Source organism: Bubalus bubalis, chromosome 22 (assembly GCF_019923935.1).
Source record: "Bubalus bubalis isolate 160015118507 breed Murrah chromosome 22, NDDB_SH_1, whole genome shotgun sequence".
Lineage (NCBI taxonomy): Eukaryota > Metazoa > Chordata > Mammalia > Artiodactyla > Bovidae > Bubalus > Bubalus bubalis.
This window is the reverse complement of record NC_059178.1, coordinates 42242621-42819336: the sequence shown is the minus strand read 5'-3', so window position 1 is coordinate 42819336 and position 576716 is coordinate 42242621. Positions and strand designations below refer to the sequence as shown.

The following is a 576716-nucleotide window of genomic DNA, read 5'->3' as shown; positions in this document are numbered from 1 at the left end:
ATACAAGTGTGTACAAGGAGAGATAGAACATGAGCACTTGCTTACCTGGGGCAAATGCTGCCAGACATAGGTAAGAATTCAGCTGAAATTGTTATCGAACTGTTAGGGCGAAGTGATGGGTCTCAAGAGAATACAGAACTCGTGAGGATGCAGATATTAAGGAAACATGCACCTGTTCGTGGGCTCTGCTGCACACACTTAACCAGTGACCACAAAAAAGATTGATGAGCGTCCAGAAGAAGCATTCCCTTGTAGTGCAAGCCTGAGAAAAGAGATCAGCAGCTGCTGCAGGAAAGGCATAAAACCCCATCCAGATTCTCCGTGCCTGCCACCTCTTCATAATAAAAGCCAAACAGCTGGGAGAAGACAACACACCATCCTACTTAGAGCAGTGGAAAAGTTTTCCTCTACACCTGGGGGAAGAGCAGAGAGAAAACAAAACAAATTCTCCTTTAGGAGAGGAGCAAGAATCTGAAATGGGCTCAGAACTGCCCCCTCAGCGAGGGGCAGAGCCCTGAGAAGACCACAGCCCTGAGGCCCAGGGATACACTGCCTTTGTAAGGCTGACTCTTAATGAGAAGAACAGAGTATACACCTGCTCCCCACCACAGGCCAAGAATTGTCAGGTCACAGGTGATAGTTGAATACTGCTGGCAGAGACACAAGAGCATGAAAAGAAACTCTCTTTGAAGCACAGCATAAAGGGAAGGCCTAAAGCTAAGAGTAGATGAGATATTGAGAAAAACTGTGGGAAATCAACACCCAAACTCAAGACAGGAACAGTGCTCGAGGAATTATATGCATGGGCTGCATGGAAGGTAACTATAGCAACAATGAATTGTAAATCCAGAGGAACTAACTGCATTCATGCAAATCCCCAAACTAAAATTTAAACAGAAGGAAAGGCATGCCCATGTTCAAGCATCCAAACTATTTACCTCAGCCTCTAGTGTCCTACACAAGATATGTCTTTCAACAATATATATCTTTTCTCCAAAAAGCAAGGGGAAAAAAAAAACACCATCAAGAGAATGCAACCAACAGAAGCAGAAACACCCATGACACAGATGTTGGAACCATCAGAAAGGAAATTTAAATTTATAATTAATGGTTATCTTAATGAAAAGATGGATAACGAGGCAGCTTCCCAGGTGGTGCAGTGGTAAAGAATCCACCTGCCAATGCAGGAGACTCAGAAGAGGTGGATTCCATTCCTGGGTCAAGAAGGTCCCCCAGAGTGGGAAATAGCAACCCACTCCAATATTTTTGCTTGGAAAACTCCATGGACAGAGGAGTCTGGTGGGCTACAATCCATGGGGTCCCAAAGAGTTGGACATGTGAGCAACTGAGTACACATAACTTTAGCAGAGAAATGGAACTGAGAAAAAAAAAAAAGAATCAAATGAGAATGCTGGAAATGCAAACATATTAACAGACATGAAGAAAGACTCACCAGCAGACTTGACGCAGCTGAGGAAAGAACAAGTGAACATGAAGATAGAAACTACCCAAATTGAAACAGAAAGAGAATAAAATAGTAGTACTAACAGTAGCAGCAAAGTAGTAGTAGAAGTAGTCATGGAAGTAGAGGAGGAAGACGGGGAGAAGGAGAAGGAGTAAAAGCACAAAACAAGCTTTTTTGAAAACAGAGCACAGAGAAGGGGGATAAAGGGAATGTGACAGAAAAAGATATGTGGAAAAAGAAGAGTTGAGAATTTTCCAAAAGTAGTGATATATGACACAAAGCAGGGGAAAAAATAAAACTAGGCATGCCATATCAAAACTACTAAAAACCAAAGACAAAAATCTTGAGGACAACCAGAGAAATATGACATCTTATCTAAGGAGAAATGAAGATAAGAACTATAATAGACTTCTCATCAGAAACCACAAGAAAATGAAATGGCATTTTAAAGTATTGAAAAAAAACCTGTCAATTCATTATACTCAGCCAAAAAAAAAAAAAAAAAGTCTTTCAAAAATCAATGAGACATACTTTCTTAAAAAAAAAAAAAAGGAATACTCATTGTTAAACACCTATATTTGAAGAAAGATCAAAGAAAGTCATAAAAGCAGAAAGAATATGATACCAGCCAGAAACTGGGCTCTACACAAAATAAAATGAAGGGGGATGAAAATGGAATTAATACCAGTATGATAAATGTTTCCTTATTCTTATTTTAATAGCTGTAATAGATTACTGTCTAAAACAAAAGTAGGACCAATGAATTGTATTACAACGTATGTTAAAGCAAAATGTGTGATAAAACAATACAAAGCACGTAAAACAGAAATTGAGAATAACATTCATGTGAATGAACAGAGTCTATTGTATTTACCAAAAATACTGAACTCCATGCTTTCTGGGACCTCCTTCTATGGAACCACTGGTGTGGCCAGAAGTGCAGTGGACACAGTCACTCTCAGTACCCAGGCTGGATCACCCTCTGGAGTCAAGGGCTGCAAAGCCCCTCCTGAGACAAGTCCGAGAAGAAAGGAAAATCAACTATTTTTATGTACTCCTGCTGCCTACTTCTCTGTAGTCAATGTTTTTTCAGACTCCTGGAGAAAGAAAGCATGTTCTCTCTCCTGTCTAATTTAGCTTCTTTCCTGAGGAAACGGCAACCCACTCCAGTGTTCTTGCCTGGAGAATCCCAGGGACAGGGGAGCCTGGTGGGCTGCCATCTATGCGGTCACACAGAGTCAGACACGACTGAAGTGACTTAGCAGCAGCAGCGGCATCTGGGGCTCCAGCTCTTGGGGACAAAAGCCTCTCTGTGCAGAAACACAAGTCTTCAGGCCACCTGGACTACAGTGGGATGGTTTGCCTGTGGCAATTACTTTCCCTTCTTGCTCTCTCTTCCACCACAGCAAAGGCACCCACTTAGAAGTAAATTTACAACAGAAGCAGGAAATCCAATCTCTCGGGCAAGAAAAAGCTAAAAGAAAAAGCTGCAAATAAAGCCCAGGAAGGTAGAATTTGAGGTGGGAATAGCTGCAATTTTGATCGTATGTCAAACCTGCAACGGCTGAGTGAACTCCAGGAGCCACCCAGCGCTGCCCAGCTCGAGGGGCACTGAGCTGAGCTCAAGAGGTTGGCAGGTGGCGATGGAGACAGGGCAGGACGAGCACGGGCAGCTTCTGAAGTGGAGGCAAGGGGCAGGGGGGGGATATGACATAGACCCGGCTGTACCTGCAGAGCTGCCTGACGTTCTATCATGGTCTAATAAAACGTGAACCTGGAGAGTCATCATTTGTAAGGCAACAAGCAGCTACCTGTGTGAGATCCAGGCCTGAAACACATAACATGAGGTGATCTTCCAGTAGCAAACAGCTCAGGCTGGAGGGCAAACGTATTTGGTGCCATGGAGCTATCCTGGGCCTCCCTGGTGGCCCAGATGGTAAAGAATCTGCCTGCAATGCAGGAGACCAGGTTTCAATCCCTGGGTCAGGAAGACCCCCTGGAGAAGGAAATGGCAACCCACTCCAATAACCTTGCCTGGAGAATTCCATGGACACAGAAGCCTGTTGGTCTACAGTCCCTAGGGTAGCAAAAAGTCACACATGACTGAGTGACTTTCACTTCACTGCTTCACCACGGACCCGCTCTGGTAATGCCTGCTGTGCAAGAAGAACCCTAGGATATTGCCTAATTCCTCTGCCCCTGTCTCCAAGAAAAATATCCTTACTAATGCAAGCCTACTCATCTTCCAGGGTCCACACATTCTTCCTCCACCACAAATTCTTCTCTGTCCATGTCAGTGACAATCTGATTTCCTAAAAGTATTAATCTGATACTTAGACATAACTTCTCACCTAATTAAAAGATAAAGATTAAAAATGCCCAGTGCTGGCAAAATTTAAGGGAAATAAGGTATTCGCACATGGACTCAGGGAGTCCACCTCTGAAGGTCAATTCAGCAATATGTAAAAAATGGAGAATGCATATAACCTGGACTTGAAGCTCTCCTCTAGGAGCTGTTCAAACAGAGACATGTATGAACAAGGTGCTCGTTGGGAGCCAGCTCATACTGTGGGTAAGTATGGAAACATTTTCTATCTCTGGTTCCTGGCTTTGTCACTTAGAAGCTCTAAAACACTCTGAACCTCAGTTTTGCATCAGTAAAATGGAGGTATAGACCAGGGTATTGTGAAGATTAGATGATAAAATGCATTGTAATCTGACATAATGAAAACTCAGTAGTTTTTCATTATCTTCATCTTATTGAAATTCAAATACTTTTCCTAACCATAGATCATCATCAATAGAATTTGATCAGAAACATTAAGATAGATCTATGCAATAGAATACTATGCAGGCTTTTAAAAGAATAAAAGCTCCATATACATACTGAATATTTAAAAAAATGGATTTCAGAGGAGCTTGTGTGTGTGTGGGGGTCTATGCATCTCTGTGTGGATGTAACTATGTCTGGTTTGGGTGTGTCTGTGTGGCTTGTATGTCTGCAATGTGTGTCTGTCCTATGTGTATATCTATGGTGTGTGTGTTTTCTATGATTGTGTGCAGTGTGTGCGTGTGTGTCCTGGGTGCATGTTTGGGAGTTCTGTATGTTTCTGGAGTGTCTGTGTGTAAATTCTCTGTGTTTGCTGTGTGAGTGGTATGTGTGTGTCTGCAGGATGTGTGTGTTTGCCTGTGGGACATGTATGTGGGGGGTGTGAGTTCTGTGTGTGTGCATACATGGTGTATCTGCAAGTGAGTTCTGTGTGTCTGTGGTGAGGGTGTGTCATCAGGGTGTGTGTGTGAGGCCCATGTGTGTATCTGCCAGGCTGTGAAAGTTCTATGCGTGGGTCTATGGGTTGTTCAAGTTCTATGTGTGTGTCTACAGGGTGTGCACACACCTACAAGATCAGGAGATAGCAAGATCAGAAGGTGAATAAATACTTGAACTCAGGTGTGAAGGAAGCCTGGGTTAGGTTCCTGTTCGCCCTAGAGGGATGAGTCAACTCCTCTATTTCAAGTTTCTTTATGCGTTAAAAAAAAAAAATCCCCTCCAGTCCCTGGGTCATGTGAGGATTATCACAGATGATGGACCACATAGAAAGCACCTAGCACAATTTCTGGCACATAGTCTGTACTCCCTATGGTCCAGCCATTGTTCATCATGTCCAAACTGACAGAAAGATGTCTGGACACATGTCTCATATCTTAACCCAGCTGGGTGTCAGCAATTGGTGTGTATTTAATTTTCTCTCTATAATTTCCTATATTGTGTGGCTATTTTGCATGCACATATATTATTTCTATAACGAAAAAAACAACAATACCTGCCTTTTTCAACAATAGTTGCCTCCGCGATGCAGGCAAAACACCCTTCAAACTCCAGTCCTCTGCCAGGTGTCTCTAGCTCTCAGAAAGCATCTCTCCACGAGTCCCTGAAATTCCCATCCTTACTGTATTGTTGTATGTCAAGCAGCACTCGTGGATTAAGAGCCCAGACTGTGATGTTCTGTCCAGAAAGCTCGGCTTTCAGTTCCCACAATAACTGGGATTGAGCAGCTGTTGGGGCCACTTTCTATCTTAATCCCACTAGAATTGATTTTTCTAATCAGATTAAGTTGTTGTCACTTTGGAAGGGGTGGTGGTAAAAGGCAGCTCGGTGTCAACTTCGTCAGTTGCGGGGGGCGGGGGCACCCGGAGTGGTGGAGACAAGCAGGTGACGGAGGGCAATTTCAGAGGTGAGCAGTCCCCAGCAAGGGCTGACAGGAGCAGGGTGAGAGCAAGCCCCGCATGAGTGGGGAAGGGGTGCAGGAAGACAAAGGAAAAAAATCACTTTCTTTAAAATATGATTCAGGTGAGGTTCCCCCACAAGGGGAGGACTCCATTTAGCATATTTATCAGAGTCACCTGGACAGCTCGCTAAAAATGCAGATTCCGGGCAAGTATTTCCTCCCTCCAAGAACTTCTGATAGAGTTCTAAAAGTGGAGCCTGGACATCAGCTTCCCAGGTGAGGACTGGATTCATCGCTGAGGAGCAAGGCAGTGGGGGAGGGGGGAATGTCAAAACCCCACCGTGAAAAATCGAGTTTTTATAGCTGTGTATCTTCAGTTTAGTTACACAACCTCTCTGGGCTTTTTAGGCCAAGGAAGTAAGAGTGACCGTCCAGAACGAAATGTTGATAAGGCTATAAAGGTTGTCCACTTTCTGTTTTAAAAAGAAGAAGAAGAAGCCCACGCACAGCTTTCCCATTCTCGGAAGGGGGCAGGGTGCCCAGAGGATGGCTTCTGACCCTAGGGCCCTCGGGCCGGTCTCCCCTGCACCAGAAGCTTCTGCGGACCTTCCCGGCTCCCGGTGCGGCGGCCACAGGCAGCCTGCGAGTGTGCTCTACTGCCCCCTGGTGGTCTTGTCTGGGAAGGGACCCAGTCTCTTCCCCGACTGGGCTTTATCCTGCCTGCGCAGAGCAAAGCCGCAGCCTTCCCGGCTATACAGGTGAACGGGAAGAGAGAGAGCCAGGAAAGCCGATTTCTGACATCGTGGAGCCTAAAATCTCCCTTCCCCCTGGCACCACCACCACCACCTGCTCGCAGCTGCTCGCGCTGTCACAGTGGAGCCTCACTACATTGAGGCTCAGGGTTTCAGGTTCTTGGCTGCTTCCTGTGCCCTGAGCCAGGCTCTTGCTGGGAGCCACAAACAGGGGAGGGGGAAGATAGGGGAGACACACTTGTTGCCTCTGGCACTGCAAGAGCTGAGTTTGACCCAGGAGATCACTACACATGTGCTTGAGGCCATGCAGAATTTTGCACCAAAAGGAGTTACAAGGCCAGCCCCAGGGGCGTGGGGCAGGGCACACGCTGCAGGCTGTGAGCATCATACAGCTCCAGCAAGAAGGACCAAAGGAGAGCCCTAGGTTCATGGGGAAGTCTAGACCTCGGGGCACTGCCATGGGCAAGACAGGTGCTAGTCAGAGAACGCCTGCTTCAGCCACCATCCTGGGAGCCCACTGCAGTGAGCCTGCCCTTCTACCTTCCCGTTCAAGCCTTAGATTGAAGGCCCGAGGCTGAGGCCCCTCCCTTCTCCCCACAGGGAAACTCCCCTGTCTGGACCCACCCCCCTCCCCCGGGACTGGGGGCAGGCTAAGAGCCCAATCTGAGCCTTCCTGAGTCAGAACCTTGCCTTGGATATCATATTCCTAAGGGACCCTGCTGGTGTCAGAAGGAAGACACAGGATCCAGGGGTGGGCTAGTCCATAGTCCATGGCAGACTCCATAGAGGGCTGCATGCCATCCTCTAACACATGATGTGGACGTGGTCTGACCATGGGGAGCAGACATTTGGGACATCCATCACCATACTGTGTCCCTGCATTCAGGCCCATGCACCAGGGAATGCTCACTACATAGGCTGTGCCCCTGGGGACAGAGGGCAAGGCTGGGGCTCCCAGGACCATCACCTCTCACAGGCAGCCTCAGATGGTGTTGTTAGAGAAGGAGAGAGTCAGGGGCATCTAGGAGACCCTCTTGAGCATGGGGGAACAAACTAGATGTCTGCTCATCAAGCTGTTCTGGCATCAGGCACCACCATGATTTCCATCACAGGCTCTCTGGAAGGGCAGATTAGAGCTGGCCTTCTTTAATGAGACAATGTGCAAGGGAACCTTGTTGACAGTCATGAAGCTAAATATTAATATGACGTCTTCACCACCACTGTCAGGGATGCACCGAAAGTGATCTTATTAGAGTTGCAACCACTTTCCTTTTTCCCCCCCTGAGATTCCATTGTTGTTGTTTAGTCACTAGTGAAAATTAAAAGTCGTTCGGTCATGTCCAACTGTTTGCAACCCAATGGACTGTATAGCCTTCCACGCCCCTCTGTCCCTGGAGTTCTCCCCGCCAGAATACTGGAATGGGGAGCTGTTCCCATCTCCAGAGGATCTTCCCAACCCAGGGGTCGAACCCAGGTCTTTCACATTACTGGTGGATTCTTTACCATCTGAGCCACCAGGGAAGCCCAATAATGCTGGAATGGGAGCCTATCCCTTCTTCAGCAGATCTTTCCAACCCAGGGATTGAACTGGGGTCTCCTGCATTACAGGTGGATTCTTTCCCAGCTGAGCTACCAGGGAAGCCCCTGTTTAGTCACTAAGTTGTGTCCAACTCTTTTGTGACCCTACAGACTGTAGCCCACCAGGCTCCTCTGTCCATGGAATTCTCTAGGAAAGAATACTGGAGTGAGTAGCTATTCCCTTCTCCAGGGGATCTTCCCAACTGAGGGATCGAACCCATGTGTCTTATATTGGCAGGTGGATTCTTTACCACTGAGCCACCAGGGAAGCCCCAAGATTCCATTATTCACCAACAAAGACTACTTCCCCTGTTCCTTGTTTTATTCCCTAGAAAACAAGCCCCCACATCTGTTTCAATTTAAACAGAAAGGGGTAACACAAATTACAAAGAAAGAAGATGAATGATTCTATTTTTATAATGAATTGAGTCTACATAGATTGATTTTAGTATCATTTATTCCATTTAACTCTTACAGAAACTCACATGAGGCAGGAATATACCCAATTCTAGAGGCAAAGGGACAAAGGTGCAGAAAGGCCAGAATATGATGTGGCAAAACTACACCTGATCCTTGAATTCAGATCCCACTTTCTCCTTATTTTGTTAAGTTCCTGGTTTTAGGGCTTGTCTGTAATTCCCAGCGCTGTTTCTTAGCCCCACCCCTAGAGGCCTGACACCATCTCCCCTCTGCTCTTTTATTCCAGAGAGTCAAGTGTAGTGATGCCCCAGTCACTTCAAACTGCCTGATGTCTGGCTTCCCTCTTCCTCACAAACTCTCATCCTCAGGAAGACACACCTTAGAGGTGCAGCTGGGGTCAGATCATAGGATGTGCTGTTGGCCCACAGAACAAGGAATGTTTGCCCCTGGTCGACCAGATGGCACTTTCCACACCCACAGTTCTTGCTGCTCCAGGAGAGGTCAGCTCAGGGCACTTTCTCTTATTCCAGCCTTCCTTTCCCAGATGCACACACTGCTCATGACACAGCAGCCCCTGTCCTCACAGGACGGCCACCAGCTTGGGGTTCAGGGCTGACTCCTCAATGCTTTCCTCCTCCTCCAACTAAATCCCGTCCTCAGTCACTGTCCTGGTGCGAACCCTGCCAGAGGGAATAGGTTAGGATAGAGACCAGAAATGTTTTCCTCACTTGACTTTAGCACACACACACACACACACCCCTGCTTCCTGCTCACCTCTGTCTCTGTTCCTTCTCAGTCTTTTTTTCTGGGGCATCCTGAACATCTCAACCTCTAAACTCTGCAGGGCCCTAGGCCAGTCCTTTCTGTCTTCCTGTCCAGACTCACTCACCCAGGGGCATCATGCAGTCTCCAGGGACTTCTTATACCAAACATATATCTTTATAATTCCTATTTCTCTTCACTTTGATGTTACATCAGAGATAATATGGAGGTCTTAATCCATTCAGGCTGCTGTAACAGAATGCACAGACTGGGTGGTTCACAAACAATAGAAATTTATTGCTCACCAGTTCTGGAAGCAGGAAGCCCAAGATCAAGACACTGGAAGATTCAGTGTCTGGTAGAAGCCTGCTTCCTGGTTCACAGACAGTGGTCTTTTTGCTGTAACCTCACGTGATGGAAGAGACAAGAGACCTCTTTAGACACCAATCCCATGTATGAGGGCTCCACCTTCATGACCTAATCACTTCCCAGAGGCCCCCAGTACTGGCGCATTTGGGATCAGGTTTCAACATGGGAATTTAGAGGGGACACAAACATTCAGTGAGTTGTATTGGAGAAAACTAACCTCTTCATTTCTCATCAAGCCTGGTTTTTGGACAGTCTCCTGGTGACTCAGTAGAGGCAAGTGTCTTTTCAGTTGCCCAGGCATGAAGTCATCCCTGACTCTTGTTTTCTCTCCTGCCTTCCATCCAACCTGCCAGTAAATCCCATCCGCCTCACATGTTCACGTATCTGAGATCCAGCCACACCTGCCCCCCGTGGCCCTTCCTGCTCCCAGCCCCGTCTCCCACCTGAATCACTGCAATGACCCTGACTCTCCCTGCCTCTGCCCTCACCCCGCCTCAGCCTGTTAGGATGACAGCCCCTCAGGCACCCACAGCAGGGGCAGGTGCCTCACACTGACCTTCAGAGCAGACGGCTGCACACCCTCGCCTGTCCAGGGCCCCCTCATTTACGTCTGTGCTGGGGTGATTCCAAGCAGCACATTTCACTATCAAACGGTGCCAACTGGATAACTTACCGTGTGTTGTCCCCCCACGTGCACACGCATGACCAGGTTCTTGCTCCGGAGTGTCCTCTGCCCTCTGTCTCTCCCCTCCCCAGGTCACGCTGTCTCTCCCTGACCAGCTGTGTCTTCTGCATCTATGTGGAACCCTCTCCCCCCACGTAGCATTTTGTCCCCTTCCTTGGTGTCTTCAGGTGCTTCCTAATACAAGGAGCCCCCTACACACCAACCTTCAAGTTGCAAACTTTCAAGGATGTGCACCTGTGTGCCAGCCCCTGGATGTCAGCTCTTGTGCTGCACTACTGTGCTTTTCAAGGCACCGTGCGTGCGTGCTCGGTAGCTTCAGTCATGTCTGACTCTTTGTGACCACATGGGCTGCAGCCACCAGGCTCCTCTGTCTGTGGGGATTCTCCAGACAAGAATACTAGAGTGGGTTGCTATGCCCTCCTTCAGGGGATCTTCCTGACCCAGGGATCGAACCCACGTCTCTTTACATCTCCCGCATTGGCAGGGGGGTTCTTTACCACTAGTGCCACCTGGGGAGCCCTCAAGGTACTGTACTGTAAGATTAAAAATGTTTTATTTTCTGTGCTTGTTTTCTATGTACATATATTTGTGTGAAAAGTACGATAAACCTATTACAGTACAGTACTATATAGCCGACTGCGTTAGTTGGGTACCTAGGCTAACTTTGCTGGACTTACAAACAAATCACACTTATGAACGCACTCTCAGAACAGAGCTCATTCATATGAAGGGGACTCACTATAAAGCCTCACACACTGCCCTCTTCAGGACAACATCCTGCTCACTGTCCACCCCCTTTACCCCACCAGATTCTTCCTCAGAGCAGGTATCCTCACCTGGCAGCTATCTTTGTATTGTCTTGCTCCCTTCATTAGAAGGCAAGTTTGCTGAGCCCAGGGCTTTTTCCTTCTGTTCACAGCTTCATCTCTGGGACCTAGAACCTGGGAGGTACTCAGTGAGTACTGTTCGAAGAATGAAAGAATGAATGAACGTCCAGAAACAAGGAAAGTCACATAGCGTGGAGCTTTCTCTTCCTGTGGGCGCTTCAGAGCCTGTTACCTCTAGTTACGATGCACACAGGGCAGCTTGGATCAATGTAAATCAAGTAAACGCTGGAAATCATCAGTAAGCCATTCTGGACTGAGATTCAGAAGATGTGACATTTGGCCTGGATCACTGAGGCGTGTCTCAGGACTTCCCGAACCTTCACTTCTTTGTGTATAGAATAAAATAATGTCTACAATTGTTCCTGGCACCAAAAATCCAGGATTCCGTAGGCTGGGGTCCAGAAAGATGACAGAACAAAAGAACAGAAAAAATAAACAGAATCATCAGAAGAGTGATGACCGCTGCCTTCTTGCTCTGCCATGAGGAGTCGGCGTCACTCACCATCTCAGAAGATGGTACCTGGCACGACGTACGTGCTCTGGAAGCCCTGGGACCAAGACAGACACACAGACCAGAAAGTGCCGATGTCCCTTAGAGTGCTGCCTTCCCCAGAGGGAGGCCTGTTTATACACTAAGGGACAGTGACCTTATTTGTCAATGAATTATGCAACAACCCATTCAAGTGTACTAGCTGCTCACTGACCAACTCCATCACCTCAAGGCGTTGCTTTGGAAACAGGAAAAGTAGAAGAAATGCATTTGGGGGAGCAGAGAACACAAAGTGCCTTTCCTGGGGAGGGGTGTGGGCATAAGGTCCCCGCTTGTACGGGTCCTGTATGTCATGGGGAATGGGCCCCGGCAGGAGAGGCGATGAAAGAGCTCACCAGGGATGTTTACCTCAGTGTCGCTGTTACACCCGTCACCATTCCAGGTTTCCTGGAGGCCCAACCTCGTTCTCTGCTCTCAGAAACCTGGAAATCCCAGGTCAGAGATGGGACATGATTATTGATTCCATAAAATATTATTACTATTATATATTATATAGGATACTTATTATATATACATACATATATATATATATATAATAACTACCGGATATGGATGGGATCGGTACAGAGATCCTAAAAAATCTATCAGAAATCATCCCAATTAATCATCTCAAATTTTAAGTCCAATTTTTAATATATTCACAAAAACAAACAAACAAAAAAATAAGTTTACACAACCTGAGAATAAACTGACTTTCAAGCAGCTGATTCAGATCCCAGCATCAGGGAGCTGGCAGGAAGGAAAGCAGGTCAATCTCTGGTACCAGCAGTCATTTTCGTCTGTTCTGGTCTCTCCTTCTCTGCAGCCCCCAGACCCCCGGACCCTGAGCTCTCTCTCCACACCTGTGCTCATTCACGTTCTGCCCTCATGCCCACTGAGAGGCTTCTGGAATCCCGTTCATCATCAAGGCCAGGTTCGAATGGTCCCCTCCCAGCTTCCTGTGCTGGGCCTTTTCCTCGGTGCATTTGGTAGACTGGGAGTCATCTGCAGGCCGCCAGGGCCAGAGCAGCCCACTGCTCCAGGCTGCCCCGCCCCTGCCTCCCCTGGCTCCTCCACTTCCGCGTGAAAGGTTCGGGTCCCAGAATCCTGTGGGAAGACTGTAGATCTGCTCGTTTCCTGGAGCTCCTTGAAGAAATGAACCCTATTCTTAAGGTGAGCCTTGTTCTCAGCAGTCATCCCAGCACCAGCACCAGGGCCCGGAATGGGATGGGTGCATCATAAATGGGTTTTGAACTAGTGAAGGAAGAAACAAGGAAATAAGTGAAACACACATGTACTCAGGAGTATCTATTCGGACATAACTGTGCTCCCTGAGGCTCTATCCTGGGTTACTACCCCTAAGTTCATTTGTTTCTCAGAGCCTTTAGGATGCGGCTGGCTCTGCGTGGTACCAGGTTATGGAAACAATCTTGAGACCAGTATTCTATCCAAAAATTACCTCCCGCCGGCGCCCTCGCCCTCAGTCCGTGTGCAATGTACTGCTGGTTCACAGCGTTATACATACACCGAGTTTGTAATCAGAATCTATTTTAAATACACGGAGACTACAGTACATATGAATATGCTAATCAACTAAGCTTAATAGTTCTCTCATTTGTATTAATGCAAATTAGGCAGCTGCATTTCCCACCAAATATTTTCCTTGGTATTTACTGACGAAATCAAGGTCCTTCTAATAAGTTCTAATATTTAATCTAAAAGCTCTAAAGAAGGTGCTTTCGTTGAGCATAATCTAATTTCACTGAGCAAAATTGCATCTAAAAGCAATATAAAGTTACAATTTGTTCCTTGTCAAATAGTAAAAATGGCCTTTAAATTTTACATGGTTTTGACCTTTGGTTTTTGCATTTCAATTAAACTTCCCTCAGAGCCCAGAGGATCAAATGTTCCTCGAGTGTGAATTAGGTCCCCACGAGATGTGGGGACTGGCCCTCTGCTTCTTTTCTATTCAAACTGACATCTGTCTCCCTTTAGACACAGAGCAGAAATGTACTCCCTCAGTGGCTGAAGCAGAAGTAAACAGAAATACCAGGTATGAACAATGCCTCATCTGTAGACCCTTGAAATTTCTACAAGTCAGTCTCCGAAATTCATTCCTGGATCAATGCACCATCTTGCTAAACTCCCTATCACGGGTCTGAGAGTGGCCCAACCTCCCCTCTAAGTCAGGCTTGAGCAAGAATTTTACCTTTGTGGTACTTGTGGACATCTCCTTTTTCTCAGGCTTCCTAAGAACCTCCGATGCAGAGGAGAGGTCATTCTTTGACTTCTGATAGATGCAGATGCTTGGGTCTGCAACTCTATGACTTCATTCAATAGCCATCCTCCCTTTCCTTCTTGGTAACAGAGTTCAATTTTTATTCATGGCAATCATGCCCCCCAGTTAAAAGCCTACCTTTCCCAGCTTCTCTTGTAACTAATGAAACAAAAAGATAGAAAAAGTCCTGGTTTCCTAAGGACATGGTAGAACCACCTTACTAGCCCTGGCTGTTACCTCCAGGTACCTTTTAGATGAGAGAAAGAAATCAGATGAGTTTTTTATATTTTATGCAGCTGAATCTAATCATAATTCTTGTAAAATTAAAGTAGTTAGCACAGTTCCTGGCACATATGTACTCAGTAAATTATAGCAATTAGTCAAGAATTGGATAATTAGTCAAGATGATACATCATGGGAACCAACCAAGTACAGAGGAAGATAGAAAATAGACAACAACTCCATGTTTACAAAGATAGAGCATACATTGAGACCTATATATATATATATATATATATATATATAACAATAATAATATCAGCATATTTCAGTTTATAGACACTGAGTATTATGCTAAGCATATTACATGTATTAACTCTTCTTTATCCCTAGCATTCATGCAGCACTAATAAATTGTAGGTCTTCAATAAGTGGGTGTTCAATAAACAAATATGCTGACAGATAGATGACACCCTGCTTACCTGGATCTGAAATTGATGTGCTCACTACCTGGGCAAGCTCTGCATCAAACATCACACTGTCCCTTCACTTCCATAGACAGCATGTCCCCTTGACCATGGTGTCTCTTCTCTTCCATAGACAGCATGTCCCCTTGACTGGTGTCTCTTCACTTCCATAGACAACATGTCCCCTTGACCATGGTGTCTCTTCACTTCCATAGACAGCATGTCCCTTTGACCATGGTTCCCGAGGATTGGGATCCTTTCCTCTCTAGCTAACTGGAGAATCCTCATATGTAAGTATCATATGTGTCTTTCCTCAAAAAGGGGAATTATCAGTTCTTCTCCTCCCTGAGCTTTGCAAACATATAGCATTCTTCAAGATCTTACCATCTCCCTGACCTGGGTGGTTCCAGGATGACAAGTTTGACAGAGTCCCATGTGAAGGTGTATGTGTGTGAGGGGCGGGGGTGTCCCAGCCATCTGCCTCACCCTAGGGCTAAACCAGTAGAGAATTCTGGAACTTCCATAATAACCTACCAGGAACTGGGCACTAGCAGTGCTCATGTTCACAGTGGCCTTCTGACTTGGAATACTGTTTTATCCAAAACACACTGAAGACCAGAGACATTGTGATTTCTTTCATTAGTTCACATTTACAAAGCACCTACTATGTGCTAGGCAATAACTTTTGAGAATATAAGAGAAAATTTGGCATATTACTTTAAGGAGTTTAGAGTCCACTAGGAGAGACAGACAAATAAATGAAACTCATGCATTTGGCTGGTGCTATAATGAAAGTATTAAATAGCATGGGGATATATGGGGATAATAAGAGTGGAGGTCCTGTTGGGGCCAAGCATAGGTGAGGGTAGAGATAGGAGGAACAAAAAAGTATTTCAGGAAAAGAGTTCAGTTACACAGAGATGTTTGGATAACTGGAACATAGACATGATAGCTTTGTAATGTGTCCACCACTGACAGGCTGAACTACATTTCCCATAATTCCTTTCTTGTATATTTATGGTCAAGAGGGACCACTGGGGACATTCCTGGGAGATTTAGCAGGTAGAAAGGCAGAAGTGAAGCAACAGCCAGGAGGGCAATTTCATCACCTTCCCTCGGATCTTCCTTCAACACCTCTGGCTCCTGCCCAGCTTTGTGATACACCCACCACCCCTCCCCCACCCTGCTCCTGCATGATACTGTCATCATCAGAATCAGAGGCAACCGGCCTCTGAAGCACAGGTCTCAGCCTGTGATCATGGGGCTCAGCTTGTGCTTATGGGTTGCAGCCTTTTCAGGATCTTCTTGTCCTGGCCACTTGCCTTCAGACTCAATCTCCAGTATCATATGAGGATACTGTAGCCTCATAGAACTGCTTAACCAGCTCCAGTCGTGTAAGCCTGCAACAAAACCTTTAATATATATACATGTATATATCTCTCATTGGTTCTGCTCCTCTGCTTGAATCCTGACAAATACAGAATCCTCATGTACTACTGCAACAAACACCTAAAATGTGATCATGGCTTTAGGACCAGAGTAGAGACTGGAAGAATTTTGAGGAGCATGATGGAGAAAGCCTGAAAATTGCCTTGAGGAGAGTGTTAGTGAATGCGTGTGTGCAAAGTCACTTCAGTCATGTCCGACTCTTCGTGACCCTATGGACTGTAGCCCACCAGGCTCCTCTGTCCATAGGATTCTCCAGGCAAAAATACTGGAGTAGGTTGCCATGCCCTCCTCCAGGGGATATTCCCAACCCAGGGATCAAACTCATTCCTTTTATGCCTCCTGCATTGGCAGGATGGTTCTTTACCACTAGCATTACCTGGGAAGCCCCCAAAGTGTTAGTTGCTCAGTGGTGCCCACCCCATGGACTGTAGCCCACCAGGCTCCTCTGTCCCTGGAATTCTCCAGACAAGAATACAGGAGTGGGTAGCCATTCCCTTCTCCAGGGCATCTTCCCAACCCAGGGATTGAACCCAGGTCTCCCATGTTGCAGACAGATTCTTTACCATCTGAGCCACCAAGGAAGTCCAGACTGTTAGTAGACAACACTCAAAAGGAGGGTGCTAGTGAGAGCTCGGAAGGAAGTGAAGAACTTGTTAATAGAAACTGGAAGAAAGGGGATCCCTGGTATGTGGTGGACAGAAAGCTTAGCAAAACTGTCATCTGTGTAAGGCGAAAGTAGGACTTACAAAGGACGAATATAGTTATCTAGCTGAGTTCCAAGCAAAGGCACTGCCAGGTTTCTTCCTGCTGCTTACAGTAACATGTGAGAGGAGACAGAGCTTGAGGGAAATACTGTTAAATAAAAAGGAATCAGGACTTGATGGTTTTGAAAATTCTCAGCCTCTCCAGGTGGCGAAAGATGCTGAAACTAAGAAACAGCTTCCGAGCACGTCAGGAAAACAGGGCATAGAGTAGAAGTCCTATCTAACGATGAAGCCACTCCCTTCCTAGAGCTTCCTGAATCATCCCTGATAAGCTTTTTTCATGCTCAAGAATTTTTCAAGAACCAATCTATATGCATCTTTTTTTTCTAAATTCCAAGGATTTGAAGCTTAACCACATTCTCCCTCAGATCCTGGGCCATCACTTTCTCCCAGCTATCACCCTGCTGTCTCCCAGTGCCTTCTGTGGGGTCCGTTTCTCAAGTCCAGCACATAAGCTGGTATTTACCAGAGGTCCTCACTCTCCTCTCCTGAGAGATTTTGTATCATGCCACGCTTCAGATGTCAGTTTGTACATTGACATCTCACCTGACATGTGTATTCAGCCCCGTCCTCCCTCCTAAATAGTCTACCTACCCAACCTCCCTACTGGAAATCTATGCAACAATGTTCTAATGGCACCCCCACCTCACACATCCAGCACTGATCTCTCTCTCTCTCTCTCTCTCTCTCTCTGTCTCTCTCTCTCTCACACACACACACCCCCCAGAGCAGATCTCCTTTTCAAAGAGTTACCGCCTAGTCTGTGAAACTGGATCATCGGACTGGAACTAGTTCACCTCATTTGAGTCCTACTGTAGCTGACCGTGATAGCTTGGACGAGAACTTTTTATTTTTTACCTCCCCTTGTCTCAACTTCTCTTAGGTTAATAATAGTTCTTACATCATTAGGTTCTTGTGAAGCTAATGTGAGTTCCACATGTAAAAGAAAAGAGTGCCTGACACAGATTATGTTCTCCATGAAGCTTAGCTCTCAATATCGTTATGTCTTCATGAATTGTATCCCCCAAGAAGCCAAGGAGCCCTTGAACCCCGCGATTGTGCTGCAAAACCCAACTCTTCAATTAACCATCACACTTGATTCTACCTCCTAAATGCCTTCAGAATCCATCCATTTCTCTCCAACCCAACTGTCACGTCTTCAGTTCAGTCCTTCACGATTCCCCCAGTGATCAGCAGCAGCGCACGTCTGCCATCACCCCTTACCTGGGTTTCACGTGTTCTGTAACCATGACAACCCCGCCCCAAGATGCCTATGTTCAAATCTGTTCTCCATACTGTAACCAGAATATTCTTCTAAACTGAGGCTTTCATCCTGTCCCCCCATGCTTAAGCAACCTTAAGCACAAGTCTTGAGGTCACGGCTTCCTTGCTGTCTTCCCTCAGCGCTCACAGTCCTCTGCCCCACCCTCACCCCCTTGCCTCTTGTGCTCTAGTCATTTTGAACTATTGGCAAATTTTGAACTATTTGAACTTTTAACATATTCTTTCCCTAGAGTCTTCAGTGCCCAAAAAAGAAGGACTTTTGGTGTCAAGGAATACCCCTATACTCACCCATATGTTGATAAGTGTCTAGAACTTAGCAACAGGTGACTAAGGTCTGTGGTCCTGGGGCTTGCTTGGGGAGGGGTCACAGGGAGGTCAGATCAAGCCCCAGGGCAGTGCCTGCAGTTGGCCCTGGGCTGCTCTGACCACTTCAGAATGCAGCTCCTGGCTGAATGTGACCCCAAACTCTGCTTTCCTTGCTTCCAAGGCAACAGATTAATGTGGGGACTGCAAGGTCATTATTCTAACCCCAGGAAAGGTCAGGTAACCCCACCAGTAGAAGCAGATCCTTCCTGCAGTAGCAGAGGAGGTTTACACAGGGCCACTCGGATTGAAAGGTTTTTCTGTTACAGGGCTTGGGTTCCCTTTTAAAAAAAAAAAAAAAAACTTCCTTTAAAAAAAAGTAGTTGAGAGGCTGTCAGGCAGCTCCGCGTCTCTCCATTAGAATTCAGAGTATTCCACGGTAATTACAAAACAGCTGTAATGGAAAATTGGTAGTCAAACCCATTTTCTAGCGACTAGAACGGTGAATGGGCTCCATTATGTTCCTAATTCTCATTAACTTAATTTGCATAGGAAACAATGAAGGAATACATAATGAGGTACAGTGGGCGAGCAGCCCAGCCCTCAACCCGGCAGAGCTGGGTTCAACCCACCCTGACCCACACGAAGCAGTACGGGTCGGGCTGCGCACCACGCCGTGAACTTGCAGTTTCCGATTCGGAGCTGGTCCAGGATGGGGTCAGGTGGAAGAGGACTCCGGAAACCGCCTTGCACAGGCGGTGCAAACTCCGTTTCTTCTCCCGCCCCCACCGGAGGAGCTGCTGGTAAGAGGAAGAACTGGAGCAGAAGGAGGAGGGAACTTGTTTGGGGGTAAGCAATTCCAGGCTTCGGCTGTGTGTGCATGCACGTTGCTTCCTACAAATCTGGTTTTAAGTGTAATTCTCCCTGGCAAAAGGATGAGATCAGCAGCCAGGGAGCTGGATGGGTTGGGGGTGCAGGGCTGGGTCTACCCAGGGCTCCCTCGGAAGATGAAGCCAGCAGGGCCTCCTCCCAGCCTCTGCTGTAAGGTGACCATGTCAGACCAGAACCTTGGCTAGCCGAAGGAATGAGGCAGAGGTGGCTCACAGCCAAAACTCCAAGCTCCAACAGCTAAGTTATCTCCTGATTCCGACTACCAAGCTGTGAGTAGTGAAAAGTCAGAAGTTACTTCAGCGAGCTAGATTATAAATTGGAAAAAAAAAAAAAAAGTGGCACATTCGACTCACTGTTATTGACCATTTATGATATTTCAGAGACTCTATTAGACAGTCCCACTGAATCCTAACCCTAGCGAAACTACAAGATAAAATTGTGTCCATTTTGCTGAGGAGGAAACTGAGGCTCAAGTAATTTGCTATGCTAGGCTATTTAGCTATTCAGATACAAAGCCAAGACCGAGCTGTCTTCTGACCAAGCATTCTAGTTAGGCCAGTATTTCCCAAACTTCCTTATTCCATGGCACACATGGAAAATGATACTATAACTGATATTTGAACAACTCAGTGGTCAAAGGCACTGCCCTTCTGCAAACTAAAAACCTACATATAATTTACTGTCAGCCCTCCATATACACAGTTTCACATCAGAAGCTTCAACCAACTGGGAATCCTGCAGTACTGTCATGTTTATCACTAAAAAAAAAATTATATATAAGTGGGCCTGCACAGTTCCAGTCTGTGTTCTTCAAGGGTCAACTGGAACCCCAGGTGAAGGAGAGGGGCTTGGAACCTGGAGAAGTTTGCATAACCCTCAGCTCACCCCAACTGGGTGAGAGGATTAACATTCCAAGCCACGTGATGGATCAGAAAGTCTAGTCCAAAAAAGTCTTGGGAAGAAACGGTGGCCTCCTGTAGAGATAATCTGAGACCCACCATGAAGATGAGTGTATCCCAACAGTGTCACACTGGGTGAGACAGAAGTGCCTGAAATGCTTCTATTAGTTTGGATTCATTGTTGTCCTCCCCAGTCCCTCTTCTTAGATGCATATTTCTATGGATGGCGTATAACATTCACCCCATAAAGAAATGTAACACGAGGAGCATGTATCTTTAAGTTGATCTGCATTTGTTTCCTAACTCTGCCACTTAACAGCTGAAAGAGCTTATGTGTTCACTTCCAGGGAACTGGACCAGAGAACTGTCGTACTCTTAAAACTCTGCAAATGCTTGCATCGTGGGTTTTGTTCTTGAGGTGGGAGAGAACCACTGATACGATGCAACCTGCTAAAAGGAAGACCAACACAAGCAAAATGACCAAAAACAAGTTTTTCCAACAACCATCTTCTCCCAGCTGGTCCAGACTGCTTCTTTCACTCCCCAAATTTCCAACAATTTCCTGGGAACATCCTAAGTCTTGGCCATTACACATGGTTTCTGATCCATCTAACAGCACTATAAGATGGGTTCATCATCACTGTCAGATGAGGAAACCATCACAAGGGGTTAAAGCCACACAGCCTAGTGGTCTGTCTCATGTGGGTGCCCAGCTCTGTCTCATCCTGAAGCCTGGGCCCTCTCTATTTTTTGCAACGACTTGCTGCTTCTTTAGCAAAACTCTGTACACCTAGAGTTGATGGCACACTCAGTGGCATTTCAGTGCATTCTACATGCTCAGGAAGGTTGGAGAACCCAAGCATATCCCAATTTCATCTGTTCCCCAACCTCATCCTTGGATATGCTGTCTGCATCCAGAAGATCTGGATGGAACTTCTGGCTTGACCTGACTAATTGGATTGGTTCTTCAGGGGCCATGTCCATGAGGCCCAGACAGAGACATCCCTGCAAAACAACACAATACGGAGGTTCCTCAAAAAACTTAAGATAGAGTTACCATATCATCCAGCAGTCCCACTCCTAAGCATATATACAGAAAAAAAACAAAAATTCTAATTTGAAAAGATACATGTACTCCCACATTCACAGCAGCACTATTTACAATAGCCAATAAGTGGAAGCAAATTAAGTGTCCATTAACAGATGAATAGATAAAGAAGATGTGGGAAACGTGTGTGTATGTGTGTATAATGGAATACTGCTGCTGCTGCTGCTGCTAAGTCACTTCAGTCATCTCTGACTCTGTGCGACCCCATAGACGGCAGCCCACCAGACTCCCCCATCCCTAGGATTCTCCAGGCAAGAACACTGGAGTGGGTTGCCATTTCCTTCTCCAATGCATGAAAGTGAAAAGTGAAAATGAAGTCGCTCAGTCATGTCTGACTCTTCACGACCCCATGGACTGCAGCCTACCAGGCTCCTCTGTCCATGGGATTTTCCAGGCAAGAGTACTGGAGTGGGGTGCCATTGCCTTCTCAGCCATAAAAAAGAATGAAATAATACCATTTGCTGCAATACGGATGGGCCCAGAGCTTATCATATTAAGTGAAGTAAGTCCGACAGAGAAAGATAAATACCATATGATATCACTTACATGTAGAATCTAAAAAAATATGCAAATGAATTTATTTCCAAAATAGAAACAGCTTCACAGACGTAGAAAACAAACCTATGGTTACCAGAGGGCGAGAGGTGGAGAGATAAATGAGGAGTTTGGGGTTAGGAGATACACACTACTACATAAAAAATAGGTCAGCAGAAAGACCTACTGTATAGCACTAGGAACTATATTCAGTATTAATAAAAACCTATATTGGAAAAGGATTTGAAAAAGAACGTGTGTGTGTGTGTGTGTGTGTGTGTGTGTGTGTATGTAACTGAATCACATTGCTGTATACCTGAAACTAACACAACAGTGGAAATAAGCTAGGCTTCAGTTAAAATAAAACGCAGTGTGAGAAGAAGGAAGACAGAGGAAAACAAGCAGTCTGCACTGCTGTGGACAGAGCCCCTCCTTTCTGTGCGTGTCTACCAGCAACCATTTCATACAGTGCTTGCTGGTTGTTGATTGCTGAATTGACTAACAGCTTCCAAGTCTACTTACAATTAAGTACCTGATATGTGCAGTCACTGTACCAGGAGGGATAGAGAATTTTACGTCACTCCAGTTCATAAAGCACATTCTGGTTCTCTAAGTCTTTCTGTTGTTACTAGGAACTGTGTGGTTGGGATTAAGCCTTAGAAGATGGCCATCCTTCTTGATGCTAGCCACATGGTTGGGCTACTGTAGTTTATGACAGGAAGAACCCCAAGAGACCAGGTACAGTGTTCAAATGTTTGTTCCATGTCTCCTCTGATTTTATAAACAAATACCAACTCACCTATTAACAAAACACCAATCCCAAACCATGCCCACTCCCAGGTAGATTGACCTTTAGATTCATTTTCCTGTGGTTCTCCAGGCACAGTCCCTCACTGCTCTATATATAAGGGAACAAAGCTGAAGATGTTCTAGGAAGATCCAGAGCTGGTTTGTTGTTCCCTTATTGGGTTCACTCAGTGGCACTGATACACCGACACAAACCCACTTGTGGCTGGAGTTTCCCATGCAGAGTTGCAGGCACTTGGTGTTCCCTCAGTAAAGAGCCTCTCACCGCATTCCTGGGAACCAGCACCATACCTTACAGCTTTGCCAACTGCATCACTTTTAGATTCTGGGCTTTGAAACCAAATAAAAATTGATATGTGTGTAATCACATTTGTTTAATTAAAGTAACACATCTGTGCAGTAAATATTCCAGCACGAGCTGGTCAATAGCAAATCCTCAGCATGTACAGTAATAATTGACTAATGTAATTAAATGCATGTCAAAGTTTTAAAAGAAAATATAATGAGATTTCATCATTTTATATGTACAGGTAATTAGTTCTTAGGAATGTGAGTAAAAGCAAATTATCTACAGATTTGAACTATCAGCAGATAATTCAAATGACCTAGTTTGCGAGAGAAAATGGTATCTAAAAATGAGAGAAATTCAAACCAAAACAAACGTTCCCTACGATTAAATCTGAGAACTGTGTTAAGAAATGAGCATGTATAATTTTGCTGAACATGTTTTCATCGCGCTTTCCTTTTGGATGAGTTGAGCCTTAGTGTGGGTACCAGGTTGGAGTGACATCTCTCCTGGCTCACGCTCTTCTACTGGTTCTTCAGGCATCCAGGAACCTTTTGGTACCAAGCTCTGGGTCATTCGAATTAGTATTTCTTTTACTTTATATTCAAGCTGACTCCATCTTCTGCTGCTTCCTAACCATTGCTTTTAGGCCTGAGAGGTGTCATCCTGAATTTGGGACAGCGTGTGCTCAAGGAGGCAGAAGGAAGCGCATTCCAAGAGTGGGAACAACACACAGATGCGAGGAAGGAGGAAGCACGTGGCCTGTTTGGGAGGCAACAAGCTCAGTCTGACTGGAGAATATTCCAGTAGGAGAAAAGAGGAAGATGTGGCTGTGGAAATAAGCTGGGAAATGATAGGCAGAGACTTGAATACCAGCCAAGAAGCTGGAGCACCATTCCTCTGAAGGCAGTACAGAGCTGCAGAAGATGCTGTTTCTGCTACGCTCAACACTGATCATACCCAGTGCTTCAAAAACCCCAACACTCAGAGGACAACTCACTGCTCTGAGAAACAGTCAAGTCCTCACCACCAAAGCCTGGCAGGGGTGATATTAGAGCCCTTCTCTTCCAGAGTGGGTTAGTGTCTGGATGCTTCTCCATGATTCCTCACTTCCAACCCCTTTTCCTCTCAAAACTTCTCCAAGTGATGAGCCTAGCCCCCTTCACAGTCCCTCTTAGTGGTCACCTCTCTGGATTGTGAATCCTGTCTTGTGTGAATCATATTGTCAGGACCAGACAAACAGCAGGTAGGACAGTGCTGGTTTATTCTATGCGTGTAATTTTAGGTTTTTAATACATAGACAGTTTGTTTCATTGCATCTTTCATTGCCATGACCCTGCATCAGAAAACAACAGTAAGAAGATAGATAGATTGACCATAACACAGGCAAGACAAGTCCATCATTTGACAAGAGAGTGACACGTTTTTCACTCATTGGAGGGCAGAAGCTTTACTGGGCAGTCAGTGGTTGTACTGAGGGACACCCCCCATGAGTAAAAACTAACACCACACTGTAAGTCAACTGTTATTGTTCAGTTGCTCAGTCGTGTCCAACTCTTTGCGACCCCATGAACTGCAACACGCCTGGCTTCACTGTCCTTCACTATCTTCCTGAGTTTGCTCAAACTTGTGCCCATTGAGTTAGTGATGCCATCCAACCATCTCATCTTCTATATTATACTTCAGTTTTTAAAAAATGATCCATTATATCCCACATGGTCAAAACACCAAAACATAAAACAAAGAAGAAGCAATATTGTAACAAATTCAATAGACATTTTAAAATTATTTAAGATTATTAAAAAAAAAACTTTATAGAAAATGATCCATTAGAAAATTGAGCCCCTGATGTTGGCCTCAGTTGATCCACGTGCCAGTCCACTTAATTAACCCACCTAGCGGAACCTTACCCAGAGTGCTATAGTAAAAGGTATAATGGCAATGGGGTTGAGTGGAGAGAAAGGTGAGTGTGGAAGAAGGCAGAGAAGGAGGATGCATCTCCTAGCTTTTCTTAACCAGTAAATGCTTCCATAAAGAGGTAAAATTCTACTCTACTGTGTTGTTATTTTTGTTAGTCACAAAGTCATCTCCAACTCTTTGCAACCCCCAGGACTGTGGCCCTACAGGCTCCTCTGTCCATGTGATTTCCCAGGCAAAAATATTGGAGTGGGTTGCCATTTCCTTCTGTAGGGGATCTTCCTGGCTCAGGGATAGAATCCCCAAGTCTCCAGCTTAGCACTCAGATGCTTTACCATTGGGCCACCTGGAAAGCCCCTGAATTCCAATCAGTTGATCCACAAAATGGTTAATGCACACATATTCTTTGTACCTGTGAGGGTGTCTTAAGTCATGGCTCTGTTCAGAAGCAGCTTGTGACCTAGGATCTGGGGCTCAGGATCAATTGAACAAAGAAGACACTGGAGATGTCTTGATGAGCAGGCAAGAAGATGTTGGAGTCACACCACTGGGTTGTCTCCTATCAATTTAAAGGACTCCAAATGGTCATCTGTCCCAAAGAAAAGCTAGTCATTGTTTCCCTATCTGATAGTCTCTGGTATCCAGAACTGGTCAGAGTGCTTCTTACATGAGACCGGTGACCGTGAGATGAGACAGTGTTCCACAGTTCCTTAGGAGTGACCTGCCATCCATTGTCCTGATCTGGGCACCGGTGGTATGAATGAGCACAGAGAAGAGGCGGTTATGGGATAAAAGGCTACAGAAGGACGAGCCCAGAGAAGTGACAGGTAGGATAGGTTGACCAGGGATGTTGAGTGATGGACACTGTAGTTGCCTCTCAAATGTTACCACTTTTCCTTTCTACAAACAGAATCAGAATGTAATTTGTGGACACGATGTGCTCAGTTTCAAAGATCATTCCCTGGTCTCTCTTGCTATTAATGACTATGTGATACAGGTATAAACAATGTGATATTAGTGAAATTCTTCTGGAGATACACATAAAGCACACCTTCTTGCATTACTCATTACTTCCAAGTTCCAAACAATTTTTTTTTTTTTTGCAGTAAAGGCAAAAGGCCTGAAATCACCATTTCATGGAAAAGAACCATCCTCAGACATGTCTTAATATAGAATGAGTTCTTCCTGGTGATTCTTCTCCAGCTACTGACAAGGAAAGAGACCTATTCAATGCTGGAGCCACTGATCTATGTCTCTGCTGGAGCCTGAGATGGTGCTATGACCATCCCTTGCTAGACCAGTTCATTGCTTACTGCCATTTGGCCAGGGCATCCAGGAAGCCTGGGCAACAGGAGAAGAAGCAACTCTTACTCCACTGCTTCCCCAACCACTAGCAACACCAGGAAAGGGATCTGAGGTGTCCACACCCCATCCTCACTCACCTATGGACTTGTGACATCTACAATAGAGAGGAGGGAGGGCACACAGATGATCTTCAAGAGTCTCTGTAGGCATGGCAATGGCTATGATGAATGCTATGGTGAAAAGTAAGATATGCTGGGTTCTAGGTTTGGAAGAAACTCTTTCACCTTCACTTTGAATTTGTTTAGGCCACAATTAGTCAGGGGACTAGAAGGCATCTCAAGCCACAGAGCATGCATCAGTGACTGATGAGAGTCACAAAACCATGAAAGAGATTAGAAACCCTGGGAGTACCTTCTGCAGCCAACCAGAGGAGTTTTTGGCTGAGCAAAAGCCATCCAAAAGGATGGAAACTGACCTTAATTGTCACAGCTTTCCGAGGTTGAACCTCAAAGAATAAACTTCCTATGTTCCCTCCCAAACAAACAAGGCTTGTGACCATGCTCGGTTACTTGCAAACAAGAACTGTGAATGGAAAAAAGCTGGTTGTGAGAGGTACAGCAAATGGGAACCAAAAATCTGTGTTCTAAAGGTCATCTGTGAGTAGTTAAGGAAAGGCCATACAGTCTAGATGAGGTTGGAAGAATCAAAGGACAGGAACCCTGGCAGAGAGCAAGCAAGATGGAAGAATTTATTTGCAGAGGAGGGATCACTTTCTAGCCTATGCTATGCTATGCTAAGTCACTTCAGCCGTGTCCAACTCTGTGTGACCCCATAGACAGTAGCCTACCAGGCTCCCCGGTCCCTGGGATTCTCCAGGCAAGAACACTGGAGTGGGTTGCCATTTCCTTCTCCAATGCATGAAAGTGAAAAGTGAAAGCGAAGTCACCTAGTCGTGTCCGACTCTTAGCGACCCTATGGACTGCAGCCTACCAGACTCCTCTGTCCATGGGATTTTCCAGGCAAGAGTACTGAGTGGGGTGCCATTGCCTGCTCCGTTCTAGCTTATAGTAGGGAAGATATAGTGACAGTTGAGTTCAGATAATAACAACCCAATAGGACAAGTACTATTATTACCTAGAAAATATCATTATTATTAATATCATTGCTATTTGTTAATGCAGATGAGGAAGATGAAAGATAGTCAGGCAGCCAGCACATGGCAGAAGGTCAAACTAAGGCTATGATGCTGAAACAAGCCTGAATTATCTTCTTTTTTCCTTTGAGTCCCTAGTTGCATGCTATGCCTATGCATGCGTGTGTGTGTGTGTGTGTGGTATTGGAAAGTGGAGGTAAGGGAACAAGAAGAAGCTCCGAAGAAAATTATGCTAATAATAGATAGTCCTGAATGTCTAGCAGAGAGGTGTTCAGTTCATTTGACAGTAAAGAAGATCCATTGTAACTCCTTGAACCAGGGCAGAGACCATAAAAGCACTGTTTGGGAATGCTTAATCTTGCAGAGAGAATTGAATGATGAAAGCTTTGGGAGAAGGGCACTCGGCTTCAAGAATCAAAGTTATCCTGGTTCCACACTCTGCCACTGAGTCAAGAATAAACAGCTAGTTTGTCATACTCCCCCTTCAGTCTTGCTGTATTCTTTCTGGAATGGAATGAAGGTTACTGACTATGATTACTTGTATCAGGATTTTGGGGGGCTCCAAAATCACTGCAGATGTTGACTGTAGTCATAAAATTAAAAGACACTTGCTCCTTGGAAGAAAATCTATGACCAACCTAGACAGCATATTAAAAAGCAGACATTACTTTGCCAACAAAGGTCCATCTAGTCAAAGCTGTGGTTTTTCCAGTGGTCATGTATGGATGGGAGAGTTGGACCATAAAGAAAGCTGAGCACCAAAGAATCGATGCTTTTGAACTGTGGTGTTGGAAGAAAAGACTCTTGAGAGTCTCTTGGACTGCAAAGAGATCAAACCAGTCCATCCTAAAGGAGATCAGTCTTGGATATTCATTGCAAAGACTGATGCTGAAGCTGAGGCTCCAATACTTTGGCCACCTGATATGAAGGACTGATTCATTGGAAAAGACCCTAATGCTGGGAAAGATTGAGGTCCGGAGGAGAAGGAGACAACAAAGGATGAGATAGTTGGATGGCATCACTGACTCAATGGACATGAGTTTGAGCAAGCTCTGGGAGTTGATGATGGATAGGGAAGCCTGGCACGCTGCAGTCCATGAGGTCGCAAAGAGTCGGACACGACTGAGTGACTGAACTGAACTGAACTGGTCAGGATTTTTACCTCTGAGAGGTTTTCTCCTTAAAAACACAGAAATTTGTTGAATCTTCACTGGTCTTCATTTCATATGAAAGAGAAATATCACGAGCAACACTGTTCCCAGCTACATTCTAGGGCTGAAGTTAATCCCCCTTCTAAGGAGAAAACCCTATAAAGAGAGCCAAGCAGAGAAGGCAGCCCTGTATCTTAAAAGATGGGATAGAAACTTGGAAGAGATGGTGTCAGGGTCTCCTCCAACTCTGTGATATCACGATGATGAGATTCTAAATCTTAAAAATGTGTCAGGTTCAGCTTCTGCTTTAAGCAGACCTACAATCCTGGAGGAAGCTCAATTCTTGAAGCTTGCCAAGCCTTTCTGCATTCCAGGATCTTGGCACTTGCTGTTTCCTCTTCCTGGATGGCTCTTCCTCTCACTCTTTGCAGAGCTGGCTCATTCTCTTTCTCCAGGTACTTGCTTTAAATGGCTCTTGCTCACAGAGGGCTTCCTTAACTGCCTACGTAAGTAGATTACTGTTATTTTTTTTTTCACCTTAGAATCCTGGTTATTTCTTACACGAATCTTACCACACACTTGTAATCTTATAATTTGTTTGTTTGTTTTATATTTATCTCTCCAACTAAAATACTAACTCCACAGATATGTTTACTGATGGATTCCCAGGATGTAGCACAGTGTCTGGCACATAGTGGGCACTCAAGATGGATGGAAGGAAGGATACATGAATGGATGTATGGATGGATGGATGGGTGATGGATGAAAGGAAGGATGGATGGATGGATGGGTGGATATCTAATGGAGGGATGGATGTTGGAGGTGTGGATTAATGATGAATAGAAGGAGGGAAGGATGGGTAGATGAATAGATGGGTAGATGATGGATGGATGGGTGGTGAATGGATAACTGGAGAGAGGGAAAGATGAGAGAGAGGTTAAGAACGATTGGATTCATTAAGTATACAATGAAAAAGTTATCTGAGGTCAGAGGGTTTGGAAAATAAGTTCTCTTTCCTTCTTGGAGATTCACAGCACACATTAGCAAATCAAAGTTACTGAAAATTCCCCAGTAAGAAAAAAACTTGTTTGATTTTCTTTAACCCAGCATTTCCTAAACTTATTTTAACTCAAGATACTTCCTTTCTGTGATACCCTTACTTAACATTCTGCCAAAGAGTGTTCTTTAAAACACTAGTTTAGAAAATCTACTCCTTTATAAACATTGCCATGTTGAATAGTAATTTTTTTTTTTTTTATTCTCTTTCCAGGCTGTGAAGTCCCAAAGGATATAGACTGAGATTTATTCATCTTTGTAACCCCAGTGTATAGCACAGTGCCAGGCACACAGAAAACACTCAGAAATAATTGAGTAATTGATAAGGAAGAAAAGAAGAGGATAAGAGGAAGGGAGAAGGAGATGGAGGGATAAAGGGAGAGAGAAGAGAGGGAGAATGTAGCTGGTTAGTAAGTAATCACTTCCTGCTATGTACCTTCAATTGACTTTGAGGCAAATAATAAAATGCTAATAATGACCTTACCAAATCAGAAGTCAAAATTACATTAACCATCTCAGATAAATTTCAGATTAGTAATTTAACTCGGTTAGGATTAGAGTTCATTCACACTAGACACCTCCTGCCACCCTCCCACACACATGCATACAGGCATAATGTCCTTATGATGGGCTGTCTCCTATTTCTTAGAGTCTGATAATTACTATATTTACAGTGTTAGCAACAGTATCATATGCTGGTTAAGAGTTTAGGCTTTGAAGTCAAATCCAATCTCCACCATTGTCTGAATCTAGCCTTCTCTAACAAAAATACGATAGACTAAGTGGCTTAAACCATGGAGAAGGGCATGGCGACCCACTCCAGTATTCTTGCCTGGAGAATCCCATGGACGGAGGAGCCTGGTGGGCTATAGTCCATGGGATCGCAAAGAGTCAGACACAACTGAAGCAACTCAGCACACATGCAAGTGGCTTAAAAGGGCTTCCCTGATGGCTCAGCAGGTAAAGAATCTGCCTGCAATGCAAGAGACACAGGAGACACAGGTTTGGTCCCTGAGTCGGGAAGATCCCTTAGAAAAGGAAATGGCAACCCACTGCAGTATTCTTTTCTGCAAAATCCCCTGGACAGAGGAGCCTAGTGGACTACAGTGCATGGGATTGCAAAGAGTCGGACATGACTGAGCAACTAAACATGCATGGTAGTCATATACAAGTGGCTTATAAACAACGGGTATTGATTTCTTACAGTTCTGAAGGCTGAGAAGTCCAAGTGCACTGGACAAATTCAGCATCTGGTGAGGGCTGCTTCCTGGTTCATAGATGACGGTCTTCTCAGTGTCCCCACATGGTGGAAAAAATAAGGGGAAATCCCGTTCATGAAGACTCCATGGATAGATGAGGACTCATGACTTAATCACCTTCCAAAGGCCCCACTTCCAAATACTGTCACATTGGTTTCAACATGTAAATTTTGATAGGACATCAACATTCAGTTTATAGCCACCATTTACTAATTGTATGAGTTTGCCAAAATATTAACCTTTCTAAGGCTCAGTTTCTTCATATGTAAAGTGCAGATGGTAATAGTGCATTTTATATAATCACAGTGCTGCTATGAAGACTAGATTAGATAAATATGCCAAAGGCTTAGGACAGTGCCTGGTATTCAACAAATAATCAATTAACTACTGCTACCTCTGGGACCCCCTTCATGGTGATGACACCAAGAGCCAAGACTTTTCATCTCCAGGTGAAGCATGCCACAGGAAATACTAACTCTGAAAACCAAAACTCAGACTGTGAGAGTTCAGGCCCATAAAAGGACAATTTCAGGGACTGGGACTTTTCCAATCTTACCCCAAGACTCTATCTCCCCTTTGAACATCTTGTGAGATTGCACACAATCCCGTTTCATCTAGTACTTTGTAGATGTTCTCTGCACCAAAGGGCTGGTGGGGAACCGCAAATAAGCATACCTTCTTGGGAGAAAATTCAACCCACAGTGACTTGTAGAAATGCACCTGGAGCTGGCTTTGTCCCTCTCCTGCCTTGTAATCATGTAGAATTCATTCCCTTTTTTCACACTGCTTTTTGGATTTCATGAATTATAAACACAGGTACTTTTTATCTGCAGTTTCTGTGCATATCTAGGGATGAGAAGAGTTGAAAGGGCTACAGGAGGCAGGAAGGGGCATAGTCTTGACCTTGGATGGGATTAGGAAGGAGTGAGGTAGGGAGGGGGTGTGGTTTAAAAATTAGCACCTACCCAGGACTGAATACAAATACATAAGGAAGACCCTTTGAAATTAATTGAATACAAGTATGCAATAAAAGAATTATTATTTTAAAAGTGGATTGTGATTCAGAACAAATACAAGTCCCCTTTTCTGACTTCAGCTGTGCCCAGTCACCACTCAGTGGAAGAGTTACATTCTCGATAGGCTGAAAGGAACTCAGAGAGTCATATAATCCCCTGCCCCTAGACAAAATTCACCTCAAATCAGCTCAGATGGTCTTTACTTCTCTTTTAAATAAAATTTAAACCTATCTAGAAAATCCCAGACTCTCAGAGGTGGAAGGGAAGCCTTCCTGAAATTCAGCACCATGGACAGATGGCTATATAGGCTTGGAGGGCGGAGGAGGGTGGGTTCAAGAGCTGCAGCCCACATCTTTAATCTTTAGAAAGTTAGTTCTCGTGTCGAGCTGAAATCTGCTTCACTGTAACTTCCATCTGCTGTTCCAGTTCTGCCATTTAGAGCTGGGCAGAGCGGATGTGTTCGCTTCCATTAGATACCCTTTCATTTCTGACCCCCACTTCCCATCGCCCCTCCTCTGCACTGAAAACCCTCCTTTCCTTTGAACATTCTCCCACATGCTATAGTTTCTGTACCCTTTACCAAGCCAGTGACCTCCCTGTGAAGCCACTTTGGTTATTGTGTATCTTAAAATGCATCTCCTGGAGCTGAATCCAATGCCCCAGATATGTTCAGACAATGTAGAACAGCAAGGTAACCAGTGGTTAAGAACAGGAGGCTTTTTCAATGAAATACCCTTGGTTCCACTATGTCCTAACTCTGTGTCCTGGCACAAGTTAAACTTTCAGAACCTAAATTATGATTATGCTCATCCATAAAATGGGCATAATAATAATGTTATCAGAAGGTTCAGTCATGTATAAAAAGCTTTAAGCACAATGTCTGGCACACATGGTTGGTAGAAAATAAACAGTGGCTGAAATGAATGTACTCCAAAACTTTGGCCACCTGATATGAAGAATTGACTCATTGGAAAAGACCTTGATGCTGGGAAAGATTGAAGGCAGGAGGAGAAGGTGACCACAGAGGATGGGATGGTTGGATGGCATCACCAACTCAATGGACATGAGTTTAAGCAAGCTCCACGAGTTGGTGACCGATAGGAAAGCCTGGCGTGCTGCAGTCCATGGGGTTGCAAAGAGGTGGACACAAATGAGTGACTGAACTGAAATGAATGTTGGTATTATTTGCATTATTAGACATGATATCCCATTAACTATAAAATTTTTAACAGCTATTCATTCTGTTGATTCACAAAAAATGTCAGCCAAAATGCAAATTTTTGTTTCGGTTGTCAACTAGCAAACATCTCCCCTGTCTTCTATTTGTACAACTTATAATTTGAATTCAAATTCAGAATTTGTCTGTATTTGTGTTTATCTTCTGGCTCATTAGTCCAACCTATAAGCATCATGTTTTATGGTGGTAAAAGAAAATACCCTTCCTTGGGCATGAGCTTCAAGACTCAACCATACAGCAAATCTAGGAGCTTTTCTAACATGAGCAGGATCCCCATATAGTTGAGATCTTCCTCCCTCATGTTTTCTTTCCCCACTTGGGACTCCAGCATCTAAATTTCCACCATTAGGAATTTAATGTATGGGTTTGTTCAATAAGTTAAATGCATGCTTGTCGAATGCCTTCTCTACAGCAAACACTTCTCCAAAACTTGGGGCTATGTGGTGGATGAGACAGGCAAGACTCCAACTCCTACTCCCATCAAGGATACATTCCAGAGGGGAAAATAAACAAGCAAGAAGTATGTGCCCCAGATAAGTTCAGACCAGAAATGTTACAAGGAAATAAAGCAGATGGCAAGATGAAGTGGGATGTGGGTGGGGAGAGGACCACTAGTTTGAGTGTTTCCAGGAGGCACTCACTAACTAAAGTGAGGCTGAGAGCTGCCAACCCAACAGATGCACGAGTCAGCACTTCCTTTTCAGTCTCTTTGGTTGTTCCTTTTTTATAGACATGAAAGACACCAAATTATATGTCATATAAAGGTACTCAATTGCTCCATCTTCAAGAATTCTGAAAGCCTGAGCAGATTATCTGCCCGCCACATAGGTGGTGGGCTCATCGGTCTCCTTTACACTGGGGTGGTAATCTGGAACATCACTTCCTCTTTGGAAGTTATGAGAGTAATTAAAATAGGAAATTTTTACTAAATTGATTCACTTGAGAAACAAATCTAATGCAATCCATAAGGAACTGGATACAGTAGGTTTAGTTGGTGGGCAGAATCTGGAACTTGTTTTTCTAGAGCTCAGATCAAGGAGGGTCCCCACTCACTCCCCAGATCTCCCCTAGTTCAGGGTCCAGAGCACCACCCTCACTGGACAAAGTTCTCATAGAAAGAGACCTAGCTCTTTCTAATCAAAGGATTACAGGTGTTGGCAAAGGACTTGATATCTACATTATTTTCTCCAGAGTTCCAGACAACCTGCCCATTCATAGCCATTTGGCCTGCTCTCTTCCCAAGGTGGCCTCTTGCTAGACAAGTCAGGGACTTTGCTCTTGTCAAACTCTATTGAAATCATATGAGAAAATGAGAAACTTAACAGTGCTAACTAATAAATACACCTTGGTCAGAATCTGGGGGGAATCTCCACTGGTTACATAGGTCTGGAGCTAAGGTGCAGGTTAATTGGCAGGTGAGTTTGACAAGGAAAACAAAGCCATAGGCTTTAGGTGATGGTCTTGCTTTTTCTTGTGGAATAAATCTTAAATCAGAAATCCAAGCTCAGTTTCACCAGACGGTGGACCACACACTCACTGTTGCAAAGAGGGGTCTTCTTTCTTAGGTAATGAGGGTGCTCTGCACCCCACTTCATCCCACCACAAATCCCTCACTGATGCCTTCAACATATATTCTCAGAGTAGCATTTCCCTGAAGTAAAGCCATGTGTTGGCTGTAGTTATGGATCTATGTCTGCAAATTCATAGAAAACTTTCTGGAAGGATTCAAACAACACAGAGATGTTCCCTCAACAGAAAGGTCTTCAGGAAATGTTGGTCAAATGGGATCTTTCTAAATGTAAGATCTTTATATTTCTAAGGAGAATGTTTTCAAGAATTACTTGTGCAATGAAAATTAATTGCATAAAAAAGAGCACACACACAGCACTATACATACACACACTTCTAGCATCTGGTAAGAAGTGAACCAGATAGACTATAAGGGGGAAAAAAACAGGTTCAAATTTCCACTCAGCACTAAGTATGAGAACACATCAAAGAAATACATAAAATTTCTGTAGAAATTCTGCAATCACTCTGTACAAACCATATGAAAATGACATATCTTCTGAATGAAATGGTTCAAAAGCATGTCAGTTAATCCAGTAATAAACCATGTTAAATAATTCAGAATAAAAAAATTGGAGTTGAAAGGGATGGAAGTGAGTATCAGAATCATTTGCATGTAAAATCAGGTCTAAATGGTTGTAGGAAATGTGGATGCCAAGCAAAATGAAAACATTTTTAATTGAAAGAATATATAATATAAAAAGAATTAATTATTAATATTCTGGTTCTGAAATTCCCCAGTAACCACAAAAAAAAAAACAGGAAGTGAATAGAAAGCTAAAACATGGCATGCAGTAAATGGCACTAATTTCCTCATCTGCAGAGTAGGCAATCGACCGTTTATGCTTCATTTGGGCAAGTTACTTCAACTTTCTGTGTCTGTGCTTCTTACGGTGAAAACTAAATGACTAAATACGCATACATTGTTTAGCAAAATGGATGGCATCTATTAAGAGATCAACAGACATTAGCTATAATCATAATACCATAATGATCATTATTATGTTGACTTTGATACTTGTAAAAATACAGGAGTATGTCCAGCTACTCAATTTTCAGAAAAATTAAAAACCAGATGCATACTTACCAATTCTCAAGAGAAAACAAAACCAAAGAAAATACAACATAAAGATGAATGACAGAAAACCAAAAAAAAAAAAAAAAAAAGAAAGAGTAAGAAACATAAAAGGTAAAAAGATGAAAAATGAACACGTGTCAGTAAAGTGCTCTCAGCTACACATATTGAAGCTCTGATGTAAACTGGCTTGAAGCACAAAAACAAAAAAGATCTGCCTAATTTTATGTGACAGGAATGCAAGACATAAGACAGCCACAGGGCCATTGAGTCAGAAGTTTGGGATTGTCTTTAAGAACCCAGGTTCTTCTCATCTCTTTATTCTGCAATACCTGTGAGGGCTCCATTGTCAAGCAGACAGCAAGACGACAGCCCATGCCCTATGGCAGCTCCACGTGCAGCGTCCAGACGTGATGAAGACTCACAGAAGACAAGAGATTGCCCTTTGCTGTGGCCTCCTTAGAGACAAAGACATTTTCTCCAGAAAAGCCCTCAATCTCATTTCCGAGTCTTGGCCAGAATTGAGTTACCCACCGATTCCTGAGCCAATCACTGGCACGGGGTGGGGTTACATTTACACCAGTCAAGCCCATCTCGTTGGGGGTGGAGTCAGGTTCTCCCCAAATCGGGGGTGATTTCCTGGAAAGATCTGGTGTCCATTAGGACAAAGCAAGAGAGAAGAGATACAGAGCAGAGGACAGCAATGTCTACTACATGTATCAGTATGGAAAAAAGCTATCAATCTAATTAACTCCCTCATTAATAGACAAAAGCTTTTTATGTTTGCTCAAAGTACACAAGATACAACTCAGACAAGGTCAGAAATAAAGGTTAAATGCTTAGCCAAGATATATGTACACAAAAAGGGAACAGGGATAGAAATTGCAAACAAAGCATTAAATAGGCCAAGAGGGGCATTTTAAATTGATTGTAGGTGTTTACGATTAGGATACAACAAATGTGTATCTTCATTGCATATCATAAAACATAAAGCAAGGGCCTCCCCGGTGGTCCAATGATTAACAATCTGCTTTCCAATGCAGGGGATGCAGATTCCATCCCTGGCCGGGAACTAAGATCTCACATGCCTCAGGGCAACTAAGCCCACGGGCTGCAACTACCGATCCCAGCTGCCTCCACCAGAGAGCCCCCAGGTACAGAGTCCGCACTGTACCTACCGAAGAGCCCTTGTACCCACAACTAGAGAGAAGTCCATGTGCCACAAGAAAAGATCCCACATGCTGCATGCAACCAAGACCCGACTCAGCCAAAAATGAACAAAAATATAAAGGTTTTTAAAAAATGTAAAGCAGAATCTCTGAAAATGAGAACATTGAGAGCCACACAGTAATCACAGAAACGTTGGACACATTTCTACCAGCTTTTGGCTGATCATGTTGCCAGCAAAGAGTGTAAGGTTCCAAATTATATAATTAATAACGTTTATTTAATACATTTCTAATTTAAATGTCTCCTAACTGCTCTAGTCTGGGCTTAAAAGAAAATTCAATTGATGGCGCCAGTTAGGATCATTGTAGGCACCCATCTGCCCAGACAGCCAGTAACACCTTGACGTGCCTCTCTGCTGAGCCACAGTCTCTCAGGGCTCCTTACCCCCGTGGGCTGCCGCATCAATACAGAAGACCAAGTCCTCACGCCTGTCTGCTCAGGCTGCCTCTTCCAGCTGTCCGGCCGCCCTCTTTGTTGCACCTGGGTCAGTCCCACTGCCCATCCCCCTTGCAGAGGCCTCATTTCCCTTTCTTTCTCTACAGAAGACTACAGGAGACCTTTCTTTAAAAAAAAAAAAAAATTTATTGTGAGTATGGTTGATTTATAATGTCTTGGTTTCAGGTGGACAGCAAAGTGATTCAGTTATGCTGCTGATGCTGCTAAGTATCCATCCGACTCTGTGAGACCCCATAGACGGCAGCCCACCAAGCTCCTCTGTCCCTGGGATTCTCCAGGCAAGAATACTGGAGTGGGTTGCCATTTCCTTCTCCAATGCATGCATGCATGCTAAGTCTCTTCAGTTTTCAAAATCCGCAGGACTAAATTTCATCTTGGGTATCCTATACAGCTGCTGCTGCTGCTAAGTCGCTTAAGTCATTTCCGACTCTATGCGACCCCAGAGACAGCAGCCCACCAGGCTCCCCTATCCCTGGGATTCTCCGGGCAAGAACACTGGAGTGGGTTGCCATTTCCTTATCCAATGCATGAAAGTGAAAAGTGAAAGTAAAGTCGTTCAGCCGTGTCCGACTCTTAGCGACTCCATGGACTGCAACCTACCAGGCTCCTCCGTCCATGGGATTTTCCAGGCAAGAGTACTGGAGTCGGGTGCCATTGCCTTCTCCAATCCTATATAGACATGTAGCTAACTCTATACACTGTCGACAGAGAATGCTGTATCTTTTCAAATATTCATGAAGCACTATGAAAATGCATGCTATATTAACCATGATAAAATCTGAATCAGATGCTGAGGTGACATTTTGCAATTGAATTACAAAGAGCAGAAACATACAAATACAACTACTTGGAAAATGAGAAACCATTCCTAAATTACACTAGATCTAAAATGTTTAAATGACTATTTAGAAGATCATAACAAATGGAAAATTATAAATAAAATCATTTGTGTCACAACCAAAAAATTTTAGTGATAATTATGAGGACTATAAAATTAATTCTATTAAGTAAAATTTAAAATGAAATATGAAAATGAACAAAACATCCAATTTAGTTATCAGGTGAAAAATAAACCCAAAGGAAGCAGAAATTTAAAAAATTAATTAAAAAGAATGAATTAGAAATAAGAAAACTGATAAATTCTAGAAATAAGGCTTTGAAAGAAAAAACCCAGATAGCTAATATTTTGGAAGTACATTCAATTAAATAATAAAGAAGACACACACACACACACACACACAAAATTAGAAATGAGAAAGTAAATACACCCAGAAGTTTTTTAAAAAATATAAACAGCAATGATGAAATGGGGACAATTTTCTAGGAAAATATAAGCGAATCAAAGAGAAAGAAGACCTGAACTGATGAAAAATGATAAGAAAACAATCTCAAAATGTAATATTTATTATATCTCAAATGGCACAGGAAAATATGTGAGTTCTTTATAGTCCTCAAGGAACAGACAATTTCCATGCTATATAAACTATTTGAGTTTATTTTTAATGGAATATTTCTAGTTTATTCTCCATAACCCTGATGCCTAAACTTGATAGAGAAAACACACTTATATACCCACATATTTGCCATATACACACATACCTACAAATGCTACTTACTGACAATACTAATCCAAAAATACCAAATAGAATATCAACACAAATCAAAAATGTAAGTATACTGAAAATACACATGATCAGGTAAATGTGACTTCTGAAATTTAAGAATTGCTATGAGTTTTTTTTAAATTTACTGATATTTCAATTTTTAAAGAAAAAATAATACTCCTTATATACATAAGGGTACTAAGAATAAAGCTTTTTTCCTTTAAAAATGAATTCTGTCTTAAAATAGTAGTGTCCATTCAGTTAAATGATGAAACACAGGGGGAGTCCACATTAGAGTAAGCAGCAATTTTACAAAGGATACCAGATATGACTGCTTTTGCATAATACTTTGGAAGATGTAGCCAATGCAACAAAACAAGAAAATCTGATGAATTCTTATATTTAAATAAAGAGGGCAAAAGGAAAGCTTAAGAGAAGCAACCAAAATATTTATGAACAGATACAAAACACACACACTCACATGCACGCATACACCCCACAGTGGCTTTCCACCAAAAAAAAAAAAATATATAATATCTAGCAATAAATGCAGGAAGTTGCATTTAATGAAGAAAACTATTATACTTTACTGAGAGCCATACAAGAGTCTTGAATAAATAAGAACAAATAGTATTTCTGAAAACAAAGAAATATTTTTTTTGAAATAGTATTCTCAGCATATTATTTCCTCCAAAAATAGCCCATTGGTGTCAGTTCTTTTTAACCAAATGCCTTGGTTAACTAACTTTGAAAAGTTAGTATAAAAATCCATCTCAAAGAATGAACAAAAAAACCCATGAAAAGAAAGTAATGAGTGGAAACTAACACAACCAGATAATAACATTTATATATTAACACTTTATATGATAAAACTCAGTAATTAAAGCAATGTGGTGCTGGGTTCATTGCCAAATGAATCAAAGGCACAGAGAAGAAACTCCAGAAATAGCGTGCACACGTTTAGTCACTCAGTTGTGTCCAACTCTTTGTGACCCTATGGATTCCTGTAGCCCACAAGACTCCTCTGTCCATGGGATTATCCCAGCAAAAATACTGGCGTGAGTTGCCATTTCCTCCTCCAGGGGCTCTTCACTATTGAAGGACAGAACCCACATCTCCTGTGGCTTCTGCATTGGCAGGCAGATTCTTTACCACTGAGCTACCTAGGAAGCTCAGAAATAGACTTTAATACAAATTAAAGTTCAGTATTCAACCAAGATCACACTCAGTATCAGGGAGAAAGAAGAGAATTTTCAATAAATAGCTCTTAAGCAACTGATTACATATATGAAAAGAAAATGTTAGATTTCTGTCCTATACCATGCCCCAGAGGCACTGACCCTTTAATTATAAAATGAAGAGAAGGAAGTAAGGAGGAAGGGGGATAAAACAGAAGAAAATGTATATTTTTTAAATTTACTGATTTTTAATTGAAGGATAATTGCTTTACAATATTGGTTTGGTTTCTGCCATACATCAACATGAATTAGCCATAGGTATACATATACATACTCCCACCTCCCACCTTTTCCCACCCCTCTAGATTGTTACAGAGCCCCAGTTTGAGTTCCTTGAGTCATACAACAAACTATAAAACTCTCAGAAGAAAATATAGGCAGAACACTGTATGACATGAATCATAGCAATATCCCCTATGACCCATCTCCTCAAATAATGGAAATAAAAACAAAAATAAATGAGACCTAAGTAAATTTAAAAGTTTTTGTACAGCAAAGGAAACTATAAACAAGGTGAAAAGACAACCCTCAGAATGGAAGAAAATAACAGCAAATGAAACAACTGACAAAGGATTAATTTCTAAAATATACAAGTAGCTCATAGAACTCAATGCCAGAAAAACAAACCCAACCAAAAAGTGGGCAAAAAAACCTAAACAGACATTTGTCCAAAGAAGACATACACATGGCTAATAAACACATGAAAAGATGCTCAACATTGCTCATTATTAGAGAAATGAAAATCAAAACTACAACAAAATATCACCTCACAGCAGTCAGAATGGCCATCATCAAAACCTCCACAAACAAGAAGTTCTGGAGAAGAGGGATCCCCTCTTCCACTGCTGGCGGGAATGTAAATTGATACAGTCACTATGGAAAACAGTATGGAGATTCCTTAAAAAACTAGGAATAAAACCACCATATGAGCCAGCAATCCCACTTCTGGGCATATACCCCGAGGAAACTAAAACTGAAAAAGACACATGTTCATTGCAACACTATTTACAAAGCTGCTGCTGCTGCTGCTAAGTCACTTCAGTAGTGTCCAACTCTGTGCAACCCCATAGACAGAAGCCCACCAGGCTCCCCCGTCCCTGGGATTCTCCAGGCAAGAACAATGGAGTGGGTTTCCATTTCCTTCTCCATGATTTACAATAGCTAGGACATGGAAATGACCCAGATGTCCATCAACAGATGAATGGATAAAGAAGCTGTGGTACATATATACAATGGAATACTACACAGCCATAAAAAGGAATGCATTTGAGTCAGTTCTAATGAGAAGGATCAACCCAGAGCCTATTATTCAGAGCAAAGTTAAGTCAGAAGGAGAAAAACAAATATCATATATTAATACATATATTTGAAATCCAGAAAGGTAGTACTGATAAACCTATTTGCAGGGCAGCGATGGAGACACAGACATGGAGAACAGACTTTTGGACAAGGGCGGGGGGAAGAAGGAGAGGGTGAGATGAATGGAGACAGTAGCATGGGAGCATATACACTACCACATGGAAAAGGTATGTCATCTTAAAATATGATCTAAACCTAAAAACAAAGAAAAACAATGTTAAAAGAAATACGAAAAAGTTTTAATATATAAGAATCAGAAACCTCTTTTTTTTTTTGAGAGAGAAAGAAGGAATCACTAATTTTTAAGCAAAAGCATATATTTGTGGAAGGTATTTGTATTATGTATCAGAGTTCTTTAAAGAAATAAGATCAATAGAAAATGAGCAAAGAATATGAGCAGGTAATTTCAAACGGGAAACAAAAAATAAGCAACAAGAAAAAATATTCATTAGTTTATGTAGACTAAAATACTACTTTTTGTTTTTTAAAAATCCAGTCTTCAATTCTGACAAGCTTACACTAGAAAACATATCCCTCCAAATATTATTAATGGGGGTCTAAATTGGTTCAGACTTTCTGGAAGATAATATACTAGTAAGTATCAATAATTGATTTAAATTTTTTTAATTTACTTTTAACGATATTTCCTAAGGAAATTAAGTTGAGACTTACTCCATGATATGTGTCTAAATGTGCCTACAAATGCTTTATTTTAACTTAATAAATTAACAAAGAACAACCTTCATGCCTTCAAAATAGGGCTTTGTTAAAATATGTTTACATTCCACAATTGACAATTGTACTTATGTAATAGATTGAGTAAAAAAAAGTCTAAGTAACTTTATCAGGTATTGAATAAACATGAACTTAAATTTGTAAAACAAAACAAGGGTAGATGAGAGAGACAGACAGAGGCAGAGAAAGAGAGAGACTAAACTTAACAAAGAGGTAGGAATATAGCTGTGTTCTTCTTACATGATGTTTTCTTCTTACATCTTCCCATTTGCTTTTTTTTAATTTAATGAATAAGCATTGCTTTGAATTTCATAAAAAGGAGGTTGTTTTAAAAATAGTAATTGTTTGTATCAGAGCCCTTATTTAGGTGGAAGTATTTGAGTGAGTGAAGTCGCTCAGTCGTGTCTAACTCTTTGCGATCCCATGGACTGTAGCCCACCAGGCTCCTCCCTCCATGAGTGGGAGCTATTGTACTCCAAGCAAGAGTACTGGAGTGGGTTATTTCCTTCTCCAGGGGATCTTCCCGACCCAGGGATCAAACCCATGTCTCCTGCATTCCAGGCAGACGCTTTAACCTCTGAGCCACCAGGTAGAAGTAGTTGGACTATGTCAAATCGACTTGAACTCTGTTTATGCTTTAAATGTTGTGCCCACAAATAAGCATCACCATCTTCATGCTCAAAAACACCTTTGTTAAGCCCGTCTTTAATTCAGAGAAGCTAGTAGGTACTGGAGCACTCTCAGTTGCTCAGCTGTGTTCAACTCTTTGAGACCACATGAACTGTAGCCTGCCAGGCTTCTCTGTCCATGGGATTTTCCCAGCAAGAATATGGGAATGGGTTGCCATTTCCTCCTCCAGGGGATCTTTCTGACCCAGGGATCAAACCCTGTCTCCTTCATCTCCTTCTTTGCAGGTAGATTCTTTAACGCTGAGTCACTGGGGAAGCCCCATGTATTAGAGACCCAGATATATAATAAATTCACCAACTTTGAGGATTTGAAGTCCAGTTTGGCCTTGCATGTGGAACTTGATGCCCCATTGAACCTGTCTTGTATTTATTCTATTCATTTTTCATTCTCTGGACTAGAAATAATATTAGTGTGCCTTAGGAGAATAAATCACAATACAGGCACAAAGACTCACTTTCAGTGGCAAAAAAAAAGAGTTCATCATCAGGGAAGGGCAGTGTGTAGACCATCTGTTTCTGTGCTTCTGACAAAGAGAATGTGCCTCCCCTCCTGGTGGTTCTGGGATGGGGGCTGGGGAAGAAACAGCATTTCAGATGCTAGAACCCCTTCTGACACCACAGCTAAGGCCTTAGGAGATGGTCAGAAATGAGAGTGAGCCAGCAGAATTAGAGAACTGTGGCCCAGGGAACTATGACAAGGGTCAAGCTTCATTCAATTGGCCCAAAGAGCAAGCACTTCTCCACACAAGATCCTGGTGGGGATCTTCATCCCTCCCTGGGCAAATTTAACAGACATGTTCACAATATAATGCATATGTTAATCTGCTCAGGGTGCTAAAGCAAAATACCTTAGACTGGATGCCTTATAAACAACACAGATGTATTGCCCACAATTCTGGAGGCTAGAAGTCCAAGATCAGGGCACTAGCATGTCGTGTTCTGGTGAGGGCCATCTTTCCAACCACTGCCCACTGAGTTATGTTTGTATCCTCACATGGTAGAAAGAGTGAGAGAGCTCTCTGGGGTCTTTTGCTGTGCTGTGCTTAGTCGCTCAGTCATATCTGACTCTTTGTGACCCCATGGACTGTAACCCACCAGACTCCTCTATCCATGGGGATTCTCCAAGCAAGAATACTGGAGTGGATTGCCGTGCCCTCCTCCAGGGACTATTCCCAACAAAGGGATGGAACCCATGTGTCCTCCATTGCAGGTGGATTCTTTACCAACTGAGCCACCAGGGAAGCCCAAGAATACAGGATTGGGTAGCCTATTCTTTCTCCAGTGGATCTTCCAGACCCAGGAATTGAACTCGGATCTCCTGCATGGCAGGCAGATTCTTTACCAGCTAAGCTACCTAAGAAGCCCCTGGGGTCTTTTATGATGGTGCTAATTCCATACATGAGGGCTCCACTCTCATAACCTAATTACCTCCCAAAGACCCCACCTCTTAGTACCTTCACACTGGAAGTTTGGATTTTAGCATGTGAACTGGTGGGAAAGAAACGGTCAATCTGTTTTATTGACTGAAAAATCCTGATGCCTAACTTGTATAGCATGAATATGAACTTCAGTTTATAAAACAAAATGTGTTTCACCCCACCCTGTAGTGGACCACCAACAAGGACTCTGAAGGAGCATGGAGATGGGGCAGCAAGACTAAATAGCAGGACTAGGAATCGTAGCCTAATGGATAGCCAGGGAGCTCCCCACACAAGCTGGTCATTTAATGATGACACTTCCCCTTTTAGATTTTGTAAAACCTTGTAATTTAATTTTTCTCAAAACTTGATTACCCATTCAAAAAATAAGAGAGAAATCACAGTAAAGAGAACTACACAAGCAAAAAGGAAGAACTCAAAATGCTACTGTATCCAAAGGGAACAAAGAATGTTTGCCTTCTCTTTCCATGTGTTTATTATTACAGTTTGTCTCCGCTCTAAATTTAAAAACTGCTTATCTCTCCTCACATCAGCATGTGTCAAAAAAAAAAAAAAAAGGCTTAAATTGCATTTACCCAACTTGATTTGTCAACATAGAAATCATTTTTTTTCTTCTTTCCTTCGTTTTTACTCAAGACATTTGGTTCTCTTACTTGGATCCCAAATGGGAGAAAATAATAATCAACAATTGATTTATTTGTGTGGACAAAATGATTTGATGCTGTTTCTTGTCACTGACAGAATGATCTGGGTGGAATTGCGTTCCATTGATAAAACTGTGATGAAATGTTATTCGTTAGATGAATAAAGTTAGAAGTCAAGAGAAATTGCTTTGGCTCACATGATATTTTTTCAGCCGTCAGTCATTTCTTGGCATTTGATCACATCATTGTCTCTGCTCCCATCATACTGACTTCATTGTCTGTTATTAATTGAAGAATGACTTTTCTTTCAAAACTACAACAAAGTGCACAAACACTGGAAGATGGAAGAAATTTCACTTTTACTTTTCCTGCCTCCTTGACTGTCTGGTCCTCTCCAGAGTCACTTACCTTCCTTACTGATCTGCTTCGAATATCACAAAGATATGTTCTGCTTTTAAAGACATACACTATGAAAGGACACTTCCCATGATGTGACTTCAGTCACGATGCCTTCAAATGTCCTTATGAAAATACAAACTTAACAACAAAATTCCCTTACCATGAAGTGAGAATACTCCATGGTACGAGAAATAAAAACTGATAACCTATCACAGCCTAGGTGCATCCCACAAGCATAATGTTGAGTGAAAACCAGACAAGATGCACACTGTACGCATCAAATTATATACAGTCCAAAATCAGACAAGACTAGTCGCTGATCTTGGAAGTCAGAGGACTGGTTACCACTGGAAGCAGTGACTGGGAAGTGGCAGGTAGACTACTATGCTGGTGAAGTTCTGTTCTTTGATCTGCACGGTGATTATTCACTTTTTTAAAAATCCCATCATGCTACACACTTGTAGAAACCTTTTGCATTTTTGTTGTGTTTTAATAAAAATGGACTGATTTAATTTTTTTTTCTTTTTTAGCCTTCACCAATTAGATGTTAAAGTAAGAGACAAGGAGACTGTAGGGTGATCCCAAGTTTCTCTCAGGCATTGCTGGATGAGTGTGAAGAAGGATGTAGGGTACCCTTTTAAGGGGAGAAGGGGTTGGTTTAGAGAAATTGAGTTTGTGGTGCCTGCAACTCAGGACTCACAGTCTAAACTCAGGACAACTGAAATAGAGCATATATATATTCAATTGTCAGTACAACGTTAATAACTAGAGTCTATGAGGGGATGGGATTGCCAGGGGGGAAAAAAGAGCAAAATGAGAAGAAGAAGGCTGAGGAAGGGGCAGGAGATGGTCCATCTTGAAGACTATGAATTCCCATCCTGGGTACATGGGCAAGGTGGACGTCCTCTCTACTCAGTCTCCATGGAGCCAGACCTGCCCTCTGGAGTCCATCTCACCCAGCAGAAAGTGGGTTAAATCTCAGGGTTAGGCCCTTCCCCAATTTATCATCTTGACCCTGACCTCAGCTATTCACAGTCACATCCAAACCCCTTATACATACTTGATGAAAAAATTGAAAGTGTCAGAGATATGTCCTGAATTATAGCTGGTTGATAGGCTTTTGCAATCCCAAACAGGAATGAAATGGAAACCACAGGTGAAAGCAGTTGTGTGCGTGTGTGTGTGTGTGTGTGTGTGTGTGTGTGTGTGCATGCCTGTTGGGGAGAAATTTAAGGCACATAATTGGAGGCAACATTAACTGTAGGTATAGGAGATTTATGTTAAGCTTGGGCAGAGTGATGGGGAGGTGCATTGGGTGTTAACAGTTATTAACAATTCTCTCATTTAGAATTCCCTAGTCCCCTTTCTTCCAGTTCAGTTCAGTAGGGACACCCATAAAATCATTTCTCTTTCATCCTATACTGCTGCTATTGCTACTGCTAAGTCGCTTCAGTCATGTCCGACTCTGTGCGACCCCATAGACGGGAAGCCCATCAGGCTCCCCCATCCCTGGGATTCTCCAGGCAAGAACACTGGAGTGGGTTGCCATTTCCTTCTCCAATGCATGAAAGTGAAAAGTGAAAGTGAAGTTGCTCAGTTGTGTCCAACTCCTAGCGACCCCATGGACTGCAGCCCACCAGGCTCCTCCATCCATGGGATTTTCCAGGCAAGATAGGAACTCAAAAATATCTGACAACAGGCAGGTTAGCTGCCCCAAGACCTGGATGGCGTTCCCAGCCTTCAAGGTCATTGCTTGCTTGGCCCTGTTTCCTGGGCATGGGGTGTCACAGTCACCCCCAAAGCTTAGTCTGGGAGAAGGGTAAACAGTTGTCCACCAACCTTCCCCACAAACTGCAGGCAACTGGCTGCCAGTACGTGGACCAACCAACCATACAAATCAAGGACTCGATCGAGGAAACAAGCAACTTCCCTGAGGAACCTTTGGAAACTCTGAATTTCTTTCATTTATCCAGAGAACCAGCTTCTCAAAAATAAATGAATCCAGATGGAGTTCACTGACTGCCGAGGTGCCCCTGGGGGCTCCCTGGGCTACTGGGTGACTGTGGGCTGCTCTGCATCACTGGTCCACTGGGGCCCCGCAGGAAGAGTCTCCCTCACCAGGCCTCCATCTGAAGGCTCAGTCTATCCAGAGAATGACAGAAATTCACTGAATTGGGCCTCTGCCCCTGGGCTGCACACTGTGTGAGATCAGAGATGTGATGAGGGCCACTCTCCCAGCTCCAGAACCGCTGATACGGAGACAACAAAAGGCAGCACTCACACAAAAGCACACGATGACACACCCAGAGATTTTCCACACCAAACAGACCCTCTGCACTCACAAAGACACACAAATGATGGGACACATACATGCACATGCAGCTTCTCACAATAATATCCATGCACATTCCATATATACACAGACACACATCTGCCCAACCAGACAGACAACATCACCCATCCCCGTCTGCCCAGTGCTGGGTGCACCTCTCCCCACCTCTCCCCCTGCATCCCCTGAAGCAGCACCATTCAGGCCCAGAGTCAGACAGAATGGAACTTGAATTGCGGTTCTAATTTCCTCTCCAGAGCCATGTCTAACCTCATTAACCTCTTCATCTGCAAAATGGGGTTAATAATATAGGTAGGGCTGCTGTGAGGTTTCAACGGGGTAAGGCATTTAAAGTATTCAATACTTGGCACCCTGCCTGTTGTTGTTGTTTAGTCACTAAGTTGTGTCCAACTCTTTGCGACCCCATGAACTGTAGCCACCCCCATGCTCCTCTGTCCATGGGATTTCCTGGGCAGGAATACTGGATGGGTTGCCATTTCTTTCTCCATGGGTTTTTCCCCACCCAGGGATCGAACTCACATCTCCTGCACTGGCAGGCAGATTCTTTACCACTGAGCCACCTGGGAAGCCTACAGAACACCTCACATTCCATAAAGGAGGTGGGCGGGTCCAAGCCCACACCCTCCTAATCACAGAATCCAAAAAGATTCAAAAAACAAAAGAATGTTCACAATTTCACCTGGACTTGAGACTTTTGTGGTGCTATTTACCTTGCTTGGCGTCAATATTAGTAAGTGTTGCTGCAGAACTCAGTGTGGGCCATTAACTGCCCATTGCACCAGAATTCTGCTTCTAAACGATATTTATCACTCTCCCTTTCAGAAATCTGTATAAAGTCGTGGTTTGAAACAAACGTGGTCCCAAGGGTTTGGGTAAGGAGCTGTATGCGAGTGTAACCACTAGCACACGCAGTTTCTATCACAAAAATAAGACTATATGGTATGTCGTAATGACAATCACAGTTTGATGCGGTCATAATGTTACAGCTCTTGTTGCTCTGCTTACACTCTGCTCCCTGCCTGTTAGCATGCACAGGGGTGAGCACAGTGGTGAATTCACATGGCCCCCTTATTCCCCACTCTCAGCTACCCACTTCCTCCCTGCACCATCCCCACCCCACAGGAGGGACCGAAGCAAACCACAGCCACCCAGAGGAGGAGTACCGCATTACCCACTGGTCTTACTCCCATACGAATCTTCTTGTGCTGATCCGTCCCCCCACCCCACCTCGCCACACACACACACGCACATGCATGACACTCAGGGCTCCATGTACGGCCATGTTTCAGAGGTGCTGGGAAGGCAGGAGGAAACTTCTCTCTCCAGGTGCCCAGTGAGCACCTGGACAATAGAGAAGAGACATTTCAGATCTCACTTTCTCATTTCCTGGAATTGCCACACCTGTCTGAGGACAAGGGCCATAAAAAATGACTGGTAGGTTCCATCAATGCCTTGTAATGACCTATATTGGAAATGAATATGAAAAAGAATATATGTATGTGTGTATATATGTATATATTGGGTTGGTCAAAAACTTCATTTGGGTTTTTATGTATATATGTTGCGTTATATATAACTCAATATACATATATATAAATATATGTAAAACTGAATCACTTTGCTATTCACAAAACTAACAAAGTATTGTAAACCAACTACTCTTCAATAAAATAAATAAATAAAAATAATTTTTTTTAAAAAGGGAAATTGCAAACAGAGGAAAAACAACCAAAAAAAGCAAAAAAAAAAAAAAAAAAAAGACTAGTAGATCCTGATGTTACTATTAATAAGAAATATACTTGGCTTCTCTTCCTCTTGGAACCCTGAGCACGCTCAGTGAATAAGTGACTTTCTCAAAGTCTCTGTCGCCTGAGACCCCAGGCAAGACCTGCACTTTTCCTCATTGACGGTTCTGAGGCCTGGATATCAACCTTGGGAGCTCATTAGAATCACCTGGGGAGATTTTGAAATTCCCAGTAGATAGACCACATGCATGCATATTCAGTCATTCAGTCGTGGCCAACTCTTACCAACCCCAGGAGGCCCACCAGCCTCCTCTGTCCATGGGATGTTTCAGTCAAGAACTGGAGTGGGTTGCCATTTCTTTCCCCAGGGGATCTTCCCAACCCAGGGATCGAACATGCGTGTCCAGCATCTCTTACATTGGCAGGTGGATTTTTTACCACTGAGACACCCAGAAAGCCCCAGACCAAGTAGTCTGGAATCCCTGGGGATTCCAACACTATTTTTTAAGCTCCACAGACATTTCCAATGTGCAGCTGACACAGAGAACACTATTTACTGGATTTCTGGGTCAAAGACTACACACAGCAGTGATCTTCCCCTAGGCGACCCCAGGAGCCAGGGACTCTGGCCTAGGTCCTGAGAAGAGGAGACTTCTCCCAGAGAAGAAAAGAGAAGAAGAAAGAAAGTGCAGGTTCCCTGGAATGGAAGCGAAAGCAGCACCAGTCCCTGGGGGCGGGCAAGAGACCACCCTACAGCCAAACTCTGGGTGCTCACAGCCAACCTGAAGGGAAGGCAGGTCACTGTAAAACACAGGGCATCCAGCTCAGTGTCAATTTCAGATAAATAACGAAAAATTTTGTAGTATAAGTATGTCCCAAAGATTATACTGAAAACCGTTTCTTATTTATCTGTAATTCAAATTGAACTGGACACCCTGTATGTTCATTTGCTGAATCTGGCTGTGTGGGGCTGGGGGATGGGTATTCACCCTGACTGCCTCCCACTGTGTCATGAAAATTTGTTTATGCGAAAGAGAAGAAAAGCAGTCATGTTATTTCAGATGACATTCATTCCATTTGCCCAATAAATAGAACTTGCCCTTTAAAGAAAAATAACAATAAAAAAAAACACAAAAATCAAGCTTCTTCACATTTCCTTTTTGGTCCAGGGGACATAGTCCTTACATCACGCTGGCCTTTGTCCTCCTTGTCACAGGTCCTTTGGACCTGGAAGGGAGGGAATGAGGCGATGCCTTCCCTTTCTGGGGGTACTGCATGAAGACAGAACTGAGTGGGGACTGGCAGAAACCCCCTCAGCCCCCACCCGCCTGCTGCTTCTCCCCCAGCAACTCCAGAAGGGCCTTGGACTCAGGCTTTTGCCTGCCCCAAGCTTGGGGAGCTTTACTCAGGGAAACAAGCACAGAGGGAACAGGGCTGCGGCAGAGACGGTGCTAACTGGAGCAAAAGATTTCGCCAACTGGAAACAGTAGCTCTAGGCAAGCTCAGCCCCAAGGAGCCCTGGGAAACTCTCAGGGTCTGACTCCAGTTCGGCTCCCTCAGAGAAGACAGAGCTGAACCCCCACTGAAGCAAAGCCAAAAGAGCACCGAATGAATCAATTATCAGTAAATATAAGATAATCAGGGATTGTATCTTTCTTTTTCCCGTCTCTCCGTGAATTTAAAAATCTTTATAAGAAGAGAAATCTTTGCTCCAGACCCTCAGGACCTGCTGGTCAGGAAAATTCAAGCTTTATCACTGAAGAGACTCTGAAAGGGTCATGGTGGGTGGCCTGGGCCGGGAGCGGTCACCTCACTCCGAGCAGCCTGCCCAGGCTGTGCTGACCCCTGGTTGGCTCTCTTGCAGACCCTGGAGGGCTTTGGGTAAGGTCCAGCTCCTTCAAAAGGTCATCTTCCCTGATCTGAGGAGCATCCTCGCTGAGATCACAGCCCCGGTGCACCTCTCTGATGTAATCCGGTCCCTTCCGGCCACCACCATCTGTGGGCATCAACCCTACCAGATGCATGAGGCAATGTAAGTGCACATCCCACTGTCCTTTTAGCCATGCTGCTCCTTGTCTGAAATAGTCGACGGATGAAAGAGTGAAAAATATAAATTAGGAGTGACAGCCACCTCCCCTTTAAGTATATATGTTTGCTATCTCCATCTGTCAATAGCCTCATAAGGCCAGAAAGACTGCAACCATTTTTTGTTTGCTTGTTTTTTCTTATTTTAATTTATTTTATTTGAAATATAGTTGATTTACAATACTATGTTAAATTCTGCTTTAGAGCAGTGATTCAGTTACAGTTATGTGTGTATATATATCTATTCTTTTTCATATTCTTTTCCATTATGGCTTATCATAGGATATTGAATATAGTTCCCTTTGCTATACAGTAGGTCCTTGTTGTTTATCCCTTCTATATATAATCGTTTGCATCTGCTAACCCCAAACTCCCAATCCACCCCCTCCACCCCACCTCAAACGCAAGTCTGTTCTCTATGTCTGTCTGCTGCTGCTGCTAAGTCGCTTCAGTCGTGTCCGACTCTGTGCGACCCCACAGACGGCAGCCCACCAGGCTCCCCCGTCCCTGGGATTCTCCAGGCAAGAACACTGGAGTGGGTTGCCATTTCCTTCTCCAGTGCATGAAAGTGAAAAGTCAAAGTGAAGTCGCTCAGTAGTGTTCGACTCTTAGCGACCCCATGGACTGCAGCCCACCAGGCTCCTCCGTCCATGGGATTTTCCAGGCAAGAGTACTGGAGTGGGGTGCCAGTAGGACTGAAGTTATTAAGCTCATTTTATAAGCTAGAAAACAAGATTTGGATCTGTAACTTTTCCCATTGGGCTGTAACTCATCTGTGGTAAAGTCAGTCCAGAGTCCCCCACCCTGTGGTCCTCCCTGGGTGCTGCTTCTCTGGCACAATAGCCCCTCTTCACCAGGCTACTGAGGCCTAAGGGGCATGCTGGACACAGATCTCCAAATGCCTGAGAGCCATCACCAAAATACGGATGATCCTTCTCTTCAGCAGAAAAGTGATAATTAATAATAACAGCCATTTCAAAAATATTAGGGAAAGGGCAGGAACTTCAGTGTATGTTGTTTGGAAAAAAATATCCAGACAGAATCCTTTCAAATAAAAATTATTGTCAGCTAGAGCTAGAACTCAAGGGTCGGATACTTTCTCAAGGAAAGCAAAGTATTGCAGATCAAAATATTGCAAATTCTCTCTTTGGGGTGCATTCATTATTGAGTCATTAACTAGACTTGCCAAGCGCCTATTCTGTGCCAGGCATGGCTTGGGAGCTGGGATACTGCAGGGAGTGAGTCACAGAGGCTTTCTGGCCTCATGAAGGCTATGCTCTGGGGGTGGGTGATACACAAGACAAAATAAACCAGGTAAACAAGCAACACAGCGTCAAGTTGTGGTGTGTGAGATGAAGAAACGAAAACAGGGGAGCTACTTTACACAGCATGGCGGGAAGCGCCACCTGGAGGAGGTGACATCTGACCTGAGACCTGCCTGACTGGAAGGAAGCAGCCCCGTGAAGAGGCAGGGGAAGAGCATCCCGCTGGAGGAGGCAGCCAGTGCCCAAGACCAGAGGAAGCACAACCCTGGAGCTTTCGAGAAACAGAAAGGCCAGTGTAGGGAGAGGGAGATGAACAAGAGAGAGGACCCAGTCCCCACAGGACACAGGGAGGTGGCCACCTTGGATAAGAGGGAAAGCTTCCCAGAAGAGAGCGAGTGGATTGGATAATTTGTGCATTGGCATCTTCAATCTCATCCCAAAGTGAGGGAAGCCCCACCAGTGTGTACACACACACACATAAATATGCACACTTTACACGCACACAGTCATGTTCACGAATCATGACCTTGAGTGTACAAACCCCTCCAGTGGTGCTATGAGAGGCCCCCAGACACGCCCCGTTGATAAAGTCCAGGTTTCTACAGACACATGCACACAATTGTGCGGTGTTCATTTTCAACCTGGCCTTTGTTCAAAAAGGGAGGACCAAGTTTCCTACCAACTGGTGTCTATGATGCGCCTGGTGCTGCGGAGAGCTCTTCCTGTCCCCGAAGTCTCCTGATTTGACTGGGGGCTGATGGGCTGACCCCATGTGTTCTGGACCTCTGCTTTAAGCCTGACTCCCTGAACTGTTCCCCGGCTCTAGCCAGTCATCTGTAACCGTTTGCACATGTTAATGTCTTCTTTGTGTCTGTTCTTAGGCCTTTTAAATATGCATGTGTGTCCTAAATACTGGCCTGTGGCAGAAACCACATCTCTCAAATGAGGCCAGGAGGCCTGGGGCTCCCCAAGGGTACAGACTGTTTGTCTTCCACCAGACTGGAGACACCTGGTGACGCCATGCCTGTTGACCCACTTATGCTAGAGGCTGCTCCAAGACTGAGCTCTTCACTTCCATTTCACCAGGTATTCTGTCCAGCTCAGGTCAAGGCTAGACACGGCAGGGGCCCTGTAGGAGGCATGAGATTGCCTGAGTTCAGAGGCATTACAGACCCCCTCCTTCTAAGTACTGGTGTGCTTTTCAGGCCTCTTCTCAGCCAGCACGCATGAGGGCCCAGTCTCGTCTGTGCCAACCAGGTCTGCTAACACAGGCCTACATGACCATCTGTCCACATGGGTCCAGTTTCAGAAGCACCAGAAAGACCCTTTGGATGCTCCAAAGCCTAGCCGATCTGCTGGTTAATGATCATTTCCTCTTCCATCACTGGGAATAAAACACAGAGGGCAAGTCTCCCTTGGAAGATGACATGCTGACTCTGACATTATTCCCTCTAACCTGTCAGTATCTGATTCTAGCGCCTCTTTGAGTAAGGGGATAAGTACAAGAGCTCTGGGGGCCTAATCTTGACGATGGTTGCAAGGGACACGACCTCCAGGAACCAATGGGAGACCCAAACCAGACCTTCATGCTATATTCTATCTATCCTTGTTCTTGTACTCTTTTATCCTTCCTCCGCTCACCACCTTCCCCTCTCTCACCCACCTAAAGTATAATAAAGAGTATCCAGAAGTGGCAAGATTGTAAAGGTGCCAAGAGAAGCCCTTCCTCCATTCAGAGCATCTGCATCCCCTCCTTGGGTGCTCTGACGGCACATTCACTACAGGCTACTAGAGCAGCTCAAACAGCGCAGTGGAGCTGGCCGTTGACCACCGGTACCTCTGGTAGATGGCCAAGCAGCTTGAAGAGGATCTAGGTCTTACGTCTCTTCATTTCCAAGCACCTAACACAGAGCACAACGTGGTGAGCTCTCAATGAGTCCTAACAAAAAACCTGTGAACACAGGGAGGACTTGTTATAGGCTGGATTCTTCAGAAAGCAGATGCTGAGATGAAGACTGGCCGACAGCAGGTTTATTGGGATGTCCTTGGGACCCATGCCGGTGAGTCAGTGGGAGGAGTAGGATTGGGTAGAAGGAGGACTTGAACTGCAGGACAGTCACTGCAGGGAGTTCTGGAGCTCATATCCGATCTTTATACCCCAGTCTCTGCAGGAGGGCTAGCCCGGGCTTCCAACACTGCCAGCGGCTGGGGGAGGAGTCCTTCAGCATTGGACAGGGGATCTACAACCTCAGAAACCTCAAGGGGGTTTGGCATTTAGGGAACAGAAAGAAATGTACTAGCAGAAGTATCATGGGGCCCAAGTCGGGAGCCCCGTGTGCTAGTTCACACATGTTTTCTGATCTTGGACAAGTCATCAAATCTTTCTAGCTATTACTTTCTTTATTTGTAAAAATCATGGATGTGGATTACATCAGTGGTTATGACTACTGCCTACACACTAAAATCTCCTGAGATGTTTTTCAAAATACCCAATTCTAGTTCCCACCTCCTACCAACTGAACAAACATACCAGAGTAAGAGCCCAGGCATCAGAGGTTTTTTTTTTTTTTTTTTTTTTTTTAAAACACTTCCTGTTGATTTTAATAGGCAGTTGAGTTGGAGAACCAAAGGATAATGCATGGTCCTTGGGGCCCCTTCTGGATCGACTTCTAATATCCATGTACTAATTTCCACTGCCTATGCTCTGTAGCCAAGATCTGGCCCCTATGTGTAGAAGAACCAAGTTGACTTTTAGCTGCACAAACTCCTCCAAATTTATCCCTTTTATGTGCTGCATTGTGTTCCCTCAAAATTATTTGTTAAAATCTAACAAGTACCAGAATATATTTGGAGATAAGACTTTTAAAGAGGCAATTAAGTTATAATGGTGGTGGCTGGTGGTTTAGTCGCAAAGTCGTGTCCGACTCTTGCAACCCCATGAACTGTAGCCTGCCAGGCTCCTCTGTCTATGGAATTCTCCAGGCAAGAATACTGGAATGGGTTGCCATTTCCTTCTCCAGGGGGTCTTCCCAACCCAGGAATCGAACCTGGGTCTCCTGCATTGCAGGCAGATTCTTTACCAACTGAGCTATGAGGGAAGCCTAAGTTACAATGAGATCATTAAAATGGACCTTAATCCAATATGTTGTTGTTGTTCAGTCACTAAGTCATGTCTGACTCTTTGTGACCCCATGGACTGCCGCACACCAGGCTTCCCTGTCCTTCACTATCTCCCAGAGTTTGCTCCAACTCATGTCCATTGAGTCGGTGATGCCATCCAACCATCTCATCCACTGGCGCCCTTATTAGAGAAAATTAGGACATAGACATGTGATGACACAGGGAGAAGATAGCCATTTACAAGCCGAGGAAAGAGGCCTTGAAAGAAAACAACCTGATGGACAACCTGATCGCAGACTTTCCACCTCCAGAACTAAAAGGAAATAAATTTCTGTTGTTTAAGCCACACTTCAACCCCAAATCCTTCTGCCTTCTCTCAATTTCTTTCTCCAATTTATTTCTCCATTTCCTCCAAGATCAGAGTTCGTAAACACTCTCAAAGGTTGCCTTTCCCTCCAGGCTTAAATGCTGTTATCACACGACAGAACTTAGGAAACTTCCATCCCCGTGAAAAGTTGTTGAAATCCCTGCAGATGTGTTCCCTGACATCCTCCTACCCTTTCTTTCTAGTCCATCAATGAAGACAGAGTTGGTCAAAGTCCTTCCAAAACAGCCAGCCCCTTGGGCTCATTCTTAGTAAAATCATGGAGGGAGATGAGTAAGAGGGCATTTATAGAGAAAGCTATTTTTTATGTGGAGTGGTGGTGCTCTTCAAAGAGCTTGAGGAAAGCCAGCCTGTGGCCAGTGTCTGAAATTCACCCATCCACAACTTCCTTGAGTATTAGTCAAGGCCTTTGTTTTAATATCAGTGCCAAAGGGATGGAAAGACAGAGTATATACTGTTTATATTTTAGGGTCAATTTGCTATGAAGTTGTATCCTATGAGCTGGTTTGATTAATAGTTGTTGCAGGAAAAAATTAAGGCATTGGCCACAGAAAAGAAAGATGAACTTGCGGAAGGCCTGCTGCCCATAAAGGCTGCCGCTCTAAAGAAAGCACCATTTCCTTTCTTATTTTTCAGAAAGCACCCCAACAAATAAACAGGGAACTTTCCCAGCGTGGGCTTGTACTAAACCAACTTGGACAAGCATTCCCGAGCTTCTCCAGTTACACTCCAAAGGAGGCCAATTGATTTGTCCAAATAAAAAACATTAGTACAAAGTGTTTAAATTACAAGGAGGCGGGTGGGGGTAGAAGGAACTTCTGGTCAATTTTCCTCTGTAAGTAAATTCTGGTTTCTAAACAATTCCCACAATGACCTGAAAGTCCTGTGAACACAGTACAGCATTTCCCGGGGAGAATTTCCCTGAAGAATGTACTCTTCTTACCCACTGCTTTGCATAAACAGGAATGAAGTGTGGAAAATAAAAATGTTCCAAACAGGAGATGCAATTATTTTAGGTCCTTTCCTACAGGAAAAGAAAACATAACCCTGCCATAATTTTCTCTTTACTTCATTCCCTCATTCTCTCCTCCTCTTCTACCCACTGTTTAATGAGCCCCAGAATTTTACTCCAGAGAACTTTTCCCCATCATATAACACAACCTTGGAAATAAGCACCAGCTCCAGTTGTACGGCCTGAAAAAAAACAGGATGGGCCTAAAGTAATGTATTCACTGAAAAGTAATCGAGCGAGTAGGTGCATCGGATGAGGCTGGGTGGCTTCTGCTTTCTCCCCCTCCCCTATTCAGGTAATTCCCATTTTAAGAAAACGCTCTAAGATGGATTGGCCCTAGCATTTGGCCAACAACAAGCCTGGAGAAGGAGTGTTTCAGAGGTGTTTCACAAGATCCTGGGACTCAGTGCTGTTGGCTTTGGTGAAGGTAGACTAGCTCTTGAGCCAGGGAACTTCCTTACCTGATTCTGGCCACTGTCTTCTTGCCTGGTTCTTGTGTATGAATCCCCATCTCCAGCATCAGCCCAACATCCAGCCACTCTAGGATGTGGTTCAACCCATGCTAGACCCCACAGGACAGCCTGCTGATCACTAACCCCATGCTTGATCCCTGAGTTTCCCTAAGTCGACTGAATGCTGCGTTCCTCAGTTTGGCACTGCCCACCCTGAAGCCCCCACTCTGCTGAGAATCACAGAGGAAGGTGGTAAAGAGCATGAAACCTGCAGTGAATTAGCCTGGACGGTTTATAAGTTGAGCTAACCTAGAAGGTTATGGGTTTATCTGCCTCTACTTCCTCATCTATAAGAGGAAGAGCTGTGTTACCTGCCTCACAGGCTGGCGTGTAAAGAAGGTTGCCTGACACACGGAGGTATGGCAGCTGTCTGCTTCCTTGTATGCTGCTCCTCACCTTGGGCTGCTTGCCCTCTGGGATATTCCTGTTGTTCATCAGCCACCTCCGCTGAGCACCAAGCTTTCTGTCTACTGCACTGGATCCCCTCCCCACCCCTCCAGGTCTGCCTCATGCAACTGGGCCAATCTAATTCCAGGGCTTCTCCCTTTTAAGCCCTAGCCATGGCCTCACCTAAGTCACTGCAGATTAAACAAAACTGGATACAAAACACGTCATCCAAAAATTGCTGACTGAGCATGGATCATGTGCTAAGCACTACAATGGATGTGAGGATCCATAAAGAAGAACTTATATTGTTTTTTCTTCTCAAAGAGCTTGGAGTTAATATACTCATCGAATGTATCAAAAATCATAGCAGAAGTTTATAACATAAAGGAGTCTTTCTTCCCCCTGCAATCAGACCACTGTATGTATTTATATTCTATTCTCCCCAAGGCTGGATGTCTGCAGTTTTCAAGGTTGATCTCGCTGATTGACCAAGATGGGGAGAATTGGGTCACCTATGCCAAGCACCCCATTTGAAGGCTGACCTCCTCTGTGTTATAGGGCAAATGGGTCTACAGGGAAGGACCCTGGAGAGAAATCCTTTTGGCATTTCTCCATTTCCTACATATAAACCCCTTATTGCCAGCAAGAGACCATGGTGGCTCTACTGGGAGACAGAATCTTGTTATAAAATTAAAGAACTGGTGAAACTGGTGGTCCTTGCTTCTTCTCTGATTCCTTCCAGCACCACTCTTACGTTTGTGTTCCCTCTCCCTCATTCTTACTGTGTTGGTATTTAGAGGTGAGGCCTTTGCAGATGATTAGGTCACAAGGGTGGAGCCCTCATAAATGGGATAAGTGCACTGATAAAAAGAACCAGAGATTCCCCAGTCCCTTCCACCCTACGAGGACACAGCAAAGACAGCCATCTATGAACCAGGAAGCAGGCCCTCACCAGCCACTCAATCTGTCAGTGCCTTGATCTTTGATTTCCAGCCTCTGGAACTGTGAATGATAAACTTCTGCTGCTCATAAGCCACCCGGTCTGTGGTATTTCATTATAGCAGCCCAAATGGACTAAGGCCTGGGGGCTCAGTTGGTAAAGAATCTGCCTGCGGTGTAGGAGACCTGGGTTCGATCCCCAGGTAGGAAAGATCCCCTGGAGAAGGAAATGGGCTACCCACTCCAGTACTCTTGCCTGAAAAACTGCAGGGACAGAGGAGCCTGGAGGCCTATCGTCCACATGATTGCATACAGCCAGACATGATTGAGTGACTAACACTACAGAGTCACTGTCCCACTCAGTCCAGTCCTTAAGAATCCAGCTTGTTCGCAGGTGTTCATGCTTATCTTCCTATCAGGAAACAAGTGTGGCAAAGAGCTTAGCCCATCCATGGAGCTGGACCTGAATGTGTTCTCTGTCCTGGGGCCTTCAGCCAGCTCCAACCAAGGACTGCCAGCAGTATTGGGGTGAGAAGTAGCCAGCCTTCAGAGTGCTCCCAGAGCCGGGGGCACACACACTGGGTGCCTTGGGAAGAGAACCACATATGGAGGTGGGAGGCACAAGGCTGCCGCATCCCAGTCTGCAGACCCTGAACAGTCTATTCAGTGCAATATTCATGCTCCCCAGAAGGCGGCCAGAAGCCCCCAGGCACAGTGCAGGGAAGCTCCAGAAATCTTCCAGGGAAAACAAATGGGCATATTAGACCCAAAGAGGGTCCCAAAGAGGGCAATGTTTAACCCAAATGATATAATGTTTAAGCCAAACGAGAAAAGCACCTGAGGCAGACCTGCAGACAGCCGCAAAGAAAGATGGGGAGTCCTGCTATCAGGCGGCTGTGTGCTCTGGGGATATTTAAGATGGCCCTGCGAACAGGCTGTGTAAACCGCATGAAAAAGCATGACCTGAGACAGCCAGGGCCCCTCAGGGAGGCGGATTCCCAGGCCTCAGAATCTCCCTTCCTCCTCTCTGTCCCTTCCCACCTGCCCCTTTGCCTTCAGGGGCTGCACGCTGGGGAGGGTTCCCCTCCTGGGTCCACTCCTGCAGGATGGGGTTTGGGTCTCAGCAGAGGGCTGGAGAAGTCTTCAGAGCTTCACCTCACACCCCTTCCTCTGTGAACAGGGCATGAAAGCACATCTGTCCCCAGGAAGCCCGTTTCTGCAGCATCAGCCTCAGAAAGTGGTTTCCCCATGTTCCACATGCCTTTTCTAAGACGCAGGGGAAGTCACAGGAATGAGAGCCAAAGCTCTTCTTTCTCGTTTCTGTGGTCTGTGTGCCTTCAGAGCGCCAGCACCACAGAGCCCAGCACAGGGGGCACAGGACTGCTTCTGGGTGCCCAAGGCTCCCCCCGACACACACACCACTGATTCCTCCCCATGACCCTGTGGGATCCTTCCTGCCTTCATCTCCCTCCCTCATCCCTTGTTCTCAGCACTCTTTCATACTTGACTGTCACCCACATCATGGCCCAAGTATGTGTTTACTGGCTGGGCACCCCATGCACCACCTCCAACCCTATGAGCCAATAAACATTGATTGCTCATTTCTTTCAATCAGTCTTCTTCTTGGGGAGGCCTTCTTCTTGGCCCAACGCAATTCAGCCTCATCATCCTTGCCCTGTAGAACCTCGAAGGCGTTCTTGAGATGGTTTGGCCCTTTCTCGAGTGGACTCACTGTGTTCTTCCCATTGGGGCCATGTTCGCAGCACCAGCACAGGGCTGGTACATGCCAGAAGTTCAGCGTTTGTGGGATGACTGAATAAGTGGATGAATGAATGAATGAATGGTGTCTTTCATGGCAGGTAGGTCTTGAAAGAGTAGGGCTCCATTTATTTCACTTTGGGTGTTGACCAGCCCCCAGCATGGTTTTGCCATAAAGATGTTCACTCACGCTGATGCACTCGCAAAAGTGATTTGGATGGTTTCCTCTTGAGGGATGACCGCATTTTGTCCTCCCCATCATTCAGTACCTCACCCCTCCCTGTCCCAGCCCATTCTCCCCACTCTAAGAGGTCAAACCTCCTTCTGACCCCTAATTTTGCCCTCCCCCAGCACTGCCTGCTAGTCTGAGGCAACCCCACACTGCCATCCTGATTGTTAAATTGCCGGAGATTTGGGGCTATGTCCCCTGCACAGAGGAGAGATCCCAGGCACGCTCACGGTCTCTGCTGACTCTTCTGAACCCTTGGAAGGAAGACGTGCTGGGCTTACCATGAACTCTGGAAGTTCTGCTTGGCCTGACTTGAAGCATAGCTATAATCCACTTCCCAGGGACCTTTTTATGAGGGTCAATTCTGAAATCTGACAGCAGTGGCCCTTGGCCCTCAGTGCCCATAGACCCTCCCTCAGGGACGAGCTCAGTCTGATCTAAAGGTACATGCAGTAACCCTCTGGTTGTGCAGCTGGATTTGTTTGTATGGCGTAACTCTGTTCCCCAAAGCCACGTGCAACATGCCTTTTCTAAATCAAGCCGGCCTGCAGTGTCTTCAGAAGTGTTTTTCCTTTACAGACAGACAATATCTGGATTCCTAGTCACACTCAAGACTTCTCCAGTGGCTTAGCTGTAAATGATCTGCCTGCAATATAGGAGACACAGGTTCGATCCCTGGGTCAGGAAGATCCCCTGGAAGAGGAAATGGCAACGCGCTCCCGTATTCTTGCCTGAAGAATCCCATGCAGAGAGGAGCCTGGGGGACTACAGTCCATGAAGTCACAAAAGAGTCCGACACGACTCAGCACGCTGACCAGTCACACTCAAGGCTTCGCATGCCACTGGAGCCTGCTGGCCTCTCACTTCCCTCAACTCCCACCTGTTCCCCAGACAGCCCAGCCCTCTCCCACTGCCCACCCTCAGCCTTGCTGGGCTCTTTTCTATGCACAGCCTGTGGGCTCTCCACTCTCCGACATCAAAGCCAAGTGCTCTTTTTGTTCTCTCGTTAGTAATTCTAACTCAAAATCAAACCTGAAGTCTCCTAAAGTCTCCTTTGATTACCTTGGCCAACTTTGTTCCCAAAACAAGGTCTCCACCATGTTTTCCCATAGGATCATTCATTCAGGTTTGAGGAATAAATGGAGTCTAATTGTAGCGAGAGAGACCACACTGAAAGCACCCTCTATGGAACCGATAGGGAGACCACCTTTGCCAGGGTTGGCAAAGTTGGGAACTCTCCCCCAGGGCACAGGGAGAAGAGGGCTCTTGTGCACCATCACCCACCACTGAGACAGCTGGTCCTCTAGGAACTCACATCCCCACCATCTCCACAGCGTAGGGGGGGAAGCGAAAGTCTTGTCTGCATCCTGCCCAGGTGGGAACACTCCATGAGTCAGAGATCACATAAAGGAAATAAGCTGCAGTGCACCTGGATGGTCTGGATGTTGATGGGGGAGGCAGCCGAGACCACGACTGGGAGGCTGCCCTCAACTCCCCACATGCAGCGGCAAAGTCAAGCAGTGAGACCCTCACATGCTCTGTGGCCAAGACAAAGACTGCCCACTGGACTCCCACCAAGGTTCCCATTTCCTGCTGAGGGTCCACTTCTCTGCAGTCAACTTGGGAAATTATTGTGCCATGAATGCAAAGGGGATCCAGGGTGTGACCTTGACCTGTGACCTCAAGGGACCACCATAAACAATACAATAGTCCACAAGCCATCCATTTATCTGAGAGGAAGCTGCCTTCCCTGAGGCAGGTGGGGGATGTCATATGATAATTTTTTCTTCATTCAATCATTTTCAGTACAGGGAAAATTGCTATCTCTCCCACTACTCCATCAAGAGGGAAGGCTCTCTCTTTCTGACTTACTTCACTCTGTACAAGAGAAAGACAAATACCGTATATTAACATATGTATATGCAATCTAGAACAGTACTGAGGATCCTACATACAAGGCAGCAAAGGAGACACAGACATAAAGAACAGACTTTTGGTCTCAGTGGGAGAAGGAAAGGGTGGGATGATTTGAGAGAATAGCACTGAAACATATACGTTACCATATGTAAAATAAATGGCCAGTGCAAATTTGAGGCATGCAGCAGGGCACCCAAAGCTGGTGCTCTGAGACAACCTGGAAGGCTAGGGTGGGGAGGGAGACGGGAAGGGGGTCCAGGACAGAGGAGACACTTGTATACCTATGGCTGATACATATTGATGTATGGCAAAAACAAAAATCATAATATTGTAAAGTAATTATCCTCCAATCAAAATAAATAAATATTTTTTAAAAAAGAAGTTTTGCTAAATCCAAAGTACTGGGGGACCCGCTCTATTGTGTGAGTCTGGGTTTGAGAAAGAGAGGCTAAGGGAACTGGGTAGGAAGCTGCCCACCAAGAAGTGACAGAGCCAATAAGATGCACTAGTTAGTCTGGTGAACTGATCTGGGCCGATGCGCTAACGGGCTGATGCACGCCTTCGCAGCAGCATCTGTGCACGTGTGGGGCCATCTGGAGGGCGTCCTCGCCTGATGATGATGAGATTTGATCTGAATAGCAGAGGGCAGCACCGGCTGGTCCAAACCACAGGCCACACCTGCCCAGTGAAGGGCTCTACACAGCCTCCCCTGCAGCTGGGATGCACGGGGTCAGCTCCAGGGCCAAGGGAGAGGTGCCAGGGCAAACCACACAGAGAGGGTCACTTCTCCCCACCGCCCATGTTACAGGATGTGCTTTAGGGTTGAAATGAATCAAGGTCAGCTGGGTCAACACAACTGAGCTCAGACATAGAAAAGGGCCCACTTCCCAGGTGCCTCAAGTGGCAAAGAATCCATGTGCCAGTGCAGGGGGCACGGGAGGTGCGAGTTCGATCACTGGGTCAGGAAGATCCCCTGCAGGATAGGCATGCAATCCACTCCAGTATTTTTACCTGGAGAATCTCAGGGACAGAAAAGCCTGACATGCATGCATAGAAGAGGGCATCGCTTTGTCAACTATTTTGACAAAGATTTTGAGGGGCGAATGATTGTATTGTGTTCTAGGGACAGAGAAGAAATCAGCTGATTTGAATATCAGCTGCTTTTTCATTAGAAAAAAGAAGATTGCGGGGGTTTTTTTTCCCCTGTACTTTTTAACAAAGAAATTAAATACCCTTCATTGATCTTCCACAAAGAAGACCACTCCTTCCCTTAAGGGGTTTAAAAGCTATCAGTAGGTAGCAGATAACAACAATGTATCCTAATTCAGGCCTGAAGGTGAAACCACAGGACCAGAGGAGGGTCTCCGAGGCTGTATTTTAAGGGGAGACAGTTTGAAGCAGGTCAGGAAATGCCAGCATTTAAGAGGGTTTTGCTGTAAGGATCAGATCGAGAAAACTGTCCCAGGACTTGAGAATGCTGCTCCAGGGAACAGCTCCTCTGGGTCTGGCCCCCGAAGCCTCCTGTGCTGTGAAGAAAGCAGGGAAATCGTTTTCAGGTAAGATATGCCCACAGTCGCTGCTTCAGTGATTCTGCAGGTGGGGACTCATATCTTTCCTGTCTCAGTGATTTATAATAAATGCTGAGGGTGCCTGGAGCCATCTCTCTGCATTGCTAAGTGTGTGGTTCACAGCTCTTTGGGGAGAGATGGAGCGGTTGAGCCCGGCTTCCAGCCCACACAGGTGAGTGAATGGTGGCGGTGAGATTCGCAGAGTAAAACCAGAAAGAGCATTTCCCTTCCTCCTTCTGTTGCCCCTCTCTAGGCCCCCCACCCCATACTCACTCTTCCTCTTAAGGGGCACAACAGAAATGGGTAACAAAGAAGAGGTTGTGCCCCCAGCCTCCTAGACCCTCTGCTGTAAGGAGAAAGGAACAAAGCCTGGACCAGTGTCCTGGTAATGGGGGACAGGACCGGCCTGGGCAGGATGCCCATCGAGACCCTCCCATATCCTAGAGGACAGCACCCCAAAGATGCTTCACATCAGCAGCGTTGCTGAGACTGTGGCATTCTTCACCCTTTTTAAGTCCATTGCCCCTTTAGTGCTTGTCTTCCTGGCCTTCAGTGATGCTCAGTGATTTCAGGTCCTAAAAGAAAGAGGGTCTTCCCCGCCTGATCCAAATTCCTCCTTTTAGTGAGATCAGCCAGTGCTCAGCCTGCTGGGAGCTCTCAGGGAGGCATTTGGACATGCAAAGTCGACCTGTGTTATCCCACAGATAGACGTCATTTCAGACGGCTGCTCTGCACTGGCCTTTGGGACCTTTGGGCAAATTACAGCATCTCTCTCAGTTTCTTTCCTCATCTGTAAGATGACTGTCAGAATGCCTAATGTTTCAGATAGTTTGAATGACTGGGATCACACAGATAAAGCTCTTAGCTCAATGCCTAGTATAAAAAATTAGATCTTACATCATTTACAAAAGAAAGCCCAGATGGATGAAAAACTTAATACTTTTTATAAATAGAAGAAAATTTTGGAAAATGTGTTTATGATGTTGAGGATGGAGAAAGTATACTTAAAAATAGGACACAAAAGCAAGTCATTAAAGAACAGGGTAATACAAATGGAATAAATCTAAATTAAGCATACATATAAAGCCAAAAGCAAATAATGGATGGGAGAAGATATTGTCACCAAATATAACACAGTGGTGTTACAAGTTTAACCCTGGTGGCTCAGGGGGTGAAGAATCTCCCTGAATCCAGGAGACCTGGGTGCGATCCCTGGGTCAGGAAGATCCCCTGGAGAAGGAAATGGCAATCCACTCCAGTATCCTTGCCTGGGAAATACCGTGGACAGAGGAGCCTGGCAGGCTACAGTCCATGGGATCACAAAGAGTCGGACATGAGAGACTAACAACACTGTAACACAGAAAAAGTCATTATCCAAAGTATGTTTTTAAAAGATCTGCAAAAGTAATTAAAATTATATGTATCTGTTCATCTGTCAGTGGACAGTTAGGTTGATTCTGTATCTTGACTATTGTGAATAATATTGCTATGTACATTAGGGCGCATACGTCTTTTAAAATTAGTGTTTCCATTTTCTTCAGATAACACTCAGGAGTGATTTGCTGGACCGCAGGTAGTTCTATTTTTCTATTTTTAAGATCCCTCCATACTGCTTTCCACAGTGGCCGCACCACGTTATGTTCCCGCCCACATTATTGTTCCCTTTGCTCCACATCCTCAACATTTGTTATTTGTTGTCTTTTTGATCATAGCCAATCTGACAAGTGTGAGGTGATATCTTATGGTAGTTTTCACTTGTTTTTCCCTGATGGTTAGCAGTCTTAAGATCTTTTCTTATGCCTATTGACCACCTGAACATCTTCTTTAGAGAAATGCCTATTTGAGTCCTCTGCCCATACTTTAATTGGATTTTTTTCTTTGATATTGAATTGTATAATAGGAGTTCTTCATATATTTTGGATTTAATCCCTTATTAGACCTATTGTTTGCAAATATTGTCTCCCATCCTGCAGGTTGCTTTTTCGTTTTCTGGATGGTTTCCTTTGCTGTGCAAAGCTATTTAGTTTGATTAGACTTCAGTTGTTTATTTTTGCTTCTGTTACTATTGCCTGAAGAGACAAATTCATAAAAACATAGCTAAGACTGATGTCACAGAGTGTAGTACCTGTTTTCTTCTAGGAGTTTTCATGATTACAGGTCTGACACTTAAGTTTTTAATCCATTTTTTAGTTTATCCAAATGGATAAAGAAGATGTTGCATATTTATACATGCCACAGGACTGGAAAAGGTCAGTTTTCATTCCAATCCCAAAGAAAGGCAATGCCAAAGAATGCTCAAACTACCACACAATTGCACTCATCTCAGAGAAGGCAATGGCACCTCACTCCAGTACTCTTGCCTGGAAAATCCCATGGATGGAGGAGCTTGGTGGGCCGCAGTCCATGGGGTCGCTAAGAGTCGGACAAGACTTAGCGACTTCACTTTCACTTTTCACTTTCCTGCATTGGAGAAGGAAATGGCAACCCACTCCAGTGTTCTTGCCTGGAGAATCCCAGGGACGTGGGAGCCTCGTGGGCTGCCGTCTATGGGGTCGCACAGAGTCAGACACAACTGAAGCGACTTAGCAGCAGTAGCAGCACATGCTAGTAAAGTAATGCTCAAAATTCTCCAAGCCAGGCTTCAGCAATATGTGAACCGTGAACTTCCTGATGTTCAAGCTGGTTTTAGAAAAGGCAGAGGAACCAGAGATAAAATTGCCAACATCTGCTGGATCATGGAAAAAGCAAGAGAGTTCCAGAAAAACATCTATTTCTGCTTTATTGACTATGCCAAAGCCTTTGACTGTGTGGATCACAATAAACTGTGGAAAATTCTGAAAGAGACGGGAATACCAGACCACCTGACCTGCCTCTTGAGAAATTTGTATGCAGGTCAGGAAGCAACAGTTAGAACTGGACATGGAACAACAGACTGGTTCCAAATAGGAAAAGGAGTACGTCAAGGCTGTATATTGTCACCCTGCTTATTTAACTTATATGCAGAGTACATCATGAGAAACGCTGGACTGGAAGAAGCACAAGCTGGAATCAAGATTGCCAGGAGAAATATCAATAACGTCAGATATGCAGATGACACCACCCTTATGGCAGAAAGTGAAGAGGAACTCAAAAGCCTCTTGATGAAAGTTAAAGAGGAGAGTGAAAAAGTTGGCTTAAAGCTCAACGTTCAGAAAACGAAGATCATGGCATCCAGTCCCATCACTTCATGGGAAATAGATGGGGAAACAGTGGAAACAGTGTCAGACTTTATTTTTGGGGGGCTCCAAAATCACTGCAGATGGTGACTGCAGCCATAAAAGACGCTTACTCCTTGGAAGGAAAGTTATGACCAACCTAGATAGCATATTCAAAAGCAGAGACATTCCTTTGCCAACAAAGGTCCGTCTAGTCAAGGCTATGGATTTTCCTGTGGTCATGTATGGATGTGAGAGTTGGACTGTGAAGAAGGCTGAGCACCGAAGAATTGATGCTTTTGAACTGTGGTGTTGGAGAAGACTCTTGAGAGTCCCTTGGACTGCAAGGAGATCCAACCAGTCCATTCTGAAGGAGATCAGCCCTGGGATTTCTTTGGAAGGAATGATTCTAAAGCTGAAACTCCAGTACTTTGGCCACCTGATGCGAAGAGCTGACTCATTGGAAAAGACTCTGATGCTGGGAGGGATTGGGGGCAGGAGGAGAAGGGGATGACAGAGGATGAGATGGCTGGATGGCATCACTGACTCGATGGAGTCAGTGAGTCTGAGTGAACTCCGGGAGTTGGTGATGGACAGGGAGGCCTGGCGTGCTGCGATTCATGGGGTTGCAAAGAGTCGGACACGACTGAGCGACTGAACTGAACTGAACACAATAGAGTATTACTTATCTATAAGGAAGGATGAAAGCTTGCCACTTGCAACAACATGGATGGACCTAGAGAGTATTATGCTTAGTGAAATAAGTTGGACAGAGAAAAATGTTTTCACTTGTATATGGAATCTATAAAACAAAACAAATATAACAAAACAGAAAGAAAGTCACAGATTCAGAGAACAAACCAGTAGTTATCACAAAATGGGAGGGGGGCAAAATAGATGAAGAGGATTAAGAGGTAAAAACTAGCAGTTATAAATAAATCACACAGGGAACATAGTGAATAATTTACAACTTTGTATGTATGGTGTATAATCTATAAAAATATTAAATCAATATGTTTTATACCTGAAACTAATATGATAATTGTAAGTAAAGTGTATTCAAATAAATGAAAAAGCAAATAAATAAGAAAAAGAAACCTAACTCAATAAAACAATAGGCAACAATCACAACTGATCAGCCACAAAAGAGAAAATACAAACAGCCAATACACATATACAGTGGCTCCACTTAACTAGGAAGAAGAAAACTTTTATTTAAAACACTAATAAAATTCTGTATCCTTTCATACATCTTGCTGCTGCTGCTAAGTCGCTTCAGTCGTGTCCAACTCTGTGCGACCCCATAGACGGCAGCCCACCAGGCTCCGCTGTCCCTGGGATTCTCCAGGCAAGAACACTGGAGTGGGTTGCCATTTCCTTCTCCAATGCAGGAAAGTGAAAAGTGAAAGTGAAGTCACTCAGTCATGTCTGACTCTTCGCGACCCCATGGACTGCAGCCTACCAGGCTCCTCCGTCCGTGGGATTTTCCAGGCAAGAGTACTGGAGTGGGGTGCCATCGCCTTCTTCATACATCTTAGGTTGGCAAAATTAAATTAGGTAATATGAAAGGATGATGAGTTGGTATGAAAGCATATAATTTATACACAGTTGAGGGGAGTGTACATTTTCACAACTGAAAGTGGAGAGAGCTCATTTTGCAACCCTTGAGAAAATTTTAAGATGTATACATACAATAAGACACCTACAATAATATATAGCACAGCACTTTCTACAGTAAAGAAAAATGTTAAACAGTGGCTAAATTAAATGTGATATCCCCATAATATGAAATAGTATGAAGTTATTAAAATAAATAAGGTATACCTTTATGTTCTGAAATGAAATAATCTCTAACACATGTGCTGAGTGAAAATGACATATAAGTATACACCATTTATACTAGATTAGATAGATGATGGATAATACTTGTGTGTGCTCAGTCGCTCAGTCATGTCTGGCTGTTTGGGACTCCATGGACTGTAGCCCACCAGGCTTCTCTGTCCATGAATTTTTCAGGCAAGAATACTGGAGTGGGTTCCCATTTCCTCCTTCAGGGGATCTTCCAGACCCAGGGATCAAACCCAGGTCTCCTGTGTCTCCTGCATTGCAAGCAAACTTGGATATATTCTATTACTTTCCACAATCACATGTATGTATGTAGATGCCTTCTAAAGTGTTTAATCAGGCTACATACTAAACTTAGAAGTGATAAACCCTGGAGAGGAGCTAAGAATGAGAACAGGCACATGGAAATAATTCTCACTGTAATGTTTTAAATTTTACAAGGAGAATGTATTCATGAATTCCTTCTGTAATTAAAATTAATTTTTAATTGAACAAATAAAATACAATAGAACCTATACCTCATCATAAACTTCAAAGTCTGATCTAAGAGATACATAATGATAACAGCCAATGTTAACTGAGAGATTATCACACACCAACCTCCTTCAAAGTGGTTTCTACTTACGTTTTCTCTTCTTATATGTTTCTGTATTTTCTACATTTTTGCTTTTATCCTCAGGACAGCATGATGAGGAGGTACTGTTCTCATCCTTCCTGCAAGTCAGGACACTGAAGCAATAAGGAGATGAGGTGTTGCCTACAGTCTCCACCTGAACCCCTGGAAGAGCTGGAATTTGAATACTGACAGCCGATGTGGTAAGTAGCCATGGTCTGCACACCCTCTGGCTCCTTCTTGGCTCAGGGCACAACGTCCGTGGCAGCAGCCTCCTGCACCCTTCCCAGGGTGGGAAGTGGGCAGCCCTTCCCAGCTCAGGGCCCAGCTCTCCCCAGAGAAGACCCTCTCTGCCTTCTCACAGCCTAGGCATGTCACCCTGGGAGGTTGGCTTCCTGAGGCGTGGACTTAGAAGAGTAAGAGAAATTGGGGAGCCAGGACAGGCATACGGGGAGGGAGATCGGACCATGTTCAATCTTCCTGAATTGGACATGAATTATTCAAAGAAATTAAAGAAGAAAACCACTCTTGTAGTAAATTGACTCTTAATCTGATGATTAGCAAGGGGCAAAATGAGGCATTTGGCACCAGGCATGAGCAATAAGTGAAACAATTCATTTGAGGCAAATCCAACCCTGACTCCAGCCTCAGGCCACCAAGTGCCAGGAACTTCTCCAGATTTTTGCCCACCCGCCAGCCAGAGATTGTCCACAAACAAAGTCTGCTAACAAGGGTCTTCTCCCAGGAGCAAACCTCTGCAAAAGTGAGCAGAAGGAGATGGCCTATTTCCAGTTTAATAGCTAACAAGAAGAACTGCCATGAAATTAAGATGCCTGCTCCTTGGAAGAAAAGCTATAACAAAGCTAGACAGTGTATTAAAAACCAGAGACATCATTTTGCTGACAAAGGTCCATATAAGCAAAGCTATGGTTTTTCCAGTAGTCATGTATGGATATGAGAGTTGGGCTATAAAGAAGGCTGAGCGCTGAAGAACTGATGCTTTTGAATTGTGGTGTTGGAGACTTTTGAGAGTTCCTTGGACTGCAAGGAGATCAAACTAGTCAATCCTAAAGGAAATCAATCCTGAATATTCATTGGAAGGACTGATGCTGTAGCTGAAGCTCCAATACTTTGGTCACCTGATGTGAAGAACTGACTCTTTGGAAAAGACCCCGATGCTGGGAAGGACTGAATGCAGGAAAAGGGAGCGACAGAGAATGAGAGAGTTGGATGGCATCACCAACTTAATGGACATGAGTTTGAACAAATTCCAGGAGATGGTGAAGGACAGGGAAGCCTGGTGTGCTGCAGTCCATGGAGTTGCAAAGAGTCGGACACGATTTAACAATAAACAACAAAAGAACTGCTTGACCTAAATAGGTTCCACACTCAAAGCCTCCATGACTTGAAACCCCCTCCAACAGACCCCACCTTGGTGGAGGCCATTGCCTCTAAAATTCCCATGGAGGTGTCCCAGGTAGGAGACCAAAGAAGGCCCTGGACCATTCCTTAGAGAAATTTCTGGACAAGTGGTTCTCAGAACCCCTGCATCAGAATACTAGTGGGTAACACTTACTGAGTGCTTGCTTAGGGCCATAAGCTCTGCATGTGTTACCCAAGTTAACTCACACTGTAATACATAACTGTCACATAGTCCCATCTCACAGATGAAGAAACTGGGGTACAGAGTGGTGGCCCAAGGTTGTGTCATTAACCTGGAGATGCAGAGGAGGGACTTGAACCCAGGGACCCCAATGCTGGATCCTGTCATGTGCTGATCAGATAGGATAGCATTAAGCTAGAAATTCTAGGAGCAGAACCAGGGAATCCACATGTTAAGATGCCACTTGGGGGATTCTTATGCACCCAAAGCTGGAATTTTAGAATAGCATGTACTTCAGATAAACAAGTTGCTTCTTTGGGGCTGCCTCTGTAATCTAGCTCATCTCACTATGTAGATTACTTGCCTCCAGGGATCAGTGTTGTCATCTCTTGACGTGTCGGCTGCCACCAAACCCCACCCTAGACCCCTTAGCACAGTTCGGGGCATACCACTCAGGGAACACATTTAGTCCAGGGAGACAACTCTGGACACAGCTCTGAAGCTCACACTTCAGTTGTTATGAAATTAGCTCAAGCAGGTCTTTTCAGCTGGTTTAGCCTCCACATTCTTATCTATTCAATGGACATAATCAAAAGAGGATTCTAAAGATAATACTTTAAATTATCTTTTATTGGGTGTTTATTCTGTGATGGGCACTATGTCAGGACCTCTAGCATACACTGACTCTGATTCTCAGGAACTTTCAAGGTAAGCAGTATTAAAAAGGGACAGGATTTCAGAGACACTGTATTGCTTGTCTAAGCCTGAAGGTTCCTTTGATTTCACATCACTGGCTCTTTCCCACATACTACCCAGGGTGGTCAGCCTCTTCTCAATCCCATGGATATAATGAGAACCAAATGAGATCACAGATATATCAGTCAGGTTGGCTGGGCTATTCTGTGATTTAAAAAAATAGCTCCAGATCTCAGTGGCCTAAAACAGCAAATGTTTATTTCTTGCTCTAGCCACACATCCATCAGGAGTCAGCAGGGCATTTCTGCAAACCATAGTCACTCAGGGACCTAGATGGAGCAGTTGCCTTCCTGAGTGTCGCTCAAGGGAAACAGGGTCAAATCACACAAGCATATGGAAAGCTTCTGCTCAGTTAAATGAGGTGTACATCTCATCTATCCATATTCCATTGACCAAAGCAAGTCTTGACCAAGCCCAGTGTCAGTGGGGTGGGAAAACATGACCAAGACAGAGAAAAACAATAGTGGGAACAAATAATCTACACAGACGACCATGGATGTACAGAATGCCTTGGAAGGTACTCAAGTGAAACAACATGAAGCATGTTTTCTCCTATAACAGCATGATGGTGGCTCCCTGGCTCCAAGCTCAGCCTCCACATCTGCAAACCCATGGATAGCTCCTCTGTTATCAGGAATCTAATTATGACTCTTGTTTCTGCTCAATTATTAAAGACAAGGCAGTGAAGAGCCCTGGAAGAGGAGGAAAGTCTGTTGTGCAGCAATGACAAACCATATTTCATATGCATAAAGGGGAGAAATAAAAGAGCATTGCTTTTACTCTTATAATTGCAATTTCCTGCTCGTTTCCTTTTCAAATTAGTGGATGTAATTGTTTGGTAATAAAATATCAGCATAATATATTAGAGGCAGAGAACAGACGGGTTTAAGGGACAGTTGCCAAGAACAGGAGGGAGAGAAAAGAGTGAACAGAATCGGAGTGTACAAACCTGTGGGTCCTTCACAAAACGTGTGCTAGATTGTGTCCCAGCCCTCTCCATCTCTTCCTCCATGACTCTTAACGAAAGCAAATGAATGATCCAGGTAAGTCGGTATTCTCTGGCTACCTTAAAATTTGGGTCAGTACCCGATTCAGACCACAAAGAGAGACACACAGACAGAAACAAAGACAGAGAGATGGAGAGAGCAGGAGTGAGAGTTCGGCAGGGACAGAGCAACTATGGGGCAGACCAGCTTTGGAACACACTTGGACTTGGTACCAGCTTCACCACCAACTGCCTGTGGCACCTTGGGAAGATTATTAACCTCTCTGAGTCTCCATTCATTCCTCTGTAAAGGAGGAAGGAAAAAGATCCTGTCTTAAAAGGTAGGGGCTCCACAAAGAGTAGCTATTCATGTTATTAGAAAATTAGAGCAAGTGGTTTACAACCCTGCAGGGAGGGGAGTGAGGCACCACAGAGGTCACTTTTGGCAAATGTCCAAACTAGGGAAGGCATTTCTTTGTTGTTTTCAGTTCTACTATTTGCTTCCATTTTCTCCATCCTGGGGCCCTTCTCCCTTGACTGCCCCAGTTTTCCAAGGCCTAACCGTGTTCCAATGTGGCTCTCAGGTCAATAGTACTTGATGTTTGCCACAACATTAACCCGCCACCGAGATGCTACCAGATAAAGAAGCCTGAAGGAGGCTGTTGTTGGAGGAAGGAAGGGGTGCTGGATGAGGGGGTGTGATGCCACCTCCGACCACACACTATCAAAGCAACCACCGCCTTGAGTGCCTGCCCTAATTGAGTGGTTGGACCCCATAGGCGAGCCCTAAATTGGGAGCCATGGGAGGTTAGAAATTAAACAGTGGATTCAGTCTGTAACCTCAGAAACCTCCAGCCTGCCGGAGGGAGGAGGGGAAGCCAAGTCCACCCGTGGGGAGGTTCTCTTCTCTGCTGCTCTCCGACTTGGGAGCCCCAGGAAGTCACTTGGTGGCCTGAGTTCAGGAACCTGGCCGTCCTCCAGCTGCTCGCCTGGGGCTCACAGCCTTCGATGGTGACAATTTGGATGTTTTATACAAACACTGGTGAGCCGGTGCCCCTTGGAAAATATCCTCCTCTTAAACGCTATTTCACGGGGAGGGAGCTCGCAAGCGCCCTCCTGAGGAAGGTGCAGGAAGGGGAGGTGCAAAGCTGATGAAGAACTCCCCCATTCAGCCCCGACTTGTCTCTGGGGAGGTGAGCCACGCCAGGAAAAGAGATCTGTGGGAAGCCTTCCCAGCAGGACCAGAAATGGAGAAAATGACCCTCAGTTCCAGGAATAGAAAGTTAGTATGCTCGTAAAGTGGAACCTTCTGGCAATAAAGAACTGAGGTTATGGGAGCTCTCTGCTGCTCTATCCCCCAAACCACCTCAATTTAAAGTGACCCTAGTGGAAGCTTGGTGAGAGTTTTATAACAAATATAGTCATTTTCCTCCAGAAGAAGAAAGTCCTTGTAGCAAACCTACAGAGAGAGACGCCAGGCCAAGAACTAGGAAAGTGGAGAGAAATGCCCAGAGAACAAAGACTTTTGAGGAGCATGGGGACCCCACCCCCACCCTGGGAAGGTTTGACTGTCTTTCCCAACACTGCTTCCGGGGCCCCATCCCAGTCCGAGTCAAAGCCAGAGATGCTTTATATCACAGGATCCCAGACATTCCCCGTCAAGTTTTCACTCAGTCAACCCACATATACTCAGGGAAGACCAACTATGTGCCAGGAAAGGCACTGGGTACTTACTAAGCCCTGCCTAAAAATTCTGGGAGACTTACCAGGTCTAGGGAGTGGTGAGCCAGAGACCCTGCCAAAGTCTTTGTCAACATCAAATACAGTTAATACCTGTGCATTTGGGAATCCTGGAGGCCATGACTGAGCACAGCCTGCACTTGGTGAGGTGAAGTCCAATGAGACACAGTCGATTCCCACAGTCTGGTGTTTTCCTGGACTATATGGCAGGAGCTCATCTTTCCTGCTGAGCTGACCAGGTCCTCACTGTCCTCACACTCAAATGTGTCATTACACTGTGCCCCATAGTGAGTCTGGTTGTGGGGGGAGGGAGGTGGGTATGTGACTCTCATCGCATTGCTGCCTGAGAGACTTGACTGTATCTCACAGTGTCTGAAATAGAGTCTTAAGCAACAGAGTGCATTGTGTCCACATGTATCGAAGGAAATGGGTGTCTAAATGTTTCTGTACAGTGACTGTTGTTGATCCAAGTTTATCCCTTCTCCCATGTGCTGAGCTTCTCAGGAGATTTCTAGAATTGGTCAAAAACACATGTAGGTTAAAAAGACAAGGTTTCCATGCATATGGTGCTTAATATAAGTGTGTATTTCATCATTCTCAGCACCTCTCTGCAGGAGCCGCCTGGACGCAGAGCATTTTCTCAGCCAGTCATTTCCAGCCAGGAGAACCCTTGAAGCTTGGCTCATCACCACGGAGTGCTTAGATCTTGAATTTCAAGTAGAAAAGCAGTAAGATAAGGCTAAAATTGAATGCTCTGAACAAACATACTCTTATGACTCTACCCTGTGTCCCGGTTTCCTCCACCCACCCAAACCCCAACCTGATAGTGCTAATCGTCTGTTCTATGCAATTGAGGCTTCAGGCTACTTGACTTGTAACATTTCTTTTCTCACTTTTTAAGCTGTTTCTCATTTTGTTTTGGCCCCTCATCCAGACCGTAAAGCCCTTGGAGAAGCAAGAATGTGTGACAAGATAGAATGGAACATGTCCTGCTTTGCTTTTCAGCCCTACCCCTTTATGCAGAATTTACAAGAGAGAAATCAAACGTGGTTTTGCAACTTTTGGACCCCTCAGCTCAATCAGGACTTAGAGAGTAGAAAATGCTATGTGCTCTTCCCAGACTTACTGGAGGGTTCTTCAGCAGGATGACGTCCAGGAATTTGAAATGTATTTCTGCATAGAGGACTGCCACCTGACTCACGCTTGAGAATATTAAGGGGACTGGAAGCAGGAGTTTGACTCCCACCTGGAAATCTGCTGGGTGAGGGCAGAGTTGGCCGATGACTCCAGTGGGGAGGGCCGCTTTGCTGTGATTGGCCTTCACTCTAAGAGAACAAGAGGTGTATGAGCATTTCTCACAGACAGATGTGGACCAGGTAGACCTCGGGCCTTTTTGTGTTCAAGTCAGTGGAGCTGCCTAGAAGAAGGAGTGTCTTCAGCAGAAAGAGATTTGAGGTTTACCACTGGATATCCATGGCAAAGGAAGGTGTCACAACATCCAGCTGAATTGGATGGGGGTCACTCACAGGTCAGGGAAACTTCAGAACAAAGGGAACCAGAAGGGAACCTCTGAAGATCCCAAGAAAGTGCCTTCGAGAGGAAGAATCAGCTCTATCCCTCGGCCCATACCAGAGACTGTGATGTCCCCAGCCGAGCAGATACTGTCTCATCCACTCACCACTCCCTCCCATGCCTCCAACCTTGTGAGATTCATTATGAGACCTCATGACCAAAGCAGGGAGTATAGAGCAAGAAAGCAGGGAGCAGCAGACAGTCAAAGAGCCGTGTCTTCTGTCCCACCCAGGCTTCCAGCCCAAAGCAGTTCAAATGATGGCAAGGAAGTATATGCAATTCCAGGTTTTGTTCTATTTTGACCATTACATGAGACTCCATTGGAGAAGGAAGTGGCAACCCACTGCAGTACTCTTGCCTAGAGAATCCCATGGACAGAGGAGTCTAGCAGGCTACAGTCCATGAGGTCGGTAAGAGTCGTTCATGACTGAAGCAACTTAGCACGTATGCATGAGACTCCATACACTATTTATTGGACCATCCTGTGTTTATGGCCTACATCAACAATAGCATCTAAAAATGAGGAGAAAAGTCATGATATCTTTCACAGTTCTCGTGGAGCATTGGGGGAAATTATTCTCACTAATGAAGTTTAAAACAATGTCAAAAAAAAAACAAAAATAAAGTTGCATATTGGTGGTGTCTAAATCACTCATATTCAAAATACCGTGCAACAATGCCATGTTTCAAAGTTCTAGACAGAAGTCTAACTTTTTAAATTGAAAACATGGTCCCTAGGACTTCCCTGGTGAGCCAATGGTTAAGAATCTGCCTTGCAATGCAGGGGACATGGGTTCAATCCCTGCTCAGAGAATTAAGATCCCACATGCTACAACTACTGAGCCTTCACACTTTAGAGACCTTGCACCACAACTGGAGAGTCCACTTGCCACAGTGAAGGGTCCCTCGTGATCCCATGTGCCACAACTAAGACCTGACACAGCCAAAATAAATAAAGAGGGGAAAAAACAAAAACCTGACCCCCAGAGTAAGAGCAGTTAGGCACCAAGGAGAGAATCATAGTGAAAAGTCAGGAAATGATCACCAGCGCTCATCCCAAACCTCCAATCCACTCAAGAGACCACGTTCCCTGCCCTGGGGATGGTCACAGAAGGATGGCACCCATAGCAAAGGAGACCAGAATCTGTGTGGGCCATAGCAGGAGATAAACATCAAGCCAGAGTCTGGGTAGGCAGGGAAAGCTAATAAACACCAAACAACTTTTTTTGCTTTTAAGTCCCCTAGTTTAAATATATTTTAAAAATTATAAAATCTAGCCATGTTGTTTAATTCTACTAAACGTTTTTTTCTCCCCAACCATGCCACATGGCTTGAGGGATCTTAGTTTTCCAACCTGTGGTTACACCAAAGCCTTGACAGTGAAACAGCCAAGTCCTAACCACTGGACCACCAGGGAACACCAATAATTTGTTAAGGTTCAAAGGAGTACTGAAAAGTAACAAACACAGTGTCTCTTAAGCTTCAGGGCTTCCTGGGAAGACATCTGAGTATATGGCTCCCCTTAATAACATGGTTATGGTTTTTCCAGTGGTCATGTATGGATGTGAGAGTTGGACTGTGAAGAAGGCTGAGCACCGAAGAATTGATGCTTTTGAACTGTGGTGTTGGAGAAGACTCTTGAGAGTCCCTTGGACTGCAAGGAGATCCAACCAGTCCATTCTAAAGAAGATCAGCCCTGGGATTTCTTTGGAAGGAATGATGCTAAAGCTGAAACTCCAGTACTTTGGCCAGCTCATGCAAAGAGTTGACTCATTGGAAAAGACTGATGCTGGGAGGGATTGGGGGCAGGAGGAGAAGGGGACGACAGAGGATGAGATGGCTGGATGGCATCACTGACTCGATGGACGTGAGTCTGAGTGAACTCCGGGAGTTGGTGATGGACAGGGAGGCCTGGCGTGCTGCGATTCATGGGGTCACAGAGTCGGACACGACTGAGCAACTGAACTGAACTGAACTGAATGACATGGTCCTTCTGAAAAGTCAGGGAAAGGAGAGACGACGGCAACTCTCAGGAATCATGACATGTCCAGGAAGAGTGCAGGGTACAGATGTCTGTATCCTGGTGCCTCGTTCAAATTGCCCCATAGCAGCCCTGCTCTGGTGATAAGTTCTTATTTTCCAAAATCCAAGGAGGTTGCTTAGAAACAGAAAAGAAGGCTCATCATCCATTGTCAAAAACCTCTTTTTCCAGCAGGGTCTGGAAAAGCAGGAAAGTGGATTACAATGAGGAGTGCGTTGAGGAAGGAAGGAGGGTGAAGCCTGGTAGTTGCCCCTTACTGGCTCCCTAGGACTGAGGCTGTGCATGTCCATACAGCCTGCCTCTCACCCCGGACCCTTCCTACAGCCACCGCCACCTTCATCTGCCACAAAGTCCCTCTTAGATCACTGCCTTCAGCGCCCCAGACCCTCCTCTCAGCTCTCTTATTTGCATCCTAGTTTTACATTCCAAGAGTCTCGGCTTGCTTGAGGATGAAAGGCTTGTACCAAGAATGTTTTTCTGATAAAATCATCGTATGTCCACTTGTGGCGGAGGAAGAAATCTTCAAAGACTGAAGCAAGCATCCAGCCTAGGGAAGAGGCCATTAGAATTCTCTACTAGTTCATCTGCTTTAACACCACCACCCACAACAACAGCAGAGCTGAGCACTATTAGTTATTTTTTAAGTTTTCTTTTGAACGTTGTCAATATTACAAAGACCCAAACTGAAGTCATGGTCAACAGAGTCATCTCTTCTTACAGTTGGCATTCATTTCAAAAGAGAATTTCTTTTATAATCCTTCTTCAGATACCAAGTCCTCCTCAACCCCCACCTAAGATTCGTTTTACACAGGAGAGGAGAGGAGTCACATGCTCGGGGATTTGAACAGTAACACACTAAAGCCCAGTGTTCCCGATACTCACAGGGAAGAAAAAGAAGACAAAGAAAAGGCAAATGAACAAAAGGAAAAATTAAAGTCTGGTTAACCTGGAAACTTGAAAAAAAGTGCAATCAACCAGCTCCCAAGTAGAGGGAATCAGGGGCTCTGTAACCAAATGCAAATGGGCCCTCAGTGGAAAAATTGTATGGGAAACTATGGAGGAGTGGAGAGAGACAGGAAGACGGAGATTTCTTTGGTACTTACCTGTATGGCATCGACTTCAAGTCGTCTTTAAGTGGAACTGACGGCATTACAAACACAATAAGCACTTCTAGACAAACTGGAATAGCAATCACTTCAGGAGCTGGGAAGCATTCACAATTTTGCTGTTGTCAACGCTTTCAGTGGCTTTAATTTTCAATGGTAAGCACAGCTTCTATATAGTGTTGTCAAAACCGCAATGAAGTCATGTCATTGAATATTAAAGCCCCAGCCTGCGGAATGCCAACACACAGATTTGAATTTCATGCTTGCTCCTAAACATCAAGACAAATATGTCTAATTTCATAAAAACCCGGCCAGCCCCAGGGAGGCTGACAATCATATCTATTGTTACCCAAGTTTGCTAGAATAAAACCTGGCCTTCCTCAGTGTGGGGGGCCAAAGGGGAGGAGGAAGGAGAGGAAAGAGAGAGAGAGCAGAGAATTACCAAAGATAAGCAGTAAAAACTGGCTGACTTTGTGTGGATTTTGTCGACTCAGAGCGGAGCTCTGCTTGCCTCCCAGTTGTTATCTCACTTGACTACTTTGGACTCAGCACTCCCAAGTGGTACTGAGGATCCTCTCAGAAGGAATTCTTTGACCCTGGCAAAGTGATATACTTTACCTCCAAAGAAACACGTATACCTACTGAATCTTTCCTATCCCAAGTCAGCCTGTCTTAAATACAAGAGGCAATTCTCTGGGTTGCCAGAGTGATCAAACCAGTTAGACTGTAATGGAGATGGATTTTAGGATCCACTGGGAGCTTAAATTTGAGAGGTAGATGGGGACCAAGGTGGGGGACATCTCCACCAGAGACTTCTCCACAAGTATTAACATGTTAAACCCGGTGTTCCAAGATCAATTCTAAGATTCTCAGAAGTTCAATTTGCTCCAAAAGAAAGAGCAAAAAGCAGACAAGGACATGGCCCTTTTTGAAGGAAGAACATAAAGAAACTGGCTCATGGAATAGATTCCTCCTGCTTTTAAGATTCACTTCAAATAGACCCTTGGTAATCCCTCCTCAGACACCAGGCCCCTCACCCACACTCAACATCCACCTCACATTTGGAAGAAAATATCTATACTAACAATCTGAGGATCCAATGTTGTTTTCTAGCCTTCTTAAATCTATTTTTGCAACATGGCATGTTAAGATTTAAAGGTGTTTTCACAACTCTTATTCTACAGGAGTCTCATAATGATCCCATGGAAAAGGTATACTAATGCTACTAATTTGATAATCATCTTTCCCAGCCCATTTAGGGGTGCCAGATGCAATGCCCAGAGGATCTATGATTTGTCCAAGGGAATACACAAATTTACTTAAGTTCAATCCTAGGAATTCTGACTCCAAAGCTAATAATTGTTTCATCTCACTTTCCCCTCAGGTGGGGTTCCTGTGTCTCATTCCATATAGCTCACACCCTGATCCAGTTGGATGTGTGTGTGTTAGTCACTCGATTGTGTCTGACTCTTTGCGACCCCATAGACTGTAACCCGCCAGGCTTCTCTGTCCATGGAATTCTCCAGGCAAGAATACTGGAGTGGATTGCCATTCCCTTCTCCAGAGGAACTTCCAAACCCAGGGATTGAATCCTGGTCTCCTGCATCATAGGCGGGTTCTTTACCATTTGAGCTACAGGCTATATAATCCAGTTGAGATGCTTGCAAAAGAAACCCAGGATTTAAATTAAACTTGTTTGTCTTGTGAGGACACAAGTCTTATCTCAGACATGGTGAGGAAGGAAGATATGAGGGTCCATGGATAGTGGATGGAATAAGTCTTTCTTAAATTTCACATTTCCCTCCACAAAAGCTAGGAAGAAATGGGAATGATGAATGATAGAATGATGAAATTGTGGGCAAAAAGTAGGAAAAGAGGCAGAAATTCACAGTACCTTTCTCTAACCTCCTTCCTATGGCATTTATAGCCAGGACCAAATCATCTAGCCATTGATTAATTTCATTTTGACCTTTCATTGAGGTTGAGGACTGTGCATGCTTTTGCTAAATATTTTCTAAAGCACTGGTTCCCAATTTTTGAAGTGCTCAGACACAAGTGTGGGCTTCCCAAGTGGTTCAGCAGTAAACAATCCGCCTGCCAGTGCAGGAGACGTGGCTTCAATCCCTGGGTCATGAAGATCCCCTAGAGAAGTAAATGGCAACCCACTCTAGTATTCTTGCCTGGGAAATCCCATGGCAGAGGAGTCTGGTGGGATACAGTCCATGAAGTTGCAAAAGAGTCAGACATGACTTACCAACTAAACAACAGACACATGAGACAGGAGACACTTGGCAAATACGTGGACTCTTGGGACATTTGATGCCAGTAAGTCTCATCCAACAGGTCCAGATCCATGTTTAATGAACATCTTTAGGTAGGAAATTAGATGGCTAGGTCATGGCATGGATAGTGGAAAGTATGACTTGAAAGGAGCAGGAAGCAGCTCTGTGAGGGCCTCCCATTGCATGCCAAGGCATTTGGACTCCATCCTGAAAGCAGTAGCAATCCTAATAGGATTTTAAGCATGGATGAGGCTATAATTATTTATTAGAAAGATTGCTTTGATTCAAAGTAAAAATTGGATCAGGCAGCTAAAGCTGGAAACAAATAGAACAGTTAAGAATCAGATGCTACACGAGTCCCTGAACTGGGTCAGTTCTGAAGGGAACAAAAAATGGACAGCTCCAAGAAACAATCAGAAGATCAAGATCCTTGTGGCTGGGACAAGACGAAGGGATGGAGAAGAAGTCGGGAATGACTTCCAGGTTTGTGCTTGGACAATTGGAGGAATAATGATTGATGTTGATTAAGTGTCAACTATCCTGCTGCTGCTGCTAAGTCGCTTCAGTCATGTCCGACTCTGTGCAACCCCATAGACAGCAGCCTACCAGGCACCGCTGTCCCTGGGATTTTCCAGGCAAGAACACTGGAATGGGTTGCCATTGCCTTCTTTGAATGTCAACTATGAGCTAGGCAATATGGAGTCACAGCAAGGTATGAAAACTGCCCAATTTGGAAGTGATGGAGTCAAGATTCAAACTCATATCAACTGGGTCTAGAGTTCATGCTTCTAGATGGAGACAGAGAAAAACAATGAGTTTAGAAGTTGAGTTAGGAAAGGAGAAGAGGAAGAACAAGAAGTGAAAGAGAGGTAAATAGTGGAAAGAGAGAAGAGGAGACCACAGAGGAAGTGGGATCTTGGAAGTCACAAAACAAAAACATCTACCAAGTTCCTGCAGGAAGAAGGACATTGACACCATAAGCAAGAAAGCAGTATAAGAACCAAAAAAGTCCTTAATATTTAACCACAGGTCATCATTGGAGAATTCATGTGTGAGTCCATGAATTGATATGGGGAAATGGCGGGGATTTAGGTGAAAGAAAAGTGATGAAAGAGAAGACAATCCTCACAGTGGAAGGGGATGTCAAGGAAGAGAGATGAATTATTCTCACATTGAGCTTATGAGGCAGCAAGGCCTTGAAGAGGCTGTTAAGGAGGGTAGAGAAGGCAGTAAGGATAATTGAGGAGTGGAGGAAGTGAATGAGTCAGAAGTGGGAGTGACGAGGATCTGAAATGATAATCTTTAGGGATAACAGGATATTATGGACATACAAAGTGCTTGCTGGAAAATGCTGAGACCCTAGTGAGCTTGTGGTTCCAGCATTGGCCTGTTTGTGGTGAGGTTTTCTCCAGCTGTGCCCCTCAGCTGGTATGACTGGGTCCACAGCTGAGGATTTGCAGGCTGGCTTTGTGTGGATATACAGTTAGATAGGATAAGAATAACAGGGACAGATGTTTTGATCTGAGTGAGTAAGTGAGTGAGTGAAGAAATGGGTGGCTGGATAGATGGATGAATCTTGAGTTTGGCCCCAAGAGTACATGTTCTCATCAGACCAATAGGAAGCAAGGAGGAAGGCAAAGCAGGAGGTCAAGGTCCACATTCTCAAGGGGAACACAAGAATGGGCTGAGGAAGGGTTGTGAAGAGCCTTTAGTGCAGGCAGCTGTGCCCCAGGAAAGCTCCCCTCTGGAGCCATGCTCCAGGTCCCAGCCCACGGCATGCCACGCCACCCAGGGTCTTAGGGAGAATCATGTGGCAGGAGCAGCCTCCTCCAGAGTCCCTTGAGTTGAGTTGCCAGTCTAGGACTGGCACTGTGTCCTCATCCTCCGTTTTCTCATTCTCCACATATGCTCATTTCTTTACTTCAAGGTGCAGGTCAAATCATGCCTCCTTAATGAAATCTCTCATGCCGCAAAGCCTGACACAAAGTGCTTGATAAATTGTGTGTGTGTGTGTGTGTGTGTGTGTGTGTGTGCACGCACGCACACATGCTCAGTTTCATCCCACTCTTTGCAACCCCGTGGACTATAGCCCACAAGGCTCTCCTGTCCATGGAATTTCCCAAGCAAGAATACTGGAGTGGGTTACCATTTCCTACTACAGGGGATCTTCCTGATCCAGTGATCAGACCCACGTCTCCTGTGTCTCCTGCATTGGCAGGCAGATTCTTTACCACTAGTGCAACCTGGGAAGCCCATGCTTAACAGATAATAATGATCATTGTTTTTTATACTCCTATTGTTTCAATGGTATGTGTTGTTTCAGTGGTGTGTGATTTCTTATACCCCAGCCAGCCTGTGGACTCGTCAGAGGCAATGAATACATCTTCTTATTTCAACAACACCCCCACACCCCTGCCTCCAGCCTGCAGCATTTGCACTCAGTGGTAGATGACCTTTAGTTTACTCCCAACCCGGAGGCTGACGGTGGCTGAAGTCACCTAACCAAACTGTCCAGCAGGAAAGGATGAGGATAAAAACTCTGGGAGAGGAGACAACAGGGAACCCCTAGGACCTACAGCCATATCCTGTTCCTGCCTCAGAGAGAAGTGTTTGTTGGTCTATCACTGAGGGCCCAGCAGGAAATGGAAGGCACCCAAGCTGGGGTTTTGAAAAAAGTTTGATAGTGGGATTAGGTACAGGTTTAAGGAAGTCAACAGGAGATGTCAAGGTATCCTAAAACTCGAACAGCAGGGGCCTGAGGGACCAGAGGAGGGAGGAATTAACATTACCAGAACACAGGGAGAGCCAGAGTCCTGGAAGAGGGCCCACCTGGCAGGAGCTGCAGGCATAAATATAACAGCTACAAGCAGAGCTATTGTCCCAAGTGTAAGACAGCGGGGCAGAAACATCCTAACTGCAGTCTCCTCATCAACCCCTGCACCCTGTTGGTGCATCCCATCACTGAACCCAACAGGAAGACAGAGGCTGCAAGGGAGCTTGGGGGAGGTAGCATGCAGGAAGGTAGCATGCAGGGCTCAGCATCCAGGGCAGAGAGCAAGACAGTAAAGGGCAGGGAAAGGTGGTGCGTAATCATCACAATTAGCAGAGACCAAGAGTCAGATGAGGGAACGTGGACCACATATTCATCAAAGAGTTAATATTCTCATAAAGGGCTGGACACTGAGTGGCAGGAAGTAATGACTATCATTGATTCTGTGTTTACTTAATAGATCTCCCCTGGTGGCTCAGATAGGAAAGAATCTGCCTGCAATTCGAGAGACCCAGGTTTGATCCCTGGGTGGGGAAGATCCCCTGGAGGAGGGCATGACAACCCACTCCAGTATTCTTCCTGGAGAATCCGATGAACAGAGGAGCCTGGTGGGCTACAGTCTCTGTGGTCCCAAAGAGTCAGACACTACTGAGCAATTAACACTTTCCCTTTCATTTTACTTCATAGTTGTTGGAGACACCCTAGGAAACTAAGCAGAGCCCATCCAGGGTAGGAGCAGGGTCGGCATGGTGTGGGGGGTTTGTGACCCTGTGCCTGATAGCAAATTTAGGGATAAAACATCTCCAAACTTGGCCTCATATCCAGCAATCACTATCATGCAGCAATGGAATAAGTAATTAAAAACAAATAAGCCTGGCCTGGGGAAGGGAAACAAGCTCCACCTTGACCAGATCTGAGACAACCAAACAAGTGGGAAAGCCCCCTAGGAATTCCAGGGGAGAGTGGTCATCACGCTGGTGTCACTGGTAACATGATGCAGGCAGTGAACACGGGCCCTAATGGAACTGGGGAGAGACTGCTGGAGCCCACGGACCAGTGGTTATTTTCTCCCTGGAAGGGAGATCAGGCTGGAAAACAAGCGATGATACTCCAGGGATGAGCATCATGGCCCCTGCCAGGAGCAGGTGGTAGCTCAGCGGGCTGGAGAGACAGCAGCCCCATATCCCTTCCCCACAACAACTGTGAGTTTTATTAAGAGATGTTCAGACTCAATGAGAGTGGGGATTATGTGGAACTCATCTCACCGCCCGTTTGATTCTGCTGATTAAGTTTCTTTCTCTAAGACCTTATGATACGAGTATGGAGAGGCTAGAAAGGGAGAAGTTAAGCCCTAATAGCCCCATCCTTTGGGTAGCTGGGCCACAAGGATTCTAGGCAAAATTTCCATCTCGGTCATCCATAAACATGACGTGAGTGGGAGCTGATAATAGTGCCAGCCCCCTCTTATCTTTATAATTATTATTTTATGATATAATTCATGAAAAAGTTCTCTGCAAAGGTAAATATGTTATTATGAGAGCCAAGAAATGTAAATGAGACAAAAGCTAAACTTCCTACTTTGGATTAAAATAGACACACATAGAATACATGTGTAATTATGTATTACTAAGCATCAGAACGTCTCACATCACCTCTTATTTGACTCAGAGAAAAATCCAGTCATATGATAGCCTACAAGCCTTCATGATGTGCTCCCATCATCCCTCTAAACTCATCTCCAGCTGCCCACACAATCTCACTCCAGCTGCACTGAACTCCATGCTGTTCCTCAAATATGTCACAGCTTAAGGCTTTAGCAAAGCCTTTTCCTTCTTCCTACTTGCTTTTCCTCCAAATATCTGCTCACCTGCTTCTTTTCCAAAATCATTTCAATGAAGCTTGCCCTGACAACTCTAATTAAAATTACTTTCACTGAAAACCTCTCAATCTCTATATCCTTTGTGCTACATCACTTCAGAGGTGCCCAACTCTTTGTGACCCTATGGATTGTGGCCCACCAGGCTCCTCTGTCCGTGGGATTCTTCAGCCAAGAATACTGGAGTGGGTAACCATGCCCTTCTCCAGGGGATCTTCCCGACCCAGGAATCGAAGCCAGGTCTCTTGCATTGCAGCAGATTCTTTACTATCTGAGCCACCAGGGAAGTGGTGACTTTATTCTTTACCTTTATCTGCTTTTCCTTCTTTTATTTCCACAGCACATCACATTCGATCACGCTATGTAGTTTCTTTATTTGTTATACTTATTGTTTGTTGTCTGTTTCCTTCTCTACAATGCAAGCTATGCAAGGACAACAATCAGTACATTGTTTACAAATGCTTACAACACTGTCTTGAATATATAAGGCCTTAAAAGGCATTTGTTGAATGAATGAATGAATGCTCTACCATGTGTCAGACCTTAATTATGAGTCTTTATTCCACTCTGCTTGTCCCTCGTAAGATAAAAATATCATAAATTAATGTTCCATAAGGGATAACTGATGATGTCACTTAGTCAACAAACATTTATTGAGAGCCTATTTTACAGAAAACGTGAGAGACACTAAGAAATATAAGCTATCTAAGGTACTTTTACACAATTATTATCTAATTGCTGATGTAGCTGGCATCAAAACCCAATACCCAGTTTTCCTCCCCTCCAAGACACCTGGAAAATTGTACTTTTCAATTGCCTTGCAGATGGGCAGTTGTGTGACAAATTGGCCAATGAAATGTGCACAAAAATGACATTGTCCACATCCAGGATGAGTCATTGGAAAGCACCAGCTACCCCTGGACAGCACCAAAGTGGTCCTGTAACCCCAAGACACAGTTACTAGTTGGAGGAGACCCCACTGTGCTTGGATCCTTGAATAAAACCTTTCTAGTGTTGAGGCCCTGACATTTGGGAATCTTTTGTTCCTGTACAATCTAGCCCTTCCTGGCTAGCATGGGGTGCAGGGGGACTGTGGAGCATGAGAATAAGAACTGAGTAAATAGCTTTTGTGACGCTGGGTGTAACAGGTGGGCAGTAAGTGGTCCAGACGATCACTGAGGTGTCCATTAAGAGGCAGGAATCTTGGAACACTGTTGAGTAGACTGAAGGAAAGAACTGAGAACATGGTAAGGATGAGTTGAATTTAGATAAGCAGAAAAAAAGAGAACGCATTAGTTGGACAAATGGCTTAAGAAAGGCATGACAATGATGGTGGTGATGGTGACGGTGGGTTATTGAGAGGAGTGTTCAGTGAAACACAAAGGCAGCTGAGGTAATAAGGACAGGCTGATCAACTCACTAATTAATAAGCCTAACTCACAGAAGTGTCAGCCTCAGGTAGGCCAGCATGGAGAAGCACATTTCCCTTCCCATTGCCCCACACACATTTCACAGGAGCAAATGTTACTTAAAATTCAATTTACCATTTTTTGTTGATTTAGGATGGCTGTTTAATTAGTTTTTAGCATTGTACGTTGTTTATGGTCATTGTTTCAACAGAAGTTAAAAGTGAGAAAGTTTACCATGCTCTTGATTTGTAGACAAAATAACTGACTGTTTGCGATTTCTCTCCTCTCCCCTTGCCACATTTCTGATTTAAAGGTGTCTCTGACCTAGTGAATTGCTTCTAAATCATATCCCTGGGTTTGCTGAACTTCCATTGCATAGAATCTCTCCCCTAAGACAGCGTCCCTACAGCTGAGAAAACACATCTTCTCTCAGTATTTCAAGTGATAGGACGTCTGATAACAAATGAAATAGGCCAAAAAGAACGTTTGTCCTCTTGAAATGGCATTATCCTCAATAAGGAAAATTCCACACAAACTTGAGCTGAGAATTTCACTTTGGCATCTACAAAGGCTGGTCCCTGAGCAAAACTCAGACTTGCCCATGAACCCAACCAGACATGGAGAGGGCTCTGGGCTGAGGCCATTTCTTCTCCCAGTGGGTCCATATTTAACAACCAGTGGGGATCGACTAGAATCTGTGCTGGGAGCCAGGGCAAAGAAAGTGAAAGTGAAAGTCACTTCACTTAGTTGTGGCCAACTCTATGGGATCCCATAGACTGTAGCCTGTCAGGCTCCTCTGTCCATGGAATTCTCCAGGCAAGAATACTAGAGTAGGTTGCCATTCTCTTCTCCAGGGGATCTTCCCGACCTAGAGATCAAACCCAGGTCTCCCGCATTACGGGCAGATTCTTTACTGTCTGAGCCACCATGGAAACCAGAGAAGACTGGAGTGGGTAGCCTATCGCGTCACCTGCAGATCTTCCCAGCCCAGGAATCAAACCGGGGTCTCCTGCTTTGCAGGTGGATTCTTTACCAGCTGAGCTACCAGGGAAGCCAGGGGAGATGGAGACAAAAGGGGACCTGCCCCCACATTCCTCACAGCACTATTCGAGGACACATAATTAATCCTCATGGAGAGGATGCTAACGGTGGCTTGAGAGTGGCCATGTTACTCACGCTCCCTTCCTGTTCCCCCAGCATCACAGCCTGTTTGCCCAGGTGCTTTTGGTGAGCACTAAGAGAAGCCATCTCAGAAAGACCGTCCTGAGAGAATTCAAAACACAGACAACTAATAAGAGTCAAGATTACCTACTGTTCTAAAAATGAGACCGGGAGGAGACCGATACAAACATAGCATGTGAAGAAATGGTCTATTTTAGGAATATTCCTATTTGTGGGGATTGCATAAGTGTTGGAGGGATATTCGCTTTGCAAAAGAGGTTTCTGTCTCTCGAAGCCCACCAAGATTCCTTCCCTATTGAGTTTGCATTCTTCTGGTCACTTCTAACTTCTCCTAGACTGATATGGACCCTCTGCCCTGTGCATATACATGCATGCACACACACGCAGACAGACACATACACACATCCGTAGCATGAAAGCATAGTTCAGCTCAGCAGATAGGAACTTGGATGCTGGAGTCAGTCTCCCTGGATTCAAACTCAGCTTTATCATTCTTTAGCTATGTGACCTTAGTCAAGTTATTCCATCTCCCTTTGTGGTGGTGTCCTTGTTTGTATTCAATTGTAGTGTTTACCGCATAAGGCTCTTAGGGAATGAGTGTTTAACATACTCTTCAGAACAGTGCCTGGCTTGAACCTTTGTCCGGTGTTTCTATTATGGGTCTTACTGTGTTCATATCAGTTCAACAGGAGATTAGAAGAATCCCTCCAGTATGCTAGTACTGTGAACTACAGAGTATTTCATAGAGTTTCCGTCTTTGAGGTTGTGAAAATCTGCTTGGGAACACAGGACAGCGAGAAGGAGAGAGAGACTAACTAGAGAAGATTCTAGGTGTGCTTGAGAGTCAGCTCAGAGAGTACAGCCCATGGCCGTGAATAGTCCGACTCCACACCCACGCTCAGCTCTGCGTTTCCTTCCTGTACCATTTCCTCCTCATCTGAGTGCAAGCGGGCAACCATGGAAGCAAAGTCCATATATTAATATGCCAGGGTGTTGTGATCCCCAGGGAAGCTTAATGTCACCACACATTTCCCTCCCACCCTCCTCTGTCCCCAAACCGGAGGCTTCCCTCTGCAGCCTACCATCCCTGCAATGCAGAAAACTGTTTGAGAGGTACTCCCTTCTGTTCTCTGAGCTACTCCTTCTCGAACAGTCAAGAATCACCCCTCAAAATAGCCTGACTTGCTAAGGCAGCTTTGGGCCTCCGATATACCACGGATTCTCTCTACAGGGAGGGCAGCAGTCTGCACAACGGGTCAGCTCCTCATCAGAGCCCGCGATGGAGGTGGGAAGCACCGCCCGCCATTTTGTCTGCCATCTTTTATTAGAAACTTACAGTCTCTTTATTTTAGCCTGACAAGAAAACTCTCTGTCTTTGTCTTCTTTCTACACATAATCCCTCACCCCGGGACACGGCAGGGCATTGTGTAAAAATACAATAGTTCCTAAATATTTCGATAACACCATCCCACCTGTGCTCACATTTAAAACAGCTCACAATTCCAGCTGATAACCAGATGCAAAAACAGAGTGGGGCTGAGGAAGGAGTCCTTCCTGAGTCATCTTCTCCCATTGTGTGTGCGTGCTAAGTCACTTCCGTCGTGTCTGACTCTTTGTGACCCTATGGACTGAAGTCCACCAGACTCCTCTGTCCATGGTATTCTCCAGGCAAGTATACTGGAGTGGGTTGCCATGCCCTCCTGCAGGGGATCTTCCGGATCCAGGGATCGAACCCATGTCTCTTATGTCTTCAGCATTGTCAGGTAGATTCTTTACCACTGGCGCCACCTGGGAAGCCCCTTCTCCCATTCATTACAGGCTCACAATTCGGAGAAAGGACCTATCAGAGGTGGTTGGGCAATCAAGAAATGCTTCCCAAAGCCCAGAGGAGTTGAGAGATGCTTGAGGAGTGCTTCCAATTAACATGTAAGGTGATGGTTAGGAGTAAAGACTAAAGGATCCCAGATATAGGAATTGGGAAAGGCAAAGGTACAAGAGAAATCAGTATGGCCCCTGTAGAGGAGGTAGTGCTACAACTTCCGTGAGGCAACATGCAGATCAGCCGGGGTGGGGTACAGACATGCATGTATTTATTTGTATTAGAGGACATTTCATACCACAACAATGCATCTGTACACATTTCCTCATTTGATTTTCACAACTGGCCTGTTAGATTGGCAAGATTGGATATAATTCCTCATGATACAGGGAAGAAATTCAAGCAGAGAGAGAGACGTTATTTGTTGAATTCTTAAAATTAGTAAATATGGAATTTGGATTTCAAGACAAACGTTCTGATTCTAGATGCAGTTCATTTTCCAGATTCCCCTTTTCCTCTCCTTTCTCTTCTCCTCTCCCTCTTCTTCTTCCTCTTCCCTTCCTTATCCTCTCCTCCTCTTCCCTCCCTCCTCCTCCGTCCTTTGTTTTCTGCCTTCCTCCCTCACCCACTCCATATCCCTCCTCCTCTATCACTATGGTTACTTCCACCTTTGTCTCCACCTCTCTCCGCATCTCTCTCTCTTTCTCTCTTGCCCTCCTGTGCGTGCAGAAAGGTTGGTCAGGCATCTGGAATAGGGCTCCTATGTGCCCACTGGGACTACACCTCCCTTAAGTCTCAGGAGGCCTGGGTCCCAGTCACTCTGACCTCTCCCCATGTGCCTTCCTGTTCAAAGTCTGGAACCTGCATTTATACATTCTCTCACTGAAGAGTAGAATATACTTGAGGCAGAGGGGAGTCCTTCTCAAGAGACCCATCTGTCTGTGGAGTCAGGGACATGATGTCCCAGGATGAAGACAGGAAACAGACGAGAGCAAGGGGGGCTTGGGAAATAATGGACACTAGAAAGGGGACATGCCAGTATGGCAGCCAGGTCACCTGCATTCTCAGATCTAAATTCATGTAGAGGGCAGAAACATTAAATAAAAAGAAACAGAGAAAAACTGAATTCCTGAGGAGGAAAGTGCCAGGCAGCAGATGTAAATGTCACTATCGGATAATCATCCCTGGCCACTCTTTTGGCCCAAGTCCCACCTCAAGGCTCAGAGAGCTTGGGCATGGGATTGAGATAGAGAGGACCTGCTTTCTGAGGTCTCCCCTCTTGCAGTGATCTCTAGAATTTTCCTGCATTTGGGGGACTCCATAGGAATCCTGGATGCTGCCACAGACACCAAGCTTCTCTCTCTTTCACACACACACACACAGGCACATTCACACACATAGGCACACACACACATAGGCGCATGCACACACATATTCACACACACACACATGCACATACATACACACATGCATGCTGCTGCTGCTGCTAAATCGCTTCAGTTGTGTCCGACTCTGTGTGACCCCATAGATGGCAGCCCACCAGGCTCCTCCATCCCTGTGATTCTCCAGGCAAGAATACTGGAGTGGGTTTCCATTTCCTTATCCAATGCATGCATGCATGCTAAGTCACTTCAGTCGTGTCTGACTCTATGTGACCCTATGGACAGCAGCCGTCCAGTCTCCTCTGGCCACAGGATTCTCTAGGCAAGAATACTGGAGTGGGTTGCCATTTCCTTCATACACATGCATATGCACATACTTATACACATACACATGCATATGCACATATACACACATGTACATGCATGCACATGCACATACTCACATGCATATGCACACACACACATGCACATGAGCACACACATATGCACACACACACACACATAGGCACATACACACACATCCCACTCACTGACCCTGAACTGGGAACCTCTCTTCACACCAGACCCTCATCTCCTCCCCAACGATGCCCCACCTGGAAAAGCTGACAATCTCATTCCAAGACAGAAGATGATGCCCCAGAAAGGGACTTCCAAGTCGTTGTTCTGGGTGATAGATATACTGAAGGAGAGCCACAACTAATGCCAAAGGATAGGACAAAAGTGCTGTACATGACACACACGCCTCATTCCCTTTGGTCCCCAGGCACAGAGAAGCGGAAACTCCTAGAAGCTTGAGCCTTGGCTCCATCTCCATTCCGAGACCTAGGGACAGGAGGAGGGTCCTGGCTTCCCTGATTCCCACTCTATTCACACTTCAGAGAGCTCAGCGCCTGCAGTGCTCTCCAGAGGGGAAATTCATTCCCAAGGAAGGAAGAGCTCTGGGAGGCCTTGTCCTTCTGCTCCAGGGCTGCAGGCCCGGCCCCCCAGGGCCCCCCGCCCCTGCAAGGAGCGAGACTTGTCCTTTATCACTCATCTGTCCCAGCACCTTCCCCAGTCCCTACAGGTGGAATCCCTCAGAGCCCCCTGGGAAGTCCACAGAACCCTTTGGATTGGTTTCTAGTAACAACTCCCATTTTAGGAGAACAAGTCCTTCCTCCATGATCTAAATTGCTTTGTGGTTTCACTCTGCAGTGACCCCTTTCGAGCATCCAGAAATGCCCAAGTCCAGGTATGTAAGAAACAAGCCCCTCTTCTTCTTCTCACACTCTTAACCCCTTCCCGGTCCAAGCTTCTCCAGGTGTTTTTCTTACCCTCCAAGCTTCTCCCAACTTTTCTCTGTGCCTCTGGGGGGATACATGGTGCATAGCAGTAATAATTTGTTATGACAGTGGGGCTGGCTTCTCTCTGGAAAGAGGGCTAGGAGAACCAGGGTAAGCAACGGCATTGATAGCAGAAGTGAGCTTATCATGAAAAGGACCTAGGGCCACTGGCCTTGCTGGAGCCAAAGGGCTCTGGTGTGAAGGAGGCATCATGAGATAAGAGAATAGAAATTATCAAAACACACTTACTGACCCGCAGCTATTAGACACAACCCTGCCCTGTATGCTTTGCCTTGGAGCACTCACCCCATGAGCATTCCATGGGGATGACCTTCTTAATGGCTGGAGCATTTGTAGTCAGAACCCCTGCTCTTGTACCTGGTCAAATACTGCTTTAAACCTTAAGCAGCACCATTCTAGAGCACACTTCTTAATTGTTGTATGTCTGTATGAGTCCTACCTGCAAAGATACCACTAGCTCTTCTAGGACAAGGACCAGACCTCCCCTGGCATTGCTCTTCCTTCTCACTACCTGATCCACCCCAGGGCAGCCCCAGGTATTCAGTAAGGAGATCACATGCTACTACTGTGGGAAAAGCCATGTTTGGCGATCCAGGCTTGCAAGAGACCTGGGCTTTAACCTTGGACCTAATTAACTTGTAACTTTGGAAAAGTCACCTGAATTCTGAGCCTTTCCTTTCTTACCTGTAGAGTGACACAATCTATTTTACTTCTTTACTGGAAAATCAGCTAGAAAATTATTTAAATTAATATACACTATTCAAATCTTTCAAAGCAAAAGCCAAGGGAGAAAAGGAAAGATATACCCATCTGACTGCAGAGTTCCAAAGAATGGCAAGGAGAGAAAAGAAAGCCTTCCTAAGTAAACAATGCAAAGAAATAGAGAAAAACAATAGACTGGGAAAGACTAGGATCTCTTCAAGAAAACTAGAGATACCAAGGGAACATTTCATGCAATGATGGGCACCATAAAGGACAGAAATGGTATGGACCTAACAGAAGCAGAAAAGATTAAGAAGAGGTGGCAAGAATACACAGAACTATACAAAAAGATCTTAATAACCCAGATAACCACTATGGTGTGATCACTGACTTAGAGTCAGACATCTTGGAGTGAGAAGTCAAGTGGGCCTTAGGAAGCATCATTATGAACAAAGCTAGTGGAGGTGATGGAATTCCAGCTGAGCCATTTCAAATCCTAAAAGATGATGCTCTGAAAGTGCTGCACTCAATATACCAGCAAATTTGGAAAACTCAGCAGTAGCCACAGAACTGGAAAATGTCAGTTTTCATTCCAATCTCAAAGAAGAGCAATGCCAAAGAATGTTCAAACTACTGTACAATTGCACTCATCTCACACATTAGCAAAGTAATGCTCAAAATTCTCCAAGCTAGGCTTCAACAGTAGGTGAACCAAGATCTTCCAGGTGTTCAAGCTGGATTTAGAGAGGAACCAGAGATAAAATTGCCAACATCTGCTGGACCATAGAAAAAGCAAAAGAATTCCAGAAAAATATCTACTTCTGCTTCATTGACTATACTAAAGCCTTTGACTGTGGTTCACAACAAACTGTGGAAAATTCTTAAAGAGATGGGAATATCAGACCACCTTCCCTGCCTCCTGAGAAACCTGTATGCAGGTCAAGAAGCAACAGTTAGAACTGCATATGGAACAACATACTGGTTCCAAATTGGGAAAGGAGTACATCAAGGCTGTATATTGCCACCCTGCTTGTTTAACTTATATGCAGAGTACATCATGCTAAATGCCAAGCTGGATGAAGCACAAGCCAGAATCAAGATTGCCGGGAGAAATATCAATAACCTCAGATACACAGATGACACCACCCTTATGGCAGAAAGTGAAGAACTAAAGAGCCTCTTGATGAAAGTGAAAGAGGAGAGTGAAGAGGCTGGCTTAAAACTCAACCTTCAAAAAACTAAGATCATGGCATCTGGTCCCATCACTTCATGGCAAATAGATGGGTAAACAATGGAAACAGTGACAGACTATTTTCTTGGGCTCCAAAATCACTGCAGATGATGACTGAAGCCATGAAATTAAAAGATGCTTGCTCCTTGGAATAAACCTATGACCAATATGGACAGCATATTAAAAAACAGAGACATCATTTTGCCAACAAAAGTTTGGCTAGTCAAAGCTATGGTTTTTCCAGTAGTCATGTATGGATGTGAGAGCTGGACCATAAAGAAGTCTGAGTGCCAAAGAATTGATGCTCTTGAACTGTGGTGTTGGAGAAGACTCTTGAGAGTCCTTTGGACAGCAAGGAGATCAAACAAGTCAACCCTAAAGGAAATCAATCCTGAATATTCATTGGAAGGACTGATGCTGAAGCTGAAACTCCAATACTTTGGTCACCTGATGCAAAGAGCCAACTCATTAGAAATGACCCTGATTCTGGGAAAGATTGAGGGCAGGAGGAGAAGGGGATGACAGGATGAGATGGTTGGATGGCATCACCGACTCAATGGACATGAGTTTGAGCAAGCTCCAGGAGATGGTGAAGGACAGAGACACCTGGTTTGCTGCAGTCCATGGGGTTACAAAGAGTCAGACACGACTGAGCAAATGAACAACAACAACAATTCAAATCTTATGTAAATATGGCAGACCCTGGAAGTCACGCATTCTAGTGTTCCATCTTTGATTGCTTGCAAGAGACCCCTAAATCCCATGGTATGACAAGAAGTCACCATTTTGCTGTGATTTTAATTCTTTCAGGGGCCTGTAAGGCTGAGTTAGCTGTCTTCCTAGTGGATGAGCCTGGCTGACTGGGTAGCATCCATCCTTCCCCAAATGCAGTCCCTCCCTCCCATTAGAAATCTGAAGGGGCAACAGCAGTTTCTATGTGTGTCACCTCTGTCTTCATAGCATGTCTTGAATTCCTCCACCTGTCTACCCTGGGCTAACTAATCTCCCTTGAGTTGTTGCAACAACTCAACAACTAGTCTCCTAACTAGTTGTCTTATTTCTTGCCTTCATCCTTCATGGTCTCTCCTTAACACAGTGGTTGGTATTCTTAAAAATCATAAGACAGATTCTGTCATCCCTTCATTCAGACTCTCCCATGTCTCTCCAGCCTCCCCATCATGCCCAGGGTTGTCTGGGGGCAGAGAGTGCTATGGACAGCTCCTGGATGGCAATGAGTAAATATCGGTGGAATGACTGATTGCTATTGCACTTGTGGAAAGAAGGAATTATACATAACTTTGGTTTTCATGCGTTTGAGATTCACAAAAGCCTCGGGATATAATCTCACAGATGTCAAGGCTCTCCCATACTACAATAGTAAATAATCCATACATATTTAATTGTATATGGGAGTGAAGTGAACTATATCTAAATCCACATTTCCAGAGAGTGCCCAGAACCGGTGTACAAATAAATCTAGGATTGTGCATTAAAGCTTGAGGTTAGCACACATGCAACCCAGGAGAGGGTGGGGTCATAGAACGGAGTGAGAGGGCAAGAGTCCTGGACCAGCCCAGACAGCCCTCCTGTAGCTGGTGGGAGCAAGACAGCAATCACTCCTCTCACCAGGGAGAGGAGCTACTCTGGGTGACTAGTTAAGAGAATTCTGTGGAGTATGTTAATTTCTGTGGGACTCCAGAGGCCCCATAACTCTTGGAGATTAATAAGAATCTGGGAAGTATCTGTCTTTGCCGGCTGCTTTCATTTGCGCAGTAATAAAGCTCGCCTTTCTTGTTTAATAAAAACAATGTGGAAACAAATGGTTCTGTGCACAGTGGAACTTTAGAGAAATGAATTCGGTGGAACAGAGGCAAGCATTTCATCACACTGCTGGCTCCTCAAAGCCGAAACAGAAGCCACGTTTCCTCTCTCATGCCCACTCTTGCAGACCTCACCCCACATTTCAGTGGTACATCTGGGCCACTCCCTGTTGCAAAGGGCTGGCACATCAGATGGAGAGAGATGGGCAAACCCCCTGTTTCTGCTGGCTTCCACTTGTTCCTCAAACAAAGGAAGCCAGGGTTTGGCTCCTGAGATCCCATTGGCTCAAGAAGGTATATAGAAGGCCAGTTGCAGGCAGTAAATATGATGAGGAAGCACCAGCTCCCCTATGAAGGGAAATGTGCCTGTGAAGAGTCATAGGCTGAGAAATGGTTTAGCAGTATCACTGGAAAGTGGATTCCTAACAGGTTCTGGGGAAAATTGGGTCACATAATCCACTTGTTTGTACAACATGCTCAGGCAGATGACATAAGGACAGACAGTCCCCATTCAACTGCCTCCACCAGCAACAGAGTCCAAGCACCTGCTAAACAAGCCATCTCTGACCCCAACAGTGCTTCTGGTGTCCACCACCCTTAGTTTGCGCTCCCAGCATAGATGTAGCATAAAGGCAACAGGCTTTCCTGGAAGGCTATGGTTCCTCTTTAAGGTCCACTATGACCACGTGAAAAGTGGTACCAAGCCTGGCAAGGATCTAAGTGATGCTTTCTAATGAGGAGAAAGACTAGTGGACAGCCTCCCACTGCGGGACAAACTGAAAAATACAGGATTTATTAACTGCCTACTATGTGCCCTGCCCTGCTGGCCGCCATCCCCAGGGGAGCACATGAATCACAGTAATGAATTAGGATCTCTTTAAATTAGACAAGTAGGGGGTCTGGCTTATCTGCATTAATGAAGATCTGATTTATTAACCATCTTTAAAGAAATGCAGTTTTATTACTTTCAAGTATAAGCATTGATTCATATCAAGTGCCAACAAGTATTGCCAAGTGGAGGTCCTGATGGCCCTGCCTTAACAAAAAGATAAGATTAATTTGTAATTAACGGCATCCATTTGCATGGAAACAATTAATGGGCTGAAGTCCTCATAAAAACAGTGCAATCTATTAACTAGATTAATAATGTCCCCTTTACAATCTCGGAAAACTTATTAGTTTTTTCCAGAAAAGGCAAAGGTCAGCTCTCCAGGAGCTTGGGTGCTATGCTGAGCCCAGAGAAAATTATAAAGATGCCCAAACTTGTTTGCATGGTCCCCAGCTCCCTTATCTCTTTTTCCTTCTAGATTTCTCTCAGTTGGCATTTATTGAGGGCAACTAAAAGAAATTTAAATAGTAAACTATAGGATAATCTTTGACTTCAAAGAGCTTACAACTTGGCTGGGAAGACAAGACACAGACATACTAAAATATTAGGGAGAAATTCAAGTGCTCGATCAAGGCAACACATGAGTAATAAGATCTAAAAGTGGTTGAACCCATTAGTTATGCTAGTCTTTATAGGAATCCCTTGATGTGTATATGTTAATATGTAAGCAATGCTGGGAAGTAGGCATTATAGGTTCCTTTCCCAATCCACAGACGAAGAAACAGAAGCACTGAATGCTCAATGCCTCATCTGTACTCCCACAACTGATAAGATATGTTATAACTCATCTTTAGAAATGGTCCCACAATGATCTGTACCCCCCACCATGCAAACCATTATGTGGATTTATCAACTTGAAACTGGGCTGGTTCTCTGACTCGCTTTTGACCAATAAGAATCTTGCAGAAGTGGTGCTTTGTGACTTCTGCAGTCACATCATAAGAAACCTCATGGCACCTGCCCAAAGCTCTTAGAACACTTCCTCTGGGGGAAGTCAACCACCATGTAACAAGTTCAACTACCCTGACACTGACATGCTGTGAAGAAACCCAAGCTAGCCACATGAAGAGACTAGGTAGGAAAAGAAAGATGCCTAGGTGATTCCTAGCTATGGTAGCCATGCCCACTGAGGTGCCAGACATATAAATAAAGACTCCACCTTAGACATACAGCCCAAATGAGCCTTCATGTAACTCCAACACCAGGCACCATCTGCCCACAGCCACAAAAGAGGCCTCCAAACAAGAACCAACCAGTTGAGCCCAGCCAATCCAGAGAATCAATAAAATAGGGTTTTTTTTTTAATTCCTTATGATTCCCTGCAGCACTTTAATAGCATCATCTTTTAGGATTTGAATTAGTTCAGCTGAAATGCTATGGTTTTCCCAGTTATCATGTACAGATGTGACAGCTGGACCATAAAGAAGGATGACCAGTGAAAAATTGATGCTTTGAACTGTGGTGCTGGAGAAGACTCTCAAGAGTCCCTTGGGCAGCAAGGAGATCCAACCAGTCTATCCTAAAGGAAATCAATCCTGAATATTCATTGGAAGGACTGATGCTGAAGCTGAAGCTCCAATACTTTGGCCACCTGATGTGAAGAGCCAACTCATTGGAAAAGACCCTGACGCTGGGCAAGACTGAGGGAAAGAGGAGAAGGGGGCAACAGAGGATGAAACGGTTGGATGGCCTCACTGACTCAATGGACATGAGTTTGAGCAAAATCCAGGAGATAGTGAAGGATAGGGAAGTCTGACATGCCACAGTTCATGGGGTCACAGAGAGTCAGACAAGACTGGACAATTGAACAACGACAAATGATTCTCTGCAATAGATAACCAGAACTCATTGGGAAATTTGAATGACAGCAGTCTAATTCCAGAGTTACAAGTTTAACCAGCAAGCCAGACCAGCTGTTGGGTATTATAGACCACTGTGTGAAAGTTGTATGTGTCTGTCCGCCTTATCCCTTAGTTTGGAGAATCCCTTAGTTTGAAGAAGCAAGCCTGCTCCTTCATTGAGATTTCTGTTCTGTAAGAATGGTATTCAGTCTGTGAACCTGATTCAGAGATGAAGTAGCCCCACCCAGCCTCTGTGGGTCAGTGCCCATGATGCAGGTACTAAAATACAGGGCAAAGGGCAACTGTGCCTGTGCTAAAGCCCATTTTAATGCCCTCTTATGGCTCCTGTGAGAGTCTGTATGAAGCGCCCTACTCCAACTTACATCTGTTTGGTGTGAGCCCCAGACCCTGGTCCCTACTTTGAAGTTTATACTCCCCTCTCCCTAATACATGATTGACCCCACTGGATTCAAGGGAGCTAGGCTGTTGAGTCTGTTTGTACCTAAACTTGCTTGAGTTTAGTGTCACTGTGAACACAGATGAATTTATGCATGAGTCTGACCAATTCCTCAACTTTTTTTCTATATTGGTCAACTCCCCAACAAAAATGAGTTTTTGCTAAATAAAGCTTTGTTTTGTGGTCTGTTCTGACTTGGGGGCCCTAATAGCACCAACCAGGGGCTGGGACCCATGTACATTAAGGTGGACAGATGATGACGACAGCTCAAGACGTCATGCTGCCTTAACTGCCAGCAAGGAGTCTGCATTTTGTCTGAGCCAGTCTATTACTATTAAAATGAAGCTCCTATTATAAAAATTCCTGATATCCTTACATTAAGGGGTAGGTACTTTGATAAGTCTCTTTTCAAAATCTCTGACACTCCTCCAGGTCACTTCCTCCATGTATATAGACCAATGGCTTGATCTCTGGTGACTGTCTACATCCCTAAGATTTTATCGGGATTCCTTTCTACAGCTTAGAGCAAAACCTGGAATTCAATTGGAAGATGAGGCTGTAACAAAAAAGGACACTTCCCTCCCCCTTCCTCTCAGCTGTCCACACCTCCCAGCCCAGCGGACTCTAAAAGAAAGTTCCAGATGAGATACCTTCCTCCTGGAGATGCATGCAACAAGCAAGTACACAGTATGTGTGGAGGGTGACAGGTGACTTCCTGGAGATATCTCTGGCTGAAGGCTTTGGCTAAGTCACTCTGAGGCAATGCTCACAGCCAGGGTCAGGATCCCTGATCAGAAGGTGACACTCTGAGTATAAACTTGGACTCTGTTACTTCCTCACTCTGGCGCCTCAAGCAAGTTCTTTAACCTGCAGGACTAGTTTTCTCCTCCGTAAAATGGTGTTATCAGTGTCTATTGCATCAAATTAAATGAGCAAATATTAACAAAACTCTTGTATAAAATAATAAATGGTATCCCCTAGCAATGGTAGTACATATGCTCAGTTTTCATATTTTTAAATCAACTTGTAAGTTTTCAATGTGTCTGTGTGCTCAGTCGTGGCTGACTCTTTCAGACCCCCATGGACTGTAGCCAACCAAGTCCCTCTGTCCATGGGATTCTCCAGACAAGAATATTGGAGTGGGTTGCCATTTTCTACTCCAGGAGATCTTCCCGACCCAGGGATCAAACCCAAGTCTCCTATGTCTCCTGCCTTGGCAGGCATATTCTTTACCAGTGTACTACCCAAGAAGCCCTTGGCCCCAAATTGTATCTTCAGATTTAATTCAAATGCACAGAGTAAGAAACATTGTCATGTCAAATTTTATTGAATCCTCACAAAATCACTACCACAACTACCCTTCTTTTAATGATGAAAATGAGACCTGGAGAGGTGCAGTAATTTGTATTATCATCTCAATTTTGCAAGTTAAGAATCTAAGAGCAATGACTTGACCAAGACAGCTTAGTTCCCTGAAAAGAGAAGACAGGTTTGAATTTTATCTTCAAATTTGAAATTAATCTCCAAGCCCATGACCCTCGACCCTGACCTTGCTAGTGTAATGAGTCATCTGTCCATCAACAGGCACTTGTTGGGGCATTTACCTTCTACACAGTTCTAGAAAAGATATGAGAAAAACATTCCCAGTCCTTTTTCTGAAGAGTTCATAATCTAGCAGGAGAGACAAGAGAAATGTCAACATTATAATGACTGTTTCAATGAATACAGAGAACATTTTTAGATGTGTGCCAAGTTTAAGCAGACTGAGAGTTGGACCATAAAGAAGGCTGAGTGCCAAAGAATTGATGCTTTGGAACTGTGGTGCTGGAGAAGACTCTTGGGTCCCTTGGACAGCAAGGAGATCCAACCAGTCTATCCTAAAGGAAATCAACCCTGAATATTCATTGGAAGGACTGATGCTGAAGCTGAAGCTCCAATACTTTGGCCACCTGATGTGAAGAGCCGACTCATTGGAAAAGACCCTGATGCTGGGAAAGACTGAGGGAAAGAGGAGAAGGGGGCAACAGAGGATGAGATGGTTGGATGGCATCAGCGAGGCAGGTAGAATGTTGAGGAAGCAAGAGGAAGGCCAGGAAGAGCAGCAGTGGAGTTGTGACTGGCCTCAGACTGAAGGGATGAGAAGAGGGAGAGATCGGGAGCACTGAAAGGAAGAGAGGCTTATGTAGAGCACTGGTGGGGCAGGGCCTTTCAGCAACAGGCAGTGTGGCCCCAAGGGAGGGAAGGAGGAGAGGAAACACCTTAATCCCACGTAAGCCCTTTCTTATTAGCCCAACCAACTGGAAGCCAGAGGGCTCACGTGCCTGTGGGTGCAACTTCTGCAGGGCATCCTGAAGGGCAGAGGGCAAGTGAGGCATGGGTCTGCAGGGCAAATGGGGGCTACACAGTGCAGACAGCTCTGAACTGTGGTTGGAGATTCATTCGATCTGGAGGAGAAGGTGTCCTGTTGAGACAGGCAGTGTTTGAAGGCAGAATGAAGCTGTGAGGCCAGTAGAAGGCAGTGAATGGGGAGAAAACTGGCTTTGTTGAGCTGGCTGGACTTGGTAAAGCAAGAGTGGGATTTGAGGCTAAGTCAAATGTTCTGAATTATGGATTAGGTCATCAGACCATCCAGCATGATGCCCAGCACATAGAAGGATCTCAATAAATCTCTTTGAAGAAATAAAGCAGCACAACCATTAAATACATGGCTATGAGAATGTGCGATAGAAAGGAAAGACTCCCCTAGATCCTATGTAGGGAGGGGACCTAGTACAGGCAAATGGGGAGAACAGGCTTCATGCCTTTCACATGTTTTCTTCTTTCTGGGCTCTGTTTGTGGAATCATTGCCCTACTGTGGAACTTCATGGCATATATCCCATCAAGGCAGATATAGACTATTGAGGCCTAGCAGAGCTGCATTTCCTTCAAAGAGAGTCAAATTCTAGGGTTTTAACCCCACTTTTATCTTGAGCAGTAGCCCAAGACACATATTGGGGTTACCGGAGGGACAGTCTCTGGGTGCTGGAGGATATTTGTGCATGTGTGTGTCCCCAGTCGTGGCCGACTCTGTGCGACCCCATGGACTGTAGTCCACCAGGCTCCTCTGTGCATGGGATTATCCAGGCAAGAATACTGGAGGAGGTTGCTGTTTCCTACTCTGAGGGATCTTCCCAACCCAGGGATAGAACATGTGTCTCCTCTGTCTCCAGCTTTAGCAGGAGGATTCTTTACCACTTCCCTGGGCTTCCCTGGTGGCTCAGATGGTAAAGTGCCTGTCTGCAATGCAGGAGACATGGATTCAATCCCTGGGTTGGGAAGATCCCCTGGAGAAGGAAATGGCAGCCCACTCCAGTAGTCTTGCCTGGAAAATCCTATGGACAGAGGAGCCTGGTAGGCTACAGTCCATGGGGTCACAAAGAGCTGGACATGACTGAGTGACTTCACTCTCTTTCTTTACCACTAGCACCACCTAGGAAACCCAGCAGAGGATATAACAGGTCAGAAAAGAGGAAGGAGGGAGCCAAGCAAAAAGGCAGGGTCTCTAGACCACAGTCTGAAGGTGGACTGTTCCAGCAGGCTCCTCTCCCCATCTCAGACCTAAGGGCTTCCTCTCTCGATGCTCCAAATTAATACTCAGGGAGGGGACTCTCCACCAGCCAGGTAATAACATGGAGACATCCTACCTCCTGCCTGTTTAAGTTCCTATGGGATCTTTTGCTGATGTATTCATTAAATACCCACAGAATGAACAGAGTAGAAGGGAAGAAGGGAAGAAGGCAAGCAGAGAGGGTTGAGGTGGTTCTCTAATGGTTACCCTCTCTAAGCCCATCAGCGAGGCTATCCTGACCACCACTCATGTCTCCCCAGGACAACACGGGGTACTGTTGAAAAGACAGGGCAAGAAAGCATAGTTCAGTGGAGGGACAAGACTATGTCAAAAGGCATTCACCAAGTACCACCATTAAATGGCAGGCTGAGTAACTTGGAACTGGTTATAACTATAAAAAATGAATGCGTGAGAAGCACTGATCTGGGGAATGTGAGAGTGAGAGGCTCAAAGGATTGGGTTCCATCTTGATAGGATGAGTGAATGGAGGAGGTTTCCCAGGTAAAGGAAACAGCCTGGATGAAGGCAAGGAGGTCAGAACAAATGAGGCACTCGTCCAGAACAGAGGTTCTCAATTCAAACCTGCAAATATTGATACACACTCACCTCGGTACTGGCTACAGTGCAAGGGGTTGAAGATTAGAAAAACAGAGTCCCCACTCTCCAGAAGCTGCCAGATTGTTACCAGCTCTGAGAATCTAGGAGTGGAGAGAAACCAGCCAGGCTTCTTAATCCAAACAAAGATTCTTTTCAAGGAACACTGGAAAGCTGGTACTCTGGCTTCTGTTCAGACATTCCCAAATCGGATCATAGGATCATCTCAATTCTCTCTTGGACAGTATTAATGGACAGAAAGTTTATTCTATAATAACACAAACATCCCAGTTGCTCCCATATAATGTTGCTTTTGCAGTCATAATTATCATCATTTTTATTAGGAGTATACCTCTTAGTTTCTCCAAGCCCACTCCTCTCTGTGGATTCTCCCAGGACACCATGGGACTCTTGCCATTCTTCTAGGCAAGACCTGTGCCAATGGCCCTACTGTTTCTCAGCCACAGGGACCCCAGATCAGGGAACCGCTAGATGCCTGCACCCTTGTCCTCTGTGACTTGGTCATGGTGGGAAGTCCATCGAAGGCTCCAGCCTGGCAGAAGAGCCCATGTTTCTGGGTATCACATTCAAGAACTATCAGGAGAAATGGCAAGTGAAATGTCTCAGAGCTCCACCCATAACCCGCCCTGTTGACAACCCTTCGAAAGCTGTGAGGAGTAGGAAATTGCTCAACTTCTTTTAATCAAGGACACTCTTTAAAATACTTAACATAATACTAGTTAAAAATGGGCAGTTTTATATAAAGGAAAGGAGAAAAAGTACAGCAGGAACATACAGTATATCAGATTGAATTAGTTTTTCTTGCCACAACATGTAAACAAATCTGTTTAATTAGAACACCTTGTTTCTATTGCCTTCTGAGCAATTTTTCAATGATGAGGAATAAAATAAGATAGTGGGGAAGGCTTTCTGAAATCTCTGAGAGACCCCCAGAGATCTTCTCTGCTTCCCCTAATGAACCAACTGCTGGGGTGTTCCCCAGCATTCCCCATAAGTGCCCCTGGCACCCCCTCTTCCCATTCATCCCCTCCCCCAGCTACCTTCATTTACAGAGATTATAGCAGATTTTATGCACAAAGAGGAGATGAAGTGTGTTCTCTGGCATAATAACTTGGGATCCCCAAAAAACTGGAGAGAGGGAAACCTTCAAAGCCCCACCAAGGCTCCAAATAGAAGCTGGTGGAAGGGAGCAAGCTCTAGGCTGGAGTCCAGTGTGTGGTCCTGAATCTCATGCTGGAGGGGGGCTCTATGGTTTCAGTTCCCCTGCTTAGGCCTCTCAACTCTTCAGTCATGTAAAGGAGAGACCCCTGCCAGTCCCCACCCTCAAGGATTCAGACCTGTGCTTTGGAGACCTCATGCTATCCTACACCTGCCTGGCACTGAAAGACCAAAACCATGGGTGCTGGGAAGGGTTTATAGAAAGCAGCTGCTTGCCTCTCAGGCCCAGGTGATGCTAGGTCCCTTACCCGCAGCTGTTCTCACCAACGTGCACGCTTCCTCACACACACACCCGTGTTCCTCCCCTTACCCCCACCATGGCACTCACACCTGCAGGGTGTGAGTGTTTGTATTTTTGGTTTCTGGTTGGTTTCTGAACAAGCAGAAGATTTAAGCTTCCAATCCATCTGTTGGGTGCAAAACATAATATATTCTGGGAGTGGATTAGGGGACTAAATTTGGGAAATGTGTTGTCAAAATGTGGTTTTGCAATGCAAGCTCATTGATGAGGGTGTCATTTGGAGTCTGAAGGCCTTTTGGAAGCCGCTGTGTGAGGAGGGGCGGGGGCTGGGGGGAGGGACAGGTATACAGGGCTTACCCTCCACAGAAAGGTAAAGGTGGAAAATTCCTTCTGAGGGACCCCAACCACCACTTTCTAGACCCTCCCCCACTTCTGCTCTCCTGTAGCAGGACCCTCTACCTCTCAGGATTCCCTCCGCTCCTCCATAGTAGCACCTTCAGGATACTGGCATATTTATTCACACTCAGGAGTGACATCTAGTAATAAAACATAAATCTCAACTTCAGTCTGGGGTGTGTGCATTGTTGTTCAAAGTCTGATGTTCTCATAGTAGGAATGCAGGCAGCAACCAAAATTTAGAGATGATACAAGGAGCAGAGGTAGACTAGAAGACCCACTTGGGAAACCCAGACACAAACACCCACTGCTGGTTTCTTAGTCATGTGACAACTGGGATCATGAACACAGATCACGATCCCAGTTTGGTCTTTAGAACACAGATACCCTCTTGACCATGGACGTGGCCGAATAATGGCTTCAGTTTATCTTGTTCCTGATGCAACTCCCCATATCTCTCCCCTGTGCCCTTGTCCTCAGATGGGGGTAATGGGACTGTGTAGCCTGGAATGTGGAAGTCAGCTGCAGACTTGGGAGAGGTAAGAAACAGCCATAGGGTTACAGGGTTAGAGTAGGTGGGGCTGAGGGATATTGGGTGAGCCTGGGGTAAGCATCACAGAACTCACCACTCCCCCATTCAAGTGGGGCTGGGCATGTCACAGGAAACAATGGGGTTCCAAGAGAACATCTAGAGCAACATAGCCATCCCCAGAACCCATGACTGGTAACTGAAAGTGAGTGTTAGTTGCTCAGTCCTGTCTGACTCTTTGCAATCCCATGGACTGTAGCCCGCCAGGCTCCTCTGTCCATGGAATTCTCCAGGCAAGAATACTGGAGCAGGTTGCCATTTCCTTCTCCAGAGGATCTTCCCAACCCAGGGATCAAACCCAGGTCTCCTGCATTGCAAAGCCCTAAGTAACCTCCAATAGATTATCCCCAAGGAGGGAGAGCTCACTACCTCTCGGAGAGGCTGACTACCATGCTCCCACTGTAGACTGAGGAGACAGAAGAGAGAAGACTGACCCCCGATACATCACTAGACCCGAAAGACCAGATTCTAGTCTCATACTACAGATTTGATATAAAAAGTTGGAACAAAATCTCCCCCATCAAACCCCATTTTGCCCTTTTCCCAGCTGACTTGAAGATGGGGCTGAAATCTCTTCCAGTTTACAGGCTTTGCTCCTAACCGACCAGTGTAAACCACCCCCCACCCAAGAATTGCCAAGCATTAATCAGTTCCTTGTCCTTCTCCAGACAGTGGAGTAAGTGCCCTGGAGCATGTGAGGCATACAGCCCTTGGCTTCAGAAAGCTCACAACCCATGTGGGGCTGAGGGAGAAACTGCTCCTAGGACACAGAGAGTGATGTCAGTTGGGAAGTGAACAGAGGAAGGCTGCAGGATAGGAGGTGGACGCATAAAGTCAAGGGGAAAAGTTAGATTCTTTAGTGGGAAGCCACAGACAGTGGAGACCCCACTCCTTCCAAAACCCCCATCCCTACCCTGCCTCTGAACAGGACAGCCCTCCCCTGACCCATTTCTCAAGCCGTCGATCCTACCCATCCCTTTCTTTCATGGTCAATCCCGGTTTGTCTCAACATGACCTTGGTGTCTTAAAATAGAGTCTGTCTGTACCCCTTCATGGACTAAGTTCACAGAGCCCAATTCTGCTTTCTCATGGGCCTCCCTGTGCAACAAAGGGAAGCAAGGGAAATGGTTCAGGGTTCTGTATTTAGAAAATAAATGCCCTGGTGCTTCTGTGCCTTGAGTGGAAGGATAATAGACAACAACAGAGGAAACGCCGATGCTAATGATGGAACTGAGACTATCAACCGGACTTGATGCAATCATTTAACAGGAGAGAGTCATAATCGTGTAATGAATATCCCTACTGGGGTAAGGAATGCCAGGAGTAAAAAGCCGGAAGAGCTTGAGCAGTTCCTTTGGTGGTTTCCATGTCACTGTCCTTTCTCCGATTCTCCCCTGCATTACGAGTGTTTCACTCACCACTGGATGATTACCATCAGCACATAAACACACCATTATGTCCGCCATTACAGTGAAACTCTCTTGATCCTGCTTTTCTCTAACTACTGACCCATTTCTTTGTTTTCCTCTGCAACCAGCCTCCCCAAAGGGTTGTCTCTTCTCTCTCAAATTCCTCTCTTCACTTTCTCTTAAACTTGCTTTTTCACAAAAACCTCTCAACCACAAAACTTTTCTTATCATGATGCCTAGTGACCTTCACATTGCTGAATCTCCCCATTAACTCCCAATCTTCATCACACTTGCCCTTCTAGTAGCATTAGGCAGCACCATCCACTTCCCGGGTCTCCACACTCTCTCTGCATGTGGAGGGCTTTGGAGAACCTCCTTGGTCCTCTTTTCTACCAGCACTCACTCCCTTGCTGATATGACCAGGCCTCTGAGTTCAAGGACTAATGTGGGCTCATGAATCAAGACTTTGCTACTGATTTCTAGACATGTGTATCCAGTTTGCCTCTGTGACCATCTCCACTTGAATATCTAAGAGCCTTCTCAAAATCAACATACTTGAAATTGAAAACCTAACTTTTTACCACCCCAATCTTATTTTACCCACACCATTTCCAGTCTCAGGTACTTAGGCCATGGAGTCATCCTTGGCCCCTCTTTTTCTGTCACTTATCTAATCTTCCAGTAGATTCTGTGGACTCGACTTTCAAAACATATCCAAACTCAAGATGCTCACCCCTCTGTTGTCACCACCCAAGCCCAGTTGACTATTTCTGCCTTCTTTGAGTATTCTCACAGACTACCTTGCCTTCTTGGAAGTATTCTTAACACAACAGCCACTTGCTTTGAAACATAAGCTTCATGGCACTTAACATAAGAACAATATCATGTGTTTAAAACCTTCTAGGAGCTCGCCAGGGCCTCCCTGGTGGCTCAGGTGGTAAAATATCTGCCCCCAGTGCAGGAGACCCAGGTTCGATCCCTGGATCAGAAAGATTCCCTGGAGAAGGGAATAGCAACCCACTCCGATATTCTTGCCTGGAGAATTCCATGGACAGAGGAGCCTGGTGGGCTGCGATCCATGGGGTCGCAAAGAGTAGGACACAACTGAGTGGCTAACACGTTGACTTTTTGAGGAGCACCCCACTCCACTAAGAATAAACTGAAGCCTTTGGAATGACCAGCAGACCCTCCTCCCCATGACCTCTCCGACCTCAACTCCTTTATTCTTCCCCTTGTTCCTGGTCTCCAGTCACACTGAACTCCATGCTGTTACTCAAGCATGCTTGGCATCCCTTCCTCAAACTCTTGGCTCTGGAGTTACCCTGACTAAAACATCTTTCCCTCAACATCTGCTTGGCTCACTCCAGGTCCTTATTTCAAGCCTTTGTGCTTGCTTCCTCAACAAGCCCACCTGATCAGTTGATTTAATCCTGCATCCTGTGTGCACAGCACCACACCCCATTCCCTTACTCTTCACTACAGTCTCTCAGAGCATCAACATACTGTATCATTTACTTATTTTCCTGTTTTTTATGCCTATATCTTTCTCAGCTGAAATGTAATCTCCACATGGCCAAGAAACATTGTCTGCTTTGTTCTCAAATGTATCCCAAGTGCAGTGTGTGACACACAGGTGTTCAATAAATATTTGCTGAATGAGTAAAATTTTCCTTTTTCTACCCAAACAAAGAGTGCTTCATCAGCTCCTTCCAGCTTAGTTCTCTATGAGTCTTGATCTTTGGGATAACATGTCTGCATTTCTGACAATAACAGTTACAACAGCTACAATAGCTGTGGATTATGCACTGCTTACAAGATGTGTAACCTAACTAATCACATGTGAAGTGCTCACAAAATGCCAGGCAGAGAGCATAACAAAGATCATCCCTTTCCATTTTTCCCATGGTTCAGAAAGGTAGTATGATAAAATGCATTACTGAATTAAATATTTCACCCCCTACCCCACCTGCAGCATCCATACCATCGGGGTGCCCTTATGATGAGCCAGCCTGGCATATTCCCCCTCCCCTTAACTTTGAGTGTGGCCATGTGACTTGTGATATGTGAGTGAAAATCATACATATAGTGAAATCCTACACATATATATATATATATATAATTTTTCACACAATGATATGTGAGTGAAAATGGCAGCCTCAAGTTCCAAACCTAGGCCCTGCTGCTGCTGCTGCTAAATCACTTCAGTCATGTCCGACTCTGTGCGACCCCAGAGATGGCAGCCCACCAGGCTCCCCCATCCCTGGGATTCTCCAGGCAAGAACACTGGAGTGGGTTGCCATTTCCTTCACCAATGCATGAAAATGAAAAGTGAAAGTGAAGTTGCTCAGTCGTGTTCGACTCCTAGCAACCCCATAGACTGCAGCACACCAGGCTCCTCCATTCATGAGATTTTCCAGGCAAGAGTACTGGAATGGGGTGCCATTGCCTTCTCCCAACCTAGGCCCTAGAAGACCTTATATGTTTCCTTTTGTTTTTTTACAATTCTGTCAACCCAGGAGATCATTCCCAGGCTGGCCCACTGGTACAGGAGACACGAAGACACCCCAGTGAAATCCAGTCTAGATTAGACAGCCTTTCTTGACCCACAGCCACGTGAACAGTAAAAATGATCATCGTTTTAAGCCACCGAGTTTTAGGGTGGTTTGTGACACAACAATAGTTAAGTGATAAAGCTACTGCCATGTCTCATGCTGGCTTCACAAAGGTAAGTAACCCACCCAAGGTCTCAGGGCTGGTGGGTAGTAAAACCAGAGCCCATCTCAGGCCTTCTGACCCCAGAGCCTGCATGTGAACCACCAGGAAACACCACCAACTCCCTTCCTGCCTTCTCTGTTCTACATCACACACTGCTTGGACACCTTCTGAATTCTTCTCCAAATGTATTTACTTATTCATTCATTTGTTCAATCGTCCATACTTTCAAAAAATAAAAGGGATTCTCACACTGTGTCAATAATTTGAAAGTTGCTGGAAATGCTGAGGAAGAACCTGAGCTATGTAAACAGAAATGTACCAGAAAGGGAGAAAATATGCAAGGAGTATAGTTAGAGAGAGACATGCCCAAGGTGAAACTGACAGCAATCACAAAGTAGACAGTGCTGGAGACACTGTTGTGAAGATTCCCAGAAAGCAGACCCTGATGTGGCCTGGAGCCGCAAGCTGAGAACAGGTACTGGAGATAGCAGGATAGTTTCTCTCCTGGGTGTTGGGTGAGGCCAGCCCTCCCTCCGTACAGATACTCCTTAAACTCATAACCTTTCACTTTTCTTTCCTCTCAAAAAAGGATAAAAGGGCCTAATATTATTGGTTCCTGCCACTCAATGTTAAAAATAGAGAAGCCATTGTCAGGCATCATCAAAACAATATCATGATGAGTCACTTATTTGTCAGGATTGTGAATATCCAGAAAACATTAAAATGTTCCCAAGGCAGCAAGGCAGCTCTGATTATAAGAAAATATGACTCTGTATAAGATTTGTGACTCGCCAGGTGCATGTGGCTAATAAGTGGTATAATGATAATGAAAATCAGAGTATTTTAGGATGACCGAGACAGTGGATGGAGAAGGGAGGCACGTCACTCTTTGCCCTTGGGTGTTTCTCTGTTAATAAATTGGAAATGAAAGTATCTAGTTTACAAGGTTGTGGTGAAGTTTAGGTAAGTTAAAAAATAAATAAATAAAGGGCCCAACAGGTGTTTATCACTAATCCTTGGGCACCCATGCAGCAACATGCCATCCAGTCAACAAATAGTGAATGTTCACCATGTGCCAGGTTCTGTGCTGTGTGTCCAGGCAATACACATCATGTAGCTGAGCTCAACGGAGAAGGCAATGGCACCCCACTCCAGTACTCTTGCCTGGAAAATCCCATGGACAGAGGAGTCTGGTAGGCTGCAGTCCATGGGGTCGCTAGGAGTCGGACACAACTGGGCGACTTCACTTCCACTTTTCACTTTCATGCATTGGAGAAGGAAATGGCAACCGACTCTAGTGTTCTTGCCTGGAGAATCCCAGGGACGGGGGAGCCTGGTGGGCTGCTGTCTCTGGGGTCGCACAGCGTCGGACACGAATGAAGCGACTTAGCAGCAGCTGAGATCAAGGACCCATCCTCTCCCCCCTGGACTCACTGTCTAGAAAAGAGTACAGATAAGTAAAACTGGCAGATCCAGCAGAGTGAGCCGCCTGTTCTGGCGGGTTATATACAGGAGGAAAGGGAACATTGGCCAGTTTGCAGTCTCCGACTTACAGTTCCAAACCTAGGGCACTTGCCAACACTTCAGAGGAGATTTCAAATGATAACACAAAGAATATGTTCATCAGGATATACTCGCCCTGTCACAAGATGAGAAAGACCCATTCCAAGCATTCTGATGACACAACCAGGGAAAGAGAACTGCCAGACCAAAAATGGTCCAGTTATAAAAATTCAATGAAATATATGGAATAGCATCCAACTGGGACTTCTGCTTGTACTCATTCTGCATTAATCCTGCCTATGTATTGAATGTTTATTCTACAACCTCACATAATTCTCATAACAATCCAGTGAAGTGGGTGCTGATATTTATTCCCTTTTCACAGATGAATGAACTGGTGCTTAGAGACATTAGGTAACAGTTTGAAACTGAGAGGAACTTACAGGACTGGGACTCAAACTCAGGCCACCTTAAGCAGTGAGGTTCATTCTCCCTCTCCTCATGGACCTGTCTGGTGAGGCCAAGGAGCCTCTTCAAGGGAGTTCTTGCAGACCTAAGTCTATTTATGATTGCTCCGTTACCAAGAACCACAAGACCAAATTGGGGCTATAAATATAAGGGCTGTGGGTGATCTATGCAGTTTGAGTTATTTGGGAAGACTTTGAAATAGAGTTAGGACTTCAATTTGTGCTGGGGTGGAGAAGAAAAGCAGCATCCATTCTGTAATTCTTTTGATAAAGATGCATGATCTGTGCACTGAGCTGCAGTTTATTTCTTATATGTTTGCTTTTGTCCTCTTTCTTAGAACATCCTAAGCAACTGAGCTGTTCTATTATTGTAATTATAGCATGACAAGACCATGATTGAAGAGCAGGAGGGACAAATGCCAAGGGAGTCACCCATGCCTGTAGGAGGGCAGGTCACAGGGTTTGCAAACAAAGAATGAAAATTACACGAGTCTTTTTTTTTAATTTTTTTAATTAATTGATTGATTTTTAAATGAAACAAAGATGAATATTGTAAAGATAAAGGGTACAATTCACAAAGAAGATCAACATCATAAACCATTAGACATCTAACAACAAAGAAAAAAGATATATAAAACAAAAATCAGAAGAAACATAAGGGAAAAGAGAAAATATGTAATCATAGTGAGACATATCAACATTTTCCTGAGAATATTTTATCAAGTACAGAAAAAGTAAGAATAGGAGCATTTTGAATGATGTCATTGATAATTTAACTATAATAGAATTATATTTATATTAATTTATATTCATCATATCCTACACAAATATATTTAAAATTTGAAAATTACACAAGATTCTTCTCTGTTTCTTCTAGCAAGCCTAGCACAACCCAACTCAGAAACTAGTTATTAGTTCTGTCTGCTCCCAGCCCTCCCAATAAGAATAGTTCTCTCTTTTTAGACCTCCTATAACCTATTAACTATGCCTCTTTGGGGGGATTTGAAATTCCCATTTTGTGTGATGTTTATGTACAAGGGCAAGTTACTACTTCTGTTCAGTCTCACCTCCATGCGGGCAGGCTCTGTTTCAATGTGTCTTTAGGTCCCTCACAGCAGACTCTATGCTTCATTAACGTTCATCGAGGGAATGAAGGTACAGCTTCATCCCTTGGGGGAAAAACAATAAACTTCCCTTAATCACTCTGGCTTCCTTGGAGGATCTAGATGGATGGGAAAAGAAGCATTTTGGGTCCTTTTCTCAATTTTGATACAAGACTATCTGGTCCTTGGATATTTCTGTTTAAGTCTCAGGAGAGTGGTAACTGCTAAGGTCAGTTGATGAAGACCCAGAGCAAGACCCCCATCAAATATTTAGAATAAGAGCCAAAACTGAAAGATACTAAATTCAGCAAGCTCCCCTCCCAGTCCCTGCACCGCTTGCTCCCAGCTTCTCTTCATCCCTCTGTATTGTCATGGGCCATCCCCAGCCCTGCCTCTCTATAGGACCTCGTCACTGTATCCTCCAGAATCTCCAAAGCTCCTGACCTCAATCACTCCCCACTCCTTTTTAACTGGTACAATGTTTCCGGATGAACTTTCTGAAACTCTTAGGTTAATTATATTGAGAAATGAATAAGCACAGCGGTTGAACGCCAGAGCTTTGAAAATAGCTGGAGTTGGACTCCGTCCCAGCCCTGCCATTTACTAAGCCTCAATCATCTCATCTATAAAATGATAATAATAGTACCTGCCTCGTAGGCAGTAGTGAGAATTAAATGAAATATTACGTATATTTACCAGAGTACCTGACTCCTCACAAGTCCTGAAGAGATGTTCAGGAACAGAAAACAACAATTTCCCTATTCCCCAACCTGTATGGTTCTTCCCTGTATGGACTTCCCTGGTGGCTCAGATGGTAAAGCATCTGCCTACAATGCAGGAGACCCAGGTTCAATCCTTAGGTCGGGAAGATCTCCTGGAGGAGGAAATGGCAACCCACTCCAGTACTCTTGCCTGGAAAATTCCATGGACGGAGGAGTCTGGTAGGCTACAGTCCATGGGGTCACAAAGAGTAAGACACGACTGAGTGACTTCAATGTCACATGTATGGTTCTTAATGCCATAAGGCACCCCCCCCACCAACTTTGCCTGGCATCCCTCTACAGCCCCCCTCTACTTCAACCAGAATCACACAATTTCTCCCTTTAAGGGTGCAGGCTTCTCCCTCTACTGATCTAAATCCTGTCATCCTACATATGGGTAAATATTTGGGAAACAAACTTTAGGAGACCCCTCCACAGAATGTACCTTAAGATATAGTCCAGATTGAGTTGACAATTCAGTGTTTTATGTATGTGTGTGGGTGTGGGTATGTGTGTGAACACAAAAGAAAAACAAGGTAAAAATTAATCTGTTATTATTAATAAGGACTTTCATAGGTAAGAACAAAAGAAAAATATATAAATAAAAAGATTACTAGATGTGACCACACAGAAACTTAAAAAAACTCCCTCCATCTAAAAACTCCATCACAGACAAACCTGGAAAACAAAAAGATCAAACGAGAAAAAAGCACCATATGTGTTAAACAAAAGAGTAATAATTTATAAATTGCTGCTACTAATCAATAGGAGGGAAAATGCCAATGGAAAAAATAGGCAAATAATTTAAACCAGCAAGTCACTTTTAAAAAAACACTGAGATGATAAAAACATATATGGGGAAATACTTCCCTTCTAATAATAAGATAAAATCAGAGTAAAGCCCAAAGTTCCACTTTGGTCTCTCAAATAGAAAGCTGTCCTTTGCAGCCAGTAACAATCAATATTGGCAAACGTGCAATTAAATAGGGACTCAGCCTGGTGGGATGGGCAACCAGCATAATCTGTCCTAGAAGTCACCATGACAAGCTATGTAAAAGGTTTCTAAAATATGGAAAACTTCTGACCAATAATTCTACCTTTAGGAATTAATCCTAAGAGACTAATCATAGATAAGCACCAAGATTCCCATATAAAAAAATGCAACAGTTTAAATTCCCAACAGTAAATGATTTAAAAGTAAACCATAGCATATTCACATGACAGAATGCTCTGCAGAGATTCAACATTATATTTTAGAAAAATGTTTAATAGTTTTGGAAAACATTCACAAAATTAAAAAGTTAAGTAGGATTGCAAATTTGTAATATTAATACATTTATGGAGTGGGGAAACTGAGGAAGATGCACCTGGAAATGTTAACTAGTTATCTCATCGGTAATGGGAAGAATTACCAATAATTATAATTTTGTTTATTATCATTTCTTTTCTGTGTTGGTGAAAAATGAACATAAATTAAACATAACCAAATGGACCCTGGGTTTCCCTGTTGGTTCAGACAGTAAAGAATCTATCTGCAATGCAGGAGACCCCGGCTTGATTGCTGGGTCAGGAAGATCCCCTGAAGAAGGGAATGGCTACCCTCTCCAGTATTCTTCCCTGGAGAATCCCAAGAACAGAGGAGCCTGGCGGGCTCCTGTAGTCCATGGGGTCTGAGTTGGACATGACTGTGTGACTAACACTTTCACTTTCTTTCTTTCAAATAGGCCTTACACAGGCTTCAAAGTCACCTCAAAGTCCTACTTCTTCCATGAAGTCTGCTCTGACTCTATCTTTTAGCCATAACTATTCATGTTACAAAATCACTCATTTGATTATATGTTTCCTAGTATGGCTGACTAATTATTCCAGATTTGTCTTCATTAATTAGTATTAGTTCTTCAGCAAGATTTCATTCAAGACCACTCACACCTGGATCTACCTACCTTTTTCAAAATGGCTGCAACAAGTTCTCCATACATTCTTTCAATTGGCATTCACATTTCTCCAATGAAGAGACAGGTCGTGTTCCCTGACTTGGAATCTGAGTCAGTCTTGTGACTTCTGAAGCCAGGACATACAAGAGGATAGTGCTTCCATCCAGTTCTCTTGAGATGCTCTTTTGTTTTTGGAAACCAGCTGCCATCCTGTGAGGAAGCCCAAGCCACAAGAAGAGTCCAAGTATAGGTCATCAGCTCGCTAAGAGCCTCAGCTGAAGTTCCAGACAACAGCCAGCAACAACCACCAGTATGCAAGTGAGAAAGACTTTATGATCACTCCAGTCCCTCCCCCATAACTGCTGCTGCTACTGCTAAGTCTCTTCAGTCATGTCTGACCCTGTGCGACCCCGTAGACTGCAGCCCACCAGGCTCCCCCGTCCCTGGGATTCTCCAGGCAAGAACACTGGAGTGGGTTGCCACTCAAGTGGGTTCCCACTCCAGTGGGTTCTCCAATGCATGAAAGCGAAAAGTGAAAGTGAAGTCGCTTAGTCACGTCCGACTCTTCGTGACCCCACGGACTGCAGCCTACCAGGCTCCTCCATCCATGGGATTTTCCAGGCAAGAGCACTGGAGTAGAGTGCCATTGCCTTCTCTGACTATCTTCCTGCTACCTGAGAGACCCTGAACAAGAATTGCCTGGCTGAGCCTAGTTAATCCTTGAACTTTCAGAGATGAAAACAATAAAATGATTGCTATATTTTAGGTTATTAAGTTTGGGGGCAATCTGCCACACAACATTTGATAACTGGAACTCACTTTCCTTTTTTCCCTTTTCTCCTTTGCTGCCTCACAGCTCTCCTCTCTGGAACACTTTCAGTCCTAAATTCTTTGGCCCTATAAAAATTAACCCAGGTATATTTGTTATATAAATGAATGACTGAATGAATGGGAGTTCTAAATGTTACTGTATTCCTTGGTTCCAATCTTATGCATGCTGATAAGTCTTCTTGAGAACTTCTGGACCTAAAACAACCAGTAAACAAAATCCTTTTTATCCTTTTATAGTTTGAACTTGTTCTGCACAATTCCTTTCAGTTACACTTCTAGCTTCCCAGCATTTCTTTTTTCACTCACCAGAAAAAAAAAGAGCTAATAAAACACGAGGACCAATGAAGAAATTGACAGCTCACCTTCCTTTTCTTAGGAAGAAGTCACTTTCTAGGAAAAGGTGGGTCCTCTTTATTAACCAATAGTTAGCAGGATATTGCTATCTTCATTCCTCCAGTTAATACAGAGACAAGCTACAGAACCACAGTTCCAAAGGGCAGAGCCCTCAGTCCCATTAAACCACATGCCCTAGCACATGGCACCACCTTCATGGTGTGGTTTGCAGGGCAAAGGATCTTCTCTGTGCTAATCTACCATTTCCGATCCCCACCATGGGTAAGCACTTTCTTCTCTAGGCTTTTTCATCAGAGAGAAAGTTCCCTGGGAAGGGAGCACATGTTCACGGTATGACAGATCTGGCAGCCACACTATTGTTATTCTGTCTCAACATCACAGAGTGTGTTCCTGGGATTTTATCCCTGGAATGGAGGAATAATGGTGCACAACTGAGGCAGGGATATGAGGACATCCACAGAGAAGGAAAAAGAAAATGAGAGGAAAATAAGGCTAGGGGCTCTGAAATCAAGCTTCTCACATTTCACAACGTCACCAAAATCAGATGAAGTAAAGGTATCTCTGTTACTTGATGGTAACTGGTTAAATTTGGCTAATCTCTTTTTTTTTTCTTTTAATGCTTTTGGGAATCAGCAAAGTTGGGATTACCTAGAACTCATGTCACCCTCTTCCTTCACTAGCCTTTGGAGACCTTAACCTTTCCCTTGCTGTTTCGGATGCCATTGGTGCCATGAAAAGGAGTCAGACCTCAAAGTTCCTTTGCCTTAATGCTGTCATATCACTAGTTGGACCCAGTGACTCAGAAAACCAAGGACATTGGGACTCCAGGGTGGAAACGGGAGTAGAAGGCTTATCGCAAGCACAACCTCACATGAAATGCTCCTCGAAAGCAGTGGGATTGCTTCAGATCTATAAGAAGAGCTGACAACTGACTTTTCACATCCTTTCTCTCTAGACGCTGTTTGGAGAATGACAATGAGGATGACTGTCTCCTTGTTTTAACCCTCCATTTGGGAGGTCACAGGTTTGTTTGTGGTCACTAGTATCAACTTGGTAGAGTTTGCTTCTTCATGTACACTGCCCTGGGTCCACCAGAAAGCTGGTGCCGTGTTGCAATATACCTAGTAGAACTGACACCAAGTAGCTGGTTAGATAGAACTGACCACAGGAAAAGGTATTTTCTTTTCCCCTTTGTCAGAGGCACATTTATCTTTTTTTTTTTTTTTTTTTTTTTTGCCAATTATCTGCCTTCCCGGAGAAGATAGTAAAGTTCAAGTTAAGGTCTGTCCCCTAGATTTTTCAACAAATTTCTAATACTGTGCTCCCTGCTATTGTCAACACCGTCACTAGAACCATCCTCACCACGTGGCCACAAGCTCCATCTTTCCCGTCGCCCAATCAGGTAGCCTCATTACTTTCCACATCTCCATCGTTAGAGCCAATTAATCATCACCATTAACATCATCAGAATAATGGCCTCAGCAAACCCCAACTGGGAGAAGCCTGTTCCCTCCACTGCAGGAATTTCCATATTAAGACTTCCGAACCCGTGAGGTCTGGAATATACTAATGGAGAGAAACTGTGTTAGAAAAGACCCCTGGGAGAAGCTGGGCGGGAAAACGTGCCCCAGTCACCTCAAAATATCCAGCAAGAAGCCATCAGGGAGCATGCGCCCGTTCTTTGAACTCCCTCAAAGTACCTTTCATCTGTTCTAAATCCGGGATCGTCTTTGTACAGGGCTTGCTGTTTCTGGATAAATCCTTGGCCCTTGTTCAAGCCCCGGACTGTGTCAGGATGTTCCACAGACCCCAGCAGGACAGCACTGCTAAAGCAGCCTTTCCGGTGGGACCCCTTTCTTATGACACGGATTCCAAACGCCCGCCCAGAGCGTCTGCGCTCAGCAGTACACCACGGGCAGCGACCGTGTCCTATTCTCATCTCAGCTCCCGCCTTCCTGGAGGAGGCCCCCACACCCACCACAAGGCAGTCAGCGGCCAAACCTTCTTTCCTGAGACACTCTATTTTCGGCTTCATATCATATCACAGACTCTTTCCCTGTGGAGCAAGCTGGCAAAACCCTTTTCCCTTGCCTAAGCATTTGCCTTGTATCTGATTCAAATCTCTAACCTGGAAATTGGGAGAGTAAGCTGACAGGACACTGGGAGGAGCACCTCCTGCTCTGCTCACAGACTGCACCTCAGCCCAGGGACTGGCTGTGTGAGGCTGAGCTGATATCCTTCCCTCTCTGAGCTGCCATCTCACAATCCATTGTCAGATGGAGTTTCGCCCCACTGCTTCCTGGATGTGGCAGAAAACTAACCCTGTCTTCCAATGTGTATTACCAAAATGTAACACTTTCCCTTGGTAATTTTTCCTTTTGTAAAAATTTTTTTCCTAAATATCAAATGATTCTTTATTGAAATATTTAAGTAGCTGGCCATTGTACCACAACGCTGTTAATGTCACATATGAATGTCACAAAGGCCGCCATCAACACAGCAACCACAGACTGTGCAGTCCCCAGGATCTCTTTAGTGGCTCCAGAGAGCTCTGTGGAAATACTGCATCTGTCAGGCAATGTTGACAATGTCATCCAAAGCAGTATTTCCACGGAGCTTAATATTTTTCTACTTTTCCTTGTCTCCGGGTGATTCCTTGAGAACTTGATGATGATCAGGGCAGAGGTACCAATTCCATATGCGCCTGTCTCTTCTGAATGGTCGGTTCCACTATAATTTTAGACCCGTCTCGCCACCTGCTGCCCTGGTGAGTCATCATCAACCTTTTCTGAAGAGAGGTTCAGAGGGCTGATGACAGACACAGCACTGGCTGCCCTACAGGTGCAGCTCAGGCACAAGACTTGATTTTCCTTGGGGTCAGGGAGGCATGGCAGAGGCAGCTAGGGTAGGATGAACCCAGATGCAGGATAACCAAAGAAAGCTGAAACTTGGCCTCCAGCAAACCAAGTGCCAAGCAATCCCTGGTATTTTTACACAGCCTCTATCTCTTCATTGCATTTGCATTTAATGTGTCACATAAACCACAACCTGTGAGCAAAGCAAAATGGTCTCATTCCCATTTTACAAATAAGAACACAGATCAAAAGTACCAGGTACCTCTTTCAAGGACTCGGCTCTTTGGATAGTAGCCATGTTGAGACTGGAACCCAGTTGTCCCAACTGCAGGAGTTAAACTCCTCACACTTCCCACTCACCGCCCTGTGCAATGAACAGGAGTAAGTCACGAAACAAGGCTGAAACCAGTAGAAGGGAGCAAGAAAACTCTGAGTGGATTGTGAAATGAGAGTGAACTGCACAAAGTATCCTTTTAAATATGCCTTACACTCCTATGGGGATTCTGTTGTTGTATGACTTTAGTCACCCCATGGACTGTAGCCCACTAGTCTCCTCTGTCCATGGGATTTCCCAGGCAAGGATACTGGAGTGGGTTGCCATTTCCTATTCCAGGGGATCTTCTTGACCCAAGGATCAAACCCACATTTTCTGCATTGGCAGGTGGATTCTTTACCACTGAGACACCTAGGAAGCTTCCCTCTGGGGATACTCTCATGCTAAAACACAAGACCCAGGAGTCACTCAGAGTCACAGACATCCCTCTGAAGACATGAGCATTGGAAGAGGACTTGGGGGTTCAGCTCACTCATATAAAGGAGAAGAGCAAAGTCACTGACTAGTCCAGGCCACTCCAGGACTCAGAGGTTCATTGGATGCCTGTTTCCAAAAGCTTTCCCTTCAGTACCTTTCTCCCTCCTTCTATGAGAAGGACGTGACCTCCTCGCAGTGGCAGAGGCCCTGGCATTTCACTGTGAGCCAAGGTAGTTGGCCCTCAGCCATGGACACAGGCAGAAAAACTGAACATCCAGCCAAGGAACTTCAGAGTCACTAAGAGGAGCATCCTATGAAGCTATCTCTCTGCAGCCTGCCACACTGCCTGGACTCCCACCATTAGGTATCCCGGTCCATGGATTACAGCAAAGAACCACAGTACAAACGTGAAAATACCATCAATATGGCCAGAGCAACTTTTAGCTATTGTGTGTGCTTAGACACTTCAGTTGTGTCCAACTCTTTGTGACCCCATGGACCATAGCCTGTCAGGTTCTTGTGTCCATGAGATTTTTCTGGCTAGAATACTGGAGTGGGTTGCCATGCTCTCCTCCAGCGGATCTTCCTGACCCAGGGATAGAACCAGCATCTCCTGAACTGTGGGTGGGTTCTTTACTGCTGAGCCACCAAGGAAGCCCTTTAGCCATCTACAACCTACTGTAATTGATCAAACAAAACTTTGCTGAGGGTAGGGCCCTGAAGAAATGGAGCAGAGCACAGGTGTGTTCTGCCAGAAAGAAGAGGGAATACGCAGTCCCTGGCCTGAAACTCGGAGTTTGGACTACGAAAGGACTCCTCAGCCTGGAGGACAACCCTGGATACTTGGGCAACAAAGGGACCCAGGGGTGGGGAGCAATGATGACATCATATGGATACAGAAACTTTACTTGGGGAAGGGGTAAAAATCCAAGCAAACTGGCTTCAGTTCAGTTCAGTTCAGTCGCTCAGTCAGGTCCGACTCTTTGCAACTCCATGAATTGCAGCACACCAGGCCTCCCTGTCCATCACCAACTCCTGGAGTTCACTCAAACTCACGTCCATCGAGTCAGTGATGCCATCCAGCCATCTCATCCTCTGTCGTCCCCTTCTCCCCCTGCCCCCAATCCCTTCCAGCATCAGAGTCTTTTCCAATGAGTCAACTCTTTGCATGAGGTGGCCAAAGTACTGGAGTTTCAGCTTTAGCATCATTCATTCCAAAGAACACCCAGGACTGATCTCCTTTAGAATAGACTGGTTGGATCTCCTTGTGGTCCAAACTGGCTTAAGCCTTAATCAAATAAAATAATAAAATGGAACAAATAAAATAAAATGGAGTATACTGGCTTATGAAACCCAAAGATCCAAACGTAGACTGGCCTCAGGCTCTCACTTTTTCGCTTTCTCCAACTTCCTCTGGGTGGGCTGTGCTCGCCTCAAGTTGAGCAATAGCTGCTGGGCAACTCCTGCAGAAAAAGAACTCCTCCTACCCAGAATGCAGGAATGAATTCTAATTGGCTAACCTGAGACCACATGGTCCTGCCTAACTAATCACTGAGCTCTGATTGGCCAGGCTAGATCACGCGCTTCCCCAAAGCTGTATTGGACTGACAGCCTCGATTTTCATTCAGCAAGCTGGTTCATTCTGAGCAGTACCATCAGCTCTGATCCTCATATCCTCAAGCCTCTACCACACAAACGCGCGTCCATGAAGGTGACACACACATAAACACACTTAGGATCACCTCTGCCACCAGGACTACTTAACGGTGATCTGGGAAATGCCACAGTGATGAGCTCCACATTGTCCAGGGTGTACATTGATAGAAAGAAACCCAGGGTCCCTCCAGTTCTGAGCAGGACAGTCCTTCCAGAAGGGAACTGTCAAAGCCACCTTACGAAGTACCATTACTTGTTTAACTGTCTATTGTTTGCTGATGTTCTCGTCCAATATAAGTATTGCTCTGTGAGGTCAGAGACTGAATGTCTCCTTGCTTATGGAATCACCAGCATCAAGAATGGGTGGTACCTGACCCAGAGTATGAACTCAGTAAACGTTTAAGCCTGTACCAGGGAAGCGGCAAGTCTCCCTTAGGCTGCCCTCTGAGCATCACCCCGGAGGCAGCTTAGGCTGACCATGAATAGACACATCACTTTCCCTGCAGTCAAAGGAGCACAACAGAAATGGATCGAGCTCTCACCTCTCCAGCTTGCAGAAACAGAGAGCCTTACTTACAGAGCCTACTTAACAAAGTGAAGCCATGGAGGTCTCCCAAGGTGAGCATCATGCCCATAAAGGGCGAACAGCTGAGGGAGCTCCAGGAAAGGTGTTAAGGGCCTGGGTGGTCCAGATCTCTGTGGTCTGATGGGACACTAGGAAGCCAGGAGCACCAGGGAGATCCTGGGGCCTGAGTGGAAGGAAGCCCTGCTGGTGGGAGAAGGGAACCGGAGAGCAGAACGGAGAGGTGGAAAGTGGCCTGGGCAAAACTTTGCTTCCCCTTCCCAGACCTCTCATTTCCTCTGTCCCTGGAAGGCAATGAGGTGGGTGCTGTTGTCTGCCTTTCTGCACAGACACCTGTAATCACCGGCGCCATCAACTCCCCGTCCCTGCGTGGAAGCTGCTCGCCACAGTGAGAACCTCAGCTCCAAAATGGAGTTGCCTAGCAACTCAGAGTCCTGAAAAGAAGCAGAGGAGCCAGATAAGAAAGGGCAGAGGGAAGTGGGTCTGGCAGAGGAAGGGGATACTGGGAGTAGACAGCCTTATGCCCAGGCTCTAAAATCCTTAGGACCTGTCCACCCACCTCCAGCTGTCCTCTCAGTGGACACTAGGTACCTACCACTGGGGATATTTCCCTTTCAATTCACATATCTCTTTGAATTGCAAATCCTCTGGAGAGGTCTGCCAACTGCACTGAGCATGGGAGGAGCTTATGAGACCCTCTTGGGGAAAAGGAATGGGGAAAGGTGGAAATGAAGTCTTATCCCACCCTAATCTGCCCTGTGCTTCCTACTATATTCCATGTTAATTCAGGGCATTCCACTCTTCCACCGTGTGTCCACGGGTGCAGGGCCAAAATATGAGGCTTGCATATTTGAAAGCCAGCTCTGTGGGGGACTCAGTGAGCTGCTTAGCTCATGGAGCTTCAGTCTTATCTAAAACAATCTTCAATCATAAGGTTGTCATCAAAGTTAGAGGAAATAATACATTTGAGAATAACTGGTACAATATTTGGCATGTAGACAGTACATCTATATGCTAGTTTCCCTTCCTGAAGATTGAAAACATGTTGCCAAGGTCATGGTCATGGGGTCCCTTGAGGTATATATAAGCCCTCCTACTTTTCAAACTAACCAGACTCGAATTCTAATTTTGGAGGTGAAATTTAGCTCCAAGGCTGGAGAAACCCCTGAAAGTCAACTCTTGACTTTAAAGCTGGGAGACTTCAATCCTTGCTCTTGGGGAACACATCACCCAGTGTGCAAGGCAGAGTGCCAACAGTCAGGAGAGTTGGAAAAGAACAGACAATGACCCCATGTTTTGCTTCTGAATTAATCAGGTGTCCTGTTGGCTTTATTTTTCAGAGCCATCGGGGCCATTCTTGCATCTGGCCGCCTTTGATGGGTCATTTCAGTTGACCTCTGGCAGTGCTTATGACTTTAGCCTACGTATCACGGGAGTGGGAGTCGGTGCTGGGACTACGAATTTGTCTGGATTTGGGTTTGTCATACTTTGGCTGGTGTTAGACCTCTGGATAGAAACACGGCTTCATTTCAGATCCTTGAAGCACAATTTAAGATCAAGATGGAATGGCAAATGGAATGTGATTTTGTAAACTCATCATCTTGTGCTTATCCATTCTTCTGTCCACACTGCACTTATTAAGTTAGACCCAATTGTGCACTAAATATAAAGAATATGGAAGAAAGAATAAAATGGCCCCAGCCTGCATTTTCTGCCTAATAAAAGAACACTAGAAAATAGCCCATCATTCAAATCCAGATAAAGCAGTTCCTCTTCTCAGGGCAAGGGTAGTTCAGAGAAGGAGCTGGAAATAGTACAGTCAGGGTAAGAGAGCTTCTGGGGCAGAGGGAACTTTTTTGAAGCACCCTATCTCCACACAAAATTTGACCTTCTCCAATATCCATATTCCTAGACCCAACTGAACTCAGGGAATAAAGTATACCTAAGAATGGGGGAAAGTGACAGGCAAGCAAGGACCCCAAAGCTTGAAGGATATTAGAACAGACAGAATATTGACAGGAAAGGAAAGAAGAGGGGACCAGAGTGCCCCTGGTGTCCTTTCTGTAGCCACCGGTTGGGTGCCTAATTTGCAGTCTTATACATCAGCTCAGCCCTGAGTCTTCATTCATTCACTGCTCCAATTAGATCAGTCTGTCCTCCATGTTCCTAAGGCTTGTGTGTGTGTGTGTGTGCACGTGTGTGTTAGGAGAGGACATCTGTGTGTGCCTGCTGAGGGACTGAGGGCACCTACAATGCATGCAGGTGGAGTCTGTGTTGTGTGTGTGTGTGTGTGTGTGTAACCTATGGATTCATGATAGAAAACACTCTGATGTAAAAAAACAGATATGTGCGTGTGCTCAGTCATTAAGTCATGTCTGACTCTTTGCAACCCCATGGACTGTAGCTCACCAGGCTCCTCTGTTGATTGGGATTCTCTAGGCAAGAATACTGGAGTGGGTTGCTATTTCCTTCTCTAGGGCATCTTCCCGAAACAGGAATGGAAACTTCATCTCCTGCATTTGCAAGCACATTCTTTATCACTGAGCCACCTGGGAAGTCAAAAAAAAAAGTGATATTAAATAGTAAATTGATAATAAAGAACTGGCTTGAAAGGCAGAAACCCCCAGAACTTTTGGAAATACCTGACAATTTTGTTTCCTGCGGGGCCTCTGTCCAGTTTTATTCCTGGCATCAGCATGTGCAGCATAGAGATGGTCTGAGATCAGAGCCCCTTTTCTCTGAGCTGCCCACGGCCATCCTGGTGTGTATCTGAGCATCCCTGCCATGGCTGTGGTCGTATTTCAGTTTTATCTCGAGTGGACTAGTCTCCTCTGCAATGGGTGACCCACTTTCAGAGCAAGATAGAAGACCTGGGCATCAGATATTTGGCCTCTGCCTGATATCTCTTATGTTGGGAAGGGTACTGACAGGAAAGGGACCCATGGCCACCCTTTTCTATCCCTCTCTCCTGTCTTATTCCAGAAGTTTCTCATTAAGGTGTGGCTTTTCATTCCCACTCCTGGACTTTGTTCTGTGTCCTCTAGCAGGAACTCTTTCCTCTCTTGCTCTGCCCCTTCAAACTCTGAATCCTAGCTGGGGCCCCCCAATCCCACAACTGACCCCTTTATTCCCCTGCTCACACTGCACCCTCTCTGCTGTCTCCCCTTGGACTGTCTGTGCAAACCACTTTGCGGGAATTATATTCTGTCTTCTAATAGTTTCTAGCTGGGTTCTGTCTCTCTAACTGAGGCAGGAGATTGCAGAGGGGTTCACCTCTTTGACACCTCCTCCCTTGCTACAGTCTTTAGCTTAGAGCAGGCCCTTATTAAAACTTGCTTGCATTGAATTAACTGTATCACCCCTGCTGGAAGACTCATAATTAGATGGCTCACAATTTACATGAGCTGAGGACTTTAGCATTTGCACCAATCTGCTTCTATGAATCATGTAATTGGAGCCTGACAATTCCCCTTTGAGGAAGCTAGGAAAGGGCTTATTACCTCCAGGTTACAGATTAAAGAAGGTGAGATTCAGGAAGGTTCGTGGTTTCCTCTACAGTCATGTAGGCAGGCGAGGGCATCCAGACAGTCCTGATCCTAGAGACACTATGCTCTTTTCACTGTCACATGTGGCCTGGGCGTTACCTTGATGCCACTCACATCCTCATCTCAACTGTTTGTGCTCACCCAGCACCCTCCATGTGATATCCCTGCAGCTACCTTCTAATTCCCCTTGAGCTCCAAAACCCCACCAACGGTGCTAAATCCTTGGTTGTGTTTCTACTCCAGCCACATTGGAAAGAGGTTTAGAAACTTGATCACTATTGTTGAAGATCAATAGATTGATAAGGAATTAAAATATGAACACTTCAAAGGGGATGTGAGTTAGTAATGATCCCTTAATCCACTCCCCTCTCCTGGCCCAACTGGCAGAATTTTGGAAGAAAATGATGCTTTAGACCCATTCAATCAAATATGGTATCTGCCAGCCACCTGGGGCTATTGAGTACTTAAGAAGTGCATGCATGTTCAGTCATGTCCAACTCTGTGCAACCCCATAGACAGTAGCCTGACAGGCTCCTCCATCCTTAAGATTTCCCAGGCAAGAATACTGGAATGGGTTACCATTTCCTACTTCAGGAGATCTTCCTGACCCAGGGATTGAACCAGCATCTCCTGCACTGGCAGGTGTTTTTTGTTTGTTTGTTTGTTTGTTTGTTTTTTACCACTGAGCCCCTTGGGAAGCCCACTTGAGAAGCAGTCATGTATGGATGTGAGAGTGGGACCATAAAGAAAGCTGAGCACCAAAGAATTGATGATTTTGAACTGTGGTGTTGGAGAAGACTCTTTGAGAGTCCCTTGGACTGCAAGGAGATCCAACCAGTCCATCCTAAAGGAAATCAGTTCTGAATATTCATTGGAAGGACTGATGCTGAAGCTGAAGCTCCAATACTCTGGCCACCTGATTCAAAGAACTGACTCACTGGAAAAGACCCTGATGCTGGGAAAGATTGAAGGTGGGAGGAGAGGGGATGACAGATGATGAGATGGTTGGATGGCATCACCGATTCGATGGACATGAGTTTGAGTGAGCTCCGGGAGTTGGTGATGGACAGGGAAGCCTGGCGTGCTGCAGTCCATGGGGTAGCAAAGAGTCAGACACGACTGAGTAACTGAACTGAACTGACTGAATTCCAGTTGATATATACTTTATTTTTTAACACTACTATTATTTTGATTTAATATTTAACCACATTTTAAGGATTTTCCCATACAAATGTACCTGCTTCATTTTTAAAAAATATGGTTCAATATGCAAAAATTCCCATATTAACCATTTCATTGTATAATTTCTTATTAAGTATATTCACAGTGTCATGTAACCAACCTCTAGAATGTGTCCATCTTGCAAAACTGTGTATTCCTTAAGAAACTTCTTATCCAGTTGATATATACTTTCAGTTCAGTTCAGTTGCTCAGTCGTGTCTGACTCTTTTCGACCCTATGAATCGCAGCATGCCAGGCCTCCCGGTCCATCACCAACTCCCGGAGTTCACTCACACTCACGTCCATCGAGTCAGTGATGCCATCCAGCCATCTCATCCTCTGTCGTCCCCTTCTCCTCCTGCCCCCAATCCCTCCCAGCATCAGAGTCTTTTCCATTGAGTCAACTCTTCGCATGAGGTGGCCAAAGTACTGGAATTTCAGCTTTAGCATCATTCCTTCCAAAGAAATCCCAGGGCTGATCTTCAGAATGGACTGATTGGATCTCCTTGCTGTCCAAGGGACTCTCAAGAGTCTTCTCCAACACCACAGTTCAAAAGCATCAATTCTTCAGCGCTCAGCCTTCTTCACAGTCCAACTTTCACATCCATACATGACCACAGGAAAAACCATAGCCTTGACTAGACGGATCTTTGTTGGCAAAGTAATGTCTCTGCTTTTGAATATGCTATCTAGGTTGATCATAACTTTCCTTCCAAGGAGTAAGCGTCTTTTAATTTAATGGCTGCAGTCACAATCTGCAATGATTTTGGAGCCCAGAAAAATAAAGTCTGACACTGTTTCCACTGTTTCCCCATCTATTTCCCATGAAGTGATGGGTCCAGAAGCCATGATCTTCGTTTTCTGAATGTTGATTTAAATGTAAACAAACACAAAATTTCAGACTTATTATGAAGAGGGTGTAAACATCTTATTATTAACGTCTTATAGTGACAATATGTTGAAATTCAAATATTTTAGAGGTAGTGAATTAAGTTAAAATATATTCATAACATAAACTTCACCTGCTTCTTTTTCTTTTTTAATATGCTTGCAAGTAAATTTTACATTTTATTTGTGGCTCACATTATATTTCTATTGAACAGCGTTGGTGTGAATCATACCCTTCAAATTCGCAGGACTCTTTAAATAACCCCATGCAGGTAGCCATATGCTCAGATTGTGTTTGAGGTCCCATTAGATGCAGCACTAAGAATTCAGGACAGTCTTTCAAGAAGATGGTGCTTGTTTCCTCCCCAGAATTGTCCCTAGCAGTCAGCTTCTCCGACCTTGCGAGGTTGATGGTTGGCCCCAGCACAGAAACATCAGCCTCCTCAGCAGAGCAATCCCTGACTGAATTCCCTGAGCCAGGCTCACCACCGGGGCAGTGCCTCTGTCTTCCTGTATATCCTGGTTTGGCCCTGCCCCATGGGGAGGGCCTTTCGTTAAAACCACGCCTTAACATTCTGCCCACTGCCAAGGAGTACTGAGAGACTATATATGTTCTATACCGAATCGCCAGTGTCTTCTAAGAGGAGGCTGGCTTTGACCAAAGTGAAGACACTAACTCAGACTAGTTCAGAACCAATTCAGTTGGATCAACAAATAGTAACTGAACATCTGTTGGTAAGATTTGTCTCCCTGTATAGTACATGTATTGTGCACATAGAAGCAATTAATATAATCTTGCCCTCCTTAAATATTAAATAGTTAGAAGATCACTCATCAGTAAGCAAAACCTTAATTGCAACTCAAGACAAAAAGAAAAACTCAAAACAACGGCTTTCTATCGTCAAGTTTGTAAGTCCTCTAGTTAATTTCCACACCTGGCACAGCGTCTGTGGCATGGTGGTGGGAAGGAGAATCAACCACCAGTGAAGCATGGAGCCAGCTAGTAACTGAGCTGTGGGACTCTTGGCAGAGAAGCCTCCTGTCCACCTGGGCCTCAGTTTCCTCCATCTTCATATTTTAAAGGTGAGGCTTAGACTAGTTGATCTCTTGAACTACTTGCAATGCTAGCCTCCTTGAATGCTGAAATCTACCCTTGAGCATCCCCCACAAAGGCCCACAGATACCCTTTCAACCCTTTGGTTGAAAGAGCTCTATGGTAACATAGAGCTCCCTCCTTGTAAAAGACCTCTGTTTTTCAAAATTCTTCTCTGAGCTGCCATGACAGTATCTCTAACTTCCACCTGCAAATTGTTACCGAATGGGTAAGTAGATGGAAGTTGCTCTGTGTTTCAGAAGAGGTCAGGGTTGTCAAATAAAGGAGTGATCAGCTAGTCCAGGAAGGGGAGAAGAACTCAGTGGAGGCTTCCATAATGGATAATACTGCAGAAAGCAAGAGGGTAGACTAAACCAACACAAAAAGGAAGGAAGGAAGCAAGGAGAGGATGAAGGAAGGAGGGGTGGATGAATTAATTTCTGGCCTAAAAGAGAGACCCAAGGAAAGAGAGAGTTCAGAAAGGAGAAAACACAGTTCTTCAATTGCCCTTTCTAGTCTCCAGAAGACCATCTCTAAGTGAGATAATATTTATAACGATTAAATGGAACCTTTGTCATTTATTGAGTACTATGTGCTAAGCACTTTATTCATTAAAACTTCATAACCACACCCATGAAATAGGAACTAAAGGATTCCCATTTTACAGATTTAAAAAATGAGGTCCATGGAGGACTTTTTGCACAGATGTTTTGTTCTAGCTCCAAAATTCTATTATCTTGTGATTATTTTTTTTTTTAAAAATTGTCATTTCCGTTGGCACTGAAAAGCACGTGGTGATTTAGGACAGTAGATGAGGAAAAAGTCTTCAGCGGAGATCCCACCCCATAAATACTTCTTCACAGGGTAAAGAATGTCTCTCCCTTCACCCACCCCTTAGAATGTATGCTGGTGGAGAGACGAAGCCAATGGTCAAGTTCTGGAACAAGAAAGACAGGGTTGCCTAGGAAAGCATTCCCCATCCAACCTCCATGAGATGGATCCCACTGGTCTCTGCTCTCATATACGTATCACCTCTTGATGGCCACATTGCCCTAGAACTATAGCTTATATCCAAAGATGTCACATAAGCCAAAGGAGATCCTCCTCACTGCTAGTCTCACCTCCAGCAAGAAGCTTTGAGTAAAGCAAAATAAGGAAAACTACAAACAGCCATTTTCCAACAGAGCGAAGTCTCAGGGTCCCCTGAAACATGAATCTACAAAACTAAGAAAGTCTGTAGATCCCAGGCTGCCCCTCACTCTGAGGTGGGAGTAGGTAGGGGGTACATAACGATGTCATTTCATGTGATTAAAAAAATATTGCATAAGTAGGGCGAAGGAAAATAGAATAAAATATAAACTAAAAATAAATGGTTGAGTCAACTCATCTTTAATGCTTTTCCGTGTAACATCTATTTTGTATAATGGAATACGACTTTCATACTCCGACTGCAAATTTAACCTTGGCCACAAGTTATGATGTACATTACAATACACTTTTATTATGTTACACAGTATTGTGGTGGTTTTTTTTAATCTATTGCTAAGCCCCTAACAGTATGTCTGCGTCAGTGAAGCCCATCTGTCACAACCACAGTGGAGATATTATTATGTAAATAGTTCTAGGGCCTCCTTTTGGGGGAATTTAATATACTGTCCTAATATCCCAGCCAGGAAAAAAAAAATGTTTATGAAAAAAAAAAAAACTTTTTTTTTTTTTGGTTTGTTTGTTTCATTTGTAAAGAAAGGCAGTTTGAGTTGCTGACTTTTTTTTTTAATAGTTCAAATCTCTTTTCTTCTTCTCTCTCTCACTCACAATGTCTTTAAAAGCTAATGATATGGCTCCTAATAAAATAAAATAAAATACATGAGAGACTTAAACACACCAACTGAAGTGTAGAGTATTAATATCTTGCAGCCTAGTGCATTAGCCATCTTTTCTATATTACAGTCATATTTCAATAAACTAAGTTTTCTTAGCAGGTGCCATCTTGGATTATTTCTTTATTAGACTGAGTTATAAAATATGCAGAATGGTAGGCTGAATTTTTTGTTATTTATTGCAGGTTTTAAACCTTTGCCAAAATCCATACAACTAAATCTCCCTCCTTAGAGGTGGAGAGGCAGCAGCTGGAAGGGACCTGCAGGCGCTTGTGCTCTCAGGGCTGTCAATCAGGTGGCTTGGGGGACGGGGGCAGGACAGAACAGAGCATGATATGCAAACAGAAGATGCCAGTTCTCCTGACTTCTCAGTGTGTCTTAATTAGCCAAGTCAGGATTTTAAGGAAGCACAAAGAAAAGAGCTACTTGGACCTCCCAGGCCCACATCAAGCATGTCCATGCTCTTACTCCAACAGGCATCATAGTTTTGCTGAGCTCTAGGCAAGCAGTGAGTGCTTTGCAAGAAGCAAGAGAAGCAAACTGCATGTACTTCAAGACCTCAAGGGGCACTAGTCCAGGGATACCAGGTAGAGAACTGGTGAGAAGTGATACCAGGTAGAGAACTACTTGGGGGTTGTCTTAGTCTGTTCATGATGCTGTAATAAAGTACCGCTGAGTGGCTTATGAACAACAGAAATGTATTGCCCACGGTCTGGAGGCTGGAAGTTCAAGATCAAGGCACTGGAAAATTCAGTGTCTGCTAAGAGCCTGTTTCTTGATTCATAGACATCCATCTCCTTGCTGTGTTTTCACAAGGTGAAAGGAGCAAGCTCTCTGGGGCCTCTTTTATAAGGGCACTAATCCCATTCACTAGGGCTCCACCCTCACGACCTAATCACCCAAAGGTTACACTTTCAAATGCCATCACATGGAAGATTAGGTTTCAATATAGGAATTGGAGGTAGAGGGACACAAACATCTCATCTAGTGTAGGGGTAAAGTGGTCACATGACTGTATGGGTGGGTCCGACTAAGGGCTATAGCAGTTGAGAAGAGAGAGCAGTGGTGCAGGGCTGTTAATCAAGGGAAGCTTCCCAAGGTTGGGGGGGAGGGGTCTCAGCTGGGGCCCAAGGAAAAAGTAGGATTTAGCTGGTTGGAGAGAAGCTGCCACGAGATATCACAACATAGGCATGCGCCTGCACTTGTTCCAGGCAGAAGAAAAGGCACAATGGAGGGCTGGAAGCAGAAAGAACACAAAGGAGATGATAAAGAAGCAGATGGGGTCACAGTGACACATATTGCCCATATCAGCTTGCTGGGATCAAGAGAGGTCTGGAAACCAGGTGAGGGAAATCCCTCCAGAACCCGTTTCACAAGGGGCTAAGCAGCTTCCAGGGTGGCTCAGCAGGAAAGAACCCTCCTGCAATGCAGGAGACCTGGGTTCGATCTCTGGGTCAGAAAGATCCCCTGGAGAAAGGAATGCCAACCCACTCCAGTATTCTTGCCTGGAGAATCCCATGGACAGAGGAACCTCCCGAGCTACCGTCCATGGGGTCTCAAAGAGTCAGATACGACTGAGCGGCCGAACATGCACACAAGCAGCTTCCTGGCAGAAAGCCCTCTTAAAATAAGCAGGAGTCAGCAAGCCAGGCTTGGCCCAGGCACCGAGCACTCATGGCTGCGGAAGAAGCATCACGTTGGGAGCGGCATGATCCTTGTTCCTCACACACCTCTCCCAGTCCAGCCATGTCTCAGGTTCAAGGGTGGCAACAAGTAAAATCCAGAAAACACCACTTGACCAAAAGCTCTGCCAGGCATCGCAGCACAAGCTTCTACTTGTGACCTCCATCTAAAGCACACAGAGGGGTAGGGGGCACCCTCTGACTTGTGGACTGCACGCAGCCTCAGTCCCTAGCGTCATCTGGCCGTGGAGGAGGCAGCCACAGCAGCAGCGGTGCCCAGAGGCAGATCACAGGGGTGCATGAGACAGGAGAGGTGCAGGAGACCTGGGCCCGGAAGAGAGGACCATGCCCAGAGGAAGCAGGGGTGTCCGTAGTGACACCAGTGCCCAGTGGGTGGGGCCACTAACCAGATTCACAGGGAAGTACATACAATGATGTGTCATCCGGGAAGCTAAGTAGAGGATGTCTGTGAGTGTCAGCACGTAACTGTGTGACTCCATTCCTGTGATCGCATTTGTGTGACTGCATCCATGCACCAGAACCCTGCTGTGGAAAGCTTGGTGCACACAGACAAGGGGAAAGGAGGGACACTGGAAGCTGGCTGTGCTGAGGACAGGCATGTGGGATTGTGAGGAGGCTTGTGCATGGCAACTCAAGACCATGGGGGCCACCAGCCATTGCTGCACTCCGTTACCTTCAGCCACAATCCAGCTAAGCGCCTGCTGGTAGAGGGACCCTCCCTGCCCCAGCCTCCAGACAAAGCTGGTTCAGGTCAGAGCCTGGCAAACACAAGCCCGAGAGAAGCTCTCATGGCTTAGCTATGCTCAGCACTTCAGGGAGTGACACCATGAGACCCCACCTGGGCAAACCAGGAGCACCCAGTCCCAACAGAGGAAGAAACCCCACATGCAGAGTAAACTTCCTCGGGTCTCCCATGCTCACTGCAAGAGCTCAAAATGGCAGGGGGAGAGGTGAGGGGGTCAGAAGCAGGAAGGGAAGACCTTCCCAGCAGGGCTGAGGAGAAGCAACAAGAATTTGACTTGGGAGTAACTGGGGTTGGGGGGGAGTCCCCTGGGAGCAAAGGAGCAGTGCCCCACTGTCCCTTTCATCACACTTCCCCAAGACAGGATCCAAACGGGCCAAGTTCCTCTTAAAATCCCAGCCTAGAAATCCCAGCTCTGCCACCGAGCTCCTAGGCTATTTTCATAATCTTTCTGAGCCCTAGGGCCCTCATTTGTAAAAGGACATAACAGCACTTACAGATAAATACAGATACATAACAGCAGGACTGCGGTGAGGGGTAATGAGTTATCAAGGGCCACACAGTAGGTGATCAACTGGGGGCAAGTCACTTCCTGCTTGTAGATCCATTTTGGTGCTTGGGATTGATGTCCTGTGAACTCATATAAATACACCTGAGGCATCTAATTACATTTCAACCTGCACTGCACCCCTCTCCAGGGGGCTAAGGAATCCCAAAGTCAACACCCTCCCCAGGGACCATCTGGGGAGCTTCCTCTAAGTTCAGACACACCCTTCCTGTGTTTGTCCTCAAGTCCTACTGCTCATCTGGGGACACCCATAAACTTTCTGGGTCTGTGCAGAGCTTTGAAGAAGCCAAAACCAGAAGAGACTGAAGATAGACTGAAGATAGCAAGGGACCATGTGAACCTCGCTCTAACTGAAAGAGGCTGGAAATACCAGTGGGGTGGGGGGGACCTTTCTCACAATGTTCATAGATCCCCACAAATGTTCAGGGGTGGAGCGAATGGTACCCTAACTCTACCATACTGTTAATACTGTTCATGGGGTTCTCAAGGCAAGAATACTGAAGTGGTTTGCCATTCCCTTCTCCAGTGGACCACATTTTGTCAGAACTCTCTACCATGACCCATCCGTCTTGGGTGGCCCTACATGGCACAGCTCATAGTTTCATTGAGTTAGACAAGGTTGTGGTCCATGTGATCAGTTTGATTAGTTTTGACTGTAAAGAGCAATATTGCCAAGGAACATGGAATGTTAGGTCCATGAATCAAGGTAAACTAGAAGTGGTCAAACAGGAGATGGCAAGAGTGAACATCAACATTTTAGGAATCAGTGAACTAAAATGGACTGGAATGGGTGAATTTAACTCAGATGATCACTATATCTACTACTGTGGGCAAGAATGCCTTAGAAGAAATGGAGTTGCCCTCATAGTCAACAAAAAGAGTCCAAAATGCAGTACTTGAGTGCAATCTCAAAAATGACAGAATGATCTATTTGTTTCCAAGGCAAACCATTCAGTATCACAGCAATCCAAGTCTATGCCCCAACCAGTAATGCTGAAGAAGCTGAACAGTTCTATGAAGACCTACAAGACTTTCTAGAACTAACACCCAAAAAAGATGTCCTTTTCATCACAGGGGACAGGAATGCAAAAGTAGGAAGTCAAGAGGTACCTGGAGTAACAGGCACATTTGGCCTTCGAATACAAAATGAAGCAGGGCAAAGGCTAACAGAGTTTTGCCAGGAGAACACACTGGTCATAGCAAACACCCTCTTCCAACAATACAAGAGAAGACTCTACACATGAACATCACCAGATGGTCAATACCAAAATCAAATTGATTATATTCTTTGCAGCAAAAGATAGAGAAGCTCTATACAGTCAGCAAAAACAAGATTGGGAACTGACTGTGGCTCAGATCATGAACTCCTTATTGCCAAATTCAGACTTACATTGAAGAAAATAGGGAAAACCACTAGACCATTCAGGTATGACCTACATCAAATCCCTGACGATTATACAGTGGAAGTGACATAGATTAAAGGGATTAGATCTGGTAAGAGTGCCTGAAGAACTATGGATGAAGGTTCGTGACACTGTACAGGAGGCAGGGATCAAAACCATTCCCAAGAAAAAAAAATGCAAAAAGGCAAAATGGTTGTCTGAGGAGGCCTTACGAAGAGCTGAGAAAAGAAGAGAAGCTAAAGGCAAAGAAGAAAAGGAAATATATACCCATTTGGATGCAGAGTTCTAAAGAATAGCAAGGAGAGATAAGAAAGCCTTCCTCGGTGATCAATGCCAAGAGATGTGCTGTGCTTAGTCACTCAGTCATGTCCGATTCTGAGACCCCATGGACTGTAGCCGACCAGGCTCCTCGGTCCATGAGGATTCCCTAGGCAAGAATACTGGAGTGGGTTGCCATTTCCTTCTCCAGTGCAAAGAAATAGAGGAAAACAATAGAATAGGAAAGACTAGGGATCTCTTCAAGAAAATTATAGATACCAAGGGAGTATTTCATGCAAAGATGGGCACAATAAAGGACAGAAATGGTATGAACCTAACAGAAGCAGAAGATATTAAAAACAGGTGGCAAGAATACACAGAAGAACTGCACAAAAAATGATCTTCATGACCCAGATAATCATGATGGTGTGATCACCAACCTAGATTCAGACATCCTGGAATGCCAAGTCAAGTGGGCCTTAGGAAGCATCACTACAAACAAAGCTAGTAGAGGTGATGGAATACCAGTTGAGCTATTTCAAATCCTAAAAGATGATGCTGTGAAAGTGCTGCACTCAATATGCCAGCAAATTTGGAAAACTCAGCAGTGGCCACAGGACTGGAAAATGTCAGTTTTCATTCCAATCCCAAAGAAAGGCAATGCCAAAGAATGCTCAAACTACTGCACAATTGCACTCATCTCACACACTAGCAAAGTAGTGCTCAAATTCTCCAAGCCAGACTTCAACAGTATGTGAACTGTGAACTTCCAGATGTTCAGGCTGGATTTAGAAAAGGCAGAGGAACCAGAGATCAAATTGCCAACATCCATTGAATCATCGAAAAAGCAAGAGTGTTCCAGAAAAACATCTACTGCTTCATTGATTAAGCCAAAGCCTTTGACTGTGTAGATCACAACAAACTGTGGAAAATTTTTCAAGACATGGGAATACCAGACCACCTGACCTGCCTCTTGAGAAATCTGTATGCAGTTAAAGAAGCAATAGTTAGAACTGGACATGGAACAACAGACTAGCTCTAAGTAGGGAAAGGAGTACATCAAGGCTGTATATTCTCACCCTGCTTATTTAACTTACATGCAGAGTATTTAACTTATATGTTGAGTACATCATGCAAAATGCAGGGCTGAATGAAGCACAAGGTGGAATCAAGATTTCCAGGAGAAATATCAATAACATCAATTATGCAGATGACACCACCCTTATGGCAGAAAGTGAAGAGGAACTAAAGAGCCTCTTGATGAAAGTGAAAGAGGAGAGTGAAAAATCTGATTTAAAGCTCAACATTCAGAAAACTAAGATCATGGCATCCGGTCCCATCATTACATGGCAAATAGATGGGAAAACAATGGGAACAATGACAAGACTATTTTCCTGAGCTCCAAAATCACTGCAGACGGTGCTTGCAGCCATGAAATTAAAAGCCATTTGCTGCTTGGAAGAAAAGCTATGACCAACCTAGACAGCATATTAAAAAGCAGAGACATTAGTTTGCCAACAAAGGTGCATCTATTCAAAGCTATGGTTTCTTCAGTGGTCATGTATGGTTGTGAAAGTTGGACTATAAAGAAAGCTGAGTGCTGAAGAATTGATGCTTTTGAACTGTGGTGTTGGAGAAGACCCTTGAGAGTCCCTTGGACTGCAAGGAAATCAAACCAGTCAGTCCTAAAGGAAATCAGTCCTGAATAGTCATTGGAAGGACTGATGCTGAAGCTGAAACTCTAATACTTTGGCCACCTGATGAGAAGACTGACTCATTGGAAAAGACCCTGATGCTGGGAAAGATTGAAGGCAGGAGGAGAAGGGGATGACAGAGGATGAAATGGTTGGATGGCATCACTGACTCAATGGACATGAGTTTGCATAAGCTCTGGGAGTTGGTGGTGGACAGGGAAGCCTGGTGTGCTGCAATCCATGGGGTCACAAAGAGTCAGACATGACTGAGCAACTGAACTGAACTGAAATGAACTGAACTCTACCATCACTGCCCCCTGAAAGCATCTTGGAAGGGTTTGTGGAAGCAGATACCTCAAGGGAGGCGGGGTTCCCAGGGCAGGAGGTTTCAGGAAAGGCTGGGGTCCTGGGAATGACTCCACCAGAAGTCTGGCTGTGGCAGTCCCAGAGGTAAACTACACAGCAGTGCTAGGGTCAGACCGCTGACAGGAACTGAGGTTGGGGATTGTCCACCCCCTCCTCCAGCCTCTCCCCACTACCCAAGCTGAGTGGGCTCCCTGAAATCACCTCCCACTGCCACAGAATCAAGGCTCAGCTCCCCTGAGCTGGCTGCCCCCAAAGACATTGTCATAGGATTTGGGAAAAGAAGAAGACAGAAGAGGAAAGAGAAGGACCAGAAGAGCCATCTGGGGCAAGAGCAAGACAGCCTTTGGAAGTGAGACTTCCCAAGGAAGAGCTAAACTAGAACCTCTTTTCATCAAATAGCAGTTAGAACCTTTCCGGTCTTGTGGCAGCTTCACAGAGATTAATTATCTGTCAGCTGAGAGGCAGAGTGGGGTAGATGCCCAAGGGTGACCCCAGTGAATGGGGGACTCTAGAAAGACTAAGGGGACATCATAGAAGCGGGGTGGGGGGTGGGGGACAAGCTCTCCCTCCTTCGGGGGCTGAAGGCTGGCCCTGACACCTGACACCATCTGGCACGCCGCCCCTCCCAGGAAGGGCACCACTGCAGAGGCCCCTGGAGTCAGACCCCACCACAGGCCTGAGGCCCTACAGCAAGATGAAAGCCACTGAGGAGACGATGAGAGCTTGCAACTTTCATTTAAACCGCCTCTATGCGAACTCAGGAACCAGGTAGCAAAGGATGCTAAAGGGAGACTTGCGAATTATTTTTTTCCCCCCAAAGTCATCATCAGAATGGGACTTCAGCTTATTTTACAGATGATGGAACTGAGAAGACTCACAGCTCGCTAAGACCATGCCCTGTCTCAGTCCCCAGGTCCCGACTCCTGCTTCAGGGTTCTTTCAAGGGGAGGTCAGGGCAGCACTGGTGCAGCCCGTCAGCTCCTCCCGCACCTGGCGTGGTGCCGTCCAGGAGCAAGCACTGCTTCCCCTGGCTGACCCCATTCTTGCCCAACTGCTCGCATACCTTCAGAGCTGATTTAGCTGTTTGGACACTGGCGACGAGTAAGAGGAACCGCAAGCGCGCTGGGAGGGGCCTAAGGGGGCAGGCCCGAGCGTGTGAGGGAGGAAGTCCAGGAAGAGGCAGCTCCATTTGGAAACACCCCCGCCAGGATGCAGTTGTTCCAGCAGCTGGCTGGGCCGCGGGCCAGCAGGAAGTTGCTCCAGCTCTGACCCCCAGGCCGTGCCTCACCCTTCTCACCTCTTCCCTCCACTCTTCTCCCTGTTTCCCAACCCCCTACTCCCTTCCCTCTTCGGGCTTGAGAGGGCAACTCTTTCTCCCCGCTGCTGCGTTTCTCACTCGCTCTGTCCCTTACACCTTGTCCCTTTCCCCTTTCCCTCCCAGACATTTGTCCTTTCTCTCTCTCTCCCTCCTCTCTATCTCCGCCCCACCCCCACCCCCCGCCCCACTCCTTCCCTTTCTCTCTCCTTCCCTCCCTCTTTAGCTGGACTTTCTGGTACTGAATAGTTATTCTGGGAAGAATAGGAGACCTGGCAGTACCCGGTTCTTTTTCTTTGGCCAAAACCAGGGAGTGCAGACACGAGCAAAATGTGCCCAAGAGAAGAGGAGGAAAAGAAAGCTCATCTAAAGACACATTTCATTCTCAGGCTCCCTCCATTTGATAGACAGATGGGGAAAGAGAAGATAATCAGCCCATTGAACAGCTGGAACTCATAGGGCACAGAAGAGAAATCATTTCCCAACTCCCATTTTCAGACAGGCCCTGTCAAATCCCTTTTCCCAGCTTCAGTGACAACCCAGGCATATCTCATTGCTGGCTAATCACTTCTAATTATTTTTAAAAAGCACAAATGAGCTGAGCCTTGTTCGGAACTCCACCATATATCCCATATTTCCTTCCTTCCTCCAACACTGGCCAGGCTCTACCTAGCCTAAGAACAAAGGGAGCTTGGTCTACTCTTAAGACATCTCCTACTCCCTCACATTCGTCATGTATTCAGGCAAAAAGATTAAAAAGGTAGAAAGTGCGAAGTGTCTTTTACAGAAGTGGTACTATGGTAGTCCTTCTTTGAGTCGACTGGTCATTGCTGCCTGCTGGCTTCTAAACCTCACTTGCTCAATTATGGCAGCCATACTGGAATCTTTGGAAGCTGCTCACAGGGCTTGACCCTGCACAGTGCCCTCAGAGGGGGAGATTCAGATTCCTCTCCATCTACTTACCCTTTCATCACCCTCTCTACCTATGCTACTGGGGTCCTCTCTCCAGGCAACCAACCCCTTGTGAATGGACGAGGGGCAAGCACAATGAACAAAGAACCTGGCTTTTTACATTTTAGAACACTCTATCTGGGAGATCCAGGATTCCGTGTTGTGGTCCTCAATGCGCTAGCTCTGTGTCAATTGACCTTTGAAGTTAACAGAGCTGTGTTCAAATTCTATTTTATAACTTACTCACCGAGTGACTTTGACCAGTTATCAGCCTCTTTTGTACCCCAGTTGTTTCACTTGCAAAACGGGGGTAATAATATCTTTCATCCAGTGTTGCCAAATATGATCAAACTTAGCACAGTAATTACTGGGCACATTATTTTGCCTCTTGGAGTCCCAGTTTGCCTCATATGTAAAATAAAGAGGAAAGCTGTGAGCTCCTGAGTTCCTTTTCAGCTTTCAGTTCTCTAGAGGGTACATATTTATCTCTTCCAATGGGGTATTAACTATGCCTATGACAACAGGAACACAAATTGTCCTTCCATGTTTGCCCAAGTATGTGTATTGAATGGAGAGGCTGGGGACTCAGATGTCAACAACCCAACCCTTTGTGGAGCAGTCAGCATCACTCAGGACATGATATGCACTCAGGCTGGACCCCTGAGTGACGATTCAGCATTGTCCATGCCCAGGGCTAGAGATGGGAGAACACATTCAAAGGGGTCAGGACTGCCATCTGGGTATCTGGAAAATCATACTGTCTTACTGTGATATTTTTGTTTATAAAGTCACAATCCACACACCAACCACACAAGCCATCTCTAGTAGATGGATCAAAAATTGCAGTATCATTCTCCTACTGTATTTTGGAGAACTGAAGAACAGAAAAGAAACTTCCTTAACCCAAGGTCACACAGTATCTAGAATGAAAACACTTCATTTTGTAATTAGTCTCCTGGCCAAATTGCCTCTAAAGCACTTTTCTCCCTCTTCTGAGCCATCCCTCAGACTCTGCTCCGAGCACGAGCACGGTAGAGGAAACCTGAGACCTTGGGGATGCCTGGTACTTTGTTCTCTTTCCAAGCTGATCAGACTCCGAGAGCCACTGAGACTCAATGAGGGAAGAGCAGAGCTTTGCAGGTTTGGAATGACTCCAGTTCAGAGCATTCTCCACTCTCCCTGCAAGCTGCTAAAAAAAGACAAAGCCCAACAACCCCAGGACACCAAAAAGAACTCAATAATATATTGGGATTTTCCGAAAACCCATGGAGAACTTGGCCAGGCAAAGGACATGTCAACAGCTTTTTTGATGAGTTCAATGTAAATGAATTAGAAACAGATGGACTAAGTTTCCCTTCAAATACACATGTGCTGGAGAGTTACAGCTGAGAAAATGCTTAGGTCTGTGCATTTCCAGGGACTGGTCAACCCCAAACAGAGTGGGATGTTTTGCTGAGTCCCAAACACTGGCTTATTCTCCTGTCCCTAAAAATAACTGAGCTGTCCAGCTGCTGGATGGATATTTTCTCTTTTGGTTTTGTTTCATTTGCTTTTCTCACAAAGCACCAGTGTGATAAATGACTTCAAAACCTGGTAGAATGTTCTAGAGAAATCAGGCATCCATAAAAGTTTTTCAAAAAATTTAAAAAAAAAAAAAAAAGCTGCTACTCTGCTCACATCATTCCCCTCACTGTGCATCTTGCTCCTTGAACATTACCTGTCATTACTTACCCATCTGTCAATGTCAACTCTGAGATCTACTTCCTCTGGGAAATCTTTAGGGATTACTTTGGTCTTCCTGGACACAGAAATCAATCATTGCAACAACATTTTGAGCATCCAGTATGTGCCCACAATATTCTGTGAATGTCTAAGATAAGCCCCTTGCCCACAGTGAGTTTTTTCTCTAATTAAGAAACTCCTACAAACACGTGTAGCAATTAAGAGATTGAAAACAGGTGATACAGGGAGTCAACATTAATGACACAAGCATTAGGTGGCTTTGGGAATTCAGAGAAGGTGTTAAGTGTATTAAAGAGGTCAGAAATCCTGATAGTAACCAACATCCATTAACGGCTATGTCTGGAGGAGTTGCACAAATGTTTTCTCTTCAGATCTTCACAAAGACCCTTTAACACAGACAGGGATTGATTTTACAGAAGGGAAACAAGGACTCAAGAAGATTAAATGTCTTGTTCAAGGTCACACCACAAGTAAGTGATGAAGCAGGATTAGAGCCCAGACCCGTAGCTCCTAACCCAAGCACCCTTGCCTTAGGTCACACCACGTTTTGCAAAGGCCGGTTAAGTCAGACAAGTGAGGCTCCCTGGTGTAACTACAGCCTTATCCTGGAATCTCCTTATACATGGAATCTCCTGGACACTCTATGTCCACAGTTGATTTACACATACCCACCTTCCCCTTTTGCTAATGAATTGCACTCACCTGGGATTTTCTCCTTTTCTCTGCCATTTTTAAAGACTCAGAGTAAGTCTGTACCTTGAATTTCTCCCTGCTAAAATGTTTTCTCGAGGGATGGAATGGGGAGGGAGGAGGGAGGAGGGTTCAGGATGGGGAACACATGTAAACCTGTGGCGGATTCATTTTGATATTTGGCAAATCTAATACAGTTATGTAAAGTTTAAAAATAAAATAAAATTAAAAAAAAAAATAAATAAATAAAATGTTTTCTCCGTTTTTTTGGAACAAGTCGGACTTACTGGGGGCTTCCCTGGTGGCTCAGCAGTAAAGAATCCCCCTGCGATGCAGGAGATTCAGGAGATGTGGCTTCAATCCCTGGGGTGGGAAAGATCCCTTGGAGAAGGGCATGGCAACCCACTCCAGTATTCTTGCCTGGAAAATCCCATGGACAGAGGAGCCCAATGGGCTACAGTCCATAGGGTCACAGAGTCAGACACAACTGAAGCAACTTAGCATGCACACATGCATGACTTATTGGCTGTGTTTCTCACTTGTCAACTAATTACACATTGGGCTGCACATCACATCTGATAAGAACATTCACTAGCTGGGGCCTGGGGCAGGTATGTAGGGAGGTGAGTCACATAAGTAGGGTATAAGTGAAGTAGGTACCCATGGGTAGAACAGAGGATGTACACAGAGCCAGAGTTACCTTGAGTGGCCTGACCACACAACAGGAAACAATTAGACAACAACCGATATCCTGTGTTGTCAGTTTATATTGCAAGTGCCGTGGGGATAGCAAGCTTCAGTTGAGGTAGGTCACAGATGCTTCATGGAAGAGGATTCAAATGAGCCTTGAGGGCAAGGAGGTCTGAGGGGAGAGGAGAAGTCCTGCCCTATGGGGAGCGTTGTTGTTCAATCAGTCAGTTATGTCAGACTCTTTGTGACCCCAGGGACTGCAGTACGCCAGGCTTCCCCTGTCCTTCACCATCTTCCGGAGTTTGTTCAAACTCACGTTCATTGAGTTGGTAATGCCATCCAATCATCTCACCCTTTGTCACCCTCTTCTCCTCCTGCCCTCAATCTTTCCCAGCATCAGGGTGAGGAGGGAGGAGAAGATAAAAGCATGATCCTGTTCCCAGGCATCAGAAGTGGTTCAGAGGAAAGGCAGGTGAGATAGGGAAATGCTGAGATCTGGAAGGGGATAAGAGGTGTTCAATGGGGTTGGCTCAGGGAGGAAAAGAACACCAGAACCAGTGTGTGGAACCTAGACTTTCTCTCCCTTCTCTTTCAGAACAGAGTCAGGTGTCGTCTTCCACAGCAGGATTCTGGGTTTGTTTGTCTGTGACCCTGATGCATGCTTTCAGCAGCTGCATTGTCAGAAGGAAAGGGCCCCCAGCCTAACCCTTCCAGTCCTCCTTTGACAGCCTCTCTCCTTGCCTCTAGAATCTAACTTCTAGGGGGCCTTCCGGTGCCTCCAAGAAGAAGAAGCTCAGGGAAGTCTCACGGAGGCTGAAGGATGCAGGCAGCTGGAGCCATTGAGTCTCAGCTTCACTAACTAGATTATCTGCATTCCCCAAGGTGATTTTTCAAAGGGGAAAGGAGGAAGTCAGCCAGCTTCAAAGTTCCCCACTGAGGGCAGGCCCCAGGGTCTGTTGTCAGAATCCCACCTTCCTTCTTCTTCCTTACCCTGACAGCCAGGAGAATGCACCTCCTGGACTTACCTGGAACATGACTGACTAAGGGCTCCAAATCCTAACATTTTAAATCCACAGACTTTGGCTCAAGGACTCCCAGAGGCTTTGTAGAACTTTCCTTAAACTAATTGTTTTTAGAAAATTCCACACTTTTCCATAGAGTCTGCACCATTCTATTTTCTCACCAACCGTGCTAAGGGTTGCAATTTCTTCAAATCTTAGGCAACACTTGGTTTGGTTTGGTTCTGTGTTTTATCATAGCCACCCTATAGGTTGTGAATTGAAATCTCATAGTGGCTTCGATTTACATTTCTCTTATGATTAGAGGATCTTTCCATATACTTGCTGTTCATTTGTATGTCTTTTGGGGGGAAGCATCTATTCAAGTCCTTTGCCATATTGTCAAGTGATCTTCAACAAGGGTGTCAAAGTTATACAATGGAGAAAGGATAGCTTCTTCAACAAATGGTTGAGAAAACTGGATACCTACTTTCACAAGAATGAAATTGGACCCTAACTTACACAATACACAAAAATCAAATCAAAATAAGCTAAAGACTTAAACCTAAATCCTGAAACTGTAAAACTCCTAAAAGAAAACCTAGGGGGAAGCTTTACGACACTGGTCCTGGCAATGCTTTCTTAGATGTGAAATCAAAAGCACAGACAACAAAAGCAGAAATAAACAAACAGGTCAACATCAAACCAAAAGTCTTCTGCACAGCAAAGGAAACAATCAACAGAATGAATAGGTAACCCACAAAATAAAAGAAAATATTTGTAAACTGTATCTCTAAAAGGGCTTCCCTGGAGGCTCAGTGGTAAAGAATCCACCTGCTAATGCAGGAGAAACGGGTTTGATCCTGGGGTTGGGAAGATCCCCTGGAGAAAGAAACGGTAACCTACTCCAGTATTCTTGCCTGGGAAATCCCTTGGACAGAGGAGCCTGGCAGGCTGTAGGCCATGGGTATCAGAGTCAGACATGACTTGGTGACTAAATGACAACATATATCTAATAAGCGGTTACAACTCAATAGCTAGAGAACAAGTGACTATTCATAACCATCCCTAGTCCCCTCCCTTCTTCCTGTCATAGAGCCTGTTCCGTCTTTCATCTTTCCCTGTGCGCAGAGATGAGGCAGGGAAGATAATATCAAAGATTTCATTCTCACAGTGGTACCAGATGCTGAATATGTCTCTAACATCTTCCTCCTAGGGGCAACTTCTATTAGGAGAGCCTTGAGAAAAAATTGTAAGCTGAAGTAATAAACCCCTAAGGGGTTGCAGGTGTGAGTAGAGATTTTGGGTACTTTAACAGGTGGGTGAAGGGTTTGCTTACCTTCATTTCCAAGGGCCAGAGAAGGCTTCTTAGCATTCTCAACATTCATCAGGACTGCTTACACCCACAAAGGGTAGGTAATATTCCTTCTAAAAGAAAAACCTATATGCAGGTCAGGAAGCAACAGTTAGAACTGGACATGGAACAACAGACTGATTCCAAATAGGAAAAGGAGTACGTTAAGACTGTATATTGTCACCCTGCTTATTTAACTTATATGCAGAGTACATCATGAGAAACACTGGGCTGGAAGAAGCACAGCTGGAATCAAGATTGCCAGGAGAAATATCAATAACCTCAGATATGCAGATGACGCCACCCTTATGGCAGAAAGTGAAGAGGAACTAAAGAGCCTCTTGATGAAAGTGAAAGAGGAAAGTGAAAAAGTTGGCTTAAAGCTCAACATTCAAAAAACTAAGATCACGGCATCTGGTCCCATCACTTCACGGGAAATGGGGAAACAGTGGAAACAGTGTCAGACTTTATTTTGGGGGGGCTCCAAAATCACTGCAGATGGTGATTGCAACCATGAAATAAAAGATGCTTACTCCTTGGAAGGAAAGTTATGACCAACCTAGATAGCATATTAAAAAACAGAGACATTACTTTGCCAACAAAGGTCCGTCTAGTCAAGGCTATGGTTTTTCCAGTGGTCACGTATGGATGTGAGAGTTGGACTGTGAAGAAAGCTGAGTGCCGAAGAAATGATGCTTTTGAACTGTGGTGTTGGAGAAGACTCCTGAGAGTCCCTTGGACTGCAAGGAGATCCAACCAGTCCATTCTAAAGGAGATCAGTCCTGGGTGTTCATTGGAAGGACTCATTCTGAGGCTGAAACTTCAATACTTTGGCCACCTCATGCAAAGAGTTGACTCACTGGAAAAGACCCTGATGCTGGGAGGGATTGAAGGCAGGAGGAGAAGGGGACAACAGAGGATGAGATGGCTGGATGGCATCACTGACTTGATGCACATGAATTTGGGTGAACTCTGGGAGTTGGTGATGGATAGGGAGGCCTGGCATGCTGCGATTCATGGGGTTGCAAAGAGTCGGGCACAACTGAGTGACTGAACTGAACTGAATATTCCTTCATCCAAGAATTAGGAGCATCAATATCATCATGAACAAGGAGTACTTTAAAATTTCAACCAGAGTTTATTCACTGCTTTCAGAGCTCCAAACCCCAAACAGTATGACTCTTCCCACCCCCACAACTGCAGAGACTAATGGAATGTGGAAAGTACTACAGATGAGCCCTGAGGTGACTAGCCATTCCAGGCAGTTCCATTTTCTTAACATACATCTTCCGGGATACTTTTCTTTGGAGAATAGAATTGTGAAAAGAGAAAAATCTTTAGGAAAAGATGTTTATTTTGTTCTTACATAAAGTAGTTCTATAACTTGTGGACCTAAATGAGGCTCAGGAAAAAAGTAGCAGGGAGAGGAAGAGAAAAAGAAGGAGGTAGAAGTTTGCAGCTACTTGAATGGACCTAGAGATTATCATAGTAAGTGAAGTAAGTCAGACAGAGAAGGAGAAATACTATATGATGTCTCTTGTAAGTGGAATCTAAAAAGAAATGGTACAAATGAACTTACTTCCAGAACAGAAACAGACTCACAGACTTAGAGAACAAACTTCCAGGGGAAAGGTGGGGGACAGGGACAGGTAGGGTGTTCGGGGTGGACATATGCACACTGCTGTGTTTAAAATGGACATCCGACAAGGACCTGTTCCCTCATAGCTCAGTTACTAAAGAATCTGCCTGCAATGCAGGAGACCCTGGTTTGATTCCTGGGTTGGGAAGATCCACTGGGGAAGGGATAGGCTACCCACTCCAGTATTCTTGGGTTTCCCTCATGCCTCAGCTGGTAAAGAATCTGCCTGCAATGCAGGAGACCTGGGTTCGATCCCTGGGTTGGAAAGATCCCCTGAATCTGGAGAAGGGAAAGGCTACCCACTCCAGTATTCTGGCCTGGAGAATTGCATGGATTGTATAGTCCATGGGGTCCCAAAGAGTCAGACACGACTAAGCCACTTTCATGTTCACTTTGGTAGGAGGCAAGTGTTGTTTGTCTTTCAACAATATAGCAAATTTATATCACACCTTCATAAAGGTACCTGAATCATAAGTCTACACTTTAATAAATAATTACACTACCCAGGTCAAGATAAAGATATTTCCAGCATCCGAGATACCTTCCAACTGCCTCTCTCTCTCCAGCCAAAGGTAACCACCATCGTGATCTTTATGATAATCACGTGCTTGCTTTTCTTTATAATCTTATTACCTAATTGGCATTCCTAAACACTACAGTTTAATTTTGCCTTCTTAGAGCCTTATATAAAAGGAATCACATATATATTCTTTTTTAAAACATTTTATTTTGTGTTGTGGTATAGCTGATGATTGATTATATCTTTGCAGCCAAAGATGGAGAAGCTCTATACAGTCAACAAAAACAAGACCAGGAGCTGACTGTGGCTCAGATCATGAACTCCTTATTACCAAATTCAGACTTAAATTGAAGAAAGTAGAGAAAACCACTTGGAGAAGGCAATGGCACCCCACTCCAGTACTCTTGCCTGGAAAATCCCATGGATGGAGGAGCCTGGTAGGCTGCAGTCCATGGGGTAGCTGGGGGTCAGACACGACTAAGCGACTTCACTTTCACTTTTCACTTTCATGCATTGGAGAGGGAAATGGCAACCCACTCCAGTGTTCTTGCCTGGAGAATCCCAGGGACGGGGGAGCCTGGTGGGCTGCCGTTTATGGGGTCGCACAGAGTCAGACACGACTGAAGTGACTTAGCAGAGAAAACCACTAGACCATTCAGGTATGACCTTAATCAAATCCCTTATGATTATACAGTGGAAGTGAGAAATAGATTTAAGGGGCTAGATCTGATAGATAGAGTGCCTGATGAACTATGGAATGAGGTTCGTGACATTGTACAGGAGACAGGGATCAAGACCATCCCCATGGAAAAGAAATGCAAAAAAGCAAAATGGCTGTCTGGGGAAGCCTTACAAATAGCTGTGAAAAGAAGAGAAGCAAAAAACAAAGGAGAAAAGAAAAGATATAAGTATCTGAATGCAGAGTTCCAAAGAATAGCAAGAAGAGATAAGAAAGCCTTCCTCAGCCATCAATGCAAAGAAATAGAGGAAAACAACAGAATGGGAAAGACTAGAGATCTCTTCAAGAAAATTAGAGATACAAAGGGGACATTTCATGCAAAGAAGGGCTCGATTAAGGACAGAAATGGTATGGACCTAACAGAAGCAGAAGATATTAAGAAGAGATGGCAAGAATACACAGAAGAACTGTACAAAAAAGATCTTCATGACCCAGATAATCACGATGGTGTGATCACTCATCTAGAGCCAGACATCCTGGAATGTGAAGTCAAGTGGGCCTTAGAAAGCATCACTACGAACAAAGCTAGTGGAAATGATGGAATTCCAGTTGAGCTATTTCAAATCCTGAAAGATGATGCTGTGAAAGTGCTGCACTCAATATGCCAGCAAATTTGGAAAACCCAGCAGTGGCCACAGGACTGGAAAAGGTCAGTTTTTATTCCAATCCCAAAGAAAGGCAATGCTCAAACTACCGCACAATTGCACTCATCTCACATGCTAGTAAAGTAATGCTCAAAATTCTCCAAGCCAGGCTTCAGCAATACATGAACCATGAACTTCCTGATGTTCAAGCTGGTTTTAGAAAAGGCAGAGGAACCAGAGATCAAATTGCCAACATCCGCTGAATCATTGAAAAAGCAAGAGAGTTCCAGAAAAACATCTACTTCTGCTTTATTGACTATGCCAAAGCCTTTGACTCTGTGGATCACAATAAACTGTGGCAAATTCTGAAAGAGATGGGAATACCAGACCACCTGACCTGCCTCTTGAGAAATCTGTATGCAGGTCAGGAAGCAACAGTTAGAACTGGACATGGAACAACAGACTGATTCCAAATAGGAAAAGGAGTACATCAAGGCTGTATATTATCACCCTGGTTATTTAACTTATATGCAGAGTACATCATGAGAAACGCTGGACTGGAAGAAGCACAAGCTGGAATCAAGACTGCCAGGAGAAATATCAATAACCTCGGATATGCAGATGATACCACCCTTATGGCAGAAAGTGAAGAGGAACTCAAAAGCCTCTTGATGAAAGTGAAAGTGGAGAGTGAAAAAGTTGGCTTAAAACAAACAGAAAACAAAGATCATGGCATCCGGTCCCATCACTCCATGGGAAATAGATGGGGAAACAGTGGAAACAGTGTCAAACTTTATTTTTTTGGGCTCCAAAATCACTGCAGATTGTGACTGCAGCCATGAAATAAAAGATGCTTACTCCTTGGAAGGAAAGTTATGACCAACCTAGATAGCATATTCAAAAGCAGAGACATTACTTTGCCAACAAAGGTCCGCCTATTCAAGGCTATGGTTTTTCCTGTGGTCATGTATGGATGTGAGAGTTGGACTGTGAGGAAGGCTGAGCGCCGAAGAATTGATGCTTTTGAACTGTGGTGTTGGAGAAGACTCTTGAGAGTCCCTTGGACAGCAAGGAGATCCAACCAGTCCATTCTGAAGGAGATCAGCCCTGGGATTTCTTTGGAAGGAATGATGCTAAAGCTGAAACTCCAGTACTTTGGCCACCTCATGAGAAGAGTTGACTCGTTGGAAAAGACTCTGATGCTGGGAGGGATTGGGGGCAGGAGGAGAAGGGGACGACAGAGGATGAGATGGCTGGATGGCATCACTGACTCGATGGACGTGAGTCTGGGTGAACTCCGGGAGTTGGTGATGGACAGGGAGGCCTGGCGTGCTGCGATTCATGGGGTCGCAAAAAGTTGGACACGACTGAGCGACTGAACTGAACTGAACTGATAGCTGATGAACAATGTTGTGATAGTTTCAGGTGAGCAGCGAAGAGACTCAGCCATACATATATATACATGTATCCATTCTCCCCCAAAATGCCCTCCCATCCAGGCTGCCACAAAACATTGAGCAGAGTTCCGGTGTTCTATACAGGTGGTCCTTGTTGGATATTCATTTTATTTTATTTTATTTTTTTAGGTGACAGAAGTAGGATTTTATTTTTCAATTACAAAGATAACACACACACGAGAACAATTGGAATAGTAAACAAAAGCGAAAATGAGGAAGAGAAATTCTCATTCTTAGTCCTGGGCTAGGAAAAAATGTTCTAATCTAGTCCTACTCTCTACATGTAAGCATGATCAAGAGTTCCTTGTTTATCTTTTTTTTTTTTTTAAAGTTCAGCAGTTGGTTTGTGCCTTACTTCTTTTTTTTAATTTTATTTTTTTTTAAACTTTACCATATTGTATTAGTTTTGCCAAATATTAAAATGAATCCGCCACAGGTATACCTGTGTTCCCTATCCTGAACCCTCCTCCCTCCTCCCTCCCCATACCCTCCCTCTGGGTCGTCCCAGTGCACCAGCCCCAAGCATCCAGTATCGTGCTTCGAACCTGGATATTCAGTTTAAACACAGCAGTGTGCACATGGCCACCCCAAACTCCCTACCTGTCCCTTTCCCCCACCTTTCCCCTGGAAGTTTGTTCTCTAAGTCTGTGAGTCTGTTTCTGTTTTGGAAGTAAGTTCATTTGTATCATTTCTTTTTAGATTCCACTTATAAGAGATGCCATACAGTATTTCTCCTTCTCTGACTTACTTCACTCAGTATGATCATCTCTAGGTCCATCCAAGTTGCTGTAAATACCATTATTACATTCTTTTTTATGGCTGAGTAATATTCCATTGTATATATGTACCACATCTTCTTACTTCCCTATCTTGGCTATTGTAAACAGTGCTGCAATGAACACTGGGATGCATTTATCCTTCTGGATTGTGTTTTTCTCTGGATATATTCCCAGGAGTGGGATTGCAGGGTTGTATGGTAGCTCTGGGTTTCTCTGATGACTCGTGGTTTATTTTACTTTTTATAAGGAATCTTCATATTGTTCTCCATAGTGGCTAAACCAATTTACATTCCCTACCAACAGTGTTGGATGTTTCCTTCTCTCCACACCCTCTCCAGCATTTATCATTTGTAGATTTTTTTTTTCTTTTGACTGGTGTGAGGTGATATCTCATTGAGGTTTTGATTTGCATTGCTCTAATAATTAGCAATGTTAAATATCTTTTCATGTGCCTCTTGGCCATCTGTATGTCTTCTTTGGAGAAAAGTCTGTTTAGGTCTTCTGCCCATTTTTGGATTGGGTTGTTTGTTTTGATGCTGTTAAGCACCATGTGCTGTTTTGCATTTGGACTCACTTGCTTAATGTTAGGCTTGTGAAATTCATCCAGGTTTTGCATGCAACAGTAGTTTGCTTACTCTCTTTGCTGAATAGTATGCTACTGTATGCTGCTGCTGCTGCTAAGTCGCTTCAGTCGTTCCGACTCTGTGAGACCCCATAGACAGCAGCCCAACAGGCTCTCCCGTCCCTGGGATTCTCCAGGTAAGAACACTGGAGTGGGTTGCCATTTCTTTCTCCAGTGCATGAAAGTGAAAAGTGAAAGTGAAGTCACTCAGTCGTGTCTGATTCTTCGTGACCCCATGGACTGCAGCCCACCAGGCTCCTCCGCCCATGGGATTTTCCAGGCAAGAGTACTGGAGTGGGTAACCATTGCCTTCTCCGATGCTACTGTATGAATATACCAGATTGCATTTTTCCATCTTACTGGTGATGGGCATTTGGGTTGTTTCCAGCTTTGGGCTATTGTGAATTATCTCTTGGCCTGTGTGTGCATGAATTTCTGCTGACTATACACTTAAGAGTGAAATTGTTAGATCAAAGAATATGGATATCTTCAGCTGTGGAAGGCATAGCCAAACTGATTTCTAAAATGGTTGTGTCAATTTACATTCTCACCAGTATTGTATATGAGCTCTCATTGCTCCCCATCCTTTTAAAAACTTTCTATTAATAGATTTTTTTAATTAACCATTTTGTAATGATGTAATGTTATCTCCTTATTTTAATTTGCATTTTCCCTATTATTATTTATTACTAATGAAAGTGGACATGTTGTCATGTGAATACATGGTCCTTTTGTGGAAACCCTGTTGAACTCTCTTCCCCATTTTTCTTTGGGTTTTCTTTTCTTATTATTGCTATTTAGAAGTTCTTTCTTTCTTCTGGAGTTAGTTTTATGTGTTGTAAACATATTTTCTCACTCTTAGAGTTGCATTTTCACTCTCTTGGTGGTTTCTTTTAATAGACAGAAGTTCTAAATTTGAATATATAAAAATGATCAAATATTTTCTATATAATCAGTGTTGTTTCCTGCTTAAAAACCTTTTCCTCTTCTGAGATTATAGATATTCCTTATCTTGTCTTCCATAAGGTTTATTATGTTGCTTTTATATTTATATATACAATCCATTTGTAATTGGTTTAAATGGTGTTAGATAGGTGTCAAAATCTTTTTCTTTCTTTTTTAACCTTATAGAGATCTATTTTGTTCTGCAAGCATTTATTGAAAAGACCTTTCTTTGGCCACTGCAATATGGTGTAACATTTATCATAAATCAAGTGCCCTTATGTACATGGGTCTTTTTATAGGCAATTTATTCTCTAGCATTCATCCATTAACCTCTTATTACAATAATACTGCACCATCTTAATTATTGCAGCTTTAAAAGAAATCTTAATATTCTTCTTATTCTTTTCAAGAGTATTTTGGCTATTCCTTAGCATAATTTACATCTTGTTTGTATTTTTTTTTAGATTTATTCTTGGAATTTCAAATTGTTTATGGTTGGTAATTCACAATCAATTGGTTTGTGAGTAGTGACCTGTTTACAGAACACTCGGTAAACTCATTTGTAAATTCTAATGATTTATTTTACCCTTACGGCAGAAAGTGAAGAGGAACTAAAGAGCCTCTTGATGAAAGTGAAAGAGGAAAGTGAAAAAGTTGGCTTAAAACTCAACATTCAAAAAACTAAGATCATGGCATCCGGTCCAATCACTTCATGGCAAATAGATGGGGAAAAAATGGAAACAGTGACAGGCTATTTTCTTGGGCTTCAAAATCACTGCAGATGGTGACAGCAGCTCTGAAATTAAAAGATGCCTGCTCCTTGGAAGGAAAGTTACAAGCAGCCTAAACAGATATTAGAAAGCAGAGACATTACTTTGCCAACAAAAGTCTGTCTAGTCAAAGCTATGGTTTTTCCAGAAGTCATGTAGATGTGAGAGTTGGACCATAAAGAAAGCGGAGTGAAGAACTGAGGCTTTTGAACTGTGGTGTTGGAAAAGACTCTTGAGAGTTCCTTGGACTGCAAGATCAAACCAGTCAATCCTAAAGGAAATCAGTCCTGGATATTCATTGGAAGGACTGATGCTGAAGCTGAAGCTCCAGTACTTTGGCCACCTGATGCGAAGAACTGACTCACTGGAAAAGACCCTGATGTTGGGAAAGATTGAAGGCAGGAGGAGAAGGGGACAATGGAGGATGAGATGGTTGAATGTCATCACCGACTCAATGGACATGAATTTGAGCAAGCTCCAGGAGTTGGTGAAGGACAGGGAAGCCTGGTGTTCTGGCTTCCATAGAGTCACAAAGAGTCAGACATGACTGAGTGACTGAACTGAACTGAATGATTTATTTGCATATTTGTTGAGGTATTTTTTTATATATACAACAGTATATTATGAATACTGACAATTTTATTTCTTACTTTTCAATAAAAGTGATGTTGTTTTTCCACTTGTTATGATGCACAGGTTAGGGCATCCAGTACATTGTTGAACAGAAATAATGGTAGTGAGCACATTGTCCTTGGCCATGATGTAAAAAAAAAATCTGCCAATATTTATACATAAATATTGTTATGTTTTGTTTGCATTGGATTTTTTCATATAATTAATAATTCTTATTTTAAGAAAACACTTTATTGAGACAGGCTTGACATACAAAAAATGTGTACATTTAATGTATACAACTTAATGAGTTTGGAGATAAGTATATACCTATGAAACTATTGCCACAAGCTATGTCATAAACATGTCCATCACCTCCAGAAGTTTCCTCATGCCCTGTTAATTGTATTAATTTTTGTGATAAGTATTTTTAACATAAGATCTGCAATCTCAGCAAACTTTTAAGTATGTAGCACAATATTGTTAACTGTAAGATCTATGTTTCACAATAGATCTCTAAGGTGTAAAACTCACACTTTGTATTGTTATTCAGTCACTGAGCTATGTCTGACTCTTTGAAACCCCTTGAATTTCATCATGCCAGGCTTCCCTGTCCTTCACCATCTCCCAGAGTTTTATCAAACTCATGTCCGTTGAGTCAGTGATGCCATCTAATCATCTCATCCTCTGTTGTCCCCTACTCCTCCTGCCCTCAATCTTTCCCAGCTTCAGGGTCTTTTCCAGTGAGTCAGTTCTTCGCATCAGGTGGCCAAAGTATTGTAGCTCCAGCTTCAGCATCAGTCCTTCCAGTGAATATTCAGGGTTGAAGTTTAGTCAGTGTTGTGTTTAGTAGGTTGTGTTCTTTCTAGAAATGTCTATTCCAAAGAAAATTTCAAATTATTTGCATAGAGTTGTTTATAAAACATTATTTTTTTCTTTCTTATATTTCCCAAATCCATAATATTCATTTTTAATTGCTTGTGCTTTTTCTCTTTTTTTAAGCCTAGTCCCACCAGGAGTTTATCAATTGTTATTCTTTTCAAAAACAGACTTTTAGTTTTATTTATCCTTTATTTTGTATGCTAGTTTTTACTTTTATATTTTTTGTTTCATCCTTATTCAATATTTTTCTTTGTGTTTATTTTTCTAGCTTTGTTTCTAACTTTTAAAATGGTTTATTATTTTTCAGACCATTTTTCTAATGCATACATTTTTGGACATAAAATTTCCTTCTAAATACTTTTCCCAAATTCCACAAGTGGATATACTTTATGTTTTGTTTTTGTTTTATAATCCAGTTCCAAATAATTTGCTTTATTTCATGACTTTCTTCTTTCACCAGTGACTTATTTAAAAGAACATATCTTAATGTCCAGACGAATGAGGATTTTTCCAGTTATCTTTTTATTTTTGATCAGAGAACATACTGTGTATGATTTCAATTTTTAAAATCTGAGATTTGCTTTATGACCAATGATGCAGTCAAATTTTATCAGTCTTTCTGTGTGTGCGTGTAAAAACTATACATTCTGCAGTTGTTAGATGCAGTATATGTATACATTTTAAGTCAAATTTATTCATCTTTTAAAAATCTTTTTTATCCCTAGTCATTTTTTTTCTGTGTGTTCTAATGCTGGGACTAACTGAGATCCTAACGTATATATTGTAGTTGTGGACTTATTTTTTCATTTTAGATTTGTCATCTTTTACTCTATATATTTTAGAGTCATATTTTTAGGTGCATGAAAATTTTGAATGGTTATTTTTTTCCTGGTAAATTGAACCTTTAATCATTTATAAAGCTTCCCTATATCTAGCAACATTTTAATTTTTATCTTTCTTCTAATCTTAATACAGTATCTTTTTGTATCCTTTCGTTTTTTATAATCCTCTTATTTTGCTTATCAAAAAGAAAGTACAATTAAGACGTTTTTAATCCAGTCTTACAATATTTGTCTTTTCTTTGAAGTCCATTCACGTTTACTGTTATTGTTGCTGCTGCTAAGTCGCTTCAGTCATATCCGACTCTGTGCGATCCCATAGACGGCAGCCCACCAGGCTCTCCGTCCCTGGGATTCTCCAGGCAAGAACACTGGAGTGGGTTGCCATTTCCTTCTCCAATGCATGAAAGTGAAAAGTGAAAGTGAAGTCGCTCAGTCGTGTCCGACTCCTAGCGACCCCATGGACTGCAGCCTACCAGGCTCCTCCATCCATGGGATTTGCCAGGCAAGAGTACTGGAGTGGGGTGCCACTGCCTTCTCGTTATTGTTAATATATGTGATTTAAATCTGCCCCTTCGTTATTTGTTTCTGCATGTCTATCACTCTTATTCTATGTTGCTCTTTCTCTTTTCCTTCTTTCTCATGGTTGGATATTTTTTTTAGAGGATGGTCATGTAGTTGCTTGTTAGTTATACATTTGTTTTTCTCCTGTCTTACTGGTTAAACTGGAAACTAAGTTTGGCTTCTTTAACTTTCCAAAGTCTAATGGTTAGTGGAAACTTCATCCATTTCCTGGGCAGGAAAAATACATTAGAATACTCTTATTTTATTTATACCTCTCCTAAATTACATGCCACTTTTGCATTTATTTTAATTGCGTATTAATTTAAACTCCACAAGATAATATTATCATTATTTTATTCAATCAATAGTAATTTAGATTTGGTCATACCTGTACTCTGTTTTCGGAGAAGGCAATGGCAACCCACTCCAGTACTCTTGCCTGGAAAGTCCCATGGATGGAGGGGCCTGGTAGGCTGCAGTCCATGGGGTCGCTAGGAGTCGGATAGGACTGAGCGACTTCACTTTCACTTTCACTTTTCACTTTCATGCATTGGAGAAGGAAATGGCAACCCACTCCAGTGTTCTTGCCTGGAGAATCCCAGGGACGGGGAGCCTGGTGGGCTGCTGTCTATGGAGTCGCACAGAGTTGGACATGACTGCAGCAACTTAGCAGCAGCAGCAGCAGTACTCTGTTTTTATTCTTCATTTCTTCTTGCATCTTCATTTCTCCATTTGAGCTCATTTTCCTACCACCTGAGGAATGCCCTTAGCTTTTCATTTAATATACAATTGCTGGTACTGAGTTCCCTTTTGTTTGTTATAATAAAAAAGATCTTTATTTTTATCCTTCATTCTTGAATGATATTTTCTCAGGAGTAAAATTCTGGATTGCCAGATATTTCCTTTCAGCATATTAAAAATACAATTTTATTTTCTTTTGACCATCTTTCTTTCTTTATTTTTTTTCCCATTGTAAAGTTACTCTTCAGTCTTACTATTGCCCTTCAATGGTAATTTACCTTCCACCCATGATTGCTTTTGAGTTTCTTTTGTTTTTGGTTTTCTGCACTTTTAAAGTAATAGTTTACATGAAATTTTATTTTTTTTTGCTTGTCATTCATAGCATTTTGGCTTAATGTTTTTTAACATTGTTGGAAATTTCCCAGATATTATTTTTTCTATTCCGTTATCCCTTCTATTTCTGGGATTTCAGTTAAACAAGTTGAAACACATCACTGTTTCCTCTATATCACTTGCCCTTTTTTTCTGTTTGATTTTTCTTTACCCCCACCTTTTATGTGAGTAGTCTTCATTCTGATATTTTCTTCTGGCATATATTCCAGTTAACTAATTCGCTCTTCAGTTATATCTAACCTTCAGGTAAACTGATGACGTTCTTGACTTAGAGTATAGTTTTTTTCCCTATAATTTCTATGTATCTAATTTATAAAATCTATTATGTCAATTTTATAGTTTCTGTTCTTTGCTGAAATTTTCACCTTGTTTTAATTGCTTCAGAATAGTAAATATAATTATTGTAAGGCCCATGCCTGATGTTTTCAGTATGTGGATACCCTATGAGTCTTTCTTTGGGCAAGCTCTCGTCCATGCTGTTTTTGTCTCCTCCTATGTCTGCTTATCTTTGACCATATGTCAGACAATGTATTTGAAAAATTATTTATAGAAATAATTTAAGACCCAGAAAGTCATTATTTTCCTCCAGAGATGATTTTTCACTTGATTTTGCTCTATGTTTGAGGACAATAATAATCTTGGATGGCTTTAATCCAGTGTCAAGTGTCAAGAATTTCTGGGCTATCCAGTGACTCAAGCCAGGTTGGAGTGTTGAGAGGATTCTTTTACTCCTAGTTCATCTGTCCTTTCAAAGCCCCAACCCAAAATGAGAGTGATTTACCAATGCTTATCTCTGGATTTTTATCTTCTCCTGAGAAATTCTTCACAACTTCTTTAGCTTTTCAATGCCTTCAGGGTGCTTCTTTTTGTTATTGTTCATCTTTCCTAGTCCTCAACAGAAGGGTTTGTCCAAAGTAATTAGTCCCCCAATTCTGGCACTGTCACATATCTGATACCTAGGACTCCTATACTACCTCTGACTCCAGAAAGACCTCTGCCCCTTTAGCTACACTCAGGTTACTGCCAAAAGGAATTGGAAGAGTTGTAGACTGTTCCTCAATGACTCAGCTCCAAGTCACCTCTGCCCCAGTCTGGCCTTGACGTCATGTCTCAGTGCTATTAATGGGCTACTATCTTATCTTTGTGACCAAATAATACCCACCACAGTTCTGGTAAATGCATTCATTGCTTTTTCTTGGCACCTGAAGGCATTCTCTGCTCTCTATACCCTCCAGAACTGGATCTCCACCTTGCTCCTTTTCAGGAGCTTACAAGACTTGCACTATAACTGCTGCTATGGGTAGAAGGCTAGGACCCTGGAAACTGCCAGCATTCCTGGGATGCCACCTGCTGGCCAGGTCCGCAGTTGCTGACACAGGATCCCTCCTCCTGGCCTTTCTAGGACTTCCCTGAGGATGTTTGTCAGGGCATCATCTGTCTGCTCCCAGCACTTACCATAAGAGTCTTTTGTGCAAAGCCAGCCTTCCATCTACCCTTGCCCTTAGGTTTGCCCATCTATGGATGTTCTTGCTTTTAGCTGGGCTCCAGCTGAGTCTGTCCAGGCTGCCAAATTCCATCATACCTACCCTCTGTGCACCCAATCCCACCAGGAGGCAACTTGTCACAACATGAGGTAAAGGACCTGAACACAATGAGGAAGACTATAAAACATTCATTCATTTATCCATTTTTATCTTCATGACCTAATATCCCAGAGTGAGGGAGGGGGTAGATACATTTGTAAGTAAGTCAGACATAACATTAACTTCTAATTAGAAATAGTTTAACTACTCAAAAGCTATTGACTTTAATCCCACCATCAAGTTTCCTTTTCAACACTGACTGTACAGTGATAATACTAGGTCTGGGAGACCAGTTTGTTCAGGATGTGGCTAAGAACTATAAAACTTAACTCCTAAGATAATGCCTATTTGAAATGAACACAACTTTCTTTTTTCTGTAAAGACTGTTCTGTGGAAGCTTTGCTTTAATTATTCCCTGAAATAAAACATTTATTTAGGCAGGCTCTGATCAGGAGATACAGAGAAAAAGGGACTGGGGGCATTATCCTCAAGGGGTTCCCAATCTGTTGCATTGTGCTAAAGGCCATGACGGAAGGTGGCAAGCACAGAAGGGCCTGAGTGTCTTTGGATCAAGAATTCAGGGAGGGCTTCCTGAGCGTTGACACTGAGCTTGGCAGTCAGCAGTCAGCGGGATCCCGCCCCCGTTCCCACCTCCTGCTTCCCATCTGACACTGCTCACTGACTTTATAGATACATTTTTCAAAGAGCAAAAGCAAAATTCAGCTCAGTGGGTCTGAGTGATTGCTTACTCTAAATTAGTGGAGTTTGAGTTAATGAGGTTTAAGAGGGTCATTTTTCTCCTTATAGTCAAGTGAGTCCAGGATCTGCCCACAAGGCCCCTAAAAATAAGACCTGGTTTTATTTCCTCAGGTCCTACCCACCTGCTCAGTCTCCTCATTCTAAGGTCTAAAAATTACTTCCTATTGGACACACTGACCTAAAGTCCTCTAAAGTCCCCATCAGAAGGGCTGGTGAGCCATACCCTCTAATGTTTCTCTGTTTACCAAGCAGTAAGTGCCTAAAGGCATTTAGTAACCTCTAACTGTATACCTGGGCTTCCCAGGTGGCGATAGTGGTAGAGAATCCACCTGTCAATGCAGGAGGCATAAGAGATGCAGTTTCAATCTGGATCAGAGGACCTCCTGGAGGAGGAAATGGCAACCCACTCCGGTATTTATGCCTGGAGAATCCCATGGACAGAGGAGCGTGGCGGGCTACATCTCAAAGAATCAGACATAACTGCAGTGACTTACCACACATGCATGCTTGCCAAAAATGCTCATAATCTACGTTAGTGAAAAAAGAAATTTTCCTGATAACATAGGCAGTGCACATTTATTTATTCCACAAACAGTTGCTGAGTATTGAGTCTTGCTGGGCACTGCACTAGACATCAGAAGTCCTAAGGCACGAGGAAAACAGGACAAGCTAACAGAAGGCTCCAGTATAAATCCCCTCCAAGCACTCTTCTCACTCATGTCCCTATGGTTGTACATCCTCCCCCACAACCCACTGCCACAGCTGGTTGGATTGGACCAGATCTGGGCTGAGCACCTAACTCAGGAAAAGACAATGTCTGCCACCGGTCTTTGAAGGGGTGGGCACCCAAATTGTGAGCAAACAGGCTCATTGGTAATCAGATGAATATATCTTATTTCCTCTGCTGAAAAAAAATTTTATGGGGAGAAAGAAAGTGAGCCAGTTGATAATAGGACCACATAAATCACACCAAAAGCAGCCAGTCTGCAAGGCTTTAAGTCTTAAGTTTGCTCAAATAAGCAGAAGCTGCAAGTAAACAAAAATGCTAAAACCAGACAGAGTAGTAGTAGAAGTGATGGTTATTAATGGAGCGAACAGGAGATTATGAGCTCCTGCTTCTAAAGGGGCACCAAGATAACCTGGGAATTAGAGCCAGCCTGCTTGGAATCTGAAAAGCCACCCAGACCCTGAGCATCACAGTCTCAGCACGGCCCCACTCTCCTGAGTTTCCGTCCTAGGAGGTTCAGCCTGTGCCTGTGGGAACCCCACCTGATGTAAACCCCAACTCATTGCAAAGTGAGCATCTTCCACCCTAAAGAGTCTGAAAAACATGACAGGAGAGTCCTATTCCCCAGAGCTCTGGCCAGCTGGTGAATATTCAGGGAGGCCACCCCATCTGCATCCTGAGGTCTGAGTCGGCAATGCACACAGGCCATGCCCCGATGCAAGCTGCTGATGGTGACAAGGATCACAGTTGTTAGAAGCAAATTACTTATGGTGAGGCCAAGTGTTAATCTGGAGGTGCATGGCTGCCTGGGAAGGGGGATAGGAAGGCCACTCCCTGAGTGAGGCAGGACTTGAACCCTTCTTGGAAGAGAAGTCATCCATCCTTCATCACCCTCCAACCTCCTCCCCTGCTCTGGCCCCCCAGATCTGGGTCAGGACAAGTGGGAGGTGAGAAGGAAGAGAAGTGTGAAGTGACAAACCTCAGGTACAAAGAAGGGAAATGCCACAAGACAGATTGCTCCTCCAAGGGACACTGAAAACTGTGCCAACGCTTTATCAAATAGAGATGGTATTTATGCAAAAACCCACAAGGTCTCTGCTAGTTGCCAGCGGCAAAAAGGCAAGTTCTGAGGGAAAAGAGCTACTGACCTCCCTATCTTCCCTACAATCTAAGGTGTGTGCATGCATATTAAGTTGCTTCAGTCATGCCTGACTCTTCATGACCTTATGGACTGTAGCCTACCGGGCTCCTCTGCCCATGGGATTCTCCAGGCAGGAATACTGGAGTGGGTTGCCATGCCCTCCTCTAGGGGATCTTCCTTACCTAAGGATCGAACACTTGTCTCTTATGTCTCCTGCATTGGCAGGCAAGTTCTTTACCACTAGCAACACCTGGGAAACTCACAATCAAAGGATTGGAACACAAGTCTTCAGGACTTGTGGAGCTTTAGGAAGCTCAGCCCAAACTACAAACAGATACAACTTCCTTTAGCAGATCCAGAGCTCCCTTTTGAGGGTAGCCAGCCTCACTGCAGTTAGATCCTGAACCCAGGCATACCATGCCACTCACTGTCCCTGGCTGGTTCCACCCTGCTCTCTTCCCAGGCAAGTGCCCCCACTGCAACACACTTCTCTTCTTTCTCTTCTCTCCACTTCCCTTATGCCTCATCTCAGCACCCTGTGAGATGACTGATGCTACCTCAACACAAGACAGTCAAGCATCATACTCATCTGAACAGGTAACTTCAGTGCCTTAAATCTAAAATGTGAACATCTTATAATTGAACTCCAAGAAGATACATGCTTTGGATGGTGAGAGGCCGAGGCCTCCCTTGGGCTTCGTGCACAAGCAACACCCCCTCACTCAGCAATGACATTGAGGACCACCCACCCCATGCCAACTCACCACTTTCTGGGAATCCTCAATTCTGCATGTTAATTTTTATTTCCCAAGTGATCCTGCACCTGAAGCAACTCCCTTGAAGGAAAAAAAAAAAAGTGGGGAAGGGCTGACTTTTTAGGAAACAACTTCCCTGGAGGCATGGCCAGGGCTGGCTTCTGGAATTCATTTTCCAGCTAAGCACTTTAGAACCGTGTTCCTTGTGGTTATTAGCATGAGCGACAACAGCCTTTTCCTCCCAGAGCCACACAGATTAAGGAAACCTAAGACTACATTTCTAAAATTGTTCCATTTCAACCCACAGAGAATCAATACAAGGGAAGAGCATTGCCTTAAACGCTACTGCTATCCAAACTCAAATTCATTTTTGATGGATCGGTGGTCGGGTTTTCTTAAGGCGAGGCCAGGATAAATATACACATTTCCTGAGATGCTTTCTCTTCCTCAGCAGCCCCCCAGCCCCACTCCCTTCCCACACATGGAAGGGGTGGAGAATGATGTACTTACACCCATTGTCCCTTCAGGATACAATCTGTACGAGGGAATTGGGAACCTATTTCTAGCAAGGAGGTCCTGGGGCCCTGCTAGCGCCATCTGCCAGCACTGACTCTGTGACCCAGAGTTCCGCAGTCTAATGGGAGATTCCTGGCACAAGATGCAAAGAGCTTTGGGCTCAGGGTGCAGACATAGACACCATGACGGTCTGCAGTCACTGTTCGATCCAGTCCTGCCCCAACTTGTCTGCGCTGCTGGACTCCTTGGTCTCACCACCATCACCACCACCACCACCACCACTGTGCATTCAGATGGTGCTCAGGACCAAGCATGGCCTGAAGCAGAGGGGTTGAACCTGCAGGTCCACACATTCAGGCTCAGCATCCAGTCATCGCTGACCTCAGATGTCTGCCGTGCTCCCCTTCTGTTCCCTGAATGCCTGCCTTCACTTTCTTATTCCTCAGGAATCAGCTCAAGCATCACCCCTCCAAGGAAAGCCTCCTTCCCAGACCTCGCTGTAGGGTCAGGCTTCCTCCGTGTCTCTCATCATTACACCCGGGCTCACCTCCACTGCAGAGATGCTCCACTATTTGGTGTGGCCACCCGTGCAAGGTGCGTGTGTGCACTGCACGAGGCTGTTTATGTACCTCCCACATTATAATATGAGCTACCTGACCACACCATCCATGCTTACTCAGCAGCAGATCTGACATAGCACCTATCACACCTTGGATAATTTTTTATTTAAGAAAAGGAAGAAAGGGAGGGAGAAACAATCGAATGAACTCCAACTAGGACCTGGTGCCCAATGAACAAACAAAGCTTCTGCTTTCATTCCTGCAGTTGTATTGAAAACATCCATGCTGTTCAGTTCCTGCCATCAATAGATGGATTTTTCTGGCTTTTAGCACAGAATGTGGCTGTGTGATTTGCTTTGGCCAATGGAATATGTATTAGCAACTGTGACCCAAGCAGAGGCTTGGAAACTCATGCTCAATGGAGCTTGCCCTCTCTAGCTAGGAATCTGCAAACACATGTGAACAAGCCTGGGCTTCCTGTGAAAGGAGGAGCAACCTCTTGGAGAGGGAGCCATCCTTGCTGTCCTGGCCAAGACCCTAGACCTGTAAGGGAAGCCATTCTGGGCCATCTAACCCCAGCTACATGCCCAAATTGGAAGAACTACACAGAATTGTAAGAAATAATGATAATCAGGAAAGAAAGTGAGAGTGTTAGTTGCTCAGTTGTGTGTGACTCTTTGCAATCCCATGGACTGTAGCCTGCCAGGCTCCTCTGTGCATGGAATTCTCCAGGTAAGAAATCTGGAGCGGGTAGCCTTTCCCTTTTCCAGGGGATCTTCCCAACCCAGGAGTCAAAACTGGGTCTCCTGCATTGCAGGTGGATTTTTTACCACCGGAGCCACCAGGAAATCATAAGAAATTATTTTATGTCACTAAATGCTACGTTTGTTTGTTTGTACAAGCTCTGTACCTTTACAGCTCCCTTAACTATACCAGCTCTAGCAACCTGTCCTTTTTCACTTGCTCATTCTCCCACCATCCTGATCTTCTTTACTTCCTTCAACAAGCCAAAGCACTTCTGCCTCAGGACCTTTGCATATGCTCTTCTCTCCACTGCGTTTCTCTCTTACCTTCTGAACCTGGATGACTCCAACTCATCCTTCACATCTCTGCTTTCCCGGTCATCCATGCCAAACACTGTTCTCCACGCTTTAGGTAAGGTTCTCCAGCCACCCCGACCAGCAGTTATTTGCTCTCTTAGCACTGTTTCCTTCACAATTCATAATTATTTTGCACAGTTGTTAATTACTTTTAGTCTTCCCCTTCAAGCTCCAAGAGCAAGTGTTGTCTGTTCATGCACAAGCTTGTGCCAGGACCCAGCAGTTTCTGGCATGTTCATTAAGTATTTGGTGAAGGAAGTAAAGATAGAAGGGAGGAAGAAAGCCACACCTGTCCTCCTAGGATGTGGTGCTTCTTAGCTCTTGGCATTCCCTTCTAGATAACCAGGGATGGGTCCCTAACTAGCGATTGTCTCAGTGTCTACTGAATGACTTTGTTCCTGCCTTCTTAAGTGTCACCTGACTTGGTACCCCACAGCTGATTCAGCCTCTGCTACTGAAATGTGGCCCATGACTGTTGAGCCAGGGGGCACTTCGCTTTGCTCACAGGCCTGAATCTTCTTCCCGAACTTTCTGTGGGGCAGGTCAGTCCCTCCACTGACAGCTTTAGACCTTATTCACAGTAGGTCTTCTGCTTCCCAGTATTCCCAGCTGGTGCCTGGCTGTCTTCAAATATGTTATTACTAGAATGATCCAACCAAAATTACAAACATGACACATAGATAAAACCATTTTTATATCCCAGAGGGTCAAGATACTATTGGCATTTCTGATGCATTGGAGTCAGTTCAGGCCAACCAAAAAGGCAGCTTAGAAAATCAACACTCAAGCAGAGCTCTAATGGAGAACAGAAAAGGGCAATTAATTTAGCCCCACCCTATTCCTAACTGTCATGAGAAATTACTTGGGGGGGTGGTATGCAAGTGGCATGGAAAAAGAGGAAACATTAAACCGTTAATCAACAAACTTGACAAAGGACCTACTATGGACCAGCAACAAGATATCCAGCTTAAAACACACACACACACAAAATAGAAATACTAACATACTAGGAAGCCACGGCTATGCACAAAAGTGAAAGTGAAGTCACTCAGTCGTGTCGGACTCTTTGCGACCCCATGGACTGTAGCCTACCAGGCTCCTCAGTCCATGGAATTTTCCAGACAAGAGTACTGGAGTGGGTTGCCATTTCCTTCTCCAGGGGATCTTCGCAACCCAGGGATTGAACCTGGGTTTCCCACATTGCAGGCAGAAGCTTTACCATCTGAGCCACCAGGGAAGCCCACAAAGTGATCAACAATTAATCTAACCCCTGGTTATGTTCTGCATTGTGGCGGGAGACATGAGGCTAAGGCAGAGGCTAACGGGGGCCGGGTGCGTGGGTTTGTTGGGAGAAGGAGGTGTGGGTGATGAACACACAGAGCAGGGCTGGGCCCTAACCCAGTTCAGGGAGCAGCAGGGGATGGTGCAGACGCAGCCCTGATCCTAAGCCCTCCACGCCAACCCTGGGTCTACTCGTGCTCTCCCTGCCCGGAGAAAGGGAAAGCTGGGGAGTGGCCCGAAGAGAGCAAAATCATGCCAACAACAGGACTTGATAAAACATCTCTGCGTTTTATCAGGCCCACAGAATCACTGGGAAGAACTCACCTGGGGAGATTCCAGCCTTTAGAATTGTGTCCAGCCGCCCTCGTTCCCTTTAACTCTTCTGGTTTGGACTACATGCAGGTCCAGTCCCGGAAGCTGTCCTATTCCACCTGGGCATCTTCTGTCCCATCACTAGGGGGAGCCTGCCCTCACCTCCTGGGCCATGTCTGATTTTGTTCATTCTCCAATATGAGTCTTGCTGCCTCCAGTTCTACCCTGCTGGGTGTTTACTGGATTATAAAGTCATCACGAAGTTCAGGGCTGTCTGCTTTATTATCCTTATAATCACCCAGCTGGAGCAGACAAGAAGGTTGGTGCACCTGTCCTCATCATGGCGTATGATAAACGGTTGTCCAGCCCTCAGGGCGCCAGCACAATCAAGCGGGAAAAGACCAGAGCAGCCAGTGCAGGTTCAAAGGCCCACGTGTTGGGAGTTTGGAAGAAGTCTAAATATTCCATCGTTCTGGCTGCAGAGAAAGAGAAAGAGGGAAGACCAGATTTTGAAAGCATCTTAGCATTGGTCTCAGTCCCAGATTCCTCAGATGTAGCTGGGGACTGAGCTGAGGAGCAGGGCTCCTGACCCAGGATGTAGCCGGACTCCAGGGGGATCCCCAGGACAGGAAACTGTCCTCTGGAGGCTGAGACCCCACGTATGAGGCCCTTCTGTAGAAGCTGTAGGACTGCACATTCAGTCATATCCTGGAGTTTTAGGATATGGTAACAACTTTGAGTGCCAAAGAATTGATGCTTTTGAACTGTGGTGTTGGAAAAGACTCTTGAGAGTCCCTTGGACTGCAAGGAGATCCAACCAGTCCATTCTGATGGAGATCAGTTCTGGGATTTCTTTGGAAGGAATGATGCTAAAGCTGAAACTCCAGTACTTTGGCCACCTCATGTGAAGAGTTGACTCATTGGAAAAGACTCTGATGCTGGGAGGGACTGGGGGCAAGAGGAGAAGGGGATGACAGAGGATGAGATGGCTGGATGGCATCACTGACTTGATGGACGTGAGTTTGAGTGAACCCGGGAGTTGGTGATGGACAGGGAGGCCTGGCGTGCTGCAGTTCATGGGGTCACAAAGAGTCAGACATGACTGAGCGACTGAACTGAACTGAACTGAACAAGTTTGAGCTCAAGGAGTTCTAATGTGGGCTTCCCAGATGGCTCAGTGGTAAAGAATCTGCCTGCAATCTAGGAAACCCAGGTTCAATCCCTGGGTCAGAAAGATCCCCTAGAGAAGAAAATGGCAACCCACTTCAGTATTCTTGCCTGGGAAATCCCATGGACAGAGGAGCCTCGTAGGCTACAGTCCATGGGGTCAAAGAGTCCGACATGACTGAGCGACTGAACAACAACACCGAGTCACCACATTCCTCTAGAATATCTGTGTTTTAGGGTGGGGTGTGGGTGCCCTGACCTTTGGCCTGACCTTTGTTTTGGGTGAAGGGATTCTTGGTTGGATGAAGGGATCCACAACTTGAGAGAGTGTCACATATGTCTCAGGAATATCCAATTCTTTTTCTCAGGTGGTTTACCCTCTGAAAGGTATAATCTGATGATGGATCACAGCACTGATATTTAGGAAAGAAACCAGATCGTGTGCATTTTCAGTGATGTGCTATTATAATTAGATCTAAAATTTCTTCCTTCCTGAGGAAGTCTTCACTGCTCATCATAGAAAACAACGACTAATTTTAAATTCTTGGAAGGCAAGGGTGACATTTTTTGGCTTGATTGTTCCACAGCATCTAACCACATAAATGGAAAAATAAATAATTGCTGTGTCTAGCTGGATTTGAGTGAGGCAATGTGAACACTGATGACAGACAAAGAGAGAGAAGGGAAACACTGCCCAGTGACTGGAAAGTAGCATTGGTTGTTAGAATATCCTATCCCACTCAGATTCAGGGTTGGGATAAACCAAGTTGAGTCCAGAAGAATCACACCAAAACATCTGAAGTGTTTTGGCTTAGCAGATATGCTCAAAGCTGTCTATTTATTAATCATTTGTTCAATGATTCAATATACTTATTAAACATCAACTATGTGTAAGCAGAGCATCATGTCGGCCCACAAAATTGATGGTGGAATTGCCTGGAGATAGAAAATTCTCATCTGACATGGACAATGCTAATGAAAGAATCAAATCAGGCAGCTAGACAGGGAAAGAGTATGGAATTTCCCTTTGCATCATTGTCACAGAATCAAACACTCGAGGTTACCTTACATTTAAGGCCAGCCTTCGGTTTGCTCTAGTTTCTGCAATCCTCCCATTTTCTCCTTCTGCAGTATTTATACTACTCATTCTGACTTCAATCACATCAACCTTGTCTGGGCTATTCCAAGAGCGAAAATTCAGGGCAGATCTCAGCTCCTCCTAGAGCAAACCTCAGTCCCATCTAAACCTGCTTCAGTCAACCATGTGCAACTGTCTATAACACCTGATCTAGCTCCTAACTATAATTTATCTTAATCATGCTTTATTGTTTCCAGTGGGAAATTCTCAGTCCCCAAAAACTTCCCTCAAGGGACAAGGTTTTCTCCTTCTCTTGGTTTCCCTGTATATAGGACAAAGTACACAGTTGAAGCTTAAGAAAAAAAAATTCTCAAGTGATTGAATCAAAGGGTAAATCAGTAGATTGTGCTGTGCTTAGTCAGTCAGTCATGTCCAATTTTTGTGACCCCATGGGTTGTAGCCAGGCTCCTCTGTCCATGGGGATTCCCCAGGCAAGAATACTGAAGTGGGTTGCCATGCCCTTCTCCAGGGAATCTTCCCAAGCCAGGGATTGAACCCAGGTCTTCCGCATTGCAGGCAGATTCTTTACCATCTGAGCTACCTGGGAAGCCCAAGAGTATTGGAGTGGGTAGCCTATCCCTTCTCCAGGGGGTCTTCCCGACCCAGGAATTGAACTGAAGTCTCCTGTATTGCAGGCAGACTCTTTACCAGCTGAGCTACCAGCAAAGCCCTGTAGATATGGAAAGACCTTGTATTTGGTCATTGAGTCAGCTACGGGTTTATTTATACTAAAATGTGAATGGTTGATGATTACAAAATGAGTTTCTGCAGGATGGCATTTGCATTCAGTCAGGGATCTTCAGAGTCTTAGTCCCCCAAAATATGTTACAGTGAGTCATTGTAAGACAAATATAAACTCATGATGCCATAATCCACTTAGCTCATTAATAAGCCCTGGCTCCCCTTCACAATATCATCGCTATCAGCAGTTGATTCGATAGTAGTATCACAAGCAGAAGTCTGTGTGTTCAGTAAGCCTCAGTGTTAGTGGGCATGTGAGTATCCCCAGCCCAGCCCATGTTAGTGAACTCTGACCTCCCAAGGTAATGGTAAGCAAGAAGGCAACTACCACTACCCCACCATCACTCCCACCCCTGCATACACACACACACACAGGTAAACATTCCTAGAAATCTCACAGTTCCCTGTAGAACTGCTTCTCTCAGGAGAGAATGGGTTTTTTAAGTAAATTCCTTTAAAGGTTGTGTGCCTGCCAGCCACTGACGCAAGGCGTATATTTAAAATGGAAAACAACCAAATCCTACAAGGAGCAGAGATAGAATGAACAAGACTGGGCTACCTCGGTGAAAAGTCCTCTCTCCCCTGTGGCTCTAAGCTCAAGAGCTCTCCACAGGCCCAAAAAATAAAAAAAAGTGAGAATGGACAGGAACACACAAGTAAAACAAAAGGTATATTTATGGAGCTCTGTTGACCATCCTGTAGACCACCCCCTGCTGGCCTGACCCTGGGGTCACCTTCCAGTCTGGGGCTGGATCACCATGTTTCACGATGCTCTTTCCCACAGGCCCCAGATGTCATAAGTCAAGGGGAATCAGGTGAGACTCGTGCTGAGTGCTCAGCAGGGCAGGTGGAGAAAAAGAAGATGCCCAGGGGAGGGGAAATGAAGCGGAGGGCTATAGGGATGACTTCAAATCAGTGCTGAAGAGCCCCACAGGGTTGTGATGTAGTCAGCCTTGGCTCCAGTGAGCCCTGAGACCACCAGTTCAGAGGACGAAGAGGTTCAGCAGCATAGGCTGGATGGCCAGTGTGATCAAATTTGGATGGGGGCAACATCCTGGCCTCAGGTGTTTGGTTCAGTTAGAACCAGAAACTGTCCACTAGCTTAGGAGGCAAGGAACAGGTCCAGGATCACGGAGTCTAGGCAGAAACTTGCTAGAGAGAAGACCAAACCCAAGTGGCCTGGGTTTCAAGACAGCATTCGGTCCCTTCCAAAGGACTAGATGACAAGGTAGCAAACGGCAGCAAAAAATCCTTATTGAGGCTTGTATCAATAGGGCTTATAGGACTGAGTTTGCAAATCAGGTAGATGTGGGCTGAAATCCAGCCTGTTCAGTTGAAAAATGGGCAGAATACCTCCCTGGGGAACTACTGTAAAGACTAAATGAGATAATGAATGAAAAGTGATTAATACAGAGCCAGGCATACATTTATGATACCAGGATGGTGCTGAAGGCAGAGATGGGGCCGGTATTTAAGGAAAAAATTTAACAGTGACATCTAGAGCTACTGAAACCAAACTATTAATTTCAGATTCTAACTGGTTCATGGGGCCAGGCAGCAAAACGCTAACCAGCTGGGTCAGGAATATGCAGAAAGTGAAGAACTGTAAACCTAAAGCTGCTCCCGCTCCAGCCGTCCACTGCTGGAGCTGGTAGACGCTGTGCCCAGAGACACAGGCACCTCCCAGAGGTACCACCACTGGTTTGGATTGAAGAGTTAGAAGACTCATTAGCAATCAGCTTGCCCATGCAAGGAAAGAGATCTGCACAAGATCACCCAGCTGGTTCGTAAAAGAGCAGTTATCAGACCTGAGGCCTCCTAACCCAGAACATAGTATTCTTGCCATTCTGCTGGAGTTCTTCACCTTCACAATGTTTAGGATACAAGAAAGCATCCATACCTACCTACCTCCTTTTCTCACTGCCCCTATTAGAACACAGATCTGTCCTTCTAGGCTTGGGTAGCTCCTCCTCTGGGAAACAGACCTCCACCAATGAACAGGTCAGGCATGGAGAAGCTACACATACTGTAGGAGTCTTCCTTTCCTGGGTTCAGAGGCCACCTCCTCACTAAGGCACAGGGAAGGGGTGTGGATGCCATGGTGATCATGCCACGGAGAAGAGCCAGCTTCCAGTACCCAAGAATTCAGGTACCCACCCTGCCCATTTTCCTCCATATCTTTCTTGTCATGAGACACCAACTACTCTTCCAAACATGAGGCATGAATCAGAACTAAAATTCTGTTTCTTAAATTCACAATTGAAAAACAACAGCATTTACGTTAGTTATTTTTGTCTAGGATACAAGGGCAGTCTATGAATAAAATACACACAGTTGGAGAGGAGGAGACGATTCATCCCACATCTCTCTGCCAACCCAAAGGCCAACTGAACCAGCTTCGTGACTTTCCATAGTTAAGAACATGCCACCAGCCAACTAGAGTGGTTTTACCAGTGCTTAGAATATTGAATTCAGTTCTCATCTGAGCTGATTTGGGTTGTTGATTTAAAGTAGTTAAATTTAACTTCATGAATTACTGAGTTGAATTGAGTTATTTGAAATAAAGTAAAATGAAGTGAATCTAGGTTAGTTCATTTTTAGATTCGAGAAAATTAAGGTTTTTAACACTGAGTTAATGATCAACGGATGTGGGTGTTGACCATGAATAATTGATTGTACTGGAAAACTGGCACCAGTCAGGGTCATGCACAAAGCTATTGCCAGTTCCTGCAGGTAAAGCCCACCTGGGACCAGGGAATGTAGGTGGCACTGGGTGTTCATCATGGGCCCATCCTGAAAGCCCACACACCAAAGGGAGACAGGAAATTAACAATGCTTCATGACTTGGGCAAATCCCGTAGCATGCAGACCTTGCCCACACCCTAACCTCTAAATTTAACTCAGTCTTCTTTGTTACTGTAGAATTCAAACGTTGGTCTTAAAATTAAGAACCATATGGGTGTGGTGTTGCTTAAAAGAAAGACTATGTGGGTCAAACCATACAAACCTAGAGAATGTTTTAGATATTTTCAGTGTCTTCTACTCTCCTGCCAGGTAGAACTGTGTTTTTTACACAGCGAATATTCACATCTTCCCCCTTCTCCACCAAGAACACGACTTCTACCAGTTCTTTCTTCCGATTCCCATTGTTATATAAGCTGAGTGTCTTGGAAATAGGCATATATCTTAAAAATAGGCCTATCCATATAATTTAGCTGTGAATGTGGTATTCAAGCAGTCTCCAACTTAAGAGCAGGCTCTGTTCCAAAAGTTTGAGTGGATGTCAGTTTCCTGGTACTCAAAATGCATTTCCCCATAGAAACCATGTTGTGCGTGGTGGTTAGGGCCACAGGCAGCCCACGGGAGCCTGTTGAAGTCCTAAGGAACTAGAGTGCGATGCTCTCCTACTTGCACCCTAGACCCCAACATCTGCTATGCAAGAGCACATTGGGGAGTCCTCACTGGGGACTCCTCCTCACCTCTGATTCCATCTCTGATGGTTGTGGGACTGGTCACTGGATATCCTCAAGCTCCCAGAGGGATGGACCCTCAAGCCATCCCAAGCTCCAAATACCTCCCCTGGAATTCATCAGTCTTCTGCTTTTCTTCCACATTTTGCCATTCACAGTCGAATGATGCTTTTCCCCACGACACACCAATCCAAGCAGGGAATCAGATAGATGCTCGCCCAGCTGTCCTGCCTTCAGGACAGCGGGGAAAAGCCTCACCTGGGAGGCAGGTAGCATGGCTCACCTTGTGTACTCCATGAAGCCCTGGGTGGCTGGTGGAGAGAGAGAGCGAGTGCAAGGAGAGTAGATGAAACGGTGCTTAAGATTCCCTCCATTGTCTTAAGAAGAAACTTGAGTGCCCAGAACTGCACCAAACACATCCAAGAAGGAAGAACATATGCCTGGGGTACAAGGTCAAAACAGAAGAAAAACTGATATGTGTCTCTTTAAAACAACAAGCATCTCTGGGTACATTATTAGGTGGAAAATAGAAGAAGCAAGAGGAAACAAGATAGAACAAGAGAAGGTGAAGGAGGAGATGCCAAGGCCGAGTGAATGTGAGTGCCCTCTCAAGGGTCCAGAGAGCACCCCACCTGCCAGCACGTTTTTGGGTCCTGCCAGCCCACAGCAGCACAGGCACTCTGTGGAAATTCCCTTGGGCCTGCTAGCAAGGTGATTTCTCTATTGCTGATGGCTATAGTTGTTCTTTTTTTTTCAAGTTTTGTTTTTTGGTGTTACGTGTTTAGCCTGAAGTCACCTATTCAATAAAGAATTGATATAAATAATGTTTGGAGATATAGAGTTCATTTTTTAATTGTTTATGAACCATAAGGTAGATAACTCATCCTCACAGCTCTCATAAATTCTGTCTGCAGCTTCTATTGAAATACTGGAGAAAGGAAAATAACTCCATACCCAGAGTTTTGGGGCCTCCTCTCATGGTTCAAAAGTCCTTCTCCCTTGCTAGGGTAAGCACCATAAACCTGTGAGAAGAACAGCTCAGTGGATCTTAGCTGTCAGGAGAAATACAAGGGGTCACTGAGCCTTCTCGCTGTCTCACACTCTAGTCCTTCAGGCATCATCTTTGCAAAACACATGCGCGTTCAGCATCAGCAAATGAATAGATAAACCAAATGTGATCTATACATCCAATAGAATACTTCTCAGCTATAAAAAGAGGGAAATTCTGACACATGTCATGCTATGGTTGAACCTTGAAAATATTTTGCTGAGTGAAATAAACTATACAAAGAAATGGTATGATTCCACTTGCATGAGATAGCTAGAGGAGTCAAATACGGAGAGACAGAAAGCAGAATGTGGTTTCCAGGGTCTGTGGGAAGGGAAAAGGTGGGGAGTTATTGTCTGATGAGTTCCGTTTCAGTTTGGGATAATGAAAAAGTCCTGGAAATGGTTTTTGGTGATGGTTACACAACAATGTAACTGAACTTAATGTCCCTGAACTGTACGCTTAAAAATGGTTTTAATGGCAAATTTTATCTTATATATATTTTAGCACACATACCAAAAATACGCAGGCTTTCAGCTTCTGCTCAGACATCTCGTTCTAAAAACATTTATTGAGGGAAGACTATATGCCAACTGTTGTTCAAAGTTTTAAATAAGATGATCAGAGGAGGACATCATAAAGGTGAAGTATGAGAAAAAGCTCGAAGTGGAAGAAGCCTAGGCAATATGAGGAGAGAGAGGGGAAAGCCAGTTTAAGGGCCCTGAGGTACGGGATGCCTGGATGTATGGGGACCAAAATGGTGCTGAGAGAAGCTGCATGGTTTTGCAGAGTTGTGATTGCAATAATGCTGGAATTTCCAAGCAGAGATGTTCTGCAAGCAGTCGATACTGGGATTAGTGAGTGGTCAGAAATGGAAAAAAAATCAATCCAAGTCTCATCTACATGGAAGCAATGAAGCAACTAGCACAGGCCTAGCATGGTCTTCATTTAAGCACTCTTTTCACTAAGGCATCAAACCTGACCCTCCGTTGTGGCCTGTGATGCAGAGTCTGGGCCAATGTGGTTCAATTTATCCAAAGACTAAGCCTCCCTTCTCCTGTCACAGTGTGAACCTAGGATCTGGGTCATTCTAGATGACCAACCACTCCTTAAACAGATTTTCAACCGCTATCTTTTCAGTCCATTTTTTAAGCAAACCCAGCATTTGCTCTCACCTTCTGGGGGTACCCAGAGCCTCCATTTCATTTTGTTGAATAAAGGACTGAGTGGGAGAATAAACATCATACATGAAGCCAAAGAGAATCTGGTGCTGCATTATTAGTTAGGGTTCCAGGGGCTCTTGGAGGTCTTGAAGGAGAAATCAGAGAAAACTTCGGAGGGATTGGTAATAGTATGAAAAGCAGGGGTTGCCATGGATGGAGATCATGGGGCCAGAGCCGAATGTCCAGAATGCTGCGGGAACCCTATTGAAAATGTGTCCTAGGACCTGAGTTCAAAATCCCAGAGTGCATCCATACACACTTCAGGACTATACCCAAGCATTACATCCAATTCTAAGCTTTCTGTTCTTATTGGACACATTCTTTCTTGTTAGCACTCCCACTGAGAAAGGAGGAATAGGATCACCAAGAATTCTTGCTACTTGGGTAAGCAATTTGTCATGCAAGGTTGTTTATGGCATCCAGACTTCCAAACCACTTTGAGGGTATTTCAGACCTTTAATATATTCTGTTTGCAAAGTATTCATCACTCCCCTCACAAAGGCTGTGAGCTCATCGAAGGAAAGAATGCTGTATGCATTGCTGTAGCCAATGTTCACAGCATGGCATCTAACTATAATTGGCACTCAGCAAGTATTCGGGGAATAAATCAATGACTATTACTGATGCAAATACAAATTACAGAATAAAAAACACTGAACCACATTTAGTGTTAGAATGTGTCTTAATACGCATTTGTCCTGCTGTACTTAGAAGCACTGGTGGAGATGGTTCCATTTCACAGATTAGTGACAGAAGGAGGGTATTAGTCACCTACTGCTGCATAAAAAATTGCCCCAAAACTTAGCCCCTTAGAACTGTTCGTGTTTATTATGTATCTTCACTATTTTCCTTTTTCTGTGACCCAGGAATCTAGGCATAGCTTCTGCTTCAGAGTCACACTGACTACAACCCAGGTGTCAGCTACAGCCACAGTCAACTCAAAGTTCAGAGGGGCAGGATCTGCCTCAAGCTCACACAGCAGTTGTAAGCAGGGTTAGGTTCTCCAAGGGCCACTGGACTGAGGATCTATCTCAGTTTCCCACTGGCTGTTATCCAGAGACTACTCCTGGGTCATTGCCTTGTGGGTCTCTCCACCACGACAGCTTGCTTCATCAGAACCAGCAAGCTGAGAAGACAAGAGAGGGCTAGCAAGGTGAAAGTCAACCTGTTGCAACTTCATCTCAAAATGGCCTTCCATCACTTTCACAATATTCTATTCATTAGAAGCTAGTCACAAGGTGTAGCCCACACCAAGGGTCTGAATCCCCAGGCAGAGATCATTGAGGCCCATTTAGAAGGAGCCGACCACGTGGGGCACTGAAGGTGACTCGGTCCTTCACAGCCACGTGGTGGATTGGAGGTCAGGGTCAGCGACTGCCGCTCTAAGCTCTCCACTCTCCCCCCGCCCCCATGCCCCATCCTGGATGGTGCCACGTGGCAGGCCTGGGGAGTGGGGCAAGTGGATCCAGAGGCACCAGACCAGAAGAGTGAGGGAAGGAGGGCACCAATCCATTTGCTTAAATCTACACTGGAGCAGAATTTATATTTTCTAAGTTATCAAAGAGTTGGGAAGAAGTGAAGGGTGACTGCAGGTATGGATTTATTACCACTAATGCAAAAGCTGTTCCTAATAATATTTTAATGCATTTCCATAGAAATGCATCTGTTCAGTTCAGATTTATAATTGGGGTCTGGGAAAAAGCGCAGAGGTGATCCAGGAGTCTGAAGAGCTGGCTTTTTTCCCCAGTCCTTTATGTGCAGATTTTCTGGTAGGGACAGGAGTTGTCTGGGTTGCTTTTTGGTTCAGAAATCACTCCTGGTGAATTCAGCCTCTAAAAAATACCCCTCTCCCCCTCCCACTCTGCGATGCTGCTCAGCTATCACTTTCCCAAATGGAAGAAAAAAAAAGAGCTTGGAAAGCAGCATTGGGCCTGGGGAATGGGCTCTCAAATCCAAAAACTGTTTGAGTTATCAATTTAGATGATTCTGGGCCCAAGGCCTTCCCCTCCTCCATCCATAACTCCACTGCCTAAACCTCCCCTCCGTGTCCTCAGCTTCTCCCTCCTGTGAGTTTAACTCTCATTCACAAACCAGGTGTATGTGTGTGTCTGTACATGCATGTCTGTGTGTGACAGAGAGAAAGAAAGAGAGGGGGAGGGAGAGAGATGGAAGGAGGGGTCCTGAAAATAGCAGCACCCTATTCCTGGACGCTTTAGAAATGCATGAAGCACAATGAGGACGAGGAGAAGGAAGAGTGGACGAGTGTGAAAGGTGGGGAGAGGCAAGTAGTGAAAGGAAGAAGAATTCCACATCTGCTACTTTTCTTCCCACACTCTTTAAATGAGATCTTCCCATCAGGGGAACAAGAAAACTGAGGCTCAAAGAGGTGAAGTGGCTTATCCAAAATGACATAGTGGTGGATCCAAAACATGGTCCCAGAGCTGTGCGATGTGCCCTGGATGAGCAGCCTGACCACATCTGGAGGAGTGGCTGGCCTTCCACTGAGAGGGGGTTGCCAGAATGATCCTTCCCCCTCTATCTTAGAAATTATATATATATATATATATATATATATATATATATCAGTTCAGTTCAGTTCAGTCACTCAGTCATGTCCGACTCTTTGTGATCCCATGAATCGCAGCACGCCAGGCCTCCCTGTCCATCACCAACTCCCGGAGTTCACTCAGACTCACGTCCATGGAGTCAGTGATGCCATCCAGCCATCTTATCCTCTGTCATCCCCTTCTCCGACTGCCTTCAATCTTTCCTAGCATCAGGGTCTTTTCAAATGAGTCAGCTCTTCACAACAGGTGACCAAAGTATTGGAGTTTCAGCTTCAACATCAGTCCTTCCAATGAACACCCAGGACTGATATCCTTTAGGATAGACTGGTTGGATCTCCTTGCAGTCCAAGGGACTCAAGAGTCTTCTCCAACACCACAGTTCAAAAGCATCAATTCTTTGGCATTCAGCTTTCTTTACAGTCCAACTCTCACATCCTTACATGACTACTGGGAAAACCATGGCCTTGATTAGATGGACCTTTGAGTAATGTCTCTACTTTTCAATATGCTGTCTAGGTTGGTTATAATTTTCCTTCCAAGGAGTCTTTTAATTTCCAAGGAGTCTTTTAATTTCATGGCTGTAATCACCATCTGCAGTGATTTTGGAGTCCAGAAAAATAAAGTCAGCCTCTGTTTCCACTGTTTCCCCATCTATTTCCCAAGAACTGATGGGACCAGATGCCATGATCTTAGTTTTCTGAATGTTGAGCTTTAAGCCAACTTTTTCACTCTCTTCTTTCACTTTCATCAAGAGGCTGTTTAGTTCTTCACTTTGCCATAAGGGTGGTGTCATCTGCATATCTGAGGGTATTGATATTTCTCCCAACAATTTTGATTCCAGCTTGTGTTTCATCCAGCCCACCATTTCTTATGATGTACTCTGCATATAAGTTAAATAAGCAGGGTGACAATATACAGCCTTAATGTACTCCCTTTCCTATTTGGAACCAATCTGCTGTTCCATGTACAGTTCTAACTGTTGCTTCCTGACCTGCATACAGATTTCTCAAGAGGCAGGTCAGGTGGTCTGGTATTCCCATCTCTTTCAGAATTTTCCACAGTTTATTATGATCCACACAGTCAAAGGCTTTGGCATAGTCAATAAAGCAGAAATAGATGTTTTTCTGGAACTTTCTTGCCTTTTCAGTGATCCAGCAGATGTCGGCAATTTGATCTCTGGTTCCTCTGCCTTTTCTAAAATCAGCTTGAACATCTGGAAGTTCACAGTTCACGTATTGCTAAAGCCTGGCTTTAGAATTTTGAGCATTACTTTACTAGCGTGTGAGATGAGTGCAATTGTGTGGTAGTTTGAATGTTCTTTGGCATTGCCTTTCTTTGGGATTGGAATGAAAACTATATATATATATATATATATATATACACACATACACACTGGACCAACATACACACATTATGACCAACATAGACTATCCTAAACACACACACACACACACACACACAGTTGTTGTTTATCACTAAGTTGTGTCTAACTCTGACCCCATGGACTGTAGCCTGCCAGGCTCCTCTGTCCATGGGACTCACCAGGTAAGAATATTGGAGTGAGTAGCCATTCCCTTCTCCAGGGGATCTTTCTGAAGGAGGGGATTAAGCAATTAATTAAATGCTGATGAAATAATGTTGCTAATTAACTGACTTTTAATAGGGAGATGAGCCTGAATTATTCAGGTGGGAACAATGGCATCACAAGGGTCCTTAAAAGATGCAAGAGGAAGACAGAGTGTCAGCATCAGAGTGACAGGCGGTGGGGACTCAGCCGCCACGGTGGACTTTGAGGATGAAAGGGGGCCAGGAGCCAAGGAATGTGAGCAGCCTCTGAAAGCTGGAAAAGGCCAAAAAGAATGATTCACCTCAAGATACTCCAGAAGGAATGCAGCCCTGCCAACACCCTGATTTTAGCCCAGTGAGGCCTGGCTCAGACATCTGACCTCCAGAATTGTAAGAGAACACAGTCGTTCTGTCTTAAACCACTCCATTTGCGGTTACCTGTGGCAGAAGCCACAGGAATCTGGCAGGAAACAGTGTAGGTTTATCTGAGTTCAGAGAGAAAAGAAATGCTGGGGTCCAGAGAAGCAGCCCGATTCCTCCCCTGATGTGGGACTCAGCGGGTGGGATGGCACCCAGCCCCGGTAGCATGGGGTCACTGAGTGGGGTCACCCCACTTAGCCAGTGGGGTCAGCGGTGGGTCTGAGTGGTCTGGCCTCACTCCTAAGCCATCACGGGCTGTTGGTGAGAACCCAGACACAGCTGGAGAGGCTTCCAGCCCCCTCCTTGGGAGGCTTTGGCATCATTGGTTAAGAAACAGTTCAGGAACCACTATCCAGTAACAACCACCAAGAGAACCCAGCATCTTTGACCTCTCCATCATCTCCTCTGTTTTGTTTATTTTTCCCTGTAATGATTGATAGTTGAACACTTTAAGGAAAGGGCCTGTAATTTATGTCTTGAAAACAATGACAAAGAACCAACAAAACAGCTGCAGTTCCCCAACCAACCACCAGGGTTGCTGGAAACCTGGGACAGAAAAACAGGTGTTGGCAACAAAGGAGAAGCAGAATCTTAGTGGAGCCTGAGACATGTGTACGTGCGTTTCAGTCATGTCCAACTCTTTGCAACCCTATGACTATAGCCCACCAGTCCATAGGACAGGCTCCTCTATCCATGGAATTTTCCAGGCAAGAATACTAGATGGGTTGCCATTTCCTCCTCCTGGGAACCCGCATCTCCTGTGTCTCCTGCATTACAGGCAGATTCTTAACCCACTGAGCCATGGTGGAAGCCCAAAGCCTATGACAGGGAAAAATAAAGGGCTTTCAGAGGCTGTGAAAAGATTGTCCACACAGGCACAGAGCCAGGACCACAGGAAGCATGTGGCTACATCCCCAGGATGGATCACTGGGTGCTCACCTGGGGCCTGGCACGAAATTAGCATTCAGCAAACATGAGCTGCTCTTATTATTATTATTACCTAATAGAGGATGATTATCAGATTACTCACACAGTTTTTAAAAGGTGTTTACATTCTGTCATATGACATTTTATCTAATTCTTCCATAACCACATTGACATGGTAAACAATTGGCATTTTCCCCTCCAGTTTGTAAATTTTAAAATGTCAAAATGAAACACGGGCTTATTTTGCATGGACTTTGGGGATATCAAGGGACATCACTGCCAAGAGGCTGCAGGACAGAGAAGCAGGGAGTCAGCAGGGGCAGGCATTGGTCTCGAAACACCCAAGGAACACCCTTTGTGACCTCCAGGACTAGCTGAAGAGACAGAGAGCCCAGAAACCTGGCCCCCCTGTTTGCAGATCTCACAGCTGGCCACTGATGAGACCCAGGCTCCTGTTCTCCACACAGGCCTGGCACCGCCCTGCTGTGAGCTTCCTGCCTGCCCTGTCTTGAGCTGCTTAGGAACATAGTGGGGGACCAGCCACCCAGCAGGCTCCCACCCTTCCAAGGCTCCAAGCCACACCCTGGCAAGGCTTCCAGCCATTTCTGCCTCTAGTTACCAAAGGAAAAGAGACCAATTGTAAACATCGCTTTAAAAGCATGCCATCCAACAGCCAGCTCAGCTGCAATACATCAGCCTGAATTGTACTCATTTATGGTGAAGCATTTTATATTAATGTTTTCATTGCTTATCACAGACACTGGCTTTAAAGTGCTTAAGCCAGCTGTACTGAGTTATTTATTAGGCTTTTTTTTTCCAAGTTGCCTTTTCCTTAAATAAAGTGTTTGTTTTACTTTCATACATTTAAGAATCCCTGGTGTCTCCTGTCAATCACTTCTGATGGCTGATGTGTATGCATTCCCTATTTCTCCAGAATATACTCAGATCATTTGGGAGGAATGTGAACTCTAGCCAGCAATGCCAATGGAAGGACAAGTTTCTAGTGAGATGGAGAGTTTAATTTCTACAGAGCCATTTAGCTTTCTTTCCTCCATTTCCTTCTTTTTTCCCACAAGCTGGGCTTTCCAGGTGGCTCAGCAGTAAAGAATCCGCCTACAATACAGGAGCCATAGGAGATGTGGGTTGAAACCCTGGGTCAGATAGATCCCCTGGAGGAGGGCATAGCAACCCGCTGTAGTATTCTTGCCTGGAGAATCCCATGGACAGAGGAGCCTGTTGGGCTACAGTCCATAGGGTTGCAAAGAGTCAGACATCACTGAAGCGACTAAGCACACAGGCACACAAGGTTTCATAACTTTGAATCCCAAAGCTCCCTCCCACAAGCTAGATTCTACCTCCACTGTAACATGCTCAATGGTTGCCTAAAGAAAACAGAGTGAACATCTTGGTTGTTGATCATTTCCCCCTCCCTGGATCTCTTGGCCACTCCTCTGTCCCCTTCATTAACTTCACCATCCTCCTCTTTCCTAAATACAGGTGGTCTAAGGGTCAGGCCTCAAGCCTGTCTCCTTTAGAACTAGCAGCCACATAAAGTCAAGTCTAAAGATGCACTAATGAGATATTCCATTTCCTTCACCTTCTGGGGTCCCAGAATACTGACAATAAGACCAAAAGCTAGAGGGTTTATTGCTAGAGGGTCTGACATTTGTGAGTTGACTAACAAAATGTCCAGGACCCAATCATGCCACACTGAAGCCCATCAATCAAAAAGGTCCACCCATAATCACAGAATTACAGTCAGTCCCATGGAGTATTTCCACACTCTGAAATGTGAATAGTCAAGGATCAGCAGGCATTTAAGAAGAACTCCAACAAAAAAACAGCAGAAATTGAAAATAAGAGACTCAGGAAACAAAGGTGAAGCAGGAGGCAAAAGAATTCTTTAAAAAAAAAAACTATAGCTAATATCTTCAGAAAAATAAGTAGATATGCAACAAGAACAGAAAGCTATTATAAGAGAACAGTCAGAAAAGAAAAGTGTATGGATGTCAAATATGGAATAAATATAATGAAAAATAAAAAAGACTTCTAGAAGATAAATCTAAGAAATCTGTTGGGAAGTAGACAAAGGACAATGAAATGGAGTGAAGAAAAGAAATAATAAGGAAACTAAAACATCCTTCAGGGAAATCCAATAGCCTCTTAATAGACATCTCAATAAGAGAGCCCAGAGAGAACAAGAAAGGTGATTACAAAGAATAAATCCCACGGAGATTTCCAGAACTAAAGGGTATGAAATTTCAGGTATAAAGATTCTATCAAAAGGTCAAATATGTGAATGACAAAAAGATGTGAATCTACACATCTCATTGTGAAATTTCAAAACGCCAAGGATAAAGAGTAGGAATAAAAACTCCCAAGGAAGAATGGAAAAGAGATCTCACGTTATAAGGCTAGAAATCAGGAAAACACCAGACTTCTCAATAGTAACACTAGAATCTGAAATATTGCAAAACGAGGCATTTCCATCCTAGAATTCTATATCCAGCCAACTGGTAAGTCAAATGTGAAGAGATAATAGACATATTCAGACACATAAGAGCTCTATGTGGATGAACCTAGAGAGTGCCATACAGAATAAAGTCAGAAAGAGAAAAACAAATGCCCTATATTAATGCATATGTATGGAATTTAGAAAATGGTACTGATGATCCTATTTGCGGGGGGAGGGGGATAGACATGCAGATGTAGAGAATGTACATATGGACACAGAGGGGGTGGAAAGGGTGGGACAAACTGAGAGAGAAGCTTTGACGTGTACCCACTACCATATGTAAAATAAATAGCGAATGGGAAGCTGCTATACAGCACAGGGAGCTCGGCTCTGGGCTCTGTGATGACCTAGAGGGGTGAGATGGGTGGGAGTGGGAGGGAAGCTCAAGAGGGAGGGGATATATGTAGACATATAGCTGATTCACTTTGTTGTACTGCAGAAACTAACACGACATTCCAATGCAATTATGCTCCAATTTTAAAAAAGAGCTTTAAAATCTTACCCCATGTGTGTTTTCATGAAAAGCTTCTGGAAGAGGATCTTCACCAAAGTAAGACAGTGATACAAAGAAGACATGAGATCCTGGAAGAAGGAGGTCTTTTCCTTTTCCAGAGGAAAGTGGTGCAGGGGAAACTGAGGCAGGAGGGGTGCCGTGGGCCCAGAAGGGGCCGGTCCAGATCAAATGGAGCTAGGGGTTGGGGCCCCCGAGGGATGGTCTCTAGAAAAAACAGCACCATCCAGTCATGCAGTGGGTTTGTCTAAGGGATTTTGGTACCTAAGGATTTTGGTATCAATGGTAGGTATAGTCAAAGCTATGGTTTTTCCAGGAATCATATACAGATGTGAGAGTTGGACCATAAAAAAGGCTGAGTGCTAAAAAATCGATGTTTTCGAACTGTGGTGCTTTGAAAGTCCCTTGGACAGTAGGGAGATCAAACAAGTCAATCCTAAAAGAAATCAACCCTGAATATTCACTGGAAGGACAGATGCTGAAGCTGAAGCTCCAATACTTTGGCCACCTGATGCGAAGAGCTGACTCATTGGAAAAGACCCCGATGCTGGGAAAGATTGAGGGCAGGAGAAGGGAGCAGCCGAGGATGAGATGGTTGGATGCCATCACTGACTGAATTGACATGAGTCTGAGCAAACTCAGGGAGATAGTGAAGGACAGGGAAGCCTGGCATGCTGCAATTCATGGGGTCGCAAAGAGTTGAACTTAGTGACTGAACAACAAAAACAATATAGAAAACTGGGAAAATTATTAAACCATTTTTAGCTCTTACAAAAACAAAAGGTTGCTTAAGAAAGGAAATAATCATATTTGTATCCCTTTAAGAATATTTTCATAAATATACATATGAAAATATTAAAATCCACTCAAAAGATTGCAATATAACTAAGCTGGGAGGATGGAAGAAAGAGAAGGGGTGGTGTATCAGCTGAGAGAAAGTCTTCACTTCTGTAGATAGAAATTTGTTTAAAAATCATGTCCTGAAGATAAAACAGTGTAAAAACATATTTAAAAACATGAAGGTAAATAGCAGTACCAAGAGCTCCAAAAGTTGAAAATGGAGTTTCTAGGGATTAAGACTCAGGAGTGAGGAACAGGAGGTAGAGGAACAGCCAGGTTTTTTGGTAAGTCTTGACATAAATTTGAATTTTGTAATTCATGTACATGTATTAGTTTGCTAGAAAGTAAAATATTCATTCATGTGTATAAATTTAATGATACATGCAAAGCTGTGCACTCTAGAAAGGACAAGCATCCACTATGAGCAGATGTACAACAGGGAGCACAAGCTGAAGTCTGCCCCCTTAGAACCTCTCTTTAAATAGCATGCCGCCCCTTACCTCTGCACACTGCACAGAGCGCTCTCTGTCCACTTGTCTGTCTGGAAAATGCTGACTCATTTATCAAGGCTCCTTTCACACCTTCCCTGAGTTCCACAGGCAGCCATGCCTTCCCTGGGTCTTCCTGCCCTTTGCACAAACCTCTGTTGCAGTCACTGTCTCATTGTACTGAACTTGTATATTTGGAGGCTTGTTTCTCAGCTACTCATGCAAGCACCTCATTTTACCTTGAGTGCCTAACACATTTTACCCATCATGCCTAACACAGCGTCTGACTCTATATGAAAGCCCTGCAAGTGCTTGTCAAATGCAGGTGTGCATGGATGGATGGACGCATGGATGAGTTGGATGCATGGATGAGTGGATGCATGGATGGATGAATACATGCATAGAGAACCAGGCTATGTTTCCTAGCTATCGCCAGAAAGAAGGAGTAATGCTGGCCAGTTAAAAAAACAAGGAAGATGGGGAAAGCAAGAAATGCCTGAGAAATTGATTGTGCCACCTTCCAGGGGCATGCAGACTGCACAGAGTAAGCCACTAGCACCTCAGTGAGAGCTACAGAGACATATTTCTGCTTCCACAATACTTGGGACCCAGTGTGATCCAAAACAATGTGCATGCAGAAAAGGGCAGAAGGGAAGTGATACAGAGAGGGGAGGCAGAGACCCTGAACACACACCTTGCTGGCAGTGTCACCGGTCCCTGCTGTGACTTCCAGCAGAAGGTTCAAATACCTCTGGGGTCCTATTGAATGTTGCTCTCAATTCACAGTGACCACAAAGGCAGAAGCCAGAGCACCTCCAATAATGACTTCCGTGGCCAGTACCAGGAGGTAGAACTCCTCTCAGACCTAGCCTGCAGATGTTGTAAACACTACTTACATTCATTCTTTCCACAAATCTCTGCAAGCAAGCAGACCAAATGCTCGGATCATTTGCAAGCCCCCTCCTGCCCCTACCATTTCTTAAATTGGGAACCTCAGTTTCACTATCAGAGTCTAAAACGCAAGGGACATTCGCCAAAGCTCCAAGAAAACTTCTAACACCATACTGATGCCATTTCACTCCCACCAAAAGAATCTTCAGCAATTGAACATTAAACGAATTTCTACTATGTTCGTCCAACCCTTGATGGTGGCTGGTCAGCTCTGAGGCATGATTTAAGGGCTGTGAAAAGACCACACTTCCCCAAAATATCTCCCCACTGGCCTGAAATTCTTCATTGCACTTTATAACCATGCCTGAAATTCCACCAATTAGAAACTCATTTACAAGCCCCTCTTGTAAAATGTGCAAGAGTGATTAGCTTTATTTGATGCCGCTCCAGAATCTAAAATTAGGACCAATGGTTGGGCCTAATAAAGAGAAATTGATGGGCTTCAGTTTGACTGAAAAAGCCTCTTCTGTCAGCTCTTGCTCTTCAGCAATGGGGCTGGCAACTCCCCTGAATGACAGATAGGCGATCACTTAAGACAAAGCCTTCTCCTTCTGGACAGCTCTGAAGGGGTAGAAAGTTCTTCCTCCCAGTGGATTACAATCTGCTTCCCGGCACTCTCAGCAGTTTGCCCTAGATCTGCTCTCAACAACACAAAAGGAGTCTAATCACCACCCCCTTGTCAGATATTCTAAGCCAGGCTTCCTCACCCCGGGAGCTCCCTGTGGTCCTTCCTCCATGTCTAACAGCTGGGCAATCTGTGTGCATCGATTCGGCTAAATAAGGCATGGCTCCAGGATTCCTCGCCTGCCCACCAGAGACTGACCTCTAGTCGGGTAGATGTTGTAGTGTCTGTGTCATGCAATAAGTCTTGTATCCTCTGCTTCCCATTGACAACCTGCTCTGGCCGTGTGGGGCTGGAAGCATCATACAGAGGTTGTAGGCAGGCCAGGTCATGTGCAAGAAAGTCGAATCAAAGAGACTTCCCCGGGGACTTCCCCGGCAGTCCAGTGGTTACGACTCTGTGCTTCCACTGCAGGAGGAACAGGCTTGATCCCTGGTCAGGGAAGTAAGATTCTGCATGCATCCTGGTGCAGCCAAAAAAAGAGAGAGAGAGAGAGAAGGGCTTGAGAATGTATTAACACCTGGGCTGATTGGGTTTGACAAGACCTGTACAGGGTGCAGGAGACCCTGAGGATATGGTCTGTTGCCAAGCCAGAGGCTGTTTGTTCTGTTTTTCTCCATAAAAGTTCTATTCTTGAAGGCTCAAGGGTTGGCCTTATGTTGTGGATCAAGCCCCCACTAACTGGAGGCTTTAAGCAAGTCTCCAAGCCCCTCTGAGCCTCTATTTCCTCATATACTCAATGAGAACTTTTCCATCTGGCATCTAGATAGAGTTTTGTGAGATCATCATCTCATGAGATGATGATCTTGTGGATGCTTTGAAGGCTGTAGAGCAAAGTGTGGCACAATGGCCCGGGGTGGAGGTCATGGTTGACTTCTGTCAGACTGGGGACAGTCCATGTCCTCAGCTAGAAATTAAGGCCAAAAGGAGAGCCAACACCCTGCTGGGTAGCATGTTTCTAATTCAGGCAGGATCCAAGTGTTCCAGTTGCCTAATGATAGATTCATGGCTTCTTGCACCTTCTTGCAACCAAACAATATCTGATGGAATTCTTGGTGGTTGCATCTTCTGACATGTTACCTGCAGTTTGGGGGCTAGGCTTGGTCCCTTGGCATGGCCCATAGTGGAGGTGCCTCGCTGGCCACATGGGTCCACAGGCCACACAACCAGACGTGAAGGGGTCATCTGTTTTGGTTCCTCACCAGCCAGTTCAGAGCGGATCTTTGCTTTTAGAGATACATGGGATATGAGAGCCAGGGGTGGAAGAAATGTGGAATTCCTAAGAGTGGGGTAGAATCAGAGACTGAAAAATGACTGAGCCTGTAATGGACTTTCCAAGGCACCTTTAGCTGAAATGTATTTGTTGATCTAATTCTAGGTACAAATCAAGACAGGGCAGCCAGGAGGCCCGGGTCTCTGCTCTTCCCCTAAATGTGGGAGAATCCAGGCCTCACTGTTCTCACTTGTAACTAAGGGAGCAAGATGGGGTGATCTTCTTCCATAACTTCATTTGGATCCTTACATTTTACTACTCTCGACCCCCAGACATGGCTCTCTCCTGACATCCTTCAACTCAGGCTTAACTTCACTTTCTCAGGAAGGCCTTTCTACTGCCTCTAGACCAGGCTATGCCCCCACAAGATACTAGCAGAGCCGTTCCAAACTTCCTTCCCCCTTCTCCCTGAGTACTCTCTGACCACCTGATCTTTCTGTAGGCAGTGTGCCTGGCACAGAGTGGATGTGTAATTAGTTTAAAAGAGAGAGTGAGTCCCGCTGGTAAAGATGCATTTACCGGCCCTCTTAGAATGCAAATGGAAACTAAGAAAGAGTCCATTGTCTTAAGCAAAGGGTTTACTATCGTAATTAACTGCTAATAACCACAGATTCTTAGCAGCCAAGAATCTTCCATTAAGAATTGGGTTTGACCAAAAGAATGTGTGATTTCCATGCTTAGGCTTGGAAAGTTCTTGTACTGGCAGGTGGTTCCCTGGTGGGTTCCAGTGGCTAAGACTCCACCTTCCCAATGCAGGGGACCCAGGTTTGATCCCTGGTTAGGGAACTGGAGATTCTGCATACCGTAACTAAGTCCTGGTGCAGCCAAATAAATAAATATTTTTTTAAAGTTCTCATAGCTTCTTATTTTGCCATCTTTGCAACCCTGAAACAACTGTGTGAAGAAGATACAACTAGCCTGCTGGAAGCTGAGAGCCTCAGCCAACAGTCAGCCAATTCCTGACCAATAGCCCACCAACTTTCAGACGTGTGAGTGAACATCTCAGCCCATCAAGCCACCAGCCACCCTACCAGGTGACAAGAGATGCCTGAGAAGAATCCAGCAGAGATCAGCTGAACCAGCCCAGAACAACAAACCATGAATTAAAGAAACAGTTTTCATTTTAAACCCCTGCATTTTGGTAATGATTTTTGTGCACAGCAAAAGCTGATGGATACAACTTCTCCTCTGCCCCTTTCTGTTCGCTTTAGCAGATCTAACTCTTGGCAAGTGTCATGGAAGCAAAGGGCGTGGACTAAGTTGTATTAGTTGTATTAGGAGTCCAGGAGCCTTTGGAGGGGGACATAGCCCACACCCTAATCCCTGCAGCACAGCTTCAAAGTAGGGGAACTTGTATGTCTGGATCACTGTGACCATGATCAGTCATAATGTGTGGGTGTATGCATGCGTATTAGTCACTAAGACAAACAAAGAGTGTTCATCACTCTTTGTGACCCCATGAACTGTAGCCTGCCAGACTCCTCTGTCCATGTAATTCTCCAGGCAAGAATACTGGAGTAGGTTGACATTTCCTCCTCCAGGGGATCTTCCTGACCCAGGGATCAAACCCAGGTCTCCCTCATTGCAGGAAGATTCTTTACCACCTAAGCCACAGGGTAGTCCCAATAAGTCATAATAGATAACAGCTAATAACATGTCTATATTTCTTATTTCATGCCAGACACTTGCAAGGACTTTATATCTATTATTTAACTTTTAAAGAAGTCCTATGACATGGTACCATTTTATTTCCATTTTACAGATGAAAACGCTGAGGTTCAGAGAGGCTAAAATCCCAAAGTCCCACTGCTAGGAAATGGTGAGACCGCAGTTTGATCTGATGCAGGCTGATCTCCAGAATCCTTGCTCTTACTCGGGATGCTAACCTCTAGCAAGAAAGCATGGCTGGAACTCCAAAGGGCACCTCACAACAGGGAAGATGGAGGCAAACTGGTGACCCAGGATGAATCCTAGTGTTTATGAGGTTTCATGGGGACAAGGTGATTTTGTGAGGAAACTGGAAATGCCTCGGGACCCAGTCCCTCTGGAGAAGTACTTTGGGGAAACAGTGGCTAAGCACGTGCGAGTGAGAATCCAAGTATAGGAAACCCCAAAAATGGTGGTGAGTAGAGAAGAAGGGGACAACAGAGGACAAGATGGTTGGATGGCATCACCGACTCAATGGACATGAGTTTAGCAAGTTCCGGGAGATGGTGAAGGGTAGTGAAACCTGGCATGCTGCAGTCCATGGAGTCACAAAGAGTTGGACACAACTGAGCAACTGAACAACAAGAGGGATCTGGACCCACAAGGGCATCAGGAGCACACCATGAAAGGGCCCACAGACAAAACAGGCCCTGTAGACCAGGATGCAGTAAAAGCACCACCCCCAAGCAGGTATGTCATGGTGAGCAGAGCTTTCTGTTTTCTGTCTCCCTACTTTTGTTCATGGCCATGGGTAAGAAATAAGGAACTGGACCCCCTGATAAGAGAAGTTGAGATCTGAGAAGATTGATCAGGAAAATAAAACAGAAGAGACCATATCTGTATCCAAGGCAAGTGCAGTGGTCTCGGGCACTTCATAAGTATTTCTCAGGTAGAACTACATGGTTTAGAAAGTGCCTTCAAATATTTTATTTGCCTGCTTGCTTCTCACAATCCTGCAAGATAAATAAGACAGGTGTCATCGTCCCTGCTTTTCAGATGATGGGGCTGTGGCTCAGGAGAAGTGCCTTGCCTGGAGTCAGGGACCCCATGGGCAATAGAGAAAGATACCAGCACAGGGTTTTGCCCTTCAGATCTAGAACTCCCTTCCACTGCATCATGACACCTCTCTATAATCACACACACAAAAAAGTGTGTAACAAAGAGAAGTCATAAGTCAGGACGGGGATCCAAGGGAATGCACATGGGTGACTCATTGTCTAAAGAGCGGGCCCAGACCATAGAGGAACTCAAAGAACACCACCATATCGCCCATGGAGTCAGCAATGGCTTCAAGGAAGAGCTGCAGGCTTGAGCTTGATTTAAGTCATTCAACCAATTCTTTGTTTCACAAACAAATGGTTATTTGAAAAGCTGCTGACGAATTCCATCCAGTTATTTTTTAGCAACAAGTTGCTTGGGGCTGATCTGCAAAATAGTCTGCTACTTGATGTAATCCATTTTTACCCAACTATTTTATGTGCTACACAAATCATGGCCATTTTTTCACGTTTGCCTATTTGTTAGCTGACAAATGGGCTGTTTCAAGGCAGCAACCCTAGGTCCCCACCCCCAACACCTGCCCACTTTGGGCCAAGTCCCAGCTGTGGTTGCGGCTTTGATGGCAAACACAGCCTTCTATGACTCGTCGCTGAATAAATGGAAAAAGACCCAAGAGCGAAGAGGAATCCCCCCAGCATCAGAAGTCAGCTCTCTCGAAATGGATTTTTACTGGGGAGTGGCATCAAGAATTGCTGAAATGAGAGGAATTATCATTCCTAGAGTCGTCTTTTGATAACATACTGCTGAGGCCTAACTATCCAGACTATTCTATCTGAGTTTATCTTGTTGTGACAGATCTGCGTGCTGTAATCAATCATGCTGCGTATCCATAAAACAGCTTGATAGTACACATGTATTCTCCTCAAAATAAAGTTGTAACATTTACACATAATAACTTATCATGCTGCAGGCTCTGCCTGACGTAGGCTCAATATCATCTGACGTTTTATTGGATCCCACACAAACTTTTGCCTAATACAGTCGTTCTACAGAGAAAAGTTAATTGAAGTCTTGACTATAATAAAGAAAATTAAATAGAGAAGGAACTGAGGCAATCTACTCTGGGGACTGAAGAGAGGTGGGTAGAGACTTGAAAGAGAAGGACAAGGAGGGGTTCAAAGCCCGAAGCCAAGCCCACCACCCCACTCACTGGCCATGTGCTCTTCAGACCTCAGCTGCCTCATCTGTAAAATATTTAGCATCAGCTCACGTTAAAATGCAAATTACATAGAGAACGTGAGGGAGATGGAGGAGGATGGAGAGCTGAGCAAAACCCAGGCATTATGGGCAGTGTGTCATGGGATGCAAGTGGCCACACCCACTGACCCATGTAGGGTTGAGTAGAATCCAAACAGTGTGAAGAGTAGTTGGAGGCTTTCTCTATTGACTGTCATTCTTACTAGAATCTGTATAAAAATTATTTATTTACTGTCATTCTTACTGGAATCTGTTTAAAAATTATTTATTTGCTGACATGCACTGTCTCTGTCTGCCCATGACATCCCAGCCCGACTGCCATTTTCAGGAGGCAGACAGATGCCATCTCACACAGCATGCAGTGCCTGGCATGTAGTAGGCATTCGGTAAATAGCTGATGAATGAAGGAAAAATTAATGAGTGAGTCACTTAGGCCTGGAATACACTGCCTTTGACACTTCTGGAGAATGGCCACAGGTATCCTACTCTTTTGACAGTCCCTCTGGTCAAAGCCATAGGCTCTACCTGTCCTCCACCTCCAACAAAACTCGCCTGTGCTGTGTCCACATGCTCAGCGGTACAGCCAACCAAGGGCAAACAGCCATGCTGCTCTTTGTGGACAATTTGAGGATCCCTCTGCTCTCTACCTGGTCACATGGTAGGCACACGGGATGTGGAAACCACTTTGAGGGCACACTTGAAGAAACTCCAGAAACTAGGAAGCGCCATCTAAAAAAGCAATGCTTTTTATGTTGTGAAAATACTCCATGAATTGTGTGAAATGAATAACTAGGCTAGTTGTTTTCAGAGCATCAATATCAACCGTGAAGTTTTTGCAACTTGCCCCCCAGGCTCTACTTTTAGAAGGCCTGATGGAATGGGTTTGTGACGGAGCCCGGACAGTTATGGATCCTAAAGCTTCACAGATGCTTTTGATACACTCGGAAGACTGGGAACAGCAAGACCAGACAATGACTTATGGACTTTCTTCAATTCTAGTTGCAGTTTTTAAATGCCCTTTGGGGGAGGGGTGGAGTAGGAAAGATTAAATGTCATTCTAAGAGATCAGAAAGTCTTGAATGAAACCATTTACTCAAATAGCAGGAGTTTAACATCTGACCCCTCTAGTTTTCACTGTTCCCTGAGCATACCATGCTCACTCCCTGCCCCTGTCCTCGGTTTATGAAATTCTTCAACCACCTACATTGCCTTTACATCTTCAATGGCCTCTCTAAGTCACACCCATTTGTTTGAGGAAATGATGTATATGGTTAACCATGGGAAAATCAGTTGACATTTGGGCAAAAACCTATTTCAACACTTTCTTACTGAGATCTTTGAAATTTGCCTTGGGATGATCCACTCATATTCACTCATTTATTCACTAAGTGAACAAACACATTAGACCCTAGTCTACAGGAACTGTGCCAGGTGCTGGGTATGAAGCAATGAACAAGCAGATATGGGGACATGATTCCCACTTCATGATTAAGCTTCATAGCTTAGGAGCTGTCTGCTGTTTCCAGCTTTCCATTTCCCAATGACCTCCACCATTGGGAAGCCCATGGTGTAGATAGCTCCAGGCATTGAAGGAGATATTATCTTCATGATTATCTCTGCAATCATGTAAGGTTTTGTTCTCACACCCTAGTGGGATCTCACAGCCTAGTGGGATCTAAGAGGCTGAGATTTCATGTGATTCTCTCTAGGTGGGGCTACTCAGCTCCTGGCAAAATAAACATGAGCAAGTTGAGTTTAATCATAAACTCATGAACAATGGCCTGGGAAATGGGTCTGGTGCCTTGGCTCCTCTGTCCAGGCTGGCTGGACCTTGTTGAAGCTGAGATGTAAACCATCATGAATTTCTGCAGTTGCCTGGTTACCCACGGCTGTGAGGTGGGGAGGGAAGCCTGGGAGCAGGCTAGGCACAGTTGGAAGCAAATGAACCTAGTGTAAGGATGTTAGAGTCGAGTTCTTCCCTCTGTGTCTTTTGGACAAAGCAGCTGGAGATGGTTTGTAGTGGCCTGGGCAAAGCAGGAGGCAGGAATTAGGGACACTGTCCATTGCACTCCACACTTATTCACAGACACTAGGGCCCTGGGTTTGTGCTCACCCTTCTCAGCACAAGCCAAACTGTCTCTTTAGAATGATTTGAGCAGTTCTAGGATAGCCCAGCCCTGGGAAATGGTCCAGGTTGGGAGGGACTAATCACCACACGTTTAGCCTTTTCATGTCCTAGTTCCTATTGCCAGCAAGTCCCTCCCCTTTCCTAGCTTGGACTTCTGCTACTCTTGGGATGCACAGGATACCCCCCCTTCCTACCACCCTGCACATGCTCTTTTCCTTTAGTTAACTGAAAGCCAGCCTAAGACTTTCAAAAAGAGTTCCCATTAGGAAGCCCTAGGAGCACAAAGAAGAGAAATAGATGAGTGTAACAATGCTTCACATTTGTATAGCACTTTGCAATTTGCAAAGCACTTGCACATTCATTACCTCATTTACCCAGCATGAATTCCTTCCCCTGACTTAAGTAAAGCCTAGCCAGGGACTGGCACGGGCTCTGCTAGGAGTTTCCTCCAGCCCCGCCTGACCACCATTGGCCAGGCGACTCCTGGCAGAACTGGCAGCCTGAGTGGGTCCCGATGATGGTCTCCCAGAGTCTGATTCCTGGTCCCAGGTCTGATGCTAATATTCCAGAGGTCACTTTCTAGAAGCATTTTCAAGTTGTTAATGGTGGGTCTAATGACTAAGAGAGGTGACATTTCTTGTTTCCAGGACAACTCTGGGTTTGGTGTCTCTCAAATTATTTACTGGAGAAGGAAATGGCAACCCACTCCAGTATTCTTGCCTGAAAAACCCCATGGAAGAGGAGCCTGGCAAGCTACAGTCAATGGGGTTGCAAAGAGCTGGACACAACTTAGCGACTGAAAAACAACAGCAAACTTATTTACAGAGAACAATACTACTGTGCATTCATTGAGTGCTTACTGAATGCCGGGCACTGCTTTTTATGTGAATTCACTCATTTCTCCCTCACAAAAGTCATCAGGAAGACAGTAGTATTCCCACTTGACAGATGAGAGAAGCTTAGTTAATATAAGCCATATTTGATGTTGTAGAGGGAATCGGTTGGGTGAAGGGCAGGACAGTGAAACTGAAGTCCTTTTCTTCATTGAGTCATTACCTTAGGGATGCAGGCATTCAAGATGCATTTACCAAGTTCCTCCCACGTGGCTGGCTGGCCATAGGCCCCAACAGAGAATGAGTCATGGCTCTGCCCTGAGGAGCCCACTGGTTGGCTGGTCCCCATCAGCTTCTCCTACTGCCAATAATGTAATGCAGTGAGTATCATCACAGAGGCTCAAATCTTGTCCAGTTCAGTTCAGTTCAGTTGCTCAGTCATGTCCAATTCTTTGCGACTCCATGGACTGCAGAATGCCAGGCCTCCCTGTCCATCACCAACTCCCGGAGTTTACTCAAACTCATGTCCATTGAGTCGGTGATGCCAGCCAGCCATCTCATCCTCTGTCATCCCCTTCTCCTCCTGCCTACAATCTTTCCCAGCATCAGGGTCTTTTCAAATGACTCAGTTCTTCGCATCAGGTGGCCAAAGTATTGGAGTTTCAGCTTCAGCATTAATCCTTCCAATGAATATTCAGGACTGATTTCCTTTAGGATGGACTGGTTGGATCTCCTTGCAGTCCAAGGGACTTTCATGAATCTTCTCTAACACCACAGTTCAAAAGCATCATTACTTCGGCACTCAGCTTTCTTTACAGTCCAACTCTCACATCCATACATGACCACTAGAAAAACCACAGATTTGACTAGACAGACCTTTGTTGGCAAAGTAATATCTCTTCTACTTAATATGCTGTCTAGGTTGGTCATAACTTTTCTTTCAAGGAGTAAGCGTCTTTTAATTTCATGGCTGCAGTCACCATCTGTAGTGATTTTGGAGCCCAAAAACATAAAGTCTGACACTGTTTCCACTGTTTCCCCATCTATTTGCCAGGAAGTGATGGGACCAGATGCCATGATCTTAGTTTTCTGAATGTTGAGTTTTAAGCCAACTTTTTCACTCTCTTCTTCCACTTTCATCAAGAGGTTCTTTAGTTCTTCTTCACTTTCTGCCTTAAGAGTGGTGTCATCTGCATATCTGAGGTTATTGATATTTCTCCTGGCAATCTTGATTCCAGCTTGTGCTTCATCCAGCCCGGCATTTCTCATGATGTACTCTGCATATAAGTTAAATAAGCAGGGTGACAATATACAGCCTTGACGTACTCCTTTCCTGATTTGGAACCAGTCTGCTGTTCCATGTCCAGTTCTAACTGTTGCTTCTTGACCTGCATACAGATTTCTCAGGAGGCAGGTCAGGTGGTCTGGCATTCCCATCTCATGAAGAATTTTCCAGTTTATTGTGATCCACAGAGTCAAAGGCTTTGGCATAGTCAATAAAGCAGAAGTAGATGTTTTTCTGGAACTCTCTTGATTTTTCAGTGATCCAACGGATGATGGCAATTTGATCTCTTGTTCCTCTGCCTTTTCTAAATCCAGCTTGAACATCTGGAAGTTCATGGTTCACATTTTGTTGAAGCCTGGCTTGGAGAATTTTGGGCATTACTTTACTAGCATGTGAGATGAGTGCAACTGCGTGAGCATTCTTTAGCATTGCCTTTCTTTGGGATTGGAATGAAAACTAAACTTTACTACTCCTGTGGCCACTGCTGAGTTTTCCAAATTTGCTGACATATTGAGTGCAGCAGTTTCACAGCATCATCTTTTAGGATTTGAAATAGCTCAGCTGGAATTCCAACACCTCCACTAGCTTTGTTCATAGTGATGTTTTCTAAGGCCCACTTGACTTCACATCCAGGATGTCTGGATCTAGGTTGGTGATCACACGATCATGATTATCTGGGTCGTGAAGATCATTTTTTGTGTAGTTCTTCTGTGTATTCTTGCCACCTCTTCTTAATATCTTCTGCTTCTGTTAGGTCCATACCAATTTCTGTCCTTTGACAAAGGCAAACTGCCTAGAGGAATGACATCCATGAGAAAGGGGAGAGGATGTCCCCAGCAAAGAAAGCAGCAGAAATAAAGGTTTGGCCATAATAGAGGGTGTGAATCATCTGGGAAATTCAGTACCACCAGTCAAGTAGGATGAGTGAGTTGTATACCGAGTTAAGGGGCTCAGGCTTTAGCCTGACATCACTAAAGCACAATGGATGGGTCTTAAGCAGAAAAGTGATGCAAAAGGATCTTCACCCTGAAGTTATTTTTTAAATTAAGTTCTCCCTTATCATCTTATTGTCCACCAGTTGTCTCTTTCCAATAAAAGGAAGTTCAAGTAGGGGACTCATTAAATAAGGCACTCTGGTCACTGGTTGCTAACTAGCTAGCTCTGCCACCCTCTACCGGGGAAAGGTAAGGTGATTTTCTCCATCCCACAATCTCTCTCCCCTCATATTACAGTTTTTGGGTTCCTTAAGCTGTTCTGGTCCGACAGATAACAGCAAATTCCAGGCATGTATCTGTGAATAGTTTCCATTTCTTCTGGATTTACCTCTATGTTCAACAGCCATCTGGGCTTCCCTGGTGGCTCAGATGGTAAAGAATCTGCCTGCAATGCAGGAGACCAAGTTCCATCCCTGGGTCAGGAAGATCCCCTGGAGAAGGGAATGCAGCCCACTCTAGTATTCTTGCCTGAAGAAGTCCATGGACAGAGGAGCCTGGTGGGCTACAGTTCACAGAGTTGCAGAGTCAGACACAACTAAGCAACTGACACTTTCAATGTCCATCTACAATAGGGATCACTGTCCGCATATGCCGTCACCAATTAGTGAAAGTGAAAGTCACTCAGTCGTGTTTGAATCTTTGTGACGCCATAGACTATACAGTCCATGGAATTCTCCAGGCCAGAATACTGTAGCGGGTAACCTTTCCCTTCTCCAGGGGATCTTCCCAACCCAGGGATCAAACCCAGGTCTCCTGCTTTGCAGGTGGATTCTTTACCAGCTGAACCACCAGGGAAGCCCAAAAATACTGGAGTGGGTAGCCTCTCCCTTCTCCAGCAGATCTTCCCGGCCCAGGAATCGAATTGGGGTCTCTCGAATTGCAGGCGGATTCCATACCAACTGAGCTATCAGGGAAGCCCATCACCAACTATGAGTTCACGAATTGCCCCCTCACTGATTCATGGCCCTGATGTTACCTTTCAACTCTCCTGGGGGCTGGCCAGGGCCAGGTTTGGAGGAAGCCAGACACTGGCACCTCCTTGCCCTTGGAAGACACTCTTTTATTTGGCTCAACATGGAATTAAAGCAGACCTGGGCATGGAGAAGTGAAGGTAGAGGGGGCTGTGGCTTGCCAGCCAGGCGCACCAAGCCAGTCCTTGTGATTGACAGGCCTGCAGGTGGCATACTACTACTACTAAGTCGCTTCAGTCATGTCTGACTCTGTGCAACCCCGTAGACGGCAGCCCACCAGGCTCCCCCATCCCTGGGATTCTCCAGGCAAGAACACTGGAGTGGGTTGCCATTTCCTTCTCCAATGCATGAAAGTGAAATGTGAAAAGTGAAAGGAAGTCTCTCAGTCATGTCCAACTCTTAGCAACCCCATGGACTGCAGCCTACCAGGATCCTCCATCCATGGGATTTTCCAGGCAAGAGTACTAGAGTGGGGTGCCATTGCCTTCTCCAAGGAGCTGACTATGCCACCTGACTATGCAGGTGGCATAGTCAGCTCCTTCTCCTAGCTGGGACTGTCTTGTATGGTCTGAAATGTCCACCACCCCAGCTCTGAGTACACACGTAAGCTTGTCTTTAGCTGTCCCCTTCTTCAGTACCAGGATCCTGTTTTCCACAGATAGGAGAGACCTCAGAAACTAAATTCTAACCAATGTGGGTTGTGACTTGGGCTTGAGACATCAAGACAATAGACACTGGCTTCTTTGGACTCGGACAGGCTAAAGGACTCAGTGTCAGATCCCTACACAGTTGTATGGGATAGGTCTGCCAGTTGCTTTCATCAGACCCCCAAAGGGGTCACAGTCCCCCTCAAAAGGTTAATTAGCCCTGATTTGAAGGGGGCTTGCTGATTTGCACTCATTGACCCCATTGTAACACTCTGAGCTCAGGGCCAGCCCTCACCACTGTGGGTCTGCCCAATCACATTCAGTTGACCCAACTAATGCAAACATGGCAATAATTTATTTCAGTTCAAAGAAATGCAAATTGGGTTAATATCCCTTTCTCTGAACCATCACATATTCAATGTAAACTAATTCATTTCCACAGCAGTGAATTTTTCTAGAAACAAATGATACTCCGTTCTGCACAATTCAAACTAGCACATTTTTTAATGCAACAAACATTTATAAACCACCCATCCCTCCCCCCATTTCCCTCTTTCCTAAAAATACCCATTGCAGCACCATCTTCAAGCCTACAGCCTGTCAGCCCGAACTGCTGCATTGTATTTTTATAATGGGACTGTTTCAATCCCAGCCATCAAATTACCCTGTTTATTATTATCCCCATTTTACAGATAAAAGAACTAGGACACAAGGAGGTCACCTGCCCAGCTCCAAGCCCCACAGCAGGGCTATCATGAAGAAACCACGTTTCCGGGTTATCGCAGCCTTGGGAGAGCGCAGGCAAGCTGGCAGGCTTGGTTATGTTTCTAGAGACAGCCAGAGCTCAGGAGGAGATGATGCCTGTGGTCTCGGACCGCAGGCCCAGGCAATGCAAAGAAGACCACGGCCAGCTATGCAGTGATGTCTCCAGAGCCAGCGACCCTGGACAGATCTGTGGGACTCTACCTGTGATCAGGCACCCCAGAGGGCAGAGAGGAAGCAATGGGGTGAGAGGGAGGCTTCTCGGGGACCAGCAAGTTAGAACCAGCCTGTGACCTGGAGCCATAATAGAAAGGGCATATGACCAGGAACCCAGGCCCTAGCTGGCTCTGCCTCTCCATCACTAGCACTGATACTGCAGACCAGACCCACCTCTCTGAACTTCCATTTCTCAGAGTGAATAACGGCCTGGATTCTGTGATCGCCAATGGCCTTTCAGGAGCACCAAGGGCACTTTGCAAAAGGACTCCCAAAACTGTCACCCCATGTCCCCTCCCTGCACAGTGCTGGAGCCTCCCCAGCCCCAGCCCCCCGGCCCGGCCCTCTGCCACCACAAAGCACCAACCCCCCGAGCCCTCAGGGTGGGCAGTCAGGTCTGCTGTAGGACCGCCAGCTCAGCGATCATCACACCAGGCAGATTGCGGGTTGACGTCATCCTTTATATATACAAAATCTCATGCACGTGCATACATGCACACACATAATTTTTTCTGAATGTGTAGCTTTTGATTTAAAGCACTAAACTCCAGGGATGGGATTATTTGCGGCTCCCTTCCAAGACCATGATGGCAGAAACTGGGGACTTCGCCCTGGTGCCCATCAAAGTGCCACATCCAGGTACCACCTTCCCAAGAGCTGTCCAAGCTGTCAGTCTGTGAGCTCCCAGGCTACCGTACCTGCTCCACCAGCGTGTGTCCCCCACCCCAAGGATGCCCCAGTGCCCGGCCCCTCCCATGCTGGGCCACAGTCTGTGTGGGGACAGCAGCCACGTCAGAATCACGGCATCAGCGCTCTCCTGAGGCAGGACTTGTTATTAATAAACACACTGCTCCGAGCATTTGCTCACGATTGTTTGATATTTCAGTTTTCAGTAATTTTCTCAGTTAATAATTTATTAAATGGATTATTTGTCATTTCAATTTATTAAAAATTGATAAAGGGCTCATTTCTTTTTTCCCAAGCTAGGACACAGAGAGAGAGAGAGAGACAGGCTGGAGTACAAATTAAAGGCACCCTGCTTCCTTCCCTGCCCTATCGCCGCCCAGTCACCCACACCCACTGAGCACCCTCGGGTGCCCCTTTCCCAGTGGCTCTGTGCACAGAGCCTGCTTCCTGGTCCAGCGATGAGGCGGTAGAGGCCTGGCCGACCCGCTCCGCCCTCTCCCCACCCATCCCCTGGCTTCTCATCACAGCCGATCCCCCAGCCTGGCAGGAAGCTCAGGGCCTCCTGATGCCCTGAGTAGCTACGAGGACTCCTTCCTGGCCTCTCAGCAGCTGTGAACTGCGCATGCCCTGTCCAAGGCGGACAGCGGTGGGACCTGAGAGCCAGAGGGAGGAGATCAAAGTTGCCGGGAGAGCTCAACACGGCCACGCGCGCTCCTAGTGGTCACACCCACCTGACAGACAAATCTCTTGCCTTTGGTGCTATTCATTTCTTCGTGGTTTCGATTTTCTGATTATATTCTGATCGTGGCCCTGCCTATGTTTACTGAACAAGCGTCTGCAGGCATTTGAGGAGAAAGATATAAGCAGGACTGTCTCCTGATCTGTATCTTCTTCTCCTTCGTCCTTGTCCTCCTTTTCTGCCTCCACTGTACCCTTCTCTTATTGACTCCTCTCCCTCTTTCCACTCTCTTGCCATCTCTGCTACCCTCCCTGCTCTCTCCACCCTCCTTCTCTGTACCTTTCTTCTCTCTGGACCTTCCTCCCCAAGCACTGAGGATCCACCGGGCTGCTTAAAAGCCTGGATCCTCATCTGTGGGCACAGCCTGTGAGAGGTTGCAGCCGAGCTTCACCGCAAACCCCCTGAGGCCAGAACTGGCGCTGTGGCTGCTTCTGGGCTGAGACCTAAGCCCCCTAGACCTGGGTCCCAACCTCAGGTCCCACCCAGCCACAGCAAGAAAAAATGGCAGTGCCCTCTGGATCAAAAGCAGTATAGATGAAGGCCACCCAGCCACTGCAGCAACTGAAGGGCAGAGGGAGAGGAAGAAAGCATGGGTGGGCAGGAGGGTGAGCAGAGAAACAGCCGCCACCTCAAAGTCACTTTAGCCAAGAGGGTTCGGTCATCATTTTGCCATCTCTGTCTGCCTTCACGGGCTCCTTGAGATCCCATGGATCACTGTTTTCTGGAGTGCTTTTCCCCAAGATGAGTTTAATGGCCTTATAAAAGTCACATTGTGCACAAATTGGGAAGTTTCTGAAGCACCTCGCCCGCTCTCATGCATATACACTCACGAAGTTCCCGCAGCTGAGCAGGGAAGGCAATTCAAGGCACAAAAACATCCTTGGGTAAATTACTTCCTATTAGTATGTCACATATTTCTTAGATACGACTGTAGTTCCAGGAGGTGACAGCAGCAGTTGACAATAAAACTTTGCACTCTTTTTTATTTATATTTTCCCTGCCTTTCTATTTTGTTTGTTGTGTTTTTTCTTTCCCCTCAAAGTTACATAACAGCACATCCAACTCTTTGTTCCCAAGGAAACAATCTCCACCCCCACCCCAAGGCTTTTCCTGACTGTCTCCCTGTGGGAGTGTCCAACTTGACCTATGACCTCAAGAGCCAAGTAAGGAAACTCAGAGGGGCGTGGCTACATCCTGAGGACCGGAGGCTTGCTCCACCCCCTTCCTCTCCTCCCCCACTCCTGTCTCTCCTCAAATCCATAAATCTCCACCGAACAATTACTGCATGCCTTATACCTGAGTAGAATGATCTGGAAGAGACAAGAGAAGATAGGAGCCCATCGTCTACTTCCTGAGTGAAAAAGAAAAAAAGAGAGTATATGAGCAGAGACAATGCAAGCATTTATCCAACCAGGCTGCAGAAACTGTGTTAGAGGGAGATAAGGTCAGGCTAAAGGAGGCTGTGTACTCACACTAGGCTTTGAAGGACAAGAAGACAGATCCGTTGAAAGTAGAGAGACCCTACCCCATCTTCTGGAAAATGAGGCTTCCCTTATGCTGTTCTTTGCAAGCACAGTGGTACCTGGGCGTTTAAGTACATCTAGATGGAGAATCAGAGTCCCCAACAGAAAAATGACGCTTCTGAGAAAAATCTTCTCTTGTCTCAAGAGCTGAAAATGTCTCTCCAATACAGGGAGGGCCCAGTTTGCCAGTCTGTGGACTGGGGGTGGAATGCACAAGGCCTTTTAGTCCAGCTAAAATCCTGCACCTCCAGCCCAGACTCCACACCCCCTCCCCGGATGGGACTGCCCCAGACTTCAAGGACTAGGCCTCCGGGGAATCCCTCTGTCTCCCAAGCATAGGTCTGAGCCTCTTCTGGACTTTTTACCTTACAGTAATTCCCTCTTCTCACAGCCTGGAGAATTCAGAATCCCACATTCTCCTTGGGAGGATCAAGTCTCACCTTGCCTTCAGTGCTCCCCCTCCCTGGTCCCCTTTGGGCTGCAGATCCCACCTGCAGGAGCCTGAGTCTGGGAGTCTTCATCCCAAGCTCAGAACCAGCCACTGCGCTCATCTGCAGTTCCCCACCTCTGCTCCTGCCCCAGAGACTCCATGTCACTCTCTTCAGAATTTGGGTCTACCAGGTCTCCCCACTAAAGTTCATGGCTGAGGAAGAGCTTCAGTTTTTCTGCCTGGAAAGTTGCAACCCTGTCTCTCTAAAAAGATGGGACACCAAACCCTAAAGAAACATCAGAGCCACAAAAGGCGGATGAGACCCACACCCACTGAGGAGGAAGGCAGGGGTGCTCTCAGGGGTACGGGCCGGGACAGACTTTTTACAGGAAGCATCTCTGAATTTTGTAGAAAATGAGCTCATTATTTTTCCATAATTGGACAAGGAATAGAGGATCAAGGAACAAGGATTAGGGGAGAAGGGGTAGGATATCATTGTGTGTAAATGTTAAAATGGTGGATTTAATTATCTTTTAACTTTTTAGCCAAAAATTTTGATATTGCACTCTTTGAAACAATGGGAAAAGACTATCACTAAAAAAAGTCTATTACTAAAAATACTGTCAGATCAGCCACTGAATTGTGAACTATCCGCTGCCATCTTTTTGGTCAGTGTAGAAACATCCTGAATATTTTAGGACTTTAGGACCTCAATTCTCTACCACTTATAATTCAAAATTGCATCTCCCCCTGCCTTCTCCCAGGACTCTTAATTTCTCTTCTCTCTCCACCATTATTTATTTAAGCCTCCTAACTGTATTATTTATCTTAACACCATATCTGTATTATTTATTTTACTGTAGCTCCATAATGATATTATTTAAGTCTATAAAATAAAGCTTTTTCCCTTGAACTCTCTGTGCAAAACAAAATTGTATTCTACTGAAACATTCTTTGAAATGTCCTTCTTTTCTACTGCTGGATAATAATAATAATACTTTGCATTTATATAGTACCTTTTATCCTGAGATTATTTAAGTCTGCAAAAGCAGTTGGTCTGAATCCTCTATGCAAAAATCGAGTTGTATGAGAATATTCTTTGAAATGCCCTTTATTTTTCACCACTGACTGGTACAGAAATGCTCCGTCTTTGTGCATTACTTTTCACCAAGGAATTTCCAACTGGTTCTCTAATTAATGCTCACTTTCTTAGAAATGGCAGGGTAAATAACTGTCTCCACTTCCTGGGTGCAAAAGACCTCCATGGACAAGAAATATGTATCAATCAGAGGATGTCGCACCTCACAGCTCCTCCCTGCCTTTGAGATAGATCGTCACAGCCTTCCTCTTCCAAGCTATCAACTAGCTTTATCAGAGAAATGTGGACTGAGCTCTGGAATCAGACTATCTGGGTTTAAATCCACTTATTCCCTGAGCAGCACATCCCGGGCATGTCTTAAAGCCTCAGTTTGCTCATCCATCCTCAGCATCCTTTGCACATCCTGTGCTCAACTCAAGCCCCTCCCACGTCCAGAACAGTCCTTCCTTTTCCTATTTGTCCATCCTTCAACACCCAACTCCAGGTCCACATCTAGGACAAGCAAATGGCAGCCCCTGGCCTTCTCCAGTAATGGCAAGTGGTGTCAGCATTTTCATTTTGGACAGTCCTTGGCATGTAATGCTCAGACAGCACATCCTGGTTCTGGATTTCCTGTCATTTTGCACAGTTTTTAACTGTCTCTTGTGAGTGAAATTTTGTGTATTGATGGATTCACTCAACAAGTATTTATTCAGCATCTACTACATACTAGGCACTCTTTTGCCTCTAAGGATACAGCTGTGAACAAAAGAAAACACCCAGCAATTTCAGAGCTGACACTCATGTCGGAAAATACACCCCCCATCAGGTCTGTGAGGCTACATCAATTCCACCTTCTTTCCTGGCTCTCAAAGCGCTGAACGGAATGTGGTGTACACAGCAGGGGAGTAAAAGACACTTTTTACCTGATTTTTTAAAAATATTAATGATAAGGAAATAAAAGTCTTTGAAATTATAATTTTAACAGTTTTCTCTAGTTTCCAAAAAAAAAAAAATTTTTTTTTTACATGTTACCTCTGCTATACTTTAAAAAGAAAAAATTGCCTCCAGTCCCAAACTGGTTATTAAGTCCCCAAGTATCCTTATAATGTTTTATACAGTCAATGTAACTCTCTCCAGATGTGCCTATCACTGTGAAGTGGATCAAGTCTACAACCTTCAGTTGCTCATCTGTCACATAGCACCTGTGCCTTTAGGTGTTATTGAGAGAAAAAATGAGACAGTCATTCAAGGGCCAGCACCAAGCCTAGCACACAGCAGCACCTTAATAAACCACAATATCACATCATATTGCATCTTCCTCCTTCTTGAGGCTCTGGTCTTAACTCCATATGATGACTGAGACGGAAAAGTCGGGACCGATGAAAAGGGCCACCTCCTCTCCCCAGCGAGGTCCCTCCTTAACCCTGGAACACAGAGCAGGACTCTTGTCTCTTTTGTGCTTTGTGCCTGAGCACCGAGCAGTTTACAGCCTTTGTTGGAGGCACTATGCCCCAGGACACTGGGTTACTGTCTACTTGCTAAATTGCCAAACCTCTCCCATCTTCCTTTGTTCTTTTAATCCCCTGCCCACACAATTTCTTGAATTCTGCATTTCCTGTGTATTGTGTCCTTGCTTTCTTCTCTAGGATGTTTCACCCTAATCAATTTCTAGGTAAATATTTCTCCTTATCTTACCCATTTCCATCTTGGTGTCCCAACAGGAACAGGATTGTAGTAGATGCTCAATAAACACTGTGTGTGTGTGTGTGTGTGTGCGTGTGTGTGTGTGTGTGTGTTAGTCGTTCAGTTGTGTCCAACTCTTTGTGATCCCATGGACTGTAGCCATCCAGGCTCCTCTGTCCATGAAATTCTTTTAACAAGAATACTGGAGTGGGTTGCCATTTCCTACTCTAAGGATCTTCCCAACCCAGAGATAGAGTCCGGGTCTGTTTTGCAGGCAGATTCTTTACCATCTGAGCCACCAGGGAAGCCCTCAATAAACATTATTTGCATGGAATATTATCTGCATGGATTTGGTTTGATGTGGACTGTATGAAGTAGTTATAATTATTCTAACCTTAATTGATTAGAAAGGGAAATCTGTCCCCCAGAAGCTCCTCTCACTTCCAGGCCAAGTTGCCTTCTTTCCCTCGGAGAATGGAATCATTCCTCTCCAAAGCTGCACACTGCATGTCCTTCCTGAGTACCTTCTCTGTGGCTATAATTGTGCTGGGCACTGAGGATGCACTAAGGAGTAAGTCACAGTCCCCTGTATGCAGACACGACAGTCTAGTTGGGAAATATACAGAAATAAGCAACCAAAATACTCTGTGGATATACCATGGGATAAAACACAGGTTCCCATGGAGCCATGTGCCATGGTTTCCTAACCCAGGTATATCAGGTCAAACGGCTTTCTGACCCACAGAGTGAGCCTGAGATAGGGTTCAGGGAAATGGTAGGCATTCAGCCAGAGGGAAACAGCACAAAGGTCCTGAAACAAGCAAGCTTGTCCAAAGAAGCATGTTCAGGGCCTCTGGAGCCAGGGCCAGATCGTGAGGGGCCTTCCAAGCCCCACTCAGGAGTTGGGGCATTTCCCTGAGGTTACCAGAAAGACATTGGAGTCACTGAAATTGGTTAATCAGAGAGGTGACATGACTAGACACAAAGAAAGCACCCCTGAAGGCAGCAATGGGTACTAGGAGGAAAAGTAGGTGAGAGGTAAGAAAACCCCTTGGAGCACTGATGTAAAAACTATTTGTTTAAAAGTTTCTAAAAATTATTTACATGTTTAGTTCAGTTCAGTCGTTCAGTCATGTCTGACTCTTTGTGACCCCATGAACCGTAGTACGTCAGGCCTCCATGTCCATCACCAATTCCCGGAGTTCACCCAAATCTATGTCCATGGAGTTGGTGATGCCATCCAACCATCTCCTCCTCTGTCATCCCCTTCTCCTCCTGCCCCCAATCATTCCCAGTATCATGGTCTTTTCAAATGAGTCAGGTCTTTGCATCAGGTGGCCAAAGTATTGGAGTTTCAGGTTCAGCATTAATCCTTCCAATGAACATTCAGGACTGATTTCCTCTAGGATGGACTGATTGGATCTCCTTGCAGTCCAGGGGACTCTCAAGAGTCTTCTCCAACACCACAGTTCAAAAGCATCAATTCTTCGGCACTCAGCCTTCTTTATTGTCCAACTCTCACATCCATACATGACCACTGGAAAAACCATAGCCTTGACTAGACGGACCTTTGTTGACAAAGTAATGTCTCTGCTTTTCAATATGCTGCTGCTGCTGCTAAGTTGCTTCAGTCGTGTCTGACTCTGTGCGACCCCATAGACGGCAGCCCACCAGGCTCCCCCATCCCTGGGATTCTCCAGGCAAGAACACTGGAGTGGGTTGCCATTTCCTTCTCCAATTCATGAAAGTGAAAAGTGAAAGTGAAGTCACTCAGTCATGTCCGACTCTTCGCGACCCCATGGACTGCAGCCTACCAGGCTCCTCCATCCATGGGATTTTCCAGGCAAGAGTACTGGAGTGGGGTGTCATTGCTTTCAATATGCTAGAAAACACTAAATGTTCCACACAGGAAAAGCTTATTTGAGATAATAATCATATTCGGTAAAGTTGGAAAATACAAAATCAACACACTAAAATCACTTGCATTTCTATACATTAACAATGACCCTCCCAAAAGAAGCAAATTAAGAAAACAATTCCATTTATAATAGCATCAAAAATATTAAATGCTTAGGAATAAACTTGACTAAGAAAATGATAGATTCATACACTAAAAACTACAGAGCATTTCTAAAAAAAAATTAAAGCAGGTACAAATAAATGGAAAGGCATCCTGTATTCATCAAGTGCAAGACTTAACATAGTTAAGAGATTCATACTACCCAAAGCAAACTACAACTTTAACGCAATCTCTATCAAAATTACAATGGTGGTCTTTGCAGAAATAGATTCACCCAAAAATTCATATGCAATTTCAAGGGAGCTTGAATGAACAACAAAAAAAAAATCTTGAGGAAGTTTAAGATCTCATATTTCCATATTTTGAAATGAATTACAAAGCCACAGTAATCAAAACAGTGCAGTACTGGCATAAAAACAGACGTATAAACCAATGTAATCATATACAGAGCCCAGAAATAAATTCTCACTTATATGATTAAATGATTTTCAACAAATAAACCTGGGAAAACTGGATATCCTCATGCAAAAGAATGAAATTGTATCCTTACCTTGCACCATATAAAAGCAACTCAAAATGGATCAAAAACCTAAACATAAGAACTATTAAAAAAAATATAGGGGAAAACTTAATGACATCTAATTTGGCAATGGATAGAAAAAGCACAGACAACAAAAACAGAGATAAATAAATTGGACTATATCAAAATTTGAAACTGTTCATCAAAAGACATAATGGATGGAGTGGAAAGGCAATTCACCAGAAAGAGAGAAAATATTTGCAAATCATATATCTGATAAGAGATTAATACCTGTAATATATAAAGAACTCCTACAGCTGAAAAAAAAAAGATTAAAAATAGGCAAAGGGCTTGAATAGACATTTCTTAAAAGAAAATATTCAAATGGCAAATAAGCACATGGAAAGATACTCAATATCACTAATCATTAGGGAAATGCAAATTAAAACCACAATGAGATTATCACTTCACACCCATTAGAATGGCTATTTCCAAGTAAAACAGATGCAAGGAACCCTGACAGAGAATTTGGAACCCTGTTTGCACTGTTTTTGGGAATGTAAAATTGTGCCATTGCTATGAAAAACATTATGGCAGTTCCTTAAAAATTCAAACATAGAAGTATCGTGTAATCCAGCAATCCCATTTCTAGGTATATACCCAAAGGAATTGAAAGCAAGATCTTGAAGAAATATTGTATATCCTTTTCATAGCAGTATTATTCACAACCGCCAAAAGGTAAAGACAACCCAAGTGTTCTTTGACGGATGGATGGATAAACAAAAGGATAAACAATGGGATATTATCTAGCCTGATAAAGAAGGGAAATTCTGACACACGCTACCACATGAATGAATCTTGAGGATATGATGCTAAGTGAAATAAGCCAATCATAAAATGACAATTACTGTATGCTTCCACTTATATGAGGTATCTAGAGGAGTCAAGCTCATAGCTACAGGAAATAAAAGGATAGTTAGTTGTCCAGGGATGGAGAGGAGGGGAAATGGGGAATTGTTTAATGGGTACGGAGTTTTAGTTTTGCAAGATGAAAAGAGTTAGGGACGTTGGTTCCACAACAATGTAAATGCATTTAAGACTACTGAACTGTACACTTTAAAATGGTTAAGGTGGGAAATTTTATGTGCATTTTACCTCAGTTTAAAAAAATTAATACGATTCAGAGACAAAAAAGGTGTTTCTAAAAGAATGATGCTGCTGTTGAGCTTCGCTTCCCAACTTTAATTTGGGATAATTTTCTCCTCCATCACAATATCAGGCACATCCGTCTTTCCTCCTTGTCCCCTCAGAGCTGTAGGGGTCAAAAACAGAAGATCGACATGGCTCAGCTCTGTGGCCAAGTGGGCTGCTCAGCCCTTCACCCCTAAATTAGAGTTCCCACAGCCACACAAGCTCTGGTTTGCCCTGCCCTGCACACCATGGTGAGAACGCATGGGTTAGAATCCCATAGACTGGCTGCATCTGACCAGGGCGTGAGCAAAGCCTGAGCTCAGCATCTCCCATCCCCATGCCCCCAGCTTCTCATCTCCATCCCCAACCCAGGCAAAGGAGCCTGGGGAGATGTCAGGACTGTAGCTGTCCCTCCAGTGGGGCAGGGAGGAGCATATACTGTCCCCCAAGGAGCTACTAGGAAAATTAAGATTGGCCAAATCCACTGTTTTCAAAGTGTTACACTGAATTACATGAAGGGCAAGAGAAAGTAAAGAGTCTTCTCCGTCTCACCTTTCCTGGTTACCTCCATTTCCCTCCAGAATCTAAGGATGAGTCAGAAAGGTTGGCACACAGCAAGCAGCATATATTCTTTTAAGTCTCCTTTGAAAATAATTTCTCCAAAGTATCACCATGACCTTGCTGTCAAAGGAGTGTGGGGTTTGGGTGTGATGAGGCTTTCTTAATCCTAATGGGACTTCAAGAAGCTGAGGACTTGTGTGCTGATGGAAAGCATAACCAATGTGCCCCCCAGGGATTTGCTCTGCCTGGAGAGAAGTATGTGTTGATGTATCTGTTGTTGTTGTTGTGTTGAAGTAACTGTTGATGAATCAGCAGCATCCAGCCGCAATAAGGCCAGAGATGCTGGGTCTCCGCCCCCAACTCACCCTTTTGTATTTGCAGCTGGAGGTTGAGGATAAGGGTCTGGGTATGTCTACATAAGCACATCAGAGCTTCAGGAGGAAACAGATGGATAATCCCCAACCCCATCTCCTTGAAGCACAGAACTGATGGCTCAGTGGGTAAAGAATCTGTCTGCAATGCAGGAGACGCAGGTTCAATCCCTGGGTCGGGAAGATTCCCCTGGAGGAGGAAATAGCAACCCACTCCTGTATTCTTGCCTGGAGATTTCTATAGACAGAAGAGCCTTGCAGGCTACAGTCCATGGGTCACAAAAAGTCAGACACAACAGAGCAACTGAGCACAGATGATCTAGAATAGGACTAACCTAAGCTAAATGGCAGGAAAGGAGGGCAAGATCCCTGAGGGGGAAAAAAAATGACTCTAATGGAATAGGGTCAGACTCCATTCCCAGGTTCTATAAAGGGAGAACAGTTCTGGAAGTATCACCTGCTTCATTTTAGTCTCTCCTGCAGATAAGGAGGATGAAAGGCATTCCAGGAGTAAGAAAGAAGGGTGATGAGGCCTGGGGCCTGGGCTTTCTCACAGTGAGATGTCCCATAGTCTGCCTGATGAAGAAGCATCCTGTCTCCCATGGACCTATCCACGACTTGGACCGTCAAGAGGCCCACTGCAGTGGACTCAGAAGCAGGGAAACAGCCAAGATTCTCCAAATCGAGGCTCCAGGGAAAAAAATGAATATTTTATAATTAACATAACCAAAGATTACTACTGAAATCAGTAGAGCTTTTCCCACAAAGACATCCCATCTTTTCCCCAAGTCTTGGCATCCCCCATGCCCAACGGCCCACCCTGAAAATTCAGAGACCTCAGTTCCATCAGTGCAGGCTACTGGAGGGTCTCAAGATCAGAAATACCAGTGGGTTCTTCCTGTGGTATAGCTCTGACCCCATCCCACGCCATGAGATGGCTCAAGGACCTTTGAAAAACTGGAATGAGAAATCTTTTGGGTAGGCCAACACTAATCAACATATTTCCAGTCCCTGCTCAAGAAACACAATGAAATTCCTGCCATAGAAGATGCAGGGCTGCAGGAATAGAGTGTGACTGGAACATGGCATGCCGCAGAGAGTAAAAGACTTTGGGTCCTTGGTGTGTCTGTGGGGCTTTAGGACCAGGAAAGCCTCATGATACGTGAAGCCAGTTTCTGAAACTCAGCAGACACAGGGCTGGCTGCCAGCATGGGTCACAGGGCCAAGGAGTGGCTTCTGAAGAGCTGGGTTCAGAATCGATTAAGCAGCAGGGCTATTTATTGACCACTTTAGATTCCATAGAAAAGGAGAAAAAAATAATCCACCACGAAAATGAAATCCTGTCAGTAACCCCAATAGGCTTGCCCACCAACTAACGAGAACAAGGTAAATTTGAGCTCAATTTACTCAGATGGATAATAAAACTTTCAATTATGGTTGCATTATTTGTTGCTATATGGTTGAAAGATTAGGTGACAATATGCAAAAAATAGTTTCTTCATATTATAATATTTAGTAATGTCATTTTATTTTTTATATGTTTCATTAAATTGTTTTGTGGCTTTATTATCTACCCAGATGCACAGCCCAGAAATACAATTATTCAGATTTAGAAGCAATAAAATTTGGCATGCATTTTCTCGTATTCAGAATTCCTGCATGTTAAAAAGAAATTATAGCGTTCTTCCCACATTGCACCGCTCTGAGGCCCTCACAGACCCATTCATTAACCGAAGACATTACAGAAAGCACACCATTTAGGTTAAAAGGCCCTTCGGATAACAGATATGCATGCACGAAGCAAATATTTCAGTGTAGCCCCGCCTTTTGATTATGACAATAGTAGAGGCAAACGGATATGCGTTTGCCGTAATGTGCTGCTCGGTGATGGATCCACTGAGTGGCGAAAACTCTGATTGCAAAGCAGCACACAGAGAAAGCATTATGACAACAAAGCCTATCTCCGTAACTATCAGGAAGTGAGAGTTTTACTACTTGGAGAAAAATGAAAGCTTCCTGGGGAATTGTATTTCAGAAAAGTTCTATAAGATGTGAATCCTAAACATATTTCAGCTGCCCATAGAGCGGTGGGTGTAGACAGGTAAGAGATGAAAGGCGGTGGCCGCCCAGCCCAGAAATATTTCTTCCAAGTCACTATCTTAGGCCTCAGAAACCCCCTATTAAAATCCAACCAAGTACCTTGAGGATATTCATCCACCACTGGGACACAAACACATGTTAAATAGATGGTTCCTTGAAATCATGGGAACAAATGCCAATATGTTAAGAAGTATAATACCAGATTATGTCAAGTTGGTTTTGCTCTGGGAATAGCTAATAGTGTTAAATGGGGGGAGTGTCAAAAGAGGTAGAGAAGGTGCCAAAATGTATTTTATACACATAATAAGGAAAAGATAAACTACAGATTGAAAAATATATTTGCAACACATACTACCAACAAAGGATTAGTATCGAGAATATACAAAGAGCTGCTATAAATCTGTAAGAAAGGAGCAAGCAAGATGATAGAAAGAAAGGGACAGAAGACATAAAGAACCATCTCACAGAAGGCTAAACACATGTGGCCAATAAACATTTAAGAAAATATCTAGGAAATGCATAACGAGTTGTGTCTGATTTAATTGACAAAATTAAAAAAGATGATATTAAATGTTAGAGACAGTATGGATACACAGGATTGCCAGGGGGAGAGTAAACTGGTAAAACCTCATTGAAAAAGAATTTAGCATTATCTTATAAAATTAAATAGCCTTTTATCCTACAACCCCCAAATTCCATTTCTGGGTATGTGCTCAAGAGAAACTTGCACATATGTGCACCAGGAAGAATGTACAAAAGGATCTATAACAATACTATTCTTGGGGGAAATCTGGAAACATTCCAAATGGATAAGGAAATTCTAGAGTACATCACAATGAAATATTATAATGGACTCAAAACTAATGAACTGCAGCTACATACAACTATATGGTTGACTCTTGGTAATACTATATTGTTGAAAAAAAAAGTTAGTGCCAGAGACTATAGATCATAAGATTTCTTTTTCTGAAAAGTTTAAAATAACCAACCAAGCTATATTGCTTGTTAAGAAATGTTAGGAATCCACATATATAATAACTGACTCATTGGCAAAGACCCTGATGCTGGGAAAGATTGAATACAGGATCAGAAGGGGACGACAGAGGATGAGATGGTTGGATGGCATCACCGACTCAATGGACATGAGTTTGAGCAAGCTCTGGGAGTTGGTGATGGACAGGGAAGCCTGGTGTGCTGCAGTCCATGGGGCTGCAAAGAGTTGGACATGACTGAGTGACTGAACAGAGCTGAACTACATAATAAAACTATCTTTTAAAAGGGATGATGAGCCCAAGATCCAGCAGATTATTAGGATCTGTTAATAATGAAATTGGGTGATGGGCACACAGGTGTTTGCTGTGTCACTCTTTGAAGTTTTCTGTATGATTGAAATATTTCATACGAATTACTTAAATAATAAAAGCAGTGCTTTAACATCAGATAGGCCTGCTGTATTTGAGTTTTCATTCTGACATTTACCAGCAGCCATAGATGAGGCATTAGAACTTACCAGTTAAGGATCTGAGTTTACTTATGTGGAAAATTGGAGCTGTAATAATACACACTAGTTTGTAAAGGACTTTGCATAGGGCTTGGAGATAGCTATTTCTTTAAAAAGCATGTTTCTCTACTGGTAACTCAAATAATAATATAATTAATTCAATTTACTCTCTTCCTCTATAATATTCTTAAATCTACAAAAAGAAAGAAAGAATGTCCATCACACTGAGTCTTTTGACCTAATTGATGTAGCACATGCTTTGGGGTAGTGTGTGAGATGTATTTATTTGCAAGAAGGCTGGGCAGGTCCAAGTTTGAATGAAACCTCAAGTATGAAAGGTAATAAGTATTGGTGCCCACACATCCATTAGGGTTCCCATAAGAGCTCCAAAACCTCTACCCCCTGCCTTACCTCTGTGATTTCCTATCTAAGTGTTAACAGATAATAGAGTTTTTTGAATATTCCTGTGTTTTGAAAGAGGATTCTTAGAAATAAAATATCTTTCGATCCAAAGCACTGATGCAAAGAGCAGATTAGATTCTGCCCTAAACTCTTTCAAATCACACCAAGTAGGAATTTCTTATAAAATAGGACTGAACCTGGGAATGCAAAAGTTATGCACCCTGACTTCTGAGCCAGTATTCTTACATTTACACAGAGAAAGAGAGAGAGAGAGAGAGAAAGAATTTTCTCACACAACCTCTGCTTCTAAATGTAAGTCGAGCCACCTAGAATAGGCTGATAGTTATATCTTGATTTCCTGTTGTGATCTGCAGGGTAAAGGTCTTGTCCCTATAAGTACACATGTTCTCCCTTGAGAGGGACAATCATCCCTAGAGTCAATTATGCAAAGAGGTGGCAGGTTCCCGAAAGGCAAGCCTCAGGCAGGGAAGAGAATCTTGTTTCTTTCAGAGCCTTATTTTATAGGCGCTGTTCTTCAAGGAGTCATACGCCTGGGGTGAGCTCCTGGGTAATAGATGCTGAAGTGATGCCCACCCCATGGAGGCAGACTGGGAGCCAGGATGAGATGAATTCTTTCACTTCCCAAGAGCAAGTTGTAGCTTCCACATAGATTGTGTAGTGCAGCATCCTCCCTGGGCTTGATTCTCTTTGGCTTTCTTCCCAAGGACTCAGTGAAGAATTGTTGGAGCATGCCAGCACCACCATCCTATGCCCATGCTTGTCTTGTTAACATTCATTTCTGGTGAAAATTAATGGTGGGTCCTCCAATAGAGCTAATTTTTATGTTTTTAAATCCATAAGGTGAGAACAGGATTACAAAGAATGTTTAAACACAAAACAACATGTCTCCCTTGATTCATGCCTAGAAATTCTTAACAAACACCCCTTCCTCCAACAGAGAAACTTTTCCTTCTACTACCAACTAGATCAGTGAATTAACTCTTTCTGTGTAACAAACTACTCCAAAACTTAGTGATCTGAAACACCACTTATTTCATATTAACTCAGGATCATGTGAGTGGGCAATCTGGGCTGAGCTCAGCAAGGTGGTTCTTCTGCTGGTCTCCCTGGGATCACTTCTGTGGCTGATAAAGCTCACAGGTGGGATGAGGACTCCTTGGTCCAGGACGGCCTCGTCCATATGTCTGGCAGTTAGTGGTAGCTGTTAGGTGGGGTGGCTGGAGCCACTGGGCCACATGTCTCCAGCAGACTTATCCTGTTCATTGGCATTATGCTGGTTGAGGGTTCCAAGAGCAGTAGAAGACAACTTCAATGTGCAATTGCTTCTCAGGTCTCTGTGTCACATTTGGTAATGCCCCATTGACTGAAGCAAAGCATACGGCCAAGTGCAGAGTCAGTCTAAGAGGGTGTAAATACAAAAAGGGAATTATCTCAGCCCCCTTTTTAAACAATCTGCTATACCAGTTTTAAATAGCCTGGATCTTATTTTATGAGATAAGGAAGAATTTTCCTTGGACACACCGCATGCTCATACACACTCACATACTTACATCCACACATGCACACAAAGACTCATTGTATAGTCTCACATAAATCACTGTACATACACATCCCAGTTACATATACCCCAGACATGGACACAAGCTCGCAAGAAAGAGCTACATGGAGATACACACAACAAAACCAGTTGTGTGTATAGGCACAAACAACCATTTGTAAGGCAAGATTCTTGCTGTGCACACTCAGTTTCATTTTAACGTTCAGCTTTTCCTTGAGAAAATATGCCATGGCAAATTCTTGAGGAAGAATCTACTGCTACAACCCATCCTTTGATATGAAGGGTTAAGCGATTAAAGATGACCCAGCCTGCCAGCTGCAAGCCTGTCTCTGTGGTCTGATTTCTCAAGATGATACAGTTCACTTCCCAGCAGTGATTGCAAGATTTAAATCTAAGTCAGGAGAGAGAAAAATGCAATTCTTAGTGCAATGTTAGTTAGAGCACAGCTAGAGACAGCATAGCCAATGAACAGACAGAGTTTTACAGAATTTTTTAACCATTTCACTGGATGGAAAATAAAGAGATGCATTTTCATAGAACTCCAGGGCCTTAGGAGGTCCCCTGATATAGGATTCTGAGTATCTAAAATGGTTGTGCTCTATTCTAGAAAAGATATGACTTTTTAAATAAAGATCTCTTCATTCTGTACTGAAAGCATATGACTTTGTTCTATATTTTCACATCTCTATGCATATATTATCAACAATTTATAATTAATAAGTGTTTACATTCATAAATTTTTAAGTGACACTATTATGGAAAAATATATTTAAAGTATGATTACATATATTTTCATTCTCTCATACTTTTTATGCCTATGGGGGGACTTTTTTTTCTATAGGGGCAAAATTTCTAGAGAATTTATATCTGAAGAGTCAAATGAAGTTTCAAATATGGGACACTTGTATAAGCTCATCATATCTCCTTGCAGAATCCCAGTCCAGGACAGTCTTTAATTCCACTCTGCAACTTTACTATCTGAACCACCTTTGAAGCTGATCACTCATCTTAATGCTTCTCGAATCCAGCCAAGTTCAGCCCTGCTCTTGCTCCTGCCCAAGTCCACTTGGCTGCTGGATCATACCCTGTGTCTCAGTCTGTTCAGGCTACTATAATAAAATACCATAAACTGGGAGGCTTAAACAACAAGCATTTATTTCTTACAGTTATGAAGGCTGGAAGCCCAAGATCAAAGTGCCATCAGATTCAGTGTCTGGTGAGAGCCAACTCTATCCTTTACAGACAGCTGTCTTCTTCCTGTGTCTTTGCATGGCAGAAGGGGCAAGGGAGTTCTCTGGATCCCTTTAAAAGGGCACTAATCCCATTCATAAGGGCTCCACCCTCATGACTTAATCACTTCCCAAAGCCTCACCTCTTAAAACTTTGTAGGAGTTAGGATTTCAACATGTGAATTTAGGGGAGCACAAGCATTCAGTCCATAACATACTTGTAAAAACACTGGAGAAACTGCAGAAGCTTGCAATGGGTGGGAAATGACTGCTTTGGGTTCAGAAAGCTGGTTGTGATCAGCTAAGACAAGGGTTTGAGGTGTACATAATACCTCTAACTTGTCAACATAAAAGTGCCCACAGAGACCCACTGGTGCAGCTGACCACCTCAGGGCTGCAAACACAAGCACTTGAAGGCCCAGGCATGTGGCCTAAAATGCCAAGGCAGCTGGGCAGTGGGCTTCAACTACAGAAAGATTGGCACCCTCTATGCTCAGCACCAGGAGTAAGGACTTAATGGGTCCAGACCTTCTAAAGTCTCTGATTTTTTAAATCTTGGCAAAAAATTTAAATTGTGAGTCTATCTGCAGGCTAGAGCACTTAATTAATTCATCATCCATCAATCAATCAATCAAATCAGTAAAAGCAGTCAAGTTTTCAAAGCTCATACTCTGATCTTAAGAATCCCAGTAAAACAGGAAAGAGTGGGCTTTAAATTCATTGATCCAAAGGACATCTTTGGTCTGATTCCAAATGGACTCCATTCAAACACAAGCCCTTTTGCAGGGGATCTTCTTTCTGCCTTCCAAGGCCTGAGGACAGCCTTTAGTTCCACAGCTGGAAAAGAAGCTTTACCTGAACAGAATGTGATGTTCAAGAACAAACACCTAACTTCCCAAATTAAACCTGCCCTGGTTTAGACTCCCAAGTGCTCCAGGGCACCCCCTCCAAGTTCTACCCCATTCATAGCTGATTTTAAAAGTGACAGACTAGGGAACCTCAGACCTCCTAACTGATGCTCCTCAATATCTCCAGGTTCCTTTATAGCCAGGAGATGTCCCCATGGTATGACTTACACACACACACACATACACACACTCACACTCAGAGAATGTGTCCTTCTATGACAAACTGATACAGTTGCATATTTCTACAGTGTATTAACCATATATATATATATATTTAGCAGCTTTTCTTTAAGAAGTTTTAATAAAGAGTATAACCCACTCAGCCAACAATCTATTAAAATGAGAATGGTAAAATGATAATAGAGTATAAATTTGAGTGAGGCAGAACTAACTTCATGCAAAGGGCAGGGAGGGTCCGATCCTTCAATCAGAGGCTGCCTGTCAACTTCAAAATTGTATTTCCCCTCACATCACCTCAAATCATTATCCCACAATCCTGTAGATCAATGAGCAGTTGGTTAAACCCATTTGACAGAGGAGAAAACAGAGGTCCAGAGAGATTACAAAGGAATTATACTAGAGGCAAAAGGAAACCAGCCTCAGCTCCTCTCCCACATCTGAAAGGACACTCCCAGGGTCTCCTTGTCTGTCCAAATCTCCTATCCTCCCAGCACTGCCCTCGGGTTGGAAACCATGTACCATGCATCCAATGGCAGGGTCCGAGTCTTCCTCTTGGAAGTTTCCCTTTTACCCCCAGGACCTAGCATAGGGGAGACTGTATACAGGGCCCTCCAGGGTGGAGGCTATGGCCAAGCATATGAAAGACTCTCTCGAATTCTGCCAAATACAGTTCCCAAGAGGGGGCAACCAACAGAGGCTGCCAGGAAGGGGTGCGTGGGAAAAGAAGGGGTGCGTGGAAATCTGCTCAGAGGGTTGGTCATGCCCCTGCCTGGACGTCAGAATGTAGCAAATGCCTGCCCAGCACCCCTTAAGCTCCAAGGCTGGGATACTTCAGACTTCATTCTCTGCAAATTAAAATGAAGAGTCAACAGAATAAACAAGAGCAGCCCGCTGCTAAGCCACATGAGCTGATTGCATTCCTGCATCCTGTCCTGTGCCGACCGTCTCAGAGAAGACAGGAGGACAAAGTACCCATCATTCAGAAGCTGATGGAGTGGTCTGGGAAGTCAACGTGTTTATGGACATGAATTAACACTAAGGTTCCCATCTGAGTTCTCAGCCCTTAAACACTTTCAGGGCTCCCAGTTTAGATCCCTGAAAAGAAGCAAGGGCACAAAAGCCAGAAGAGCTTTCACGAGAAGTTTGATCCAAGCTTGGGTCTCAGAGAATGAGCAGACTGGGATGGGGTGCATGATACCGTCAGAGGCAAGAGCTACAGGCTCAAAGGAGTCCAGTTGGAAATGAGACATCAGACACTGCCTGACCAGGGCAAAGCGTTTAAACTGAGAGACAGAAAAAGATACCAGAGGGTCTGCAAAGTTTAGATCACACGGCCCTTGAATGCCTTGAGAAAGAAGCTGATCTGTTCATTCAGTCAGCAGGGAAAACAACATCAATGGCTCCCACTTGGTCCTTCGGCATTTAGCAGAAATGGAAAGGAATACAAGTGAGATGGGGAATCAAAGACCAGGATGGCACCAAGCCCTCATATGGAACCTGAGGCCCTTGCAAAGTTCCTGAGGGCAGGTCCTATCTGTCCTGCAGTAACAGGGCAGTTCTGGAAGCCAGCAGGGTCCTCGTGGTACACAGCTCCTTCCTTGACACTCTGAAGACTGTTCTCAGATGCCATGTTTGGGCAGCTCCCACTTCCCCCTGCAGGATCGCAAAGGGTGTGAGCACCAGTTAGGAGCAACAGGCTGGTCAGAGAGCCTTGGGTAGGTGGGGGAATGGACTGTCAGAGTTCACGCGGGGACAGCTATTTAACTGCTGCCTGGTTACCCTTTGTCAAGGGTAGGAGATAGGGCTGAATGGAGGTGATGCCCTCAGCTGATGGAGTCACAAAGTCTTTTTTGTTCTAATTTTTATTGGAGTAGAGTTGATTTACAATGTTGTGTTAGTTTCTGCTGCACAGCAAAGTGAATCTGTTATACATATACATATAAACACTCCTTTTTTTAGATTCTGTTCCTATATAGGCCATTACAGAGTATTGAGTTCCTTGTGCTATACAGTAGGTCCTTATTAGTCACCTGGTTTATATATGTGCTTGTCCTTAGTAGCTCAGTCATGTCCAGTGCTTTGTGACCTTTTGGGTTGTAGCCTACCAGGGTACTCCATCCATGGGATTTTTCCCTGCAAGAATACTCGGAGGTTGACATTTCCTCTTCCGGGGGATTTTCTCAACCCAGGGATCAAACCCGAGTCTCCTGTGTCTCCTGCATTGCAGGCAGATTCTTTGCTCACCAAGCCATCAGGGAAGCCCATTTTATATATAGTAGTGTGTATATGTCAGCCACAATCTTTCAATTTATCCATCCCCTGCTTACCCCTCAGTAACCATAAGTTTATTTTCTACATCTGTACCTCTATATTGAGCCAGAAAGTCTTTGACACTGAATACCTCTCGGCAGAGTAAAAGAGGAATAAAAGAAAATTAAAATTAAGACTTTGAATATAAATCTGGTGAAAATAAAAGAAGTTATTCAGTTTTCATTTTCATTTCACACCAGGAAATATGGCACATACCTTAACTATAAAGACTGGTTGTAGGAGAAAGTGGTAACAATCTGGGAGTGATCTGAGAGCACTTGGATGGCCCATGAAGAGTTTTCCCAGTCCACCTGCTTTCATGCCTTCTCTCCATTTATCTTATCAGACCCTTACTGATACGCAAATGCCCCATTAGAATCTCCACAGATTGTTTTTAGGGTTAATATAGTTAATTTCAATTCTTACTGAAATATATTTGACATATAACATTGTTTAAATATAAAGTGTACATGCTGACTTGATATATTTATATACTATAATATGATGGCCATTGTAGTGGTAGTTAACACTTCTACACATCATCTAATTATTTCTTTTTTGTAGTGGGAATAATTAAGATCTAGTCTCTTAGGAGTTTGATGATTATAATACAATATTGTTGTTTATATTCACTATCCTGTGAATTAGATCTCTTAAGATGTATTTAAACAACATCTCTCTCATTTCCCCAGCCTGTAGCCCCTAGTAACCAACATTTTACTCTCCATTTTTATGAATGTAGCTTTCTTAGTTTCCACATTTAAGTGATATGATATTTGTCTTTCTCTGTCTGACTTATCTCACTTAGCATAATGTCCTTGAAATCCATCCTTGTTGTCACAAGTGGGAGAATTTCCTTCTTTCTCATGGCTGAGTAGTATTTCATATATAATATATATATATTATATATATATATATATATATATATATGCTTGGGCTTCCCTGATGGCTCAGATGGTAAAGAATGCACCTGCAATGTGGGAGACCTGAGTTCGATCCCTGGGTCGGGAAGATCTCCTAGAAAAGGGAATGGCAACCCACTCATCTTCTTGCCCGGAGAATTCCATGGACAGAGGAGCCTGGTGGGGTTGCAAAGAGTGGAATATGACTGAGCAACTGGCACTTTCACTTTCATACATTTATATATATATATCACCATACCCATTCATCTGCTGATGGGCGCTGACGTTGTTTCCACACCTTGGTTACTGTGAATAACACTGCAGTAAACATGGAGGTGCAGATGTCTCTTCCACATCCTGCTTTTATTTCCTTTGGGTGTATACTCAGATGTGGAATTGCTAGATTGTATGTTAGACCAATTTTTAATTTTTTGGAGAATCTCTGTATTGTTTTCCATAGTGGCCACACCAATTTACATTCCCACAAACAGTGTACAAGGGCTCCTTTTCTCTATACCCTCACCAACACTTTTTTCTCTTGTCTTCTTCATGAGAAACTGTACAATCTTGTTTTACTGAGCTAGCTGGGGTTTCTGCAACATTTTCCAACACATCGTGTTTCCGGGTCACCAATCCTTCCACTGGCCACAATGCTTCCTTCCTTTGTCTGCCAGGTGGATGCCTGCTCCTTCCTGACTCAGATGAAAACTAGCCTAGGGTGCTCCCACAGCACCCCATCCACCCCTCTTTATCAGCTGCCTCATTGTTCTGTGATGATCTGTGTAGATGTCTCTGCCTCCCTTCCCCTTTAGAAAATCCCTAAGAACAGAGGTCATGTTTTGTTTTCTATTCCTAATGAATGAGTCCTAAATGGAAATGCTAGCAACCTTTATCATCTGCTGGTATTTCTCCTGGGTCAGTTAGTCAAAATGGGCAAGATTTGACTCAGTGGAATATCAGATATGAAGTCGTGCCTTGAAGAAACATATGTGCTTCTTCATCTCATCAATGAAGTAGGTGGCCACATACAGGATTAACTGGCAAAGGCTTAGGATTGTTAGGATAGCCACATGGAAAGACACTCCCAACCTGACCACTGATGCCCAAAGGAGTAATAATAGTCACAGTGATGTAAAGAGTCTGGTGATATTGACTATCCAATTGAGTACTTCCTGTGGCCCAGGTGCTACACAAAGCGTCTGACATGTTTGACCTCACTCAGTCCATACAACAAAACTGGGAGGCACATGATGCTCACCTCAACTCCACAGATAAGGAGGCTAAAACTCAGAACATCAGACTCAGACTGACATGTAATTAGATGATGCTCACATAGTGAGCCATGGGAAAAGTCAAGATTCAAACCCACTCACGTACCCACAAAGCTTTGACTTTCAGCTGTGCTGCTGAACAAGAAATTGCACCGATACTGCAGGTCTCATTTGGTGGGGAGAACACGTGTATGTACATTCACACTGTCTTCCTCAAATCCTAGACCATACAAAGGCATTAAATAACTAATTATAAATAAATAGGGACCTTAGTACCCTTATATCCACACTCATCTGCCTAAAGCCAATTCCCCCCATGACTGAGAGCCTCCCTATGGGGCAGGAGGTGCTGGGTGCCAGACACCTGAAGGAGATGACGTTAGGAGGAGAGAAGGTTGTAAGGACAAACTGCTGGTGAAGGCAGCTCCCAGTCCTGCAATCTCTGCCTTGACAAAGCCCCTCTGCCACCCACAGCTAGTACTGAGGTTCAGGACCCTGCTACCCTCCGCCCAATTGTCTATGACTGCCTCACAGTGATTCTCCTGCTTCTAGCCAAATCCATCCCAACACAGCCCTCTCGTCAATGCAGCCTGACCCCACTGAACCACAGCCCCGATGTGCTCCAACACATTCAGAGACCCCACTGCCTTCTGATTGAAGTCTCAAATCAGCAGATCCACTCAGGGACTCTGACACTCACCCTGCAACCAACCACTCAGAGTTGTCCTCCTTCCTGGCTCTGACAACCCGGGCTTCAGCTTCAGACCCAGAACAGGACCCACTGCATCCCAGATGAGCCTTGCCCTTCCCACTCTTCTTTCCCTTCTCCTAGAACAATACTCTCTTCTCTCAGGTTGCCCACAAACATTTGTGGAGCACCTACTAGGGATCAGGTACAGTGTTGGCTTGTAAGATCAGATTTCTCCTCCAACACCTAGTACAAATGCTGACTTGTGCATCAGTCTCCTGATGAGGAGTAACTTCATCCTTCTCTGTATGCTCAAATATTCACAGCACTTGGCCCAAGCCACAGGAATACATCTGCCTCCCCCAGCCCTGTAAGCTCCATGGGGGCAGAGTATGGTCTTGATGGCAATGAGCCCCGTCACTGACCATGGTGAGCTTCAATTCAATCTGTATGGACTGATGGACAGTTCCAGAGTTCCTGGGTCATCACTCCCCATTGGCAAGTAAGCCACAGCAAAGAATATTATTGAGACAATCATCGAAGTATCAAGATATGAATTATTTGAAGCATCGAATTATTGCAAAGATGTAATAGAAATCATCTAGTGCTCTGGACAATTTTGACTTGCCTGACATTCTTCTTATTATATACTCACACAATTAAATAGACAATGTGGATCTGTAACACTTAGTGCTATCAGACAGACAACATGCAAGCCATGCCAAATGGGGATCAAAAATATATTGTGGATTTCTTCTTGGGCTTAGATTCTAACCTCTAAGGGTAAAAGTGAAAGTGGATGTCAGGCTTGAGGCCCATTGTTCCATAAGTCAGTTGGAAATCAGATGAAAGAACCAAGCTAAACAACAATACACAAGCCAAAGAAAATACACAATACACAAGTAAAGAACAAGTAATGTAAATTATTAACATGAATTCCAAGGAAAAATTAAAATCCAGAAAGTTGAGAGTAATCAGGAATGATGCACTGGAACCATCTTACTTTTGTAGGCAGACTCTTTACCATTGGAGCCACCAGGGAATCCCACTTTCTCAGTAGAGACAAATAAAGAGTCTCAAAAATCCCTGTATTCCCTATCTTAGGACATCAGGTCCAGATGGTTTCTGGCAGAGGAGGAGATCCAGTGTGCAGGGCCTCTAGTCCTTTAGGCCTTTCGTTTATTTCCCAGTTCATTACTCAATGATATTTGCTGAGTGCTCACCACGTGCCAGGCCCAGTGCTAAAGTCAGAATATGTTGGTGAACTACATGATCCTTATGGGCTACTGGGGTTTGAAATGCACTATAGGAGACGGTAGGCTTCCCTGGTAGCTCAGCTGGTAAAGAATCCACCTGCAATGCAGGAGACCCCAGTTCAATTCCTGGGTCCGGAAGTTCCCCTGGAGAAAGGGTAGGCTACCCACTCCAGTAGCTTCCCTGGTGGCTCAGATGGTAAAGAATCCGCCTTCAATGCAGAAGATCTGGGTTCAGTCCCTGGGTTAGGAAGATCCCCCGGAGAAGGGCATGGCAACCCACTCCAGTATTCTTACCTGGAGAATCCCATTGACAGAGGAGCCTGATGGGCTGCAGTCCATGGGGTCACAAAAGTTGGACACGACTAAAACAGCACAAAGGATAGGGTCTTTTTAATTTTGGAACTTTATGCCTTCAAATGTAGGTTAACATGCAAGTGAGCTGAATTCCTAGGCACAGAATGGATGATAATGGGGATGGAAGGGTGGTGGTTCAGAGGCAGGTTGGATGGCAGAAGGAAACCTTACTGAGACTAAATACATCATAATTTACATCATAATTTATCACACAGCAAGGTTTAGAGGTTTGGGGGCAGCCATGGAGAACAAGGAAGGGAAGAAGCTTCTGCCCAAGAAATAGAGGCCACAGAGGGTTCTATGCCAGGGTTAGCCCCTTCCCCCAAGCTGAGACTTGGCATTGCTGGCATGGATGGAAGAGCCAAGAAGTGCAAAAACAATGAAATGGGGCCACCATCAATGAGGAGGCATCATGCAATGCCAGCACTTGATTTGGAAAGTATTCATAAGGCTTTTCTTGGCTAGGATATTTAAGACAAAAATAGAAATATTCTCATCAATGATTTATAAGATTGCTTTAGAGGAATGGGGCAGAACCCAGTATAACAAAGAGCAGAAAAGCAGCCTCCTAACTTGTCACTGGGCTGGAGAACATGGGCCAGAGAAGAGAAGCATGAGCGGGTGCTTCTGGTTCCTATCACAGAAATTCTTCTTGGGGTAGAAGTCTCCAGAGGTGAGATCTGAAAGGTGTGTATGTTTTATAGAGAATAACAACCTGAACTGGCAGCCAATCAGACAGAAATACTATTCCAAGCAGCGAACATCTCTTCTGGTCTCCACTCTTGAAAGAGGTGGAGATAGAGACCAAGGAATGAAACAAGAACAGATTTAGAAAGAGCAGAAAGTAAGAGAAAGCCTTCCCACAAGAAGGTAAGGTCATTTCACAGTTACGCGCTGAGCTTATTATAAGCTCATTCCTGGAGTCTGTTGTTTTCAATTATGCACGAATTTACCCCACCTCCGGAACGCTCCATCAGAAGCACAGGGGATGGGAGAGGAAAAGTCACTCATTTCAGACTGGCACCTGGCACCTGCACTGTTACCAGGCCCAGGCCCTGACACCGCCTGACTCTACGCCATCCGGCCTGAAGCTCCCCAGCCAATCTTCCTGAAACTCAACACTGCATCAAGTCACCACTCATGGGGATGACTTTTCTGCACCCTATTCCTTAACTGTGCTCAGTCGCTCAGTCATGACTGACTCTTTGCTACCCCATGGACGGTAGCCCTCCAGGCTCCTCTGTCCATGGGACTCTCCAGGCAAGAATACTGGAGTGGGCTGCCATTTCTTTCTCCAGGGGATTTTCCCAACCCAGGGCTCAAACCCACATCTCTTACCCACATTGGCAGGTGGGTTCTTTAGCTCTAGTGCCACTTGGGAATACTCTACTACAGGGCCAAAATTCTACTCAGACTGGCATACCTGAAGCTCTCCAGTCACCCAGTCATTGAGGATTTATTGGGCACACAGGATGCTAGGCTCTGGGGTGAAGAACTGAACAAGAAAGGCATCATTGTGCCCTTGAGGAGCTTAGAGTCTACCAGAGCTGGGGAAGCAGGGAGGAATCACCCAGTAACTTAGTCAATTAATAACAATTGTGCAGATGGCTATAAAAAAGAGTGAGGATTAGACTGATGCCAGCTGGGGCTGAGGCACCCAGCACAGGACAGGGGATGTGACAAGACAGGCTCAGAAGGAGAAGCAGAGGGGACAGGGGGCGTTACGAGGGTCCTAGAATAACAAGCTTAGGAGATCATTCTCTATCCTGCAGGCAATGGGGAGTCACTGAAGGCTTTTGAGGAGGGAGTTGGCATGACCAGATCTAGTATTTAGAAAGCCCAGTCTGTGTGCAGAATGAAGTACATGTGGGTCAGAGAAGGTAAAGTCAATGGCAAAGAGACTGGTTAGAAGAACACAGCAATAGTGTAAGTGAGAGAGAACATGCAGGTCTGGTGGGAAAGAGGGGATATGGAGAGAGCTGGCAGGATGTGGTGGCCAAGGGCATCTGTAGGATGAGGGAGATGATACAGTCAGGAGTGATTCACACTCTGGCTGAGATGACTGGTAGATCACAGGGCTAAAATGAGGATCTCACATGGGGGGATCTTTTTTCTCATGGGAAGAGAGAACCCCTGAGTCTGAGGGTCTTTTGACAGAAAACCCCAGAAGTTGTCAATAAAAGGTTGAAGCTCAGGAAAGCAGAGGAGACTGAACATGGGTTATTGGCACCTTCGACCTGTTACAGGGAATTACCAGCCTGTACCCTAGGAGACTGTGAGGCCTAAAAAAAAAAAAAGATAATTGAAAGCTAGCACCAGGGCAACCCAGCATTTAAGGATGAAGAGAGAAAGGGCTCAGTCTAGGGGACAAATGAGAAGTAGTAGGTGAACAAAGAGAACAACGTATTTCTTAAAAGAGAAGGAAGATGGTTCAAAGACGAGGTTGGTAGCATTAACACAAAGGCTAAAAAAGGTAGTCTCTAGATTTGGCCAAGGAAGACACTGATGGCCTTAGTAAGAATAATCTGGGTCAAGTGGGAAAGACAAAAGCCACTCTAAGCATATTACAGATGAGAATCAACAAAGCAGAGAAAGCAAGGGTAACCACGGGAACGGAAAAACATGGGAACATCTTGGGAGAAGGGAGTCATGGCAGGCCTTTTTAAAGGAACTGGCCCATTGCTGGAGGAGGTTAGGCAGACCGGAGAGACTTTGGGGGTGCTAGGGGATCGAGTCCTCTAATGCGTGTGGCAGTGAAAAAGATGACCCCTAAGCCCCATGCCAAATCTGAGATTCCAAGTCTCTCTGGAGCCACAGTCATTCCACAGGGTCTGTCAAGGACGGACAGCCAAACTTCAGCATCAGTGTCAGGATAGCAGGGTTAGAGAGGGAGCTTTCCTGCACATCTTGGACTTGAGGCAAGGAACATGTCCATCTTCCCTAAAAAAAACACCTGGAGGCCACATGGCTCAGGCTTGAGAAAGGGACTCAGGACAGAACCCATTTCCTCCCCCAAAGAGAACATCAGCTTCCCCTGGTAGGGATCCAGAGAAATATGATCAGGCTGAAAACAAACTGCTCAGCAGCAGAGCTGACCCGCCCGGCCACCTCTGTGCCTCTCCCCAGGGCAGAGGCACTGTTCCCCTGGGCTCCCTGCAAACTGCGAAGCAGAGAGCATCCCGTGCCTCTACCTCCCCATGGGCCCTGGCCTGGCCAGCCTGCTGAGGCAGCCTTCCCGAGAGCCAGCACCTCCGCTGCCCACGTGGCCTGAGCCCTCGACCCAGGAACACAGAGGAGGGAGAGAAGAGGAAAGACAGACAGACAGGGTAAAAAGGAAGCACAAGAGAGAGAGAAAGAAACAAAGACATGCTGAACAATGAAGAAACAGGCATTTATAACTAGAGGGCTAAATGCACGTGTGCGTGAAAGAGAGAGAAAATGAGAGCGCCCTGGCTTCTATATCTGACCCTTGAGCAAGTCACTTTACCTCTATGGATGTTAATTGCCGGATGTGTAAAATGAGAAAAGTGGATTAGAAGATGCCTAAGGTTCCTTTCAGGTGGAAAATCCTGTGTTTCTCAAATTCTGTATCTGTATATATATAGCACCCCCAGAGGCCAAAAGCATTAGCAGCACAAAGAAAATATAATAAACCCCAGTAAGGGTGAGGTGCTCACCCGTGTGTGTCTGACAAACACGTGAACACATGCACACGGGCCCATGTACACACACACACACACACACACACACACACACGTGGGGCACTCTGTTTCAGGGTCTGCCTCTCAGTGAAGGACGTGGTTTAGAGCCCATTAGAGCTCACACATAAAACTTGTCTGATCAATTTACAGTCACGCCTCTTCTACATACTAGGAAATGCTAAATCTCAACTAACCTAAATATTTGACAAATGAATCATTTTAGATTGTCAAGCTTTCTAAGTAGCTAAGGATTTACTCTTCAAATGATCAAAACTAGTTTTAAAAGCCACCCAGAGGGATACATTTGGTTTTTTTGTATTACAAGCAGACTCTGCCAAACCCGGCTTCAGTGTGGCTTCCCAACAGGGCTGCTTGTCCTGCTGCCTGGCGCTGTGCCAGGCTGGCCCCTCGGTGGAAGGGCCATCCCCCAGTGCCCCCAGACACAGCAGTAGGAAGGAACAGACTACAGGAGCCTTCCTGATTCGGGGAGAAGAGCCAGGAATGAAGACAAGAAAGAGCAGGCATTCTCACTACAGAGCATACCTGTCCCACCCCAGAGCTGGGCCTTAAGCAGGAAAGGAAGGGAGAGAGAAAAAAGCACATTTTCAAAGGAAGTTAAAAGCTGGGTGCTAGGCAGTACCTCTTGTTTGGGTGGCTCCATGCAATCTGGAGCCACCGCTAGCGGGGCACACGCGTGCTAAGTCATTTCGGTCGTGTCTGACTCTGTGATCTCATAGACCGTAGCCTGCCAGGCTCCTCTGTCCATGGGATTTTTCCAGGCAAGAAAACTGGAGCGGGTTGCCATGCCCTCCTCCAGGGGATCTTCCTGACCCGGGATCTAATCCGTGTCTCCTGCATTGGCAGGCAGGTTCCTTAACCACTAGAAGCATCTGGAAAGGGGTTGTGTATAAAAGAGGAGTGGGTTTAGGCAGGAAGATGGGGTTAAACAAAATTTTTTCATATATTCTTTCCCCCTGTCCATTCTACCTGCCTGAGGTGTGGGAGAATTCCAGAAGCTTACCTGGTTGCCCTCTGGGGTGGGAAACACAGAAAGAAACCTGGAAGCCAGGGTTTGCCCCCGACCCCCTGGGTGAGGGAGGATGAGAGGTTGTAGGTGGGTGTGGTGGGGGGCACTCAAAGCCTGGACCATGATGTCCAGCTGGGGCCTAGTGGGCAGGGGAACTTGTCAGCTCCCACTCTAGGACCCCCAGGGTGGAGATCCCCCAGGAGCCTGTGGAAGCACAGATAACTGCAAGGACAGCCCAGGGCCCCTCCTCCCCATCACAGCACGTGTAAGCTTCCCCCACCTACAGAGGAGAAGAGAAAACCCTTCAAAGGTGCAGAATTTGCCCATATGAGGCGATCACTAATAGTAATCAGAGTGACTGACCACTAATGAACACTCCTGAAGCCTTCCTCTCCCCCTGGCATGGAAGATCTAGGCCAGGAGAGTCAAATGGCAGCTAAAGAAAATAAAGGCCACTGTGTGTCTGCCCCCGTCAGAGTGAAGTAAATGAGGCTGCAGGTGGTAACTGGCGGGGCTGGCTCTGGCCCTGTCCTCTCCTGCTGCCCCCGCCTAAGGATCTTCCAGCCCTTCCTGAGAGGTCTCACCCCAAGGCTCAGGGCCAGGGACCCGAGAACAGGGGCATTTCCAGCCAGAGAGGCAGGGCAGAGCTGGGAGAGGCCAGAGACACACACCAGCTACTGGGGGAGGAGGGAGGTGTGGGCACTGGTGTGGCCAGAGACTTCTGCCCCATCAGAACATGAGCTAGGGTAGCAGAGAGGAGAGGCTGGCTCCTTCTGAGACACCAACTTCAGGCCAGCCTCAGACTTAGCTTGTAAGATTCGAGGGGCCAGAGAAGGCCTCAGGCTACCCCCAAACTATCTTCCAACAAAGCCCTCTTGCTGAGACAAAGGACTGAAGAATAAAAGAGCCTGTAAGAATATTCAGGCAAAGGGTGAGTTGGGAAGTGGACAAGGAGTATCCCCTGGGTAGACTGGGGCCTGGACAGGTGGTGGACCCAATGAAGACAGGGTCCTAGGCATCTGGACCTCGTCCACAGACAGCCCAGAGCCCATTGTGCCTGCCAATAAGAGCACAGCCAGGGCACCCTCTGGACACAGTGGTCTTTAAAGCTCTCAGGCCCTGGACCCTCTGGCTGACGATCCAGGAGACCCCTGACTCTGCTCACCACAGGCCCCGACAGGCCCCACAGCCCGTGGTCACCTCTTTGCTCTAGACCATGTCAACACACACATAGGCATACTCACAGACAGACACACAGACACATGCCAAGATGACAGCACTCAGGATAAGGGGACTCACTCAGAGTCAGGCCTCCCCCTTGCGATCCTGGTCATTTTATTAATAGATTCTCAGGGGTGTGAAAATAGAAAAAAGCCTCAGATTCCGCCATCTCTCAGTGCTGGCACAGACCCTGCCTATTGTTCACAGCCTAGAAATGTACTTTTACCACCATCATGGTCATCACCATCACCACCGTGGGGCCAGAGAGATGATAGATGGGAGAGGGCCCTAGTCAGGAGCTGCAAGGATCAGGCCCTGGCAGAGATGCTCAGAAGGATATGGATCAAAGTTGGGAAAGGGAGATGTGAAGAATGACCAAAGCTCAGCTTTATCCCATCTGCGCAGAAAGATGCTTTATGAATCAAAACGGTGGAGGACAGGTGAGCTGTGCCCACACAGGACCAAGGGTACCTGCTTCCAACTCAAGGGCTATAAGGGCCTCAGAGTAGCAGAGACCAACGCTACTGCAGTGGTAGAGACAGCTGTCCAAAGGAGGTGGCACCGAGCAGAGTCCCCAAGGCAGGGTAGGACTTCCACAGAGAGCTGCGGAATCAGCCAACTCAATTTTGATTTCTCACTCTGACACTTCCTGGCTATGTGACCCTAGGAAAGACACCTAACCTCTCTGATCTTCAGTAGCCTAATTTGTAAAATGCCAATGCCTCCCTCATAGGGATGCAGAGAGGAGGAACTAAGCCATTGTGGGAGCAGAGCAGTAGTAAGCAAGTGGCTGGTAGCACCAGGGAAAAAGTAAACAAAGGTAAAGAAGTTAAATGCGGACAGTGTGTGCATAAATGCAGGGGCCAGAGGACACAGGGATGGCTGGGAACGACCCAGAGGGTCAGGCCCCAGAAAGCTCAGGTACCCGGGCTGCATGAGGATGTGACTGGAGGGAGCCCATCTCTGATGAAGCTACAGTCGTGGAATTGGCGGCCCTGCCAAACAAGTTGTCAGACCAGCCCTTGAGAGCTTCCTTCTCATTGGTCCTGACTGACGGAAATCAGCAGGCCGGCCGTGCGGGCCGGGCAGCGCAACCGACAAGGCCCCGGGGACAGCTTAAGTGGACAATAATTGCAGGTTATTATATACCGGGCTGCAGCCAAAAGCCCGGCGGCTATTAAGTGTGATTGGGAGAAATAATCAGGAGAAGGAGGAAGGATGAGCGAAGCGAGCTGCTCGTTCTGTTCCCAGGGCTGCTCTGAGGCCCGGGCTGTAGGAAGGCAGGATGGGGTGGGCGGGGCCAGGTAGATTACGATAAGCACCCTACACTCCGGGAAGCAGCTCCATCGTTCCTTGCTGCCGATTCTCCCTGCTTCCCACGATTTGTGCAGAGCAAGGATTACGGTTCCCAACCCATAATTCAGAGAATAAGACCCAGAGAAGGGAAGCAGGCGGCCCAATGACAAAGTGAGTCTTGCCCGAGTCCCACCAAAGCCGGGATTGAGGCTCCCTGTTATCTAATGACCACAGAAGTGACTCTTGGCATCAAGCCCATCAAGGCTCCGCACTACCCTCAGTGGGGTGGCATCGTCTCAGAACTGGGACTGGGAACACGCGTTAAGACCAAGTGGGTCTTTCTGCGTGGATCTCAGGCAGGACAAGAGCAAGGAACTGGGATATGCAGAGGAGAGAGGCTTATAACAATATGATTGATTATTTCTTAGAGCTATATATATTCATTAGATCCTTCTCTGGCATACAAGGAGAAATGTATGTCCATTTTCTAGATGAGGAAACCAAAAGCGATCACATGACTTGCCCCAGGCGGGGCAGTGATGCGGTCAAGGGCAGGGCTGGTGGGACAAGGCTGGTCTGGGAACTTGCAGACCACACTCCGGATCTGTCTACTGGCGAAGACCTTGGCAGAGGTAACCTTACTCTGTCCTCTGCCACCAGGCCAGGAGGACTTTATCCAGGAGGACCAGAGTTTCCCGTTTCATCAGTACCAGAGGTGGTTCTTTGTTTCCAGGCCAAGGATGACATGAAGTTGCCCTGGTATGATGTGTGGACCACATGTTCCCAACTTCCCACCTCCCACCCCTCCGCTCCTCCAAGCCCACAACTCAGTTTGGATCCAAGAAGGAGACACCCTCCTCCTTGAAGCACAAACACCACGAACAGCTTCAATGAGATCCCTGGAGACCAAACACTGCCTTCCTTATTTCCTGCAGTAGCTTTCATAGAGACAGCCCTGCCCTAATGGGGACACCAAAGTGTGGTGGTGGGCAGTGGATCAAGCCCCAGCTCCTCCAAACACAGCACCTCAGCAGACATCCAGAAAAGTCTGCACCAGCTTAGGGCCACCCTCTGGTTCTGATGACCCATCCCTCCCTCCACAGACTGCCTCTCCCCAGCCAGGCCCCCTCAACCAGGCCTCCCCAGCCGCACCCCCCCACCCCGTCTGGAAATGACCCTGCTTTGGGCCACAGGCAGGGAGGGATCAATTACACTGTGACTCAGCTAGAGGGGCACAGAGCCAGGGAGTGAGTCACGGAGCCTGCCCACCGCCTCCTTCTCTGGAGGGGGGCCAGTCATGCAGGTCTGTGTGGGAGCCTCCCGGGGGTCGGGGCACACAGATGTGTGGGTGCAGGCTCCCAGGCAGTGGGGGGTGCCGGGTGTGCTACAATGTGGGCCCTTCCCAAGCCTAAATGAGGTGAGCATCGCTGAACTGCTGGGTGGGGAGAAACCCACGGGGCCCCTCCCTGACACGGGCTCTGCTCCCCCAAACACCTTCACAACACTACACCCACAACCAGATACTTACATCACTTTTATCTCCCCAACACACTCGGAGGACCACTGAGGAGAAACCCCAACTGTCCTCTTCCTCAGAAAATACCCATGTCCTGTTACGCATGGTCTAAATGCTATTTCCAGCTACAGTTTATATTTATCCCTGGAAAGGACAGCCTTAGTTTACTTTTTAATAAATCCACTCACAATAATCACAGCTCACCTTTAATGGCAGTGGGGCAGACACGATATATTTATTACCTTTTGGGACATAAAGATCGCCTCTTTATGACAATCATAGGCAGTGTTATCATGCCCGTATTTCAGATAAGGAAACTGAGGCTGAGAGCAGGACTTCTGTGGCTGGTGGGTTAAAAACCTGTCTGATTTCAAAGTTCAGACTCTTTCTATACACAGTGCATGCACTATGCATACATGTCTCTATAGTCAAAGTTATATACATATTTTTAAGCAATAAATTCCCAGTCATATTTATAGACTGTGTTTCTTTAAATTTTACTCTGCACAAGATTTATATGAATGTGTCTGCTTAGTAAGAGAGCAGAATTTACATACACAACTTTGCTTAAACACTTTGAAAGAATTTAAACTTATTAAAAGAAGGTTGCCATCTGGAAATTATTTGCTGGGAGGAGGATGGTTCTTAAAAACCTACGGTACCTTCTTTAAATATTCCTAGTGGTAGCAAACCTTCAGCCTTTGAATGTAGAACTGACCTGTGGGAAATGGGCCCAGTAAAGTGTCCCTCCCACTCAGCACATGTCTTGGGCTGGAGGTGATGGGTGATTTCTCCCTTAAATACCCAGTCTTTACCTTCTTTGTCCCGGTCTTGTGTCATTGATAATACTCTTCTGTATTAATAGATGGTCAGAGAGTTCTTACCCTGAGTCTTTCCTGTGGGCTCAGCCTGCTGCAAACCCCTACCCCATGGCCACCTGCCACCCCGGAACACAAGCCTACATCCTGCCCTGGCCTTCACTGCCCAACTTGACCGTGCCATGGGCCCTCTCCACCTGCTACCCATCTCTACTTCTCTCTCCCCAAACCAAGCAGCTGCAGATTCCTTGTCAAGCTCTTATCAGCCCTCAGCTGCTGGGTGAGGGGTCCACACAGATGCATGATTCTGAATCCCCTAGAAAACAACCCTTTGAAGAACCAGCCCAATGTAAATGTCCTGCCAGCTCACCTTCCCCAGCCCCTTTCCAGTTGGGGTCTCCTCCAGCCACCTCACTCCAGGTCACCAGCACATGTCCACTGCCAGCAGATGCTGGGTTTCTTAACCCCCAAAACTATGTGAAGGGTGCCATGCCAGCATGAGAGCCTGGCAGCAGTAGGGAGAATTCAGATGAGAGAGCACGGATAGAAGCTATGCGTCCAGCAACTTTATCAGAGAAATCACGGCCCCGAGAAAGTGACATGTATGCACAGCACTGGGTGTGTGTAATAAACACAAGTCACTATTCCAGCTTCTAAAGTGAGCCCAGTGTCTGAAAACCTCAGGGCTCATGTACAATAAATTAACATAATTAAAAACTAATTAGTAAAACATCACAATTAAAAGGACTTGCTACAGCAACACCTCACAGGTAAGAAGGGGCCTCGGAGTGCCAGCAGCCGGTACCCAGGGCAGGCCCCAGGTAGAGGCGCTGATGACGCCTCGCTCACCCTGAAGGATGCCGCTCCCAGGAGCATGCTGAGAAACAAGTAGGCAGCAAGTGAGGGCACCCACTGAGGGTCCCACTCAGGCCCCAGCTGGAGGGGGCACACCTCCTCCTCTGCAGGATGTGGAGGGGCCTGGGCCAGCCCCTCAGCGCCCCCCTCGCTCCCCACCCACAGCCTATAGTGATGCTCTGACAATAGTGGCTGATCAGACATTGATTTAAGCACTTGCCCTGCATCTACTCATTTACCCCTCATCACCATTTAACGAGGAAGCTTCTATTCCTCTTCCTGTTTCACACGTAAGAAAACAGAGCCACAAAGAGACTAAAGAACCTGTCCAACGTCCCAGAGTTAGTAAGTGGGAGAGGCAGGACTTGAAGCCAGTTTCACCTAAACACAGTCTTAAGCACCTGCTCCTGGTGGACTGAGGAGTGCTGGCTCCTTTCTAAGAAAATAAATAAATAAATAAGTGTTTAGAAAAGATAAACTCCCAACCCTTCAGTTCAAATAAGATAACTTTCTCTACACCATTCTGTCGCCTATTTTGACCCTCAGTTTCTGTTCTCACCGTAACAGTTTTTACATAACCGTGAGTCAGCCTCCCAGGTACTGTCTCCCCTTCTTGGATGTGATGTGAGGAAGGAAAGGAGGGTGGCAGAAAGGACCCCAGTCTCCATGTTACAGAGGAGGAAGCTAAGACCCAGGCAAGGCATGACTAGGTCCCTCCCACTGACTTCAGGCTGGCCCAACCCCAACGGGGGATGCAGGAAGCAGGATTCCAGAGGCAACATCTCCAGGTCTGCTGTCCTGCCCTTCCATTTCCTGCCCGCCCTCAGCAACAGTGAGGCAAAGCCTGGATTGGCATGAAAGCCTGGAACAGGAATCTGGAGGGCACATGCATACTGACCCAAAGGCGGGAGACTCCCCATGGCATTTCCTGCCACTGCCCAGGCCCAGGGGCTCCCACAAGACCAAGGGCACGTGTCCCGAGGGGCTCAGCCAGCCAGAAGAGAAGCCCAGAGGCCCCAGCCTTACTAGCCCTGCCACTCATCTGAGCTCCAGGAGGCAGCCAGTCCCTTCTGGGGAGTCCCTGGGTTTCCCAAAAACACGCTGCGGACCACCTCCAATTCTCTTTCTCCCTCCAGGGTTCACTCCCCTGGCCAGGCCTGCTGAGGGCTCAGGACAGGACAGGGGAGCCCTTCAACTGTGCACTCTGGGTGGCAGGAGACTGCTAATTGAGAAAAGGCAGATGCTGTTTTCCTCTTTTTTCCCACCTCAATTACTGTTTCTTATACCACGAAACCTTCCCAAATTATTCAAGGACAGAACCCCTGGGCTTATGAGGAATATAGAAAAACAGACTTCCGAGGCCGCGTTAAGCCTCGCCTTGCCCACCCTACCTGCCTCAACTCAGGAGCCTTACCTCTTCAGCATCCCACAGAGCCCAGAGCCCCTTGTCCTTTTCAGGCCCGGCAGCTCCACCCACTGCCTCAACTTCTCTCATCTCCTCCCAAGTGGACCCACCACTTCCTGCAGGGCCAGATCAGAGCTCACCCCACCAGCTAGCCAACCCTGGGTGCCACTGCAGCGTCACCCTCTCCAGGATCCCATGGCACAACTCTCCCGCAACTTTCCCTCGAGCCCCCAACTGGGTCTTGCCCTTGGCTGGTTTACCAGGCTCTGAGTCAGTCTCTTGGCCCAAACAGCAAGCAACTGAGCCTCTCTTTCTCTCCAACCTCCCCTCACTGCCCTCTGCAGGGCTGGGCAAGCAGTTCACTTCAGAAGGACTTTAACTGGAGGTCTGGTCTCTGCTGGGGGTGCCCCATCAGACCGAAGCTCTGTTTTCAGCTGGCTCTCAACAAAACCTTAGAGAACAGATACTTCTTGCCCTCCTAGCCCTAAGGCCAGGCCATCAGCCAGCTCTCTGGCCATCTACCCTTCCTCATCCTGCCCATTTTACCTCAAGGCTGCTACCCGCATCACAGATCACCACACAGCTCGGGATCATCTTCTGTTTTCCCACGTGTGGATGTGGAACTCCTCGGCCAGGAAGACATTTAACCATCTGTTGCCGTTTGCTGTTCTAGGGCTTTTCACTTGGGATGACTTTGGTCTTTCTAACAAGATAGCTGGGTCTTCCCAGGCCTGTCCTTTCTCTGTTGCTGCCAGGGGAGAAAAGGACAGGCTGTATCAATGTAAGAATGACTGAGTGGGTGCCTCTAAGCCAAGTTGCTGTGCATGTTCTACCCTGCTTGTGTCTCACCCTGGGCTTTGAACTCCTTCTGGGAGAGAGTTTGCCCAAGGAGAGTCCCAGGGACAGGGGGGCCTGGTAGGCTGCCATCTGTGGGATCGCACAGAGTCGGACATGACTGAAGTGACTTAGCAGTAGCGGTTGCAGCCCCTATCCTTAGAGTCTATTTGAATGAACACAGCCTTGCTCCCAAAATCAAATTAGACATTGGGATCTAGAAACTCCACCCTAGCACCTGCTGCGTGCCCTTGCCTCTCCAGATGGCTTGGTTCCTGCCCTCCGCCAGGTCTCAGTCTCAACTAAGAAAGAAGATTCACAGGCAGGAGAGCCCATGCAGGTCTGAGGGTTTGTGGTCACGGCCAAAGCTGCAAACGTGGTTCCGTGGGTACCAGAGGGAGGGGAGTAACGGTCCCCCAGCTGGAGGGGAGCTGAGCACAATGAGGCCCTCTTCCCTTCTTGAGGAGGAGGGGGGCAAAAGGAAGTGACGAGTAGGAAGCGAGAGGCTTCACAAGGATACCCCTGAGTCAGGATTCCCACCACATGGATGGGGTGCCCCAAAGATGAATCAGCATCAACGTGTAAACCCCAAAGGCAGAGAGCAAATGAGAAGCAATTGTTTCCAGCTCCCCTTCCATTTGCCAGCCTTCTCCCTCTCAGTGGATGGAACAATTGTGGCCACGAAGTGGCACTTGCAGAAAAAGTTTTCAATCTGTTTAAATGCCACAGTGAGTCATACTTTGCCCCCATCTTCCTCTAATTACGTTTCTCTTGATGATTGAAGGTTAAAAAAATTTAAGTCTTTCTAGGTGATCAAGGACAAGGAGGCCAAAGCACCAACTGAACCACGTTCTTTACTGTCTTCTCAGGGGCCCTTTATGTTCTGAGACACCTGTCTGTGTCATGGTAACCCTATCTCTCGGCTGTGGCTGAGAGGAGGGAGCTGAAGAGATCCTCACTGCGTCTTTAAGAGATCCTGCCTTGGCAGAAGCCGCTCCTGGCCCAGAAAGCTGGGGGGAGGTGGGGTGCTTTACCACACACCTGCCCTGGAGCTAAAAGTTGAAGAATGTGCAAGGGAAGACAGCCCAGATCCAAAATAAGCTGTCCTCAGATGGGAGAGAGGGGAGAGTCAGGAACCTTCCCTAGGGAAGAAGAGGCTCTTCATAGCTTCAGGTCCAGGGTCCGGATGTGAAGAGGAACCAGGGTGCAGGAGGCAGATGCGCAGAAAAGCACGAAGCAAGGAGTCTTTGCAAGCCTCTGAAATAACCAGACATTCCCCTTTCAGTAACAACTCCATGCCCCAACTCACTCCTGCCCAGGGGCTGCTTTTATTTATGTATTGGCTATTATTATTAATAATAAAATATGAATAATGAAATGCCTATGAATAATTTATTTGAACCTGGAGGGAAGGGGCTGAGGGTCAGAAAGAAGTGGACCATGAACCTCAGTCCCCTCTTCTGTGCAGGCCCTTCTTTCCCCAGCCCTCCTCAGCTCATTTTCTTTACTTCCCCTGGTCCTCACTTCACTTTGGCAGGTGGGGGAGGCAAGGAGAAAAAGAGGCTTCAAGAAGGAATCATTCTCCTAAACTCCCCTTTTATGGCAGAAAATACATTCCACTCTGTTGTGTGATTCTGGGAGTAAGTATCAGTGCCACAGGATAATGTTGGAAGTAATGTTTTGAACAAAGTTATTGGCCTCTGCTGATGTGTCCTGTGGGAAAGGGGACAGGGAGGTCTTAGCCCAGTGGGTGTATACACACACACGCACGCAGAGTATAGATACAAACAGGGTCTAGGTACATAACCACACTGCATCCACACAAGCACCCATAATCCTGACAGACATACGCACCCATCTCCCAGCCACCAGCTCAAGCCCTCTGTGTGGCTACAAGGGACGCGGGGCTTTATTAGAGCACTTCATGGGCACACCAAGCCCACAGCCACATGTCAGGGAAGCTCTCCGTGTGAGTTTCTGTTGCATTCCTTCAACTTGGGCGTTTTTTAGACCATCAGATAACACTGGATAATGTAAGCCCTGAACCGAGTTATGAACCCACTCTACTTACACAGGATTCCATCAAGCAAAGGCAGGAGTGTCTTAAAATGAAAGGATGAAGTTCCACAATTCTCAGAACTGTACTTGCTGTTAGGGTTGGGCCCGGGATCGTCAGGGAGAGGTGTCCTGGCTGGACTCCGGGCCTGGGGCAGCGAACCTCGGGGCCTCCTCCGGCGCTGGAGAGCTTGGCGGCGTCGTGGCTGTATCAAACGGGCTGGGTCTCGGTTTTCAGGCAGCTAGGGTCTCATTTCTTTAACTAAATTTTAAACATGTCGTCTAGTAACGTCACGTATGCCGAGGGCAAGGAGAGAGAAACGCAAAACACCGGAAAGGGGCCAACGGGGACCAGTCCAGGGTCACACCATCAGCTCTGCCCCGCAACCCGCGAGGGAGCGGCGCGTTATCTTATTTGTCCGGTTTCTGAAGCCGAGAAGAGGCTGTCCTGGAAACGCCAATATAGGAGAGCATGGGGAGCAGGTAAATATCATTAAAAAGGAAAATCTGCTTTCCCAAATCAAGTTCACTACCAGCCTTGGCCCCCAGAGGCGGGGCTGCTCGAACCCAGCTCCCGCGCCAGCCACTCCCTCTCCGGCGCAGCCGACGTCCCGGCCACCGCGGGCCCGATGGGGAACCCGGCGGAGTCCGGGCTGGGCGGCCGGACCCTCGGCCCTCTCCCTCAGACGTGCCGCCCAGCCCTGCACTTCTGGAGCGGGAAGTGCTGCAAACGAAGCCCGTGTGGGGCAGCGCACGCAGCGGGTGTCTGAGTCCGGCCGCAGCCCGGAGAGCGACTCGGGGACTTTATTTCTTTTGATGGTGGCTTTACAAAAGAATAATAATAAAAAATTTTTTTCAATTTGAACCAGTAAAGCAGACAAGGGCAAAATCAAGCCAGTCCCTCGTGCTGGCTCACCGGCCACCGCGCCCAGAAGCTGCCTGCTTCCCCGCCTGGCGAGCGGCCGACGCGCCCGGCTCCTACCTTCCTCCCGCCAGCCGCCTGCCGGTGCAGCCGCTGCGCTTCGGGGCGGGGAGGCAGTCCCGGACGGAAACACCCACCTCCAGCCTTCGCGGGCGGGCTGGGACGAGGGTCGGGCCCCGAATTTCTACGCCCCGTCCCCCCGGCGCGGCCCGACCGCTCCCCAGACCCGTCCTCCCCAGGTAGCTCGGGTGGCTGTAGACAGTTTTGCGGAGGGCGAAGATTTGGGGTTGCTCTGGCAGGTTGGGGATGCGAGGAGGGAAAAAAACAGAGAAAGAGAGCGCGCGCGCGCGAGAGAGCGCTCTTGTCTATAGATTTACCCACATAATATATATTTATGTAGCTTTTTTTTTCTCTCGACACTGATCAATGCGCACTCGGATCGCTGGGCGGACTTCCTCCAAGCCGGCTCGCTTTTTCGAGTCTAAATAAATAAATAAAGGGAACCAGATGGGAGGAAAAGAAGCGCCCATTCTACCTTCGCCGCCGCCCCGCCCGCCATCCCAGCCTTTGCTTCGCCCGCCTGGAGCCCTAATAGAGAGCAGCTCGGTGGATAACGCCCCCCTACATACCCACGAGAAAATGAAAATCAATGTTTTGTTTTGTTTTTTTAAGAAAAGACAAAAAGTTGCACCTGCTGCTATGAACAAAAAGAACCCCCAAAACGCAAACGAGGAGATCAGAAACCCCGTTCCTAACTGGCACCCGCTCCCCGCGGCCGCCGGGCCCGGAATCTCAGCGCCTCCCGAAGAGCCATGCGCCTGGCGCTATTTATAGCCGGGGGCCGTCTCGGACTGTACCACCGCCGCTCGCCGGGGCCGCCGACGGGGGAGGCGCGGGGGACCGGCGCCGCCCCACGCCGCCCGGCTCCCAGCCGCCGCCCGCCGCGCGGGGCCCCCCCCACCCACGCCCGCCGCATCTCACCCTCTCCGGGCCCCGCGCCCCCCTCTACCGCGCTCGCACACTCGCCGCCCCCACCCCTGGTCTGACTGCGAACTTGAACCGGTCCAGCCTGTTTAAACGGAAAGGACAGAGATCCTGTCTGTTCAATGTAAAAAAAAAAAAAAAAAAAAAAATTAAAAAAAAAAAATCAGATCAGACCGAAAGAGAGAGAGAGAGAGAAAGAGAGAGAGAGAGAAGAGAGGGAGGGAGAGAGGGGGGAGAGGAGAGAGAGCGCGAGCGCGAGCGAGAGAAGAGAGGAGAAAGAGAGAGAGAGAGCAGAGAGCGAGCGCAGAGCGAGGTGTAGAGCAACCGAGGGGGAGAGAACCCGAGTGTGTGTGTGCGTGTGCGTGTGAGAGCGCGAGCGAGCTTGCGAGGGAGAGGAGCGAGAGAGTGCGAGCGAGAAAGAATAAAAGGAAAGAAGATTTTCTCTATGTATATAAAGATGGCCACGTTAGCAAACGGACAGGCTGACAACGCGAGCCTCAGTACCAGCGGGCTCGGCAGCAGCCCGGGCAGCGCCGGGCACATGAACGGATTAAGCCACAGCCCGGGGAACCCGTCGACCATTCCCATGAAGGACCACGATGCCATCAAGCTGTTCATTGGGCAGATCCCCCGCAACCTGGACGAGAAGGACCTCAAGCCCCTCTTCGAGGAGTTCGGCAAGATCTACGAGCTGACGGTTCTGAAGGACAGGTTCACAGGCATGCACAAAGGTGAGTGCACCTTTCCCTCCCAACTTTGCCGGGGAGAAGGAGCGGGCGGGCGGGTCGGGCGGCCGGCGACGAGCGAGCGAGCGAGCGAGCGGGAGACGGCGCGAGAGGGAGCCTCCGGCGGACGCCGAGGAGGGAGGCGCTCCGGCAGCGGAGACCGGGACTAGGGTGCATGGGGCAGCTGCTCGCCGGGGCAAGGCTGAATTTTGGGCAAGAAGCTGATAGACGCGGTTTCGTGAGGGGAGAAGCGGGAGCAGAAGAAGAGAAAGAGAGGATCGAGAGAAATCGGGGCTTGGCTTTTTGGGTCCAGCGACTTGAAAGATTGGGATGGGGACGGCTGTGCCGGCCGAGCCCGGGACGCTGAGCGGACTGGCGGGCTCTCCAGCCGGCCGGGGACCAAGGGTGCTGTCCATCGCCGTGGTGCTGAAAATGCTAACAGGAGATGGTCTTCTCCTTCGCTCCGGGCCAGAGTAGCAGGGAGCGCAGCCGTCTAAAAAAAAAAGAGGTGACAAATTCAAAGAGATATTTTTATTTCGCTATCAATTTGACAGTAAACTCTCCCTGTCGAGCCGTGTGCCTGAATAATCCGGTTGTGGTTTGAGTGGTGGAGGAGGGGGTGGGGGGTTGGTTGTTTGAAGGAAAGAGGGACAAAACCTAAGGCAAGAATTAGCAAGGAACCAGCCATCCCCTGGTAGAGTGGGGGGTCAGAGAAGCCTGAATGATCCCCTCCTCAAGAAAGCAGGCAGGGCTTCGGGAAAAAATGTGTGTGTGAAAGATAGGCATTTTGGAGGGTGTATCCTAAATTATCCCAAACTCACCGTGCAGAGACGTTTATAGTACATTATTTCTCTCCCTTGAAGCAATCATTGCTAGTGAGTACTTGGAGGAGGGGGAATCAGAATGATCAAAGAATTAAAACCCAGCAACTTTTTAGGAAAGTGGTCATGGGAATTGTCTGCAGCCTGTCTGTTTTCTCCTTGTTTTATTATCTTTAAGGCAGAGCCCCAAACGTGTTCAGTTGTAGAACGAGTGTGGGTGGCTGGTGGGTGACGAAATTAGCCCAGTGCTTGCTCCCTAACCGTAATGTATAGGATGTGCAGCGGGAATTAATCGGGGCTGGAGCTGTGTGGGCAAGTTAAATGCTTTCTGAGAGAGATTGATCGTCAGGCAGAGAGGGAGCACCAGGCTAAGGAAGTTGTAAGGGATGTGTATGGACGTTCCGTTTTTAATAAACAGTAGTGGGGAGAGCTGCTGAAGATGCTGTGTATAGAGCTGGTGGTTTTAAAGATGAAAACACACACACGCACACGCACACCCACCCACACACAGAGAGCAGCCTCATCCTTGGCCACAAATGGGCTATGAGCAGAGCTGATCCTCCGGCACATTAGGTGCAGAGTGCGGAGCTGTCTGGTTCTCTGAGCAGCAGTGGTTTTCACTATCACAACCTCCCTCCTTCTCCAGCCCTCCCTTCATCCGAATACTAAGCAGAGCTCCAAACTCTTCATAGTTGGAGTCCCAGAGAGCAGTTTTTATTGGCTTTAGCATCTTCCAGCTTGCCTGCTGAGGAGTAAATCTTAAAGTTAATGGCATGTTGAGTGGCACAAAAACACAGCAGAATGGAAATATACTGGGTTTGTTGGGGTGGGGTGAGGGTGGGGGCTGTAATGGAAGGAGAAACCAACCTTTATTCAATATGGAGAAAATGTCTGTCTGTTCAGAAGAGAAACTGGAAAGGTGGAATGGGGAGGCAGTCTTCGAAATAATATTTGTTTCCCCTTTTATCACCCTCCCTCTCAAGACAACCATATCTCTGTAGTTTTTCCCTTTCCAATCAAGCTCCCTAGAAGCTAATCAAGGTTTGTATCAAACCTTTGTCATTTTAATACGTCCCCAGATTTTAAAATAGCAATAATGAAAATTAAAAAGCAGAGGTATGGAAATTCTTTGTCCATCTTAATGATAGGTTCTTGTGGGGATTTGAGATTTTAAAGTTTAAAAAAATCAAAATCCACTAGAGGCAAAAAGACAGTTGTGAAGAACTGAGCTTCCTATGAGATCTGGGTTGGAGCACTTTCTTTGCTTCTTTATTTTAAATGAAGATAATCTTAAACAATATTCCTTGGTTTTTTCTCAAGACCCCCCACTGGTATCATCACTCTGTTTCTGATGGTTTGGGGGGCTCCCTTGTATTATAGTAAAGACGTAGAATTATCATTATTTGCATCAGGAAGGCAGAGAAGGTTAAGATATAGTGGTATCATATGTAACACATCATATATATATATACACATACACATATCTGGGCAGAATTCCTAGGACAAGCAAAACTTCATTTTCTAAATAATTCCTCCCCTAAACTGGCTCAGTCAGGGGCAGGCAGGCCCTTTGGCTCTGGGTGCCTCGTTGTCGAAGCTCACCCTTCAGAGCCTGAGTGTATATTTTCCCCTATGAAACTTCCTGCCTCTCCATCCTTTGGATTTTTATAGGCAAGGTTGGGCCACAATGTCCCTAACAGTGCCTGGAAGCTTGGAGAGAGCTGAATAAATGAGACAGTTTCCAAGGGCTGGTTTATTCAGTCCTAGAAGAGTTTGAACTCCTCCTTCAGTGATACAGCCTGATTTATTAGCTAATCCTGATAAAATAAGCCTCCGGCCACCTTAAAAAATTACTCGCTTGCCATTGGTGATTAATTACTGTTAAGTCAAAAAACATGATGAGGCTTGAAGAATGAGGGTTGCATTTGGCTTCTAGATTTCCCCCAATTCTGAATTATAACATGAGGCTAGAGATAGAAACGTGCCTTTGTTAAGCCTGGTTTCAGAGTATATTTGTGGCTTTTTCTTTCCCCTGCTTGAATTTCTAACTTCTAATGAATCAGACTGGGATAAAATTGAGAGACATGATAGGATACCGGCCTCCAGTGTGGATGGAATAAGCCTATTACTGGTTAAGAGAAGAAGAAGAAAATAAGTAAAAATTAAATTAAGTGCATGAGATTTCAGGTGGGTATCCATTTGTTGGCTACCTGCCATCTCTGGTAACTAAAGAAGGAAAGAGTTCTAAGGGTTAATGGAATACCTGCCATGCGTAGAGTGAACCTTAAAAGGCAATTACTCCAGTCAAATTGGGAGTCTGGAGGAGGGAGTAGGTGGGTGTTGTGGAGCAAACTCAGCCGTATCAGAGAAAGGCTGTTGGGCTGGGGAGGCAGCAAATAGCAGTTGTGGACTGGGGTGATTACTGTAAAGGTAAATTCACCCCCTGGAGACCAGAAAGCAAATGGGCAAAGGGAGATCTGGGTGCCAGGCAGAGAGAGAAAGGAAGAAAAAAAGCCCAGAACAATCTGAAGAAACAACACCTAGGAAAGACAATCCAGTTTAATGCAAACTCTCCCAGCCAACTCAGAGTCTCCTTTTCTCCCCTGTTAGAAGCACTTTGAGAAAGATTGTTTTTCCAGGCTCCAAAGAGAAAGACATTGTGCTATTGATTAAAGAAGAGAGAGGTAAACTCCCAGGGTAGCAGCAAAAGTGAGCTGAGGACCAATGTTGCCTCTTCCTGTAGAAATTTTCTCCTTTGGAGGAAGAAACAGGTCACCCACTAGTCTAATTCTTTCCCTCACTCACTTTTTATTTATTTCTCTTTTTTTCCTTGTATTTCCTGGAGAAGAGAAGCAGGACTGAAAATACATATGCACACATAGTCATGACCGTTAACACACACACATGCAGTTAGTGGATCACACATGAACAAGCCACAATCCATTCATAACTTTGGTCTTGTCTAGCAGGATAGGAGGCAGCAAAGACTGAGTTACTGGGAGACATAAAGACTAGTGCTCTCTGGATAGCCATATTATAATGCATTATCTTTGAAGTCATTTAAGTCCAATTTAAGTGGTATTTAGTATAATATTTATGAATTAATGTAATCTAAACATAAGGCTGTCCCCAAAGGTTTAAACGGCCTTTACTACTGATGTGTGCTTGTTCCCAGAGCCGGCGATGCATTTTAATCTAAACAGCCAAGTCCTCATCACAGTCCCTCTTGTTAACCAGTCAGAACAGATCTGTGGCCTGGATAACCCTTCTGCATTGAGATTTTCCTCAACTGCATGGAGGAAAATATACTCTACTAGCAGCCCCAGGGGCTTCCAGTGCGGGAACCACAGCTTCAGAGACTTCAGCCCCTCATACTTTCATACTATATCCAGAGGGAGGGTGGGGACAGAGTAATGGAACCTTCTGTGAATTGAGCTCCGGAGAGTATATCATTTTGAAATATACTCATCGTCAGATTCACAACCTCTCATTTCAATGGTATCTGAGTAGGAAATTCCTCAAGCCCCTTGATTTGGAGTGCAACTGGGAAAAAGGGAAAGGGCAAGGGTTATGATTATGTTTGGGTGATTTGTGACCAGCTTCATAAAATTATGTCTTGTAGTTTTGTGTAAGACGTAACAAAATCATTGAGTTTCGGCTGCTTGACTTTAGCTAAGAGAGCTCGTTGTTGTTTTTTTCCCGAGGTAGGTGAATTAAAGCCAGTGAGGTTCTATCTGATTTCTGTTTTCAAATGAGTCTAAGACACAGGGAAGCCAAAGTATCAGCATGGTCATCAGCTCAATTAAGATGAACTTAAAAAAAAAAACACTTTGGAAAAATAAAAATTCTGTTCTGTCCAGGGAAAGACACTGGCAGAGTGGCTGGTCACACACATCTAGCTTTTAAAAGAAAGATTTGCCTTGTGAGAAAGAGATGGAAAATGAGAACACTGTAATAAAAAAAGAAGAAAAACATTTAAAAAAATGTTTCACTAAAGAAAAGTACCAATAGTAATCATCGCAAAGTTAAAATAAATCTAAACCACAGCCCCTATTTTAAAAACCTCCAAATTCCAGATGTTGATAAGTATTCTATTTAGGAGTAAAGAAAAAAACTATTGGGAAATGATTAGTTTACTTAAGATGCTGGTGGTTATTTGCTGGTTGTGCATGATTTCATTTATCAGACTTCCTGAGAATCAACACACGTGTGTGCACACACACATGCACACACAGAAATAAATTAATCTGCACATGTGCACGTATATGCATCCATGTGCAAGCATGAGTAAGCGCATCCCACACATGTGGGAACCAGGGCTGGCCTAGATTTTACTGCAATTCAACAGGGAGATATTAACACTTCCCCCCCCACCCCACTCAGCTTTAATGGGAATTCTAGATTGGGTTGAAAGAACCCCCTTGGCATACTTTCACTCTCTCCACCTGCTCCAGTTGGCTGATGTTTGTGGCTTCTCAAACAAAAAACCAAAATAAAACAAAAAGAAAAGCTTTTCTTGAATGAAGTCATAGCTTAAAAACAACCCAAAGGAAAACAATTACAAAAATGCATGCCACAGATATGCAAACATCGCCTCCGTTCTGTGTATTGTAAAGTTTTCAGAGTGCTTTGCAGAAGCTTATTTTCAGGGGACATTCCTAATACTCAGCAACCTCAGCGCACTCCAGTGACTGGAGCAAAGGCCATCGCTGTCATTATTATCATCATCATTCTCATTATTGTAATTTATAGACCAGGATGGGAGAGGAGTTTCTGAGTGAGGCCTGAGGAGATATCCAAGACACCACCTCTTTGGTTGAGAAAACAGCTGGGCTCACTTGCCTCTGACGGATTTGGGAAAAACACTGCACACCTCATGCCTTCCACATCACCAGAAGGTGGTCAGTTTCCAAACTGACCTAAGAGGGATCCCACTGGTGAAGATCTGGAACAAGTACTCCGTAGAGGAGAGGAAGAGGCAATAGAAATTAAGTTCCAACATCATAGGCAGAAAAAAGGAAAACTGAAAATTGGGAGGCCCAAATGCCAGCCAGTAGCTGGGAGCACTGGTTTACAGTGGCTGAAACTGCAGCAGCTTCTGAACTTGGAAGGGAAATCCCATGTGACATGCTGAGAGAAGAGCTGGAGGGTGTGAAAACCTGTGTGTGTCTCTGGGTACTGGAGGTCTGGGGGAGGGAAGTTGCTGCAGCCTGCGTGGGTGTTGGTGTAAATGTGAGTGAGTGAGTGAGTGTGTGTGTGTGTGTGCGTGCGTGCAGGGAAGACATGATGAATTCAAGTGGCATGGAGATGATGTTAGGGATAGTTTCACATTGCAAGGCTGTATGTGTGGTCAGGGAGATGGCTGATGGAGAAAAGAGAATAACGCTGTTCTTGTGATTTTGTGCATGCTCCACCTCAGAACTCATGGCTTGGCTCTATCCATGATCTAAGTTCTAGTGTGGAGGTGTGCTCTTATTCATCAGCCTGATATCCCCACCCAAATGTCCAGGTCGGGGAGAGGTTTCATCTCCCCTCACTCATTGCTCTTCAAAGGCTTGCCCACTTCTGCTCACTTATTGACTCATTTTAGAAATGACCTTCCATCCAAGATCTGAGTGGCTAACCACAGAGCCCAGCTCCCTGCAGGCACCGCTCTTCTACCAACTGCATTATTTACCCCACCTGCTGCCCCTCGGCATCCCAGTCCTACCTTCCTCTTGTAGTGCTCTCTCTCTCTCTCTCACACACACACACACAAACACACACACACACACACACACACACACAGGACTTGGCCATGCCAATCAAGCTAGGCCCTGGCAAGCAGGGGGCTGCATTTAACTTGAAAGCATGTAGAGGTGGCAGGGACCTGGTGGCCCACCTTTTGGGCTCTCTGCAAAGAAAACATGTTCTCTTCCTTTACTTTCACCTTTTCTGCAGCCCTTCAAATACACGCATCTTCAAGAATCACAGAAAGCATCTAATCCTGCCCAAATAGCCTAGGTGAGGGGAACAGAGCCCCCAGCTCAGTTGAGGCCCTTTTATCGTCTTCTTCCGTGTCCCTCTTTTCTTTTCCCCCCTTGCTACTAAAGATGCCCTCAGAAATCCCACAGTGGGCCTGGAGAGAAGGATCCATGCTCCACTTGGTGACATGAGGGTGTGGTGAAAGATGTCAGGGCAAAAGGACAATGATGGGGTAGAAATAGTGGCAGACGAATTTCCAGAGTTGATGTGCTTGTCCTAAGGGCTTCCACCATCTCCACTCATCCAATCTCCAGTGGCCCCAGGATAGGTGTAAAGCCCAAGCCACAGCTCTGCCCACAGAAACCAACAAAGCAGTCAGGTGGGCAGCCCCAAGGTGATTGCCCTCCTTTCTGAGTCCCTCTGGGAGCAGAAGCGGATGCGCTCAGGACCGTGCACTCACGGGGCCGCTCCCCTCTGCGCGCTCCACCTCTGGTTTCCCTTATCCTCCCTTGTATCTCCCCGCCAGCTTGAGCCGACTGACACTCAAACGAAGCGATTCCCAGCAGCTCAGCTCAGGAACAAATCCTACGTGGCTATCTGCAAGATGTAAATAAACCGGTGCCCTCACCGAGACAGACACAGTGCTGCTTCTGTGAGGATGGAACAGCCAAAAATATTGATCAAAGCTCAGGGGGGAAAAAAATTGATAATGAGCTGGCTTCCAACAAGAGCTTAATTGACGGAGACTTCCGAAGGCCGACTCGGGACAGCGCATAAACTGACCGCAATGTTACTTTAGTGCAATACACTCTGCTTTAATTAATTATCACCTTTGTTAAGAACAGCTCCAGATCAAAGGTTTCTGATTACTTAACAGATCTTGCTATAACAAAGCCCCCCCTTGCATGAGGCTATCCCACTGCTTGAGGTGAGGCAAGCGACCTTCCTACTCATTTCCTTTCCTCTGAGCTGTTGCTTCTTCCTCTTTGTTAAAGACAAACACATCTTACTGCATAGCCGCTCTGTCCTAGGATGGGGAGGGAGAGGAGTGTTGCCCCCCCGCCCAGGGCGTGGGGCCGCTGCTGCGCAGCTGTTTCTAAAATTACACCACTGGGACTTAGTTCATCTTCAGATCTATCTGGCTGAAACAGGGAGTGTCAATAGAATAAGAACAGACTTTATGGAAATGCAAAGGAAAAGAAAAGATGTGTGTGTGAGTGTTTGTGTGGGGGGGCATGTGCATAAGCAACTATGTGCACATCCACATAAATATTACGGGATCGATACATTTCACATCCGCTGCCCACACCTCTTAACTTCTCCCTCCTGTCTCTTGAGCACCTGTGCTACCGTCATATTTCACTCTGAGAAATGCTCACAGCCAAAGCGTGCATAGATGATGCTATATCGAACCAAGCCATTGTTTGGATGTGGTGGTGGAATCTGGGTGCCCATTGAAGGATGGTCCTTGCCTGGAATAGCTGGTGCCTAAAGAGTCCACTTCTCAAGGTATGACAGGAACCTCACTCTCCAGAGTCCCCCAAACCTGCAAACTGACAGGTGACTTACTTGAAAGTAACCTTTGGAGTCGTTCTAGGCAGATTTGAATGCCATACGTGGCTGTTTGTTCATTATTCTAATTTAATGATGCAGTCACACCTAATTAATCCATGTCTGGTTTATTCATACACTATGTCTGAGGATCCAAAAGATCTCTCTAGCTAGCTGGCTTCCCTTTACAGGGGCAAGAGAGGGGGCTCTCCCGACAAGTGAGTGTGTCTGGGTCCAAACAGGAATGGATCACTGTAGACAGATTTGATGGAGGCACTGTCCCTGACACACTGTCCACCCACGTAGGAATGGCAGCCGTTACAGAGATGACAGCAGTCACGGAGAGACTAGTGATGAGATCTGTGTGCCTCTGTGCACACCACGTGGGCACACGATACATGCGTTCTGCCAGGGCAACCTTCTAGTAGGCAACAGGCCACACTCCCAGTGTGTATGGAACATCAAGGCCTTAAGGAGTGTCAAGCGTCCCTATGATTGGGAATTTCCGTGCAGAAGGCTGGGAGGCTGAGCTGAGTCAAACTCCCTCTCTGGCCTGAAGCAAGCCAGATGCATTGCCGCCACTGCACAGATTCAGAGACCGAGGCTGGGAGCAGCAGGGCCCCAAAGTCCAGTTTGCAGCGTGGCCCTTGGGGAACCTCCCCATGGCTTCTTCTGGCCAGACTGGTCCCAGTGAGTGCTGCCTCTTGCCTGGCAGGTACACCGAGAGAACGAGGCATCAACCTAATAATATCTTATAAAGCCAAGCCTCCTGCGCTAGTCCTAGGAGACAAGAGGCATCCAAAGATCAAACACTACATCACAGTGTATTTGTAGGCACTCTCTGATTCTGCTACCTCCCTATAATGCTCTAATTGACTATTTGATCAGCTCTAAAAGGGCCGGTGTTCAAGTCAGACACACACACATTCACATGCACACTCACACACGCATGTCCACACACACATACACTCACCACACAAGCACACACCCGCAGGCTCCCTCTTGCACATGGCACTATACCCACACCAGCTCACCCCACAAGGGTAGATTTGCACAGGAGATGCTTGAAGGTGAGTGAAATCACACACCTAAGATTGTACATGCCCTTCCAGTAATGGGCTTATCAATACCTCTTAAAGAAATGTGACAGCCAGCCCAGAGTGATTCAGTTGTGTGGACAAAGGTCAGCATATAGATATCCATTATTAATAATATCAATATCTTGGTTGACCAATATAACCAGAAACTGTATCATGTCGCTGCTGATGGGCGAGGCTGGGAGGACTCCGCGGCAAAAGCAGGAAATTAGGCCCATGTAAAATTAATCATATTGACTGATTCTAAGAATATACGGAGAGGCGAAGACGTCGAGAGCGTTTGCCATGGTGGGAAAGGGGGACCTTGCTCCCAGAAGCTCCCTGGTCTTGAACTCTTGGAAGGAGCCCAGGGAGATGGAGGTGTCCCTGGGTGACCGCCGAGCACACTTTCCTTCATCTGGCCTCTGCTTTCCAGCCGGGTGAGGTGGAGGAGAGGTGTTCTCTGAACAGGAAAAGAAAGAAATAGGATCCCCTCACCATTATCCACCTAACATATCCATATCTTTCTGTCAAATCGATACTTGGCTTGGTTTGGTCTCACCGGATGGAGCACAGTGAGCATCCTTGAGCCTGCTGGGTGAGGAGGTCCATCTCTGAGGGGCGGTGTGAGCCTGGAGCCGCATCGCCAGGTACATGGTGGGGACGTAGGCCCCTAGGGGAAGTCAGTGTGCACCCTTTGCAGCTTAGGGGGTCCCAGGAAGAAAGGCACCCAAGCAGATCAATCTTGTGACTGGCTTCTTGAGACCAGAGGAGCCAGAGGCTTAAGGTCTTGCTTCACCAGTGTTGCCGGTGGGGTTGGAGTGGTCTGGACTATAGAAGGCTCCTGCTTGCTGGGCTCACCACAGTGAGCAGGAAGAAAAGGGAAGGCCGTGCGTCCCTGGCCTTGGAATCGCCGCAGGTCTGTCCTGGCCCCTTGCGGCCTTCCTGCCAGAGCCCAGGTCACACAGTGCGTGGGCTTCCTCAGCCGTCCTGGGCAGCACCAGGTGGGAAAGGTGTGGACAGCAGAGGCTCCAGTGGCTGGGGGCTTGGCAGAGAGAGAACAGAGCTGACAATTCGGCTCGTTTCTTTTCTCTGTTCCCAGAGCCTGTGGAGGCAGCTGGAAGGGAGACTGCCTTAGAGGCCTGGTCCCCGAGTTGGGTGATGGTGGATAACAAGAAAAGAGCTGCACAGGTGCAGGGGAGATGCCTTTGATGAGGAGGAAGGAGAGGAAGTGGTTTGGGTGGCTGGCATGGGAGCACTTGGGCTCATCATACAGGCCACCTGTCTCCCCCTCCTGGCCTCAAGCACACTCAGAGTCTGGCCATGCGCTTACACACAGTCCCTGGGATCAAGGGTTTTGGCCAGTCTCTGCTCGCTCCCTGCCCCCCGGGGCTAACAGCCTTGCCTCGTTGGCCTCGGCTACCTTGGATAGTTCTCAGATCTCCACCTTGCCCACCACTTCCCTTCCCCGCCCAGACTAGGCACTAGATGTGGCCACAGAGATGTTAGGGGAAGATGGGTCCTACTGCCCAAGGGCACCCCCCTTCGCTCACAGAGCCTTACCACCTCCTGGGCCCCAAGGCCTCAGTCTAAGCAGAACAGCCTGAAGCTCAGAAACTGGGCTTCTCCTGTGGACTTTCCCTACTTTGGGGAGGAGCCCCCAAACTGTGCTTGTGGGAAGGCTCCCCACTCCTCCAATGGTCGCCTGCCCTCTTCCGACTCTCAAGCCGGGCCCTGGAAGCCCAGACACCGGCTCCTGCCACAGTCCTAGCTCGGCCCCATACCCCACTCCTTACCCCTACAGGACAAGGAAGGCTTCCTCTTATGTGGGGGAGCCCCGTGCAGGAGTGGGCTTCATGGGACCCTAAGTCTGCGCCTAAGGGCACCAGTCAAACAGCACCGACGTGAAATAAGAGGAGAATCAGAAAATCCAGAAAGTGCTGTAGTTCTGTATGCGTGTGTGTTTTGTTTCGTTCCAAACATGAATAATTCGTATATGGTATAGTATGGGTTTTATTCTTCATTCCATATACTGGGACACCAGAATCTTTTCCATACTTTGGGGTCTGATGTGGGTCCAGCTCTGAATTGTTATAGCTCTCAGCTTCCACAAATGCCCCCCAGAAAAATCACAGGCACACTCGACCGTGTTCCTGACAATCCAGGCGCGGCCGCAGGACCTACTCGTGAGTGATCATTCAGTTCCCCCACCAGCCAGGTCCAGCCGAGACCTGAGGGCACCAACCGAAGTCCCATCAAGCGTGGAGCAAGAGCCACCACTGGCTTCTTGTCAGGCCTCATTTTCTCTTGCAGTTTTTTAAAATTCTTTTTTGGGAAAACCAAGATCTCGTCTTTGCTCTCGTCTTGATGATTTCAATAAGTAAATTATTAGATTTATTTGTGAGTCAATTCTGTTGTGATTGTGTTGGGCAGCTTTGAAAGTCCACTGGAATGAGGAGCAGAGGGTGAGGGCTGGGGCTGGAAGGACCGGAGCAGGTCCCCAGAGAGAGGAGTGCAGCAGAGATGACCAGGCAGTGTCTCTGTGGGGAAAGTGTGCCCGAGGTGGCAGGGAGCAGCCACTCCTCAGACCAGGTCACAGTGGCAGACGGCTGGACTGGGGGAGGGTGGGGGAGATGGGATCAGGGGCCCAGGTGGCGGCCAAGGAGCTGAGCAGGGGGTGGCCAGAGTCGCTTTCATCTGAGCGAGACCCCTGTCCATGACTCACGCTGTCTCCAAAGCCTTGGTGTGTTTCTCCTGAGTTTCTCAAGTTTCTCAGCCAAACAGTAACTCTTGCGTGTTCTGACCTGGGTCAGCAGAACCAGGCTGGTCTTCAGCAGAGGCCCCACAGCCAGGAGAAGAGGGTCCCCTAAGGCTGGCAGAAGATCCTGCTGGGGCAGGAGCAGGGAGGGGCATGGACCGGCTCCAGTCGGCTGCTAGGATGATGACCCCAGACCAGCCCCAGGAGGAGTGCCGGGTCACACTCCCAACCTTGGGGCCAGGGGCAGCCTTCTGCAAAGCAGAGAGACAGTTTGGCATTCCAGTGGGGGAGCCATGCCATGCCCCACACCAGGAAGAACCCGGGATGATGGAGCAGAAATAGGGCTCCCTAGAGGAGGCAGATTCACATGTGACTCAGGTGTCCAGAGGGTCAAGTTCTCTCCCCGGAAGGTGAGGCTCCGCCGTCACCACCATGAAATAACCGGGTGTGTTAGGAAGCAGCAGACCTACAAACAGAGAAGACTACCCAATGTGGGTGTCCTGCTTGGGGAACGAAAGAAGCCCTCCACAGGGGAGAAATCAGATGGGGATGCCAGCCTCCTGCTCACGGGGCTCAGCCCAGACTCCCAGATAGAGAGGGTGAGGACAGCCAGGCTGGGATGCTGCGGCTGAGTCGGGCGGGGAGGTTGGCTCGCTGGCGGCCTGCTTGTTTTGTTTCATTTTGTTCCATTATGTTTCGGTTTTGTCCCACTGCAGTGAAGTCTCATTCGCAGGCTGGTGGATACAGGAATGTCTCACTTTGAATAAATCTGGACCCACCAGCAGCCCAGCTGAGGAGAAGAGTTGGGGGCAAGTGTAGTTGGGGGGGGGGTTGCAGATACGTGGGAGGGAGCTGGGGACACACGGGACCTGCAAGGGCGGGCCTCGCCTGCTTTGGGGCAGCAGTGTTCTTCAGCTGTCCCAACAGCAGTCCACTTGGGCTGAGAAATTACTCATGGAATATTTCCACCCATGCCCATGTTCCCTGTCACCCAGGCAGGTGTCCAGGCTGTCCCCCCTAGGCTTACTCAGCTGAACGCCCCGACTAGTGACCTGGGGGTTCCGGAGGTAAGACTCTCCCCCCGGCCCCCTGCCCTTCGTCTTGGGGAGGGGGGGCCAGCTCAGGAGTGGCTGCAGGCAGCCAGGCAGTGGGAGGAAGCCAAGGACAGCGTTTCCTGGGGGGACGCTGGTCTTGTGGCCAGAGGAGTCTTGGCAGACTCCAGGAGGAGCCGCTCCCAGGGTGGACAGCACACCCGGGTAAGGGCGCCAGGCTCCCCGGGCAGCCCATTTACTGCAGAGGAGCAGTCGGGGTGCCTCCTCCCTCTCTGGGAGACAAAACCCAGCCCAGAGAAGCAAGGAGAGACAAGGTGGCCCTCAGGGCCCTGAACGCGGCTGTGTTTGTGACACACTCTTCTGAGGAGGGAGACTCCTCTCTCAGGCCTTCCACAGAGCTTGGCCCTGGCATCATCCCGACCCCTGGGGCTTCTCGGGGAAGGAACAGAACTGGGCTCTGCCAGGGAGCTGGAGGAACTGTACATGGCTGGCTGCTCCCTGCAGGGACGTGGAGGTCAGTGACACCGTCTTCCAGTGCCCTCCCAGGTCACTGTCACCCAGCCTCCTCTACATTCCCCCAAGCCCCTCCAGGGGACAAACTCCAAGCCCCAGGCTCTCAGGGGACAACCGTCCCCAACCCAAATGACCTCCCTTTCATGTCCCTTCCAAGTCCTGCCCCTTGCTGATCTGACAAATCAAACCAGGCAGATGTACCCCTAGCGGCTGATGGACCTTAATGCGTCACCATCACTGGTGACATGTGCCTCGTTCAGGGACCTTTTAGAGCCCAGGCTATGACCCTTAGAAACATCCCTAAGGGGGGAATTTCTGGCACGGGCCAAGCCAGAGAGAGACACTGTGGGGCCTGGAGGCCGCTGGCTGCTCCCAGGCATGGACCGGCCTGGCTTAAAACCGCGTGGCCAGGACATGGACATGGGGCCCCCCCACCCCCACGTCCCCACACCCCCACACCACAGGACCAGAGGAAGCAGCCAGCGGAGGGGCCGAGACCCTGCCTGTCTCCCGGCAGGGCCTGCACACCCAGGAGGCTGCCAAGCCAGAGGTCTAATCAAATATTAAACACAGTCAGTAAACTTAAACCAGCGCCGTATCTGGAGCACCAAGTCCCTCCCGGAGAGCAGCCCAGCTCCAGCCTGGGGACGCTGCCAGCTCAGCTTTGCCTGGGTGCGGGGCTGGGGGCTTCTGGACCCAGGCCCTGCTGTGGGCAGGGAAAGGGGAGACCCACGGAAACCATGGCAGGGAGGGAGGCTCATGGCTTTTCTCCTCCATTCTATTATTCATTTCCTCTGATTTTTATCTAATCTCTCCTGATTGTCCTGGTGAAACTTAATAGACAAAGTGAATTTTTATTACATCATCAATATAATCTCCAGCTAATCAGCAGACTCGGGGGCCACGGCAAGCCCTATAGCTCCTCATATGGCCTCATAAATAGTAGGAACAATCACTGCCAAGCAGGCCTCCTCCACCTCCTCCCAAGAGGCCCTCTCCCCAGACCTATTCTTGGGGTTTCTGCCTTCCCACGGACCCCCACCCAGTGGGCCATGTTGCCGGTCTATGGAGATGTCTTCCCCGTTTGTATTTTTAGTTTTCGCCATCCCAGCTTCAGCTGTTAAAATCGCAAATCTGGGGCTGGTGTTTTGAATGCTGAAATAGCCTAATGTCAACTGATTTTAATTCTACTTTCCTCTGTGCTAGAAATGTGATATGTCATAAGGTATTATATAATCCGACGGATCACAGTATGTACTCTAAATCACATTATATACCAAATTAAGTCCTATATCTTACCATTTACTGTACCTATATAACCTATGTACCAAAGGTGTTTTGGTCATTTAAAGTCAGACCTTGCATCTTATAGACTGTGTCATGGATGTTAAATTATATATTTCATTTATGTTTTACTATGCCTTCCATTTATATAGCATTTTAATCTGTAAAGTGCTTTCTTGTCTATTACTTCTTTCATCCCTCTTGCAATCAGGTACAGTTGATACCTTTTTTATAAAGAAAAATGAAAAAGGGATCATGAAGGAAAATTACAACCTGGTCAAATCCTGCCAGGGTTCAGCAGAGCGGCTCAGACTCAGAACAAGCGCTGGTGAGCCAGGGAAGGGGCCTGGGCAAACCAGAGGGGGCAGAGGCCTGGCTGCTGGCCAAGCAGGAGGATTCCTGGGGCCTGGCCTGCTGGGCTGCCGCTGGCCGAAGGGCAACAAATGATTTAAGGAATGGCCGTTTAGTTTGTTTCCCTACCAACCTGTGCAAAGTTAACTGTGCAACTGAGTGCATCTCCTTGGGAGATTGAGTCTGTTCAGTAACTCTGGGGCGTCTGCTCCCCTGCCCTTGGGGCCACACCACTCTGCTCTGGGGTGGTTTGGATTTGGGGAAACCAGCAAGCATCACTTAGAGTCAAATCCTATAGATAAGGTGGGTGACATAGCTGTTGAATCTGGCCTTGGCCACCCACACCATCAGCTCTTTGAGGGAAGGGGGCATCTGCTCCTTACAGGCAGATCAGAGCCAACTCAACAAGTGACCAGGCACGATTCCTTCACAATTCCTCCAAAGGGTGGAATCGGCCACCAGCCACCTCCTCTGATTCTGTACAAAAGGCTGCTTCTTTGAATCTGTCCAGTAGATGGTCTGTGTGCTTTGGGGGTCTTGAGAAGTCTCCTTTGCTTTGGGCCTGACAGTGCAAGAGAGCCTCGATCCTCTGAGGGGCCCCTGGGAGCAGGCAGTGTTTGGGGCCCTGGACACTGCCCGCTGCAGAAGTGGCTGGTGCGCCAAACATGGAGCTGGACACCTGGTCCTCGCCCTGCCTGAATGCCCGGCTCAGAGCTCTCTCCTCTCTAGAATCACGGCAGTGACCTCTGCTCACCCCACCTCTTAGGGTCATTGTGAGGTTGGAAGGAGCTGAGAGGAGGGGAAGTGAGGTGTGAAAGTTAAAATCTCCAGACTCAATGTCATGTCTTCAGTGCCGGCACCCGCATCAGGCCACAGGGAGCTCCGAAAGTCCTGCTCCGTCAGAAATAGGCTGCTCGCGCTGACCTCAGGGCCCAAGGATGGACGGGAGGGACTATTGACAAAGGACCTACCACGTGGCACACACATAGGACTTTTGCTTATTTTATCTCATCCAATCCTCGTGACGAAACTGTGACTGAGATGTCACGGTGCCCCTTTGAATGCCAAGGGAACGGAAGCTCGGAGAGCAGCAACTCGACGGAGCTTACACGCTACGGAGACACGGAGCCAGGATTTGCAACCAAATCTGTCATATTCTCAAGCCCACCTCATTTCCATGACTGCAGCTCCCTTTATGGAAGTAAATAAAAAAAAATCATCTCTCCCATCGCCGTCACTTTACAGATGGGGATGCTGAAGCCCTGTGACATTACAGGCTAACGTTTTCTTAAATCATTCCACACCATTTTTCACAGAGGCTCTGAAAACACGTGCACACACACAAGTGCACATACACATTACAGACACACAGAGGAAACTCGCACAAACACACCCTCTTACAGATACACATATACACTGACACACACACACATACACACAGAGAGAAATATACACTCACAGACATAATAGGAACACACTTGAATATGGATCCCCTGGAGAAGGGAAAGGCAACCAGTCCAGTATTCTCGCCTAGAAAATCCTGTTGACAGAGGTGCCTGGCGGGCCACAGTCCATGGGGTCACAAAGAGTCAGACACAACTGAGTGACTGAGCACAGAGTACACACCCCCCAAAATACAGATATAACAACATATATAAATACATTTCTCAGATGCACATATAGAAACACACTGAGACACACAGACACACATAGAGATGCACACAGACATAGAGGCATGCACTCACACGGAGGCACACACTCGAAAACACCAGACCTCAACAAGGCTTAATTAACCACAAGGCCACAGACACAATTCAGCCTCATACCTCTTGAGCAGGTGGTTTAGAGAAAGGGCTGCCCTGGGCCCAGCTCACAGGCAGGGAGGGGGCCCACTGACCCCTCAGCTCACCTCTCAACATTAGGCCAAAGGCCAAAAGTCCTCTCGCCAGTGCCAGTGCTGCCCAGGAGCCTCGCAAAAGTCCAGGCCAAATCCTCATTAGAAATCAACAAATCCACAGAAGGCATTTGCTGAGAACGCTCCCTCTGCCAGTGCCCTTCCGTGTCCACCTGCAGGCGCCCGGCCAAGCTTCTGTTCATCTGACCAAGACCAAGAAAGGTCCTGGAGAAGTTTGGAGCAGACCTTCCAAGGACCCCACTCCCCCTCTGCTCCTCTAGCCCTGTACATCTGCCTTGGACTGGTCTAGATGTAGCTAAAGCCAGGCTTGTGAGCAAAGAGGCGCCTCCAGGAAACAGAGATTGGAAGGGACGAGACAACAGGTCTAGGTTACAGCCAGTCTGTCCCGGAGGCCGGCAGTCAGGCTGCCCCTTCTGTGGCTCCGAGCAGCGTGGGAGGGTGTCTTCCCACAGAGAGCCCTCTGCTATCCAGCCAGGCCTGCTCCTGGCCTGCAGGGCTCTCATGGCTCTATGGAACCACACTTGTTCCAGGCTTGGCAGACGAAGTGGCCCTGTGCATCGATATTAAAAGAATACACACACGCCATGGAGTAAAGGGTTAGCAATGACAAGGAGCTCGTCAGAGAATGGGAAACTTATGGTTTTCTCAAGGATAAAATCCTGAGGAGTTCTCTAAATGTTCACCACCTGGAGGATGAACAAAGCATATGGAAACAGACTTTGCCAGAATAATGGGGTGGGGCTTCTCTTCCATGAACAGACTTGGGCCAGACCTGCTGTACAGGAGATGCTGTGGGCTGCCCTCAGAGGCCGTGTGTGTGTGTGTGTGTGTGTTGCCCCATTCCATGTGACCATAATGTGCTGACAGGCTGCCAGGGTTGAGGCTCCGTGGGCCGCTCTGGGGACCGTGGAGACGGCTATGAACGGCCGCGGTGTGGGCAGCTGCTGGCGTGCGGTGTGTCTGTTGGAGGAGTGCCACCTGGATGCATGTGACCTCCTTGTGTTGGGCCTTGCTGCATCCTATATGCATGTAGCCCATGTGCTGATGTTGTGTGGGTCATGTGTGTGTGTATGGCAGGTGTGGAGAGCTGAGGTCTCTGCCCTGGCTCTGGAAAGGGAAGGAAGAGAGCAGCGAGCGCTCTAGCTTGTTCCTGCATGGCCACAAAGCTCCCCCATCCTGGAACTTGTGCCCAGGAGGCCCTCCTTTCTCTCAGCCCAAGGGGATCTCACGCCCGGAGCACCTCAGCTCCCATCCTGAGGCTCTGGGTCTGAGCAGAGCCCTGGAATCTGGAGCCCTTCCCTGGAACCACTGTGAGAACAGGGTGTGTGTGTGTGTGTATGTGTAAATACGTGTATGCACACCACCTCCATGTAAGCACACTGAAGTCTCAGCAAGGGAGGCCCAGGCCAGGAGCCGCGTGGACATGCGTGCTCGGATGTGCCGAGTGGACACGAGCATATGGGGGCTGTAACGGGCCCGGGTGGACCAGTCTGTAAGTGACAGATTATAAGTCCAGGACTAGAGTTTCTACTAAGTGCACGTGAGAAACGGCAGAAAAGGTGGGTCCAACTCCCTGGCTGGGCACTCCTGCAGTTCTCTGCCAGTGTGCACGGGGGACATCTCTGTGGGGCCTCTGGCCAGGGTATGGGGGACAAGTGAGGAGGTCAGGGGGAGGCAGGGTCCCGACCTGAGTGGTGTGGGCAGCCTCAGGCGGTGGGACACTAAAGGAAACTGTCCTCCCGAGACCTCACTGCTTTCGCGGCTGCACGGCTGGGCCATCTGTGGCGTTTTTCTCACATTCTGCCCACAGCTTCCCCAGGTACAGCCCTGAGCACCCAGCTCTTCCTGGAGATAGCTGAAAGTGTGGGGCCGTGTGTGTGTGTGTGTGTGTGTGTGTGTGAGAGAGAGAGAGACACTGACAGGGAGCTGGGGTGGGGTGGGGTCGCAGCTATGTGAAGAGACAGGGTCCCCTCCCCACTGCCTCCATCTGGGTGGGAGCAGATGGCACTCATACCCCACCAACAAGGCCAGAGGCAGTGCTGGGAAGGAAGGAAGCAGTGAGTCCTGAGGGAAGGACAGCATGCAGGAGGCCAGGGTGGGGCTCCCGGGAAGTGCTCCTGGCTGAATGCCCCTCTGTCCTCCCCGATCATCCCTCTGTCCGGGAGCCCAGAGTCCCTGAACCCTGCCCTCGCATCTAGCTGCACGGGCCCGGTTCTTTCGCCTCATCTCTGGGTCACTTGGGGTGGCCCAGCTCCTGGGGTGCAGGCAGGAAGGGCAGGCTCTCCCTAAGCCTGGCCCCTGCATGAACTCACTTTGCTCTGAGGCCAGGCAGGAGGAAGACTGTCCTTGCTGCCCTCACGGGCTCCAAAGTCTTGGGCTCATCTGGAGGGAACTGGACTCCAGACGCCACACTGGACTCCAAGGGCACAACCCTCTACTCACATCCAGGGTCGCCATCTGACTTTTCCTGCACCATCCACGGCAGGTGGCCCCCGGGCACACAGAACCCTTGGGTGAGCCTGCCTTGTCTTCCCGCAGCCGAGGCTGGACCTCGACCCTGCCCAGCCTTTCCTAGATCACCTGTATCCAAATTCCCTGGAAGTCTGATGAGAAAGGAGGATCCTGGCCTCCGCCCCAGACCTCGGAATCCCCTGAAAATGGGACAGACACTCTGCAGCTGGAGGACAGCTCAGGGGTCTCCAGAGCTGCCTTGTGGTGACCCCCAGCCCCGTGGTCAGTGCCCAGCCCAGACTGTCGCTCCCTCCTGCCTCAAAGCTGGGCACCCTCCCAGCGTCCCCTGACATCCTGTGCTTGGCCTCGTGGCCCCCAGCACACAGCCTTCTTCCCCAGGGGGACAACCTCCCCACAGCCAGGACCACATGCTTGGACGTAAAGCCCCTTAGACTGCCGCGTGACTGCCAGAGCCCCATGACTTCCCCACCAGTTAAAAAAAAGGGTCCTCACCTCACACTGTCACATTTTCCCCTCATACACTCACACACGTGGGAGCACACACAGATACACTCATCCAGACATAGGTGCACACAGGTGCACTGATACACAGAGACACACACATACACACAGACACACACAGAGACACACACATCAACACACAGACACACACAGACACGTAGACACACAGAGACACACAGACATACATAGACACGCATACACATAAACACACACACAGACATACAGATACGTACACATACACACAGGATTACACAGAGAGACACACAGATACACACAGACAGACACAGAGACACACACATCAACACAGAGACACACACACACAGAGACACACAGACACACACAGACACACACAGAGACACACACACAGAGATACACACAGACAGACACACAGAGACACACACATCAACACAGAGACACACACAGACACACAGAGACATACAGAGACATACATATCAACACACAGAGACACACAGACACATAAATAGACACACAGACATACACATAGACACACACACACAGACACACACAGATACAGAGACATATATATATACATGCAGATACTCAGAGACACACAGAGAGACACACAGAGGCACACGTGGGTGACACTGTTCTGCTCCCAGACCTCTGGAATCAGTCATCGCTGTGCTCAGCACCTCCCCTGGCTCTCCAGGCCCCCTGAGATCCCGTTCAGAGAAGGTCGAGGTTCTGGAGGTAGCCGGGGCTGTGAAACGGCCAGTCCTGAGGTCACACCCCAGCTGTTCCATCAACAAGGTAGTCACTTTACTTCTGGGCCAACCTCAGTTTCCTCTTCCAGCAAATGGGAACCTATAAACTGTCTAAATGGGTTTATTTTGAGTATGAAATGCGGTAATCTAGGCAAAGCGTTTGGCACAGTGCCTGGAACACAGTAAGCCTGAGATGAATTGTAGCTGTATAACAAGCGAAAAAGAAAAAGAAGGGAGAGAATTCGCAGCCCGGATGCTCGCCTCTGGCCTCGCTGCCCTTGCGCTTCCTGGGAGATCAAGTCCAGCTCTGTACCTCTGCTCGGACTGTGACCCTCTTCCCTCCGCCCCGCCCCCAGCCCAAAGGCTGGCCCTCTGCAGAGGATCATCCAGGAACGCTGGCTCCCTCAGCAGCAGCGCAAACCTCCACCCGAGGCCTCCAATCTACTGCGCCAGCCCCCGGCTAGTGCATGTCCATTGGGTCCACCTGGCCTCTGCTTCCCCCGTGAGCTCCCGACAGACTCTCCTGCAGGCCTCGGCAGATACACCTCAGGCACAGATCCATGGTGACCGCCTTCACCCACCTGAAGGCACCGTCCCCCTGGTCCTGGAACAGGCCAGTAGCTTTTTTTAATTTTAAGTTTACTATAAATGTTTCCCATTGTGAGCAAGACTCATAGAAAAAATTAACGCGATGGGGACAGAGAAGAAGAAAAGGCGCCCGCGGTTCCATTTCCCAAAGATGCTCCTGTGAATGTCACGGTGATTTTCTTTAGGTCTGGCTGACAGTTCCGCTCAGAAGCAACACACACCGAGCTTGCTTGTCTCCAGCCCGCCCAGCGCTGGGCTTCATGTTGTGTCAGACGCCGAAGGAAGAGCCACAGCCCCAGGCTACGGAGGCGCACAGTCTCAAGAGGAAATAACACTGGGGAAAACGACACCCGAAGCATAAATGAAACACAACCTACCCGCACCCACCACCACCACCACCACCAGCCAATACTACTGTGTGCCTGGTCAAGGGGGGCTGCACAAGCTCCTGTGCTCAGGGCTTGGAAGTGGGAAGAAGCCCTGGGTTCTTGTGCAGGGACCCCTGCAGGATGTCTTTGGGTTTTCTAGATTTGCACTTTCTCACCTGGGAATGAAGATGAAACCCATCGCCTCTGAGAACACCTCCTGTTTTGCAGTATATCAGCCACGAGGTGAAGCTCAGGCTGGATTTAAAGCCCAGGATCGTACAACTATGAGGGACTCTTGGAGGCGGATGGGCAAACGTGGGAAGATTTGAGGAGTTGCTAAGAGACCAGTCGGGGGGTCGAAGGTAACTGGCCGTGATGAGTCCACAGAGGGATTGAACTGCTTGTGACTGGGGCTTGGTCATAAGCCGAAATGGAAACGGAGTGATGGTTGGCCGTTGCTAGTGCCAGCTTCTCCCAAAGAAATAAGGGAGGCAGTGGTGGCACCGTGGAGAGAGCACTTCAGCTGGAGTCCAGAGACTTGAGTTTTCATGCTTGAGCGGTGGATGATGACCGCAGGCCTTTTATTTCCTGAGCGCTGAGCTCCCAGCCTGTAAATCGAGAATAACAACACAGACTCCACGGGTTATCGTGGCAATTAAATGAGAATATATAGAAACATCTAGAACAGGCTTGGATAACGGTAATAAGCGTAATAATAATAGAATAATAAGTGAAATGGTTAACAGGGCTTCATCATTTACCGAGCGCTCAGCACGAAACCAAGCATCTCGTCTGTGCTGTGTCATTTCGTACTCCCGTTTCTCCTAGGAGGAAGGTTCAGTTTCCGTCTTTATTTTGCAGACAAGGAAACAGACAAGGCACAGAGGGTTTAAGTTAACTTCCCGGGTCACACAGGGAGGAAATGACAGAGCCAGGATGCCAAGCAGGGCCCCCCAAGAGCCACAGGCTTGGTTAAGGGTGCCCGTCCCGGTTGTGATCAAGTCCCACATCCGGGGATGGGAACTTCTTCACGCGTAAACATGATGGAAGAAGAGGAGAGCCAGCTCCTGAAGTTCAGTGGATACACAGTAAGCACTCAATAACGAGTGTTTATTTATTGCTTCTGTTTACAGCTCTATTCCCAAAGTGAATTGTTTGTTTAAGTAAGGAGCATTTACCTTTATTACAGTCATTGGTAAATAAAATTATATTTGCATTTCCACAAATATGTATGAGTTTAATTAGTCTTGCAATTCGTACACAAGAGCCGGTCCAGGAAACACATTCATGAGCTCACACTTCTACCCCAGGCAAAAAGCCTTCTCAGACAAACACCATCAGGATTAAATAATTCATTCATTCACAAATAGTTATCGATCACCCACTCTGTGCCAGGCACAAATCTAGCTGCTGGAGACACAACTCCTGGCTCTCCTGGAGCTTATATCTTCATGAGAGGACTTAGATGACAAATTAATAAATAAAAATTCACGCTGAGGATTAAAATGTATGGATGATGTATGGAGTGATTGAAGCTGTTCCGCACTGTGTGAGCCAGGAGCATCTCTACCACAGGATCTGACAGTGAAGCTGAGGTCCAAATACCAAGTCAAGACAGAGCGAGAGAGCTCTTTGGGCAGAGGAAACAGCAGATGCAAAGGTCCAGAGGCAGGAATGTGTGCAAGGGACCGGAGGAAAACCACTGTGACCGGAGCATCATGGGGGTAACAGGGAGAAGGATGTGGGAGGGGCAAGTTGTGTTGGGCTTGGCAGGTTGAGTTCAGTTCAGTTCCGTTGCTCATTCATGCCCAACTCTTTGCGACCCCATGGACTGCAGCACGCCAAGCTTCTCTGTCCATCACCAACTCCCAGAGTTTTCTCAAACTAATGTCCATCGAGTCAGTGATGCCATCCAACCATCTCATCCTCTGTTGTTCCCTTCTCCTGCCTTCAGTCTTTCTCAGCATCAGGGTCTTTTCCAATGAGTCTGTTCTTCACATCAGGTAGCCAAAGTATTGGAGCTTCAGCTTCAGCATCAGTCCTTCCAATGAATATTCAGGACTGAGTTCCTTTAGGATGACTGGTTTGACATCCTTGGTCGAGAAGTGGTCTGAATTGTATTCTAAGCATAGTGAGAAGCTGGAAACTGTCTGATCTCACAGACATTTCACAAAGATCTTTCTGACTGCTATGGGAAACCAGCTACTCTTGGAGAGCAGATGGGGCAGCAGGGAGCCAGGGGAGTGATGATGGGGGTGTGTATTGGATAGTGACGGTGAGAGAAATAGATGGGTTCAGGGTGTGTTGGGAAGATAGGGGGTCCCAGGATTTGTTAATGGATTGGATGTGGAGTGAGGGTAAAGCGGGGAGCCCCAAATGATTTGAGCCACTTGATGGCTGGTGGTGCCAGTTACTAGGAAGGAACAACTTTTAAGGGTGGGAGATCAAAATCCCATTTTGGCTATGCTGAGAAGAAGATGCCAATTAGACATCCAAGTGACGACATTAAGAAGGCAGGTGGATTATGATCCTGGAGCTGAGTGAAAATCCGGGCTGGAGGTATAAATGTAAGAAAGTGAGAGTGTGGAAGTGTTAGTTGCTCGGTCGTGTCCGACTCTTTGCGACCCCATGGACTGTACTGTCCATGGGATTCTGCAGGCAAGAATGCTGGAATGGGTTGCCATTTCCTCCTCCAGGGGAATCTTCCCAACCCAGGAATCAAACTCGGGTCTCCCACATTGCAGGCAGATTCTTTACTGTCTGAGCCACCAGGGAAGCCCATACTTAAAGTTTTTCATTATAAGACAGATTAAACAAGACTTCATAGATGTGATTATCGTTTTTCCTCGGTGTGGTCTGAGCAGCAGTGCGGTCACTATGATACAAGCCGAGTCAGGCACGCATGAAGCCTGAGACGGGGTCGTGGGAGACCCCTCCTCCCTCCACCCCTCCCCAACTTCTCAGCAGGGCTTTACTACCGTGCCAGACACCTCTGGCGCTCAGTTTGCCATTAACGAATGCAGCAAAAGAGACTGTTCCTCCTGCCTCAGTTCCCCCTCTGATCTCACAGAGCTTATCTTGCATCTGTCCTTCCCATGCTCCCACTTAAATCCCTCATGCTGTGGTTCCCTCCACTCCAGCTTTTGCCAAGGCCGCTGCCACTGCCCTTTCCGGGAGTGTTTCCTTCCCAAAGTGCCACGGTGGCCTCCCACCCCAGACGGCAAGCAGGAGCTGTCCAGGGTGAGTCAGCCGGACTCTCAGCGGAGATGTAGGTCGCCCAGCTCCCTCCTCCCTGCTGCTGCAGAGGCTGAGTCGCCCTGCCCTCCCCCCGCCCCCCGCCCCACCAGCCGTGTCCTTGTGGCCTGCGCACCCACCAGCCTGACCTCACTCGTGGCTGTTCTGAACCCCTGGAGGAGAAACACCCTGCAGGGGACTCCCATGTGGCCCCCAGAGCCACTGCCAAACGCCTGAGACAGACCTGTTTTCTCTCTTTGAAAGCTAAAAACTAACAAAAGCAACACACAATGGAAATAAGCTGATATTTCACATACAGATTAGAGCTGAAAACATTCCCTAGGCACCTGGGAGTCTCTGAGAGCCTGGATCGGGGTGATAGAGCCTGTGAGTGGAAGGGCCCCCCAGGGCCACAGGCTGCCCTCCCCTGGCCTGCGGCACCCAAACAGCTTCCCTCGAGGACCCCAGAGTCAAACCCCACTTCCTGTCACCATCATAGACATGTCTGGGTCAGAGCCCACTGTCGGGAGGGTGGTCTTCAAAAGCTCCCTCTAAGAAAGTAATGGGTACTGTAAAGCAATCATCCTTCAATTAAAAATAAATTAATCAAAATAAATAAAAGTAAAGTAGAGCATTGGCAAAAAAAAAAAAGTGATGGGTGGCTAGATGAGAGGACAGGTGGACACAGAGCTGACCCACACATCAACGCATCACTCTCGGTGGTAAGAGTAAACACGCATCTACTGTGAAGTTCTCTAAGGCATCAGGCGGTGCTGCCCACATGGCCATCCAGAGTCCTGCATCCTCTCAACCGCCCCACGATGTCACCAGCTGGGCCGTTCCCAGCCACGTGTGGCTGTTTCTATGTCCATTCGCTGCTAAGTCACTTCAGTCGTGTCCGACTCTGTGCGACCCCATAGACAGCAGCCCACCAGGCTTCCCCGTCCCTGGGATTCTCCAGGCAAGAACACTGGAGTGGGTTGCCATTTCCTTCTCCAATGCCTGAAAGTGAAAAGTGAAAGTGAAGTCGCTCAGTCGTGTCCGACTCTTAGCGACCCCATGGACTGCGGTCTATCAGGCTCCTCCATCCATGGGATTTTCCAGGCAAGAGTACTGGAGTGGGGTGCCATTGCCTTCTTCTGTCCATTTACTAAAGTGTAATGAAAAATGCAGTTCCTCAGTTGCACTAGCCACATTCCAAATGTTCAGTAGCCACAAGTAACTAGTGGCTACTATGCCAGACAGTGCAGGCGTAGAACCTGCCGTGCGGGGCAGAAAATCCCATAAGATGATGCTGCTATAAACTACTGCAGGCAGGTAAGAAAGCGAGAGTGTCACACGTTCACATGCCAACCTGAAAGTATGTGAGTACGTGTGGGCTTCACTATGCCGTGTGTGTGTGTGTGTGTGTGTGAGTGGGTGGATGTCCCAGGGGTCCCGAGCCCTTGTCTACCACCCCAGACCCCCTACTACCAGAAGCAGTGTTAAGAACACAGACTCCAGAATCAAACTGCCTGGATTCGGATTCTCCCTCTCCCCCTCTCAAGCTGTGTGGCCTTTGACAAGTGGCTTAACTTCTCTGTACCTCAGCCTCCTCTTCATAAGACAAAGATAATAATAGAGCCGTGGCAGAGGGTTGTTAGGAGCATTCCGTGAGATAATACACACACACAGCTCTCAGCGTGGCTCCCAGCACACTGTGAGCTATTAATAAACCTTAGCTGTTACTGCCGTTTCCAGGAGGCAGTGTGTTTGCTGTGCTGGGACAGCCTTGGAGAAGAGTCATGTAGGGGAGGACTCTGATGACACATGAGGATCAGCTCATACTCGTGCAGTTCAGGGGCTGGGGAATGAGCTGGTGAGAAGTTGCACAGGATGGCCCTGTGGGTGCGGTGACGGGGAGGGGTGGGGAGTGCAGATTAGGAGAGGTGCGTATGGAAGAGGAGGTGGGTGGAAACGGAAAAGGAATTGGACCTTACACGTTCTTTACAACCTAGATTTTTGTATTTTGCTCTAAAGATGTCCTGCTTGGAAGGGAGAGAGAGTCGTGCGCATAACTGTTTGGCAGTGTCAAAACTGCTTTCTCTCTTCAGTGAAGCAGCAGGACAGTTATTCCCTCACACCTTGCCCTCCAGGATCGAAAGTCTCACCTGGGAGACGAGACCAACCCACACGCGACAATTGGAACGAAAAAGAATCAGCGTCAGGGTGGCACCTGAGGGAATTTCTGGTCCAAGGCAGACATTTTAACAGAAATCATTTCAACAGGTATTTGTGGAGTGCCTGTTGTGTGTCAAGCCAGCTTGCGGGAGCTGCAGGGGATTCAGAAAGAGAAAAGATATGAAAGGATCTCTGCCCTCAAAGACTGGAGGGCCTGAGAGACAGAGATCCAAGCCCTCAGCCACAGAAGGTGAGACGGACGTTCCAGGGTGGCCGGGGTCCTGTGTGGGAACGATCACAGTCAGGAACTGGCGTTTGAAATAGGCTCTGAAGGGTGGCCAAGACCTGACTGAGCAAAACGGGGTCCAGAGAGGTAGGGCGGCTTGTCCCGGACCTCACGAAGTCCCAGGCACGAGGTCTTTCCCCCGTGGAGAGACGAGAAAAGGGGTCCTACCCCTACGCGTGTGGTTCCGAGAATGAGGCCCTCAGCGAGGCCCGTAGAGCAAGACCAGAGCCATCCAGTCCGGCCAGCCCTGTTTGTCCTGGAAGCCTCCCTTTCCGACGGCCCCGCCCAGACGCGGACGGGAGGCTGCGTTTTCAGACGCGGCCAGCAGAGGGCGTCAGGACTACTGCACAACCTGGACTGTTAGAGGGGCCGTCCGGGTTCTGCATCCAGAGCCTGGGGCCCTCAGGGTGCCGGGAACAAACCTGTCCACACTCACACATCCACACCGGGTGTGCCTGACATGCGACACCAGACGGGAGAGCTACCCAAGCGGCTCACAGGGGCATGCTTGGATGGGCGAGGAAAATCTCATGCCCCCCACCCCCAGAACCAGGCACGTCTGCAAAGGTGGCACCTGCAGTTGAATAAAACAGGTTTCTCCCAAGATAAACCTGAGCCTGGTTGCGCATAAAATGAGGGTAGTTTTAAGTAGTTTCCATTTGGAGAAGGCAAAGGGAGGGGACCTCCATCTGTCACCACCTCTGGGGTTCACTCCCCAACCTCCCACAGCCAACCAAGAGGGTAGAAAGAGCTCCTGCCAGTCTGTGTGAAGTCGAGGTGGAGAGAGGAGTCTGAAACAGGCCCCAAAGACTTGCCATCTGCATGTCCTTTAGCAGACAGGGGAACCACGTCCTCCTCTACAAACCTTACCAGAAACCAGCCTTCCTGCCCCAGGGAGAAGTGCCTTGGGCAGTTACCACTTGGGCTGCTCTTCTGCAGATTATTTCATTTTCACACTGCAGGAGGCTAGCGTGAGCCCGTGCCTGCGTGCTAAGTCGCTTCAATCGTGTCCAACTCTTTGCGACCCCATGAACTGTAGCTCGCCAGACTCCTCTGTCCATAGGATTCTCCAGGCCAGAATACTGGAGTGGGTTGACATGCCCTTCTCCAGGGGATCTTCCTGACCCAGGGATCAAACCTGTGTCTCCTGTAGCTCCTGCATTGCAGGCAGATTCTTTACCACTGAGCCACCAGGGAAGAAAACACCCCCAAGGATCTCCCAGGGACCGCCTCCCCTGTCTCATGAACAGAGGCCCCATTCCCTATTGAGGCACCCACATCTTCAGAGCGTCCACAGGCCCACCTCCGCCCAGCCTGGGTGAAAGTCAAAACTCCAAAGGATGTGGGTCTGAATTCAGCTTCTCTCCTCCTGGCTCTGAGCACCAGCATACGTCCGGTTTGGGAGATAACGATCTGGAGACTCAGATGACAGAGATGATCAAGGTGGTGATACCTAAGTGCAGAGCTGGAGAGGCAAGGGGAGAAGGGGCAGAGATGGACGGCCAGGTAGATGCGGAGGGGAAGGAGCACAGGGGCTGGGGAAGGGGGACCGAGTGACCAGAAGAGATCAGGAACACCAGACTGGAGACTGTCATCACCCAGCCCTGCTGAAGGGCGGTGCCAGGCCTACGAGAGCAGAGCCACACAGAGCCACAGTAGTCCCCATCAGCCCGTGTCAGGCCACGTCTGCCCCCGATGTAAGCGTCTGAGTCTCAGGAAGTCAGTCACCTGGCGAGGCCTGCCTCCTCCCTCCCTCGCAGCCCAGGCAGCCAGAGAGACATCCCCTCACCCTTCGGAGCTGTGTGTGCAAGAGTGTGTATGAGTGAGGCAGTGAGCCCCAGGGAGTGGCCTGGGCTCCGTGAGTTGGGCACGCATGTCTGCAGGTTGTGTGCAAAGGCATCAGACTTGCCAGCTGGGGGTCAGGGGTCAGGGGTCAGGGCCCAGGGCTGCTGTCCTGTCTCTCTGACTCACCCCCTGTCTCAGGCAGGTCACCACCTCGCTATGGCTCCACCTCGGCCTCTGTGAATGCAATCGGAAAACCCCTGCCTGGCTAACCTCACACAGATGCTGTGATGCTCAGATTAGGGAGAGAGGTATAGGAAGCCACAGGCCCACGTAGGAGCCCACGAAGGCTGTGAAGCTGGGACACCAGCTGAGCACATGGCTGCAGCCCAGGGCGGAGTGGGCAGCTGGGAAAACATGCAGAAGCCAGTCACGCTGCAGGCGAGGAAGAGTCCCTGGTGCTCCAGGCTCCGCCCCACCTCTTGCCCTAAAGTCTGTCTCCAGGGCTCCCTGAGCACTGGCAGCCTCAGCCCACAGGCCCAGTGGCCTGTGCGGAGCTCAGCTTTCCCTGGGGAAGGCTGCTTGCTCCCATCCCCACCCCTCCCAGCGCCCCTCCAGGGAGTATCCTCCCACCTCCCCCCATTGCTGCAAACAGCTGTGATTCAGAGAGAGAGTCATTGCCAAGGAAACCAAAAAAAAAAAAAAAGGAATTCCAGGCATGGGGGAAATTTCAACCACAAAGCAAGTGGTTCCAAAGGAGCATTGACAGCACCCAGGATGCAGCTTGGGGCTCCCGGCTTTGTCAACACTGTTCTCCAAGTACAGGACATACCCAGGACATATGCACAGGGGTGTGGGGAGGGAGAGAAATGTGTCCCCCAAGTGGAAATTAAAGTTATTGATAACATTTTGTTGTCATCACTTTTTAGCCACGGGGTCCCTGCAGCTACAGGAACTGAAAAAGAGCTGAGCAAAAATTAGCAAGGGCCTGCTCACCAGCGATGAATCTGGCTGTCCCTTGGGATGGCAAGAAGGGATTCAGATGACACCTGGCTCAGCCTGCACAGATCTCGCTGAGCAGGGCTCACCTAAGCTACCTCCTCTGGGTCTACCTGTCCTGGTGCCTGCCTCACCCTCTAGTGGGGCTCAGGGCTGGTTTGGATCCCACAAGCAGGACCTTGGTCACTTACTGTCCCTTCTGAGCTCACAGCACATGTATACACTCAAAAAATTCACTCCTATAAATTATCCATCTATAGCCCATGCATGGGCTTCCCTGGTGGCTCAGTCAGTAAAGAATCCACCTGCAGTGTGGGAGACCTGGGTTCGAACCCTGGGTTGGGAAGATCCCCTGGAGGAGGGCATGGCAACCCACCCCAGTATTCTTGCCTGGAGAATCCCCATGGATAGAGGAGCCTGGCGGGCTGCAGTCCACGGGGTTGCCAAGAGTTGAACACGACTGAAGCGACTAAGCACAGCACAGTACAGACCATGTATGGGGCTTCCCAGGTGGTGCTAGTGTTAAAGAACTCACCTGCCAATGCAGGAGACATAAGAGATTTGGATTCTATCCCTGGGCCGGCTGGAGTTCATAGGGTTGCCAAGAGTCAGACACACCTGAAGCAACTTAGCACACATACACATGGCCCATGCATGCATACACAGGCATGCATGTGCATGAGCAAACACACACACACACACACACACACACAGGAGTGTGCATGGCACCATATCAGGTGATGGGTTGCATTAACTTCTATTATTCCCACTCTCATTCTATGCTAACATGATACGGTGAGTCAGGTCCAGGATCTCGCCTCGTGCATCCGCAAGTCACATGGGGACTCTCTTCTGGTTGACGAGTCTGCTCCTCAGAGCCTTGGGGCCACTGGTCTTCAGAGAACGGGAATAATTGCCTTCAGAATTTGTCCCTGATGGTGGCGTTAGTCTTATTTCTGCGATGACCAACTAGGAAAAAACAATGGAAACACTTAACTCAATAAGGTATATACTCTCTTATAGCTTTGAGTATAAAGAATTGGGTTCAGCCTCATCCAAATCACAGAGATATGTTAGTTTGAATTCTAGAACTGCTGACTGTAGGCAGAAAGGCTTGTCAGCAGGGTATTCCATCCAGAAGAAGGCCTGTGTTTGAGGAGGGAGTCACAGCAGCTGGCCCAGGCTGGCCGTCCTGAGTGCAGAGGGCAGTTTCCGCCAGCCCTGCTGGGGGCGCTGCACCCCGACCCCCTATCGCAGAGAGTGTTGTGAGTGGATGAGCCCCTGCGGCTGTGGAAGGGGTTCTGCAAACACCCGGGCTCATGGTCTCTGTGAGGCGTGTCTCCACTTCTCCGAGGCTGAAACCATCCAGACAATAGGCCAGCCCGGGAAGTGTCTGCATTCATATTCAGTCCTCCGCCTTCCCTCCCCTCTCCTCCCCTCCCTCTCCTTCCCCTCTGGCCCTGGGGATGTATTTTGCATCCTTTAAATGATCTTGTTTATTCTATGTGTCGGAATATAGTTATCTGAATATTAATTATGGCTTTAGTGAAGTTCATCGGTTGAACGCAGGAATTGAGAATTCCTTCTTCACTTTCAGCCACCTGCTTTGATTTCTCTGTTTATCTGCTTGACTGAGCTGAAATCAGTTTCTGTAAGTGAAAGTCGGCTGCTTGGAGCAGATGTTTTCGCTCAGAAATAGTGTACAGTCTGCTATTAGCATAAGTAGCATGATGCTAATAAATAGAGGTGTGCGATGCTGGTGGCGGTGGGAGCCGAGGGACAGTGGCCAGCCCGGGGACAGGGCCTGAGCGCGGCCCGGAGGAAGAGCGAGCAGCCCAGCCTGGTTGCGGGTACCTCTCCGCCCCTGCCAACCCCGCACTCCCGTCCCCAGCACCCCAGATGCAGCCAACTGGGGGCCGATGATTAATGACGGCTAGGGCTGTAACCAAATTGTAGTGCCATTAGCACCAAGTCACGACTGACAACTAGATACATCATCTCTGAGGTTTCTATCCAGCTAACTAATTTAACTATGTGAATACGGGAAACGCGGCACTGATGCCATAAGGCAAATATTGCCAAAGCCGGAAGCCTGTCAGTAACGAACCGGAGGGGAAGAGCTCACCAGGACCCAGTGGCCATGTCCGTGGTCCTAGCGGGGTCAGCAATTCTGTCTTTAAAAAAACTCCACCACATGCCCCATGGAGCTGGCTGGGGGCTCCACACCCCATGGGCTGTTCACAGTGGGGAGCTGGCCAATGGAAGCCCCACCTCCCAGATCGCCCCTTACTCTTTGCCCCCGCCCCAAGCCGGGAGATGACAGGTTTCCTTCCAAGTCAGAGGATGACAGATTCCATCAGAGCAGCGCCTCTCTTCCTGTCCCCCAAGTTTTCTTCCTGTCTCTGCAGCTCCCCGCTTTCTCCAGGAGAGGGACTTGCAGGCACTTTGATGAGAAACAGGTGGGCCTCACGTTTCATAAGCGCTGCTCCTGAAATAGTGAATGCAAATTGTTATCTTCTTTTCTGTCGTCTTCCTCTTCTTCTTTTCTTTTTTTTTTTTTTCTAACAATGAATCCCGTTTGAAATGTGCTGTGTTTGCTCATCAGAAGAACCTTATAAGGAATCCTTTTAGAAAGGAGAGAATCGTCTGCCGTGTGTATAGTCGCCCTTAATTCATCTGGTTTATGAGCTGAGGGTTCCCACATGACCCTGTTTCTTAAAGCCAGCCCCTGAATTACCAGGTGATTGGTTCTCTGAATCAGAAATCCCTCACTCTGCTCATCAGCCCTACTGTGGAGGTCAACGGCTGGGAAGGTTTGGGGGCAGGAACATCCACTCCATGAGAGAAACTCTCCACCCTCAAATGTCTCACCGTCCACTCTGGAGGCAGAAGAACCAACCCCACAGGCTTTGTGAGGCTCAGCAAATCCGGCCCCATCCAGGGATGCGTCCACGGGATAACATCTGTGAAAGCAGACATTTCGGAAAATTCAAAGCACTGCATAAGCAAATGTGAGGTTCTGCCTCAAACCTTCATCCCCAGCCCCGGCTGCGGGGCGTGGTGTCTGGAGTGGCTGAGCCTGCTTGCTGGAAGGCTTCACGCTGGAAACGGCTACCCATACCAGTAAACTCAGAAGAAAGAGATGGCAACAGCCCAGACCGTTCTGGGAAATTTAACTTCCATGAGAGTGATCCAAATAATGAAGACAGGAAAAGGGACTTGGATGCCTGAAAAATTGTGGGGCACCCTTCTTTCCAAAGGATCCCAAAGACAGTAACTTTAGGTGATTCATAATCGTCCAAACAGACACTACATGCCCATGGATGAAGCACTTCCTCCTTCGCCAAGTTATCTCTTCACTTTTCCCTCATGCATGATTTGTAACTGCCCAGTGATTGGGCTTCCTTGGTGGCTCAGTGGTAAAGAATTCACCTGCCAGTTCACTCCTTCAGGAGACCACCTGCAATGCAGGAGATGCAGGTTCGAGCCCTGGGTCCCCTGGAGAAGGAAATGGCAACCCACTACAGTATTCCTGCCTGGAAAATCCATGAGCAAGGAGCCTGGCAGGCTACAGTCCATGGGTCCCAAAGGAGTCACACACAACTGACTACTCCACCGCCACCACGGTCGGGTGGAACAGAGACTATCATCCAACTGGCAGATGAGAAAACTGAGGCTGAGTCTCAGTGTCGAGGGAGAAGGGTAGTTATTTCCATAGGCAAAAGGCTAGGTTCATTTTTGTTAGAAAGTTAACACTGTGTCACTCAATATTTTTTTTCCTGCCTTATCCTCCAGAAATAAAAAAAAAAGTTAAAATCGTGACCAGGTACTCTAATCTGCTTGTCTCAAGTACAAAAGCACATATTTCCTCGGCGTCCCTCGAAGAGGCTGTTCTCATTTCCCTTGAAGGCTGGTTTCTTAATCTGAAAGCTATTCCAGATGTAAATGGGGTACAGTTTCCCCAAAAGAGAGCCTCCGCCCCCTCCATCCATTATTCCACACACCCTGGGCAGGGGTTACAGAGGTAACTGAGATTCGGTCCCTGCCCTCAAAATACCTACAAAGAAATCAAGTACAAAGCCTCATTTTCCCAAACTGCCACGGGAACACACGTTCAAAGTGCCGAGAGCATTCAGAAGAAGAAAGGCCATCTCCTGAGGGATGGCTTGGGGAGCTGCCACACGGGGTGTCCTTCGATCTTGGCCTTGATGAATGGATATGATTGTGAAATGCGGAGATCAGCAGGAGTGCCCTCCACAAGGAGAAAGCGAGTTGAGTAACGGCGGGGAGGAGCCAGGGCCTGGCTGGGCCGGGCGACAGGCCCCTGGGTGGACCAGGCAGAGGGGAGCTGGCATGCTGGCGGAAGTGGTCCAAGGCAAGGAAGGCAGGCTGTCGTCCATGGGCAGGCACCACACGCTCAGGCCTGGCTCAAGGAGATTTCCCAGGGTCAGCACGCCAGAGATGAAGGCGAAAGGCTAGAGGGAGGGCCCGAGGGGGCTGGCGTCACAGATCCGTCACCCCACAGTAATCAAAGCAGACCAAACCCTCCTGAACCCCTGTGCTGCTCTGGATCCCTGGGTGCAGGGGCCTAGCTACCCTTACTCCGTGCTGCATCCTACATCTTGAAAGCCTGATGGAACTAGCCCTCTAGCCCGGGCACAGGAGAACACCAACTCCATCATGGAAACCCTTCATTCCCCAACTTCTCCCCAGAGAGAGAAGTTCCCTCCCACCCCACTCCCACCCCCACCCCCAGAGTCTTCCACTTTCTTAAAGGTTTTGCCTTTAAAACAAACTGCTGTTATTAAATAAATAATTGATTCCTATCCCCATTTTTTATTAATCAAAGGCTAATCAGAGCTGCAGATCGGCATGCGGCAACCAGGGTTAGCCCCACGGAGTGGATATAATTCTCGCTAAAAGCAGCAAGGTGCTATTTTTGTTTTCCCTGTGCAGACTCATCAAGGGGACATGGGCAGTCTCCATTAGGCTTGGTGAAATACTGAGAAAGAGCTCGGGCCCTGGGGCTGCAGGTTGCCAAGCTCAGCCAAAGGGTCCACACCCTTCAGGGATCTTGGGAACGCAGGAGATGGCAGCTTGGGGATCCGGCTCCTGAACAGCGGGGACTAGCTGCTGGGAGAGAAGAGTTTTTGCCAACTTGGGAGGGTGTTCAGGACAGGCAACCCAGGACTCAGAACCTTCCTGGGCCAAAATTCAGGCTGGAACCTGGCCTGGCCTGAGGCTGAGGGTCCTGGGGCCTCAGTCACCAGCTCCCCTCCTCCACCGGCTCCTGAGCTGAAAGATACCACTGGTAACTCAGGGTTCTAAAACCGGGACCAGATTCTTATCAGCCTTTTTTTTTTTTTTTAATCCTGCTGACTTCTTTCCTTCCTTTTTTTCCTCTCTCTCTCTCTGGGCTTATTGATCCCAAACGAGGAAAAAGTCTATTAATCCTAAACCCACAGAAGATTAGAGATAGGGCCGAAAGGGCATGTCAGGACAGAACCACACGGGCATTATCTCCTGGGAAGGTGACCACGTCACCAGCAGGAGGAGGAAGGGGAACAAAGGAAGGGAAACAAAGAGTGGCTGCCCCAGGATGCAGATATGATCCATCCATCCATCCGGGTCGGGAATCCAGGGAGTGGTTGGGAAAAAAAAATCGGAGATGGCCACGCCCATCCCCTGGCATTCTCAAAGCACCTTGCTGTGCAGGCAGAGACGAGGTTTTCCTGTCCTCTGGGAACACAGAGAGTTGGGCTCTTGCCTGGGGAGGTCCACAATCAGGGACAGCCAGGCCCCTCCAATACGGGGACGCCTATTTGGGTCTAGGGGTCTGCGGGAGTAGCACTCAGCAAGGGTACTGAGGAGATGGGTGACCCACCAGAGACCTTAGCCAAGTTCCTGAACCCCTCTCTGCCTCAACTCCCCCCATAATTGTCAGAACCTTAGAGGGTCGTGGTGAGAATTATTTGAGATTATCTGTAGGAAAAACCTGAGTATTCGTCTTATTATTAATAAATAGTCACTATTATACCTTCGTCTGAAGGTCCAGGAAAGAGTCTGGCCCACTGGCCTCTTTGCAAGATGGACTGGGTGCCAGCTAGGGCGGGGAGATGCGGTCTTCAGAGATAATACAACAGTTAAGCAGTGAGTCAGCTCTGATGTAACCAAAATCGTCTGGATCAGTGCACTGGCTGTCATCCATTCTGTGATTGGACCCCATACTAGAAAACCCACAAGACTGTCTCCAGCAGCCTCCTGGGATCCAGCTGCATGTCTCAGCCCCCTACAGGCCCCATTCAGCACTGACGGAATGAGAATCCCTGGAGGTGAGACCCAGACACTTGCATTTTTCAGCTGGAGATACTAGGACTGAGTCAAATTCCTGCCCAGACCCCATGGTTGCTGGGTGGCCCCTGAGTGCTGGACACCGCCCCCCTCGGGAACAGAATCTAGTTTCCTTTCCTGCAACCAGTATCATACCACAATCTGTCTCCAAAGGTCATCCCGACTTGTCTAGAAATCTGCCAGCTGTTTGCAAAGAAAATCCAAAAACCTAGGGCTTCCCATGCCTGGGGGAAGGTGAGGCGACCAGCTGTCTCACCTGCTGGAGTGTCTTTTCTCTCTTCCCCACCCCCCGGCCCTGCCCTCGTTCCTCTCCCCACTTTCCACCATGCGGGAGCAGGTGCTGGGTTCCTTGGATGTGCCCTTGTTTATCAGCTTCCTTCCTGCTGAGCTGCGTCCAGCCAGGTCTGCACTCCCCAAGGTCAGAGACAGTGTCTTCAAGCTCACGGGCACCTTCATCCCGTAGTCTGGGACAGGGCACCGGACAGAGGGGAACTCTGTTCCTCCTCACCTAGGATGCCGGAATTGTGATTATTCCCATTTTACAGATGAAGAGGCTGAGGCATTGAGCACGTGAGGAACCTGCCTTGTAAACACTGGGCTTGAGAACCTGGTTCTTAACTCTGTACTGCACCTCCTCTACGTCGAGTGTACCACCCTAGAGCTTCAGTTCCCTGGAAAAGCACAATTTGGGGCTTAAAAAGTAAAGGGATGAGCTAAGAGCAGATGGATTGTTTGTTGTTTATTACCTGCTTGAAACTGGGCTTCCCTGGTGGCTCCAACAGTAAAGACTCTGGAGATCAGGGTTCAATCCCTGGGTCAGGAAAACCCCCTGGAGAAGGGAATGGCTACCCACTCCAGTATTCTTGTCTGGAGAATTCCATAGACAAAGGAGCTTGGCAAGCTACAGTCTATGGGGTCGCAAAGTGCTAGACATGACTGAATGACTAACATAAACACACACCTACTTGAAATTATGACACTTAGGCTTCAAGTTACCAATTTATAGAATAACAGCAAGAGAGGCAGCTTGCTATAGTGAAGGGAAACACTGAACTGGGAGATTGTGATGTTGAGGTTTTAAATCATTATTATTATAAGAATAACACACGCACATCGTAAAAAGTGCAGGGGATACACAATGCAGTGACATTCTTCCTCCCACTCGAGACCCCATCCCACTTGTCAGAAGGAGCCGTTTCCTGTGTATTCTTCCAGAAGTATGTCAAGTACAGTCAGGTAACGCAAACACACCTACAGATACTTTCTGTTGTGGAGACTGCGATGTGTTCCCCACACCGTGGTGCACCTTGATGTCTGACTTTGCAGTCCATCTCAGTTCTTTCCAGATGGACACTCATGTGGATCCACTGTATCACATTTAGTAGCTGTGAGTATTCAGTTGGGCTTTTCAGGTGGTGCTAGTGGTAAAGAGCCTGCCTGCCAATGCAGGAGTCAAAAGAGACATGAATTTGATCCCTAGTTCAGGAAGATCCCCTGGAGAAGAGCATGGCAACCCACTCCAGTATTCTTGTCTGGAGAATCCCATGGGCAGAGAAGCCTAGCCAGCTATGGTCCATAGCATCACAAAGAGTCAGACAGGACTGAAGCAACTTGGCACACATGCCAAGTATTCAGTTATCCAGATATTCACTAATTTATGTGGCCAGGCCGCACTGAAAGACCTTTCGACCATTTCTAGTTCTGTTTTGTTTTATTACAAAGCACATTCAGTTGATATCTTTGTGTACATCAACTGCACACATGTGTGATTCCACCTGTAAAATAAATTCTTACAAGTAAAATGATTTCTGAGCATCCTACATTTGATTGATATTTGCTTCCAAAGAGATTGTACCAAGTTAAGCTCATACTAAATCTTTTTTTTTTTAATTCCTGTCTTCCCAACCTCCTTACTAACATAGTGTATAATCAGAAAATACTCCATATTTGTTGAGCCTTGGGTTTCAATTCCTGCCCTGACACTGACTAGCTATGAGGCCTTCAACAGTTCACTCTGCATTCAGGGCCTCAGTTTCCTCACCTGTGAATTGGAGGTTGGATAAGCTGATCTGTAAGGATCCTTCTAGCTCTGTCTGTCTGATTTTAAGTACCTGCTGTGTGTTGAAACTGTCTGAAACCCATTAGTTCTCCGAGCCCAAAAGAATCTAAAACCCAGTTGAGGATTCAGGGGAACACACTCAGGGAAGATTTAAGGAGAAACATGTGACCTTCTGAAATCAAGCGTAAATTTGTGCTGTTTAGGCTGTGAGCTTGTAGAAGGTCACAGGAGAGTGACCGAGGGGCCGTGGCTGGGGCAGCTCCTTGGAAGAGGCAGAACTTGCATGAAATGAGCAGGGCAGTGCCCGGATGTGGCCTCTTGGACAAAATAATAGAAAACATTTTATCCCACCCCTACCCAGAGCCAGCCTGGAAAGCCAGCCTTTGTCCTCTCTCCCCCAGGAGCCCACAGTCTGCTTCTTTTCCCACCAAGAGCTGAAACTCAGTGAAATATCAGGGTTGTTTTGGTTCCAGTTCAGCGAGGATCCATTCCCATCCCAGCAGTTTCACTAAGTATTGTGTTCTTTGTGGAGGCATGGCTTCAGTGTACTGTTCTAGGGGGAAGAAATTACTACATATAAACCTTGATTAACCCAGGTTCTTGGAAAATGGAGGATTCTAATTAATTCTGTTTTCTGGGTAATGGAGGGTAAAAAAAAAAAAAAAGTTTTCTGGAGGCTTGAGCTCCTCTCCCGCTTCAGTCAACCCAGGTGGGTGACCCTTCTCTGGTGCATGACTCGAAACCCCAGGATCCACACCCGTGGGCTCCATGGAAAGGCTTCCTATAGCCAGAGGGTCGCAAGATTGATTGATGGTGATGAGCTGATGTTAGGGAGCTCAGGTGTCATTTTTTGGCATTTGATGGGCTCTACAAAGCACAGGGCTTGCTAATTTTTTCTTGACGATTGTGCTCATTTGTAGGTGGACTGGCTCATCTTCCTGAGAAGGGGGTGGGGACGGTGGGAAGACCATTGCAGCAGGCTGAGGACTCTGCTAAATTGATGTTATACCATTTGGGGCTTATATTCATTAAAAGTGTTAGCTATGGTTTGTTACAGCTCGAGAGGCTCCTGGTTCCAACTGGTCACTTATAAATAAGGAAACTGGGGCCAAGAGACACTGGTTTCTGAATTCAGGTGGTGACCTTTACAATTTGGGCTCTTTCATGACATTTAGGTCACAGGACTTGTCCAAGGTCCCACACAGCCCATTAGGGAGAGAGTTTGGGGTTCAAACTATAGCCATCCTTCTATGGAAGCTTTGGAAGACACCAAAGCTTCACCCATGAGATCCCCAAGGCCCTGGAACCACCTTCTCCCTGGACTGGCACCGGTTTGTCAGACAGGGGGCCTGGAAGCCTATATTTCAAAGGACATCTGACACAACCCTGAGGTAGGCTGTGGATGTGCAAGATACAGCTCTACAGCAAGCTGCTTTTAAGCTGCTTTTCAAAGTAAAAAAAAAAAAAATCAGTCTTAAAGAATCATCCTGCTTTCCAATGTAAGTGGCTATACCCCCAAGTTACTTCCTTCCCCAAGTGCTGAGTCCAGAGGGGCCTCAGAAATCCAGAACCTTGCCAGCTTGCACAGGTCATAAGCAGACTCACAGCCAGGCAGATGCCACATCTCTAAACGGAATTCTTACCTCCATAAAGGAGTGCTTGTGCGGTGAAACCAAACGCCCCTCTGACACCCCAAAGCCTGCCTCACTAAGACCAAGCACCAACCCTCTGCCCTCTGGGCGTGTGAGGGCTGTTCACCACCCTTCCTCCAGAGGTGGAAGAATCATTTCCACCCACCTGCCTCCAGGGCAAACTGAGGTCAGCGGTGCTCAGACTCCAGGGCTCTTCAGAGTCCCCAGGAGGGCTTGTTAAACACAGATGGCCAGGTCCCTCCCCCTGAGTTTCTGATTCAATCTGTGGGTAAGGCCTGAGAACCTGCATTTCTAACAGATTCCCAGGTGAGGCCCATGGGCCCATATTGAAGGTCTGAGGCCACCCTTGGAGACCCGTGAACAAGAGAACTTGGGAAAAGGAGTGCTTTTTACTGTTCTAAATTTTGCAAAATGCGGGATTTATCTTAAAATAGTAAAAGTATGACTTTTCCCCTCCAAAATTATATCTTACAAATTTGAGCTTTGTTTGCCTAAGAACCTGTGGAAGTTTCAGGATATGGTATAGATCAACCAATCCCCAAATGAGCGCAACAGCTTATCCCCTCCTTGCCCCTCCGCACCCCTAAGAAAGGTCAGCTCCAGAAGAGAAACTTTAAAACAGTGGCTCCAGTCCACAACCTGCCTGCTCCCACCTGCTGGCCTCCACCTGGTCACAGAATCACAGAACCCCCACCCACCCAAAAACAGGTGGCTCCCACTCTCCTCCACACACCCCAGAAACCCAGCGACCGAGAGCTCTGTCTTCCCAAGGCACAGCCGGTCCGGTCTCGATGTGGGGGTCCTCCCCTAACGTGGGGCTATTGTCTGAGTTAGAAGGGACACATGAACACTGGGAAGGGCTGCCAGAAGTCCCTGACCCCAAATCGGAAGGGCCCGATGTGAGTTGCTGTGGGTGAAGACAGATGTTAAGGGGCATGAAATCTGAAGCGAGGGACTCCACCCCCCATCCATCGTCCCAGCCTGGCTGAGGCTGGTCCAGGGCCCGCGGGGCTCTGAACACACTAGGGGGGACGGGAAGCAGGAGCCACCCTGTGGCCGGCTCAGGAGGAAGGGAGAGGCCGACAAAAACAACAGAAGGGTGGTCCGAGGAGCTAGCGGCACCGAGGTGGAGAGGAGAGGTTCTAACAAAGAGAAGGAGGAGAGGGGCTGGGGGCTGGAGAGCAGGATCCCAGGGAGAGGACGGGAGATGCAGACAAAAGAGAGCGCCAGCCCTCCCCAGCGCCGGACCAGCCCGCGCGCGAGATTCCGCGCCACCCCGCCCGCTCGGGCCCCCGGGGTCTCCCCGGCAACCCGCTGGGGTCACTGACGCTGACCGCCGGGGGCCGCAGTCAGAGCGGCGAGTGGGCAGGCCCGCGCGGGAGGCGCTCCGCACCCCCAGGGGGCAAGGCCCGGCGGCGGAGGGGTGGGGGGAGCCCCGTCTTTTCTCCGCTCCCTCCCGCCTCCCTGCCCTTAATGGCTCCGTAATTGATTGGCCCCGCGTCCTATTTTCACCGCGGGCGGCCGGCGCCAGAGGTCGGCTAATATCAATATTTCCCGCGGCAGCTCCGCTGTGTGGATCCTGCTGCTCCAGGCCGCCCCGCCGGCCACCGAGAATTTACCTTTGGTTTCAAGAAGAAGTGGGAGCTGAGTCAGGGATTAGGGCTTGTTGAGTCAAGTTAACACAAAAAAAATTTTTGAAAGGAGGGAGGGGGGATGGGGAGAGACATTCGTCAACGCGGGGAGCAATCGCGACAGCCTGGGGTTAATTGTGGGAAGGAGGAGGGAGGAGCAGGAGGCAGAGACCGGCGGGGAAGGGAAGCGATGAGTGAGGGGGGAGAAAGAAAGAGACTCCTTACTCCTGGGGTTGGCATTGAAGCCATTTTCCTTCTTCCCACCCACCTGGTCACCATCCACCCCCACCTCCAGCCAGCAACCCCACGGGTAACCCCTCCGCAAGACTCATTTCCTTACCTCTTTCCCTTCCTTACCTCTTTCCTTACCTCATTTCCTTACCTTCCTTACCCTCCTCCATAATATTATCTGGCCCTCCTTTAAGTGGCATTTTTTTTTTCTCCAGCCAGATGAGACTCATTCAAGGCAGAGAGAGGAACCAACATTATGGCACACAACATATGGCTGTATGCCAGGCACTGTGCCTGGTGATCACCAAAAAGTGAAGTCTAAAGTTAAGTTGCTCAGTCGTGTCCGACTCTGCAACCCCATGGACTGTACCCTGCCAGGCTCCTCCGTCCATGGGAGTTTGCAGTCAAGAATACTGGAGTGGGTTGCCGTTGCCTGGTGATCATCAAATAGTGGCTCATTTAACCTCCTCAGTAGCCCTAGAAGACAGGTTTCTTGGTTCCGGGGGCAAGTCTGACTCCTCCCCCAGCCCCAGCCCATCCACAGCACCCAGCGCAGCCTGTGTAACTCAGAGGCAGTAAGAATCTGTTGAAAGACAGTTGAAGATACAAACGAATATGGCAGTAACTGTAGGGCGGCCACTGTGGACCCTCAGCAAGCCTGAGTGAGTTGCCCAAAGTCACACGCTCTCCTCTTCATCACTCCTCCTCTCCAGTCTTCACCTCTTGCTGACTGATTAATTGTAGATGACTGATCATCTAATACATTAATACACTCCGTATTAAAGACAGTGTAGAGACTCAAGTTTTACACGGGGATGAAGGACCGGAAGGTATTAGTTGCAAGAGACACGGTGAGACAAAGGGTAGAGGAGCCGAGAAAGCCGTGTCAGGTGGGGTCCCCCTCAGCAGGCCACGGGGTCTCACTGTCTCCCCAGGACTCATTTTGCTTACTGACTAAACTGCAAGAGTCAGCTGATGAGCATCCTGTGATGGGCCTGAATTTCCCAGAGCCAAGCTGGGCCAGTGCCTGCCAGCCGGTTCCGCTGGCAGTGGTACTCCTCCTCCTGAAGCTGGCCTCCCCAGCCTGGGTCAAACTACAAACCTGCAGTCAGGACTGCAGGAGTGTAGCTCAGGATCCCAGGGCTGGGGGTGGTGGGGGTGGGGGGCCGGGCAGCCCAGGAGTGGGGACACACGACAGGCACAAGTGGTAAACGATGGAGCTTCCAGGCCATCACCCTGCAGGGGAGGTAGGCGGTGTGAATGGACTTTCTGATATCCCAGAAAAACATCTGGGATTCCTCTGAGCCCTGCTCCTGGCCCCCAAAGAGACTCAGAGGAATGTCTAGGACAATTCCAACCTTTCCTTTTTAGAGATGCCTGACAGATGAGCCTCTGAAGACTTCTCCAGATCCGTGGGGCCTTCATGTCTGTGCCGGCTCCCATCCAGAGTCCTGAAGGGTCCAAACCTGCACGTGTCCCTGGCCACACGGTGAGCCGCTCAGGGGATCAGAAAGAAAGGCACAGTCCCCACCCACCACATTCTCAGTCTAGGTAGGGAGCACAAATCTGTCCACTGCCAAGCGATTACGGAAGAATACAAAGGGGTGGCGAGGAACCTTGTCCTCTGGTTCTTCACACTTGAAATCATGCAGTTTGGAGACAGAAGCCCTCCGTGTGGCTGGCCTGATATGGGAGGGTTTTGTGGAGGAGGGTGAACGGGGAAGCGCTAAATACACTGCTGGAAACTTGAGGAGGTTCAAACTGATGGATCAAACGTCGGAGACTGGATTTCGCCTGCCCAGGTGGGCTCACAGAGGCTGGAAGGAAGAGAGTGACCAGAAATACGGCCCCAGGTCCTGGCGTGTCAGCAGATTCACTGTGAGGGTCGGGACCACTGAGGTGGCCTGGAGCTCTCTCAAACAAACAGTCCTGCACCTGTTGAAAATTCCTCTGCACCCCTTCCTCAGCTCTCCTGTCAGCCTCCCTGTTAATGTGAGAAGGATAATGCATTTTCCAGGCTCACTTCATCATCCCCCTGCAACACACTTACATGCACACATACACAGCTATCTAGCCGGACCTAGCAGAGTCTCAGCAGAGAAGCGACTAAATGTCCCCCCTGCAATTGACTTCTTTGTCCCAATCTCAGTCCATGTCCCATTTTGCTCCAGCTGGGTCCTGGGCTGGGACTGGGAGCTCAGGGAGATGCAGTATTCCATCTTGGAGCTCACATCTGGCACAGAACAGAAGCAGAGAAGAAGCTGGGATGTTCAGTGTGCTAAGAGATAGGATCTGTACAACAAGGGCAGGGATTTAGGGACAAGAAGGACTGTAGGGGTCAGAGAAAGTGGGACTTAGGAGCTACCCTTTAGCAAGGCATCAGTAGGTGTGCTGGCTTCTATGATCTCATTCAGTCCTTGAATTTCCACCGGGAAGGAGGTCCCATTTCCTTTCTCTGGTTACAGATGCAGAAACAGGCTACAGGAGGTTAAGAGCACAGGTTAGTGGCAGAGATGAGGTTTGACCCAGGGCTACCAACTCAGGAGCCCCATCTCTTAAACTCACTGGGTACTGAGGGATGACAACTGGCTGTACCCAGAGGTGGTAGAGAAGACATCAAAAGTGCTTCTGTGACTTAAGAAAAAATGGGACGCTGGAGTCTTCTGTGTTCCAGAGGGTATGTGAGATGGCGTCCGGCTCTCTGTGCCTGTCACTCCTCAAGCCCTCCCGCCTGCTTGGCAGGATGAAGGACAGGCTTTCACAGCAGACAAGAGAGGCCGGGGTCACTGCCGGCAAAGGCATACCCAGCACAGTTCCTGCCGCCTAGACGGGTGCTCTGATCCTCCGCTGGAAATGTCACACGGGAGACAGGCAGGCTCTGATCTTCAGAGAGCTGTGGAGCATCTGTGATGACATGTGGGCATCAGGATTTGCATATTTATTATAGATAAGCTGTCAAAATGTATGTTGTCAATTTCACCTTATACTCCAGATTTAATGGTGCGCGTAAAGGACAGAAAATCTTTAATATTAATATTAATATGATTTTAGATTATAAGACCGCATTGTAGATATCAATCAGCCAACCCTTAAGGACATGTCACTCAAGTTGATATAGTTTATAGAAAATTAATGTAATCCATCCTGTATGATCTATTATAGGGGGGCATGAAGAGAGAGAAGAATGTGTGTGTGCTTGGGGCAGGGGGGCTGGGGGGCCATTATTACTCATCCACAGTTTTCCACACGTGCTAATTTGTGTGCGTGCCTGAAACATCAGAGGGGGGACATCCGCATATTTTAGGCTTGGCACAGACCTCAGAAATCAGCCATGCCAACTCCTTCGCTTTGCTGTGAGGAAGCCAGGGGAAAGACAGGGCCACAGTCATTGGGTGACTTGGTGGCAGAGGTGGGCTAGAGCCAGGCTTTGTGATGGCCAGCCCTGCCTTTCTGCCCACTCTGTGCCCTGGGCTCCAGAAGTGGGAGAGGGTCATTGGTGGAAGCCCCAGAGCTCCCTGGTACACTCCCATCCCATCCCCAGCACCAAAACCCAGTGTGGGAGGCTGCCTGGGCAAATGGTTTCTTAAACAGTTTCAAAGGATCCCAAAGGTCCCCTGATCCTATGAAGGACTCATCCACATGACCTGGGGCCTGAAGGGCTGTAGAAATGTGATTGTAGACGGGCCAGGAAAGCCCCCAAGTCCCAGTGCTCATTCACATGCATCCCAACACCTGATGCCTTGGCATTGACCCTCTACTTGTTCAAACCCTAGACTGAACATTCACTATCACCGTGGCAGCATGATGCGGACCAAGTGCCCTCAAGAAATGTGTGATGTCATAAGACTCTTGCCTCCAAGTGGGAAGGGATGATCCCAAAGATGTCGTAAGATTGGGCCGAAGCCTCTGCCCTAGCCCAGGTTTGTGCCAGCAGCTCTAGGCAGCCCCGAGGTATTTGAAAAGGGTTTTTGGGTTCCAGGGAGCTGGCCAGGCTAGAAGGTATGAATAGAGAAGACCAATGACCTCTAGGCTCCTGCTCTGCTCTCGGTTCCTGTCAACCACCTGCCCACCCAGGCCCAGCTCGCTTCAATTATTCAGGGAAAAAATCCAAAGTTCGTCACCCTCCACCTGCCAGGTCCGTAGGTAACCTAGAGGCCTTCTGTACCAGAGAAACCAGGCCCAAAGCCAGATCCAAAGTTCTCTAAAATGCTTTAACACACTGGCTGACCCCACAGTCCTCTCTGGGCCTTCTTTTCTATGCCCATAAGATGTCTTCTGAAAGGTACAAATGCCCAGAGCACTCTGGGGGGCTTTCTGCAGCCCCCAGGCCCAGGTCTCTGCACTGCTGGCCTTTGCTTAGGAAGTGGGCAGAGAAGAAAAGCTGCTACTTGGAGCCTGGGCCAAGGGAAGGGGTAGCCTATTCTTCTGCGGTCAGACTCAGCCAATGTAAGTGCCCAGGGAATGAGGGAAGAGAATACAGACCTGGCGAGATGAGGGATGGTCCCCCCTTCATGCCCAGGACTTTCTTGGGGGCTAAAGATTTCCAGAAGCCCTGGTCTTACCCAAGGAGGTGGGGGCAACAGCATCTTGTTGCCTGAGTATCCACTGAACCTCATCCCCTACCCCGGGATTCTCCCAGGGTTTCAAGAGAACACGTGGTCTCCCAACAATTGGCCGGCGCCTTCTCGTCAGTCCCCGGTTCCTGCTCAGGCCCCCTGACTCACTCTCCCTCTTGAGGACAGGAAGCCGGAAAGTCCAGGCCAGGCTGGTTCATGACCACCAGAGCTTACATGCATCCACACTTCTTATCTGAAGTGAGACAAGGCCTGGAGGGGCTCCATAAATCACAGTGGCGCAGAGGGCGGGCGAGGCCCAGGCCAGCTGGGGGGACACTTGCGGCAAGCATCCTTGGTGACCCCTAATGGACCCAGAGAGCCAGACCCGCGCTGGGCTGCCCACAGATCTCAGCATGTTATTTACATACCACTGCAGACTGACGAACACCTGAAGCATTTTTCATTCTGTTCAAACTACAAAAGCCTCCTCGGGTACCTCTGTGTTTGTGCTTCCACACAATGGCAAAATGCTGATAGGAGAAATTTTTTTTTTTTTTTCCTTTTTTAATCTTCCACTGAAGCCTCCAAGAAAGATGACCCACGGAAGGGGGAGAAAGGAACAAACAAGCTAGAGGAGGACATGGCGGCCCCAAACCTGCTTCTTTTCTCCTGGGAAATACAGGGAGGGTTTCAGTCTGGGAGAGTGTGGCCACCCCTAACTCTGTCAGCTCAATTCACCCCAGCCCTCTCTGGGTGAACCTGTCAATTCACCCCAGCCCTCACTGCGAGGCAGCGTCTTCTGGGTCCCAGCTGTTAAAGGTTTAAAGCTGAGTGGGTGGGGACAGACCCGAGTGTCCAAGAAGAAAGGAAAATAAGGTGGGATTCAAAGAGCATCCCCTCCTCCATCCTTGTGGTCAGACCCTTAGAGGCTGCCCACCTCTCTGCAGGCTCCCAGCACCTCCAACTAGAACTAACAAGAGACAGGTCTTGGTTCCTTCATCTCCAAGATTCTTCACCTGAGGCTCTCAGTCCCCTGGGGAAGGGAGAAGCCATGATCAGTTTTCAGGGATCCAATCCTCCCCCCCAAAACTGTACGCAAATGTCTTGTTTGTGTGCATAGCTTGTGGATACATTCATGCACATGCATATACTAGGCCCCTTTTTCTAGGAAGAATGCCTTCAGCGTCCATCAGATCCTCACAGGGTGAGAGTCGCCTTTGAAGCATTAAGAAACCCACTGGGCTGCCCCGAAGCTGCTCAGCCGTGGAGTCAGGGCCTCCTGAGGCAGTGGACTGCCCAGCAGGGCAAGTGCACACACTGAGTTCCTGCACTTAGTAGATCAGACTCCAGCCCGAACAAGATGGCCCAGGGCTGGCAGGGTCAATGTGCTCTCCCGGCCCCAGCAGCCATCAGAGGTCAGGGGGCTCCCTGCCCTGGAAGGGAGGCCAGGAGAGCATCCAGGCTGGCTGTGGCTCTGGGCACGTGGGTTCCTGGCATCTCTGGTCTTCCATCCCCCGTTGCCTGCTTAGAGGTTATTTTCTCTCCCTGACCCTGTCTGTTTATTTCTGTGTCACCAATATCTGTTTTATGTATTCTCGGGCCCCCTTTCCTCCATTTCCTCCATTAATACTTCTCGTTCAGGGCAGGATAAATAGGGTCATAATCACACCATAAAGTGAGCCATGGGCTGCGTGTCGCTTATTGCCCAGGGGTCTGCTAATTGGAATTTATAAAGTTCAATAAAAACTATAATCCAATAAGGCCTGAAACTCTTCTTCATTTATCTTAGGGGTAATATTCAGCCTACCCGCCCACCCACCCGCCTGCCTGCCAGCCAGCAGTGGGAGGCCGGGGAGCAGCCACCAAAAGGACCTTCCCCAGGGGCCACAGAGTCCCCAGGAGTGGCCAGCACTGAGTCAAGAGCTGGGTGGCCAAGCAAGGGAGAGTGGAGGGCCTGATAGGGCCCCGTGATGCCATGCTCTAGAGGCCTGGGGACCCCCATAGTCCTAGCATTGTCTCTTGCATCATTACAAACTCTCCCCCAGTTACGGCCCCCACCTAGGCTTGTAATTGCCCTCCCCCATGCAAACCCCCCTCCAAAGCCTCTGGGAGACTCAAGGGGTTCTGCTTCAAGGAGGCCTATGTAAGGGTGATGGATCTGAACCTGGGATTGCAGGACACCCCAGGGTGTCCACAGAGCAGGAAGTCATCACACCGTGTACATAGAGCTGTGTTCTGTCACCCAGTTGTGCTCCATCAGGCACCCATGACACAAGCCGTTTCCTCGCTCCCTACAAGTGAGGGAGGCAAGTGAAAGTGGAGAGGAGGTGTCCCCAGCCCCGCTGAGGAGCTGGACCCAGAGACACTTAAAGGAGTGTGTTGGACAAGAGGGTGACCAGTTGTCCTGGTTTGCCTCAAACTGAGAGGGTCCCTGTACATGTGACATTCTGTGTTCAAGGTGCAACAGAAAAATGTGACTAAAGAATGATCCTTGAAGTGGGCTGAGTGGTGAAGAAACCCAGTGGAGCTCACCTCTCCTGGGCAGTTCCTGGGAGGATCCGGCCGGTCCCTTTCTGGCAGCCACTCTGAGAACAATACCCTTTTCCCCAAAACACCTCCTGAAAAATTGTGGTTTCCCACCACCTCCCAGGAAGCCCTCATTTAAAAACTAGAGTGTATTCCCTCCAGCAAAAATGCACATGAGCCTGAATCCCAAATGCAAACAGCTGGCCCCTTGCTGGACATTCTGAGTGGTGAGAGGGAGCAGGGCATTCAGCCAGTCAATTCCAGCTTTCCAACGCGGATGAGGGGGGAGTCACTCATTTTCAGAGCATTCCTGGCTTGCTCACGGATAGGTGGAAGACAGAGACCTCCAAAACCAGTTGCCCTGCCCTGGCCCCCATGCTGGGATGAGATGTGTATGCATGCATGTGCACCCCAGTCCCCATGCTGGGATGGGTTGTGTATGCATGTGTGTGCACATGCATATATTAGGGGTGTGTGCTGGGATGGGTTGTGTATGCATGTGTGTGCACATGCGTATATTAGGGGTGTGTGCTGGGATGGGTTGTGTATGCATGTGTGTGCACATGCGTATATTAGGGGTGTGTGCTGGGATGGGTTGTGTATGCATGTGTGTGCACATGCGTATGTGAGGGGTGTGTGCTGGGATGGGGTGTGTGTGCACATGCATGTGTAAGGGGGGTGTGATGCCAAAAGGAGAAGGCACAGTCCCCACAGCCTCTCAGGCCTCCACAGTCTCACATGGAGATGATACAGGCCTGTGATTGTCCTAACACATCCCCCGAGGAAGGGAAGGTTGGTCAACAGGTGAAATTGCTCAGGTGCCAAGCTGTCCGCCAAGGGCGGTAAGAGGATCCCACCACCCACATCACGGCCACTGCAGCGTGAGCCGCCCTCTCCGAGTCCAAGGCCTTCATGACCGGAAGTTTAACGGAAAGCTTTGGAGCCAGATCTGCCTAGGTTCTAAATCAGCTTCCTGCCTTGTCTATGATGTTTAGCCTTGAGTCAGTCATTTACCAGCTCCACCTCTCAGCTCTTACAAAATGCTGACTGCAATGCCTGGTCCACGTGTAGTTAATTCTAGCTACTGTTGAGGGTCATTTATGTTTTGCGTGAAATGCCAAGTGGGATAAGGGTTCATCTGTGACCACAGTCAGGGCAGCCCCTGTCTTCCCCCGGGCTCTTTACTGGCTAGGAGCCAGGTTAGGGTCAGTATGGGAATAGAATGGAATGAGGACTGGAGTATCTGACTTGGTATCTGACTTGGACTTTGGGATCAAGCAGGAATTCCAAGAAGTAGTAATGTCTCCAAGTGTTGGAAGAAAGATCCAGATGGGTGGAGACAGAGTCCTCCAGCAAAGGAAATGTGAGTGCACAGGCCTGGAAGGGAGTAGAAGGGATGGCCTGGTGCACCAGGAAGGAGGGGTCTGGGGGCCCTGTGTTTAGGGTAATGGGAAGTCAGGGAATGTTTGTTTGTTTGTTTTTGTAGAAGAGGCAGTTTGCCATTTGGACCAGGAAAGGTCTAACACACCCGAACCCCATCAATCCATCTTTAGCCTCCCCGACCTCTTCCCTTCATAGCCTCAATCATTCATTCATTCATTCATTCACTCCACCAAAGTGTATCGAGTGCCTCCAGGTACACTGTCCAATCCAGGTAGCGGGGGCCAAGTGCCTGCTTTCCTATGGGATGAAGTACTCCCATCCCGTCTGGGTCTGCCTCTGCCCTGGAACTCTTTTCTCCCCTCCACCAGTCCAGTCCATCAGGCAGCGCTGAGGTCCCTCACTCACTTTGTGGTCATCACCTCTGCTCTCTTCTTGCTGGAAAAATGAGAGCAACAACATCCCAGGCCTGAGCAGGGCCCAGCAGGGAGGGCGGCTCTCCACCTTGAATGTCCTCAGTTCACTGCCGAGGTCCTGATCCAGCACCAGCCTTCGTTCCTGTCCCTTAGGTTGGGTCTGCTCTGTCTCCAGGGCAGACCATGAGCGCCACAAAGCAGGGGCCCTGCCTCCCTCCGGCATTAGGGTCCCCATGCTACCTCCTTTTAGCTGCGAAGATAAAAGACCCACACATAGGCCCCCACTGGAGGATGGGCCGAGAAATGTCAGTCTGTCTCAGTCCTGTGCAGGAAGCCTGGGTCTGCAAGAGACGGGAGAAGGGAGAAAGCCCTTAATGGGATGGGGTCCTCCAGGAAGGAGGCTGGGCCAGGGAGAAGTTTGGGGGGCAGAGAGAAGCGAGTGGCCAGGGAGGAGAAAGACTTGTTGCATCAGAAAGTGGTGAAAAGCAGAAAAAATAAAAAGACTAAGGGGAGCCACGGGGGAGGCGAGAGGAGCGTGATCTAAACCACAAATCCGCCTCCTCCCGGCTCCGGCAGGCTTCACCATTCTGTAAGACCCACTGCCGAACAGCAAGCCTGCTCGATGACAAAGAGAGATAATTGGTTCTCATGCAGATTTAAGCCCAAAGTTATCAAATAATAATGGCACGCAGAAAGAGACACAGGCAAATGGGCCTGGAGTGCCCGCTTCTTCCAGGGGAAGAGATTTGTTCAAAGTATCTAAATTATGCTCCTGCAATGGAACAGGGAAATGGCGCATTTTTTTTTTTTTAAAGATTTTTCTGGTACTGCTTGGATACATTTTTAAAAGTTCTTTTATAATTAGGGCTGTAATTTATATAATTTATTTTAAAAATATCCTTTTCTTAATTTCCACCCGGTCCAGTTAAAGTTGAACTGAAAAGCCCAGAGTAAATGATTTTTTTAATAAAACCGTTTAAAGGAGCCCCAACCTGAAGCAAAATAGATATGTGGATTTTCAGAGGAGAAAGGAAAAAAAATCACATATTGAAAAAATAAATTTCCTAACCCATTTTACACTCCAGATTTTATTACCACCGGAAGGTTTTTAAAATTCTAATTCCCTTTGCTTTCCTTAAGCTGTTTATTCACCACAGGGCCTCCTGGGGTCTGGGCCTGGGGCCCAGTGGGTCAATGTCAGATGAGTGGCCAACACAGTTTCACTACCCCATTCCTCCTACAATTTGACTGTTCATGCATCAGCTTTGCTCTTCAGGTGAACTCTGAGCTCCCTGAGGTCAATACCATGCCCAAGGACAAATCTCCCTCTCCCTCTCTGTAGCATCTAGCACAGGGCTATGCATACAGTAGGTGCTCAATAAATGCTTGTCACTGATGTGCCACGTGTAGAGAAGCTAGGATCATGTGAACACAGGCATGGTAGTAGCAATGAGCAGGTATGACTCAGGAGCCAAATTTCATAGAATAACCTAATAGATCAAATAGGAGAGAGAAGTTTGGTCCTGGTTAAGAGTCTGGGTGAGTGAATGTAAGAACAGAGAAAATCAGACACATTGAGTAAGAATGGTCGTTGCCTAGCTCAATGGTTCTGGGGGCCTTTCTTTGGAGGGAGGCTGCAAATGTAGGAATCCCACACCACGACCCAACTGTGGACACATGTTTGCTGAACAGCCACGTGACTGCAGAGAAGCCCATAAGGACAAGGCTCGGCCCCATTCCCAGCCTGCTCCCACCCTGTCTGGGGGTCTCCCCACCTCCCAGATGACAGACAGTCCCTGGGTGAGAAAGCCCGGCAGGCAGAAGGGGAGGATGGGCCGTTAGAGTTGACGCAGCCAGAGAAGACTTCCTGGAGGCCGGAAGACTGGAGCTTACCTTTGGAAGATGAAGGGATCCACATGGGGGGCCAGGGAGGGAGGCCTTTGGTCCCTCTCAGTCCCCATTGGACCACACGCAGCCTGTCCACTGGTTGGGGGGTGGCGAGGAAGATGGACGTTCCCACCTCTCCGGTCTGGGGAAGGCACTTTTTTCACTTTTGCTTGGGTCCCTGTGCTAGTGAGCTGCACCAATCCCAGCCCCGGACACCCCTACACATCTCAGAATGCCCATTCCCTCAGCCCCCTGCTCCCACAGGACACAACCCTGGGGCCCAGAGGCCAAGTCCTTCTGCAAGACTGCAGAGAGAAGCGCATTTCCTGACAAGATAACGGCAAGGAAGGACAAGGAGGTGGAGGAGACAGTTTCCTCCTGGAACGAAGCCCCAGTGGTGGGGAAAAATGGCCGGGAGGGTAGCCGGCCTAGAGTGCGGGTCCTATAGATGGCACCTGCCACCATGCTTCCCATTGAGATGCTCGCCACTTCCTGCCAGGACACTAGGCTGGAAAGCAGGAACTGCAGCTGAGACACCAACAGGAAACAATCAAGGTGGCTGAGGAGTGACTTGAAAACAGATCCTCCTGCCAAATGCCACAGGAGGGTAGGAAACACCCTCCCAGCTGTCCCTCGCCTCCCCAGACCCAGGAAGGATGCCGGAGTCCAGAGCCCCAGGCTGTAGCTTCGTTGCCAAGGAGACAGCAATTACTCTGTGAGTTTAAGAGGGTTTTTCTGCCTGCCTGCCTTTCTTCCTTTTCAGTTTGTAAATGCTGGGCCTGATGAACTCTGCTGGCCTGGCTGCCCCCGCCTCCACCTCGCCCCTAGCCGCTGACTCTGCATTCAAGGTCGGAAGGGCTGTACACAGTCGCTTCCCAAATGACAGATGCCCCTGCTTGGGGTAAGCACGGCAGCAGAGAAACCATTTGTCAAAGTATTTATAAAGTGGGTGGAGATGCTGAAGTTGTATTCCCTCCAGGTTAAAAAAAGAAAGAAAGGAAGAAAACGGCATGGAGCCATGAGGAAAAGAGAAATCCAGCTACTTAGCTCACAGACCAACACTCCTTTTTTTTTTTTTTTGTACCAGCTGGAGATATTTATTGAGTGTTGAGTGCTGCGGTGGATGTGGGGGTGGAATGATATCTGTGCCCCCGCCCTGCAGGGGCTCACAGTTTGGGGAGACCCACACCTGGGTAGTCAGAAGCAGTGCATGGGGTAAAAGAGATGTCAGCCGGGGTATATGAGACCAACAGGGTCCCAGACTGAGTTGGAGGAGAGTGGGTGTGGGGTGAGGGGTCTGGACCTCGTGCCCTGAAGGAGGCACAGGCTGAGCGGGGTGCCAAAAGGAGAACATGTGGAGCAAAGCCCTTGGGTTGAGAATGACCAGCAAGAGCTCTGGGCAGGGCCCTTGGAGGTGGAGAGACCGGTCCCTCTCAGGGTGTTTGGTGCACCCTGGGAATCCAGACTCAGGCTTCGATCACCTGGGCCATGCACACCGGGACTGGGCTCAACACGGCGCTTGGCTTACGAGAGCAGCTGATGCCTGGGTGTTGGAAAGATGAGTGAATGAGTGACTAGGCAAGCTTGCAGTTCTGGCTCTAAACATATGTATTTCAGGGAAAGTTGAGGTTGGTGAGCACTTCCCTCACCACCCCCTTTATTTATTCATCATTAGGAAGTCCTGGTAGCTCAGATGGTAAAGAGTCTGCCTGCATTGCAGTAGACCTGGGTTTGATCCCTGAGTTGGGAAGATTCCCCTGGAGAAGGAAATGGAAACCTACTCCTGTATTCTTGCCAGAAGAAGTCCATGGACAGAAGGGCATAGTGGGCCCCAGTCCATGGGGTCGCAAAGCGTTGGACACGACTCAGCGACTAACACACATACCAGTTCAACAGATAGGTACACAGCACTGCCTGGGAACTGGGAGCGGGAAGCGTGCGGAGCCCTCCATGACCAGGAGGTGGGATGGCAAGAGGTAAGCAGTGCCCCTGGTCAAAGACAGAGGCTGGACTCCATGCAGAGCCATCCCCAGGGAGCCACCCCTGCCCTCACCTCCCTTTCAGGCCCAGCCTGGGGTCTGCTCTGACTGAGCACATCTTCTCGGTTGTTTCAGTGCTGTGATGGGAGGGGTCACATGTGCACAGGCCACAGGGGAGAACCTGGAAAAGGATGGAGGGTATTTCCAGAGAGAAAACAGATGCCCAGGGAGGAGAAGTTTCTATTGTGCAATTTCACAGGGAGGCCCCTGGGAATGTGACGTCTACCCCTCAGTCCATAGGGCGAGCAGGAAGGCTGAGCCAGGGCCAAGGGCAAGCCAAGCCTCATTCTCCAAGGATGGAGCTTCTGTGAGCATCCAGCTAAGCTCCAGGCTTCAGACATCCGTGTGGCAGAGAGCGGGCAGCTCGTGAAGGCTTTCCACAAGGGAAATGGGGGCACCTCTTTGGCCAGAGCTTGAGCTGCGGCTGAGAGAAGTTTGCTAAGGTCACTAAGGAAACCCGGAGGAGCGGGGGAGCCCCAGAGCTGGGGCACCCTAAGAGCCCAGGAGCTAGAGACAGTGAACCCTTGCTAGCACTGGGGAAGAAGGTCAGTGTCCCTGCAGTAGTTTGGCCAGCAGGCCTAAAGAATGTCTGATTAGTTTAGGGCAAGCATGTGCCTGGTGTGCACCGAGAAGCCCAGCGTTTCTGCTCAAGCCTGAGCAGAGCAAGGTGGGGACAGAGCTTGTGCACGTTAATGTGTTAATTTCCCCCTGGTGCTTTCTTTCTTCTTTTTTTTTCTTCAAGTTAACCATTAACCGTTTTAAAGTGTACAACTGGGCATCATTTGGTACAATCACAGTTGTACAAGCATCACCTCTATCAAGTTCCAAAACATTATCATCACCCCAAAAGGAAACCCCATATGCCTTAAGCAGTTAATCCTCATCCCCACTTCCTCCCAGTCCCCAGACAGCTCTGGTTTTCTCCCTGTCTCTATGGAGTACATATTCCAGATGTTTCACACATATCATACAATATGTGACCTTTCGTGTCTGGCTTTTTTCACTGTGTATAATGTTTTCAAAGTTCATCCACATTGGATGGATCAGAATTTCCTTATTTTTTCTGGGCTGAATAATATTCCATTGTGTGGGTGTATCATACTTTGTTTATCCATTCATCTGTTGATGTAAATTTGGATGGTTTCTACTCTGGGGCTATTGGGAATTGTGTTGCTTTGGATATACGTGTACAAATATTTATTTTGAGCTTTGTTGTCATTTCTTTGGAATTTACAGCTGAGAGAAATTGTTGGATCATGTGACTGATATCATCTTATTTTTTGTAAATTTTCAAGCTGACTTGTATGTTTCAGGGTCTCCACTTTGACCCAGTTTAACTCAACACTTGGCACATACCTACTGTGTATCATGTCCTCACTGGTCCTAGGAGCTATCCTGTCTAGTAAGTTCTATCCCATTTTACGAATAACAAAGTTAAGGTTCAGTTAGATCAGTTCTGCCAGTCAGCTGACAAAGGTCTATATAGTCAAAGCCATGGTTTTTCCGATAATCATGTACGGATGTGAGAGTTGGGCCATCAAGAAGGCTGAGCACTGAAGAACTGATGCTTTTGAACTGTGGTGTTGAAGGAGACTCTTGAGAGTCCCTTGGACAGCAAGAAGATCCAACCAGTCCGTCCTAAAGGCGATCAGTCCTGAATATTCATTGGAAGGACTGCTGCTGAAGCTGAAGTTCCAATACTTTGGCCACCTGATGCAAAGAGCTGACTCATCTGAAAAGACCCTGATGCTGGGAAAGATTGAAGACAAACTGAGAAGGGGGTGGCAGAGAATAAGACAGATAACATCACCGACTCAATGGAGATGAATTTGAGCAAACTCCGGGAGATAGTGAAGGACAGAGAAGCCTGGCGTGGTGTAGTCCATGGGGTCACAAAGAGTCGGACACAACTTAGCAACTGAACAACAAGAAAGATCAGGTCTGAGGGGTGCCAGACACTTAGGTACTGTTTCCTGAATTTCCCTGCTGCTCCACACGGCTCTTCCTCACTGCCGCCTAGTACCTAGTACCTAGAGGTCCAGCTTCACAGTGCTCACTCCAGAACTCAAAATGTCCAAATATTTCATTCTATATGAAATCAGTATCCTCCAGATTCCATAGACAGGTGCTAATTTTTTTTTAACTGGAAGAGAGGACGTGAAATGGATAACATTCTTCCATCAAGTTTATTTTTGTATAAGTGAGTTGGGGAAAGCTAAGCTGAAGTCCATTTCAATGGCTGGTCCCTTCTGCCCCACCAGTAGGAAGGAGGGGGAGACTGGTATCCCAGAAAACACAAAACGGGGCTCTGGGGTGGGAAGACCACATCAGAGCAGGAGAAATGTAAGCAGGAGGCAGCAGAGATGTTGGGGAAGCAGGAGAGGTGACCCCCTGGGGCAGGAGAGCTGCAAACTGCAGAGATGGCTGTTCTCACCCCGAGAACAGAGACTCTAATCTCAGGGTTTATGTCGGCATATGCACAGTTGAGAAAGCTTGACTCTGAAGGAAAGGACCCTCCCCACCTCCCACCTCTGCTTCCCCAGCCAGGAAGAGATGGTTAGCTAAGGGGACCCATCAATGGCAGCAAGGGGTCTTCAAGCCTGCAGCCCACCAGACCACTTGAGCTCACAGCATGACCTTGAACATCACATCACAGATGTGATGGGAGCAGCTGGCTCGTGTCCCCTGCAGCGGCACCTGTGGCATTTGTCAGCCTGGAGAACAGGCATGCCCGACCTGTGCGTACCTAGTGCCATCCATCAACCCAGCAGGAGGTAGGGAAGGGGGCAGGGCACTCCACCCGACCCCCACCCCCTCAAAGACCTCAGCTGCTGAGTGTGTGATGAGACCACAGCCCAAGTCCTGGACACCTGCCCTGTAATTCTGTCAGGCAATTAGCACAGCAAATGGGCCCAGAGGAGCCTGCCTGTGGGGAGTTGCCCTCCTGACTCCAAATGCTTTCTGCTGCCTCATCCCACGTGCTGGTCCCAGGCGGACAGCATGCACACATCACTCCCCCGCCCCTGGGGCTCAACAGCCACAATCTCCATTGGCTCCACGACCCTGATCAAACCCACCCTGTCTCCTTTGCCAGGGCAACTCGGCACCAGATTTCAGCCAAATCAGGGAAGAGGTAGGAGACAGGAGAGGCCCCGAGGAGGCCCGCACAGGGACACTGGGGATGAGGTGGCCACTCTTGGGAACTGCAAGAGAGAAACACAGAGGGTGATGACAAAATCTGGACCTGGACAGGGGCAGAATGGAGAGGAGATACCCACCTTGGCAACGACTTCAGAGGACATGAGGATGAAGGAGGAGGCAGCACTCCCTAGTTTCTGGCTTGGGATCCAGGAGAATGGGTCCAGGAATGGGCAAAGTTTGGGTCATCTGATGCCAACAGCCAACTCATTGGAAAAGTCTCTGATGCTGGGAAAGATTGAGGACAGACGGAGAAGAGGGTGTCAAAGAATGAGATAGCTGGATGGCATCACCAGATGCAGTGGACATGAATTTGGGCAAACTTCCGGAGATGGCGAGGGACAAGGAGGCCTGGCATGCTGCAGTCCATGGGGTTGCAAAGAGTCAGACACGACTGGGCCACTGAACAACAATGAGCAAAATAATAGTCGCTCCTTTGCACAAGTTAAACCCCAGGCACCACAAGCCCTCCAAGCAGCGATGCGCAGCAGATAGTGGTGTGTCTGGGAGAGGGCCACTGGGCCACTGTGGCTTAAGGGTTGTGGGGGCACCACTGTGATTCCAGGTGAAAACGGCGAAGGGGAGCGACAACCTGGTGTGAACCTAGATCGGCTCTCAGCCAGTTGCCTTCTCACCCCAGAGTGAAGATTTAAAGTAATTTCTCCAACGTTGAGACCTGAGAGATGAAGAGACCACTGGCACCAAGCAGGCAAGGCTGAGAAATAAGTGCTGATCTTACAGGAAATCAGAAGTCACGGAAGCTTTCAAAGCCAGGAAGTGACAGATCAGAAGCTGGCCTTAGGATGATCACCGTGCTGGCCTGAGACTGAGACGCTGGAGGCCAGGGGACAAATTAGGAGGTTGTCGTTAACAGCCCAGACAAGAGAAGATGAGCAAGGAGATAGTGGACAGGAGCTCACAGGGAGAGATCTGAGATTTCTGTCCTTAGAAATAACTGTATAAATGCTCCTTATCTAAGGGGTGTGGGGTAGGGTGAAGAAGAGGCCTCCTCCCCACCCGGGGCTGTCATTCAGATGAGGGGAGGGGGTCTCAAGGACCTTGGCTAGGGTCCCCGGGAGCAGAGTAGGCCAACAACGTGCTCCATGAGGATCCAGGCTGGTGATTTGAGTCGTCCAGCACGGCAAGGAAGGCAAGACATAGCACCCAGCTCAGACCCAGAGCTGCCTCGCTGGGGACTCTGACCATCTGCAGTGTTTCTTCTCTCTGGCTCCTCATCCCCTGACCCTGAGACCGTCCATTCCTCACTCCTTTCATCTGTCACTTGGAAACTTCAGGGCGCCTGACCCTCCACCTCCCGGAAAGCACTGGGGTGGCAGGAGCCCAGCAGTTGGACACGTGCTCAGGGAGGAAGCAAAGTTTTCAAAGTTAGAAGGGCCGGGGAACCCGAGACACCGGTTGTTTCCCCCATTTCCCAGGGAAGCGCCATGTGGTCCAGGCGCGCTGAGCGACCACTGTGTGCTGGGCGTCCGTCAGGGGCTGGGGAGTCTGAGCAGCGAAGGCGGGTGGGAGAGGGAACGGGAACGTTCAAGCCCACCTGCGGCCCCAGCTCAAGTTCAGGGAGGTGGCCAAGGCCACGTGACCACATGAGACTGCCCCCGACCTCTCCCCACAACCGCCTCCTTCCCACCTGCCTCCATGGGATGGCCCGAGTGGAGGTGGTGGATATGTTCTGAGAAGTCACCCTGGGCCCAAAAGGATGGCTTGTCCTGGCCACAGCACTGGCCTCTTCCTTGAGGATCCAAGTGAAGAAAGCTGTCCTGAGAGAGGGTCTCACAAGGGACCCCTCTGATGGGCCAGCCAGGGGCTTGACCTCCGCAGAGCTGGTCCAAGACTGCCCTGGCCTCCCGACACAGTGGGCTTTTTGGTTGGCTGTGTTTTCCCCAAACAAGCTCATACAATTAGTTTCTTCTTGTTTCCTAAATTATTTTTGCCACTGCTAATTATTTCACACTCCATATACAAGAGTTATTGGGGTGGGTAATGGGAAGCAAGGGATCGCTTCGTGGGAGCATCGCGGGCTCCAAGACATGCAGGCAACTTTGATTTGTTTTTCTGCTCAGCTGCCTGCCTGAGAGAAGGAACAGAGAATGCTGAAAGAACCGGGGGGCGGTGGCGGGCGGGCAGGGGAGGGGGAGACACAGACGTGGGCTGAGGCTTTGGAAGGTGCAGCGGGCCCACAGCCCGGGAGGGAACCCCTACCAATGGAGCCAAGGCCACCACTCTAAGTCCCTGGCTTATCCCAGGGCAGCGCAATCCAGAGGGCACCCTTGCTGAGTGGCGTCACGAAAGGAACACATGTAGGGCCTGGCACCACACAGGGATCTTCACATCTGTTCCAACAGGCCTGTATGGAATCCATTGTACAAAATGGAAAGTGAGGCTCAGAGAGGTTAAGTAATTCACCTGAGATCACACAGCCAGGACACCGTAGAGCCCAGACAGAGACCCAGGTCTGTTTGATACCAAAGCTTGTCATCTCTAACTGCCCTGCTCCCCTGCCTGTTTCCATGAGTCTCCTTGCCCCTCCCCACCCACCAAGGATGCTCCCTGGTGGTGCTTCCCTAGGAGGAGAGCACTGACCTTAGATGGAAAAGGCTTGGTCCCACAGCCATCCCCACCTGGTCCCCAAAAGCCCACAGCATCTGTGCTCCATCCAGGACAGACGTACCCACGGCCACACACGCCTTGGGGCAGCCTCTGTGACGGATGCATCCCTTTCAGCTTAGCTCTGATGAAGGGAGGTTAGAATTTTATGAAAGAAGATAAACCAGGAATCTAAGTGGGAAACAAAACCAGAACACACAAGAGCTGTAGAAAGGAAGGGTGTGCAGAGCCCGGCTGCCTTCCCTGCACTCTGGGTTGGCCAGGCTGGCCTTCATCAGGCTCAAGCACCTCGGCCGGGTGAAGCCACCCAGACTGAAAGCTGGTGAGAGGATCCCAGTTCCTGCCAGGAGAGCTGGCTCCCTCCTCTCCTTGACCAGAAACCCCCAGACCCTCCCTCACCTCAGCAGGCTCAGCCCAGTGACCCTTGGAGCCTGAGGACCGCCGCCCCTGGGGGCCCCAGGCCTGGTGGTCACCAGCCTCCCTAGCAGCTCAGGTGGTCCTCTGAGGGGTCTCTCACAGTGGCCAGATGCTGGGAGCTGGGACCCGCTCCATAGATGCTGAGTGACAGCCACACTCCCAGGCAATGCTCTGGTCCTGCCTCTGGGAGTCCATGTTTGCACACACACACACACACACACACATGCACACACACACAATGAAAGCAGAACTACTTGACTAAGCGAGGAAGCGAGTGCACGGTGCTCACCGGGACATGCTCCATCACCAGCCAGGAGACACTGCCCAGCGCACTGACCCCACACCGGGCACAGGAGTTCTCATTTAGCCTCAGCCACCCAGTGAGGCAAGCACTCTTAGTCGCCCATTTTACAGGTGAGGAAACTGAGGCAGTTCCTAAGAAACCTGCCCCAAACCACTGCTAAGATGGCAGAGCAAGCAGTGTGGGAGCCCCACTCGACACCCGCAAGGGAAAGGCCACAGAGGTCACCTGGTCCGGCCCCATAGCTCTCCTCATGAGCAAGGCCCCGGGCATCAACCCACTTTCTTGATTTCCAGCCCAGGACTCTCTTAAGAGAGAGCTTTTCCAGGGGCTCCTCTCCCCTCCTCACCCACCCCCACCCCCCTACCATGGGAAGTCTCTCAGCTTCGGCTGGAGAGGAGAGCTGAGCCCTGATGTCACCCATCCACCCTGGATGGGCGGGCAGGGCCAGCAGGGTCCAGGGTGAGCATGAAGCCCGGTGTGTGGGACAGTGGCCTTGAAGGAAATGACCGATGTCCAGGTAATATTACTGCCATCTCCAGTGATGCCCCTGCCACACACACCACCCCCCACCGCTGCCCCGGGTAAGGGAACTAGGGAAGGCATTGTTGTGCCCATTTGATGGATGGAGAAACTGAGGCCCAGAAAGGTGAAGGGATTCACCAAGCCTTGGTGGCATAACTGACTTTGGGGGAGTGCCTTATCCTGGACTGTGGGTCTCAGAAAACAGAAGTTAAGGGATGTGGGAGAGGTGACTTACGGACTAGGATTGTGGTACAGAGTGTCCCTCAACACAGAACACAGAATGGGCTCTGCCAAGGGAGGGAGCAGCGCTTCTGCTGACGGCCGGGTTGGTGCAGCGTGCCATGGTCCCTGCAGGCTCTGGGGACCTCTCTGACTTTATTGGCTGGAGTGCTGGAACCTGAAATATGGCCAGTGATCACAGAGCTCGCTGAGCCTGCCCCAGACCTTGAGAAACCTCAGGGAAAAGGTCTCCTGCCCTTTGGATGCAAGCACTCTGAGAACCGGTGCTGAGTGCACAGTCCTGGGCTGACCTTTGACAGAGGTGGGCGGGAAGCAGACAGTGCCCCCAGAACCGTGCCAGGGGAGCCAGGAGAGAGGACACAGCAGCATCCGGCCTTGAGATGCAGACTCGTGTGGTTAAGTCCCAGCCCTGCCTCTTCCTAGGTAACAAGTGACCATGGACATCATCCCTGAGCTCTCGAGCCATCAGGCTTGTCCTGGGGAAAAAAATCAAGAAGGCATTTAATCTCAGGGGTGTGGTGAAGCACCCGGCAGGACCTGGCCTTGTAAGCTCCCCTCCCCCAACTTTAGTGCCCACCCCTTCCTTGACAGTCTTCTCCTTGACAGAAGAGGGGCAGACTTCAAGGGGGGCAGAGAACAGAACAGACCCCACTGCTGGGTGCCTGGCACAACCCCTGGAGTTCAGAATGGAGGGACTGGTGCTGCCTAGCGGGGTCAAAGAGGCCCAGCCTGGCAGAGACAGGATGGTACCCAGTCCCTGGGTCATGGGTGGAACTCATCAGGCAGCCGTCCTTAGTGAGGCGAGACTGAGGATGCTAGGGAAGGGCCAGACCTGCAGGATACCAGGGAGGCTAGGGTAGGGAAGGCAGGAATAAACGCTGGAGAGGCTGGGCATGGGGACTCTCTCACCGCAGTGCCCAGCAGTGGACGGAGGGCCCTGGCCAGGCTCAGACAGCCAAGAGCACCCCCTCCCAGGCCACTGTGCTATCTCCCAAAGACTCCCTGTCCCACCTTTCCTGAGCGCTGATTACACCCTTTCTGCAAAATAAAGAACAGAAGGAAGAAAAGACTCGGAGCCCTCTCCTCGGAGTCCTCCCCCCTCCCGCTCTCCCCGCGTCCCTCCTCACTCCCCGCCTCCCACCAGCTCCTGCTCTCCGTTGCTAAGTCGATGGTAGGTTTATTTGCGGCTGTCGGTTCCCAGCAGAAAAATTTCGTCTTGGAGAGCCGCCTAGATGGAAATGGCTTCAGCGCCGATTTCATGGAGAAGGTCTGTGCAGTAATTAGTGTTCATGAGGGAGGAATTGGACTGGCAGGCTCCCAAGAAAACTACTCCCCAAAAGTTAGCTCGAGTCCAGAGGGCTACATCAAATCCAATTCCAGAGTGTGCATCTCCATCGCTATATATAGACCTGCGGACAAAAACAGCCAGCTCCGTGGCTCGCGGTTCAAGGGGGAACTGGCCGTGGGAGGCAGAGGTGGCCTTCATCCCTGTAAACGGGGCGGGGGGTGGGGTGTGTGCAGAGTCGAGGCCCCCATGCGTCTACCCCGCTTCCTACCCCAGCTTGGCAGGGGGACACCTGGCGATGAATGGAAGGAAAGAAGGGGAAGGGAGGAGAGAGCAAGGCTGGGCTACCCCCATGTGGCCTGACACGGGGTACCACCTCACTTCCAGTGCCCGCTGCCCCGCGGGCCCCACTCAGAGCAAGCTCGCTCCTGGCACTAGGGGCGATATGCCCCCTCCTGCCTCACCCCTCAGGTGTCAAGGCCCAAGGGGGCACACCTGCATCCAGGAGGGCCCCCTTCTCCCCCATGCTGTCCGCGGCGGTCCCTCGGTCACTGAGTGGCGTGCCACCTTTCTCGGCTTCCTCCGCGTTCCTCTGTTCCAAGGTGGGTGTTGTCGCTGGGTCTGTCTGGCATCCCGTCTTCCTCTGCTGTCCTTGCCTCCCTCCCGAGGCCAGCCTGGGCAAAGAGCAGGTGGTGCCCGTGGACACTTAGGGGAAAAAATTGAGGGCCACAGGTCCCAGAGTCCTGCTAGGACCTGGGGACTCAACCATGCTCACCTGGACCTTCAGGGTGATGGAGGCACAGGGTGAGGCAGGATTAACACCCAGAACTCTGGAGTCGGCCTCCTAACTTCATTCCCAGGAAGTTTGTCAGTAGGGATCTGCAGCTCCTCCGGGATCTACAGGCAGGGAAGCCAGGGTCCCCAACAGGCTGGCACCCTTGTCTGGTCTCTGATCCAAGTTGCAGGGCCCATCGGATTCTTCCGCACTTCACCCTATGGGGCCTTTGCACCCAGGGTCTCCGTCTGCATCCCTGCCTCTCTGTTCACCCCAGTCCTAGACCAACCGCTCTCACCCAGCCTGACCTCTGGGCCACATGTCTGGCACTACTGGGGACCAATTCCCCAGCGTGCGTCTCCACCGCTATCTACAGACCCGCGGATGAAAACAGGCAGCGCCCATTGGGAGCAGGGATATCAGACCCATTTCACAACAAAGAAGACTGAGGTCCAGAGAGAGCTGGTGACTTGCTGGAGGCTGTGGTTTACCTATCCAGAGGTTGCTGGTCAGCATTCTGATGCAAAACTGGTGTCCACCCCTCACTGGGTGTGTAACGCAGGGGCAGGGTCCCCTGTTCAGTGGCAGAGGGGCCACAGCTGCCGGGGGTTGGGGGGTAGGGAGTGAGCAGCCCAGCAGCCATTCCTTTAACCACCCCAAGACTCCAACTCTCCTTCTGGGCCTCAGCTCCCCAAACTGGCCTTCCTGACTATGGGGTTCGATCAGCTCTGCCAAGACAAAGCCAAGGTCTAAAGGACATTTTTAGGAAGCCAAGAGAACGGGGAAGCCGGAGGGTGCAAAGACTGAGGCACGGCAGCTGCTGAGTCAGCCCCATGATGGAGGTGATCAGGTCAGGCCTCAGGCTGGTCCCACCTGGCATGGCTCACCGAGCCCCGGCCCGGGGTTCTCCCGCGCCCAGGCCCTCCTGAGGGCAGTGAGAACAGAAGGTAGAACCATGCACGCCCCTAGGACACAGGAGCGGGTCAGGCCCGCTCCTCCCCTTCCCCTGGCCCAGTCGGCCGCCCCCCAGTCTCCCAGGTGGGGGCCGGGTGCTGCGTGAACTCGGCCCCCACCCGCTCACATGAGTCTGCTCTCCCTGCTCCCTTCCACGTGCTGCAAAGTCCTGGCAGCACTCCTGCGTCTGCGGACAGTCTGCTCCCTGCACGTTCTCTCTGGGACCTTTCACTCCCAGCACCCAGACTCAGCCTGCTCACCCCTCCAGGGCAGCCCTCTCACAGGCTTGCCCTCCAGGAGGCCGGGTAGCGGGCCTGAGCTGTTTCCCCCACCGACCAGCTGTGTGCTCTTGGGATGCCTCACTTTGATCTCCAGACGTGTCCCTCCCTTCTCCTGTAAAACAACAAGGTATACTGCCCGCTCTCTCACCTCCTCCATTCAGTTCAGTTCAGTTCAGTCGCTCAGTCGTGTTCGACTCTTTGCAAGCCCATGGACTGCAGCACGCCAGGCCTCCCTGTCCATCACCAACTCCTTGAGTTTACTCAAACTCATGTCCATTGAGTTGGTGATGCCATCCAACTATCTCATCCTCTGTCGTCCCCTTCTCCTCCTCCCTTCAATCTTTCCCAGCATCAGGGTCTTTTCCAATGAGTCAGCTCTTTGCATCAAGTGGCCAAAGTATTGGAGTTTCAGCTTCAACATCAGTCCTTCCAGTGAATATTCAGGACTGATTTCCTTTAGGATGGACTGGATTCAGGACTGATTTCCTTTAAGATGGACCCATTCACTTACTGACAAATCCATCATATGTGCCAGAACCCGCTTTGTGCCAGGACTGTGCTGATGCTGGGGACACAGCTCGTGGGCAGGGATATCAGACCCATTTCACAGAAAAGCAGACTGAGGTCCAGAGAGAGCTGGTGACTTGCTGGAGGCTGGGGTTCACCTATGGCAAGATTGTCTTTGGTTGGCATGCTAATATGAAACCGGGGCACTTAGTGCTTCCTGCCACCACACCTGCCGGGAGCAGAGCTTACCAGGGTCCACGGTGGGCAGATCCGCCCTGCCATCAGAGAGCTCACAGGGCCCTCAGAGAACTCAGTGAGCAACACAAATGAGAGTGCCCAGTCCACAACCATCCTCTCCCCACCAGGGTGGAGGAGTCCATGCCCACCCTCGGGAGTGGGGGTGCCCACCCCTCCCCAGCTGCCGGGTCTTGCACCACTTCTGAGTGAGATACCCCCCCACCCCCGACTTCTTCTCCCCAACTCTCCCAGCCCACATTCCTGGGTCTTAACAATTCCTCTCACAAAAGAAACAATTGACACAGAGGTGCCTCTTTGGGGAAGCATGAAGCCAGCTTTTTGTCACCCAGGTCCCTGCCAGCTCATTACTGCCTCCCTGTCATTAGCATATTAGATCCATGAGGTAAACAAAACACACTCACATCCCAGACTGTCAATGCCAGCCATCAGTCACCCTGCCCCCGGCGAGCCGGCCTGTGCTGGGGCCGGAAGCACACACGGGGTCCCCAGTCCCCGTGAGTGTCGACGCGGGGGACGCGCAGGTCCCACGCAAAGCCAGCAGACACCAGCAGACAGTATGAATGCCAAATCTATGTTTCACACCGTGGGGAATCTTTAGCGTCACATCACAACTGCTGCTACTGAAAATGGCAGCAATAGTGACCCTCCCCATTAATTGTATGCCAGGCACTCTGCTGGACACCCAGGACCCCGGCAGATCAGCGTCGTCGTCCCCACTTCCCGGGGAGGGAACCTGAGGCCCGGGGGGGCTACATGAACTGCCCGATCCCAGGGGGCTTCTAGAACAAGACAGAGGCTACTGTTGGAACCAAATCCTCAGCCCTCTCCCAGGATTCAGACATCCTGCTGATGGAGGCCGTCAGGCCACAGGGGTTAAATGGTTTTCCCAGAGGCAAACCCGGGGGTCAGATGTGACCGCTGTTTTGAGATGGAAAAAAATGGCATATCCTGGAGGAGTCAGGGTGGGAATTGAATAGATGGACAGGAGAGAATAAGGTGTCCCAGTCGTGAGGCCAGAAAAGAAAGGAAGGAAAGAGGGAGGGAAGGTGGATGCTGGAGGTGGGGGTGGGGAGAAAGAAGCAAGGAACGGAAGGAAGGAAGGGAAAAGAAAAGAGAAGAGGAAAGGAAAGGAAGAATGGACAAGGGGGAAAGCCAAAGACAGGTGCTGGGAAGGTGTCTGGAGGAGCTCTGAAGGGGCCTTACCCTCAGAGGCTCTAAAAGCCCTACCCTCCAGTCTTCTAAACAACTCCAGAGGCCCCAAGCCCTCACCTCTGCCCACACATCTTCGCCCTTGCACATGTGTGCTAAGTCACTTCAGTCGTGTCCGACTCTGCGTGACCCCATGGACTGTGGCCCTCCAGGCTCCTCTCTCCACGGGATTCTCCAGGGAAGCATACTGGAGTGGGTTGACATTTCCTCCTCCAGGGGAACTTCCTGACCCAGGGATCGAACTCATGTCTCTTATGTCTCCTGCATTTGCAGGCGGGTTCTTTACCGCTAGTACCACCACACAGAGCTCTTTCCTAGCACAGCCTTTCCTGGAGGTCCCTCTGGATTCAAGATGCAGGAGGCCTTGCAGTGTCCCCCTCCATGAGGGTCAGAGCCCATGGCTAAGGTCACAGACACAACAGGTAGCCTGCCCAGCTCACAGCCCAGCTCCACCATGGACCTGGCCACAAGACCTTGGGCAAGTCTTTCATCTTTGGGTGCCTCATCTGTAAGATGGGGAGAATTGTACTCCATTATATGGTCACTGTATTAAATGAGACAGTACGTGTAAAGCACTCAGAACAATGCCCAACATACAACCCCAAATCACCAAGCGTTTGCTGTTATCACTTGTGCCACTGCTGAGCCCTACACCAACCTTGGTCGAGTGGGTATTCTTACTGCAGGCATGCCACCTGGCCTTGCAAGTGCAATTACCTGTCATCTCCTTTAAAGCAGGAAAGAAAGAGAGAGACAGGGAAGGGAGGGAGGGAGGAAAGGAAAAGAAAGGAGAAAAAGAGGGAAGGGGATATGTCTTTCATCATTTGGCAAATGACAGTCTATCCGTAAATGGTCGTGGACAGAATGAATGAATGAGGTATGAAGCAACTTTTGCTCCATCCACAGAGGATAGTACCCTGATCCCAGTCACAGGGTTTGTTGAGTCTTGAGTACCAGTGAACCGATTAGTTAGTTCAATCTTCTTTCTCGGTGGATTCTGTGGGCGTGTGGGGTGGGGGTCATCCCAGCCTTGATTCTCACACACTGAAGCCAGCATCCCAGTCACATTTGCTGACTACTTCCTGGCCACAGCCCTCAGGTTAAATATTGCTAAATGCCTGTGACTGAGCCTATCTTACTGATGTTGGGTGAGGCCCAAAGCCCAGCCAGAAGAGTGGCTTAAGTGACCGGGATCATGAGGGAATAGCGTCCTCCACCAAGAGCTGGACCATGGCCTGCCTGCACTGGGTGAGATTGTTTTTCTGCTTTTAAAAAGAAAATCACATTTTCCAAACATTGATCCTGTTAATATAGGACTCCTGGCTATTGGTCTTTTCAAAATAGCCTGTCTTGGATGCTGAGGTCGGAATTTCTTGGTTGGTGTGCTTCTATTTTTTTTTGTTGTTCTTTAAGTGAATTAGGGCCTGTTAGGAAGGAGCCGGAGTGGAGAGGTGAGATTAATTCACCTCGCCAGTGGATCCTGGGTGCCCATTTGCTATCAAAGCGGGGTGGCGTGCCCTCCCCCCGATTCTGAACAGTTCAGCTGCTCTGGTGAGGCCTGCATCCCAGGGCTTGTCACAGGTACAGTGGGAGAGACACAGCCTCAGGAGCCGCAGTCTAGCTGGGGAGACAGAGTTCCCCCAGATGAGAACAGAGGAAAGCTGTTCAACCTCACTCTTGCTTTCATGCTTCAGACACTTGGACGTGAAAGGGCCCATTGAGGGGAGGTTGTGGAGGGTTCGATGGGCCTGGAAGAGGACCCAGGAGCAGGGAAGGCAGTCCGGGGGTACAGGGAGGAGCAGGAATAAAGGCCCAGGGGTGACACGGACACCCGCTGTGGGGAGCATGGTCAGGGTGACCCATGAAGGGACCAAGGGGCTCGTTAGCCCCCTGCCTGTTGAATCTGACCGCCTTCCTTTGGGGGAGAAAGGAGTCAGAGAGGTTGATCCTGTCCCACAAGACACCATGGGGTAAAGAGCTGTCTGTGGGTGGGCTGGGGGCAGCTCTGGGCTGGGGGCCCGGGGCTTTGGGGTCACGCCAAGGAGGGATGCCTCTGCATGGGGAAAGGGATCCTATGGGGGAAGTGACTCCCCACACACCGCGCCATTTATCCTATCCAAAAACCAGGTAAAGCTCCAACAAGGGGAGTTCTATGCAGCTCAAAAAGCATTCACCTGGCTCCTCTATGGGCATAGAACCTGCACACGTCGAGAAAATACTGGGGACGCTGGGGGCTCGGTTCCAGCACAGTGTCATCCCCACACCCTGGGGAGTCCGGTAGGTCAGCAGCATGGTGGAAGTCAGCCAGCGAGGCTCTGCATTTCGGGCCAAACAGGCGAGGAGGGAGAGGCGCCCAAAGGCAAGCAGGCATGGAGAGGGGCAGGCAGAAGACGAGGGGGAGGCCAGGTCTGCCTCTCAGGTCACTCAGACGGACTCGCTTTCACAAGGGCCCTCCTCTGCACGGCTTAGCGACTGGTGGGGTCACAGCAATGAGGTCCCTGCCACATGGGGCTCAGAGAGCAGTAGTCGCTTCCCACAGGTCCCACCAGGCTTCTCAGCAGGGGCACCCTGAACTGAGAAAATTCAAAAGCAGGAAGATCTAAGCCAGGTTCATTAGAAGCGGGCAGAGTTCAGTTTCTCAGCTCTAGCTGTTATCTTGGTGTTTGGGGGAGGAACAGATACCCCACGCGCATCTCAGATCCAGCCTTGATGCTCAGATAGAGCTGTCTGTGGAGGTGCCCACCACCTGACTCTGAGATTGGAGACGGCACCCGGCGGGTAGACGGAGGTCAGGGGTCGGCAGGCCAGGGAGCCCCCAGAGACCGCAGCTATCTCCCCCTGGGTCCTTAGAGGAAGAGAAAGACGTTATCCCTGAGCCCCTTATCCCAAATCCCGGCCACGTAGGGGAGGACATCTTACATCAGGGCCCCCAGGGTCCCCACTCACACTTCCTGACACCCTGCCCAGGGGCCCAGGAGGGAAAGGCAGGATCTGAGCCTCAAACCAGGTCTCTGTCCCATCACCAGAGGGGTCACCCAGGCTCTCCCCACTTGTCAGACGCTGATAAAACCCCAGACTGCTCTGAGGTGTAAGAAGCACACGTTCACGGGCATGACAGCACGGCAGAGAGTTAAAACTCCTTGTAAGACCAAAGGGGAAATTGGTGTGTCCTGGGCCCACCAGGCATTGCTGGCCCAGAGCAGGGGCACAGGGGCAGCCCTTCAACTGCGGGAGCAAAACCCAGTGCACGTGTCATGAAGCAGGTTGGACTTGACTCGAGGGCTGGGCCTTGGAAAGGCTGACGGACATCTTCCCTGGGCCAGTCCCCAACCCCTGAGCCTCGCGGGCCCATCATCTCCAGTCACAGACCGAGAACTCTTTGCTGAGAAAGGGGAGAGGCCATCAGTACCTCATGTCCACTCCTTGTCCTTTTTCACAGTGCCATAATGTCGCAGCAGACACCAGACATGTAATTCTCCGGCGCTGAAAGCGGAAACGAGGGTCACTGACAGGGACAGGCCCTTGGCAAAGGCCTGCCCGCTGGGCCTTCATCCTCCAAGGTCCACAGCCAGCTAGGTCCTTGGGTCTGAACTCACTGGGCCTGGCCCAGTGCCCCCAGGAAGAGAGAGAGGGCTGGTCCCATCCCCTGGGGCTCCCCAGTCTAGGTCGGGGGGGGGGTCCCCCCCGGGAGCACAGCCCCATGCTCACATGCGCCTTGCGGCCTCAGAGGGCAGAAGGGCTGAGACAGGCGTGGGGAGCCAGGCCCAGTCCGTCACATCACACCACCCGCTTAGCTCTGAGAAACGCTTGAACTCGGAACTCATCTGAGTTCAAACTCCTCTGCAGTCTCTGGTGTAAAAAGAGAGTTGACGCAGGAGGGCAGTGCTGAGCCCGGAAGCAGGCTGTGGGCCGAGGGTGGGTTTTCAGTGCTGGAGGGCCCTGCAGAAGGGAGCAGGCTGCCCCTGACTCACTGGATGAGGGCACCATCCACCTCCCCCGCCTGCCGGGCGCCCCATTGTCCCCACCCCCCAGGTCTCCTCGGAGGAAGATGGATGGCTCCTGCCATTTCTGGGGGTATCCAAGCTGGAGGTGGGGGGAGTCCCATCTAAGACCCATTCCACACAGTTTCTCCTGCAGTCAGCCATCTCCCCACTCTCACCCAGCCAGGCTCACAGTGGGGTTTAGTAACCACTGCATTCAGTGACATCTGTCACTGCAGGGAGAAGGGGACCCTGGAGTTGGCAGCTCCTAGAGCACACTATTGGAGAAGGCAATGGCACCCCACTCCAGTACTCTTGCCTGGCAAATCCCATGGATGGAGGAGCCTGGTAGGCTGCAGTCCATGGGGTCGCTGGGAGTCCGACACGACTGAGCGACTTCACTTTCACTTTTTGCTTTCATGCATTGGAGAAGGAAATGGCAACCCACTCCAGTGTTCTTGCCTGGAGAATCCCAGGGGGAGCCTCGTGGGCTGCCGTCTCTGGAGTCGCACAGAGTCGGACACGACTGAAGCAACTTAGCAGCAGCAGCAGAGCACACTATTTCCCCATGGACGGACACACAAAATGTGAGAGAGACAAAGATGTGTCTTCTAACTGCCAAATGGGAGGGGCCACTGCTAAGGGCTTTAAGAGGTGTTGGTGTAGTCAAGGAAGGCTTCCTGGAGAAGGGGAGGCTTAGTCACTCCTAGAAGGACAAGTGAGCTCCAAAGGAGGGAGGCATGGAGGAGGCAGCAGGGGTAAGGGTGCGGTTCTAAGGCTCAGGTTTCCCCTGACGGAGGTGGAAAAGCAAGAGAGTCATGATGTGGGTGGACAATCATCATCCCTCTCTTATGGAGAGAAGATAACATCAGAACTCCCCAGGGGAAGGGGGAGGGAGGGAGCAAGGTCCAGATGGAATGACTTGAGGAAACTGGAATGGATAGGCCAGGTCCTGGGGAGATGGCAGAAGGAGCCAGTCCGTGGCTGGGCACTGGGAAATAGAGGCAGAGACCGTGGCAGGGCCAGCCCCGTGGTTTCTTTCTCTGCCTGTTACCAGGAGTTCACAGACTCTCAAGGCCCCCACAGATTAGAGGGGCAGACGAGGCTCACCCTTGGGGCAAGCCATGAGCAGTGGTCAAGGATGCAGCCGCAGAGGAATCCACAGAAGGTGAGACCGGGAGGCGGAGGTAGGCTCTCAGGACACAAGCGGTGGGTCTTGAAGAAGGTGCAGACCAGGGGCAAGCCCAGAGCTGGGGGCACATTTCCAGAGGCAGAGTGTGTATGTGAGGACTGGTCCTGCAGGTGTCTGTCCCACACGCAGGAAGGGGGCATCTGACCCAGGAGTTACCCGGGAGGCAGTTCTTGCCCACCCAGAGCAGCGGGGGCAGCGACTGGATGGAGGGACAGACCTGCTCCCAGAACGCCAGTAACCCTCTTTCCAGGGAAGCTGGAAGACATCTCCCCCTCCCTCTATCCACCCCCAGACAGTCTGCCTCGATTTCTCTGAGTGGGGGAGGGGGGGGGCACGTCTGTTTTGTGAACGCTGGGAAGAGAATCACCAAGGAAGGATGCTCCGAGGGTGGGGTTTCAGGCACCACGGCAGGCGGATGCGTGGAGATTCCGGGCAGAGAAAAATCACTCGGAACAGGGAGCCCCTCCTTGACCCTTGGGTCTGCCTGGTTGGTGGGTGGGCTTCGGGCTCCCATCCCGGTCCCTGGCCCCTCCCACAGCCTGCTTCCCCTCGCTTCCTCCAGGCCAGCCACGCGCAGGGCCTGAGGATCTGATGTTTTATTAAAGTCCAGATCTTCCTATTCCAGGGCCACCTTCCTCTGGCTAATTCTGTAATTCAATTAGTAGGAAGCCAAGGCCCGGCTGGGGTGGGAGGAGGTGCGCCTCGGTTGTGTGCCCTTCCGCAGTGATTACACCCCAGGCAGGCTTCAGCCCTGTTCGGAGTTGGGCAGGAAATTGTACTTCCTTCACTTCACAATGACAAGGCCTTTTATCCCCGCACACGGGGGCTTTGTAAATGACTGCCATCTCCGTGCAATTAATTCTGCGGCGCTGTGTTTTTCCCTCACGTGGGAGAGGCCCCCCCCCAACCTGCCCCCCCTCCCTCTCCAACCCCGCCCAGCTTCTCAGGAATCAGCTGCGCCCTTGCACCGTCAGCTCCGGCTGCCCCACTGGAGCCAGGCGTCTGCCACCCTCCTGAGCCGCCTACGCCCACTCCTCCCCGGGGGCCACACCCTTCTCCTCCTCCGCACTCAGCGCTTCCTGCTTTTCGGCAGAGCCCCAAACCCTCTGTCGTGTTCCCCCACCCTTCTCAGTTCCTTCGGGCTAGAGGCTCAGCCTTCCTGTAGAAGAGGCTGTCTCCACCCATCACGGAGTTGACAGTCTCTTCAAAGAGAGGGGACATGAGGCTGCTAGACAGAAGGACGAGCAAATAAGGATGGCGAGAGGGAAAAGGTCAGAAGGCCGCATGAGGAAATGTGAGGGTGGACCCTTGTCCAGCGCACGGGGTAGAACCGGGAGCAGCAGAGGAGAGGCAGGTCTCAGGGGGGCCGGCCGGGTTCTCCTCGTGCAGAGAGGCCAGGCAATCAGCAGGGGGTGGCAGCGCTGGGCTGGGCGTGACTTTTCTGCAAGTGTGACATTTGCCTGCTCCCACGCCCACCCTGAATTCCCAAGGCTGCTCCCGCCCCGCTAGGCTGCAGTTCTGTTTCGCTCACTCCCATGTTCAGGAGGCGGTGGCTAGAAAGTGCGGATCCTGAAGGGTGGGAGTCAGGTGATGAGCTGGAGCTGGGACAAACATCGCAGACCGGGGGATGGAGAAGACGGGGGCTGAGGGGTGAGGAGGTCAGACCTCACCCAGAGGTTCTGAGTCACTCCCGCAACTTTTCACCTCAGGTCCCGCCATCAGCGCACACATCCGGTTGAGTCTCAGATAAACTGGAGAGCGGGACAGGTATGGGGGGAGGGAGGCCTCTCCATTCCAGCAAGGAGTCTATCCTCACCCCAGCCCAGATACCTTCTGCGACTCGGGGGCCACAGGACCCAAACGAATACCACATACAGGTTGCTGGGCGGAGAGAATCCGCTTCGAGTCCCAGAGCTGAGAGGAGGCTTTGACCCAGGGCCATCGCAGGACCCACCAAAATAATGTCCCTCGTGAAGAACCTGCCAGGAGGCTAACATCAAGAGGACTTTGTCCATCTCCTCGGAACAGGTCCTGCATCCTGTCTGGCTCACCCATTTCTACCCACCTCCTTTGCACTCCATCTTCCTCTTTCAGCAAAGTTTCTTTTCTTTAAAGTTAATTATATAAGTGACATTATGAATACATTCTGGGTCTAAATGTGTCAAACAAAACAAAAAATGTTGAAGTCATGAGAGACACCCCGCTACCCGCTTCATCCCTGTTTTCAGCTTGGCGGGAGTCCTCACAGCCCTTGTGCTATGGCGTAGGCACAGATTTGGGTGCGTGTGGGAGTCCCGGAGATGTCTCTGATGTACACACGTGGTGTCCGCTACTGGGCAACTTGCTTCTCCCATCTGACAATGCGCCTTTCCACATTGGACGTTTAGAACCATTTCGTCTTATTGACTGTTGTAGGGTATTCCACAGTTTAAACATAAAAGCATTATGGCACTGAGACATTTTTAGATGGTTTTCAATTTTATTGTTTCTGCAAACAACCACAGGGGATCCGTGTTCCCTCTGCTGTGAACACAAGGATACGGCCAGGGTCAGGCTTGGGAAGGGAAGTGTTGGGCCTGAAGGCAAGGAGAGATGTCTGTGCCATCAGCCCCATTCCCAGGAGGGGCTCCCCATCGTCAGACCTTCTCAGCCTTGAGATGCAGAGCCTGGTACCAGCCTCACTCTCCCCTCCACCCACCAGTCTTGGATCAGAATGAGGCTGTTTCCCTGAAAGAACCCCATTTCCCAACTAGATTGAGCGTTCCCAAGGGGCCTCACAGGGCATGTCTCTGGGGATACCTCGGCTTCTTACAGGAGGCGAGTCTGGGACTCCCAGACTCCCCTCACAGCTTGGAGTCCCCTCCTCAATTTTCTGGGAGAAGCGATGATGAGGACAGGAAGTCACAGTTCAGCAAATGTCCAGGGGGATGGCTTGGGACCCCTCTCTCCCCTGGCCACCGTGGGCCCCCACCTCAACCCCTGCCCAGGCCCACTGCACTCTGCAGTATCCTGTGAAGGCAGACTCCCCTCCTGAAGCCCCATCTCCACCGAGCGGCCACTCCTGGGGTTCTGCCCCCAGCAAGGGAGCCGACGTGGTCCCTTCAAGCACCTGGAGCCAGCAATTAATACCTGCATGTCCGTCTCTGAGTTTTTTATAGAGCTGTAGTGAGATGGTTCTCCCAAGAGGTGACTATCAGACGTGGCAGCTGGCTGGCCGAAGAGACGGTTTGAGCAGGCCGGATGGGTGGCCACCAGTTGGCCCCCATGTAAGACCGGTCCGTCCTCACAGAGGTGCAGAGGGCCAGGAGGGACTCTGCCTCTCTGAGTCCCTGCTCCCATCCACCAGAGTGACTGTGTTGACACTGCACTCTGCGATCAGAGAGCTCTGCAGAGTTTGTTAATGCTCGCCTGTTGTTTAGTAGTTCTCTCCACCAGCCTCTGAAGGGAGTTAGAGATAAGACAACTGAGACTCAAGAGAGAGGAACCAGTAAGTGAGCCCTGGGCAGGCACAGCTTCCGTCTGTGTGCATCAGCCTTGTCAGATGATCTGCTGGGGATGAGAGCAGGACCATGATGGTAACCACGCTGTCAAGAACCTGAGCAGATGGGCTCAAGGAGGCCTTGGGAACAAAAGTCTTCCTGCCCGGGCCACCCATCAGCTCTCACATACAAGCTCTGTCCCCCCCTGTTATGGAAGTCCATTGTGGCTCTAGGTCTTCAGGGCCTTGATCAGCTCCCTGCACCACTCCCAAGTCCCCCCACCCTCTAGCACCCCCAAAGTAGCCGAGGTGTTCAGGATTCAATGCTCTCAACAGACATGCGCTGAGCTCCTGGCCCCTTTCTGAGAACTGAGAACCAAGCAGGAACAGAACAAAGTCAAGTCGTGACCTCATCTGAGCTGGGGAGACACTAATCAAGGAGCAAACAAACAATATTAATATTTCGGGGTGAGGGCTGCCAAAGAGAAGTGCCAACAGGACGCGGGGTCAGAGAGCAGGTATGTGTCCTGGGGGGTGAGGTGTGCTGTGTTCAGTGAGGCTGTCAGGAGAGACATCCTTGAAGAGGTCACATGTGAGGGAAACCCAATGGGAAGGAAGGAGACGACCATGCAGACAGCAGATAGGCTCCTTCTGGGCAGAGGGAACCACTGGTGCAAAGGTCCAGGGGCACAGTGCACCTGGCAGGGCGGAGAGGCAGGAGAAAGATGGGCGAGTAAGCAGCGGAGAAAGGGGAGAAGGTGAAGTCAGGAGGTAGAAACGACAGGGGAGGTCACACAGGGCCTGAGGGTCCCTCACAGATTCTGCTTCACAACACAGCAGTGAGCTTTCTCTCTAAAAAAAAAAAAAAAAAAAAAACTGTGCAAAAATTCCTGGAAGCTGGACAAAAGCAACAGATTCTTTTTTTTCTTTATTTTTTCTTTCTGGAAGCCTTTCCTTGTTATCCTGGGCCACAGAGACAATGTGGCCATTTCCTCTCCTTCCCCCTCCTCCCTTTTCTCTCCTGCCTCCCTCCTCCTCCAAACCTGCCCCTGACCTTGTCCTGAGCTGGCTTGCCGGCTTGCAGCAAGACAGCGGCCGCCTCCTGGCTGCAGGCAGGCACGGGTGGAGGACAAGGCCAGCGAGGCGACAAGAGGAAAGAGGCCCCGGGAGAGGCAGGCAACAGCACGAGGGCCGACGTCACGGGGGCCTCTGACCGCTATTCATTTCAGTCCCCAAGTGTCTCCATCAATAACCGTCTGCCGACCGGGGACAGAGGAACGGGGAGTGCGGAGGAGGGGTGATCCAGAGTCTGGCTGGGGAGGGATGAGATGCAGTGGACAGAGGCTCCGTGGTACTCACAGCTCCTCCCAGCTCCGGACAGACAGGAGGAGGAGGATGGGAAGGCGGAGAGCGCCTGGGAGTGCAGAGCTCTGTCTCCCTGCTTCCTTCTCCCCATCTCTGTGTCTCCCTCACACATACAGTTCCTTCCATCTCTTCTCTGAAGCTAAGAGGAAAGGGAGGCAGGACGAGTTTTTGGAAAGGAAGAGGTAGATACCCATGTGTGAAGTCACTTCAGTTGTGTCCAACTCTTTGTGACCCCATGGACTGTAGCCTACCAGGCTCCTCTGTCCATGGGATTTCCCAGGCAAGAATACTGGAGTAGGTTATCATTTCCTTCTCCAGAGGATCTTCCCGACCCAGGGGTCGAACCCACGTTTATTGCATCTCCTGCATTGGCAGGCAGGTTCTTTACCACTAGCACCACCTGGGAAGGGAGGTTTTTACTGGATGATGGAGAAGTCAGGAACTGCAAAGGACGCTGGGAACACTTTATGCCCTGGTGATAAGGCTCCTACAAGCCTCCTACAAGAGGGCCTGGGCTGCTGGACATCCCACAGAAATTGGCACAAGGACACTCAGGAAATAATTGATAAATGGCCATGAGAATGACCACCTGGCCAGCTGTGGGCAGTTAAGAAGGGAGGCTAACTTAAACTGGACCAGACCAGTCAAGGTGGCTGCCTGGAGGAGGTGGACCTTGACCAGATTCTTGAAAGATGCGGATTGGGAGATGTGAAAATGCGGAGAGTGTGAGAAGACTGTGAGAGCAAAAGAAAGGTGGGGACAGTGGTGAACTCAGATGGTTGGGAGGTCAGATCATGGGGAAGAGAGTGAAACAGAGACGGTGGCCAGTTTGCAGGGTGCCTTCTCTGGGGCCGCGGGCGACTTTGGAAAGTTTGAGGCCACTGTGCCCCATGAAACTCAAGCCTGCTGTTGGCTGAAGTTGACTTTTTGACCTTCCCTAAGGCCCTAGGTGCCCTAAGACACCCTCAGCCACGTCTGTAGGCACAGGAAGAAGCCTTGACACCGAGAAATTTGAAGGAACTCCCCAAAGACTCTCCCATCCACAGGCATTCTCTTTGCCTTGTCGCTGGGCCTGAAGGGCCAGCATTAAAAAGTCACCCCTTGAGCAAGGCACGGTGCTCTGTAAAATCTAGATTTCCTGGTAAGGCGCTGTCAGAATCACGCAAGGGGAAAACTCAACGGGACTTTGCAGACCCTTCAGTCAACCCCTTCTGTTCACATGAGGGGAGACTGAGGCAGGGCAGGGCGCTGCTGGAGTCCCCCAGGGAATTAGAGACAGGGGGTCTGGTCTCCAAGCCCTCTGGGAGGGCTGTGAAGATAGCACTGCAGATCCAACAACCGACTGTGGCGGACACCTTGGACAGCCCCATTCACTTCGTTAGGAACAGCCTGGCCTGGGGTCCTCCTTACAGATGGAGCCTGGAGGGTCCCTGCCTCATCCCTCCTAAGGGGGCCAGAACAGGAGGAGTTCATGATCAAGAGTGACCAGAGGTGCTGGGGTTGCGGGGTAGAAGCTGCCCCTTTCTGGGAGGTATGGGGCTGGAGCTGAAATAGCAGAGCACCCAGACGGAGACAGGCAGGCCCCCCCCGGGGCGCGGGGACCGTAAGAGACCCGCGGGGAGAGGGGGCGTGGCAGGGGGGGAATGCTGAGTGGGGAGACTTCGCCCAAGGAGCGAAAGAGAAAAGCAGCGAACGAGAGGGACGAAAAGCAGACACAGGGGAAAACGGGGAGGCAGGAAAGCTCGAGTAGAGCGCACGGTAGAGAGAAGAGAGGTGGGGAGAGGGACGGAGAGCGGGGAGGGGCTGGAGACGGGCGGGCGGGCGCGTGGGCGGCCGGGGGGCGCCCCCACTGACCCTTCTCGGCGCTTGCTTCCCTCCCCAGGCTGCGCCTTCCTCACCTACTGCGAGCGTGAGTCAGCGCTGAAGGCCCAGAGCGCGCTGCACGAGCAGAAGACTCTGCCCGGGGTAAGTGGCGCCCGGCGAGGCGCGAGCGACGGGCGCGCCGACAGGGGGCGACTTCGGGAGGCCGGGCGGCGGCGCGGCCGGCGCGGGGAGCGAAGGCCTTCGCCCCGGATCTGGCGCGCCGCTTTCCGGGCCCCCTGCGGCCGCGAGGCGCCGGGCTGCGAAACGGGCGCGTGGGCGCCGAGCCCGGACCTCACCTGGCGGCCTGCGCACCCGGCCGTCCAGGCCCGACGGAACCCCGGGCGGGGGGACGAACTTGGCCGCGGCCGCGAAGCCGGGTCGCGGCTTCTCCCCTGGCGCGCCCGGGCGCCGCCGATCGGGTTTCGGCTCCGCGCGCTGCCGGCGCTGGCAGCCCGGGGTGGGGACGCAGGGTGCCCGGGCCCCCTCGGCGGGGCCGCCCGTGGCGGAGCCGCGCGAACACCCGCCGATATCCGTCGGACACTTGCGGTTCCTGGGGTGGGGGCCGGGCCGGGGCGGGAGGGAGCGCCTACCCGCCCGGGCGCGGCGCCGCGAGTGAGATCACCGCGGTTTATTTAAGGAGCCAGCCCTCGTCTTTGATAAACTATCGCGCCTCAGCCCTGGTTTATAGCTTCTGTGCGGGGGAGAAGAGAATTATTTATGGCCCCCCTAACTGGGTGTGATATCAGCCATGGCTATTATCGAGGCTAGTTCATCACCATAAAATAAGAAGTGTAGACCGGGTCAAGGGTCTGCGCGGTCTCTCCTGTGGGTTCAGAGAGATGGGGGCGGGGGCGGGAGGCGGGGGGAGATATACGGCTCGCCGAGTATCTAAAGATAAATGGAAAGATGTGAGCGTTTGTAGGCATAAAGAATTTTAAGATGTACCTTGTTTAAGCTTATACAATGGACACTGCAGGGAAGCACGTGTGTTCTATATGTATGCTCACCAATATTTACACATGCATGTTTACATTCTTACCAAGCAAACCGTATGTAAACACACGTTTCCATTTCAGCCCCGCAGCGGGAAAGGTTAACCAGGTAGACAGAGAGAAAGCCCAACCCAGGTCGGGGGCTGGCTTCCTTTGCATCAGAGAGCCTTCTTTACCCGTTTAGGGGTGGGGAGGGCCTTCCTTCCATTAAGACAGCCTTTGTACTGTGTTTGTTATTTGTGATTGCAAAGCACGGGGCTGAGTCATCTTAATAACACACCCGCGGATGCAAATGTATGGAAATCGTGCACCGCTCAGGTTTTTGTGTGGAGCCCCGCTCTGGCACGGTGGTCGTTCCCCAGTTGGTTTTTTAGTGGCGCGGCTACATGCACATATATTATAGTAATTACTTTCTGGGTGCCCTCTGTAAGATGGCAGAAATATGCTCCACATCGCCCCATGTTATGTGTGAGGCATAAAGCCATATTGTAAGATAATCAAAGGCTTCTGAGAAAGGCTTGTGCTGATTAATAAAGTGTTTATGGTACTTTGTTTTGGGGGAGATTGTGATAGATATTTTAGAGCCACCCAAATGGAATAGAAAATACCACATTGTTATGGGAGGCCCTTCATCAGCTTGAGAGAGATTGCTGGGGAGTTTCGTGATGGCTAAAAGCCTGGAATTAGATGGGGAAACAGAAAGAGAAGCTTGGAGGGGGAGGCTTGGGGTTTTGAAGGGGGAGAGGCTGGGAACTGGGAGAATTTCAGCAGCAAGTGTGGATTGTTCAGGATCTAACATTAACTTGTGGTTGTTTATTTTACATATAATAGAATAGCTAAATGATGGAGTGTATTAGTTCTTTAATAATTTATAGAAATACTTTGATGTTGCAGTAATTACATTAAAGGTCACATATCAAAGGTAATTTGGTTGAGCAGCTGTGATGGTTTCTCAGAAGCAATCAATACCACTGTCCGTGGTGCTGATTTCACCAAGGGGCCTGCCAGATTAAAGAAGGCTTATTACCAGACAGAAAGGCCCAGGGGAAATCAGCAGCACATTGGAGCAACGCGCCTGCCCCCCCTTCCACCGATAATTAACACTGTTCCCCATAATCTGTGCTAATCCTTCATACTGGGAGATCCAGTGGCATTTTTCTGAAACCACAAAGACAAGTTGGGCAAGTTTGGAAGAAAGAAAAAAAAAAAAAGTGAATGTATGTTGGGAGGTGGGAGGGGAGAGGAGAGAGGCCAACAATGGAACTAAAACATAGCCGAGTCCTCTGGAGGTGCCTGGAAGGCTGTCCTTTCTTCAGAGGCCTCACAGGGAGACTGGGAGACACGAGGCCTCAAAGACTCGATCACAATTCTCAGGGCAGGCACAGCCCACAGCGGGAGGGATGGGAAGAAAAGACAGGATTTCAGCTCAAACTTCCCAGGGCACATTGTCTGTGCACAAACTCACATGGAGATTAATGAAAAACAAAGTGACCAGATTTTAAAGCGGAGTCATTTGGATTCCAGAAAGCAGGACTTGGTGTCATTATTGAGATCAGAGAAAGTGAGCTGCTGGCAAATACTGGGACAGGACCAAGCAAAGTGCTCCCACCCGACCATATAATGGGTATTGCCACCAGCTGAGGCAGGCTGACTGGCTGCTTGGTTAGGCAGCAGAGAGAGGCCTCTTCTTGTCTGGGGTCACCACCCGAGGTGCCCTGGTGAGTGCACTCCTTGTCTGATGAAGGAGAAAAAAATTGAAAAAAAAAAAAAAAAAAAAGAACCTGGAAACCAGTAACCTCAGCAATTTAGGCACTTTTCCAGACTTCAACATCCATTAAAATCAATCAATTAAAATCAGTCCTCCACTTTCTCACTGGAGAGAGGCAGAGGGGAGGAGATGGGACCCGCAGCCCATTCTGTGTCCCAGCAAGTTGCAGGGCTAGTATCCCGTTGACAGCAGGGAACACTGCCTTGGTTGTCATCTGTGGGCACTGAACACACGTACACCTCCACCACCAAAAACAATAACCAAACCACAGAAACAGAGCTAGAGACACCCCTCCCACGTGTCCTCATGTGGGGACTGGGAAGAGGAGCTGACATTTCTGTTAGGATCAGTGGAAGCTCAGAAACCACGTGGTCACAGTGGGTGTTTGTACAAGTCAGAGGTCAGTATCCCTGGGAACCAGCCTACCCAAGGCCTCTGGGGTGGCTGACGGAGTCAGCCCTAGACCAGTGTTACAAATGGATTATTGTTTCTTAATTTGGCATGCCTTCAGTAAAATGAGATTACTGAGCCACAAAGCCTCATCAGGGTCCCTTCGAGCAGGGTCTTCTGCCAGCATCCAGGAAGTGATTCCGCTTTTCTGAAACTCTCCATCTCTCCCTCACACTCTCAACTTCACTCTCTCTCCTGACCCCTTGCCCTCTTCAGCCCACCTTCTTCCATCCCCAGCGTGTGTTCATCATTTATAGGGTAACCATCAACGTAGCTTCTCAACCTATCAACAAGAATTTCCTGTGTGTGCCGAGCACTGTGTCAGGCATCCAGGCAGACACAGAGATAAGAAAATTGCATTCCCACCTCTCTTGGAGCTGTCCATCAAGTTGGAGACAGAAGTCACACATACATCAGTGATACAAGACAGCGCTATCATAAAGTGGGTAGAGTAGAAAATAGCTCAATGATAACAGTTAATACTTATTAAGCACTTACTATCTGACAGGCATGATGCAAGCAGGTTACCTCCATTACCCCATTTTATCTTCACAGCCACCCTGTGGGGAAGATGTCATGAGTATCTGCCATACATGAGGAGATCCCCAGACTGGAGAGATTAGGCAGTTTGCCCAAGGTTACACATAAACGGCCAAGAAAGTACCATCACCAGCTCTGCTACCAAAACCCAGGATATCTACCTCTACTTTCCAAGGCCACCAGTTGCTTTAGAGGGACCTGGAAAACTATGGGGTCAGTGTTATTCACTCAGTCATGTCTGATTCTCTGCGACCCCGTGGACTATAGCCCACCAGGCTCCTCTGTCCATGGAATTCTCCAAGCCAGAATACTGGAGTGGGTAGCCATTCCCGTCTCCAAGGGGTCTTCCTGAGCCAGGGATTAAACCCAGGTCTCCTGCACTGCAGGCAGATTTTTTACCATCCGAGCCACCAGGGAAGTTATCAGGAGTTGCTCAAAAGTGTGTTCAGGATCTGTGCAGGGTGGGACTAGAAAGTTGGAAGGAAGGTGGGAGTGTCAGATGAGAGCAGTGGTCTGAGAATCAGCCTAGAAGATGAGGCGCCCACGACAGGCCAGGAGCCATGAGCTGGACAGGAGAGGTCCACTTGGAGAGCTCCCTGGGGCCTGAGTAGGCACAGGAGGCCTCTCAGAAGAATTTTGTTCCTTAAAATAGGCCCCTGCTGCTCAATTCCAGCTCCCCCTGCCTTTGGGACTTCGCTGGGAATTGTCTCCCAGGAAGAGTCCATATGTTTCCAAAGGTAGGATTGCAGGCCCTCTGGGAAGAGCCTGTGATCAGGGAACCAGGCTTCATGGGCAGCAGTGACCAGATCTTTGCTCTGCTAGCAGAAGACCAGGTTCCTCGCCAGGGCTGCTAAAGGGGGGAAGAGGTGGTCCAGTTAGCAGGAGCCTGGAACAGGGAGAAGAGGGGGCGGGCAGAGGGGGGCGGGCGGGGGCGAGTGGGAGCTGTATCTGCTTGGTAAACATTAAAGTTCCAATTCACTAGTTAAAGATTGGCTTTTGTGCCCTGGCTCCGGCAACCTGAGAATACAAAGCAAGCCCGCACACTCCTCCGTGGCTGTCCCCTACCCGCACCCCGGCCCCAGTTCAGCCTGGTCGACAAGCACCATTGCTGCCATCACACCTCCCCATTCAGGTCCCCACTGCTCAGGACCCGTCATCTCCATGGACATTCAATGTGACCTTCTTTGAGTTTACCAGGAGCGATGTTAAAGCAGAAAATTAAAAAAGGGCAAGACTCCACTGGATTTCTAGAGCTGCTGACTCGGGGTGTGCTCCTTGCTCCCCCTTCCTTCCATGTTTGTTTCCTTGAGTCCCATCATCATATTTCTCTTTGTGCCTGTTTCCTCTTCTTTTCTGTCCCTTCTGGTCACCTTCTTCCCTCTCACTTCCCATCCTTTCCCCTTTATCCTTCTCACTGGCCTCTCCCGCACACCGTCCCTCTGACTCCTTCTCCCCACTCACCTCTGCCTCGACACCCAGAGGGGGCTCTCGTGGGACCTCCACCAGCTCACCTGGGACTTCCCTGGTGAGGCCCATCTCCCTCCTGACAGCCCCACCTGGGAAGGATCCGTCTAATTTTATGTATAACTGTAAAGATGAATGATAAGTAGAAAGGATGCAGGCAAGAACAAGATGAATAAATTATAAAGGGCAAATGATGACAAGACAGGGGTCCCCAGAGACAGTGATATGATAACAGAAACTAAAGATGAATTTATGATGGATGTAGGTAGCATGTTCGGGGCAGTTTTACAACTTCTAGTGATTGGCGCAAAGTGTTTCATTTTAGAGATGTGATGTGTTTCCACTTGTCTGTCCTGTAGGCTCAGTCTCTATATGGTGAGTTTGGGTCCCAGGAGCATTTGTCTCTGATTTAGATGATGGGGTCACAAAGCCAGGTCCCTGCATCTCTCCACCTCCCTGTCCAGTGGTCCTTCTTGCTCCTGGTTTGGGGGGCCATTGTAACAAAGTCCCACAGGCCAGGCGACTTAAAATGACAGAGAGGTATTGTCTCACAGTTCTGGTGCTAGAAGACCAAGATCAAGGTGTTGGCAGGGCTGGCTCCTTCTGAGTGCTGGGAGGAGGACCTGTTCGCGCCTCCTTCCTCACTTCCAGTAGCCTCAGGCACTCCTGGGCTGGGAGAGGGTGTTCTTATGCCATCACGTACAGTAACCTTGGGCACTCCTGGTCTGGGAGACGGTGCTCTTATGCCATCACGTGAACTTCCTGGTGTGTGTGTGTGTGTCTGTGTCCGAATTCCCCCTTCTGATAAAGACACCAGTTGTATGGGTTGGGACCCAACCTGATGCCCTCCTCCCAGCTTGATTACATCTGCAAAGACCCTGTTTCATATAAGGTCACATTCATAGGTACTGGGGGTTCGGTCTTCAGCACCTTTTGTGGGGAGGGGAGGACGCAATTCAACCTGTAACACTGAAAAAGGGCATCCCTGTGGCCCTTCCACAGCAGAGAGAGAAAGGTCTTCAACAGTGTTTAAGTCACTGGGTAGGGTGGGGTAGAGAGGATCCCACCAGCCCTTCCTCTGCTTCTCCCCACTGGCCTCATGCTCTTTTCTTTTTCTCTCTTGGGGAAATGAATGACATATCTTCTCTCTTTTCCCATATTCTCTACAGAAAACTCTTCATCTGTCCTTTTAGGGCAGTGGGTCTTAACAGGGAGCACATTTGCCCCCAACAGGACCTACGGACATTGTCTGGAGATGCTGGAGGTATCTGATAAGCAGAGGTCAGGATGCTGCTAAACATCTTACAATGCACAGGAGAGCCCCACAACAAAGCAGCATCTGACCCCAGAATGTCAGTGGTGCCGAGGGCCCTGTGCTGGGACTGATCGCAGATGGAAAAGGCACAGTGAGGCCCTGGGCGGGAGCTTCTGTCTCTCTTACTCCCTGCTTCTCAGTCACCTGGGGGACAAGCCCCAGGGTCCTCAGAGTATTAGAGGCGGGAGGGTTCGTCAAGGGGCACAAGCTCAAATGGCATAAGCACAAAGTGAACAATGGGCGGCAGAAGAGGACGAAGGCTCCCCTCCAGGCTGAGAGGCAGTTTCTGAGCAGCCGTTCACACACTCCTCTCTGCAGGCTGTCCAGCTTCAGCACCGGCGGCTCGCTCAGTTTTCTCATTTTACCCACACGGAATCTGAGATCCGAGTGAGATGAGTTGCAGTTCACTCGTGACAGAGCTGGGGCCAGAATCCAGGCCTCCCTCACCCACCCATGTCGGGGGGTCTCCAGCACCCCCCTTTGGAAGAGTCCCCATCCTGACCGGAAGCAGATCGGGCAGGTGCGTCTCCAGCCAAGCCACCCCTCCCCTGCCCGCAGACCACACCGCAGGCTGGGGCAGAGCTGAGCACACAGGGTCTCCTCCTCAGGCTATCCCAGCAGGAGGGAGCACGGGTTTCCAGGAGAGAAGGCAGAAATACCTGAAATCCGGAGCATCTGCTCCTGCAGCACGCTCAGCTTGCCTGTCCTCTTCACGCCGGGGTCCTGGGTCCCACCTCCCTCAGCTTCCGTGCAGAGTCTCCCCTCCCCTCCCCTCCGCTCCTCCCAGGTCGCAAAGCCCTCCTCCCGCCAGGGCTGTGTTCTGTGTCTGAGTGCGCTCTTCTCTTCACTCGCCTGGGTGTGGGGGGTGTACCCAGTTTTCAGGTGAGTGACTCTCACAACCGCCCTGCTGCCCCCACAACAGAACCCAGGCCTAGCCATGGCCTGTCCTCAGCAAGACTCTCTCACGGAGTTGTCTGAAGGACCCAGAGAGCCTTGTGTCCACAGCCACCGTCTCTAAGTTGAAGGGATAAACAAGAGGCCACGTGAGGTGATGGTCAGAGCCTGGGCCGGGGTCAGGGAACCTGGGTGCCAGGTCCCACCTGCCGCAAACAAACCAGGTACTTTGGGGCAAAACGCTCAGCTTGGAGCCACTCTGAGCCTCCACCTTCTGGACTGTGGAAGGGGGTGGTGGTCCAGAGGGGCCTCTGGAACCTCTGACATTTTCTACAATTCTGAGACTAATAGACTCGGCATTATTCACCTTGCTGAAGCCAACAGGAAGGGGAGAGGAGGCCGAGGGGGAGGAAGGTGTCTCCTGGCCTCCACAGCCCGATTCCGTCTGTGACAAGTGTAATTAAGCGAGGGTCAGCTCGGTGTCTCCCTGAGGCAGAGCGGCCAGACTGCCCGCCCCCGAGGGCCGGCTCCAGGACAGCTTCAGGGAAGGGCTGCGCCCCCGCCTCCGTGTCCATCCCTGCCCCTGGGCCCCACACCTCCTCCATGCCCTCTGCTCAGGTTTCTTCCTAAGGAAACCAGGCAGAAATTTCTCAACTTTCTTCAACACTTGTCCAGGTATCGTTTGGACCATGACCCCCATCAGCCCAGTCATCAGCAGCAGTGTGTACAGGTTACCTGCTTGTGCCCCTTTCTTTTGAGGGAGGGGGGCATCAGACAAATGAGTGAGACACAGCTGAAGGTTTGGGAGGCACGTGTGAAGACTGCTCATGATCCAGAAAATGGCTTTAGGTAGCAAAAAATGGTAGTGATGGGAAGTGCCCAGAAGTTTAGCTGCAAGAGACGTTAGGACAAACCAGTGTCCTGGAGGAGCCCACCCCCTCCCACCGCGGTGGCCTCCCAGAGGCCTCCTCCCCCTCTGACATGCTTCCTAGACTGGCCCAGCAGTCATGGTGACATAAAGACCAACGCTTGCCTGGAAACCCCTTGGGCTGCGGTTACCCAGGGGCCCAGCTGAGCACAGGCTCCCTCACCAGCCACAGGTCCACACAGCTCTCAGCCAAGCACCTCACTTCCTTTCAGCCTCCTCTTCCTGCATAGCCCTTTGCTTCCAGGCTGCTCCGTTGTCCGATCCCTGGGTTGGGAAGATCCCCTGAAGGAGGGCATGGCCACCTACTCCAGCGTTCTTGCCTAGAGAGTCCCATGGACAGAGGAGCCTGGCGAGCTACAGGCCGTGGGGTCGCAGAGTCAGACATAACTGAGCGACTGACACACACCAGTGTTAACTCTGCCTTTCAGTGCTTGGAGTCCCGCCCCCCCAGTGCTTTCTGTACCTGCTCTCTTGCCCAGAGCTGATTCAGAGCTGGGTGTGGGCAGGGGCAGGGCACAGCTTCTCTGTCTACCCTGGACCTCGCAGGCCCTGGCAACACCAAGAAGCATTCCAGCAGATCCATTCTCAGGGCTCCTCTTCCATCCACATCACCCCTTGCCCCGCGGCCCCCTGGAAAGTTTCAGCTTAGCTCACCTGCGGGGCTACCCTTGGTAAGACAGGAGTTTCTCTCTCTGTGGTCTCGGGCGCCTGGAGGAAACCCTGTGTAGAAGGCTCTTTGGCCTGGCCAGTAGCAGCTAGCACGCGTGTGTCTGGGCAGCCAGGAGTGACCAGAGTGAAGGGGTTTCCCCACACATGTGTGTCAGCCGCAGGGGTGGGGGGAGGGGGTCTCAGTGGAGTGCCTAGGTGAGACCATATGAGGCTGTTTGAGGGTTTGCTGACCTTTCACCAAAGCACGAGGCAGAGAAGCAGGTTATCTGTGTGAACTCCTGCTGCGGGAATGGATGTATTTTAGGATTCGCAGAGTTTCTCCTAGAGAGTGCGTGCGTGGGCGAGTATAAAGAGCCAGGCGTCTGCTTTATGGGCCTGCATCGTGGCCAAAACGGTGGGCTGCCAAGTCCCGTCAAAGATGGGCAAGCCTGGGTGATGATGGCAGAAGACATTATGGTTATTTGTCCTTCAGATCTTCCTGAAAACAGTTAGAAAAGGGCTGGAGTTCAGGGCCCCAGTTCACTGTGGCCCTAGTGTGTGTGTTGAGCCAAGGCATTTGTGGTATGTTCTCAATTGGACCACCAGGGGGCGCAATGCAGGTGGGCTCCTGCTCTGTTGGCTGGGTGGACACAAGGCAACTTGCGAGACTGTGGTGTCCACTCTGCGCCCAGCAGAACACTCTGCTCCACCTTCCAGAGCGCTTACAGCTTGTGGGAACAACGGCAAACTGCTGGATGACTTGGGAGGAGTCTCATGACCTTCCTGGGCCTGTTTCCTAGTTCCTTGGTGAAAATCTTGTGTGTCAGCCCTTTGTATGCTGTGGAGCGCTATAAGTCCAGGGATCGCCATGAAGGACAGAACAGTGGTGTTGAGTGTGTTTGACCAGGGTCCTCTGGCACAGTAACATCCAGCGGCTCCTAACTCATTCATGAGATAGTTACAGGACAATAAAAATACAGAATGGTCAACGGTGTGATTTGGATTCTAAGCTTCACTCATCTCAGAAGAGGGAAGGACTGTGACTGGAATGACCGTGAAGGACCCCGTGGACAGGGACACCAGTCCAGGTGTGCATCAGGGAGAGGAGATTGGAAAGGGAGTAAGGAGGGCTGACTTCGGGGAGCCAGGAAGGTCTGAATTGTCCTCCCAGAACTGGGGGTTCTGGGAGACTGTGGTGGGAAAGGCAGCAGGCCTTTCTCGCATTGCTGCCCTTCAGAACGTCCAGCCCGCACAGCCTGCAGGCCTCAGGCAACTCCAGGCAATGAGTCCTGGACATCCTGCTCACTCAGGCGTAATTTGGGCATTAGCAATCCCCAGCCTCCCTCCTCCCTGGGAAGGCCCTGCCTCCCTCTGCCCACCCACCCCAGTCCTCCAGGGCCTCTAGACCTAGCTCCAAGCCCTGCTTTCATCTAGGAAGCTCTCCTAGGCTGCTCTAACCCACATCAGTCTCCCCTTGGTCTGAGCAAGGTCAGCAGAGCCGGAGATCTAAGCCCTGGCTAAGGGTGGACCTGGGTCCAGAGCGTCAGCATCACCAGGTGCCTATTAGATGTGCAGAGTCTTCAGCACCACCAGGACCAGCTGAGCCAGGTCACTCAGCCTGCACCCCGCGGCATTTTAACAAGATCGCTAGGAGCATCATGTGCGTGCAAAGTCTGGGGACCACTGGCCTAACTTTAGGCTCTCAAAGACACTTCGTTTAAGTATTCCCAGAAGCAGACTTCAGAAAAGCATTTGAATGCAAGTGGGTTTTTTTAGATGGTGACCCCAGAAACATGAATAGGAAGTGATTAAATGCCACAGGGTGACAACCACCACTCATTGAGGACTCCCCGAAGGCCTGACGCTTCACAGATTTCTCTCATTTATCTGTCAAAACAGCATCACAGGGGCGCACTCTCGTGTAAGCATCGGCAGCAATGGTCTATGGACGAGGAGACTGAGGGGGAGGGGCTCACTCACCAGGGAGGGGTCTGGTTCCAGTGCCCACTCCTCTTCCACTGCATCCTGTGGGGCCAAGCATCACAAGGGCGGCCATGGGGTCACCTTCTTCTGTTTCTGTCACCCCAAAGTCAGGACCAGGCTGCTCCCACAGGAGGCTCTGGTGGGATTGCTAGACCCCCCGGGGGCCACGTGAGGCAGGGCAGCGGCCCCACAGCTGTCACCACACTCCAAACCTGCCTTTGGGTTGGAGAAGCCTTATTCTGCATGGGGAACAGAGTCGAATTCCAGCCCCAGTTCTGCCTGGAGCCTGACTGTGTGCCCTTGGAGAGTCACTTAACCCCTCTGAACCTCAATTTCAGTGACTGCCCAGTTAGTTGAAATGTGTTTGGCTGCAGTGGCTTCAACAAATGAAGCTTTGGATTTTTGCGTTAGCACGGACTCGGGATCTGATGTTGGCTTGGCAGCATAACGTCAGCATCAGTCTCTTTTTTCATGGTTATAAAATGGCTGCCTCAGCTCCACGCATCATACCCACAGTCCAGCAGAGTAAGTCCAGGTGTGTCTGTCCCTTTTATCGGGAATGCAAAAGACTTCCCAAGGCCCCTCCCCAGTAGAATTCTCTGTGGGTCTCGTTAGCCAGAACTATGTATGCTAGTGGTAAAGAATCTGCCTGGCAAAGCAGGAGACATAAGAGTCATGGGTTTGATCCCTGGATTGAGAAGATTCCCTGGAGGAGGGCATGGCAACCCACTCCAGTATTCTTGCCTGGAGACGCCCATGGACAAAGGAGCCTGGCGGGCTACAGTCCATGGGGTTGCAGAGTCAGACACAACTAGACGAACTCACATGTCCGTGACCACCCTAGCTGCAAAGGAGGCTGAGAAAAGGGATATCTTGCAAAGAAAGAGGCATGTATCTGCCATGATCACACCCGCTTTTATCAGTGAGAGGGGAGAGAGGATGGATAATGGGTAGGAGCCAAGAGAGTCCCCCCATTAGCCTCCTAGACATGGGTGGGGTTACAGAAGGGCAGGCTGGGCAGCGCGCAGAGCAGCAGCCCACCCCACACAGCTGCAGTGTCTGCCTTCAGCTCAGATCCTGACCCTGACCCTGATCCTGGTGTGAGGAGGCTGATTCAGAAAGAGTTGTTCAGAAAGAGGGTGTCCTAAGAGCTGCTTCTTCAACACAGTACTGCTGACTCAGCATGCCCATCCGACTGCTGACATGGTTTCTAATCCCATGCAATCCTTCATGGGGGATGAAGATTTCAGTCCCTTAGCTATCATATTTTTATCTTCTACATCTCTCTTGGACTGGTATCCTTCTGCACCCCTGTATGTGGCTTAAATATTAGAGAGTCAGAGGCCGCTGTGCCACACCCCAGCTGTCCCCATGTCACGGGGGTCCCACGGTCAGGTCCCCACTCTCGTTTTGTGGCCTGGGGGGACGCACACCTTCTGAAAGAGCCCTGCCAGTTTTCAGGGTGACAACTTGACTTTTCAGAAACGGAAGCAGCCGTGCTTCTGGCCTGTTGTCGGGGGTGTCTAGTGAGGCGTGTGCGATCTGTGCCAGGCTTGCCTGAGGACGAAGGATGTGCCCGCGTGATTGACTTCCACTGAGCTGCGCTGAGAGTAGGGAAGGGAAGGGGTGAGAGACACCCTGGCTGGCTTGTGTGGCCCCCGGCTCCTCAGGCCCTCCATCTGGGCTCAGCCTGAAGCCCCAGAAAGGCCCGCCCAGCCCTCGCTACTCCCCAGGGTGCGGGCTGTCCCATAAGGGAGTGAGCCTCCCGTCACAGAAGCATTCAAGCTGGGACTGAGTCCCTGGGGATGGGGGGTGGAGAGGGGGAGAAGTAGGGGAGACTCAGGAGGAGAACAATGCAGGAACCCCATGCTGGACGACTCATTTCTGTGAGGTGAGCCAAGACCATGATTTTCTGTGCTCCTGTTGGGTCTCCATCATAAATGGCCCCACAGCACACCCCTGCCAACCCAGTCCTCAACCCCAGCTACACCCATGACTCGCACTGTCAGCCTCCTTCCAAGAGGAGGGCCACCCAGCCCTCCCAATCTCTCCCTTCTCGGAGGACACTCGGGACCCACCACATCTCTGGGCAGTTTCAGGCCCCAAATTCAGCCAACCCAGCTCCACCACTCTGAGCTCTGTGACCTTGCACAAACCGCTTCACCCCTCTGTGCTTCGGTTTCATCCTCTAGACCCCGGGCTGCCAACAGTGCCTCTGCCCAGGGACTGCTACATGAAGTGATGCCAGCAAAGCGATGAACACCCTGTGTGCATGTGGGAACTCTGTAATGGGCTCCCCCCTGTTGCCGCTGTTGCTGTGGCCATCACCTGCACCCCCACCCTGCCCAGGAGGGAGTCCCCTGGCATGGCCCCCTTTGTCTGTCCCCACCCCTCCTGCCCTGGCCTGGCAGACAGCTGGCTCAGGGCACATAGCCCCATGGCTGACACAGGGCTGGCCACATGGGGGGCCGACGTACCTCAGTGAGAGGAAGCCAGGTGTGGGAGTGGTGGGAACATCCCTCAGACCCCTGGTCCTGTCCCAGCTGAGGCCTGGCTGTGCTTGGAGAGGGAGGTTCCTGCCCCTTCCTGCCCCTCAGTCCCCGAGAGATGTTAACGAAGTCCGTGCTGAGAGTTTGCACGATCCCGGCATCCACGTGGTTTCTGATGGTCCAGGAGGCCCTTCGAGGCAGGGCGACCCAGGAATCTGAAATGAATATGCATTTGGCCTCTCCCAGCAGCTCTGACAGCTGGCATCCAACAGCTGGGACTGTTCAGAGCCTGAGAGAAGGTTTTTCATTCAATTGGTAAGTGTTTCCTGAGCACCCATCAGGAGCCTGGCCCTGTGTTGGTGCTGCTTGGCGGGTGGGCACAAAAGAGAGGGCAAGGACTCCTCTACCCTGGGACTTCCCCTCCTGCAGAGGGGAACTGATGTATATGCCATGCGGTGAGACCCTGGGCTGAAGCGTAGAGCTCTGAGTAGTCAGGGAGCTCTGCAAAGCTGTATCTAGAGAGTGCCTTCTGTGAGCCTTGCTGCCCTGAGCACCAGAGCCGCTGTCCTGGGAAGGACTGGCAGGATTTGGGTGAATGGAGAGGGGCTGGGCACAGCATTCCAGTGAGGTGATGGCACACGTGGAGGAGGAGGGAGGGAGGGAGACTGCACTCCTGCAGCTCTCAGAAAGAGGTTGAGGGGTCCTAGAGTTAGAGGAGGCTTGGGACCCCAGTGGGGAAGTTCTTGAACATCCCACTGAGCAATTCAGTCTCTTTGGGTACTTGGGAGCTATCAAAGCTTCCAGAGTAAGAGAGTGACAGCCTCAATGGGTACAGCTGGCATACCTTAGGCCTGGGTTGGCAGGGGCTACTCTCTGGGGTTGGGAAGGCCTGCTGGAGAGGGGTTGAGGGGAAATTGGGTTCCTCTGGACCCTGAAGCTGGTGAGAGGAACTTGACTTCCCCCACACACAACCATTTGAAGGGCTTGTCCCATCTGAAGGAGAGTGCTGAAGAGGTCCCCAAACCACCTGGCTGCACATGGAAGTTTCTGAGACATTCAAGTTTGTTACAAGTGCAAGGACTAGAGGTTCAATCTCTCTCTCTCTCTCTCTCTCTCTCTCTCTCACACACACACACACACACACACACACACACACAGAGGCATAAGGTCAGGGTGGGCCTGCAAATCCACATTTTACAAAGGCTCCTGCCATGATCTGAGTGCCCGTCCAACTCTGGGAGCCCTGGGCACCCACACTGTCTGTCTGGCGTTGTTGGAAGACCTTCATTCCTCCTCTCAGGCTAGAAGAGTTTGATCCATGAATGAGATGCTTCTCTACCGTTATGTTTTCTTCCTGAGGGCCAGAGACCCTCAGAGAAGTAGAAAGGGCAATGGCCTTAGCACCATCCTCTCCCCACCATTGTACATGGGAAACACAGTAGCCCAAAGAGGGTACATGGCTTGTGAAGGTCCATGGACAGTGGGCATGGCTCTGCCCACATGCCACATTCAGGTCCTTTCTTGTTTACAACACAGCCTTCATCACGACTGATGAATCTGGTCATCTGTTCAACCCAGCCCAATTCAGCAGCGCTAGGGGGACACCCATTCCCGTTAGCATCCATATGACAGGGTTGCTTAGTGCAGTTTTATGACTTCTGAGTAGATGATCCAATAGTGCTTCCATGTTAATGTCCTGCCAAGCCTACTTTAATGAACAGATACAAAGTGTGTGTAATTAGCACAGCCCTGGTGTGACAGTGGAAGCAGTGAGCCACTCGTAAATGCTGTTGTTCTCTTAGGTAGACAACATATGCCTTCAGACAGCAATACTGTCTACACTCTTTCTTTGTTGCTTAAAATGTTTTATGCTATAGATTTTGCAAAGACTGACTTCTCCTGTAGTCCAGATTACCCCTTCCATTCTGACTTGGTGAGTTCAAACTTTACAAAGACTTCAACCAACTCCTTGAGCGTCGAGCCCCTCACACAGAAGGAACTTTCAGTAGGTGGGTCACCGCCTCTCTAGAAGGCCTCCCCTGATGGAGTGAACCCCATTCTCTATATTCCCAGGGTGTCCCTGGGGACTATTCTGCATTATGGACCTGCAGAGCAGACGAGATCCCACTGATGACCCTCATGCCTCTCAGACCCCTGGGAGCTTTGCTGCTGTTTTGTGTGCTCCAGCCCACACCCCACCTGGATGTTCCACAGACATTTCCAACCCTGTTAGATCACTAGGCAAGAACCCGATCAGTCACCCATCAGACAATCCTGCTGTCTGGCCGCTGTTTGAGCCCCCCTGCCTCCTGCCCATAGGTCCTGAAAGACAATACATGCTGTCTCCCTCCATTCTTATTAAAGGACTTATCTGGGGGAACTTAATATTTTCTTTTAGGATAAACTGAGCTAATGCGATGTGCTTGTTTTAATTTGCGAGGTTAACTGATCTAATTATCTGTGGCGTTTAGTTAAATCCTTGTGCCTGGGCCTGCTGCAGGTGTGGGCTTTGAATTCTGCCAACAGGAAATCTCTTAAAGCGAGCTGATCTAACACAGCGTGGTCTGCTGGTATGAGGGATTTTGTAATAATGCATGAATTTATTAACATCCAAAGATAAATAGAGGGTGTATTTACATTAAACAAATTCACAAGGAACTGTCTGTTTTTTCCCTGCCTGCCTTTTAATAGAAGCACCCCCAACCCCTGTCACTGTGCTATCCACTCTGTGGAGTCCAGAGCAACCTCAGGGGTTCGTGAGACTACAAGTTGATACTCTGCCGTAATGACACTATGTGGGGAGCTGGTGTGGCAGGGGTTAAAGGCTTGGAGTTGTAGTTGACCCTGAGAAGGGGGCCACTGGTATTGCAGATCCATATCCCTAAGAGTCGACACCGTCTTGCCAGGTGAATAGGTGCCTCTCGCCAGTGGAGGAAAGCACTGTTCCCTTGTCCCTGGGCTGGGTAGGGAGTCCTGGAAATCTGGGTTTGGGACTGAGAGCTACACCTCCCAGGGGAGAGTGTTGGGGAGGGTGACAAAGGAACGAGAAGGAAACCCTTCCATCTGAAGCCAGTTGATTGGCTGGTGCCAACCAGCCTGAAGGTGAGGGGCAGCCCCCTCCCCACAGGATGTGTCTGGAATGGCTCCTGACTTCCCAACCCCACCCATGCCTGACCCTCCAGAAGCTGCTCCACTGCCCCCATGCGGGGCTCCAGAGTCATCTCAGAGGCTGGGCTGCGATGCCAACACTGTCCAAAGGGAGTGGAATTCTAACTCCAGAAATTCCACTTTGCTCAAAAATACGGCTGGCCTGTGTTGTCTGGAAACCCGGGTTTGGGATGAAGCCAGGCCACCGTAGCCGCCTCTGAAATGCATTTCCCATGTCCTGAGGCCCAGACGCCCTGACAGCCTGAGTCACTCAGCCCTGACCTGTTTTCATCCCACGTCCAGCTACCCCCGCTTCCACATGAGTGCTCCTGGATGAAATCACACTTGCAAAGGCACGTGAAGAATAAGCATGCATGTGCGAACTGTCCATGGGCATGCACAGACGCACACCTGCACTCAACATTCAAAGGTGCCCACACACGTACACCGGGGAGCCTGGCATGTGTGTGTGTGCAGGAAGCTCCATGCACATATGAGATGTGTGTGTATGCATAAACACACACAGGGAGGTGTGCACACTCTGGCACCCAGGCGCACAAACACACATGTGCATGCACGCTGTCCTCTGGCTCCTTTTAGAATTAAAAGGGAAGGTTGCTCTACAGGGACAGCTGAAGATAAACTCTTGATTTCTGATTTCCAGAGTAGTTTGGACAAGGTCCTCTGAAATGCATTAAAATGCTAATCACAGCATCTGTCTGAACCCTGGCAGCTGTGTGACTTGGGGGGAAGTCGACACAGAATGGATTCTGAAGCCTGCGACGACTCCTCGACTCTCCTTGCCTTGCTCCCTCCTTTGTCTCCTGCTCCCCGCCCTTGCCTGTCCCCCCATCAGCCTCCACCCAACACCAGCCTCCCTGCCATGTCATCCCCGGCCTGGGCCACAAGGAGATCTTGCCTTTGCTGGACTGTGGGTCCCAGAGTGTAGCGGCTCCATAGGGCTAACAAACAAAGCCTCCACTAGGATAGCCGGAGCCGAGAGAAATGGCCTCCCTCCACTTGGGCCCACCGCTCCCCTGGGTACTGCTTCATAGCTGCCAGACTCCAGGCCTCTGCCCTCAGGGGAGAGCAGAGAAAGTGCCTGAACCCTCAAGGATGGATGCTGAAAGCGCATTCTGTTTAACCCACGGAAGTGCACTCAGGGTAGACCAGGGAGCGGGGACTGGGTAGATCCTGCAGCCACACTCCCAGTGAACAGGACAGGCCCTCCCCCAGCCACCCCTGACTGTTAGCCCAGCTTGTCTGCACAGCTCCTCCCTGACACCAGGGACACCCCAGCACCCAGGAAGCCCTGACTCTCTGCTTCTTGCACAGCATCAACCCCATGCTCAGCTCTGTTGCTTCCCTTTGCCTGGCATCCTTCTGTAACCCAAGCCCTAGCCAACACTCCAGACTCAGCCCAGCCATCGGCTTCTCCAGGAAGCCTTCCCCAGTCTGGACAAGGCTGGATAAGATGCCTCCTCTCCGGGATTCCCAGAAGTTCCCGTGCATTCCTCAAATGCCATATTGTGACATGACCTCTTAGCCAGTCCCTCACCCTGGACCACTTGCTCCCAGAGGAAATGGCCTGCGCCCCGCCCATCCCTGTGGGCACAGCATTGGCACAAGGATTAGCCTGCTAATTTCTCAGAGGCTGGGAGGATGTTGGAAAATGTAGGTGGATATGCCCCTGAAACCTCAGGACCAGAGCTGCTGCGAGGGACCCCTCCCCGGACACCCTGGAGGCATTTCTCTCTCACTGCTGGGACCCGAAACGGGCTCCAGTCAGGCCCCTGTGGGCACAGGTCTTACACGGGGTTCATGTGCCCACCCCTCACCCCCACCCCACGAAGACCGAAACTCCCAGCATCCCACGGTTCCATTTTTCCTCTTAAGCACCAAACTGTCATTTCACTAAACACCATCTGGAGACTCCTGGCTTCAGCCCCTCACTTCTCCCCAACTCTTATTAATGTGACGGGTGTTTATTCCTTCTTCCTCCCCTTCCACTTCCTCTAGAGCATCACAGCTCTGGGGCCTGCAGACATTCATCTTATCTTCGGGGAGCTCAGCTCTGCTGGGGAGGTGGTTGCTCAGGCTTGGCTTTAAGCAGCTGACAGTGATAAAGAGCAGACAGAGCAAGAGGGAGCTGTTCCTCCCCACTTCCTCGCGAGCCCAGTCCCCGGCGGCCTGGGCGGGGGACAGCGGGCAGGGGAAGGCGGGGCAGGAAAGGACCTCGGGTAAACCTGCTCCACAGAGGCTTCAGCTCTGCCATGCTGATCGTCCCAGAACTCCAGGACCCTCCATGAGTCCCTGGTGCTGCCAAGCACAACCTGGATTCCCACCCCAGCCCTCAGCACTTGCATCCTCTGGCCGGTCCCAGCATAGGTGTCAGCCCCTGGGCACCCATCTCTGCAGCCAGCTCACTGCTCCTCTCCCTCCACGCCTGGGCTCATGTTGTGACTCTCACCTGAACGCACTCACTCTCCTTTCTCGCTTGTCTTTGGAGGAGGAGCTCATGCCTTCCTCCTCTGTGCAGCCTTCCCAGACGCCCTCCCCCACCCACATCAGGAAACGTCCCCGGCCCTAGCCACATGATTTCACTCCTGCTCTAACCCATGTCGTACTCATGAATCGTATCTCCCGGAACAAACACCAGACTCCCCAGAAGGTGCCCACAGCACCCAGTACAGGACTGGACACACAGGTCAATCCCTGATGACTTGAGTCGCAGTGAACCCACAGCAGTGACCCCACTGAGATGAGCCCCAACTCCTTGGGGTGACTGGTTGGCACTGGGGGGCTCACAGGTGGAGCCCCCACCCCCAGTGCCCACATGGAGACCCACCCATTCCGGTCGCCGCTGTGGCCCAGGCTGGCACTCGGAGGCCACCCTGCTTCCCCTGGTAAAGCATTAAGCTAATGCGTGTTGTGTCTCATTAGCGGCGCTCTGTTTGTGCCAGGGCCAGGCAATTTGATGGGTAGTTGATTGGCTATTCTGTTTATTTATGGCAGGAAAAGCATTCTTTATTGAGGACTGGGCAGCACATTTCTGTCCCTATGGCGCTAAGATCCTCTGGCAATCATGCAATTATAAATTAAGACTAAATAAATAATATATAATAAGCAATAAAGACTGCACGCCTCCACGTAAAGAGCTCTCCTCGGGCAGGCCCCGCGGTTGGGACCAGAGATCCAGAAGAACCCCAGCCTGAGAGATACCACCCTCCCAAGCTCTCAGCCAGCTTCGGTGTTGCGGTGAACTTGAGCATCCACATGGCTCAGCCATCACCCCTGGGAGCGGGGAGCACGGCGGCATCAATCGAAGGCCTGTAATATTCTGCTGCAACTGACCCCACAAAACCTTGAGGAAGCGGGGGTGGGGGGCGGTGGTGGTGGGGAGTAGGTTCTGTTATCAACAACGGATAGGCAGGGAAACTAGGTAAGGCCCGTGGAGGTGGAGAGACCTGCCCGGGACCACAGGGAGAGGCAGCCGCGCTGGGACCGCGTTGTCCTGCCCTGGGTTCCCTGACGTCTCACAGGTGGGTCAGGCTGGGGGATGGGAGGAGGAGCCTCTTCCAAGGACACAAGGCTGGGGTTGCCATCCTTCCCAGGGCTGATGCAGAGCCCACTCTCGGTTACCTGAGGGTGAGAGAAGAGAGTGGACTTCCGCACCTCACCTCCAAACTGACCCCTCCGCCGTCAGCATCATGCTGGGGCCCCCTCCCCCCCAAACCATCAAGAGGATACAACTGAGTGGGTAAGAGGTCGCCACCATCACTCTTGTTAGGCCTGGAGGGGCAGGGGTGGGTGAGTGAGGCAGAGGGGCCGGTCCAGCCTGTCAAGCCATGGCTGGGGATAGGGAACTGTCATGAACCCATCAGGGTGGCGCTACTGGGAAAGAACCTGCCTGCCAATGCCAGTGCAGGAGACTTAAGAGACACAGGTTCAATCCAAGGGTCAGGAAGTTCCCCTGGAGGAGGAAATGTCAACCCATTGCAGTGTTCTTGCCTGGAAAATCCCATGGGTAGAGGAGCCTGGGGGGCTACAGTCCATGGGGTCGCCAAGAGTCGGACGCGACTGAAGCTCTCTGGTGTTACTGGTGCATCAAGGGATGTGCCAGCCCCCTGAAGTATGGGAGCAGAGAGAGAGGGGAGAGTGCCTGGCAGGGCCTGGACAGGGTGGCTGGAGGGATCCTAGGGGCCTCGGGAGGGGCCACAGAGAGTCTCTGGGGACCTGTTCAGCCACTGGGTATGCACGCCAAGCAGGTGGTTATTGCCCGAGTGTATCTGAGGACAGCAGGTCAAGGTTCTCCCCTCAGCCGGTCACCCGTGTGGAGTGGGAGGAGCAAGCTGGGTCTGAGAGTCTGGCGATGACGCTGTCACCCTGGCTCCCTGTTCACCAGCCTCGGCGAGCTGCAGCACGGCTTGGATGCTCTCCAGCCGTGAGACGCCTCCCCTCGTGGGGCCGCTGGGATCCTGAGTGCCAGGAGCCCTGGAACGCACAAGGGCTCTGAGTCTCCGCCAGCTGCTCTGCAGGGCACACCTCCACACCCAGAACCCCGGGCCAGCCAGAGTCCTGAGTCACGGGCCAGATGTGGGCAAACACGGCGTCTCCCCTGAGGGCCCACGCGTGATCCAGAATGTCTCCGTGCAGTCTTCCCAGTGGTCTGGAAGGGCCCACCTGAGTGTATACTGAAGCCAGAACGTCCTGGAGGGGCAGGGCTGTGCCTTGCTGGGTGGGCTGTAAACCTCGGCTATCTGAATGCATCTGCCTTTCAGTCAATGCACACCCCTGTCCCAACACCCCGTCCCCACCCCGCTCCCCTCAATCTTTCCCTGCTCTCCTCCACTTCCTCCTCGCAGAAACTAATTGTCTGTCTCACCAGCCAGCGCCCAGCGCTTCCGAGAGGGTTCTGCACGAAACTAATTATGCACTGCTAATTTGGAAGCTCGCAGCTTTCCCAGGAACGTTCATTCGATTTGGGTTGTTCTGCTGAGTGGCATTTCTGTACATATGCCCCGGGGCTGGGGGGCCTATCAGGGAGGGGTAGCTGAAGTCTGGGGTCAGGAGGAGGGGCCTGGGGGCCTGGGGTGGCACTGGGCATGGTGTGTCCATGTCGGGGAGGGGACAGGAGGTGCCATTACCACCAACCAGGGGGGCCCTCCCGAGGGACTTGATGGCCTTGCAGGGAGGGAGGGAGGAACCCCATGATGCCTCGCACTCAACTGGGGTGGGGGCCAGAGGTAAATAAGCACTAGGTTGGCAGGATCACTCAGGGGCCTGGGCACTGAGCAGGATGGGAGCTGGGACCGCCCTGGTCTCAGGGCGAGAGCGCTGGGCAGGTCTGAAGACGGTGGAGGAAAGCAGAGGCCATTGTCCTTCGAAGCCCCTTCCAAGGAAAAGTCCAAGCCCCAGTGGGTGGTCCCAGTTTGGTCCTGGAGTATCAGGGAGGGAACGGGGTGGGCAGAGCTGGGGCACAGCAGAACATTTCCTTTTCTGACCTGTTCTTCCCCAGCCAGCTTCGTGAGCAGGTGCCCCATGCACAGAGGGCCGGCGCTTGGTTCCATGCTCTGTTGTCACCAGTTCTAAATTTTTAGTAATTTTGGAACAACAGGTTCCAATTTTTCACTTTGCACCTATAAACTATGCCCCCACCCCTGTCAAAACCATCAAGGACAGTCCTGGGGGACTTCTACATATTCATCATGCCTCCTAGAGCAGTGGCTCCCTGCAGACAAGGGCTGGGTCTTCTTCCCGCTGTCCACAGAGTACAGGCAGGGCTTCCCTGAAACGCTCTGCAGAGAACTGTGGGGTTTAGCCTGGGTCTTCCACACCGTGTGCCCCAAGTTGGCTGAGATAAGTCACATCGGGCCATCTATTCATGCAAGCAGGCTTTTTTTTTTTTCTTCCATCTCCCTGCAGCACACTCCCATCTCTCAGCAAAACGGTGCCCCAGGTCCCAGCTCAGCAGAGAAGAGTGGATGCTAGTGGCGCCTTGCTGCAGCCTCAGCTCTAGACTCTGGCGGCCGGGAGCTCACCCAGCTGCACCTTGGAGATTTCAGGGCACATGCACAGTGGGAGGGTTGGCAGAGAAGTCAGGATGCCCGCAGAGCCCATAGATGGCCAGCCTGACAGGAAGTCCTCCAGGGAAGCAAGGAGGAGGGTGGAGAGAAAAGATGTGGCACCAAGGTCAGCAGGGGGATCCCCAGCTTCCTGCTTGAAGGGAAGTGGGACATGGGGCCACTGGACCCCTCTCATTTGCCCTCCTGAGATGACCAGGTAGTGCCAGAGGAGCCCTTGTGATATAGGGGAGGCCAGATGGCTACAAGGGCAACACCCAGATCCCCTCCCACTTCTGCTGGGCTCTGTGGTCAGTGTGAAGCTCATTGTTGGCTCCTACTCTGTTGCACACACACTGTGGACCAAGCATCTGCCACTGACTGGCCATACTCCCCTCTCTGGTGGAAGGAATTTGGCCATGCCAGGAGCTGTTTCAGCAGTACCACTGAGACCACCCCTCACTTACCCCCAACCCTGCCTTGTCCTGAGTGCCTTCCCCAACAGACATACGTGAAAGCTAATTCTAGCCCAACCATGTTGCTAAGAGGTAATCTGTTAAACTGCTCTGACTCCTTTGCTACAAAATTTGCCTCCTATGGGCTTCCCAGGTAGTGCGAATAGTAAAGAAACTGCTGCCAACGCAGGAGACATAAGAGATGCAGGTTCAATCCCTGGGTCAGAAAGATCCCCAGGAGAAGGAAATGGCAACCCACTCCAGTGTTCTTGCCTGGAGAATCCCACGGACAGAGGAGCCTGGCAGGTCCATGGGGCTGCAAAGGGTCAGACATGACTGAAGCAACTTAGCACGCACGCACATGCCTCCTCTGGTGGAACCCTCAAGACAAGGTGGTAATGGCAACCTCTGGCGGAGCAGAGGCTCCCACTGTGTCTCGGTGGCCTTTCTGATGTACGACCACACGGCCTGGCAGGCGTTCTGACCACCTTCCTCCCGCCTCCGCTAAAATCGGTCCCATCCTTGACTCTAAAGCTCAAGCCCCGCCTTCTCCAGGGGACCCCGGTGAATCCCTCCAGGACTCAACAGTGAATCAGCCCCCACGCCTGTGGGTTAACTGGCTGCTTCTGTGGGTGGCTCTTGTTCCACAAGTCACTTATTAGCCTACGTCTAATCCTCCAAGTCTCACACTTTCCCAGCACACAGGAGACAGCCAGGAATGAGCTATCCACAAACGTACATACCTCTGCATTACCCCTTGGCCTTCCACAAGCACTCCACAGTGTATTGTGTGGTATTTGTCACCGGCTTTTCCTTCCCCCGATGAGATCGGAGTGTCACTTTCCAGCAGGCTTGTTCCGTTCCCACAGTCAGCCTTGGGAGGCCCACTTCCCACGTGGAAGCAGCGAGAGGCTGTTACTTGACGTTGACTCAAGTTTCCATTAGTTTCTGAGCCTGCCTAAGAGGCAGGCCTCCTGCTGAGTCATACTGACCAGCCGTCGGCAGTAACCAATGCTGAGTAATGGTTCGAATGGTAACCAGCATTAGCGAATAGTTCCTGTGATAATTGCAGCCTAATTTGTGTGTGCGCTCATGAATTAGCATGCATCTGTATGCCATTAGCACTCTGAATTATCTCCTGAGCAGCGCTTGCCTCGGGCCTTGTGGACAAAGCCAACAGTGCACCGTATCTAGAGCTCATTTTCTTCTAAGAACAAAGGACAGAAAAAATGGAGCTTTAAGTAAGGCAAAGAGTTTGCTTAAGCCCCATCCGTGGATTGTGGATTCGCTCTATAAATGGAACCTCTGGCCGTCCCAAGGTAGAGAGGCAGAGCTGGTCAGAAGGTCCAGACCTCATCACTGAGGGTCGTTGGTCCAGTGAGGTCCTCAGTGGCAGCCTCCTGGGGTCTCTGGGGCAGAACTGAGAGCTGGTAGGGAACCCATCACAGCCTAAGAGATGGATGTATATAGCTGGGCTATGGAAAGGAGTGTGTTGTTTCAAATGTATCCAGGAGTTATTTCGCAAATTCCTTATGAGCTTCCCTGGTGGCTCAGATGGTAAAATCGTCTGTTTGCAATGCGGGAGACCCGGTTTTGAACCCTGGGTCGGGAAGATCCCCCAGAGAAGGAAATGGTAACCCACTCCTGTATTCTTGCCTGGAAAATTCCATGGATGGAGTACCTCGTAGGCTGTAGTCCATGGGGTCGCAGAGAGTCGGACACGACTGAGCGACTGCACTTTCACTTTATGTAAAAGGAGTGACCACCTTCTGACTTGACTTTTGGTGGCACAGATTTCCTAAGAACAGAAACCCTTGGTGTTAAGGTCTCTAGCTGGACCCACTATGTTCAGCCGTAGCAAGTCCTGGGCAGTGGTAATACTGAGGAAAATTCCTGAAGAAATGCTGGTGACATCGGGGTCGGTTCCTTGTACTCCATCACCCTTGCTCACTGCTGCCTATATCATTTACAAAGTAAACTGCTAGGTTTCAGTAAGAAGAAACTGGAAATTGCTATTTGATCTTCCTTCCAGTTTTCTGAAAAGTCCCTCCATATGACAAATCACGCCTCCAAACTCTGTCTTCCGAGGACATATGTGTTTAAAAGACTATGTCCCCATAAAAAACACTCAGCCCAGGACTTCCCTGGTGGTACAGTGGATAAGAATCTGCCTGCCAATGCAGGGGGCATGGGTTAGACATATGGTCTGGGAAGATTTCATATGCTGTGGAGCAACCAAGCCCGGGTGCCATGACTACTGAAGCCTGTGCACCCAGAGCCCATGCTCCGCAACAAGAGAAGCCCCTGCTGTGAGAAGTCCATACACTGCCCCCACTTGCCACAACTGGAGAAAGCTGGCACACAGCAACAGAGACCTAGCACAGCCAAAAATAAATAAAAAACAAAAACACTCAGTTCAGCACAGGGGCCCTAAGTTGGTATGGTTTTACGGATTGAATGTGTCCATGGGTGACCAGGACTGATTGAGGCATGCCAGCTGCAGCCAAACATAGCATATTAAAAAGCAGAGACATCACTATGCTTATAAAGGTCCATATAGTCAAAGCTATGGTTTTTCCTGTAGTCACATACGGATGTGAGAGTTGGGCCATAATGAAGGCTGAGCACTGAAGAAATGATGCTTTCGAATTGTGGTACTGGAGAAGACTCTTGAGAGGCCCTTGGACAGCAAGGAGATCAAACCAGTCAATCCTAAAGGAAATCAACCCTGAATATTCATTGGAAGGACTGATGCTGAAGCTGAAACTCCAATACTTTGGCCACCTGATGTGAAGAGCTGACTCACTGGGAAAAAAAAACCCTGATGCTGGGAAAGATTGAAGGCAGAAGGAGAAGGGGGTGGCAGAGGATGAGATGTTTGGATGGCATCGCCGACTCAATGGACATGAGTTTGAGCAAACTCCAGGATAGTGGAGGCGTGCTGCAGTTCAAGGGGTTGCAAAGAGCTGGACTCAACTTAGCAACTGAACAACAGCTGCAGCCAAGGACAGCCTTGCTCGAGGAGCGCCAACAACCACTCCCCCCTCAGTCCCAGAGGGTCACAGAGGCCCATAAGGCAGCTCTGATGAACATAATCATGAGTTATCCTTCCAGTTTCTGAGGCCAAATTCACACGGCTTTCCCCCAGGACCTGGAATTGGCCTCATATGTGACACAGACACCCAGCTTCTGTCCAGTCCTCACTCTTTCATTGCCAGGATGTCACATCCATGAATTCTTTGTGTGTGTGCTGTGTGCTCAGTCGCTCAATCATGTCCAATTCTATGTGATCCCGTGGACCGTAGCCTATAACGCTTCCCTGTCCATGAAATTTTCCAGGCAAGAATACTGGAGTAGGTTGCCATTGCCATCTCCAGGGGATCTTTCTGACTCAGGGATCAAACCTGCATCTCTTGCCTCTCCTGCATTGGCAGGTGGATTCCTTACCACTGCTTCACATGAATTCTATAAACATCTGTGAATACAAAAGCATTGGGTCTTTATGCTAAGGACAGCACATAGGCTAAAGGACATCAGATCTTACTGAGCCAATAATGATGAGAACGCAGGCACCTGCCTGGAAGTTCATGAGCTCTGAGCAAAGATGGAAGAGTTGATCATACAGACTGTTAGCTCTGAGAGGGAGAAAACTCAGAGCATGTTGGCTTTAGAGAGGAAACTGACTCTGGTCATTGAGCCAAGATCATGGGATACATGGAGACCAGAGGGAGTGATGTGGGGTCTCTGCATGCCAGGCGTCTTGGAAAGAATCTGAAATACACCAGGCGTGTTGGAGAGAATCCGAAAGCCACAAGTACAAGAAAACACTTTAAAACCTGAGGCTATGGACACTCATCATTAAAAATTCACCACAAGGTGGATAATCCAGGCATAGGAAATAGAATCAAAATGTGTCCCAAGCTCTATTATCAGTGGTGAACCCTGTAAGCGATGTCAGACTTGCCAGTAACCCCAGGTTCTCTGACCAAGAGAAGCTTTGCAAGCAATGATGTTTCTGCAGGTAGAGCAAGCTCTGCAGACAGCAGTAAGCTTTGTAGCTCCTGATGAACTCAGCTTACAAAGCCAGCGTCTGCTAAAGACAATAGATCCTAAGGACAGTACCTGGTTCGAAAGTGGGTGAAGAACTCTGCCAGCAAGGACTAACTCTGCAGACCACAGGCTCTACAATCTGCTCTCAGTTCTGCAGATTCTCATGAGCTTTGCAAGCAATATCAGGCTACACAAACTCCAAGAAACTTTACAAGTGGAAGCCAGCTTTGTGGCTAGTAACGAGCTCGGCCTGTAAGGCCTGGTTCTGCTAACCACAGACTCTACAAACAGCAACGGGCTCTAGAGCCAGCGACAAGACCTTCCAGAAACGGCTGACTCTACGAGCAGCAGCGGGCTGTGCAAATGTCAGTCGGCAGAGCCAAGCTCTGCAAGGAATAACAGAGGTGCTGCAAACTGCATCAAGGTCTCCCCTGTCTTGGTCTCCAGAAATAGCAGGCTGAAGAAAGCTGTATCCATGCCGGGAGCTGCTGCTGCTGCTGCTAAGTCGCTTCAGTCGTGTCCGGCTCTGTGCGACCCCATAGACGGCAGCCCACCAGGCTCTGCCGTCCCTGGGATTCTCTAGGCAAGAACACTGGAGTGGGTTGTCATTTCCTTCTCCAACACATGAAAGTGCAAAGTGAAAGTGAAGTCGCTTAGTCGTGTCCGACTCTTTGCGACCCCATGGGCTGCAGCCTACCAGGCTCCTCTGTCCATGGGATTTTCCAGGCAAGAGTACTGGAGTGGGGTGCCATTGCCTTCTCCATCCATGCCGGGAGAGCCCTGTCCAAACCAAGTCCTGTGGTGCTCCCTTCATGTGAGCCCCTGGGAGATGAGAGGGTCCTCCCTCCAGCAACACTTGGGTGGCCAGTCTCCTCCATGGGGAAGTCTCCTCTGTGGGTGCCTCCTTTTAAGGGCAAGGAACACTCACAGATGTGGGAGTGTGAACATGCACTTGGAAAACTCAGAGGTGCTGCCAGGGGTGGGTGTGGAGGTAGCCAAAGCAGATGCTTAGATATTCACATCTGTGGCTAAGAAGCTGTACCCTAATGGGAGGAAAAGCTGCCTAGGATAGAGCAGACTCGGCCATAGGCACGGAAAGAGGCCACCCCTACTCCATGATCCTAGTGGTCATTGGGAAGAACTCCAGACCAAAAGGATTCTGCCGCCTAGCCTTCCCTGTTGCTGAAATCCCACCATTAGAGCTTACACCATTCAAGTCAAAGCGTGAACTTCGTTTCAATGAAATTACCACCCACGCACTCTCCCAACACCGTCAGCCCACAGCCTCAGTGTGAATCAGCTCGTCATGTCCTCTCCCTGGTGATAGACATCCAAGAGCAGCGTTGGAAGGTTGTGTGGGTGCCCGTGTGTGCCTGGATCCTTGGAGCATCTATGATGCCCGTGAGGGCTGAGCAGGGTGGTCAGGGAAGGAAGCAGGAAGACAGCTCATGGGTCAAGCCTAAAAGCTGAAAGATCAAAATTCATAACCCTGCCAGGCCAGAGCCTTGGAAAGCTGAGGTCAGAGGGTGGAATGGCCTTCTTGGCATCTCTCAGGTCTGCAGGTGCTGAGTTGGAAGAAAGAAAGGAGGGGGAGGGGAGCTGGGAATGGTCTTCTGGCTGCAGGATGTGAGGTCTGCTCCCAGGCCGAGCTCCCAGACCTTGTCGATAGCAGGAAGCCTTGCTCGGTTAATTAATGAGTTATTCAGGCTGACCCTTGATCTCTGGAGCAAATCAAGGGCTTTGTGTGGCTCCTATTAACTCCCTGGATTTGCTCAGCAGCTGCCTGGGAGGTGGGTTGGCGAAGCCTCCTCCCCCTCCCCTCTCCAAGCTCTGATCACACCCAGAGAGCTAACAGGACTCTTGGCCATAGGTCTCAGGGCACCCCTGGAGGAGGCTTCCGGGAGGGGACAGCCCTCAGGAGGAAGACCGGCAGATTCAACAGTGGTCCAGGGTGCACAGCGGGGCCACCGTGGGCCATCTGCTGGAGGCAGCACCAAGCAGGCTATAGAGGTGACAGCAGTCACATAGATCCAGTTCCTCTGCCCCTCAAGGAAAGCCACAAATACCCAGAGGCCCTCCCAGTGCCCAGGAGACAGCCTGGCTTCTGCAGCATCTAGTAAGAGCCAACCTCGTGACATTCACACTGTACCTTTGGGGTGGGGGCAGGTCTCAGAAGCTCTCTCAGGAGAGATGCCACCCCAGGAGAGACGCTCCCAGGAAGGGCCAATGACAGAAGGCCTCTGAGAGGGAGCCCCATGAGCCAGGTTCACTCTGCAGGCCTCTGAGGATGGGTCACATCCAAGGATGAGCAAAGGAGTAGAGAAGTGGGGTGGAGTCTGGATCCCAGAACATGGAGCCCTGGAATAGAAGGAGAATCCCCAGGCTGGGTCGCAGGCCCTGCCCCTTGCCTGGTGGAAGAGATCACTGGATGGGCAGCTAAGAGAGGAAGTGTGAGTCTCCGCCCCTCACCCAGGCATCACTGTGGTTCATCAGGAACGGGCCCCTGAGTGAGCATCCACAGGAGGGCACCGTCCTGGTTCTGCTCCTCCCAACTATGTCACCTGACCACCCAGGCCTCAGCTTCCCCACCTGTAAATGGGGGCTAAGAAGACCCTCCCTCCCCACCTTTGACCCAGGAGGATCCAATCCAAAGAGGGCAGCGGAAGCCCTTTGGCAAGATACAGTCCTATCTTCAAATTCGTCAAGGAGCCAGGTGGCCCTGAGCCCTTGGAAAAGGTTTCCTTGGCAACCCCATGTGCTGTCAGAGTGCAGAGGTGGCGTCCAGGGCAGGACTAGCAGAATGCTAACCCAGGGCCCTGCATGGAGAGGCCCAGCCTCACCCGTCCTTGGTCCATCCAGGGAGGGCGGAACTGAGGCTGGAGGAAGCCAGCCTGTGTCTTCAACAAACCACCACCTGCTAGGAGTGTTTGTGGAAGAAGGTGAAGAGGCCTGGGCTGACCGGCCAGGATGACGAGGAGTGAGATGGAGGAAGTGCTGGCCAGGGTGAGTGGAAGTCAGAAACAAGGCCTGAACGGGCCAGGCCCACCCCCATCCAGCCCGCTCCTCGAGTTCTTCCTGAGAACCATGATGGAGGGTATCAGGATGTAGAGATGGAGACAGGGCCTCAGGAGGGAAGAGGAAGACCGAGATAGCTGCCTGGAGAAGAACTTGAGTCCAGACAAGCCTCGGGGAAGGTGGGCAGCCGAAGGGGACAGTGCTGGACCTCAAGCAGGCTGGAGGCCCGGGGTCCCCTCCACCACGGGTGCTGAGGGGAGCTCCAGACACTCCAGAGTCCTTGCGAGCAGAAGCCTCAGGGCTCAGAATCAGCCACAGGACTCTCTCGTTGCAATTCGTGGCGCTGGAGATACAAGAGGAAAGAAGATGCTCAGCCCTCGGGGAGCTTCCGGTCTGGAGGGGGAGATAGACTGAAAGGGAGGGAGGAAGTCACAAGAGCCAAGGGTGGAGAACCTTCCAGCTCTCTGTGGGGTCAAGGGAGGCCTCCCCACAGAGCCGTGGGGGAGGTGGGCAGCCTTTCCCAGCTGAGTTTATGATCAGCCACTTCTCCAAGGAAGACCCATGACCCTGGGACCTGCGATGCCATGTCTCTCAAGTAGGAGGTCTGCACAAGGATCACCGTCTGTCCCCCGCCTCATTATATAGCTGCCAGTTCTGAGACCCCACCCGCAGACGAGTCATGAGACTGGGGCAGAAGCAGCAGCAGCTCTGGGCTCAGAGCTCCAGCCCTCGTTCCTCAGATTCCAAGGCTTGGAAGGGAAGGGTTCTCAACCCTTGGGGAGCCCCCACCCCAGGCTTTTTTCTTCCTGCCAGGAGAGTGGCACTGAGGAGAGCCTAGTTGTGGCCCCAGCGCCTGGCCGTGTTTTCCCAGGAGGATAAGGAAACACCAGGGTGAACGGCAAGGGGAAATCCATGAAAAAGTCTTGGAACCGAGGAGGGGGGAAGGGAGAAGACTGGGGAGAGAAACTTTTAAAAGGGGGAATCTCACTCACCAGGACACTCAGAACATATAAATCCTAAGTCTTAAGATGAAGAAGGGAGGATGTGTTTTTGCCCAGCTCCCGTATCCTGTGCACCAGGTACATGTCATCCTTTGGAGGGTGTAAGCAGGTAGCCTGAGAAATCCACCACCTCCCGTCCGCTCCTCCCGCCTCTAAAGGCTTTAAATCCATCAAACTAAATGAAAGCAGCTGCTGTTTTAAGGAAATAAAAGGCTCTCATATTTAAAAGCCCAGAGATTTTGAGTGGAGAGGCAGAGAAATATATACGAATGTAGATATTTTTCTCCCAAAGTACCACTTAGCAATGCAAACCCTGAGCAGCCCTGGAGAATGCTCTCGCCAGAAGGGGTGGGAAGGGACGCTGGCCCTGCAGGGATGGGTGCCCGTGTCCTTCCACCGTGGCCACAGCAAGGGAGGGGGTCAACGGCTGTGAGTTAACTGATGGCTGCTTTCCTCCTTAAGGTCCTTAGCACATCCAAAACCTGTTTTGTGAGCCTGGTGAGATGTGAGGGGCTCGCTGCCCTGAGACAGGTGCTAAGGGTGCAGGAAGGAGACCTGCAAAGAGCTGCGGTATCTTGTCCAACCAGGAAGGGATCACTGGGGAGTCAGGTGGTCTGCCTGGGACCATTCGAATAGAGTGAGCCTCCAGGGTCCCGGGGTCTCCTGCAGAACAGTCACTCCACCTGCCTCCCAGTGCCGTGTCCAGGTGTGGTCAGGCTTCTGGCACCTGCCAGCATCTTTCACAGTGAGAAGCTGCTTTCATTTACTTTTGGATTTTTTTTTTTTTTTTTGCATCCTAGGGGACAGATCTTTGCAAAGTTGTTTCTGCTTTCTGTTTTGTTTTGTGTTGTTTTCGTGTGAATTACAACCATCCCTTTCCTAATGTGATTGGTTTGTCTGGAGGCAAGGAAATTGGTTTTTGGCTAGAAAGACAGATGAATGGAGAGGAAAGCCTGGGGTAGGGTGGAGGCACGATGTAAGCTCATTGGACAGCAGCCTTCCAAGGTCTCCCCGTCCAGCTGCAGGCAAGGCCCAAGGTCAGCCTGACTGAGAGCAGATGGGGTGACAGAAAGACAGGAGGGGGAGAAAACTGGGCCCTATCTTTGAGGAGTCTGCAATTCCTTCTAGAGAAATGAGCTTCTCTATTTTGCCTTATTTATCATCAGGAGGAAAAATGAGGCACAGGCTCCTCCAGGCATTTTCTTTGAGCGGCCACCCCCGTTCCCAGGCTGCCGTCCATCCGGTGGCAACCAGTGCTTTGGAGCGTTGGTGGTCCTACCCTCAGCCTGATGGCCCTCCGATGGCCGACCTGCTCCCTGTCAATCACCCTACACTGTCTCACCTCCATGCCGTCGCCCCAAGGGTCCCTCCATCGGAAATGACCTCTCCCTCCACATTTTCCCCAGTTCACATGTCAGCCCTTTGTCCTTAGAGTCTGGACAGCACCTCCAGACCAAGCAAAGGGTTCTGGCAGGGACTGGTTCTCCTCCAGAAAGCAGGGCATGCCACCTCCACCTGGAATCCCCTCCTACAGCTCCAAGGGCTGACTGGGGCTTAGTTAGAATCTTAGTACTGAGCTGAGAGCTAGAGAAGACACCAGATGTGTGGCCTGTCTTCTCTGGATGCCCCTCGATGTTCATCTGTTCATTCAGCCTATAGCAATAGCACATGGCATTAAGGTGGTCAGTTTAGTAAAACAAATGCGGTAGGAGGTGCTGGCGACTAAGTGAGACCAAAAAGGAATATTATTTCCATAGTCAGAACAAAAGAGGAAGGGCGGTCCAGGCAGAGGAAGCCTTGAGGTCAACGGCCAGGTGTAGGAACCATGGTGAGGAAGCAGGAGGAGTATTCGAGAGGAGGCAGGGGCCCGGTCTCCTCCGGAGGACCTGGACTGACCTGGAGGCAGCATGGTCCTGCAGGCTACAGGGGACTTGAGCAGACCGGCGATGCCAGCCCTGTCTCAGGCTCACTCAGGCTGTGGGGACTACGAGGGGATGGGAGGCAGTGAGGACCTGGCTTGGGACTGTATTGGGGTCTCAGGTGTACAGAAAGAGAGGAGATGAATTCTGTAGTCATTGCAGGAGTGAGATAAGGGAAGTTCAGGTTGAGGCCCCAAAGGTCTTTCATGCCTTCACTTACTTTGTTGTTGTTGCTATTTTCCAGTCACTAAGTTGTGTCTGACTTTCTGTGACCCCATGGACTGTAGCACGCCAGGCCTCCCTATCCCTCACCACCTCTTGGAGTTTGCCTAAGTTCATGTCCATTTAATCAGTGAATCCATCCAACCATTTCATCCTTTGTCGCTCTCTTCTCCTCCTGCCTTTAATCTTTCCCAGAATCAGGGTCTTTTTCCAATGAGTCGGCTCTTCACATCAGGTGGCCAAAGTATTGGAGCTTCAGCTTCAGCATCAGTCCTTCCAATGAATATTCAGTGTTAATTTCCTTTAGATGGTTTGATGTCCAAGGGACTCTCAAGAGTCTTCTCCAGCACCACAGTTTGAAAGCAAGTATTAATGGAAAACCTCCTAGCGTGGGGTCCGAGAGAGAGAGAGGATAATCCAAGAGCAGCATCCAGTGGACTTGAGGTTAACGGTGGGGCGGGCGCTTGGATGGTGGGGGCGTCGCTGACAGAGAATCATGCAGAAAGCCTTCCTGTTGCTTCCAACACAACCCGCACGTTGTCTCACTGCAGGCAGGAGGTGTTGGGCCTAGGAGCCTCCCAGACTCTGGGTAAGCTGCTCACCAAAGGCTGGGGCGGGACAGATGTCTCTGGGTCCATCTCAGGGTCCCACACACATGGCCATCGAGAGCGCAGTGGCCTTGGCTAGGCAGGTGACGCGTTTCCCATTTGTGTGACATTCACAGTCCTGGCCTCAAGGACTGGCCATGGTGAGCGTGCAGGTCTACCCACGGTCCCTCACACGTGGCCACCACTTAATAAGCAGTAGCTGTTGCTACTCCCACTGCTATGATTACTGTTATTATACCCCCAGCGGGGCTAAGGGTGGAGTGCGTTCCATTGTCACCATCGCTGGAAGAGAGCAGGGCCACCAAAGATGCTCCATGCCGGGGACCTTGGCTGCTGTTCCCCTGAGCTCACCCACTGGTCGGCGAGCAGGTCGTACATGCCACCCAGGGAAGGGGCCAGCAGTGTCCAGGCAGAGTCCAGGGCTCTGACCCAGACCAGAGGGAGGGGCCTGGCCCACCTACCTGCCTGGCCAGAGGAGGCCTCAGACAGAAAGTGCTGGGACACCCCCACCTCCAGGTTTGCCAAGGGTTCAGAAATCCCACTTTGTTGTAGGTCTCACGAGACTAGAGCTGGGGTTGGTACTCAGAGGACAGAGTGGTGATGGCAGAGGACCAGGGCCAGTGGCGGGTCTCCCGGGACTGGTCAGAGCCATCCCGCTTCGCATCTGCTGGCTCCTCGGGGTGTCCTGACTGGGGCGTTAGTTACGCTGCCCTCCCCGAGACCCCTGTCAGGAGCCGCTGAGCTGTGAACACACAGTCTAGTGTGGCCCAGCTTGGATGCCAAGGGAGGGTCCTGTGGAGGGGAGTGTATAGCAGACATGTGGATGAGGCCACACACACATGCATACACATGTGTGCACATACAGCACATGTGCACACACAACATGCATGCACCCAACATGTGTGCATACAGCACGTGTGTGTGTACACACACAACATGCATGCACTCAACGTGTGTGCACACAAAGCACTCAAGCACACACATGTGCAAACACAGCACACAAGCACACAACACACGTGTACACACCCCACCACCCCGTATAGGTGGTGGACTGTAGGGCAGCCCTCAGGCACCAGAAGGCACATCCTTCTGGGGTGTCCCTCTCCCTCTGAAGTGCCCACTGTAGGCACCACTCTCCCCCACCCCTGTCTTCCACAGCGGGGCTCGGTCAGCCTGATTCCGCACCTGTCCCTCTGCAGAACTGTGCCACCATAGGAGGGGTCTTTGGGTCCACCTCCCTGCAGTGCCCACCACCCCCATGTGCCAGGGGCTATTCAGATGGGAACTGCAGTGAAAAGGCTGCTTAGTGTTGACAACTCCTGTGCTCACCCTGGGTGTGGCTGTGGCAGGTCCACAGGTGGGGAGTGAAGCTCAGAGCGCAGCACTCTGACCTGGGTCCCTCCTACCCCTAAAACCAGTGCCTAGGTAGTGACAGAGGAATGCTTTGTCCCTGGCCAGGAGCATGTGCATTATTGCTCTGGACCCCAGAATGTCCCTAGGAGTGACCAAGACCAAGGTGGGGGAGGGGGAAGGTGCTCGGGGCCACCTCGCTGCCCTGCCAGGGTGCCGCGTGGGGGCAGCTCCGGGGCCAGCAAGGCTGCGGAGCCCGGAGGCCCCAGCAGGGAGATCGGAGGGCAACATTCCAGCCACGGAGATCATCAGGGATCGCCATGGCAACGGGGGTGCAATTAAGGCCCGTTTCAGCTGGGAGCAGCTGTGTGCACTTTATCTGCCTTGAATAAGGAGCAGAGAAAAAACCTGGGGAGGGAAAGGGGGTGGGGAGGCGGGCGGGAGGGAAATCGCAGTTCTTTTGCAGGCCTCTTCCTGTTCTGAGAGAAAGAGGAGAAGGGGGCGGGAGAAGAGAGGGAGGGAGAGAGAGAGATGGAGACCAAGAGAGACAGAGCCAGCCAGACAGAGAAAGAGGCACTGCGGGGAGACTGAGAGGCTGCAGGCAGCTCGGAGACGGGACGGGAGAGAACCAGAAAGAGACAGTGAGAGAGAGAGACATCTCACAGACATGCATGCAGACTCACAGACTCACTCAGAGACACAGACACAGGCACAGGAGGGAGCGAGAGCCAACACAGCCCTAACAGAGAAGGGAAGAGGACCTTCTAGAACATCATGGAACATCACCGCGCCCTCCCCTTTCTTACAGGGGAATCGTTTTCCAGCCGCCATGGGGCCTCTTGGCTTCCCCTTACTCCTGACACACAGACATACACACACAGAGTCATCCACCCCCTAAGCCTTTGCTCCTCTCTTGCCCCAAGCCTGGCCACTCCGAAGGCTTACACTCCTTGGGGCCCTCCTCCCCAAGACTCCCTCCACACTCGGGGACTTCAGCTCCCCTTCTGTCCTCCCAGGGGATAGGCACAGAGTCCTGCACACGGACGAAGGAGCAGTGGGCAGAGAAAAGAGCCTCACACTAAATAAGGGACACACCTTGAGGTTAAGAATTCAGAGTCTTGTTTTTTTTCCCCTTCCTGGCTGTGCCCAGATTCCAAATTCCATCTTTGGATCACCCTTCGGCAAAGATGCTCTCCGGCCTGGGGGAGGGGGAAAGATGGGAGCGTGAAGGCAGGAGGGGCTCTGTTTGAGGAAGCTTGATCTTGGGGTAGTAAGCTGAGACACTCCTGTGATTGTAGACAGCTCTTCCCCTAGCCGGCCCAGCACACCCCCGCCTCAGGGCCTTTGCACTTGCTCTGCCTGCTGCCTGGAACACTCTTTTTCCCACCCGATTACTTGGTTCTTTCCCTCATTTCCTCCAGGCATCTTCTCACATGTCGCCTTGCCAGAGAGGCCTTCCCTGGCCATTCAGTATAAAACAGCTGTGCCCTGGCCCCAGGACCAGCATCCTCTCCCTGTTCCTCTGCTTCACTGTGTCTGTCTCCACCCAACCTGTCCTGTCCTGACCTGCGTGACCTCTCTCCATGTGCTTCATGGGAGCAGGAACCTTGTTCTCTCTGCTCTTTCTGGATCCTAGAACAGGGCCTGCCCCACGGTGTCAAGGAGCCACTTTGTAAACCCTGCGCAGCCGTGGCTGGTGGCAGAATCTCTTCCACCTGCTGGAGTCACGCTGGCACCCTCATAGCAGAGTCAAGATTGAGTTCCCAGTGCCTTGACATCTCTTTCCGTGGGTTCCACATAGTCAGAGCCCACCCTCTCCTTTTTCCTTGTCCCTCACGTCCCAGGCCTCATTGTTCCACTCTGTGGTGATCAGAGGTAATCCGTTCATCCCTGCATCCTGGGACCAAGTCCCACCTCCTCTCTCATGACCTGAACACCACCTGCCCAGAGGGGTTCAGGTGCCCTGTTCTCCCCGGCGCCTTGCCCTCTTCCGGCCTCAGAGTATTACCTTTCCTGCAGACGCCTAGGGCTCCTGACTAGAATAAGGTGAGGCACTGTGGTTGGTGGCCAGCTGTGACTGAGCAAGCACCTCATCTCTCTGACTTGGTTTCTGGGCCATGAATCCAAGGGGTACAGCTCCATCAATAAGGGCTCCTGCTCTGACAGACCTGCTGGGTGACCGGCCGGGGCGGGGGGCTGCAGCTTGGTGGCTGAGAGGTGGCCGGGCAGCGTGTGCTGGGCTGTCTAGGGATACGGCTCTGCACATTCTGAAGAAGCCAGCACACGGTGGCGTCCCACAGGGCTTTCACCTGCACGTCGGGGCTGGACGCTCCTTGGGAAGTGCACAGAAAGGCTGGAGAAAGGGCAGGCAGAGGCTGCCAGGCCCACGCGGGCGGCGGGGTGGCCGCATCTATTCCTGGCAATGCCCTTGAAGGCGGTCAGAGCCATTCGAGGCAGATGCTGGAGCTCGGCTGGGGGCCACGGCCTGTTCCCGGAGCCCACGCGGAAGAGGAGGGGCATGGGGGCGGCTGCCCCTCCCGACCCCGCCAGCCAGCGAATGCCTGTCAGCCAGACACCCCCCTGAGGGGGCAGAGAGCAGCGTTGGGGAAAGAAGAAAACCTTCCTGAAGAGACAACTGCGGGGGTTGGGGAGGGTGGCAGGTGGGCCGAGCCGGGGCCTCAGCCGTGGATGGGGCTGCCCTGGTCTGAGAGGCTTCAGGGAGGTGGCGGGGGGGTGGGGGGTGCCTCACCCCATTCTCCACAGACGGGCCTGGGACCTCCCAGAGGAGAAATTAAAGGTCCCTGAGACCTGCCCAAGCCTCAGGCTCCCGCCATCATCACTGCCTCGAGGCCTCTGTGAGAAGACTCTGGTTCGTTCCCCCGAGTCTGAGGCAAGAAGCGGATGCTTGGTGATGCCACAGAGCCCGGAAGTTCCCTACCGACCATTCCAGGTTCTACACAACTGGCCCTTTGGCCGCCTCACAGCTCCAGCGGGTTCTAATGTGGGATGCGCTGAGGGCCCCACCTGTGGGCCCAGAAGACACGTTCCTGTCAGCAGGATGGGGGCGGGGGGCCCCGGGATCCTGGGGGGACCTGGAGCTGCCTGTGGCGGGAGGTGAGGGGGATGCAGTCAGCCCATGCGGAGCGCGTGGCCGGGGGTGGGACGAGGGGCTGAGGACCTGATGAGGCCCCCAGAAAAGACAAGACAGTCAACAAGGTTGGGAGCACTGCCCCAGACCTCACTTGCTATGCTAAGTCACTTCAGTCGTGTCCGACTCTGTACGACCCCATAGACGGCAGCCCACCAGGCTCCCCCGTCCCTGGGATTCTCCAGGCAAGAACACTGGAGTGGGTTGCCATTTCCTCCTCCAGTGCGTGAAAGTGAAGTCTCTCAGTCACATCGGACTCCCAGCGACCCCATGGACCGCAGCCCACCAGGCTCCTCCATCCATGGGATTTTCCAGGCAAGAGTACTGGAGTTGGGTGCTATTGCCTTCTCCGGACCTCATTTGGGGTAGATGCAAATCAGAAGAGAAGGTCAAATGCCAAAGGGACGGAGGGTGCAGATACCATCACCCACCCCCGGGGCCCCTGGGAACCCCAGGCACTGCAGCTGAGCTTCACAGAGGGTTCTGCTCTTTCCAGGGGCCAAGGATGTACTGGGGCTACTGGGGCTGCTCAGGGGCCCCCTGAGGATGGGGGATGAGCTCCCCAGGGAGGTAAACGGAAGCAGTCACCCCACATCCAGCTCCTGGAGAAGAAGGCCTAGGTGGGGACAATGGGGCCTAAATGGAGTCCTAGACCCAAGGGAGGCCAGGGTCTCAGTCTGGCTCTGACAGTCAGTGCCGGGGACTGTGAGTGAGTTGTGTCACTCCCTGTGCAGTGTCCATAGCAACAGCTGGGGACACTCAGCCCCAACCCGGCTGCCTCCCAGGGCTGTTGAGCAATGCCGTGAAAAAGGCACACAAGGCTTTTCATAAATCTTGACCATGAAGGTGAGGGTGAATCCTCTCCGTGACAACACCAGGTTGTGTAACTCAGGTTCCGTGTGTCTGCTGATTGGCTCCTAAGCTCCGGATCCCTTTGGCAGTGGCTATACAGGCACCCCCATGATGTGACATTAGCCTCCCAAGAATGGGACCCTCCCTTTATGAGACTGAATCTTTTATTTTACTCCACTTCTCGTGCCAGGGCAGAATTCTACTCTTGTTTCCTCACTCCTGCAACTGATCACACCCTGCTGGATCACTGATGATCGTGAAGGAAAGCTTAGTGGTGAATGAATGAGTGAATGAGTGAAAGTTACTCATATACGCACCATGCTCCTCCTATTTGGTAGAAGCTCCTTGAGGGGAAAAGAAAGTCTAACATGCCTGGTCGGAGAAGGCAATGGCACCCCACTCCAGTACTCTTGCCTGGAAAATCCCATGGATGGAGGAGCCTGGTAGGCTGCAGTCCATGGGGTCGCTAAGAGTCGGAAACGACTGAGCGACTTCACTTTCACTTTTCACTTTCATGCACTAGAGAAGGAAATGGCAACCCACTCCAGTGTTCTTGCCTGGTGAATCCCAGGGACGAGGGAGCCTGGTGGGCTGCTGTCTATGGGGTCGCACAGAGTCAGACACGACTGAAGTGACTTAGCAGCAGCAGCAACATGCCTGGTGCTGGTCACAGGGTTCTGTAGGGAAACCACTCAGGAATGTTGAACTGAATTAATTTGGCCCCCTCTTCCTCACCGCCTTCCCATGAGTGGCTCCAAGCATAGCAGAGGCACAGCGCCTGGAGACCCTCTGAAAACAGGCTTGACAGTTTGAGGGAGAGGAGATGGGGCTAAGGAGTAGGGAGAGAGGAGGTGTGAGAGGCCAAAGCAATGATGCTCGTGATTAAAGAGATGTCAGCAGATATTTGCCGAGTCTTTGCTGTGTGCCAGGACCGAGTGCATCACATGGACTCTCATCTGATCGTCCACCCCGGACGCCGGGACCATTTCATAGGCGGTGAAGCTGTCACATAGAGGTTAAGGACCTTTCACTGAAGGTACACAGCTGCTGAGTGGCAGAGCTGGGACTCAGGCCCGACCCTGTGGATCAGCAGCCCAAGGCTTTCCTGCCCTCCCCCACACAGCCTGGTGGTGGTGAAACCCACAGCCTCACTGGGGAGTAGGGACAAGAGGTTTTCTCTTTCCAGTTCTAACTGGCTCCTTGTCCCCATGCTCCCAGGGGAGCACCCCAAGGTGAGGACCCTGGGGGGCTAGCACCAGTCACCCAGACCTGGGGTGACCCCTCCAGGCTGGGGCTGCACAAGGGAAAGGAGGGGCCAGGAGCAGCCTGGGCCACCACCTCTGCCTGGCCTGGGACGTAGAACAGAAGGTTCACACTCTCTGATCTATTCAGCGCCTGCATGTGGATGGTGAGAGGTCAGAAGTGAATGGGGGGCTGTGGTATTTGAACTGCCCCAGCCCCCTCCTCACACACACGCCCACCTGGACAGACCCTCGCAGGTCTAGTTTGGTCTCTTCCTGCTAAGGCAAACCCTTCGTGTTTGGAAACTTCTCTGGAGCAGTGAAGAAGCCTGAGGGGAAGATGGTATTAGAAAGTCGCAGGTCAGAGCCCCCCTTCCCCTTTCTATAAAGTAGAGGTGTTCATACTGGCCCTGAGGTAGGGATTTAGGAGGATAAAGGCTGGCACACATGGGGTGCCTGGCGCGGCTCAGACGCTCAAAGGGTAGATAATAATCGTGAGGAGGAGGAGGATGGAGACGTGGTGACAGGCCAAGAGACCGCATAAAGCTCCCCGGGCATTGTAGCTGCCACGGTCTCTTCTCCACCATTGTCTCTTCTCCTTCAGCAGATCCTCTTTCAGCTTCTGGGAGAAGCTCTGGGTGACACAGAATGAATCCGACTCAGCCCTCCCCTTTCTCCCTTCTTTCCGAGTTCCCATCAGTGTGTCTGTCCCCTGCTGCCGGTCTCTCTGTCCCTCTGCCCTGCTGCCTGCCTCTGTCTCCCGGTGTCTGTCACCCTGCCTCTCTCACCCTGTCCCCTCACTCTCTCCTTGGCTTTGCCACCTTAATCATTGTGTCCTTGTAACTCAGCCCGGCTACCTGGCGGTAGCAGCGTCCCGCACGAGGACAGCCCCAGAGTTACACACCCGTGCCTGGATGCCAGCTCTGACCACCGGACCCCAGGCCCCTCCTCAGCTGGCCCCAAACATTCCTCGGGGACTCAGCCTCCTGATAACCGCTGTTCAGCCCTGCCTGGTTCTATTTCTGTCCCCAGGGGAGGGATGGAGTGAGGCAAGCCCTCGTCATACTCACTGGGGCTGAGAGCAGCCCCGGGGGCCTCGGTCTCTTTGGGTGTGAGTGAGGGGAGATTGGGGGGCTGTGCCATCCTAGCGTCCCATCCAGCTTCTCTCAGCCTGGCCTCGGAGGCCACCTGAGTCAGCCTCTCAGGAAGCAGCTAAGGCTCCCGGCCCCACCCTCAGGCTTACTGCATTTTTAGCAAGTGCACCAAAGTTAGACCCGCAGGGCCCCTCCCTCTCCCCGCGGGGCTGGGCGCAGCCCAGGGCTCCAGCCAGCCCTGTGTGCCCGCTGCAGGCCCGCCCGGTGCCTCCCACTCCCAGGATGTTCCAACAGCGCCCTCTCCTGGAAGCTCCCTGTCTTGTTTGTAAAGTCAGACCCCACTTGCTTGGGGAAGCCGAGCCTGGTGTGTCTGAGAAACTAGCAAGGGAGACAAGTCAGGGGAGCCTGTGGGCCAGGACACCCCCTCCCCATGGAGCCAGGGTGAGGAAACAGCTGCCCCAACCCCTGCACTTCCCCCTCCTGCTTCCGCCTCAGATACTGCAGGTGTGAATGCGAGTGTGTGTGTGTGTGAGACAGTGTTTCTTCTGGAGAAGGGCAGCTTTGTTTATTTGGGCTGTAACCTTGACTTTTGGGTAGAGCAGGGCAGCGGGACTCTTTGGAGCCCGGAGCAAAGAGTTTAATATTCATAAGTGACCTCCCCATAAATGGACTCCGGTGCTACAGAAGGACTCAGAAATGACACCCTCCAGCTCCCCGAGCAGTGGCCTTTCTCAGGGAGCTCATCAGCGCCTCAAGCAACAGCTCCTGATTGCCTGCTCATGGTGTTCCCAGATCTGACCCGGATGCTGGTCTCCTCCATGCCACCCATACAGGGGGGTCCGTAGGGCTGTGAGGGCCCTGCATGCAGGGTAAACACCACAGGGCTCAGGGCGGTGGGCTCAGCATTTCACCCAGGCTCTCACACCCAGCGGGAACCCAGGAAACGACAGTATAATAGGTCAGGTCTAACATTTAATTGGCACAGTGGCTCATTTCACAGATGGGAGTGATGAGGCAGGGAGAAGTTAAGTAATTGGTCCCAGGTCACACTACCACTGGGCTTCCCACGTGGTTCCATGGGTAAAGAATCTGCCTGCAATGCAGGAGACTCAGGAGACGCAGGTTTGATCCCTAGGTTGGGAAGATCCCCTAGAGGAGGGCATGGCACCCCACTCCAGTATTCTTGCCTGAAGAATCCCATGGACAGAGGAGCCCAGCGGGCTACAGTCCACGGGGTCGCAAAGAGTCAGACACAACTGAAGCGGCTGAGCACGCATGCACACAGCACCAAAGTGGCAGAGCTGGGATTCAAGGTCAGGCGTTACAGATCCGAAGGAGACTCTCAGGGACACACGTGACTGTGTCATCGGGCTATATTCAGTTACATAAACCTCTAGATTTTAGCATCTGTTTTAGGCTCTGCCCTCAGAATATGCACACTGAATGTTTGTTGAGCTGACAGCTTGCCGGCATCTTGTGGTGGGCAGTGCATACGTGGTAGATGAAGGCTGGATGAATTGGACCCAAACGGGGGCTGAGCTTGTGGTTGTGGGAAGAGACTGGGCCTCCGTGTTGATGACCCCCACCCCCCGCCCCAGGGAGCAGAGGGTGCAGAGGGCTCGGGTTCTGCTCCCCACTCTCCCAGATTGGGGCAGGAGAGCTGGCTCCTCTTCCTGAGGGTTTTGAGGGACAGAGCTTGGCAGCCTCTCTCCAGCCATTGGGGAATTGACCCCTCGTCTTCCTCTTCCTACCCACTCTGTGTGCTGGCACTGGGGTGGGGTGGGGGCAAGGTAGGGGTGCAGCTGGAAGACCTTTGCTAATTAACCCAGAGTCTGCCTTGTGCGTCTACCTTTAAGCGGAAGGATGACTCCTATCTTATCTTCTTCTACTTTTGTAAGCAAAGGAAGGAGAAGAAAGAAATCCCAGGAGGCGTCCAGGCAGATATGGGTGAAGATTCAGCCCCTGCGTGGCCTCATGGTCTGGCACTAAATCACAGGGGACCCAGCTTCACAATCCACCAGGTCCCATAGGGGACACGGGGTGTCACAGAGAACTGGGGTTCTCACCCCTTGGTTAGTTCACAGATGTGGGGACAAGAAGAAGCCCAGTGTTGGGCCATGTGTGCCTTAGGGCCGTGTGCTGGGGAGACAGGGGGGCTTAGGAACCAGGTAGAATTTTGGAGCATGGAGAAGACAGGAAGATAGGTGTAAACCAACCTAGCGCCTCAGGAGACAGAGACGGCTCTGTGGTTGGTAGTGGGCTCTGTGCAGGCGACAGGGAGAGCTTAATAGAGCAGACAAGAGAGATTATAGAGCCCAGCCCAGCTGCTCCTTGGAGAAGTCTAAGATTCCAAGTCACCTGCAATCCTGTGAATGTAGCTCCCACCCCTCCTGCAGCCCATGCTACTACTGGCTGCCCAGCCACTTCTTAAGGAACGTCCGGAGAAGCACAGCACAATCTGTTTCCTGGCATTTGGAAGTGGGCCCTGTCTACAGAAAGCAGCCTGTCTGGGTTCCTTCTCCCCCAGAGTCACTGCTAGGCCCTCTCACAGCGCACCTGTGGTTTGTGTCCAGCTCGGCTCAGCAGTGTCTGGCCCCGTGAGCCCATCACCCCAGCCAGACCCTTCTGCTTCTCCTGAGATATTGACAGGCCCCCTTCTCCCTTCCAGGAGGGGCTTTTGGCCCACCCGGCCATTAATTTGCAAAAGGACCATTTTCTGCTTCAAAGGAAAGATGATTTTTTTTTCCCCCTCTGAGATCTGCAGTTTTTTAATATTCTCAAGTGACTAGCCAGAATCGATCTAAGATCAAGTTTGGTGCATGTTGAGTGTGGATTCTCAACGTCTGTTTTCATTTTTTACGGCAAGATCCAGTGAGCAGGCAGATGAATGAGGGGCCAGAGGCTTGGGGCCCCACAGAGCCCTTGTTACCTGGATTTTCCAATTTCTTCCTTCAGCTGAGCTGCTGAAGAATTTAACCCCTCTCCTCCTCCCCAACTCCATCCACTTATCCTAAAGCCCCCCAGTGTAATTCATCCTCCTTTCCCAACTCGAGCCCAGCAAGCTGTGTGGTCAAGGGTCTCTGCAGTTCAGACTCAGAGATCCAGGGGGTCTGAAGAGACCACCTGTGAGTTGCAGAAGTCAGGAGGGCTTCCTGAGAGGGGGTGACTGATTGGGCCTTAAAGAATAGAAGGCTCCCTGGGCCAGGGCCACGTGTTTCATGCTGGCTGGGGAGGTGATCTGGCTCCCACTCCAGAAACCCTGGGCGAGGAGATGTCTGCTTCTGTTTCATGTGGGCCTTCCCCAAAGGAGGGTGACTTGTGAGATACAGGGTAAACGCAGGTAGACGGCCCGACTCAAGAGGATGGCCCCCTGGCTGCCCCCAGAAACCCCCCGGATGGACTGGGCTGCTCCAGCCAAAACCACCCTTCTCATTCTGCGCCTCCTTCCTCATTACCCCATTACTGTAAATAACATCTTCCCATCCGAACAATTAGCCTCCTGGTTTTAAAGCTCCCAGTTTTTTTTTTGTTGTTGTTGTTGTTTTTTTCTGGTTCTGAGGCCCTAACGTTGGAAAACACAAGCACAACCAGCATCTGTCTGCGGTCTCCCTCCAACCTGCCCGGCCATTAATGCTCTTATAGCGGCCCTCCCCGCTTTGCTCCTCCTCCCGTTGCTGGGTTCTGGGAGGGGGAGGAGCCAGCTGCCCGTGCAGGGAGGAGGCGGGGCAGCTGAGCTTCCTCCAGGATCTGCCCCGCCCTGCAGGGCTGGGAGGAAATCTTTAAAACAAGTTCCCAAGCCTCCCTTCCGCGGATGTGCAGAGTCACCGGTCCAAGGGAGGGGAGAGTTAGCCGAGATCTCAAGTCAGGAAGGGTTTAGACAGCAGCAGCGTGGTAGTAATGGTAACAGTCGTTAATATACCCACTGTCTGATATCTGTATTCTTTGCACCACTTGCCAGAATCGTCCTCGGGTCCATCAGATCCTTTAACAAGCTCAGGAGGAGATCAGGGGAGAATTCTTATCTCCATTTCAGCAGAGAAACTTAGGCCCGAAGAGACTGCACGGTTTACCCAGGATCCTAGGAGAACAAACAGATGGATGGCTAGTTGGGTGGGTGGGGAGTTAGGTGGATGGGTATTTAGCTGGGTCATGTAGGTGTTTGGGCAGCTGGGTACTTAGGATGACAGGAAGACTAGCTGACTTCAGCCAACAGCCATGTCTCCCCTCCTGGCCACTCAAACAGTAATCACCTGCCCTGTAGGAGGCAGGCAGTTGTATTTTGATGAAGCCAATGCTATTCACTAATTATTCCCTGCAGGTCTCACGTCCTCCCTGGAAAGGGAAACAGCTTCTCCTCTGTCTGTTCCCTCACCTCCATGTGTGTATTTTTGGAGCTAAAACTCAGGACATCTGGTCCAATAAGGAGGATGAGCTCCTAGACGATAGGAGACGCGAAATCAGGGCTGCCCGGAACTGAGAGGTGAGCTGGGCTGCTGCCCCGCTGGGCTGGGGACAAACTGGGCACTCAGCCACAGCCAGCAGGGCCCGCGGGGCTGAACGGGAGGCAAGGACACGCCTGCCCTTCCTCCACGGTTCTCCAGGATGTCCTCGGGGCTCCAGGGGGAGCGCACAGCCCAGCATCCACACCCCCACCTCCACCTGGTTGTCAGTTCCAGCACGTTCCCCCTCGCCAAGGCCCCCCAGCCAAGGCTGCCTGAAAAACTCCACCGGGAGCATGTACAGGACACCTTGGGTCTAATGTAACATTTAATGGCCAAATCTCTTCAGGCCCCTGCGTTAATACAGAACTATCTTACTGGTTCTTACCAGACAGAGTCACACTGCTAATGGCTCCAGGGCTGAAGCTGGGCAAGAAGGAGGGGATGAAGGAGGCAGTGATCACAGACACCTTGCAATAGCCGGGAGAGGCGGAGGTGGGCCATCGAGAAGGCCAGAGCTCTGCCCTTGACCTCTCAAGGCCAGGCCCTGCGGCGTTCATCTCTCGTATCCCAGGAGCCTGAGGCTGGGTTGTGCCCACGTCCTTGGACACCAAGGGGCAGAAGGAACTGTACCCTGGCCAGCCAAGTACTTCCAGGGCCTCATCCGTGCCCCTCTGCTCCATCAGGTAAAATGGAGCAACCCTCCCTCTGGCACTCTCTCCAGCCAGACCCCCTTCCAGCTCCGCCTCTGACCAGCTGCTCAACCTTGCACGTGTCTCTTTGCTTCTCTGAACCTCAGTTTTCTCGTCTGTAAAATGAAGGACGGCCCGGAGAGTCCCCGAGGCCCTCTGCAGCTCCAGCCTCGGACTGCAGGGCTGCTGGCTCTCAGGTGGAGGCAATTTCCCAGATCACTGAGCCCCACCTGGCCACCATCGTGTGAGGGCCTCCCCTGGGCACCGGCCGTCTGGAAGCACCGCCATCCATCTTTGTGAATATCTGGTTAAAACACTCACCTAATCCTAACCTAATCCTTTCAATTTGGGGAGAGAATTGAAGGGAAAAAAAAAAAAAAAAAACGCAAGCAGCCTGAAGCCTGAATGCTAACAGATGGGTAAAAAGTATGTATAAATTACACCCGCTGCTGTCAATTCAAGCTCTCCAGATAAAGTGATATGAAAGGTGTTTCATTTATAGGGGAAATTAATTGCCAGCTGTATGACTGGATGGTGCAAAGAAACCACAGCCACACGATGTGTCCCATATATTCTTCCTGGCTGGATTCAATACCGTCTGTGCCAAGGGCACCCGCTCAATTCCAGACCTTGGGGTGGGGAGCGCTAGGGTAAAAATGACCCTAAACCGACCCTTCCCGACGTAGGATGCAGCCAGGGGAGCTTCAGACGTGGGGGCACCTGGCATTGCCTCCCTCCCCTCCACCAGGAGGGCTCATCGGGGTCCCGCTTTCTTCATCCCTCAGGGATTGAGTTGTGTCTGTTCTACGTGTGAAAAGACACCTTCTACCCTGTCAGTGCTCTGAGCACAGGACCAAATGGCAGTCCCCTTGTGGCCCTACCCAGTCTCGCACCCCCAAGGTGGACACTGACTCCTGTGTTAGTGTGCAGCATGGTGCCTGGAGCACCAGTCACATCATCTATTCCGTGACCACCTACCGGCTCTTCAGCCAAAGGGCAACATGTGACCTCTCTGGCCTCAGTTTCCACATCTACAAAAAGTTACTGTCTTAGTCAGCTCAGGCTACTGTAATGGAATACCACACGCTGAGTGGCTCGAACTGAAGAAACTTGTTTCTTATGATGATAGAGGCTGAGAAGTCCACAATCAAAGTCCTGGTGAGAGCTCCCCCCACCCTCCCTGGCTTGCAGACAGCCACCTGAACCTTACCTGGCAGAGAGGGAAGGAGCTCTGGTCTCTTGCTGTTCTTACAAGGGCACTAATCCCATCATGAGGGCCCCACCCTCATGATCTCATCTAATCAGCCACTCATCAAAGGCCCCTCCTCCCAATACTATCACCTTGGGGTTTAGGGCTTCAAGGTATGAATCTGGGGAGACACAATCAGTCCATAACAGACATGCCTAGTGGAAGGCCCACAGTTCCTTTCCTGTGCTCAAGTGCTGATCTCAGTGTTAAGGGTCTTATTATCTCTGTACGTGCTGTAGAGATCAGGTGGCCAAGAGAACATCTCTGCAGGAGGTGGAAGCAGCAAGAATGAGCCTGAACTCCTCTTTGCCAGAGACTGTTGACAGAAGAGGAGGCGGGCCTCACAGGAAGGGGCCCCCTAGGCCTTGCCCGGGTTCCCCTGGAATGTGGGATAGGGTGGGGAGGCAGAGTGTTGGCAAAGCCAGGACAGTTTGCACCCCACACTTCTGGTGTCTGTAGGACGTCCCTCAACACAACCACCTCCACCAGCAGCTTTCTCTGGATTGTGGTGATGAAGTGTGTTAGTCACTTAGTTGTGTCTGACTCTCTGTGACCCCATGGACTGTAGCCCACAGGGCTCCTCTGTCCATGGAATTCTCCAGGCAAGAATACTGGAGTGGGTAGCCATTCCCTTCTCTGATGGGGGCGGAGGGGGGGGTGGCAGGTCTTCCGACCCAAGGATCGAACCCAGGTCTCCCACATTGCAGGCGGATTCTTGACTGTCTGAGCCACCAGGGCACCCCTGGTAAGGAGATCCTCCCTTACCAGAACCATTTCTGAGAAGGGCAGACTGAAGTGCTGAGAGACTTCCCAGCTCTCAAACCACAGTCCCCTCCGCTGACAGACACTCAGAAGCTGTCTCCTGCACTCTCACTCTGCCCCCTCACCCCATCCTGTCCAAACAGCAGGGGGAGAGCCTCCAGACTGGGAAACTCTCTGTGGTTCCTGCATTCCCCGCCTGCCCCTTCTTTCTTTCTTGGGCAGGAGGCTGGGCCTGTGTGGAGAGGGCTGTGTAGGGCACGCGCAGGACCCTGCATGTGCGCAAAGCCGCCTGTGTGCCCTCGGGTCTGGAGCCGCACCCCCCCACACACACACCTGCCTGAGGGGTCTTTCCATTCTGATGGGGGGAGGGGGTGAGTGGGAGGATTTCCATCCTGTGCCACCCCCCCCCCAAAACGTTTATCAGAACTATTAAGACAATGAGCTAATATTCTATTCAGATTTAAATAATAAATTAATCTGCATAATACTGAGGAGGCCTGAGAGAGACTTAATTATCTAGTGTACTTTAGGGTGGAAATGGAGGGTGGGGATCGTGCTGGGAATAGACAAACTAACCGGTGATCACACTGAGACTGGGTTGAGAATGCCAGCCCTTGGGCCAAGGTAGGGAAGTGCCCCCGCTCCATCTGGCCTCAGAAACTCCCTCCAGTGGGGAGGATGCCTGCATCTCTGACCACCCCGCCAGGGAGCACTGGGGACTCAGGTCCTCACACCACTCGCCCTCCTGTGCAGGAAGCAGGCAGCAGCTGGGAGACGGCAAGAGACTGGAGACCCTGTGCAGCCTCCAGTGTTTGCTGGGGAAGCACTGGGGTCAGAGGACCCCACTGCTGAAGCCATGTGACCTTGTTCCTTGTGGTGTTGCTGTTGTTCAGTCACTAAGTCACGTCCGACTCTGCAACCCCACGGACTGTAGCCCGCCAGGCTCCTCTGTACATGGGATTCTCCAGGCAAGAATGGGAGTGGGTTGCCATTTCCTTCTCCAGGGGATCGTCCCGACTCAGGGATCAAACCTGTATCTCCTGCGTTGGCATGTGGATTCTTTACCACTGAGCCACCAGGGGAGCCTGGTGTGACCTTAAGCTGGCAAATTAACTTCTCTGAGCCTCAGTTTCCACCTATCAAATGAGGGTGCTACCACCTATGTCCAGAGTAGCTGGAGGTTAGATGCTACCAGATGTGCAGGAAGCCCTCAGGAAACGGAGAGGCACAGACGAGGGTCGCCATGAGCTGTGTACAGTGAGCGTGTAGTCTCCCCAACGTCTTAAACAGCGGTAAGCAGGGCGGCAGGGTTGACGCTTGTGTTCCTCAGCCAGGCAAGTAAGCGCCAGACCTGTGGTTAATTTTTCTCTCTAGCTGGTTCCTGCTGCTCCCTGGGAGCTGAGCTTTTCACACCCCGAGCCAGCCTGCCCTAGAGAGGACTATTTTCAGCGCAGCATCTACAGCAACAAAGATGTGAAGTCACTCCTGCTGCCTTCAGCTCACCCCGCCCGCCCTCCCCAGCTCCTGGGGGAGGTGAGGGGAGGTGGGGGGGGGGGCGGGAGGCCAGGCAGGGGTCCAGAGCACTGCCCACCCACCCTCTATCCTCTGCACTCTGTGAACCCCCTCCCAGGGCCCATTTCCTCATATCCACTAGTTTTCTCCTCCCCTCCCTGCAGGTGGCCTCAAGGCTGGGTGGGGCTCTGACTGGGAGATCAGGGGTCCCGCTGGGCTCTCCCTGGGAAAGACACACTGGGATGGGCTAGCGCGCTGAAGACCAGGGTGTCAATCAAGGCTGAACCCAAGGGAGCGGCTTCCTCCTCTGGGAATCTCCAGGGAGCTGGGACCTTGTAGGTGTGTGATGAGGTGGGGGCATGCGGGAGGCACCTGAGTGATGAATCATCGCAGAGGACCCAGGCAAGTGGGTGTTGCTGAGATCCCGAGCTGAGAAGAGCTTGATCATTTGTTAAGTTCAAAACCTGTCAGTTGTCTCATTCAGCTCGGCAAAGAGAACCGAGGATGGGAGACCTTCCACCACAAGGGAGAGAAACTTAGTGGCCAAGGGAGCAGAAACCAGACCAGAGGAGCAGGTAATGCCGCTGGCTGTGGAGAGGGGAAGGCGTGGCAGCCTCGCCCAGACCCAGACTAGAGCCACACACACAGGGCCGTGACGTGTCAGACACGGCACACAAGCCAGGAGCACCCCCCAAAACTCACAGCCCGTCCAGGTCCAGGGAATGAGGCAGCGGTCACCAGTCAGCCTGCCAAGCCCTGGGCCTCCTGCAAGATATGCAATCCTCCATGGTTTCTAGACGGTCCTGTTCCTCTCTTGGAGAAAATGCAGCTGGAAAAACACCCCCTTGTCTCAGCTCGGCTAGTAAGGGGTTTTGTTCCCAGGCAGCCAGGACACTGAGGATCTAAGCCCTGACACGTGGGATGCTGTGAAAGGCAGCACCCCCAAGCCCCCAAAGAGGGGCCAAGGGAAGACCCGACAGGGGCTGGGGGAGATGGGAACCCTTACAAGTGAGGGTGGGGCCTGGTTCTGGCCCCTCGCCACGCCCCCTAGAGTTTCCCCTCCTGTGGCCTGGTCATTCTTACCACCCAGGGTTTCAGAGGAGGTGGTCCAAAGATCCAGATCCATACAGCCACCATCAACGAGCTGCCATCCTCCCCCAGGGACAAGAAGAAGCAGCAAAGGGAGACAAGCTTGTTCCCTGCTCGAGGCTTCAGCTGGGACATGAAGGTGGGGGCTGGGGGCTGGGTGGCATGTTCAAGGCTGAGCTTATGAGCTGCCTTCCAAACCAAGCATGAGGACACTTGGGCATTGGGTACAGGGAGCAGAGTGCCCTCCCCACCCCCTCCGCTGGGACAGTCTGCTGGCTGTAGGTGTTTGTTGATTGCAGCTGGGTCTCCTGCCATCCACAGACCAGCCTGTCGGAGTCCAACTTCTCCACTGCTCCTTCAGCCCCCTAGGGAGAGGCACCAGCCTGCCCCCAGGTCCATGCCACACCTTGCTGGTGTAATGAGGCGCAGACCTCACGCACAGAGGCAGGCAGGTCAAGGAAAACAGTGGCCAGGTGTATCGCTCCGCTCTGGGGACAGGAGCCACAGACAGCCACTCGGGTGAAGAGGATGGGTGGCGCGCCCCCCCCCGGGAGCCGCAGGAGTGGCTCGGGGCTTTCCAGCCATCAAGGGGCTCCCCTGAATGGTCCCTGGAAGTCAAATCCCTATGGTCACAACTGCAGTTAACAGACTGAAAATGCCAGAAACCAGCCTCCCGAGCTTTGCACGAGCCCTGCAGCCAGAAGTGGGTGCCCCCTCCTCCTCCGGGTAACCCCAGGCCTTGTTGTCTACACCCGTCATTGGGTGGTTAATCGTGTATGGCCTTGAAACACAGCTTCTCTCTTTATTCTGAACTCTTCATTATTAATTTGCTTTTATGGTTTATGTTTCAGAGTTTATGGGCAGCTTCTCTTCTCCCCAACAAAACTGTAAGCTCAGTGAAGTCAGACACCAGGCCTGATTTTTCTGTCTTACCCTTGGCACCTGGAGAAGGAAATGGCAACCCACTCCAGTATTCTTGCCTGGAGAATCCGATGGACAGAAGAGCCTGGTAGGCTACAGTCCATGGTGTCCCAAGAATCAGGCACAGCTTAGCGACTAAACCACCACCTCTACCCTTGGCACCTAGGATGCTAAATAGCACCTCCCATGTCCTGGACACTCAATTTAACATTTCTCTATTTAAAGCCTTCCGAACTCTGCCTCTCGCTGGCATTTCAAGTCTTAAACGAGTTGGCCCATCTCAAGGGCTGGTTTCAACACAGCAAGCCATCTTCCAGGGTTCCAGACACGAGTCACCCTACCAACCTCCATCTGTCCCTTCATGCTCAGGCAGGCAGGATCATAAAACCAGGGAGAGAATGAAAGTTCAATATTCTGTGGCCCCTCCCCATGTGCTCTAGGAATCCCTTCCCTAGCATCTCTCACCCATGGTCACCAGTCTTTACCTGCACCCAGGTTTACTTACTCCCCACTTGCCAGGTGGCCCATTCTGTTGTTGGCCAGTACTTATAGATGTTCCCAAAGATAGTCATGGCCAGCACATGGAATTTTAAGATCATTTCCCAAAACAATGGTTTCGATGTTACTATTAGTTGCCTACTGTGTGTTCTGTGCTCTGCGGGACACTCTGGGGACAGACAGAGCGGAAGATGTGATCCTGGCCTCAGGCAGCATCCAGTCTAGTCGGGGACCAGACAATGGAAAAAGGCTGACCCCACAGAGGAGAAAGCATCACCTGCTATACTGTTTAGGCAAGAGCAGAGCCCGGGTGTGCAGGCGGGCCACCTGTAACTGCCGGGTGATCTAGATCCTTCCCTGGACAGCCCCTAGTATCCTTTCCTGCAGAAAAAAGGTATGGACCCAGAGGGTCTCTAAAGCCCACCCTGGTTCTCACATCCCTGGGAGCACAGTCACCTCCCTGGGCAGATGAGCGTGGGAGTCACTGATCCTGGAGGTGCAAGGGTGGCACCCCACTGGCACAATTTCCATCACTCCTCACCTCCGACGGTAGTTCATGCAGTTCACTCCATGCATTCATTGGTTTTATTGAGCATCAGAAATATATGTATGTGGCAATGGCATGACTGTGTTGTACAGCCCATAATTAGAACAGGAGCCAGATGTTAGAAGGAAACTTGGCGGTACTTACAAGCTCACGTCTAACCAAGAACAAATCAAAAGAGCATAAAATATAAAGAGTATGAAGGTGCCGAGAGGATACGGTAAGAAAATCATCAGAGGCAGGAGGTCGATCTAAGAAAACGTCCTATAAGAAGGTATGTTGAGAAGCATGTGAAGCAGAAGGGAAGGCTGGCCGCAGGTCTGGGGCACCAGAGCCAGTCTCTCCAGGGGGGCCGCAGCAGGGTACCCAGGCATGGCTCCTGGGGGCTGTCTTCAGGGGCTTCCAGGAGGAGTCCGGGACCCTGCCTTGAATGATGCCGCTGACCCTAAAGCATTAAGGGTCATTCCCAGTAGGACATGGACACACAGTCTTGGTCAGACACTTATGTCAGATGGTGTGAGTGAGAACAAGTTATATTCTCCCCTGCATTTGCCATCTAGAAACGCTTGTGTGGCCTCTTAAAGCTCCACCCTTCTGCTGTGGGGATTTGCTTGGCTGGGCCACACTTAGCCTTCATCTCACTGTTTGTTGTTGTTTATAAAGCTGGAGGACAGTACCACCCGCCCTGTTTTCTCTTATTTGTGGAATCCTTCTTTCTCTAATTTAGTCTTTTCAAATAAGAGATAGGAGCACAGAGGCCCTCTTTCCTGTTTCCCAGCTCCCTCTCTGGGCCCAGGTGGGATGTAGGGGTGGGGATGGGGGGCTCCTACGGTGGGGCCAGTCTGGGTGAACTCTGGAGCCTTCCCCAGCACCCCCAGATGAGAGCTGGGGTCCACTGCAGTGCTGGTTGCTCTTCAGCCATTGTATCAGGGATCCAGAAGGAGCGAACCCAAAGGAAGGACCAGATAGAAGCCAAGGCTAAGCAGCCAGGTGTCCCAGCCTCCCCGCCCCTGCAGAGACTGCAATGGACAGGCATCATTTGTGCTTCTCACTCCCTGCCATCAGTGGAAAATTAAAACATTCAAGGCGGGGAGACCTATTTCATGCCTCTACAGCTTTTCCCTAGGACGGCAGCATAAGACTCAGGAGGCCTAATTATGTGAGCACAGCCAAGCCTCTTGGGACCTCAATTTCCTCATCTGTAGATTGGGCATGATGGTGCCTGCCCTGACAGCCTTGCGGATGTGTTAGGAAGACGAGAGATTTAATAAGATGGCACTTTGCAAAGTATAAAGTGCTAAGCTCACCTGCCATGGATGTTTAATACTTTAATCTCATTATAGTGACTGGTTTATGGAGGTTTCAGGTAACTTAAAGGAGAGAGCAGCTATCTAATGGAAGGAGAATGGGACATGAAAATCAGAAAGGGATGATAGCCCCCCAGGAAAAAAAGTACTTGTCCTCCACAGAATGCCTTTGTAACCATTGGCCAGCTCTCACTGGGTACCTACTGTATGTCAGGGAGTGACTAGACAGTGGGCAGATGATGAATAAGGAGAGAGCTGTCCCAGGGCAGAGGGGCGTGGAGGGGGCCCCTGGCACACGACTCACCAGGATGCCCAACAGGATTGGGGTATGGAGACCTTCCTGCCCTTTCTCATCCCCAGATCCAGGCGGGACCCAGTGCCCAGGCCTCCAGCAGCTGGGAACCAGGGCTGAGGGGGAAGCTGGCAGCAGAGGAGGCTTGGGGGAGGCAGCCCCGCCCAGAGACACCTGCAGCTATAAAAAGCTCCTGTCCCAGCTTCGGCACAAGTGAGAGCTGCTAATGTGAGCGACCGGCAAGCTCCCCAGGGTGAGGAGAAGCAGCAAACACCTCCTCTGGGGAGCGGGGTGCCCGAGAGGAGCAGCATGGGCCAGGCATCCTGAAGGGGGGTCATTTTGGCTCAGCCCCTGGGAGGGGGGTCTCGGGCAGAGGCCAGGGGGTGATATCTGCTGTGGAGCCAGGAAAACAGGCCACCCCCACTCCCTGCTCATCACCCTCCCATCACTGCACCCCCACCCCTGCCCGCAGAGTCAAGACACATCAACTGCTTCCTGGATCCCTTTGTTTGCCTTAAACCTTCGTTATCTGGGGTCAGTCTCTCTCTGCGCTGGCTTGGGTTTCATGCCTGGCTTCAGGTTTTGTTTCAAGTCCCCGCGGGCTTGAGCTCGGGGGCGGCTGTGCTTTTCACCATCCTGCCTGGCTCCGACCTTCCCCTCCCCAGGTGTGTGCGGGGTGGGGGTGGGGACCACGGCAATGCTATTACAGTATTTGCATTTATATGAGGCACAGACCCCAAGTCTCCGGTCTCTGGATGCTTTTACAACCCTGTGTATACATAATTTATTTTTGTTGCTATTTAATCAGTCTCGGTGTTGAGATGAAAAGTTTCCAAGGGGCCCCAGGTTATTAGGCAACTTTCAATTCCAGCAGCATTGACTCAGTGCGTGGGCCACTCCCCCGCCAAGCCCCCGCTCAGCTGCAGAGGTGGGGGCAGGGGGCTGGGCAGGAGGTCGTGGGGTTCCAGCGCATACAGCAGGCTCACGCTGAGGCTGGGGTGCTGGGGACAGGGTGCAGAGCCAGGGGTGGCCAGGAGAAAGATGCTACAGGAGAAGTCTGGGGCAAAGGGCACGATCTTGGGAAGAACCAGCTGGCCTGGAATTTTTCAGAGTCGGCAGGCTGAGGGGCCAGACAGGCTGCTGGCAGCTAAGTGGGAAGCAGAAACTGCAGGTGGGTGCCTGACTCGGGAGGCGAGGGAGGGAAGGATGAAGTCAAGGGTGTTGTCGTCAGCAGACACGAGGTTGTTCTGGATTCCTGGAGTAAGCCTGAGAGGGCAGCCTCTGTGTGAGGCCAGAGGGGAGCCCCAGACTAATCAAGATCTCCACCTCCGACCATTTGTGGAATGTGGTGGGTTATAAATAAATAACCAAGCAAAGCCGCTGTGGTGTGAGCTAAAGTTCTTGCCTCTGCCTGGTAGGGCTGAGGCCCTGGGAAGGGGGCAATCCTGTGGGGGGTGGCACTGCCCACCTGGAAACTCCAGGACCCTTGTCACACAAACGTGCACACACACACACACACACATACATGTAGACACACGTAGATATTTAATGACACAAGCAAACATAGGCCTGCATACACACAGATTTGCATATATAAACACAAGTTTAGAGGCACAGGCACACACAAATGTACACACACACACATATACACACACCTTCCCAACCCTCGGCTTTGCTCTGTAGCAACTCACACCTGGCAGGCGGCGGGTAGGGGACTCCATGAGGATGGGTGCAGTGTGGGAAGAGGGAAGCCTGAATCAAGGTGCTCTCCCTGGAAAAGCACCCAGTCCTGAGTCCTCGGTACCCACCAGCTGGGTAGACAGTCACCTGTCCAGCAGACTCCCTCTCCCATGTGAGCCACTCACAGCAGGCCTTCTTCCTGGGCATGCAGATTTAAAGTTTGCACCAAGCTGAGATTGTAGGGAATTACGTGACCCTGTTCAGGAAAACCCACGTAGTGAATCCTTCCAAAGGTCTATGTGTCCTAAGGACTGTTCTGTGGGTGCAGTACAGTCCATGGGACAAGAACACAGTCCAAGCTCTTTTGTCCCAGTGCCTGCGGGCTGACACCCCGGAGACACCCTTGGGAACAAGCCACAGCCCAGTGGACCTGCTCACAGAGTAGAACCTCTCTGCTTAGCTGCTTCCCCTACCCCTCCTTCCTCACGGAAGTCTACTGGAGAATGGCCCCGGGGCCCCTCTCATTTTACAGGTGAGAAGGTTGAAACCCAGAGCAGAAGCGTGGCGTCAGCTCCTTTACCTGACCCCTGCCCATCCTTGTTCCTTGCCCGAGTGAGGACTGGCCAGGTCCAAGCTCCGGACCCAAACCATCCCTCTCTTTCCCCTCACTCCGCATCGTGAGGACTCAGTCACTGGCCGAAGCTTTTATTTTCCTCTCATCACCCTGATTATTCCCTGTTTAATTAAAATTTGTTTCAGCTAATAGGCCTTAAATTAGTATTTTCAAATATTGACATCTACAGGACCCTCATTCATTATTTTCGAAAGCTCTGGGGCTAATCGCTTTATCACCCTCCAATTAATTACTCATCCACCGGACAGGTAGCCGGTGCCCCCATAACATAGCTGGACACACTCACAGACAGGCGAGGCCTCACATACAACACTTGTGCATGGAAATGCATGAGCACATACACACCCACACACACACCACACACACACTCCTCACACACCCACCCCCCCCACACCACTCACACACCACACCCACACACACACTCACACACACCACACACACACACACACCCACACCACACACACACACACACCACACACACTGCTCACACACCACACCTACACACACACTCATACATACCCCACACACACACACCACACACACTCACACCCACACCCACACCACACACCCACACACACCACACACACCACTCACACACCACACCTACACACACACTCATACACACCCCACACACACTCCACACACTCACACCCATACCCACACCACACCGCGCACACACACCACACACACTCACACCCACACCCACACCACACCACACACATACCACACACACTCACACCCACACCCACACCACACCACACACATCCACACCACATACACCCACACCCACACACACCACTCACACACACCCCATCACACCCCCACACATACACATCCACACACACACCCACACACACACGCCTCCCATACACACTCCCTACACACACACGCACACACACACCACACACACATACCCACACACACCCCATCACACCCCCAAGTACACACATCCACACACCACACACACACTCCTCACACACCCATCCCCACACAAACCACTCACACACCACACCCACCCACACACACCCACACACACCACACACACACATGCCATCACACCCCCACACATACACATCCACACACAAACACACACAGACCTCCCACACACACTCCCTACACACACTCACACCCACATCCCACACACAAAAATGTCCACACACACCCCACAAACATACCCCCCCCACACACACATACACCCCACACACACCACACACCTACACACACACACCCACACCACACACCCACACACACCACACACACTGCTAACACACCACACCTACACACACACTCATACACACACACACCACACACACACACCACATACACTCACACCCACACCCACACCACACCACACATATACACACCACACACACACACCACACACACCCACACCACACCACACACACACACACACATACCCACACACACCCTATCACACCCCCAAATACACACATCCACACACCACTCACACACCACACTCACACACACCACACACACCACAAACACCACACACAAACTCACACACCCACACCCACACACACCACAGACACACATACCCACACATCCACACACACACACCCCACACACACACATCCCACACACACACCCTACATACACCCACACCCACACCCCACACACAAACATGTCCACACACACACCCACACACATACACGCCATACACCCCACACACCTACACATACACACCACACACACTCACACCCACACAAACCACACACACTCTTCACACACCCCACACACACACACCACTCACACACCACACCCACACACACACTCACACACACCCACACACACATACCACACACTCACACCAACACCCACACCACACACACACAGCACACACACACATACCCACACACACCCCATCACACCCCTACACACACACATCCACACACATCCCCCACACACACACCTCCCACACACACTCCCTACACACACTCACACCCACATCCCACACACAAAAATGTCCACACACACCCCACAAACATACCCCCCCACACACACACATCCCCCCACACACACTCACACACACACACACCCTGGACACGTTCCCCAGTAGAAGTCAAGCCTGGCAGAGGGTGTCTGGGGAGTTTGGAGACCACGAGGAAGCAGAGGTGGCACAGCAGGCCTCTGGGGGCAGGCCAGCCTCTATCACTGTCCCACTGAGGACTCTGCAGGACTGAGGCTCTCCGGGTCCCCTTCTTTTTGTGACTGCACGAGGCACTCAGCTCCCCAGAGGGACCCAGCTGGCAGCATGGGCAGGTCCATCATGGCCTTGGGCCATCCACAGAGCAGAGGCCCGAGCAGCCCCGGGGGGAGGTGGGTGGGGGAGCTGAACATTGGCTCCCCTCTGATGGGCCCCCTGTGCTGTTTCCCACCTGGGTTGCCAAGACCTTTAGGGAAAAACAGGAATGTGTTAGGAAAGTCAGTTAGGGCCCCCCACCTCCCACCCAGGCCAGTGATCTGCACAGTTGCCTTGGATGGGATCAGGCGAGACCAGCATCTAGCTGACGGAAGAAAGAGGCCTCAGCAGAACAAGGAGCTTCCCCAGATGCCCACCAGGGTGGGCTCCAGGCTGCTGGGGCCAGGGTCTTCACTTGCAGGACCCACCTTCCCAGTGCCTCTGTGTCCCTGCCAAGACTGAGCATTGAGGGGCAGGACTGGGAGATGGTGCTCAGCTGCATGTGAGCAGGTTTTGTTTTTTTTTTTTTCTCCTTGTAAACAGTCTGGAGTGATTGGGATTAAAGTCTCTGCAAGTTACTGGTATCGCCTTTCAGAAGAGCCAAGTAATCCACGGGGATTAAAGAAGCAGCCGTGCTCATCTCCCACAAATGAATATCTGTCAGAGGCATTGACCTGTTAAAATAATGAATTTAATGTGCAGCAAACCACACAGGCGGTGACGCAACACGGCCTGGCCAGTTGTTGTCCACGTGTCCTAATGAGAGTCTCAAGGAAACAGGACCCCCATCAGGCTGCCCTGCCCCCTCCCTCCACACCCTGTGGCCTCCTTCCTCGCCTCCCTGAGCGGAGATGTTCCATGGCCTTTCAGATGGAAAAAGGAAGGTGGTGCTCTAGAAGCCATCAAGCCCGGCCTTGCTCAGCCTCCTCGGGAAGCTAAGTTGTCCCTCTCAATTTTCTGCAGGTTTCTGTTGTTTTTGTGGGCCATCGTGGCTTTTCTCGGAGCTTCCCAGAGGGTGTTAGTGGTAAAGAACCTGCCTACCAATGCAGGAGATGAGACGTAAGAGACACAGGTTCGACCCCTGGGTCAGGAAGGTCCCCTGGAGGAGGGCATGGCAACCCACTCCAGTATTCTTGCCTGGAGAATCCCATGGACGGAGGAGCCTGGCAGACTACAGTTCATGGAGTCACCAAGAGTCGGACACGATTGAAGTGACAGCAAGCAGTTGCCCTCCATGGGCCCTCCCATAGCTCAGCCCCTACTTGGTCACCAGGAAGGTCTTTGTGGCCCTGAGTCCCTCTTAAGGCTCTGTCACAGGACAGTCTGTCTTCCTCCAGACCCTGGGCCTGTCCAGCCCCTAACCCACCACCAAAGCCTAGGACCAGGACTGTGAGCTGAAAAGATGGGTGCCTGGGGCCAGCACTCTCCTTTTACAGAGGGGGAAACTGAAGCCCAGAGGGGGACCTGATTTCCCCTCAGTCACCTCGAGTGTCCATGGCAGGCAGAGGACCAGCGTCCCCATAGTCCATCTCCTGTCCACGTCCGCTCTCCCGGGGACACTGAAAATGGCAGTCTAGGCTGCCACCCGAGAGCCCATGTCACAGCACCCTCCCGCATCTTACGGTGCGTGAATCAGGGAGCCGGATTCAGGAGGGGGAGGAGGGGGCCAGGGAGCCTACTTCTCCCCTCGGCCAGTATCCATGTTTGGGGGCAGATCGGGCTGGGAGGCGAGGTGCCTGTCCCCTGCTATTGAGGAGAGGGAGGCAGCCCACAGACAGAGTGGGGACCACCTTCACTCGAGGGCAGGGGCTGCGTCCACCAGCAGCCTGCCCTCTGTCCCTCCACGCCATCAGCGCCGTCAACTGCATCCTCCCTGAGGGATGGAGGCGCTTCCCCCAGCACCCAACAGAGAATCCACGTACAGACCAAAGCGCCCTTGGCGGGCAGCCCTGTTCTGTGCTCCGGGGCGTGCCCGTCTTTCACCACGTCCCTCCGCTGGCGAGGACAGCAGCCCCAGCTTGCTTTCACCCGGTAACTTTAGCTGTTGCTAGTACAAATGGTCTAGCCTGTGCCGGGGGAGCCGGTTCCTGCCCCTAGAGCTGTCCCAGGGAACCCACACTTTTCCTTCTTGAATCTCTATGAGGTTTCTTTCCCCATGGACAAGTGCACGGTACCCGCTCTAATTAGGTAATTATGAACAACTCGGTGGAAAGGCAATGCACTTTTTTTCTTCTGTCCTTTCTTCTTTTTTTTTTTTTTTAAATCACATGATTATGAATTTTCTAGGTCTCGGGTATTCTAATCTAGGAGGTACCGTTAAAGCCGAGGGGCAATTAAATAAAGTCGGTTGGCAAGCTGGGAGGTGAGGTTGGAGGAGGGGGCTCAGGAGGCAAGCAGGGAAGTGAGGTTGGGGGGGTTCAGGTGGCAAACTGGGAGGTAAGGTGGGTGGGATCTTCTTGAGGTGGCTGTTCTGAGACCCCTTTAGTCATCCTGGCTGAGGCACAAGGAAAGGGTTAGAACCTGGAAGGGCCTTGTCTTTGCTGCAAAGCTGAGATATTAATAGATGTGTACACAGCTTCCGCATTTTAACCTGAGGGATTCTGCCCGAGTCACCAGCCCACGAGGGACAGGTGACATCATGGTCAGATGATCTGTTTTCCCAGTCACGGGCAAAGCATGTTCAGGTGCCAGCCCTGGCTGTGCCAGGATGGGAGGCTCAGATCACTGGAATAAGTTGTCTTTCTCTTCTGGAGTCCCACGGTCACACCTGACAGCTGGGTCCCACAGCAAGACAGGGGGCAAGACCAGGTATCCAAAGAGGAGCCCAGGCTTTGGGAGACAGGAGTGTCAGGCATGGAGGGCCAGCTGTGGGGACCGCAGTGGTCAGAGGTCAGAGGATGCTGTTGGGGAGGGCACGAGGGGACCTGCCTGGGATGAGGGCCAGATGTGGTAGGGAGAGAGGATGCACGTGGGTCTGAAAGAACAGAGGACGCCAGGGAGGTGGCCAGTGACAGCAAGGTCACAGAGCAGGAGAGGAGTCTCTGGGGCCCAGGCCTCGGGAGTGAGTGGGGAGTCTAGACCTCCTCTTCCAGCCAGAATGCAGGGGGTGTGAGAAGGGGCAGGGGCAGGAGACAGCGGGGCCTTGTGAGTGAGGGCAGGGCAGACCATCCTAACCGCCGGGCTGGGGGAACTGCAGGGGATGGCAGATGTGACCCCTCATCCATAAGCTGTGAGAGACGTGCTCCCATGGTGACCACAGGCATGGCTACCAAGCACCTGGGAAGCCTTTGCAATCCTATGGACAATAGCCCACGAGGCTCCTCCGGCCAAGGGATTCTCCAGGCAAGAATATTGGAGTGGGTAGTCATTTCCTTCTCCAGGAGATCTTCCCGACCCAGGGAAGATCTGGGTCTTGCAGGTGGATTCTTTACCATCTAAGCCATCACTTTCACTTTGGGCTTCCCAGGTGGCTCAGCGGGTAAAGAATCCACCTGCAATGCAGGAGACCTGGCTTTGATCCCTGGGTTGGGGAGATCTTCTGCAGGAGGGCATGGCAATCCACTCCAGTATTCCTACCTGGAGAATCCCAATGGACAGAGGAGCCTGGCGGGCTACTGTCCATAGGGCCACAAAGTGTCAGACATGACTGAAGCAACTCAGCCCACAAACATACAATGTTGCTTTCACATACTCATGAGGCTCAGAGTGCCCCAGGCAAGAGGTGCTGGGTCCTAGAGCCAGGCCAGGACCGTCCAGGGCGAGAGACAGGGAGGCACATTTCCCTCTTCATCTCCCTCTGATGCCGACAAGCCTAGTGCCTGTTCTGAGTCCCCCTGCACCTCTTCCTTCTTGGCAGGCCAGTCCCTCCATTCCTTCTAGATGTCACTACTCCCCAGAGCCTCCCATAATAACCCACTGCTCCTTGGCACAGCATATGTTGTACACAGCTGGGTTTTGTCTTAGATCTTGTCACTTTACCGTTTAGGCCTTCTCGGGATAAAGCCAAGAACATATCATTCCTGGGCAGAGAGTACCAGCAAGTCAGAGCTTTGTGGAAGCCACAACCTTAGAGAAGAGGGCTGGACCATCCCAAGTTCATGGAACAGGGAGTTGTCTCAGTAGGCCAGGCACCATGCATCCTGGAGGGCTTCTCAGAGGAAGAGATTTAGGAGGGTGGAGGAGGTGAACACTCAGAGAAAAGGAGAAGGTGGCCTGGTATATGAGCAGCCTGGTATCTGACCAAGAGGTGGAAAATGAAGCATGATGAACCCCAGTGAAAGATCCATGACAGTCTCAGCCACGGCCAGTCTCCTGGAAGCCTCCCAAAGCCATTCCCCTGAAGGGTTTGAGTGGAGACAAGGAGAAAGGAGGACAGGCTGGCTTCCCTGCTTTTTCAGAGGGCCTGGGGGTAGCTTCAGGAGACCAAGGCCGCATCCGTTGCCAGGACTATGGGTACCTCCACTAGTCTGATTTCTCACCACAGTGGTTTCACCACGTCTCCCAGCTCGGGGCCTGGAGGGGGCCACACGTGTCAATAACAGGGAGAGAATAGGAAGGCAGGTGTCCCATGCTCCGCCAAGGATGAGTTCAAGAGCGCTGAATTCAGGCCCCACCTCTGCAAATCTCTTAACCCCACTGCAGACTCAGCTCTAGCCCAACCTCCAATCCCACCTCCTCCAGGAAGCCTTCCCAACCCAGGTTGGTCCCACAGGGGACTCCCTTCCCTGTGAGAGCCAGTCCTCCCTAGAGTCAGCACCCTACAAGACCTGAGAAATTCTAGTCAAATCCTTAGTGCCATTTATTTCACCAGGAAAACCCGCACAGCTCCATCAGACCTGGATGAGCCAAGGTCAGGACCCACCCATGTCGGCTTCCTTTGCCCCAGCCCACCTTCTAGAACTCTCAGCACTGCCCTGGGGCACTGCATGGGCTTGTCTTAGCTGATGAGCACCAGGGGGTGTCCACTCTACCTGAATGACCCGTACACTGGGAGCATCGGCTGTTCCTGGATCCTTCCCAGCCTTGTCAAGTATCAGAGAACGTGGCTTGGGAAAAGAAGATAGAGGGTAAGGTATTGCATGTCCTGTGAAAAGCCCAGAAGAGGTTTGCAGGGTGGCTGTGCTCACTGCAGAAGCGAGGAGGAGCAGGGGCACGACGCGGGTCGTTTCTGCTGGAGAAGTAAAGCAAGGGAGCCTTTCCCATTGAGAGAGTCAGGCATGCGGGTAGCTCTGGTCAGTCTCCTTGACAAAACATGGCAGGATACAGGCTTCTCTGTGGCCATGAACATCACCAGGGGGGCTGTAAAAGGCAGCATCCCCTAGTCACAGGACTCTCCCTCACCACCCCTCCCCATGTGCAGGAACACACACATCCACACTTGCACACATTCACTCGCATGCTCCCACGCGCAATAATACACATTCGGTCTCATGTTCTTTGGCTGCAGCTGCTCCCTCCCCCAGGCTTCAGTCTCCACTCCCGGCTTCCCCACTTATTCCTGACACTTGCAGGAGCAGCTTTGCCTTTTGAATGGTGCCCTTCATAACGGCAGGGCTTTGGAGTCAAAGCTGCTAGGAGTGCAAGGGTAGGGGCCACTGGGAGCCAAGGCTCCTCCTTTCTCCCTGGTAAATATCCTGTTTGTTTCACGGGCAGACTGGCAGCAGCAGGGAAAAAACAACTCTTTTCTTAATGGGCCACAGGGGTCACCACTGCCCGGCCATCCTCCAGTGAAGCAGCCTGCCAGCTGCTCTGCCCTGCACTTGCAGATGGAGGGAGGGGTGCTAAAAAGTCTGGTCCCCGCTTAGGCACCAACCCCTTCTGTGATCTTGAGGGAATCACTTGCCCCCAGACTCAGTCTCCCCACCTATCTAATGGGCATAGTAATTTGTTGTCCCTGGCATAGTGGCATCTCTTACAACATGAGAGCTTTGAATTAGACACAAAGGACTAGCTTTTGGAAATGAAAAGCTCTTAAGGGCAAGGATCCAGGAATATCTCCTCTCCCTGTTTGCTCACACTCTGCTAGGTTCTGAAAAGACACTGACGTGGGTGACCGGGGAATGTGGGGGAGGCGTGAGGATTGCTTTCCATGGAGAGAACCAGGCCACACTCATCCGCACAGACCCAGGGAGGCTTGAATTCACATCGGATGTTGACAGTTCATGTTCCATAGGCTGCACGTGACTGTCCTGGGTTTGCCAGCCTGTTAATTTGCTCCAGGAGCGCACTGTCTACACAGAGACCAAAGGTTGACCTCAATCACCCTCATGCCTGAGTCTCCAATCCATTTATCACTCAGTGGCTCCCGCTGAGTCCCCACTGTGCGCTCGGGCCACGGGGCTCTGGAGGAAAGGAGCACGTGGCTGCTGCGGCAGGCAGCCAGGTCACTGTCTGGCTGGGGAGACATGACTCACACACATGACACAATCGAGAGCAGGGGTGGCCGTCGATCAGAGCCGGAGGACTCCCAGGGCTGCCTCCTCCTTTACAGGCGGAGATACGCGTGCACTGATGTGGTTAAAGCAAAGCTTTAACCCGAGGATAGCAGCAAAGAGGCCCCCTGTATTTCAGAAGGTGGCAGAGACCCCACTGGAATCTGCAGCCGGGTCAGCCAGAGTCCAGGGAGGTAGAGAAGGATGAGCTTTGTCTGGGGAGCCGGCGAGCTGTGTTCTGATCACAGGCCTGCCTCTGGTGCTTCCTCGGAGCTTTCGTTTCTACCTCTGCAAACTGGGGGTACAAGGAGATCCCGCCCCCCACCACGGGCTGAGAGGCAGAATGTGGGCTGGCACACAGCCAGGAGAGCGGGGTTAGTCCGGAAGGTCAGGACCGAAGATCCAGTGGATCCTACACTTGGATCAAATGGTGGAAAAGAAAACAAGGAACGAGTTGGGGGAGGCAGGGACATCAGCCAAGGAGAATGGGAAGACACCAGATTCGAGCTGGACCAGAACAGGGCAGTAAGACACGGCACAAGGCTCTTACTGGGGAAGGTTAGGCCCTGCGGGCCCTCACAGGCTTCCAGACACTCAAGGCTCCGTGGAGACCAGGAGACAGGCCGGGAGCTGGGGTCACGCCTCCTGCTAGAGTTGGGTGCTCCAGGTCTGCAGTTTGTGCTTGGAGAGTTCCCTTCGTAAGTTCAAGAAGCAGCTGCTCTGCCTGTTGTCTGAAGCACTCATATACCTCTGGGCAGGTCCAGCCTCCCAGGTTCAGGGCACCAGTGGGGACCCTGTTCTCTGCCAGGAGCCGGGCCATCCTGAGGGCACATACACCGCATGGACCCCTGCCTGGCTGAGCAGAGCATCCTGGTGGGGAGCAGGGGGACACAGCACCCACACACACACACAGGACTCCCAGCCCATCCCTCCTCCTCACTGGGCTCAGGCAGTCCCCTGCACGTCCCCCTCTGGCCACGGGTGCAAATCCCACTTCCTACACACAGCCTTCCCCGAGGATCCCGTCCGTCCACAGGTGGCATCACGTTCTCAACTGCTTCATTCACTCCTGCTCCTTGCAGCCCTCTGAGCTAAGTGCTGTTATCCCTTATGTGTGTGTGTGTGTGTGTGTGTATTAAGTCGCTTCAGTTGTGTCCAACTCTTTACAATCCTATGGGCTGAGGCCCTCCAATCTCCTCCATCCATGGGATTCTCCAGGCAAGAATACTGGAGTGGGTTGCCATTTCCCCCTCCAGGGGATCTTCCTGACCCAGGCAGGGATTGAACCTGCATCTCTTAGGTCTTCTGTATTGGCAGGCAGGTTTTTTACCACTAGCGCCTCCCGGGAAGTCCATTATCCCTAATACCAGGTAAGGAAACAGAGGAGCCTAGAAATGAAAGAGCTGCCTGGAGTGACGTGGCTGGTGCGGGGTGGAGTCAGAATTCCCACCCCTACAGGGCTGGCTCCAGGGTCTGAGCCGGCACCCCGAGGCCACACAGCCTCTCACAGCTGCTGCGGAACATCGGGCACCAGACAAGAGCAGCCCCTGCAGCTGCTTCCGTTGTTTGGAGGACCTGTGCCCCTTCGCTGCATGGCCGGCCTCCTTCAGGCAAGATCAGGATTTAAAAAGACTTCTGCCCACTCCCCACCCCCAAGCCCGCCAACAGGGTGCCAAGAGTTGGTGGATCAACGTGCTGCTGGACTAGGGGAGACACTGGTTCATGCGAGCTTGAGACAGCAGCTGCCAGAAGCTGGGAGTGGCCATCTTGTGAGTCCTTTGCAGAGGACTAACACTGCCCCTGTGCCACGCAGGACTCAGTCCCTCCCCCGATCGTTCTGTGAACTGGCCCTGCCCCGGGGACCATGAGAAACAGATGGGCCAGGAACCCCGCAGGACGGGGGCTCTCTTTGCCCTTAATCCTGCAGGGACCCTCCCAGTGTTGACTGGACCCTGTCATCTCCTGGATCTTATACTGTTGGTATCTGAGGGTTTTCCTGAGGGCTTTCTTGTCTCCACTCTGCCAGGGAGAGGGCACCCAGCTTACTTCCTGACCAGCAGTCCAGGCGACAAGGCAGCTGAAGCAGCTTCTCAGCCTCTCCACGGTGGGAGCTCCAAGCTCTCTCTGACCGCTCTCTTTGGAAAGGTTGGACAGGGTCTGCGCATCCAGCAGTGATGTGAATCCTCAGGCTTGGCCTCCACTCTAGCCCCACCCCGCCAGCAGCCCTGAGGCCAGGCCCCTGGTGGGAGGTTTCCCTGGGGTCACAGACTGCAGCCCTAGCCCATTCTCCCCAGCCTCTTGTCCTGATTCCCAGAGGGCCTGCGGTCCCCCAAGTGGAACATCCCAGAGAGATGAAGCCCCTCCCCAGTACATCTTTCTTGAGTTGCAAGCACAAAGATACTTCTGGAATCATTTTAAAGAAATGCAGTTTCATCACTTAAACGTGCAATTCATTTGTTAAACCCGTGTAATCAAACATAGAAAAGTAAAACCAATATTGATTAGCAATTAGCCTATATGTTCCATCACATTGATTGAGCTCCTCGTGAGTGTGAGGCCCTGCACTAGGCATCGAGGAAAGAAAGAGGAACAGGGCACTGCCCGCACTTGAGGACAGAGGGGCCCAGCAGCCCAGGCGCTCACGGCTGGACCCCGAGCTGTGGCGGCTCAAGGATCCAGCAGGTCCCTTCCATCCACGCCCCCACCCTGCCCAACCCTGTGCATCAGCTCCATGCCAGACACCGGATTAGCATGCACGTCAGCTGAGACTTCCAGAGGATTGTGAAGCACAGCTAACCTTGGCCCGGAGGTCAGTCTGGCTCTCAGGGTCTGACACACGTGCTCCCTGACAGTGGGTGCCCAGCCGACAGCTTGAGAAGCTGTGCGCCTTTGGAGGTTACTGAGTCTCTCTGGGCATGAGCTTCTCCTCTAAAAAGACTGTTCAGTGGCCTTCCCCCTGCTTGAGAGATGCTTTGCAGCATTTTTTTTATTATCATCACAGTGACCATATGAGGCAGGCTGGGATATGTTTTTATCCCATGTTAAATTTTGAAAATGGGGAAAAGGTCAGTGAGGTGAGGAGCTCAACTTGGGCCACACAGTGGGGGGAATGGAGGCAAACCCAAACCTTCTGGTTCCTTCTTCTTGGCTCCTTCGGGGTAGGGTTAGGTGATCTCTAAAGTCTCTTTACTCTGAAAATCCTATGACTCCAAGGGATTAGGGAACAAGCAGAGCCCAAATCTAAGAAAGCTGGAACAACATTTGGAGGCTCAGAGGAGAGGGTGGTCCTGAGAAGAGGGAGCAGAGCCTACAAGAGTGACCCGCCAGGACAGCCTGAATGCTCAGGGTTTAGGACTCTGAGTAAATACACCCGCCCATACTTGACCAACGCAATAATTAGATTTTTCAACAGTGTTCCCCCTGGTTTATTTTTTGTTGTTGTTTAGTCATTAAGTCACGTTCAACTCTTTTGCAACTTCCTAGTGCAGCCTGCCAGGCTCCTCTGTCCATGGGATTTCCCAGGCAAGAATATTGGAGTGGGTTGCCAGTTCCTTCTCCAGGGGGTCTTCCTGGCCCAGGCATTGAACCCGAGTCTCCTACATTGGCAGGCAGATTCATTACCACTGAGCCACCAGGGAAGCCCCCTTATTTACTCCCCCAGTGGTAACCAGCTCCAGTGGAGCGGGGCACTGGGTCTGCTGGCATCCACAGCCACACGCTGACCACTGCTTCCCTGCTCTGTGGAGGGGGCACAGAAAAGGCCAGGCGGGAACTTGCCTGGGGTTCTTGGTCAAACCACTTTGCCTTGAAGGAGAGGTAAGTTTCCATGATAGCTCTAATTCATGGCACTTCCAGGAGATCACATACACCAAGGGTGTGGACAGGTGCCGGCCATTGAACTGAGGGGTTAAGAGGAAGGCTTTAGAAACTTGGGACTCAGTTGGCCCCAAAACATCCTGCAGACCATCCTTCAGATAACTTATCACCCACACAACTCATAATGAGCAGGTGACCTTTCTTAGCTAGGTCTGATCTCTAAGTGGTCTTTGCAGAGAGACTGGGATGCCCAGAGGGTCTAATAGGACTAAAAGGGGCTGAGATTAGGATTGGACTGAGCTCTGGAGTCCCTGTAACCCTGGCACCTGTAACTCTGTCCTCCTGGCTTTCTCTCTCTCCTGGTTTCCCTGTGGGCTCTGGGGCAGGGCATTCTCCTGGGAGAGGGTTCCAGCCACTGGTCAGGGAAGAAGCACCTCCCTAGGTCACTGCTAACCCCCTGGCCTGCAGCAGATGTTCACTGGGCTTGCTGTCTTTTGCTGGCAGGGCCCCGGGAAGATATGGGGAGGGACCCTAAACCCAGGAAAAGGAGACTCTTTCCCTTGTGGCTCAGCTGGTAAAGAATCCGCCTGCAGTGTGGGAGACCTGAGTTTGATCTCTGGGTTGGGAAGATCCCCTGAAGAAGGGAAAGGCTACACACTCCCGTATTCTGGCCTGGAGAATTCCATGGACTGTATAGGCCATGGGGTCACAAAGAGTCGGACACGACTGAGCGACTTTCACTTCTGCTACTTCCACAGGTCAAGTTAGAGAAACAGGGAGAAGAAGGGGAAAGTGGGGGCTATCCCTGGGCTAGGGGGTAGCTGGGGGTGGCTCCCCAACTCCACTCTGCCAGAGCCACCCCTGCCAATAAGCTTGTCTACCCCAAGACCCAGCTCCCAGCCTAGCCCCTCCTCCCCTTGAAGCCCAGTTTCTCTGTCTGGAAAGCTACAACTGAGCTGGTTCACTGAGGATTATGGGCAGCCTCACCCGATGGGAGTGGCTTCTTTATCTCCTCTTTCTTTCTTTCCTCCCATCCTTCCTTGTTTCCTGCCTTTCCTCCCTTCCCCCTTTGATGTTTTTCTTTACTCTTTCTTCTTCTGTACTTTCCTCCCCCCTCCTCTCTTCCCATTCCTTCTCACCCTCCTTTTTATCTGCCTTACATCATCCTCTCTTCCCCTTCCTCCCTCCTCCCCTCTCTTCCCCAGGGAGACACTGCCACCCTTAGCATTTCCACCTGCCTTGCTTCTGAGCCTCCCTGATCCAGAAGGGTGCACTTCTGCCTCCTCAACACAGAGCACATGTGTTGCAGCAACAGGGAACGTGCAGAGCGAGGAAGAGCCATAGCCTGTTAACAAGCCCTGGATGAACAGAAGTCTATAGCCCTTCAGCTGCCTGAAGGCCCAGCCCTCGGCGTGGTGCCTGAGAAGACAGAGGGGTCTCTCAGGCTGGTCCAGAAGCATGCCCAAGGATCCCCTGGGTCCTCTTTTAAAGGGCTGACTCCCCACCCCCAGCCCCAGAGCTCTGACTCAGTGTGTCTGGGGTGGGGCTCCGGGATCTGCCTTCTTAAAGAACAGACCAGGTGGTATGAAGCAGGTCCCAAGATGCTTTGAGGAATTTTGAGCTAAGGAGTCAAGACAATTCATGTGAAAACTGTGTTCAGTCAAGTGTGGATCCACCTCGAGTGAAGGGCTGGAGAATTCTTGGAATAGGAGCTGGAGGTTGATCACTTGAGTTGGGCTCTCACAGTTGGAAGGGTGTGCATGGGTATCAGAGGAGAGAGGATTACAGAGCAAAATATTTGAGTCAATACTTCCGATGGCAGGCAATAAATTGGAGAGATGGACAGATGGGTGGATGGATGAATGTGTGGATGGATGGATGAGTGGATGGATAGATAGATGGATGGGTGGGTGGGTGGATGGATGGATAACTGGATGGATAATTGGATGGATGGATAGGTGGATGGATGGATGGATAGGTGGGTGGATGGATGGATGGATGGATGGGTGGATGGGTGGATGGGTGGATGGATGGATGGATAGCTGGATGGATAATTGGATGGATGGACAGATGGATGTCCTCAGTTGGCCCCGACAGACCTCTGGGCTCTGCACTGCTCCATTGTATTGGATGTCTGTTGTTTCAGGACACGGCTCTGAGGGGTGTGAGAAGCTCCCTCTAATCAGACTTCTTACTTGCCACCACCCTTAGCTGTCCTTCCACATTCTAGAAGAGTCCAAACCAAGGAATGAAGGTTAAATCTGGCTGTTCCCCGCTCCCTATCCCACCCTGGGCCCAACATTCAGAGAAGAGTTAAGTGACAGAGCCTCGTTCTCCTGTATGAATTAATAATTGATTCAGTAACAAATCACTAATATTGCGGTAGTCGTGGTGAATAAGATAATGAATGTGTTCTGTCCAGGGAGTGTCGTGTTGTGAGGATTCAGCTGAAATTATTCATAAATGTGCTACTTTTCCTCATCTCCAACTGCTGCTAGTTTAGCTCCTCTTTTTAATCTTCCCAACCTGTCACATTCGATGGTGGAAATCGTCAGGCTCCATATACAGCAGAATATTAAGGGGGAGCTGCCAAGGCATTATGTCAAATTTCAATAGGTAATAGAAACAAAGTGCTCACAGACCCTTTCCCACTTCTCTTAAAGTTAAAAAATAAGACTTTTAAAACTTCCTGGATGGGTTCTTTATCTCACCATTAAGAAGGAGACTCCAGGTCATCGGGTCCAGAGACTTGGGTTTGGACCTCACTTTGTCGCACACTTGCTGTGTGACTTTGGGCTAGATTCTCAACCATCCTGGACCAAGTTGCCCATCTCTGAAAGACAGATGATAGTGCCTCTCTGCTTTTGAACTAAGGGTGAGAGAACTGCAAGGTGATGGGAAAGAAAGTGCTATAGGCCATGGATGGGTAGTTGGGCTGAGTTTTCTCCACTGCTGCCCCCTACTTGTCCATGTTCTTACCCAAACATGCTTCCATGCACCCAACCAGAGAGGGTCTCTTCTTTTTTCCTTCCTTCCCCATCTGACCAATCTAGTCGTCTGGGCTCAGTTCCACTCCCACCACCTCCCTCATGAAATCTCTTCTCGCACATGCTCGCTTCCCACTTCTTGCACATGCTGTCTCCCTCCGAGTCCTCCCCAGAGCACCCGGGCTCTTTCTTACCCAGCTCTTCCCTACATACCATCCTCACTAGTAGGCTGAAAACATCTCAAGAGGTGAAGCTGCCTTTGAGTATAGTAAGAAGGAAAGAAATGTAAAATGAACCCATAGTAGGTGGATGGATGAATGGATGAAGGAATACAATGCTTGACTATGCCTTTGAATATAGTAAGAAGGAAAGAAATGTAAATGAACCCATGGTAGGTAGATGGATGGATGGATGGGTGAAGGAATAAGATGCTTGAAACTGGCAACACACTGTTTTCAGTCTATGAGCCAGTGTTTGCTGAGCCCCTGCCATACATCTAGGGTGGGGGTTTACCTCTGGTGTATCAGGCTGGAAATCAGAAAAACTGTCAATGACCGAACACTTGAGTGTGCTTGGAATAGGATAATAGTGATCAGACTGGGTTGGAGAGTAGGAATCACAATGTGACAGGTGACAGACCCTAGGATAGGCCTTTCTGAGGTCTTACTGTGGGCCCCTACCCTGCAAAGACGACCTAGGGTCTCCTTCGTAGGGTGTACAGAGGGTGCAGGCACTTAGCTCAACCACGCAGCTGGTGGTACTGGGCCAGATCCTGGGCCTCCTGAGGAATGGGGCTCTGGAAGGTTGCAGGGCTTGAGTGGGAAGGAAGCACTTGTCCCAAGGGGTGGATGCTGATTCTGCCAAGAGACGGAAGGGGCGAAGTGCTCTCTGAGCTCCCTGAACACATCCCAGTCAAATCAAACCTTTCCAACACACCCCACAACAGCCTCACACAGCTGTAACCACACGGTGGGACAACTCAGCGCTCCAGAGCAAATGCTGACACACACAGACGCTCACCGACACCCACGTACACAAATGCAGAGATGCACCCCGTGCAACACACAAGTCCACACACGTGGGACACACAGATACGAAGAAGCACACGTGCTCATCCAAGCCTTCGCTCTGAGTAAGTTATTAAAAATGTAGACATCGCTGGCTCCCAGGGTCAATATGTTGTTTTTAAATTTAAACATGAATTTCCATTTCATTGAGCCTCCAGGGCTAACAAGATGTGCTGTGACAGGAGCGGCTAGCTGGAAAAGGCATGATTGAGGAGCAAGCCAATAATGTGTGTGCACAGCCTGGGCTGGGAGGGGAGGCACCTTTGCCCAGCCCCCACCCCCTGGGAAGAGCCGGGGGCGGGCAGTGAGTGTCTCTGCTGGCACTGGGCACCGAGTCCTGACCTGGTTGAGCAGCCCATGCTTCCAAAGCTGAGAGATCGGAATGAGATAGAAGCAACATTCACCCACCCATCCACCCATCCATCTTTCCACCCATGCGTCCATCCATCCATCTAGGGATCCATCCATCCTTTCATAGGCTATGAAAACCCAGACAGATCTGGGATAAAGGCTGTAGCTTGGCAAGAAGAAAAATGCTATCCTTGCCGCCACCTGGGAAGCTTCCACTCTGATTGGGATCAGGTGTGTGTCTCAGGGACCTCCAGCCTGGAGACCTTTTGTGTGCTCCAACCATCCCCCTACTCCCATATTAGAAATGGCACCAGACATTCCCGTTTATAACCACACCCTTAGCAATCTCCAGTAGGTTATAAATTCTGTGGAAGGAGGTACCATATCTGTCTTGTCCAGCAATGGACTCTCAGCACCTAACCCCCAGTAGGTGCACAATGAATGCTTGGGGAACATGTGTGAGATTGAATTGAAGTTCGCCCTCTCTCATTCCCCAGCACCTGGCTGGCAGCAGTGTGTATGGCTGATCAGTACTTACAGGGGTGAGTGGTTTCCCAAGTGGCTCAGGGGTAAGGAATCTGCCTGCCAATGCAGGAGACTCAGCTTCGATCCCTGGGTTGGAAAGATCCCCTGGAGGAGGAAAAGGCTACTTGCTCCAGGGTTCTTCCTGGGGAATCCCATGGACAGAGGAGCCCAGCAGGCTACAGTCTATGGGCTGCAAAGAGTAGGACATTACTGAGCACCAGCATAAACACAGGAGCGAGTGAGTGGGAAAAGAAATCAACACAGCAAAGAAAGCGATGCTGAGTGGCCGGGACTTGCTTCTTGAAGGAGGCAGACGAGGAGGAGGCGCCCTCATTGCACCAGGCCACTGCAACATGGAGAAACAGTGGCTGGGAGAGGTGACATGGGCAGAGCTCCTGGCTGGGAGCAAGGGCCAGTCAACAGCTGAACCCGCCCCCAAGGACAGTGACCTAGGCATGTGGGAGGTTTGCCAGCCCTCATCCAGCCTAGCCCCAAATCCGGCTACCCCTCTGGGTACTCCCTAGTGGCTCAGATGGTATAGAATCTGCCTGCAATGCAGGAGGACCTGGGTTTGATCCCTGGGACGGAACGATCCTCTGGAGAAGGGAATGGCCACCCACTAGAGTATTCTTGCCTGGAGAATCCCACGGACAGAGGAGCCCGGGGGGCTACGGTCCACAGGCTCACAAAGAGTCAGACACAACTGAGCGACTAACACTTTCACTTTCTGGATAAGACTGGGGCAGAGCTCTGTCTCAGTGCTGGCTGTTCTCCCTGTTTCAGAGACCTTCAGTCTGCTGGACCTAACACTGTAGGACTTCATGTATCTCACTTCGCCTAAGTGTCAGTCAACTCCCAAAGTTTTTCACCCACCAGAGGGGTTAGTGTGAAAAATAGAGAGCAGAAGTGACACCCTACAGACAAGTCGGGCTTCCCTGGTGGCTCAGCTGGTAAAGAATCCACCTGCAATGCGGGAAACCTGGGTTCGGTCCCTGAGTTGGGAAGATCCCCTGGAGAAGGGAAAGGCTACCCACTCCAATATTCTGGCCTGGAGAATTCCATGGACTGTATAGTCCATGGGGTCACAAAGAGTCAGAGACAACTGAGATCTACACTTTCACTTTCACAGACAAGTTACCCCACAGCCTTGTGTCCTGGAGATGGTTTGAGCAAAGCTGACCCTCCCATCTCCCCCTTCCCCACATACACACACACACACACACACCAGGAACCAGTAGCTGTCATGGGATCAGCTTGTACCAAACTCACACTCTCACATGCACACAGACACACACAGATCTCAAGTCTGGGGACAGTCTTTTGTCCCTTCTAGATTATCTGCACTCAGAAGAAATCCCGACTCTTTCCTTCAAGTGTGGGCAATTTGGTTTCTGTCTCTGGGAGCGCAGCCCCTCTAGAAGTCTCTGGATGACATAGAACCAGAAGTTCAGGAAGAGGGCACTCCCACCGGTCAGCTCTGCCAGGCCGTGGGGCCAACCCCTGCCAGACCCTCCTCACTTGGCTCACATACGGGGATGTGAACATTCATGCACTTTCGTACTCCCTGATTCACGCATTCACACCTACACACGTGTGCACAAAAGGCCACTGCCAGGCACACACAGAGCCTTCATGTTCCACATCCATGTCTTCCCCAAGGTGTCCACAGAACTGTGTGCCCAAACTGTGTACGGATCTGTGTGCTGAGACAGTGTCCACCAGCACACACCCGTGCAGGGTGCCCACATGTGTCCCCCAAGCACATGGGTATGTCAGGCCCCATCCTTGGGTCATCAGCCTGAGATCACGGCAGCACAGGGAGGGGGCAGACAGAGGGCATGGCTGCCCCCCCCAACACCTCACTGTAGGCCCAGACCTTCGGGCACCCTGGCATGAAGGCCCAGGCCTCTGGCCCTTTAAACGTCCATTTAAAGTCTCATCTCTCAAATAATTCAGCAGAGGCATCAGCCAAAAGGGCACACTCTCCTTCCCTCGTCTTCAGGAGCAGGAGAAGAAAGGAGACAGGGGAGAGCGGAGATTAATTGGACCTGGAACACGGACTAGGGATTGTGTAAGCCCAGGCTGCCAGGGATGCAGGGGGGGCGCAGCTGGTGGGGGGGCGTCCACAGCTCCCTTCTCTTATCTCCTCCTTCTGTCCTTTACTCATCACACTCTCCCAAGGACCTCACACACATCTTCACAGGGAGGGGCAGCCCCTGGCCAGTCAACACCTGAAAATGTCCCCGAGGCCGCCTCTGCCTCCCACAGCCTTTCTCATCTCCAGGACTAACAGCCAACCACGATGCCTTTCTCACCTCCGATACTAACAGCCAACCACCACAACTTTCAGGCCCGGCCTGAGCAGTTTACTCTGCCAGGGTACTTGGCCCTGATGCCCCGCAGATGAAGTGTCATGAAGCAGTATGTCTCAGTTGCCCAGGGGGAGCCAGGGAGGGATGGTGGTCTGGACAGGGTAGCACAAGGAACATCTGTAAACGGAAGCTCTGTCCTTGCGGTGGGTCTCAGCTTTGGCCCCCAGCGTCTCTTATGTCTGTCATCCCCAGCAGACCCTCACTCCCTGTCCCTCCTGCCTGTCACTGGCTGGCCGTGAACAATCCCGTTCACGTGTTGGGAATCCACCAGGAGGCTGGGAGGGCATCGCTGCCCAGGCCCTGTCTCCACACACCCCGCTCCCTGCCATCCAGCCCCTTCCGGATGTAGCCCCCACCCTAGGCTTTGTGAATCTCAATGGCTGGGTAGGGTGGGGTCTGCCTGGCCCTGATCATGGGCCGGGGTGTAGGAGGGAGGAGCGGAGCGGGCAGAGCTTGCATAGAGCAGGGGTGTCCCACGGCACACAGGTGGCTTCCCATGCAGGGACCAGCTGCCCCAGCCTGGAAGCATCCGCGTGGGGGTTCATGAAGCCTCCATGATTCCTCCCGACTCTGCATTGCCCATGGGCCCCAGTTAGCCCCTCAGTGGGAACCAGCATATCCCACCGCCTGCCTCTTATCAGCCAGCAGCCCCGGGTTCTCAGAGGACAGAGAAGCAGAAACTGCTTTGTGAGTTCAATCCAGTCATGTCTGAAAGTGGGAAAGTGCTTGTGTGGGAAATCCCTGGGGAGAGACACATTCCTCAGGATATAGGTGTGCAGGTCAGGCTCCGGGTTCCTCCTCATGACCTTGGGAGGAGTCAGCCAGGCCCCCTCCCAAGCCTTCACTGACAGTCAACCCATGTGTCCTGAGCAGGGGGGCCCCATGGCGAGTCCTGAGACCACGGTGCAGGGACCCCATGGTGAATCCTCAGACCAGGGTGCAGGGGGCCCCTGGTGAATCCTCAGACAGCTCCCGTCTGCTGTCCCGAGGGGCCCACTGGGACTAGGTTATGGCTAATGCAGCTGCCACCTGCTCATCTCAGCCCCTCAGTTTGTCCCCTATAGCCAAGAGGCCAGAGGAGGGCATGGCAACCCACTCCAGTATTCTTGCCTGGAGAATCCCACGAACAGAGGGGGCTGGCAGGCTACAGTCCATGGAGTTGCAAAGAGTCGGACCTGACCGAAGCGACTGAGCACACAGCCAGGAGACCAGCTCTGGGGACAGGGAGCACAGGGAAGGAGCAGAGACAACCCCACATGCCCCGGAGCCAGAAGCAACGGACACTGTGTCAGGAAGACCACGGGACACCACCAGCCAGCCTGGGTCGGGGGAGAGAGCGCCCAGGCCTGGGTCCAGACCCTCATGCTTATCAGCAGCTGTGGCCTGTGGACGAGTGACCGGGTATGCTGAGCTCCAGTCTCCTCCATCCCTTCAGTGGGTACTGTTTACACCTGCCTGAGGTTTGTGAAGAAGCCCAGTCCTACATCACCTATCACACCCCCTCCCACATGGTTGGGACTCAACAAAGGGGAGTCCAGGCATTCCCAGCCGGGCCCCAGGGAAAGGAGCCTGGAACCTGGGTCTTCTGAACTCTGCCTGCACGTCTGGAAAATGGGAAGAACCAAACAGAGACATGTGATGAGGTCTTCAGATCTGCCAGGCCTTCTCCTCTCCTATCCGCCCCCTAGAGAAAAAAAAAGCCTTGATTCGTCCACGAAGGACACGTGTTTAGTCAGGGCTGATGAGAAGCACCTGGGTGGGGTGAGGGACTTGGGGCGCTGAGTCCCTTGCGCAGCCTCTGAAAGGTAGGGTAGCCTCAGGGTCTTCCTAAGAGGAAGGCAGTGGCCCCTGCTAAACAAAGAAAGCTTCCAGAAGGATGGGTGCCTTACACACAGTTAGAACTTACACATAGTTCTTACCATGCATGAGATAACATTCCAATGAACAGTCCTGCTTTCTAACAAAAACAAAGGAGCCACGTGTCCCCCCCACCCCACCCCCAGCTCCTCAGTCTAAGAGCAGAAGAATCTGGAAAAGAAGAGGAAAGGAGTGAGGTGGCGAAGAGGGAAGGTGGATGGAGCAGGGTCTTTTCCAGACCCCACTTGCAGCCCTCCAGCTTCACTCCAGCCCCTTCCCCTCGCCCATGACTCTGTCAGCCAAGTTTCCTGCACATGGCAAATGTCAGTGTAACCGGGTCTTTTTAAAAATCCTTTTCTTTCAAATCAATGTAAAAATATTCTGCGGTATGGAGCCGATTTGATTAAAAAGGGAAAAGGTTGCCTGAAATATGCCCCCCAAAAAATCCAGCTAATGGGAATCTCATTCATTATTTAATCTCCTGCTTATCAGAACAGGACCAAAATGGAATCTAATATGGCATATGCATGGTGTTGTCCTGGAGAGCAGACAGAAGGTAGGAAGCAGAAGGAGGCAAAGACGGATAAAGACTTGCCATTTCACTTAATATATTAAACCAGGCTGCAGGCTTTGAATCAGATTAATAACAGTAGTGGGCCTGAAAATCCCAATAAACCTGTGCACACGTGTATATATAGATAGACACACACATCCATATACATTTATCTGGTATCCATTCTTGTGCGTTACCCTGTGATTCACACACTGCCGCATTACTGGACTTTATTAAATACAAATGAAAGACGCCTCCTCTGGCAGCGGCCCGGGAGACGGCAGGCTGGGGAACGGCTGGGCAGCGCTGGGTCCTGCTCACTCGTGCTACACTGGCAAAACCAGCCTGGTTTTCAAGCAGACCTGGAGAGGCCTGGAGCAGACGCCCTGCAGCGCCCTCCCTGAAGTGATGCTGGAGGCGGGGGCACCTGCCAAGCCCCTCTGCACCCAGTTTTAGATTTGTGGGGTAGCTCCTGCGTGCGTGCAAAGTTGCTTTAGTCATGTCCGACTCGTTGCAACCCCGTAGACTGTAGCCCACCAGGCTCCTCTGTCCATGGGATTCTTCAGGCAAGAAGAGTGGAGTGGGTTGCCATTCCCTCCTCCAGGGATCTTCCTAACCCAGGGGTTGAACCCACATCTCCTGCAGCTCCTGCATTGCAGGCGGATTCTTTACCGATGAGCCACAGGGGAAGCCCGAGGTAGCTTCATAGGGTCCTCTAATCCCCATAGTAACTCTAAAGACAGTATCATCCTCATTGTGCCAGTGAGGAAACTGAGGCACAAAGATGTAAGAAAAGAGGCCCAGATCCACAGAACAGTGAGTGGTAGATCTACCCACCCAAAGATCCATGTCCTTCTCCCTAAGCCAGGCTCCTTCCCTGAGGGGCATCCACGTGAGGCCGACTCGGCCTGCACGGATGAACTAGAAGGCGGCTCAGCAGCAGATGTTCATTTTGTTCAGACTGGCTTCTCTCACTACCCCCCAGATACGCCCCCCTCCACTCCCTGGCTCACTGCCTTCCCCCTCCCACCCCACGAGACCTATCCCAGCATCTCTTTCACAGACACACCTTACACCTCGCCTCCCCACCCCACTGAGCACCTGCTGAATACAAGGCCTGGAGGGCCCTGCACACAGAGGGCCACATTCCACAGGCAGCTTTGCTGGGTTCCCTTTCCTTCAACCCTGACCCCCAGGGGAGCATTGGCAGGAATACTCTCTCCTTTCAACCTGCTCTGTGGCTGGGCTAACAAATGGGTCAGCTATGCTGGGACAACTTCCCAGGAAACAGCTACCTTCCAAGTTGTCCATCTGTGGATTATCTGTGATTCAGGTCCTTGGTGGCCCCATGGATTAGGCTTCCCAATATCCCATCCCCCTCCCTCCCAGTCCCAAAGGGCCCACAGCACATGATGTCAGTCTTAGCCAGAAGATAGGGACATATGTGGGAGGCAAAGGATGCGCTTTCCTTGTGGCCCAGACAGTAAAGAATTTGTCTGCGAAGTGGGAGACGTAGGAGACACAGGTTTGATCCCTGGGTCAGGAAGATCCCCTGGAGAAGGAAATGGTTACCCACTCCAGGATTCTTGCCTAGAGAATTCCATGGACAGAGGAACCTGGCAGGCTGCAGTCATGGGGTCACAAAAAGGTGAGACACGACTTAGCGACCAACACACACACACACACACACACACATGAAATGAGTGATTTTAATGAGCTATATCACATGGTGGATCCCAGTGACCAAATCTGCAAGTGGTGTGGTGGAAATATGTGTGGGACTCCTGGGGTGAGAAGGGATGGGTGCCATCAGCCCTGCTGACTTCTTTTCCTTCTTTAATGCCAACCAGAGATATCTCTCCTTTACTCTCGTCTTCTTTGAAATTCAGCTTGAGCTGTAGGGGAGTTAAGGAAAAAAAAAAAACAGAGCAGGGCACCAAAGCATCTACAAAACAACTCTGCAAGGCAGTTTCTCCAGCAAACCTGCGTCTTATATCTCCTGTGACAAAAAGATTTATAGCAATTTTTTATTAAAAAAGAGAGAGAGAGAGCTGCAGATAATCAGATCTGAGACACAGAAATGGGAGCGTGGGGGTGTTTTGCGTGTAAGTTATTTTAAAATATATGTTAGGTGCGTGATGGATTTTTCCACTCCCGACTGGAGAGGGGCCAGCCAGCCCCCTCCCCAACCCCACTCTTGACTAAAATGATGGAAAGGACATGTGAAGGGAAAGACAGGGACAGACAGGGGTCCAGAATCAGGAGCCCAGCTCACAGCGCTCTTCATGCAGGCACTCTGCTCTCAGACTTCACCCCTGCCACAGGCCCCTCCCTCAACAGGTGGGGAAAGGGGGGCTCCAGCCGCTTCTAAGAGGGGAGGGCACAGCCACAGGCTCTGAAAACCAGAAGCAATTGTAGGACCCCCACCCCCACCCACCCAGCCAGTGTTACCCTCTCCACCTGGTTTCATAGACGAAGGAAATGATGGTGGTAAAGAGAAAGGCTTGTTCTGCATTTGGGAACACAGAGAGGGGCCTCATTGGCTTTGCCCATAAGAGATACACCCCTCTATCTTCGTTCTAAGGGTCTTCTGGGTCTCCTCACCCCGAGGAGGTGCCCCTACCCTGGGCAGGGTAGACACAAGAACTGGTGTGCATGCCACATGGAAAAGAGGGGGCCTGTCCCAGAGTGGGCAGCTTGGTCCTGAGGCTGCGGACCATTGGGCGACTTGATGGGAAGAGCCAACTCACTGGAAAAGACCTTGATGCTAGGGAAGATGGAGGGCAAGGGGAGAAGGGGGCAGCGGAGGATAAGATGGTTGGATGGCATCACTGACTCAATGGACATGAGTTTGAGCAAACTCCGGGAGATAGTGGAAGACAGGGAAGCCTGGCCTGCTGCCATCCATGAGGTCACAAAGAGTCAGACACGACTTAGCAACTGAACCAATGATAGGGATTGTCTCCATGGAACAGGCCCCCATGTGAGGAAATCTCCCCCCACCCTCACCACCAGGACACCCAATTCTGTGGGACCTCTAGACAACACTAAAGTGATGAGACATTCAACAGCTAGTGAAAATGACCCGAGAGTAAGGTGAAGTACCTGGAAAACAAATCCCATGAGGAACAGTTCATAGGATCTAAAGGAAGCAACCTGGGGAGGTGTGAGCCCTGCCTTCAGACACCGGCCTAGCCAGCTAAGGGCAGGGAGGAATCCCTATGAGCCAAAGGGCTGGGTGCGGGAGCTGGGGCCAGGACAAGGAGGGTGTGTTTGGTGGGACAAATAGAAAAGATGTTTCCTAGGGTAGAGCAGAATGAATAAAAGTACTGCAATATCGAAACAAGAAAAAACACAGTGCAAGGGATAGGCAGGGCTTCCCCGGTAGCCCAGCTGGTAAAGAATCTGCCTGCAATGCAGGAGACCCTGGTTTGATTTCTGAGTCAGGAAGGTGTGCTGGAGAAGGGATAGGTTACCCACTCCAGTAATTTGGGGCTTCCCTGGTGGCCCAGATGGTAAAGAATCCACCTGCAAAGCGGGAGACCTGGGTTCGATCCCTGGGTTGGGAAGATCCTCTGGAGGAGGGCCTGGCAACCCACTGTACTATTCTTGCCTGGAGAATCCCCACTGAGAGGGCAGCCTGGTGGGCTACAGTTCGTGGGGTTGTAAAGAGTCAGACACGACTGAGCTACTAAGCACAGCACAGCACACGAGATAGGCAATGTTTAACCCCAGATCAAGTGCTGACCGCAGTATCTCTGCCACCAGGGCGGACTCACAGGGGAAATGCTGGGAGGCCAGGGGCTTCTCATGTACCTAGATTTCACCCTTAGCGTCTCCTCATTGGCCTTGGCTGCAAGGGACACACCCTCCATCCTATTTCTCTGAGCCCTCCTGGGACACTGGCAAGTCCTCCATAAGCCCAGCTCCCTGAGAACCAGAGCGTAAGGGGTGAGAGGGCTGGGTGATGGGCAGGCACAGCCCAAGTGTGCGAGGACCCTTGGCTGTGTACACACACTCCAACGGAGCGAAGCCAGGCCCCTGCTCTCCAAGTCTCCTACCCTGACTCCCATCCCCAAACTACATCCAGCCTCTTTGTCAGTGAATTAATAACCTGAAAAAAAAACAGAAAAATACTCAACTCCAGAGACACCTTGCTCAAAGGAATCCCAGGTGAGTTATTCAGAAAAGGGAGCGTCCTCCTCTCTGGGGTGAGATCCAGAGAGCAGAGAAGGCCCATTCTGTGGCAGGGACCCTCTGCCTCCCGTTGACAGTGAACTGACCAGGAGCTGGGCAGGAGCGCGGTGGGTCTGCTTCACTGTCCCCGAGCACGTGCTGTGGCCTCTCCCAGTTGTCACTGTCTCGCGGTCAGCTGCACCTGTCATGGGGCTGCCGTGGGGGTGAGGGAGATGAGGCCGGTAGGTCTGGCCAGGCCCTGGGAGCGGACGATAGAACGAGTGGACGGCGGTCAAGATCCCACTCAAGGAGAAGACGTTGGCTCTGAACCATCCTGGCTTCCTGGACAGATAGCCTCACGGCAGGGGCAAGGCCGGAGCAAGGCCAGCCATTGGCACCAGAGCTGAGGTGGGGGAGACAGGAAGGGAGAATTGGGGCCAAATCTGGGGGAGCCAAGACCAGTTCCAAAGAGGGGGTTATGGCCTGTTTCTCGAAGACAGTTGCAGCCCGGAAGATCCGTGCGCTGCTTTCCCTGCTATGATGCCCGTCTCATACAACGTTCTATCTCACATCATTTGAATGAGTACTAATGGCAACACCGACACGTGTCACTCACACTTTGCCCAGTGCCACCCCCTCTGCCAGCCTTAAACACACAGGATAGCATCCATACCCCTACCCCCGCCTGTGTGGGTCACCTCCCCCTGCCGGGTCTCACCCGGTCCCAAGCCCCACACCTGGAGGGCTGCGCTCACAGGCAGGGCCAGGCCTCCCAGCTCTGCACCATCACACGCCTGCCCAGCCACACAGGCCACCCCAGCAGCTCACGCACAGCCCCGCGGTCCCCGTGTCACACCCCGTCACGTGCAAGCACTGCTCCCCACCCCTCTGCTCCCACCGTTTGTCCCCAACCCCTCTCCTGGGCCTCACTGGACTGGGGGAGGGGTGCGGAGAGCAGCAGGAGAGGAGGTGGACTCGCCTTCTTGGAGGGTGACTCCTTGCAGTATTTTTAAGCTTTTCCCTCATTTGCTAAATGAGGCTTTCGCTCTGGCTCCCTTTTACAGCGGCTGCTCCTTTCACGGTGGGGGGCGGGGAAGCGGTGGCCTGACAGATGCTTAAGAGATTGTGGGTGAAACTTGCTGACTCAGGCCCGAGTCCCTGGCTGTCCCGGGACTGTGTCTAGTTCAATGAGCGAGGCTGGCTGGCTCTCCTTCCTCTCTCACCTTCCTCTTCCTTTTCTGGGCCCCCCATTTCTGCCACCCTTTCCCCTTCCCCTCCCTGTCTCTCTCCCCTTGCTCCTTCTCTGCCTGCCTCCTTCCCTTTCTGGTACCCCTCCGGCCCCCTGCCCTGGAGCTGGCAGGCCTGCCCGGTGAGGCAAAAGACACCACGCCACACCAGCCATGGGAAGTGGGGTGGATGTCTGGGGGCTCGTGGAAAGCAGGAAGGTCCCAACAAGGTTGGGGCAGGGGCTGGAAGAGGGGGCCCTTGAATTAAGCCTGGAAAGGACCTTAAACTTGGTAGGTGGTGCAAGGGCACACAGCGGCCCAGAGAAGGAGCACATGGCCGTGCCCAGGGTGGAATGAACTGGGCAGAGAGGTTGGTGGGGGGAGTTCTGTAGAGGAGGAAGGCAGACCATTTTGAATTTTAGAAGTTCCCTTTGACTTGAACTTCGATTTCTTTCTTATTTATCGTCTCTCCTCCTCACCTTCTCCCCCACCCAGACCCCTGGCTCTTTGCTGAAATAAAGAAGGACAAAGAGCTTTTTCCCTTACCCCACCGCATACCCACACCCCCCTGCCACTTCCGAGCTGCAAGGATTGGGAAGGGGGCTCCTGCTTAGGCCACAAGGAAAGAACTTCAACCCTGTGGGACCTCAGGGCAAGAGGAGTCAGGGAGGGGGCAGCAGGATGGGGGAGCCAAAGGCGGTGGTTGGCTGGAGGTGGGGAGCCAGAGTCCATCCCAAGCAGTTAGAGGGGACAGAGTGATGAGAAGCAGGAGCAAGTGTCCAGGGGCTCAAATGCCTCTTCTCCACGTGGGCAACCTGAAAGGCGATGCTAATCAAACTTGATGCACATTAAAATGGTTCAAATCAAACACTTAAAGACTCACCTTGGCAGCCTCCTTGCTCATTCCCACTCAATCAGGAGACGGGACTGGCCCCCTTTCAAGTGACCCTGCAAATAAAAAGGGAAGGAAGCCCAGAGCCCAGGAGTTCAGATGCCCGAAGCCTGAGGCCTGGAGAGGTGCAAGCATTTGTCCCAGGCCCCCAGCAGCCTGGGAACACTCATAATGAGGTTTTAAGGCCAGGCTATGGCCAGGGTGGAGAAGGCAATGCCACCCCACTCCAGTACTCTTGCCTGGAAAATCCCATGGATGGAGGAGCCTGGTGGGCTACAGCCCATGGGGTCTCAAAGAGTCGGACACAACTGAGCGATTTCACTTTCACTTTTCACTTTGCTGCATTGGAGAAGGAAATGGCAACCCACTCCAGTGTTCTTGCCTGGAGAATCCCAGGGACAGAGGAGCCTGGTGGGCTGCCGTCCATGGGGTCGCACAAAGTCAGACACCACTGAAGCAATTTAGCAGCAGGAGCATTGCCAGGGAGTGACATATCTGGACAGGCAGGGAGACCTGGGGTCTGGCTCCGCCTCCTCACAGAGCACCGAAGGCCCTGGTCAAGGCAACTCCAGGCTTGAAGTGCAAAGTTCTCATCTCTTTACAGGGCTGGGGACAGCCACAGCACCAGGGAGGTGCGAGTCATGGTCAGTGTGAGTACGGTCAGTGGGAACAATGCTGAGTTGTTTCCTCCTGTATCTCCCCAATCATCTACAGATACCTTAAAGTCCGGGGGCTTTCTGGGCCTTGGCTGGTGCCAGGGAACCCCAGATCCTTGTCACATAGGATCCGGAGCTGGGCCCTGTGGCTCACTGGCTGGGAGGTCTTGGACAAGCACCTGGACTCTCCCTGGCTGCGTTGTCTGTGGAACTGGCTCACAGGGCTGTTATGAGGGTTAATAAGCTAATGCCTTGACAGTACTCAACCCATGATCAGGACTGGGTCAACACAAGTTACTATTGGTTCCTAAGATGGCCCAGCTCACACCAAAAGGTGCTTTTCTGAGGTCTTCCCTAATAAATGCAAAGCCCACTCTCTTCCATGATGCTACACCCAATAGGAGCCAGGACAAGGCCTTCCCAGTTGCTTGCTGAGCCACCAGACACAGCGCCCACACAAAACGGTTCAATTTTAAAGGAAAGAATGGGCTGATGGCAGAAGGGAAATTGTAATGACCACCATCTCTATTTCCATCACTCTTTTCTGATTGAAGAAGACCCACCTGGGCCCACCTGCTGCACCCCTGTGAAGCTGGAGCATCCCAGTGGCTGGCCAGAGCCCTCATCGGGGCCTCTCCCACAACCTCTGGGAACCAGTGGAGCCCAGCAGAAACAGTCACGGGAAGGTCTCCACCACCAGTCCCTGCCCAGAGCCAGCTCTGCGTCAAGACTGCCCCGGACCTGCTGGGAGCAAGCTGTTCCAACAATGAAACACAAATCAGCCGCCCTCGGCCCTGCCATTTGCCAGAACCAAATTCATGATCCTCTGATAAATAATTCAGGTTTCTCCATCTGTGGAAAAGTTGGATTTGGCCTAATTTCTCTCATAAACAAAGAACATCATCTGCTCAGAACAGTAAAATAGATACTAGTCAAATTTTTTTTTTAAAATATAGCCCAGCGAACCTCATGCATTCAAGGTCTGGGATCATGGAATCCAGGTTGCCTTTAGGAATCTGAGCAGATGGAATGGGCCAAGAATTCCAAGTCTGGCCTGAGAAACGGGCTGGGCATGCAGCCTGGTGAGGAAGAGGACATATTTAAGAGCAACCGCGAGTGAGTCTCCATTACTGAAGTCCTCCTGATTTGTTTCTAAGTATCTGCAGTCCCTGGGACTGCAAGGAGATCAACCCAGTCAATCCTTAAAGGAAATCAACCCTGAGTATTCATTGGAAGGGCCAAAGCTGAAGCTGAAGCTCCAATACTCTGGCCACCTGATGCAAAGAGCCGACTCAATGGAAAAGACCCTGATGTTGGGAACGATTGAAGGAAGGAGGAGGAGGGGACAACAGAGGACGAGATGGTTGGATGGCATCACCGACTCAATGAATATGCCTTTGAGCAAGCTCCAGGAGATAGTGAAGGACAGAGAAGCCTGGAGTGCTGCAGTCCATGGTCTTAGCGACTGAACAACAACAATTTGCTTAAAGAACATGAAAGCAAGAAATGCTTTCTCTGAAGGGTTCTTGAGCCCTGGTGTATCAGCAGTGTTCTCTAGAGAAACAGAACCAATAAGAAATACACACACATACACACATACATAATCTACATTGTTGATTAGGCTCTAGCTCATGTCTGACTCTTTTTGTGACCCCATGGACTGTAGCCCACCAGGCTCCTCCATCCACGGGATTTCCCAGGCAAGAATACTGAAATGAGTTGCCATTTCCTTCTCCAGGAGATCTTCCCGACTCAGGGATTGAACCTGTGTCTCCTGAATTGGCAGGTGGATTCTTTACCACCGAGTCACCATATATATTAATATGTATTAAAAGGTCTTTTTCAAGAGATTGGCTCAGGTGACTGGGAGGGCATTGCTGGGTCTGAAATCCATGAGCAACAGCAGAGGCTCTCAGGTGGGAGCCATCATCGAAGTCTTGCAGGATACTCTTCCTCCTCAAGGAAACCCCTGCTTGCTTTCAAGGCCTTTCAACTGCTTGGATGAGGCCCACCCACAAAATAGAGCATAGTCTCCTTTGCTCAAAGTCAGTCCATGTGGATGTTACCCATGTCTACAAAATGTTGTCACTACACCACCTAGATGCGTGTGCGACTGGCTGCCTAAGTGCAAGAGCCTCCCCGAGCTGACCTATGAAAGAACCCCCTCTCCAGGTCGGCTTCTGACAGTTGTATTTCCCTTGGCATCTCCGCCCCCAAGTGACCTAAACCAGTGAGACTCACCTGACTGGGCAGGAAGCAAAGAGTCAGGGAACGCTGGAGACCGATCAGACCCCCGGGAGGATGTTCCTGGTGAGACTGATGCCAAGAGCTTGAAATTCATCTGCCCAGGGTCCCACAGCTACTTAGACAAGCAGGTGAGTTCAGGGGTCAAGATTGCAGTGTTCTCACCGGCCACCTGGGTGAAGCTCTTGCACCCGCCTCCAGGTCGTGGATGGGGTCATGTGCTTAGAAAGGCAGGTGAAGTGCAAGGCCTCCAGCTGTGCAGCTCCGTGACACACCCACCGTGGGCCAGCGGACAGGGGCTGGAGGGTCTCGGGCGCCCAGTGTTCCCGTTACTTGGAGCCTTCATAGCAGACAGTCGTCTGGTTGTTACTAAAAGCCCCGTCCGCATGCCCAGCTTCGTGCTGGCAACTGAGTATTTCTGAATGAGAAATGGCTGTGAACTGTTGTGCTCATGAATCAGCTCGGACGCTGTCGTCTGGCCCAGTGCCTGGCTCAGAACAAGGGCCTCACAGATGCTGACCCTAAGGAGGGTCTCCTGGAGCGAAGAGAAGGGCAGGCCTACCGTGAGGGAGCCCCCCAGAGGGGATGTGGTCCCTGCCTCACCCGATTGAAGAGCATGGGGCTGCCTGTCTCACATGGCAGCGGGCGGACTGCAAGCGTGGCAGTGCCCTGCCCACCGAGCCCTCCTCCCCTCGAGTCCCCCAGCCATGGAGGCGAAGGCCGGGACGGCACGCAGTTTGTGCAGTGGACTCATTTCTGCCCCTCTCCACCTACCCATCCTCAGGAAGACCCCTGCTGGCCGGGAAGGAGGGGATGGAGGAAACCGCTGCTCTGTAACACAGCTTAACGCCTCCTCCCATGGATCCTGGCCCAGCCTCTACCTCAAGACGGAAACAGGTCCACTCCGCACAGCCCCTCACAGTCAAGAGCCAGGCCATGGAGCAGCCCCAGGTGTGGGGCCACAGCTGGGCGGGGAGGACCCCTTCTCAGCAGAAGTCACTGCCCAGAATAGACCAGCTCTCCTGCTCGAGAAGCGTCAGCCATGCCTCCCTTCCTGGTCAATCCTGCCGCTTTGGCTAACCTCTCCCTGCCCCACCTCCTGCTGACCTCCAAAGTCCAGAACTATAGAGGAGGAAACAGTTTTGGGTCAGACTGTTATTAACAGGGAAGGGGGTGGTGCAGGCCTCCGGGGCCGTTAAAGCGCTCCCTGCCTCCCAGCAGCAGGGCCCGCACACTCGTCCTCTCTGACGCGCCTGCCCTTCACACTCTGGAGGGGCCCGGGGCCCCTTTACAGCCCTGCTGCCCAGCCCAGGCCTGGCGAGGAGAGACCAGAGAGAGGACACAGCCCATGACCAGGACAGAGGGCCCGAGAAGCCCCTGCTGCAGAGAGCAGAGTGACCTTGTGTCAAAGCAAAGCACGTCCAAGGTTCCTGCCCCCATCCAGGGTCGGGGCCTAGGGCTCCCAGGAGCTCCTGGGGCTCAGAGACAGGCCTGGGTTCCAGTCAGCTCAGGGCCCCCTCCCCGCAGCTGAGGCTGCAGTTCTTCCCTGGTGAAAAGCCAGCAACACCCGCCTCACTGGTTTCTTCCATAGACATTATTTATGACCAGACAGTGTCTCCCCACCCTGAGCCCCGTTTTCAGACAGCATGACCTGTGCATGCAACTCAGCAGGAAGTGGCCAGAAGGGGCTCAGGGCCCAGACTGTGCCTCTGTGGATCCCCCAGAGCCCCTTGAGATGCAGAGTGTAGATCCCAGCCAATGCCTGCAATCTGCAGGTGAGGAAACTGAAGCCTAAAGAAGGCAGGAGACCTTCCCTGAGCTACCCAGTTGGGCCTGCCCCCTCCCAGTTTAGTGGAAACTCCCAGAGTTGGGGCTCTCCTGGGACCATGCTTTGTCCAGCCCAGCATACCACAGCATACCCACAAACTTCCCTGAAGGAGTGAAGGGTCTACCAAGACTCCATGTGCACGAATGCACTTTGGACCCCTCGAATGAGGCGAGGGGCTGCTGGCACTGTGGAAACCCAGAAAGTCAGGGTCACAGCCAGGTGCCTAGCACTGGCAGCCACTCCGCATTGCAGCAGGGAGAGCGGAAGGCCCAGTAAGGTCTGGGAGGGGTGAGGGTTTGCAGGAAGCTAAAGGTGATGGGGCTTCCCTGGTGGCTTAACAGTAAAGAATCTGCCTGAATTGCAGGAGACACTAGTTTGATCCCTGGGTCGGGAAGATCCCCTGGAGAAGGGAATGGCAACCCACTCCAGTATTCTTGCCTGGAGAATCCCATGGACAGAGGAGAGGAGCCCTGCTCTTCTGTCCATGGGGTCGCAAAGAGTCGGACATGACTGAGGGACTCACACACACACACACAGAGGTGACGGAGGCAGCAGGGAGACCTGTAGGCTGAGCTGCAGTGGTCAGGGCCCTGGCACACTTCTCCCCACTGGGTCTCGTGAGCCCCAGCATCCAGCTGCCAACACAGGCGGGCACAACAATGGCACAGCCGAGATGAAGACATCCAGACACGAGGCTGCCCCTTCTGAGACGGAATCCTGGCTCTTGCTACTTTAATTAAGAAAAACAAAAGACGTGAGCCGGGCGAATGTGCCTGGGAGATGCCAGGGGAGGTGAAAAGGATGGGTTCTTGGCTTCCTCCAGGAGGGCTGTCTGCAAGGAGCACTCGGCGGCCTGGCCGGGCCGTCAGTGACGCTGAAGTCTCAGTGCATAACCCACAAGGCCCCGGGAAAAAGAACCCTAATCCACTGTACCAGACTGACGCCAGCCCCCAACCCTGCCGCCTCCCAGAAGGGCCACTGCATTTCCTCCACCGGGGCTGGTTAACTACCTACTAAGCTGAGAGCCAAGCAAGCTCCGTGCGCTCAGAGCCGCTCACTCCCCGCCCTTCGGGCGTGACTCATCCTTGTTTGTGTTTGTCTGTTTCTAGTCCTTTTCAGAGCTTTTTCCCATCCACCATCTTGAGCATGTTCTCAACAGCCAAAATGTACAGATGGGAAAAGGGCAGCACAGCTAGGACAAGAATGTGGGTTCCCGTCTTGTAACTGCACGTTCTTGGAGCCTTGCAGCACATTCTTACGGTTGCAGCCATGGGCTGCTCAAGGGAATCTGAGGTCAGGAGTCAGGGGGTGGGGGTGGGGGAGAGTGGGGAGAGCAGAGGGGCTTCCAGCCTCACGGGAGACATCCCACGAGGTCACACAAAGGCACCCTGGCTGGGTCCCAGGGAAATGTGAGAGGTCAGGGGCCTTGTGCTCATGGTCTGAATGGAGAGAAGGAACTAGCCTTCACAGACAAGAAACTAACCTTCACAGAGAAGACAGGTCCATAACCTGGCCTGGAGGGGTGAACTGGGTTTCCCTAGATAGGCCAGGACAGCTTCCCAGGTGGCACTCGTGGTAAACAACCCTCCTGCTAATGCAGGAGACATAAGAGACGCGTGTTTGATCCCTGGGTTGGGAAGATCCCCTGGAGGAGGAAATGGCAACTCACTCCAGTATTCTTGCCTGGAGAATCCCACAGACAGAGGAGCCTGGCAGGTTAAAGTCCTTAGGGTCGCAAAGTGTCAGTCACTACAGAAGTGACTTAGCACCGACACAGACAGGCAAGGACAGGGAAAGATGGAACAGCAGGTGGAACCGGGGTGAGCAAAGATTCCAACCAAGAGTGAGGAACAGTGGCTGGGGTCAGTGAGGTAGCAGCGCAACAGGAGAGCAGGACGTGGGGTGGGCTGGGGGCCCTGGCTCCGCAGGCTGGCACCGCGGGCTGCAGAGAGCACTGAAGGCAGAGCTCCGCGATGCCCACTCCCTCCTCCTCTGGTGACAGCCTCACCACCACAGGCAGGGGCACCAGAACCGGGTCTGGTACTGGTATGTGACACCCGAATCCCCTTGCCCTGCCCACCAGGCAGAGCTGGCTTCTGCCAGCCAAGTATGCTTGGGTTAGCCTTCGGCACCTGCAGCAGCTGAAGGAGTCTCCCCCCTTCCCTGGTCTGAAAACCCCCAAGGGACACCGTCACACTTGGAGACGGGGACCCTAGTGTTCACTCCTCCCTGATCCAACCTCTCCGGGGGTTAGTGTTTTACAAGCAGAGTCCAGAGAGGGGCTCCTAATCCCAAGATGATGAATCACCAGTGGGAGAAACTGCTCATTCTGTCAACACATTGCCAGTGAACTCCTGGTATCCACCAAGCATGGGGCACAGTTACAGGAAGGATGCAGAGAAACCACCAGAGTGATACCCATCCACCTCTGTGCTCAGCTCTGCTGAGAAGATGTGTGGACCTGTGTGCGGGCATATTTAGACAGAGAAAGAGTGGGTGAGGCCACGCAGCTGTGATGACCCTCATGGCCAAGGGGCTGGACAGCTACTTTCCATTATGGAAGAATATTCATCGGGACAGACTTGGGGGACTGGAGTTTGGGGATTATCTAAGAGCAGCGGCAGAGGCCCTGCACGTGGTGGTACGGTTCACAGGCTCAGGTCTTGGGAACCGGCAGGGAGGGTGGGAAGGAGTGAAGGGCCACAGGAGGGGCTCCAGGAGCAACGCTGGGGGCACCCACACAGCCCAGAAGCTAGGCGATGGCCCAGTGGGCAGGTCAGCAGCTCCTGGGTGGGGAAATGTTGTTGCTGTTGTTTGGTTGCTAAGTCGTTTCCAACTTTTTGCCACCTCATGGACTTCATCCTTCACCATCTCCTGGAGTTTGCTCAGATTCATGGGCCACACACATTTGGGGCCTGGAGGTGGCCACCCAGCTGGGCCGGCACCTCTGGGCGGCAGGGGGGTCGCTGTCTAGTCCCCCCCAACCCCCTGCACCCCCACCTGTCTGCAGAGGTGTGGAGTAGATGCTGGAGCTGCCCTGGGAGGACACTGGCACAGCGTTATTAAGACATCTGTGTCTCTAATGAAAAGTTACCCGTTGCCGGGCAGGGGAGAGACACAAATCATTATGAATCAATTTAGCTCTGACCAGCCATCTGCCCGGGCCTCACGTGGGGGGAGCCAGACCTGCGCAGGGAGGGGCCTGCGCGCTCTCCCGCCCCAGCCCAGCCTTAGGGACAGAGGGGCGGCCCTGCCCATCGGCGGGCACGCTGGACCGAGGGCCGCCTGTCGGCGGGGACCTCATTCCACAGCCCGCCTGGGGTGGGCTCCCGCGGTTCTCTCCGTGGTGTACCCGAGGGAGCAGGCCAGGTCAAGGGGCCAGGCGATGGACTGTAAACCGGTAGAGAAAGAGGGGCAATTCTGCCCCCTGGGGGATCGGCGCTGGGCTGCCCCGCCCACGCCCTCCGCCCTGCCCTTCCTGCCCGGTCCCGCGTCGAGGAGGGTGGGGGGCCGCGGTTGCGCAGCGCGCGGGGTCGCGGTCACGGCTCCTTGGCATCGCGGCCGGCCGCCCAGGTCCCGAGCATCTGCCGCGGGCCCCTCCTGCGGCCCCGGAGCCTATCGCCGCCCGGAGAGCACGCCAGTTGTCGCGAGCGCCCCGCGGCCTCCGACAAGCTGGCAATTTGTTGTTGTTTGTCGAGTGCTTTTGTCATGCAAATCCCAGAGCCGGCCGCTGGCGCTGGGCTCTGAGGAGGTGGGGTGTTTTTACCTTTTTCTTTTTTCTTTTTTTTCCCCTTCCCTTGGCCTTTGCTGTGGCAATTGTGTTGTTTCGAAAAAAAAAAAAGAAGAAGAAGAAGAAAGAAAAGGCATATACAGGAATATCATTTATTTAATTTTATTTGCACTCAGCATGTGTGGCTCCCCAGTGTGCAGCTCACCTTCAGATCATGCCAAGGCTGGGGTAGGGAGTGATAGTTAGGAGGTGAAGGAATCTAGATGGGCACCCCCATCCCAGAGACAGACTCAGACCCTGGTTTAGGCACCCAGGCCCAACTCCAAAAACCAGTCCTCTGGCAGGAAACCTCTGCCTCCCCACCCCCGCCCCCACAGTCCTCTACTGGTGGGCTTGTGCCCATGACCAGGGTCTCCGTCCTTGAGCACTGTATTCTTCTGGGACCCCTAGCAACCCAAGTCCAGTCTTGCCCACTCTGACCTGGACCTGGGTGCCCAGAGCACTGGTTCCTGCCAACACCCCTCCCCATCTCCTTCACATGGGGCTGGATAGCACCCCCTGATGGTGAGAGTCTGACCCCCAAAGGTCAGTTTGTATCAGATTCCCATGTAAGCAGGGAGACAGCTGATTCTCCAAAGGGATTTTTGGTGAATTCTTGGCCGGCCTGACAATCTCTGGAAAGCAAAGACTGTCCCCTTTGTATAACATTCATACCACCTGGGATTACCATGATTCTGCGTGGTTTTTTTTGAGCAAGTCTCCAGAACATCCATCAGGATAGGTCTGGGATCTGGGGTGGGCTTCTGCTGGCTGCCAGGCTAAGCTGGTCACCCCTTGACCAAGAGGTCATGGGAGAACACAAGGGTCTTCCTGAGAGGACCAGAGCTGTTCTCCATACCTCTGTTCTGGTCCCCCAATCCACGTGTTCATTCAACATATAGAGCCTGTATCAGTCAGCTCAGGCTGTGTAACAAAATACCACAGACCCAGTGGCTGAGACAAAAGAAAGTTATATTCACAGTTTTGAAGTCTGAGAAATCCAAGAACAAGGTGCTGGCAGGGTTAGTTGCCTGTGAGGACTCTTTCCCTGGGTTGCAGATGGCCACCCTCTCACTTGGTTCTCACGTGGCAGAGAGAGACGCAAGCCCTTTACTGTCTCTTCTTGGGCACTAATCCCATCGTGAGGCCCCCAGCCTCAAAGTCTCATCTAACCCTCATTACCTTCCAAAGGCCCTACCTCCTAATACCATCACAAAGAAGGAGGCAGGTGTCAGGGCAGAAAGGGAAGGGGCAGTTTGAGCTGAAGTGGCAGGGAAGTCCCCTCTAAAGTGACTTTGGCTGAGACCTGAAGGGCCCCAAACATCCTGATTAGCACAACAGGCTGCTTCTCTTCTGCTTCCTCCCTCATCCTCACCTCTCTGAACCCTATTGTCTTCTTCAAAGCTCACCTTCTCCAGGAGGGTCTCTCAGATGTACCAAAACAGAGACCCCAGCTTCCTCTGACTGCAGAAGATGCAGTGTGAGGTGTGTGTGTGTGTGTGTGTGCCTACACACATCACTGTAACAGAAAAAATGGGTCTGAGTTTGTGTATTGCAGAATGTGTTTTTGCACATTCAGGTCCAGTTCTTTGGGGACCAGGAATTCCTGGGAAACAGCCCCACTGGAAAGAGTTGCCAGATCCCACTGAGCACAAAGGAATTTTCTAAGTGCAGGAAACAGTCTGTTGTTTTCAGGAAGGCAGACCAGGGCTTTGCAGTGGGCTCTGTTCTCTTCGCTCAGCTTAGCTGGGTTCTAGGGGTCAAGTTCAACAGGATGTGGGTCAGGCTCCCACCATGTCTCTCACAGCCTGTGCACATAAATAGGAGCCTTTCAACAGCACATTCAGGGGTTGCCTATATGCAAAACGGATGGCCAGGTGCAAACCCAGGAGTTAAAATGAGGATGGCTGAGGGTGGTGCTCTAAGCACTTTCTTGTGCCTCCCAAGTGAGACCTGTTGGGTAGGGGGACAACAGGGATCTTGGTTCTGTCGCGGTGATGGAGCTCCCCGCCCCTGCACTGAACTCAGCTTCCAGCCTGTTCTCTGGGAAAATCTTTCATTCCCCTGCTTCCCCAACCACAGCGAAGAGCAGATCTGAACACTCACAGCTGAATCATCATCACAGAAGTAATTCTAGTTGAAGGGGAGCAGAGAGGCCCACAGCCCCCGGGGTCCCCCATATTCGATTCCTGTGACCCAGTTGCAGGCAGCATCACTGAGTCTTCCCTGCTCTCACTAAAAGCCGCCCTGGGACCAGTGGTGCCCTGGATACAGGCGCTCAGGGTGGGGTGCAGCAGGCAGAATGATGCAGCTGGAAAAAGCCTCAACTGCCTGCGTTCTATTTGCCCAGCTCCGTCTCTCCCTCCCTGCCCACCTCACCTGAGTTTCGTCCTCCCCCTGATCCTCACCTGACACTCAGGAAACCGGCCCTGCTCCAGCCTGTACCCTGCGCCTGGCCCTGCACAGACCCCAAGGGGCTTGGGAGAGAAGCGCTCACCCCCAAAGCCCAAAGTGGTTGGGCTGCAGCCGAGTTCTGCCCCTCATGCTGGGAGTCAGGGCCTCGAGAGGAACAGCTCAGGGAAAGCGTGATCTGGTGGGAGAAGTGGATATGCCAGCGGATCACAGCAACGACAGGAACGTTCCAGGCCACCAAGACGGGAAGGCAGGACCACTCGAACCCAGAGACTAGCACAGGGGTCCTGTCCTGTGTGACTAGGAGCCTGGAAGGCGCCCCACTGAGTTCAGAGCAAGCAGGACAGACGCTACTGTGGGGCTTCAGAGGGCAGAGAGGGACTCCGATTCCTGCAGGCATGGGCAGGGGCTGCACCTCTAAGGGGGGGATTTGCCTGAGGATGTGTTCGTGTGTCCTAATGCTTAAAAGAAGGTCTGGAGTCACTGCCCTCTGCCCGTCTCGGGAAACAAGTGAATTAGCGGATCGGGGACTTTTGCCCAACAGCCTCTCTCTGCCTGCTCCTTAGAGCTTTTGTCTCCGGCCACCTACGGCTGTGTTTTGGGGCCCCCTCCCCAGGTCATCCGTTCCCTGCCCCCTCCGCCTTGTGTCCCCCTGTCTTGTGGCAGCCCATCCAGCCAGATGAGACCAGACATGACGGAGGCGGCCGGGCTGCCATGACAGCTGACAAAGTTACAAGGACGGGGCCGGCAGGGCGGACGGGCGGCCCGCTCCCTCCGGCGGCTGCCCCTCTGCCGCATTCCATTAGGATTGATCAGGCTGGGTCAGGGGTCTGCTGGGCCTGCACCGGTCACCTGCAGCTTTCACAATGACTGATGGCAGCCCCGCGGAGGTGGCCCCCGCCCCCTCCCCCAGCCCCCACTTCCACCTCGCTCCTCTCCATTAGTCCGTGTCTGGCTCCCTCCCACGTGGTCTGGTTCTGACGGCTCCTTCCTTCCTTTCCTCTTTCCTTCCCTCCTTCCTTGCTTCTGCCCCATCCCCCTCCCTGCTCACCAGCCACTCTGCCACCCTAGCATAGTACGGCTGCCCTCAGTCACCCCGCAGGGGGCTTGTCCCAGCCCACCAGCCCTGACTTAACCGGCCAGTGTGCTCAGCAGAGGAAAAGAGGGGAATAATGCACTCCCCGCCCCCGCCCCCGGCAACAGCCTGGGAACAGTTGCCTTCCAGGTGGGGCGAAAAGACCCACCAGCGCAAGGTTGTTGGAAAATCAAGCCCGGCCAGGGACGGCCCAGAGATGTGTGTGCATGCCAGCCAGAGCTGTGGGGCGGCCACCGGCCACTCTCTCATTCTCGGGGCTCCAGGGGCATCAGGGTGTCATGAACGAAGAAGAGAAAGAATCCAGTGGAGAAACTGCCACACTGCCCTGGGCATCTCACCTGCCACACGGCAGGCACCCGCCCGGCCACTCGGCGTGGACAAGTGCCCCCAGCTCACCCGTAGGGGCAGCGGAGGCATCTTATGACATATCCTGGGGTGATGATTGGACCAGAGCAGTCAGTTCCACCTCCACCCCGCCCCTCACCCAGGGCATAAGGCAGGCTCAAGGCCCCGAGTCCCGTGCAGAAGCAAACCCCGATCCCCAGAACGCACCATGGGCCTGCCCAGAGGGATCCATGGGGCTTGAGGGTGGATGAGGGGTCTTGACGAGGTCCTGACAGTGTCCTCTGCAAAGCAGCCATGTGAGACTCTCCAGGGGTGTGTGTGTGTGTGTGTGTGTGCACGCGTGCACGCCTGTGTGTTTGGGACCAGGGTGGATTCCCTGCACGTGGCCGGGGAGACAGATTGGGTGTGGGCGGGGCCGAGTGTTTTGCTGTTCTACTTGAGGCGATGTCTGTAAATACGTCTGAGCATGTGCGTGAGGGTGAGCGCCTGTGTGCGCGTGGGCGTGGGTGTGACCATGACGGCAGGGTGCGGGTTGACGGGAGGTGACCGCGCTGGGCGGGGTGGGGAGGAGACATCTGCTGTCTGCTTTCCGCTGCCTTCTGCCTCCCCTGGGCACCCAGAGGTCCGGCCACAGGGAGCAAATCACAGCCCAGCCCCCCGCTCCCACACATGCTTTTAATCAATTTGGTGCTTTCTTGTCAAGAAGACAAGCTAGTTGCTTCCTGAGGATCAGATGGTGACGGATGAAATATAGGGAATAATTAAATTAGCAGTGTAATGGTGGTGCAAACCTCAATTAAAAAAATATTTCCATTGTCATAAAGTCTAGCCATAAATTTTAGGAGCCTCGCGTTCCTGTGGCCTGCCACGCTTGGCAGCCAGACCAACCGCCTGTGGGTGTGGGCTCGCCTCAGGGGGCAGGGCTGGGTGGCCTGAGAGAGGTTTGCACACCCTCTTCTCTGCCCCTGTTGCATCTTGGAGGGTGGCTCCAGCCAGGTGTGTCACTAGTGCTCACTAGTTGACCACTGACTCCCTCCACCTTTTAACTCCCTCTCACTTTAAACTGGCCATCAGGAGTTCGGGAGGCCAGCTCCCACTCTGTTTCATGTGGGGCTGACTCTGCTCCAGGGCGGTGGGGGGCGGGGGGCGGGGCCAAGGCTGGGAGCATCACCTGGAGCTCAGAAAGGCTAAGGGGGGAGCCAGGTGCCCCAGCAGACACCCCAGAAATGCCTGTCCACCGATGAACAAAGGTTGCCCTCCAGGGCGCCAGGGACGGATTCCTGGACCAAAGGGGCCAAGATGGAGAGTGCCGAATGCTCTGGGCAGAAGCAGAGGGTAGGGGGGGAAATGGTGGAGAGGGAGACGGAAAAAGAGGAGAGGGGCCCTTGAGTGCCTTGTGGAGATCCTGGGAAGCACCTCCACTCCTGCAGAGTTCCTCTGCTTGCTCCTTGGAAGAAAAGCTATGAGAAACCTAGACAGAGAACTGAAAAGCAGAGACATCACTTTGCTGACAAAGGTCCGTCTAGTCAAAGCTATGGTTTTTCCCACAGTCCTGTGTGGATGTGAGAGTTGGACTATAAAGAAAGCTGAGCGCCAAAGAATTGATGCTTTAAAACTGTGGTGTTGGAGAAGACTCCTGAGAGTCCCTTGGACTGCAAGGAGATCAAACCAGTCAATCCTAAAGGAAATCAACCCTGACTATTCATTGGAAGGATGCTGAAGTTCCAATACTTTGGCCACCTGATGCAAAAGGCTGACTCATTGAAAAAGATGCTGGGAAAGATTGAAGGCAGGAGGAGAAGGGGACAACAGAGGATGAGATGGTTGGATGGCATCATCAACTCGATGGGCATGAGTTTGAGCAAGCTCCAGGAGTTGGTGACGGACAGGGAAGCCTGGCAGGCTGCAGTCCATGGGGTCTTAAGCAGTCGGACACGACTGAGCGACTGAACAACAACCCTTCCAACAGCTACTGTGTGGTCTGCTATGCTAATAAATTCCAGCAACAGGCCCTAAAGGATATCTGTAGCCAGAGGGGAGGGGCCCCAGCCTCGGACCCAACTGGATTGAGGTCACCTCTGGGGCCCAGGCACTGCTGATACCCTGGGGGAGGAGGATGGGGAGCAGAGAGGGAGGAGGAGGCCGGAAAAGCAGAAGCCAGTCAGAGGCCAGTGGGCAGCCATTCAGAGTTGCTGTTCAGTCGCCCAGTCGTATCCGACTCTTTGCAACCCCATGGATTGCAGCACACCAGGCCCCTCTGGCCCTCACCATCTCCCGAAGTTGACCCAAGTTCATGTCCACTGCATCGGTCATGCCATCCATTGAGAGAGAGGGACTGTATTCCCCCCTCGAAACACCTGCTAACGGGCTTCAGCAAAGCATTTCTAAAGGCAAGATGAGGGAAGGGTGTCCCAAGTTATGTGATCAGCTTGTGAGCAATTGTCTGGTTTGTTAATGGTGAGATAACTGGATGGTGTTGCAGGGCTTAATGTTACCAATCCTTAGACTCCAGTAGGTCTGGGGGCTCTATGCTCATGGTCATCAGTTAACTTCTTCCATTTGGTGGGGATTTTATTAATAGCATCTCTAAAACAGCTCCGGAAATGTGCATCAGGTACTTAGGTGCTCAGGGAGGATCTAAAGCAGAGGTGGGGAGGGCGGGGAGGAGTCTGCCCAGGAAGGCCTCATAGGGTCCTGCTCTGTTACACTCAGCATTGTCTCCCTGCCTGCGCTGTTAGAATCTGTGCCTGGGGCAAGGGCCAAAGCAATATCCAGACATCCCCCAAGGAGGTCCCCAAGGGCTCTGAGCCGCGGACGCAGCCCCAGGGACCCCATCTCTCTGATGTCACCAGTTAAACTAGGGGCTGAGAGAGCCCCAGAGCCAGTTGAGAGGCACGTTCATTTTTCTCTGCTGGTGGCTTCTTCAGGTCACTGCTAGAGAGTGCAGACTTACCCCATCAGAGGCAATAGCAGCTTTTTATTGCAAAGCAAATTCACAGAACCCAGCTCTGCAGCCACCCTGAGCTGTGCAAGCAGACTGAAGGGTGAGCCCATAGTCAAGGGTTTCTTCGTGACACCCTAGAGGGGAAACAATTTCAGGAAAACAGGAACTCTTTAGGACCATAACAGTTAAAGATTATTGAGAAAGGGACTAAATTGTACCTAGGTGGTTTTTTTGCTTTATAAGCTTGTTTTCTAAGACTTTCCAATCTCCTGTTTAATGGCGCCATGTTCAAGTTAATTTAATCCAATCAAAAGTTCTACTTTGACTTTTGCTGAGGACAATGAGTGGGAAAGCGCGTGTTTGCGCTTGGTGAGCAGTCGTCACCATCTGCCCTGCCTCCCGACCAGGAGAGCTCAGTGTCATTTGTGCCGATTCGGCCTCACCCACCCCTCCCTTCCTTGCCCTTCCAGCCCTCCCTCCCGTGCCCAGGCTGGCCTCTCTGCGTCTCCGCATCACCGCCCTCATTCAGTCCCCAGGACCCTTCAGCTCCAGCTCAACTTCCTAGCATGGAAGGCTGGCACACTCAGCTTTCACCCACTCTGCCCCAGCACTGCTTCTCCAGCCGTGAAACACTTGCCATCTTCGTGATGGGCTCCACGCTGCCCACACACGCAGAAGGGAAGTTGTTTCAGGCTCATAGTGGTCCCGCTCAGCAGCTGCTGAAGGCCCTCCGCTCCTGCTCTTCTTCCGGGAACTCTCTCCCATCCGCAACATCACTTCTCATCTCTCCCGTCATCACCTCTATTTCTTTATACACCTTGATTTCTTGCCGAGAGCTCCTTCCTTTTCGTGGACTCACGCATTCCTGGAAAACTCTGGTTTTCTTCTTACTTTCTTCATTGTGATGTCACCTCCTCTGTGCAGGCTTCTCCTTCTTTGAGCTGATTATCCCTTTCTCTAAGCTTCTAGAACACAGTTTATTTCAGCACACACCACAAGATACTATCATCCTCTTTGTCCATTTTTCAGTCTCACATCAGACAGTCTTTTGGGGGTGGGAGTGGATATGCCTGTAGCATAAAGACAGGTAAATTAAAATTGTAGAAATGTAAAAAACACAAATACATTAATTCGTTGTCTCCAAAAAATTATGCTCAATGCAGAAAGACTGTACCAAATGCACATATCACCACCTGGTGGCCATCCTCAGAATTGCAAGTTTAGTTTATTTTGACTAACTGAATCCTCTTGGAAAAGACTCTTGAGAGACCCTTGGACTGCAAGGAGATCCAAGCAGTCCTGGGTGTTCATTGCAAGGACTGATGTTGAAGCTGAAACTCCAGTACTTTGGCCACCTGATGCGAAGAGCTGGCTCATTTGAAAAGACCCTGATGCTGGGAAAGATTGAAGGCAGGAGAAGGAGATGACAGAGGATGAGATGATTGGATGGCATCACCAACTCAATAGACATGAGTTTGAGTAAACTCTGGGAGTTGGTGAAGGACAGGGAGGCCTGGTGCGCTGTAGTCCATGGGGTCACAGAGTCAAACGCGACTGAGTGACTGAACTGAAGTGAATCCTTTGGTTTCCTGGTGGCTCAGACAGTAAAGAAAGAATCTGCCTGCAATGCTGGAGACCTAGGTTCGATCCCTGGGTCGGGAAGGTCTCCTGATAAAGAAAATTGACAACCCACTCCAGTATTCTTGCCTGGAGAATCCCATGGACAGAGGAGCCTGGTGGGCTATAGTCCATGGGATCACAAAGAGTTGGATGCAACTGAGCGACTAACACTTTCACTCACTTTCAAGTGAATCCCTAAATCTAAACTTGTGAAGTAACAATAAATATCAGGCTTGAGGGCTATGAGTTTAGTGTCTGGAAGTAACAGCCCGGCCATTCCACGGGCTTGAGCAAAAGTGAAAGGTATTAACTGACAAATGTGCTTTGGAAAACTAATAAGTGTATTTAACCCAGGCCACATGTCTGCTCCCTGCCAGAAACTGCAGAGGAGAGAGCTCCCCATATAGCTAGAGAAACAAGATTCACCCTTGAAACAGACAGACATTCAAGACTGCAGGTGGGTGGCACAAGGTGACACAGAAAGAAACCTTCTGGGCAGGATGTCGACAGGGCTTGATAGCACAGAGCAGGGTTTGGAGAATGAATCCCCTCAGAACATAGCCAGTCAGCAGGAGGGTGCGTTGTAGGTTGAGGGAGTTGGAAGGGATGGGGCACTTCAGTTCAGACAGCCACTGGCCTGTCTGATGACCCGGGGATGTGGACCAGCTAAGGTCGGGAGAGGCCACTGCACCCGGCTCCCACTTTTCTCTTGACATCCCGTCACTGCCGCTACCACCATCGCTGAATCCATTACAAGTGACCGTCACTTTCTTAACATAAAAGTCTGACACTCAGTCCGACAAATATAACTGTACTTACAGGGACAAAGGGAGCAAAGGTTTGGGATGCGGTTGACCCAGCAAATTTAGATGAATGGCTCTGTACTCGTGGGTGCAAAATGGGGGCTAGGAGTCCACTGTGGAGGGCAGAGAGAGGAAGCCAGCTCTCTGGGTGTGGGGATGGGCCCGGGTCCAGGAAGGGACAGATCAATCAGGAGCACGCCTGAGCCCCTCCACCCACAAGATCCCCATTTCCATGAGTGGGACCACGACAGCCCTGTCAGGCCCATGTCCTGTGGTGCTCCCCACTTATTCCTCCTACCACCTTCGCTCTGATCTGTCTGTCAGCACCAGCATCCTTTCTCAGCGAAGGCTTCTGCAGCCTCTCTTTCCTCGCATGACTCCTGACACGGCCCTGAGAACTGCAGGCACCAGAAGAGGCCAAAGGACAGAGTTGGGTCCCCCCTTGATCATGGGCTGAACTTGCTGAACCAAAGTGCATCCCACTGCCTCCACTGCAGGCCCCCCTTTGTCAGGACGGGGCACCGGGCCCCCTCCAGCCTGCCCCACCTAATTCCTCCCTCCCCAGTCCCCAGTCCCAGCCCCACCCGCTCCCCGCCCCCCCAGAGCAGCGGGCCGGCCTGAAGACAGATATTAATGTGCAAATTAGCACAACCCGACTGGGTCCAGATTGCCACTTAGAATTTGCATATTAATAAATGTTTTTGTGACAGCATTTAGCAGCTCTGGAAGGACAGTCTCCCCTCCCCCACCCCCATAAGCAAGCTAACCAGTCTTGAGAAGCCAAACTTGTCCCCCCTCCCATCCCCTAACCTGCACAACTTTCTCTCATCAATCCATCTATCATCTCCCTATCTATCTATCCACCTACCTCTCTCTCTCCTTGTTGCGTTTGCCCCACCCTGCGCCCAGCATGGAGCCTCTCTGCCCATCTCACAGTTAGCTAGAGGAGGCAGGACCCTCTCAGAACTGAGGAAAGGCTATGCAGAGCTTGTCAAGAGCAGCCAGAATGGCCAGGTATCTGGAAAGTCTACCAGAGACAGGAGGAACCATCTGGGCCCCAAGACAGGACAGGCGTGGTGGGCTGAGGGAGAATTCACTCTCTCTTTAGGGTTCTGCCTTCCTGGTCAGCAAGGAGAAGGACTCAGGAGGGAGCATAGGCCCTGGACTGCGAGTCAGGAGCCCTGGCTCCGTGCAGATCTCAGTCAAGACCTGGGGTCCCTCATATAAGACCCAGGGTCTCTTTGGACCTCTGTTTCGTCTTCTGTAAAATAATAGGTTTCTACCTGACTTCCCACATCACGGGACTATCATGGGAATCAGACGTGATAACGGATGTGGACGTGCTTTGAAAAGTAAGGAGGGGTTTACAGATGCCACATGGCATTTGGCATGGGAGGAAGAAATCCTGGGGCTGTGTATTACAGACTTCTGTATTATACATGAACCATCTGGAAATTAAGGATTATGTATAATAGAGTTCTCAGCTGGCTGAGGATTGCCGCCTTCAACCATCCAAACTTTTAAACTTTCATTTTAACTATTAGGAGGGAACATCTTCCTAAAATGCATTCCAGTGCTGTTTTCTTATTTGGTATAAAAACATCACCTGACGTTTTCTCCTGACTCAAGTATGCCTTTTGCAGAGTGTTGCAGTCAAGACTGCCAGAGGCTGTGGATTGGTCTCTGGGCAGTCAGTGGCCACCGTGTGTTCTGGAGGTTCTTGCTTCTCCTCATGGTGGTGGTGGCTTTTGGTCCTTCATTAAACCAGTTGCTCATCAGTTTTGGTGATGGAAACCAGAATCACTAGGCTTCACTGAGCTATCCAGGAGAATGAGTGCCAGGCTCCATTCCTGGCACGGGCAATAGTAGTGACTTGATCCTGGCGCTCACCTTTCTGGGGAGGGGAGCAGGGAGCAGCTTGTCAACACTGTAAACTAGTGGCTAATAGCCCTGGAGTGGGTTTTCCATGAGCAAAGCACACAAGAGTTTTAATACATGGACCGTAAATATTTTACATTTGTCGAATCAATGAAGGGATTAATAAACCTTAGGGCCCCTTATGACCTACTTCCTGGTTCTCTTGTGTTCTCAAGAGTGGAAAGCATGCTTGCTAGTTGCACTGAGGATGGAAAAGGCATTATACATGCATGAGCGTGCACACGTGGTGTGTGTGTGTGTAAATTCACTGGCTTTTGCACCATTGGAAGAAATAAACAGGACCTCTGGAAACACTGAACCTTCTTCTCCCAAGCCCAGGGTCCAAGGCAGGGGAAGGAGCCCTAGTCTGTGGTTGCCAGACTTGAGATGGAGACTGCTTGGGTTATGGACTAGCTGTGGGTGTGGGGAGACCCCGAACCTCCCTGGATCCATGTTTCCCATTTTCAACAAATGACTTCTACCAACTCTTTGTGATCCCATGGACTGTAGCCCTCCAGGCTCCTCTATCCATGGAATTCTCCAGGCAAGAGTACTGGAGTGGGTTGCCATTTCCTTCTCCAGGGTACTTCCCGACCCAGGGATTGAACCCAGCTCTCCTTCAGTGCAAGCAGATTCTTTACCAACTTAGCTACTAGGGAAGTACATGACTTCTACCAGGAGACATGAAACAGAAGGGTGGGTAAATGTTCACCCAGGCTTGACTGCTGATGCCAGCTCTGTGGGCCTGGACAAGTTGTCTTTTCTCTCTGTGCCTCAGTTTTCCCATCTTTGAAATGGGACAGCAACAGTCCTCATCTCATCATTACCAGGCTGTCCTCTGATAACTGATGCCAAGCACTCAAAAGTCTGTGTCGGCACATCATGAGCTCTCAGTAAATATTTCTGCTTTTTTTTTTCCCACTTGAATGTCCTTAGCAGGTCATTTTAAAAGACCACAAGATTTAATGTAAAGAGTGGTCTTTCAGTGCTGGGTATGACTCTGGGCCACCTCTCAAGCCCAAGGCTCCTGCTCCCGGGTCTTGGAGCAGGTGGAGGCCTCCTTCACAAGCCCCTGGGTTGTCTCTGCCCTCCCACTCCTTGCCTCCCCGGGGCCCATCAGTAAGTATCCAGTCAGTGTTGATGAGTGGTAAAGAGCTCAGGCTGAGACTGGGGCAGGACAGGATCTTGCTGTGAATTCTTTAGGTGTAAGAAGTGGGTCAAGGAGGAGGGAGGGTTTGGGGACCAACAGAAATCTGAGTCTTAATCCAGATGGCAGCTGGGGGTCAGCAATCAGTCACAGGATATCTTGTGAGCTCATTTAAAACCAACTCGAGCATCTGAGTCCTGGCCTGGGTGGTGGGAAGAGATGTGGAGGAATAAACGGCATCACCCTAGCATCAGGAAGATCCTATTCAAATGGCAGAGGCAAGGCTTTCCTTTCCCTCCTGTTAAGGGAGTGCTAGTATGATGGAGGGGTCCGTCCTTACTTGAGGGCACTGGCAAGGCTCCCTCACCTAAGGGAGCCCACCTGCCTTCTGGATCTCCCATGTGGTGTGATACAGCCTTCAGCATCCCAAGAGCTTGGAGCCTGGAGCCTGGGGGCCTAAGCTGAGGCTAGACAGACGGCGAGTTGTCCTTTAAAGCTCCTCTTCTCCAGAAGCCTTCCCTACTTTATGACATAATCGTCTAGTAGATTATCTACATTGTTTACTCTAACGTGGTCTCCTGAAGACTGGGACTAGACCTATCCCAGTACCAGTGCAGGGCCTGGCATCATGTATGGCCAAAATACTGGTTGTTGGATGAGTAGATAGATGGATGTGGATGGATGAATGATGGATGAAGCATGCTTGGGTACATAGGCACATGGATGGGTGGATGGATAGATGGATGATGTATGCCTGGCTGGCTGGATGGGTGGATGGATGGATGGGTGAGTGAATGAGTGGGTGGATGGATGCATGGATGGATGGTGGATGGGTGGGTGGGTGGATGGTTGGATGAATTGATGGATGGGTAGATGGATGGATGGATGGATGGGTGGGTGGATGGATGGATGGATGAATGGATGGGTAGGTGGATGGATGGATGGATGGAAGGGTGGATGGATGGATGGGTGGATTGATGGATGGATGGATGGGTGGGCAGGTGGGTGGATGGATGGATGGATGAGTGGATGGGTGGGTGGATGGATGGATGGATGAGTGGATGGGTGGGTGGATGGATGGATGGATGGATGGGTGGGCAGGTGGGTGGATGGATGAGTGGATGGATGGGTGGATGGGTGGATGGATGGATGGATGGATTGGTGGATGGATGGATGGATGGATGGATGGATGGGCGGGTGGATGGATGGATGGATGGGTGGGCAGGTGGGTGGATGGATGGGTAGATGGATGGATGGATGGATGGATGGGTGGGCAGGTGGGTGGATGGATGGGTGGATGGATGGATGAGTGGGCAGGTGGGTGGATGGACGGATGGATGGGTGGATGGGTGGATGGATGGATGGATGGATAGATGGATGGATGGGTGGATGGGTGGGTGGATGGATGGGTGGGCAGGTGGGTGGATGGATAGATGGATGGGTGGACAGATGGATGGATGGATGGGTGGATGGGTGGATGAGTGGGTGGGTGGATGCATGGACAGATGGATGGGTGGATGGGTGGATGGATGGATGGACGGATGGATGGATAGATGGATGGATGGGTGGATGGATGGGTGGATGGATGGGTGGGCAGGTGGGTGGATGGATAGATGCATGGGTGGGTGGATGGATGGATGGATGGGTGGATGGGTGGATGAGTGGGTGGGTGGATGCATGGGTGGATGCATGGGTGGGTGGATGGATGGATGGATGGATGGGTGGATGGATGGGTGGGTGGGTGGATGGATGGGTGGGTGGATGGATGGTTGGATGGGTGGGTGCATGGGTGGGTGGATGCGTGGGTGGATGGGTAGGTGGATGGATGGGTGAATGCTGGATGGATGGATGGGTGGGTGGCAGGGGGATGTATGGATGGATGGATGAGTAGATGGATAGGTGGATGGATGGGTGGACGGATGGGTGGGTGGATGGGTGGGTGGAAGCATGGATGGATAGATGGATGGGTGGGTGGAGGGTGGATGGGTGGGTGGATGGATGGATGGGTGGGTGGATGGATGGATGGGTGGGTGGATGGATGGATGGGTGGATGGATAGGTGCATGGATGGATGGGTGGCAGATGGAGGAATGAAGGAAAGAGTCCTTGCAAAAGAGTGTCAGAAATAGCCAGGTAGAGAGAAGGATGTGGGTGTGGAGTTGGGAGAGGACACAGGTGTCATCTTGGTGGGAATAGTGGGGAGAGGGAGGCTGCACACAGACCTGTAACCCAAGGCCGAGGAGCAGAGACCTCAGCACCACACGGCACTGAGGAAATGGAAATTTCCCCAGAGAGTCAGTAGCAGGCTAAGTGGGGAGAGGGCAATGGTGGTTGACAGGCTGGAAGAACGAGGGCAGCTGGTCTAAGGAGGAGGTGAGGTCAGGAGAGTTTCTCTGTGCATCTCTGAAATCACACCAGTTTGGGGAGGGTCCACCTGTCACCAGTGGCTCACCCTCAGATTCAGATCCTAGAATTTTTCCAGGGTGTGGACATAGTGAAGGACTTTTCTGGCTTCAGTGGGGCCCCAGATCTTGCCAGCTCATTCAGGAGCAACGGGCTGTATTTTTTTTTTCCTCTCATGGCCTCTTATTTGTGATGCCAGAGCTGGCCATTATGGAGGTGATTAAATTTAAAGACACTGCAGTAAACTCCAGCCTACGAAAGGCAAAAGGCGGCCAGCATCATTAACATGTAATTGAAAGCTAAGCTTAATGAGGTACGGGAGTCCTTTTTCGGATGACCACCGCACCTCCACTTCCGCCGCCCTGCCTCAGCAACGCCGGCTACGGAAGTCAGGACAGCAGGTGCTGAAGAGCAGGGTGGCATGGTCAGACACAAAAACAGGAAGACCAGGGGGGCTGAGAAAGGAGAGCAGGTGGGTAGTCACGGGGGACTCTCTGGAGAAGGAGACACGTCAGCCTTGACGGGTACAAAGGACGAGTTTATGCCATGAAATCAGGAGGTGTTGGCTGCCCGGGGCCGTCCGGCCTTCCAAGACCCCATATTGCCCCCTGTGTTAACATGCGGGCTGTGGACCCCCCTACTCCTCTCCTGGGTGCACCCTCACTGTGTCCTGGAAGATCTGCTCGCCCAGCATCTGTGGGTTTTCACAGGACTCTAAAATCTAAAAGCAGGGCTTACCCCCAAGTGCTATTTCCCTTTAATTTGGGGTTTATAATATACGTGTGTTTATTTCATGGCAATGAATGCTTCCGAGGGACTTGCTCATTGCAAGCGTCGTCTGATTTATTTCCTCTCAACGTTCCAAGAAGGATGTGGTTGTTAATAACAATAATGCCGCCCATCTTACAGCACTCTCTGCTTTTCGGGGCATTTTAAAATCCATTATCCTATTTAATAGAATTGTAGACTCTCAGGGAAATTGTAAAGTCGGAGGAGTGTGTCCTTGGCCACCCCTATGGCCAGCCAGTGCCCACCTCCCTCCCTGGGCTGCCCGCTCGCTGGTCTGTCTGCCCCACTGCGACGGAACCTTGATGAGGTGAGGCCAGACCCCGCGTCTTGGGACCCAAGCCAGGGCTGGCCAAGAATGCCTCCCTCTCCCTGTCTGCCCTCCCTCCGTCCCCGACCCTGCCCTCGTGAATGAGTGCTCCTTTCTCAGACAGGGGAGGATGGGGGATGGTGGTCCATCTCTAACCCCAGAAGCATTTGGCTTGGATAACTCAAACCATTAGCACACCTGCCTTTTCCCGACAGCCCAGTCCCAGGACTCGGGTTATCAGCCCATTCGTGTACCTTGGGTTCATTTTCTCCATTTCCTCTCCCATGGCTGTTTTTCTGGTGCCTCCCTCTCATTTTGAAGACCTTCAGAAATGAGTCTTCAGCCAGCACCCCTCCTCACCCCATCCTGCACCCTGCATGTGAAAGGCACCCAAGGAGCCGAAAAACACCAGAGGCCAGGGTCCCCGAGGCCTCCCTGGAATTGTCCCGCACCCATCACTGGACCCTCGGAAGCATTGAAGGCCAGAAAAGGATGGTGCTTTGGCCAGAAAGGTGTGAGCAGGCAGGGGCACAGCCGTGCAGGGCAGGGTTGCAGGAGAGAGCCAGAGGAACAGGGTGGCATGTCTGCAGAGGTACACAGGCTGGGCTGCAGCGGGGATGCAGCTGATGCCCAGGCCAGGAAGGGACCTGGGGCTGAGCACAGAGGAAGTTCTCAGCTGATCCCACCGGTCAGGGAGCTGTGGAAGCTCCTGAGAAGTAGACAGCCAAAAGAGGTGACGTGGTCTGAGCAATGGGAGGTTGCCAGGTCAGGAAAGGGCTGGATGGAGTCATGGGGGGTGGTGGTGGTGCTGTCCTGGTAGGAAGGGGTGAGGGCCAATGGGGAGGGGGGCGGCAGACACAGCCGTGGGTGTGCTGCTGAGCCCGCTGGATGCTTTGGGTGCCCTCCTGGTTAAGAACCCCCTCTCTGCTCCTGACTAACCTGCCCCCAAGTCCAGGCTCAGTAAAGGAAATTGATTACTTTCCATTGCAATTAACATCTGGTCCCAGGTCACATCGTTAGGATAATTTGTTACAGGAAAAGCAAAGGAACTAGCTCCCAGGTAATAAAGTTCTTGTGGACCCAATTAAAGAGGCTTTCTCCAGCCCGTGGACAGGGACTTGCATGGGACAGGGGCTGAGAGAGTTGGGGGGCAGGGGGAGGTGGTCATCAGAAGCAGATGTTTGAGGGTGAAAGAGTAAGGGAGCTTGGCTCCAGCCCCAGATCCTCGCCCACACCCAGGCCTCCAGCTCCAGCCAGGCCACGGGCAGCAGTCAGTACCTGCTGGTAGGAGCCAGGTCCAACTTCACGCACCCCTGGGTTTGCATCCTGGCTCCCTGACCCAGGGAAGCCACTTCCCTCTGTGGTCCTCAGCCTCCTCCATCTCATGGGATGTGGAGGACTCAATGAGCACTTTGTTCAGAGAGGGATGGCTGGTTCTGGTTGGATGATTTGGGCGTCCACCCCATGATGCCAGCACAGTTCAGTCTTGGCTGGCGGGGCTCCACCTCCACAGGCTAGGAGTCCCTCCCTCCTTACTGAGGAGACCAGCCCTAAGGGGACCCCGCTGCCTGCCCTGGGACTGGACCCCGTGGCTTCATCACCCTAATTCTCCCTTCATTCTTCAACCCCATCCCTGCTGAGCACTTTCATAAAGACTCCCAAAGTTACGTTTGCAATTCATTTGTTTGCCAGGCGGGCAGATTTATGGCAGGTATCTGTATAAATATTTATACTCTGCGGCAAGGAGGTTTTGGAGGTCACACACACACAAACACACGGGTCTTCGTGACCCCCACCCCGCTCTGGCCGGCTTCAGCTAATGGATGAGTGGCTGCCACCCCGTACGCTTGCTCGACCTGAAAACACGCCCAGGGCCGGCCAGGCCACACCACGGTCACAGCCGCTTGCACAGCTTTGCCCGGCGGGCCAGCCCTGTGCCACCAGCTTATAACCAGCCACCAACTCACTCTGTCTCTGTTCCACAGAGGACCCGCAGCTCAGGGAGACAGGGCTGGGCCCGAGCTGCAGGCCCAGGGAGAAGCAGGGCCAAGGCCTGGGGTCAGTGCTGCGGGGTTGCACTCTGCTGGAGGGGCAGGAAGGGACACAGTGGCCTTCCTGAGGTTTGTCCACCAGGATTAATTCAAAACAACCCCTGCCCGAGACTTTGGGAGCACCTCTGTGCACCCAAGGGCAAGACCAGGGAGACCCCAGTTCCGCACACTAGCCTGTCGTAGGCAGCACTCTGATCTGGGGGCAGGCCGGGAGCCTGGTGGTGGCCAGAGAGCATGGAGATCAGAGACCAGGCCTCCTGCAGGGGAGGGTCGGGATGAGTTGTGCTCAATCTTGTCTGACTCTTGGCAACCCCATGGACTGCACCCGCCAGGCCCCTCTGTCCACGGGATTCTCCAGGCAAGAATACGGGAGTAGGTTCCCATTTTCTCATCCAGGGGATCTTCCCGACCCAGGGATCAAACCCACGTCCCTTAAGTCTCCTGCCTTGCCAGGCAGACTCTTTACCTGGGAAGCCTTAAGATGAGTTAAGATGGTCAATTTCATGTTTACGAGTTTCACCACATTTTCTTAATTGTAAAAATAAACAGCCTGCCATTGGGGAGCTTAAAATGATTAATTTTAAAAAGAGAAAGAAAGAAATGTAGTCTTGTCGAGCCTGCGAGAGGCTGGACTAAGGGCAGGGGGTAGGGTGAGCGTTGGGGGCTGCCAGGACGACTGGGCCAATCTGTGGCTGGGAGCTGACGGCTTGGCAATGGGAACGGCTGTCTCTCTAGCATGTAAATTGCTATAGATTTGGGTAAAACGCACACTCCCCATCCATCGCTCACCTCCCACGTTCTCTTCTGGAATTTTTCATTTGGCGAGAGCTGCTGTACAGTGGCTCAGCACTCCCCAATATTATTGTTCGATTAAAGCAGGCCTTTAACCTGGCAGCTGTAGATCATCGGCCGTCAAGGAGCCCACGGGCAGCTCTCCCGAGGCTGTGGGCCCGCCCACCTGGGCCTCTCGTGTCCACCAGCAGCCTGTCAGGGCCACTCATGCCTGGGCACCCCCACCCCCCAGCTCCCAGCTGGCTCGATGCCTCAGCTGGACAGCCTGCCCAGCTCCTCTCCGGCTTGCCAGCGCCTACCCATCCTGATGTTTCAGCCTCCTCCTATGACGCCCCTGTCCCTCGGAGGCAGGGAGGTGCTGGGACGCAGTGGGCTCTGGGGCTGGGCGTCCTTGGGTAGGCCAGTGAACCTGCCTGCACCTCAGTTTCCTCATCTGTAAAGTGCTGATGCTAAGTGCCGCTCTCCTGGTGAAAATCAAAGGAGTAAATAGTCAGATCTGCTGATCGTCGGTAACGAATCATCACTGTTACTATGACAACATTCCTTGTTCCCACCAACATCCTCCAGGAGTGAGAGGCTCTGCACCGTGGGTGTTTGTTTCCGTCACGTGGCTCTTCAGTGTCTGGATTTGGTCCAGAGCCATTGCCCTCTCTGTTCAGTGGGTGGGTGAGGTGTGCGAGGCACACACAACCAGATGGGGTTCAATCCTGCTTTGGTCTCTCAGGATCACCTAGTCATCTTCGCCTGTAAGCTGGGTCCTCTATTCCCCGTCTTCCCAGCTTGTTGTGAGATGGAGGGAGACCAGTGAAACATCTCAAAGTATCCAGTAAAGGGAATGTAAAGGATGTCGTCGATGGCATCTCCTCAGCTGAAATCTTCTGATACTTGGGGTTCTCGCTCAGCCCTGGCACATCCCCGACTCCAGCTGTCAACAGGCTGCACCAATCACTTGCTCCAGTAGGACGCTGCCCCAAAGAGAACGCTTCTCTTTCTAAGACTATTTTTTACCCAGGTAGCTCAAACGGTGAAGAACCCGCCTGCAGTGCAGGAGACCTGGGTTCGATCCCTGGGTTGAGAAAGTCCCCTGGAGAAGGGAATGGCAACCCACTCCAGTATTCTTGCTTGGAGAATCCCCATGGACAGAGGAGCCTGGGGGGCTACAGTCCATGGGGCCGCAAAGAGTCAGACACGACTGAGTGACTATCATTTTCACTTCATTTACCCAACTCAACTGCACACTGGAAAAAAGCACATGCTTCCGAGGGTCTAAACAGTGCCTGGCCCCAGGCCAGTCATGTGACCTCTCTGGCCCCGAGTCTTGCTCTCTCTGGGCCCCTGAATCGCATGGATGTCTGTCATCCTGGGTGCCACCCCCAAGGCCTGGCACTCCCTGAGAACTGCCCTGGGGATAACCGAGGGCCTTTGTTGCCCCCTCCCAGCTTCCAAGATCCTAGGTCCTGGTAGCAAGACCAGGCCTCTCCCCCTCCAACCCCACCCCCTCCACCCCCATCCACTCAATCCAGTGACAAAGCAAGAAAACCCGTACTAGGATCCTGGCACTGCTCAGAGAGTTTTCTACACTCAGATCATGTGAGGTCTCTAGTTGTTCAGCTTGAGGACCACATGGGAGGAGGGGTCTTTCCATCAAGAGAGGCATGGCCACAGACTTTTGGGCAAAGGGGACATTGGATGAGCTGTCCACAGAAAGCCCACCCCAGGAGGGGCCCTGCACATCCTCAGAAGCCAGGGTCAAGGGCTTCTGGTCAGCAGTCAGGCCCCAAAGGACCTGCTGAGCACCCCAGGGCCTTGGTACCACCCAGGCCTGGTACCGTGGATTTGGGGGCTTAATACTGCCTATTCCTAGCAAGAGTGGTAAGTGTGTGTTGACTGAATTCTTGGTTAATGATCTCTGGGGAATAATGGCAAGTGGGAAAGATGCTGTGAGATCATGCAAGGCACGTGTAAGTCTGATTTCCGTCAAAGAGAAGGGTGGTTCCTCAAACAACACACCAGTGAGTACGCAACGTGCCAGCCCCCAAGATTCTAGAAGAAATGGCATGTGAATGCTTAGAGAAAGAAGTAGTAAACCTCAGGACCTCCCAAGCACAACCCAAGAAGCTGGGCCAGACAATTTGTCTCCCTTGTGGACAGGTCAATTTGAGTTGGGGGAGCCTCTGCCAGTTTTCTCCTGAGGCTCTTGTGGGCAACTGACAAAGTATAGTCTGGAATCGCTGAAGACCTGTTCCTAGGGCATAGTGGCAATTAGGAGGGCCACAACCCAGGGAGATGCCTCCAAGATAAAGCAGCTGCCTCTGGTCCCCGTCCTGGCCTGAACCATGTTATAATCAGTGATTTGGCTGCCGAGGTGTTGGTCAGGTGGCTTAAAACTGAGAGGAAAGATGGCAGAATAAGAATGCAAAAACACCTCAGCAGATAAAAGTGATGGGCAGATTCCAGCAAACTCAACAGGGAGAAATCCAGGACCTTTCCCTTGGGGCTGACGTTCTAACTGCAGACGCACGGAAGGAAGAAGGTGCCGCTCCTTCCAGGCTGTCCCAGGTGGCACTAGTGGAGAAATATCAATGCAGGAGACCCAGGTTAGATCCCTGGGTCAGGAAGACCCCCTGGAGGAGGGCGTAGCAGCCCACTCCAGTATTCTTGCCTGGAGAATTCCATGGACAGAGGAGCCTGGCGGGCTACCGTCCATGGGGTCTCAAAGAGTTGGACATGACTGAAGTGACTTAGCACGCATGCAGGCATGCAGCTTCCAGAAGCTTTGTTAACTCAGTGGGATTCTCCCACTCAGTCTAACTCTGCGGCCCTGGAATCCAGGAGCACCTGAGGCTGTGTTAAGATAAGCGAAGTATCTGGAAGGAAGAAGTGTCAGTTCCACTCTGATCTGTGCTGTTGAACCAGGTCTGGGCCCCAGGGAGGGGAGGCAGACGCTGGGTCGGCACGAGATAGGCCATGGAAGAGTGCACAAGCATGATCTGTGACACTACACACACGGCAGCCTTGAAGGACCATTTTCTTTCCTATGGGTGAGCCCGTGGAGAAAGTTTGTTTGCTGTGCCTCCAAAGGATGAAATTAGGACCACTTATGGAAACTCATGGGTCAGATTTAGGGTAAGGACTGAAAGCCTGATAGCTTTCACTGCTATACAAAGGGTGCGTGGCCACTGGGGTGGTGGTTACTGCGCGTGGATGAACTGGACACTTCAGAGTAGGGGTCATTTCGCGAGGATTAACGCTTAGGACATGGAGAGGCCAGATGGCCTCACAGTGCACCTGGGCTCCTCAGTCCCTCCTGCATGCGGAGAAACCTTAGGGACACCTCCACCCTGACACACGGGCCTCCCAGGTGGCGCTAGTGGTAAAGAATCCACCTGCCAACGCAGGAGACTTGAGACGTGGTTTCAGTCCCTGGGTCTGGCAGATTCCCTGGAGAAGGAGATGGCAACCCACTCCAATATTCTTGCCTGGAGAATCCCATGGACAGAGGACCCTGGTGGGCTACGGTCCATGGGGTTACAAAGAGTCAGACACGACTAAAGCAGCATAGCACGCTGGCACGCACGCACCCTGATGTACACCTTCTAAGAATAATTGTTCCAATAACATCCATGGGGCTGGCGGGAAGAGTGGAACCCCCACTCCTGCTTCAGAGCAGCAGAACAAGTCCATTAGCATATAATCCTGGGAAGGTGGCCCCACCCTGGACAGAGCAAGGCAGCCATCCTCTCCTGCTTCTCCTTGGGCTCAGGAAGGTGGGGTGGCTGGTCCCTCAGAGGAAGGAATGACACAGCTCTATGCCCAGAGATGCTTCCCAGGATAGCACCTAGTGGGAGAGGAGCTGGGAAGCTTTGAGGGCCCTTAGCTTATAGGCTCTGGGAGTCGAGGCCTGGGGTCTCCCAGGTCTCAGGCAGGAGGCACTGTCTGCTTTAGAGGAACACCTGACGGGATCGGGCAGCTCTGCAGAGAGAGAGCAAAGGTGGGGAGTGGAGCTGAGGCTCCCCGCAGTCTGCACAGCCCAGGGCCCCAGGGCGCAGAGCAGCCAAGCAAGGGTCTCAGGCAGGGGACACAGTACTGGCGTGCTCCCTGGGCAGCACCTCTCAGGATACGCTGTGGCCTGCAATGGCTGGGCCCCCCGAGAGTCTCAGGCCATGGCCTTTCCTGGCTGGAGCAGAAGGCATGAACAGGGTTAGAGGGAGCAGTGATCCTGGGCAAGACACTGGGACCAGACCACAGAGGGGCCGTGAACGCTGGCCCGGAGGATTTAGGGCTGATCCTCTGACACAGCGGAGCCTAGCATCTCTTTGAATGGTGCAATCAGGCAGAGATGGTGGGCAGAAAGGAGAGGACCTTGGGCAGCGATGGTGAGACTGGAGAAGAAGGGACAATTCCAGCAAGGAGAGAGGGGGGTCATCAGGGGCCACCCTGAGACTTCAGGAAACCCAGGGGAAACACACACTCACTGTCAGGAGGAGGGGTCATTCCTGCGTCTCTCTCTCCCTCCCGGGTGGAGTCCCAGGCCACTTGTAGATGCTTCCAGAAGCCCAGAGAGTCAGTCCTCCGAGAGATCAGGGTGGGGAGAGTAAGCATGAGCTGCTGGGTGAGAGTTTTGGTTGCACCAGGCGCTGGGACCCAGCTCAGCCCCCTGCTGTCCCTCATACCCCACAGCGTCCTGCAGAGAGTTACACGTTCGCACCTTTGGGTGCTGGGGACCTGTGTGAGTTGGGGTGTGCACTACAGGCCAAGGCAGAGCTCAGCAGCAGAAAGGGCCTGGTGGGGCAGGAGCTTGCGTCTCCCTGTGGCAGCATCTCTAAGAGATCCTCCCCTCAGCTCGCCCCCCTCTCTTAGCACTGCTCAAACAAGCATAGGCCACCCCCCACCCCCTGCCAGAGGCAGGTGCCCCTGAGGTTTGCTCAGGATCCTGTGTGCAGACCCGGGCACTGCAGGGACCACGTGTCCGCCCACACAGGGGCATCCCAGGGTTCACCCAGGTCCTCCTAGCCCCACACCTGCTCACGCACAGATGGCGCTGGCCCACCTGCACCACACAAAGCACCAACAACACACGTGTGTGCATGCATTACCATGCAAGGGCCCTGCAGACGGCAGCCCTGAGCTCGCTCACTGGGGGTGGGGCAGAAGGCAGGGGGTGGGCGTAGCAGCTTGCTCCCTCTGCGGCCAAGGTGGCCCCAAACCCTGGGGTCAGCCTGGAAAAATGACTTTGCTGGCTGAAAGTGACGGAGGCTGGCCGCCGACCCAGAGAGAGAGGAAGTTTTATGGCAGAAAATTGGATTTGAAATCAAACCAGGTCCCTGGGCAGAGGGCCAGTCCGAGGCCACAGCCGTCAGGACAGGCAGTGGCTGGAGAGGCCAGCTGGGGGCAAGGGTGACGGGTAGAGAGTGCCCTCCCCACCCACCCCCAGCCCCCTTCCCAGGCCTCCCCTCCCGGGGGAGCCAGACCCTGCTGTCTCCCTCCTGGGGGGAAGGATCAAGACCCCAGGGCTGAACAGGCAGAAAGGGCTGAAACAGACACTTGTGTAAGATGAGTACCAGGGTGAGGGGTCAAGAGGAGAGAACCTGGCAGGGAGGGGAGAAGGGGGCGCATGGGGGCTCCTCCGGCATCACAAGCAGGGTGGGGGTTATGGGCAGGGAGTGAGGGGGAGGTTGTGTTCTCACCTAACAAGTCGATGAGTAGATGAATGAAATCTGTATCCTGGGACCTATCTCGTGTCACCACATCCAGGTCACAGATGGAGTCTCTGAGACCCACATGACCCACAGGCTGTGTTAAGAGGCGGGGCTGGAACCTGGCTCTGAGAATCCCAGGGCTGGCATCCCTCCCACATCACCCAGCCCGTGTCTCTGGGTTCCAAGGACCCGCCCCAGTGGTCCACCTCTTCACCAAGCCCACCCTCCCCTGACCCTGAAGGAAGGCTGACGCAGGCACGTGTGTGTGTGTGTGTGTGTGTGTGTGTGTGTGTGTGTCGGGGGTGGGGTGTTAACGCAGCCAAACAATTAGCTGGAACTGCACGAGGGGGAGGGAGGGAGCCACAGTTGGCGGAGGGAGAGATGGATGAACTTTCCCACTTCACCGGCGCCACGGAGCTGACAGTAAATATCAGAGGTAATGATATTGACTTTAAGGTATTATGGCTCCAAATGTCACTTGTACTCTCGTTCTCTTTCTCTCTCTTAAGGAAAAAAAAAAGAAAGTCTCCCTGACTTGATTTACATTTTTCTTTCCTCTGCTTCCCTGTTTCTAGAGAAGGGAGGATGGAGGCACTCCAGGATTTTGCACCCAGTGGGTGGTGGGCACCCAACCCCAGGGCCCTTAGGAGAAAGTCGGATGTGGCTCCCTGTTCCTTTTGTCCCAAGTGTCTCCTGGGACAAAAGGAAGAGAGACACCTCCAGAGCATCTTTACCCTCTCCATCCCAGCCTGGCCCCAGCTGGGAACCCTGTGCCGCCCCCCAAGGCTGGTAGAAGGAAGCTCAAGAGGTCAAGAGAGGCCCAGCCCCAACTCTTTGCAGTGTTGGGGCACTGGGCACCCCCTTCCCCTCCCCATGGTTGTTTCCAGTCAGGCCCCATCATTCCCACCCCCTTGACTCAGATGCTTCCTTCCAGTCCACCTGCCCCAGCCGCTCCAGCTCTCAGGTCACACCTCCTCCAGGAAGCCCACCACTATTACCCAGGCCCCCTCTTCCTCACTTCCTCCAGCAAACAGCCTGGAGCGCCCTCTCTCCAGCAATGCTGGCCCACAGCCTCCCAGGTTTCCTCCCCCAGATCTCATCTCTAAGTCAGTTCAGGGCTTCTGAGAGTCCAGTATCCCAGCTCCCCTACTTCCAGATCCTACAGAACTGAGAATTTTCGTTGAGGTTTTCGGTAAACCTCTCTTAAATGGGAGACCAGTAAGGAGCCACCCCAGACGTCCCAGGGGAATGGGCAGATGGGTGCAAGCAGAAGAAAAAAGAAGGGAAGGGTGGGGGTGAGGCACCACATCCATCCCAGACAGAGAAGTTCTGGGTGCAGCGAGAACAGCTGAAGCTTGTGAGGCAGGCAGGGCTCAGTCTCCAGCCGAGGTGCTCTGGAACCCCAAGGATACTGTTCCCTTCTCCAAATTCAGCCTCCTGGTCTTTCATTGGGAACATCCTTTCCCCCTCTACTGGCTCCATCTCCACCGGAGCCGAGCTTTCCATCTCCATGGGAACAGAGCTTCAGGTCCCATAGAGCCAGGAGAGGACCAAGCAAGGGCTCCAGGCAGGAGCGTGGGGAAGACAAGATGAAGCAGATGGTAGCCCTCTCCACCTCCATCTGCACATGAGCTTTGCAGCTCTGAGACTCAGTTTGACTGCAAGAAAGCTATAGGGATCTATCTTGGGACACTTGGGTGGGGTTTTGAACTAGCAGGTAGAAGTTAAGAGCACAGGGCCCGGGACACAGCAGAGCTGACATCTGGGCATGACTTGGGCATCATTGTGGATGTACTTCATAACCAGGATAATAAAAAGGCCTGGCCAGGTGGTACTTTGTCCTGCATGCATGCTAAGTCGCTTCAGTCATGTCCAACTCTTTGAGATGCTATGGACTATAGCCTGCCAGTTTCCTCTGTCCATAAGATTCTCCAGGCAAGAATACTGGAGTGGGTCGCCATGCCCTCCTCCTGGAGATCTTCCCGACCCAGGGATCAAGACTGCATCGTCTCCTGCATCGGCAGGAGTGGTTCTTCACCACTAGAGCCACCTGGGAAGCTCTGTGCACTCTGCCCTAGACCCAGTTTTCTGGGCCCAGCCTACCGCTGTCCCAGTTCAAGCCTTGTTCAGATGGGCACCTCTCTTTGGGGAGAACAGAGACTGTCCCCCTTGGCAGGGTCTTCACAGGACTTAGAACTAGAGAACACGATGATAGTTTTTGCCCTACCTGAGACCTTTCCTTCACAAACATTTCCAGTGATCAGAAGCACATGGCCTTTTCAGGACATTCTGTTCCACGGTCAGACAGTTTTGAGGGTTAGAAAGTTCTTCCTTGGGCTGAGCGAAAGCCTGCCGCCCTCTGAATTCCGACTGCACCCCGTTGTCATGCTCGCACAGATCACAGTTGGGAGAGAGCCCTCATTCCTGATTCCTAGACCCTGGGGGGATTTTACTGTCGTCCTCATGAAGGGCCGTTTCTCAAGAGGGAATCCGGTATCCTGCTGTTGACTTAGTTTTCAAGGTGTCCCGTCTGCCTTCAGGGAAAGTGAAGGAATTGCCTCTGCTCTGTTTCAAGACACAGCCCTCCTCTGCGGTCCCTGGCTCCCAACCTCAGTCAGAGGGTGGAGGACATGCCACTCGTGATGAGAGTTGACCGTCCTGCATATACACGGATCGGGTGCCACGTGGAGGAGCGCAGAGAACGGGGAGGTGCTGAGCACAGGGCTGCTGCCCTAAGCAGGTCAGCCAAGTGCCCAGCAGTGGGAGGGGTCTGCTCACCATGCAGGGGATGTTTCCAGAGACAGCGTTAGGGCCCCAAACCCCATTATCTAGAAGCCTCTGTAAGAGACCTGACTTTGAATCACCCAAGATAGTCCTCATCACTCCCTGTAAGGTGGTTGGCAGCTGCGAAGTTTCCACTTCTACCAGCGTCCTCTCTCGTCACACCTGCAGCCCCTTTAAGTCTTAATTCCAGGCTCTTGTATGCTGAGAGCTCTTGTATGTTACGATTCTGCCTAAAGTAAGAGTTATAAAGCTTTATGAGAAGGCCTGAGAAAATCTGTGATATGAAAAATGCTTTGTACTTTAAAAAAAATAAAACAAAACCTGTAACTTATTTTATGTTGATTTTAGATACCTGGAAAAATGTTTCCTATTTCTTGTCTGTGTCCTGGTAGGTGATAAATTTCTGTACATGGAAATATTGCTTGAGTGAGAAGTTCCCTTCCTTTGTTGCACTGCTCCTAATGACTTTTTTGAGGCACAAAAGCGACGCTCAGCATCTCCCAATCTCACCCAGTCAGGCAACTTCTCCCCACGAGCTCCCACCTGCCCCACCACGACCCTGCGTGGGCTGGTCCAGGGCCCCGAAAGCCCAGTAGTGTTTGTGCCCGTGGGCATCTCTGCTCCTGTGGCCTCCAGCCAGCCATTGGAGAGGTGGGATTCCACCCTATGTAGACTTGAAGAGAAAGGATAGAGTTTCAGAGGGAACTGGAGGGGAAAATGGAGGGAGAAACCAGCAGAGTCTAGAGAGGATCCTACTGGGCTCCAGGTTCACCATCTCCATCATCCAGACAGGGGGCTGCCCAAACCAGCTGCTGAGTCCTGAGCCAGTGGGTGCCAATGCCCAGAGATCTGGCAAAATGAGAGAGGAGGGCCAGAGAGGCAGGGAAGCAGAGAGCCTGTTGGACTCTGGTGGTGGACAAGAGGTGGAGGGGAAGGCCATGGGAGACACAGGACAGAGGGGGCCGGTCAGAGAACTGGGGGAGGGACCATGAGGAAAGCAGGGTCCAAGGGGCCCTATGGGCCCCCCAGAGAAGCCCAGGGTAAGTTAGCTCCAGGCCGGGAACCCCCGAGGTCCTCTCTGTGTCCTGGCAGCAGGGTGCCCAGCAAGGCGGTCTGCACCTGCTCCCAGACCCCACCCATCCAAGCCCTGCCCCTTCCTAAGAGCCTGGACTCTGGCCAGCCCCAGGTCCAAGGGTGAAGGACCCCAGGAATTGCCAAGCCCAACTCAGGCAGAGCCGCCTCTCAGGCTCAGCCTTGACCTTCGGCTGCTGGCTGCGTGGCGGCACCCTGACTTGATTAACATTTAAATGCCATTTGGTGTGAGGAGGAGGAGGAGGGCTGCAGGGCTGGAACAAACAAACCTTGGAGCTGGAACCGAGAGGGGTGGCGTCTGGCCTGAGAAGCCTGCTCAGCGAACTCGCAAGTGAAGACCTTTCCTGGTCCTGGGGGTCCCGGGAGCGAGGAGGGCCAAGCCTCTGTCCCTCCTCAGAGGTCTTCGTGCCTTTCACTAGGACTGAGGGGCACTGCCTTTCAGGCCCACCTGACACAGAGTCTTTGCTGTCCTTTGTTGGACCACGAGTCCAGGTGGGGTCTGACCACGGGGCTTCTCTGACCCTCTGGCATCTGTTTCCATCGCATCACGGCCTGGCCCAGCCTTCGTGCCCCTGGGCATCAGGGTGCCCACAGCCCACTCTCTGAAGCTCCACTTGGGTCTCCTCTGGCCTCTCCCTGCCCAGCGGGTGTCTCAGAGTCCAAGGGAAGGAGTCCTCCCTGCCCCTCTCCAGCCCTCCTGCAGGGCCTGCCGCTAGAGCAGCTCTAATGGGCCAGGTTGCTCCCTGGCTGGGCATCTCCAGGGGGAGCCTGAATGTGGAGACGTGAGCCAAGGCTTTAAAAGCCACTTAAAATGTCCTTGATGAGCAGGAGTGACCCCTCAGGAAGAAAAAAGGCCAGAAGAGAGTGCAGAGCTGAGGGGAGCCTCGGGGCCGCCCGCCCTCCCCTTCGCTGCACCGGGGGCTACCTGCCTGGGTGAGGCCCAGCCTCTGCTCTGGCTCCGGCTCCGGGTCACACCTCTGAGCCAGCAGAAGCCCAGCAGGCTAATTCTGCAAGCCCGCAGGGCTTGATTTGCATATCCAGGAGGTGGTCCTCAGAAGTCATTAACACAGGAGTCTAAGTAACGTCACTAATGGTCAGCCTTCGTTTGCCAGACCTCAGAGCTCCGCCTGTCCCCCTGGTTGAGCCTGAGCCGCTTGGGCAGCTGCAATAATGAGGTGAGTGGGGTCAAGTTCCCAAATCCCCATTTAGCAATTTCAGGTCTGGTACATCCCTTAACCCAAGAGTCCCTGGGAAGTTCTTGGTGGAACTCTGCCCTTCGCATAAAGGAGTTTGCTCAGCCTGAACCAGGACAGGAATGCAACACTTTCAAAGATCAACACCCCTGTGCAATAGACACAGTCCTGTACGAATGTCTCCTTCTCAAGCCGCGTGTTTTAAGGCCTAATCTGGGCCCTGGTGGCTTAGTGGTAAAGAATCTGCCTGTCAGTGCAGAAGACACAAGAGACAGGAGTTTGATCCCTGGATCCTCTCTCTCATCCCTGGAGAAGGAAGTGGCAATCCACTCCAGTATTCTTGCCTAGAGAATTCCATGGACAGAGGAGCCTGGTGGGCTACAGTCCATGGGGTTGTGAAAGAGTCAGACACGACTTAGCGACTGAACAACAACAAATCTGTGCCTTGCGTTTCTGGGGCCACTGTGAGGGCTGCTAGTAATAGCTGGAATTGAGTGAGCCCCTGAAAAGATGGGCCAGCCTGCACTAGGCCCTATTTTATAGCACGTGTCCTCATGGACCCTCAGCCCAAGGCAAGGAAGGCAGCAACATTCTCACCTGCGATGACCCACGGAGACCCATGGACTGGAGCTGAGTCAACTCCAGGCTGTCTGGCTGCAAAGTCCAGGCAGTTCCCACGGGCTCCTCATGATGCTCCCCCAGAACTTAGCCACAGAACCTGATGCCTGGCCAGAACCCAGACATCAAGCCAGCAGGGGCCTTTCCCTCCTCCAGAAGGACATCATGATCACTAAGAGCATGCACTGGAGCAGGGCCACCACCTCCAGACAGCCTCCACTCCGACCAGCTGCTTAGCTTTGTGATGTCTGCTGTCTGGACTTCGGTTTCCTCATCTGTCCAAAGGGAATGGTATCAGTAGCCCCAGTCTTGAGTGGGGCTTGGGTCACAGTGTTATTAACAAGAGACCACATAGGAATTTCTCCACTAGAAGAGCTCCACAAAAGGACATCTGGGACTCTGCTCAGTGAGGGCTGGCTACTGTGCAGGTGATGTCAATGGTGCTGGGGCTGAGGTCCCTGGCTCAGCAGTGAAGACACGGTGCTAATCTGGAGCCCTCAGCTCTCTGCTGCCCCTGAGGCTCTTGAAACCATGCACCTCTCGCTGGGATTTGAACCCACAGTCTTTTCATTGGAATCGCTCACCTGGGGTCTGGACTTACTGAGGCTCAGGTTTATTTGTGTCTCAGCGCAGAAGGAATTTGGTGAGAGGCAAAATGATAGGCAAGAAGTAGGTTTATTAACATAGGACACTTGTGAGAGTTGTGAGCAGACAGACGAGGGGGCTCTGCCCCGAGGATCAAGTGAGCTACCTTTTTATAATCAAAGGAAAGTGAAGGAGTAGGGGAAAGACCACCTTATTCCTCATTCTTCCAGTAGACATCAGGCTTACATCACTAGCTCCTCCTTTGCATCTGGCAGGAAAATGTCTCACCCTATGAGATCAAACTAGGACTGTCATCGCACTTATTCAAATCAGCATAAGGGTGGTAACATTTTTTCTTTCACGTGACCTGGGGGATATCTCATGCTTTTACAGTTAAGCCAACCTGCTTGGTCTGATAGCTTTCTTGAGCGATCATTAACTTACAGTGGTTTCCCAAAGTTCCCTAGGTTGCCCTCCCTATCTACAATCCCCTACTGGGACATCTACAACTATCTGTATTCTATCTACAACCATTCTATTCTATTCCTATCAGCTCCATCCCTGGGTCAGGCCCAGATAGCGGTGGCTGGAGATTGGAAAGGGGCAGTGAGCAAACCTGAGCGAGTGTAGCAGAAACCTGCAACCTGAAGGCAACAGCTGATGGCTGCTCTGGGGTCCAGACAGCCCAGGGCTCTCAGCTCCAGGCTGGGAGAGACCACCGACCAGCCCTTCCCAGGGTACCTGGCCTTCAATCCTCCTCCTTGAGGCTCACCATCCCTTCACTCACTCAGCAGGTCTTTACTGAGCTCCTTCTGTGTGTCAGGCAAGAGTGAACAAGTCAGGCATACTGTGTGCTCACCTGGAGCCTGCAGTTCATCAGGCCACTGGGAGCTGACTGGGCACAGCCAGCAAGCAGGAGAGTCAGCCCTGGGGGGAGCGCCTGCCGCCCTCTCGCCGCCCACCTGTGCAGGACCACTGCGCCTGTGTCCAGCCAATTCAAAGCCAGTTGCAATGCATACCCGGACAAAGGAAAGCACAGACAAGGATAATTTTTTTTGGGGGGGGGGTGTCTGCCTCCCTGCCAGACTCCCCTGCCCCATCTCTGCCCTCGCCTGTCCTGCTCCAGTCTTCACCCTCCTCACCTTTGCACTGGTTATTCCCTCACCTGGATGCCCTTCAGCAGACTGCGGGCCCCAAGTTCAGACCTCAGCTCCTTTGGAAGCCTCGCCCGACACCCTCAAGCCCTCCCCTAAGGCTCTCGCTGGGTCTTACACAAACCTCCATGGTCCTCGTGGGTATTTCAGGCCAAAAAGACATCAGATCACAAAAGCACACGGTATGACCCAGGGGGACCAATGACTGGAGCACAGGGCAAGTGGGAGAATAGACGGGAGAGGGGCTGGGGGCAGACGGGCCGGGGGTCCAGCAAGAGGAGCATGGAGGCCAGCAGGAGGGGCAGACGGGGGTCAGAGGACCCGCGAGGAGGCTGCTGTAGCCACTCAAATGACCTGTGTGGATGGGCCGAGGCCTTGGGGTGCAGAGCAGAGGTATGGGGTGTGGATACCCGTGCAGAGAGCCTGGCACGGGCCCGGGTTCCAGCCGGCGGAGAAACGAGGGTCAGGGTCGGCAGGAGCAAGGTCGGAAGGTGGCTTAGCTGGAGACCTGAGCAAGTCGCCAAAACTCCAGGCCTCCACACTTCTCGCCTAGATTGATGCCTTTCAGGACCTTGGAGAGGTTTCCGCCAGACCAGGCAGGACATGCACAGCCTCTGCTGGGCCTCAGGGGCCCTCCTGGGTGGGGCCCTTCCAGACTCGGGGGTCCCCCGTGTGCTGGGGTCCGGGCTCTGTTTCCTCCACTTCCTTTTCTCTCTGCACCTCTGTCCTGTCCTTGCCTCCTTCCACGTCCGTCTATCTGTCTGTCGATCCTCTCCCCTGGCCCCTGCTCTACACACCTCCCCGCTTTTCTCTTCGCTGCCTCCCTACCCTCTTGTCACTCTCCTTTCAATTACCATAACCCAGAACAGAAGAATATTTTATTATTTGGTGTCTTTATTAAATCAAGTTTTATGTCCCCTGTTTTTCATTTTTAAAGTGGATGAGTGCCACACTATATTTTCCCATTAAAAAGCAAAAGCTGAACAGAGTGGTCAGGATGGCCCCAAGGTGGTTTCACCCACAGGTCGGTTCTCCTTGAGAAGGTGGGGGGTGTTCTCCTGGGCCACGGGGATGCTGCCTGAATCAGAAAATCCGGAATCTCAGCACAGCCATGGCAACATTTCCAGAGAGGCCCTGGGACGAGGCCCTGTGCAGAGCTGGGCACCTGTGGCCAATGGAGACGGACTGCAGCATAGGGGGAAGGCCTGGGCAGGCCCCCTTCACCCTAGAGCTCCGGCCTGGGACCTCCACCACCATCACAAGCCACACAAGTCAGGGATTCAGAAGCCAAATGATTCCTTGCAGCCTCCAATCTCAGCACCTGGCCCCAAAAGGCCCAGGGGTTTGCTGGGAGAGTAGGTACATTTTTACCTACTCATGGGGACCAGGATGTTTTCTGGTTTACCTTGTGTGTTGCCACTCACAGGCCCATGGAAGAAGCATCCTCACGGAGGGGTCTCAAAGTTCCCCCAGATGTGGGTGGAAATGTCCAGGTCCACTGCTCCCCCACGCAGCCCCATCACACACCCCTCAGTCTGCAGTGACGCATCTCCCCCACAGTGAATGCCAAGCCAGGCTGCATCCCGTGAGACCAGGCTTGTTCTCTCTACTCCTCAAGACCTTCAGAGGCTAGTCACCAGACTCAGTTTGACTGTCTGTAAAATGGGGCAAGAACACCATGTCTCCTACAGTTATTGGGAGGGGAATTGAGCGCTTGGTGTACTGCCTGGAATGCAGGAGGTGCTCAGCAAAGCTTGGGTCTTCCCCTAAGAGTTTGTCTTAAAAAAAATTTCCAAACCCACATCCCTCATTCCAATCACCATCCTAAGGAAGGTCCAGTCTCCATCACCCCCCTGGTCCATTTGACATCTGCACCTTAAATCTTAGCAAAGGTAAACTCAAGTTCGTCACCTCCCCCTCCTCCCTAATCCTCAGTATCCACCCTCCTGATACCCTATTACTGTCAATGACATCAGTGCCATCAAGCCTTTGAGTCCCCTTAGATGACCCCTGGTCCCTCCTGCTGGTGACCCATCCCCAGTGGTCCTTCCCCCGCCCACCTCATTGCTGTCAGCCGGCTCCAGGCCCTTTCAGTTCTCCCAGGACTACACGCCATCATCTCAGACCCTTCCCAGGAGCCAACCTGACTGCCCACCGCTGTCCCCTGGGATTGCTCAATCTGCCCCATAGGAATTGTACTCTATCTGTAAAACCATATGCCCAATCCAGTTTACCCCGGCCCCTTAGCCCCTTGAGAAAGGGTCCTTCCTGATGCATCCTTGTCACCCCCGCCCCTGGCACAGAATCATACCAAGGGCAACATCCTTTCCAGCCCCGCCTCTGCCCCATAGCTTCTGTCTTTCCCTGAGTTCCCAGATGCCTCCCCTCAGCTGGCTGAGTCCCACGCCTCCTCCCAGAAGTCTTTCCTACCTGAGGTTCCCATCACCTGAGTGATGAGCTGAGTGGCAGCTCCCATCGCCTGAGCCAGTTCCCCACCCTCTGCCACCTCTGATCCAACTCCCAGACTCTGACCTGAATTAGGCAGCTGAGAAGGGCAACAAAGGGCGCACCAGCTTTGGAGCCAGGCTGCCTGGGCTCCACGTTGCTTTTCTGTAGAACGAGCAGGAGGTGTGTTGGGAGACTGAAGGAGTGGATAGTGTAAGCTCTGAGGACGGTCCTGGAATGAGATGAACACTCAGAACTGACAGCTGTCATGGGCCCTCTCTCTGGTGGCTTGCATTGGTGTTCTGCTCTGGCCTTGCCCAGACACAACCCCACCTACAGAGCCCTGGCCTGGCCCTTGCAGCTATCAGGACCCTGATGTGGAACCCAGGATCATAGTCCACAGCTGGACATTTGAGCAGGAAGGAAGAGGGCCGCTGGCAGCATCAGAGAGCACACGCCCCTTGTTCAGACTGCACCGCCGGCCAAGCCTTTAGAATCTTGCATTGTGTCCAGACTGTTCGCTATTCTGACTTCATCTGGGGACCACTCCTTTGGCCACCTGGAGCTTTCCCTGAGCAGTGAAAGTTCTTCTTGAAAGTACTTTTTCTAGACACCGGCTCAGTCTCATGGTAAAACCAGTCCCTTCGAATCACATTTCAGCAACTGGTCAATGGCAGTTGAGGACGCAGGAGACACTTTGGAGACCTGGGCGGAGGTTTGGGGCAGGGGGAGCCGAGTGCAGGGGTCTACTGAGCCGGGGGAACAGGCAGGAGGAGAGGGGGGAGGCACCACTTCTTGGAGAGGAACCGCATGTACATAATGTGTATAAATGTATATAATAATCATTAGCAGCGATTCAGCTGTCTGCCGCTGGTTTGCAAGATAAATTGCATTAATCAACACGATGCCTTCAGAACTTTTGGCGAGCCGTTTCTTATGCTAATTGGGCCACTTAAAGTAGACTTTCATTGCACCGGGATCTCCGGCTGTCAAGACAATTACTGGCATATGCAAGCCCCACCCTCCCAACCTCCTCTCTCCCTCACCATCACCTTTTCTTTTTTAAATATAATATTAATGAGAAGAGCTATGCTAATTACCTGGCCAAAAATAAAATCTTGAAAGAAGAAGGGGGGAAATGGGTAAGGGTGTGACCGACAGGAAGACTCAGGTCACCTTGAAGGCAGTAGGGAGGAGCCCTCTGGGTGGGGGCTCCCTGGAGGAGGTGGTTAAGCTCAAAGATCAGGCCTGCAGCCCTGCTGGAGTAGAATCTTGACCCATCCTCCTACCCCTGGGTGACCCTCAGGACTCAGGTCAGACACAGCATGAACCCTGGAAATGGGGATCCCAGAATCCTAGAGTCTCAGATGAGAAATGTTACAACCCCAGAACCAGACATTCCCAATCTTCTGGACTCCAAGATGGCAAAGAATCCTTGAAAACCTTGTGATTTCAGCCTGTCTCCCTAAAAGACTAGCAGAATAACCGATGATCAAGCAAAGCCAAGTCCACTGCCCATCATCCTCATGGCCTTAATGCTGTCTCACAAGGGGAGGAATGTATAAGGTCAGGGGGTGGTTGAAGGTGGATCTTGCAATGTGGAAACTCGATTGGGATTGAGAAGGGCTGTCAAAATAAAACTAGAGCTGGACAGTGCTTAAAGCAGTAAAAACAGATTTTATTTCCAGGACTGTTGCAATAGGAGACAAAAGACTTCAGTTTAGAACCGGGCTCAGATCCAAAGATAGCACGGGCAAGCGGGGGTTTACTGCCAAGGAGCAGGGTCAGGGTTGGGGACAGTGGATGGAAAATTCCCAAGGGGAGACAAAGGGGTGAGGGGGATTCTGACTTGACAGGATTCTTTTTTTTTTTTTTCTTCCAGGATCTTTTTCTAAAATGTATTTATTTATTTTTAATTGGAGGATAATTGCCTTACAATATCATGTTGATTTCTGCCATACGAAATCAACTTGAATCAGCCATAAGTATACATATGTCCCTTCCCTCTTGAACCTCCCTTCCACCTTCTACCCCATCTCACCTCTCTAGGTTGTCACAGAGCCTCAGGTTTAAGCTCCCTGCACCATACAGCGAATTCCCACTGGCTATCTATTTTACATACGTTAATATGTATGTTTCCATGCTACTCTCTCAGTTCATCCCACCCTCTCCTTCCCCCACTGAGTCCACGTCTGTTCTCTATGTCTGCATCTCCATTCCTGCCCTGCAAATAGGTTCAGCAGTACCATCTTTCTAGATTCTGTGTGTGTGTTAGTCGCTCAGTCATGTCAGACTCTTTGCAACCCCGTGGACTAAAGCCCACCAGGCTCCTCTGTCCATGGAATTCTCCAGACAAGAATACAGGAATGGGTAGCCATTCCCTTCTCCAGAGGATCATCCTGACCCAAGGATCAACCCCAGTCTCCTGCATTGCAGGCAAATTCATTACCATCTGAGCCACCAGGGAAGCCCTTCTAGATTCCACATATATGCATTAATATATGGTATTTGTTTTTTTTTTCTTTCTTTCTGACTTACTTCTCTCTGTGTAACAGGCTCTAGGTTCATTCACTTCATTAGGACGGACTCAAAAACGGGAAGAATTCCTTTTTAAGGCTGAGTAATATTCCACTGCATAACTTATATGCACCATAATTTCTTGATCCATTCCTCTGCTGACGGGCACCTAGGTCGCTTCCACGTCCTGGCCAATGTAAATAGTGCTGTGGTGAACACCGGGGCACATGTGTCTTTCCAATTATGGCTTCCTCAGTAGTGCCCAGTCGTGGGATTGCTGGGTCATATGGTAGTTTTATAGCTAGTTTTTTTTTTTTAAGGAATCTCCATCCTACTCTCCACAGTGGCTGTATCAATTTACATTCCCACCAGCAGTGTAAGGGGACTCCCTTTTCTCCAAACCTTCTCCAGCACTTATTGTTCTGACATGACAGGACTCTTAATAAAGGCAGACTAGAACAATCTGAGATGGCTAGTGGTAAAGATGGAGAAGGAAATGGCAACCCACTCCAGTGTTCTTGCCAGGAGAATCCCAGGGATGGGGGAGCCTGGTGGGCTGCCGTCTATGGGGTCACACAGAGTCAGGCACAACTGAAGTGACTTAGCAGTGGTAAAGAACCCGCCTGCCAATGCAGGAGACATAAGAGACCTGGGTTCAATCCCTGGGTCAGGAAGGTCCCCTGGATGACGGCATGATAACCCACTCCAATATTCTTGCCTGGAGAATCCCATGGGCAGAGGAGCCCAGCAGGCTACACAGTCCATGGGGTCGCAGAGTCAGACATAACTGAAGTGACTTAGCAGGCATCCTTGATTCAGATTCAGGGAAGGAGAACAGAAGTCATCTTAGGAAATGGAATAACGCAGACTTTCCCCCACCCACCCGCTCTGTCTTGGCCTTCCCTGGCATGGATTCCATGAAGTGAGGTCCCCTCTGCCTGCGTGCAGCCTTTCTCTCCCACCCGTCACCCACCGGGGCACAGAACGTTCCCCCGGGGCTCTCTTCACGGGCACAGACGCACCTTCATACCTGGTTTTTGCTGGGGCTCTGGGCAGCAGGGAGCGCCGTGGGGGCTGGGGGTTGTCAGCCTCTCCTGTCCAGCCCCACCCTCTCCCTTTGGGGACAGCAGCTCTTGTGGTCATGCTGCCCCAGGGCTGCCCTGGGTGGCTGCCTCCTGTCTTCCCGGAGCAGGGGGTGGGCTTACGCCCCACCTTAGTGTGTGGGATAGTAAATCTTCTTTGAAGAAGATAAAGGAAGCAGGGGGTGAAAGGGATGAAGGGAGCTGGGGACTGACTGGTCCTGGGGTCCTGGACTGTTTGGGATGCTGAGCGAATCCACAGAGGAATTCCACCCCAGACTTTCAAAGGCCCTCGTCCTGTACCCTGAGCTCTAGGTCCAGGCAGATGGAAAAGGGGAGGAAGATCCAGCCTGGTCCCCCAGACCCCAAGGCCTTCGTGCTGGGGAGCATGGGGGCTGTAGAGTGAGACGGGCCTGCTGTGGGGGTGGACAGGACTGTGGGGAGCCAGTTGGGAGGACAACCCTAGTGGGAGGGATGACGACTCTGGACAACTTTCAGAGGGCTCATGTGTGTCTCATCTGAGTTTCCTGTCACCCAGGTAAAGGTCCTGGGCTGTTCCCAGGACCCACCCCCAACCCGCAACCTACTCTAGAGTCAGACGCCGTGCACCCTCGCACCCCAAATCCTCAACTGGTCTGCTTGGCTCCTCCTGCTTCCTGCTGAGACTCCTCTCCCAGGAGGGCCAGGGAGGTCTGGCAGATAGGGGGCAGTATAGGGCAGGTGTGGGCAGGTGTAAGACAGATATGGGTAGGTGTGGACAGGTGTAGGATAGGTGTGGGCAGGTGTGGGCAGGGGTAGGATTAGTGTGGGCAGGTGTGAGCAGGGGTAGGATAAGCATGGGCAGGTGTAGGCAGGGATAGGATAGGTGTGGGCAGGTGTAGGGCAGGTTTGGACAGGTGTGGGCAGGTGTAGGGCAGGTGTGGGCAGGGGTAGGATAGGTGTGGGCAGGTGTAGGGCAGGTGTGGACAGGGGTGGGACAGGTGTGGACAAGTGTGGGCAAGTGTAGGGCAGGTGTGGGCAGGGGTAGGATAAGCATGAGCAGGTGTGGGCAGGGGTAGGGCAGGTGTGGGCAGATGTGGGCAGGGGTAGGATTAGGTGTGGGTAGGTGTGGGCAGGGGTAGGGCAGGTGTGGGCAGTGGTAGGATTAGGCATGGGCAGGTGTGGGCAGGGGTAGGGCAGGTGTGGGCAGATGTGGGCAGTGGTAGGATTAGGCGTGGGCAGGTGTGGGCAGGGGTAGGGCAGGTGTGGGCAGATGTGGGCAGTGGTAGGATTAGGTGTGGTCAGGGGTAGGGCAGGTGTGGGCAGATGTGGGCAGGGGTAGGATTAGGCGTGGGCAGGTGTGGGCAGGGGTAGGGCAGGTGTGGGCAGATATGGGCAGGGGTAGGATTAGGTGTGGGCAGGTGTGGGCAGGGGTAGGGCAGGTGTGGGCAGATATGGGCAGGGGTAGGATTAGGTGTGGGCAGGTGTGGGCAGGGGTAGGGCAGGTGTGGGCAGATGTGGGCAGGGGTAGGATTAGGTGTGGGCAGGTGTGGGCAGGGGTAGGGCTGGCCCTGAAGCTCCAGGTGGAAATGAGTGGGGCAGGGCCAGGAGAAGCCTCCAGCAGAGTGTGTGCAGCTGCTCTGGTCCTCTCTCTGGGTGAGGAGGACCTGCCCAGTCAGAGAGGGCAGAGCCACCCTCTCCGGGACACTTCCCCTGATAAGAGCAGATTCTCCGGCACACAGAATCTGGAGCATGGCCAGGGAGGCTCCTGAAACTCCTATTGGTAAATAAATAATTGGCATCGCGGTCCCCTGATTGATGAGCGTAGCAGTGCGTCAGCATTTCCCGTGTGAGGCCACAGATGAAGCTCCGCTGCGTAGCTGCTGTTACCAACCCACGTGGCCAGCAGGGTAGAGACTCCCAGTGTACCCTGAGTGCTCTGGGCTCCCCCTCCTCTTCCATCGATGCCTCAGAAACTGCAGGTCTCTCTGCAGCCCCCACCGTCCGGCATCCTGGCAAGTCCCTGAGGTCTCCTCTGAAGGCAAGGACTGAGGATAGGAACTGCTTCCTCAGGCAGTAACCCCTCCATCAGCAGGTCCTAGAGACCCGTCTCCAGGTCACCTCCACTCCTTTCACTCCCCTCCCTTCTCCCCTCCACTGCTTCCTTCGCAGCTCAGGTCAGATGCCCCGCTACACACCCATCAAGGACTCCCCATCAGGGACTCCCCACTGGGACTCCCAGTGCTGCTGGAGTAAGCTGAGATGGCATCTCGGGGCCCCACTGATCTCCCCAGCCCAGCCCAAGCCTGCTGTCCCCCCAGAGTGGCCCCAGTCCTCCTGAAGCTTCTCAGGCCTGCCCCCACCCTACCCCTCCCTTTGCACAAGCAGCTCTCAGTTCCCCAAGATCCCTCCCCACCTCCCCCTGCCCCCTCACTCTCAGTATCACCACGGAGATGCCTTCTCCAACTGCCCGATCTAAACTGCCCGATCTAAACTGCCCCTCAACACTTCTCTGCCCAGCAGCCCTTTCACAGTTCACCATCATCTGTACACAGCTCACTTTCATGCACAAGGTCCACCTTCTGTCCTGGGGGAGATAGGACGGTCCATTAGGGCTGGGCCCTCCATACCTGGCCTGCAGAAGGTACCCACCACACTGTGGTCTTAGGACAACTAAAGCAAGTCAATTCCAGGAGGCTGGTTAGGAAACTGACAACTGTCACACCCGTTCCCTGCCCCTAGTTCAGCTCCTGCCTCCTCCCTAGGGGCCCTGAGCCCTGTCTCCCCTGGAGGCACCTTCCTTCTGATGCACCAGTTCTGAGTGCATCTCCTTGCTTGGGGGTGTACGTTCAGAAGAGGACTCGAAGAAGGAGACTTGTGACTCATCCAGTAGGTGACACTCGACTGGTGTGACGTCAGGCGGCCAGCGGGCCAGGCGGAGGAGGTGGGCACTGTTCTGCACTGGAGGGGAACCCCCCTCCCCTACCTGGAGAGGAGGTAACAGTGGGACCTCCCTGCCCCACGCCCCAGGGATGGCGTTCACGGTGGGCCCGGAGGACAGGCGCTGCACGCCTCTCCCCGGGAAGGCGCCATTTGGAGTAATCAGTTTTTTAATTACTAGTAATTAAATGTGTGTAACCTGCCCAGCTGCCACTCCAGGAACTAGGACAGAATTCCTGGGGGGCAGCGGGTCAGGCACACGCTGGGAGGGGCTGCGCAGTCTTCAGCCCGGGTGCTGAGTTGGCTGGGGGCCTGATAGGGAATAAGCGTGAATCCCCGGGGGGCTCAGGTTGGGGTGGGGGGGGGGGGACAGCTGGAGAGACCTCAGCCTCCGGGCGGGCTTCCTGTCTTGGGATCCCCAGTCTTCTTGGGTCCTCTTTCCAATTTCCCTTCACCCAGGAGCAGCAGGAGATGCCTGCTCGAGTACTCCCAAAAGGCAGGTGCTCGCAGCGGGGTGGGGGGGGACGCCCACCCCGTGATTTCCTCCGCTTCGAGCTTCCCAGGAGCCCAGCCCCTCCCCAAGGAGTCCTCCCCGGGATTCCCCAGACACCACTCCACGGAGCAGAAAGCCGGCCCCATCCCCTCACCGAAGCACTGGGTGAATTTCAACATCTGCGAGGCATCCTCCACCGCCCCGAGCGCCACCCCTCAGGGGAGCTCCCCACCGGGTTCAGACCCAGCCGGCGGAGGCCACGCCCTCCTCTCAGGCTCGGCCCCTTGCTCTGCCCTCGCCCGCCGGCATCTCTGCTTCACTCTCCCTCTCACTTTCTCGGGCGCATCCCTCTCTCTCAACTTCCTGTCTCCCGCTCCCCCTACTCAGTCTCCCACTTAGCGTCTTTTGCAGAACAATTAAGATACAAAGAAAGGCAATCTCTTTGCTTTCCTGCAATTCCCTTTGTTGGGTGGGGGAGGTGGCGAATGGGTGAAGGGGCCCCTGCCAGCTGGGAGGCCTGGACCGGAGCCTTAAAGGAGCTCCATGTGCCTGCAGTCCTGGGACTCCGGTCCCTTTGGAGACGAGCCGTCCATCTTCCGAGGGACTCACACTTCACAGCCCCTCTGCCACCCACTTGCTTCAGTTCTCCCCTCCTCACCACATCCTTCACACCTGGGCTTGTGCAGACTCTGGTCCAAGGGGAAGAGGGCTCCAGCAGGTAGAACAGGATGTGGGGCGCTGAGCACCGACGGAGTGGGGAAAGACACCCTCCCCTCTCAGAGCCTTCAAAACGGGGACTTGTAGGGGGCTAACCCTGGGTGCCAGCCCCCCGGGGATGTCATCAGGAGGCTGCAAGGCCACTCACAGGTGAGCACGCCCCCACCCCACCAGCCACAGGCCCCTCTTGCGGGAATGGTGACAGCACCCGTCTTCAGGTTCATGAGCAGCTGAGTGCCTCTGCAAACCCTTTGCCAAAGTGTGACGTGGGGTCAGCTCACGGAGAGCAGACACAGCAAAAACTACAGTGTCGTGATGGCAACGGCCCCTGTGAGCTTCCAGAGCTCACTCCCGAGCCCGAATCTAATAGTCACTCCCCTGCTGCAGCTAAGAAGCACTGCCCCCTTCCCTCCCCACCTAGAGAGCGGATGGCCCACTTCTGGGTCTTAAGGAGCCCCAGGAGCCAGCTACTCCACCGGCCCACTTTCCCCTCTCTCCCTCAGCACCCCAGGGTTCAGCCGCAGCCTAAGTCACTGGTCCTTGTGTCCCAGGAGCTGCTCAAGGGGATCCTCCCACAGTCAGTCCTTGGCATCAGCTCCCTGGGACCCTGTGGGGCAGGCAAGTGGGGGAAGTGTGCCCTCAATTATCTGGCTTTTTACCTGGCTCTTCCTCTGGGTGCCTGGCTCCAGACTGCACACCATCCCACCCTTGCAGGGCTCAGCCTCCGGGGAGAGTCAGGAACTAACCCTCTCGAGCAGGCAGCTGGGCCCAACACACCATCCAGGGCAGTGGGCAGCGAGAGCGGGAGTCAGGAGTCCAGCTGGGGAGACCTGCTGAGCTTCCTGGAGAAGGGGCGCCAAGGCAGAAGTCTCTGGAGCACGGGTCGAGGTGGAGGCAAACAGACCCTTCTTGGCAAGGTGAATATTTTGGGATCTGGATAAAGGAAAAAGGGACAAACCATGGTGGGGGCAGCCTGGCAGGAGTAAGAGGTGAGGGTCTGGGAAGCTGGAGGCCGGATGGGGTCAGCTTAACACACCTACAGCCACCAGCTCGTCTGCCTGCACTTTCCGGGGGAGCCAGGTTCATAGACCAGGAGATTGGGCTGTGCCCGGGTCATGACCCCGGGTCATGACCCCGGAGGATGCTGTGCGACCACCCACTCCGTGTGCACAACAAGACCAGGTGCTGGGCCTGCAATCAGGTGGTCCCCTCGTGTACACACACACACACACACACACAGACACCCACACATCACACACACACACAGATACCACACACACACACATACCACACACACACCCCACACACACCCCACACACACCCCCCACACACCACACACACACACCACATACACACACCACACACACACCACACACACACACACACACACACCACATATACACCACACACACACACCACACACACCACACACACACAACACATATACACCACACACACCACACACACACCACACACACACCCCACACACACACACCACACACACACCACACACACCACACTCACACACCACACACACACCATACACACACACACAAAATATACACCACACACACACACCACACACACACACATACCACATATACACCACACACACCACACACACCACACACACACACCACGCATACCCACACACCACACACACATACCACACACACACATACACATTACATACACACACCACACACACCACACACACACACACCACACACACACACACACACACACACACACACACACAACCGCTCCCCATCCCCGTGGGCGGGGACAGACACAGATGCTGAACACAAAGCCCAGCCTGGCCCAAACCCTCAGAGCTGAACCCTTAGACTGCACCCGGACGCCATCTGGTGGTTATGTGGAACACTGCACCCTCTGAGGTCTCAGGCTCCTGGGAGCCTCGGGGATGTCACACGGAGAAGGGACACCCCTGGTCCTCACACACACAGAATCATTTCTGGCCAGTCCTGACACCATGGCCCAACTCAAATGCACACAATTCCTCACAATAAAACTCCAGAAGAGACATATGGACACAGAGGCAGTCATTTACATTTACACTTCTTTTTACCTCATCTCACCAAAGAAAATTTTTAGGAAATAAGGACAGAAAACGCTATTCATAGCTCAGCACAAACATAATCACAGCGAATGCCTTCTGTGTGTTTCCACTCGGCCTTGGTCTGTTTTCAGCACACCATTCATTCTCTCCAGTGGTCACACTGCACCTGGGTTCAAGCTCACACGTCTAGATGTGTCCACGTGGTTCCAGGACTGCCTCCTTTGATGTGAGCCCCAGGATAGCGCCACAGGCGGCCTCCACCAGCGTGCATACTCACACAGACACACACACCCTGGGGACCACTCAGGGGACAGGACACTGGGGGCCCCTCCCGTAATCCACCCCGTGCTTCAACCCAAGGGGCCTCCTCTCGCTAATAGGAATGGTAAAATTAAACACACTCTCTTGCATTGGTTTTGTCCCACGAGACTCACAACACGTCTTTACATACACTAGCTCAAACACTAGCTTTTATCTACCCTACCCCCATTATTTCCCAGATGAAGGCACGGAGGTTCAGAGAGGTTAACTCGCCCAGGGCCACAAGACCAGGAGCTGGCCAACTCTAGCCTGTGCCTCCTGGGGAAGGCAGGGCTCCCTGGAGGGCAGGTCCAGTGCAAGGAGGGTGGGCAGAGCGCGACTGCAGAGCCTGTGGCAGGAAAGGATGCTCGCTCCTCACTGCCCTTCTGCATTGCCTCCGGGAGGCTTCCCAGATCCTGTGAGTCAGGGACCCTTCCCCACTGGGGCCGCCACAACAGAAAAGAGAAGTGACGTCAGTTATTCTGTGAGAGGGGAAGGCTGCCCCTGAACCAGCAGGGCCCAACCGAGCTGAAGCTGCTCAGAGAAGGTTGCTGTCACTGAAGACCCCCAGGGATTGCTGGTAGGGGACAGGAGGACCTAGAAGAAGGTAGAGAGCCTGCCACATGCTTGTGTGTATGTGTGTGTGTGCATGGAAACACTATTATTTTCCCCTAGTCTGAATTCCTGTATGTGGCCATTTTGTACGTGTGCAAAATGGCCACAACCCTCTCAGGACAGAATAGCCAGGCTCTTGGAGGCTGGGCAGAGTGGGATGAAGGAGGAAAGAAGGTGGAGGTAGCACCTAGGGTGAGCTGCAATGTTCTTCCATCCTCTGAGACTGGGACACAGACACACACACACACACATACACACCAAGCCCCCACAGACAAAGAGAGGGTGCAAATCTCAGCAGAGAGACACAGATTGCCCCAGAGGGGTGCGATTAATCAGGGCAGACTTTCTGGAGGAGGAGGATCTTGAGCCTAGTGGCCTCAGGAATCCATCAGAGAGTTAAGTACCTGCTCTGAGGCAAGCATTGTTAGCAGCTTCATGTGAATATCTTATTTACTACTCACAGCAACCTTTACTTGTAGGAATCATCATTTTCCCTTTGACGAATGAGGAAACTGAGGCTTAGCAGTCAAATAAGCCGTTTAAGGTCACACAGTCAGTAAGTGACAGAGCTGTGATGGAAGCCTTAGCCTCTTTGGCTCCTGGGAGCAACTTTCTTTCATCATCATCATACAACCTAGTGTCAGAAGGAAGGGAAGTGGCTGCTGGGCCTAAATGAACATGTATGCAGACACAGCCAAGAGCTCCTGGAGCCCTCCCAGGGGACAGGTGGCAGTGCCCTGGCTGCCAGGTGGCTGGCCCCTTGTTGGAGCAGGACGCTCCTGCCACATCCTGACACCTTCCAGGCACTACTTTCCAGCCCTTTGGAGAGGGTGTGATGCCCCTACCCCTGCCCCCAACCATCCTTATGAAAGCTGCTTCCAGACAATGTGGGTCCAAATGGGTGGTCTTGCCCCCTGTCTGAGCACCCCGCATAATTCCACCGGAATGTCTGCACCCTGTGGCCCAGACTTCCCCTCCCATGGGCAGCAGTCAGAACCCTGAACTGGTGATGTGAGTGGATGCTACCCCTCTGCTCCTCTGGGATCAGCAGGGCCACTGGTTTCCCAGGGAGAGCCCAGCCTGCCAGACACACAGCCACACCACAGACCTGGCCATTCCCATATGGGTGTTTCCTGTAGGATACAGTCCCATCTGCTGACACCTGGCCTCCTAGCCCACCGCATCCCCCTGAGACCCCACCCCAGGGCGTCCCAGAGGCTGGTGCTGCTCCCTAGCCACTGAGGTGGTTCTCACCATCACCTCTACTTTGACGAGTCGTCATTAAGAAGAAAAATTAGGCATTTCCTATACGAAAGCAGGGGGTGCAAAGGAGGGGAAGCTGCAAGTGGCTCAGGCTTTGGCTTGACATCCATGAAAACGTGTTTAGTAGAGACATCAGACTCACAGGTGGAGTGAGCACCTCATCACGAGAGGCATCCAAGCTGGGACTGCCTGAGCCCTGGAGGGTGCCGTGAGATTGCTGTCAGTATCTCATGGGTGGTGGGATTAGATGCCCATCATCTTCTGAGTCGGTGATTCACCGTCACCATCATCTCCACCAGCAGGGGCACCTTCTCCAAGAACCAGACGTGTTTAGCACAGCCGTCTGAGAAAACTTGCCAGTTCCCCACCCAGGGATCTCAGTCCAGCGGACCATAGTGCAGACAATGAAGAGTGCTGAGGTCCCCTTTCTGGCCTGTGAGGCTGGTTGACAGGAGAGGGCACTTGGCTTGGGAACACTCATTAAATGGGTGAGTAGGTGAGTGAATGAACACGCAGCCGCAAGACCACATCTCTGCTGAATCCTCCTCCAGCTCCAAGGCCAGCACCCACTGCAGAGAACCCGTAGGGTCTCCTGGGACTGTCCCCCCACGGGGCACACCCCAAAGCCTCTTGAGAAATGCCCTGATGCTGCACCCGGGACCTGGTATCTTTGTCTCTCTCCTGAGGGGCCCACAGTTGAGTCAGAGCTGAGCCCAGTGCAGTTGGCACAGGCAGAAGCCCCAAGACTCAAGAGAGCCATATTACCAGCTTCACCCTACAAACAGATGTGGCATTTCTGAGGTCAGAAAGGATGCCCCAGCCGGGAGTTGACTGCACTTCCTGAGCCACGGCTTTGTAGAGAAACGTGTGCTGACACCCTCCCCGCCAGCCCAGATGTTAGCAGGAGGGCTGATGTGAAGTGCATTGTACAGGGAAAACCACGGGACCCGCAGAATCCCAACTCATTGGGAACCCCGAGACTAGGGTGGCTGCACCTTGGGAAGCTCAGCACAGACCTCCCCACAGCCTTCCCTCCCCACTGCCTCCTGCCAGGTGTCACTGGCCAGAGCATCACCACGTGTCCACACAAAATATGCCAGAGAAGAAAACTTCCAAATCTTTGCACACACGTGACTCATGCGCACATATGTGTCCACGTGTCAAGGTGCAAGGACCTTCACATTCAAGCTTAGGTGAGTTCCCTCCCGAAGCTCAGCAGGAGTCCCTGTGTTCCATAAAGGGATCCATTTGGGAGGATAAACGCTCCCCTCCCCCCCACACACACAGAGGGAGTGGCTTGGCTGCAGGGTAAAATTTATCATCATTATCCTAATATCATCTCCAAGTTTGACAGTGGCAGCCGCTAAAGAAAATACCAAGGCTTAACTTGGGGCACGCAGGAGAGCGAGGCAGAAGATAGGAAATATGATTTATGATGGAAATCAATGCAATCATAATACTCTGTGCTTGTGAAATTGGGCTGTACCACCCGCGCCCACAGGCCCACTTCAGCCCTGCCTGTCACAGGGTGTGAAGGACCCTAGAGGCAGGACCCAAGGTGGGTGGAGAGGCCCAAATGCCTAGGACCCTGCCCAGCTCCTTTCCCTGTCTTCTGTGGGAAGTGGAGGTGCAGGGCATTGTCTAAAGATGGAAGGAAGCCAATTAACCTATGTCAGGCCGTGTCTTGGGCACATTTTTGTTCTGCTCACCACATATCCTGTGAAGGTAGAGGAGTCCTGCATTTTCTAGTCCATGAAACTGAAGCACAGAGAGGTTAAGTGACCGAGTTAAGGTCACACAGCTAGTCATAGCAGAGCCAGTTGCACTGTTCATGACATCACGTGAACAAAAAGGTGTCAAGGGCTGTCCATGCCACGTGGTGTGAGGGGCCCCAAGAAAGCTCCACCTCACCCCAAATGTCCCCTTGCCTGTCCCAGCATCCAGAATTCCAGCAGTAGCAATATCCCTTGGAATTAAGCCATATCCTATTCGTATTTATAAAATGCGGTGGTGGCGGCGATGGCGACGATGGTGACAGGTGGTGACAGGCAGTGATGCTAACGGCTGGGGCGACGGTGGCGATGTTGACAGCGATGGTTTTCAGACACGTTTGTCACAAACATAGGGCAGGGGGTCAGCGTAAAATACGGTCAGGCATTGCAGGGGACAAACATTTCTGCTTCACAACTTCTCTAGAAGAACCGAACCAAGACTTCCACACTGTGGCCTGGGAGACCCAGAAGCGTGTGGTGCCATCTTTCTTCCTGGCAGATTTGGACATGAGCCTTCTTCCGTCACTGAGGGGGAAATCCCTTCACTTCGTGACAAGCCACTTGTGCTAAACATGTGGTGGGGGGTGGCCGGGGAGGGAAAAATGACTTCCAAGAATTCCCCAACTCAAGTCCTGCCATCCAGCCGGGGGAGCACCAGTGACTGAGGGTGTGTCCTAAGAGGAGCACTTTGTCCCTAGGTCCTCTGAGAGCAAAGTGAAAGTGAAAATGTTAATAACTCAGTCATGTCCAACTTGTCGCGACCCCATGGACTGTAACCCGCCAGGCCCCTCTGTCCATGGGATTCTTTAGGCAAGATCACTGGAGCGGGTTGCCATGCCCTTCTCCAAGGCAGGGTTTAAATCAGAGGTGCGAATGAATGAATGAATGAATGCTGTCAGGAACCGCTTCCTCCTGGGTGCACTGGTTGAGTTCAGAGACAGGGAAGGAAACTGGAGCCGGTCAAGGATGGCCTCAGGGGAGCCAGGTCTCTGGGGAAACAGGCTGGAGAGGGGCTCTGTGAGACGCAGGTGGAGTCCAGCCCCTAGGAAGCTCAGAGGCCAGGAGATCTCAAGAGGGAGCCTTTCTTAAATCAGGCTCTGATGAAGGTGGGGAGAATCCTGAGGAGGGGGTGTGGGGCTCAGGTGGTCTTCCCATGTCTCCACTGCACCCTCCTCTCTGGACACCGGGGCCCACACCCTCAGCTTTCTGTCCACCAGACTGGGGTGGGGGGGCCACTGCACGCCCCTTTCAAACCAGCCCTCCGAGCCACCAGGGAGGAACAGACGTAGGTGATGTTGCTGCCTGAGTCCAAAGGGACACAAGGAGAAGGAAGCTGTTCCAAGGGTCCAGGGACACCGCCAGGCCATTGACGGGAGGAGGGTAGGCGGTGATGCAGTCGGGGCCAGGGAGACACAATAAGATGGAGAGAAATGAACCGGGACCCCACCCGAAGCCGGAGGTCGAGGGGCAGGTCTAAAGGGTCGGCCGGGGAGGGGCGGGGGGTCTGGGGGTGACAGCTCTGGCATTTCGAAGGGCACCCGGGGGCCAGCGCCCGCCTTGATGAGACCTCGGGAGCTCGATAGACTTTCCAAACCTAATTAGTGTTTAATGGTCTGGAGAGACGCCACATCCGCCATCACCGGCCGCACCACGCCGGCCGGCTTCAGATTCTTAATTAACCTTTAAGGAGACGATCCGCTGTGGCCGCCTGGGGAGGCCACGTCCATCCCTATTGGCGTGCGCGCCCAGGGCGCACGGCTTTCAGCGCAGAGCGAAGCGCCCCGCGCGCGAGGCTGCGGGTGACCACAGCCTCCTGCTCTGAACCAGGTTTTCTTTCGAGAATGCTCTGGAGCATTCATCCCACTGAGGCTGCTGGCTCAGAATCACTGCAAGTCGGGGAGGCAGCCTCCCCGTGCTAAGTCGCTTCGGTTGTGTCCAACTCTTTGCGACCCTATGGACCCTGTGAACACAGGATCAGGAAGAGGGTAGTTGCAGCCATCAGCCGCAGTCAACGGGGGCCTGCCATCTGGCAGGGAGCTGCCGGGGGAACAAGGCAGGCCTGTGATGTCGAGGGCGCCGGAGAGGCAGACCATTTGCCCAAAGGGGACCTTGTCTCCTTGTGAGGAGGTGGGCTTTAGTCCCTGGGCAGGGGGAGTCTCTGAGGGGTTCCCAGCAGCTCCTGGTTCAGAATCACCCTACTTCCTGCAAGGAATGTGGGGCGAGGCAGAGTGAAGGGACCATCCAGGTGGAGGTCAGCAGTGCCTCCAAGAGGGTTGAGTTCCAACCTGCTGGTGCAGGAGCTATTGGAGGCTGTGAGCCTGGCCCTGGGCAGAGGCAGTGGTGGTCCTGGAGCCAGAAAACCCAGGGAGTTAGCTTTGGGCTGGAGGTTGTGCGTACCTTGGGGACAGCTAAGGGCCGGAAACCATGAGAACCCAGCATGCAAGGGGAAAGAGGGTGGTGATGGCAAGAGGGATTCTAGGGTTGCCTCCATGGGGTGCAAGTTGAAGAGAAGGGGCTGGGCAAAGTCTCTGGGGGAGAGCAGGGGAGGGGAGAGGGGCCAGTGACTCTCAGGAGAACCCCACTGTCAGGGGACAGGGTTAGGCAAGCAGAGGGGCACAGTGCCGGCAAGGGGGGCGGGCAGTAGAGTGGAGAGTGAACCCGGGTACTTAGCACCCCATCCCCATAACAGACACTGACATACACACACCCGCCCACACCCACACCACACGCACCATCCCCTCTGCCACCCATTCCCTCCACACACCCGCAGTCTTGCATACACACTCAGGTATTCACCCCTACCAGGCGCCCCAGCACCCACGCACACGTGATCACACTCAAACCTAAGCTTGACACACTCGTGGGCAGTGCCCGTGACCCAGAGACCCTGGTGTGTTCCAGGAGGAGGACCATGATCGATGCTTATTAATGAAGCTGCCCCGGAGATGGCTAATTGATGGCGGTGTGCGGCTGTTGTCTGGAATTTAACCTGATTCATCATTTAGCCTGTTGGAGGCTGGAGCGCTGTGTTAATTAATGCCAGGAAAACAGACTTGGATGAGCTGGCGGTGCAGGCTCGTATTAGCAAACGGAGAGCAAGGGGCAGAGGCAGGCAGTGGGGGGAGGGGGAGAGAGAAAGAAGGAATGATTAAATCTAAAGCCCAGAGACAAAACAAATTTCAAAAAGCCAATGCCGGCGCTGTTTCTAGGATGACTCAGGTTTGCGCTTGGCTGGCATCTCAGACTGTGGTGTGGGACTAAGAGCAATTTCCTCTAGATTTGTCATTTTCATGGTGTGGGCTTTGTTTTTTCCTTTATCTTGCTTAGGGACTGTCCCTCCAGGCCCGAGACTGAGCCCTGTGAGACAGGGAGGAGGGGTCCCAGTTTGGGGGAGAGCGATGCAGAAAGCCCCCTTTCTGCTCACGGGGATGGGTGCTGAACCTGGTGGCAGGGTCCATAGTCCAGGGTGGCCTTGTGGGGCAGGTGGTAGAGGAAGACTCAGTGCATCAGACTCAGGGGCGGGCTGCAGGTAGATTGGGGAAGCAGAAGGGAAGGTGGGCCATGGGTCACACAGGCCAGGGTCTCCATCCAGCCCCCAGGGCCAGGCTGCCCACTCCCCTTCTCATTACTGCCCACACAGAGGAGGCTAGGTCCAACTCAGGAGGGCAGTGGTTCCACGTGGGCTGGGAAAGGTCAGACCCAGCTGGACATAGCCACCTGTGGAAGGCCCAGAGCCCCCGAGTTGAGGTCCCTGGTGAGGTGCGTGCATGCTCAGGGTCGGATGGTCTGCACAGCTGAGGGAAGCCTTGGGTGCTGGGTTCGCCTTGCCCTATGGAGCTCTGCTACCTCCGCTGATGAGAGGAAAAGGAGGGGATGGAAGGCTGGGAACATTTCCTCTCTGGTCACTAGAGCTGGCCAGGGCAGAACTGGGGCACCCATGCAAGAAGAGCACGCCCCACTGCTGTGGTGTGGGAGCAGGTACTGAAGAGCCCCCGCCCGAGCGGAGCCAAAAAAGGGACTTCCAGGTGGTGGGTCCCGGCCAAGTGCGGGGCTGAGGGGCTGAGGGTGGAGGCACCCTGCGTGGCTTCGGCCCAGGAAGGGTGGGCTTGAAGGCCTTTCAGCAAGGCCCTTCTGCAGGCTGGGCAGTGGGCTCCCCAGGGAAGGTTTGCTGTGCCTGCTTGTGCAGGGATCAGGGCAGAGCCGGCTGGTCGGGAGAGGCTCTGGGGGATGAGGAGTCAGGGGAGGGAAGGGGGTGCTATCGTGGGTTTGCTGAGCACCTTCTAGGCGCCGGGCACTGTGCTAAGAGCCTCACAGCTGCGGGGTTCTCCACACTCTGGGAATGAGACCCTAAGAGGTCAGGTGACAGTCCCACCTCATGGCACAAGTAGCTGGCAGAGCTAGGACCGACATCCAGGCCTCCAAAGAAGTCAGGGCTCGTTTCATCCAGAATTATCCATCTATCCACTCCTGTTTTTTCAAAAAAAAAAAATCACACCCCTCACCCTGAAGAGGGTTAGCGACCCAGCCTGGCCCTGCAGGCTAATGAGCTTCGTTTCCACGGCAGCGGACGGTAATTAGGACCACAAGGGTCCTCCCACCCTTGCCAGGGCAGCTCAGGCGCCTTGGTGGGAGCGGGTGAGACGGACGCGGGGCTTGGAGACAAAGAGACAGGCTGCCCTTGGCTGCGTGGACCTGGGAAGCCCTGCCCGGTGGGTAGGGGCTGAGTCCACACGCACTGTTGCATCTCCGGGATCTCTCACTGCGCCCCCTCCCCCAGCCTCACCTGCCACAGCCCCGAGAAGCATCCACCCATGCAGAGGGGACCTAACCCCCACCACAAGGGCAGTGGTCGGGGGTGGCGGGGGACAAGGAAAACTAAGAAGCTGATGGGGAGCCCCTCCCTTTGGAAACAAGCTGGAGAGACCTTTGACCGGCCCAGGGGAGGGGGCACCTCCTTTGTTTGTACCCAGTGGGTGAGGGGAAAGCATTCTGTAAACTTAGATTCCAGAGAGCAGAGAGGGCGGAGGCTGGGAGAGAGGCGGGAGAGAGAGAGAAGAAAGCAGAGGGGAGGGGAGGGGGCCGCCCCAGGCAGTCCCACCAATAGGCTCCTTCAGCGCCGCCGCTGTTCGCTGGACACTGCGGAGCAGAGCAGCCTGTTGCTATGCAACTGCCGGGGGCCTGTTTGTGGGGCTGGACCACGGAGGATGTGCCGGTTGTACAGACTCCCGCGTCCTGCCCCACCCCCTCACTGCGGGCGTGAGCTCTCCCCCCGCCCCCCACCTGCCCGCAGATGGGAAGGAGACCAGATGCCGAGACAGCGCTGGCAGTTCCTGATCTAAACATCCACCCTGATCGGGCGCCACTGCCCCGTGCCCGCGCTGCGCCCTTGCTCTTTCCCAGAGCGGCCTTGGTGGAATGCTGTTACTGCCAAAACCTGACCGGGTGGAGTGGGGAGCGGACACCACTGCCCACAGCACAGGCTCAGACCCTCCTGCGTCCACCTGACCTGTCTGCACATGGCAGTCCCTGCTGGCTGGCACCCGGCTGGCTCTTCTCCGAACTCTACCCGCGTGGCCCGCGGTTGTTCCTGCCCTGAACCCCTCCCCCACCACACACCCTCCCCACTCCTTGAGTTTTGCTCCCCTGGCTTATGTGGTGTCCCAGAGGATGGAGGGAGGTAAGCCTATGCTTGTGGTCAGCCCCGGGTCTAGAGTTGAGAAGTGTCACCCGCCAGGGTCGCGCGTGCCTCCCTGTCTTCCATCCAGGCACGTGGAGCCCACACAGCTCACACTCCTGTCCTGACGGTCATTAAGACACTCGGGCCCCTGTGCTGCTTCTCCATCGCTCTCCTTCATCCCCTCAAAAGCCACTTTGGACGGCAGGCAGCAGACCGCAGTGAGTCCAGAGGCCGCGACTGGCAGAGTGAGAGGCGTGTCTGGGCAGACCCGCACGGGCAGTCCCCCTGGCAGAGGGCGCAAGGGCTTGGGACTCTGTTTTTCAGATGGATGAGTGGAGGTGAGGATGAGGGTGCGATGTCCCTATGGGTGACCTGGAAGTGACCTCCCGTGTTGTGTCAAGGGACAGGCCAGGGGCCTCTGCTGGCAGGCGCCCCCCCCCCCCCCAACCACCACCACCACTTGAGGGGCAGCCGTGAGGTGGACCATCTAAACGAGGAGAGGGGTGAAGAGCTGACAGGGCCTACATGCCTGACCCAACAAGCATCAGATGGCCTCCTGGAAGCGGGGAGTGGGAGCAGAACCAGATTTATTAAAAATCTTATCTGGAGGGTTTGCATTTCAATGGGCTGTGGATTTGCATATTTTAACAATAACCTCCGGGTTCTTCTGTCTGGTCTGCGCTCACTGGCTGTCTCTCTAAACCATGATCACCGCTTCAGTAAACCCTTCCTAATCCAGAGGTACAACATCGCCACTTTGCTGGAGGAGGGAGGATTAAAGGCCTTTCTCTCTGGACCAGAAATAGGGCTGTTCGGCGGGTGACCACTTCTGGCCTCTGGACCCTCCTGCCACCAGGGCGTGGCTGAGGCAGGAGAGAGCGATGCTGGAGAAAGGTGCATTAGAGGGTTCGGTCATCCATTTGCTGGTGGCTCGGATGGTAAAAAATCTGCCTGCAATGCAAGAGACCGGGGTTCGATCCCTGGGTTAGGAGGATCCCTTGGAGAAGGGAATGGCTACCCACTCCAGTATTCTTGCCTGGAGAATTCCATGAACAGAGGAGCCTGGTGGGCTACAGTCCATGGGGTGGCAAAGCGTTGAACATGACTGAGCAACTCACGCTTTGATTTTTCATCCATTTGCTCGGTGAGCATCTGAACACCTACTGTATGCCGGGTGCTGTGGGAACAGAACTGTGTGGGCCTTTCCTCATAAAGAGGAGACAACGCTAAACAAACAAATCTACAAATTGAAACCGTACTGGTTCATAACTGTCCTAGGTTGTGGCAAGGCAGTGAAGAAAGGGGAGCTTGAAGGGACCCTTCAAGGTGGGGGCGGGGGAGCCGAGACCTGAAGGAGGTGTTGGGGGGGTGGCCGGGCAGCAAGCGCCCTGCACCCTCAGACGGACCGGTGACCTGCCCTCATGCCCTGGGAACGGTGCCACCGTCTGGCCTGGCCAGAGTCACCTCAGAGTCTGGCCCATGATCAGGGGCTCAGCAAAGGTGCGTGTCACTTATGCAATCACTGCTGGATGTCCTTGAATCAAAACTTTATGATGACAGCCAACAGGATCCCTTGACTCTCTCACCCCTCTCTATGGAGCGAACCGTATGCGCTTTATTAAGGAGGTAATTAAAACAGTGTATTTACAACAAGCTGCAAATAGTGTGTGCCACTTCTGCCAGGCCCCTTCCATGTCTCGAGGGGACTTCAGGAGCCCCGGGGCAAGGGATTCATTCTTTCCTTCCAAGGCTACTGAGGGCCTACTCTGCACAGCCCGGGGAATCCAGGAGCCTGGGATTCAAAATCTGCCCTCTGGGGCTTTAAACAAGCAATCCCTCCATTCATTAATTTGTTCATTATGAATTGCCAAGTGCGGCAAAGGCAAAATCCAGGTGGAGGGCAGGGTCGCTGAAGAGCAGCCCACCCGTTGTCCCCGCGGTCCTATTCAGGGGTTCTCTTGTCTATCCATACTGGATGATTGCCTCCTCATTTATACCAGAGGCTGGAAATTCTCAGTCTATCCTCCACAAATTACCCAGAGGTCATCTTTAAGAGATAAATCTTTGAGTAACACTGTAACACTGTTTCTGGAGCTTGTGCACAGTTCCACCTGAAAACACGTTATGGTCAAGGAAATGTCTGATGCCTGGAGATAAGCTTGCAAGGTGATGGGGACGCAGAAAGGCACCGTGTTCAGGGCAGCCTCACGGGCAGCCCCCTTCCCGTGCTGTCACCCAGGCCTCCACGCTCAGAAGGGTCCCATCCTTGGGGTTTAGTGCTCTGCGGTTGCCACCTTGAACTTCTTATAATGTTATCCTTGAACTTGGGTTTTGTAAGTGTCGTCCATGGCGTGAAGAAGCCCATGTAGAGGGGCTTGGGGACTCTGCTCATGATCAACTCTGCCTCCCCCATGCCTGATTCACATACATCCTGGTCCCCACGTGCAATCACTCTGCTTTCTAGGCCAGCCAGCAATGGCTTGGGTGGAGTTCAGGGAGGGTCGGGTCAGGCCCATTCTCCCTGTGGCCCCCCGGGCTTGCACGCTGTGACATGTCTGTCGGGTCAACAGAGCCCTTGTCATAGCAGGTGACTAATGCATCTCTGAAACAGACTTTAAAATACCCTTGAGGGTCACCTGCCCCTGTGGATTAAGGCAGAGGGGCCATGGGCAGAAGTGAAGTCTGGCCTGAGTTCCCAGGGCCCACCTTGGGTTTGGTTGCACCAGGTTGGTCTGGAGTCAGTGGAAAGGGGAGCCCAGTCCACCCCCAGGATACAGCACAGGTCTGGGTTCCTCTGAGGGTCTCCAGGCCTGAGGGGACCTTCTCTTTCTTCTTAACCTTCCTGAGTCTAGCTTACATTTCTCTCCTCAAGGCACCCTCCAGGCATGAGCCACAAAAACGAAATTGTATAATTTTGGTGATTCTGCATAGGAGTTAAATGTTCTGATGTTTGCATTTAAAACTGGCATCACACAAAATAAAGATGAATGGTAGAATCCATACTAATACTTTAAATTTTATATTTTTCTTTACTTAAAATGACATCAAATAGCTGAGTAAAAAAAAAAAAAATACCATGACAAGTCAAGAATGATAGAAACCATGAAAGAAAGGGAAAGCTTTATATTTTAGTGCTCTAATGATGCCTTTTCCCTTGCTTTTTGAATAAGTGAAGGTGTTAGTTGCTCAGTTGTGTCCAACTCTCTGCAACACCATGGACTGTAGCCCGCCAGGCTCCTCTGTCCATGTGATTCTCCAGGCAAGAATACTGGAGTGGGTGGCCATTCACTTCTCCAGGTGATATTCCCAGCCCAGGGATCCAATCCAGGGATCAAACTGGGTCTCCAGCACTGAAGGCAGATTCTTCACCATTTGCACCCTGCAAATTGTCTCTCTTCCCAGAGCAGCGATGCCACTCGGGTTGGGGCACAGATGTCCGAACAAGCCCAGAACACTGGGTCTGCTTCTTCACCATTTCCACTGCCATCGTGTGTGCTAGGGTGGGGGACAGACAGCGTAAAAGCTGAGGTCTCTGGGCGGATGAGAGCAGACAGGGACAGAGGAAGAGTAGGGGCCAGGTTTGGGGAGTGGGTGGACGCACACACAGCCAAGAGCTGCCTCCAGTGCAGGCTGCGGGTTTGGGCAAGAAGAGTCAGTATTACCGATGACTTCCTGGTTTGGGGAGATGTGAGCCCTTCGGGTGAGCAGGGAACAGCGTACCACCAGGTACCCACACACCCCGAAAGGAGCCAGAAAGGATCCTTGGCTGTGAGGCTTGGACACCCACCCTGCAAGTACATCCAGGGGCTCAGCTGCCACTGGAGAGCACGCTGGCCATCTCCACAGGCCACCACAGTGACCCTGCCACCCCCACCACCCTCCACCACCCCCAGCCTCACGCAGGGCGCTGGCCCAGACCTCTTCTGGCCCACAGATCGGCGAACAACATGGAAGCTGACGCTTTTGAGGCCACTGCACTCATTCTCCCTCATTCAATTCCATCCCCAACCTGAAGGCATTCCTTCATGAGGTCTGTGATGTCACACAAGTACTACCCAAGCATGGGTGTGGGTGCACGTGTGTACACACACACACACACACACACACACACTCACACACACTCCAGGAGACAAGAGTCCTGAGTTAGGGTCTGGGAGTCTGTGAGTAGGAAATCAGGTCCCTGCTGTTGTTTGAGAAACAAGTGGCTGTCCCAGTCTGTCTCACACACACACACACTCACACACACACTCACACACACATGAGAGAAAGAGTAGTATAGGCCACGTGTGGCCAGGGGGCTGAGAGCTAACCAGTGAAGTCTTACTGGAAGGACAGGAAGTCTTGTTGAGGAGAAGGAGGGTGTGGGTGGCCATTCCCTGGTGGCTGGGATGGTAAAGGATCCACCTGCAATGCAGGAGACTTGAGTTCAATCCCTAGGTTAGGAAGATCCCCTGGAGGATGGGATGGCAACCCACTCCACTATTCTTACTGAGAGAATTCCATGGACAGAGGAGCCTGGAGGGCTACAGTTCATGGGGTCACAAAGAGCTGGACACGACCGAGCTATTGACACTTTCACTTCACTTTTTTATTTTTTTTGGAGGGGTGACAGGGAGCTTTCCAGGCTCTTTTTTTTATTTCTGAGACAGCTCTCGGTCAGCTTACTGGGGCCTGGTGTGAAGCAGGGGGCTCGGGGTTCTGAGAAGACAGGTGGAGGGGGACCCAGCTCAGGGGCAGGGAGCCCAAGGGATGCTGTGGGCAGTCAGGGCTGTCCCAGTGACGCAGGGCAAGTTCTGAATGTCCCCGGCCCTTGCCAGCATTGTCTTAGGCAAGGGCAGGACAGTAAGGGACATGGGGTTGGGGGTGCGGGCGGGCTCAGCTCTCCCTGAAAAACCTCCATGCCAGCCCTCAGGAAGGTGGTCATAGCAGAAGCGAAGCTGGGTGAAGATAGCCCCTCTCTGGTCTGGTGGCTGAACACCTGTGGGCACTCAGGGGCCCGTGATGCAGGCTGGCCCTGCTCTGGTGTGGTCTCATCCCAACCTCGTGGAGCCCCTTGCAAGGCTGGGGAGAAGAGACACAGAGACAGGGGCATGGCTGCCACAAAGGAACAAGCCCAGAAGCACAGCTGGAGTTGTACCAGGAAGACAAGGGAAAGGGTAACTGGAACCACAATGGTTAATCAGGGCTGGCGTCCCAGGTGCCGAGGAAAGGCCCAGCACCCTGGCCCACAGCAGGCACCAGAGAGCTGCAGAGGTCGGTGGGAGGACCATATGGGCCCCCAGAGCAGAGATGAGTGGGGTGTGGGAGGGCTAGATGGAAAGTTAGGAAAGATCTGGCTGGCCTATCCGTCAGTCTTTTTGTCTGCCCACTGGCCACAGTCCTCTCCTTCCACAGGGACCCACGCTGGACAGACAGGTGAAGCCTTTGGACTAGCTCAATCATCATATTTATTCTAATTGTATCGTAATCGTCCCCAAGGAGCTCGGTTCAAATGAGCTTGACATTATTAAAATTTTAATGCCCAGTTTTCATAGCTGAATGAATATTTAAAGGGTATGTCCCAGCTTAAGTTATGATGATGAAGAAATTAATGGAATGTCTTGTTTAATGCATGGATATGTGTTGACGCAAAAAGTGGCAGAGATGGGAAGGGGTAAGGGAGACCCAGCCAGAGCAGAAGGGGCCTGGGAGGGAAGGAGCCCTGCCGCCCACCCTTGGCTACAGCAGGACAGGGAGGGCCCCAGTCCTGGGCCAGGACCACCCACTCCCCCTGAGGGTGCCCCCCAGGCTGGAAGCAGGAACGCAGTTGATGACAACAAAAGTTAACGATGTCCCCAGAAGGGTTGACCCTGGAAGCATGAGGGTGGCTTCATGCTTGACTTCATGCAAGCAGCCCAGTTCGGGTATGAGGAGACCCAACCTGTGCTGAAGTCCACAGTGGGCATGGAGTGATGACCTCCAGGCTGATGACCCTGCCTCCAGCCCCAGGCCTACCCTGAAGGACAATATCATGGCTGAGAGGGATGGCTGGACAGAGGAGCAAGGGATGGGTTGAAGGAAAGACACAGAGACTTAGGCTCCAGCATCCTCGACATTCACTTACAAGGGACGCCCTGGGGCTCATGTGGCTGAGATCCAGAGGCCATGGTCAAAGTCAGAAGGGCAAGGAAGTGGCCACCACCCCTTCTGCCTTCCTCCCAGTATCCTTTCTCCCCCTCCGCACCAGTCGTGCCTCGCAAAGCCATCTCTGCAGCATGGTCTGGCCTCCTCTCCCCAGGACAGAGGCAGGCTGAGGCAGGGTCTGAGTCTGGAACAGGAAAGAGAGACACTGGCCAAAGAAGGGAGGTCTCCCTTTAGGCCTGAGGTGTCGGTACAGAGGCTGCTAAGAAATCTTCCCGACTGATCCTGACACTTTATTTCTGCTGAGAATTAAGAAAGCACAGGCCATATTTTCTCTCTCCATCTAGCCAGGCACTCCCTGACATCCCCGTGAAGGCTGTGTGGATGCTGACCATCCCTAGATCGTAATGGGATATGAAATATGACCCCGGGAGCCACAGGTCCACGGGAGCCAAGTCAATTCTGCTCCACCACCACGGGTGCCTGGCCCATGGCTGAGGGCAGGTGGGAGGCTGGACAAGCCCCTGGGTCCCTGCTGCCAGGATGCCAGCGATGAAGGGGGTCTGGGAGCGCGGTCTGGGGCTGGCTGGCTCAGGGAGGGCTCGTGGTGGGGGGGAGCAGGGGGCCGAAGGGAACCAAGCCTGAGTCCATGACCTGGGGCACAGCATTCACAAGCGCCCAGGTACCAAGGACAGTGGGCCGGTGGCTGCTTGCCTGAGGGTGGGGCACCCCTGCAGAGGGGGAGACTCCACGCACAGGCAGATTCCATTTGCCTTGTTTACTTTACCTTGGAAAATGGGTCCCCTCACAACAGAAACAGTTTCCCCCGCCCCAGCCCTTGTCAATCCGTAGGACTCACCCCCTCTGCTCGCACAAAGAGAAGGCTTGCCGCAGGGCTTTATGCAAGCTCCCCACCTTCAGAAACAAGATGCCAGGAAAGGCACCCTCCTGGGTCCCCTGACCTAAGCTTTCGGGGTTGGCCTGGGCCCGCTCTGGCCCCAGGGATGAAGTCTCCTCTGTGGGCTCCTCCCTCCCTCGTCTCCACAGCTGCAGAGCTCGGCTAACTCTGGTGCACACACCTCTGCCTGCCCCTGCTCACCCCCAGTCCCCACTGGAGAAGCCTGAATCACCCCACCGCCCTCCCCACCTGCTCCCTGCTCTTCTGCTTTGAACTTTCCCAGACCTTCCCCAAGCCTGTCAGGCCTGGTTTCCAGCATCTTTGAACACACAGGCCAGTGTCCAGAGTCCTGGGTTCAATGGTGACATTGATCACCTGTGTGACCTCAGGCAAGTTTCTTAACCTCTCCAAAACTCTGCTTCCTTGGCTAAAGGATCTCTAATTGCATACACCCTATGGGAAGTGATGAGAGTCCGACAATATAATTTTGGAGCAGCTGTTTGTGTTCCTGTAGGTGTAGCAGGGCAGTAGCCCCCTTGCAATTCAGTGCCCAACCTTAACTGTACCGTCTATATGGAAAAGGGAGAGTTCCTGCAGGGCCTTTCCCCCTGGAGTACCAGGAAGACTTCAGGGTCAAGGGCAAGAGGCTAGCGGGGCTGTGAGAGAGAAGTTTTCAGGCCAAAGGAACACACAGGGGGAAAAAGGGGCTGGGCTGTGAGGAATGGAATGATACAAGAGGTGGTGGGGGCCAGACTTGGGGGGCTAGGCTGAGGAAGTTCTAGTCAATATGATGGCCCACTCGCCCCTCACCAGAAGGACATCCTCCCTTTGTCCCCTCCTTCCAGAGTAGCGGTGCAGTGTGTGCTCACTCAGTCGTGTCCAATTCTTCGTGACCTATGGACTGTAGCCTTCCAGGCTCCTCTGTCCATGGGATTTTCCAGGCAAGAATACTGGAGTGGGTTGCCAGTTCCTACTCCAGGGAATCTTCTCAACCCAGGGATCAAACCCATGTCTCTTGCATCTCCTGCATTGGCAGGTGGATTCTTTACCACTGCACCACCTGGGAAGCCCCCCTTCCAGAGCAGCTTGAGGTCAAATGAGATGAAATATACCAAGACCAACCCACCCTCGTCGTGTTAGCTCCATGCCTACCATCCCTGGCTGCATCCCAGACCTCCCACTCCAGGGGCTTAGCTTTTCATTGGAAAAAGAGAGAATAATACCTTCCTCAGAGAATTATAAAAATTACATAAGCAAGAAAGCCATAGAAATTCACCCAGGAGAGTACAATGGCCAGAACTGGGTCCAGGTCAGCCGTGGGGCCTTTCTGGAGTAAGAGCCTATTGCAGCTCTGGGGAAGGGGGGAGGGGGTGTGAACCAGGGGGAAGGGGTGTTCCAGAAGCAGGGAGAGCCCCAGAAAGGGCTGGGTGTGGAGCCTCTGAAGGCATAGAATGGAAACCAGGGGGAGAGCCCTTCTCCCACAGTCAGATGCCTGCTCGGCCTCCAGGATCTTTTTCTCAAGGACTGGAAAAGAGGTGGTTTATGGGGGAGCCAGGGCCCCTGAAAGGAAGCTGGGAGTTTGCTTATGGCCCTCTTTCTTCTCCCTGTGATTGGAGGTCCCTGTACCGCACGCTTAACTCTGCTGGCAGAGCTTGCGCACCCAGCACCTTCCTTTCCCTCAGCTCCATAGGGGGCACCAAGTGGGGACCTCTGAGCAAACAGTGGCACCCAGCATCCTCTCTTGCCCCCTGGCAACCTGTGCTTCCTGGTCCTCTGCTCCGTGCCCTGCCTCCCGCCTCTGTCCTTCCTCCAGCGACTCTGACCTTCCCTGGCTTCCTCTTCACCTTGCTGAGTCATGGGCCCCCACGCTCCCCAACCAAGTCGTCTTGACGCAGCCAAAACTTGCTCAGAATCCTAGACCAGGAGGAAGCTTGCCACGGGCTAGTCCAGCCTCCTCCGGACACGAGGGGAAGTGCCAATGAAAAGTCACCTGGTACAGAACAAAAGGCCCCCAAATAGCCCTGGCAGACCTGGGTTCCCAGCCACATCCTGGCACGAGGCGCCCCGCCTCGGCTTCTGCATCTATCAAATGGGGCGTTTAGTACCTGCCTGCCTCTCGGGGTGGGTTTGGGAGAGAAATGTAGGTAGAATGAGGGATCAGGGAGGTACGTGACACGCAGAAGCACGGGCAGAGACACAAAGTTCGATTCCATTTGCGCGATTCCTCCCGTTTTTATTGTCTGAAATATCTTGGGACCTCAGGGCCTCCTAGCCCATCCTATGCCTCCGGCAGCAGGAGGATTAACAACAGGCTGCAGAGCCTTGGATCCTTGGAGTTGCGAGCCCCCTAGTGGCCTGAACGAGGCATTGCATGGATCCTCCCGAGAGGCCGGCAGCTGGGAGATGGGGAGGCAGGAGTCCCATGTGGTCTTCCTGGCACCCGGACGTCACAGGAGACGAGTAGCTGCCCACCCCGCACATACCGCCCCCACCCCACCGAGGGGACAGCCTGGCTGCAGTCTGGAGCCCCAGCCCTGAGCTCTGCTCCAACCGGGAGCTGCGAGGCCCAGAGCCTCGGGCACCCCTGGGACCAACCGCCGGCGTCGATGGCACAGGGGTGGGGTGCCACTCGCTGCCGGGCCCCAACCTAGGCAGGAGTCAGTTTCGACCAGAGACCAGCTCGGCAAAGCCAGCTGTGTCCTGGGTGGACCGACATCGCAGTTAGCAAGAGCCGCTCACGGCTGGCAGGGGACACCCCAGGGTCTTCAGTCCTGAGACACCCTCCTGAAATCAGGGGGGTCCTGGGGACCGCACTGGGGAGGGGAGGGGGCGGGGCTTTAGTGGAGACCCTCACGTTTGTCGCGCGCTGGTGCTGGGGGCGTAGGTGTCGGCGTCCGTGGAGTGAGCAGTGTGCCGTGTCCCTTGAACACTGGCGCACCTTGGGGTGCCGGCGCGCCTGCTCTAATGCTGCCCTCCTGTGCTCTGTTACAGATGAACCGGCCGATCCAGGTGAAACCGGCGGACAGCGAGAGCCGAGGAGGTAGTAGCTGCCTGCGCCAGCCCCCTTCACGTGAGGGCCCACTTGTCTCTGCCCCTCCCTTCTCTCCAGCCCCGTCTTCTCCCCTCCCTCCTCCCGCTTCACCCAAGGGCCCACTTGTCTCAGCCCTTCCTTTCCCTCATTCCCGTCCCTCCAACTCCCACCATGGGAGGGGGTTGCAGCAACTCCCTGCCGCTGCCTCCAGCCCCCTGGGGACCTCGTGACTGGGGCTTGGGACGGCGCTTTGGAGCCCTGGGTGGCTGGTGTGGGGACCGACTGAAGAGGAGGAGAGTGGATTGGGGTCTGCATTTTGCTGGGGTTCCTTCCTCTCTGTGAGTCAATGGGCAGGATGTCCTGGGCGCTCCACTGCCCCCTTTAAAGACACCCAGAAGGGCAGGCCCGCCTCCGTGTCAGGAAGGAAAACCCCATTGTGATGGGACTGGACTGGCTGAAAGGGCGTCAGGATGGAAGGGAGGATATGTGCTTCAATCCTTCCCCTGCCGTCCCAGGTGACGCCAGTGGTAAAGAGCCCACCAGTCAGTGCGGGAGATGGAAGAGACGCAGGTTCCATCCCTGGGTGGGGAAGACCCCCCGGAGGAGGGCACGGCAACCCGCTCCGGTATTCTTGCCTGGAGAATCCCATGGACAGAGGAGCCTGGTGGGCTACAGTCCACAGAGTCGCAAAGAGTTGGACACGACTGAAGTGACTTAGCACACACCTGTGGTGGGAAGCTCAGGCCAGAATGGGCAAGTCTGAGGAGGGCTGCCCCTCAGGATGTGAGGCCGCTCTGGCCAAGATGCTGGACCTAGATACAGGCAGACAGGCTGATGTCTGGAAGAGGCAAGAGCAGAAGGACACACACAGCCTCACCCACAGACGCAGGACCCCACTCTCCAAGGGGAGGCTCTGTCCTCTCCACCAGCGTGGCCTCACCCCCACTGTACACAGAGGCCGGACCAGGCCAGGCTCCAGCTTCCTCTGTCAAGCACCCACCATCCCAGGTTCTGACCGGGCACCATGCCCACTCCATGCCCACCCAGCGCCCTCTGCCCCTGGGCCCTCTCTGACTGGGCATGGACAGTCACTCTCAGCTCAGCTCAGCTGGGCACTGAGGAACTTCTCTCTCCATCCCCCTCCCTCCCCCCAAATTTTCCAGGAAATTAAGAGCCCGACGTCAAATAGACAAAAGCTACTTGCAAAATTCAGCGTCGAGCTCCTTGTCCTGTAGTGTGGCCACAGGTCACCTGCCCACCCTGGGGGGATGGCTAGGGTCCCTCCAGCACAGGTCGCTGCCCTCTGGGGGCCCAGCAGGGCTCCCACCTGGTTACGAGGCTTCTGTGGCCCTCCCAACCCAGGCCTCGAAGCGCCCAACAAGCCCAACAAGCCCAACCGGCGTCCTGGTGCTGCCCAAAGGAGCCCCATGCCCAGGGCACAGGCCCGCATCCCTGTGGCCCCTGAGAGTGTCCCGTCCTGGGGACCCCCATCATGCAGGTGGAGACAGGTCAATTGGAGAGCAGAAATGGTTCAGATGTGAAGGGTTTGTGCTGTAGAGACCACCTGATTCACACTGCTGGCTCCTGCCCCCTCCTGGCAGCCCAGTCACTCGCCTTTCTCTGCACACAGAGGCCCCTCAAACAGCCAGGGCCAGGACTCCGGCAATGCCCCTGCCGTGCGGCGGGGCCTCATGGAGGCAGCGGAGACCCCGGCCCTTTGGGGGAGAGCCATCAAGTAAGGGAGGGAGCTTGGACGGCAGGCGGCACCCACACCCCCAGAGGAGGGGTCCCCGAGGTGGGGGCAACCAGAGGCCTCAGAGGAGGTGGCACCTGAGCTGATTGAAGGAAGGGACATTCCACATCTAGGGAGGTGGAGTGGCCGGAATAAGGCCCAGTGTGGGGAGGGCCTTCCACCACACCCCCAGCTCAGAGTCCCGCCAGTTAACACCAGGCTCGCAGCCAGGTGTCTCGAGGCCCGCCACGCTGAGCTCCAGCACAAACCATTTCTCCCTCACTTGCCTTAGAGGCAGCCGCCTTCCGACTCCAAGTTGCTAACCTCATCTCCTTTCTCCCATATATCTCCCGCGTTGACACTTGCCCCAAACCAGATTAATCAGCTTTTTTATCCTTCCTGCAGTAGCAAGGGGGTGGGGGTGGGCAGGGGAAAGAGAGCCAAACCTAAACATCTATCTATTAATTGCATATTCAATATTAGACAGTGAGATGATCCTGAGTCAGCATCATCACCAAGCTCTTTGGAAAAAAAAGAAAGTTTAAAATAATTTAATATCCATTAAATACTTCTTTTGTGGAGGGAAGGGAATGGGGGAGAGGTGGGCATTAACAAAGATGAAAGAAATGGGAACAGGAGACGGGAGATGGAGGCAGGGGTAGGAGGGGGAGGGGAGGAGAAATCCAACAGGAAAGGAAGAGCCCAGAAAGGAGAAGGGGAAGGGGCAGAAGGCAGAGGGAGGCCTGGGGGAAAGCAGGAAGGAGGGAAGAAGTCCAGGAGCCGGGGAGACTTGGGGGCACAGGTGTGGGGGCGAGAGGAAGGGGTCCTGAAGGGAGAGGCAGGTTTATTACCACCCTGGCTCTCTGCATCCCGGGTTACACAGGCTAGGTGCTTGGCCGGGGCTCCCCAGGAAGAGTACAGGATGGCAGTTCTTGTTCTGGTCCTGGGTTCTAGCCCCACCTTTGTGCAAAATGAGCTCTGGCCTGGACACTGCTTCTCTGGGCCTCCACGTCTTCACCCAAGGACGAGAGAGCTCACTTCCCAGGGAAGCTGGTGTTTACAGAACACCCACTGAGGGCTGGCATTTATTTTATTTTATTTATTTTTCTTTTGGGGGCATCATGCAGCTTTTGGAATCTTAGTTCCCTGGCCAGGGATTGAACCCAGACCCTTGGCAGTGAGAGTAGAGAGTCTTAACCACTGGACTGCCAGGGAATTCCCAAAGGCTGGGATTTTAAACACACACATTTAACCCATACAACAACTTTGGGAGGTGGAAGTTTGGCCCCCGCTTAAAGGCACGAACGAAGGTCCAGAGAGGCCACATAACTTGTTTCAGATCACATAGCTATGTGGTGGCCGAGCCAAAATTCAAAGCCCTGCCTGTAAGTCACCAGAACCCAGATGCTCTGCGTTCCTCAGACTCCTAGGATAGTCTTTCGGGCTCCGGGGACAATGGGAAGGTGCCACAGGCATTTGTCTTACCTCTGGGCTCATTCTCAAGGTAAATAAGGGGCAAGGAGCAGGGTCCCAGGTGAGGGAGGCAGGTCCCGGCTGGACAAGGAGCTCCTGGACGTACCCATAAGACGCGAGCGACCAGGACTGCAGGGGTCAGAGAAAAGAGAGCTCACTGAGGAGCAAGCAGGGAGGGCTTCCCAGAGGTGAAAACTGGACCAAGAGGTGTAGACACAGCAGGAGACAGGGAGGGCACGAAGTGAAAATGGAGCCCCGAGCTCAGGGCCAAGGGGGTGTGTGTGTCTTGGTCAGAAGCAGGAGCCACTAACCCCATGTGGGGACCAGGCAGAGAGAGGGCATCAGAGCTCTAATACCCCTAGGCAGGAGGAGAGGAGACAGCCCCAATACCAAGAGCCAGGGTTCTAGCTGTGAAAGAAAACCAAGGGAGAAGGAGCCACCCCGACTGCAAGGAAGATCCTGTTAACCCCACAGAGCTTCCTGGAGCAAATTGTATTCAGTTCAGATTCACCCCCCAGCCCCACAGAAGCAAGCCCGTTCACTCACCAGCGGAGTGAGGCAGGCTGGGAACAGTGAAACACCAGGTGGGCCCCCCACCACCGCCCCCCCAACCCCCAACCCCCTCCACCCCCCCCACTCCCCATTCCGGTACCTGCCCTGACATCTCAGAGCCCAGGATGCTTCCTTGCGCATGCCCCGCGATGTCCCTTGTCTCCCAGCAGACCGACGTACCTGCCCTGAGAGCTGCTTCACAGTCAGCGTCTCCGCGGCTTCAGGGGCCCTCCAGCCTCTCCGTGTCACTCTCAGTTTTGGGGGTGATGCCCACAGGGTGCTGCCCACAGCGCTGACACCTCCCATCCACCCCGCTCTCAGTCCAGGGTGGGCCTTACGGCCAAGGACAGGACAGGGCCCCCCCTCCACCAAGCCAGGCTCCTGTGGACAGGCTGTGGGGGCTCCTTTCAGAAAAGAAGGCTCTAGGCAGCCTGGCCTCAGGCAGCAAAACTGCTTGGGAACTCCCTGGACTGAGCTGGAGGAGGCTGGGGCTGGGGTCCACCCCCTCCACTCCCAAAGGGCTCTCAAGAGAGTCAGCAGGCAAGAAGGAGCCCTTGAGGAGGGAAGGAGTGGCTGAGACCTGAGCCAGCAGAGTAGATATTGGCCCAACCCCACCCCACCCCCGTCACTCCTAGACACACCCCAGCAGACGTGAGCTGTCCTCTAGGAATCTCACCCCCTGCCACGCTTGGCTCCATCACCAGAAACCACCCCCACCTCTTCCCCGTAACCGGCTACAGGTCAGGAGGTTCAGCTAGCGGGGGCCTCATCCAGGCTGTGTATGGAGAAGCCCCTAGCTGGGTGTACTCACACATCTTCCCACCATCCTGCTGTACTCCCACACCAACAAAGGCACCCACACACACCCAACTCCACACCTGCTCCCAGTGAGGCGGGAACTGAGCGTCCCCCCACCCCATCCCGGGATCCAGTGACTGGGGGCGGAGCCCAGACGGGTTCGTCATCAGGTTTTATCTGATCAACATGAAATGACCGGAAGAAAAATAAAAAAGAAACAGCGAGATGTCAGGCTGAAGAGTTGGAGAAGTTAGAAACCAAGAGGGCTTGGGAGGGAGACCTGGGGAAGAGGTGACTCCGGGACCCAGGGGGCTGCCCTCTCAGAGCGATCAGGGAGGCACCAAGGAGCCCTTGTGGAGCGGGGGACGAAAGCAACGGTGAGAGCCGCCTTGAGGGATGGCCGCCACGCTCTCACCCGTCCAGGACTTAAACTGGAAACCACAGGGGCACATTCCAGCCTCCAGAGTGAGGCCTGAGCTGGGGGTGTGGTCATGCCCGTGTGGGGACCGCCAGGGGGCTCCCCCAGCCCCTCCCTGGTCCATCGGGCGTGTTTTCCGGAGGGGGCCTTCATCAGATCCAAGCAAGGGAGGCGAAGGGGCAGCTTAGACTGATCCCGAGAGGGGAGGCTGGATGGGGGCCTGCGATCACGGAAGGGAGGGTACCGGGAACGCAGCAGGAAGGCTGAGCTCCTGTGTCTTCCGCCATCTTCAGGGCCTGGGGGAGGCTCCGGAGAGGAAAAAGGAAGTGGCCCTGCGCCCCAGCCATGAACCCCCCACATAGGGAAACTTGGAGCCTGGGAGCCCACGTCTGGTCTCTCCACCAGCCCGGGCCCCCACCTGTCTCAGTCTCTCTGGCAGGACGAGGGTTGGGGCAAGCGTGACAGCCCGTCTGTGAGACGTTCATTTCCACTCCGTGCAGAGCAGGTGCAGGCCAGTGGCTTAGCCACGCGACTCGTTGAGCCTCTCGCTGCTCCATGTCCGTTTACCAGTATCTTCAGGGCCCCTCACCACGGCCCGCACTCGCGCGGCAGCAGAGTCCCGCTGGGCCAGCTAATGAGGTTGGACCTGATGCGTGGATGTGGCTCCGAGACCCTCCCCGAGGCCACATTCCCCGCCACAAAACCGGGGCTGACTCGGTCCTCCACCATCTGTAGCCCCATCAGTTCCTGCCGCTTTTAAAATCCCATTATGTTCCTCATTTCTCCTTGGAGCATTATTTTATTTCTAAACAGACCCAGACCACGTGCAGCTGGTAGGCCTTGGAGGGTCCACTGGGGGACCAGCTGAGGGTGTGGGTCTCACCTTGAAGTCCTGGCACCCTGGAGAGCCAGAGCCACCCTGCTGACCCCCTGATGCTGGGTTTCTCATGTCCAGACTTTTCTAGCTATTTAGTCCCATACTCTAGTTAGGCAGTTTTGCAAGCGGCAGATGAAACGGCCCCGCTTTTGGAAAATTCGATATACAGAAGTTTCCATTTTCCAGTCTCGAGAGGCAACAAATGACTCCCTCGACCAAAGTTTCCAGGGAGACAGAGGCCCCTTGGGGTTCTGCCAGGTCCAGGCGGGAGGGGGTACACAAAACATGAGACTGGGGGGCCTGGGGCCACGGCATCTTGAGGATTCATCTGAATGATGCCAAGATGGTAGAAAACAAGGTTTTAAAAAACGGTGTTACTCTAGATGACCTGACCCAAGGTGCAGTTTTTAGGGGGGCAGGTATCAGGAAAGGCTTGGAGGCAGGTGTGAACCCCTGCAGAAGGTCCTGGGTGAGGTTCCCCTGGGGGTGGGGCTGGGCTGGGCAGAGACCCCAACCCCAGGAACCGCCTCATTTCTGCCACAGCCAAGCTACTGTCTGGAAGTCGAGTCCCACAGCTAGGGTGCCACCCCGCCCTGTGCTCAGTCTCTCCCCTTTGGGGCATCAGGAGTGTCCGCCCAGCTTCAGCACCTCCTGACTGCTACTCTGGGGCTCCTGGCTGGTATCCCGCCAGAGAGATGAGTGGAGCCCACCTCACCTCCGCCAGAGTATTCGACCCTGAGCTGAGAAGGGGTCCGGTGACTGAAGCCCCAGGCAGCCACCTAAAGGAGAGGGGTCTGCAGCTCAGAGCAGAAAACACCCCCGCCCCCTGCACCTTTTTCTGGCCCCACAGAAGCCCCTGGGAGCAGGCAGTGCGTGTGCTCTGCTGATGGCTGCTGGCCGTGTGTGTGATGGGGGTGGGGGTGCCTTTCCTTACCACAGCCCCCAGACCCTGCAGACCCCCACATCCTCAGCTCCTCAGTCATTAGGTTCAACATCATGCTCCCTTCTCACAGCTGTGTCTGCCTCCAGGGGCCTGGAGCGAGGGGTCAAGGCGAACCTTTGGTTGGGAGATAGCTAACTGCCCTGGTCGGCCAGGCCTGGACGTAGCACCTGGTGCCCTGGAGGGGCCTCAGGGGCCATTGTGTCCAGCCGCATCTCCTTCGGTCCCCCACCACCCCGGTCCACCTCTCACACTGCCCTCCCACTTTTAAAAACCATCCAGGAGGAAAGCAACTCCTGGCCTCTCTCAGCCTCCTTCAGAGCTTGGAAATCCTGTTTTGTCAGCCTGTCCTGCCCTATTCCTTCTGGAATTTCTTGAGCTGTAGATGGTAATGTTTTCCCTTGAACACCAGCCCGAGTTGATACCCCAGCAGATCTCTCGTGTACTCGCGTCCCTGATTTATTTTGGACTGATGTTTAAAGAAAAGGCATTACAATGTTCAGCTCGGGAAATCCGTGTCAGATCTAAGACAGCACGTCCCCACTTCCCAGACAGTGGTGGTGCTCAAGGAGCAGCCTGGGGCAGAGGTCCTATGCCTTTGGGGAGGACTGAGGATCAGAGATCTCATCACCAGGCCAAGTAGCCCACCCAGGGCTTGGCTTCTTTGGTGGACAGGAAGTTCTACCACATATCTGACCATAATCTTGCCTACTTTTGTTTAGGAATTTCCAAGCTGTTTAGTCGCTCAGTTGTGTCTGACTCTTCGCGACCCCATGAACTATAGCACACCAGGCCTCCCTGTCCTTCAGCAGCTCCTGGGGATTGCTCAAATTCATGTCCATCGAGTTGGTGATGCCATCCAACAAATATCTCGTCCTCTGTCTTCCCCTTCTTCTCCTGCCCTCAATCTTTGCTGGTGTAAGGTTCCTCTGTTCTGGGGTTTTAGTCTCCATAACCCTTGTTCCTTCTGACTTAAAAGTATCTTTGCCTCCTTTCTCTCCCAGGCTGTGTTAAAAAGAAAATGTAAAACTCCAGAAAGGTCCTCTTGTTTACACAACTGAACCCAACAACAGCTGCATGAAGACAGGTCTTTGTGGCTGGAGAAGGAAGAGTGGCTGTTGGGAAAAAGGGTCCCTAGAGAGGGCCCCCGTGGGGCAGAAGCACATTATAAATACCTCAGTAACTCCTGCCATAGGTGCGAAATTATAATTAACTGCAAACCTGCTGAGCTTAAATGGACTTTAGGTTTGCAGCTGGGGGAAGGGGTGTTGATTGATCTGCATTTTGTTGTTAAAGTTCTTTTAATCCATTCGGCAAGTTAAGTGGAGAGTCGTGGCTCCTCACCAAATTCCCTCTGGCCCCTGGCTAATTTAGCAAAGGACTGTTTCAGGGGAAATGGGATATTAATCATTGCAAATGGGCTCCTGGATGATATTTAAAAGCTGCCTCGCGTGTGCCCAGGCTGAAGGGACCGACAAGAGGTACAGGGATGACAGAGCGAGGGGACCACGGCCCCCGTCTCCCGCGCTGTCCCACAGGGTGCTCTTCAGGCACTGTGTGCACCATATAGAAGGTGGATGCACACTTCCCCAGGAGGCCGGCAGGATGTGAGAGAGGATGTCACAGGCAGTCCTTCCTGGACCTGTAGTCCTCAGCGCAGCCTCCAGCGAACCCTGATGCAGGCAAGACCCATCCAGCACCCTCCTGGCCCCTGACACACCCCACTTGAAACAGCCTGATAGCAACGTGGCAGTGGTGAGGCTGTGCAGGGGGAGGTGGGGGGTGAGAGGCAGGGAGAGACAGCGAGGACCAGAGAGATGAGAAAGGGTAACCCCTGCTTGACCTTCACGGGGAGAGGAGTTGCACGAGGAAAGGCAGAGTTTCCCAGGTGGGAAAATAGCCCGAGCCACGGACAGCTTGGAGGATCCTGAGAGGCAGGAATGAGGGAGGGCAGGATATGGGAGCAGTGATATCCAGAAGTACTTTAAACTGACACATTTAGGTGAAGGGAAGCCATCTAAGGCTTTGGGGCAGAGGGTGACAGTGTGTGTGTGTGTGTGTGTGTGTATATATATATATATATATATATATATATATATATGTCATCCTTTCCAAACAGTAGGTTAGGAAGACTCAGCCGGATGTGGGGAGGGAGCCGGGGCAGAGAGACGGGCAGAGATGGTGCTGGTCATCACACCCACACGTCCTGACCCCCACAACGATCTCTCACCAGCTCCTATTGCAAAGGGGATGGTGACACTCCCGTGGAGCTGCCATAGGTGGAACACGGTTGGCTAGCTGTGGGATATCCCCTGGTGGCAGCCGCTGTGGTTATTCTATTCTTATAGTAAAGTCCTCGGGCGGTAAGAGGTGATGGGGTTGAGGACCTTTGACAAGGTGTGATCAACAAAGTACCAAGAGAAATCATACTTCCCAGGGCCAGAGCTGTACTGTGCGTGTGAATGTACCAAAACAGGGTGAGCCAAGGAAGGCTTCCTGGAGGAGGTGATAATTGGGATGACAGGTTTACCAAGAGGTAGCACCTGGACTGTGCCACAGTCAAAGACATGAAAACAGAGGCAAACGAGGCAAATTTGTGGCATCTTAGATCTTTTTAAAAATACAGTTAGTTTGGATGGAGAGGAGGGTTCACTCCCTGCAGTAAGAAGACCAGATGTGGTTCATTGTGGGTCTCCCTGCTCCTCGTATTCGAGGGCACAGAAGTCCTGGGTGTGGCGCATGGACAGTCTGAATCTGGGGCCAACCTGTCTCTTCTCACCCTTAAGTCTCAGCTCACCAGGCCCATCCCAGGGCTTGTTTCTCTACCATAAGCCACTGCCCAGTTTTCCTGATCAGATGTGCCTGTCTGCTGTTAGAGAGGCTTGCTCCTTCCCCACCCAGTTCAGGGCAATACACAGGGGATCTAGGCAATGCCTGCAGCAGCTGCTGCTGAAGCCATGCTAGGACACTGGAAGGAAGATGCATAGAGCCAGTAGGGACCTCAGGTCTCCCATTAGGCCACCCAGAGCCTCCAGTAAGAGCGCACCAGTCTTGGCCCTGCAAGATGGGCCAAGCAGCACCCCTGTTCTCTTAGAAAGGAGAGGTGACTTGCCCAAGATCACACAGTCAGTAATCAGCCTTCACACTCAGCCCTTCAGCCAGGACCTTGCTGCCTTCTCTCAGGCCTAGCTGTGGTCCCGAGACCCAGAGAACATTCTCCCAGCATCCACGCCCCCTCTCAGAGGCACAAAGGATGCAGTTGGACCACAGCCTTCAGGATGAGCTTTCCAGCTCCTCACTCCCCTCCCTGATGCCCTTTGGGAATGGGGGTGGGTGTAGGGGAATCTGGGGAGGGTCCGAAGCTGAACTTTCCAAGGTGCAAAGGCAGCAACAAGATGAGCCTGTCTGTGGTCCTTCTCAGCACCGAGGGTTAGCTGGGAGGGGAAGGTGGAGACACTCCACGTCTGCTGGCAGAGGAGAGCCAGCCTAGGCACTCAGGGTCTTGTCTGCCAGGCCTGGAGAGGAGGAAGGCTTGGCAGAGGCTGGAGGGCAGCAGGGACAAGCCAGCATAGATTTTCTTTTCAATCACATCAGAGACAAGCCCATGATGCTGACTCATGGATGTCTTGTCCCAGATGCCACATCCCAACTGGGTAACAGGCCCAGGTGACTTAGGAGGCTTAAGGTTTGGACATGAATGGCTGACTGCAAGTGACTCAGAAATGCAGAGAGATGATCCCCGCCCCTGGAGAGCTGACCATGAAAGACAAATGTGTGGGGGAATTCCAGAATTCTTTAATCCAGATTCTTCAAGTCTTTGCTGAGCTTTGGGTCCTAGAGAAGCTCAATCTGGTGAGGAGATCAGCTTAGACCTCAAGGGCACCAGAAGAGTAGTGGAGACAGCAGGCGCCATGGCTGGCAGAGGGGAGAGCTGTACAGGGGGAAGCAGTCAGGGAAGGCTTCCTGGAGGAGGCTCCCTACTGGAGGGAATTCAGGCTGAGAAACCAGTGGCACCAGGATGCGGCCCTGTGGCGTAAACCCTGTGCAGGGAAAGTGAGGAAGCCGCGTGACTCAAGCAGAGGGCTCCAGGGAATGCCCCACTAAAGAGATGGGGGTCTTCTGGAAGATGAAGGGAACTGGTGATTGGTGAAAGCTGGATATGGGAAGGCTGGTCACCCTGCAGCGGGGCTGGACAAGGTGTCAAGGAGACTCGGGAGAGGCTCTTTCCATCTCCAGCTATGAGGGGGGCGGGCAGGAGGCATGGGAATTAAACTCTTAAGTTCAAAAGCCCTTTTGTCACCATGAAATACAAGCCCCAAAACCACCCCGGCCCTGCCCAGTACCTGCTGCCTTCAGACCTCCAGGTACACGCCCACCTTCAGGCACACGGCCACCCTCGGACAGCCCACTCTGACCCTCCCAGATGCCCAGCTCTACAGGGATCCTCAGGGTCATCCCGCAGGATGGTCAGAGTCCATCCTGCGTGAATGCTGTCTCCAGCAGTTCCTCGCTGGTCTTTCTGGCTCAGAATGCCTTTCCCACTCTCTGTCTGAGCCGTGAAGTCAGGCAGTGGGTGTTCGTTTCTCATCGGGGCAAGTCTGTGCCTGGCCTCACAGGCCAGCCTCCCTCAGCTCTCTAAACAGGAACTTTCTCTACATCTCAGCTCTCTGCTGGTCGAAAAAGCAGCCCTCTCCATCTCCCCCACCCCAGGCCCTCCAAAGCCTGGCCCTCAGGCAGGGGGCAGCCGTGGGCAGCAGGGCGGATGCCGCTGACATTGGCGTTCTCCTTGCAGTGTGTCTTAATAATTTAATGGCTATTAGCAGGGCCGCGGTGGTAGAGGGGGAAGGGGCGCAGGGGGAAGATTTATAGAGAGAATTCACTCCAGGTTGGGGTTTTGTCTTCCTCTGTTTTCCTGGCATTTATCATGCATGTTTTAATTTGGATCGGAGAGTTGCTACCATCTGGCCATTATCGCAAAGAAATATTCATTTTCACTGAGTGACACGGGCTCCATTCATCACAGAGCACGCTGATTGCCCCGCGAGTGTGGGGCTGCGCTTTCTCCTTCGCTTGAAATGAACCCCAGGCTGTGAGCAGGTCCAGTTTGCAGGGAGCAGAGACACAGGGCCCACGGCTGCCCATGAGCTTCCAGCTAGGTGGGCAGGGGCCACTTTGGGAGATGGCCAGGGTAAGGGTGGGGGGGTGCAAGCCCCCTCCTGCCATCACAGTCTTGCCTCCCCTCACCTCCCCTGGGGTGTTGGGGAGAAGGGCTCTGGGTGGCCCCCGCACTCTCCCCCAGGCTCCTGACAGCCAATCCCCCACCCTGCCTGCTGTCCAGGGTGGCCCCCAGTCCAGACCAGAAATGGCTGGGGTAGGCCCCCTGCTCAGGCATCAGCATCTGCTAAAGGCAGGGACGCTGTCCTGCCAAGGGCATCTCTCGCTCACAGGACATCGCTCCAGTGGTGTCATTTCAGGTCAGGGCTGCGTGAGGGACAGAAGGGCCTCTTCGCTCTCTTCTCATCACGCTGTAGTGGTACCATCGGGGTGGGGCCTGTAGGAAGAGACGTGTCTGCCTCCAATTGGGACATTTCTGGAGCGTCACCCTCGTCTCCACACACCGCTCACCGCGCCGTCGGGGGCTGCTGGAGGCCTCTCGTCATCAAGGAGAACCCAAGCACAACGCTGGACACCCAAGGGGGGTGTTCCAGAGCATCCTCGATTGGGCTGAGCTCCACTTTATCCCACTCTGTAAGCAGGCCTCCAGATCTGCCAGAGAGAGAAAAATCTCTTTTCATCCATTTTAGATAGTGAGTTCAGAGCACCCAGACCTTGCCGGGCCCCCCTTCTGTGTTCCCTGCCGATGGGTCTTCAGACTCTTCACCTCACCCCCCACCTGCCCCCCCAGCATCCAACACTGTGGCAGAAGAGCCAATGAGAGGCAGAAACGGCTTCATGGGGAAGGTGTGTGCTTTGCCAGAAAGGCAAAATTAAGCAGGAGTGTTTTCATCTACCAGAGTTCTGCACCCCTGGGGCCACCAACTTTCCTGGTCTGTGTCCTGGAAACTGCGGCCAGACCCTGAGCCTGAGGCCCTGACCACCTACTAGCATCCAGGTACTAGGATCCACCTACCAAGACCCAGGGGACAGTGCTGAAGGAAGGAGGACTGTGCAAGCTTCGCTGCCTCTTTCCCATCAGAGAAGAAAGGCCCCAAAGTCCTACTCCTACAGTACCCCCAACCCAGCTCTGTTCTGTAAGCTCTGATTGAGCATCCATTGTACGCATCTCACACCCCAGACAGATGAGCCCCACCAACATGATTCCTGGCTGAAAATGAAACTCGTTCAGTCGTGTCCGACTCTTTGCGGCCCCATGGACTGTACAGTCCATGGAATTCTCCAGGCCAGGATACTGAAGTGGGTAGTCTTTTCCCTTCTCCAGGGGATCTTCCCAACCCAGGGATTGAACCCAGGTCTCCTGCATTGCAGGTGATCCTTTACCATCGGAGCCACCAGAAAAGCCCAGGAATACTGTAGTGGGTAGCCTTTCCCTTCTTCAGGGGATCTGAAGCAGGGATCGAAGCAAGGTCTCCCACATTGCAGGTGGATTCTTGGCTGGGACTGGTGTAGAAACAGTGAGACCATTAGGAAACTGGAAAACACCTCTAATACACCAAGTTGACCTCAAGTAAGGGCCGTCAGGTGCAGTGGAGGAATCCCACAGGCCTGAACCCCTCCCTCTCTGCCATGGGCCAGGACCTTCCTGTGGGTGACTTGGGTTTCCCCTTCTCCCAACTCGGCGGCTTAGGCAATACTGGGCATTGGACAGAAGAGGACACCGAAGCCCGGAGGGTTACTTGCTGGGGTCACCAGCTGGTGGGTAGTGCACCTGGAAGGAGCCTAGGACCCTTTGATTTCCAGCACCAAGCAGTGAGCGTGGAAAAGCCTAGGACAGCTTCCAGCAGGAGGTGGCATTTCAGCTGGATACGGTGGAGAAGCGACATTTTAGGCAGGAAGCCCTGCGTGCCTGCCCTCTGCCCCTGGTTTTCTATCCTGGAACTTGTTGATTAGCTGTCCCCAACCCCGCGGGGTCCCCCCTCCCGCTTCCGGCAGCCCTCCCCACCGCCTGGGAAGGCGGGGAATGTTGCTGAGCGTGGCTGAGGACCCCTCCCCGCCCCTCTCCCCAGCTCGGCGCCGCCCCCTCCCCCCTTGGAGCTCATTCCTTGACACCAGCAGCTCTGAAACATCTGCTCCTCTATCCGGGACCCGCAATTTGAATAAATTACCCCGACGTGGCAGCAGCCTGTTATTAATGGCTTGAGTTTTATAAGATGCTTTAGTTTAATAACACCGTAGCCCAGCGCCGCACTTCTCGCGGATATTTTTATATTTCGCCTCCTCCTGCCTCCCTCCATCCTCCGTGCCGCCTACAGGGCTCTGGTCTGAGAGCCAGGACCCCATCAACCCCCTCCCCGCCACCCTCCGGCTCTTCCCTGGGAACCAGGGGACCACCAGCCCCCACCTGGGTGCCACAGCCTCGCGGAAGAGGAAGGCGGGGCAATGCTCTGAGAACGTGGTCCCAGGCAGGTTCTGTGCCCCTAACCCGAGAGCCAGGGCTCTGCTGCCTTTGGGGACCCGCAGAAGCCCGGTGAGCAAACCTGCCTCTCCCCAGTTGGGCTGGCAGTGTCCGCAGCTAGCTAGGGAGTGGAGGCCACCACTTCTTTATTCACTGCCCTTGGCTCTTCATTATTTTGCTGCTTTGCCCATGTGCTCATACCCCTCACACCTCCTGCAGGAAGCCCTCCTGGATTACCTCCAGCAGCCCTTTCTGCTCTTCCTACAAGCCCAGACACCGCCCCCCTCCCTCCACCCCTGCCTCCCTTCTCCATTGCCCTCCTTCCTTGTCTCTTCTCCCCACAGCCTGCCTGCCAGTCTTCTTCAGGAACCCCCTGGGGCTAGGCCAACCCTTTTTGAATTAACAATAGGCACTCAAACATGTGTGTGGCTTCAACAGGCTTGTGCATCTGTGTGGGTGAGGCTTCCTGCAGAGAATGGGTGCAGCCGCAGAGAGTGAGAAAAATGGGCCGAGGGGTGGGCGGGCTGTTTGTTGGAGATGTAGGATAGAGAGCGTTGAGGCTTAAATAGGTAGCCAGTGTAGTCATGGCCTCAATCGGTTCCCAAAAATGTAGACTGCAGCCATGGTCTAGAAGGGCGGAGACTGGGCTCCTTGCAGAAACATTCCTCCAGCTCCAGGAGTGGAAACCATGCGTTCATCTCACCAGCAGGCCAGGGGGGATTGGCCCCAGGGTGGACTGGGGAGCCTGCCAACAGGAGGCCCCCAGAGCCTGGAAGCAGAAGGAAAGGTTGTCCCTTGTGTGTGGAGGACAGGTAAGACAGAAGGGGGCCCAGACCCCCCGGTGTCTGCCACCACGAGGGTTCTGGGAGCCCAGAAGCCCAGAGGCTGTCCTCCAGGGGAGGGCTCAGAGGACCCCTCCGTGCCAGGGCCACATTTAACTGTGTAGTCCCCTGTTCCTGGGGACCCCGTGGTGATCCTTGCACTGATTCTAAAAGGGAGGGTGCCGTGCCCCCTTATGTCCCCGCACCCCGTTCTGAGGGCTGGGATGGGGGGCTCTCACCACTTCCCGGTTAGACTCTTAACTCCTGTGGGACTCTGCCTTTTGCTAAGAGCCCCACCATTATAACATAATTACTGCTGAAAATGACCTTTAAAATATATTTTAAATTCAAAATGTCTTTAAACCCTTCACTGAGCACCATTTTTCAATTTCAACGACTGTTTTCCTTTTTGGAGGGGGAAGTGAAGGGTAGGGAGTGAAGGAAGGAGTCCTCCAAAAGGATTTTGAATGTTAACCTCTTGCAGGTACCGGGAAGACGGGGATGACTGGGCACCGCCTGGAGGGGTGGGGTGGGGGGGTTGGCTCAGGGTGGGCAGGAGGAGAGGATGGAGCAATCTCGTCCTGATGCTCTGCCCTGCCCCCTGCCTCCAGCCTGACCAGGTCTAGAGCACTCACCCCCAGGCGCGTGCATAAGAGACTTAAGGAAAGGGCTGAGAACCCTGGGGTGGTTGCGGCCAGCTCCTGACAGCCCCCTCCACCAGCTTTCTCCTCTGTTCTCCTTCCAGAGGCCATCCACATACGATGCTCTGATGTTCCATTCTCTGCCTGCTCACCCCCTTCCTGCAGGATGGCGCCCCCTCCTCACTCTGCACCCCCCGCACCTCCATTTTATGCCCGCTTGGCCCTGACCTGGCTAGTACATCCAGTCCTCAGACAGCTGTGCTCCTGGCTGCCTGGTGCCAAGGCCTCCTGGGAGGAGAAGGGGTGAGGAAGCCCAGCTGGGAGAGGAGGGCTGTTTGCAGCCCCCAGCCCCGCTCTCCCAAAGGCTCCCAGAGGCAGGTCTAGAAGGGTCTAGCCAGCTGGCCCCACCACACTCCTGCATCTCCACACCTGCGGCCCCCAGGAAGCTTTGCTGTGCCCCCCTCCCCGAAGCCCCCATGCTTCAGTCTCACTGGTCCTGTCCCTCTCTCTCCCCTCTCTCCCCGACACCACCTCCGGGAACCCTAGGCGGAGGGTCCTATGCTGGAGGGTGTCACCACAGCCCCTTCCGACGTGGTCCCTGACTTGTGTCCTCCCCCCTAGGCCGTCTGCCAATTGCTCAGCCTGCTTCCCCATCCGAGCTTGACGTGCGCGCTGATGGAGGGGCTGCCTGCCTAGGTGACAGTGATGGGGGTGATGGAGGCAGTGTGGGGCTCTGACCCCCTACGTGGAGGCTCGAGTCCTATGCAAACTTGACAGAGCTCCACGCTCCCCCTCCACTTCCAGTGGCAGGAGAGGGTAGAAGCAAGGGTGAAGGAGAAGGCTCTGATGTGGTGGGGTGTGATGCGGGCAACTCCGTGCAGGAGACCCTGGTTCAATTCCTGGGTCGGGAAGATCCCCTGGAGAAGGGATAGACTACCCATTCCAGTACTCTCAGGCTTCCCTGGTGGCTCAGCTGGTAAAGAATCTGCTTGCAATGTGAGAGACCTGGGTTCAATCCCTGGGTTGGGAAGATCCCCTGGAGAAGGGAAAGGCCACACACTCCAGTATTCTGGCCTGGAGAATTCCATGGACTGTATAGTCCATGGGGGTTGCCAAGAGTCGGACACGGCTGAGTGACCCTCACTTTCACTTTCCATGAAGCTTCCCCAGAAAGGAGCGGCCAGCAGGCATCAGACAGTTCTTCCAGTGTATTCTTAAGACTATTTCTAGAACGGCCAAATTCTCATAGCATCCAACATGCTCGGTATGAAAGTCAGCATAAGTTTCAAAGCCCAAGCAAAATAACGTGCACACTATCCAACTCTGTGGATCACCTGACTTTTTAGATTGTCTGTAGTTTTGAATGACTTCTGCCCTCGGCCATGAAAACTAGACCCTCGAAGCTGAGAGCTCATTTCACCTGCTGCCCCTCCTGGAAGGGTGGCAGCTCCTTGACCTCCCACAAAGATGCCCAGGGCTCAGGGAGGTAAGAGAGGTGAGAAGGGCTCTCAGAGGTCAGAAGAGGGGGCTTGTGGGGTGGATACAATGGGATGGCATCTATGACTAACTTTGAGCCCAAGTCCAGTTCTTGGAACCCTGGCTACTGCTGGAGAGAGTCTCTAGAAAGGTGGATGGAGGCAGGCAGGCATGAGACCAGTCTGAAATGATGAGGCTGGTACAGAGGTTGGGGCATGGGGTGGAACACCAGCCACCAACCTGGCCGGGCGTCTCCACCTCCAGCTCCTCCCATGATGATACCCTACAAATTAGGCATTTATGGTTCCAAAGGACTAAATTACTTGCCCGCAGCCACCCAAAAAATTAAATGGTAAGGACTAGATTGAAATCCTCAAGTGCATGACTCTACACACCTCCCACAGATCAAAATTCCTCAAACTAACCTGATACTCTGTACCCAAACTCAAGAATCCATTGGGTTGGCCAAAAGGTTTATTTGGATTTTTCCATAAGATGGTAACAAGCTTTCTGGCCAACCCAACAGAGTGTTTCCCTATTTCCTATCCCTTTGGACTGACCTTCAAGAGCCCCCTCAATCTGGCCCCAGCTGTTCATCCCCTCCAGAGAGTACAGGGTGGGCATGAACGGACTTAGGAAGAGCCAGAATGAAGAGCTCTATTGCAATTCACCTTGCTGTGAGGCCATTCTAAGAAGCATAGTGTCCAGAATAGAGGAGGTGATGGTTCCACTTTAATGATGAGACCGCGGGCCAATCTTACAAATGAGGCAGGTGTTTACAGTTCTGAAGTTACTTGCCCATGCATGCATGCTAGGTCGCTTCAGTCATGTCCAACTCATTGCGACCCTATGGATTGTAGCCCACCATGCTCCTCTGTCCATGGGATTCTCCAGGCAAGAATACTGGAGTGGGTTGCCATTTCTTCCTCCAGGAGATGTTCCAAACCCAGGGGTTGAACCCACATCTCTTAGGTCTCCTGCATTGGCAGGTGGGTTCTTTACCACCTGTGCCACCTGGGAAGCCCACAGCCACACAAAAATTAAATGGTAAGGACTGGATTGGAATCCAGATGTGTGACTCCAAAGTCTTGGCTCTCAGCCCTTGTCTCTTCATTCTTTCTCCAAATCCTACCCAGACACAAAGTCCAGCTCAAAGCCTCCTTCCTCCAGGAAGCTTTCCCAGCTTGCACCCGCTCTCCCCGGCCTCCTCAGGCCTCTGTATAATCCTTTCCATGTGTGCTGTGTGTAGGTATGTGTTTGTTCCTCAAGAAGGTTGTAAGTTCCTGAGGATCAGAGAGTAGCCTCAGCCCACACATCTTCCCAAGCCAGGCCCAGGGGGAAGAACCAGGGCAGGTCCAGCTTCCCACACAGACATCCTGCCTTTTCCTTTGCCTGCCTGGGCCCCGAGCAGGCGGGAGGTCTGCACAGTGGCAGCGAGGACAGCAGAGCGGGGAGAGGGCCGATGGTGGAAGGCTTGCATGTCAGAGAGACATCCATGCCCCGTGATGTACAGTGATCAGAGAACACACTGGTTCCCAATATCACATTTATAACGTCAATTAAATGCCTGTGACTTAAATCATCTTTAATAGAGATACGGCCACTCAATGAACCATTGGCAGAGTCAGCATCTTCTTGCTCCCAGCAGGGTCTGACAGAGAGCGACGGTTCAGGCTGGTCTCAGACTGCCGGAACCTCCAGAGACAGGCCCCCGGGGCTCCTGGAAATGGAGGAGGGGCCGCTCAGAACAGGAGAGTCACACAAGCGCATGGTCAGGCAAGGCTGAGCTAGGAGAGACCATCTGGTCCAAGCCCCTGTTGCCTGAAGCGGCTGCGGGTGCGATGAGATGCAGGGGGCACGCCTGTCCCCCAGGCTCTCCTGGAGCCCTCTGCCCTGGGTGAGTGCTGAGTCTGGGCTGTGGAGAAGCGACGGCCTTGCCCTCTGGGAGTGCTGTGCTGGGTGCCCCCTTGCCTCCTCAGGTCTGGTGGAGGACAAGAATGAGGAATCAGGCAGGGACAGGAGTGCCTGAGGATACCAGGGCGGTGGAAGCCCTGGGGTGGCCCCTCATCTAGCTGTGGCCCTTTCCCCCCACCCCCTGCCCTAGATGAGCCTCCCCTCGCCTGATAGCTTCTTTCCACTTCCTCACCTCCACCTTGGCCTCTGTAGCCCACTCTCCACACAGTGGTCCCATCAGAGCCCGTTTCTCCACTGTGCATCTCTCCAGAGGCTTCTGCTCGTCTCACTTAAGCGAGAGTCCAAGGCCCTTACTTTCCCTGGTCCAGTTGTTCTGCAGCCTCCATGACTCCGCCTCCAGCCACCCCTTCCCTCAATCCCTGGCACTAGCTCCCCTGGCCTCCTGGCTCTTCAGACATCCTTGCTCCGGCCTTTGCAGCAGCTGTTCCCTCTCCCCCATGATCACTTTTCATCACGTCTCAGCTTACCCATCCGTCTCATCCAGGCCTGCCTGACTTGCCAGCTGAGATCGCCCCAGCTGCCCCTGCTGCCGCCTTGTTTTATTTTATCCCTGGCGCAGACCACTGCCCTGATCTTTTCTCATCCACCGTCCTCCTCTCCCCACTCAAAGGCGAGCTCTGAGCCAACAGGGGCTCTATTTGCTCTTCTCTGTACCTTGGCATTTAGCCCTGTGCCTGGCCCAGAGCAGGGGCTTGGTCATGGGTGTCTGGAGGTAGAGGACGGGGACCACACAGATGATGCTGTGAAAGTGTGGAGATGGGGGATCCTGCCTGGGGGGCAGTCAGTGACGATCTACAACACAGGGGTTACATTTACCAGGCCCAGGGGTCAGAGGTGAAGGGGGAAGGCCCCTCCTTCCAGGAACCTCAAGGAGCTCAGGGGTAGCCCCCAGGTTCAGGTCTCTCCAGGTGGGGAGGGGAGCAAGCTCTGGTCCAAGCTCAGGTCCTGAGAAACCTGACAGCAGCTGGGAGAGGAAGGGCCCCAGGAGGATTTATCTAGAAGGTGAGACGTGGTGGGCGGGGGAGCAGGAGGCAGTGTGTGTTGGGGGGGGTCACCGCACAGGAATCTGGAGGGGGAGGATCAGGCACAGAAGCACGGGGATGGAAATGCAACTCCCTGGCCTGGCTGGCTTCCAGAAAAGCTCTGTGCAATCAACCAGAGAAGCATATTTGAGAAAACGGAATTGTGAGAGTAACTTGGAAGCCTCAGTTGCCATGGGAACATATCTGTAAATACTTAACTGCAAACATTAAGTGACACGCAGGAGGGAGCGAGGGAGCTGGAGTCCAGCGGGGGCCACAGGAGCTGGCCAAGTCCACCGTCTCGGTCCTCAGCCAACCTGCCTCCCCTGCCTCCCAGGAGCTCAGTCCCGGGACCCAAACCCTGGCTCCTCCTGTCTCCACGAGCCACACACTCCAAGGGGAAGGATTCCAAGGGGTCCCCGAGACTCCTGGGTCTTCTGCTTGGTCCCTGATCCCCACTCCAGACCCCAGGTCACTTGCTCTTAGGAATTTCCTAATCTGGAGATGCCCAGGCCCCCAACCATGCCCTCAGCACCCCTCTTCATCCACCCCACTTCTACAAGTGGGGACAGGAAAGTGAAAGTGAAAGTCGCTCAGTTGTGTCTGACTCTTTGTGTCCCCATGGACTATACAGTCCATGGAATTCTCCAGGCCAGAATACTGGAGTGGGTGGTATTCCCTTCTCCGGGGGATCTTTCCAACCCAGGAATCAAACACAGGTCTCACGCATTGCAGGCAGATTCTTTACCAGCTCAGCCACCAGGGAAGCCCAAAAATACTGGAGTGGGTAGCCTATCCCTTCTCTAGAGGATCTTCCCAACCCAGGAATTGAACTGGGGTCTCCTGCATTGCAGGCGGATTCTTAACCAGCTGAGCCACAGGGGAAACCCCATGGGGACAGGAAGCCAAGGAAGTCTTCGCAGCAAGTGCATTTAAGAGCCCCAGAGGTTTTGCCTTCAGGAGCTCTTGGCCTTCCGTACTGATAAGGACAGACCCCCTTTTCGCTCCACTGTGCCTCCTCTGTCTGCCTGGCCGGGCCTGTCCTCCCGGCCTCTCTGCCCCTGACGGGGAACCCTCCATCCTTGGCCTGGCACTGACTGGGCTGCTCTGGTCCTGCCTAGAGGTTCTTCACCTTTCTGGGTCACGGAGCCCTTTGGAAAAGCGAGGGAAGCATTTCATTCATCCGTTCCGTGTGTCACAGCGGTTAGTGAGCACCGCCTGGCTCTCTGCTAAGAGCTGGGCTGCGGTCCCAGGACTCACGGCCGGGGGGGTGGGCAGACAGTAACAAGAACCCCAAGCAAAGGCATGGCTGCCGCTTGTCAGCTGGTGTTCAAGGTCAGGCCGGGGCCGGGCCTGGCTGCAGCAGGACGAGCGAGGACACAGAAGGAGTGGGTGGGGAGGTTGGGAACAGAGCCCACGCAGTCTCCAGCAGACCGTTTAGAAGGCTTCAGATGTTACTCAGCGGAACAGGGAGCCCTGGGTGGCTGTGAGCAGAGGAGGGCCGGGTTCAGCCGGTGCTGGCTGCTGTTGTGGAGACAGCCAATAAATGAGAATGAGGGGGAAGCAGGGGACAGCTCGGAGGTCCCGCGGTGACAAAGGAGAGATGGGCGGGGCTCGAACGTAGGTGGCAGGCGACACGGTAAGAGACACTACAGCCCGTCTCCCTGGAAGAGGAAGCATCCTTAGCTATTCTGTGCACCCTCTCAACACGCTTCCAGAGCCCAGTTCTCACCCACAGTCCCTCTAAGGTCCTGTGGCCCTGGGTTCAGAGCTCACCCTCCCTGGCCTCTCACCCTAACGGCACTGGACACCTCTAACCCTTTGCCCATCTGTGGAGCTAAGGCGAGCCGTGGTCAGCCAGGGTCCCCTTCCCGGCTCCCCAGAACCATTCACCATCTCTGGCACCCTGGAGAGGGCAGGGGAGGCATGGAAGGGTCTCCCAGACATGCTGAGTGCAAGGAGCAGACCCGCATCGGCACACTATGAACACAGTTCTAGAACAGTTCGCCCCCACTGTGGCAAAAACAGTCAGGATACTGGGTGTCTTCGAGGAGGTAGGGCTGCTGGAAAGGGCCATGAGAGAAGCCTCTGGGGAGATGGGGATGGTCTGTATCTTGATAGGAGTGTGGGGCACATTGGAGTTTGTATATGTCGAAGCATATTAAATTAGGACTTCCCTGGCGATTCAGTGGTTAAAGACTCCACACTTCCACTGCAGGGGGCACAGGTTCAACCCCTGGTCAGGGAAGTTCCACATGCTGCATGCTACGTCACTTCAGTTGTGTCTGACTCTGTGCAACCCCACAGACGGCAGCCCACCAGGCTCCCCCATCCCTGGGATTCTCCAGGCAAGAACACTGGAGTGGGTTGCCATTTCCTTCTCCAATGCATGAAAGTGAAAAGTGAAAGTGAAATCGCTCAGTTCTGTCCAACCCTCAGCGACCCCATGGACTGCAGCCTTCCAGGCTCCTCTGTCCACGGGATTTTCCAGGCAAGAGTACTGGAGTGGGGTGCCATTGCCTTCTCTGACATGCTGCATGGTGCAGTAAAAAATAATTTTTAAAATTATTACACTTAAGATATATATACATTTCCCTGAGGGAAAAATTTATCTTAAAAAAAAAATCTAAGAAGAATGCTGTGTTCCAGAAAGAACCAGGAAGGGTCAGCTGCCTAAAAGGATGCCTGTCTCGAGGGAACATCCCCCCCTTCCACCATTGTCAAGTGCTCTGAGGCAGCTGCAGGCAAGGGGAATGCCATCTGATAAAGGCGTGTGTGTTGAAGTGTTAGAGGCTGACTCCAGGGAATGAGGGATTTTGCATTCTAGAAGAGAGTCCTGAAGACAGCAACGCTTACCCCAATGAGATAAACCTAATGGTGGGATCCAAGACCCCTTGGCTAGCAGTAGGTAGGGGTTCCTGGTGCCCTCAGCCACATGTTATGCCTCGCAGACCATCTGCCTTGTGAATACGATGGGCAAAAAGGAGAGAGAGGAGTTTATAAGCATTTCTCTCCTTCCTGCTGACTTTCCACTGGCCTCTGGCTCCCTGGCTGTCAGCCTTTGATTTCCCCTGCTCCCTTCTTATCTTCCCCTTGCTGTCGATATCGCCCTAATTGATTTCTAGTCCAGGTCAGAGCTCTTGTGTCTGGTTTCTGTCTGGTGTGTTTCTCCCCTCCCCCACCCCCCCAATTCACACAAGGTCTGTGGGAAGAGCCTGGAGGGGAGAATGAGCTCTTGATTTAGCCCTTGGTTGGTGCGGTGGGGGTGGGGGGTACTTTCCCATACATCGCTGGCTTACAGATCCCAGAGCCTCCACCCTGCCCACTCTGAAAGGAGAAAGACCCCCTTAAGAAAATGATGCTGCACCGTGAGTGGAACCAGAGCCAGGGGCTGTCCCCTGGGTGGGTCATTGGTGTGGACTGGAGCAGTCAAGGAGGGCTTCCAGGGAGGCGTGTTACACAGGTTTTCAAGATGGGGAGTGCAGAGATCGGTAGTGGGGGGTAAAAAGCATGAAACTAGGATGCCCAGGAGTCCCGGTGCTCCAGAACAGGTCCAGAGTTGTCAATTCTCCTGTACTGACTGTGAATAGTATCCCTTTCAACCTAACAAGAGTCTCAGTTTGAGCAATAAATTATCGAGTCACTCAATACGTTAAAAACCAACAACAAAACAGATAACTGAATGGCAAAAGCCCAGAGGCAAGTTTGCCAAGTGGCTGGAAGGAAGGGTCCTGTAGGAGGCAAAGAGTGAGCAGGGAGGAACAGAGACAGGGGCTGGGGGTGTTCCTGGTGCCCTGAGTGCCCTGAGGCTTCAGGGCCCCTCCCCAAGTCAGTGGGTCTCAGCAATCCCACACACCTCTTTCCAAGAGAAGACAAAGACCCAGAGAAGTGACTGCACTGGACAGAGGCCACACAGCTCCAGCTCGTTGGCGATGGATGAGGGTAGAACTCGGACTCCTCTCCCACACCCCAGCACCCCATCCTTTCCGCCTGGGAAAAGAGTGAGAGCTGGGTGTCCCACCACTGCCAGTGGGGGTGGAAGACTCCCCAGGCCCTACCTAGGTGTGGGTACAGATCACAAAATCCTGCTTCTTACTAACCGTGCACCTGTGGGTGAGCCTCTTACTCTCTTTATGTGCCTTTGTTTCCTCATCTGCAGAGCAACCATCACCGGAGTAATGTCATTTCTGATGCCTGGTATGTTGCAGGAACTCCAAAATTAGGCGATGTCCTTTCCCTAAACCTCCAAGAGAGCGTCCTTTCCCTCTGCACTTTCTGGGCCCTCTCCGAATTCAGTGTTCTCTGACCCATGCCAATAAGTTTAGCTTCATCACAGCCCTCCATGGGCCCCTGCATGAATGCATGCTAAGTTGCTCAGCTGTGTCCGACTCTTTGCAACCCCATGGACTGTAGCCCGCCAGGCTCCTCTGTCCATGGGATTCTCCAGACAGGAATACTGGAGTGGGTTGCCATGCACTCCTCCAGGGGAATCTTCCTGACCCAGGAATGGAACCTGTGTCTCTTGCAACTCCTGCACTGCAGGCAGATTCTTTACCACTGAGCCACTAGGGAAGCCTCCGTGGGGCCACTATCACTGAATTCATGGAGTGCTCCTCATTTACCCCCAAAGTAGTCCTTTTAGCTTGTGATTCACTCACTTCATCCCAAACTGGATTGCGGTTCCTTCTTGAAAAGTTATAAGTCTGGGCTTCTTAGGCACCAGTGACACTGGGCAATGTCCTTGAGGAAACAGGAGGTGGAAAGCTGGGTCAGCGAGTCCTTATCAAGCAGTGCTTCTGGGACAGACATAGGGATGGGCCGAGCCCTCACCCAGGGGAGACACCTGCAAAGAAGGGGGCACAGCATGAAGAAATGCATCCCCCTGCCGTCAAGCTGGAAATGGAACCCCAGAGATGGAAAGAGGACTGGCGTTTGCCCAAATACCCACGTGGCACAGGAAGATGGGAACCGACAGGTCTACAATGGTGCCTCTGGCAGCAGAGGGGTAGGGGAGCTGGGCCGTGGCCTTCCTGCCTGAGACTCACCTATTATATCTGCTTGGAAATCAAACTGTAAACTGATGTCTAAGAGAAAACAAGAGTTTAACTTCTGCATCTCTCCTATCTTCTCCAGCAAAGAGCTTGGCCTTCAGGATGAGAAATGTAGATAAACACTGTAAAAAGAGAATTAACACCCAAACAAGGCAAGGCCAGCACACCTAGCCCCATAAATTAGACTGAATCTTGGGTCAGAGCCAACTGTGAGCCGTGGCCCTGGGAAGACAGATGAAACAGGCAGACCGGCTCTTGGAACAGCTGGTGGTCATCTCTGAGGCATCAGAGAGCCTGGAAATGGACAAGGCTCAAGTTTTCAAAGGGTGAAGAGGCTGGATTCCAAAAATTGGCAGCTTATCAATCTTGAAGAGAGCCTTTGGCAACATTCTAGAATGAATTTGTCAAACTAGGGGAAGTGATGGTGAGTTAGGAACCCAGAATGAGCTGGGTTGGGGGCTGGGCACCTGTCTTAAGTGAGTGTTGCTGGGCCTAACCTAGCATCGTGTCACCTAATGGGGCATTATAGAGCCTGAAAAGGAACAAGGTTTAAGTTTTCCAAAGGTGAAGAGTCTGGATTCCAAAAATCGGCAGCTCATCAGTCTTGAAGATAACCTTTGGTGAAGGTTGCCTAGGGTGACTCAGAGCTGGGTGGATGGGGAGGCAGGTCCCTGGAGATATTGATGGCCTTCATCTTTGTGCCCTTTTGTTGAACATTTTTATCTGGACCTGGTTGGGAGGGGAAGTCATAGAAGCAGAATTTTAAGTGAACTCATGACCCACAGCTGGTCTGGAAGATGAGATGCTAAACTGTACATTCACAACCCGAAGACATCTCCCCAGCGGAGGTCTCATTCCAGATGTAGTGTTGCGTGTGCCGCTGCGTCTTCTCCCTGCCTCTGCCATCATACTGATGATAGTACCGGGGTTCCAACAGCTTCCTTCCTGAGTCCCCAGAACCTACACCATATACATTGTGTACTTGTCGGTTCTTTGTCAGCTGGTTGGTTGATTAGTTTCTGTGATCCCTCCCTCCCTGACCCCTACATACTTTGCATAATAATGAGACAAGAATCTACTGGGGGCCTTTGAGAATCTGATGGAAGCTATGAACCCTCTCTCCAGGAGAAATACTCATAGATATGAAATGGTGCTGACCACTTCAAGGGGTCCGCAGGCCCACTTTAGCTTGTCAGAGAACCTCCTAGGAAACCATGAATTTTCAATAGCCAGCCCCTGCTTCATCTGGCAGGTTCAGCCCCTTAGCCTGACTCAGTCTATCCCTTCCTTCCTGGGGAAGGAAGGGCAATGAGCACAAAAGGCCCTGGTGCCTGTTGTGGGTTAAATAGTGTCCCTCCAAAGTTCATGTCAACCTGGAACCTCAAAATGTGACTTTATTTGAAAACAGGGTCTTTACCAATATAATCAAGGGCAGATGAGGTAATGTTGGATTAGGATGGACCCTAGATTAACTTTATTGACAAAGGTCCATCTAGTCAAAGGTACAGTTTTTCCAGTAGTCATGTATGGATGTAAGAGTTGGACCATAAGGAAGGCTGAGTGCCAAAAAATTTATGCTTGTGAATTGTGGTGCTGGAGAAGACTCTTGAGAGGCCCTTGGACAGCAAGGAGATCAAACCAGAGGAAATCAACCCTGAATATTCACTGGAAAGACTGATGCTGAAGCTGAAGCTCCAATACTTTGCCCACCTGATGCAAAGAGCTGACTCATTGGAAGAGACCCTGGTGCTGGGAAAGATTGAAGGCAGAAAGAGAAGGGGGCAAGAGAGGATGAGATGGTTGGAAGGCATCACTGACTCAATGGACATGAGTCTGAGCAAACTCTGGGAGACGGTAAAAGACCAGGAGGCCTTGGAATCACAAAGAGTTGGACATGACTGAGCAACTGAACAACAACAGCACGGAGCCAGTAGGACTGGTGTCCCTGGAGGAAGGAGGAAATTCAAGCACAGAGACACAGAACACACAGTGAGAGCATCACATGATGATGGAGGCAGAGACGGGCGTGATAACCCTGCAAGCTAAGGAAAGCCAAGGATTGGTGCCGGTACACACCAGAAGCTGGGGAGAGGCCAGGAAGGATCCGTCCCTACAGCCTGCCGATGCCTAGCCTCCCGAACTGTGAGAGAATAGATTTCTGTTGCTTTAGGATGCCCAGTTTGTGCGCTCTGTCGTGGCCGCCCTAGGAAACTCACACCGTGCCTGGAGACAGCTGGGACTTCCCTCCCTACTACATCATGGGTTTCTGTTGGTCCAGACTGTCCATCTGAACCACTGCCACTAGGCGGGCCCCAGGTTTGCCCAAGAGAGGTTTATAGGCCACTTGAAGAGAAGTTAGCAATCCGAGCACATCCATCTTAACAAGTTTTATTATAGCCTGCCGGTTTAAACTAATGACTAATTTATTGTATAAAATACCAGCAGTATACTTTTTAAATTTTGTTAATTAATTATCTCAAACAAAGGTGAAATTTATAAAAGTGTTCAGAATCGTGCACATTAGAAAATCGCCTTGCAGCAGGAGATGAAATTATTACTAATATGGGATCAAATTATTACTGTATTGACTTAGTTACTTTATGACTTTGTAATGGATTTCTTCATTATTTTCTCAGGATTGTGGCATTCATGATTGCATTAAAGTCTGTTAATCTATGCAAATATCATTAGGCACCGCTAATAACCAGGCAACTTTCCTCCATTTCAAGGGCTGTGCTAAGTACTTGGCCTGCGTGGGTCACTTCCCGGCGGCAGGGAGCAGGCCTCTCTCTGGGAAGCCCTCTCCAAGCACAGCCCCACCCAACACAGAACCAATGGGCGCTTCCAAAGGGTAGTTTGAGGGTCTTAAGAAGGGCACCTTGTCGTAAGCCATCACGCATCTTCCCCCTGCTGTCAGAGGTCCTAACTTGTCACCGTAGACCTCCATTCCTTTGGTTAAGGCTTTGGAGGGCCTTGATAAAATGCTTCTATCCTAGAAAGAAAGCCTCTTTCCCTCAGGGTCCACCATTAGCGCTCTAGAAGCCGCTGGTTCAAGGGGAGCACAGGACCTTGCCGTGCTGGGACAAGAGACTGGGAACAACTTTTTATGAAGGTTAGAAAGAGGGCTGGATCTAATCATGGGTGCTCCCCGAGTAGAGCTGGCCAAAAAGGATGCTCTCAGGGACACCTTCGGACACTGGAGACCTGGAAGGGATGTGCCAAGTGTGGTGGGGTAGGTGTGGAAGGGGGCAGAGGAGCACAGGTAACTACTATCTGAGCAGCTCAATATTCCAAGGGATTCTTCTTCTTATTGGAGTATAGTTGCTTTACAATGTCGTGTTAGTTTCTGCTGTACAACAAAGTGAGTCAGTTATACATATACATAAATCCACTCTTTTTTAGGTTCTTTTCCCATATAGGCCTTTACAGAGTATTAAGTAGAGTTCCCCGTGCTGGACAGTAGGTTCTTATTGGTTATCTGTTTTATGTAGTAGTGTGTATGTGTCAATCCCAGTCTCCCAGTTAATAGCTCCCTCTCCTCCTTCCCATCAGTTCAGTTCAGTTCAGTTCAGTTGCTCAGTCGTGTCCGACTCTTTGCGACCCCATGAATCGCAGCACGCCAGGCCTCCCTGTCCATCACCAACTCCCGGAGTTCACTCAGACTCACGTCCATCGAGTCAGTGATGCCATCCAGCCATCTCATCCTCTGTCGTCCCCTTCTCCTCCTGCCCCCAATCCCTCCCAGCATCAGAGTCTTTTCCAATGAGTCAACTCTTCGCATGAGGTGGCCAAAGTACTGGAGTTTCAGCTTTAGCATCATTCCTTCCAAAGAAATCCCAGGGCTGATCTCCTTCAGAATGGACTGGTTGGATCTCCTTGCAGTCCAAGGGACTCTCAAGAGTCTTCTCCAACACCACAGTTCAAAAGCATCAATTCTTCAGTGCTCAGCCTTCTTCACAGTCCAACTCTCACATCCATACATGACCACAGGAAAAACCATAGCCTTGACTAGATGGACCTTTGTTGGCAAAGTAATGTCTCTGCTTTTGAATATGCTATCTAGGTTGGACATAACTTTCCTTCCAAGGAGTAAGCATCTTTTAATTTCATGGCTGCAGTCACCATCTGCAGTGATTTTGGAGCCCAAAAAAATAAAGTCTGACACTGTTTCCACTGTTTCCCCATCTATTTCCCATGAAGTGATGGGACCGGATGCCATGATCTTCATTTTCTGAATGTTGAGATTTAAGCCAACTTTTTCATGCTCCACTTTCACTTTCATCAAGAGGCTTTTGAGTTCCTCTTCACTTTCTGCCATAAGGGTGGTGTCATCTGCATATCTGAGGTTATTGATACTTCTCCCGGCAATCTTGATTCCAGCTTGTGTTTCTTCCAGTCCAGCATTTCTCATGATGTATTCTGCATACCCCTGTAAACATAAGTTGTTTTCTACATCTGTCACTCTATTTGTGTTTTTGTAAATAAGTTTATTTGTATCATTCTTTTAGATCAGGAGGAGTCTAAATCCCCATGACCATGGTCAGCACACCACTGCAGGCCCAGTTACCCCACAGCCCAGGAGAGGCGAGGAGACCAGACTGAGCCCCGCCCCAGTCAGAGCTGATCCCAGCCGTGCGTGCGTGCCTACGAAGTGGCTTCAGTTGTGTCCAACTCTTTGTGACTACATGGACCATAGCCCGCCAGGCTCCTCTGTCTGTGGGATTCTCCAGGCAAGGATAGTGGAGTGGGTGGCCATGTCCTCCTGCAGGGGATCTTCCCAACCCAGGGATCGAACTCGCATCTCTTAGTCTCCTGCATTGGCAGGTGGGTTCTTTACCACTAGTGCTACCTGGGAATTTCTGAATTCCCAGCCGGTGGGAACAAAATCCAGGCCTCCAGCCATTAAACCCCATGTGGGTTCTCATTTTACCTTTGCTGAAAGTAGACCCTAGTCATGCTGGGTGTGGGAGGGAAAGAGACGTGTCTGTGTGCGCTCAGACCGCGCCTCCTCATGACTACGTGGGTCACTGTTATTCATTCCGACAACATTTATCAAGTGAGCATGTGCGTTTGGGGCACTAAGCTAGGAACTCCCTGCAGCGAGAAGACAGCAAGCTCCCTCCTGGCGTCGACAGAGTTAAACACCATCCACTCCCAGTTTTTAACTGGAAGCTGCTGTGGGTCTCCACCATTCCGGCTCTTCTGGACGCATCAAAGGATGAGCTTGAGTTTTCCTAACTGCAGGTGCCGGGTGCTCCGCGCATCCACCGTGCTCCCCCTTCCCGGGCCGACAGCATTGCTGTTGTGTGAATGAGCGCCACGGGGGTGGGATTCGGCTCCTCGAGCTCCCGCTGCCCTCCTGGATCAGCATGCCCAGACTTTTCAAGGTTAAGAGCCATTTCTAACATCAAAAATTCATCAGCGCCCCTCCTTGACAGATGTTTTACTTTGGGTATCCATTGTTTGAGAGAATGCAAAATGGCAATAAGCTACCTTGAAGCCGGCAGTGCTTTTAAATGAATTGCTACTTCTTAAATCACAACAGCATCTATGCGCATTTGAAAAATAGTCACAGCTACCCAGGGGTGAAGTATTTTTAATGCAGTCAACAGACAAAGCTTGAGGTGCCTGGGACCCCAAGGTCAGCAGGCACCATTGCCCTATACCATCTGGCTGCTGGGAGCTGGGAGGAGAGAAAGGGGGCAGGGTGCAGACCCCTCCCTGCGACCACTGAGGCCGCACCTAGGCTGAGAGTCCTTGTCTTTCCCTGCTTCTCCGCCTTCTCTATCAGCCTTTCCAGCCTCCTCTTTCTCACCTCAAGTCCAGGGTTGGCGGTGAGGGGCTCCTTTCTGGGGCTGCGGCAGCAAATGGAACACGCACCTTTCCCCCCTGCACGTCCTGCCCCGTCACCTGCCCCTCTCCTCCCAACCTGCCCATCCTTGGTGGCCTCCTCAGCTCAGCACCAGCATCACCCTCCTTGCAGCCACCAGCCTCCCCTTCCCCGACCCCTCTGGCCCTTTCCCAGCCCTGTGCCTTCATGCCTCTCCTTTTCCAGTCTCAGGCCTAAATGCTTATTGGGTCCCTTTGATCATAGGGGACATTTTCTAGTCAAAACAGTCCTGTTGAGGTGACATAAGCAACTACATTTCAGAGACCTCCCCGAAGAGGGCAATGCTGAGTCCACCAGCCAAAAACCCAAAGGACAGAATTCCAGCCCTGGGGCAGGAGGGTGGGAGTCATATTCCATCCTGCGCCCTAGAGCGGGCAGAGGCACGTGGCTCTGGTCCCACATCTACCACATACTGCTCCAGTGAGCTGAAGCCTGTTCTCAGCCTCTCTGAGCCTCAGTGGACTGACCTGTCAAATGGGCCTAGGAGCATGTTTTGACAAAGCACAGCAGTGAGAAGTGGGCAGAATGCCAGAAGTGCCCAGCCTGCACCAGCCCTTGCAGAAGAGTCTGGCTGTGGCCTAGTGAGGAGGACTGGGGGCGGTCTCGGGGGCTGCTCCAGCCAGCAAGCCAGTCTCTTCACCCTCCTCTGCTTCCCAACAGGCCTGAATGAGCCCACAATGCTGGCACTTCCAGCCACAGCCCCTCCCAGACTTGTCAGTGGGAGGTTTGTGGCTGGCTTTTCAAAGCACGGTTCTGCAGCACACAGGCCCTGGAGTTGAGTCAAATTTTTTGCATCCTCTCCTCTGTGCTCCCGTCCTGGGTTTCCTCCCTTTTCCTCACCCGCCCACCCAACTCTTCCTGGAAAACAGAGGCGGGCAGCCTGTCCTCGGTGCCCGTGGCCTCAGTGGTCATGATGACCCACCTCGGTAATGTCTTCATGCTCTGCGGTGCAGCTCCCCCTCTGTCAGCCCCCAGCCTGCTCTGCCTAACCCCCGTAGGCCAGTCCAGCCCCGATTTGGAAACTCTCTTGGCCAAGGGTCAGATCAACTCCTTATGTCTCCCAGCACGGTACCCTGCACACGGTTTGTGGACTGACTGCATGAGTGACTAGAGGATAATAGAAGGGGTCCAGGGCTGTCACCCAGCTGGCTTTCTGCAAACTGAACCTCACGGTCACCAAGTCCTACCAAGCTCAGAGGGCCCCTTTGAGTGACAAGAACAGGGTCCTCTGTAGTTAGCAGTGCCAGCCACACACCACTAGTTAATATGCTGCCACCCTTTGAAATAATTTGTTCTCTCGAGGAAACTGACACTCCCCTCACAATCTCATTACTCATTAGAAATAATGACATCTTGCAAATCAGGCAGCTCTTCCCAGTTCCCAGAGCCATGTTCCATCCTGAGCCCAGCAGAGCCTTGCAACTCTCCGGGGGCACCAGGGGTGCCTTCTGCATGGTAGGTGAAAGCTTGGGAGCCAGACGACCTGGGTTCAAATCCGAGCCCTGCAGTTAATAGCTCTGGGACCTCCAGAAAGTTGCCAAACCTCTCTGTGCTTCAGTTTCCTCATCTGAAAAATGGGGGTGACTGTGGGACCCACCCCATAAAATTAAAGTGCTGGGAGCAGTGCTTGGCTTGCAGTGAGTGCTTCGGATGAGTCAGCCCTCACTGGCTTCTCTGAGGGCATGGGTCCCGATGGAGGGAGTGAATGGATGAATCTGTGAGTGCCATATGGGCTGACACCTGCCATCTGACTGCAGGGGCCAACTCAGCTTGCCCCACTCCAAAAACCAACCTGCTCTGAGGTGTGGCCTTGGCCTTTGAGGAGCATGCATCCGAGGGAAACAGACAGGGAGGGAGGTCCTGCTGAGGTCACTCGGGAGCTCAGGAGGCAAAGCATCAGAGCTTCAGGTATCCCCAGGAAACCAGCCCCACTGCAACCTACACTAACATCAAACCCATCAGACAAGCAGAGGTTCAGAGAAGTTGGTTTAAGACAGGTCTTGAGCAGAATAGGGTTCCTTGCTCCTCTGAGAGCTCATATCCCAACAGGTGTGAGTGACCATGAGTAGTTTTCTCACCTTTTACATTTCAACCCCATTATCTGAAGTCCTTAGAAACATCTCAGCCATCCATCCATCCATATTTGCCTATCACTATTTATGTACCATCGATCATAAATCTATCTGCTTTCTGCAATCATTTTTCTCTCTGTGTATCTATCTATCATCCAACATTTAATCTGGGTATCTAGCATCTATTAATCATGTCTGCCATCCATCCATCTCTGTGTCTATCTGCAGTCCATTATCAGCCACGAGTTAATACAGTGAGTAGTCCTGTACTTAAGCCTGGACCATCTTGTTCCAAGGGGAAGGGGGTGGGAACAGTGGTGATTCCAGGAGGGCTCGGTGGTGAGAACAAAGATGGATAGGAAAGAAACTGCAGGGTTGATGAAAGGGGTGCCTGAGACCTTCCTCTCACAGCTGGGCTGGCCTGATGGATGGAGGGGAGAGGCGCACAAGAGAGGAGAGAAGGAGGGAGGGAGGCCTCCTAAACCTGCTAATCCCTCCTCATCCTACCTTCCTGTGCGTGCGTGTTAAGTCACTTCAGTCATGTCTGACTCTTTGCAACCCTATGGACTGTAGCCCGCCAGGCTCCTCAGTCCATGGGATTCTCCAGGCAAGAATGCCGGAGTGGGTCGCCATGCTTTCCTACCAACCCAGGGGATCTTCCCAACCCAGGGATCAAACCCACATCTCTTACATCTCCTGCATTGGCAGGCGGGTTCTTTACCACCAGTGCCACCTGGGAACCTTCCCAGATTAGAACAATGTCTTTTCAGGATAACCCCATGAGGGATGGCGGGATGCCCAGGTTCAGGTCAGGGCAGAGAAAGTGGGTGCTACCCTCCCCCAGCACCAGCACACACAGAACCCTTTATTCTGAAGGGCTGAGCTCCTGCAAGCAGGCTGAGAGCAGAGATGGGGTGCCAGAGGAGAGATGAGCAGGAGCAGTCTGGAGAAGACCCATCCCAGCCCTTCCCAACCCTGAGTTTGTGCTGGTATCACCTGAATAGCTTTTGAAAAACACCATAACAAAAATACGGATGCCTGGACCATTTTCTGTCTCAGGGGCTGGCTGGGAACATCTGTGTTTTGAAACCCCCCAGGTAAATTTTACAGCAGCCAGGGCTGAGAACTGGCATCTTGCAAGATCCGAGACTCCTGCTGTTACCTTTGGAAGGCTGTGCTTTAAGTGGTTCTTCAGGGGCAGGACTTGGGCTCTGTCTGGGCAGGGACTCCAGGGAGCAAAAGAGGGAATTTTCTTCCAAGCTGCCTCCCAAGCCTGACATGAGGCGTCAGAGGCTGGGGTCTTCTGCCAGGGTATTCAAGCAGTGTCATCCCCACCCAGGGTCACCAGAAGTCCTTGTCACAGCGCCCAGGAGTGGGGGCTGAGTTTGGGGGCTGCAGCCTCTGGGTTCAGCTGTGACCCTGCTGTATTAGACTAGTGAGGTTGACCCTGAGGTCAACCTGACCCTGAGGTTGACCCTGAGACTAGTGCACCTCCCGGGGAGGACAGGCAGCTCTTCCCACATCCCAAGAGAAGTTAAGCCCCACCCTCAGTGTTAAAAATGTGCCATGAGTCAGAGAGCGGGAGGTTTGCTGGGCACTGCACACTGCATTCTGTCTCTGGCAGTGGCAAGGGTAGGGGATGGGGGTGGACCCATGAGCACCACTCTCTCCATGAGGCTGTGGGAAGATCTGTGGGCAATGTGAGGGGCAGCCCGAAGCCAGGCTTAGAGGCTGTGGCCTGCTGGTCCGCAGGCACCGGACCACTGCGCAGTTCTCCCACTCAGCAGACATGAGCCCCCTCCACAGTTAACAGAGTGAGCTCTCCAAGTGCGCGCTGTTACTTCTTCCCCACCATCTGCAGCTGCGTCTGATTCTCTGCCCCGCAACAAGATGTTCCTTGGTCTCTCCTCCTCTTGTCCCTGCTCCCCTGTGGACCACCCGGCCCCTGCCCACCCCCTGCAGAAGCCTCCCCCCTTTGCTGGAATAAAGCCCGGCTTTGTCTGTCTCCTTGAGAGCTGAGGACAAACTGGCCATAATTTATGCTCCCGCATGATATAAAGGAAAAAAGGCGCCATTATGCTATAAATTATCCTGTGATGGGTGAAATGCTGGAGAGCGCGCCAGACGCCAGCGGAAACCCCACCAGACAACAGGATTCGGCTGCAGAAGTCCCCACAGAACACGGGGCCGTCTGTCGTGCGTCGCGCCTGGAAAGGATAAGGTAGCAGATCAAATGTATAATCAGCTACCTGGAGAGCTGGCCACGCTGCCGCCCCCATGAAAGGTGACTTCTACCCAGCACCACCCCAGGCCCCAGGTTCCTGCTGGGAGGGCCTGGCGCAGACTCACAGATACGGGGGTCAAGGGCGGAGGCCCAGAGAAGGAGGCAGCGAGGGATGTGGATATGGCCTCCAGACCTTCCACCCATCCCCTTGCAGAGGGCAAAAGAAGAGGGTGCAGGGGCCATTTGTGCCCCCTGGGATGGTGACGGCCCCCACATTCCACAGTGCTGCCTCCTCAGATGTACTGCAAGCACCCAAGGGCACAGAGCCACCCCTCTGTCCCAGGCAGCCACCAGGGCCCAGAGGGATGTGGACTGCAGGCCGAGGGGATCTTGTCAGCAGGTCTGATTCTATATGTGATGAGGGAAGAGGACCTTGAGGCCTAGATCCTGGGCAGAGGAAGGCCCGAGGACTCATCAGGACAGAGCTGACTTCTTTTGTCACCCGGGAGACTTCCAGAGGGCCCTATTCTAGGCGGAGGGGTGAGGGAAGCCGGGGAGGGGCTGTGAGTCGTGTCTAAGGGTCTCTGGGCAGTTGGGACTCACCAGAGCCTGCTCCATCTGAGCTGAGCAGCGGCCTCTGAGGGCCCCACCCCACCCCACTTCTGGGCTCCGATCAGAAGCCCTGATCCACATAGAGCAATGGGCTTATTAGGCCTTTGCCCATTATCTGGGCAGACCCAGAGGTGTGGAGAGTAAAGAGAGACAGAGATCTCCAGGTAGCACTTCCTGGTCTTCTACCAAGAAGTAGGGTGACCTGAGAGCTTGGCTCCTTTCAGACCATCTGAGTCCTGGCTTCCCCCAGTGACTGGCTGTGTGTTCTTGGGAAAGATATTTAACTTTCCTGAGCCTCAGTTTCTTCATCTACACAGTGGAAATAATAAAACATTCATTATACCTGCAAAGGGCTTATTTCCGTGCTGGAGGTACAGTAAATGGGCTTCCCAGGCGGCGCTAGCGGTAAAGAACCTGCCTAATGCAAGAGACCTAACAGACGTGGGTTTGATTCCTGGGTCAGGAAGAGCCCCTGGAGAAGAGATTGGCTACCTAGTCCAGTATTCGTGCCTGGATAATCCCCACAGACAGAGGGGCCTGGAGGGCTACAGTCCCTGGGGTCGCAGAGTCGGACACAACTGAAGTGACTGAGCACACACGCGCAGTGAATACTTGATCAATGAGAACCGTTCTGTTAGTACTGTGGCTCGTACAACCACCTCCTGGAGTGAGTCAGAGTTGTGGCCTCCCCCGGACGGGGGCACTGAGGAGCCCCGAGAGGGGGGCGGCAGAGGCTCTGGTAGAGGGAGTTGGGGCCACTGGCTCTTGTCATGAAGACACTGGGGTGATCATCGAGGTGGGTGGCCCTTAGTGTCCAGCAGGACCACAGAAGAACCCCTGGTGCTACGACTTAGGAGCTAGGCTGAGCCAAGGGAGGACGTGGTGGGCAGTGAGGATGGACACGGGTGAGGAGGAGCCTGCGTGCAAAGTCTGAGTCCCAGGCCAGGCTTCCTGCGGTCAGCGGTCAGAGTCCAGGCTGGGGTCTCGGGGGAAGTGTTGAGAATGCGGTGGGCGAGGAAAAGGAAGGAGGGAGGGGGTGTGTGTGTCGCCCCGGCTCTTCAGCCTGTGCCTGTCACACTCCCTGCCTCTGCACATGCCTTTTCCATGCTGCAAGCCCTGCGTGTGAATCCTCCAGTGCCCGGCTCAAGCCTTGTAAACCCCTTCCCACCATGCCTGCAGAGATCCTCATGACAGTCTCTGTGCCTGCACCATGGCTGCTGCCCCCTCATCCCCGCTTTTGGAGGATTCCTGGAGTTCAGTGTCCTGCAGATGCCGAGCACACGATCTTGGGGACAAGAGGAGGACGAGCAGTGTCAATGTCCTGGGGCAGGGCATGCAAGGAGCATCCCTGAGACTTCACGAGACCTGTGTGTGTCTGAGCAGAGGGATGGAGGGATTAGGGGAGTTGGAGTGCGGGGTGCCCCTGAAACCCCTCACAAGCCTTGTTCTCGGTGAGACAGGAGCCCCTGCAGGGTTTGAGCAGGAGATAGACACGACCTGCCCTGGATTGTAACTGACTCCTGTGGGGCTGTGCGGAGAGCAGCTGACGGGAGCTGGGTGCATGTCAGGAGACAGTAAGAAAGGGACTCCCATGGCCCCGGCGCCATCCCGAGGCATTTGGAAGGCAGACTCCGCTGAAGGAATGTGAGTGGGGGAGACTGGCTGAGTTCTTCCTCCTCCCGCCAAGACATCAGAGGTATGTGTCTGCAGGGAGCTTGGCAGATCAAGGCCCTGCGCTGCCTCCCCTGGGGTCTGGAGCAGCTGAGGGTCCTCATTTGCATCCCCGTGGAGCGGGAGCCCCGTCTAGCCCCATCCCCGGCAGCCTTTGATCTGGTTTGATGTCTCCTTCAGCCTTCTTCCCAGGCAGGAACGCTTTTATCCTCTGCTGCGCTGGGCTCTGACTCCGACACTGTGTGTTGTGGGAATGAAGGAGGGCTCGCTTCACGTGCAGAGCTCTCTGAGGCCTGGCCCGTGAGCTGGTGAAGGGACTGGCTCTCAGGGGGCAGGTGACCCGATTGCAGGGCTGCAGAGAGACCCAAATCCAGGCCCTTAACCCCTGTGTGGACAGCGATGCTGCAAACTCCCGGTCCCCCACAGTAAAGCAGGCAGCCACGGGCCCCCCAGGCAGGAGAGGAAGGGTGTGCAGACCCGCAGCCCTGCCTGCTGCTCCCCTCTTTGAAAGGCAGGTGTGAGGCTGCATGCTGCCCACCTCAGGGCTGGCCAGAAGGGGCCAGGGGAGGCTTCCAGACTTAGGGTGGGGTCAGCAGCTTTGAAAATGACACAGATTTCAATTCAGATGTCCGGTTTGATGCTCCTTTCTCCCTTAGGAGCCAGGGTGCTTGATGGGTCGGGGCAGTGGAAAGGGTCCAGAGCAGGGCTCGATGTAACTTCAAGGAAACAACTCTTGTTGTGAATGAGTCTAGGCTGGGGCCTGGAGGATGCTGGGGAGCATCTCAGAGATTCCCCCAAAACACTGCTGTTTAGTGGGGGGGATACCCGGCTTCTGAGGCTGGCCCTCAGTCAGGTGTCTGATCAGTGTCCCTGGGGTCCACTCCATGCCCCAGGGGTGGGGTGGGCCTCTCCATCCCACCAGAAGCCGCCCCTGTGGGTGAGTAGCCGTCTGGCTGAAACCAGCACAGAACTGTGCTTATTCTACTTGTGCTGGGCCCTGGGCTAAAAATCTCGGGTGCCTCATCTCATCGCAACAGCCCTACGAGGGGGGTGCGATTACTCTCCCCTTTTACGGATGAGGGAATGGAGGCCCAGGGAGGGTGCGTGACTTGCGTAAGGGGGCCCAGTCAACCAGGATTTGACAAACAGCTTCAGTTACTCCCTGGAAGATGCCCCGGCCCTGATGCTTCCTTCCCCCCACCATCCTTCCCCCCGCCTTCCCCCTCCCCGCCGGTCCCCCCCTCGCCGCACCCCCCATCAAGTCTATGTGCTTTCTAATCAAGGTCCTCCCTGATCCATGGGTGAATTTAGGGAGAAGGAAGCCATCTTTCCCCCTGTGGGACCTCAGGCACAAGATCACTCCCCAGGGAGAGCAGATGGTCCTGGGATCCAGGAGGCGCTCCAGGAAGTCCCCTGGTCCCACAGTGAACAGCCGAAGGGATGCCGAGGGCCCCACATGGCCTCTGCCAGCAGCCAAGGGGCAGGTGCATGGGCACCTGGGGCTCTGAGCTCTGGGCTCTGGCCCAGTCCTCCCCATCCCCAGGGCCAAAGGCGAAAGAGCGGAGAGAGGCCTCTGACTCAGTCACTGTGTCTGGAAGCTTCTTCTCACTCCCCAAACTGCTGCCCTTGGGCCTCCAGGGGCCCTATGGAGAGCATCCCCTACAGTTGTGGCCCTATAAGACCCACCCAGCCAGGCTCTCTTGGTCTCCTTGCACCCCCTGCCCAGCCCACTAGCCACAGAACTCAAAACCAATTTTTCCCCACCGTGGCCCTGGGCCCCGTGGTTCTCTCCAGCTCAGGTTCCCCCACAAACCCTCCCTCAGCAGCTGCAGGGAAGAGAACAGTAAAAGTCTATTGCAGCCATAAAAGGCATTAGCCATCTGAGCACTCGTCCACGGTGCCCCGGCAGCCATCTATCCTTAAGCAGGAAATATTGTTTAATGCCGATGGTAATGAGCGAATCAAATTTTGAAAATTAAGCCGGAATTTGAGCATTAGAGCCAGGGTGCTGGCATTTGGCAAGTCAAGTGCTGCGGCTGCCACCCGCCTCCGCCCTGCTCAGGGCCCTTCATCCTGCACAGCCAGCAAGATGCTGCCCCGCACGTCTGGGGCCCTGAGGCACCACCCTGAAATATGCCCCATAGCAGCCTGTCCTCATCTTGCCATCAGAGTCTTGCTTCTCTGTTTTCTGGGCTCTCCTTTTCGAATGCAAATCCTTCCAGCCAGAGCCCCATTCTGCCTGGATATTCTGAGTGAATGAGAGGAGTCTGTTTCCGTCCTGGAGGGGCTGGAGCAAGCATGTTGCTGTTTTTCAGTCACTAAGTTGTGTCCAGTTTTTGCTCCTCCATGGACTGCAGCGCTCCAGGCTTCCCTGTCCTTTACTATCTCCTGGAGTTTGCTCAAACTCATGTCCGTTTGAGTCGGTGATGCCATCCCACCGTCTCATCCTCTGTTGTTCCTGTCTCCTCCTGTCCTCAATCTTTCCCAGCATCAGGGTCTTTTCCAAGCATGAGATCCTGACAACTAGACTCCTCTGCCTTTTCACTGGCACTTAAGGCTTCCTGGAGGTGTCCCCCATTGCTAGTAGGCTGGGAAACTGAAACTCAGAATTAGATTGAGGTTCTGGGAAAAGGAAGAAGACTCCTGAGACCAGAGGACTGGGAGACTTGTGTGTTGGGGGCAGGGTCAGTGTAGGGTAGGCCAGAGGCACCTGGGAAAGCAAAGCCCAAACTTCCCCACCCCTCCCCAGGACCCCCAGGCAGGAAGCAAACGAAAAGAAGGGCCCTCTCATCTTTCTCTCTGCTCATATTCTGTTGTGGGCCTGGCGCTCCTGCTCCTGAGCCTTGGACATCGTAACTCCAGGCCACCTCCTCCAGGAAGCCTTCAGGGTGTTGCCACTGCCCCTTCCCCGACCAGCCCCTATAGACCTGCCAGAAGTTGGAAGGTGAGCTTAACACAGCCACCTACTAGGCTAGAGACCAGCCTCCCACGTTCCCGGGGGGTGACCACTCCCATGCCATCTCAGCGACTTAACACTCAGGGACATCTTCAGTCTATTTACACCCTGGCCCTGAGGTCTTTCCTGGCTTTACCTTCCGTGAAGGTGGCTTTTGTGGCCCAATCCCAGCAGCACCTGCCTGAACATCTCCTCAGAGAAGCAACCACAGCTTCACACCCCAAAATGGGCTCAGGCTGAGGGTTAGCCCCACCATCACTCAGGGGACCCTGTGTCCTTCAGGCAGGAGGGCTCTGGGCAGGGACTGCTCAGCTTGGCCCGGGAAACGGGAGTCTGTGTCGATGATGGAGCGGGTAGAGCAGTGGCCAAGGAAATGCAGTCACCCTCTGAGACTCTCGCTAGGTTGGCATAAGGTCCAAGATACCACATTGGTGGTCGTCTGAGACAGTTTGGGGACCACACCTCGGGGAAGTGGCTGGGGAGGTGGGGACACAGGGAGAGCAGTCCATCCCAGCTGGGCAGCCACGGCCCGGGTCTGCTCCAGTCTGTCACTTCCAGCGCTCCTCCCCCAGGTGTGGAGCCTCTGGTCTCCCCTCCTACCCCTGCACCGTGACCTCCATTTCCTCTTCCTCCTGGATAGAGAACCCCAGGTCAGGGTCATCGCCGTTCTACTACTGCTATCTGCTTCATTCTGCAGCATGTCCTGGGAGTCTACCATCCACATGAGGAGGGGCTAGTTTTTCCCATTTTTGACACCAAAGTGGATGAGGAAGTATGCAGCCGAAGGCAGCAGGGTGGGAGGGTGAGCCAGTGGGCCTGGGCCAGAGGAGATCGACCCTCAGAATCAGTCTTTTCACTCCCTTGTCTTTCAGACAAGCCTTAGAATCACTCACCCAGCGCCAAAGCCAACTGGAGATATAGAGGATCCCAGAAACAAATAAACCTGTGCATTGGGTGGGGTCAATCCAAGATCATCCAGAAGTGAGCCTATAGTCAGGTTTCTTTGGTTCTTGGTGGCCTTCCAGAAAGGGAGATTTGAACAGGCAGGAAGAGGGGGAGCCTGGCCCCTCCACCTTGAGAAAGTTCTCAAACAAGAAGGACCTAGGCTTAAGATGGAGAACTGAGAATCAGCAGTAAGGGACGACTTCAGGGACAGAAAGAAGGAATTAGGGAAAAAAAAAAAAAACCTGGCAAAAGGGAAGTAGCTGGCTAGAAAGGCACGTGGGGATTTTAATGAATTTTAATGCAACCAGAAAGCTGTCATAATGAAACCAGAGGAACACATTCAGAAATCAGGAAAGGAGATGCAGTCCCAGCATCTGAGTCTGGCTCCAGGGAGGCTGGGCCTTCTCTTCCCTCCCAGGTCCTTCCTGGGAGGCAGTGTTTGAGCAGGAGGGTCAGGCATGAGGAGAGGGCAGGTTGCCACTTCTTTGTCTTCCCAGCAATCCCATTAACTCAGAGCCTTTAAAAGGTGCTGGGAGAGGGGAAAGACCGGGATCGCCTGGGAGCAGAGTTTCAAGGCTCCACTGAAGGCTTCAAAACTCAGTTCACTTCCAGTAAAATGTCGCTTTGCCTCTGGGAGCTAAACCTAAGTCCCTCTCCCTCCCACTTCTGTCTCTGTTGTCTCCTTCTGTCCATCTCCTCTCTCAGCTCTTTATTTTGAATTCTTTTTCTTCTGTCTCTGCCATTTCTGTCCCTCCCTTTTCTGTATGAATCCATTGCCTTCCGTCCCTCTTCAGTTTCACCCCTTCCACTCCCTCTCAGGCCCCCAGTCTCTGCTTCCCCCAGCCCAGAGCTTGGAGTTGGTGAAGCCGGGAGACAGGGCGGGGGGTATGCCCAGCCCTGCCAGGGCCTGAGCGTCCGAGTGGAGTACCCAGACTGGAGCAGGGGCTGGGGATCCAAGCCCAAAGCTTTAGCTGGAGCACCCCTGCCCGGACGGTGGAGATCCAAGCCAGTGTGTCCTGACCCATCCCTGGTCGCAGGAACTGGCAATGGTACATTGTGGGCATGGAAGGAGCACCTTGTCAGGGAGAGCTTGCCCAGTGCTGAGTGCTCCAGGCTGGGGGGTACCAGTAGGGCAGCAGTCGGCCTTCCTGAAGAGGAGGACTCTAGGGTGGCTTGTAAAGCCGGGTTGGACCCGGAGGTTTCCTCTGTTCCAGAGCCCAGTCAGCCCCCATCTCTACGTGAATTCTGCTGGCAGTGTGGGTGATATGGGAGTGCTTTGGGGCAGGAGGTACCAACCACCCCGGATCCAGGACATGGTCCTGGAATGCCCTTGCGTTCTGTGGAAACCATGAACACATGGCTGTCTGCAGTTTTGGAGTGTGCGTTTCTGCAGCCTTGGCTGTGCATGTCAGTCATTGAATAGTCAACAAACATTAAGTGGGTGTCTGCCACCATGAGGACCACGTTCCAGCAAACTATGGCTACTTAACAATTCAGCCCCAAATGGAGTAGTGTAAAACAACCATTTACTACACTCATGGATTCTGTGGGTCAGGAATTCAGGCTGGGCACAGCTTGGAAGGCCTGTCTCTCCTCCTGGCTGTCTGGGCCTCGGCTGGAAGACTCATGAGCTGGGGCCTGGAATCATCTCAGGACTCATTCACTCCATGTCTGGTGGCTGATGCTGGCTGTCAGCTGGAGGCCTGGGATCCTTTCCGTGTGGACTCCTGGTGTGGTCCAGTTAGAGGCTCTTTCCAGCATGGTGACTGGTTTCCACAGAGCCACCATCCCTGAGAGAGCAGAGAGTGGAAGCTGATCCTCTTTATGACCCAGCCTTGGAAGGTATCTGGGGTTATTTCTGCCATTCTTTATGAGTTAGAATAGTCAGAGCCCAGCCCAGATTCCAGGGGAGGAAACATACACCCCACCTCCCTGGGAGGAGTGAGAGTCACAGGGCAATAGGAGCTTGTGGGATGCGAAACATTTTTGCAGTCACAAGCTACTACATATCCACACAGCCTAATAAATCCCTGCCACCCTAAGTTCACATCTGAGTGTTGTCAACAAACCATTTGGTACTCAACACAATTGTGTGTGTGTCTGTGGGGGTATCTGCTGAGGGAGCCCAGTCTTCAGAAACTGGGTCCTCCAAAGTGCCCAGGACTGAATTTTGTAGAATGAATAGGAAGGGAGGGAGAAAAGGGAGCACCAGGTGGAAGTAAGAACATGTGAGGCAGAAACGAGGTTGCCCCTGGGAATGGCATGGGACATGCATGCATTCATTCCATAGCTCAGTCCTGTGGGCCTACCTGGTGCCTCTACCACCGCTCAGCAGAGGCCTAGACTCTTCGCTAAGGGAGCCTACTTTGAAGCATGGGGAGCTAGACAGAAACTCACTACTCACGCAAAGCAGTAAATAATTGTCCTTTGAATTTTGCACCAGGAGACAGGGTGAGACAGAGAATGAAGAAGCAGAAAGAGGGGTTCTGATGAGAAAGCAATATTTATGCGGAGACCTAGCATTAGAGGATTCAGCTTTGTGATGTGGGGGATACTTCAGGCAGAGAGAACAGCGTGTGCATAGGCCCTGTGGCCCACCTGCCAGCTGTGAATTAATTTTGGCATCCGGGGGTGAAAGTGGTTGAGGAAGATAAGTATGTGTCTAAGAAGAGGGAGGAAGAGGATGTACGGCTGTCCAAAGGACCTGTGGACCACAGGTGAGCGGCCAGCCCATTGGCCCGGCCCTCAGGCCGGAAGGAGCAGAGTCGCTGCAATCCCGTCCTCGCTCAGACGCAACCCCTCCCGCCTCCCCTCCCCCTCTGGCTGTGCCCCCCACCCCGCTTCGTCCATCCCCTCACCCGGTCGTTCCTCCCCCCGAGCGGTGCCCCACCGCCTCCCTCTCGCAGTTATCCCTCCCCTCCGGCCGTGAGCCCCGCTCCTGCCCGCTACCAGCTCCTACCCTTCCCCTCCGTAACCCTTCCTCCTCCCGCGGGCCCATCCCGCGCCTCCGGGCCCTTGGCCCGGGTAAGCATCTCCTAATTTTGTTCCAGAAGATAGAAAACTCTTCGTGGGTATGCTCAACAAGCAGCAGTCTGAGGACGATGTGCGCCGCCTCTTCGAGGCCTTCGGGAACATCGAGGAATGCACCATTCTGCGCGGACCGGACGGCAACAGCAAGGGTGCGTGGGGGCGGGGCGAGAGAGAGGACGGGGCGGAGCTAGAGGTGGGTGGGGCGGGGCTAGAGGTGGGTGGGCGGTGGAGCAAGAGGGTGGACGGAACGGAGCTAGAGATGGGTGGGGCGGTGCGGCGAGAGGGGGCGGGGCGAGAGGGTTGGGCGGAGCTATAGATGGGCGGGGCGGGGCGAGAGAGTGGACGGGGAGGGGCTAGATGTGGGTGGGGCGGCGGGGAGAGAGGGAGCGGGGCGGGACGAGAGGGGGCGGGGCGGGGACGAGAGGGCGGACGGGGCGGGGCAAGAGGGCGGACGGGGCGGGGCCGCGGGTCTCTGGCCAGCCTGCTAGCAGAGTCCAGAGCCCCTTGGAGAGGGGCGGGTGCGGCTATCGGGGAAAGGTTGCTTGGAAGGTGCGAGGCTGTCAGGCCTGGGAGGAAGAAAAGGCCGCGATCCGTATCCAAACTGGGACGGGGCCAGTGAAGGGTCCTTTGACATCCTTGGCGGGCCCAGATCTTTCTCTGCCTCCTTGTGTAGCTCTGTGTTTGTCGGTGTCTGTCAGTGTTTCTGGGTCTCACTCTGCTTTCCTCTGGGAGGCGCCCTCTCCCCTCGGCCGCTCCCGTGCCGCGCCTTTCAGTCCCCGCGCCTCTCTGACCTTTCTCTGGGTCCAGTTGCCTTGGCTCAGCCTCTCCCGTCCCCCCAGGGTGCGCCTTTGTGAAGTATTCCTCCCACGCTGAGGCACAGGCCGCCATCAATGCTCTGCACGGCAGCCAGACCATGCCGGTGAGTGCGGCTGACCCTGGGGAGTGCTAGACGGGGCAATGAGGGACCCAGACATCTTTGCCATCCCACACATCCTCAAGGCCCTGCCTGTTCTGGCGCCCGCTGGGCCACACGGTGCCAAACGCATGCCCTCATACCACGCTCGCAGCCTCCGCAGGAGGCGGGAAGGCATTGCCAACAACCCCATTTCTCAGACAAGGACACTGAGGCCCAGAGATGCTAAGGAAGTAGCCTAAGGTCACCCAGGTTGAAAAAGCCTGCGGGGAGGTTAAGCTCCAGACTCCTGGGAGAGGGTTGGTGCTTGTTACCCTGCCCCCTTCCCATCCCCCGCCCCCATAGCACCCGGTGGAGAGGATCGGGTGGGCCCAGGCCAGGGAGCAGAGGCGGATGGGGCAGGGCTGGTGGGCCTCACGCGCAGTCCCGGCTGCAGGGAGCCTCATCCAGTCTGGTGGTCAAGTTCGCCGACACCGACAAGGAGCGCACAATGCGGCGAATGCAGCAGATGGCTGGCCAGATGGGCATGTTCAACCCCATGGCCATTCCCTTCGGGGCCTACGGCGCCTACGCACAGGCAGTAAGTGGGGGCCCAGCGGGGCGGGGCCGGGGGCGGCAGTTCTCTGCAAGCCTAAGAAGCGCTGATTGGAACAGGGAGAGAGGTTCGAGGTCCTACTGACTGCACCCCACCCCTGCCACCACGCAGGGGAAAGGTGTCGTTCCACCTTCTGGTTATTCCTAGCAGGGATCCTGTGAGGTGCCTCAAAGCGCCCCTCACCCACACTTCCCCTGAGGTCCTCTCAGGCCCATTCTCCCACATTGGGGCGGGCTCTGCCAGCATCACCCCTCAGCTGCCTCCTGGATTTGTGACCACAACCCCCACACGGGTGGCACTAAGGTAGGCCAGGGCTCTGGTTCTAAAACTGCAAGCTCACCTCGCTTCTTCAGCAGTGTCTAAACGGCCAGTTTCAACAACCTTCCCAGTCCCCGCTCACCTCCGGATTTCATTTAGGATGCTCCTGTAGCCTCTACCCTGCAGACTCCAAGTTAGGACCGTTCTGAACAGAAACCCTTGCCAACTTAGGTCTACAGCAGCTCATCCAGGTGTCTCTAGAGCTTTGGATGTCACATCTCCATGAACCGCGGGACTGGCTGGCACCTGGGAGCCAGTCCCCTTCCCCCACCTTCGGCAACTTTGGAGTCCCAAAGACTCTACTTTTGAACACAGCTTTCTCTTGGGGGGTGGTCTCTAATAGCTACTGAGAACTAGGGCAGGTGTGGGGAAGGCTCAGGGCTCTCAGAGATGGGAGGAGAGACATGCACCTGAGCTCCTTGGGGTGGACGGCCTGGGAGCTGGTCTCCGGGAGCAGGAGCTGAATGACCCCTTGGTGGGGAGGGCCACCCTCCTGGAAGCGCATGATATTTTTTCCACTCCCTCTGCCCCAGCTGATGCAGCAGCAAGCGGCCCTAATGGCGTCAGTCGCACAGGGCGGCTACCTGAACCCCATGGCTGCCTTCGCCGCCGCCCAGATGCAGCAGATGGCGGCCCTCAACATGAACGGCCTGGCGGCCGCACCCATGACCCCAACCTCAGGTGAGTGGGCAGGTACCAACACGGGGCCTGGCAGGAAAGCTGCTGAACTCAGTTTGGTAACTTGGTTTAGCGAATTTTGGCTACCAACAGACCATCCTGTGTCGAGAACATCTGCTGTCTGGGCCCAGTGCTGGCCTCATCCTTGAGCAGTTTGTCTCAAAAATGTTCTAATTCCTGAGGACCCATGTGAAGATGGGATGTGGCCCCCCTGCTATCCAAGATACAATTTCAGAGTGGCAACAGTTTCACTCGAGTTGTTAAGCCGTGTCAAGAAGCAGTTCATATTGATCTGTAGTATAGAGATCTGGAAAGAAATTGACATGAACACATCTCCCTTTGAGGTCTGAGGGAGAAGAGCCCTGCCCATTTTGTGGCCCTGTTTGGTCCCTGGCCCAACCACAGAAGGAGCCCCATTTTTCATTTTCCTTTAACCCAACCTAGATTCACTGATTTTTTTTCCAAGACAACTATAGAACAAGCAAGAGAGAACTGCAAGAGTTGCTAAAGGACAGAGGGGTTGAAAACAGCTCTACTTACAAAGCATGTTTTTAATTGGATCTTGGCTGTTATCCAGTTCAGTGATTCTCAACCTGGGCAATGTTACCCCTCGCCCCCAAATATCTGGCAATGTCCTGAGACATTGTTGGCTGTCTCAACTGAAGGAGGGGAAGTGCTACTGTAATCTGGTAGACAGAGACCAGGGATGCTGCTAAACATCCTGTGAGGCACAGGACAGCTCCCTTCAAAGAAACGCGTGGCCATAAATGCCAATAGTTTCAAAGTTAAGCATCCCTGTCTAGCTCCAAGGGCTGGGCTCTCATTCATCAAGCTTCCTTGGCTCTCTGCTCTCAGGCCATAGTAGCAGTATTCTCAACATCCAGGAGCTATTTCTTTCCCAGCTAAAGACTATAAAAGACTGTGCCATCTCTAGCCTCAACTTGAGCACCACCCCACAGCTCTGATCCCCAACCTGGAGACACTCCTGATGACCTCATGTCCTTATCCACAGAGAGACCCTCCTTGCTTCCTACCTGAAGAAGAAAGCCCTTCCCAGCCTTTGGGGCCTCAGTACAATAAAGACGCTACCCGCACCTTGGTTTCCACCCACCTGGTGTAGGGAGGGTGGTGTGTTGTCATCTAACCCCAACTTTACCCTCACCATAGTGAGCATCACCATTGTCTTAACTGGAGGAAGCCAGGGTGTCTAATTTGTGTATGAAAAGGGCTAAATCTGGACTCTACAAAGGCCTTTCTCCCTCAATGCAAAAAAGTACCACAGTTAAGACTCCCTCCACCTGAATATCCAGACTCCCTCATGGGAAGGCAGATCAGCCCGTCAGTGACTTAGTGATCAGCCCATCCTGACTTAGCTGGGGTAAGCATGAACCATCGAAAAAGACTAAGAGAAGAGCAACTGTGGTCAAAGTCATGGACACTTAGAGGTCTATGTGCTGCAGCCCCAAGGTCGAGCAGTCAGTGATCAGGGAAGTCTTAGTAGGGAAAGTGGGATTTGGACTCCAGTTTGAAGTATAGATACAGTTGGGATGAGTAGAGTTGTTACACGTAGGGAGATAACCCAAGGCCTGATTCACAGATAGGACTGAGTTGGTGTGTGAGGTCCAAGTCTGTGCCCGGGCCCTTGGAGCCAGGGAGTGGAGATCCACAGGTCGACCTTCATTGCCTTTGTTCTGCCTTGTCTACCCTCCTCCCCCTGCCCCAATCACCTCTAAAACCAGGTGGCAGCACCCCTCCAGGCATCACTGCACCAGCCGTGCCTAGCATCCCATCCCCCATTGGGGTGAACGGCTTCACCGGCCTCCCCCCACAGGCCAATGGGCAACCCGCTGCAGAAGCTGTATTTGCCAATGGCATCCACCCCTACCCAGGTAAGCACATCTGGTTCCCCTTCCTTCTCCGTGAGCCATGCTCCTCATCCTTTCCTGTGCCTGCCCTCACTGTTAGCATGGGAATGTGTGGCCCCTGCCCTCTGTCTGTTCTTTGGTGGAACCCCAAATGTGATCAGGGAGAGCCAGCCTCCTGCCCTCCTTCAGGGAGCTCCTGATGGGAGAGAAGACAGATCCGTGGGTGTTTGTCAGTCTGATGGGTGAGAAAAAAACATTCCTGGGGCTCCCTCAGGGGAGAGAAGAGAATAGATGAGTCGTCCAACCAGGTAGAGAAAGGCTAGTAACTGCAAATTACTTGACGGTGAATTTGACCCAAAGAAGTAAGGGGATAGATGCTAAAAGAATAATTATATTTAGTTTTAAGTAGGACAAGACTCTTCCAGGAAGGAAGTGGAGGTATATAGATTGCTAGACTGGCTAGTACCTATCACTTTGGTCCCTTGGTGCATACCAAAACTGTGGTCAGCACCTGGAGCAGAGGACCAGAACCTTGGACAGCTCCTGGGTCCTGCTTGAATTCTGGCACACAGGAAGATCCAGGAGGCCTGCCCTTGAATAACTTTCATTTCACTCCAGTTGCTCAGTCATGTCCGACTCTTCACGATCTCATGGACTGCAGCATGCCAGGCCTCCCTGTCCATCACCAACTCCCAGAGTTTACTCAAACTCATGTCCATTGAGTCAGTGATGCCATCCAACCATCTCACCCTCTGTCATCCCCTCGTCCTCCTGACTTCAATCTTTCCCAGCATCAGGGTCTCATTGGAAACAATGAGTCACTTCTTTTCATAAGGTGGCCACAGTATTGGAGTTTCAGCTTCAGCATCAGTCCTTCCAGTGAATATTCAGGACTACTTTCCTTTAGGATTGACTGGTTTGATCCCCTTGCAGTCCAAAGGACTCTCTCTTTGTTCCTCTAAAATTTGAATAACTTTGTTCCTTTAAAATTTGGCAGTTCTCCTGTGGTAAGACTGCCCAGTTGACTTGAAGCAGAGCCTCTCTCTGGTCTTGAGGATGGGCTGGCATTGGAGCAGGGAAGGTGGGCCCAAAGGCCTAGAGTAGACTGGTAAGAGGCAGTGCAATAGAGATGATGAGAGCTGTGTCCTCCTTCTTGGAGGGCAGGTGATAAGGTCACAGAGTCCCCATAAGCCCCAGTAAGTGCCCAATCTGTGACAGATGAAAGACAGGCTCCAGAAGGAGGGCAGGGCATGGTCTGATCTCTGAGGAGGTCAGAATCCAGGCAGGAGCACAGTATGCATCGACAGAATAATGAGGCAATATGGTAGAGCAGAGTTTCATCAAGAGTGAGTGTTCTCTGACTTGAGATGCTTGAAGATTCAAATGAAGGGAGAGTTCATTGTGCACAAATGAGCAAGGAGCAGTGTGCTATGGAGGGGCTGTCCTGGTGGGGCAGGGGGTGTAAGGATGTTGACTCAACTAGAGCAGAGGAGGGCAGCCTTGGGGGGCACGTTAGTGCTCCACACTCTAGTTGCCCACCAGAATCTACTGTGTGGCCTTGCAAACCCACAGACACCCAGATTCTGACTTCAGCATTCTGGAGTGAGGCCCAGACACCCAGAGAATATACAAGCTCCACCAGCAGCAGCAGAGGACAAGGTCACCGTGCCAGAGAGAAATGGAGGAGAATTTCCTGACTTTGAACTTGGAGTTGCTCTTGATCCCCTCCCAGTGTTTTCCCACACCTCACCCTCCAGTGCATAGCAAAGAGGTCAGAGAAGCCTATAGGATGAAGTGACAGGGCCTAGAGGAGGGTCTGGAGTGGTGTTGAAGGGCGAAGGCTCCAGGCTGGGAGGGGCTTGGCAAGCTGGAGGTGGGAGAGACCCCACCCATCTCAGGGACCTGGGGTCCTCCTCACTCAGGCTTGTGGGCTGGGAGATACAGTCCCCAGCACTTCTGAGTGGTTTCACTGCCCCCTCCATTCCCTGCCCACAAGCCCATCTGGATCTCTGGATTTTGACAAACCTGTTCTTTCCCCACCCCCACCAACATCTGTGAACTATTTCCCTCATGGAATTTGGAAGGGTTTCTCTCCCCCATTTGTAACAATCTGGCACATCCCATAAACAATCCCCTGCCAGAGCAGGAGGGAGGGATGAAGGGAAGGAAAGAAAAAAAGTAGTGCATTAAAAAAATTAATTTACCATCTTTAAATGCGGAGTTTGGAGCTGCTGTAATGAGCGAGATCCTTCAAAGTGTTCATTCTTTGGCAGTTACTAATGAGGTCATTAAGCAGAGAAGTGGAGAGGAGGCTCGGAAATGCTTTTCTCCACTACCTAGCCCCAGGTAGCATCTCTACTCTCCCCTCTTGCCCTCGAGATCATGCCGAAAGCACACAGTGTGGCCTTTGCTTAACACCCTGAAGGGGTGGCTCTTGAAATGATAAGGACTGTTCATTCCTCTCTGTGTCGCAGTATTTGCTGAGCACTTGCTGTGATCCTGGCATCGCTACAGAGGGACCTGCCATATAAGTCATACACGTTATGTTTTGCGTAGGGCCCAAACTTTGCCCAAAGAAGAGATATCTTTTTTCTAGCTGGCATAAAGGCCAGTTCCAGAGCTGGGTAGACCATGAGGATAAGCAAGATAGCTCTCTCTCTGGGGATATAGGGCTGGTGCAAGAGTCAGGTGGAGAGGGAGCAGGCGGTCACATGGCTAACCACCACCACCACCACCTTCCCTCTGGGCACTCCAGTGCCCACCCTGGGGGAAATAGAGGGATAGGTTTTGTCCTGGACAACCCCAGGTGGGAAGGAGCCTGCATCCTTACCCATCTTTAGCTCGCCCCTCTGAGTGTGCCCTCCCCCAAGGACCTCTGGCCCAGGACTTTCCCTTGCCCCCCGACACCCAGTGCTGTTGTTCTAGTGTGGCTTTACTGAGAGGTTCAGGGGAGGGAGCTCAGACAGGAGGTTTGGGAATTCTCCCTGGTCTACTGGCCTCAGAGCCTGGCATGGCCAGTTAGCTTGGCTAGCTTGGGTCACCAGGCAGATAAACCTGGATGGTTTCCTTTCTATCTCCCTGTGTTCTCCAGCTGGCCTCAAAGGTAATGAGGCTGGATATGTCCCCACCCACGTCCCTGGGCCCCCAAGGCCAGCCCACTCGCACTTTAGTCATCACTGACCTGCATCACCAAAGGCAGAGTTCACCATGGGCCCATGCGCCATCCAGCCTTTTGCCCACCACGTCTGCAGACACCACAAAGGCAACTGAAGTGAACTGAGCCTGTTCCCCGGTCCAGCTTCCCCAGGTTGCTTGCCAAAGTATCAGCCTCTGGTCCTCTGGCACTGGGTGGTGAATACCCAGTCATGAGATCGGGTGTGATAAGACCCTTGGCCTTTGGTGTCTGTGGGCACTGTGGGGCAGATCTCATTTGTGTGGTCGGTCCTACCATGGGCGTGCCCGGGAGTGGATGACCTCTGTGCCTCGTGCAAACTCCTAAAGAATTTGGGAGGAGGTCCCTGTACTTGAGCAGGTGTGGGTGGCCCAGAGAGAATGGCAGCATAAGGCCTCTATGCTCTTTCAGCTTCTGCCCCCAGTTGTGCTGGGGACTAGGGATAAGTGAGGAGGAGACCACCCTCCTGACAGCCTCTGGCCTCCTTGCCTGCTCTCAGGCAGCCCTTCTCCAGGGCCAGGTCCCTCGGGTGTCTCCCTACCCAGCCCCTCATGGTCGAGCCCTCCTCTGTTGTCTCCTCCCCACCCTCCCCAGCCTTCTGCATGAGCCCCCCAAACCAGCGGCAGCCTACATCCCCCAACCAGGGGGAACAGCCTACCACCCTCCTGAGGGCCCCAGACTGGGGAAAGGGCCCCCCCTCCCAGCCATTCAGGGAGCCTGCCTCAGATGTCCTGCCCCAGGACAGGGACTGCGGTGGCCGGGAAGGCAGTGTGGCCGCAGCAGCATGTCCGGGGCGTGGCGGGGGAGGGGCTGGTTTGGGCAGGCATTGCTGACCTCTGTCCTTTGGCTCCCCTGCAGCACAGAGCCCCACAGCCGCGGACCCCCTGCAGCAGGCCTACGCCGGAGTGCAGCAGTATGCAGGTCGTTAGTATCCACGCGTCCCCACGGTGGTCCCCGGCTGCGTGCACCTCCCCGTGCCTGGGCATCGCCCCACCCAAGCCTGGGCTTAGCAGTGTGGGGGGTTTGGGGGGGTGGGGAGGGACTGACAGGGATCTGTGGTCCCCCTACCAGGCTGCCTCCTTCTCTGCGGATGTCCTTTGGTGATCAGGCAGAGCTTGCCTCACCCTAATTCATCCTGGCAGTGGTGGGGGGCCTCAGAACTCCATTTGAGCTGGTGATCTGGGCTAAGCTTTAGCCTTGCTGTAAAGCGGCATCTCTGAGGCCAGATGTCCTGCCCCCGTGGTGCTGCCAGGGCGGGTCTGTCCAGGGGCACCAAACCTCCCCCAGCAGCACCACGTGAGACTGGAGCTGGGGGGCCACTGGCCCAGAAAGCACAGATGCCCGTTTGAAGGAGGAGAAACAGCTTCCATTCCCCTATCCCCAGCTACACACAGGCAACAGGAGTGGGGCCCGAGTGAGGAGGACAGGGGAGGACAGAAGGCTAGAGGCAGAAAAAAGGAGAAGCGGGCAGGTGGCCTCGGGTCACTGAATGCGGAGGTGATGAGCTACTGTAGGAAGCCCAAGGCCAGCTGTCAGCCACACTTCTCTCCTACCTCTGGGCTGGACAACACACACATGCGTACACACACACACACACCCCACAGTCATCTCTGCCAGCCAGGGTCCTGCTGTCTGGCCCCATCAGGGTTCCTCCTCGTTGCGTTCAGATGAGCTGGCAGTGTCTCCCTGGAGGGTAACAGGGCTGCCTAGTACATGGGGGCCCGCGTGAGCTGGCTGTCACCTAGAGTCCAGGGGAAGCTCTCTTCCTCACCTGCTGACCCCCCGAACCCCTTTGGGAGCCAGGCCAGGCTGAGGAGGGTCTAGCCAGTCCTGTGCCTCCTCTGACCCTTTTTCCATTTGAATATAGAAAGCATCAGATTTGTTCAACTCAGTCTTCGGCCCTTGGGGAACCAGCCAATAGCAGGGTCCCAGAGGCTAAGCTCACACCTAGGGTGGCTCCCCACCTCCCCCACTGGTGCCATCTGAGCACTGGTGAGGTGGTGTGAGCCCGAGGCAGCCCGGGCTCAGAGAAGGGGAAACCTGGTGGGTGCCAGGTGGTGTGGGGCCATCCTTTCCATTCTGATGTTTTTGGTTATCCATTATTGTGGATTATCTGCACACATGGGTTGTCCATTGTTGCAGATTAAACCTGCCTCCCCCAGGCACACACCAGCATGCACACACACATGCACACACATGCATGCACACACATGCACACACATGGGGGCCCGCGTGAACACATAAGCAACTTCTAGACTTCCCTTTGCTGCTTCTCCTTCATTACTGCTAAAAACTGGCTTTACGTTAAAAATGCATTTTTTTCGCTGGTCTGCTTTGACTGCTCACCACTGAAACTTCTCTCTTTCTTCCTGCCTCTCACCCTGTCTCTCTTCGTGTTACTGTCACCGTCTCTCGCTCTTGCCTCTTCCCTTGGGTCCTCCAGCAGCCGCCTACCCTGCTGCCTATGGTCAGATAAGCCAGGCCTTTCCTCAGCCACCTCCAATGATCCCCCAGCAACAGAGAGAAGGTGAGTCTGCCAGTGGGGCTCCTACGCCCTTCCCCCTTGTCCCTCAAAGAGGCTGCTCCCCCAGGCCTTTGGCGGTGGCGTTCTGTTGGCAAGGTGGCCACATCTGTGTTGTGCCGAGGGTGAGGGGGGCTGCAGGAGTGTGAGAGGCGGCGCAGAGGTGCACATCACAGGCAACTCTGCAAACCCCAGTGGAGGGAAGTCAGGATGGGGGAGGCCTGGACGAGGCAGGGTAAAGGAGTCGCCCCTCCCACAATGGGCAGCTTTTGTCCAGTGGAGAGGAAGGGGAGACATAGGGATGCTCATGGCTGGGGTGGTGGGCAGGAGCGGGGAGACCAGTTCATCTAGGACAGAAGCTGTGCCCTCTCGGTGAGCAGGAGAGCCCACCTGGAGCTCCCAGGGCAGGATCCAAGGGTGGGTGAGGGGTTGGGGTGCTCTGGTGTAGGCCTAGTAAAATAAGGGGATCCCAGAAAGCTGCCTCTGAAGCCCTGCTGTGAACAGGGCGGCAAGCCAATGGGCTTTAGATGCTGGAACCTCCTAGAGACCCTCAGCGTCCTCCCATTCCAGAGTCCGGAGCCCCATGGGGACTGGATAACAAGTCCAAGCTCGGGGATACTCACAGAGCCCCGTGTGATGGGATCTTGTCTCCCACCCTATGAAAAGGATCACTCTGCCAGTGAGGCCACGATACCCACCCCACTAGCCCACATGGCCAGAAAGGACCAGTGGTTTCCAGATCGTTGGCTCGTAGTCCTTGCAGCAGACAGTCCCAGAGCTGTGGGAGGTGGGCTAGTCCTGGAAAGGACCTCAGGGTCTGTTAGTCCAAAGCTCTGTGGTCCCAAACAAGCCCCAGAGCCTGGATGGCTGCTGGCCTGGTCTTTGAAGCAAATCCTTCTAGGTTTGAGTTCTAGCTTGGCCTTTCTTCTCTCAGCTTTGGCGTCCTCACCTGTAGAATGAGGACAGTGGTAATCATTCCCTAGAGGGGTGTGAGGATCACCTAGCTCAAGACTGTCTCCAGACTCCAGCAGTCACCAGCTGATTTCTCACTGTGCATGTCGCCCTTCCCTCACCAATTGGTCACCCCCTCCAAAGTCGTATGTGAGGTGTTATCTCAGTTCACGTGCATGGAGCAGCTCCCGAGACCTGTGTCACCATCTTCCCAGGGCCCGTGAAGATGCAGGAACCCAGCGGGATACACAGCGAGGCCCCCTGCTCACTCCTGCAGCCACGTGCTGCTGCAGCTCCAAGTCACACCTGGGCCCGTCGGTGAAATGCGGGTGGGGGATAGGGCATCAGCTTGCCTCTGCCAGCAGGTCCCCTCCCTGGGTTGTGGCCCTGGAGCCTGCCGTGCCCTCCTCCCTCGAGTCCATGCCTTCCAGCACCACATCAGTCGGGTCAGAGCCACAAGTGGTGGGGTGCAACTTTACCCATCCCAGGCCCAGAACTGTGCCCAAGGGCCCTCATTGCTTTTGTCACCACGGTAACTTCAGGCTGACCCACCCTCACCTTGTAGTCAGTGCCCCGCATCGCTCTGGCCTGAGGCTCAGAGGTCTCTACACACACACACACACACACACACACACACACACACAGAGCTGCAGATCAGTGCTGCTTGCCCCAACACACATGACAGCCCCTCCCACTGGCCTAAACCCATTCCCTTCATCTGCTCCCTGTCCTACCCGCTACCTCACACTTTGTACCAGCCTATGCATCTAGCTCCAAACTCTTCCACGTACCTTCTCTCCATCTCAGAGCAGCTTTAGGCCCTCCCATCCCCATGCCCTGCTCCCCAGAGCAGACCCTGTGTGGCCAGTCCCCACTCCGGCCTCCCCTCAGGCAGGGGGGCCTCCTACTGTTGTCCCCATCCTCCCTGACTTTGGTACCCTGGGGGAGCAGGGCAGGGGGAGGGGTGAGATGTGAACCCAGATCTTTAGAGAAGTACACTGCATACAGGCGCAAGCTCACGGTGCTGGGAGTGGGGTCTTTGGGGAATTCTTTGGGGTCCTGAAGGATGAGGTCTTCAGATTTGAAGATGGGGAGATGGGTATCCAAGGCAGGGAGAACAGCAGGAGCAAAGGCAAGGCATGGGTGTTGTCAAGTATGAGGTGAGCCTGGAAATGGCGTGGGATGGAGCCAGAACAAAGCCATGTCCGGTGTGCATGAGGTATGAGCTGGAAGGCTGCGCCCCTCCAGGCATGCCAGTGGCTAGCCTCTTTCCACGTAGTCGCCACCACTTGTGTCAGTGCCATTGAAATACCAGGACACGCTGGCTGCTGGGCAGGAACCACCTTCCAGCTCCCTTGTCTTTGAGTTGACCCTGAAAACAGATGCCTGAAGCCCCTGAGGCTGTCTGCCCACAGACCACCTGGGTTGTTGTGCCAAGGGATGTAGTGTGCTCCAGGGCCATAACTTTCTGTCTCTGGAGCTCCATTTCTCTTGTCTCCAAAGGCTAGGTTGGACCAGATTGATATCCAAAGCCCTACCGTTGTGCTATCTGGATGCTCGATAATCTGGGAATTAGGGAATGCACTGAGGGCTCCAGGGTAGCCTGATAATGACAATGTCTAGGCCCACTGTTGGGGATGAGGGGGCAGGGGGCTAGCCTGGGACTGGGAGAGCTGGCCCTGTGGGGCTCAGCCACACGCCACGCTGAGGGGACTGAGTGCAGAGGCTCTGCCCTCGAGGCTCCTCGTCTCTTTTAAGGAGAACAGAAATAACATCCATACCAAGCAGCTTGCAGGATTTGAGCTTGTAGGGAGGCCCCCAAGTTCAAGGTGACTGTCAGCATGCAGGGAGAGCAGAGTAGGAGTATGGGGAAGGCAAATGCTCCTGCAACCTAGAAAGCGCCCCCTTCTGGCTGGAGAGAAATCTTCCCAGACCTACTGGAGAAAGAGCCTCAGTATTGCCCAGAATATGGGCTGTGGGAGCCCCAGGGCTGTGGGGACTCAGGTCTAGGTGGGGACCATCAAGGGACACATCCATAGGGTATGAACCAATGAAAACATGCCATGGTTGGAGGGGACGGGAGGTGGGTGTGGAGGGGAGGAAGGGCCACCAGGGCTTGGGGAATTCTGCACCGGGACCCCTGGCAGTGGGTGAGGGAGCTCGCTTGCGCCTGTTCTGAAAGCGCCGTTCAGGGAGGGGAGGCCAGAGAGTGGGGATGGGCAGATGGTGTGGGGCAGGGACCAGGGCCGAGGAGGTCATTGGTTCAGAGGGAGGCTTTGGTGGTCAGAGGACTTTTAGCTATCAGCTGTGACCCTCAAGGGCACAGAAATAGAGGGAAGATGTAAAAATAGAAGTCAGAAGTATGTCAGAAGTAGTTAGGCTTCCCAGGTGGCTCAGTGGTAAAGAATCAACCTTCAATGCAGCAGATATGGGTTCTATCCCTGGGTCAGGAAGATACCCTGGAGTAAGAAATGCCAACCCCCTCCAGTATTCTTGCCTGGAGAATCCCATGGACAGAGAAGCCTGGTGGGCTACAGTCTATGGAGTCACAGAGTCAGACATGACTTAGCAACTGAGCACACACACACAGTTTAAAGGTCAAGTTTTATGTGGCACACTCTATTTTAGATGCAAGAAAAAGAGGAAGCAGCTTCGTGAGATTTCTCATTCAAAGAGCTAAAACTCAGCCTTTTGGTCATTTAAAAAGAAACATGTAAACTGAGCTGTAACCGAGCTGTAATACAGGTCTGGTGTTTAAACTGAGTTGTAACAGAGCCGAAACACTCTTCTGTCTGTCGCTTCAAATTTTTGCTGCAGTGAGACAGAAATGAGGAAATTACATACTCCTCCATCAAATTCATATTTAATTTTGAAAGAAACTGCCAATATGTTTTAATTTTTATAAAAAATAAATTAATTTTAAAAGAAACATGTAAATCTTTAGCTATCTGGAAATTTCAGAAATCCTGAATCCTCCTGGATTCAGGATTCTGGGGCACTGAGATTTATGATAAGGAAGTAGAGAGAAAGGAGGACATAGACCATGGAGACAGACAGCCTGAGTCTGGGTTCATATCCTGGCTCCATCATCTACTAGCTATGCGACTTGGCAGATGACTTAACCTCTCTGGCCTCAGCTTTCTTATCTGTAAAGTGGGGATGACAGTAGCCTCAAGGCAGCTGTAAGGATTAAGTGAATTAACATATACATAAAGTGTGCAGAGCATCCTGGCATGCAGTTAGCACTACAGAAGTGGCAGGGCTCTTATTGTTGAAATGGAGAGTCTTTTAATATGATGAAGCTGGTGGTACCCTGGCTTATGGGAATCCTATCATGAAGCCTTTGTATGAAGCCCTTTCTGCTCACCTGGCTTGCTGGAGCAGGTGGGATAAATCTTGGTTTCCACCTTCAAGGTTTCCACCTGACTTTAAGGTTCAGGGCAGTGGAGGGTAAGGCCTTTGGGGATCAAGTGGGAAAGAGTGGCTGCAGGCCAGGACAGAGGATGGGGATTCCAGGCCGCAGAGTCCTGCCTTTGGCCTGGGGAAAATGGGGAGTGAGGCTTGCAGAGATAGGGCTGCCCCAGCACTTCCCTCCATCCTCCCCTGGTGGGGGTGGGTGGGGGGGGGGTTGGGCAGGTCTCCCTACCCACTGCCTCTCCTCAGTATTTCTCCTCCAAGACTAATCAGGCATGTTCACCCCATTCACTGGGTGCCTCCACCCCTGGAGCCCTAGAGTTGCCAGGCACCCTGTGATGCAGAAAAGGCCTTTGAGGCACAGAGAGGTTCAGAGACTTGCTCGAGGGCAGAGTGGAGACCAGAGCTCAGACCCGGGGCTCAGTAGCTCCCCACTTTTTCGTGGCCGCTTTTGGACCTTGGATGAGACCCCCCTCCTAACCTCGCCCCTACCCCTCCCTGCTGCCGCTGCCTAACTCGCTCACCTCTCCTCTGTCTCTCTCTTCCCCCACCCCGCCATCCCTCCTCCCCTGACCCCCCCCCCTCCACCGCAGGGCCCGAGGGCTGTAACCTGTTCATCTACCATCTGCCCCAGGAGTTTGGGGACGCTGAGCTGATGCAGATGTTCCTCCCTTTCGGTAATGTCATCTCCTCGAAAGTGTTTGTGGATCGGGCGACTAACCAAAGTAAATGCTTTGGTGGGTAAAGATAACAAACCAACTTCACCTAGGACAGGGTGGTGCTCGCACCAATTTACCGGTGTCCAACTGCTTTTAACCTGCTCCTTCACATCGCCGCCCCTCGCCCCCACTCCCAAATGCTCCTGTGCCCAGCCTCCAGCCTCTATCTCTCACTCTCTTCTCTCTTCCGTTCTTTGGTTTCTTGGCTTTTCCTGCCCACTCCCATCCAGTCTCCTACCCACCACCCCTAGTCCAAGAGAGAGCCTTCCCTCCCAGCCCCAAAGCTCAATTCCCACCAACTGAGAAGGGAAGGGACCGTCTTGGGCAGAAGGAGGAGGGGCAGGGAGCAGAGCCTCACAACAGCCATTCTCCCAGCACCCCTCTCCTCTCAAGGCTACAGTGGCCCTGGGGGTCAAAGCTGAGCATGATTCTTGGGGTGGGGGGTTCACCCAACTGAAGTCCCTACCCTGCTGGCCCCTTGGCCTCCTCTGTCCATCTTTCTGTCCTGCACCTGCCCCATTCTCTGTCTACCCTGCTCTTTGCCCCCCTCTTGCCATCCAATGCACCCTCCTGCCCGAACCCCCACCCCTCAGGCCACCAGAGCGAAACTGTCAAGGAATCAGGAAGATGAAACTGGTCCCTGCCCTCAGGAAGCCTCAAGTCTGAGCTTAGATGAAAATCATATCTATTCAATGGCAGTGAGATCTGCCAGGCACCAACTAATGAGGAATGAGAAAGGCAGGTGGATGCAAGCAGACAGAAGGGGAGGGAATTCCAAGTAGGGGGAAATAGAATGGATGAGCATATGGAGGCTGGGATGAGGAGAGTCAAAGGCTAGAGAATGAGGAAGCTGGAGGCTTTGGGGAGAAAGGAAGGTTCAGGGGAGACCAGCTGTGAGGGCAAGTCTGTGCTGGGGAGGGTTTCAATCATTCAGGTGAAGATGTTTCATATGGTGCTGTAGGCAGTGGAAGATGGGGGAGTAATGGGATGAAGATACCTTTGGGAAATTCTCCTGGACAGAGTGTTAGATGGGAGACGAAGGACTTGGGAGGATCTAGGAGTATGGTTGTCAGATAAAACACAAGATACCCAGTTAAATTGGCATTTCGGATAAATAACATTTTTATATTATGTATATATGTATACATATGTCCCAAATGGGTCTTCCCTGGTGGCTCAGAAGGTGAAGAATCTACCTGCAAGTTGGCAGACCCAGGTTCAACCCCTGGGTTGGGAAGAGCCCCTGGAGAGGGGAATGGTAACCCACTCTAATATTCTTGACTGGAGAATTCCATGGACAGAGGAACCTGGTGGACTACCATCCATGGGGTTGCAGAGTCGGACACGACTGAGTGACTAACACACACACATGTCCCAAATATTATGTGCAATGTGTCCCATGCAATATTGGAGACATACTAAAAAAGTATTTATTGCTTATCTGAAATTCCAGTTCAGCTGGGCTTCCTGAGTTTCAGTTTGCTTCTTCAGACCTCCTGGAAACCCATGTCATCCCCACACATCTCCTCTCCACTCCTCCTTGGCCCCTCTCCCACCTCTTCTGCCTCCATGAAAGCTGCTTTCTCAGGTCTGATCTACTCCTGAGTCCCCCAGAATTGAGGAGTCCGGTCCCCAGACAGCCACACATGGAACCAGAACTGAGTCAGCCCAGCACCTCCAGGTTGACCCCCAGATTCAGGGGCTGTAAGGACAGAATAGGATCCTTCTTTGAACACAGAACCTGGGTCCCCTCTTGGGGATGGGGGAGGGGACAAGGTACAAAAGTGCAGAAGTGCAGGAAAGCACGTGTTAAGGAGATTCCAGTTTGGAGACCAGCTCTCCAGGTCCATGAAGGGCTTCAGGGTGGAAATGATGTTCCCCAAGGCAGTCAAGATCTTTGCAGTGTTCCTTCCCCTCTGGCAGCTGCCACTAAAAATCTGTGTAGTATCAGAGGCATTGAGTTGCCCAGCAGCTCATTTCTCTGGGGGATGGGAGAACAAGGCCAAAGAAAAAGACCGGGGTGCACCCCTCCACTGTTTGGTGTTTCTTCTGACGAATTACAGTTGTGTATGTAAAAACAGCAGACTGGAGATCAGCTGCATTTGGTCTCTAAGTAAGCCTCAGATGTCTCATAAGTCAGAAGAAAACTGCAAAGAGCCCAGACTGTGCTGGGTACCCAGGCTGGAGCAGGCTCAGTCTGCAGCCTTTTCCTCTGGCATCTATGCTGTACCACTCCCTCCAGTCAACCCCAGATTATCCTTGCCATTAGCTCGTTCAAGTTCTCCAGCAAAGACTTTTGCCCTACTTTTTCTGGAAGTCCTCCCCCGTATACCTCTGCTCTGGTTCTTTCTCTCTTTCTGAACAAACATCTAGCACTGAACACCCAACAGCCTTGAGAAAGGCCAGGATCCCACCCAGCTGGCCTGCCCAGTGGCTCCTCCTTCACTCTCTTGGGGTCCCTCCCTTGCTTTGGCAGCCCAACCTGTGCATCTCCCCAGCATGCACTCATGGGCAAGCTTACTCTCTGGATCTCAGTGTCTGCATTTGTGGAATGGGGATTTTGGCGGTCAGCTCTCAGTGATGCTGTGAAGGTTACACAAGACATTCCATGTGAGGGACCTAGTCAGAGTGGACCTTCAGGAGGTGCTAGGGCCCCTTTTATTCCCCCCAAAAGGGCTATGTTGCTCCACACATGGTCCTCTGTGAAAGTGAACTCCTCAGAGTCTTCCCTTGCTCTTTATAACCACAAAAGGAATCTTTTGGAGGCCTTCGTGAGCAGCACAAATGGTTTTTGTGTTGGAGGAGGGGCTGGAGGGCCGCCAGGAGGGCATCCTGCCTGCACAGCCTTCACGGTCTGGGAGGCAGGCACCTTCTCAGGGGCGGGAGGAATGGGGCAGGGGGCTCTGAGAGAAGGGACACAGCCCTGGAAACCAGGTACATGGGAGATGGTGCCCAGAGCCTTGCTAAGGGGGCCAGTGGGGAGATGCTCCCTGCCCTGACTGCTAGCCAGTTAATAAAGTTCAGGAAGAAAAGTTCCTTGAGCCTGGAACCCTTCCCAACCCCCAGGCTTCCAGTACTCAGCCTGAGGCTGGCTTCTTGCCTCCTCCCTGAACTTCTCTCCCTCCTTTTACACCTTCGCCCTACACAGCATCTCCAGCCCTTTTTATCTTTGTCCCGTCTCTTTCCCACTTTGCTCATATTTGTTTTTTTTTGTGTGTGTGGGGGGGTAGCTGTCACCAACAGTAAAGCTATCTTGTCCTGGTAGGAAGGGAGGCTTTTAGCTTGCCTAAAAAGAGAGCAATGTAACAGATGCACCATTCACACATTTGAAAACTGCTCTGCTGACAGCTTGACTGTAGTTTTGTGGGGAAGGGATGGGCCAGGAGGGCATGAGAGGGGGAGGTGGAAAAATGATTCACATTGATTTCCAACTATGGATAATCCAAAATCCTTCCTGTGTATTTTGGTGTATAGATGAATACAGATGTTGGATATGCTGCCCTGGGCCCAGCTGTGTCCAGTCTCATCTGAGCTCACATGCTAGCCCTCTTTGAGTACACTCACATGTACCTGCACACATCCCTCCCCCGTCTTTGATGATGCATGGTTGCAAGAGAAAATGTGCAGAAATGCAGGAGGGAGAAAGAGAAAAGAGGCCAGAAGAGATAGTGTCCGGGTGGAGGTAAAGGGGAGAAAGGGTCACCACATGGGGAGAGTGAGGGAGGGATCTCAGGCAGGACCATGGGACCACAGATAGTTAACCAAGAAACAGCTTTCTACCTCGGTGGGGTCTGTACATTTATCCCTTATATATCTAATGGCCATTTGGGGATAAACACCCCAAATAAGGCACATTTGCAGGATGGCCAGGAAACTCTGCCAAGCGTAGTTTCATATTTGCAGGATCTAAGTCCATTTTACCAGAGAAACGGCCTCCAAAGTCAAATAAATTCCAGGAAATACGAGGTTTAAAAAAGTCATAAAGAAGAGAGAAGCTGGGGTGGGAGGGGGATGTTTTTGTTTGTTAATGTGCCAGAAACTGTTCCAGAGTGACCTGTCTACAAACCCACCTGACCACAGAAGGTCCTTTCTCAAGGAGCACCGTTTGAGCCGTTTTGGGAAATGCTGATGTAGTGTAGTCTATAAATAGGAGATGCATTTTAAGTTCCAAAAGGTGTCAACTTTGGGAACCTAATCCGTCCCACCTGGGAACTGCTTGCTTCAGGTGACTGGGAGCCATGGATGGTTCTATATCGCTGTCCTGGGATGCTGGGAGGAGTGAACGTGTGACAAGGACTTCTGCAGCCTGTAGTACACGGAGAAAGCTCTCAGCGAACTTTCGCTAATAGTGTCAGTTTGTACTGTTACTGTCACACCATTATCAGTGCTATGAGAGGTTCACAGGGGACGCGTCAGCGGGCGCGTGCTTAGTCCAGGCCAAGAGCCGCTGCTCCAGGATGGAGTTGTACTAAACATGAAAGGGTGGTGCGGACGGCCTCTGGGAACGAGGTGGCGTTTCACGCGAGCCAGTGTGGACTAACCCGGGCGGCCACCCGGATCCTGGCTGTGGGGCGGGGGGGCTCGGCCTGGACGGAGCGGGCGGAGCGGCGGCGGGGACCCCGCCTCGGCCCCGGCCCGTGGCCGGCGGCGCTCGCCAGGGGGGCGGCCGGGATCGGCGGCGGCGACGTTCGCTCCGGGGCGCCTCCCCTCCCTCCCCTCGCACTCCTCTCTCTCCCCAGGCCGGCCCCCCGTGCCCTCCCGCTGCCAGGCCCCCTCCTGTCAGGGAGGACAGTGTCCAATAAACTCCTCCGCCCGCAGGTGTGTCCGCCCTCTCCCACCGCAGGCGGGGGCTGAAGTGCCGGGGCCGGCCGGGGTGGGGGAGAGGGCGCCCGGGACAGCGTCGCCGCCGAGAGCCGAGGCGGAGCGGGGGCGGCCCGCCCGGGGCCGCGCGGGTCGGTAGCCGGGAGCCTCCTCAGCGCGGCCCGGGAGGAGGCCGCGCGCACGAGGGCTGTGGGGGAGGGGTGCGAGTCTGAACAGGGGGCGGGGCCACGAGGGGCGGAGCCTCGAGCCCCGCCCCGCCCGGAGGCTCGGCGGGAGTGGGCGGGGCCTCCGCCCGCCCCGCCCCGCCCCCCGGCGCCCGCCTTCTCCCCTTCCCCTCCTCGCCCCCTCCCGGCCGGGGCGGCCCCGTGGAAACCCAGGCCCTCGTCCCTCGTGTTTCGCTAGGCTTCGTGAGCTTCGACAACCCGGCCAGCGCGCAGACCGCCATCCAGGCCATGAACGGCTTCCAGATCGGCATGAAGAGGCTCAAGGTGCAGCTGAAGCGGCCCAAAGACGCCAATCGCCCGTACTGAGCGCCGGCGGGAGCGTCCCCCGGGGGAGATCAGGACTCGCACAGGTAACCGGGATCGGCCGGGGCGCGGGGACGGGGAGGTTGGGGAGGTTGATACCGGACGGACCCGCCGCCTCCTCTGGCCTCTGTTGCCTGGACCCTCGTTGTGCCTTGGACCCGCTGCGCCCGGCTCGACCTGCTCCCAGGGGGCAGGCGCAGAGCTGTGGTCATCCCCGACAGAAATGGGTATGGCCATCCCCCTGCCGCAGAGCCAAGAGGGGACAGGAGGGAGGGAACTGCTTTGAGAAGGTCTACACTGGCAATCTTGTTTGCCAGAAGTCCTGGGGTGAGCCGATGGCAAGCTCAGGGCTAGGAGAGTTTGGGTGGCATAGGCTCTGTGGTGGGGAGCTATAGACATGTGCTGGGGCCTTCTGTCAGACTCCCTGGCTCTCCACTCTCCAGCTCTGGGGGCCTGTCAACACTTGACCACCTCACCCCTCCAGTTCCCCACAGCTCAGTCTGGAGAGGAGGGAACAGGACTTTTCAAAGAGAACTTTACCAAAAAACAAAACAAGAGGGGACAGAGGCTGAGGAGGGTGACTGTATATATGGGGCTGGGGCCACTTACCCTGCCCACTTCCCAGAGCCCGTGATGAGTGGACAGGTGTCACTTTTCCCAGCTCTCTGAGTCCTGCCTTAAAGCTGGAGGCACCATCGGGCCACTCCTCCTCCAGGCCACATACTCCCCTGGATGAAGCAGCTTCCTGGGGCAGAGTTGGGGGCGGGGGGGAGGTGGGAGATGTGCCTGGTCATCAAGAGTTCACCCCCAGCCTGGCTTCCCCCACTGTGGTGCCCTCCTGCCATCCCAGCTTGTTCCCTGGCCAGGGCCAGGCTGCCAGCCCTCTGCCGCCTCCACAGTTCTGTGGGTCAGCTACTGTTAGGAGCTCAGCATGAGTGATACTGATCAGAATCCTTGTCCTTAGCAAGGCAGACAAACATCAAACAAGGACATATGATCAAAGAGTAAATTGTATAGGGTGTTGAAATTGTTGGTTACAGTTAAATCAGGTAGTCAGGGTAGGCCTTGCTGAGAAAGTGACACTTGAGCAGAGATCTGAAGAAGGGAAGACAGGGAGCCATGCCAGGGTCCAGAGGAGTATGGTGTACAGGCTCCAAGGTGACAGCCAAGGCGGTGTGTGCAGGGATCGGCAGTAGGCCTAGATGATGGAGAGCTATGGCAGGCTGGGGGCCGGGGGAGTAGAAAAGGAGATCCCAGAGGTGAGGAGGGCCGCCTCGTGAAGGAACCCAGTCCGCTGTGTGGACTTCGGCCTCTCCACTGAAATGGAGGGCTAAGGGAGCCACTGGAGAGCTCTGCGGGGCACAGGGCTGTGGGTGACTTGCATTTCAGTAGGATCACTGGCTGCTGTATTGATAGACTGTGGGGCCACAAGCAGAGGTCTAGTGCCTGGACCGCTCAGTCCAAGGGGATAGCAGTCACTCGAGGTGCTGTGAAGGAGCTGGTGCTGTTTGGAAGGAATTCAAGGGGGTGTGAGAGAAAGAGGGTTAGGATGGCGCTTGGATTTCTGGCCGGAGTGACCGCAAGAGCAGAGTAGTTGTGACCTGAGATGGAGAGGGCTCGCGAGAAAGGTGAGCCACGTGACAGTTACACCTTCCAGTGAAGGGTCAGAGTCTGGAGTCTGGGAGGGAGGGCTCCAGTTTCCCAGTCTCCTCCCAGATCCCCGCACTGCCAGTAGGACCCCTTTTGTCCACTTGGGAGCAGCCATACTCACCTTCTCTCCAAGAGGTTTTCTTGAGCCTCTATTCACAGCAAGGCTGGAAGAGCAAAGTCTGCCTCCCTTGCTTCCTGACTTCCCGCCCCTGCCCATCTCTGGTCTGCATGAAATGCGCATGAGCATGCGCGCGCGCGCACACACACACACACACACGCACATGCGTGCACTCACGCACACGCATCCATTCAGAGTGTGGGCAGTTTTTGTGCTTAGTTCCGGGATACAGAGATGCATGGTCACCATCCTGCCCGCGTGGAGCTTCTGGCTCTGTGGCAGCCAGCAGATGGTGCAGAGGGCACGTTTCCAGAGGAGGGAGGGACAATGCAGTGGAAGCGCCCTTTTGTGACATGGAGCACTTTTTCTTCAGTAGGTTAACTCTGCTGTCAGGGCATGACCTGGGTCAAGGTGCTTCCCCTCTTGGGCTTGCATTTCTCCAGTGATGGAGCCCAGGTGCTGGAGCCGCCACAGGAGTTTCCGGGTGGCATGCTGGGGACTCATGCCCTGGGATTCTGTGGCTCCCTTGACAGTAGCCTGTCTTAGCCTTGTTGACCTCGACGCAGGTAAGACCCAAGAAAGGAGAGGACATCTAGGTCAGAGGAAGGGGCGAGAGAGGCGGATTTGCTGTTTGGGACAGAAGGTAAGAAGTGGCCCCCAGGGTAGAACCAGTTAGCAGTCGTAATTGTGGCGTGGACTTAAGAGAAATAGTTTAAAAAGCAGAGTGGTTCTTCTACCAGGGAATACAAAAGCCAGAAAAGATGAGAACCACAGGTTTTCACACTGTGCTTACCATGCACGAGGCATTGTTCTTGTAGCTGACAACTCTGGAGACATAACTGTATACTCGACGCTGCCTATAAGGTAGGCAGTGTTGGTATTCCCATTTTACAGTTGGAGCACACACAGATGAAGTCACTTGCCAATCAGCTACTGAGTGGTTGAGTCATGATTTGGGGGGCTGCTTAACCCCTTCAAGTAAGGAGAATGATAAACACCCCTGTATTCTCACCCCACTCTCTCTGGGGTCAGCCATCTGACTACCCCTTCACTAGGCAGTCTACTACAAACACTGTGATGTCACATAATCCTTATGCTTCCCTGGTGGCTCAGTGGTAAAGAATCTGCCTGCCAATGCAGGAGACGTGGGTTCGATCCCTGAGTTGGGAAGATCCCCTGGAGGAGGATATGGCAACCCTCTCCATAATTCTTGCTCGGGAAATCCCATGGACAGAGGAGCCCTGGCGGACTATAGTCTATGGGTCACAAAAGGGTGGACGCAACTTAGTGACCAAACAACAACACATAACTCCTACATTCAAGTTGACTGTTTGGCTACAATCACAGGATTTTAACAAATGGTGCATTCAGGCTTTCCCAGCCAAGGCTGTTAGAGGCTGTAACAGAAGGCAGGTGCCAGCTAAGGGCCAGACTTGGGGACTGCAGTGGGAAGTGGCTGCCAGCAAGGGAGGGAGGAAACAGCTATAAAAGCAGCTTAAAGTTGCATGATTTTACAGACCGACAAGGGATGTTTACAGATGATGAGTTCCAGTTACTCAGAAGGACAGAGTTCATCTGAGCAGGGGCTCAGGGGGCATAGCTAGGTGTGAAGAGGCCCAGGGAAGGGGATCTCAGAGCCAGTGGTGAAGACAGAAGGCTTAGAGGTGGCCAAATCAGAACTAGAGTGAGGGGGGGTCTGGGGAAGCAGAGGGGCCCTGGGAGGGCAGCTCTGGGCAGGGAAGTGTGGTTGGGCTCTGGTTCCCCCGAAACGAGGCCTGGGTAGGATGCAGTCTGTGCCTCCTGATAGTTAGGTGGGTTCCTGGCATCCTTGCAGCCCCTGCCTCTTATCTTGTGCAAAGATGGGAGTTTCTCCAAGAAATCTTTACTGGGAAACTAAGAGGAAGGAAACAGGCAGAAGCATGAACGTGATCAGGTCCAGGCAGACACCCAAGTCCCTTGTCCCACCTTGGAGCATGCTGGGCTTGAGCTGAGGGCAGGTGCCTGGCTGTGTAGTTCTGCAGGGGGAGAGCTGAGGGGGAGAACGTACTCAGAGTCCTTGGGAGCCCCGTGTCTCTGGACCCTGGGAGCCCCATGTCTCTGGATCCTGGGAGCCCCATGTCTCTGGACCCTGGGCTTGGATCTGAGTGTACTTTTGCACAGCGTCTGCTCCAAGCTTTGCAGGCACAGGTGCCTCGGGTCAGACCTGCCTGGTGCTGGGCTGTGATTTGGGCCTGAGCCTTCTCTGGCTGGAGGCCAGCTGTGTTTAGAACCTGGCATCTAAATTGGCTCAACTTGACCATAACTTCCTCAGGCCTGATTCAAGTTCCCCATGCTGGTCAGTGACCCTGCTGCCACATCTAGGGCTGGGCCTGAAGAGGCTTTTCCAGAAGGCAGCCAGGCAGGGGTCACAGCAGGCAGAGGGGTCACTGTTCTCACGTGAGGGGAGTGGCCAGCCGGCAGAACCTGGGAAGCCTCTTTAGGCTAAGTATGAGAGTGTGTTTGCGTGCTGGGGCCAAGTGTGTGTGAGAGAGTTCCCTCAATGGAGCTTTGGGGAGGGGCTGTGTGGAATCCCCAGCTTCCGCCAGAGCCAGGCCCTGAAGGGAGGCTGGAAGAAAGCTGGCAGCCATCCAAGGAGCCTAGTGGGTGGGGAGGAGCGGGCATTCCAGGACTGGGTGGGAGAGTCCCTGAGAGTCCCTTAGGTACACTTGCATGGCTGACACCTAGTGCCCTCTGTGCCGCGTGGCTTGTGGGATCTTAGTTCCCCTGCCAGGGATTGAACCTGGGCCCTGGGCAGTGAAAGCGCAGAGTCCAAACCACTGGACAACAGGGAGTCCCCCCACCCCCCGCCCTCAGTTCTGAGGCCTCTTCTCCCGCCCCATGGGCCTGCCAGTTGGCTCTCATGGGTGGTGGGTCTGCGGGTTTTCCTTGTGGAGGGGCTGGGGCTGCAGGCAGGCCTTGGTGGGCCCTGGTCTCGGGGAGGGAATCTGCTTCAGGAGGAGCCGGACGGCAGGCAGGGCCAGGCTCTGTGCAGGTAGAGAGGCCTAGGCTCCTCAGAGAAGGCAGAGCCGGGGGCCAGATTTAGGCTTTGAATCGTCACCTCTCAGCTATGTTGTATCTTATCTGCAGTGACACGTCACAGTCTCAGGCTTCCCTTCCACACGGCCTGAGGGAAAACTCAAAGCTGAGAGCAGGAGCCACTGTGGGTAGAAGCCGGGGACATTGGAGACCAGCTTGGTGCATAGGCTTGGCACAGGCCGGGGTGCTGCAGGTGACCAGGGACTGAGGAGCAAGCTCAGGGATAACCAGGAGGGGGTGAGGCTGGGAACCCCCAGGGCCCTGGGTGGGGGCAGAGGACCCCAAATGGTGAATGAAGCGTGTTCAAGACAACTCAAATTGGAATAACTGAATGGTGCTTCCGAGAGGGGGATCTCAGCCTGCACCAGTTAGGGCTCCATCAGTAAAGAAGACAGTGAGAAGGGTCAGTCTAGAAAGCTGGATGTGCGGGGATGTAGGGTGTGAAGGAGCCGGGAAGGGGGAGGCAGGGGCAGGGGAGAAGCAGAGGAGCAGGGTGACAGCCGCAGGGACGGTAGGGAGCCAGGCCCATAGCTGCCCCTCTCCAGTGGACTCTCCTTTTCCCTGCGACCTACCCTCCAGGGTGCCCTAGCCTCCCCCGTGACCCTTTCCTGGGTCAGAGCTTTGAAGCCTCCCAAAGGCTTCACGTGCCAGGACCCCACCTCATTTTGGGCCCCCTTGGGAGCAAAGCAGAGTGAGTAAGGCAGCTGTGAAACACAAAATCAGCCGTGCCAGGGCGTGTTTGTAGAATTCCGAGAACACTGCCATGAGGGGCTCTAAATCTCACAACTGAGAGTGCTCGTTTTCTGAAGGTTCTGAGGACCGAGGGCCGAGGCCAGGCGGCAGGGGGCAGGCCCGCGGGCTCCCGCAGCCTCCCCACGCTCTTAGCGGGGAAGCCCTTCCCTGGGGACGGTGGCTACCGCGGGCCCGGGACAGGGCGGGAGGCCGGGTTGTTGTGGGTGTGGACCGTCCCGGGCAGCGGAGTGTTTCCTGGATGGACCCCTGGACACAGCAGTCGCCTTAGGCAGCCTCTGACCCACCCGGCAAATGGGAGCCAGCCGGTCAGGCTCCCCTTGCTGACCACAGGCTGCAGCCAGGAAGGCTGGGGAGGCGAGGCAGGCTCGGCCCCTGGGGGAGAGAGAAAGAACCAAGGAGGGGGTCAAAGCAGAGAGCCCGTTCCCCTGACCTGCTCGCTGGCCAGGGTGGTTTGAGGGGCTGTTTTCTTTTTTTCTGGCCCCCTCGCCAAACTGCCTACGCCCTCCCTCCTGTTACCTGGAGCGTGACGGATGCCCGTAGTGGCCCTGTGTGAGGTTCTGCTGTTGTTCACAGTGTATCACCTGTCTGCATCAACAACCGTGTGTGTGTGTGCGTGCGTGCGTGTGCGTGTGTGTGTTGACGTGCCCATGTCGTTCGTCTGCCGCTTCCTCCATCCTTTTGGGTTTTTTTCCGTTCTCTTATGATTTGACTGCTGTTCTCTCATCCGAGCTTTTAGATTGATGCTGTGGTCTGGTGCTGTATAAATATTTTTCCTTTTAATTTTGTTTTAACTTCTTCCTTGCCCGTCTTCACCCTCAACCCGACTCTCCCTGTGCCCCCCCACCCCGCTCCCCACAATCCCCGACCCCTCCCACCCTTCCTTCTCCTCCCCGCCCTTACCCACACTCTTGTCCTCTCTCTCTTTCTCTCTCTCTCTCTCTACATATATAAATATATATATAAATCTTTTCTTCTTTTGTCATTCAATCAAATTCCAACAACCCAACCAGGGCCAGTCAAATCCACCACAGTCTCGCGCTGAGCTAGGAATAAAGTTCACGTAATCACATGAGAGTGGAGAAAACAGTCCCCCATCCGTAAGTTCAAATCAACTCAAAGTTCACAGTGTGACATGATGGCGTCATGTAACAAGGCTAAGAATCGGTTGCATGACAATTGCCGTCAAGTTTCGTGGAGGTGCTGTGATTGGAGCGTTTTTCTTGGATGTTGTATCAGTTGATGATTGGCCAGTCATGATCACACGTGCATTTTCTTGACTTTTGTGCTGCCACAATCTTTTTTGCTGTGCTCATTTTCGTTTCGTTCTTGGTGCTTGCAGTGGTTTTACTTTCTGTTGTTTGGTTTTTCTTGTTCAGCGTTTTTTATGCTTCTCTAGATGTCACATAGAGAAAAAAAAAAGAACAAAAAAAAAATAGTAAAAATAAAGATGAATTCCCGAATTATCGGACATGGGATCATTTAACTGTGCAAACCATTAATTTTTTTTCTTAAAAATAAGGAAAACACCTTAAAAGTATCTATGCGTGGTTGATTTACTTGCACTTGAAAATATTGTGATTTTATTTTTTTCTAGAAATTTGGGGGCCTTTTTCAATTGACACTTTCCTAGGTCTGGTCTTTTTCAAGTTAGGCTATTTTAAATCTCACTTCAAAAGGAAAAACAAAAACAAAATCTCTACAGTAACAGAATGATAAAAAAAAAAAAATTCTAAACCAAAAAACTAGAGCTCAAAGCCCGAGGCCTCTGAGAGAGAGCCCGGTCACAATTGTAAGGTTTGTATTGTAGCTACTTCTGCTAAATTAAATGTGGGGAGGGGAGGTGGGGGACCTGGGGATGGGGGCGGGCTTTTTGGTTGGTTTGAAAAAACAGTACTGACAAAAGCAAAATGCACTTTTTTGTTTACAACTGAAAAAGGGTCCTTGACAAGTGTTTTTTAATTTTATTATTATTTTATTTGGTGTTGTAATTGTTTAGATTGCTGTGTACGGTTTGCTGTTTGTTGAATCAACAGTGTGAAAAACCTGCCAGCATGGATTGATATACGCATGACGTTGTCCCCTCAACTGGGGGCTTTGCAGTTCTAACTCTCTTGATGTAACCAGTCACCCCCATGTATAAGTGGAAGCTGCTTGCTAGAATGGAGACGAGTCTCATTTGTTAATTCACAATGGTTAAGCATTCTCCTTCTGATTCTAGTCAGATCATGATTTTTTTTTTCTTTGAAATGCAAAACACCAAAAAGCCACCATTCAAAACAAAATCGAGAACTGTCAGAGTTAATTTAACTGATGATTAAATCCGTTCTAACTTCTTTTAGGTTCTCCCATCCACTTCCTCAAAGTGCTGAATTTCCTCTAAATTCCCTGGCATGTATGAGAAAAACATTACGTGTGTCTGTGTGTGTGTGTATCTATGCATACACATACACACATATCCATGTATATCCACATATGTGCAGGTGAATATCTTCTACACATATATCCAGATATACATATATATACATAGCCTCGCAAATAGTTACTGACCTTTGGAAAGAGGCAGTTTGCTTGGAAACTGGGCCAGGGTTCTACAAAATTCACGTCACGGACCGTGGGGAGGAGCGGGCTGGGCTGCTAGATTTCTGCCATCTTGTTTGCTAGGCTTCTGTATACATATTGTATCTGGGCTAGATCCCTCAGAGGTCAGTTTAATGATGAAGTCATACCCCACAGTCACAAATTCTTCCCTTAGATCTAGCCATCCCCCAATCCAGAACTCTAAAGGAACCCAAATCAAAAAGCCTCTCCTCTGCTACAGCCATCACCTATAGCCCTCCCAGTGGTTCTTACTCTGAATACAAGAGTCAATTTCTTTTTTTACGTATCATGATCATGACTAATTCTCATACTGGTCTCTTCCCACCCTCCCGCCATCCCCCCCAGAGCTCCCACCCTAACCCCCCGAGGCAGGTTCCTTTTGGTGTTTGGATGTATTTTGCATTCCTCTCTTGGCTTAATCAGCCCCGATTTTCTTCATTTTAGGGCAGGATGCTGAACGGGCTACATTAAAAAACAAACCTCTCTCTATATATATTTATAAATGAGAACTGTTGGATGACACCTTTGACATATCAGCCAATATCAATCAAGCTGAAGACTCCAGACACTCTCTGTGACTGTCACATTTCTTCAAGGAAAGTATAGCGTCTATGGAGTTCAGAGGGCACGTGTTTGGGGGAAAAATATATATATGACAAAGGGAAGAAGAAGATGAAGAAAAATGAGAAGAAAACAAAACAAAACAAGGCAACTTTCAAACAAAATAACTTGAGACAAGGTGGGGAGACTGCAGGGCTGGGAACTGGGAAGGGCCGCTGCTTCCCGATCCCGGGGCTTTTCCAGCCCGTGGGCGCCTGAGGCAGGCTGGGGCAAGCGGTGTGGCTGGCGGGGCCTGGTCCCCAGGGGGGGCGGCTGGGAGGTCGCCACTGAGCATCTCTATCTGTCATTCCTTTAGCTGTTTAGGGACCAAAGGACCAAACTTTTTATTGCAGATGTGTAGCTCTAGGTCAAATAGAGGGGGACTGGAGGAGAACCTCCTTTCTGCCTCACGGCTGTTCTTGAAACAGCTTAGAGCGATTCTATGAAAAAAAAATGTAATTAAAAAAATAAAAAAACAAAAAAACAAAAAAAAAAACAAAAAAATTAAAAAAAAGGAAAAATAATGCTTCAATGCTTTTAAAACAGCAAGGTAATAGTTCTTTGATACTTTGAGAGGCGCTTTGATTACCCTCATTCAAGTCTATGACACTTTCCTATGGTTTTCTGTATTATATGTCTGGATGGAGCTGTTAAGATGAACAAATCGGTGGATGTTTGGGGAAAGCAACAAAATACGAAAACTCCTTAACTGTGAAGTGTGAGAAAACGAGGGGAACAAAGGGGGCTGACAAGGCAAGATAATTGTTGTGAAAAGTCTGTAAATGCTTCTAACTTACCCCCCCCTCTTAAAATCATAATAGTTGTACAGAATTTTAAAAAGGAGAAGTTTAAAATACCTATATAATAGAAGAAAAATTAGAGGAAAGCAAAAAAGAAAAAAAAAAGAAAAAAAAAAAACCTATAGAAGTTAGCGTTATTGCTAAAATCCCAGATGTTGTAGGACTGTACTTTTGTAGAGTTTAGACTGAGCATCAATCCCTTCTCCCCGCGAGTGCTGTTGGACGCCGTTGACCCCGAGGGCCAGGCCGAACCCGCCCAGAACCGTGGGCCTCGGGCTGCCCACCGCCGGTGGAGGCCGCGCCGCTGGCAGGAAGGCCCGCCGCCGCCGCCGCCCTCGCCTCGCTTCGCTCCGGGAGCTGCGCGCGCTCGCCCGCTCCGCGCAAGCCCCGGACACCTCCGCTTCACTCGCCTTCCATGCTTGCTCCAGAGACTTTCCGGGCAAGGGAGACCTGGGAACTTTCATCTTCAAACAACTAAACAACACACACACACACAAAAACCTTAACAAGAGAGAGAAAAAAAAAAAAAAAAAAACAATCTTTGAAGAATTTCTGAAACTGTTTACAAGGAATTTTGAAAAACAGGGATGTTTAAATGATGCCGGCTCTGTTTTTCTGTAAATAAATTTGCATATTTTGTAGGACTTTTAATTGTAATGATAGAGAAAAAAAACAAGGAAAACTATTTAATGAAAGCACGATATTTATCTTTGGTAAATGACTTTAGAGCAGTTAAAAAAGACATTGCTTAAAAAAACTCAGAATCAGAAAAAAACACTGAATTATTTAAGAACACATATATTTTAAAGTATAACATATTTATTATAATTTATTTGCACCATTGGGAAGACTTGCTTTGACCTTCTGCCTTGACACCTCGTCACTGACCTCTGGTTCATCTGGAGGCCTGGTGGGGAGGCCCTTGGACCTACCATGTTTTTTAATTTTTTGCTTTAGAACATCTATCTGGTTCCTCTCAGGCCTTCTGCCTTTCCTTTCTTTCTATTTTGTTGGTTAATTATTATTTTTAAAAAATTTATTTTTCTTTCTCTTGGCTCCTTTTTAGGATGTCCAGATGTTGTAAAAAAAAAAAACAGCTGCAGTTCAGTACAACTGCTCTTTTCACACTCAACTCCCTAAAGCTCCTTGTAACCTTCTGTAACTATTGGATGACGCTTTCTCCAGCTTAGCCCTAAATAAAGCACAGTTTAAAAAAAAAAAAAAGGCTCTTCCATGGTGGTCTGTGGTTCCTGGAGTCTGGGCAGCGGAGTCTCTGTGCCCTAGGGCTGGCCCACTGGAAGTAGCTTTGATCCTTCCCTCCATGGAGCCAGTCTGCTGCCTGGACCTTCTAGAAAAGTCTCTTTACTGCTGTGCACCTCTGAAAGTCTCCACCGCATGCCCATTCCTGGGTTCCCTTGTAGGACTGGCCACAGAGCCCACACCCAACAGGAAGGAGGACAAGCCAGAACACCTTGAGTTGGGGTGGGGGGATGTGCTCTGAGGAGCTGAGGAAGGAGACAGTGGAGGCAGGACCTGCAGTAAAGGAGGGGGAAGACACAACCCCAAACAGCCCAGGCTTGCCATGCAGCATTTTGTTCTTGGTCTTGCACCTTCCACTGCCCTGACACTTCTCTGGGTGGAGAAGACTGAGGTTCTACCTGATCCGCAGAGGCGGGGCTCGGGTGGGAGGAGCCTGGAGTGCTGCCATCTCTGTATCATGAGAGGGAGGCAGGGAGATGTCCACACCCTGAGTGCCACAGGAGGCTTGCCAGGAAGGCATGGGGTGTGGGGAGGTTCCCAAGCCAGGAGACTGGGAAGTAGGGCCTGGGGGAGGGGAAGTAGGAGGGAGGGAGCAGGTCCTCCTGAGGTGAGACACCCCCCCCCAAGGTGCACGACAGCCATGATTCTTGGTCACACTGCGTCCTGGGACAGCCCTTTCTCGCTAGTCCATCTTGTCCCCAGGGCCCAGCCTCTAGCCTTGTGGACCTGTCTAGGAATGGGCAGGCCCCACCAAGGGTCTCCATCTCCCCGCACGTGATGGGAGGGGGAGATGACGGGAGTTCTGGCAGGCACAGGGGTCTGTCTGTCTGTCTGTGCCCTCCTGTGAGAGGCTGGGAATGGCTTCAGCTCCCTGTCCTCTGTGTGGGGGGAGTGGCGGGAAGCAGCACCTGGGCCCTGCCTCCCTCCTCGCCTCACATCTCAGTCCCCAGGCAGGGCCCTCTCCCGTGCGTCCCACGCTCGCCTGTGGAGATGCTAGCCTGGGGAGAAAGGGCCTTCACTCCTCAGGACCTGGGGCAGGCCTTCAAGCCTTGAGGTTCTAAGGTGAGACCCTCCTTGTCCTCTGAAATAACCCACACTTAACCTGCCAGTTCTGGGGAGCCTCTAGGGAGCTGGACTTCTTGGAGGAATTCACTGCGAGGGGCAGATGTCGCACTGGGAGTTATGCAACCCTGTGAGGAAGGAAAAGGTATTTTCTACTGAATTCTCTGGGTAGCCTCAGACTATTCAAAACCATGGTTTCTGTTGGACATTTGCAGCTGCAAGCCACTGTGCCTGCCAGAGGATGACAGCTTCAACCACACTGCCTCCAGTCACTCTCTGAGACCCCAGGGAGCCCCGTGGGCCTTCCCAGCCCTTCCCCACTGTGTCCCCTTCTCTCTGGCACAGCGCACCCCCACCTCCACTGCTCTGGCTCAGGGGCAGTGGGGCCTCAGGGAACTATCCCCGAGGAGCCGGGCTGTGCAGTGGGTCGGCCTCTTTTGCTCTGTTCCAGGCATGGCTGACTGAGAAGAGAGATGAAAACACAGGGCCCAGGTGTGAATACGCCAGTTCTAGAAAATAAACTTTATTTAAAACCATCCACCAAGTGACTGGGTACACACAGCACATTTAAGACAGAAGGTAATGTATTAGCCTCTGTGGGGTGTGTGGGGGGTGGGGCGCGGGGGGCACCAGAGGTTCCTTGAAAAGTTGCTGCAAACTCTTGGATCACTTTGCACATGATTACGGGGAGTTCAGGGGTCCCATAGCCCATCCATCACCCTCTGGCTAAGAACCCCTGATTTGCCGTGTTATTTGAGAAAACCCAAAACACAGTTCTCATTCATTTCTGCTTATATTCTCCGGTTTCTGCTCCTCTGGTAGTACAGTCATCCCTCGGAATCTTCAGGGTGTGGGTTCCCGGACCCCCACAGATAAGCAAAGTCTATGGATGCTCAAAATGGCCCAGTACAGTCGGGCCTCTGTCTTTGTGGGTTCTTCATCCGTGGATATGGAGGGTCGGCTATATTCTACCTGCAGTGTGTGATTCCTTCACTGCTTCCCTACTTTTTTAAAAGACTTTTTGTTTATTCTTATAAACTTTTTATTTCACGCATAATGGAAAGTAGAGATACTTGCATAACAACCCCCTGTGCTAAGTGTTAAAGCACTTAGCTTTAACATACATCAATTCCCCGATTATTTTGAAGAAAATCCCAGTTATGAAGTCATTTCATTGGCAGACACCTCTGTTTCCCCTCAGTGTTATTGATACCACACTGACATGCTCTGGCCTGTCGGGCAGCTGCACCCTTGCTGTGTAAGCGTGGGGCATCCCTGTGGCCTCTCCCAGCCTCACGCGCAGGTGGGCACTGGTGCCCGGGCCTCCCTCCAGCCCCTGCCCTGGCAGCACTTTCAAAGGCCTTCCAGCTCTTCATCCACCCTTCTATACTCATATCTTCTCTCTCACTTTTCTCTTTCCTTCTCTCTCTTCCTCTTTTCTGTGCAATGTTAATATGAGAAGAATGTTTACTGAGACCTCCAGCTTCCCTGGTGGCTCAGACGGTAAAGAATCCGCCTGCAATACAGAAGACCCAGGTTTGATCCCTGGGTCAGGAGATCCCCTAGAGAAGGGAATGGCTACCCACTCCAGTATTTTTGCCTGGAGAATCCCATGGACAGAGGAGCCTGGCGAGCTGCAGTCTGTGGGGTCACAGAGTCAGACATGACTGAGCAACTAACACACACACACTGAGTTAATAGCTCCCATCTCCTTTGGGTGTCCCTGATAGCTCAGTTGGTAAAAATAATCCACCTGCAATGCAGGAGACCCCAGTTCTATTCCTGGGTCGGGAAGATTCGCTGGAGAAGGGGTAAGCTATCCACTCCAGTATTCTTGGGCTTCCCTGCAGGCTCAGCTGGTAAAGAATCTGCCTGCAATGGGGGAGACCTGAGTGCAACCCCTTTGTTGGGAAGATCCCCTGGAGAAGGAAAAGGCTACCCACTGCAGTATTCTGGCCTGGAGAATTCCATGGTCTGTATAATCCATGGGGTCGCAAAGAGGTGGATATGACTGAGTGACTTTCACTTCACTTCACTTCCTCTCCTTCTGGGTTTCTATAAGGATCCGACATTGTCCCTATTCTGAGCTGGATCCCACCTGCTCCTGCACACAGGGTGCTGGTACTGCCACACATGGAATGTCCCAGAGTTTTCCCACCCACATGCATGCCTCCAAGTCCAACATCCATCTTCCATGTTCTGCTGCCTCCAGACCAGGTGAATCTGTAGCTCCTCCTGGCACGAGGTCTGCAGGGCCTGTGTTCCAGTTACACCCAGTTGAACCAAATGGACATTTCCCAGGTGAGTCAGATGGTAAGGGAACATCTGGGCAGCACTTTCATGGCCCAGCCCTGCCTGGGGCGACAGCATCAGCCTTGGTGTGAGTGCCATTTCTGTCTCTCCCAAAGTGGAATTCCCCCAAACCAAAATTATTAGCTACCATCGATACCCTACCTTCCATTGACTATTCACTCTAGTTAGCCAGATGTTCAGTCCATGTTGATCCACTGTCTGCAGGGATGAATGAGTTAAAGCAGGAAGGAAGGACAAACTTTAGGCAACTGAAAGTATGTTCCAAAGAGGTAGGTGTTCTGCAAACGCTTTAAAGGAATAAGAGGACAGCTGGAATGCGTGGGTAGCTGACACTCCCTTTCCTCTCAGCTGAGTAGCAACTTTTTACTTTCTAGCTTTCTCTTTCTACTGCCCCTCCTATTTCCCTAAGCTGTCCTCCCTTCTCCCTGTAGGTCCTCCCTTACCCCATCAGTCTCTGGTCTTTAGCTCTCCCAGACCCCAGGCTCCCAGGCCTGGCTAGTGGACAGCCAGCACCCCAGACCCCTCCTTATCGCCCCAACTTCTTTTTCTTCATGCTAACCTAGCTCCTCATCTCTTCAGGGAACCCTGAATGTCTCCGTCTTACCTTGTATCTTTGTGGACATCTAACCACGATCTGCCCAGACCAGGAAGAGGGTGGGAGACCGTATGTCAGAGTGAAAAAGGCATGGGCTTCAAAGGGCTTCGAAGAGATGCATAGATCTCTGGTGTTGTTTTGGAAAACTGACCTAACCTCTCTAAGCCTCAGTTTCCTTATCTCTGAAATGGGTATACCAATACAGCCCCACCCTCAAGAGTTGTGAGGAGTAAAGGAGACACAGCTACACACAACCACGCCCCATCCAGAGGATCCTCTGAGTTGTAAAGTCTTGAATAGTACAGATTCTCAGAATGAGTAATTCAGGCTCTGAGCCCCTCCTCCTTCCCTTTCCTTAGTTACATCCCACTGACAATTCACGTCCCAACCAAGTGAGCTGGAACTCGGTGCCAGGCCACTTCCCATCACTGTCTCTAAGTTCAGTGAGCCTGTGACACTCCCAGAGACTCCATCACGTTTGCGTGCACACCTCTGTCTCTCCCTGCTCACACACCTTCCTGGGGACCCCTATTCACGGACGGTCCTCTGCCCCTTCCTCTCTCTCTGCCCTTTCTTTTCCCCATGAGCCTCCCCAACACCACTGTGGCTGTCAGTGTCTGCAGGCATCCTCTCCCGGTTCACAGAGCCCCAGGCTGCACGTCAGTTTGGTCTTTGAACTAAAAAATTTTATCTAGTTTTTGGAATCGGTAACATATAGTTCAAGATTCAAAAAATATGAAAAAGCGTATGATAAAAAGTCTTTCCACCCCTGAATCCAGTCACCCATTCCTGTCTCCAAAGGTAGCCAGTGTTACCAGATGTCGTTTACCTTGGTCTTTAGTGTGCAGATGTGTGTGCATTGGTGTTAGGAACTCAGTTATCAGGAAGGAGACCCAGAGTCAGGCGGTGCCGGGCCCAGGCCCGAAGCTGGCTGGTGGGATTCCCAGGAAGTGAGCCCAGGCATGGGGCTGCTCAGGAGCCCCAGGCTGAGCAGGGGAACCCGGTCCTTTCCAGCACACTCATCAGCCGGGCACATCCCTTTGAGGCATGGGGGAGCAGTCACTGCTGAGGTGCTTGTCCTGAGCCAGACACTGTGAAGAGCTGCTTAATTACAATCTTATCCGATTCTCTGAGCTTGGTGTTATCATCCCTGTTTGACAGATGAGGAACCAGGCTCGGAGAGGGTAAGTCCCCACCGAGATGACCCATTGTCAGGGTTCCAGCCCAGGGCTGTCTGCAGAGCTGTGCTCTTAGCCTCTGCGTCTTGTCTCCCTCGCTTGTAAATTCTCTGCACAGTTGCTCCCCTCCAACCCTTCTCTCGTGTCTCTCTTTTCCTGTCCCTCCTCACTTTTTTTTCTCAATAATATTAATTTTTACCTTTAGGAAATGGCATCGCCTCTATTGACATAGGTCAGTCCTTTTCTTCCCTCCCCTCCTGGATTATCTGGGCTGGCCCAGTGCTTGTACAGGTGAGGGCATGCAGGAGGTGCCCATCCCACCTGATGGTGGGGACAGAGTGGAGGGAGAGAGGAAAAAACCCAAAGACCTGGTTAGCTTTTATTACTAACAAGGAGAGGAAAGTAAATGGAAATAAATGGAGCATTTATTAACATTTTATGCTGCTACCTGAAGTTCAAAACCCTTGTGAGCTGTGTCAGCTTGGTTTTCCCCAGCATGCTAAACTCTGGATAAAACTATAAGCATGTTGTTAAGATAAATGCTGGAGAAGGCAATGGCACTCCACTCCAGTACTCTTGCCTGGAAAATTCCATGGATGGAGGAGCCTGGTGGGCTGCAGTCCATGGGGTCGCACAGAGTCGGACACAACTGAAGCAACTTAGCAGCAGCAGCAAGATAAATGCAAACTGGTTCACCATCACTCCAAATCAAGGGGAAACTGTGACCATTTCTGAAGGTGCCCGATCCACTAGCTAAGGCACAAAGATGGCCCTCATCTCCAGAGTCTCCACATGAACCTTCTTGGCTGTTGCCCTTCTCTCCCGCCTTGTCCTGGGGCTCAGCTCTTGGCATTAGGATGGAAGGAAATCCAGGGCAGCTGGGTGGTGTCCACCCATCTCCCTTCTGCCCTCCACTCAATGCCCTCTTGGGGTCCAAAGAGGGGCTTTGGAAGCAAGGCTCCTGTGGGGCATTGTCGCTCCGCACAGGCAGCCCCTGGAAACGAACGTGAGGGCCGCAGAGCAGACCCCACACCCCTGCCCTGCTGCACTCCTGCCCTGCTCAGGCCCTCAGATCCTGTCATTAGGCCTTTTTCTTTGGGTGAGACTAGGGCCTTAATTAGTTATGCTTTTTTTTTTTTTTTAATGCAAATCACCTTGGGTTGGGAGTGTATTTGTTCCTTTAGCACTCCACCGAGTGCACACATCCAGTGCCTGCTCAGCGATGAGGACCGGGGGTGGGGTGATGAAGACTACACGCGCAGCCACCTTCCAGGCACAAGGCCAGTGTGTTGTGGGTGTGTTCTCGAATCCCGGAAGTCATCCTGTAAGGTGCTATCAGATGAACAACCAGAAGCTTGGGAAGGTACATAATTTGCTGCAAATCACACTGCAAGTCACTGCTCTATTTTAGATGGCTAGCCAACAAGGAGCTACCGCGTGGCACCTAGAACTCTGCTCAGTGTTGTCTGGCAGCCTAGAGGGGAGGGGAGTTTGGGGAGAATGGATACATGTACATGTACAGCTGAGTGCCCCTGAACAGTGTCAGGCTGCTCACCTGAAACTATCACAACATTGTTAGTTGGCTAAACCACAAGACACAAGTTTAAAAAAAAAATCCCACTGTAAGCAAGTAGTGGATCCCAGCTTCAAAATCAGCGGCACTGTCCCCTCCCACGGTTCCCTGACTGGTAAAGACGGCTGCAGGACAGCCTGGTGAATTGTGCAGGGGCCCGGGGCAGCCCTGATGAGACAATGCCAGTAGCTCAGACTAGAGAGGAGGAGACACTTGGGCTGAGTGTTGCAAGGTGAGCAGGGGTTAAACAGACCCCGAGGGAGAGGGTTATGGAGGAACAAAGGACCCCAGAGATGCTAAAGACCTGCAAGATGCCTCAGGTAAGCGGGGATCATGCTGGGGAAGGCACAGCCTTGTCTAAAACGAAGCCATTACTGATAGACCAGTAGGCATCCTGGCTACTTCACTGACACCATCCCAGTTAACCTTCCCAACCAGCCTATGCCCTGTTTTACAGATGGGCTTAAGTGGCGTGCTGCAAGTCACCTGGTTTGACAGAGCTGGGGTTTGAGCCCAGTCCCAGATAGCAGGTTCCAGGCTTATAATCACTGTATGACTTTGGAGGCGGCTACCTTTCCAAGGCACAAGTATAAGAAGTCTTCACTCAGAAGCCTCTGACTGACTGTATTTCTAAGCCTCAGAGACAGGCGGCCTAACCACTGGGCAGAAGAGTGGAGACAGGACCGGCCTGGAAAATCTCAGACCTCCATGTTAGTTTCTTCCCCTGCAAAGTGAGGTGTCCTGGGTGGGTCTCAAGGATTCGGTCCAGTCCCTTTGTGCCCAGAGCTCTCTGCTGAATGCTGGGAGGGGAAAGAGGAGGTGCAGAGCGGGGAAGCCCCGAATGCCCTCAGCCAAGCTCTCAACATGAGAGGCACCAGGATGAGATGACTGCACAGGGGCGAGCAGGGTTTACCCCCCACTCTGCTCTGCTCTCAACTGGGCAGAGGACCCCTGCTATCCTGTCGGAGAGCTGGGTGACCTGACAAGGCCTCTGGGCCCACAGCATCCCTTTTAATCAAGAACTACTTGAGAGCATTTTGTACTTTCAGCATTGACTCAGTGTCGGGCACATAGTCGGTGCTCAGTGATGTTTGCTGCATGAACGAGAAGGTGTGGAGCGGTGGCAGGGCGGGGGGAGCTGCCTCCCACAAGCCCTCCCAAAGCACCCCACACCTGTGCCCTCTTGGCAAGGCCCCTGTGCCTCAGCTTCCCCAACTCTGACCAGGAATCACAAGGAAGCCTGGTGGTTCTGGTCTTCTTAGTACCAGGGGAGCTCTGGAGATGACGGGGACCCTCCTGGGATTCTGGTCCTATTGGGGCCCTCAGAGATGGCTTATGGACACAGCTTCTCCTGTTTCCCAAGGTTCTGACCATTCAGGTTCTCCTGCCCTTGGTTCAGGTTCATCTTCAGGAGTCTCCAGCTCAAACTAAGCACCTATTTCCTGACCTCCTGTTGCCCTCAGGGTGGAGACACTCCACTGGCCCTTGTTAACACTGTCCTGTGTTGCTCTGAGTCTATAGCTCCCTCTCCAGCTGAAGGTCCTGAGGACAATAATTGTCTCCTTTTCCAGCCTGTCTCCTAACACTGGGACCGTCAAAGAGGGTGGTGGGAACACAGCAGAAGACTAAGGATTTAAATGGCATGTAGCTGTACCCTGACGTTCATTGCAGCACTATTTACAATAGCTAGGACTTGGAAGCAACATAGCTGTCCATCAGATGAATGGATAAAGAAACTGTGGTACATATATACAATGGAATATTACCCAGCCATAAAAAGGAATGCATTTGAGTCAATGCTAGAGGTGGATGAACCTACAGCCTATTACGCAGAGTGAAGTAAGTCAGAAAAAAACACAAATATCATATATTAATGCATATATATGGAATCTAGAAAGATAGTACCGATGAACATATTTACAGGGCAACAATGGAGCTGCAGACATAGAGAACAGACTTATGGACATGGGCCGGGGGAGGAAGGAGAGGGTGGGACGAATGGATAGACTAACATGGAAACATATACCCTGCCATATGTAAAATACATAACCAATGGGAAATTGCTGTATGACTCAGGAACTCCGACCAGGGCTCTGTAACAACCTAGAGTGGTGGGATGGGGTCAGAGGGACATTAAAGAGGGAGGGGACACATGTATGCCTATGGCTGACTCATGATGATGTGTGGCAGAGGCCAACACAATATTCTGAAGCAAATTTTCCTTCAATTAAAAATAAATAAGTTTGACAAAGAATTAATCTCCAAAATATACAATCAGCTCATGCAGCTCAATATGAAAATGAATAACCTAATCAAAAAGTGGGCAAAAGACCTAAACAGACCTTTCTCCAAAGAAGACATACAGATGGCTAATAAACACATGAAAAGATGCGCAATACTCATTAATAGAGAAATGCAAATCAAAACCACAATGAGGTACCATCTCATGCAGGTCAGAATGGCCAGCATCAAAAAGTTTACAAACAATAAATGCTGGGGAGGGTGTAGAGAAAAGGGAACCCTCTTACACTGTTGGTGGGAAAGCAAACTAGTCCAGCCACTATGGAGAACAGTGTGGAGATTCCTTAGAAAACTGGAAATAGAATTGCCTTATGATCCAGCAATCCCACTGCTGGGCATACACACCGAGGAAACCAGAAGGGAAAGAGACACCCTAATGTACCCTAATGTTCACTGCAGCACTATTTATAATAGCTAGGACATGGAAGCAACCTAGATGGCCATCGACAGATGAATGGGTAAAGAAGTTGTGATACATACACACAATGGAATATTACTCAGCTATAAAAAGGAACACATTTGAGTCAGTTCTAGTGAAACTGGAGCCTATTATACAGAGTGAAGTAAGTCAGAAAGAGAAAGACATATATTGTATATTAACACACATACATGTAACTTAGAAAGACAAAACCGATGATCCTACAAGCAGGGCAGCAAAGGAGACACAGATGTAAAAACAGACTTTTGGATCCTGTGGGAGAAGGCGAGGGTGGGATGATTTGCGAGAACAGCACTTAAACATGTACATTACCATATGTAAAACAGATGACCAGTGTGAGTTCACTGCATGAAGCAGGGCACCCAAAGCTGGCGCTCTGGGACAACCCAGAGGGATGGGGTGGGGAGGGAGGTGGGTGGGGGCTCAGAATGGGGGGACATAGGCATACCTATGGCCGATTGATGTTGATGTATGGTGAAAACCATCACAATATTGTAAAGTAATTATCTTCCAATTAAAATAAATTAATTTAAAAACAAACAGAAAGTAAGTTTGGAAAAAAAGAAAAAAAGTGGCATGTGGCCATCGATTGCTGAAACTCCTGGGTCAAGGGTAGATGAGAAATGGTATTTACATAGTCTCAGGTAATGCCCTTCCTGACTCACACACAAGACACTTATAAGTTACACAGGAAAGGAAGTGACTTTACAGCAGAGAAACCCAGCAGACATCATCTTAACCTGGTGATCAAAGTTAATATCACCTGGAATGAAATAGCTATCACGGGCCTCCCGGTATGATTGCTGAGAATGACACAACATCATTAAATTCTTGCAGAAAACGCAGACCTGAATTTGGTCACACGAAAGCAAACCGGTGCAAATTGGGGACATCCTACAGAATAAGTAGTTTGTACTCATCTAAAGAGACATGACAACCAAATGCAACTTATGAGCACAGACTGGATCCTGCTGAGATTTTATTTTCGTTTTGTCAGAAAGATATTTGAGGAAAGGAAACTTTAAAAAATTAAAAAAAAAAGGAAAATTGGCAAAATTTAAATCTGTCCTGCAGATTAGAAAATAGTGTTCTATTTATGTTACTTTCTTGATTTCAATCATTGTCCTGTGGGTATGGAAGACAATGTCCTTGTTTTTAAGAAATACATGCTGTTATTAGGGGAAAGGAGAGTAGTCAGTCTGCAATTTACTCTCCAATATTTCAGAAGAAAAGTAATAATACATGTGTGAGATATATGCATTATATATGTGTGAGATAGAGTGAATCTGAGTTAAAATGTTAACCCTGGGGAGTATGGGTGAAGGGTGTTCATGTAAAGAGATTCTTTGTATTGTTTGTAAAACTTTTCTGTAGGTCTGACTTCAAAATAAAATGTTTGAAAAAAAAATGTGGCCAGTTTGACCATCAGCTGGGTCAGCCTGAGAACTGTCAGCCATCTAGACTGAGTGCTGCAGGGGCCACCCCCTGCGCCCCTCCCTTTCCACTTACCCTTCCTTCCCTGGGAATCTGAGAGGACAGACCCTCCAACATGGACGTGAGCAGCACGTGTCATGGGCGGTGAGATGGGGCCACCATGGTTTCTGCTACCCCATCCTGGCTCCAGGGGGTGCCTATTCCCATCCCCATCCTCAGGAACAGCCTGATTAGCAAAGCAAGAAACACAACATCTTTAGTTCTGAAGAGAGAAGGGACAGATTTGAAAACCCTAGAGGTGGAGAGTGGAGACGGGAGGGGAGAAGGAAGGGCTGTGGGCAGCCTGCAGGCGCCCCTGATGGAGGTGGGTGGACCACAGCTCCAGGGTCCTTGCTCTGGAACCGTTCTTGACTCTGTCTTCTCTGGACTGTCCTCAAGGCAGGGATCTGATTCTGCACAAGGGTATGAGGTGGTGATGAGAGCACAGTCCTGACTCTGGGGAAGGCAGCCCAGGATGTGGAGAGAGATGGAGGTAAACAGCATTCTGAAATGGGCAGGTGTGCAGTGGGCTGCCCTCCTGAAGGCCGAGAAGAGGGCTGGGAGCACTGCCTGGGGTGGTGATGGGCTGCAGGTAAGCGCCGGGCAGGAAGCAGGCCGGTGTAGCTTTGCCTGGTTGTCATGGAAGCCCCAGGTCTCCATGCTTCAGAGGGCCGGTTGCCCCTTACCAGCCACTAGATAAATGATAAAAGGACCTGATGTGTAGGAAGTGCTTCACAGTTGTTCACCCAGCAGATGCCCGAGCATCCTTTTGCTGTATCCCCACGTCATCTGTGAGCCGGCTGTGCAGGTGTGTGCCGTCTACATCTAGCAAGCCAGGCGCGGAGTTTGCTGGTGAAGGAAACTGCACGTGTCACACAGTTTGGCTGCAGAGCCGAGACCTGAACCCCAGCCTCCGGCGGAGCCCTAGGTAAACCGGAAGCTGTTGCTGCGTATTGGAATCTCAGCTGGTCTCTCTCCACTGGGCCCTGCTGCTCTCCAAGCTTAACCACCAGAACTAGCCTGCAAGGCTGTCCATGAGCTCCCTTACCTTGGGGTCCCTGTCTCCATGTCTTTGACACTCTTCCTCAGTCCAGGGCATCTTCCCTTCTTCCTTCCAGCCCTTGCCCAGCAATGAAATCTTATATTCTGGGAAATGCTGATGGAAGTCCCCATCCCAGGGGCTGCCGTTCAGGCCTCTGGGCCCGCACCGACCTCTGGGTGTGTTAACTGCAGCTTGACATAGTTCCTGGGTGCTGCCGGGACCACACCATTGGACTTTGGTACCTAGTGGACAGTCCGAAGATGCTTCTGAGTTTCCTGAAGACCTGTGATTCCCGAATTCTTTGGATTCCAGGGTCCTTTGAGAATTTGATGAAAACTGTGAATCCTCTGGTCCAGTTAGGCATCCAGGTGAGGAGGCGGGTGAGGCAGGTGACAAGAGGACTATGGGCAGGGGAGCTCTCTAGCCAGACTGATGCTTCTGAAGGGATTTCACATCATAGGGAGGGAGCTTTCATTTCTTGTAGAGCCTCATCCCAACACCTCCCCTTGGACAGGACAGAATAGAAGGCAACTGGATTTCTGGCTGAACCCCTCTGTTCAAAAGCTCAGCCAGGAGATCTTGGGGAGGCGCCCACAGCCGGGGCCTCCCCTGCTGCAGCTGCACGCAGCTGGGGAAGAGGCCAGCAGAGATGCGAGAGAGGTTCAGTGTGGGGGTCACGCTCCCAAGTCCCTTCTCAGACTCACTGCTACTCAACATTTTTTCCCCCCTCTAAGTCAGTAAATCTTCTATTATTCTCCAAGTTGATATAGTAAGCTGTGTCATTTTGAGAAGAAATACATAATGGTATATTAGAGGAAGCATGGATCTCCTCATTCATGCTTAGAAAAAAATTTATTACAATGTAAGGAAGTCTGAATAGCATGGATTTATTATAATGATTTAACACTTCTGCACTTGAGTTAAAAATGCCCCTCCATAAATAACTGTCCCTGGAAAACATAGCAAATTTACACAGTTTACTGTTCCTCAGTGTTATATAAATCCAACAAGCTTAAATCACTTCCAGCTGGGAGGGGAACGCCACCAACCCGGGCTGGGGTTCATCCTGTCTCGACCGGCAGCCACATGAGGCAGGGGAGTGACTTCCTTTCCTCTGGCCACTCACCTCAGCACCAGACAAGCCACCGCAGAACCTGGTGGTGGTGGTGAAGTTGCTCAGTCATGTCCGACTCTTTGCGACCCATGGACTGTAGCCCGCCAGGCTCCTCTGCCCATGGGATTCTCCAGGCAAGATTACTGGAGTGGTTGCCATTTCCTCCTCCAGGGGATCTTCCTGACCCAGGGATTGAACCTGTGTCTCTTACATCTCCTGCATTGGCAGACAGGTTCCTTACCACTAGCCCACTTGGAAAGTGGGTAAAATAGGGGAAGAGAAGGACAAAGTTTACACCTGCTGCACATGTGCAGCCCCGTGGGCCTCAGGCCTCCTGGCAGCCCAGACCACGGCTGCGGTCTCTGTGGCAGTGCCAGCCACGTGCCAGTCATGGTCTCCAAGTGTGGACTGTGGAGGAGGGGCGGGAGAGGCCAGCGCCAACACTCTGTCCAGATCTCAGATGAGGCTCCAGCTTCGAGCCAGCCACCTCTTCGACTTCTCACAAATCCAACACAGTCCTTCCCTCCTGGGCCTCCTGGTTCCTTCTCTTCCAAGGAGCCTCCTCTCAGAGCCTCCTCGGGCTCCTCCGGACACCCTGCCTGCTCTACATTCATGGACACTTTGGCCTGATCATCTGGCTTTCCCCTGGGCTGGTTTCCAGGACTAGGTCGGCATGCTAGGCACCAAACTTGTAAGGTAGGGATGGCATCTCCATTTTTACAAATAATACTATAAATTATCACGTGGGAGGCTTAGTGGGTATAAGTAACTTACTTAAATGTATACAGCTCACAAGCAGTGAGGCCACATTGATTCCAAGGTCACTGTAGGCTGCATTTAGACACTTACCATTCCAATAGGTGGATAGTTCAGTTCAGTCACTTGGTCGTGTCTGACTCTTTTCGACCCCATGGGCTGCAGCATGGTAGACCTCCCCGTCCATCACCAACTCCCAGAGTTCACTCAAACTCATATCCATAGAGTTGGCGATGCCATCCAACCATCTCATCCTCTGTCGTCCCCTTCTTCTCTCGCCTTCAATCTTTCCCAGCATCAGGGTCTTTTCCAGTGAGTCAGTTCTTTGCATCAGGTGGCCAAAGTATTGGGAGTTTCAGCTTCAACATCAGTCCTTCCAATGAACATTCAGTCCATCCAATGAACATAGGCAGATAGTTCAGTTCAGTTCAGTCGCTCAGTCATGTCCGACTCTTTCTGACCCCACAAATCACAGCACGCCAGGCCTCCCTGTCCATCACCAACTCCCAGAGTTCACTCAGACTCACGTCCATCGAGTTGGTGATGTCATCCAGCCATCTCATCCTCTGACGTCCCCTTTTCCTCCTGCCCCCAATCCCTCCCAGCATCAGAGTCTTTTCCAATGAGTCAACTCTTTGCATGAGGTGGCCAAAGTACTGGAGTTTCAGCTTTAGCATCATTCCTTCCAAAGAAATCCCAGGGCTGATCTCCTTCAGAATGGACTGGTTGGGTCTCCTTGCAGTCCAAGGGACTCTCAAGAGTCTTCTCCAACACCACAGTTCAAAAGCATCAATTCTTCAGTGCTCAGCCTTCTTCACAGTCCAACTCTCACATCCATACATGACCATTGGAAAAACCATAGCCTTGACTAGACAGACCTTTGTTGACGCGGATAAGCAGTACACAGAACAATACGGCACAGCTGGAGGCAGGCCGGCACAGCAGCTCTACAGGCACTGTTGGAGCGGAGAGAAGGTTTGATACTGTTGCCTGGGGGTGAGGAGTCAGGAAAACAGGGCAGCAGAGACAGCAGAGGCTGGTCTGGAAAGATCCATTGGAAAGCGAGGGGCCTGGAAGTCACACAGGCAGGAAAAAGCAGTGTGTCTTTGGGAGATGCCCAAAGGCTGCGGGTGGCAAGGGGAGCAGAATGCAGGGAGGGAGGGGAGGTGGGAAGGGATGCGGGTGAGGTGCCGAGAACCTGGGGTGTCTCTTTTGGGGGTGTGCTCCTTGACCCGCAAGCACTGCAGGGTCCTTTGCACTTGAGGCAGGGAAGTTACAAATCTCAGATTTCTTTCAGAAAGAAAAGGCTCGTCAGTGAGGGGGTGCAGTGGCGGCGTCCCAGGCCCCACTCTCCCTCGTGAAGAGTTGTGAGCAGCCTGAAACAGTGCCAAGAGGGCTGGCCTTCGGAAACACAGCTCTGTTTCATGTCTCCCCTCCCTCCCATGCCCCTTCCCTATCTATGTACCTGAGAAATAAGCACTGAGAGCCTGCAGTGTGCCAGCTAGAGCAATGGGGAGTCATTGATGAATGAGACTGACGTCCTAGTCTGGCCGTCCTGGGGCCTTAGTCTACAGGAGGAATCAGATACATAGGCAACCCAGCACAGTGCCACTGTGTACCCAGGGAGAAAGGGTGCCCAAGGGCCAAGAGAGCTCCTAAGAAGGTCAGGAAATGAACATTACAGTGCCTTCAGGCACTAAGGGAAGCTCACGGCAGTCAGAGCCCAGAAGTCAAGAAAGAGAGAGCGGGAAAAGGGGGCTGGAGGTCTCCAGACTGCAGCGAGCCAAATCACCAAGAGCCTAGAGCATTGTGCTCGAAGTCCAGGCTCTCTAAGGGTGATAGGAAACTACCTCTCACGTAAGCCAGGCAGTGATGACGGCCCTGGTAGTTTTTTGCAGGATAGTAATAACACATTACCCTCCCTGGGCACTGATTTATTTTCTGCCACGCACTCTCCAGACACTAGTTTATTTAACCTTCATTAAATACCCCGCCTACCTTGTGAGGTAGGTTCCACTACGATCCCCATTTAAGATAAAAGTGAAGCAGAGAGAGGTGAAGTCACACATGTAAGGATGAATTTGGGCCACTGGACAGGAAAGTCAACCAATGGACCATCATACTAGAAAAGTCAGCAGTGGGCAGGCTGATAAGCAGAAGGACTCGGTGCTACATGGAGACTGAGCGTAGGAGAGCAGAGACGTGAGAAATGACCCTCCCGATCCTGTTTCCAAGTCTGCACTCTATTTATTTGGAATGCTCTACTTGATGCTCTGACGACCTTGGGTAAGTCTTATTAAAACATTTTCATTATTGGTGCCAATGACATCACCCTCAAATTTTAGGTGTGCATAGATGTGTGCCCAGCCTCATTCCTTATTAAGGATTTGAGGTGACTTCCAAGAAGAACCCCATGCAATAATTTTTTTTAAAGTATGAAAAGAGGCCACATCTCATAAGGACTGATTAAGACCCTCAGGGCCCAGCCCAGAGCCTGGCACACGGTAAGAGCTTCATGAGTTTCTGATGCTTTCCTGGCACACCCACTGGCCTCTACTTCACAAGCCCAAGGTTTTATACATCTTCCTCCCTTTCCGGTCCTTCTTTCCTGGCTCTTTCTGTCCCTCCCGCATCATCACGCTGCAGTGACGTTATTTTTGTTCCCCATCTCAGTTTCTTCCCATCCATGTCTTGGTTCTGTCCTGTTACTAGCAGTCCCTGAGTTCTGCATCTCTAGGGAGCTCCTTTGATGATTCCCCATGCATCCCACGTAAGGAAATAGTTTCTTGAAACGCATATATACATTTATATGCATGTTTATTAAGCACAGATTCATGCGTTGTGATAAAGATACCCCAACAAATCAGAGGTGATCCGACCCCCACAATAACCAAGGGTATCACACCCTGACAGAGTGATTTCCAGGTCAACATAAAGAAGTAATAAAGATTACTTACTTATTACAACATAAAGAAGTAATACAATTGGCCTGTGCAGCTTTTCTCCGCAGACACAGAAGGTTTCCATCAGACTTTCTGAAATCATGAAAATTGTTCAGGGATTCTTGGTAACACCTGTGGGGACCAGTCTGGGAATCAAGAGGAGGCCCCTCTAACTTGAAAAGCACCCTGTAGCAGGTCTGAACTTTCTCTTCCATCAGCTCTTCTGGTCTCTCCTTCCTTCACAGGCTGATTTGTAAGATGAGCGGTTGTGGATGCATCGCTCTTCCCAACACCTCACAAATCGAAGCTTTCACTCGAGCCAGTTTAGAGCCTTGGAGATCAGGTGTTTGCTCGTGACTTCCCAGCACTCCTTGCCACCCAGCAACCAATGCCCCAGGACACTTCTCTTGTGGTAGTTTTATGCGATCTAATTCACATACCATATAATATACTAATTTAAAGGGTACAGTTTAGTCAGTGGCTTTTAGTATAGTCACAGTTATGCAATCGTCACAATAAATTTTTAGAACGTTTTCATCACCCTAGGAGACATCCCACACTCTTTGGCAGTCACTCTCCATTACCCCCATCCCCTACCGCCCCAGGCAACCATTAATAGACTGTCCCTGTGGCTTTGCCCATCTGGACATTTCATGTAAATGAAATCATACGATACGAGCTCTTTTTGACTGGCCTCTTTCACTTAGCTTAATGCTTTCAAGGTTCATTCATGTTGCAGGTTGCATTTCCCTCCTTTTTATTGCCAAATATTCCACATACCCATACGCTACATTTTGTTCACTCATTCATCAGACACTAGACATTTGGGTTGTTTTTACCTTTTGGTTATTATAAATAATGCTGCTGTGACTATCCATGTACAATTTTTTCTGTAGACATATGTCTTTATTTCCAGATGTTCGAACTGAATTTAGAAAAGGCAGAGGAACCAGAGATCAAATTGCCAATGTCTGTTGGATCATAGAAAAGCAAGAGAATTCTAGAAAAAATATCTACTTCTGCTTTATTGACTATGCCAAAGCCTTTGACTGTGTGGGTCACAACAAATTGTGGACAATTCTTAAAGAGATGAGAATACCAGACCACCTTACCTGCCTCCTGAGAAACCTGTATGCAGGTCAAAAAGCAACAGTTAGATCCGGATATGGAACAAGACTGGTTCAAAATTGGGAAAGGAGTGAGTCAAGGCTGTATATGTCACCTGCTTATTTAACTTATATGCAGAGTACACCATACAAAATGCTGGGTTGGATGAATTCCAAGCTGAAATCAAGATATGCAGATGATACCACTCTAATGGCAGAAAGTGAAAAGGAACTAAAAAGCCTCTTGATGAAGGTGAAAGAGGAGAGTGAAAAAGCTGGTTTAAAACTCAACATTCAAAAAACGAAGATCATGGCATCTGGGTTCATCACTTCACAGCAAATAGAAGGGAAAATGCAGAAGCAGTGACAGCTTTTATTTTCTTGGGCTCCAAAACCACTGTGGATGGCAAATGCAGCTATGA

The 576716-nt window shown here is 50.4% G+C and overlaps 1 protein-coding gene and 7 long non-coding RNA genes across 61 annotated transcripts; 2 read left to right on the top strand and 6 right to left on the bottom strand.

Moving 5' to 3' along the window:
- Positions 1–114753: 114753 nt before the first annotated feature.
- Positions 114754–125239, bottom strand: LOC123331182. The gene is made up of 3 exons (XR_006547700.2): positions 125143–125239; positions 117789–117989; positions 114754–115150 (listed from the first exon to the last, which is right to left on the bottom strand). It is a non-coding gene; the product is annotated as an uncharacterized LOC123331182 (long non-coding RNA).
- A 114756-nt stretch (positions 125240–239995) lies between these two features.
- On the bottom strand, positions 239996–243932 carry LOC123331128. Of its 4 annotated transcripts, XR_006547602.2 has the most exons (5): positions 243826–243856; positions 243516–243615; positions 242229–242418; positions 241199–241414; positions 239996–240071 (listed from the first exon to the last, which is right to left on the bottom strand). It is a non-coding gene; the product is annotated as an uncharacterized LOC123331128 (long non-coding RNA). The 4 variants fall into 4 exon arrangements; XR_006547601.2 differs by having other exon boundaries at positions 242229–243615; positions 243826–243932; XR_006547600.2 differs by having other exon boundaries at positions 243516–243926.
- Positions 243933–244336: 404 nt separating this feature from the next.
- CELF4 (CUGBP Elav-like family member 4) lies at positions 244337–557330 on the top strand. 50 transcript variants are annotated; one of them, XM_025273315.3, is made up of 14 exons: positions 244337–244849; positions 324444–324526; positions 482265–482313; positions 527076–527201; positions 527892–527971; positions 528402–528545; positions 529412–529559; positions 531296–531445; positions 535452–535517; positions 537040–537120; positions 542073–542156; positions 546938–547016; positions 547422–547593; positions 556185–557330. In XM_025273315.3, the coding sequence occupies exons 1-14, from the start codon at positions 244564–244566 to the stop codon at positions 556209–556211; spliced, it is 1575 nt and encodes a 524-aa protein (XP_025129100.1). In that variant the 5' UTR covers positions 244337–244563; the 3' UTR covers positions 556212–557330. The 50 variants fall into 50 exon arrangements, 49 of the variants coding, with proteins under 49 accessions (XP_025129100.1, XP_025129096.1, XP_025129099.1 ...); XM_025273311.3 differs by having other exon boundaries at positions 482265–482343; positions 527073–527201; XM_025273314.3 differs by having other exon boundaries at positions 244338–244849; positions 537037–537120.
- Positions 275892–278955, bottom strand: LOC123331119. Of its 2 annotated transcripts, none has more exons than XR_006547584.2 (3): positions 278115–278955; positions 277369–277731; positions 275892–276212 (listed from the first exon to the last, which is right to left on the bottom strand). It is a non-coding gene; the product is annotated as an uncharacterized LOC123331119 (long non-coding RNA). The 2 variants fall into 2 exon arrangements; XR_006547583.1 differs by having other exon boundaries at positions 275893–276212; positions 277534–277731.
- On the bottom strand, positions 344823–355989 carry LOC123331118. Its single transcript, XR_006547582.2, has 4 exons — positions 355617–355989; positions 354450–354967; positions 353759–353967; positions 344823–345536 (listed from the first exon to the last, which is right to left on the bottom strand). It is a non-coding gene; the product is annotated as an uncharacterized LOC123331118 (long non-coding RNA).
- LOC123331117 lies at positions 368932–371025 on the bottom strand. Its single transcript, XR_006547581.2, has 2 exons — positions 370887–371025; positions 368932–370137 (listed from the first exon to the last, which is right to left on the bottom strand). It is a non-coding gene; the product is annotated as an uncharacterized LOC123331117 (long non-coding RNA).
- On the top strand, positions 369827–371509 carry LOC123331116. The gene is made up of 3 exons (XR_006547580.2): positions 369827–369959; positions 370378–370539; positions 370890–371509. It is a non-coding gene; the product is annotated as an uncharacterized LOC123331116 (long non-coding RNA).
- LOC123331120 lies at positions 525532–527104 on the bottom strand. The gene is made up of 2 exons (XR_006547585.1): positions 526982–527104; positions 525532–525812 (listed from the first exon to the last, which is right to left on the bottom strand). It is a non-coding gene; the product is annotated as an uncharacterized LOC123331120 (long non-coding RNA).
- Positions 557331–576716: the final 19386 nt, after the last annotated feature.

What these genes read in the sequence shown, in the direction of transcription:
- CELF4 (XM_025273310.3), top strand. Translation starts at nt 244,564, where the DNA reads ATGTATATAAAGATGGCCACGTTAGCAAACGGACAGGCTGACAACGCG. An exon ending in ACGGCGCCTACGCACAGGCA is followed by an intron (nt 528,546 to 529,411) that starts GTAAGTGGGGGC and finishes CCTCTGCCCCAG; the next exon opens with CTGATGCAGCAGCAAGCGGC. An exon ending in GGAGATCAGGACTCGCACAG is followed by an intron (nt 547,594 to 556,184) that starts GTAACCGGGATC and finishes TCTTCATTTTAG; the next exon opens with GGCAGGATGCTGAACGGGCT.